The sequence below is a fragment of the Heterocephalus glaber genome, unplaced genomic scaffold (assembly GCF_053883595.1).
Source record: "Heterocephalus glaber isolate CG9 unplaced genomic scaffold, H.glaber_assembly_v1.0 deba00000943, whole genome shotgun sequence".
Taxonomy (NCBI): Eukaryota; Metazoa; Chordata; class Mammalia; order Rodentia; family Bathyergidae; genus Heterocephalus; species Heterocephalus glaber.
In genome coordinates, this window is record NW_028258175.1 from 9,332,511 (window position 1) to 9,803,641 (window position 471,131).

The following is a 471,131-nucleotide window of genomic DNA, read 5'->3' on the forward strand; positions in this document are numbered from 1 at the left end:
CCTCTGCGCCCTGGGCAGGTCTGAGTCGCATCGCCCGCCCCGAGAGGGCGCGGGAGGTCCCGCCGAGGGCCTCCACCTGCCGGGAAATCCGAGCGGTTCCTCCAGCCTCAGCGGCAGCTGAGCTCGCTCCTCCCCTCCAGCCAGCCTGGCTTAGTTCTGCGCGCCCCCCAACTCGCTCCCGCCCGCCCCAGTCACCTCGCTCCGCGCCCCCGCCCCTCTCGAGCTCGCGCCCGCCCCCCCTCTCCGCCCCAACCCGCGCCTCTGCCCGCCCTCCTCCCCCTCCCCTTCTGCCCTCCCTCCATTCCACAAGTGTTGCTTTGCTTTCTCCGGCGCACTTGGCGAGCTGGAGAGGCGAGAGGATCCTGCAAGCGGACGCGGGGCGGCGAGTCCCGAGCCGCAGGCGGACGGGAAGCGCGCACAGACCGACTCTCCCCAGCTCTCCGCCCCCGCCTCCCACTGTGGCCGGCCGGACCTGCACCCCGCGCTTGCCCCAGCTCCTCCTCCCCCCTCCCGGCCTGGCGCGCTTCTCCCCGGCCGGCCCCTCGCCGCGCGGCGCGCTGGAGACGAACGCAGGCTGAGCCGAGCGCAGTGGCCGCCGACCACCGAGCGCCCCGCGCGGCTCCCTGCATGTGCGGCCCGCGGCGGCTCGCAGCCCCCGGCAGCAGCCTCGGCAGCTTCGGCCGCGCCTCGAGAGGCAGCTGCAGCGGCTCCAGCAGCGGCCGAGCGGTCGAGCCTGGGCTGGGAGACAGGATGCGCCGCGTCCTCCGGCTGCTCCTCGGCTGCTTTCTCACCGAGCTGTGCGCCCGCGTGTGCCGGGCGCAGGAGCGAGCCGGGCACGGGCAGCTGGCGCAACTGGGCGGCGTGTTGGTGCTCACTGGGGTTAACCGCTCCGGGGCCGCCTCTGGCGAGGCCGGCGAGGACGCCGGGGTATCAGACGCGCCCCCGACTCGGGCGCCCACGCCGGACTTCTGTCGGGGCTACTTCGATGTTATGGGCCAGTGGGACCCGCCGTTCAACTGCAGCTCGGGCGACTTCATCTTCTGCTGCGGGACTTGTGGCTTCCGGTTCTGTTGCACATTTAAGAAGAGGCGACTGAACCAAAGCACCTGCACCAACTACGACACGCCGCTCTGGCTCAACACTGGCAAGCCCCCTGCGCGAAAGGACGACCCCCTGCACGACCCCACCAAGGACAAGACCAACCTGATCGTCTACATCATCTGCGGGGTGGTGGCTGTCATGGTGCTCGTGGGTATCTTCACCAAGCTGGGGCTGGAGAAAGCGCACCGGCCCCAAAGGGAGCACATGTCCAGGTGGGCTGCCTCCCCTCGCCCTCCCCTCTGGGCTTCACTTTCCCTTCGCTGCCTCCCCAGCTCGCCTAGGCAGTGGGTCCCCCACCGGGCCTCTCCGCAGGGGCATGTCGCCCGGGAGGCCAACTTTGGTTTTGCGTGCGGAGAAGGGGTTGCGGGCTCGGCACCGGTGGGAGTGACGGTGTGTGTGTGTGTGTGTGTGTGTGTGTGTGTGTGTGTGTGTGTGTGTGGGGTCTCTGACCCCTCACCCTCTTGCCGCCTGTGATCCAGACGGACTTGAGGCGTGCAGGCGTGGAGCCCGTTTCCGAAGTCTTGGGTTTTGGGGTGAGTATCTATAGCGCCTCTCGGATTCCAGATGCTCCCCTCTAGGTAAACGGAGGCCGGCGAACCCAACCGGGAAGGGGGCGTGTGTGAGCCCGCGAGCGCGTGTGTGAGAAGGGAGGGAGCGAGGGAAGGAGTGAGTGCTGTAAGACTAGCGAAGAAGAGGCGAGGGAGGGGCAGAGGGAAGAGAGGCGAGAGCAAACCCTTGTTCAGAGCGGCCGCTCCCGCGTTGAGGTCTCTAGGCTTGGGACTTCACCTTCTCCGCTCCTTTATCTCTTTATCCCTTTCTCCTGCCACCCCCTCTCCCTGTCCGAGGCAGCGGCCATCGCCGCGCTCTGTGCCCCTTTCCCCAGCTGGCGCGGACTCCGGGGTCCCTGAACCCCCTCCACGCGCGACTTCGCTTTCTGAGCACCCAGATTTTTCAACTTTCCTGTTTGCTGTATTCATTACGCAAGTCCCAGCAATGGCAAGACGCAGCAGATGGGAGAAGGCATTTGGGGATTAATGGAGCTATTTGCCTTTTGCTTTTGCTTTCTTTCTTTTTTTAAGTGTCTAAATTGATTCGCACAACTCAGTAACTTTGGAGGCGGAGGACACATTCCTTAACCCCCAGTCTGGGCCGTGGGGGGGAGAAGCAGCCAGGGGTTAGTGTGAGGTCTGGGAGGGCAGGATTGAAGGCGCCGCCAGTGAGCAGCCCTGGCTGGAGCGTGAGCCTTAACTGTCTCTTTCGAGTCTGGGCAGTGAAGTCGCAGTGTCCCCATCCCTCCCCCACACACCTGGGGGGGGCGGTTGTGTGTGCGGGCGCGCGTGTGCACCTGAGCTCCGTGTGCATACCTAAAAAATCTGAACAAAGGGACCCACCAAAAATAGGCGAAGGAACATCACCACCTCACTAGTAATTATTTCCTATTTATACGCAGAGTATCCAATGAATTACCCCCAGAGGGGAATGGTTTGTGGGGGAGAGGTGAGGAAGTTCTTGTCGGTGGTGGATGGTGAGGTCCTGCGGTACAGAAGTAAGCTTTAAGGGCTCAAGAAACCTTGACCTACTAAAGGAGTAAAGCGCTTGCATCTCCTGTTCCCAGTCTCCTACAACCCCAAGGCGCCCTCTCTCCAGTCCTATCTCGGAGTTGTTTCTTTCACCTCTCAATCCTGAGGCCAATCTCTAGTGACACGGGGTCTACATTAAGGCGAGGGTGAACGAAGGATGCAGGACTGCGGCAGCCAGGTGGCCTGTAGGGAGATGTTACTCAGCGGCAGGTAGGCTGCCTGGCAGTGTTGCCTTAATGCCCGCTGGCAGCGCCACCCCAAAGGCTCCTTGATATGTGGAGCTGGGATGATGGGGAAAGGAGTTGTCCTCTGGGTCCATGATGTCCTGGAGAGACAGCTGTCCACTCATACTTCAGGGCTCAGGAGGGCCCCAACTTCCTGGTTCTGTCCTTGGCAGCGCTGCTGGGGAGAAAGATGACTCCAGCTAACTGGGTTGGTGCCACAGTCTTCTGTAGGTACCAGGAAAGGTCCCCTTAGAAGCACCATCTAGCCTAGGAGTACCCAGTCCTGGGATAGCAACTCCTCAACACGAGGTCTGCAGGTAGAAATGCATACTCCTGAAAAGAGAGAAATGTTGATTTTTTTTTTTAATTGGCAGCTTCTAAGCCATATTTTTTAACCCTGCTGATGTTTGGGATCACCTGTGATGCTTTAAAAAAATCTTGTTGCCGGGGCCTCTGCTCTTGACTGCTTAAATCAGAATTTAGCATCTGTACTTCGAAAAGCTTTCCAGGTGATTCTAATGTTCAACCAGTCTCTACTAAGGAAAAAGAACTAACATCTGCTGAGCACAGAGCCGGGTCCCAGGCACTGTAACGGGGTGGGGGTGGTGGTGGTGTGTGTGTATTAGTAAGCTCCCATTCTCACAACTACCCTGAGACAGGTGCTATTTTATTACCACTTACATGTGAGAAAATCGTGGCTCAGGTAAGGTGGCTTGCCCAAAGTCATGCAGAAAATTGTGCAATCTCTAGTCTCCTGGTTTCACCTTGTACCTGGGGCAAATGTTTCAGACCCAACCCCAGGATCTGGGGGAGCTTCCTAAGGCACGGATTCTTGAGTTCCAGTCACAGAGATTCTGAATCAATAGGTTTGAAGTGGGCCCCAGAAATCAGCTTTTAACAACCCCTTTGAATTGCTGTGAGATAAAGTGGTCTACACTTTGGGGAAACACTGGTCTTGGATTTGGGAATATTTCAGAGTCAAGAGATCGATTAATACTAGAGAAAGGACAAAGGCCAGTGTGACTCTCTTATTTACATTCTGTTACTTGCTTGTTTTCTCCTTGTGTATAACCTTTCAGTAGTTCTTGGGTTTCCCCAGGTTCCCTGGAAATGTATCATGCACTGCTTTTGAAGTTAATCTTTTGGAGTCCCAGGGTGGCAATTGGTTAATAGCTTTTGCCTGATGGTGCTAAGGGACGCTCCAGTGAGGGCTGGCCCACCAACCCTGGCAGCAGAGAGGCTGCTATGAGGCAAGGCGTCACCAGGTAGAATTAACCTGCCAGCTACAGCCCCTTAATTTTTGTGTGGAGCTGTAACATACATTCAAAGGGGGTTTGTTCTCATTCGCCTAAAATCGCCTTCTCTTCAAGGACATAGGACATGTGGCTGTGCTCCCATTGCACACTTTTCCCCTGCTGATCAGTAAGTTTGTGTTTTCCAGCAGACGCCTTGAGCCTGTTGGTGTATAGGCACAGAGTCCTGGGCATATGACCTTCTTCTGAGCTGATTAGGACTGAGGAAGAGCCATTCTGGAAGAGAGGGGGCTTCATGTGATTGTGTAAGAATTGTACAGATGCCCGTTCACCAGCTACGACAGCAGCCACAGGCAACCCCTGTTTACTAGGAGAGGTGACAGCAAAAGGTAGCCAGCTATGGTTACCAAAGTATGATGATATGTTTTATTTGGTCTGCAAGGTATTTCTACTTGAGCATTTTTGTTTTAAAGTTTTCTGTAATTTTTATTGTGAAAAATTTTAAACATACAAAAAACTTGAGCAGGGGCTTTAGCTCAGCAGTGCCACTGCCTGCTTCAACAGTGCAAGGTCCCGAGTTTGATCCCCGGTACAAAAAAAAAAACAAACCTTGAAAGAATAATGAACTCCAATATATCCTTCATCTAGGTCAGGGTTTCTCAAACTTGGCACTGTTGACGTCTGGGGCTTGATAATCATTTGTTTCAGGGGCCTGTCTTGCACATTATAGGATGTTTAACAGCATCCCTGGCCTCTACCTACTAGATGCCAGTAGTATGTACCCTGTACCCCACACTCCAGGCGCAGTAGTAAAAATGTCCCCAGATATTGTCAGATGTCACACAGGGACAAAATTGCCCCCAATTGGAAAACCACTAATCTCATGTTTTTTTTGGTGGTACTGAGGTTGAGCCCAGGGGTACCATACCACTGAGCTATATACCCAGCTCTTCTATATTTTATTTGGAGACAGAATCTTTTGAAGTTGCCCAGGCTGGCCACAAACTTGATATCCTCCTGCCTCAGCCTCCTGGGTACCTAGGACTACAGGGATTGCAGCCATGCCCGGCTCAACTATCCTCAGTTTCACAATTATTGTCATTTTGTTTTATTCTCATACTCTCTGTATATTTTCTCTTTTGTCCTTCTGTCTCCCCTGAGCTCTTTCCCCCTAATTTTTCTTTTGGCTGAAACATTTGAAAATAAGTCACAGATATGACACTCCATCCCTTAATACTTCAGCATAGCTCTCCTAATCAGAACATTCTGGGCCGGGGATTTAACTCAGTGGTGCCGCCACCTGCCTCAAAAGCGCAAGGTCCTGAGTTGGTCCCTGGTACCAAAAAAAAAAAAAAAAAAAGGAATCAGAACATTCTTCCATATAACACAATTCCATCACCATACCAAGAAACAACATAAATTCCATACTAATGTCAAATATGCAACATATCCAATTTCCCAGTCATACCTGAAATGTCTTTTAGAGTTTTGAGTTTTCAAAGCAGGATCCGATCAAGGTGTATTAGTCTCTAAGATGTATGGTATTTTAAAACCAACTTAGAATCAGTTGCCAATATTTTAAACCTGGGAGATTTCAAAGAGAAACCCAATTTCTGATTTAAGAGTTTGACAGGTCTGGTGAGATTGTATCTGCATTTTCACCGGGCAGTTGTTGGTTGTGGCTAAGGGGCGAACTTCCCTTTTAGGGAGCTCTTGAGTTGCCTTGGCCACCCTCACCCTCGAGTCACTCATTTGTGTCACCCATAGTCAGGCTGGTTGGAATGGCATGGGCTCCACTTAGACTCTCTGCAATTCAATTCTAGTTCAGCCACTTAATAGCTGTTTGACCCCAGGAAGGTTGCTTTACCTCTCTGAGACTCCTTTTCTGAAGGTTGAACTTTCACTGAGGACCACCTATGGAAAGCACCTAACATGAGAATTATCACATGGGCCCTGCTCAGCACCTTTTACCTTTCTCAAAAATCTTAGTGTTGATTTTTTCTAGTTCTAGTCTACTAAGGAGAGTGATGTTGTCATCTCGCTCTTGGTGCCCGGCTGTGGTCTGTGACACTGCTCAAGTCTCCTACCTTTCTGGACCGACCGGCATTTGAATCTGAACAGGAAGGGTGGTTGGCAGGTTCAAAATAGGAAGAGAAGTTTGTGCATGACTAGATTAAATGCGTTGCAAAGTGTTGTCTAGGTGATGTCGAAGAATCTTTGCTGGATTTGCAATCTTGCCATAAGCTTTTGTGTAAATTCTCATTTAATTTCACACCCCTCCCCCACGAGGTAGGCTCTATGACAATGTGCCATTTGCAGAAGCACGGACTGCTTTCCAGGAGGATGAACAAGTTCCTGGTGAGTGAAGGAGTCTCACTTCAAACCCGGGCGGTGAGAGACAGGGCACAGGTCTTTGACCACTAGGCTGCCCTGCCTTTGTACACAAACGTGCAGGACTTCCAGTCTTCTCAGATCACAAAGAAGTGCTTGATGGCCTGCAGACACAACTTGTGCTTCAGGGCCAGTTCAAGGAACCACTGTAAGATCAAGTCTAGGAATGTTTTCTGCATCTGTCCCTGGCAGGGCCAGATCTCTTGGTGGATTCATTGGTGAGAAATGACCTTGAGGGCAGAAACATGTTTGAAGCTCTCTACCCTTGATGCTGGCAGGGAACACAAGCCGTTATTTTGCCCACCTTTAAACAGAATCAAAGATCTGGGTGACAAGTTGCATAGTAATAGTGTCCCATGTGTTTTTCAAACATGTTTTAGGAGGCCTGGGATCCCTTGCAAGAAATGGCATCAGATGACAGATACTCTTCTTTCACTTGCCTTTTGTCTTCCCGTTTCCCTCCTGACTCTCTACCTTTCCACACATCTGGTTACCCAATGGCTTTGACCAGTTCCCCAACCTAGAGAAGCCCGTGCATGCATAAGTTGTTGGCCACAGAAAGTCTCTAAGTTATTTTTCTTGCAAAATAATGTTGGCTTCTTCTTGGGGATTGAGTCCTTGCATTTTATAAATCTATTTTATTGATGTATAAATTATGCAATAAAATGCACACATTTTGAGTGTACAGTTTGGTGAGCTCTGACACATGTTGTAACCACTACTCTAGCAAGCTAACTGCCCATCACTGTTGCATTCTTAAAAAATCAATGCTGCTGCTTGTGCAAGAGGCAATGCTCAGGAATCCTATTCATGTATTCAAAATTCAGAATATGGTTTGAACGTTTGGAACCCCTGGAGGCTTTGAAGCAAAGTACTAGGACTTCGAATTCTGGAAATAATGGGGTCTTATGTTTGTATACTGTGGTTGGAAAGAAAAACAGTGCAGAGTTTTCTTTTTATTCTTTCAGAAAGGCCAAGCTCATTATCACATTGGAGCCATTGTGTTGGCTCAAATTCTCTTCCAGCAGACTTTTTTTTTCCCCAGTAGACTTCTGACTTCATTGTTCAGGCTTTGGCTCCAATGCCATCTTCTCCAAGAAGCCTTCCTGACCACCTAGGCCCTTTCTCTGCACACACACTAGCCCATCCCTGTGTTACTTCATTTTGTGTTATGGTCTAAAGTTACTAATTTATTGCTTGACTAGTTTATTATCTGTCTTCTTCCATTATCATTCACACTAAGGGATACAGGGACAATCACCATCTCTTCCACTTCACAGCTATATCTTGAGTCCCTAGAACAGTGAGAATTTTGTTTTCTTGTATCCTATTTTGCACTGCAGCAGAAAGTAACCCCTCCCCATTTGTTCATTCATACATTTGCTAGGTATTTATTGAACGCTACCTGCGCTTAGCACTGTGGTGGAAACTGTGAGAAGAGTGGATGGTATAAATGTGATCTCTACCTTCACAGAGCCAACAGTGAAATATTGGGAGACAGGTAACACACAAGGAAATGTACACAAAAGTTGACAATAAGTGGAACCTTATGAAATGCCAATATTCAGCCATTTTCATCCTCAAAAAAGGTAACGTGTCAACATAATTGTCCTGAACTGGGTTAAGGGATATAAAGGAATCAAAGTGTAGCTTTTTCAACACAATACTTGTATTAGGCAGGGTTCTTCAGTAAAATGGAAGCAATACATCTGGAGATTTATAAGGAGATATATAAGGAGTTGGCAAGTCTAAAATCCGCAGGGCCAGTGTCTCAGTTCAAGGCTGAGGGTTTCCAGGCAGGCTGCTGTGGAACCAGAAAGAGCCTGTGTCCCAGTTCTGAGGCTGTCAAACAAGACAATTCTTTCTGATTTGGAGAAGGGTCACCTTTTAGTCTATTCAGACCTTCAAGAGATTGAATGAGGTCCACCCACATTAGGCTGGCAGTCTGCTTTGCTCATTTTACCATTTTAATGGTAATCGCATCCAGAATGATGAGAAACCTAAGTATCAGAATATTTCATCAGATATCTGGGCATAGGTGGCTGGTCTAATAGGCATGTGACACTTGTCATTGTAGTTACCTTAGGAGCTTGACACTCAAGTGAATGACGTTGGGGGACTAGAACCATCTTCATCACTTGGAGTCTTGAGACGAATCTCAGCCCCCACCTCAGAATATTAGAGCAGAATATGAAATTTAACAAAGTCTTCAGGTAATGTGAATGCATGTTAAAGTTGCAGAAGCATCCAAACTATGTGGCCCACTCAGATGTCAAGTCCACAGGCAGTTAGTTGTTTGCGTTGTGACATAATTGGATCTTCCCATTGTCCCATTCATTAAAACTTTTGACATGTTCCTAATTAAAAATTTTTATTATGTACTCCAATATATGCACATTTGTTTTACTAAGAACACATGCATGGACCTATGAACAGTTATTAGGAAAGTTATAAAGCGTAAGAATGGAAATTTTAAACTGAACTGAAGATAAACACTTTTAAAGTCTGTTGCTAGTTGCGATGACTTCTACTATCAGTAGCTAAAATCTCAAAAGTGTAAATGTACGTGGAGGATGACATTCCTCGTTAATAAGACTATTTTGCTTTTTTTTTTTTCGGTACCAGGGATCGAACTCAGGACCTTGTGCTTGCTAGGCAGGCACAGTGCCACTGAGCTAAATCCCCGGCCCCTATTCTGCATATTCTTCATGAGAGTTTAAATTATTTTTAGCTGATGGCACTTGAATCTGAATAGACCATCACTGTTTTAACCTTGTGAGAAGCTGCTGAAGAGGAGTGGATTGTGTTCTCTTGGGCTTGCTTGGGCGTATATGTCTGTAAAACAGGCCAGATATCCCAATGAGGGTGGTGCTGGCAGTTACCTTCCTTGGTCTGAGCTTGCTGATTCCTGTCATCGGATGCAGGTGTTTCAAGTGTAGGTGCCAACATCAATCGATGTAATTTAATTGATTTCTCTCTCTCTCTCTTTTTTAATATAACTGAAGCTCATACATTGAAGTTCTGACATTTCCTTCCCCCATGACAAATCTTCATGCTTTGGAGACTCCTTGTCCAGGAAGTGGAGGTCTCTTAGAATCCTTGTCTCACCTGCATGTTTTGGGAATGGTGGCCTTGGGGAGAGATGTCCTTGGGCTTTGAAGCTGGGATTTCATAATTTTCAGTGCTCGAGAGAAGCTCAGGGCATCTGCAGATGGCAGTACTGCCTAAGTTCATGATGGCCATTCTGTTTCTTTACTTTGCTATCCTCTTGAAGGCTGGAGTATTTTGGAATTTTGGGGTGAACCCTTGGGGAATATGATGAAAACTATGACTCCCTATTCAAGAAAAATGCACAAACAAATTTTCCATTCAATTACAGAGGAATTCAGCGATCCCTTGAAGCTCAGGATGAAGAACCTGTTTAGAAGTGAAAAAGGCAAGTTAGGTTTGGAAGGCCTCTGTCCTTTTGTCTCAAAACTTCCCTTCCCTGCAGCTCCCTTGAGTTTCAGACCCTGCTTGCTGCACAGAGGTAGGAAGGAGCCGGAACTTTGATTTCAAAGATATTCAGGATTGCAATTCTACTCAGTCTCTCCATTGATTAGCTGGGTTAACTTGGGCAGTTTTACACTCTGTAAAATGGGTTATGATAATCCATACCTTTTAATACTCCCCTTTTTGTTAGCCCTCTTTCAGCTTTATTGGCCTTCTTGCTTATTCTTGAAGTATCTGACCTCTTTCCTGCCTCAGGGCCTTTGCACTTTCTGTTTGCTGTGCCTGGAATGCTCATTGCTTCATCTTCACGTGTGTTAGCTTTCTGTCACTATCAGAAATAGTTGAAACAATCAGAGAAAAAGTTTATTTTGGCTCCCAGTTTTGGAGGTTTTAGTCCATGAACAGTTGGCAAGGCAGCACATCTTGGTAGAAGCACATGATAGATCAAAGCCACTCATTTCATGGCCAGGGAAGCAAAAAAAAAAAAGAAGGGGGGAGACCAGGGTTCCCTAATCCCCTTCAAGGCCATGTCCCTCAGTGACCCGAAGAGCTCCCTCCGGACTGCACCTCCAAAAAAAGGTGGTCCACCACCTCCCAGATGCGCCACCCTGGGTTCAAGCCCTTTGACACATGGGCCTTTGGGGACACCCCAGATCCAAACTGTAGCAGCCCATGACCCATTCCTTCTCCCTTGTCACTCAAATGGTATCTCTTTAGGAAATCTTTTTCTGACCACAGCGTCTCTATTTAGAATTTTTTAAAAGTAGGACTCAGTGATTTTTATTATATTCACAGCGCTGTGCACTCGTCATCACTATTTGCCTCCAGTCTACTCTCTAACTTTAATAATGTTTCATCGTCCTAGCAAAGAACCTCCTCATATCTATTAGCAGTCACTTCCCATTCCCTTTCTCCCACCCCCAGCCTCTGGCAACCATCACTATACTGTCTCTCTTTATAGAACTGTATCTAGATATTTGCTATACATAGAATCATGTACTATGAGGGATGATAAAAATATAGTTCATGTTTAAAAAGTTTATTACAGTAGAAGGCACATTGCCATTAATCTCCCTCGAGACATTCCCCCTCACATTGATCCTGCCATTTCCTGAAGTAGTTCTAGAAGTCCTTTTTTGTGTCTTTGGGTGAGCTCGTGTGGCTGCTTCAATTGACTGAGTCAGTTCAAAACATTCACTCTCGTGGTCATTTTGACTTTGGCCAGAAGTTGTATGGTCCCAGATCCAGTGAATAAGGTGGATAAAAACACATTGTAATAGTTTCACAAGCTTGCCTTTCTGTTGGATGGTCCTTCATATTTTGGATCACACCCTGTAAAGACACTCATGAAAGCAGACTTCTAGAACTGCTTCAGAAAGTGGCAAGAATAATGGGCTAAGTGTGATCCAAGCGAGGGAGAGTATTGTGAGGGGAAGTAATGGCAAGATGTCATTTACTGTAAAATTTTTCTAAAAATTTAAACACTCACTATATTTTTATTGTGCCTCATTGTGCAGCTTTTTGTGTCTGGTTTCTTTCAGTGGGCACAATGTTTTCAAGTTTCATTCATGTTGTAGCTGGTGTCCAGGATTCATTCATTTTCATCAGTGAATAATATCCCATTTCATATTCCTTATGTGATCATCCATGTTGATGGAAATTTGGATCGTTTCCACTTTTTGCTGTTGTGAAAAATGCTGCTTATGCAATTCAGTCTTTCTTGACTGCATTACTCTTTGTTTGCTTGTTTATTTGCAACCCTTGTTTATTTATTTAACATGTTTATTTTTTATTCTCTCCCATAGAATATAAGCTCCAGGAAGGCAGCGACCTCGTTCATCTTGTGCACTGCTGTATCCCCAGGGCTTTGTATCATGCACGGCACATAGTAGACAATAAATACGTGTGGAATGAACAAATGTTTGAGCTCTGTTGTTATTCTCCGTTTCTTAATGGCCCCTTATCTTTCCCAATTCATGTGGAACTCTTGCTGTGCTGACCTAGGTCTCTTTCACCCCTGAGACTTCTCACCGCTGTGTTTCTTGCCCCACAATATTACTGCACCATGATCAGGCCTTCCCTGAAACTCAGGACTTCTGCTGTCCTAGCGTAGTCTCAAACTTGGATGCCCGACAGACACACTTGGAGGCCTGTGAAAATGCCCTTCATGGGAGCTGGCCCTGGAGCTTCTGACTCAGGGTCTCCATGGATGCAGAAATTTCCATCAAGTTTCCTGGCTGCTGACGTCACCAGTTGGCAGTCCATGATGCGAGATTCACTGCTGTGGTGGGTTGGGTTTCTGCAGAGAGGCTGAGGCTGCTGAGCTCATAGGCGGTCTGTGCGGGCCTCTCCCAAGCAGTTCTTCCTTCTCTGTGTTCCTGTATGTGGATTCAGAGGGTGCTGGTTAGCTGGGGACATCTAGGTATATCCTAGAATACGGCACTATCACTTGTGGGTATGTAGACTGGGGAAAATGCTCCCTGATTGAAGAGGAGGCCTGTTGATTGCAGTGTGGTTTACAGAGTTCAGGGAGCTGTTGACTTTCTACATGTCCATAGTCAGGGAAATGATAAGCAGAGCGGATGGTCTACTGGATTATAATGAAGCAGCTGGATGTTTGTAGCTGCCATCTGTTCTGATTGGTTGGTCCTTCCACCTTACTAGTTGTTGCATGTGGAGACTCGTCCCTGCAGGTGAGTGAAAATTTGGGAACCGAAATTTGGGAAATTTTGGGGATACTACCCAGTGGTTTTGAGGGATGAAAGAAATTCACATTCAGCAGCATAGCTGAGTCTCAGGTTGCATAAACAAAGGAAGAAACACCGAGGTATATAGTTAAAAACACCATTTATGTAAAACATATACAAGATAATACCAACTATATCATATATCTTTTTTTTTTTTTTTTTTTGGTAGCGGCGATTGAACTCAGGTCCTTGCGCTTGCAGAGCAGGCGGCAAAACCACTGAGCTAAATCCCTGGCCCTATCATATATCTTTTAAGAACATTAATTTATTTAAATAAACACGTGGTTAAGGCTAAAGTGGAAAAATGTGTTGGTAGGCCTGATCTTAGAGTGTGTTATCTGTTTGACAGTTGTCTTTTCTCTGTTCTATATGCACACACTGAACTTGTAAGCGTACATCCAATTGTGAAGGTCACTGTTACAGCTTGAATTTTGTTCCCATCTTCTCCAAACAAAACAAAACAGACTTGTTCAAATCCTTGCACCACAACTTACTTGCAGTGTGACTTTGAGCAGGTTAATTCACCCCTCGGAGCCTGTTTGCTCATCTGTAAATGAGTAATAATTCTTGTAAGGTGCTTTGTTAAGGCATGTAATTCGATTAGCATAGTGACTGGCTTATGGTAAGTACTCTCTAAATGTTAGCTGTTGCTACTAATATTGGGCCATTGCTATCCATGAAATGTTGGCATTTGTGTTAGATATAAAGGAAAAACTAGAGAGGAGATGCGATACATGTATTCATCATTAACCCTCTCAGCAGTTTGTGTGGTAGATGATACTGTTGTCATACAGCTGTTGTGAAGAGCTTGTGAATGAGTCTGTGTGAAGTCATTGTGTAACCTCTGATCGAAGTTATTTTATTTATTGCTTATATGTTTTCCTCTGTCCCACTCCCTCCTGGAACAGTGCCTCCATGGGGGAAATGACTTTGTCTTTTGTGTACAAGGACAGTGCTTGGCCCATGGCATGTATATGGCATTGTATTTGGATTTAACAGATTCCAATTCTTTCTCCTTTCAGGGCACTTGCAGATGTCATGAGGCCACAGGGCCACTGCAACACTGATCACATGGAGAGAGACCTTAACATTGTCGTTCACGTCCAGCACTATGAGAACATGGACACGAGAGCCCCCATAAACAACCTGCGTAAGTACAGCTCCATGGACCACTTTCGGTCCCACATGGTGACCTGCACAATGGTCACATCACCAGATTTCGTGATGTGTGTTTGGGTCAGTTAAGAACTTCTCTATGTGGATAAGTTCATGTTTTATTTTCCCTCTTCTGGATGAGACTGAGTTTGGCACGATCAGATTTCATATGGTTGCTTTCTGTTAAATAGGGATCCTCTTGGTTGGTTTCTTATGGTTGGTTTTTCTGTTAACTGGTAGACATGATTGATTAATTTTGATCAATTTATTAACTAATGGCCCTCTTGGTTTGTTAATCATGGTTAGGTTCTCAGTCCCTTCATTTTGTTGATTTATTTTGACCATCATCTATTAGACAATAGTCCATTCACTTAATTATCTGACTCCTGAGGTAGACCAGTTGATACTTTTAAGTTTCAGTCTATTTTCTATTAAATACAAGTTCAAAAAATTAAAACTAGAGTTTTATAAAAACAATGCACAAAACACTGTGTGCGTGCAGTTGGGGGGGTGGGGGGAGGCGGAGGCATTGACTTGTGGTCTTAATGGCTTGGAGTAAGCATACAAGATTCAACAGGGCCGGGGAGCTCAGTGGTTCTGCCGCCTGGCCTGCAAGTACAAGGAGCCAAGTTCGAACTCTGGTACCAAAAAAAAAAAAAAAAACCATTCCACAGCAAATTCAGTTCCATTCTTCTGGGAGCGGGGAAGCTGCTTTTTTGTTTTTGCTGCTTTTCAATAGGTCTTTTTCGGCAGCTGGAGAATACGTGGGGCTCTTGGTACACTCCCGGAGATTTTTTTCCGTTTCAAAGGTCCGTATATACAGTATACCTTATGGAGCTGATGTTCTGACTAATGGGAGTGGAGGAAAAATAAGATTGTTTAGCTTTTGACAATTGCATATTACTGTAGTTATTCCTAGTGATTATGTTTTCAAGTAACCCCCATTAAAGTAATGTGGAGGGCTTGGTTTAAAATAACAAAAGCCAGACAATTCAGAGGATGCATTTAGTTGTGGCTGGAGGTTTCTGAAAACAGAAACTACTTTACTGCTGCACATTTTTACAGTCTGGGTGTCCTTTGCTGAAGCTTTGCTAGTAGTTGCATGGTTACTTTATTTGCTGAATCATAGTCTTGAACTGTTTGGTTATAAATTTTTATGCTCAACAGGTCTAGGAAGAAGTCTGCAGAATTTAACATAGGTGATGTGAATGCTCTGGTTTCGCGTGGTGATAACTTTTTGTGGTTTTAGAAATTGTTGCTGTGTGTTAGCAAAGTCAAGGTTTATATGGGTTGAAGAATGGGCCACCAAATGGGACTTAAAAAATTGTATCATATTAAATAAGTTGGCATTATTTATAAATTAGATAAAAATTATTAGAAATAGCCACATTTTAGAGCAAAATATATCAGCAATTGGAAGTTTTTTGGTACTGGGGATCAAACTCAGGACCTTGTGCTTGTGGGACAGGCATGGCGGCACTGAACTAAATCCCTGGCCCAGCAATTGGAAGTTTTATGACCAAATCCCACAGTCCCAAAAGAGGTGGTAAATGACACCAATTCTGACATGGTGATCGCTGTGTTCAATTTTGGTTTTGATGGAACTGAACACATTCTCTTTCAGATGGCACTGGGAAGTAAGTTGAACATAGATGTATGTGGGCCCCAAATATAAGTGAGTGAACACGATTATGGAGCAGCGATATTGACATGGTTTTGAGTCCCTGGCTATAAAAAGTGGCTGTTCATAGGTTTCTCACTTGAAGTTTCAATCTCTAGGGTGATTTTGAATCACTGTCAAATGGAATAACAGATTCACTGAAGTTACCCAAGTTTCATCATTCCATCAGGTAAAAGGCCAGGAAGACATCAAGGAATACTGCTTAAATAAGGGACTTTTGTTTAAAGTTGCACTGAAAATAACTTACTGCTCAGAGATGGATGTCCAGATTCTAAGTAATTCAGAAGTATCCTGTGACAGGCTACCTTGATTTATTTATGGTTCTTGGCTTTGGTCTGTATTTGTGCCTCAGTAATTGGTGATCTCTTACACCAAGGGATAAAGTGTCTTGTAATAGTCTACTGAGTGGAACTCTACTGAAACATTCCTGGTAAACCCCAGGGAGTAGTGTCACACACACTGTGTTCTTATAAGAATTGCTACAGCAGCTAATTTCATATAATCTTGTCACATTGATCCAGTCCTTTTTTCCTAGCATCTTACAAAAAAAAATAAGCATGTAGCCTTTCATAGATTTACGTTCTTAAATTTAATTTATATAGCACAACAGTTCAGTGGTTAATAGTAATAATAGGTTTTTTGGTAATGGCGTATCTCTTCATTGATTTACAGGAGCTACTTACATATTATGGACAGAAAAATTTTTACGTTCACACTTCATTTTCTTAATAGTGATGTTAGTTCACTTTCTGATCTTTCCTTCATGTTTGGGTCAGATGCTAAGGGAACTAACATCTAATGTAGAAATCTAGGTGTTTGAAAGTGGAAGAGGGAGATGGAAAAGAACTTGGGAGAAGGAAAACCAGGAGGAAAGGTTTCCCATAAGGGCCAATTTTTGCCAGCCTTTCTTAGTAAATTTTTTGGAGTTGATTTTTCCTGTGATTTGTTAGACTTGCCTTTTATCTAAAGATGGATTTGTCTTCAGCTGATGCTGTCCATGTTCTTTCCAGGCATTCAATGATATTGCCTAAAAATATTTAGGCTGGTAATCAAAAGGGTCTCAACCTCTTTGATTAACAGTAGATTCCAGTGAGATAATGATTTTCTACAAAATGCTCCTCAGCTTCTGTATAATTATAGTTTGCTTTTGATGGCACATTTTGTCCTTCAGTTCTTTGAACACACTTTGGCTCTTTCACCTCAGCCTCCCTGCCTGCCACTGGCATTCCTCCACCTTTTGGGGGATGAAGGGTGAATGCAAGTTCCATGCAGTCATCTTCAGCATAGGAGATGTGGGTGGGCCACTGTGGATAAAACCTGGACCAGTGTTTTCCAACTTGTGGCGTTATCATAAGTTTTGAGATAAAATTTTTGCTTTGGGATAATCTTTACTGAAAAGTTGCAAAGATTGTATGCAGAGTTCTATACACTCCATACCCACTTTCTCCTAACATTAACATCTTACAGGGGACATTTGGCAGAATGAGGAGATCAGCACTAGTAAATTCTTTTTAGTTAAACTGTAGACATTGTTTGAATTTTACTAGTTTCTTCCCTCATGTCCCATTTCTGTTCCACGATCCAATGTGGGAATGCTGTCTTTAACCCAGAATCCTGTAATGGTAGAATTTTGGTTGTACAATCTAGTAATACAATATGTGGTAAAGATAGGAATAAGTCTGTTGCTACTGTACAAAAATCGTCTCCCAGCATTTGTGAGAACATCCGCGTAAAGTTACTTACCTGGCCAACATTGGCGTTGGACCCATTACTGCCTGGACTGTCCTCTGGTGCATGCTAATGGGACAAAATACTCTTACTTCCCTGCTCACATGCAGGGCATTTGGCATTTGGTTGATGTCACACTATTTATTTTATAACATAATGTGAACAAGTGAGATCTTCCCCAAACTGAGGACAGATGCTAACTCGGTGTTTAGGACACAGGATCCACTAGAAAATGCAGTCTTCTATATTCTAGTCTCACCTCCTAGTCCCCTAGGATGATTCTGAAGTAGAATTACAAGAAATCAAAAAGCAGATCCATAGTTGAGTTTCTGAAGAGTTTGTAAAGCTCATATCATTTGTCCATTCATTTGTTCATATTTACCAGGGCACCTGAGATAATCCTACACTTGATTTTTGGAAATACCAGCAGGGATATTCCCAACTGTTGTTAAAAACTGGGGGCCAATTTCCTATCCATGGTAGACAAAAAGCTAAATATAGATATCAGAGTTTACAAGAATAAACTCTACCTAAAGCAGTACAATATTAACAGTGACTTCTGCAGTAGCATTGTAAAGCCCCAACACAAGGGATCCTCAAACCCTATTGTTTTCACCATCATAAAGATGGGGCAATTGAGGCCCAGAGAAGTTTAGTGGTCCGTGTAAAGTTTGTATAGATAAAGATTGCTGGAACTGGGATTTAAATTGATCCAGTCAGGCCCCAAGATATCTATGGTCTGTCTTGTGGTGCATGTGTTTGCAGAAAACGTCTGTCTTCCCCTAGAAGCAGGGATTATTGAAGGCTATGATAAGTGAATGGAGGGCTCCATTGGAACCCTGGAAAAGAGATCTGTTTCCAAAATGTGCCTCTCACCTGCCATCCTGTCATGTGTCCTCTCTTAGGAGGACAAGCGCTTACTGAGCACGTACAGTGTGGCAGGCACTGTGCTAAGTGCTTTGAATATGTCGGCCCATTTAGTGCTCAGGACACCTCTCATATAGCCCAGCTTGTTTTTGCCCACATCATGTGGCTCCAAGCCTTTGTGAATCTGGCCTCTTCCCTTGCCCTTCTTACCCTGATGGCTATCTCCTTAGAGAGGCCTTCCTTGCTTATCTCCAGCCCCCAAGTCACCAGCTGCTCCCCATTTCCCCATAATTATCTTGATAACATTTTGTTTCCTCTACAATTGTATATTCATTATTTTATCTCTGCCTCTTCCATGATAATGTAAACGCCATCGGGAAAATGTTTTGTATTGTTATAGCTATACGCCCACACCAGGAACAGGGCTGGCATGTGGCAGCAACTCCATAAATGTTTGTTCAATGAGGGAAAAGCCTATGGGAGAGGTACCATTGTTTCCATTTTATGAGCAAGAAAACAGATTCATGGAAATTAAAGAACTCATGTAACATGATGACTGAGATTTGCTTTAAAAATATTCCAGAAAAAGTATAAAATTGTGGGAGATGGTAGGTGAAGCAAAATTGGAAATATATTGCAGCTAGGTGATCAAATACCTGGGGATTTAGAATTCTTTCCCCTCTATTTTCATATGTATTTGAAAATATATATAACAGAATGTGAAAAATTAGAGTACTTGTCCATAATATCATAGTTAAAAATAGAGGATCCAGAATTTTAACCTAGGTCTGACTCCATGTCTTGGACTTTATTGGATGGATATGGGTTATCTCATGGTGAATATTCAGGTATTAGGAAGGGTTGGAATTGATCAGTGTGTTTTTTGGTTCAGATTATCCAGAGTGAGAGAGAATCTGATTGGTTTCTGATTAGCCAATAGTCTGACTTCCCCTGGCTCAGTTAACCCTGGGTCAGTCAGTTGGGTAACATAGAGGGTTTTGTAGGGTTCTTTCTCAGGACTGAAGTGGGACAGATTCTCCAAGAAAGATGTGCATGGAAAGGGGAAGGAGAGTTAGAGTGATGTTTTAATCTTCTGTGGGGGTGTACGGGGATGCATTCATTTAATTCACTCTTTATCTCCAGTGTCTAGAAAATGTTTTATGTTCATAGATATTTGATGAATGAATGAATGGATGGATAGATGAATGAATGAATGAATCTCTAGCATAAACTCAATATGAATCCTAGTGGAACTCATTGGCAGAACTCTTGGGATTTTGAATTTTAAAGGATCTTGGCTAATTCCAACTCTTGAGGGGTTTAACTCTCTTTTATAAAGTCACAGCTGCCAGCTTGTTTCTGAAACCCAAATGTTCCTTTCCACAGTTGGGGAGAACAGTTGTTCTGTCTGGAGATCTGTGACTCTTACGGTTTGGCACATGAGTTCATCACTTATATGTTAATAAAAGTGAGGAGTCATCTCTCCTGGACCAGCTTAAACACATTTATACATTTAGTGGTGTAGCCTGAAATGAATTTAAGTATTAGATTCAAAACGTCTACCTTTCTATTGAAGAATTCAGTGTTTCAGAAGAGTCTGATGTGTGGAAGATGTTCAAACATGCCTAACTTGAACGTGAGGTAGTGTGATGAGGAAGTAGCGGATAAGGGCTTGGAAGACACACAACTGGGACTAGGGATTTGTTCCATTACTGATTAGCCATGCAGTCTTGAAAAAGTTAGTTTAATTCACGGACTCTCAATTTAACATTCTGTGAAAGAAGTAAAATCTACCTTACAAGATTACTGTGAGGATTAAATGAACTAATACATATAGAGAGTTCAGCATGGTGCCTGGTAACATAAGTATTGGGTAGTCCTATTATTAGTGGAACAAGTGAATGTTGGTGCTAAAGTTAGCTGTTTACTAGAGGGTAATAATGTCAATCAGGCTGAATTCACTGTGCAGATGTAGTCACAGTAAAAATGTTTTACTTTGTGGGCCAGTGATAACAATGCGTGCGTGTGTGTGTGTGTGTCTGTGTGTGTGCGCGCACATGTGCATGCATGTATTATATTTGTTACTACTGTTTTTTATGCAAATGAGAACAGAAGAAACTGTCAATTCTTTCACAAGGAAATAGCATGGATGGAGCAGCTGGCCCATGTGGAGACATTTGTTCTTATCTTATGTTTTCCTTCTATTCCCATTTAAAATGCATGAGCTTTTGTTCTGTTAGGAGTGTTTATCTTAATATTTTATTTATACTAGCAGACCAAGCTAGTAGGAATCTGTGTGGCCCCAAATATATCTTATATTCCACCCAGAAAATGAGATTGTGTGTTTGTATGTATGTGTGCAAACAACAGAAAACAGAATCCTTAAAGGGACAAAATCACTTTCTGTAAGCCGTCTCCTGAGGCCTTTTAAAAAATTGCTACTAATGCCGGCCACATGGCATTGCCTAATTAAATCTCTATCACTTTTTCAATCAGCTGTAGGACTATTTGTAAAGAAAACCTAAGTACTCAATACAGGTTTAGTTTAAAAGATGCCAAGTTCTGTTCATTCCATACCAGGGAAAGCCTACTGTTAGACACATTTCCTTTGGGAGAGAATTTCTATTCTTACATCTGGGTTAAATGATGTGACACACCTGTGTGATTGATACCTAGGCTAAAAAGGAGTAATACATAAAACAATAGTATTTGTCCTATTCTTTCCTTGTGCATGCATTTTACTTCCTGTAGCAAGTCCATGAAATAATTTAAGTGGGTATTGCACCCACATATTATAGATGATGAAATTGATTCAGAGAGTTCAGATAACCTGTGTGAGGTCACAGAGAGATTTGGTAAGGAGTTTAGACCCTGGACATAAGCACATGACTACCTGGGTTTAAATCTGTCTTTCTTGTGCCTTTCCTAGGGACCCACTCCGATGATATACTATATCAGGTTACATTTCTTTTCCCTTTCTTTTTTTAATTTACTTATCCTTATTGAAAATTGCTTCTGGGGTCGGGGATTTAGCTCAGTGGTGCTGCTACCTGCCTCGAAAGTGCAAGGTCCCGAGTTCGATCCCCAGTACAAAAAAAAAATTGCTGCATTAAACACTCATCTTTTAAAATGGGTCAACTGAAATAAACTCACTGTTCCTATTCAGGAGGACTCAGATTTTAGATATCTGTTTGGTTTCCTATAATTAATATTTTCATTCAATCAACATTCAGCTAACATTTATTAAACTTTCATTATGGGTCAACCAGGATGTGAGGACGGAAGACAGAATAGGACATATCCTCTTGGAGCTTAGTCGGGGAGACAGCAGAACAAATAGGTAATTGCTAAATAGCATGATAGGAGTAAGTTCAGGGTTTTCTGGGAGTGAGCAGAAGCTCCCACAAAGTATGAGGGCTAAAAGGAAGAGAAGAAAGATCAGGGAAGCTTGTCCAAAAAAGCTGATTATATTTGCTTCTGAAAGAAAAATGCTCTACAACTATCCAAGACACAGAGGCAAGGAATGCGGAACATTTTTATTTTGGTCATTTTTGATTGAAAAAAGTATTAGTCTTAGAATACAGATTTTTATTGTGGATCTGATGAGTTTTATACCAACTGTATAAAGGGAAAAGAGGATTATGGTTGGTTAAAGTCATACTGATTTTGATAGGAAGATAGGAATGCTATGTCTGACAGAGAAAGACCAAAATTTCAGAAACAGCTCTCGGAAGTTGAAGACAGGTTCTTTTCGGTGGGCTCTCTGCCTTTAGTCAGCTGTTCCTCTCTTGAATACATTAGTATTGAATTTTTCTTTAAAAAAATTAACAGCCAACATAAATTAAGTAATATAGCTAATACCATAATACATATATTAAAATAATTTATAGTAAGGTTTTAGAAAACTGCCTTAAAAATCCCAGTAAGAAGTCTCAATAAAGTTAATTACAAGTTGAAAAAGAAATCTCATTACATTAGTCTGAGAATGCAGTTAATGAAACGAAGTGTAATCATAGTCTGAATATTTCATTAAATGGAGACTTAGATTCATTAATTTAGTATTAGGCTGGAGTTGTGTGCTTACATCAAGATTGTCATTCTCAAAGTAGAGCAGCCTGTATTTTACCCATTTAAAATCTGTCCAAGGGAATATGGGCCCTCCCCCGTAGATCTGTCCACGGTGCCGAATCCCTCTGGTGGTAGTTGTCCAGTTCAAATCACTCAGTAGAAAGGTCTATCTCACAGAATTTTGAAACTGCAGGGAACTTTAGGTATCACCTTATCATTTCTGGATTCGAAGATAATTTAAAAAATAGAACACCTCGGGGACAATATAGCATGCTAACTTTTCATTTTGCCAAAAAAAAAGTATAAAACAACTACTAAATACCATCTTCATGATATTGTAAAAGATAAACATGTCTTTCAACACTAACCATTTAGGTAAGAAATAATTCTTAAAAAAATTATCTAAATCAAATGAAGTTAGTATCTTGAAAAATTCATTCATTGTTTTTATTCTCTTTCTTTCTCTCTGTCTCTCTCTCTGTTTTGCCCGCCTCCAATCAGTTCAAAATGAGAATGTTGATTTTTGGCTCTTTGCTTATTGAGTATTTATGGAGTATCTACTAAATTATAGGTACTAGAAATTAGTGCCAGAGATATAACCAGTGTGAGATATATATATATTTCCTAGAACTTAGAGTTAGTCCCTTCTCTGCATTTTACAAATAATGAATAAAATTGAAGTCTAGAAAAAAATGCATTGACTTTCTTACAGTTACACAAGCATGAAATTTGTCTGGGTAATACTGTTTTAAAAAATTATTGAATGTTTAGGACGCTTTTGTTGATCACAAATACACATTGACTTGATAGTTCTCCAAAACAGACTTCAGGATCTGAAATGATAGATTTTTTTAGCTATTGGCACAGAACTTCTTTAGTTTGATGCCTCACCTGTTATCCAAAGGAAGCCCTTTGAAATATTCAGATATTCTTGACATTTTAAGAAAATACTGAATTACCAAGGGGCCATGAATTGAAAAGTGTGCAGGGGCAGCGTGTGGTATTTGCTTTCTTTTATTGAGTGGTAACCAAGAATGCAAGAAGCGTCTCAGTCTTCAGAGGTATTATTTTAAAAAAATGCGTATATTCAAAGTCAAAGAAGGTCATCAGTCAAACAATTCTTTGGTAATAGCTGACAAAGAAGTTGCATAAGAATGTTTAAAAATGTTCCTTATGAACATTTTTGTTCTGCTCATCAGCTTAGAGGTGGATAGATTGAGATCCTGTACTGTTATTTTAAAACAAGTTTTAAAGGTGCCAGAATTGCTTCCACCTCAGGTTGTACACTTGCTGTTCCCTTTGCCTACAATACTTTTCCTGAAGATCTTTGCAGTGCTGGCTACTTCTTGTTATTTTGGTCTTGGCTATGTTATTACCTCTTTGGGAAGCTTCCCTTGTACAGAATAGCCCACCCCATGTAAAGAATCCCAGCAGTATTCCTCCATATTAGTTTACCACTTTATTTTCATCAGAGCTTATACCACTACCTAAAACCATCCTACTGGTTTTGTCTTTTGGACTGACATTTTAGAGACCAAGAACCTTGCCTGATTTGTTAACAGCTATTTCCCTACTGCTTCCTATACTTCCTACTGTGCCAGGCACATAGTAAGTGCTTTATAATGATGTGTCAGATGAATGAATGCTGTCATAGTATAATGGCGCACCTTATTAAGAGCTGGTATTTTTTTTCCTTTGTCAATCCATCCGTTTTATTTCTTGTGTTCTAAACCTTTAGTGTTGTATCAGAATTTAGCAAATGTTGAATAATGTACCAAGAAAAGTTGTATACATTTAAGAGCTTGTGAATATGTATTACAACATTATCTAGCAATTATGAAATGTTGCACAAAGGCAGTGTTTTCAAAGTTCAGTCCACTAATTCAATCATAATTGATTTTTTTCAATAACGTCTGACTCTATTTCATTTATTTCAGCTTCTCTGTGTCATAGCTTGCCTTGCCACGTCCTTGCCCATGCTGGTTATCAATTGCATTAGATGAAAGCAAAGTAAGGAGGGAATTGGGTGTGTTTAGTATTTATGAAGTGAGTATGTTGTGTTGATATGGATAATAGAAACTTAACTTTAGAGAGGTGTAACCTCAATATTAGAGTAACCTTAATAATCCCTTGCTTAGGATCACAATATTGATTGTAGTGTATTGCCACTCAGACTATTAAATGTCCAATAGCTATGTCTCATATTTAATTATTGTACATAAAAGGAATTCTTAAAACCCAAATATTAGAGATGATGGATACAAAAGAAAAAAACCCAAAATACAACAAATCCACAGATCAATTTCATATCCTGTAATTGGGCAATCATCCAGTGGCTGTGCCTAACCCTGGTTTATCTGTGGTTAAAATCAAGTATTTACCTACCCTTTGACTTTGAATTCCCAAATGCTCCAAGTAGGCCACCTGATCTTATAATCGTCACCCTGCAGCAAAATCAGGTCAAGCTAAGAAAAGAACTTAAGAACAAAAAGATGCATTTTCTGGATTTTCCATTGGGAATGCTGTAAGTGTCCTCTGCCTCTCAAGATACTTTTTAGTAAAATTATGGAAGGAAAATGGGATATATTGTTGTGGATAGACAGACGAAGGGAGGAAGTCATTCTTGCTTACTTTCCCTGGGTTTTGGTCTTTTTTGTTCCATTGAAGTTGCTAATTTTATTAAGCAATCACTATATGTGAAATATGGTTATGTGGTACACTCGGGGAAAGTAATAATGCTTATAGTTAGGACTTGTTGGATAGCTTCTGTATGTCAGGTGTTTCAAATATGTTCTCTTAGTGTCTTCACAACTCTGCAAAGTGGGCAGGATTATCTATATTTTACAGAGCAAACAGAAACAAGCCATCCATCTAATACATGGCAGTATAGGATTCAGATGCAGTTTGGTCAGACTCCAGAGTCTAGGCTCTTTCTTTGTTCTGAAATGGGAACATAGGTGAGGGTGCTCCTCACTGATAGCTAGTTATGGCTGCAGTGGAGTGTTAAAAAGGATTTTTGAGGCCATATTGAAGGTCAGGGGGGATGAGTGCTGTGATTGATTAGTAATGTCTGCCTTGAGAGAGGCATAGGTTTATAATGTTTGTATGCCATATGTTTATCCTATTTCTGCTACTGATATGATAAAAGCCCTTTAAAGGACTTAGGATTTTGTAAATGAGAGGAGATTTATATAATATAAAATGAAGACATATAAACCAAATTGATGGATTGGGAAGGCCTCAAGTGTGTAGTGCCTAACATATGGTGTTTGGATACATAGTAGGTGATTAGCATATCTTTGTTTAATGAATGAGTGAAAATATGGATGAATAGTCTGAAGCATGTGATAACTTTTATTCTTCTAGATTCTCTGTTTTTCTGCATCAATTCAGATCTCTCTAAAACAACATATGAGAAATGAATTCCTTTAGTTTTCTATGTGAGTGATAATCCAGAACTGTATTTTAACAGGATAAACTTGACTTATTTATTTTAAAATTACAGTTCATATAACAAAGAGGAACATGAAGAATGCATATATATTCTTACAAATATACTATTAAAATGAAGGATTTCATGTTGCTCAATATCCTTTATACAGAAAATGACTTCTATGTTGCATGTTTTTTCAACAGATCTTTTTATTGAATTATTTAGATAGGCACTGTGCTAATAAATCAAAAAACAAGTGAGATTTTTTGACCTCTAGAGCCTACATTTCAGTGGGGGAAGGCAGTCAATAGATAAAACATCTAAGATACTTTACTCATGATGAATTTGGGAGGAAACAAGCAAGTGATGGGATAGATAATTACAAGGATTAGGCCACTGAAGATAATTAAGATGAGAACCAAGGATGAATTGGAAGAAAGCAATCAAATGAAGAGAAGGAAAGATCATTCTAGGCAGAAAAATGAGAATGTATGAAAGTCCTTAGGCAGAGAAGTATTTTATCTTGCTTATGGAAATAAAAGAAGCCCATTGTGGCTGGAGTCTGGTGGAGGAAAAATAAATGAGGAGAAATGCTATTAAAGATGAGAACACAATAATTATAGTCTGTAGCTATAATTTTCTCTAGCACAACTACTATGTGCTAGGCACTATGTTAGGTGCTTTACATATATTTTATTGTGTCTCATTGCTTGATATGGCCACCCAATATTGCATTCTAGGGGATATTACACTGAGTAGGAGTCCTTTAAAATGTTCTGCAAAATTAGAGTTACTTGGACAAATAAAGACTCTTAGAATAAGTACAATGAAGTCATTTATAAATGTTTTTATTTCAGTGTTTTCTAAACTGATGTATCTATTAAACACCTTGTGGAGTAACAATTATTGATGTCTAGGGGAAATAATAGTCTGGAGAACAGACGTTGAAGAATGCTACTCAATTATGTTTACCTGGTCCTACTTAATCACATTTGATAGTGGTAAACTCATTATGACCCAAGGCAATCCATTCTGTTTTCAGGCAGACTTCATCAACAGGGAGTCTGCCTTATGCCTATTCCCATCTTATCCGCCCAAACCCTGAAAACAGCCTGCCAAAGGAAGCAAAAGCCAAAGCCATTAATAATTTTCTTTTCTCTCCTTTCTACATCCTACTCTCTCATCCTTCAAAGCTCAAGGCAGAGTTCATAATGGGATTTTTTGGTTCTAAACATTAATTTAAGCAAAGAAAAAATAGTTAAGCAAGAAAGGAATTCTTTCGAGCTCATAGAACTTAAGGGACACCAGAGTATCCATGCTTGAGATTGTGGGAAACCAAACAGCTCTAATCATAGTTTTATTAGCGCTGTCCTGATGATATAAAACATTCCAACCATTTTTCTCTCTTTGTGCTCACTCAAGTTAAGTTCCTGGGGGAGAGTCTGAGGGGTTCTTATTCAGTCACATGCTCAACCCTTGGCTAGGAAGGATAGACATGTGGATTGCCGGTCTCACTAAGACTGTACATAATAAAGGAAAGCCAAGTGTCCACAGTAAAATGGAGATGCTGGTCAGAAGAAGGAGAGAATGGATTCTATGTATTCAGAATGTAAACAGATCGCCAAAGAGCCAAGTGAATTCTTTCTTTTGCCTAATCTTTTCTCCTTTGTAATTACATATGCTTTGATATTTGTCCAAGTCATTCCCATACAATTTAATTCTACCAACATTGGGATGTTATCTGCATTGTTTTTCCTCCTGGCACTTTGTGTGTGTGTGTGTGTGTGTGTGTGTGTGTGTGTGTGTGTCTGTCTGTCTGTCTCTCTCTCTCTCTCTCTCTTCCTTGTGTCCCTAGTTAGGAATAATAAAACCTATAGAATCTCTCCAGCAAAAATTATCATATATAATTATGGGGAAGGAAAATCAAGTAATTAGCAGGGATGTATGAGATCTCTAATGTATTGAGGGAAGGGAGGTGTGAGAAGACACATAGGCACGTGGAGAAGGCTGTTAAGGCAGATGGAAAGAACCAGCCTTGCTTGGCCATCGAGGAACCTTCAGGAAGTAGAAGAAATGGAGCTGACTGATGAATGGGTGGCCTCAAAAATCAGGCAAAGGAATTAGAATGGACAGTCTCAGAATTCTTGAGAAATACGGTCTGATAGCACTTCTCTAAGGTATCTTGTTGGGTTCTTGGGATTATGGATGAGAAAGACCTTTAAGACCATTTGGGGGATGTGTTCCAGCAATCTCAGATACAGCTGCCATCACCTTAGCCATGAGAGCTTTGTTCCAACTCTTCACCAAAGCCTTTTGAGGGTTGCTAGGAAACTGGAGATGCTTGAGTAGTTGAGATCTGATTACAATAATTCTCTAGGTTTCCATGGTTGGAGGAGGAGCCAGATTGATTCAGTGCCATATTTTCTTACCTTACTTTGGAGTGCAGTGGGCCATAAGTGTTTTTAAGCTATGTGAATTCAACTCTGATCTTGGTGCAGGGATGGGCAGAAGGGAATTGGGAGGGGTTGAGAGCAGAAGTGCAAGTGCATAACATAAATAATGTGAGTATTTCTGTTCTTTTCCACACAATGAGCATATGCTGAAAGTGAGATGGGAGACATGCGTCTGCTTTTGCCTCAGACAGATTCACTTCCCACGAGCTTCTCTGGAGTGTGATTCTAGCATTTAAAGATATGCATTTTTCATAGAACTTGGCCCCTAAACATGAGCTAGTTACATCATGTGGTGATCAACCAGAGAAACAGCCATCGTGGTTAATTTTGGCTGAACATGATTGTAGCTGCTCCCTCTGAACTCAGATCTCTGCACAAGACAAGACTCTAGTGCCCTGTTCTGTGAATCCCTTTCTTGGTGCCCACAGGTTATGCCTTATTGCTACTGCCTGCTTACAGACTTGCCCAGCCCCGTGGCACTGTGTAAACTGCTGTGGGAATGGTTGTGTGTGTGTTCATTCCTTACCCTGTGCTGTCCCTTGAGATCCCTACAATAACCTGAGTGGAGGATACCTCAGGTACTTTCATACAGTAAGCTGGTCCTCCATGAACCCCAGTCCCACCCCTGTCCTGTCTAGTCCTCCATTGCCTTATGCTCAAATCTGTTGGAGTTTTACTAATTGAGTTTTTGATGGTTTGTGGAGCTTGGAATTTCCCAGGAGAATTTACCCAAGCTCCAGGTAGTGTCTTTTGCCTAGCAGTCTGTCTTTTTACATTCAGTGCATCTTTAAAACTTAATATATTTATCTGCATGGGTTAGTGTGTATCTGGGGAAACAGAACCAAGCAATAGAAAGAGTTCAAAGTAGACAGTAAGTGTCCTTTATCTTCCAGCCCCTCCACTCCTTTCTCCCCAAAGTTCACCATGGGATTAAGCTTTTTGTCTATTCTCCCAACAATATTTTGTGCATTTAGTGACATTTATGAACACTCATCCGCCTTGCTGCTTTCACTTAATGGCTGAAAGGGTTGCCATATCACAGATTGGGTGCCTTAAACAACAGAAATTAATGTTCTCATAAATTTGGAGCCTGCAAGGCAGGATCAGGTGTTGGAAGTTTGTTTTTTGGGATGAGGGGAACCTCTTTCCCTGGCTTGCAGATGGGCTGCCTTCTCGCTATGTTCTCACATTGTGGGGGAAGAGCTGTCTTCCTCTTCTAAGAGTCCCATCCTATTGGACTAGAGCCCCTCCCCTATGTAACCCATATCAACTCCTCACAGGTCCTGTCTCCAAATATGGTCACATTGGAGGGTAGAGCTTCAATATGCAAAATTTGGGGGACATATTCAGTCTATAATGGTAGATAAGGAAAATTGTTCCTTATTAATGTGTTTAGACAATAATACATCTTTTGCCCATCCTGTGCCTATGGACTGAGCCTGGCTGATGGGTACCAGTTGTGACTTTTGGAGAGCAAGAAATGGAGCATCCAGACAGATGGGTGGAATTTAACCCTTGACATTCTTGAAGAGCAGATGGCCCTACTTGCTCCTAGATGAGCTGATGACATATTATAGTGGGGCATGTGGTCCTTACGAGCTTGTGGCTCTCTCCTAGGCTGAGTGGGAGAGGGACCCCTAGTCAGGAGGTAGAGTTCCTCCCAGGAAGAGGAAGAAGAAAGCCATCGTTCTTCCAGTCTTCATATTTTCAGTACGTCAGTTCTTGGTCTTCTAGAAGCTCAACACTGGGGAAACTAAGACCACGGGGGGGACCCTTAATACCCTTCTACAGTGCACCCCTGTGTTGTCCTGTCCTTTCCTCCTAGGTAAGTCTTGCCTCTCCAGAGACTCCAGGCAAGCTCAGCTTAGCTGCTTGTTGTCATCTGTCCTTCCCCTCCACTCCTGTAACTCTTCCTTAGTGTGAAGCTCATCTCTGATTTCTCTGAGCCTACAGCTACTGACTCCTAGGTATTGTCATTTTGTCCTTTGGTTTTGCCTGCCTGGTTGCATTTGACTTTGATTTTTTTTTTTTTTTTTTTTTTTTGGTACTGGGGATCAAACTCAGGACTTTATGCTTTCAAGGCGGGGGCGGAACCACTGAGCTAAATCCCCAGCCCTTTGACTTTGATTTTTTTAGTGTTATTAAACTTTTATAGAAGTTCCTATTTTTCTCTCTAACTAGATTCAAAACTCTTTGAGGGCAATAAACACTTCTAAGTGTTCCCCACTACGTTTTGGATATAGTGGTCTTATCAGGCATTGGGATGAACAGTCATGTTGTTAACATTAAGCTGTTTGGGGAAGATTTTTTAAAAATCCAAAGAAGTGGCTTCTTGTCAATATCTCTGATTATACCATCATTTTTCCTTCTAGAAGTTTATTGCTAGTGGAACGTGTGCTTTGTATGCACTGGTCATAAGTACTTTTCATTACACAGTCATCCCTTGATATCTAAGGGAGATTGTTCCAGGAAACCTGGTGGATACTAAAATCTGCAAATGTTTAAGTCTCTTATATAAAATGAATAGTACCTGCATATAACCTATGTACATCCTCCCATATATTTTTTAAAAGAATATTTGCATCATTTTATTTCTTGAATAATCAAATACAAGGACTGTCTGTAAACTCCTCTCTATCAGATGGAGATATTAATCTCATTGCCTCCTACTGTAGATTTCACATATCATTTTAATTTTGGTACTTGTAGTTTTCCATTAACATTATCATGGTTGAAACAAAGAAACTTCTGAGCATAATTAAAGCTTATCTGTAGATTAATTGTAGCTATATAAAATTAGCATCTGGTGTTTGCATTGTTGTGACTACATTCAGATTGAAGGGCCAAATAGTATGCTTTGATTATGTTTTTCTACCTTATATAGGCTCAGATTTTTCTAATTATCCCTTACACCCACTTTTTGCCTTTATTGCATTTTTTATTAGTGAATATTAATTAACCCAGTAGTGAGGCTCATTCTGGGAAATCGGTACACACATATAAAATATCTTGATCACTTCCGTTTTCTTTTTATCGGTGCATACTTGCAGTGCATGATGATTATGTGGGGAGCTGGTACAGGTACCTCTAACACCTCTTAATTCTCCCCCCTCCCCACTCCTTCCAGCTCTTGGTCCCCTTCCCATTTGCAAAAGCTCTTATCGCCATTTTCTTTAATTCTTTTTTTTCCACCCCTTTCCCCCCCTTCTCTGCCTACTCCTTCCTTTACTTGTTCACCTGCCTATTTGAAAAAGATCTCATTACTTCCCACTATCTATCTTTTATTTTGCTCTTTATTTATATTTTGGTCTTCTCATGTAAAAGAAGCCATGTGATATTTAAGCGGGTGTGTCTGATTTCTTTCACTTAATATTGTGGTCTCAAGTTGCATCCATTTATTTTTATATGTACTGGGGATCGAACTCTGATCTTGGCGCTTGCCAGCAAGTTGGCGGAACCACTGAACTAAATCCCCAGCCTGTTGCATCTGTTTATTGTAAATGACTCTAGTCAGCTTTAGCTTTCTTTATGGAAGAGTAGTGCTCCATTTTGTATAGATACTATGGTTTTCTTTATCTACTCATCTATTAATGGGCATATAGGCCAATTACCTAGAAGGGGAATAGCTGGATTGAATGGAATTTCTACTTTTAGTCTTTTGAGAAATCTCCATATTGATTTCCATAGTGACTGTACTAGTTTACATTCCCATCAACAATATGGGAGAGTTCCTTTTCCCCTCCAGACTCACTACCATTTGTTTTTATTTGATTTCTTTTTTCTTTTTTCTTTTTGGTACCGGGGATCGAACTCCGGTCCTTGCGCTTGCGCAGCAGGCAGCGAAACCACTGAGCTAAATCCCTGGCCCTTGATTTCTTGATAGTAGCCATTCTTTTTGGAGTAAGATGGAATTTCAGTGGTATTTTAATTTACATTTCTCTAATGCAGCAATGCTGAACATATTTTTGTGTTTTTTATTGGTCATTCGTACTTTTCCTTCTGAGAAGTGTTTATTTATTTCAGTTGCCCATTTTTTAATTGAGTGTTTTATTTTAGGGAGTCTAGTTTTTTGTGTTCTTTATATATTCTAGATTTTAATCCTGTCGAGGAATAGCTGGATTTTTGTTGTTGTTGTTGTTATTCTGTAGGTTGTTTCTTTATTCTGTTGGCTGTTTCCTTCACTGTGCAGAAGCTTTTTAATTTGATATGATCCCGTTGGTAGACTCTTGCTACTATTTCTGATGCCATTGGGGTTTAGTTCAGAAAGTGTTTGCTTGTGCCTATGTCTTCAAGAGTTTTACTTATTTTATCTTCCAGCAGATTAAGTGTTTCTGTTGTAACATTTAGATCTTTGATCCATTTTGATTTTAGTTTAATACTTGGTGAGAGGTGTGATTCTAGACTCAATCTTGTGGATGTCAATATCCAGTTTTCCTAGCACCAATTATTAAAGAGCCTGTTTCTCCCCCAATGCATGTTTTTGGTCCTTTTGTCAAAGATCAAGTAGCTGAATAGCCTGGGTTTTTTCTATTTCCTCTGTTTAGTTCCACTGATCCATGTGTTTGTTTTTGTGCCATGTTTTTTTTTTTTTAATCACTGTAGCTTTATAATATAACTTCAAGTTTGTAATTGTGGTGATATAGCTGCTTTGTTTTTGTTACCAGGATTGCTCCTGCTATTCTGGATCCTTTCTTGCTCCATATGAATTTTAGGATTGTTTTCTGTATATCCGTAAGGAATGCTGTTGGTGTTTGGATTGAGAAAGTGTTAAATCTATGTATCATTTTTGGAAATATGGCCATTTTGACTATATTTGTTCTGCCTCTCCAGGAACAGGGAATATCTTTCCATTTTCTGATGTCCTTTTTGATCTATTTTTTTTAGAGAGATGTAGTTTACATTGCGGACAATTTTTACTTCCTAATTCCTAAGTATTTAATTTTTCTTGATGCTATTGTGAGTGATATTGTTTTCCCAATATCTTTCTAAGTGAGTTAATTATTAGTGTACAGGAATGCTATTGATTCTTGTGTGTTGTTTTTGTATCCTTCTATATTGCTGAATTTGGGTATTCTAGTGAGTAATTTTTTGGATCTTCTATGTAGGGGATCATGTCATCTGCAAATAATAATAATTTGACTTCTTTCTGTCCTATACATATCCCTCTTATGTCTTTCTCTTACCTGATTGTTTTGGCTAATATTTCAAGAATTGTGTTGAACATAGTGGACATCCTTGTCTTGTTCCTAATTTTAGAGGGAAAGCTTCCAGTTTTTCTCTACTTAATATGATATTGGCAGTAGGTTTGTCATAAATAGCTTTCATCAAATTGAGATAAGGTCCTTCTATACCTATTTTGTTCAGGGTTCTTATGACAAATGGATTTTGGATATTTTCAAAGGCCTTTTCTGCATCTATTGAGATGGTCATGTGATTTTGGCCTTGCTTCTCTTTATGTGATGGATTAAATTTATTGACTTGCTTATGTTGAACCATCTTTGCATCCCTGAGGAGACACCTACTTGATCATGATGTATGATCTTTTTGATGATTTGTTGCATCCAGTTTGCTAGTATCTTGTTGAGAAGTTTTCCATATATGTTCATTAAAGAGATTGGGCTGTAGTTTTCTTTTTTGGTAGTAATCCTTTTCTGGTTTTGGAATCAGGGTAATGCTAGCTTTCAGGAAAGACTTTGGAAATACTTCTTCCCTTTCAGTTTCATTAAAGAGTTTGGGGAGTATTATCAGTTGTTCTTCCCTGAAGTAGAATTCAGCAGTGAATCCATCAGGGTCTGGAGTTTTCTTAGTTGGTAGGGTTTTCTATTTTTATTACTACTTCAATTTCATTGCCTGTTATTGGATTATGGAGGGTTTTTAAATTTTCTTGGTTCAATTTTGGTAGTTCAGATGAGTTTAGGAATCTGTTTATTTCTTCTGAGTTCTCCAGTTTATTGGTGTAAAGGTTTATGAAGTAGTTGCTAATAATCTGGATTTCAGCAGTGTCTGTTGTGATTTCTCCTTTTTAATTTCTAATTGCATTAATTTGGGTTTTTTCTTTCCTTTTTTGTTAATATTGGCTAAGGGTTTGACTATTTTGTTTATTCTTTCAAAAAACCAGCTTTTTGATTCATTAATTCTTCACATTTTTAAAAAGTTTCCATTTCCTTGATTTATGCTCTGATCTTTATAGTTTCCTTCTTTGTACTGGCTTTGAATTTGGATTGTTCTTGTTTTTCTAGGACCTTGAGGTACATCACTAGGTTATTTATTTGGGCTCACTCCCCTTTTCCCTTTTCTTTCTTTCTTTCTTTCTTTTTTTTGGTACTGGGATAGAATGCATGACCTTGTACTTGCGAGGCAGGCAGCAGAACCACTGAGGTAAATCCCCGGCCCTTCACTCCTTTTTCTGATGTAAACTTCCCTCTTAGGACTGCTTTTATTGTGTCTCCTAAGTTCTGGTATGTTGTACTGGCATTATTGTTTAATTCTAGGAGCTAATTTCTTCCTTGATTTCTTCTGTAACCCATTGATTATTCAAGAATATATTGTTTAATTTCCATGAATTTGCATAATGTCTGTGATTTTTTTTTGCCATTGAGTTCTAGTTTCATTGCACTATGATTTGTTAATATGTATGATATAATTTCATTTCTTTTGCATCTACTTAAGGATGCTTTATTGGCTCAAATGTGGTCTGTTTTGGAGAGTGTTCCATATGCTGTTGAGGAGAACGTGTATTCTGTGGTTGAGTGAAACACACTATAGATCTGTTAAGTCCATTTGTTTGAAGGTCTGTTTTAACTATGATATTTCTCTGTTGATATTTTTGTCTATTTGACCTATTTGTGATAGTGGGTTATTGAGATCCCCTACTATAATTGTATTGATGTTTATGTGGTTTTTTTGTGTTTGATTTATGAAGTTGGATGGATAGTTCCTTGGTGCATATATGTTAGTAATTGTTATCTTTTCCTGTTGAATTGTTCCATTAACCAATATGTAGTGACCTTCTTTGCCTCTCTGGTCAGTTTTGGCTTAAAGTTCACTTTGTCTGATAATAGGATAGTTACTCCTGCTTGCTTTTAGTTTCCCATAGCATGGAATATTGTTTTCCATTTTTTGATTTTTAGTCTATGAATTTCTTTTTGAGTTAAATGTGTTTCTTGTACATGGCATGCCATTGGATTTTGTTTCTTTAGCCATTCTGCCAATCTGTGTCTTTTGATTGGGGTATTGAGACCATTCACAGTGAGGGTTATTTCTGATAGACACTAACTTATTCCTGTTATTGGATTATTTTCCTGTTGCTGATTCCTTTTCTTTCTCTTCTACTTAATTGCTCACCCTACCTGGTGTATTCATTCTTTTAGACATTTTGGCATTGTTAGCTTCATTATCTCTTTCTAGGATATTTTTGAGAATGTTTTGGAGTGCTGGTTTGGTGGTCATTGATTTCTTTAGGTGCTCTTTAATCCTATAAATATCTTGTTTTTCCAACTTTTTTTTTTTTTTGATACTGGGGATCGAACTCAGGACCTTGCACTTGTGAGGCAGGCGTGGTGCCACTGAGCTAAAGCCCTGGCCCTTTGCAACAATTTTGAAAGATAGTTTGCAGGATATATCCATCTGAGTTGGAAGTTGTTTACTTTTAAGGACTTGAAATACCCAAAAACCTCCACCTCCACTTATTTGGGAGGGGAGCCTACAGTGTATTTGGTTTAGTACCCAGTTCACTGGGGATGGGGATGGGCAGTATTGTTAATGACACCAAGGCAATCCAGATATTGGCATCCAGAGTAAACCAATTGAGAGAAACAACTATGTCACCTTGCCTATAGTAATAAAATCAGCAAAAAACAATGGTGTCAAAGACAAACTATATTGACATAACCTATGAACCAGTAATGTACCAACCTTAACCATAGAAACGAGATCTATGATATAAACACTAAGACAAACCAAATATTGGCCTAGAGTAAATATCTACTAAATGGAACAACTTTACTTCCACTATCAATGGAACAGTATTCAATAGTAATTGCATATAGTTAACTAACTATAGATCCATACACATGGTTATACTAGTAAGGATAGAGTGGGGAATGGGAGCATGAAAAAAGTAAAATTTGAAAAAGTGAGTGAGGGAAGATGAGAAGCAGGTGACAAAAGTGAAATAAAGGATCCTAATGCAATTAATAGTATTAGATAAAAGTAACAGAAAAGAATAAGAAAAGGGACAAAAAGACAAAACGGAGAGCAAACTAAAGGAATAAAAGGAAATGTGATAAGGGAAAAACATTAAAAGAGCAAGAAAAGAAGAGAAACAAAACAAAAACAAAAGAAAGGAGAAAGAAAATAGGAAGAAATGTTTAAACGCCACAACACACACACATGCATGCACACACAAAATAATAAAGGAGAAAATTAGGTTAAAAAATTCCTCTTTATTTCCAAATGAGTGCTTCTCCTCTAGGACCTACAGTAGTCTTAAAATCCAGCAAGTCCCAGTCTTCTCCCCATGGTTTAGTAGCTTGTGGGTTTGTGAGGTGCCCTCCCACCTCAAACCCTCTCCTGTAAAGCCCTGATGGTGGCAGCTGTCTCTGCTGATCTCTGCAGGATGTAGCTAGTAGGGCAAGAGCTCAAGAAAACTGCTCCCACAGGTGCCCTTCCTCATTTTCAAAAGTCTACCTTCTGGTTTCCCTTCTCCCTCCCTCCCTCCCTCCCTCCCTTCGTTTCTCACACAAAAGGAAAACATGTAATATTTAACTTCCTGCCTTATTTCTCTTACCATGATGTTCTCCAGTCCTGTCTGTTTTCCTGCAAATGACATGATTTCATTCTTCTTTCTTCCATATACTTAAAATAATCTCCAGATTATGTATAATACCTAATACCGTATAAATGCTATTTAAGTAGCTGCTATACTGTAGTGTGTAGGGCAGTGGTGGCAAACCTGTGGCAGGTGTGCCACAGCCAGATGTTTGTTATCATTGAAAGCTCTAAAAGGTTCTCCATCACTAGTCTAGGGAATAATGACAATAAAAGGAAGTCTATTTTTAGGACATACACAATTTTGGGGGAATATTTGCAGTTTGCAGTTGGCTGAATCCATGGTTGCAGAACCTGTCAGTAGGAAGGGCCTGTTATACTTTAAATGGTATTCTTATTTGAACTATCATTTATTAAGCATCTACTATAACTCATTTACTATTCATTCAACTCTATGGGAAGCAGATTTCAGGAGGCTGTTACGGATCCCCATGGCTATGTTGGGATTGAATTCCTAAATCTGTCTGCCTGGTGTTTTCTCTACTTCATCAACTTTTGTCAACCTTCTTCCCCCATCTCTTGTGTCCTCCTTCCCTTATTCTGATGCTCAGTAACCATCACAGCAATGATGGGAGTGACAAGGCACCTGGCATCCAACTGACAGCACAGGGCCTCTGCAGATGCTCGTTATGTGAGTCCCCTCAGCTGGGCCTCTTTGCCTTAGGACAGCGATGCTGAGGAAGCAGGCTGGGGTTGGGGCTGTCCTATGAACACTTTTGTCAGCCTCCCCCGTTTACCCTGGAGTTCCTGACATGGCTGGTCCTAAACTATAATTTGAGAGACATCGCCCTAAAGGCCCTAACTATCTGGGCAACTAATTCTTACTCTGGTAAGAGTAATTAAGGTTCAGCCCTCACAGATGTCATATTTGAGTGGTTTGATTTCCTTATGGCCCTGCAAGGAGATTGTTTGGGTGGATGAACTTCAGGGACTGGTGGTTCTGTTTGCTTATGGTTCCGTGATGCTTACTGTCCAGGATGTGAGGCATAGGCCAGACATGGGCTCAGGGGCCATCACTCATGGGTACAGATCTATGGCTTTGGTCCCTTGCTAATGATGTGACCCTAGGGAAGGTACATAACCTTTCCTCCCTCCTGCAGGAAACGGTGGCACTGTCCAGTGCCTTTGATCCCTGTGCAGATGAAATGAAAAAAATACATGTAAAACCCTTGGCACATCTCCTGGGGCAGCTAAAACAAACCAAATGAAATGAAACAAATGCTGTCTTTCACAGTGCCCACAGCTAGGTTTTACTTCAGACTTGCCTTTGTATGTAGCACTTGAGTGAAGCGTGTGGCTGGAACGCACCTTATTAGAGCAGCACCACTCCAAGACAACTGTAGGGGCAAAGTGACATGTTTGTTTGTTTGTGAGGACAGGTTGCTTGGAACAGTCTGTCACTTGGGCGAGAGCCGCTGGAGATTTCCAGTGCAGTGATAACCTACCTAATGGTAACGTGAGATCCCAACAGTTTGAATTAATCGTGGTGACAGGAGGTGACAAGCAGAGGCATGCTCAAGGACAGCTGTGACATCTGCAGGTGCCTCCGCCAGCCCTTCTCAGGGCCCAGGGGCAGAATTTCCCAATCTCTTGAATTTCACTCCTTGCTAAGGGAGAGTGGACCATTCAGAAGTTAGTATGAAGAAGGAAAAGGTAGAAAAGGACTGAACATTACTAAAGCATTTTGGGACCAGTTTGTGGAATGTTCAAATGTAGGGAGAAGTTTGGGAACATGCATTCTCAGCCCACATAGCCTCTCTGTCCCACAGAATAAAGTTGGTCATGTCAGGGGGAGTCCCTCAGTGGCCATGACAGTGATGTTGTCGTCGTCGTCGTCATCGTCATCATCATCATCATCATCATCATCATCATCGAGACAGGGTTTTGCTATGTGGTAAGGCTGGCTTAGAACTCACTGTGTAGCCTAGGCTGACCTCAAACTCCCAGAGACTTTCTTACCTCAGCCTCCTAAGTGCAGGGACTATAGGCCTGTGCCAGAATGCCTGGCAATAATACAGTCTTTAAAGACCAGCCTTATAGACCCTAGAATTGGGTCTAGAATTTGCTAGAGAATGTCCATGTGCGAAGACACCATCCTCTATCTTGCCTAGAACTCCTTCTACAAAGCTTGTTGCGTGCTTTTCGTAAGGAGCTTAAATGTTTTCACTTCACACAGAAGAGGAATAATGCAAGTTGGTTGTGGTGGCTCAGGCCTGTGATCCTAACACCCTGGAAGCCCAAGGCTGGAGGATTGCAAGTTTGAGCCCAGCCTGGGCAACTTATTGACTTAGCAAGACTCTATCTCAAAATAACAAATTCGAAAGGGGCTGGAGATACAGCTCAACAGAGGCTTTGGTTCCATCTTCACTACTGAAAAAACCAAACCAAAACAAGACAATGTAATTGACCAAGTTTTCCTTTTCACCTTCTCCATCCAAAAGAGCACAGTGAAGCTTGAGACCCTGACAACCCCCATCTCTTGCTCCGCTTTCCATTTTTCTCTCGTGCTGGCCAGTGCCTTGTACTATGTCGTGATCTTTTGGGTTCCAGTGACAGAAACCCAGAAAAGCAAAAAGAGGAATTTAATGGGCCATGTCTGACCCGTAGGCACAGCTAGATTGCAACAAGTGTTCTCATGCCTCTGACTTTGTCTCTGCATCTCTGATTTTGTGGGCTTCTCGTGGCTTAATTTTCATACTGGCTCTTTCTCTGCACTGTCAAGACAGCTACTGGCAGGCTTAGGCCAGGACTGCTCTGAGTGCTCCAGACCTCAGAGAAGGAGGGAATACATTTTCCTACCACTTTGGGAAAACTTTTGGTCTATGATTGGTCTATGATAAGTCACATGCCTATGTCCAGACCAAATGGTGCTCTGATTGGTCAGTCAGGGGTCTAATGTTCACTGTTGGACATGAATGGAGCCAGCCTTGCCCAAGTCTCACAAACTGAATAGGATCATTGCAACAGGGAGGGAGGAAGAGAGAGAGAGAGAGTGTGTGTGTGCTGTGTGTTTGTGGTACATTTAATGGAGAGAGCATTGGCATAGAGATTCTAAATAAATGATAACAACAATGATAAAAACCCTGCACACCTCTGTACTAACTTATATTTTCCTTGTTTTAGATGTATGATTGTTTGTATTTTCCTTGCTGCCTCAAATCCTTTGTGAAATGAGGTGGAATAAATAAATGATAAGATATGTAAACTGAATGAATAAGCAAATCAATGCATCTTTCCTTGCAAAAGGAGGATAGAGTTGATTAATGACAGCAAGGTAACAAACTGAGCATCAGATTAAGCTTTGGAATGTACAGAAGTTGGATGGTTTGTCTCCTGCTGGCCACAGGGTACAGCCAAGACCTCTACTCCATGGTGGGTATGTCTGTTCAAAAGCACCTGCCTCCATGTGTAGATGTGGGTGAGGGGCTCATATAATGCAAATCCATTTACAGGTTAATAGCAAATGCTAAGAGGAAGACTAGCTCTGGCTCATGTCTTCAAATCTTCATTTGTTGTCATCCTTTTAGGACTTCTCAACTTTATGGATGTCTTGGACCAGAGGATTCTTTGTTGTGGGGCATCCTGTGCACCATAGAATGATTAGCAGTGTCCTTGTCCTCTACCCATTACATGCCAGTGGCGCCTCTCTCACTAGTTGTGACTGCCAAAATGGCCTCCAGTCACTGTCAAATACCTCCTAAGGGGATAAAGGCTGACAGATTGTCCTGGGTGACAAATCCTGTTCCATCAGAGTGTGGATTCTGAAAGAAGAAGGACTTTTCATGACTGGGTCCCACTTAATCTCTCTACCTAACACACTATCTGGTACTTGATAGACGCTCAGTAAATCTTTCTTGACTAAATGAGCTAATTCATGTTCAGTTCCTATTTCTAGGCTGTCTTCGCCTCTAACCAGCTTCGTTTGATCTTAGAGTTCTTTGTCCATTAAAATAAAAAAGCCAACAGAGAGTATGGGGTTAAAATATGTATAGCAAAGTGCTAAAATATGATCCAGTCATGTAAAAAGAAGGATTGGGGCAAGTTAACTTTCTAGGAAAAACTGCGCCTGGTAGGTGAGGCACAGTAGTGGGCGACTGTGAGCCGTTAGCTGCCAGGCTTCTCAGGGTCGGGTAAAGGAGATCTGAGCAGGGCACACTAACGGCAGGCACTATAGGTCTCTGGGGCAGCAGTCAGAAAATGACAGCTGGTAGAACAATTCCTGCTTGCTTCTATTTTTGTAAATAAAGTTTTATTAGGACACAGCCACACTCATTCATTCATATGTTGTCTGTTTATGCTACAGCAACAGAGTTGAATAGTTTGACAGAGACGTATGACCTTCCAAGGTTAAAATATTTACTATCTGACCTTTTACGAAATAGTTTCCCATCCAGTCTAGGGGATCATTCAGAGAAGAGAGAGGGAATCTGTAATCTGGTGTGATCTCAGAGTGGAGGCTACCTTTCCTCTTGGACTTGAAGAAAAGGTGAGGCTTGGATGAGACGTGAGGAATCAGGAAGACTCTTAAGGACCAGCAGGCAAGTGCACTTAAGGGGCAGCAAGTATCCGTGGAAGAGGTGTCAGTACCAAGGGAGCCTGACCCATACAGAAACTTCTCCCCAAGGGCTGCGTGAATATTTGGGACAGTAGCTTGTTTAAGTGAAAAAATCCACTCAAGGCTCATTTCCAGGAAAGAATTGCATTTAGAAACTCTTAATCTGAAGAGTGCATGGTCTGGGGTGCGCTAAACGCAAATGCATTCAAACATAATTATTTGGAGCAGCTATGAACAAGTCTGGTCACTTAAGATAAACATGTGAAGCACACACTCTGGCTCCGGAGGAACAGCAAAAGGAGAAAAGGATATCCCAGTCCTCAGTGTTGGTGAAGGCTAAGCCAGAATTCATTCAGCTTGGGCAGCTGTCACATGCTGGCTAACAGGGACTTTGGGGTGGCAGCTCTTGAAATCCATGGACTATTTTTGTCAAAGGAGAATTCAGTTTTAAATATTTGATGCCTTTAGGATAACTCATCTATCACTGGGCCAATTTAAGTCTCATTAATCACATGAAGGAAAGAACTCCCTGGCCCTCGGAACTATTGGTGTACAGCTGTGCAGTGGAGGCCTGGTTCCCCTGACAAATGGAACTCGAGAGGTGTAATTGTGCATGGGACCAAGAGTGATCCCCCTGCGTAGGAATTGTTCCTTGATTCAAAATTGCCAACGGTGAGTTCTGGCGCTCAGAAGATTGTGGTGGGAATCTGAATTGCATTGGAAGAGGCATGGAGTAGGTAATGACCATGGCTCTTGAGATCGATTTATTGACCCACCATCTATTGAGAGCCTACTGTGTACCAGGCAATGCGCTCAACACTTTAAATATAGCTTCTCCCTGAATCCTCATCCCAGCCCTATGAGATTTATCACAGGTATGACATATTTTACCGATCTCCAAACTAAACTGAACTTCTTTATTATACAACTGTGTGTCCAAGGGGAGCCACCCCTTATTAGTAACACAGCCCTTTCTCACCTTGGAAAAACTGGGAAATTCAAAATGATAAAAAGTAGGGGAGACATCAACAACCATCAGTTTTAATTTTCTGAAGTAAGTTACTGATATGCTGCTATAACAAAATGCTGTAATTAGATGGCTTATAAAAAACAGAATTTTGCTTACAGTTCTAGAAGCTGTTAATTCCAAGGTCAAGAGCGGCAGATTTCGTGTCTGATGAGGCCCTGCATTCTCATAGATGGTGCCTTCTTCTTGTGTCCTCCTAAGGCGGAAGGGGCGAACAAGCTCCCTCAGGTCTCTTTTATAAGGGCACTAATGCTATTCACCAGTGCTTTGCCTTCATGATCTAATCACTCTCAGAGGCCCAACTTCTTAGTACCACTGCTTTGGAGGTTGGGGTTTCAACATCTGAATTGGAGGGGATACAACATTCTGACCATAACAATAGCCTTAGGATTTTCTTCAGTGTTCATATTTGAATAAACACATTCACACAGTACACTTTATTTTTCCCAATGAACATTATACCATAAGAATTTAATTGTTACTACATAACAATTGTAAGTATAATTTTAAATAACTCCATAACGTTCTATTTTATGGCTGTATAAACCCATCTCTTACAGTTTTGTTACCTTTAAATGCAGATAATATTTCTCACCTCATAACTTTGTGGTTAGAGCAGAATTGTTTTTCTAGTGAATTTTCTCTTGCCTTTACCACTGACCCCTGTATACTTTGGGAAGCGTTTGTTAGGGGAAACTTCACTTTAGGGAGCTTGGACTAGGAAAATCGACTGCAACAGAGGCTAAAGATGGAGAACATACAGAAGGAGGGAAAACAAAGCCAAACATTTACTTCCTTCTCAAAAGTGGAGGAGAGGAACATATGCATGTCAATCTGACGTTTGAAGATGCTATTTGGTATTCGCAAGATCTGTGCAACTTGTCTACTCTGGAAGGTAGATGCAGTGTCTTGGGGACTTTAGTGTTTTAAAAAATGACAATTCCCCCCAGGTTTTGCTAACACAAACATAAACGTGGAGTGTTTCAATTGAGAGCAATTAACATAGAGTGCCTTAGGCCAGGAAATAATTAATACAAAATCCTGGGGAAACTGCAGCTCTCCAGCTCATGGTTTCCCAAGGTGCAATCACTCCATTCAGATGATTCCTTGGTCTCCAGAGAACTTTCTGTGGCTTGTTTAGGTTTGATGTGAATCTCTCCACTGGGGCTGTACATCTCCTCTGGCAGCCCTGTGGCATTGACCTTCCTGGTAAATGCTGAGAGCCCACCGAGGGCCCTTCAGCTGCTGTAGAGGTGAGTCTTCCTTAGTTTTTATTGGATGGTATGTTGAGGTAGTCTCCATCTTCAGCATCCTATCAAAATCCTTCTGTTCCTTCAAGTCAGAAGGAACATCTTTCTTCTTCCTTTTCTCTTTTCCTTTTCCAATGGTTATTGAACACCTAGTATGTGCTGAGTCTGTTTTAGGCACTGTATGTAAGTCAGGCACAGCCCCTGAATTACATGCTAATGGAGAAGACTAATAATAACTATATAAATTAGGAGGTAAAATATATACTTCAGGAGGTGGATAAGTGCTCTTAACTAACAGGAGGTGTATAGACATTGATTTATTGAGTATTTGAATTACTGGGTTGTTGTCACTCACAGAGGACATTATAAGGACTAAGCAGACATAACTAAGATGGGACAGAGGCAGCTTTAAGGCTCTGGATTGCTGAGGAGTGTTATAAAAGATCTTGTCTCAGCCTGGCACAGTGGAAGAACAAACATGGAAGGCCATTCAGAGGTGAGCAGATGATTTCAGACTAGAAGGACAAGATTGCAGGAAGACAAGGTTGGCCTGGAAATGTGTAGTGGGGAAAGAGGCCCCTGGAAGGGCACACCAGGCAGAAGGACAGTCTAGCTATAAAAAGGTTCAGAGGAGTGGCATGCTCAGGGAGGTAGAAGTATTTAAAGATGGCGTAGGGTGCACATGTGAGGCAGGATATGTGTGCAGAGACCATAAGGAAACATGGCCACAATGTACTTGGGTTTTATCAAAAGGGCAGTGGGGAGCTATTGAATGCTTCTAGGCAAAGGTGGTGTGGTTGGGTTTTTGTTCTGGAAGACTGCTTGGTAATAGTGTGCGTGCCCTCACAGCGCCCATGTGTGGAAGAGGGAATTGTGGGAAGGAGATCAGGTTATCCTCTTCATTCCTCTTGGTACCCGTCCCGTCATCTGAGTTGAACTAGAACTCTTTCTTTCATTCTTATCCATTTTGATGTGGAATAGAGTCTATGCTGAGTGTTTCATATTTTTATCTCATTTAACCCTAAAGATACTCTAAGACATAGATATCTCTATTAATTCTGTTTTACAGATGAAGAAACTGAGGGTCCTGGCGAGTGGATGGCACATTGCACCACTTGGGCGTTAACAGTTGAGGCAGAGATTACAGCCCGGGGACCCTAGTGGCAGAGGCCGTAATTTTAAACGCTGCACTGTTCTGATTCGTCTTTTCAGGTGTCCATGTCTTATTTCTACACCTGGAAGGTGAGGAATGCGTGAAAGCATTTATTGAGCATCTCCTATGTAATTGGACACACGGTGGACAGTATTTGTGTTACATTCTCCCAATGTGCTGGGGCAGCATTATCTCCTTTTAACAGATGAGAAAGCTGAAGCGGTGGGGTAGGGCTGCTGTGTTTTCCTCTGGCCTGGTGTTTCCATTGATTTCTCCCGAGGGCTTCATGAACTTTCTTCTGAGACTTTTGCATCATTAACTACTTCTACTTCTCTTTTTTTGGTACCAGGGATACAACTCTGGTCCTTGTGCCTTCGAGGCAGGTGGTGGAACCACTGAGCTAAATCCCCGGCCCAACTTACTTCTACTTCTTGTGAGATTGCCCCCGCTTCCCCAGACAAGGGCTGTCACCAGAGGACATGTCAGGCCAGGCCAAGTGGCAGTCAATCTTCAGACGCCTTCTCTCCAGGCTGGTGCCTTGTACAGTGACCAGCTCCTCTGGGCTTTGGGCAGATGTGTGCCTCTGAGTGTCTGTTTCCTAGCAGAGCATTGGATGGGGGAGGAAGGATTGCCTTCCTGGAGACTGACCCTAGTCCCAGAGATCCCGAGTTTACCTTTCCTCATGCAGCTGTGGGTCGTTTGTTATAGGCAAAAATGTTATTCTATAGGTCTATCTTCATATTACTAAAGATTTATAGATATAGGCATACATATATATCTTATACCATATATATATATGTGGTATTATTAGTCACTAAACATGTAGAATGTTTAGATAAGCCAAAAGAAGGAATCAAAAGTAAACCTTAATCTTCTCATCTGGAGATAACTACAGTACTGCTCACATCTTGGAGAGTACTCCTCCTCCTCCCCATCTTATTACAGAATGAAATCATGCTATGAATCAGTAACGGTGAACCTTATAGAGCTCTCAGTGATAACACACAGCTGACTGCAGCACGCTTGCCATAGGCTCGCCATCACTGCTATGAATGCTCTGTTGTCTCTGGTCACTTCCCTCTCAGAGTTCATACTTCTCCTGAGATGGTTTGCAAACTTCTTGCAGTATCTTTTGAAAGCTTTCCACATCACAGGCATTGGAAGCACAGTTTAGAACAGTTTGCCTTAGTTTGCTTGGGCTGTGTCTTAGTTCATTTGGGCTGATATAACAAAATACCATAGTCTAGGTGGCTGATAAACAAGACATTGTACAAAGCTCTAGAGGCTGGAAGGCTGAGATCAGGGTGTCATTGTGGGTTCTGGTCAGAGACTTCTTCTGGTTGCAGATGGCCAACTCCTACTGTATTTTCATGTGGCAGAGAGCAGGGAGGGATGCAAGGTCTCCTGTGACTTTTTTTGCAATGACGCTGATCTCATTCACAAGAGTTCCTCGTCTACCACCTCCTCTCGTCCTAATTATCTCCCCCATCTCCAAATATCATCGCATTGAGGGTTAGGATTTCAGTATGTAAATTTAGAGCGAAAACCATCCAGTCCTTAAGGGTTACTATAACAGTATGCTGCAGACCCAGTAGCTGAAACAAAACACATGTGTTTCTCCCAGTCTGGAGGGTGGAAAGTGAAAGGTAGGCTGAATGGGTTTCCTGGTGATGGCTTTTTCCTTGGTTGCAGATGATGCCTCCTTAACTATGTCCTCATAGGGGAGAGAGAGAGAGCTCTGATCTGCTTCCTTTCCTCATAAGGACAAGAATTCTATCATGACCTCATTTAAACCTAATTATCCCCAGAAGCCCCACCTCCAAGTATGATCACCTAGGGAGATAGGGCTTCATTATGCAGATTTTGCAGGGTGGAACACAAACATTCAGTGGTTTTGGTTGAAGCAGAAGTGGAGGAACTGAAATTCTGGCTAGTTCCTGTGCTCTATTGCTCACGTTGGCTCCTAAATCATCATTGTGGATTGTCTAGGTTCCCAAGGAGCAGTGTTTGCAAAACTTTGTCATCTAACATTATTTTAAATGGTGGTATGGTATCTTGTTGTGTGGAAGCATGCCGCAGATTTGTTTGGTTCCCTGTTGTTACACATCTAGATTGCTTTCCATTTTTCACCATTCTGAACAAGATTTGAATGGACTTCCTTGTACTTCCAGCCCTGGGAACATCTGTGATGGTTTTTCTCAGATAAAGTCTTAGAAGTAAATATGTCTTTTAACTCCTGGCTGTGGAAATTGCCCTTTGCAGCCTGAAGTTTTGTTTGAAAGACCAAAAGGAAGTTTGCGAGGAGTGGGAGTCTTGGTTCACAGTGGTCTGTGCTGGATGCAAGGTCTTCGCAGTGCACAGCCTGGGCTTGGCCTGCTGAAGAATACTCTCCTGTTAGGACAGCCGCCAAGGGACTCCTGAGTCTGGGCTGGTAAAACCTACCAGGACGGTACTGTCCTATGTTTGCAATCGCCTTTTACAGTCTCCAAAGCCCTTTCTGTCTGTTGGCCCACAGTCACTGCATGAGGCCAGTTGAGAAGAGATGACTATATCTTTAAAAAATTTTAAAGCATACTAAGGCTCAATGAGGTTAAGTGACTTTCCTAAGATTATGTATCTATTGAATGGTAGAGCTCTGTATAAGCTGGCTCTGCATTAACAAATACCTCTCCCCCAGTCTCAGCACCTTTCATCAATAAGGACAGCTGTCTCTTGATGTCTCTTGGAGGACTGATTCCAGCACTCTTTAAGGACACCCAAGTCCAACGATGCTTAAATACATTATATAACACTGTGGAGTATTTGTGTATAACTTGCATATATTCTCCCATACACTTTAAATCATCTCAATAATATTCAATATAATGGAAATGGCATATAAAATAGTTGTTCTACTATATTGTCTATGACAAGAAAAACTGCCTATGTTCAGTATGGACTGTTATTTTTCCATATCGTTTTGATTGGAGGTTGATCGAGTCTCAGGGTGCACAACCTTTAGATACAGTGGGTCAACTGCTTTTCTGTATGAAAGTTGGCCCTCAGGTTTAGCTGTGGTCTGGCTGATTTGAGTTGGGCCAGTGTGACTGGGCACAGGGGCTTAGGAGGTATAGTAATACCAGATGATATCAGAAGGGAAGCCTTGGACAAGACTTTAAAGGCCATGGTAAGGACTTTGACTCTTAATATTTATTGTGATTGAAAGCCATTGAAGAATTTAGGAGAATGACATGATGTAATTTACATTTTAAGAGCTAATTAGGACTTGTTTTTCCAATGCCTGGTTCATAATAGATGCCCCATAAATATTTTATTGGGTTAATAAGGAACCTGATTCCAAAGAAAGCAATGGAATAGAAGACCAGAGGAGTTAAGAAGAGTTCCATCTTATGCAAGGTGCTGGTGAGTGGGGCAGTTTTCTGGGCTAGAAGCATTAGTTCACTCATTCACTTCAGTCATGGAGAAAACATTTACTAGGTGCTCCCTCTGGGGTGACCCCAGCAACAGAAGAAAGGCTGGGAAAGGACGTGGCTTTGCAGACTCTCTGGAGACCTCAGATGCAACCACAGCTTCAACTCTTCCGCCCTCCTCTTCTGAGGAGGAGAAGAAAGTCAAGGAAGCTGGAGCGTAAATGGCTACAGGCTTTTATGAGGCAGCGTCTCCTCTATGGGAGAAGAGGGAGCTGGGACATCCTTAATTCACCCTTTCTTTCAGCTTCATTGTGGAGAACCGAGGGCATGTAAATGAACTGGCATAGCTGGAGGTGACCCAGTGAGTCAGTGGAACAGCTGGGTGGACCCCAGAGTCCCTTCCTTTCCATTCCTGTGACTTCACACCACCCCTGCTCCACTGTATTCACTTCTAAACCAACACTTTCAACACTCGAAGTACAAGTTTGTGGGAAGAAAATAATAGCATATATTTTGAATTAAAGTACTGTTTTAAGATTAAAAACCAACCACATGAAGATAGTTTATATTTAAAATTCACTGTTAACATGCAAAAGTTCCTTCAGGAATAGGAATTATGGCTTCTAATTACATAGTATTTGGGACTACATATTTATGGAACCTTTGAAGAAGGCATTATAAATAGGTCAAAACAGGCCTCACGTGCCTTATGTGTTTGTTTGTCTGGCACGCTCATTTGGCATTTGGCTCTGATCTTGTGTAGCTTTGAACTCTAGTTATATTTTCTTATGAAAATGAATTATCTCCAGCTAGACTGCAAGCACCCCTCCCATTTATTATTCTCTTTTCCTCTAACATCACAGTTCTAGCATAGTACCAAGGACTGGGCATTGGCTAATACATCTGTGTCTTCCCCATCTCTCTTTCCTCTAATTTCCTTCTTTCACTTTCTTCCTTCCTGTTTCTTTCTTTCTCCTCTTTTTTCATATCTCTTCCCTTCCTCTATTTTTCCTCCTTTCTTCCCTCTCTCCCTTTCACCTCTCTCCTTTACTGCCACAAAGATTTTTACCAAGTGCTGAGCAGGTAGGTACTGGGGAGTCAGTGATGAATTAAGGGAATTGCTTCCTGCTCAAACAGAGGTTTAAGTCAGCTTGTAGGGTGGAACCAGATACTAGAGAGCACATCTGCTTGTATAATTACATTTCTAACACATGGAGTGGAGCAGGGGAGACAGGAGAGGACAGGAAGGGGGCCTTGGTAGGGATTAGGGGTGGCTTTCCTGAGAGGCTGTTGCTGAGGTCTGGGAATGAGAAGGAAAGGCCAGTGAAGGTTGGAGGGGTTGGAGGCAGCAGGCGATGCATAGTGTGCATGTACATGTGAGGGGGCTTGAGGTGTGGGCTGACCTGGACTCTCGAGCTTAGATGGGAGGCCAGTGCAGCTGCAGCAGAGGGGAGGACGGGACATGGCGTTGAGAACAGGCATGTGGCAGGGCTGAGGCCATGTGAGAGATTCTTGTTTTTCTTAAGAGTGGTGGGAATCTCTGGAAGGGGTTTGAACAGGGGAATAACAGAGTTTCTTTTTGGAACATCACTGGAGTCCAGAAGTGTGGGTGGCTCCATCACCAGGGAGGGTTTAAATAAGCCATGGTGTGTCCTCACAATGACATGCTCTGCAGATGTACACAGAGAAGGGACATCTCTGTATCCTCATGTGGAAGAGCCCCAGAATCTCACATTGAACAGCCAAAACTGAGGAGCAGAACAGAGTTAGAGAAAGAGAGAGAGGGGACAAGATTGTTGTCTTAGTCTGCTTTCTTTTTTTTTCCCCGTATATAAAAAATTAACCTCAAGCCTTTATTTCCATACATAAAAATAACTTGAAGGGATCTGTGAACCTAAATATGAAAGCCTAAAAGTATAAAACTTTAAGAAGAAATTATAAGGGAAAATGTTTATGAGTTTAGGGTAGGCAAGAACTCCCTAGGATATAAAAAACATGATGTATACAAGAAAAAAATTGATAAATGAGATTCCATCAAAATTTAGAACTTTAAATGACATCATTAAAATGAAAAGTAGTCCTTAAATAGCCCATATTTACAATGGATATAACCTATGACCAGAATATATAAAGAACTCTTACAGCTCATTAATAGACAACCCAATTAAAAAGTAGACATAAGAAGATGATAAATAGCCAGTACAGCACAAGGAAAGGTGTGCAACACTAGCATCAGAAAAATACTAATCAGTACAACAATAAGATTGAATTATACACTCATTAGGGAGATGAAGTTAAAAATTTTAAAAGCCTTGTCATGACTTTTTCTTTTTGTTGGATTCTCATCCTTTGTGTTTAATTTGTCACGCCCAATGGATTCATTCTGCTGGGTTTCCTGGCATTGTGATCCTCATTGTCTTTTCCTAGGATATTGTCTAAAATTTTTTGGAGTGCCGGTTTGGTATTCATGAAGTTCCTAAGGTGCTCTTTATCATGAAAGTATCTTATTTCTCCATCAATTTTGAAAGATAGTTTTGCAGGGTACATCAATCTGGGTTGGAGGCTGTTTTCCTTTAGGGCTTGAAATACATCACTCCAAGCTCTTCTTGCCTTGAGGGTTTGCATTGAGAAGTCTGCTGTGATTCTGATGGGCTTTCCTTTGTATGTGATTTTTTTCTTTTCTCTCACTGCTTGTAGAAATTTGTTCTTCTGTTGGATTTCTGGAATCCTATTATATGCCCGTGTGTAGATTTTTTTTGATCAAGGCTATTTGGAGTCCTGTATCCTCACTTATCTGTATGTCAAATTCTTTCCCCCCCTTAACAAGTTTTCTGCCATCACTTCTGTGAAGAGTTTTTTTATGTCATCTGGACTCTCTCCTCTTTCTTCATCAACTCCAATCAGTCTTAGGTTATTCTTCTTTGCATTGTTGAGCAGCTGCTGGATTGATTTCTTGTGTTCCCTTACAATTTTAAAGCAATTTTTCTTTTCCTGGTCAGTAATTGCAATCTTTTCTTCTATATCTGAAATTCTGTCCTCACATTGGTTCATTCTGCTGTGCAGACTTTTGATGGAGTTTTTAATCTCCTGGCAATCTATTTGCATCTGTTTTGTGGATTCCATTTATTTCCTATGTTGGGATTCCATCATGTTTCTCAGATCCTCTGTTTTTTTTATCTGTGTCCTCTCTAGATTTATTAATCATGTCTTGCACTATGAGCACAATCTTTGCTGTTATCTGAGAAATTATTTCTGGTTTCATTTTTCCCAGATCCTCTTTTGTTGCCAGTTCAGGGAGTCCAGGTGGTTGAGTATCAGATTGTTCCATCTCAACCCTTTGGGGTTGCTGTAGGTGATCCAGAAGTCTGTTTTTGAGGCTTGTTTACATGTCTTCTCATTTCCATGGGGGGAGGGGGGCTTCTGGTGCCCGCGCGGCTTATGTTCTCTGCACTAGGAGCGTGGAATGGCGGTGGGGGAGCTGGGACTCCTTAGTCTGCTTTCCATTAGTATAACAGAATTCCTGAGACCAGGTCATTTATAAAGGAAGGAAGTTTATCTTGGCTCAGGGTCTTGGAGGATGAGAAGTCCAAATTGAGGCAGCTGTATCTTGTAAGGGTCCCCTGGTACCTCATAATACTGGGGAAGTGAGAGGGACAGAGAAGGCACATGCAGGTGGCAGAGAAGGGGACAGAAGCCCTGTGATTCTTGCCACCCCAGGCCTGAAAGTGAGGAATCAATCCCTTCCTGAGGGCTCCACTGCTGTGACCCAGTGCCTCCTGCCAGGCCCCACCTCCTAACACTGCCACATCTGGAGTTAAGTTTCCAACATGTGAGCTTTTGGGGAACACAGTTGAACCATAGCAGCTGTATATTTGAACTAAGGGGTATTTGCATAAAGCACCCCTGGAAGGATAAAGAAGAAAGTATTAAATAGCTGTAGACTGTGCCAAGGGCAAGCAGGATGAGCACATATTGGAGAAGCAGGCTCCTTGAGTGTGTGTCTTGTTTTACTGTTTTATCTGAACCATGTAGATGGATTATTATTCAAAACCTGAATAAAAATGAGTTGGACAAAGGGAATGGGCTTCATGCACCTAACTACTGGTGGCAAGTACACATTTACCTTCAACTCTCCTTTTTGGTGCTCCTTAGACTGATGTTGATATTTTAATCATTTATTGCGCAAATGGCCCCAAGTAGCATCATACATTTTATTTTATTTATTTATTTAAATATAGGCTATTTATTTATTTATTTATTTATTGGTACCGGGGATCAAACTCAAGACCTTGCACTTGTGAGGCAGGCGCCAGAACCACTGAGCTAAATCCCCGGCCCAGCATCATACATTTTACTCATCAGTACCATAGTCTTAATAACAGTAATTCATTCATCAATGCCTTCCTTTTAACAGTTGTTAAAAGAGTTGCCTCCAGGTGGAGAATCCCGTTATCTAACTTTATTATACACATACTCTGATGGCAAACAGAGTATGCTACGTATATGATAACTGTTAATTCTCACAACCCATCACCACCATATTGCAGATAAGGAAACTGAGGTGCAGGGAGGGGAGATGGCTTGTCCAAGGTTACCCTTGGAGGCCCCCTTGGGGAGGGCATGATGGGACATTTATTAATTTCATGACTATTTGCTGAGTGCCTATTAAATGCTCAGTACTGTGTTCAGGGCTAGGACATGGGGAGGAATGAGAAAAGTTTTTGCCATCACACAGTGCATCTTCCAAAGGGCCAGACAGACATTCCTCACGTAACTACTTGACAGTATGATGAGGGCTTGACACTGGAAAGGGATCAGTTGCAAGTGCAGTATAAAGAAATAGGAGGAAGAAGTCCGGGCGGCTTCCTGGAAGAAGCAGAGATGCCTTAGCAGCAGGGTCCTGCGATATGTATAGGAGTTTGCCAGCATTTTGAGGGAAGGGCGTTCCCTAGGGAGAGTACAGCAGATGCAAAGCGTGGAGGCTGGAAGTGGTGGACCATGAAAGTGGAAATGTAAATGCTTTGGGAGTGACGGGTGAACTGGAGAAGGGGCCTTGAATGTGGAGCTTGCCCCATCCCACTCCTGATGTGCACCTTCCCTGCTATCTGCATGTTCTTCTGTCTTTCTGACCTGTCTGAAGTCAGCTTCCAGCACTCCTTCCTCATTGCATCGAGCAGTTACTGTGTGCCAGCCTCTGATCTAGGGGCAAGAATCGGGAATGGAAACACAATAATAAGTGCCGTAATGCAATAGACGAGGTGAATAACAAGAGACAGGAGTGGTCAGGGCGCACTTCTTGGAGGAGGGTATCTTCAGCCAAGTTTTGGTGGTGATGAGAGTTGTTGAGGCAAGAGCCAGTGATGTCACTAAAATGGAAAGGGCAGCAAGGACATGGGCACAGGAGCATGATGTGAGGCTGGCAGAGTGCCCAGAAATGAGGCCGAAGAGATAGGAGAGGCCCGGTGACCAGGCCCCAAAGGCTGAGCAGGAAAATTTCCAGGGGAAGAGAGATGGAAGAAGGAGGAGGAAGAAGGGAAAGAGTGAGTAGCTCTACATAAATTCCCAAATGCTGTGGACACAGCGCATGCTCCCCACCGAACACAACACCTCCGTGGGCCTCAGAGAGCACAGCACATGTTCATGGCACTAGGACTTTCCTTCCAGACCACCCTCTGCTGTGAGCTGCCAGCTCCTCACAAGTCACTTTCAGCCCAGACCCACGCTGGGCGGCTGTTAGGTCTGATCACACATGGGCCGGAGCTGGCCTCACTCTGTCAGGGAGCCGCATCCTCCAGCGTGGCTGAGGCTGAGAACCAAGCAGGCGGATCCTCAGCCCTGGTGGGAATAATTAAAATGGGATCAGTGGTCTGTCCTGCAGCGATATCGGCAATCAGAGCTCCCAGCATGGAGGCCTCTGGCCCTGGCTGCTCTTACCTTCCCTGGACTGGTGCTCAGCCCCTCTTGCCCAGGCTGGCCTGGTTCACTCCAGTCAGAGAGGAAGGCAGCGCCCTCCACAGCCTGACCACCAAGTGCTGATGTAGTGCTGTTGTCTTTTCACACACAAGGTCTGAGATCCTCAAGACAACAGCCCTAGGAGGCAGAAAGGGGAAACTGAGGCTCAGAGAGGCTCAAGTTCTTCTCCATGGAACCAGAGTCAGGATTACACCAGGTCTGTCCATTGCTATCAGCTCTGAGTTTTCTGAGCTTCCTTTCTGGTCTTCTCAGTCCCCCAGTGTGGGAAGCATCTTTTCTGTGTTTGCTTGTATTACAGACTCAATGTCTGTGTCCTCCTCACTTCCTATGTGGGAGCTCTAACCTCAATGTGTTGGTAGCTGGGGTGGCGGCTCTGGGAGGGGATTAGGGTTAGATCAGGTCATGAGGTGGAGGTTGCATGAGGGGATGAATGTTTTTGTAACAAGAGGAAGAAAGACCACAGTGTTCTCTCTCCAGTTTTTTTTTTTTTTTTTTTTTTTTTGCGGTACTAGGGAACGAACTCAGGACCTTGAGCTTGCGAGGCAGGCATGTTGCCACTGAGCTAAATCCCTGGACCTCTCTCCACTTCTTGGGAACATAATGAGAAGGTGGAATTGTGCAGGACAGGAAGAGAACACTCCCTGGAAACCAAGTCTGCCCTTGTCTTGACCTTGGACAACCCACTTTCCGTTGATTAAGCTATCTAGCCTGTTATTTCATGTGGCAGCCTTAACTGCCTAGGACTTCATGCATCCCCTTCCCCTTCCTTAAAGTATGTCAATTTCTATTTGGAGAATTACACATTTCTCTCTAGGTACATCTTGTTGGGACCAACTGGGGCCATTTGACCACACTGGGCCAGTCTGAGCTCTGTTCCTAGGCCTGGTCTCCTCAATAGTTCTCATCCTTCCACAGCACATCCTTCCACAGAGGTGCTCAGGGAGGAAGGCAGGGATGCTATTCCTGTTGCCAGATCCCAGGATCCTCAGCCTTCTGATCCACTCTGTCAGCTACCTGAGGTCCATCCAATCATGTCCCTTCCTGTGTGCCTCACCACAGTTATTCCCGCTGTCATCCTCTTTGGAATCAGGGGGATCCGAGGACAGCATAGCCTGGGTCTGTGCACATCAAGTGGCATTTTTCTTATTTGAAAACTGGAAGTATGCTGTGTACAATGTGTGCATGTTGTAAGCAAGATACATGGAAAAGGTGAGGAGCGTGGACGATGGCTTCCTATGACCCAGGGTTGGAGGCATAATCAGAGTTACAGTCTTGACCCCTTCCTTCAACTGGAGCTGGGCATCCAGGGTTGAAGGGGTGTGCAGCATGGTCTTGGCCTCCATGGGCTGTCAGTTTGGCAGGGGAGATGTGACTCAGGCTTAGGTAGCCATATCATCAGGATGAAGGTAACACAGTGTGAGAGAGACAGGACTGGGGGTGGGTGGATAAAGAAATTGTTCAGCTTGTGGCATAATTAATACTAACAATATTTAGCATTAATTGAATAATATGTACCAAGAGCCTTAGTAAATGTTCTAAATGGTTACCATTAAATCTTCCTAATAACTTGGGGTGGTAGCTACTATCCACCCTCCCATTTTACAGACAGGGAGACTGAGGCACAAAGAGATTTTTTTTTTTTTTTATAACTGGCTCATGGCTTCTGGGTAAGGAAGATGGCCAAATGGGATTTAAATCCTCCCTTTCCTGGCTCCCAGTCTCATGGTATCACAAGGTCTAGAGATGGAGGCTTTTGAGCCAGGATATGAAAGGCAGGCTGAGAAAATGTAGCTCAGAGTGAGATTATACTCACCTCAGGCAGAAGACATTAAAACAAGCTTTAAAACATGTTCAGGATGTCAGAGCTGAGAGAAAAATCATTCATGTAATCCTCTTGCTGTAGCCCTCACCAAGGGGTCTTCGGCAGCTCTTCAAGTCGAAGCCTGATAATTAACTAAATGAAGATGTCCTTGCAAGCGAGGGATCTTCAAAGGACTGCTGCCTGCAGATTAATAACGCTGAAAAACCATAGTTTTCATTAGAACAAATTGCGGCAGAAGTTGGCCTGGCCCCAGGTCTGCCCTGAATATGTTAGGAATTGGTGCATTGCCAGATGGAGCCTGAAAAGAATTTGGAACCAAGACACAGACAGAGCCTGTCTTGAAGGCTGCAAGAATGTGTCCACTGTTCTCTGACTCAGGGTCTTGGTACACAGAGAACACTCAGTAAATATCTATTTCCCAACTAAATAAGAAAGGCTTCAAACATTTCATGGAACACCACAGGCATAATATAAAACAGAAGGAGTGATGGTGTGCCAATCGAGACTTTAGGGTTTTCTGTTTTTTTTCTAAACAGAAGTACAATCTGACTTAAACAATAGAATTTATTGGCTATTTTACTAAAATACCCGAATGTATAGTGGTCTTCAGGAAAGGTTTGATCCAGGAATGTCAGTGTCAGTGAGTTATTGTTTTTGTCTTGAAAGCTCAGCCCCTAGGAAATTTAAGACAGGATGTGTTTATATTACAGCCTTGTTTGAAGTCTGGTATTGTGGCTTGGTCAAGGGTAATATTGTACAGACACACAATCTGGCCTGAGATGGAAAGAATTCACCAGATTGTCAAGCTTTTTTGTGAAGTACGGAGTTGCAGATCAATGGAATTTGAGAATGTGACAGAGAGGACCTTCTTCACCATGTGGACCTTGGAAAAGTTGCTTCTGCTCTCTGAGGCTTCCTTCCTCTCATTTAAGCATTTACATCTTAGGGTCATCAAAAGATTCCATTGAGATGCTGCATCTACAAGAATTCCACATAAATGAGCAGCTAAATGCAGGTGTCAAAGTCATTAACCAATCATTGATAATTTCTTCTTGTAGATGCTTAGGTGGATTCAACTCATTTTATCCATTCATATATACATACATGAATGACAAGAAGTAGTTTTTATTTGAAAAAAAACAAAGAGAAATGAGTAATTATCCCAGGATTGAAGGATGGGGAAATTTTTCTTTCCAACCACGTATTCCACCACACTGAAACTGGGGTTCCTGTTGGCATTTTGGGCCGGAAACTCTCCATTGTTGATGGCTTCCTGTGTATTGTAGGATATTTAGCAGCATCTCTGAGCTCCAGCAATTGGATGTCATTAGCATGTCTAAAGTTGTAACAAGCACCTTTGTCAAGTGTACTCTGGAGTGCAAAATACCCGTTTGAGCATCACTGCTCTAACCTGAACACACAAGTTTTCTCTGGGGCACACTTGTTTTCTGACGCCTGTGATTTTGTGCACCTAGGGAATTTCCTCTTCCCCAGTTCCACAATGTCTGAGCCTTACCCTTGGCTCTCAAGATGGAGCTCCAGTGACACCTCATTCCTGGATCTTCCCTGTTGCAAAAGCTCCCTCTGGTCTCAATCTCTGAAACACCATATGACTCCCTCTTTTATGAAGCACAGTGAGTGCCAACCATGCAGCAGGCCTGTGAGTTGCAGTTCTGATAACAATTAGACAAGGAAGTCATCGTTAGCCTCATTTGCAAATTAGAAAGCCAGGGCACAAAAATTCACTTCCACTTATGCACTGGAGTGATCTAGGATATACCTTAGTCCAGTGATGGCGAACCTTTTAGAGACTGAATGCCCAATCTGGAGCCCTAAACCCACTTATTTATCGCAAAGTACCAACACTGCAGTTAAACCTGAGTGTAGAACCGAGGTTTCGGTTTAGAAAAAGCAACGCATACACTTGGCTCTGTGTACCTGCCGTGGCATGTGTGCCATAGGTTCACCGTCACTGCTCTAGTCCTTTGGAAGAACGAGAAGCTCATTCCTTTCTAGCACAATGCCTGACACAGTGGTATCTCAATTCACAAACTCAGTTCTTTCCATAATTCTGGTCACAAAGTGGATTGGACCAGAAACAAATCAAATTTCCCCATAAGCTTAACATTGAACCTAACCATTGAATTTGATTTGGTTCTTATCCAACTCTTTGCTATCAGAATCATGGAAAGAATCAAGATTATGAACCAAGGCACTACCATAAGTGCTAAAAATATTTGTTGATTGGATGAATGAAAAGAAGAAGAGGTTTTGGGGAAGTTGCCAGATGTGAATGTTTACTGAATTTTTGGACCTAGGACAGGCTCAAATCTGTCCTGGAATGCTAAATACTCATTTTCATGAAGGACGGTGGCTGTCCACCTTGATTTCTCACCTCATTCTAGCAGATCAGAAGGGATTTCCTAAGTATCATCTATTTTCAGGGACTTGTGAAGATCTCTGGAGCTCCAGGAATGAAGAAGACATGGTCCTGTTGGTAGAAATATTCTGAAGATGGATATGGCAACTTGTAGAAAATTGAAGATGCTCATGTGCCCTGAATCAGTGATTCCTCTCGTGGGTATGGATCCCAAAGAAACTGTACTCATGGGGAGAGATTAAACAGGATTTCTTGCAGTGTTGTTGGCAGTACTGGGAAAGTTGGAAATAATCCAGTTCAGTGGTTCTCATGATTGCACGTTAGAATCACCTGGAGATTTTTTTTTAAAATTCCAAAACTGGTGATGTATATCCTATGTGAAGAAAATCACAGTGTCTGGGTTAGGACCCAATCATTATTATGTTTCCAAGATTCCAACTAATTCTATTATGCAGCCTACTTTGAGATCATTGACTTCATTCAGTATCCATTATCAAGAGGACCAGGGATTTAGCTCAGTGGTTCCACCGCCTGCCTTGCAGGCACAAGGACCCAAGTTCAATCCCCAGTACCAAAAAAAAAATCCATTCTCAAGTGAGTGAATAAATAATGATATACTTATATAATGGGTTAACTTATAGTAATTATGGTAAATGACCAGCACCAAAAGACACAAGAATGTTTATAGGAGCACTATTCATAAGTCCCAAAATGGAAATAATCCAAACACCCATCAATGGTTCAGTGATTAAATAAATTGCAATGTAATCATGAAGTGGAATATCATGTATCAATGAATGTGAACAACTACAATTACATGTGCAAATATCAGAAATATTTGGTTGAATACAAGGATCCAGACACAAAGGTGGACATATTATGTGATTCCATTTATGTGAAGGTTTAGAAAAGGAAGTCCGCCAACTTTTCTGTAAAGAAGCTAATCATAAATATTTTAGACTTATGAGCCATGGGGTCACTGTTGCTACTCATTTCTGCCATGGTAGTGCAAAGACAGCCACAGATGATATAGAAATGAGTGAATAAGGCTGTGTTCTATAAAACTTTAGTTACAAACCAGGTGGTACATTTGATTTGATGCACAGTACATAGTTTGCCCTAGTTTCCTGATCCCTGTTCTGTAGAAAGCACCATTAATCCACTGTGAAACTTCCATGAAACTCATTATGCTAGATAGAGGATAGTAAATGGGAGGAAACACAAGACAGCTACTGGGACTCAGGAAATGATTCTTTCTTTTTATTTGAGTGCTGATTATGCTATTGTGTTCATTTTGTAGAAATTTATCATTGTATGGATAATGAAGTGTATGCTTTTCAGTATGATATTGTTCTTCCATGTTAATGTTGTATTACAAGTGGCAAAGAAATTAATGGACTACAACTATGAGCATTAAATTATAATGTGAAAAAAAGTAACTTTTAGAAAATATACTGGAAATGTAAAACATGCAAAACAATACATAATATGCTTTTAGGAATCATGCAATAGGTTAAAATTAAAAGGTATTCGGAGGGGAGCAATAATGATCAAATTTAGGGTAGTGGATACCTTGAGGTGGGAGGAAGAAGGAAAATGGAATGAGAGGCTACACAGGGGCTTGATCTACAGTCGTAATATTTTTGTTCACTGATCTGAGTGGTGAATAAATGGGCTTTATAATGTTCCTTACTCTCCATGTGTTTAAATGTTAATAATAATAGCAAAAAGAATGATATGATATTCCTATTTTCAGGGTGTGTGTTTTAAAGTGGGCTTAGAAGAATGTGAGTCCATGAGAGCAAGAGGTTTTTTTTTTAAAAAAAAAATCTATTTGGATAATTTGTTTCTTTTCAGTGCCTAGAACAGGGCCTGCTACACACCAGGCACTCACAGACTATTGATTGTATAAATGAATTAAATGCTCATCACATTGAGCAGCTGGAGATTGATTGAGGAACGCAGCTTGGGAGTGCTATGGGAATTTGGAGAGAAGGGAAGCAGGAAAGGTCTACAGAGCCCATCTGGGGTCAGGGCAGGAAGCTGGCACTGCTTAGGGCTCCCTTTTAGCTCAGTCTTCAAATGTACTAATTTTCCAGCCTGGAAGACAAAATCAAAATCTTGGGGGCAAATATGGGAAAGGTGATGCCTACTGTCCTTGCATGCCTTCAGATTGTGACCCTGTGTGGAGAGGGCTATGAGGACGCAGAAGTTCACCAGCTCTGTGGGGCTGGCTAGTAAATCCTGCAGCCTTTGTCAGTAGCCAGGACGCTGAGATCATCTCTGATCACAGATGGAGGGAGAGGTTATGAAGAAGATGGAGGGTGCTGTGCCTGGCTGGGCTGGGGAGGCAGGCAGAAACCTGCTTGTCTCTCTTGGCTGGCTGCCTGGTCTTGAATGGGAGAAAGGTCTTCTCATGAAGCGTTAGTCAGTCTCTGACGCTTGAGGCGGGGCCGGGGGAACTGTGGCCTAATTTGGTGGATAATAGGGGAGGCAGCCATCCTCCTGGTGCTTTGGGGATGCTGTCCTTTAAAAACTTCATGAATCTCCTTATTCACCCTGTGCTGTTGTGTGGATCATCTCTCTTTAGGAGCCTGAGCACTAACTAGGAGACACGATTATTTTTATGATTGTCATCATTATTAATGCCATCATCGTTGTTGGGATGAATGTTTGATGCAATTAATCAAAGCAGCCAAAGTGCAGAAAACTCTGAAAAAAGTGGAGAAAGCCAATATTTGGCAGACTTTCCTCTCTCCTTTCCAACTGAGTGTTCAGCTCAATTTTAGTGGTACCCATGGGGTTATTTGTATTAGCTTTCTCTTTAGAGGGTTGTCTCATGGATTCTGGCTGAGTTTGCATTATATTTCATCTATTTATTCCACAAAGAGTCTTTTGAATTCATATTCTATGCTAGACACCATCCTAAACATTGGGGATATGGTTGTAAATAAATTAGGCTAGATTTCTGTTCTTTTGGAGTGTGTGTGTGTGTGTGTGTGTGTGTGTGTGTGTGTGTCAGGTGAAAGAAAAAAGTAAACAAGTAAATAATTATGAACATTTCCATCGTAATATTGAAAGAGTAGAAGGATAAATTGGCTAGTATGGTCAAGGAGGGCTCTCTGGAAAGACAGTCTTTGAATTAGGACCTGAAATATAAGAAATGGCAGAGTGTTCCAGCCAAGGAGAACCACAGATGCAAAGCTCTTGAGGTAAGCAAAAGCATGTCAAGTACTAAAGCCAGATAAGAATCCAGTGTGGCTGGAAACAATGATCAGGACCCAGGGTGATGTATAACAAAGTGAGAAATATTGGAAGGATGGTCATACAGACTTTTTTCTAAGTCAGTACTGTCCAATAGAACTTTTCATGGTGATGGAATGCTCTGTATCTGCTCTGGTTAATATGGCATCTACTAACCATGTGTGATTATTGGAGAGCTGACGTTTGGTGAGTGCAACTGAGAAACTGATTTCTTAATGTTGTTTAATTGCAATTAAAAATGAAATTCAAATAGCTGCATGTATCTATCATCTACTATATTAGAAGTGCAAGTACAAGTGATCCAGGAATTCTTGGAGCAGTGCATGGTGTGAACAGGCAATATTGTTCTGGAGAGTAGATTTTGTTGATAGAAATAGAAGCAGCAGCCCATGTAAGGAACCACTGAGTCTCATTAACTCTCTCTGAAGAACCTGGAAAGATAAGTCTAATAGTCAAAGAAGGTTCTTCTTCTTTTTCTTTTCAAAGCCACGAGCTTTCTAAGAATGATATGACATCAAATGGGCCCTCCGGACTGAGTTAATTCTTCAGGAAAATAGAAAGTTAGGAGCTGTGTGCATGTTTGTTTATGGGATGGCTCAATCTAGTGGTGCTTGGGAAATGGAATACAGATCAAGCCAGTTCATTCCATGTAGACAGTCACTGGGCAGGAGGAGCATCTTGGTTTCAGAGCAGAGACTTGTCAGGTAACTAACTGGGCAAGAAGAGACTAATTCACCGTATAGCTCTTGTTGTCTTGTACAACCAAAATGTACTGACCGACAGTAAAATCTGCAAATGTTAAGGACATTGCAAGCTAAATAACATACATATATGAGCAACTTATGTATATGGTGAATGTTTAAATTAAAAAATATAGTACATTAAAAGATACAATGCCTCGAATCCCCCCTCAATATACTCAAAATGTTCCCCCTCTTTGAAAACATTAATCCTATTATTCTTGCCAATCTAACTTTTACTGCAGTAAGTTTTTAAAAAAAGTTTTAAACATTCATCATATCTTTTGATTACTCTTTGTATGTAACACATTGGGTTTTTACAACCACTCTACTTATTAGTGACTGATTCCTAAGAAACTTTGATATATAAATATTCATGTTAAGATTCCTATACGTAGGGATGATGTTATATATGTGAGTACAATAGAAAGAAAGCTGGACTGTGCCTTCACAGGCCTATGTTCTAGTCTCAGTTTTGTCACCGGTTGGCTGTGTGACCTTGGGAAAGTCTCTTCTTTTGTTCAGATGATCATTTTGAGAGGATTAATAAAGATTTCAAGTGTCCTTCTGGATTCTGTTGCCTATGGCATAATAGTGTACTTGCTTTCCTTATGTATAAGTGGCATCAAGGTATTATTGGAATTGGAGCTGAGGGAGGGACGAAGACACAAATGGAGGATCTTCAGCATTAGCATGGTCAGGATTCCTTGGTGGCAGGCAATAGAAACCAAATTCTGGCCATCTTGAAGAACTGAAGAATGAGCCTCAGGAGGACTAGAGAAGGACAATGAAATCCTGTCTAGGGTCAGTTCTTTAATTTACTTGATCTTGCTTCACATTATGCAGAACAAGCAAATGGTGGACAAGCTTGAGTTACTCTGTGACCAGGCAAGAGCAGGGTATCTTTATTGATTTTTACACTAAAATTATATACAGTTGAAAAGGGGTAGTTCCCTGAAGGAAAATTGATATGCTATTATCAAAAGAAGGGGACATAGAAACCAGGCAGGAAAAAGTGTCCAAGGTCCTCTAAAAACACAGACTATGCTTTCTGAAAACTAGCATGTGGCTCTTATGTGCACATAAGCCATGCCTAGCAAGTGATTTTCAATTCTAAGGTTACTCAATGTGAAAATTACTATGAATGTGGAACTATCTACATTTATATGTATATGTATTTTATATCCATATCTTATCTGTATTTATATCTACATCTACATCTACATCTTTATATCTTTTTATACTATCTTTACATAAACTTTTGGGGTTGATATGGAGCCAGCTGAGATTCCAGCATTTATATCTTGTTAATCTGTTTGCACCATACTTTCATCCTTCATTTATTCTTTCATTTATCCATCCAGCAATATTTTTTTGAGTATCTTTTGACCAGGCACCATGCTTATTGCTGTGAACACAAAATTATAGGTGATATATTCCTTGCTCTTATGGAGTTTTATGCTTTTATCTTGATAATTCCACTAAAATTGGATCCACTGGATGAGAGGTATTCACACACAGCTATTTACAACCACATGAACAAAATATTGTGGGGGTCCAGGGAATAGAGTTACTATCTCTGTCAAAGTAATTGGATTTATGAAAGTTGGATGTTTAAGGATCAAACATTTCAGTGGCAATGACCAGGGAAAAGGATTCACTGAAGGACAGCAGCCTAGAATTACGGATAACACTAACTCAATCAGGAAATGGTAAGTTTGAGATAGAAGTCATAGATGGGATAACAGGCAGGAGATGAATGATAATCCAGACAATTGGCAATATTTTTGGTTACTCTCAAAGGACTTGAAGTCATGCTCGGTGACCTGAGTCAGAAGAATAATATCATTTATTTGAACAGCATTTTGGGCAGTGACTATTAAACCCATAGATATTTCTAGTTAAACTTTAATTCACCAGTAAATCTCAGTAAATCTGATGACCCACAGTATTCTGAGTAATCAAAGTTTTGCTGTGATTCTCAATTAGCTTCAGTTGGCAACATGTTGGAACCAACCATGAGTTGCCTTCCCCACTGATTGCTCTAGAAAAAGAAACTCAGTAATTTTTTTTTTTTTTTTTTTGGTACTGCGGATCAAACTCAGGTCCTTGTGCTTGCAGGACAGGTAGCGGAACCACTGAGCTAAATTCTTGGCCCAAAACTCATTAATTTTTGAAAAGGGTGGCCATTCAGACTTTCTCATTTTCTTTTGTGTACATTGACATATATGTTTCATCATTAACTTCAAGGGTTTGGATTTGAGCATGCCTTGCTGAATAATTCTTAGTCTTCCACTCTCTCAACTAAATCACAGAGATTTGGAAAGATTCTTAATTCCTCTGAAATTCAGTTATCATAGATATTTGGACCAAAGATATTTTTCCTGTTCATGGAATTTCCTGTGTCGTTTCAGGTGATCTTAGGTGTGGGAATACTTCCCATTGTAAGCATGCTTTCCAGGGGTTTCCATATTTGGGGTTCAGGAAGGTGAAGCTTATAATGGGGGACAGTAAAATATTGGGATAAGAGTCAGACTTCCCCGATTTCAGGTATGATTTTACCTAGAATGTCACCTTAAACAGGAAAACTGAAACTGTGGTGGAAATGAGCAGATATATTTGGGACTTCAGGGAATGCCTGACAGTAAATCAGGGGAGGCTTTTAGGAAGATGTGATCCTTAAAACGATGCTAGGATATTTTCAGAGGAACCAGCTGTTATAAAGACAGACAAAAGAAACAAAAAGAGAGTGAAGTAGTTCTTAAAAATGAGCAGATGAAACAGTGAGAGGATGTAGTTCTCCAGAAATTAAATTTGAAATTCAAAGCTGCCCTACATCTAGACTACACTATCACCAACCATGATGGGACCCCTATCTTAGTATGGAATCACTGGACCACTCTGTTTTTTCTGAAAGAAACAAGCATAGTTTCTATTTCCCTCTGGGAAAACATTTTCATAACCTCAATCCTATTTCATCAAATTATGACTGTGATTTATATAGAGAAGGAAAAGTACTGTGTGGACCAAGTAGTCAATTTTGTTTGTTACTGATGTCTCAGTATTATTCGAAAACACTCAGAATTTAATTGTGTTCCATGTAGATGCTAAATAATTTGAAATGCCAGGGAATGAGTGTATTTCTAAAGCCCAGACCAAATGGCAACTATGCGAATCACCACCTCCATAAAACTCCCATAAACACCTATGAAGAACAACAGTATTTGTTTCCAAAATAACTTGCTAAATATCTAGTATGAATGACATTTTAAAGAGCTCTGAAGGAGTTTCTGTCCTTCAGCTACCTAGGACAGAGAGTTTGAGATCATTGCAGATTATTTGTTTCTATGTTTAAGGAAGGGAGACATTTTTCTTTTAAATTTGCTTTCTTCTCATTGCAATATGGCAGAAACTCTTTCTTAAAAATGGAGTGGTAAGTGGCTGAAGGGATGGATAAAAGTATAGATGTGTGGAAGAGGAAATGTACCCTTGTAGCAACTGTAGAATCTAGGTGGCGAGCACTGTGTGTGTTTACCATATCTTTTGCATACTGAAATGTTCTGCATATTGGTAAGTTTCCACAACAAGATGTTGGGGAACAAAACCATGAGAAACACAGAGTCTTTGGACACGGGACAGGTCATAATCTGTTTTGGGGGTACGGAAACCAACTTTGACTCCTCTTCACATCTGATCAATCACCAAGTCCTGTGGATTCTACATTGCATTTAATCTCCTTTCTTGTTCTCATGGCTTCCTACTCCATGATGATGTCCTGTCTCGTTTACAGCCACATCCTCTTTTCTGGTCTTTGTCTGCTGCCTCTGATTGATCCTTCACATGGTTGTCAAACTAATTCACTTGTTCATCCCATCAACACCTGAGCATCCGCTATATGTAAGACACTGTGTAGATGCTGGATTTGTGTTTATTTTTGGATCTTGCGTGCACAAAATTGGTTTGATAATAATCCTTGGTGTATAATGCACTCTCATTCTTCTATGAAGGACTTGCTTTTGTCTAGTTAATTATGTTTAATAATTGTAGTTAATTATTTTTAATAATGTAATAAGCACCTGTGATCCTGTCCCAGACTAAAGCTAAAATATTGACGATACTGTGCATCTCATCATATAGTTCACCATCCATCTTACTTTTTCATTACATTTGCTTTCCTTTTGATATATTTATTGTTTCTCTTATACAGTATTCCTAAATGTGTGTATTTTTAATTTTGATTTTACTTTTTTGTGAAATGTGTATCACACAGTATATTATCTTTTCAAATTTCCCTTTATTTTTTTCCTATCTACTGAGATCCATCCATAATGTATGTGGCAATAGTTAATTTACTTTGACTGCTGTTTATCTATCTTAATTTTTTTCAATCTGTCTTACTTTTCAATCCTTGCTTTAAAAAATGGATGTTTCAGTGAGGCAAGGTGATAAATACTTGTTAGCTACTTCATAGGCTGAGTCAGAAGGATTGCAAGTTCAAGGCTAGCCTGGGGAACTTAATGAGGTCGTTTCAAAATCAAACAAATAGAAAAAATTTTTTTTAAGACTGGTGGGATAGCCCAGTGATAGAGTGCTCCTAGATTCAATCCCCCGGATTGTCTATTTCCTCTTAATAAGGTAAGAACTTAGCACAACTCCAATTTATCTCTTCTCTCCCCGCTATCACACTGGTTATGCTGAGGACATCTAGACTAGTTCTTCTTGAACTTTAACATGCTTTTAAATCACCCAGGGATCTGATTAAGCCGCAGAATCTCTTTCAGTGGGTTTTGGGTGCATTTCTACAAGTGCAGGTAGGACCAAACTTTGAATAGGGTCTGCAGACTTTTCTGTGTTTTCATGGATGTAATTTATCTTTTTATTTGCACATGGCTCTTCTTTAAAGATAGCATCAAACTTGAACAAGGCATTTATTTGATGACCTATAGCTATACCTTTGGTACGATCTACTGGATTTACCTTTCATCTTATTTAGGTAATTCATCTAAAAATGGTTTTAGTGTTAGGCTTCACGTGGCAAATATTTGAGGGCTTCTATGTCTGAAAATATTTTTTTATCGTATTCTCATATTCAAATGACAGCTTAATTTGATATAACATTTTAAGTTCAGTTTAAAAAATTCTTTGAAAATATTGCTTCATGTATTCTTGCAGCTAGTACTGCTGATGAAAAAATTCTGGTGTCAATCTGAATTTTCCTTTTAAAAAATTTGATCTACATTTCCTTCCTGGATGCTTTTAGAATTTCCTCTTTGCTTTTGATAATTTCTTATACTTTACAATGGATCTAGATGTGGATCTTATTTCTACACTTTGGAACTTGTTTTAAATTCTCAGATATTTGTGTCTATTATTTCTTAGAGTATTTACTCTTTCTACTTTTATTTTTCTATTATTTTGATGTTAGTGAATATCTTCCATCCTTCATATCACTTAGCTTTTAAACTTTTTTCTTTTTTGCCATTTCTTCTTCCTTTTGAAAGATTTTCTTAATTTTGCCTTCTACTTGATTAAGTCACTATAGCCATAGCAAATCTGTGTCCATTTATTCATTCATTGTGTTATTTCAACCATTATATTTTTCATTCCTTGTTTTTAAAGAATATTTTATTCTTCTTGTTCTGTGTTGTTATTATCTTTACCTCTTTAATACATTTAATAAAGGGCTATGTTTTTATTTTAGCGCTGGGGTTCATCCCCAGTGCCTTCTAGGCAAGTGCTCTACCACTGAGCTACATCCTCAGTCCTTTTTTATTTTGTTTTGAGTACATTTTTTTTCTGAGCACAAAAAGTTGCTTGTGGTCTGGCCCTCACCTACACTTTTACCCTCATTTCTGCCACTCTCCTTTATAACCTTCATGTTCTTGTTTTACTAGTTTCCCAAAGTTCCCTAGCAAGGCATGAGCTGTGCTTTTGTGCTGTACAGTAGTTCATGTCTCTGCATCTGTTCTGACTCAGCTCAGGTGTCCCTGCCTTCAGGTTGTCTTCCCTCACTTCCCAGGCCAGATCAGGTGCCCTTCCTCTGCGAGACAGCAGTACTCCTTGTTTCTTTCAACCACAGTGCTTCCCCTGCTGGATGGCAATAATTTACTCATGTGTCTCTTCCAACTAGACATTATGAACTCTCAAGGGCAAGTAAGTTCACTTTTTAATCTGTGAAACTCCAGTACCTGGGGAGAAAGATATACAGGTATTCACTAAAGAAGAATTGTGTGATTGAATGAGGGCATTGTAGATACCTACCATTTTCTCTACTCAGACACTATTTCACATACAAGTTACCACAGTCCTATGTTTTGGCTTCTTCAGTCTTACAAGGTGAAATCTCCCCCATCCCCATGATCATAGATATAGTGATGAAAAGCCAAGTAGACATTTTATGAATTTGAATAAAAAGACAGAGATGTTTCAGGTAGTGTTTGGCATTATTGAATGTAATTATGGCTAAAGGTGGGCTTAAGTCTCCCATCCTGGTGTTTCGTTCTAGGTGCTACTTAGAAACTGATTTGGAGTGGCTATTTTGCTACTCTTTAAGCTGCTGAGGCAGGAAAAAGCCAGCTTTTGGAGAGAGACATGCAGAATTTAACAGACCTAAAGAGACAAGCTGGGACAGAACTCATGCAGTCAGTGGTAGGAAGTGGTAGTTTGGAGGACAAGTTTTGTGCAAGCTTGGGAAATTTCCTTAACCTCTTGGACCCTCTGCTCTTCCATCTGAAGAATGGGAATGTTTGTACTTGATAGTTTCTTTGTATGAGATAATGCAGGCAAAGCTTTCAGGATACTGCCTGACATATACTAGGCCTCACAGTAAACTTTTTTTTGATGTAGAATAGAGAACAGAGTGATTTGTGTCCTTAGCTAAGTATTCATCCTTTGAGCTCTGTCCTTATCTTAGTTACTTTCTAGGATATCGCTGGAACAAAATACCTGACACTCATAAGTTAAATAAGGAAAGTTTAATTTTAGCTCACAGTTTGTAGAGGTTTCAGTCCATAATCAGCTGGCTCCAAGGCAGGGCAGCATGGCAGAGGAGAAACAGTCCAAGGGAAGGCAGGCAGCAGAAAGCAACAGGGGCTTCCTTCTTTCCTTTTTTAGTCCATCCAGGCTACAAGTGTATTGGTCGGTGCTACCCACACCCAGGGTAGGTCTTCTCTCGTCAGTCAGTCAGTCAGTCATTCACACTCAGAACCATGCTAAATCAATCAGTGGACAAATCCAGTGTCACATACCCATATCCAGTCACATTCCAAAAGCTCCAACTATGAGCACATGAGGCTTTGGGGGTGCATCTAGATATAAGCTATACCTGTCCTCTACCCTCATCCTTCCAATTAAAGTCCACTTTAGCTCAAGCTAGTTTAAGTGAGCTTCTGTTTCTTGTAACCAAATGGTACATACTTGAGATAATTAGTGCCTGTTTATTCTCTGTATTGGCTGTGCTTGTGATTCCCATATTGGTCCTCATTCTACTTGGCTGGTGGTGATATTTTGATTTAAATACTTGATATAAGTAACATTGTTTTTTAAAGTTCTGGTCCATCCTAAGGTTTCTCATGTGGGACCTTTGCATTCATGTGATTCATGTAATTCCAGCTTTTCCAGTGCCTGGCCTTCTTACCATTTCCCCCTTGGAAACAATAACAATAACAATGGTTATTCCCTTATCAATATATTGATTCCCACCTCTTTAAGCTTCCTCAATTCTGGGGTCTCTAGCATCAAGGAAATGAACAGAAGTATTAAGAGAGAAAGAAATGAAAGGCACATTCAGTATCTGCCACAGCAAAAATTGAAGCCCCTGTAAAATGTATTTAATCATCTTCATTGTAGAGTATTTCACATTAAATCTCAGAAGCCTTTTATTTTGCCCCCCCCCCCCATATGAGCTCAGTTTGCTGAAGCTCTGTGAATAGTCAAATTCCCTCTGATTTACTGATGTCTGTGTGAATAGAGCTGAAGTTTCACGGACAAGTTACTCCATTACATTTCTCTCTATATAGAGAGGGGAAATGGGATAGTTTCCTCAGATTAGAGCCGTGTTCAGGTAATCGGCTACTGTAAATGGTCCTAGAGATGATCTTTAGAATATCAAGAAGGGACACTTATTTTCCCCAGGTAGGGAGAAAATTGATTCTTTTTTTTTTTTTTTGGTACCGGGGATCGAATTCGGGTCCTTGCACTTGCGCAGCAGGAGGCGAAACCACCGAGCTAAACCCCCGGCCTGAGAAAATTGATTCTTGAGCTTTAAAGCCCAGAATTTGGGAAAGTGCTATTGCGCTGTGATAGGAGTGGTAGGTGCACTGGTGAGAGTTGCCCGTATGTTCTCTCGATTTCCTCTGACTTCTCCGCTTCCTTTTGCAGGGCCTCCTGTGGGGTTTGCTTCTCACTCTTCACTCCTGTGACTCTGTTCAGAGGATTTTCTTGGCCGACTGGAGCCATCCTACCTGGGGGCTGACATGCTGGGGCTAACCAACTGGTGCAGGCGAATGAGAGCCCAGTTCTCTCGCCACGAGTTGGAACAAACTCTGCAGCCCAGTTTCCCCCAGAGCTCCATCTGTGACCAGGCTGAAGTTGAAATTCTCCCTTGCTTGGCTTAGTCCCCTTCTCTGTCCTGCCTCCCCGCCTCCCTGACTTCTTTCTCCTGGGGCAACTCCTGAATCCTTTATTGCAGATTATGTGACTCACCCAGGAGTCCTCATCTCAGGATCTGCTTGTACTTCATGTTCGCATCAAAAGGAGGTGATATTTTGTATACAGATATAAAAAAAATCATGTTATATACCATAAATACAATTTTTTTTGTTAATAAAAGTCAATAAAGGGAGGTGGTGTTGTGTGGTATTGGAAAAAAAAAAATAAAAGGTCTGGAATGTAGCAGCTGTGGAATTTGGCAGGTCTGAGATTTGTCAGAATGTTTGTTACCACTTATCTGTTGTGAACCCTTCCCCCAGTTGGCTGGTTTGTTTGCTTTGCGGTATTGGAAATGGAACCTAGGGCTTTGGCAAACTTGCTAAGCCTCGGTTTGTACACTCGTAAGATGAGAAGATTCTGACCACCTCGAAAAGGAGCTGTGAGGATGGATGTGTCATATACATGGCCCCTGGCATATTGTGGGCATTCTGTATATTTTAGCTCTTGTTACTATTTGGCATTGAAGAGGGTGAGCCTGGAGGCAAGGGAGGCATCCAGAAGTGATCTACCACGTAAGAGAAATGCTAAGCAACGAGCAGTGCCCCATGGTCAGAACTGTAGCCGTCATTGTACATTTCTTCCCCTTGAAAGGGTCTGGGCTGCCACTCAGCTGGTGCTGTGGGTGATGCTGATTTTCCACCCAGGTTTCCTAGAACCCATTTTGATTGTCTTCATTCTTTGTCTTTCCTTTGCTTTGGCTTCCAACAGCCAGTATGAGTGGCGCTTCTTCAGAGGACTCTCCAGGCTACCGGAGTGACTTTGCCTGCAATGAAAAGAGCTAGGAAAGCCTAAGAGTTTATATCCTCCTTCCAGCCTGGCTCTCCCATCTAAGCTCAGGCCAACAGTGGGGCTGTCTCGTACTGCAGAGACCCTTATGGGATCCGATTGGTGCTTTCATCTGTGAGACTTTGTTTGAGGTCCTCACTCTTGCTGGGCTTTCTTCCTTTCTTTGTCCCATGTCACCTTCTTCCTTAATGGTTTTCTTCCCTGGGGAACAGTTTCTTAATAAGTCAGTCATTTCAATCCTCATTTCAGGGTCTACTACTTCTAGGGAAGCCAATCTAAGACAGCTGGGATTCAGAAATATGTCCATAGTGCATATTAAAAATACTGAATACTTCCAACTGGAAAGTTACCAGGTGCCCCAAGTGCCCCCTCTTGGGTTCCTAAAACTTCCCTGGCTTTTAAACTAATGGAGTAATAACAGAGGACTTCTAGAATCTTCTCCAAAGTGATAGTTGTGTCCATTCTGATTGGTTGGTAGCTGTACCATTTAGACTGTTAAATATTTGTCTCTCACCCCTTCAAATAGCTACACATGGAATTACAGAGAACTCTGTATGTGTGAGCACACAAGTGTGTGTGTGTGTCTGGAATTGAGAACAGCAGCTCAGCCAGCCCAAATTTATAACTTAGTGCTGGCACTTCACCCAGATAGCACAGTGATTTCCTTGTTCAACAAAATAAGGCCCGAATGTCTAAGCTGATGCCAGGGAAAAGAAAGAATCAGGTTCTGTTGGACATCATCACAGAACCCGAGTCATTCATTTTACGGAGAAGACACCTCTCACCTGCCTGCTTGGTCAGACGGTGCCAGCAGAGAGCGTGCTCAGGTGTTCCAGACCTCGTTCATGTTTAGGAAATCCTGACTTGCCCATGGCTGTTCCTCATCATCCTTTCCTGCTCTCCTTTGAAGGCCCCTCCTTCCCTCCTTTCTTCTCTTATTTCTTCCTTCCCTTCCTCCTTTTCTTCCTTTTCCCTTCCCTCCCCCTCTCTCCTTTCCCTTCTCTCCTTCCTCCATTCTCTTCCCTCCTCCCTTCCTTCTTCCCTCCACCCCCTCTCCTTATCCCCTTCCCTAGCTTCTTCTCCTCCCCTACCTTTCCTGCTCTCCCATCCCCTGCCCTCCTCTCTCTTCCTCCTTCTTGCCTCCCCTCCCCTCCCCTCCCCTCTTTCCTTTCCTCCTTCTTCTCCTTTGCCTCCCCCCCCCCACCTTTTCTTCTTCATACCGGGGATCAAACTTTGGACCTTGCGCTTGTGAGGCAGGCAACGGAACCACTGAGCAAAATCCCCGGCCCTTTCCTTCTTGATATACACAAAGATATGGAGAGTGAAGTATTGTTTTTGGAAGTGATTTGGAGTTTTCATTCTCTTTAGAAAATGAACAAATTACTCATATAGCCTCAAGTATTTCTTTTAGGGGAGAGGTAGTTAAAACAATGGAAATGGATCCTTCGATCCCCACAACCATTTACTCTGGATGTGCAGTGATGCTGAGGGGAATTCAGGTGTGATGTGGTCATGAGCGCTGAGTGCCCAGAGTGAATATTGGAGGCTGGATATTAGCTGAATCTCTCTGGGAGTTCAGACAATTAGCCTGTCTTTCCAAGATCCGTAGGTTTTAATAGTGGCAAGAGCTAACACTTAAAAAAACACTAACTGGGGCCAGGGATTTAGCTCAGTGGTTCTGGCACCTACCTCGCAAGCGCAAGGTCCCGAGTTCGATTCCCAGTACCAAAAAAAAAACCCAAAAAAACCACTAACTGTGTGCCAGGAATGGTTCTAAGAATTTCTCTTTATTAGGTCTGGATAACAACCCCACGAAGGAGTTGCATTATTACCATTAGCCCCAGTTTGCAGGTGAAAATACTGAGGTTTAGAGAGGCAAAGGAACCATCCCAAGTTCACATGGCTTGCAAGATCTGGAGTCAAAACCAAGTAGTTTCTTCCTAAGCACTTAGCCATGATGCACTGCTGCTTACTCTTCTCTTTAGGTAGCATCGCACTTGAACGAAGTGTATCCCTCTCTTCCATGTCTATACTCCCCACTGGATTCTGAGGAATGTGAAGCTAAGGGACTGTCTCCCTGGTTGTCTCAGTGTCCCCTGCAGCTTCTCAGCCTGGCTCAGGTCAGTAAGTGTTGGAAGGAACAGAGAATCATGGTCAAAAGGATTATGTTGAGCCCTGGGACACCTGAGAACTCTTACTAGGACTGAAACATTGTTGCCTTTCATTCTTAGTGCATCTGTGCACTAATCTACACCATGTTCAAAGTTCCAAAAGGACTAATTCCACTCTGAGGAAGGTTCTGATTCTGTGTTTGGAGTACCTTTTTAAAAGCAATCAGAGGTGCCATTTTATCAAGTATGCACTAGGGGCTACCTGGTAGCTATTATGAATTGTGTGCTATAAAAATGGGTATGCATGTATCAGTGTAATATGACCTTTTTAACCCTTTGGGGGAAAATACCTAAAAAGAGAGTATCTGGGTCAAATGGAATTTTTCGTTTTAGTTTTTTGGGGAATCTCATACTGATTTCCATAGTGGTTGTACTAGTTTACATTTTCACCAACAATGTAGAAGGGTTCTTTTTTCACCTGCAGCCTTGCCAGAATTTGTTATTATTTGATTCTTTGCTGATGGCCATTCTTTCTGAGTAAGGTGGAATCTCAGTGTTGTTTTAATTTGTGTTTCTCTAATAGCCACCATTGGCCACCCCTTATAGGTGCAGAAATGGAGGTAGATGATCCATGAAGAAAGTAACTTGCCCTGGGCTGCATTAGCTAAATGTGTGTGGAGTCAGAATTCACCTGTAGGGGGATATTCCACATCTCTAACCATGTGTATAGGGTATGACTTAAAAATACAGTGACTCTTTGAATTTTTCAAAAATTTATTATAGCAAAAGACACATTGCTATTAACCCCTCTGAAAATACTGCCTTTACTTTGAACACATGCATCCCATTGTTCTTACCACTTTCTGAAGCAGTTTTGGAAGTTCTTTTTTCATGAATATCTTTAGTTGCATTTTTGTGCCTGGCTCAGTGTCTTGAATCAACTCAGAACATTTAGATTTCATGGTCATTTTGACTTTGGGGAAGAGCCAGAGTTGTGTAGTGCCAGATCTAGTGAATAAGGTAGATGAGAATATACTGTAATGTTTTTATGAGCCTAACTTTCTATTGGATGCCACTAGAAAGTAGCAGTAGCATTCACTGTATTTTTGATCACAGCTTATAGAGACACTCACAAAAGAAGACTTCCAGAACTTCTTCAGAAAGTGGCAAGAATGATGGGATAAATATATTTGAACTAGGGGGAGAATTTTCAGGGGGACTAATGGCATTGTGTGTCTTTTACAATAATATTTTTAAACATTCATCACATATTTTGATCACGCCTCATCTGCCAGGGCCCCAAAGAGAAAAATGAACTTGGAGGACAAGGGAACATGCCCTTGAAGCCCGGTCTCCATATTCTTTCAGTATATTCCAATGATCCCAACCTGCAGTCCTTGTGGATTTGTCTCTAATAAATTTAGAGTCCTCCTGTGCTCCAGGCTCCAGACCAAATGGACCATGTTATGGGCAGTAGGATTTCCAATCAAGTTCTCTATGCTTCTTTGGAAGACCCTTCATTGGTAGAGTAAATCGTTAGGTACTTGAACTCTTCATGGCAGTGGACACATCAGTTAGCCTTGACTTGAAGCTTGCTCACTATCCTGTTCAATCCTAATACCATTTCCCCACAGGTCAAACCCTTCTGCCTGGTGAATTTTTCACCCCTGTCTTCATCTACCATTAACTGAGTTCAATTCAGTGCCAAACCTTCAACCATGAGTAATCACTCATTCTCTGGTAGGGTCTCTCTTGAGAGAAACTAGGCAACCTCCTTTTGGCTCAGTGTTTTGTGTTTGTTTTCATTTAAAGAAAACAAAATAATTGGAAAAGTAGTACCTGCTGATGAGAGGTAACCTTTTAGTGAATACTTGCAACCTGCCAGCTAGCTTGCTGAGCATTTTGCATGCATTATCCCACTCACTCTTTCTACTCTTTGCAGTAGTCACAGTAATCCCTGGTTTATAGATGAAGTCACTGTGACTAGGAGGTTAAGAGTAAGTAAGAACTAGAAAGTGGCACTGCTAGAACTTAAATCCAGATTTTTCAGAGTAGAAATATATTCTCTGAGCCTATGGAACCATTAGATGTTTTGAAAAAGGAAATGAAAACTGCTTTTTATACTACTACCTACAGATAATTACAGTGGGCCTTTGCTTTATTTTTCAGTCTGTTTTTCTAAGAATACGTAGCTATTTAAATAATTTTGCACTCTGCTTTCTTTTTAAATCACCATTTTATTATGATTAGGGTTCCATGTCATTAAATACTCCTTAAAAGCAACATGGTAAATGAATACATAATATTCACCCATATTAACGGGTCATAAATTATTTAACTATTTTTTATACTTGGGCATTTTGCTTGTTTGAAAGTTTTAAATGTTTAGTCAGTGGTTCTCAAGGTAGATTTTGCCTCCAGGGGACATGTGGCAATGTCTGAAGACAATTTTGATTGTCATACCTGGGTGGGTGGGTAAGGGTGCTACTGGCACTTAGTGAGTAGAGGCCACAGAAGCTGCTAAACACCCTGCAGTATATAGGATCGCTCTACAACAAAGAATTAATTCTCTGACCCTATATATCAGTAGTGCTGCTGTGGAGAAGTCCTATTCCTAGATGTCCTTCTACATTCAACTAAACATCGTTGCTAGATAGATCACTGGTTTTCTTAGGGTTGATTCTGGGTAGGGGAATTACTCAATAATTATTACATCTTTGATCAAACTTGAAATGCAGTTGTCAAATTGCTTTCCAGAAATGCAGAGATACTATTTTTCCAATTCCAGTGCCTATTTTCCCCCTCTCTAGCTAGCATGAAAAATTATGTTATAACCCTTTGTTAATTTGAAAAAAACCAAAACACTGCTCTTATTGTTTTAATTTGCATGTTTTTTGATTCTTAAGGAGTTGAGTACCTTTTCCTATGCTTATTAGTTGTTTGTATTTCTTCTCTTGTGAATTATCAGTTCATGTCCTTAACCTGAAGTTTTAGGGGTTTTTAATTGATTGTAGGACAGTTTTCCCTTTCCAAAAAATGTTTTGTATTTCAAAGGCAACTCAGACATACATTTTTGACTCATTATGCATAACTTACTAAATATTGTTTGATAAAAGCTGTCTAGTGGGATGATTATGGGGTGTTTTGGAGCCTTTCTCCTGTCAGGTATAGAGAGGTCACTGAAAGTTGATAGTATTCTTTGAAGATGCAAACGCCTTTGCCTGACTATAAACAAACGTCCAGTTTTACTGAGGAGAAGGTGATGAAAGTGCCTGGAGTCTGGAGTGTGAACTGAAACCAGAGAAGCAGGAGGTTCAAGCGGATTCTCAGATTGACAAGGCCTTCATCGCAGGCTCAGCAAGAAGTTCTTGTAATTGCTGAATAATTACTCAATTAACGTCCTTCTGTTCGTTGCTCCATCAGAGTGGGTTGAAAGAGAAGAAGATGAGCCATGTCAGTCTTCTCTTCAAGGGAGTACAGAGCAGTACAGTTTCGATATTTGCTGGGGATCATGGATTTATCCAAGCTCATGTGTCCAAAATCATCCACACTGTGGTATCTGGGCTAGGTCTTGGTGACAGTGTGCCTTCAAACCTTAACTAAAGGTGGTCTCTGGAGATTTTAGGGTCACATTTCCTTCTTTATTAGTGTAGCTGTCGTGTCTGTAAGTATCACTCTGTTACACTGGCTTTGGAAGAGAATAAGTAACGTTTTGGATTTCTCAAAGGCCAGGGCTTCCAGCAATAGTAAATATTTTACTGAGTGCTCACCACATATGAGGCAGTGACAGAACATTTCAGATGTTTCATAGCTTTGATTCCTTCCCACACTACTGTGAGGTAGGTAGTAGTGTTATTGTCCCATTTCATATCTGGAAAAACTGAGGCATGGAAAATGGCAAACTTCTACTCTAGTCTGGTCAGTGGTGTCTATTTCGCCCTTCATGCGTGCACCACCTTATGACCTACTCCTCATTTCCACTTTGAATTTTTAAGGAGTGCACTTTGTGTGTATATTTATATCTCCTTCTCCAAAAGGGGTTACGGGTTTTGTGGTGTGGGTGGGGTGGGTAGGGTAATGGAACACCTTCAGTCCCTCCGTGAGGCTCCCGTGTTCCTATCCTCAGATGTGTGGACTGCAGGAGGAGGGAGTTATTTTCTCCTTGTCTTTGAGGCTGGGTTAGCTTGCAAAGAAATGGGGCATGGGAGCTTGTCTCAGCTCTCGAGAAATTCCTTTTGGGTTTTCTCCAGCGGCAACCACATAGCACGATAGTTAATTAATCATGTTGACTCTGGAAATAAATACAGCTGGATTTGTATCTGGACCCCGTTTTTCCCTAGCACTGTGACTTTGGGTATATTACTCTACTTTTCTGAACTTCATTTTCCTTGTATTAATACACATAGAACAGGCACGAGGATGAAATGAAGTGACATAGCAAGTGCTAGGTGCTTACTAAAATGTAGTTTGGATGCCTTTATCTGTAAATTTTAAAGTTTGACTGCATGAATTATCAGTCCCTCCTGAAGGGATCTAATCCAGGATGTTGAATGGGATTATTGCCATCTTATACCATATTTTTGTAAAATGTAGCCTAATCATAATCTCACACTGAAGATTTTGCATCACTTTTGCTATTCTCATTCTTTTAAGAATTATAAGCCCGAAGAATTTACGCCTTAATGTGTCATTATATGACAGTCCTTAAGAGAATTGTAAATGCTGGTGTTTGTTTCTGACATTTTAGCTTGAAAGCGATATGCTGCAAGATAATGTATTTAACCACATTCGGCGGCAAATGTTCAATAAATAGTTTACATCTGTTAAACATTTCTTTACTTGAAAAAAGATGCCTGTGTGTGTGTGTGTGTATGATCAGAAGACCAAGACAACTTGGTATAATGTCTAAAGAACTTCTAATGGGAGCTTATTAGCAGTTTATCAAATGATAAAGCAACAAGAATTCCAAAAAAATGCAGTTTGGAATTCATTCACCAGTCATCTATGGAACATCTACTATGTGCACTGTGTCTCTGGCTGGTTGCTGGGGACTCAATTGTGGCCAAACAGATGCAGTTTTTCCCTGTGGAGTTTATCCTTCAATGTGGAAGCAGACAGTAAGTTGATGATGTACTAACTATATGTGAAAAGACTAGCATGAGGAATCTCTTTATGTTGGGCAATTGACAGAGATATTTCTGAGCAGGGGAACTTTAAGGTGAGACCTGGACAGTGACCTGGAGGAAGTCTAGGCAGCCAAGAAAATGGGCAGGGGCTTCCAGGTAAGGGGAATAGCATGTAAGAGAGCATCTAGGTGGAGGGGGAAGGGCTTGGCTTCAGCAAAGAGAGTGATGACTTAGGGGGGCCTGAAGGAAGGCCAGTGTGGCTGCAGCACGAGTGAGGGGGAAAAGTGGAGAAATTGAAGCTATGTATGTAAGTGATGGTGGCCCACAGACCCTAGACTAAATACTCCTGTGCTAAAGAAATAGTCCTGGGACATCTTGTGTAGGGCCATAGAGCTTGGAATATAGAATTTGGATCATCCTGGCAAGTTTACCTTAAGATGATCTACACTGTATAAAGAACATTTTGGCTGCTGTGTGGACAGATTAGAGGGACTGAGAGAGTCAGGAAGACTAGCTGGAAAGCTGTTGTTGACATCTCTTTGAGAAATGATGGTGACTTAGGCCAGGGTGGGATCAGTGGCAATGCAGAGAAGTGGTTGGATCTGGGATGTATTTTGGAGGTCATAGGAGACTCTAGCATTGTTCAGCAAATATTTACTTTCCCCCTTCTGGAAGACCGTACTTTCTGACTTCACTTACGCTGGGCTTGGCCTTATAGTGGGGTTGAGTGAGTGGAATAGGGACAGTACTTACAGCCAGAGTCTGAGAAGAGGCTTCACGGAGCCTTCTGTGCATCCAGCAGCCATTTGTATTCCTGTTCTTCACCATGAGAATGATAAGCCCTGGGTTGGTAGTGGCTACTCCTTACTTCAGCTGATGTTTTGGAATGAAGAGGGATGTGGCAAAGACCTAAACTGGACCAGAATCCCGAGAATATCCCATCAGAGTTAACCAGAGCCATAGTCAGCTCATGATAGTCTCCAACCACTATGATTTAGAGGTTGTTACTGCAGCAGACACCGAGCTTTAGGAAGATAGAACTGGATCGTGGTCAGGGGTCTGATGACATGGTAAGGAAAATGGAGGTGTTGAAGATGAAGGCATATTTCTGGCCTAGGCATTCAGAAGGATGGAGGTATCATTTACTATAAGAAGATCAGAAGTTCGGGTTTGTTCTTGTCAAACCGGAATACCTGCAAGGTACCTGAATAGAAATAATGAGTCCACAGATGGATATATATGTTTTGAGCTTGCAAAAGAGTTTTGGACTAAAGATATGCTTTTTCCCAACTCCTACTGGCCTTCAAACAATATTCAAAGCCACAGGAATGGATAAGATCATTTGGACCAGGGTTTTTTGAACTGTATTGTATATCTCCATGTTCTGAGGTTGCTTGATGAGAAAACAAGCACCTTGGCCACACTCATGGAGATTCTGACTCAATAGGCACCTGGCAGGATGAAGACTTTGAGTTTTTAAGAAGATTATTGGTGATTCTACAATAGGGGTTTTATAGATCACACTTTAAGAGACATTGGCCTCAGGAGGAATGTCTCAGTGTCAAACAGTAGTGTCTTTTGAACGCTTCATCTGGCATCCAGACCAACAGAAGTGATGTGCTTGGTTTCTGCGTTTTTCCCTGGTCTTTCCAGCTCCTTTACTTGGCTCCCATCTGCCCACTGTTAGAATTTCCAGGCTTCAGAAGATTTCTCAAAGCCATCAAATGGAAGAAGGATTTTAAGAGATACAAGATCAAAAACGTGTCTGCCTTCATTTCTGTTTATTTATTTATAAGGAAAAGTCTGCCTTCAGATAGTCTAATAAGCACTTTAATTAGGCAGTTCTATGCAGTCGATTCATGCAAATGAGCTTCCTGTGGTGGAAATATGTGTACCACAGTCTTGTTCTTCCTGCCTTTGCAGTGGCAGTGACTGGTGCATCAATGGCCAAGGGACGGACAGACACAGGAAATGGTACTCACAGCTCTCACGGTGCTTCTTGAGTTTGCTTTGTGCCTGTCTGTGGCAAGGCTGATTGCATAACTCCTTGGAAACTGAAGGAAGGAGCAAGTGAATTCTCTTGACTTTCACAAAGCAGACAACTCAAATTCCTGGATATATCCAGGACACAGAGGAGACCTGCACACAGTGCCTCTTTTTATTTGATGCCAGGAGCTCAGATGCTTTTTGATGAAAGTCTTAAACCAAAAGTTGAAAATTTGTGGCCTAGATGGGTGGATCTATCTGGCAGATATGTTTGATGTGGGCTACATAATGTATGTCTTAATTGAATTAATTTCTAGCATTTAAAAACTGGGAGGTTTCATGTAAGATCCAGATTTTTGGCTTCTCTTGAAAAAAAAAATCAGAAGATCTGGCAGTGCTGAGCCTGTTTTCCCCACACAGTAATAATCAGCGGGAGGTGAGTAACAGCTGTCTGTTTTAAACAGGGCTGGGTTCATCACTTTGCTGCAGGTGTACCACACACTCCTGAGCTTGATGCTATGGCTGGGTGCTAGATACATCTTTCTTGGGTTTGCTTGATTTGATTACTTTACCGTCATGGCCCCAGGGCCACTGTCTTTTGTGCAGTTCTCAACTGTGCAGCTGAACTTTCCTCTGACTCCCTTGCATCAGTGGTTCTCAACCTGATCTCTGAGCCCTAAGGTCCTTTGAATATGTCTCAGAGGCCTTGTAGAATTGAAAGGGAGCTCTTGAGGGTAGGGTCTTTAAGTGACATTTAATCACTTAGCTCTACTTCCAACAGAATAGCTTACTTTTGGTCTCTTATTTCGAAATACTGAATAATATTTTGATTGGGGAAAAAAGTTTTTCTTTTGAAAAGTTTAAAAAAATGGCTTGCAAAATTAGTTTTATATAAAGCACCCAGTGTTGAATGCTCTGGGGAAAAACTACTCAGCTTGTATATAATTGGCATGTGCAGCCCCAACTGCCAAATCTTTAGCCTGGAATTTGTTTTAATCAGTATAATTTATATACAGTGAGATGCACATACCATAATTGTGCAATTCAGTGAGTTTTGACAGATGCATATTCCATGCAACCATCTTCTATATCAAGCTAAAGAAAATTTCCAACACCCCCAAATACCCTTATTTTTTTTTCAGTCAGGCCATCTTAGATGTGATCACTATTCTGATCTCCGTCACCATAGAGTAGCTTTGCATGTTCCTGAATATCCCATAAATGGAATCATAGCTTCTATGGTGATTTGTGTCTGGTTTCTTTTGCTTGGCAGGGCATCTTTGAAGCTCATCCATGCTGTTGTATGTATTAATTAGTCATTTTTATTATTGAATATTATTCCATTGTATATCATAAATTATTTATCTGTCCTTCTGTTGATGTCAGTTAGCTTGTTTCCAGTTTAGGCTTAGCCTAGATTTTTAAGCCTTTCATTGTCTAGGTTCTGATTTCCCAACTGGTCTCATTATTGGCTTTTGCCAAATACTCTTCATAGTGGTGCCTCATTGAGGGTCTTATCCAAGGGCTTTCACATAAATGACCCCTTTTTTTCCAGATTCCCGGTTATATATACCTAGAGTGAGAATCAGTCTCTTTGATTATGTGTGTCACTTGCCACCAGATGAGAAAAACATAGACTGATCCATGTTTTATTCATTTTTAAAATTCCTAGTACCTGTACTTGGGACAAAGGAATGCCCAATGCACATTGGTTGAGTTAATGTGCTTGCTTCCTTGAATGTCACATTGTCTTAGAGACGAGGATGCCCAGTTGTTGGGTTATATTTCATGTTCTCTCTGACAGTGAGAGGAACATATTGGGGAACAGTTTCACTTTGTAAAGCCAGGAGGTACCATACATTAAGAAGGGCTGTGCTGCTCCAGGAAAATAGTCACTAAGATGTGTCATGTCTCAAAAACAATAGGCATTATTTTTCTTGCTTATGTGACAGTTCAAGGCAGGTGTTCTTGTTTGGTGAACAGATATTTTTTATGGGGCAATTCATGCCCCACGTATATGGGCTCCATTATTCTCTTAAGACAGAGGTTCACAAAATTTCTTTAAATTTAGGATGCCCTTAATGTAGTTAGTAATTTTTTTTCACAGTACCCTCTGCTAAAGAAATAACTTACCTTTCAGTAAGTAGGCTCAAATAATTTAATGAGTATTTATAGCTTAACAATTAGGTGCCTACATAGATCTTCATGAGATAAAGTTGGTGCTCATTACTCATGGTAGATAAGCTCTTAAAAGTCAGTGCAACACTGAATTCATGAGTCCTGAACCATTGCAGCTTGGGGAAATACAAGGGTGGGTTCTTTTGAGCTTTTGATCACAGTATTTTTATCAACTGTTCAGTACATGACCTGATTCTATGTGTACTTCTTTGAAGACACCTTATTTGATATATATTATTAGTTTATGAACATTAAACACATGGCCAATGGTATTGAACAAAGCTTATTTAAATACACACATTTTGGGCCGGGGATTTAGCTCAGTGGTTTCGCTGCCTTCTGCGTAAGCAGAAGGACCCTTGTTCGATCCCCGATACCAAAAAAACCAAAAAACACACATTTCATCTATAAGGCAAAAACATAGCCTTCATGTTCTTAGGGTACTACCTAGCACTTTAGCACAGGCTTGGGGGCTATTTCAGATAGCAGCATTCCTAACAGAAAGGAAAAAAAATGCAATAAAACACACCCCAAAACACAAAAAACCAACGTGGCATTAAATAGACCATGAAGAAAGACCTCCTTTATAGTATGAGAGGTGAAACAAGGTAGAATGTCACCTCATTCAACTTTAGCTGGGAACAGGTGTGTCGAGTGACTCAGATTTTTTTTACTGTTCTGCATATGCTCATCAATGATGTGATTTTGAATATTGATTTGGGGGTTACAAATAATTTCTACTGAGTAGGTGAATTCACAAACATAGAATAGCTAAATAATGAGGATCTACTCTACTTGCTTTTTAATCATAGCAACCACTAAATATCCAGCTTTGCAAAGACATGACATCATTAAAGAGAATGTAGGGATTCATGTGAAACTTTGAATTGCCTTGAGCTAGTAGTTTGCCTGGGGCCTGTGTGTCCTTCAAAAATGCAAGATATTGTGTCATCACCGCGAGTTTGCTCTGATCCTCTGACAGGTTGCCTTGGCATCTAGTTTGCAAACTGTGGTTTTAGATCTTGAAAATGTCTTCATATGGCCAGCATGATCACGAATATTGAAGATTCTCTACTGCTTCTTAAAATCCTTGTTTGACAGGTGTCCAACATCACTTCCTGTCAAATTTCAAAGTCCTCTAAAGAGAACTAGTCACTTGGCTACATATATAGTGCAATGGATGCTGGGAAATGTAGTCAAGTTATGTGCCCAGCAAGAAGAAAAATGGGTTTTGATGAATAGTCAAAACAGTCTGCCATTAACCTTGAATTTCTCATCTATGGAGAATAATGATTTGATTTCCTTTTCTCTGTCACTGCAAGTTACTTTTATGGATGAATGTTTAATCTTCAGGACCGTCCTATGAGGTATGGATTCTTAACCCTGACATATAGACAGTCATTCAAATCAAAGGTTTGGAGTCAGACTACCTGGGGCCCAATTCTGGTTGCTCCTGCAGCATCCACAGGAGGGTAGACGTATACCTGGGGACCTGGTGGGGCACAACCCATGTGCATGGATGAGGCTTCCCAGAGCTTCTGTGCACAGTGAGCCTTTCACAAGGAGTACTTGTTATCCTTACTGCTGTGTTTCTTGCTTACCTCCGCATTGTCTAAATTCAGACATTGGGCACATGCTATGTAAGAGTAAAAGGCTAACATTTCAAAAGGAAAGGGTTTTCCTGGACAGATGGGATATAAAATAGCAAGAGTAGGGTCAGGCAACTGCCATCATCTTGTGTGGCTTCTCTTAGAGACACGATTCCCTTGTTGGCTGGTAGTACAGACTCCAGATGGTCATACTGAATGGGAGTGGGTGAGATCCAGGGACCTGATTCTCATCCTCTCCTCTTCTTGCCTATTCCCTAGGGCCACTTGACTAAGGATCAGGGTTCAGCTTCTCCTTGGTTTTCCTCCCTCTCCTGAGACTGGCTCCCATCATAAGTTGTATACATTTACTTAGCCTTTGGTTCTGAATCTTCGACTTCACAAAGACTCCCCTCTAGAGCACTTAAAATTGAAGTACCCCCCAAAATCTATAGTAGAAAATAAAAATAAAAATAGTAGTTGATTCCACAGAGTCGAGGTATGATTGATTGAGGAAGATTTTCTGGGGTGATGCTGATGTTCTGTATCTTAATTAGAGATTGGGGCAACATGGTCATATGCAATGTTGAAATCATATAATAGTATGTATTATATTTAAAATAAATTTTATCACAGTAAAACATAAACAGATATTGAACTCTAGTGAAATGATAAGCATACTAAAGTATTTAGGGGAAATACATTGATGTCTGCTGTTTACTTTGAAATCTGTAAAACCTAATATGGTTTGATGAATGGTGTATTGGTTGGTTTTCCTGTTGCCGGGACAAAATACTTGGCATCCACAATTTAAAGGAGGTTTGGTTTATGTAACTCACAGTTTGAGAGATTTCAGTCCATGGTGGGCTGGCTCCAGTGCAGAAGCATCATGACAGGAAGGCATGAGGGACAAAGTTGCTCACTTCCTGTGGGCTGGAAAGCAGAACACAGGGGAAGGACCACAGGAAATATATACTCCAAAGACACAGCAGCCCAGCTCCAGCTGGACCTCACCTCATAAGAGCACATTCAGCTATGAACATCAGTAGATTAATTGTCTGAAAAGTATAGTGCCCCCAAGAGTCAGCTGCTGCTCTGGGAGCCTCTTAATTCAGTCAAGTTCACAATAACTGGTATAGGTGGGTAGAGGGATAGGTATAAGGACAAACAGATGATAAAGCAAGAATAGAAAATATTACATGTGGAAGATAGGTTATAGGTGATGAGTGTTTGTGTATAATACATTTGAAAATTGTCATGATAAAAATACCAATGCCCAGGACCTTCTCTCAAACAAACAAAAACAAAACAAAGCGATGAAAAAACACAAAAAGACAAAATGGATTCAGTTGGCCTAGAATAAGGCCTTAAACATCCATGCTGTGTCATGTCCCTGGTGATTGAAAACCACTGATCAGATTAGAGTAACAATACTGGAGCTTTATAAAGTGCCTATGGTGTGCTAGGACCATTACACGAAAGATCCATGTAATCTTCACAAAATGTCTGAGTAATCAGAAAGGTGCCACATGGTGTTATGGTTCTGGTCTGGATGTCCCCGAAGCCTCTTTTGATCAGAGGTACCTGAGCCTGGCATGTGTGATGTTGGGATTAAGGACGTGAGATTACGAAACCACTGCATGTGAGTGATCCTGGTAGTCTGGATGGGATAAAAGAGGCAGAAAAATGCAGTGAAAGTTTCTTGTTGCTTTTGCTGTCTTCTGCTACCATGACCTGTTTCTCCTCTGCCACTCTGTCTTGGGGAAACCAATTAGGAAATGAACCCTCTAGGAACTATAAGCTAAATAAATCCTTTCCCCTCTAACTTTTGTTGTCAGGTATTTTGTCTCCACAATGAGAGAAAAGTAGCTAACACACATTGCTACTAAATAGCAGAAGTAAGTTTGTAAATACAATGCCGCATATCCTAACAGTGACCTTTAACTGATTCTTTACCATGTGTGGGGTATGGTAATAATCCTTCCTTGGTTCTTCCTGCAAACATCCTAGGAGTTGGTTATAATTATTCTCATTGTCTATAAACAGAGGTTCAAGGAGGTTATCACTCGGTTGATGAAAGAAATTTTATGTCAGGCACTGTGCTAGGAGCTGTGGTTGCACTTTGAGACAATCAGTTGGTTCCTGTCTTCATAGAGCTGACTCTCTACTGGAAGTAGGCTCAAACATGCATTGTCAACTGAGTATTTAATTATGATCATGATGTATGCTGCAGAAATAGAATCAGAGGGTGCATCTAGGAAGGACCAGATTGAGGCTTGAGTTGGAGAGGTTATCCAGGAGAGCTTCCTTAAGAAGATATACTTAGCTGCAATTTGATGGAATTAGAGTTGATATTGACTTCTGGAAAGCAGAGCACTTTTGAGATAGAAAGAGCAAAAGTTTTCCAAATTCAAAAACCTCTAGGCAGGAATGATTTCAGGAGAAAGATTCCCGATGAGGTTGGAGCAGAGGGAGAGGTGTGGAGGTTGGTGCAAAATGATGTCAAGCAGTAGGCAGGGGACAGATCCTGCAGGGTCTTGTCCGCCATGGGAGGGACGTGGGACTTCAGCCCTAAGTCACAGGGGAGCTATGGAAGGTATTCAAGTAGGAGAATAACATGATTCATTTTGCTGCAGGTTTCATAAGTTAGAAAATGGCCAGATCCAGATTTAGACCTGAATCTGTCTGTCCTCAAAGATTTTGTTCTACTCCCCTGCCCTGTTTTCATGAGTTTGATGGAATTCCAAACTTTTCAGATGTTGCTATGTTGCCAAGAATTAGTTGTTTTGACCATATATAAAAACCCAACCTGCTTGACTGGCATGAAAAATTCTCTTCATCATAGGGCAGAGGACATAAAACCAAGCTGCAACCACCACTAACAACAGCAAATCATAATCAGGAGCTATAATATGATGTGCAGCAGGACTAATTAATGGGTGTCAGATAAACTGTGTATTGGGCATGCATTCTTTATGATTTCCATTACAGAGGCGTCCTGTGCAAACAATGTGTTGGGTTTCTCAGGAAATAGGCAGGGAGGGAAGGTCAAGGTGGAGGTGTTTTGCATGTTTGTAGCACTCTGCTTTATACGTATTTAGAAGGCATTTGAGCAGAAGGCAATGGAAGAGGAAAATGGATCTCTTCTCTAAGCTTGCCTCAAAGGAGCTATGGAAAAAGCCCAGTTTTTGACAGATCTGGAAGGATCCCTAGTCACCAACTTGTATATTTTAGAGAGAGCCATTTGAAGGATGAGGGATGGGATGTAGTTAAGGGTCAACAGCAAACCTGTGACAGTTCAGGAACCAGAAGCCAGGTTGCTTGGGAGCCAGGCCAATATGTTAAGTATCTCCAAAGTTAGGGCCAAAGGTATGGTCAGTGGTGGCAGGACCAGTTCATGCTCCTTTTTTGGGCTAAAGTATTGCGTTTTCATTTTATTCTAAGAGCCTTGGGGAGCCATTGGAAGACAATTAAGCAGGCAAAGTGACTTGATCACATTTACTCTAGATGTCAAGAGTGGATTGATGCAGCCATCTGGGTGGGAGATGATGGTGATGGAACCTAGGGAGGGAGAGATGCTGAAAAAGACAGCTCCAAGAAATAAAGAGAAATAATCAGTGCAGCCAAGTGGTAGTTTAATTGTGAGGGTAGGAGTGTAGGGTGTCAAAGATACCTTTCGGATTTCTGGTAGGACAATTAAGACCATGGAGGGAGGGCATTTAAGACATATCTTCCTGGGATAAAGGGGACTGGATTGTGGAGTTGGGAGAGGGAAGAATAGATCACTAGTTCATTTTGAGGTACTGTTAAGTTTGGAATGCTTGGGAGACATCTAAGCATCCATGCCAAGTCAGCTACGAGATATATGAGCCCGGAGTTCAGAAGAGAGATCATTGCTAGAAATTTAAATTTAGGAGTTTCGGAAGGTTACAAGACTGATGAGATCAGCTGTGAAGGAGAAGTATAAGAAGAGCCTGGGGTGAGAAAACATAAAGCACCTACTGTGTAACAGGCCATTTTGCAAGCACCATGTGCAGGGTGCCCATTTTATGGATGGAAGAAAATGAAGGTTAGAGAAATCACTTGCCCAAGGTCACACTGCTAGTTAGTGATAACAGAGGTGAGATCTAAATCCGCATTTTTCTAACTTCTGCTTCTAGAAAGCAAGATTGGACTGTTTAGTAGTTCCCATGAAGGCCTTGCTATGAACTCTTCCTGGGAAAATCTGAGTACTTTGTTATCTCTGTCTCCCTCACTCAGACCAGTGGGACCTTATTATTGACCAGGTATAGGTCAAGTGCTAACTGTCCAAACTCTGAAGCTAGGTGCTCATGTTGGCCAATGCCAGGGCTGGAGAGTAGGGAAAGGGAAGGGCTGTTAGCAGAAGCAGCAGGAGGAGCAGCTGTTTGCTACGCAGACACTTTGCTCCTTAGGCACCAGCCTTCCAGGGACTGCTGTCTATTTCAAAAGGCATTGCTACCACATGGCAGTTCTTGGGTGACCTCAGCTGTGAGCAGGGGAAGGGCTGAAGCAGTGGGAGGCTCTTAGTTCAGGGAGTTGAGCACAGAATGCTGGAGTCCTTTTCAATTGCAAAGTCACCCACAAAGGCATATGTCTTGCAGCAGCTCAGGCTACAGATGGGGAGTAATGCACACACACACACACACACACACACACACACACACACACACACACACATACATTCTGAGTGATTGATTTCAGACAAGCTTTCATCAGCTAACGTATCATCTGTGCAAAGAAGAGACGCACATTGGAGCATCTGTGTGATTTAAAGGAAGGAAAACTATCCTTAACTCATCTCTTCCCTTTGTCCCCAAAGGAAAAGGCTGAAGTGACCTCAGCAAGCTGGAGGAGAGGTAGTGTGTTTAAGCATCTGTCTCTCAGCTTGTTTTGTAAACCTAAAGTGGGAGAGGTGAAACCTGTGAACTATCAGCAGTGAGAGAGGAGAGAGGGGGCTCACACCACCACTACCTATCAACATAACAGTGGGCCTGTGACACTTGGACAATATTTATGGAGCACTTTCTCTGTCTCTCTAACTTGTGACTGAGGGCAAAGAGAATACCAGTGAAGCATGACACAGACTCTGTCTTCAGGGACTTTGCGAATCACTCAGTGACTTGATTCATTCATTCATACATCCATTCATTCATCAGAATTTTAAAATCTGTCTTGTTATCTTATTGCCTGGCAGCACAGTGCTCAGTTTGCAATAGGTGCTTGGTGAATTTGTTAGGTGGATAAGTGAGGGATAAGCGAACTGTATTAGACACTGTTGCAAATCAAAGACTTGGGACCTGCCTTTAGACATCAGCTTACTAGGGGTACACAGTCATTCAGTGCTGAATCTGCTATCTTTTCCTCTAGCTTTGCTGGCTACGCCTCGCATTGGACACCATTGGCCATTCACTCTCTGATCTTCCCAATACACTCTTCCCTGAGTTTCCATGCTCTGCTTTCTTTCTCTTCTACCTCTCATCATCCAGCTCAGGGTACACTTTTGTGACCTGTCCTTAACTATGCTGCCTTCAGCTCTCTTTTTGTCACTATCCATACTTTCTGCATGCCTGTGACTCAGTGCCCTTTCAGTGCTGATAAGCCCCTCAAATCACTCACTTGTCACATCAACACGTATTTATTGAGTACTGAGAATATGCTGGCCTATTCCAGCTGCTTGTGGTCACAATGAACAACACAGTGTGAGTCCTTGCCTTCAGAAGGCTTCAATTTCCCACTCTAGAACTCTCTCTTGAGCTCCAGACTCATGTAGCCAAATGTATACTTGATAATCTGTTAGGTATCTGTTTTAGTCAGCTTTATGTCACTGTGACTAAATACCTAAGATAAACAGCTTAAAGGAGGAAAGGTTTATTTTGGTTCATGGTTTCAGAAGATTCAATCCTTGGTCACCTGGCTCCATTGCTTGTGGTAAGGCAGAAATATCATGGCAGAAGGATGTGCTAGAGAAAAGCTTCTCACTTCATCACAGCTAGGAAACAGTCAGAGAAAAGTCTGAGAGAAAGGGGTCTGGATCCAGATATAGGCCCAATGTCATGGCCCATGACTCCTTCCCTTCAGCTAGGTTCCACCTCATAAATTTTCATTACCTCCCAATAATGGCATAGAGTTATGATCTCATGAATGGATTGATCCACTGATAAAGTTAGAATCCTCACAATCCAATTACCTTCTGAATGTCCCACCTCAGGGCATATGAGACTTTTGGGGGACATTTTAGATCTAAGCCATAATAGTGTCCAAAAGGTAACTCATCATCAGCCCCTCTTCCTGTTTTATAGATCTCAGCAGCTGGCTGTTCCCACCAACCAGTTCCCTAGACGAAAAACCGGGCTCCCCTAGACTCCTCCCTTCTTCCATCTCCCACCCCAGCAGGTCCCATGTCTCTCACATCAGCCTCATTTTCTCCACCCTCCCAGCAATTTGTTGCTTGTTTGTATTCATTGTTATGGCTGCCATATTGGTCTCCCTTCCACCTTATCTCCCTACTGCAGCCATAGGGATCTACGACCCCAGTAAAATATTTTTCATGGCTTAAAAACCCGAAGTCCTCCCATTTCCCTATGGTGAGAATGTAAAGTTTTTGTACAGTCTCTAGGATGCATGAAGACTGGTATCCCTCCGTGTAATTCTCAGGCCTTCACCCTCACGTGACCCATTCAGAGCTGTGTGGTGTCTTAAGTGTGCTGGACACCATCAGTCTCTAGCTTTCTATCGGTGCCGATCTTTCTTTTATGCAGCTCTTTCTGACATACCTGACCTAGACCTGGCCTCTCAGTCCCTTGCATTCCCTTGTACCCTGTCACCTGACTGTATTTCTGTAATTCTTATTGCATGTGCTTGTTTGCATTTCTTTCTTCTTCTACCTCCCAGTGGAAGGAGCAGTGTCTCAAGGAGGATCTCATGCCCCCATCCTACCTGCTTTCCTGTACAAGCTGTAGACTTCTATTGCAAGCCCCCGTGCCTCTCTGCCTGATAGCTTTTTCTCGCCACAGGAGCATGCTTGGAATATGAGCAGAGAGGGATGGAAACGCCAGGGAGTGAATGTTCTAGGAAGCATTGGTGGATAAATAATAATTTAAGAATATATTCAATAAGAATGGACTCAAATAGTTTGATAGCCTAGCTTCCTTATCCCTTGGGGAGGACACCTCTGAGATGTTTTTACACACCCCCTTTGAAGTCCCTAGTATGCATGTGTCCTATCTTTGACCATGGTGGTCTGCTTATTTATGCACTCTTTCCCCTTATTCCTTACTCTTCAACTGGGGATTGATGGGATAATCTAAAAAAAACCTGTGTCTCGGAGTCTGCTTCTGTGGGAACCTAAAAAATTAGTGCCTTAAGTAATGTTTGATGATTGACTCAATGAATTTAGTACATTGAGTATAGAATACCCTTAAAACAGTAAGTGAGCCAATCTGTAATAGCTAAAACTTGGAAGCAGCCCAATTACCCATCAACTGGAGACTGGATAAAGAAAATGTGTTTTTTTTTTAATAAAAATGGAGTACTAAGCCAGAAAAAATGAGAAATTAGAGACATTTATAGCTAAGTGGATACACATTGAGGCCATACTCCTAAGTGAAATAAATAGGACACACATGTGTAAATACTGAATAGTTTCTCTAGTGTGAGAAACTGAAAGTGAAAATAAGGACTAAAAGGTATAATAGATAATGTGAAAGAGGAAGAAAAGGGGCAAAGGGGAAGGGGAAGTGGGAGGGGTAGGGGAAAGGAAAGAAGGGAATGGAATTAACATGAGAAAATGGAAAAATGGAAACAAAGTCTTTGTAAATAGGAAGGGATGGAGAGGTTGAAGGGAGGGCAGAGGAATGGGGATAAAACAAGAACCAAGAGAGATTATGTAAAGGTGCAAATTTCCAATGATGAATTGTATACCTAAAATGTACCAATGAAATTAATAATAATAATAAAAAAACAGTAAGTGAGGAACACAAGGTGATGTAAAGCTAAGGATCAACATTTCCAAAGCAGGAGAAAAGGAGCCCAGTGAGGGTGGACAATGATAAAAGTTAACACAACGAACATTTACTATGTGCCAGATTATTGTCTAAGAGAGAGGAAGAAAGAAAAAGGAGAAGGAGTGAATGCGTATTTTTTTTCTCACTTAAATATCACAACAATCCTGTTTGGTGCTATTATGGTCTGCTTTGTGCATGAAGAATAAACTGGGGTGTAGAAAGGTGAAGCCCAAGGCTTCCAGCTGTGGGTGCAGGAGCTGGGAGTTGACTGAGTGGCCGGGGCTCGAGCTGAATACAGAACCCCTGTGACTGTCAAGATGGTAAGATTTGCTGCAAGTCTTTAGAGAGAGGAAGGGTTTGAAAAGGACATTCCTGGGTAGGGGGTCAGCAGGAGCAAAGGCAGGGATGAGCGTGTGTATGCTGTGTTCAAGATCACCTTCTTGGAGAAGTCCAGGTTGGCTGGAAGTTCTGCATTCTGCAACTGTTTCTTTGCCTCCTCTCACTGCTTTGCACATCCAGCTTGTGCTTAGCGCTGTGGGTATGAGGGAAAAGCCGAGGGCCAATAGCTGCCAGCAGAAGACCCCAGGGGTCCTTGTTGCAGATGCCACAGTTTCAGGTTCTCCTTTACAGCTTTATTTATTTGTATTCAGCATTCACCAGAGTCTTTGACACACTGAAACTTATATTCAGAATTACAGAATCCTGGAAGCCCCATATCCAAGGCTGCAGGCTCAAATTGCCTACAGGAGCCAAGCTGTCACCAAGCCATCAAGGTGATCAGGAAATGCCTGGGTGTCAGATGGCAAATAGCGGCACAGGTGTCCTACCTGGTTGAGCCAGCAACACCCAGCTGCAGCCTTCACTACCTGCTGGGGCTGGGTGTCAGAAGGAAAAGCCCGAACTTCAATTTTTAAAAGATAAAAAAACCCTCAAGTTCTATCCTTTTTTTAAAGTATTTTTGGTTTTTGGTACTGGGGATCAAATTCAGGTCCTTCTGCTTGCAGAGCAGGTGGCAAAACCACTGAGCTAAATCCCCGGCTCAAATTCTAAATATTGGCAGTAAATTAATTTTATAAAGCACTTTGCACCAGAAGTGGTGACAGTTGTAATCCCGGCACTCTGAGAGGTGCAGATTGTAAATTTGAGCCCAGCTCGAGTAACTTAGCAATTTAGCGAGATCCTGGTCCAAAATAAGAAAAACAAAAGCACTGGGGATGTAGCTTAGTGTGAAGGTCTAGGGTCAAATATGGTTCCTGAACTACACCGAGTCCTTAAAATGATAGAATTTTAGCTGAGATCTCAGCTACGTGTAATCATATAGACATATAGACAGAAAACCAGAATCAACCTGATAGGCATTTTTTGAGTCTGAATCTTTTACTCCTTAACCTTCAAAATTGTTAAATCATAGAGGATTGGAATTAGACTCTCTATACATCGAGTATCCAGCTTTTGAAAAACGCAAAGTTGATAAATACACTTGTCGACTCTCTGCTTGAGTGAAATCTCCCCTCTCGGATACTCTTGCCAATTTCTTTGCAGAACATTTTTATTGAGCATCTAGTATGGGTGGCAGTGAACTAGAGAAAAAGGACCTCTTCTGTTGTAACTTACATTTTTGTGCAGTTGGGCAGGCAGTAAACACACACGAAAGATGATTTTAGTCAAGGATCATTTCTAAGGAGAAAAGAAATGATATTACACAAATTGATATTGGGATGAAACGATGGGCCTTCTTTTGACATTCAGGGTGGCGCTCTCTGAGGAAGTACCTCTGAGAGGAGAGGAGAGGTCCAAAGATGAAGATGGGTCAGCCGTGGAGAAAGTCTGGGGAAAAGTGTTCCAGGAAGAGGAAATGGCAAGTGCAGTGGCCCTGAGGTAGGGACCAACTTGTCCAATCAAGGAGTAGGTGGGTCTGCTAAGTGGCAGGGAAAATGTGGAGAGAAGGGGCCCGACGGCTGGACAGGGCTATACCCTCTTTTCCTTGTCAATAAATGATGAGGAGCTTTTGGCTTCCTTCTGTCTAACCCTCAGCCCTCTGCGGATGGTACAGAAGTGCTCACTAAATGCTTTCGGATGGAAGCATCAGGTCACAGAGTGAGCTAGGGATAAGCGCTGTCCTCAGCCTCAGCATCTGAAAGGGTCCGAGGCAGACCTTGCTCAGTGCCGTTCTAAGCATCCTCCTGGACACTCATGCCACTTACCCAGCATCGCTGCCTGGTGACAGCTGAGCCTCCCTCCCCGGCCCCGCAGTGCCGTACCCTGTGTTGCCATCAGTGACAGCCAGACGGGGAGGAGAGACAACTTTCAGAAGGGCGTGTGAGTGCAGCGACAGCCTCTGCTCACCATCTCCATGGTACCCAGGCAGGGGGGACAATCTAATTAGGCTATTTTCAGCCTCCCAGAGGGAGGGTGTGCAGGGAGACAGGGAGAGGGGCCCTGCCTTTCTTATTGTCTCCCTCTCTGAAGCTGTTATTGATTAAGCAGTCAAGAGGCCGAGGAGGCGGGGACTCCGCCACACTCCATGCTGGGATCAGAGGCAGCTTTCTGGCCATACCACACAGTGGGCCTGTGAGCAGCACTGGGACCCGGGTTGGCTGGCTTCCAGTCCCTGCTGCTAATGAGCTCTGAAGACTGCAGCTTTGACCAGAGACAAGTCCCCTGCAGGCTGTTTGTCCTCTGCTAGGGACAGTTCCCCCAGCTTCCTCTGGAGCAATGGAGAGACCAGGAAGCAGGCAGCCCTTTGTTTCTTCGCCTGGCGCCTGGGGCCTGCTTTGGCCAACAAGATGCATACCCTCAGTGGTGTTCAGGGCCTGGGGAGGAAGCTGAGCTTTTATCTGTGTGGAAAACAGGGCCGTGGCTTTGGGAAGTGACTCATGGGCTGCGGACTCAATGGAAACCCACTTGATCCTGAGTTGTGTGGCCTACACGATTGCATCCTGTTTGTTCACTCCTTGCCTTTAGCACTTACTAGGTGCTAAACATCCATTCATCAAATATCCAGTGAAAATACGCTGTCTTTAATGGCCTTTTTCAGGCCACGAGATACCACTTTCACATTCCCTCTTTGGCTGCTGCTTTGCTCAAGTGTGCTGGATATAGATAGTAATGTGCCCAAATAAGGTGAGGAAGTAATTGATGCTTTTAAAGTCCTTATTGCCTGTAGGAACCATGCTAGGAGGTCGGTGTACATCATTGCACTTGACCCTCATTACCACTGAGTGAAGTAGGGGCTTCTATTATCCCATTTCACAGCTGAGAAAACTGAGGCACAGAGAAGTTAAAGGATTGGATAACTCAGTTGATGTCAGGTGGGATTAAAACCCAAGCCTGCTGCCTCCAGAGTCATCTTCCTAGGTAACAGATTTAAATGGGATTCTTGGCTTCCGGACTCAGTGTAGTCTTTAATATGTTAACGTGAATTGTGTATCTTGAAGAAAGGGCCTTTCCTAAAGTCACTTCACCATCCATTCCCCATTTTCTGGGCACACTTGTTAACATCTGATAGCAGTTTGGGAATGGATGCTAGGAGGTAATTAAATAGGGCAAGTGATAATGTCCTTAATTAACCCGAGTCACTCTCTTTCATTCCAGCTTAAGTTGGTGATAGCTCCAATAGCAGAGCTTTGAAAATCACCCTTGCTTCTTACCCCTGACTCTGGAAAGCGGATGTGCGCCAACAGGAGCTTTTCCAAGAGCCTCTCTGCTCTTGAGCTCTGCTCTTTGCACCAATCTGAGATGTGACGTTGTCACTCTGTTATAGTGCCTCTGAATCACAGATGGAATGCAGGATCTAGGCTATTACAGAGAGAGGGGGAAGGGAGAGACAAAAAGAGAGAGCGAGAAAAAAAACAATCAGGCCCCTCAGTGGCACTTTGTCCTTTTGTTTACAATATTACGACCTCACAGGACTTCAGAGACATCCCTTGGCTCTTTTTCCACCACTGTGTTCCTTTCACTCATTATTTACTTCCTTAGTGTGTGCTGACAGTGCCTGTGAGGCGGGACCTCACCTGTGTGCCTGGAACTTCTACCCCCAGTGTCCAGGGGAGGACTGGACATGAAGGAGCACTCAGCACAAGCCTGGCCAGTGGATCTTCTCTACTGCTGCCATAGCAGCCAGTGTCAGAGCCACCAGTCCATGATTGTCCTCTACATGTAGCTGTAGGGCTTTCAGGTTTTATTCAGGACTTGCACTCTTAGCACACAGGCCAAATCTCACCTGCTGCCTTTTTTTTTTTTTTTTTTAAATAAAGTTCAATTGGAACATGGGCATGTCTGTCCATTTATGTATTGTCCACGGTTTCTTTTGTGTTGCAGTAACGGGTGTGTTGGGATGGAGCCAATATGGCCCTGCAAAGCCTCAAATATTTACTGTCTGACCCTTTCAGAAAGTTTCCTGATCCCCCCTTTATGTGCATGCACAGTCTTTCTTAATTCTTGTGACAGCCTTGAAAATTAGTGCTCCAGTTTCATAAGGGAGAAGGTCAAAGTTCAAACACATCAAATAATTTGTCCAACTGATGAGAGGTGCTTGAATTCAAAGCCAACCCTGTTCTATGCTCCCTCAGCCTCTGTACTACCCGCCTTTGAGAGGAGACAATTTTTTTACCTTTAGTTTTGAATCAAGTCTTCTGAGCTTCTGGGATCGATCCTGTAGGGGCTGCAATGTCATTGCCAGTTTAAAATTGCCCCAGGAGGTGGGCCAGACACATGAGTGGCTGGGAGCTGGAGGGCTGGTACCTTCTGTGTAGATACACAGGTCCTCTCCTGGAGATCGAAGGTTCCTGGAGCTGCTGATTCATCAACGCCTTTGAAGTCTGGTGCCAATTTCAGAAAGACAAATTCATTTCGTTTGCTTCTCAGACTCAGATGGCTTCAACACTCTTGGTGCTTTCAGCTGGAAAGTGATCATCATCCCTAGTCTTTCTCGACACTGTGGATTTCCAGAGCTGTTTAAATCCTCTCTGCAGTGGAGAAGAGGGTGAGTGGGAAAGCCCAGCTCACAGGCACATTCATAGTGGTCAACTGTGAATGTGGCGGTGAGGACAGAAGATTTGAGCCTCTGAAAAGAGGATTCAGTAAGAGTGTAGAGTTTTATTACTCAACAAAGCTGGCTAAGCGCTTTCACAAACTCAGAGCACTTTCATTTTATTCATTATTTATTTTTCTCAACCATGGCTATTTTCATACGAAAAATTTAACAGAAGTATTATTCATATGTTAAAGGAGAAGACTTGGGGGAAAAGAACGAGGAGGCATGAAATCAAGAGTATCTTGGAAAATCAGGGTTATGTTGTTGTGGCCCTTTAAGGCATATTTTAGGGACATTTCAAAACACATTCCCCAAGAAGGATAATTTTGACCTTGTGAGATTTCCATAGCATTAGGACTTTAAAAGTAAATTTTGAGAGGAGTAGGAGCTTTGATCGTGTCTCTGTGTATCGGGGAACCTTTGCCCTCCTGCGAATATGGGGTCTGTGCTTCTGTCCAAGTATATTCCCTCACATGATCTCATTATTGTGATCTCAGCCTCCCGTGTGGAATCACTGCCCCCGTTTTGCAGACAAAGAAATTGAAACTCAAAAATTTCAAGTAATTTGCTGAAAGTCTCACCACTCTTGGATAACTGGGATTCCCATTTAGATCTGTCCTATTACAAGTTCTATTTCTTTGAAAATAATAATGTCATCACCACCATCAACAACAATAGTTGGCTGATACCGAGTGCCAAGTGTGTGCCAGACAATGTTACTAAGCACTTTCCTAGAATTATTTCAAATCCTCACAATAATTTTGTGAGGTAAATGCCATATTATCTCCATTTTAAATAAGAGAAACTGAGGTGTGGAGCAGCTAAGTAATAGTCTGAAAGCTCCTCCACTCGTAAACACCAGGGACAAGGTGTACATTTATGCAGCGCTCCAAGGGCATGGACTCTGCTGACTTTTGCACTAGTTAATGGGTTCAACCTGGAATTGTTTTTGCCTTAGGGGTCTGTCTCATCTAATCCTTCATCTAACAAAGGATCACCTGGGACTTAGGGAAACCCCAAACTTCCCACATTCCCTTCTCAAAGGAGAATTTTGACTCTGGAGTTGGCCTCCTTGTTTACACAAACCTGTGTTTCTTTCTAAGATTCAAGGACGTTTGCACACCCTCCCTCTTCTAGTAGCTGCAGGGAGAGGCCACACCCAGAACACCAATTTTTCAACAGAGAAGCTGTTGTTGCTCTTTCTGGGCCACCTCCAAGCTTGGCATTCACCTGACTGCCTTTGGCAGCTGGAACCCCGGTGCTGGACAGCCAAGCTGGCCCAGAGCTTCTTGAGTGAGTGGTGCAGTGGCTGACTTTGGCTGGTTCAGAGGCAACACCCTTCTGGCATCCTCGGTCACTTGGCATTGTAGAGGAACCAGATAAATAATCAAGGATTTGGGTTCTCTATTCCCACCAGTGTTGGGATTAGTGCAAGCCAGGCTGGGTTTCCCAGGCTGGGAGGTGGCAGACCTGGGTTCATAGCTCATCCTTGTTACTGAGGGCCATGCGGTCACAAGTGAGTTATTTTGCCTCTCTGCATTCAATTTCCTCACCTATAAACTAGGTAGTGATAATATCCATTTTTACAGAGCATGGTAAAGTGCCCTGAACAAAGCCTGCTCCATGGTGAACTCTCCAGGTCCCATGTTGAGGGAATCTGCAGATGCCCATGTAACTTCCCTATAAGCGGGTAGCATCCATGACTCCTTGCCGGAAGCAGTGGCTACGGAGCTGGGATCTCGGGCCCAGGTACCTTCTGTCAAATACAGATGTGGAGATGCCGCTGCTAATGCAAGGGGCACATCTGGGGAAGGGATGTCTGGGTGGGAGACGAGGTCCTGTGTGGCTTGTTTTAGAAGGGCTTTTATTGAGTATCTACTGTGATCCAGGCTCTGCCCTGGTACCTCACTGTCAGCTCTTATTTGTATTTGTACTTATAGTTATCTACTTTGGCAATGACACACATATTTAATGAGGATTTTTTTTTTTTTGTGGTACTGGGGATTGAACCCACGCTCTTATGCATGCTAGGCAAGAGCTCTGCCACTGAGCTACGTCCCTAGTCCCTAAAGGGAATTCCTTAAACTCAGCCTGTCATCACCTCCACTCAAAGTTTTCTCTGGATCTTTAGGCATATTTCATATCTTCTTTCTCTTCATTTGTCATAGTGTTTGTGACACTGTATTATAATCAGCATGAAAAGACTAATTATCCTATTTTGTCTATTCCTATGCCATTGATTTTCAAAATTTGGTCCCAGACCTGTAGTATCAGTATCACCAGGAAACGCATTAGAAATATAAATTCTCAGGATGCAGGCCAGACTTACTGACTCAGAGGCTCTGGGCATGGGGTTGGAAGTTTTTTTTAACAAGTAATTCTGATGCCTGCTCCAGTTGGAAAAGCCCTGCCCTGGACCAGTGGTCCTCAAATGTGGCTGTTTGAGGACCATTAAAGCTAAAGGACACTGGAACCTGTGAGAAGCTTTAGAAAATAGTGATGCTTTTATCCCGTTTCTGAAGATTCTGACTACATTGCTTAGGAGTGTGGCTTGAGCTTTGAAATTCTTCAAAGTCTCCAGAGGATTCTAATATGCAGGCAGGGTGAGAACCAGTGACAGAACCTTATGCCTAATAGGTGCTCGATACTTGCTTGCTCATCAGGAGAACAGAGTGGCTGAGTGCCTGTGTAGCCATCAGGTGGATGTAGGTCGCACCATGACCCCCTTCTTTCTAACTGTGGGCCAGCTCTTCTTTCTATTTTAAATTTTAAAAATCGTGATAAGAACTTATCATGAAATCTACCCTCTTAATTTTTTTCATGTCTTCATATTTCTATTCTTAATTTCCAAATTGTGGTTAATAGATGGCCTGCCCCAACATTGAGAGAATATATTTTGGGGATGGAATATAACATAGCCCTGAAATACAGAGGTGAAGACCATTCTACAGAGGAAATGTCTATGAAAAGCGAATATGAAATTATAAATAGCATTACTCTACAAATCTTTGATAATACAGATTTTTTTTTACTCTTAAAGGTTCAGAACATCTCATTAGCCAAATATAGTACCTGCTTATGATCCAAATGACATCAACTATTCATTTTAATACCTGGGGACAATTACTTCATGGAAGAATAACATGTTATTCTGAGGAGTTTTTCCTTATACTGAGTCAACTTCCAGTAAGGAATGCTTTATATATTTTAACGTACATATTCTCCCACCTCTATGTCTACATGGAAGACCAAGAATGAACAAATTTTTAAGGGTGCAATTCAGTATCAACTGCATGGAGACAATGCTATATAGCACATCTCCAGAGCTTACTCCTCTTGCATAATTAAGACTATGTTTTTTGTTTTTTTTTTAAGTCAAATAAGGGCACAGCTTTATTTTGCTACAAGGCAGTAAGTACACTGTCGTCAAAGGTTCAGTGCTGGCCATCTTGCGCCAAATGTTCTTAAGGCAGAAACTCACTATTGACCTCAGTCTTTGTTTTCTCCCAGAGGCAAACACAGGGCTTGACTCTTTTTTCCCCTCAGCTGTAAACACCGGACCCATGAGGCAGTTCTGATATCATAGACTTGAAAACCATGGGGATGCTGATCAAACTCAGAACCCCTGAATTAAAGAACAATCAGGCTGAATTTGAACAAAACATAGAACATCAACAACATAGATCTCCCCCCCCAAAAAAAGAAGTGGAATGCATGCTTTATAAACCAACAACAACAAAAAAGAACCAAAAAACAAAAACACATAACAACAAAATGCAAAATCTCCCAAACAACTTTTCCAATGTATTACAAAAGGAAAAATACGTCTATTTTTAAAAAATAAAAAAGTCTGAGATACTAGTGCATAGTCAATTACCTAACACCCAAGTTTCTTCTCTTTCCATTCAAGGTCTACTGCCCCTGATACTAGCAGCATGTCTACAGGCTAAGACCATAGCAGCAAGACAGTTTTTATTTGGCATTTACAAAATTAAATTACTGAATAAAAATATAATTTTTTATAAAACTATTTCATACAGTAATAATTTTTAAAGCAAGCTAACAAAAAACTCATAAAATGGTTGAGTACAATAAATGTACCCCCAATGTTATTAACCATAAATGAGCATTTACAATCTCCATTAATTGTTCCATGGTGTTTAGTCAACATTTATAGTAATGCTTTTACTGATTTTTAAAAATCTGCACATATGTTTACTGATTGAGGAAAGTAGAATACTGGAGTACCTTTTTGTGTAAAATTTTAAAAAACTCAACACAGGAAAAAATACTGATCTGTTGGCCCCTCTAAAATACAAATAAATCATTTTATATTTAAAAAAATCTGCTTCAAGATATTAACTGGTTATAAAATTCATTACCTAATAATTTAGGCAAGACTGCTATTTATTTTTAAAAAATCCTTTTTAGTTGAGTGAAATCCAAAAGATTTCATCCAACTAAATGCACTTGGTGCTGCTCTTAACTGTTGTACCACAACAAAAATAGGTTCTTCTCCCAATCATGGAAAGTCATGTCGAGGAATGATATATCCCAAGTCATCTTGAAGTGTTCTGAAAACCATAATGCTTTTCTGGAAATGTCTCACTTGACCAGAGTCCGAGCTGAGAATGTGTTCACATATTTATGAGTCTGAGCAGAAGCCGTCATCTGGTCCTCTGTCTTCCCACAGGATGCAGGTTCCCAGGTTCCACTACAAGGTTGCAAGGGACTCACCAGGGACCTGTTTTTGGGTACTGCAAATACTTTCAGAACATTGTCTTCATCTTCTGATACTGGTATCATCAAAACAGAGCTTGTAAGAATATTGGGGGCATCCGCTACCTGCGATGGCTGTGTGAACAGCTGAGTGTTCAGACTCTCCCCTTCCCAGTGGTATGAGCAGAAGAAGTTTCCCGCTTTATCAGTTGGAGATTCCACCTCTTGTTTCATTTTCTTTAGTAAGGGTGGTCCATTCTCTTGAAATTCAGCAACGATTCCAGATTCATCAGATTCCTGTTTGATCACATCCCGTAGGCCTTCTACTAGATGAGAGGGTGTTTGAGGTAGCATCCTCAGGGACCATATTTAATTTCTTGAGCTGCAAGTGCGTATTTGAATGGTGTAGGAGTTCTCGGAGAACTTTCTAGGATTGACCTTTTGATAGCTGGAGTTCTAAAAATGGTATTTCCCTTTTGAGTTTTCACAGTCTGCTCTCTATGGAATGGTGTTGTAACAGTCAATTTGTGACCACTGAGAGGGGTAGAAGTTAAAGAAGGCACTTCCAAGTCTAAGTTTTCATGGTTACTGGAAGTGTTTAGGAAAGAATCTGTAAACTGGAGTGTTTCTACAAATTCTAAGAGGTTCTTAACATTATCCAGAATGGTGCCCTGGTGGACGATCATGCACCTCACGGCCGAGGCACTTTCTTCAGGTAGGGAGCCGGGATCCACCGGCAGAGATGGAGTGGAGTGGTGCTCTCCCAGATCAGAAACAGGTGCACTGTCTCCATGAAGCCTGCTGTGGTCGGCAGTGGAGGTGCTGTGCCACCTGGGGTAGCTGCATGTGTGGTTCTGTGTTGGTAGTGCCTGCTGTCCTTTCAGCTCATTCTCAGTGGACGTTACGAGCAACTCTCGTTCCTTTATTTGCTTTTCTCTTTCAGGGTCTTCATCAGTGTCTCTGAATGGCTGCCGCAGCTGGCTGAGGGACATTGACTATATTTACATGTAATGCTACAGGATATGGAACGTGGCTGGAGACGTTTTGTGCTTCAGAAATGTGGTAATAGGAATAGTCATTGTTAACCGAGGGCTGCCCAGTTGGAGGGAGTTGAGAAGACGGTGGGGCATGAGCAAAACCCATCAAATGATTGTTCTTCTGGAAACTTGTGGCCGTTGCTGGCTGGCTGGCTTTGGGAGGCTCCTGAAGATGACCTTCCTGTTCCACCTTCCGATGCGTCGTGGAATTCCAGTGGTTCTTGATAGCATTATCAGTTCGTCCAGGCAGTAGCTTTGCGATTTCTGCCCATCTGTTCCCCAGTCTCTTGTGTGCCTGGTAAATAATTCTGTCTTCCTCTTCTGTCCAGGAGGTTTTCTCAACTTCTGGATTCAAGTGGTTATGCCACCTCTCCCTACATTGTTGTCCAATTCTCCCTTTTACATGCTTGGCAATAACAGAGCAACGTTTCGGACCGTATTTCTGTACAAGCTCTATCACTCTCTGATCTTCTTCTTTGGTCCAAGGACCCTTGATGAGCTCAGGGTTTAGAACTTTCTGCCATCAATGTTGGCACTGCACATCTGTCCGGTTCGGGAGATAATTGGCAATAACTTTCCAGTCATCTGTTCCATTCTGTTCCACCAGCTTCTTTAGTTTTTCATCCTCTTCCCTGGTCCACCTAGTTTTCCCCAAGTGACGTTTTCCAGACTTGGGAAGTAGCCCATCATAGTCATGGTCACACATCTCAATGTCTTCATCCTCGTCACTACTGTGTATGCTGTGCCGGGGTCTTCGGGCCATGGCGCGGCGGGCACGGGGCTCCTCCGAGAGCCGCGGGGACCGCACCGGCTGCTGCCTCCCGCCGCCTGCCGCCCGCCGCCTGCCGCCCGACGCCTCGCCTGCCTCCCTCCCTGGCTGCGCCGTGGCGCTCCGCACCCCAGGGGCGAAGTTTCTCAGGAGAAAAGAAGACTATGTTTCTTGATTAGCAACTTCCATTCCTCCTCCTCCCTCCCCTGGCAACTTCCCCTCAACTTTGTTTCTATGAGTTTATTAATGAAATGAAATCATATGAAATTTGTCCTTTCGTCACTGGCTTATTTCACTTAATATCAAGTCTTATTCATGTTTTAGCACATGTCAGAATTTCCTTCTTCTTTAAAGCTGAATAATGTTCCGTTGTATGGATGTACCACAGTTTTTATTCATCCATCTGTTGATGGGTGTTTTGGTTGTTTCCATATCTTTGCTAGTCACAGTAATGCTGCAACAAATAGAGAGAGGAGTGTATATATCTTTTTGAAATCCTGATTTCAATTCTTTAGGATATATACCCAGAAGTAGGAACACTGCATCATGTGCTAGCTCTGTTTTTAAAGTTTTCCATACAGTTTTCTTTTCCCCCATTAAGTTTATTGGTACCTTTTAGGTATAAAATACATTTACATAAAACAAATACTCTATTTTTTTTTTGGTACCGGGGATTGAACTTGGGTCCTTGCGCTTGCGAGGCGGGCGGCAGAACCACTGAGCCAAATCCCTAGCCCTCCATACAGTTTTTCACAGTATTTATACCATGTTGTGTTCAATGTGGTCAATTCTTAATCCAGTTAAGCCTTAATTTCTCTCTCTGTAGCTGTAACAGTGGGAATCTTTAATGATTTTTGGAAGATGATTGTATAGTGCTTATAAAACACTTCACATAATGGAAAACTTTCATTAGCTGTGATAATGAGTATTATTTGCATTTTACTGGAGAAGAATGTGAGGTTTGGGGACTATTGTTAAGGAAGGGGAAAGCAGTACCCCACTTCCCTATTATCATCAGTGTTTTAGGGGCTGAGGTTGAAAGTCATTGACTTTACCTTTTAGGCACTGTAACCACCTGGAGTTCTGTGGTCTGACAAAGACCTGCAGAGTTTGTCCTTCCCCTATCTGAGTCTTTGGTGGGTATATCCCATCTGTTGAACAGCAAAATATTTAGAAATTCCTCTAACACTTCTCTCCTTAATCTTGAGCTGCACTATTCATTGTCAGATGCCAGGAAGCCAGCTGGATACAGGTGCTCAAAAGAGGTTGTTAAAAGTCTACTTTTTATTAAAATTCATACATACTTAACACACAATCCAGCAATCCTGTTGTTATGTGTTTTCCCAAGGGAATTGAAAATTATATCCACATAAATATTCTGCACTAATATTCATAGAAACTTTATTAATAATAGCCTGAAGCTGGGAACAGTCCAAATGCCCATCACACAATGGCATAATTCTCAGCAATAAAAATACTAATGTATAAAGATATGATTGAATCTCAGAAGTATTGAGCAATAGAATCCAGGCACTAAGAGTATATACAATATAATTCTACAGTGGTAAAACTATACTGACAGAAGTTAGACTGCTGGTTGCCTTGGGCTGGAGTCAGGGTAAGTGATTGCAAGTAGGTATGAAAGCCATTTCCCAGGTGATGACATGTTCTGTCTCTCAGTTATCTTTCTAGATTTGACTGGATGTATCAAAATTTATGAAATTGTATGCATCACAAGGTGCATCTTTGTAAATGTAAATCATGCCTCAAGAAAGTTTTTTTTTTAAGGAAATTTATCCCTCAGTTCTTTTTACCTCCATCTACATGGCTTCATTCTCAGGCAGCTCTCCAGGTGTGGCAGTGGGAGCCCTCAGTAGTTTATGTCTCAGCCCAGCATCCCCCATGGAAAGAGAGTTTCTTTCTGCAGAACAGTTATGTCATAGGTCACCACTGGAAGAGTTGAGGTCATGTGACCTTCTATGAACCAGTCACTGTGTCTAGGGATGATGGTGGGAATCTTGGATTTGTCAGGCCTTGCTCATGTTGTGGAGACAGTGATGATGTCAGTCCTCCAAAACTAGAGGCTGTGAGTGGAGGAGGGATCCTTTCCAAAAGGAAAGTACAAGTGCTTTTACTGAAGAATGGAGGAATAGATGCAAATATCATAGAGGTCTTCTACATAGACCTTCCCTAGAGAGAACCTTCCTGGCTAGGCACTCATCTCTCTTTCAGACTTTGTGCCCTCCAGAAGTAGGTAGACCTTCTGTCTCATTGCTTTTGTGATTTATGCCTTCACAAGGTAGCAGAAAGACAGAGGCATTGGCATCAAAGAGAGGTAGTTTCAATCTCAGCTCTGCTGCTTCCTGTCTGCTGCCCTAGGAGACTTATTTAAGCTCTCCAAAGAATCAAGTTTCCTCATCTATAAATGAGGGATAATTATACGACCTACCTCATGAAGCTGCTGTAAAGACTCAATAAGATAATTCACAGCAAGTGGTTTAGCATTGTGCCTTTCATCAGTGTCATTGGTTATTAGTGGTTTTAGTATTTTTGGATGACTTTTAACATCTGAGTATTACCCATAACCAAGTGCAGCCTTATTGGTGCCCTGCCCTTATTCCCTTGGGCCTTTTATGTCCAGATCCATGGATGGCATCCCACTGCATGGCCTCCCACACATCCTGTTTTAAGCCTTTGTCTGGCATGCTGTCCTGCAGGTGAGGTAGCCTAGAAGTATTAGTGACTCGGGACTTCTTGGAATAGCCCTAATTCAGCCTCCTCATCTTTTGAGCAAAACCATTCTGATCTACATTCTATAGCATCTTCCAGGAGCGCCCCCATGGGACTGAGCCCTCATTCTTCACTGTGGTGACCTGCCAATGAATGCTATATTGGTTTGCTTCCCTTCCCTTCCCTTCCCTGTATAATTTCCCCACTTCCCTTTCTGAGATCACTTCTCAAACTATTGGTATCCAAACTTCACTTCTAATCCTGTTTACAGGGAACCCAACCTGAGACCTGGAGTATATAAGGAAGTTGAAAATCATGGTTTTCTGCTCTTGGCTAGAATTACAACAACATCGTACAGTGTCACAGTGAAGTGTAGTTATCTCTTGTGGACCAGAGGTACAGATTGGCAGCTTTTTAGGGCTTTGATGAATAAAATATGGTGGAAAAGAATTAATTACTCCTTAACAAATGCAGTTTTCTGGGTAGGTAAATTCTATAAAGACATTTATAGGAGAGGGATGCAACGAAACCCAAAAGATACTTTCATTGGAGAAAAGGGAGGGAGTCACTGATAGGGGAGCTCACTGTAAATATTGGCTGAGTGATTGATTATCATGCCTCATAAGCACAGGGCTATCTATCACTCAGTGTCAGAATAATGAGCCGTAGGTTTATGTGCAGCCAAATGACTTTGCAAAATTGTGTGTGCTTAGAAGGCTGCGCACATTCCCATAGGAAGGCTGGCCATCCCTGTAGCTCTGTTGTGTCAATGGTGAGGGGCTAGTTTGAGAAAAAAGGCTAAAGCAGGTTCCACTGGGGCCTACAGTTACAATGGATCTTTCTCCAGACTTATCTGGAAATGACTCTGCTAAGGATCCACGGTCCCAGATTTTAATCCCTCATCTGCCACTGCTTTCCTGTGTGACCTTGATGAGTCTCCTATTCTTTCTGGCCCCCAGTTTCCTCCTCTGTCAAATGGAGAGGATTGGATGAAGAGCCCTTAGTTATTCATGCTTTGGGAGCTGGGTGAGCTCCATTGCCTTGTCAGCAGTATGTTCAGCCATTGCACCTTATACATGGTGTGAGTGAGGAGCAAACGACACTCCTCTCTTTTACAGATGGAGTCACTTTACAGGTGGATTGGGCAGTACAGTGCATTCACTAGCTACTCTGACAACTTCTTTATTTCGGTACATAACCTTGCGAAATTCCTGAGACTTGGTAAGGAGACAGCCAGAGGTGAGGTGTTTATGCACGGGGACCAGGTGGAGCATGCCAGTGTGCACTGCGTGTCAGCCTGGAGTGCGACAGAGGTGAGCTCTACCACTCACTGGTTCTCTGAGCCTCAATGTCTTCACTTCTAAAATGGGAAAAATAATTCCTGTGTCATAAGGGCAAGATTAGGCACATATGAGAGAGCTCCATTATAATACTTGTTCTGAAAATGTGAATTTGTTCCAGTGAGATTGATATATTAAGAAACAATTTGGGCCTAATGCAGATTTCACACTTGCTTGTGTGCAATTTCATCAGTGACAAACAATAGGGGAATGCAGAAAATTGTACTCAGTTGAACCAAGCCACGTAGGAAGACATAAAATACACTTAAGAACACACATCGAATATCACCAACTATATAAGTTAGAAGCTCATCCACACCAAATGTTACAACTTTCTGTTCAACCCTTATTACCTTACACTAAATAATTCATAAGTGGCAACTCTTTAAGTCAGCTTCAGGATTTCAAGATAAAGTGCTACACTTATTGACATATTTAGGTATTTTAAAACCAGTCAACATGTATAAAGCTGCTCCTGTTTTTATTAGATTCCTGACTTTTTAATGAAAATGTGTCACCGATGATTTTGAGTATAGTGTCCCTAATTTCATTTCCCTTTAAAACCTGTAGTTTTTTTTCGTGATTCTGGATGGTGTCATGATTTTTTAGGAATGTATGTTATGCCACAGCACGCTGAATATACAACTACCTGCTGCAGAGTAATATTGGAGTGCTCGCGTGCCCTCACTTTCCACCCTATGTTAAGAAGTAGAAGGAACCTGAATTATGACTCTTTTTTTAAAAAAACAGTGACGAAATTATCTGAGAAAGTAAAAATGAGGAGTAGGGGAGACATTGGCCCTGTAGAGTAAGCTTGGGCTGAGTAAAGAGAAAAAGAGGGTAAAAGCAAAAATAAAAGTACATACTACATCTGGGAAATGCATTGTGGGCTATTGTGGCAAGTTATGGTAGCCTGACTCTTGATTGTTTGTAAGAGAAACTACCGAACTGTGACAGAGTTAAAAGAAGGACTTAGGAGAAGTTTATATGGATTGCTTATGGACAGGAATGTTTCTTGGCTTCAGAGGAGTCATAGTTATGACCTTAGGGCAGTGGTGGCGAACCTAAGGCAGGTATGCCGCAGCAGGCTGTTTGTATCATTGAAGGCTCTAAAAGGTTCGCCATCGCTACCTTAGGTTGTAAGAAAGGGAAAGCTCAAATTCACATTTGCTGACACAGAAAGAATCTATTGGCTTGCAACTAAGAATTCCACAAAGATCTTGCTTCAGTCAGAGCTGGTTCAAGAAACTCTGGTCGTGTAATGTTGCCAGGCCTTGGCCCTCTTCTCTCAGCCCCCCGGCCAACAGAAGTGCTGGCTCCAGTTTGAGGCAGGTGCTCTCCTTCTGCTGGTCAGGTGGTGGGCAGCTGTTCCTGGCTCACATCCATACTGCTGTAAGTCAAGTGGAAGAGACGGCGTGCTTCTTTCTTCTAGCTCATCTGTTTAAATCTTGGGATTAACTGGTTTTAAGCCATGTTTCCATTCCCGAAATTATCATTATGGCTACAGGAATATGATGCCGTATTTGGCCAAACTTGAGTGACATGTCCTCCCTTGGAATTAGGATGTAGTCAGCTCTTATGGAAATGACCTAGACTGAGCGCTTGGGTAGGTGGTTTTCCAATGGAAATTTAAAGTATTAGTATCCAAATAAAGAAGAATGAATATTATACAGGTGAAATAATCATGTATCCCTATGAAAATTTATCCAAACCAGGGCTTTGAAAGCCGTTTATTCTTTTTTCCTGTTCTGTGCTTTATTCTTTTCTTTTTCTGTGGTCCTTTTCTCTCCACTTCATTAATCCAAATGATCTTCATAATGGGCAGTTCTAATTCCCAAACAGTTCTAAGGCTTGGCACCAGAAGGAAGTGTATCTCTTAAATTCTGAATTCTAAAGGAATGGTTCTTACCCAACTTGGATCGGGGGCCCTCTGCATCTAAATTAACAAAGACTCAGGCATGGCGGTGATGGTGTCTTGTCCTAGAAATAGCCTACTAGGATGGAGAAAGGAATAACATTTGTTTCTATGAACTGATCAGACTATTCAGTAGGTATCCATACGAAGGCAGGTCTTCTTGATTTGCTACAATCTGTTTCTGTTTTGTTTTTCAGAATCTGAATACAAGGTGGTTCAGCCCATAGATGGTAAAATAAAAGAAGCTTGTTAAGATACTTCTGTCTGAGGCTAGAGTCTTACCTCTCCCATGCAGAGAAGTAGTCTGCCTGCTTTTTGGAACTGAGCCCATGTAGCAGGATAGGGGGGAGAACACAGAGGACCGGGGTAGTATATATGGGGGTGGAACCAGACGCACCATGAGCATCTCCTCACAAATGAGCCAACTTCTTAGCTTTTCTCTCACCTCTTGACCTCGCTAGACTTCATAATGAGCAGCAGCACTCACATCATATAGCAGTTGGGTCATTGGGATGCTCTCCCTCTCTGTTTTTGTTATCAGGAGAAATTGGATCATAGATATTCTGCCTCAGTTCAGAATTTATGAGATGTGAGAGCAAAGTTTATCTTGTTGGGACACTTGGGAGATTGTTTTGTGTGGCAGATTGAAATGATAGACCCAATTCGTCAGCCTTCCCTGTACGTACCCTCTTTTCTCTGTGACTTTGGAGATTCTGTCACCAAGAAGGTAGAATTTGTTTGCTTGCTATTTGAATTTGATCTGGCCTCATGATTTGCTTTGACCAATAAAACACAGCAGAAATGAGTATATACTGGTCTTGAACCTGCATATGAAGAGCTCTTGTGTGTTTTGGCTTTCTGGTTTACATCTCTGCCACTGCCAAGTGAACATTCCCAAACCAGCCCAGTGAAGGATGGGAGACATGTGAAATGGAGCCAGGTCACTCAATTGCCTCATCCAGGATTACGCTAGAGTATTCAGTCAGTCCCAGACATGTGAATGAGCTGAGCTGCGACTGGAAGATCTGGCCAAAGCCACTGATCATAGATTTTGGAACTAAATAAATGTTTATTTTTAAAAGCTATACCTGAAGGCGATTTTAAAATCAGCGTTATTGTGCAAACAGATGACTGATCTGCTTGGGATAGAATGAATAGCTCCATATATTGAACACTATGCAACAGGTATACGTATATGGCTTCAGTCCTCCAAACAACACACTGAAATAAGTTATATTACCTCTAACTGAAATGAGAACTGTGAAGGTTAAGTAACTCCTAGGGGGTCAACCAGTTAGTACATGCTTGCTTTGAGATAGCAAGACGGGTCTTTCCCATGAAACCTATCTACTCACTGGTCTTTGGTGTGTCCACACCCAGAATGCCATGTTGGCAAAAGCTGTTAGTCCAACGAGCTCAATAATTCAGAGTAAATGAGACAGTCTCATAGATTATATTATCCTGAGGTTGATTACACTGTATCTCCCCATGATTCTTTAATAACTTCTACCATAAAGGTCTTGTATTTGTGAAAATATTCCGGTTATACCTAAATGGGAAAGATTTGAACAGACAGCTCATCAGAGAAGACATATAACTGATAAAACCATGAAAAGATGCTAAGTATCATTAGTCATCTGGGAAATACAAACTGAAACCATGGTAAGATATCACCCATTAGACTGGCTAAAATTAAAAAGACCTACAGTATCTAGTGATGGTGAAAATACAGAGCAACTGCAATTCTCATACACTGTAAAATGGTACAACGAAAAAGTTTCACAGGTTTTTTTAAAAAAGAAACTTTAACCTGCATAAATTATGTGACTCTCCATTTTAAGGTGTTTACTTATGATAAATGAAAACATATGTCCCTACATAGACTTTGAACACTGATGCTTATAGCAGTTTTATTCATAATAGCTCCAAACTAGAAACCACTCCCAAAACACATCTGTAAGTGAATGAGTAAACCATTTGGGAAATATAATTTAACAATACAAATTAATAAACTATTGGTATATTTAGCAGTATGGATGCATTCTGAAAATATGCTTGAAAAAAAGAGCACATACTGTATAATTCCATTTATGTGGAATCTATGATGACAAATCAAATATCTAGTGATACTAAATTAGTTTTCATCTGGGGCTGGTAATGGAGAACTAATTAAGAAGAGACCCAGTGGGCCTTGCTGGGGTGATGGAATTACTCTGTGTTTCATTGTTGGTGATGGTTACACTGGTGTAGAAATTTTTTAAAAGTTATCAAAAAGTATAAGCAGCTGGGTGCATTTGTTGATTAGAGGTCATGCCTCAATAAAGTTGATTTTTCAAAGAGACTTAAGATTATGTCTTCTGAATGTCACATGGCTAAGAATTACTGGGGAATGATGGATGGGGTGACATAATCAGCTTCCTAGAGTTGGGAGGAAAAAAGCTCCCAACTGCCAAAGATAATTCAGGACCACGGTCAGCACTCAGCATATTAAATCAGGGGATGGGAGTAAAGCGGTTTGTCATGGAGCCAGCCAGGCCAGTAGGGGCTACCTAAAAGGCAGCTCAAAAACTCCTTTAATGAATGCTTACTATGTGCCAAATATGTAAGGCTGTATGCATATGCATTATTTCATTTTATTCTCACTAACTACTTGTAAATGTAGGACTATTATTAGACTCATTTTACAGTTGAGAAATCAGGCATTGTCCTCAATGTAATTTTAAAAGTAAAAGGGAAGCAGAGGATATAGAAGTGCATATGCACACACACACACACACACACACACACACACACACACAGGTTAAACTTTAAGCTGTTGGTACAGGTTTTGAAAGGGAAAAGGGCATTCTTGTATTTCTTGTGTAACTGTGTTCTGCCCCCAGTGTTTGAAGGCAGAAGCAGCCAGCAGGCAAACGAGTGTGTGTGGCAACGTGTGGAGGAATTACAGGTACATTTCCCCAAGCCTCTGGCAGATTGTTTTTTACATGCAAAATTACTTGTCAGGAAGACTTTTTTCTCCTCTTAGTTCTCCTAGGATGGGAACAACAGTGTTACATAATATACACTGGCAGTGGCAGCATTAGGTTTGCACAGCATCTGACCAAGGTTGGGGGAGGCAGCCACAGGGAGAGCTGAGGGAGCTGAGGGCGAGGCTCAGGGCGGGATGCTGGGTGAGAGAATGGGGCAGAGACAGACTCTTCTCCTGCAAGATCTGGCAAAGGCCTGGACCTGAAGCTCAAGCCCGGTCCGCACTTGCCAGGGTCTCCTTCCAACCACACCACTGTCACTATGGCTCCAGTCCTTATTTCTTGGCTGGACCCTAGAAGTGGCTTCTAAGTGGATCTTTGCTTTCTAGCCTTTCCCTGTCCAGTATCTCACCCTAGAGTTTTGCACACCTGTGTGTCTTATTTATCCACTGTCTGCTACTGAATGTGCCGAGCATCCCACAGACTGAGCATTCTCACTTAGAGTCCTCCAGAAGCACCAAGGACACTAACAAATCCAAGCCCCCAGTACCCTGCTATTCTCTTTCCTTGCTCTCGTCCACCCTTGCTCCTCACTCATGGAGTGCAAGTATGCATCATGCTGAACTTGGCTCTGGTCTGTTTAGTCAGCTTGTAGTTTCCCTTCCTGCTCCACCTTCCTCTCTTTCTTCCTGACTGTGGTTCACAGAGTCCTGCAGACTCTTTCCCCTGTCCCCACTCCGTACCATCTTGTTCTGATCCCGCCTTACCTTTCCTCTATTGCTGCTACTCTGGCTTTATTTCAGGTCTTCTAATGTACTCATTGCTTACTGCCTTAGACCTTGGCATGTACCATTCACACTGACTGGAGTGCTCACACCCTCCTCCATATCACAGTTGACTCTTTGTTTGTTTGTTTTTATTGTTCCCAGCCATCTTTAGCTCTCTCCCTTTCCTTTTTTTTTTTTTTGACAATTATTAGTACATGTTTGCAGTACATAACGATTACATTCACTGTAGAAGATTGGTAATGTACATAACACATTTCAATTCCCTTCTTTTCCCTCTCCCTCTGCCCCCTTCTATTTTTCCAGCATCAGATTCATTTATTTGTCTTATAAGAATTTATAAAGTTAATTATCATATATTCAGACTGAAAACCAGACTAATAGGCCAAAGAACATATAAAACATGTAAAATAATTGTACTAAGCCAAGGTGTACTTTTTTTTTTTGGTACTGGGGATTGAACTCAGGACCTTATACTTGCGAGGCAGGCAGCAGCACCACTGAGCTAAATCCCCTGCCCAAGGTACACTTTTAGATGGACTGTAATACCCTTTTTTCTTTCTCTTTTTTCCTATTATCTGTCTTTTACTTCCTACTTGGTATATATTGAGTTTTTCATATAAGAGAAACCTTGTGATATTTAAGCTTGTGTGTTAGGGTTATTTCACTTGACGGTATGGATTCAAAGAGTACCCATTTTCCTACAGATGACTCAAGTTTTTCCTTCTTTATGGCAGAGTAGTGCTCCATTATGTATAAATACCACATTTTTAATCCATTCATCTGTTGATGGACATATAGGCTGTTTCCAAGATTTAGATATTGTGAATTGTGCTTATATAAACGTGGGTATGCATACATCGCTGTGTATGAGGTCTTTAATTCTTTTGGGAAGATATCTAGAAGGGAAATAGATGGACTTTCTACTTTTAGTTTTTTGAGGAATCTCCATACTGATTTCCATAGTGGTTGTACTAGTTTACACTCCAGCCAATGGAGAAGGGTTCCCTCCTCCCCACAGTCTCAGTAGGATTTGTTATTGGTTGGTTTCTTGATGATAGTCATTCTTTCTGGAGTGAGATGGAATCTCAGTGTTGCTCTGCATCATTAATCTGCATCATTTCAGTGATGTTGAGTATTTTTTCATGTATTGATTGGCCATTTATATTTCTTCATCTGAGATGTCCTTGATTGTTATACAGTCTACAGATTTCAGCTCAATCATTTTTCTAGGGACTTCTCTGACCTTTAATATCACTCTACATGTTTCTTGAAATAAATGTACTAACAATGAAAAATTTTATATAATGTTGATGTGTTTGTTAATCCTTTCTCCCACCAGACTATGAGTTCTGTGAAGAATACATCCATATCTATTTTAGCCATTCCTAGTTACTAGTGTCTGGCATATAATAGAGATTCAATAAATACTTGTTGAATGAATGAGTGGCTGTCTATACCTCATTCCCTCATTTAATGCTAAAGAAATCACAGTATTAACAATAAAGCCATATATTAAATGAATTTCATGTGCAATTCCTGGTATGATTTGACTTAGACTTTCCAAGACTACTAGGACAAGGATCTAGCCTGTTGTTTGTATGAGAAACCTAAGTGACTCACACAAGATCATACAGCTTTTCAGGACCCTCCACCTTCAGCTTTGCCATGCTTCTGTCCCCAGAGTCACTGTTTGCAGAAAGATGTGCGGCCTAATGTGTCAATGCCAGGCTTTGTTTATTTCCATTACTCATAGGGAGATTGTGACACTTGGGAGGGTGACATATTCACAGCCCAGAAAAAGATACAGTATAATGCAGGCCCTTATTACGTTACCCTTCAGAAGATGAATTGGAGCTGCCAGGCATTTGCCTAAATCAATAAATAGTGTGGCATTAACTAGTGTGAGTTTCATTTTTTCTTCCCAAATGAGGAACAGTTGGCATACAGGGAATGCGCAAACCCCACACACCTGTTCTCAGGCAATGACCGCCAAGAGCTAAAGCTCCATAAAAAGGAGGAGGAATGGAGAGAACATGGGAGCTTTGGAGCCCCAGCAGCGCTGGTTTCAGATCTGGGCCCTCAGAGTTTCTAGCCATGTGATCTGAACCTCAATTTCCTGATCTGGAAACTGAAAATGACGAGAGCCATTCCTCATCATCCCCATAGGTACCTGGTATGCTTGGTTCCTCTCTCTCCTGAATCCAGTCAACCTTGCCTAAATAATATATCCTGCGTCTTTTGGATTCTTGGCATCATCTTGGCCCAAGTATTTCCCTGCCATAGGACTGCCATTGTGACCTACCAGGTTTCTCTGATTCCTCTCATGCTCCCTTTACAGACCATTCATCACACAATAGCCAGAGATCCCTTCTAAACCCAAGTTTGTGGTATGGCTGCACTGGGGAGAATAACCTGCTCTCTCTTCTCTGGGTCCTGCAAGGTGTGTTCTGTCTGATCCATGCTCCTCCCCTGCCTTTACTTCTCAGTCCCACGCACACTGACCTCTTTTCTACTCCTAAAACACATGATGCTTCATCCCCATCCAGGGCCTTGGCAATTACTGTCGCCACTGTGTATTGTCCTGTTCACTTATATTTACGTAACCATCTCCTTGTCCTTCAGATTTAAGCTCAAATCTCACTTCTACAAATGGTTTCCTTTTTCAAAAGCTTCCTGCCCTGCCAGCCTTTCTTTTGCATCTCCATTTAATTTTTATAGTGTTGATCACATTCCAAATGATCTCATTCATTTGCACATTTTCATTATTAGGTTCGACTCCTTTGTTAGAATATAAATTTCAAGAGAGCAAGAATATCACCTATTCCCCCCCTCCTTGTTCTGCGGGATGCATAGAATGTCCCAATAGAATTTCTGAATGAAAAAGTACTGAAAAGTCACTCAGTGTAAAAAAGCTTTTTTAAAAAAACTTCTTCCTATCATACTAAGATTTGAGAACTCTTAGGGGTAGGTTTTTGGTGCAGGTGAACAATAGATGCTTTTTAGAGAGTCAGAAGCAAACACTACTTGTTGTAAGCTGCCTTCAAAGCTTTGTAAGCACTTTGATAGGGTTCACCTGACTTTTCATCTTGAACCTCCCCAACCTAGGAATGTATCCCTTTCTTTCTGAGGAGTCATATAGCAGATACAAACCCTTTATCCAGCCATCCATCCAACCAGAAAATTTGATGTCACTGATAGTTGGCTCTGTGCAAATCCTAGGTTGGGTGGCAGAAATGCAGTATTGAACAGAACACTGAAGCTCTGATCTTTTCCTTTTGACAGCTCATAGCTAGCAGAGCTTCTTTTGTTTTGAGATAGGATCTTGCTACATAGTTCAGGGGTTGGCCTCCAACTTGTGGCAAACCTTCTGCCTCACCCTTTTGGATGCTGGGATTACAGGCATGTGCCACCACACCCTGCACCAGCAGAGCTATTTTAATGATGATACCTTGTTAGAGTGAGGTGGTGGTCTACAGAAACAATATGAGCCCCCCATCTTCCCCACATTTCCTTTCCACACCATCTTCTCCTTAGCCAAATGGAGCCTGCTTATTATTCATCCAACCTGATTGATATCCCTTTGACTTTTGATCTGTTGCTTGGTAAATGGCCAGCCACTTCCTTTTGTGTGTGTGTGTGTGTGTGCACACATGTGTGTATGTGTGTGTTTGTGTGTGTGTGTGTGATTGCTCTGTAACTCCGAATTGGATTTGTAAATGCTATAGTTTCTTTGAGGACCTAAAGTTGACATATCTCTTCCTACAGCAGGAAATCCAAACTCCTTAGCTTCCCACAGTCTGAACTCACTGTCCTGGCAACTTCCGTGAACACTGCATCTTTTCTTGAACTTGATGTGCAGATGTCCAGAGCTGTGTACCTCACACTTCATGGCTTCTGCTATTATGTCTGCCAAGAATGCCTTATTAGCTTAAACTTACTGAAGTTTTACTGGCTGATGATTTGAGGTCAAGCTCCTATTTCTTTCTCCAGGATGCCCCTTGGTTGCATGTCTCCCAGAGGAACCAGTCGCTGTCCCTCTGGGGTCCTATATCACGTTATTCTCTTCTCTACTCCCCTTCATTACGGCTCCTCCTGCCCTCATCTGCCTACCAGTCCACCTCTTCCTGGTCTGCAGGTTGGTGTAACTTCTTACCATGCTACAGAACTGACACTGCCCGAAGGAACATGTATCTGTGGTCTCTGAGTAAGACAAGAGGGGTGTAGTTAGAGTTTGCCTGGAAATCAACTCATGGTTTTTCTTACTTATCTATCATCTGTTCCACGAGGTGGGATCTGAAAATCCAGTTGAAGGAAGAAGTCCTAGAAAATGTCTCACAAGTTCTCCAGTTTCAGACAGGTCATTGTGGAATCCACATGGCACTTGTAAGTACCTGTGTGTCAGGAGGAACAAAAATCCAGGGAGGCTGGCTAACTTTGGGCAAGTTTTTGAACCTCTCTGAACTTTAGATGTCTCTGCCATAATGTGATTATTTTAACAAGACAAAGGATTATTGAGTGCCTACTAAGTTCAGGCTATATAGGAATGAATGATATAGTCATAGACTTTATAGCTAGTGGGCACTGAGCCACTGGTTTTAAAAATTGTATCTGACCTCTACAAAGAAAACTACAGTACTATGAAAAAGGAGGTTGAAGAGGATGTTAGGAAATGGAAAGGTGTCCCCTGCTCCTGGATAGGCAGAACCAATATTGTCAAAATGGCCATACTCCACAAATGTTATACAGGTTCAATACAGTCCCAATCAAAATATCAACAGCCTACTTTACAGATGTAGAGAAAACAATCCTAAAATTCATATGGAGCTACAAGAGACTCAGAATAGCAAGAGCAATTTTGGGCAACAAGAGCAAAGCCAGAGGCATAACAATACCCGACTTCAAGCTATACTACAGAGCAATAGTGATAAAGACGGCATGGTACTGGAGCGAAAGCAGATATGTGGATCCATGGAACAGAATTGAGGACTCAGAAACTTCCCCAAACACATTCAGCTATCTAATTTTTTGAGAAAGGGGCCAAAAGCATACATTGGAGGAAAGACAGCCTATTCAACAAGTGGTGCTGGGAAAACTGGTTCTCTGTGTGCAGAAGACTGAAACTGGACCCTCATCTCTCACCATGTCCTAAATTAAGATCAAAGTGGATCAAAGATCCCAACATTAAAAATGAAACATTAAGCCTACTGGAAGATACAATAGGAAAAACACTTGAAGATTGGGGTAGGAAAGGATTTTCTAAACAGGACCTTAATCGCACAAGAAATAACAGCAAGTATCAACAAATGGGATTGTATCAGACTAAAAAGCTTTTGTGCGGCAGAAGAATCAATTAGTAGAGTGAGGAGACAGCCTATGGAATGGGGAAAACTTTTGCCAGCTACTCCTCAGACAGAGAACTAATATTTAGAATATACAAAGAACTAAAAAAAATTAAGCCACCTAAAATGAAAGACCCAGTGAAAAAATGGAAAGGAGAAATGAGCAGATACTTCACAGAGAAAGATATCCAAATGGTCAACAAATATATGAAAAAATGTTAAACACCTCCGGCCATTAGAAAAATGCAAATTAAAGCAACGCTAAGATTTCGCCTTACTCTGGAAAAAATGGCAATCATTAAGAAATCAAACAATAACAAATGCTGGTGTGGCTGTGGTGAAAAAGGAGCCCCCTTCACTGTTGGTGGGAGTGTAAACTAGTACATCCATTATGGACATCAATATGGAGATTTCTCAAAGAACTGAAATTAGAAATTCCGTATGATCCAGCTATTCTCCTTGGTAGGTATCTTCCCCAGAAAGCTTAAGATGTCATACTACAGTGACACATTCATATCAATGTTTATAGCAGCACAATGTGTAATAGCTAAATCCTGTATACCCATCAACAGATGATTGGATAAAGAAAATGTGATATTTATATATAATGGAACACTGCTCAGCTATAAAGAATGACAAAATTTGAGACATTTGTAGGAAAATGGATGCACCTGGAAAACACAGTATTGAGTGAAATAAACCAGACACACAAGCTTAAATATTGTATGGTATCTCTCATTTGAGTGAGGCAAAGTACAAACAAAGAGAATAATAAAGGATGGATAGAAGGGGACAAGGAGGTGATCTCTTGCAAAAGGGGAGTGGTCCAAGGGAGAAAGCAGAAGGGGTGAGGAGGAGAGGAAGGGAAAGAAGTGGAATAAAGATCTTCCATGTACAGGAACCTAATAATGTAAATATCATATGCCGCAACATATAATAGATTAATAATATCAATGAGAATGAAAACTGGGATAGGGGAATTGGAGGAGGAGCGAGAGAGGGGGGAGGAAAGAGAAGAGGATTAAAAAAGAGACAAGCTGTGGTCTGTGCATGTAACCACTCCCCAAGATGATGGTAAACTGCATGAACTGCGAACATGTGCTAGTAAAATCAAATATTAAAATAAAAAAAATTGTGTCTGAGGTTCTAGTACAAGAACAGGGCTTTCAGGGAAGGGTGCACTGAGGGAGGGGCTCAGAGCTGAAGGTGAAGCTAGGCGAGGACGAGGCTGGGAGTGAAGGCCTGGAGGTGAATGGGCCCCCAGCTGTGTTGCCAGGGGATTAAATGAACTGCTGCGTTTCCCAGCGTGTGATGAATGTCACTGTGGTTGTTCCCAGGATGAGCCTAGGATGACAGCTAAATGATCACTTAAAGCTCCTGAAACCTTCTTATATCGTGTTCTCTCTACTTTTTGCATGTTTAAGTTGTTCTATCATAAAAAGCCAAATAAAAGCTAATATTGATGTTGATGCTTAGATTCCCTGTTTGCAGCTCAGTGGGAGGATTCTGTGGGCACCAAGATGCAGATGTGAAGTGTGTAGATTCTGGAGCCCATTGCTTGTTTGAGTTCCTGCTCTGCTCCTTTCTAGTCCTGTGACCTTGTGCCAGTGACTTGTGCCTTGGTTTCCTGATCTATAGGATAGGGCCAATAATAGTCCCTATATCATAGCATTGTTCTTATTATTATTGGGGGGATTAATTGAAAATTTAAAAATGTATTTAAGTTTCCCCTACCCCTCCCACTATCAATTATTCATTTTCATCCTTATTTACACTTTCAGTTTCTCACATCAGAGAAACTATTTGGTATTTACACAGGTGTGTCTTACTTATTTCACTTCGGAGTATGGCCTCAATGTGCATCCATTTAGCTATAAATGTCTCTAGTTTCTCGTTCTTTATGGCTGAGTAGTACTCCATTTTATAAAAACACCACATCTTCTTTATCCAGTTTCTGGTTGATGGGCATTTGGGCTGTTTCCAAGCTTTAGCTATTACAAACTGTGCCGCTATAAACATGGGTGCATATATATCGCTGTGGTATGATTCTTTTAATTCTTTTGGGAAGATACCCAGCAGGGGAATAGCTGGGTCAAGTTGGATGGGTAAGGGAAAGGAAAGAAGGGAAAGGAAAAATTGTGAGAAAAGGAAAAAATGGAAACAAAGTCTTTGTAAATAGGGAAGGGTAGAGGGGGTGAAGGGAGGACAGGTTATGTGGAAAAAATAAGAACCGAGATACATCATGTAAAGATACAAGTACCCAGTGATAAATGTAAATGTATTATGTACCTAAAATGTACCAATAAAAGAATCTAAGGAAAAAAATGTATTTAAGGTAAAATTGTGAGTCAGTATAGAAATGTTAAACTAGTGGCCAACTTCGTGTAAGTACTTACTGAGCTCCGAGCCAAGAATCTCAGTGTATCTCATTGAGTACTCACTAGGAGGTATTATTAACCCATTTTTCAGGTATAGACAGATGAGTAGTTTGCCTGGAGTCACACAATGAATGGCAGAACCAGGTCCTGCCTCTGGAGTCCACCCATTCACTGCCTGCCACATGGTCTTGGTTTAAACACTGTAAACAGTCTGCAGATAAGACACAAATAGTGAAAGATTATCTGCTCAGGAAATATTTATTGAGCATCTCCTGTGGGCTTGGCTCCCTTAAAAATGCCAGGGTTACAATGGGAAGCAGTAAATCTCCCTCAGAGCTTTACTTTTGTGTGTGTGTGTGTGTGCCGGGGATCGAACTCGGGTCATTGTGCTTGTGCAGCAGGTGGCGGAACCACTGAGCTAAATCCCTGGCCCAGAGCTTTACTTTTGATCCCACATGTGATAAATCAGTAGACAAAGGCGCAAACCAGATAATTTGGACGCAGATAAACCCCATGAAGAAAATAAAGCCAGGTAATGGGCTAGAGAGCACCTGGGGGGCTTTTGTGGGGCTGCCCCTCTCTGGGAGGCCACAGGGGCCTAGGAAGGAAGCTTTTGTCCCTTTCCTGGGTGCAGCTTTTCTCTGCTGACCAGCCCGGCCTCGCCACGCCACTGCTAGGAATGTGATTCAGAGTCTAAGATGGTCAGGCCTAGGAAGCCAGCCCTTCCGACCAGTGTGTAGAGCATGGGGTTATTGTATGTCAATGTTTGTTTAAATCCAAAGCTTTCTCATGGTGGAATTGAGGAGGCAGGCTCCAAATTACCCTCAAAGCCCTTTGACTGTCTCCAAATGTAATAGCATAATAATAGAACAGCACAAGGGGCTGTGGTCTGGAGGTGATGCAGATGCAAGGTAGAAATCTTACCCATCACCACCACCCTCTTTTTGAGGGAGAAGCAGGGTTTCCTCTATGACCATGTTTTTATTACATAGCCTCATTGTGGCCAAGATGGAAAATGAATGTAAAATCATAGTGGTATTTGAGCCAGAAGGGACCTTACTCCTGAAGGAGGCTGTATTTTCTGAACCTAAATTCAGGTCCTATATTCTCTGACAAAGATATTTAAGCTACATCTGAGAGGCATTTTGGATATGAGACCCAGGTTCCCTAAGAGCAGAGTTTCTTAGTGGTTTAGGGGCTGTGTGATACAGTGGGCTTCCTGAATCTTTCCTGAGGGAAGGCAGAATGAGTTCTTGCCAAGCCTGTGTATTATCAATCTTCCTTTCCCATTTTCCAGAAAACTGGGCTCAGAAGAGGTGTGAATATCCCATAGTCACACAGTGAGTTATTGAGAGAACCAATATTTTATACAAAGCAGTCAAGGCAAACTTCATAAAAAGGAATTTAATTGTACTTTCCCCAGTCTAAAGCCCTTTGTGGCTCCCCATTGCTCTAACAAAATTAAACTCTGTACTATAGCCCAGACACCCTGTGTGATTTGGCCCAGTCTGTTTTGATTTTGTCTCCCTTTTTCCTACCTTATGAATTCCAGTCCATCCATTAGAAACTTCTTTCAGTTCCTTAGACATGTTCATCTCTTAGCTTTAACTCTTAGATAATGTTATTTCCTCTGTCTAGAACATACTACACCTGCTTTGTCTGGCTAATTTCTACTCCTGTCCATGCTTCAGTTGCAACATCATTTCCTCCATCATGTCTCCCGGGACCCTCTAGGTTGAAGTTAACTCTCCTGTTTTTTGTGCCTCCCACACCCTCCACTCTCCTGGTGCCTTCCTCTGCCCAGCATTTGATACAGAGAAGAAACTGACTTGTTGAAGGTGATAGTCAGTGTGTGGTTCTCTCTCTAGGGAACCTGGGTTGGTATTTTCTAGCAAGATAAACTAAGGGAGGCTAGAAGCTTACTCCATTAGGATCTTCCGAATGGCCAACTCTTTTTTACTTGGCTTGATTTAATGCCTCTGGGATTAGTGTTTTAATCTCACACTGGTGAGTTCCTCACAGTTTTAATAATTCCTTCTCTGCCCCTTCCACCTACCATGGGAAGAAGGAAGCCAGCTCATTCCCTCCCACCAGCAGCAGGTACCTTCTCCTCAATCAGACCCTCTGTCCATGGCACCTCATTCACTGTGGGGAAAATCAAGATTTCTGAGAGTCTTTGGGGATGGAGACAGGGACTTCAGCTGTAGCTTTCCAGTGCTGAAACATATCCAGCCCCAGACTGTGGCAGATTTTCAGTTTTTATTTTAAACAGATTTTCTTAGGAAACAGAAAGGAGTTTGCAGCCTGTCTGCTTCCTTGGTGTTAGTCCAGAGGACTCTGTAAAGTCTGACCCAGAGCCTGTGGATTAACTGAAGGTGGTTTTCTGGAGGGCACTTGGATATTTACTGCATGATGGCTTTGCCCTGTGGAATAACAATAAATACAGAAAATTCCCAGTAAGGCCATCTGGAACAAGTGACAAGAAATAAACATTTATCAAGTGCCTCCCAAGTGCCAGAATCTGTGCCAGGTTCTTTACATCTTTTGTCTCACTTGTGGCTCACACAACTGCAGGGATTTAATATTACTCATGATACTTAATAATAAAATTACTCAAGTTTTCTGAGCTCTTACCATATCCCAGAACTTATGTTGAGAGATTAAAATGCATCATCTCTTGGGATCATTGTCATCTACCTGTAAGACGGAGGTTCTTAATGTCCCTCCATGGAGAGGGATGCCAAAACTCAGAGACACCAGGTAACAAATACAGGTTTGTATTATGTAGAAGTGGTATTCAAACTCTGTGGAAGTTCATTGTCTCAATGTGTTTGTCAGCTTTCAGTTGCTGTGACAAAATACCAGAGATAATCAGCTTTAAAAGGGAAAGGTTTGTTTACGTTCATGGTTTCAGAAGTTTCAGTCCATGGCTACTTGGCTCTATTGTTTCTGGACCTGTAACAAAGCAATACATCCTGGCAGAATGTGCATGGTAGAGGAATCTTCTCATCTCATGGTAGCCAGGCAGCAAAGAGAGAAGAAAAGGAGAGGATGGAGACCTGTTATCCCTTTTAAGGGCACACCCTCAATGACCTAATTTCCTTCCACTTTCTAAAGGTTCCACCACCTCCTAATAGTGCTATGGGCTGGGGACCAAGCCTTAAATACATGATCCTCTGGGGGATGGTCAAGATTCAAAGTAGTATCGTGTGTCCAGTGTTTCTTCTTGGTGTTAGCTGAATCTACCCGATCCTTCTGCGGCTCTCCAAAGGACAACACTCTAGGAGACTATCTTCTATACCAGCATTTCATTAGGGTAGATTTAGGGGACACAACTTTCTTATTTGTTTCTGAATGCTCTGTTGTTTTTATAAATCGTGTACCTTCAAGTATGATGAAGTAGTAGCAATTAATTGGTTTAACTTTTCCCTTTTGCATAACTCAAAATCAGACAGGGTCATCAGAAGTTCTGATCAACATGATAAGAAGGCCAAGCATATGGAAACTCAAAGCAAATCCAGGCATTTTGTGGGTGTGCAATTGCTACTGAGCTTTTTGGGCCCCTGAAATTGGCTTATGGACTTGGCAGAACTTTTACTTCCTCCCCCTTTTTGGAGGCAGGGTCTTGCTATGTAGCTGTGACTGTTAACCCTGATATGTCAGCTTCATTGGATTAATAAACACCTAGCAGATCAGTAAAGCATGCCTGTGGGTGTGCCTGAGTGGGCCGTGGAGGCATGACCTTGGGTACTGTACGTGGTCCCTTGCCCCTTCCTCTCTCGCACTGTCCCCTGTTAACCTTCCCAGTCACCAGGAACTGAGCAGCGCTGTTCTGCTGTGCCATTCTACCGTGAGCTTTCTGCTTGGGAGCTTCTGAATGTCCTGAAACTGTGAGCTCAATTAAACCTGTCCACTTTAAGTGGTGGGCATTGGGTGTTTTGTTCATTGATAGGAAAACTGACTAATAATAGTAGTCTATGCTGGCCTTGAACTCATGGACCCTCTGCCAAGCCTCCCCTCTGGTGGTATTATAGGTGTGTGCCTCTGTGCCCATCTGACTTACAGCATTTTAATAAAGTACTTTGTGGGTGAAGGACGGAATCTAGACAAGAATCTCCATCCTGAGACAAGCTTTGGACTTCAGCAGAACTCTATAGTGAGTAGAGGTCATGAGATCTAACTGGACAAAAAAATGTGTGGGTTTTATTAAGTAGACCATGCAGGCTGAATTAATCATTCAGCTAAATACATTTACTCATTCATTTAATATCTCATTTCTTCTATTATTTATTGGGTACGTTTGTCATTCAACTCATTAGAACTCTTCAGTCATTCAATAAAATTTTTGGTTCAGTGTGTGAGGTTATGGAGTCTCAGAAGGGAAATGGAACCTCAATAGAAATATATTTCTTGTTTTAGGCTCAACAGGCGCTAACCAAGAATTACTAGCAAATACAAACAAATCCAAAGACTTGAATATCCACTCCGGTTTTTGGTTAGGGGTGTGTGTGTATATGTGTGATTTTCAGGCTTACATCTCTAGGAGTCATGGAAACAGCTTCCTGTCTTAGAGCAAAAACAGAACCCATATGTGTACACTGCTCTGGGTTAGAAGCTTTGATACCTAGGACCCAGGATGGCCATATTTCTTAGCAGCTGTGTTATTTCTGGCAAGTCAAAGAATATGTCTAAATCTCACTTTCCCCACCTGGAAAGGAAGCAGGTCAACCAAATGACCTGGGATTCATTTTATGATTATCGATGAAGTGTTCAGTCCTGTGTCCTCAGTGGGGAATCACTTCCTTCCTTCCTTTGTTCTGTGTTTGCAATAAGGATTCCTGGAGAAATGACCTAGTTTGGCTTTGCTCTTTACACTCTGGGGAGGAAGTGTGTCCTTCCTTCGGCTTCCCACCACTCAATTGTTGGTAATGGTGAAGGAGCAAAAAATAATGGGACTGACTACATGTGTTATAACTAAAACAAGAACAGCTCTTGACAGCATGAATTTCTTCTCTATCTGTGGCTTAAATCTTCCCTGTCAAAAGGAGAAAATTAGACAAAAAAAATTTCTGAGAGGATAATGAGTCCTCTTTTCTTCCTGGTGCTTTTTTTTTCTGGGGCATTGAAGTCAAAATATCCTGACTTCACCTTTCTGACCTCACCTGACCTCAGGGTGTTGGATTATTCTCACTCACTCCTTGAAATGCTCACGCTGGAGAAGGGATGGCAAGAAGGTCAGAGCCCACTTCTCCGTGGCTCGGTACAGCCCCTGGAACTCCATTCGTGGTGGTTTTCCTTTGATACTTGTTGTCTCATTTGCCCCTACACTTGTCTCAGTAATTCTTCAGTGGAAGTGGGTCTGCGTCTTACCCAAAGGAAGTTCACGTTCTAGGAATTTACTGAAGAAATCATCTTCAAGGTATCAAATTAAATTCCCCCAAAGGAGACGTTACATGAAGGAATTACTAGGGTGCCATACCATGATGATGTAGAATAACCATTGACGTGCAAAGGTATCTATGATGCACTGGGAAGTTTGTAAAAAGCCTAGTTACAAAATAGCGTGAATAATGTGATCCTCCTTGTGATATCGAGAGAGGTGTGGATATGTAGATATATTGACACGTAGCAAAATGTCAGAAGTCATCTGTGTTAGTCAGCTTTCCGTTGCCGTGACAAAACAACTGAGGTCAACAATTTAAAAGGAGGGAAGATTTACTTTGGCTCATAGTTTTGGAGGCTTCCGTCCATGATGACATTGCTTCTGGCCCTGGGATGATGTAGATCACCATGGTGATCATGATGGAAGGGTGTAGGAGAGTAAATGCGGCTGGGAAGCAGAAAGCATGACAGTGAGAGCCAGGGCCTGAGGACAAAACCCACCCTTCAAAGGTACTCCATCACAGATGTACTTCCTCCAGCTAGGCCCTCCTAGAGTTCCCGCCTCTTCCACATAGTGCCATAGGCTGGCAACCTAATCTTTAGCACAGGGCCTTTGGGGGATATTTCAGATTCAAGCCGTGATATAACCTCTGGGTAGAGATATGGTGGGTAAATTAACTGTTTTCTTCTTTTACTCATCCATAGTTTTATAGTTTTTTACAGCAGACGTATATTTCATTTGTAATAAAAATGCAGCAACCATTATCTTAGAGCCTAAATGGGGAAACTGACATATAGAGAAGTCATGTGTTCTTTAACAAGTCTGTAACACTATAATTCAATCTTTCTCCTTCCATGCTCAAGTTGTTTTCATGTGACATCCTGCTGTCTTCTAAAGTGTCATCAAAAAGGATCCATCAGGAATATCCCAATTTCAAATATTCTGCCCCGTTGCTGGTATGGGTAGACCCTATGTGTGGAAGCAATGTGCTCTGGAGGTCTATTTTTACCACTTCCTTAGCTGTGAAACTTTGAGCCTCAATTTTGTCATCTGAAGAATGGGGTTAATATTAATTCCTCTCTCAGTGGGTTACTGGGAGGATTGCATGGATGATGCTTTTCAAAAATGCCTAGCAAGGTGGGTACCAAATGCATGTTAGCTCCTGCTGGGTGGCTTGTCTGTTTCAATTTGAGACTCAGAAATGGGAGCACTGTAATTTCTCTGTCTCTCTGTCTCTCTTTCTCCCTCCCTCTCCTCCCCCGCCCCGCCATGGAAGTTTAGTGGAATGCACAGCAATTGTGCTGTGGCAAAATGGTTTAGGCAAACAAATGAGCCCCTCAAAAGTGAACAGAACACTGGAACCCAGCCTCTGTTTCCAGAGGGCAAAGACCCTTAATTTACCCTCAGTGATGCTCCCATACAGCATTTGCATTTAAAAAGCATTTAAAACCATTTAACACTTTTCATTACAAGCCTTGAATCCTTGAGTGACCAAGTAAACCTTGCTGAACTACATATGAGACACAATCATTAAAAACAATGCATGAAAAGAAGAAACAAGTAACATGGCATCAAACTACACGTATAAGTTTGGCCTCTGAAGAGTTTTATGCTTTCATTGGTAATTTAGGGATTTTTTTTTTTTTTTACCCCTCCCTGAATATACTTCTGGGCTGTGAAAATGGAATAGTTTTTCCGTAATAACTCTTGGTGAACATATCACCTGAACTGCTTGGCTGTAAAGATGATTAAAGATTATGTGTGAGGAGGGAAGAAGTAAGGTTGAGGAGTCCTTTTGTCAGGCATTGTCTTGTGACAGCTCCACAAACCGTCATTAGCAGAAGAAGCCTCTCTCATCCCACCCCAGCTGGTGAGTAAAGAATCAGCCATATCTCTTAGGTGCTCCAGGCTGCTGGCATTTGCACTCACATAATCAAGTCTTGAGCCTAAACTATGGCCAAAATACAGCTGACTGACGGGCACTGTGCAAAAGCCTCCTCGGATGAGTTTATCGAACCAAGGAGGGCGTATGTGTGGCTCCCAGTTGCTGGGGAGTTGTGTATTTTCTTGGGTTAAGTTAAATTTCCTTAACCATATGTTGTTCTTTTCCAGAGGCAGCCAAACCTGAAACATGCCATTAGAAAAAGCATTTTATAAAAATGTTGCCTGGGCTGGGCCCTGTCTGGGGAGTTATTTGGTCCTCCCAGGAACTCTTCATGAGTGATTATTCTTATTTATGGCTAGGGCAAAGGGCTCAGAGAAGTTAAGGAAGTTACTCAAGCTGATGAGGCTGTCAGAAATCCTCAAGGGCTCCTTTCCCTTGCTACTCCATGCATCCAACCTACCACCAAGTCTCATTTAAACTCTGACATGTAGCTGATATCTGATTGCTTTTCTCCACTGCCTCTAGCCTGAAGCCAGCCTCCATCACAGGTCACTAGGCTACAGTCTGAGCCTCAGACACATGTCCCTGCCACCCCTCTAACCCCTTGCCATTTATATTCATTTATTTGTCCTTTCTTCAACTCCCTGGGGGGTTCCACCCAGAGCCTGAGCTACTTCTCCAGCCCTTTGTTTATTTTTATTTTGAGACAGGGCCTCACTATGTTGCTAAATTGCTCAGACTGGACTCAAATTTATTTATTTATTTATTTATTTATTTATTTATCCTTTTATTGGTACATTTTAGGTATACAATATAATGACATTCATTATTGGAAATTGCACCTTTACAAAAATCTCTCTTGGTTCTTGTTTTTCCCCCTTCCCCTGCCCTCCCTTCGACCCCTCCATCCCTCCCTATTTACAAAGACTTTGTTTCCATTTTTTCATTTTCTCATATTAATTCCATTCCCCTCTTTCCTTTTCCCTACCCCTCCCACTTCCCCCTCCCCTTTGCCCCTTTTCTTTCTGTTTCACATTATCTATTATACCTTTTATGGACTCAAATTTCTAATCCTCCTGCCTCAGCCTCCCAGAGTGCTGAGATTGCAGGTATGCATCACCATGCTCAGCTTGCAACTCTTTCTTTGTTCAGCAGTACAGTTCTTCACTCTAAACATGCCAGTCAGATTTCATCTGCTGTCATTGCTTTACAACATCCCTGCAGAATTTCTCCACCCACCTGTGTTAAAATCTGATCTTCCCCATCACCTCTCTCCCTGACTTCACCTTGCCTGGTTCTCCATCCCCTTTCACCATGCTGAGACCTTTCTGATCTTTCTGTGTATGAAAGGGGCTTGATACTGGCTTTAAAAAGTACAGCAGGTGATGTAAAAAAGAATGACTGGGGGTGAAGACCTGAGGTGGCTCTGGCTGTGACCATGATGGTCAAATATATGGTGAATGTTTCAATTAAAAAATTACTACAGTGTGGGGCCAGGGATTTAGTTCAGTGGTTCTGCCACCTGATTTGCAAGTGCAAGGTCCCACGTTCGATCGCTGGTACCAAAAAAAAAAAATTACTACAATGAGAGACACATAGTCATTGATCCCCCTCAAAATACTCCCCCTTGCTTCAAACACACTTATCCCATCATTCTTGCCACTCTGAAGCCATTCTGGAAGTTCTCTTTTGTGAGTGTCTTTACAAGGTATGATTAAAAAAATGAGGTGAATACTGCTGCTGAGGGCCATCCAGTGGAAAGGCAGCTTGTATGAGCATTACTGTGCACCCTCATGAACCTTACTTATGGGATCTGGCACCGTGTGACTTCTGGCTGTTCCCCAAAGTCAAAATGACCATAGAGTTGAACAATTTGAATCAATTCAGGATATTGAGACAGCCACAAGAGTGCAGCTAATGACAATCATGAGGTCTTCCAGGACTGCTCCAGAAAGTAGCAAGATCAGTGAGGTGAGTGTGTTCAAAGCAAGGGGGGGGTGGGTTGGAGGGAATCAATGGCAATGTGTCTTTTACTGTAACAACTTTTAAAAAATTTAAGCATTTACTGTACTTTTCAATCACACCTCTTACCTTAGATCACCATAGCCCATGCTTGCTGGTGACTGAGCATTTCCACTGGCTCTTCTTTGTGCTTGGACGCTCTGCCTTCAGATGCTGGCTATGTTTTCCTGGTCCAGTTCTCAGTTCCAGTGTAACCTCCCAGAGAAACCTTGCCATGATGGTCCCAGCCAGAGCAGTGTCAGGTCTTCACCACTAGTCTTGTCTACATCACTGGCTTTTTTAAAAGCTCACATCAATCCCTGAAATTCCTTTGTTTACCTATCAGTTTGCTTATTTTGATGCCTCTGCTGCTAGAGTGTAACTTCCCGAGTACAGAAACCAGAATTGCATACTCCCTCCACATAGAACATGGCTGGCACTTCGAGTGCAGCAGAACTTTGAGGTCTCTTTTGCCTTCATGACTGAGTACATGATTCCATTCTTGTATTAAAAAATATATTCACTCTCTACAGCATTGAATCGTACTGCCCTTCATTCTCACCTGTTATGTATTTTAAGTTTATGGGACTTCAGAGATGTGTGCAAATTTGCCAATGAATAGGGAGCCCCTGGGCCCTTTTATTTATTTTATTGTACTATTTATTACATTTTATTCATTACTCATTTCCAGATTTCTTCAGTAGTCTATCTCAGGAGGATTTTTCTGGTTGGTTTGGCACGGGAAGTAGCATGAACATTCATCCCAGTTTGCTGAGGACAAGGGGTTTTCTGGGATGTGGGACTTTTAACAATAGTCTCAGACAAATCAGCAAGGTTGTGCACCTGTGTGGGTGGAGACCAGCTGATCTCACACCCTCACGTCAGCCATCCTGTTTTCCTTCTTCCTCACCTTGACCCTGATGCAGAATACTGGCAAATGCTACTTGACCTAGGCTTTTAGTTCGGTCTTGGGCAAGTCAAAGAGCCTCAGTGTTGCCATGTCTGACAGGGGGATGCTGATTGTCTTTATCTTGCAGGGGCCCTGGAGGATGCATGCACGAGGATGTGCAGAGCCCACTGCCTGCTCAACACCAGGGCACTATTGGCCCTTCAAGAACATTCGTCTTTCTTTCCCTTCCACCTTTCTGTGTGGCATTGACATTTCTTAAGCAGCAAAATGATGACTCTTCTATTTTAAACTCCCTGATATTTCTGGGAAGCAAGAAACCTTGTAAGTTATTGGACTACACACAGAGCCATAGAAAATCTTACTGGTGAATCAAGGAGAATGTCTTTAACTTTCCACCATAACCTTCTTATAAAAATAGCTGACAAATTTGACTTATTTGCAGGGCAACAGTAGGATTTTACTAAGGGGGTTTTTGAAGCTCCTCTGGAGATGTTTAATACAAAGCAAATAATGAATTGCCTGGCATGACGAAGGTTTAGATTTGCCTTGGGGAAGATGCCTATAATAGAGAGAAATCTTTACCATGGGCTGCCACTTTCTGGCCTCTGGCTACATTCCCTCTCCCTCTTGGGTTCTGTTATTCTTGCTCTCTGCCTTCCATTCCTTTTAGTGCTTGGAAATTTTCATGTGCCCTTCTGCCACAAGGCCTTTGCATGTGCTTCTCCCTTTGGTTTACTCTTCTCTGTAGCCTAAGGCTAGGTTGCTTTTACTTGTCATTCAAGTATCTTTAAACAGCTGTTGACTGGCGGGGGGGGGGGGGATCTTTGTCTATGTCTCCAAATCAAATCCATTTATACTTTTTTACTTGCAGAAAGTTCCAAGTTTACATTAATATATGATAAATATTGCTAATTTGTCTTTTTTAAAAAGCTGAATGCAAGCAAAGGTTGAGTTTTGTTCCTTGCAGTCTCTCTAGTTCTAGCTCAGGAACTCCTACCTTGTGGGCTCTATGCAAGTTTAAGGGGATGCATGAACGGCTCCTTCTCTCTACTTCTGCACCCCAGGCCTCTCTTTCCATAGAGTCCTGGTGATGATCACAGGAAATTCTCTTGGCTGTCAAAGCTTGAATCCAGCTTCAGGAGAGCAGTGAGGGGACTTTGTAAGTCCCAATGAAGGATGTGCCAGTATTCCACACTGATTTATGAGAGCTGAGCAGATTCTAAATTTGCCCTCCAAGTCTACCTTCCCTGCTCCCCTCATAGCACTGTGGAGGCTGAGTGCCCCCTGGAGAAACATGGAAATGGATTCTTGAGCTACAGACAGAATTTCCGCAGGTGCAGCAGAGTGGATGTTCTCTTACTCATTACTCAACCAAGTTGTTTTTGAAAAAGCATTTATTGTGCTCAGATGAAAGTGGCTAAATGAATTAGCAACTGTCCTTGGTAACAGCTAGCATGACCTTGCTGCAGACACCCTCAGGCAGGGGCCAGCTAGACCTCGAGATTCCCACCGATGCCTATACACGTGGTTTTCACGATGCTGGGGACACACACCTGCTTTCTGTATGGGAAATCTGTCCTTTTCAGTGGACCCTGAGGTCTTAAAGGGCCAAGGCTCAGCATGGATGCCCCAGGGCTCCATCCAGGGCCTGATGCATCTCAGGTTACAGGCGATGTTGGCCAGATGAATGCAGAGAGAGAGAGGTTGCGTGCTTTCATGGACTGAACTCTGTATTCTCTCCACCAGGACAGTGGAGCATGTAGGCACTACCCAGCCCTAAATGACACAGGCATGCTGGGGTGTACGCTTGGACCCAAAGGGCCGTGGTAGAAGGAGTGTAGTGGACTTTACAAGGAGGAGACAGAGCAGGGTTTGTCTAAGAAAGAGTCCAGTCCTGTAGTGGAGGCTTGACGGCAAGGATATAAAGTCTTGCTCCCCAAATCCACTTCCCCGTCCCAGTGAGATCCGTGTTGGGCCATCCTTGCTGCTATCGCCTGTGGACATCAAAGTCAGACGTGTGGACCTCTGTTAGGTATGGGGAGGGGCATATACAATGGATAAAGAGAATCAGTCATGGACAGCAGAATTTCCCGGGTGAGAAATAGCATAACTCTGGGCCTAGACTGCTTGAGTTCAAATCCAGGATCTGCTTCTTAGGAACTGTGTTAAGTTCCCTCACCTTTCTGTGTCTCATTTTCCTCTACTGGAAAGTGTGCCTTCTATCTTGGAGTGTTGTGGTGAGGGGCCCTGAGTCAGTAATGCAGAGTGTGCCTAGCAGGGCAGGGAGTGCTGTATGTATGGCGTTGGTTTATTAGAGTAGGAGGGGAGCACTTTGTTTATGCAACAGTGTCTCTTTGAGGGGCTGGCTAACACCCAGTGTTGTCAGGAAGAGGTGAGAGGAAGTAGACAGGGAGGGTTGGAGAGCAGTGAGTTTAAGAGAGAGCAGGCTCTGGGGCCACAGAGGAGAGTCTGCGCTGCCACCGGTCCCTGTCCTGAACCTGGAAGCCCGAGGAATTGGTCTTGATGCCCCAGCTGCCCAGCAGAGGGGGCTGCTGAGTTCTAAAACCCTGCAGCGGGGCGGAGGGTGACACATAGCTGAAGCTCAAAGGACCAGATCATCTATGGACTTTAGCTGCCCTTGCCCTCCAGGAGCCCCTGCAAGAAATGGGACTCTTGCTTATGGAAGCAAAGTACAGTACCTGGTCCTTCTCAGGGTCCAGCCAGTTCAGAAGGAAAGTTTCCAGGGTCAGAAGTTCCCAATTTCCTGTATCCTAATTGCTTGGGAAGTTTATTAAAATACAGGTTCTTGGGCCTCACCACAGACCCATGCAGTAGGAATTTGGGAGTAAGGGCCCAGGGGCCTGTGTTTTACACATACTTCAAGGCGTGATATGCCACACAGCTTGGGAAGTGCTGCTCTTGCCCCCGATTCTTAATGGAGAGTGCCCCATTCCCACTTAATAAATGTGCAGATCTTCCTTCCCAGAGATTCTGATTCAGTGGATGTGGGCCTGGGGTAGGCCCGGGCACCTGAATTTTCCAGTGATTCATTGAGCAGCAACCTGACTTACTCACTGTGTGGTCCTAACAATGTCTAAGAGCCGTTAACAATGCTGGCTCCTAGGCCTGGCCCCACATTTTCTAAATTTGCTGCTATGGGGAAGGAATGATTCCCAACGTTGGCTGTGTTGAGACATAGGGTAGCTAATGCTCATGCCTTGGACCAAAGGCCTCCAAGGTAGTCCAGGGTTGCAGAATTCTTGATACCAAGCGTCTGCAGTACCTACCTGGTCTTGAGCCATGAGCCACTTTATATTCCTCCCTTCATTCACTCTCACAAAGACCTTAATGAGGGTGTATTATTGTTCCCATTCTACAGATGAGCAAAGTGAGGCCTTGGGGGGAAAGCTGAGATGCTGGGAAATGGCAGAGCTGGGAATAAAATGGTAAGGTCCAAAGTATTCTCTTCTAGGACTTTATTGCAAGTCCAATGTAGCTGCAAGTCGAGCCTTTCAGCATAGGGAACTGAAGTCTTTGTCACATGCGTGGGGCTGCCACACGCCACGGAGCCACTGGTGAGTGTGAGTGAGAGGGGGAAGATGCTCCAGTGGTGAGGGGTCCAGGCCATCATGCCCTCAACTAAGCGGCCCACCCAAGGAAATCCGTAATCCTGGACCCTTTAGCCAGGGCATTTGCTCGATGTGTGCATGGGGGTGGACACTTGAGGAAGTATTTCTATATATGTTTTTATATTAAGAAAACATCCTCAGAAGTCATGTCTTAGATTGAACTGTGTCCTCCTGCCCCAAATTCACATATTACAGCCTTAACTGCCACTGCCTCAGGATGTGATGGGGTTTGGAAACAGTGTCTTTAGAGAAGAAAATCAAGTTACAGCGAGGGGATTAGGGTGGGCCACGGTTCAACACAATTGACCTCACAAAAAGGGAAATCTGGACAAAAAGAAGGAGTGAAAACACTGTCCACAAGGGAGAAGATGCCATCTACGAAGCACAGAGAGGCCCCAGGGGCCACCAACCTGTCCAACACCTTCAGTTTGGACTTTAAGACTTCAGAGCCATGACAAAATACATTTCTGTTCTTTAAGGCACTTCATCTGTGGTCCTTTGTTACAGCAGACTGGCAAGCAAGTGCAAGAAATGGTTACTATTAATATGCCCATTTTACAGGTGGTGTCGCCAGGTTTCAGCAAGGCCACCCAGCCAGGGTCACACAGCAGTTAGTTGCAGATTGTCCGTGTCTCAGTAAACCATGGATGGGCCTGCCCCAGGCTGTGACCTCCCTGTTCCCTCACTATGCCCTGCCAGGCCACCTCACTCAGGCTGGATGACATCATCCCTTGTTGCCCTCTTTCCTCCTGCTGGGGACAAGGTAGGTGTCACCAGGTACGTGCCTCCAGAGTTGAAACCCACACCCCTGCATCTTATTGGCTGGAGACAGGTTTTCCCTAACCTCAGTTTCCTTCTTTGAGAAGTGGGGAGATTGGAACTGATCACAGAGAGTGAAGATGCCTCGAAACAGCCTAGCACAGTGCCACGGTGCAGTAGGCCTCGGATGGTAGAAGCTGCAGGTGTTATTACTAGACATCACGTGGAGTCCCCTCTGAGTCATGCATGGCTCCGGGGATGGGGTGCGTCTCCGTCCCAATCTCCTGTCTCCATTGGGACCGAATGATCGGGCACATAGGACAAGCAGGCTTGGTTTTCACCCCGCCACTTGGAAGTGAATCCCATTAAGCATAGTAAACACAGAGATGCCGCTCCAGGCCCTCCACACGGGGCCTGATATGGCTACAAGCAAGACCTACTAGAATAGGCTTCTGAAGGCTTTGCATATGCTCTGTGCTGCAGCCAGAGAGATAAATATGCCTCACACACAGCGTTAAAAGAATCATTCCGCAGCCTACACAGATGTCAAAATAATAACAGGATGATGTTAGGCAAGGAAATATTTTTGATGACTATTCCCCCATCTAGATTATATAATACTCTCTCTCTCCTTTTTTTGTTGTTATTGTTGTTAAGGGAAATAAACTGAAGGTTGGTGAGTTTGAAGGTCTAAGACTATTACCAGTAAATCTTTTGAACTTGGCAGATGTGTGCTTTGTCTGGGTTAAAGGGAGCTTTCATATAAGGTGATTTTTGAGAATTCTTTAGGGACATGGAAGATGCCACTGGGTGTGTGTGTGGCGGGGATAACCCACGGTCGCCTTGAGTCAGTACACTGATTGAGGACTTTGTATGCTCAGGCCACTGTGCTAGGTGCTGAGGATACCCACAGGACCAGACAGGCACAGCCACTGCCTTCCACAGCTTGAGACCCATTACAGGACCCCAAAACCAGGAACCAGCCAGATAATAAAGTATTTGCCTGTTGGCACTTCTGCTATAAAAAGACAAAGATGGAGAGCTTGAAAGAGATGGAAGATGAGGGGCTAGGTGGGGCTTCCCCGAGGAGGTGGTGTATAGACCAAGACTCAAAGGGTCAAGATAGCGCTGGGGTGCAGCTCAGTGGTAGAGTGCCTGCTTAGCATGTGTGAGGCCCTGGGTTGGATCCCTCACAAAGAAGCAACTGAACCATTGAGTAATGGGCTGAGGAGTACTTCAAAGGAGACGGAAGTAGCTCAAAAGAGCTTGATGTGCTGGAGAAAAGGAGAGAGGGAGGGAGGAAATTATAGAAGAAAATGGCCAGGAAGTGCTAACTCTTATTATTTTTATTATCCCAAATCTGTTGTAGCTCTGATTGCCAAATATAACACCGGATGCCCAGATAAATTTGAATTTCAGATAAACAATAGATAAGATTTTAGTCTAAGTTTGTACCAAATATTACACGAGACTTATACTAAAAAAATTCATTGTTTATCTGAAATTCAGATGTAACTGGCACTCTTGTATTTTTATTTGCTAAATCTGATAATGCTGTCTATAATGATCAGTTAACTCCATGCGGATCAGAAAGATGGCAGCGATGTGCAGACAAATCTTATGGGCAAAAGTGATGGTTTGTTTTGTATCTGCAAGTTGTACAGGGTATAGCAAGGACTGCGTCTTGGTAGAATGAACCCTGCTGTGTGACAGAGAGCAGATTGCTGATACTGACTGTGTCCCAGCTGCCACAGCTGAAAAGAAGGGATACTAATTTTGGTCAATAGATTTTACTGGGGCTTCCATTGCAGCATATTTGCTAATTTGCTGCAAGGAGTTACTGGGGTTTTGTTTTGGTCCCGGGGATCAAACTTGGGACCTTGCTCTTCTTGTGAGGTAGGTGGCAGAACCACTGAGCTAAATTCCTGGCCCTGGGGTTTTGTTTTTTTGATGGTAAGAGTTAACCCTGCTCTGATGAGACCCCCAAGCCCGGGTTACTCGGAGGATTTCCTGGAGTAGGCTAAGCAGAATATTATTAAAATTTCCTCTTGCCTCAGGCCCTCATGTGACTCAACATCGCAGTTACTGCTTCTGTATTTAAAATGTTGATACTTTGTTCAGCATGGGTGTTTCGAATTACTACAGGTAATTTTTCTGGTATTAGGAACTAAACCTAGGACCTTCACACTGAGCTGCATCCCTAGCCCCCCTTCTTAATTTTTGAGACAGCGTCTTGTTAAATTGCTAAATTGCCAAGCTGGGCTCAAACTTGTGATGCTCCTGTCTCAGCCTCCCGGAATGGTGGGATTACAGGTGTGCACCACCATGCCCAGTTTGTGGATTTTTAAAGTTGTTACATCAACATATTACTGATCTCGATGAGTGCTTTTTTTGGTATCCGCATGTTTGACATGTAAGGAGTGGGGCTCATCAACCTCTCTCTGGTCCTGTTTCCTGTATAAATCACAGGATCAGGGGCCAGGCACACATGTCTGAGTGTGCTTTCACACCCACTGCTTTCTAGCTGAGGGGCCCTGGCTCAGTTCTTTCTCTGTAAAATGGGGTCAATAAAAGCATGCCTCTCAAAGGTCGTTGTGCCCTTACATGAAAAAAACCCGTGGCTAGTGCTCAGGTAGTGCCTGGCATTTACAAAGAGCACAGTAGCCATCACAGTTATTCTCTTGGAACCTCAGTTTCCTCATCTGTAAATTGGGGACAGCACTAACTTTTGCCCCAGTAATTTATTGTAGGGATTGATCCATGAGATAGTGATGCAGAATGGCTACTTCGGTGCCTGTCTTCTAGCACCCTCTCCTTTCTTCACACCAGGAAAGCAGGTTGTTTTTATTTATTGTGCAGTTTTACTTACATGTTACCACTTTCAGAAAGGCTGGGTGATGGGTCTAGGTAGGGTGCATAGGCCAGTAAAGCTATAATAGAGACACAGACAGCGGCACCAGGAAGGAGAAGCCAGTAGTCATGTGGCAACTGGAGATTATGGGGACCATGATCCTGCATGGCCTTGAGCGTTGTTGCACTGGGAATACTGGGGGTTCCCACTGCGCCCATTCTTTGGGGAGCCCTAAAACATTCTAGCAGTTAGCCTGGCCCCTACCTCTGACCCTCTGCTTCCAACCCAGTTTTCAGCTCTGCCCTGTCCTAGGTGGAACTTTGGAGCTTCCTGGCTGAAGCAGGCTTTGTGCCTAGCTTGGCTGCCCAGTATCCTTGCTGTGTTTGGCCCCATGTTATTGCCTTCACCCTTCATTTCCTATATTTTGACTTTGGATTTAACTTCTGCTGAGACTTTAAGAGGTGTAGTGGTATGTCACAGTCATTTATTCAGGTGACCGATGCTGATTGAGTACCTGGTGTGTTCTCGGTACTTCTGTAGTGCTAGGGATGCAGCAGCAGGTTTACAAAGCTGGGTCTGCATGCCAGGGAGCTTTTATCTTCGCACTGTGGAGGCTGTTGAGATACCAAGGAACAAACACATGAGCAAGACAGTGCCCAAGAGTGATGCCTACTGGAGTCTAAAACAGAGTCTGTGAGAGGGAGATGGAGGAAAGGGTAGTTGGATGGGGGGCGGCATCCCTGAGGTGTGACATGAGTTGAGAGTGGGTGCACCACAGACTTTGTTCCCACTTTGAGCTTTGTGTCTTCATCTGTGACATGAGGATGAGTCCCCACCCCTTAGGAGTATTCGCTTGACTTACTGTGCTCACTTTGTCTTAGTTTAAGACGTCTTGCCTTCATCTGTCCTAAGTTTCCCAGACATAGTTCCCACCTAACAAAGTGGTCACTTATTTCTACATCTCAATCCTTCTTGTCCCCTTATTTTATATCCATGACAATTGTATTTGTCACTTTCTCATTGCTGGGACAGAATATCCAACAAAAGCAACTTAAAGGAGGAGAGTTTATTTTGGCCCATGGTTTTAGTCCATGGCTGGCTTACTCCAAGGTTGAAACAGGATGGCAGAGGGGCCTGGCCAGAAGAAGAGAAGGTACTGAATCCTTGGGAGCCAAGAAGTAGGGAGAGAAGGGAGGAGCAGGGGACAGCAATACGCCCTTCCAGGCCGTGTCCCCGGTGACTCACCTCTAGCTGGGCTCCACCTCCTAACTGCACATTCAGCCACAGACTCAGCAATGAATGAATCCATTGATAGGGATATAGCACCCCTGTATCCAGTCACTTCCAAAACATGAGATTTTGGGGGGAAATTTTAGATCTAAACCCTAACAACAATTATCTCATTGTATTGTCACTAATCTCTTTTTCTTCTCACCCACATCTTTTGTCTTTTCTTTCTTTTTCAAACTCATCCCTTTACCACCTTGTGGGTTGATCCCCCCCCCGCCCCCCGGCACCAACTTAATGTTAGGGGCCAGGACTAGATGTACATGTAAGTGATGGGCCAGCCAACCTTTTAGAGAGAAGATGAAATTCAAGTTCAAATCTATGTTTGGGGCACAATCAACTAAAACTAACTCTGTTCACTCAAAAAGAGCATGTTTGTTTAGTCACTCGATGTAAAAATGATAACTTCAGGCATCCATCTGCCTTTTACAGAGCTTTCTAACTCTTCAGTGAGATTTTCCCTTCTGGTTTTAATGTTCTTTGCCTAATTTAAAAATTGTATTGTTATGGAAGGGTTAGAAGTCTTCCCACATTTTCCACAGTGTGGCTTTTCTGTAGAAAAAAGAAAGGAAAATAAATTTCTGAACCAAAATGTAATCCTTTGAGTTTTTTTCAAGAAAGATGGGAACAGAGACTATTGTTAGGTAAGTCTAGAGTCCCAGCTTCTCAGGATGGCTTTGCAAGTCCATCACCACTCTGAACCAGACCTTGACCATGGGCTCACTTCCATAGCTCCCTATGTAAGTCTTTCTTGCATACTGTGATGGTGAATGAAATGTCTTTTTTTGCCAGGTTTATTGATAATTCATTCCAGTAGCCTAGTCAGGAATAAGATATGGGCTTGTGAAATACAAGGTTGAGATCCAGCTCCTTCGCCTGTCAATCAAGGGCCTTCCCTGACCTCTCTACTCTCAGCAGCCCCACTCCCATTCCAAGCCATCCCTCCCTGAGGAGGAAGCAAGGGCTGCTCTGTTTTCCATTTTCCAAGGACGGGCCAGATAGAATTGCTCTTCCAACCTCCTTGGGAATAAGGTATGCTCATGTGACTTAACTGGCCAATGGAACGTAAGCAGAAGTGACTCATATATTCTCTGCAGAAGCCTGAAGACCCAGTACGTGATTCTCTCTGTCCTTTTCCCATGGCTGTGACGATCACCTTGAGATGGAACATCCTGGAGAAGGAGCCTCCATCTGCCAGGGTCCCTGAGTAACAACAGTGAACATTTCCCTCTGCTTATCTGCACTTGACCTGTCATGTGAGCAAGAAATGAACCAGCCCCTGAGACAGGCTTGTTTGCTACTGCTACATAACATAACAAATCCTGACTGATGCACTATCTTTTAAGTTTTTTCCTTTTCCTTCATAGCCCTCATCATCATCATCATCATCATCATATTCATTTGTATTTTATATATTTACTTTCTGTCTTTTCTCTCTAGAATATTAATTCATGAGAACCATATGTATACATTGGTGTTCAGTGGAGTAACTCCAGTAACTGAAGAGGGCCTAGTATATGGTCGGCATTCAGTTAATCATATTGAATGAAATAATTAATAATGTGATTGACATGCACAGGTCACTCAACTTTTCTGACCCTCAAAGTCTTCTGTAAAATGGAAATATTATCCATACCTGCCTCATAGGAATGTTCAGAGAGTTAAAGGAGAAATGACTACAAAGCACCTAGCACCATGCCTGGCACATAGTTGGTATATGATAAATGCACGCAGCTTTTACAACAATTGTCAGCCCAGTGAATCAAAAACTGGACCTCTGTTGTCTCATTTTGCAGATTCATTTTATGTTCCTGAAGCTTGTCAAAGTTCCTAAGCATACTTGGTGGATTAGCACATGGCAATCCAGAATCCTTACTCGGTGGGACTCTACAAAGCTTGTCTGCTTTTAGATCTCAGCCTGGATATGAAATTTGGGGAAAGTATCTCTCCTGCCTTGGGCTGGATCACCAAGGCTCCTCAGGGCTTGAAATTCTTTAGGTCTTATGATGGGTGATCAAATAGGAAGGAACTAGTGCCTGTGAAGCCTCCAGGGACACGAATAGTGACACCACATGGAGAGTTAAACTTCTGGAATGAATGACACCAGAAGAGACAGGCTGCATGCAGGTTTAGCTTATCTTGTGCTTATTTTCTCGCTCAGTTCTGGGTGTGGGATCCAGTTCCAATGCAGGAGAACTGGCCACAGTGAAATCTCTGAGAGTTCTTGTTGCCCCGGAGTCTGATAAGCCTGTAGGTGATACCCAGATAGGCAGGGCTTGCAGAGGACTGAGGAACTGGGCTCTCGTGTTGGATGAACTCAAGTTTGGATCTGAGTTCACCACTTGCTGACTGAGTGATGTTGGGCAAATGGGGTCACATCTCTGTGCCTTGGTTTCCCTGTCTGGCATTCTCTGAAAATCTGATGAAATTCTGTATCTCCCCAGCTGGATTTATCTTCTCCCCTTCAATCTGCCACTGTACTCTTTCTAAGACCAAATCTGATCATGAGATTCCCCTCCTAAAGAAAACATCTTCAGTGGCTTGGCGTTTTCAGGATGGACCCCATATTCCGGCTTAGTCGTTTCTCGGGCTTTTGGCCGTGTGCAATTCCACTGACACCTGTGGCTTCTGCTGCAGCTGACTCCAGCAAGGGTTTGCAGTGGGCCTTCTTGCCATCTATGATCTGCTCAGCATCTCCCACATTTCCATCTTCCACCTCTCTCCTGTCCTCCCACTGATTCCTCCTCAACTTTCAGATCTCACTTTAGATGTCACTTCCTCAAACCCCCGGGACACTGGGATTAACACCAAGCATGCATACTGATGTAATCTTTTTTTATTGTCTTCCTTCTCCAACACACTGTTAATTCCAGGTGGCTGGGAGGGAACTGTTATCTCGGAGGACCAAATAGCTGAGTGGTTCAACACAGATGTCCTGAGTTCAGGCTTCTTGGATTGGAATTGTGCCTGATAGTATGGGAAAAGGCACTTTTTAATCTTCCTGTACTTCAGTTTCCCCATCCATCGTTGGGCCACTGGACAACACTCTTCACCTTCCCCTGTCCTATGTTTTTCCATCTATAAAATGGGCTCAGAAGAATTGAGACAATGCATGAAAAATGGTGCCTGATATACAGGAACTGCTTTATAAGTAATGCTTATTTTTACCAATTTCCTGCTGTTTTATGGACCTGAAAAGAGGCTGGTGTAGGTGCATACACAAACAGACACCTCCTACTCGCTCTCTCTCTCCTTCTCACTAAGGGCAACAGGAGATTGGGGCTCTAGGAAAGGATTGTCACCAGGGCTCCACGCCCATGGATATCATTTGTGTTTTTATGGAAGAGGAAAGGGAGATCCTTTGGCTTTTCTGTCTGTCAAGTTACAATGAGAATTTGCCCCCTAAGTGAAGGGGTCCTAGACAAACACCGAATGTGCTGGTGCCTTGATCTCAGGCTTCCCAGCCTCAGGAACTTGAGAAATAAGTTTCCGTTATCAGCCACTCTGCCTATGGTATGTTGGCATAGCAGCCTGAATGAACAGGGTTGGGGGCTGGGGAGACTGAGAAATCCCACCATCTGGGGCCTTCTGTTTTTACATTGTGGTTTAGCTATTTTCCCTTAAAAACAATCCCTTAAAGTAGCTGCGTGTACATGTGTGAAAACACCAAGAGAAGAGTTAGGATTCCCCCTTCCCTTCCTGTCATCCTTCCCCGTTTCTTGCCCCATGCACCTGCCTGCACTGCCTGTCTCCATGACTCTCTCCCTGTCACTCTGTCTTCATCTCTGTTTCTCTGTAGCTCTTTCTCTCTTCACTCAGCCTCCCCTTGCCCAGCTCCCAGTCTCTCTGGGTTGGCACAAGAGTACTGGTTACCTAGGAAACCACCACAGGGTGAGTACATGCGATTGGCCAGGCTGGGGCCTGACTCTGGGTTGGCGGGCAGATTTTCGGGGTGATTCTTGTCTGCAGTCCCTTTTGGGGGAGGGACATTCTCTGGCATATGAAAGAAAACGGGAATGTGCCACGGTGGGCAGGGTTTCTCAGCAGGGGAAGGCATTCCTGTTCTAATGAGGACTCCGAGTTGAGTTGCAGGATGAGACCATGCTAACCAATTCCCAAAAAGGCAGGAGGCTGGAGAGTGGGGGTGGGGTGCATGCTCATCACAGCTAACTCCCGTCTGTCTATCTCTCAGTCACTACTGCTAAGCTCTTCAGAGCTACTAGCTCATTAGCAAACCTTTGGTGTTGTCTTCCTCCCTATTTTACAGATTAGGAGAAGCAGGCTAAGAAATAATAAACGCAGCTAAGGTTACGCAGGGCTGGGATTTGTGTCATGTCTTGTCATGAGGAGGGCTTCACAGCCACCTTCTCTGGGGGCTCAGGGGTGGAAGAGGATGGGCAAGGTGCTTCTCAGCATCCCTCCTGCTCTTATCCTTGCTCTGGTTCTTCTTTCTCTTGAGTAACCTGCCACCCAATTCACGGTCCTCCGAAGTTCCCAGGGACTAGCACGTTACACCTGTGTACTTATCTTTTGGGAATGTAAGGGTTCTAGACATGGGTGGTGGTGATAGTTACACAGCAGTGTAAATGGACTTAATGCTGCAGAACAGCGTGCTTAGAAGTGGTCAGGATGGTCAATTTTCTTAGGTTTATTTATTTTTTTTTAATTAAAAGAAAATTTTTTTTGGTACCGGGGATTGAACTCGGGACTTTGCACTTGCGAGGCAGGCGGCCGAACCACTGAGCTAAATCCCCAGCCCTTCACACTGATTTTTAAAAGATGGTCAAGAGTCATAGGTACAATTGGGTTTTGTGAACCTGTGGTTCTGTACTTTGCTTTTCCTGTACAAAGGATAAGAACTGGCCAGCAGCGGCCTTTGAGCATTTCTTGAGGGCAAGGCAGGCACTCTGATAACCATGTAAATGTTGTGACTTCACTGAGTCTCTCAGTATCCTAGGAGGCATTGTCTCTCATTATCTCCATTTTACAGATGAAGCCACTGAAGCTTCTGGAGGTAACACGCTAGTGATGCAGCCTCTATTTGAATCCAGGTTTTCTGATACCTAGAAGCTCCCCTTGAGTTGCCCAGGGCCTTGGCAGAGCTCTTAATAGGGCAGGGATGCTCACAAGTGAAACCTCCTTCTCTGCAGAGCTGGAGCATAGATGATCCCTTGTCCCTGATTCCAGCTAAGTCCCTTCTGGAGGCTTCGGGACCTGTCGGATTCCTTGTGGGCAGTGAACCCAAGCCATCTCCACAGTGTCCCCAAAGTGTCAAAGCTGCTTCAGTGATACTGGGAAGTGATGGCCGGAAATGAACCTGGGACCCAGTGCAGGTAAGTCTGCCAAACCAAAGTAGATGAGGCACATCCTCAGGAAATTCAGAGGGGTTTGGAAACATCTGATGTGATTACAGCCATCCTTGGTTCCAGGGACAGGGCAGGCAGTAGCTTGGAGGTGGAGGTGATGGGGGAGTTTCCAGGGCAGGAGAGGAAGTGATGAGGCAGGACATGTGGCTTTTCAGTCATCCTGTGGCCACACAGAGCCATGGTCCTTCCCTTTGTTCCCCACCATGCATCTGCATCTGAGTCACTCAGTGGGACCGCTGGCTTGCTGCGATTGGCAGCTATGACTCGCCATATGGACATGTATCATCTTGGTCTGTCTGTCCTTTCAGGAGCTGTGATTGGGCCAGTCAGGATTCTTATACCTACTTTGCAGAGGCAAAAACAGACTTGGAGAGATGAAGTCGTTCATACAAACTCACGTGTGCATCAAAAATGCAGAGCCGGCTCTGACTAAGTTCAACCTCTCCCTTTTCATTTCTGTACAACAAGACTTGCTGCTTCCTGAGATTTAATTGAGGCCATGGGGAGGAGGGCAGGAATTCATTATGTGGTCAAGGATGAAGGATGAGGGCAAAATGTCTTTGTCATCTTTCATAGTTCTGTTCAGCTTAGACCTCTGACATTTGCTTAATTCCAGGACAGGAAATCACTTGGCTGGGGAACATTTCCTTAAGGCAGTGGTGCTCTAGGTGTGATACCTGGGCCCGCAGCATCAGTATCACTGGGAATGCAGATTCTCCAGCCCTGCCCTAGACCTACTGACTCAGAAACTATAGGCGCAGGGCTCTAGCATCTGTGTTGGCTGTGTGAATGATGGTGAAAAGATGTGTCAGCCAAGCACCTGTGAATGATTGTGACCTCATTTGGAAAAGGGATCTTTGAAGATGTTATTAAGGTAAGGAGCATGACGTGAGATAGTTACAGATTCAGATGAGCCCCAGAACCGAGAAAATTGTCCTTTTATAGAAAAAGATAAGGGCAAAAGACAAACAGGGAGGAAGGCCATATGAAGATGGAGGCAGAGATTAGAATGGTGATGCTACTATGCCCGAGAACACCAAGGACTAGAAAGGAGGAGAGAGACTTCCAACGTATCCTCCCTCAGAGTCTCAAGAAAGAACCAAGCCTGCTGACTCCTTAAGACTCCTGGCCTCTAGAGCTATGAGAGAATGCATTTATGTTGTTCACACTACCCAGTTTGTGGTGATTTGTTCGTGACCCCCCAGGAAAAGTCCTGTAGATGAATCTGAAGCCTGGCCAAGTTTGAGAAGCAATGGATCGGAGCAGCACCCCTCCAAGGGAACAGATATATCAGCCCTTCCCCTTGCCCAACCAATCAGAGTCAGTCCAAAGTTGTACATTTTTAAACAAGTTTCTAAGGGTGGTTTTCATGCACAGTAAAAATTGAGAGCATTTAGCCTGTAGAAGTGTTATACTGTGACTAAATATGCTTTTCTCTCCATCCCAGTCTGGCTGGGCCAAACCAAGGGCGACCTTCGTTAGTCAGGTAGCTTTTTACCACTTGCAGAAACACTGTTATTGTTATTGCTAGTTTTCTCTGCTTCTGTGTAGTTGGCAAGGGAGGAGAGCGAGGCTGGTCTATGGTAGCGGCACACGTACCCGTTTAAACCCTATATTCACCCTCTCGCATCAGCATGTCCTGGCACACTGTGCAGAGCATCAGGGCTGCAGGGTGTGCAGTCACCAAAGCTGAGAGTGTGGTAGCTCCTCTCCCTGACCCACATGTGGGAGGTAGGACCACTGAGGAAGCTGAGCAGGGCCATGGAAATTTCCTAATCATCTGCTTGGATGGCATAATGAAGTCAACATGCCACATAATTACATGCTTGGGAAGTTGCCATTATTTGCCATGTTTCAGTCACTAGCACCTGGTATCGGCCCGTTTGGTGACAGAAGGCCTGGATGGCAAGAGAAACTTGCCTGGCCCTTTGGGTCCTGAAGCCAAGGGATCCTAAGCCTATCTGCATGCTTTGAATCTGTGGGAAGATCTTTTGAGTCCAAATTGCTGTGCCCGATGCCTGTAAGAGCTAGGAAGAGGGAGAGGCATCTCAGGCGCAGAGAACATCAGCTAAGGTTTTGGGCTTCCCAAGGGATTCTCTGGTCCTAGAAATAGCCTAGAGATTACTGGGGATGCTAAGCAAAAGCAGCCTGTTTGGTTAATATCTACTGAGTGCATCTGTTGTCTCCTCTACAAGAGGAATTCACACATATCATCCGAGTTAATCTTCATTGAGTCTCTATATGGAAGGTATTATTGATTCCCATTTTACAGAAGATGAAGTAAGGCCCAAGGAAAAGGTAGCTTGCCAAAGCTCACACAGCTAGTAAGACAGAACCAGGATTGATCTAATTCAGTATTTCTCAACCTCAGTACTATTGACATCCTAGGCTGGATCATTCTTTGTAGCAGGAGATTACGTTGAACAGTGTAGGATGTTTTGCCGAGGCTTCTATACATTAGATGTCAGTAACACTCTCCCACCCCAGTTAGGGCATCAACAGTTTCTGCAGATGTTGTTGAATAGCCACTGTTCAGGGGGGAGTCACTGCCCTGTCCTGTTGAGAATCAGTGGTCTTACTGAAGAGCCTGTGTTCTTTCTAAGATGCTATTTCACCTCAGCAAACATCCCAGATATGAGTATCTTTATTTGAAGTACCAAGGTATGAAGTTATGTATGACAAAACTCATTAATTTCAGCACTCTGTAGTTAATATCCCTCCCATAACAGACCCTTCTGCCATTTTTGAGGTATGGAACAATACAGGTTTATTGGCTTGTTGGAAGGTCATGCGGCTGTAAGTAACCTAATCAAAGCAAAAGCGAAGTTCTGCGGCCCCTCATCCAATCTCTACCTGCTAGCTCCCAGGCTGCAAGTGGCTGGCCGCCCTTATTGAAGCTTCATTATGTAGCATTAGCGATAGCATGTGCAGTTCTTGGTTTCCTTACTTTCTCTTCTTTCTTTTCTCAGAGTCAGCGTGGTTGTCATCTTCACAGGTTAGTAGCTATCTCTGGTGTGTTTGACACTGTTACCCTAGCACTTGCCGTGGTGCCTTCACTCCAAAGGCCTCTGCTACACTTTTCCTGCTTGCTTGAAAAGTAGCAACTCCTGTAGCCTGGTGCAAGACATGCTCAGTTAGAATCAGTATTGTCCTAAAGGCCTCTGGTGGGAGGTTAAAAGGGCTTAGATGGAGGCCTTGAACAAAAATCGGGGTACCATTGCTAGCACTTCTAATTACAGCCTTTTGGGCAATTCAGCTTAATTGGGAGCAGAAGTCTGGTTACATAAAAGAAAAGCCGTATGCATATTTTGGTTGTAAGGATATATAGCAAGCTATACTACAATGACAAAGATGTGGCAAACACAAGTCAAGTTTATTTCAGGACTATTCACAATAGTCAAGGTATGAAATTAGCCTAAATGACAGGGGATGGATAGATAAAGGAAAATGTGGTTTATAGATGTAGTGGAATACTATTCACTCATAAAAAGAATGAAATCCTGTCATTTGTAACAACATGGATAAGCCTGGAGCACGTTATGTCAAATGAAATAAGCCAGGCTCATAAGGACAAGAAATGTGTTCTCACTCATATATGAAGTCTAAAAAAATGGTCTTGTAGAAGTGAGAGCAGAATAGTGGTTTCCCAGAGGCTGGGAAAAATAGGAAAGTGGGGGCTGGAGAGAGGCTGGTAACAGGTACAGGGTCACAGAGAAGAGGAGTAAGTTTTGGTGACAATAATTAATAGTAATGCATTGTGTATTTCAAAGTAGCTAGAAAAGAGGACTTTGAAAGTTCCCAGCATAAAGAAATGATGAATGTCTAAGGCGATGGATATCCTAATTACCCTGATTTGAACGTTATACAAGGTGGACATGAATAGAAATATCACATTGTGTCCCATAAATATGTACAGTTATTATGTGTCAGTCACAAATTAAAAAAGGAAAATGAATAGATAAAAAAGTGCCAAAAAAGAAGCCAAGGAGGATGAATAGAAACCTAAGCAATAGAAATTACAGGAGGCTTGCTTTATTCAATAGAACCTCAGTGGTTGAAAGGAACACATGAATAGCTGGGATTAAAACAGGAGCTCATAAGATGTTTGGAAACAAGGTTTGGTACTCTTAAGTAATGATAATGGTAAAAAAGAAAAATAGCAAATACAGATACAGCATTCAGTGTGTGCTGGGCCCTGTCCTAAGCATTTGATAGATTATACGTCAACTCATTTAATCCTGCAGTAACTGAGAATGTAGACCCTCCAGCACGTAAAGTGAAATGTTGTAGTAGGCACTGGAGGTGGGAATGCTTAAAATTTTCCAAAAAGATTTCAATTTAATTGCAAGGATTAAGAGGGAGGGCATGCCTGACCTTCTCCAGAGGAGGCATAACAGAGTGGTTAACAGCTAGGACAACAGCAACTGGACAGCTTGGCTTTGAAGCTTGCTGAATGACCTGGTATAAATGAATCTCTCTGAACTTCAGCTGCTGCTTCTGTGTACTGGGGCTAAGAGACTTACCTCAGATGATTCTGGTGAAAATCAAATATGACGCTGAACCTATGTGAAACATCTAGCGCAGCCCCTGGCACTGAGAAGACACGTCATGAACCCCAGGTTGCAGGGGAGGACGTTGCACTTTGCACACTTATAATTCTCACCGAGCTTCCGTTTTTCATCTGGGAAACATGGAGGATCATAGGCCTTTACTTCACAGGGTCTTGTAAAGAAGAATTCAGGTAGTGAAGGTATGTTATTTCATACAGTGTTTCAGCTACTGAAGCTTTCACTACATATTATTGTTTTTGTTTGTTATCAGCATGCTAGGATGATGAACTAAAGTAACAGAGAAAAAGAGGTAGGTCATTAAAAATGACAACACAAAACCCATCCCACTGTTAAGTGATTTGTACTGTGCAATTAGCAAATTACATTCTCTCTCTCTCTCTTTTCTTTTCTTTTCTTTTTTTTTCTATTTTGCAAAAATGCTTTAACAAGAGGAAGCTGGTTGTGCCAATCAGGACACCCCTTAAACAATGCATTTCTCCTGGAAGACACATTTTCTTCTGACAGTGCTCGCTCAGTTTGATGGCATTTGCATTTCCTTTGAATTGCCTAATTTTAATGAGACATTAGATCAACATCACAGAAGCAATTTCAGATTACTCTGTTTCCTTGACAAAAACTGTTGTCATGACATCATTTGGTTTAGAGAATCGTTGCCATCATTTTCCAGGACCAGACCCTTAAGTAATGCCAGCACATGTGTGACATGGTTATTTTTTGAAATATATAAGTAAGGTTTTAAAAACTCAGAGAACACCTTCGTGGAGTGTTAACACTACACATTAGTGTTTCTTGATGGAAACAGTGGAAACCAACCCTGTTTAACATTACTGAAATATATTGAATGCCTGAAAAGAGGGAAGCCAAGGGAATCAGGACCCAGGGAAATTGTAGGTATGTACGCTAGAGAGCAGGAGAGGTGGTCAGTTTCATCTGGATGCCACCACCCAAGCAGGTCCTACATCTCCGCCTTGTTTCATTCGGAATGTAAAGTCCCGGGAAGTGTCACTTTGGTTTAGTGTGGCTTCCGTACCTGCCCCTTGGTGGATGCCATAGACTGGACAAGTCCTGAAGGCCCATGTGTCAAAGGTCGGCCCATAGATGATGGTGCTGCTGGGAGAGGGTGGGATGGTTAGGAGGTGCGGGCTAGGGGGAGAGAGTTGTATCACGGGAGATGGGGGACGTGCCCTTGCAGAGGATCTCGCGATGTCAGCCGCTTCCCCATCCCCTCTGTCCTCTGGCTGCCGTGAGGTGAGCACCTTGGCTCGGCCTTGTGTGCCTGCCATGCTATTCTGTGCTGCACAAGGCCAAAGTATTGAGTCCAAGTGACCACAAACTGAAACCCCTGAAACCGTGAGCCAAAATAAACCTTTTATCCTTCTTTAAAAATCTGAATGTAATACAAGTAGATATTAATAAAGAAAATATAAAAAGCACTCTTCTATGAAAAAAACCTTCCTTTTAAGTCATTTATTTTGCTACAGTAACAGAAAGCTCACAGAAGAGAGTGGGACTTGGTGATTTACAGTTTTACCAAGACCATGGACTTGAGGGGAGAGGAAATTTCCAAAAAGAAGGGCAGGTGAGAGAGGAAGAAGCATGGTGAGGTGTATTTATGTGTGGGAACTCCTTTTCTTTAATTGCCACTTACCAGAATCTCTATTAATGCTCTCACTGATTGACTGATGTCCAGTTTTAGCAGTCTCTTGGCTGTCATTGGAGATGGACAATAGACATTCAGCAGAGGAAAGTATCCTAGTCATTTTGAGCTGCTGTAGCAGAATATCTAGACGTAATAGCTTTAGTCATATTTATCTCTCACAGTTCTGGAGGCTGGGAAGTCCAAGATAAAGATCCAGCAGATACAGTGTCTGGTGAGGCTCATTTCCTGCTCTACAGCTGCTTTTTCTGTTTCCTCAGATAGAGAGAGATCATTGCTGTCATGTCTCTTCTCATAAGGTCCCTAATTCCGTTTACATGGGCTCCGTCTTACGCCATCATCTTGAGAAGGCCTAAGTTCCGAATACCGTTACATTGGGAATTAGAATTCAACTTGTGACTTTTAGGGGGATATAAACGTTCGGGCCATAGAACTAAATTTTGGAAGACTGGAGTTTCCAAAATGATTCTTAGTTTCTTTTTATTCAATCCAGGGAGTTCTTACCGTCCTCAAGAATGGATTGAAAATGTGAGCCCCCAAGGCACTGTTCCTTCACAGTCCAGGCTTTGCAGTCATTTTATATGGAGAGGGAGTGCCTTGTCTAGATTGAGATGCAAAGCTGTGGCCAGGGATCATTTAGTGCAGGGAAGAGGACTAGATGGCCAAGACAGCTTTATAGCACTCTTTATTGTGAAGGTAAAAGGGTCCGGTGGGGTTGACAGGCCGGCCCCCATGGCCACTGTGAATAGATGAAGAAAAGCTGGGCTGAAATTGCATTATGAATTATTTAGGTAGACTAGGAGGGAGGCCTCTCTGGCTGCAAGGAAAGTTGGACATTGTAGCAAGCCTTTAAGGTATAGTTTTGATCTGAAGTGGCCAAAATATATGTAGTTCTCTCTTATCCGCTGGCGGTCCTATTCTGAGGTCTTCAGTGGATGCCTAAGAGCTCAGATAGTATTGACTCCTATGATGCTATGTTTTTCCTTGTACATATGTACTTATGATATCGGTGACATGTGTGTTTTTAGGGTATGTATTATTTATTAAGAGATCAATGACAACTAATAGTGAAATAGAAAAAATTATGATACACTGTCATAAAAGTTCCATAGTTTCTTTCTCTCAAAATATCTTACTGCACTACCCTTACCATTTTTGTTAACAGCAGGTAACTGAAACCACAGAAAACAAAGCTCTGCACAAGGGGTGACGGCTGTACGATGTGGTTGCACTTGGTAATCACAGCACTCGTCTCCTCCTGGGCAGGGTGGGACCTCAGAATATTTCTCAGCACAGCCCTTGAGAAGGTTTCTACTGATCGGGAAGGGTTGTCCAGTAAGTCCGTGTTACAGACGCTGGGGAGCAATTTACCGGCCCTAATGCTGCTTCAGGATTGAGATTACAAGTGTAGACAGGGGCTGCACTAAAAATCTTCTCAGTATCTTGCCATGCTTAAGAGTTACCGATAACTCATCAGACAGCTGCCAAGGCAGCCACAGTGACAGGAACCACAGCCCTAACCACACCACCACCACCACCGCCCACCCCAAGAGGGGAGGGGCAGGGACGCGGGTAGGGGCCAATTCTTTGAGGGAGAGGAGAGGCGTTAGAAGAAATCCAACTCACCAGAGAACACACAGAATAGATATGTATCATTTAAGGGTTTCCTCATTGTTTACAAAAAAAGAAACACAAATCACCCTTGCTTAAGTAAGACATGCAATTTATTGACTAAAGTGACAAGGAAAACCAAGAGATGATGTTCAAGTTAGGTGGGGTTTGTAAGAAAGACCTGATTTCCTCCCATTTTGCCTTTCCACTGTGGTAGTTTTATATCCGGGGACTTGGTGAATCTTCATATCTCCATGCTTTTCTTTTACTCTGAAGACAGTTTAACAGCTACAGAAATCCATCTTCAGCACATACCACTGAGAAAAGACAGAAGATCTCTTTAGGTACTTTTTGCCCATGTGCTGGGATTCTCTTCTTTTCATTGATCTAAATGGGGTCATATGACCTTCTCTGAGCCAATCACTGGCCAGGGGATGGCATGAAGGTTAATCCTTAGAATGCAGGTGCAGGTCAGTTCTTCCCAAATCATAGTGTTGACATTGGAGCGGAGGTAAATTCCCCAAATGAGAAGCAGGGTATGGTTGAAAGGAGAGGTGAGAATGGATGCTGGGGAAGCAATAATAATATTTTCTGAAATGGTCATTTGTGCATGCAGGGCGAGGGACATGCTGAACTGCATTGCCTAAAAGGCATTCATAAATAAAATAGGAATAAAGAAAAGATGGGGAGTTCATCATGTCCAGAGATTACCAAGTACAGCTTTTGGAGAAAAATCCTTTCCTTCCTAAGGGAGTCCATCACTCCTTGACTATCTCTCAGGGTGGAAGTTGTTTTAGGCCAACTCTTGCACTGGATTGGTCTATCAGCCTCACCTGGAGTTTTGTCTCCCTACCAACCAGTAGCAAGTGTGTGTGTCCACTCATGTCAGACCTAATGCACCAAGTGGCCTGGAGTTTCTCCTGCTGCTCCAGAAGATTCAGGGAAAGACAGTCAACAGGGGTTACCTATTGTCTGGCAAAGGAGGAACTCAAGAAAAGGCAGACACTATTTCTCCTTTGTCTCTCCTTGTGCATATGGTTCATGAGTACTCCACGGGGCTGGATGGTTCCTCCAACAGTGGAGATATTTTAAGACTCATGCTTGGATAAGTTGCTTGTTTTCTCTTAGTCTTATGCCTCATCCATGCAATGGTCCTATTTCAGGATTGTTGAGAGCATTATTTGAGATTGGATATGTAAAACCAGAGTACCCTGCCTTGTAGTTTGTTAGACTGATTTCCTTAGAAGAAATCTGAGATGGAGATTTTTGTTCAAGTGGGTTTTTGAGGGATGATTTCCAGACAAAGGTAGGGAGGAAAGCAACATTATCCAGGAGAAGGAACCCAGAAAATGGTTAGCTGGTATTCAGCCTGATTCCATGCAGACACTAAGCTTCAGTGGCATCTCTGAGCTAGTCCCATGCTGAGGCAAAGGTTTAGCCTTCTGTACTCCTGTGTTAATGAGTCACTGACTATGGGCTGCTCCAGGGTGCTGGAGGGAGTCATCTCTCTGGAGAGGTAGCTCCCATTTTGCTGGACCCAATTTTCCTTAGAAGAATGTGGCTATGAGCCATTAGGCATCGTTATTCACAGCAGCTGGAGGGGTAGAGATACCTTCTGGAAATGAGACTTTGGGCCAGGCACATCTGGCATCCTCTGCACTAGGATGGTCACAATCCAGTGACAAAAGCGGGAAGGAGGTTGGGGTTAACTCTAGATTATAGACATGGGAATTAAAGTAGAGCACTCAAACCATATGCCCAAGGTCACCTGGCACTAGGCAGGTGTTAGAGGAGGATGGAGGGTTCAAACTTCTTTCCTCTTGTAATGAGGTTATTCATATTATCATAGTTTCTTCAAAAAACAGAAAAATGTCTTACAGATGACCTGCATGTGTTCCTTTATTTAACAAACCGGGAAACTGAGGTTCAGAAAAGACCAAGCAGCCCACATTTACAGAGTATAAGCAAATGCAAGAACTAGCATGAGCACATTCTCCTTTAAACCCAGCAAATCTCATTCTACTGCTGTTTTTGAAAACAGACAGCAAAGGAAAGAAGCTGCTGTTGCTTTGTGGAAATCAGTTCCCATGAACTCAATAACCCCTTGCTGCTTAGAAGCAAATTTTGATCACATGGTAACTAAGCCTCACAGACAATGGTGTTCTTTCTTTAGAAGAGCCTTGTGGGAAAATTCAGGGAGCTCAGGTTCACATGAGGGGGGGCGGTGCAGAAAAGGCTAAAGTCAGGGCTCTCACATTTGTTTGACAGGTACTTACTGTGCTAGGCAGTCGGGGTGCAGGAATGCATAATCCAGATGAGCTCACTCTGGAGTGTGTTAGCTTTCCATTGCTGCAACAAGTACCTGCCATAAATCAACTTATAAGGAGGAAAGGTTCATGTGGTTCATGGCTTCAGAGATATCAGTTCGTGGTGGCTTGACTTCCTTGCCTTTGGGCCTGTGGTGAAGCAGCACATTATGGTGGGAGAACATGGCAGAGGAAACTGCCAACCTCACAGTGGCCAGGAAGGCGGGGGGGAGACGGACTGAGATTTGCTGGGGTCTCAGTATCTCCTTGTAGGCCACACCCCCAGTGACCTAACTTCCTCCCACGAGACTGTACCTCCTAAAGATTCCATCCCTTCCCAATAGTGCCATGAGCTGGAGACCAGGTCATTAACACATGAGCATTTGGGGGACAAATTCCAAACTACAGCATGGAAATTACAGTTCAGGAGGAAGGACAAAAATTACGCTACTCTTTAGGCACTTTACTGATAATTTCAATCATTACTCTGAAGAAGTCCTGGGTTGTGTGGGCATATGGTCTGTAGACCTCACCTTGTTTGAGGAACAGAAGATTTTCTCTGTAGATACGATGTTGCATTTGAGATCTAAAGGATGAGGATAAATGAATGGGGAAAAGAGTCTGGAGAGAGGCTGGAAGAACATTCCGGGTAGAGAAAATAGTTTTTGTGTGATTCTAAGGTGAGAAGGTCCATTCTGAGACCTGTTTGAACAAGGCCAGGATGACTATAGAGCAGGATGAGAATGGATTTGAATGAAGACGATGTTGTAAATTTGGTGTTTCAGTCAAAGAAAGATCAGTACATGAAGGTAAGCAGAAGTGAGTATGAGGAATGTATGTCTATGTGTAGCATAACAGGGTGAGATTTCTAGTTTCGGAAGTATAATTCTGGTTGTTGTGGTATGAGGGGAGAATATATGAGATATGATTAAACAGAGCGAATGTTTAAATTTTAAAAATCCATTAGAGTAGAAGACATAATACCATTAGTCCCATTAAAAATACCTCTTCCCTTGATTTGAACCCACTTATCCCATTGTTCTTGCCACTTTGTGAAGTGATTCTGGAAGTCCTCTTTCATGATGTCTTTAGTTGTCATGGCTGCCTTGATGTCCTGAATCCGTTCAAAATGCTTACTTTTCCTGTTCATTTTGGCTTTGGGGCAGAGCCACAGGTCGCACGGCACCAGGTACGATGAGTAAGATAGATGAGGACACACGGTAATGATTACATGGCACAGAAATTTCTGTGAGCGTTTTGAGTCCATTGCAGACATTGAGGCAGCCACAGAAACACTCCTAAAAGAGGACGTCCAGAATTGGTTCAGAAATAGGCAAGAATGATGGGATAAGTGTGCTCAAAATGAGGGAGAGTATTCTGAGGAGAATTAATGGCAGTTTGTCTTGTACTGTAACAAAGTTTTGAAAACTTTTATTTAAACATTCACTATATTGTTTGATCACACTTCATATTTACCAGTATGGCAGACTGAGTTGAGCTAGAGAAGAGTGTAACTTTGAGGTTTCCCTGGGGAAAAAAGTCCTGGGTCTGGTTAGCCACAGAGGAGGGGTGGGGGAGCACCAGGTGCTCCTGGCCAACTTGGTGGCTAAACTATTGTTGTTCTGGGTCTTGGCCTAGGACTTTATTTCAACCTCAGGTGACAAGACAACTTAGTGGGAGGTACTTTCCTTGTAAGTATTGCCTTTCACTGCAACAGAAGGCCTTAGAAAAGCTCAACTCTGCCACTTACTAGCTGAATGATCTTGGTTCTGGTGCTTTCCATCTTTGGGCCTCAGTTTGTTAATTTACAAAGTGAGGATGATAATAAGACTCATATTTCAGGGCTTTGGACAAGATTAAATAAGTAACGCATGGCACATTCATTGTATATATAAATATTAGCAGAATGGAGGTTCTGCATGACTGCTGCTGGGTGGTAAAATTCTTATTTTGGTATGAGAAGGGTCCACGTAAGGGTGATCCCATGAGCATTAGCTGTCATAGATTTCCAGATAGTCACTTGCAAAGAGAGACTTAACTGTTAAAGTTCGTGGCAGAAAGTGTACCTGTGGAAAAGACGTGAAGGCAAAATATAAAACTGAGGGAACACAGAGAAAGCCAGGCCTCTGGGAAAAGTCTTGTTTGCCTTTGGATATCTATGCTCCAGTGCAGCCTAGGATCCCCGCTCCAGGGGCAAAGTGTGCTTTGAGAGTTACTTGGGAACTTAGTATTTTTCTTCCCCGGCCTCTCCAAGTTCTGCCTTTGTAACCCTTCGTGTCTTTCCCAAGCAAGGCTCTCAGTACATGGCATGGTACCATGGGGGATATAAATAATACCAGGACACTCAAGTTCAGGTGGAAGTGTCGCTGACTCAGAGGCTGACTCCTCTTACAGAGGGGAGGCACCACAGGATTTAAAGAGGTGTGGCTTAGCCTTCCTCTTCTGTCTGTTCCTCCCGGTTCTGTCTGCCTCTTTCATTGCTGTTTTGGGCTCCAGGCCACACCTAGTAAAATAATGCTCCAACTCACATTTATGTGTCTCCAAGACTCTTTCAGAAGCTGCCTGGGTCCTGGGATCTTGGTACAGTACTTTTCCATTCTTTCTTTGTCCTTTGCCACAGTGCCAGCAGAAGGAATTCTGGGAAAGAAAAGATTGTCATTGTCACAAGAAAGGAGAGAAGGTAAAGCATGACAGAGTCTCCATGGATGCTTATTTGATTAAGGTGAGGGTAGAAGTTGTATTTGTCCCTGCCTGGGAACTGTATGGGACGGTTGGCAACATGAGTACCAACACTTCCCATCCACAGAAGATGACTTTAAAATAGGCCATTAGACAAAAGTAAGCTAAGAACCAATTTAGTGCTAAATATACCCATTCTTATAAAATCTGCTATTTTGGAGTTAAATGTTGCGGAAATTACCGAATTTGCATTTAATTATTTTAATAGATCTTGTTTACAGATGACTGGGCAAAAATGAAAAAAAAATATCCCCCAAACTAATTCACTTTGACTGCTCTGGTTGTAACTGTGCCTAAAATAGAAAAACACACTCTGAATATTTTCTCAGAGTTGAAGGGGAAGCCAACTTTAATTCGATTATGTCTCAGTGTCAAGACCACGATGCTGCTTCCCCTATTAAATGAGATGTATACTTTTGAAATTGAAGCTGAAATATATTTTCCTTGGTGAAGGACTTTTCAGACTTGTCTCCTAATTGATTTGTAGACATTGTTTTGGTAGTAATGAGGATAAAATGTTATATAGCCAACAAGAGCATCACCTTTATGGTCAGGCAGATTTGGTGCTGAATTAGTTTTGTTTCTTAGTAGCTGTGTATCGTAGGGCAAGTCATTTAACCTTTCTGAATCCTAGTTTACTCCTCTAAAATGGAGATGTTAATTTAACTATGTAAGAGTGTTATAAAAATCAATAGTAACTTATATGTAATGCAGCTGGTAAAATGCCTTGCACACAGTATGTCCTCGGTAATACATATCCCTTTTCTTCCTGTCCTTCCCTCTTTAGATGCAATCAGTTATTTTTTTTTTCCTCCCTAATGGAGAAAACTTGCTGGATTCAGTGGTGTGTCAAATGCTTTCTGGATCCTGGGGACATTGTGAAAGAGAAGAGTAGAATTTTTCTGATCTGTCATGTTTTGGGGCCATACTTGCTGGCAACTTATATGTGGAATTCATTTCTCAGAAGGAGACCATTGAGTGTCTACTTGAGATGTTTTCATTCCTATTTCTGTCTTGGGAATAATCACACTCTTTAGATTACAATATGTAATTTGCCATTGTGCTTTCAAGCTAAGCTGAGCAAGCTGGGGAGGGCTTGTATATTACATATTTTTCTTCACTGGGACAAAATACCTGACATCCACAACTTAATGGAAGAGAGCTTTAATTTGGCTTGGTTTTAGTGGGTTCAGACAATGGCCTGTTGGCTCTAAGGCAGAAAGTGCATGGTAGAAGGGCCTGGGAGAGGACACTGCTTAATCTATGGCAGTCAGGAAGCAGAGAAAAAGAAGGGGAAGAAGGGAGGACTCAATGACAAGAATACACCCTATAGGTCATGCCCCCAGTGACCACCTCTCCTTTTCCAGCACAGCCATGTACCTTCTAACAGCACATGAAGCTTATCAGTAAATTAATCCACTGATGAATCCAGCATCTCATAATCTAGTCACCTTCCAGAAGCCCCACCTCAGAACACGTGAGACTGTTGTATCTAAACCTTAACAAGTTACCTCTGCTGTTTCATTTTTATCTTGGATGATCCTTCTGTATTCCACTAAGTTGCACTTATTAATTAAATGTGGGAAGGATCTTGTGTTTCCAAGTATGATAGGTATACCACTCATTCAACAAACACAGAACAATGACTTCCACAAGGGCAGGAAGTGGTGAGAGTCTTTTCTTACCAGTCTACTATCAGTGAATACAAATTGTGGCTGAGTACACTGTGAAGCATATACTCTAGCAGAATAGTTCTCAAAATTGGTCATGCACCAAAATCCCCTGGAGGACTTCTTAGAACACAGATTGTTTGCCGGTGTACCTGGAGTTTCCAAGTCATCAGGTCTGAGGCGGGGGCTGAGAATGTGCATTTCTCACAAGTTCTTAGATGATGCTGGCACTATCAGTTCAGGAACTATACTTTGAGAACCACTGTTCTGGTGGTCAGGAATAATAGTTAGGAGCCAGGAACTCATGAGTTTGCATCTCTGCTTCTCTGAGTATTAGCAGGGCAACTTTGAATCACGTGACTCCTTGAAGCCTCAGTTTCCATAGCTAGAAGTTGGGCTCATTCTCTGTATGTCACAGCCTGATTTAAAGGATCCAACGAAGAAGTCCCTCAAAGTGGTCAGTGCAGGCCCAGCTCATAGTAGGCATTCAATATATAGAAGCTAATGTGTTATATACTGGACACCTGCTATGTCTAGGCCCTGAACTATATGATGTGAACAAGATTGGTCCCTGCCTTCCAAAAGCTTATAAATTAGTAGGGAAGGCAAATGGTTAAACCAATAGTTATCTGCCAGATCTCCATGTGATGGGCACAGAGTGAGGCACCCAACCTAGCCGGGACTGGAGGCACAGAGATGGCTCCTAGGCCCAGGGTAATGGCTAAGCTGAATTCTAGGAAATGTACAGAAGGCAGGGAAGGTGGTTCTAGGCAGAAGGATGGTTTGGGAGGAGTTGAATTTGCCCATATGGTGGCCTTATAGCTTCCCAAAGAACTCTCACAGTGCCCAAATCTTACCACGAGTAGCTTCTTCAAGTTGAGACAGATCCTACCTTGGAAGTTTAGTTGAGTCCTTAGATGTGGACTCTGTCACTCGCTCAGTTCCATCTTCTCTGGCCTTTGGCTGTTCCATGAGGACCTCATGATTGCCCCCAGCTGAAGCTTTTGCATGTTCTGTTCCTTCTACCTGGAACTCTTTCCCCAAGGCCACTGTATGGGTAACTCTTCCTTCACGGCACCTGCTCAGGGGAGCCGATCTTGATACCTGTGTTTAAACAAATCCCCTATTCCCTACACTGTGTTCTTATTTTACTCATTTTTCTTCAGGGAATAGATCACTTCCTGAACTGTGTATTTGTTCACTTATTTCTTATCTCTTTCTCCCAGTAAAAATTTAGCTCTATGAAGAAGGCTGTGAATGTCTAAGTTATTAAGTACATAATAAACTCTTGATAAGTGTCTATTGAATGACTGTAACTGAGTAAATGGTTGAATGTGTGAATCCTTAAATAGTATCCCACGTTGGTCTTTGGAGATTTATCTAGTTCCAACTCTTCATGTTACATTGGGAGAAACTGAGGCCCAGGGAGTGGAAGGGAGTTTCTAGTGGCCACATAGGGAGTTGATGTTAGATCTTGAACACAAGACCCTTGACTCCTGCAATGGTGCTCTTACTTCTTGCCCAAACAGAGAACAGACACTATGGGATGGGCCCCCAGACAGTGGGAAGTCCTACATTATAGTGGTACTATCTGATTAGAAGTCTCTAGGGGCTTTGACTTTGGGGTTCTCCTCCCCATTTGGAGTCGGCTTAGTAGCACAGAATGACTGGAGGTAGGTGAGAAAAAGGTTTAGAAATAGGTACCAGAGAGCATCATGATAGGCCACATGGTACGCCACAAGGCTATGGCTGGCCGGTGGGGAGAATCTTGTGGCTCTTGGAGTGCGAACAAAGAATCTGGTAGTAACACTACCTTTCCTTCTAGCTCTAGGACCAAGAGCACTGGTTCCATTTATTGCCAGCATTACTTGAGTGCCTGCTCTGTGTGAAACATTGTGTTCAGTGCATCACGTGCAGACCCTGTGAATTTCATCTCATTGTTATTGCCTCATTTCACAGAAGAAAGGAAGCCCAGAGAGTTGAAGTCACTGGTCCAAGCTTGCTCCAAGGTTGGTTGGCTCCAGAGCACATGCACTTAATGTTGATGCTGAAAAGTCATATGAAACTGAGTCCAAGTCTTGGCTGATATATTTAGGAGTTGTGTGGCCTCAGGCAGGTAATAACTTCTCTGAGCCTTTGCTCCTTTGTCTGTCTGTATGAATAGAGTAAAAATACACTCCTTGCTGGATCGTCGTAAGATCTTGTCAGCATGTGGACCTGGTGTATAACTGCCAGCTCTTGTCATTCATGGCCATCTTTCTTTTTCTCTTCTAATTCTGGCTTATCTTCTTTGTGTTACCATTTGGACAGTCAAGGCCCAGCAATCCAAGGAGTTACCATTTTCCTCTGGCGTGCTGCTGGCCTTGTGCTTTCTCTGTCCCTTCTGAATTTTTGAATCTTATTCTTTGCAGGTAAAGGGTGGTGCATATATATATATACACATATATACATATATATATATATTTGTATGAAACTTAGAAGCCACTTTCAAGTTACAGCTGGCAAGGAAGGAGGCCTGAAGAAAGTGACATCTGGAATTTATGCAAAGTACTTGAACAGTTTCTGGAGGTGCAGGGAGCAAGATGTCCACAGATGCTTCTTGAAGCACCAGCTGCTGTTTCTGGTCCACTCTGTGTGTGGCTGGCACTGCTTCTGTGAAGAGAAGCTTGGAGTGGGTGGCTCTGGGGTCAGGCAGACTTCCAGCTCTTATGTGTCTGGCTCTGGGCCTCCATAGCTCTCAGATCTTGGATACTTCCCTTTTCCCCTCTTAGCCTTGTTTTTTTGGGAATGGGGTAGTTGCAAAGAATAAATGAAAGAACCAAAGTTAGTGAAAAGAAAGGGGATGTAAACATGTGAGGGACTGACATTAAAAGCTGCTGAATATATTCAACAAATACTTATTAAATACTAATATCATCAAGGCATTGTTCTAGATATAAGGTTGGCAAACTGTGGCCCTCTGGCCAAATCCAGCTGCTGCATGTTTTTGTAAATAAAGTGTCACTGGAACACAGCCATAGCCATTCATTAATATGTCATTTATGGCTGATTTGGTGCTACAGTATAGAGCTGGGGAGTTGTGACAGACCTGTATGTCCCACAGGCTTCTAGTAGTTCCTATTAGACCTTTTTACAAAAAAAAAATTGCTAAAAAAATCTGATCTAGATGATGGTAAATAATGAATTACATACAAACACACACACCTGTACTTTTATAGGATATTCTATGAGAATGAAAAAAGATAAATAACTAAATTATATAATACATTAGAAAGTAGCAAATACAATGGAAAAATACAAAGAGTGGGGACAGGTCATACTAGGGAGGGAGTATGGTTGTGATTTTTGAATAGGCTGACTGGGAGAGATTTTATTCAGTGCTATTTCAGCCTTGACTTGAAGGAGATGCAGGGGTAGGCAATGAAAGTATCCAGAGAAGCATCTCAGGCAGAAGAAACAGCAGGTATAATGTCCTGAGGCAGCAGCATACTCGGTGCATCCTAGAAACAGTGAGGAAGCCGGTGTAGCTGGGGCAGAATTGGTAGAGGCAGAGTAGGCGGGGGAACAGGAGATGGAGAATCATTTCAGGGAAAGTTACTTGTCTCAGACTTAGTGGCACTTCTGAAGACTGCTTTTCTTTCTGAGTGAGCTGGAAACCACTGGTCAGTGTTGATGGAAGTGATACAATCAGGCTTACTTAGCACACTACAGATTCATGGTGACTGCAGTGTACTGAGTGGCCTCTAGGGACCCTAGGGCAAAGTCCCAGGAGTGGGAGATCACTATGGGTCCCAACCTGGTCCCCTGAGCCTTCGGTCCCTAACCACTTTCCTTCATATCTTAGGGCAGTGTCTGGAATCCAGAGCCCGACCGGGAGCAGGCTGGGTGGGGCATAGCAGGGAGCTACGGGGACTGCGGCTGAGTGACGAGCATATGGCCCTTTTAGAAATGGCTGTTGCTGTCAGGGACTGTAGACTCTGTGATTCCAGAGCTGACCCCTCCGGAGAACTTGGAGATGCAGATTTCAGTGTAAGATCTTCCAGCTTTCCAACATTGGCCTCTAATTCAACTTGTCGTGTAAAATGACGTGCCAAACAAATCTACAAGGACTTTGCAGCAAATGTGTTCTGAGTTTTCTGAATTCAAGGATCTTGGCTTTGTTTTGTGTGCTTGTTGGGGAGTGGAAGTAGGGACTGGGACCTGGCATTAGAAATTAGTTGCTTATAACAAAATGACCTTGTAAACTGTAACATGAACAAACTGGTGAGTACCTTGTGGTTCCATGTTCACCTCTGGGGCTGCTGTGACCTGGTGCTTAGCTGGAGTTGCAGGCGCCTTTCACTTCTATTACCTGGAGGGCGTAACTTGTACAGAAATGATGACTCGTTCGCACTCTGGGCCCAGCCAAGTGCTCGGAACTCCTCTCAGCTCCTGCCCCCTACAAGTTACACACAGAAGAGAGGGGAGCACAACGTGTCCCATTTTAGATTCCACATGTAACTGGACTCATGCAGTATTTGTCTTTTCAGGCCTGGCTTATTCCACCCAGAGTCATCACCTCCAGGTACATCCGTGTTGCCCGTACTGCTGAGAGAGGGGAACGGGAGGGTGTGGGGCAAAAAGCACCAAGTGTCAGTTATGCAAGGTGAATAAGTCCTGGCAATCTAATGTACAGCAGTATGACTATAGTTAACAGCACCTCCTAGTACTGTATATAGTACTTGAAATATGCTGAGACTGTAAATCTTAAGACAGAAGAAAATGGCAGCCATCTAAGTGGTGGATATGTGAATTGGCTTTATTTACAATTATTTCACAATATATGTCTATATTAAAGCATCAAGTTATACACCCTAATTATATAAAGTTTCTTTGTCAATTATGCCACGAAAAAGGCTAGAATATAAAAAAGACATACTCGAAGCAAGCAAACAAACAAACAGAAAACAGCAAAGAAATACTGTGACTAGTGCTGAGTTGCAAAACTGAAGCCCTCAGGCAAGTCTGGGTGGCCATCAGGTTTTGTTTGGGTTGCAGGGTTTTATGTATAAATATAAATCTGTTTTAAACTAGTTGCTGGCTTGTGAAACTTAGATTGCATGCTGCTACTCTGAAGACACATATGTATATATCTCCGTGCAGTGATGGGATTACTGGATCCTATTGCAGTTCTATCTTCAGTTCTTTTAAGGAACCTCCCTTTCATTTTCCTAAATGCCTGTGCTCATTTACATTCTTAGCAGAAGTGCACAGGCGCTCCCTTTTCCCCACATCCTCGCCAAAACCACACTTCTTTTCTGTAATAGCTGTTCTAATAGGTTTGAGGTTCTATGCACAGTTATTATCTGCGAGTTATAACTAGCTAGCTAACTCACTAACAAGGAGGGAGAGGGTTCACTCTAAATTCTGGACTTGAGCTTCTCCCGAAGGGGAAACCTGGCCACATCAGGCCCAGAGTCTAGCACGGATGACTGGCCGGTGCTGAGATGGCCCAGGGGAGGCCCATGCTCCCGACTCAGCCTCAGGCCCGAACTACTTCACTCATGGACATCGCCTGCCTGTCTCCTCTTCCTCTCAGCCTTTTGCGTTTGGGTCTCTTGAAGTTCGGGCTCCAGCTGGGAGTGAGACCCCTTGGGCTTAGGTCCTGTCTATAAGAATTCTTGTGCTTGTCCCCAGGACTCAGGAGCCTATGCGTCTGCTTGACCAATGGCCAGGACTCCCCTGTGTGCTGCCACATTTCCATATACCTAATAGGTGCCGCAACTCAGCATCTGGGGCCTGGAATAGGCAGAGCAGTTTTCAAGAGGAATTAGGAGGCTGACACGGAGAAGAGGACAGAGTTGCCCTCTGTCCCACTGGATGCCCTAATGCAGCTTTTCTGGGTAACTCTGTCACACAGCAAAGTCAGGTCACAGCTGGGACTCTGGAAACATTTCGTCCGTGACGTTGTAATTGACTTTCTTCCTTTTGTTCTCCCTCCCAACCTCCTTCCTCCCTCTCCCCGCTGCTTTGCTTCTCCAATGCTTCACTGATTCCCCTTGACATTTGAGGAGAAGTCACTCTCTGTGACTTGTTTTGTCCCTGTTAATCCCCAATCAATATGTGGCATCCAATATAGTTGCTGTTTGGAAAAAAATAATTAGTATTCTGCCCGGGCCAAAAGTCATCCTACTTTAAAGGATAAATTACTCAACTTTCAGATCCTCATTCTTAAGGGAGACGGGTTCATGGGTTGGCAAAGGGTGGTGACAATCCCTGATAGTGTATTCATAGAGCAATACCTTTTATTGCCCTTTAAAAAATCTTATTTATACTTGTACTGAAAGCTTACAATGCACCAATCATTTGGAATATATTATTTTTAGTTCTTCTGACAGCCTGAGAAGTAGTTTGCTCATTTGTAACATACAGAAACTGAGGTAAAGAGATAATGAGGCTTCTCCAAAGTTTTATAACAGAGCTGGGATTCAAACCTAGGTATTTTGGACTTCAAAGCCTACACTGTACATTGAGAAAAACACCTTTCCAGCCCTCCGTGGCCTTGACCATCTCCTGGGGCAGGTGGAAAGCCCCTTTCTCAGAGTTCCTCTCCTGGCATGAGTTTGATGATTTATCTTCCTCCAGTGAACCTGATTTATAGCTTTGGTTATGCTTAGAGGGAAGTGGTTATGTTTCTGATGTGAATTATGGCACATTTGAGGTCATAGTGTTCTTAATGTCCCTTGAACAGCCAGTGGAAGAATTGGGGGCTACTGGAAAGGAAGCCAGGGCAACAGGCAAATGCAGAACTGGAAAAGTCTCTTCCTGGCTTCTTAGGTTAAAAGCGAAACAGTAGCAGGAATTGTCTACATTTTCTGGCTCTTATTCTCATGCGTACAATAGGACTTCTGATAAGCTCCTCCGTGGCCCATGCAGTTTCCTTCTTTTAAGTTTGAAGATGATTAGGGTAGGTTTCTTGTGTCCTTGCTTTTGGATTATTGCATTGCCTGCCATGCTTCTTCTTCTACTTGAGCTTCATTGTCAATGTTCGCAGCTTGAGACAGCTTCTGTCTCCTAATGTTCACAAAAGCATCAACTTTAAAGATTTCCAGAGCAGGAGGAAGAAGTCATCTCTCCCCTACTCTGGGATAGACTCCATTATCCAAGCTACAAAACCATCCGACTTGGTGTTGGAATAGAGCCTCTCATGAAAACAGAGCCTTCAGCTCATTCATTCATTTGCTCCCTGTGATTCAGGAGCCACGCACCTGGTTTGTTCTCATTTTCTCTCTCCTCTTTCCCTCCCCTCTTACCCTCCCTCCCTCCCTCTCTCTAGCCTTCAAAATTTCCTGCTATTGTTTCTTTTTCATGCTTGCCAAATGGCCTCATGTAGTCAACTTATGTAAAAGCAATTTCCCAAGGAACCCAGCTTACCAGTCCTCCGCACTACCAGACATGTCTGAATCTGAGTCTGGCTTCAAGGTAGACTATAACAGTACTTAATAGTATGGGTTCCAGTGGGAATGAAAAATGGTGCGGCAACTTTGGAAAACACTTTGGCAGTTTCTTAAAATGTTAATATAAACTTACTACACAACCCAGCAATCTATTTCCTAGGAATATAACCAAGAGAAATGAAAATATATGTTCACACAAAGCCATATCCGTGAATTCAGACAAACGTTATTCTTCATGGCTCCAAAGCACAAACAATCCAAAGGTCAATCAACCAGTAAATGGATAAAATGAAATATGGTATATCCATATATTGGAATACAATTCAGCAATATAAAAGGTTATGAAATACTAATAGCAACTACAATATGTTGACCCTCAAAAACAGCATGCAAAGTGAAAGAAGACAAATGCATAGACTATATATTGCATGGATCTGTTAGGAATTGTTCAGAAAAGGCAACTGTATTAAGACAAAGTGGATTAGTGGTTGCCTGTGGGTGGAGAGGGAAATGATAATTAATAGCAAATGGATGTGAGAGAACTGTTTGGGGTATTGAAAATATTCTAAAACAGAAAGAGGATAATAGTTGAAATTCTATAAATTTTTTTTTTTTTTTTTTTTTTTTTTTTTTAGTACCAGAGATCGAACTTGGGACCTTGTACTTGCGAGGCAGGCGGTAGCACCACTGAGCTAAATCCCTGGCCCCAAAACTCTATAAATTTATTCAAATCACAGGATTATATTCTTACAATGGGTAAATCTTATGATGTAGAAATTATATCTTGATAAAACTTTTTAAAATGTATGGGTTTGGGGTTCAGACAGACTTTAATTTGAGCTCCTGTTCTACTGGTTAGCAGCTTTGCCATTAGAGATTACCTACCTTCGTGCAGCCTCAGTTTCTTTATCCATAAAATGGGCTTAAATACTACTTCATAGGGTGATTGTAAAGATTCAAAATGAGTAAAGCATAAGAAGTATTTGACATCAAGAGAATAAAAATTAAAATTATTAAAAATTATTTACAATGTATTCAGAAAGTTCTCTATGGTTGTCTTTCCTCACAGCTGAATCAGTCTTTGTATTATTGCTACTTTGAAGTGTACCACTAGTAAAATAATGGGTTTCTTTTGTCTTGGAAAATGTATGGCATACACATCTGCGAATCAGAGGCGTCTAGATGAGAGGAGATGCAGGGTTATTATGATTGCCCACTGCATCCACTCCCAGGCAGGCCCTGTCTAACTTCATTTCGGTCCATCACCCTCCTTCCACCCTGCTAACCACAACAGGTCTTCCATTCTCTGTGGGCTCCTGCTTCCTATTTTTGCAAAGCTTTAGCTCAGAAGGAAAGGGGAGGGGCAGGATATCCCCATGGGGCTTCCCGCAGCCTCTCAATTAGACTAGTTGTGGGGAGACTCCGGAGGAGGGAGGGCTGGGCTCCTGCCAGCAGGATGGCTGCAAGTCTAGGGAGAGAGAAAATAGAGCAAAGCAAGGGAGCTGAACTTTCTAAGCAGCCAGTTTCATTCTGGGCATGGCAATTGCTTGTGCTGTCAGGAGGAATCAAGCTCATCTGCTGAGGAGAGCTGCCAAGGCTGAGAAACCCCATGCTTACAGGTTCCCCAGCTTCTCTTGCACTCATTGAGAACTTGGCTCTGCCTGGCTAGGGGTACAGAGCTTTGAGATTGGAAATGTCAGGCTAAAGTTGAGCACGCTGCCTCAGAAGACTTATTGGCATTTGAAGTCATCATGGTCTGGCTTCCATAGCAGATGCACATCACACTTGCATCTCACCCATGCTCGACTCCTCCATGGGCATGATCTCTGTTTCCATGTGCCCTGTGGTCCCTTCTGCCTCTTTGCTTTTGTCTCTGCAGCCCTGTACCCACCCCTTCTTCTTTTTGCAGTTGAAGATATTGAGCCCAAGAAAGATCAAGCAACTCACTGGAGGTCACACCATGTCTATGAATAGCTCTTTGTGATTAAGCTGTACCAGCTTCTAGATTTTGGTATGAATTGTAGCACATTATGTCATACTGTATCATAATTGCATGATGGTTGTGCAAAAACTATGCACTTTTCATTTCTGTGTCTCCTGGGACCAGCACAGAACCTGATACACAGGAGTTAATATGGTGCCTATTAAAATTCTTGAGTCAGACCCCACCTCCTCCACTTTCTAGCTCAGTGACTTTGGAGAGTCAGAGCTCTCTGAGCCTCAGTTTCCTCATTAGAAGGTAATAATACTTACCCATGGTGTTTGTGAAAATGTGGTAAGGTGAGGCGTGTTGCATGTTTGCTATGTAGTAGGAATGGGGAACACTTTGGTTTTTCTCTGGGCATGCAATCCTGCTCATTCTCAGCTCATGCATTCAGATAAGGTTGACCAATATCTAGCTCATGGGAGAGCATCCTGACCCTGGCTGGCCTGGCCAGTCAGAGCGTTGAATTACCCTAGTCTTAGGGATTGATTCAGAGGTGGCCATGTGACCTTGATGGGCCAATCCATGCCTTCTCTGAGACTTTGGCTAGAAATACCAGGGAGAGTCACATTCCATTCTTTTTTGAAATTTTTTATTAGTTCATGTTTGCATTACATAATGACTACATTCTTTTGAAATGATGGATGCCAAAGGCCATATCGACACTGAACTGCTGTTGCCACCAAATGGAGGAAGATTTTTCTAAAAATAAAGTCAATCTAGAAGAAATGCAAACAAAAGGAGAGTAGAAAGAAGAGCTCTAGTCATATTGTTTAAGTTTTCAGATACATTTGGAATTTTATAGCCACAAAAACTAATGCAATGCTCGCTTGCTCACTTGCTTTTCTTCTATCTCTCTCTCTCTCTCTCTCTCTCCCTCTCTCTCCTTGAGCTTGCTGAGTTGTTTTTTATTACTTATGAATGAAATTTCTGTTTTACATAGTAGGTGTTTGAAAATCACGAATCTTGTCTTTATTGAAATATTCAGTAAGAAAAGGAATGAATAGAGTAATATATACTTGTAGAAAGATCAGAATAGAACTTTAGATTTCGGAAAACTATCAAGGAACTAGGTAGGCAGTCAAGATGAACACAGGTAAGAGGGTCCAGAATTCGTGGGATGGAAAGCTCTTCCAGCCCTTGATGAAGGGACCTTCCAGATCCCCCTGGCCCTGCTTTTCATCCTTGTTTCTCTCCTGGGACAGGCTGAGCCCTCTTTTAAGAGCTCTTCTCCTGAGATGAGCTTGATGATTTATTTTCCTCCAGTGAGCCTGAATTATAGAGTTTAAGTTATGCATAGAGGGAAGTGATTGTGTTTCTGAGGTGAATTATGACACATCTGAGGTCAGAGAGTGTTTTTAATGCCCCATGAGCAGGTGAGTGCAAGAAGCGGGCTGAGGGGAAGGAAGCCAGCATTACAGGCAAGTGCAGAGCTGGAAGAGTCTCTGCCGAGAACAGGCTCTGCTCTTGGACATGATATCCCACTTATTAGGCTTCCCAGGGTATGGTAAGATGTCACAGTAGCAGGAATTGCCCACATTTCCCCAACCCTTAAGCTCTTTCCTACACATAGTGCAAACATTCCCTCTGTTATGTCTGGCAATTCTTTTTTTTTATTTATATATTAATTGGTACATTTTAGGTATACAATACATTTACATTTATCATTGGGTGCTTGTACCTGAACATGCTGTATCTTGGTTCTTATTTTTTCTCCCATTATCTGTGCGTCCTTCACCCCCTCCACCTTTCCCTATTTACACAGACTTTGATTCCATTTTTTTTCTTTCTCATAATTTTTCCTTTTCCTTCTTCCCTTTCCCCTTCCCCTCCCGCCACCCCCAAACCCTTGGACCTTTTCCTATTTCAAATTATCAGTTATTCATTTTAATCATTTTAATCCTTATTTACACTTTCAGTTTCTCACACCAGAGAAACTATTTGGTATTTACACATGTGTGTCCTATTTATTTCACGTAAGAGTATCGCCTCAATATGCATCCATTTAGCTGTAAATGTCTCTAGTTCCGGATTCTTTATGGCTGAGTAGTACTCCATTTTATAAAAAAAACACATCTTCTTTATCCAGTTTCCAGTCGATGGGCACTTGGGCTGCTTCCAAGCTTTAGCTATTACAAACTGTGCTGCTATAAACATGGGTGCACATATATTGCTGTGGTATGATTCTTTTAATTCTTTGGGGAAGATTCCCAGTAGGGGAATAGCTGGGTCAAATGGGACCTCTAGTCCTAGTTCTTTGAGGTATTTCCATACTGATTTCCACAGTGGTTGCACCAGTGTACACTCCCACCAACAATAGAGAAGGGCTCCTTTCTCTCCACACCCCCACTAGCATTTATTATTGGTTGATTTCTTGATAGCAGCCATTCTTTGTGGGGTGAGGTGGAATCTCAGTGTTGTTTTCATCTGCATCTCTCGAATGACCAGTGATGTTGAACATTTTTTCATGTATTTATTTGCTGTTTTTACTTCTTTGTCTAAGAAATGTCTGTTCATTTCGGATGCCCATTTTTGAATTGGGTCTTTGAATTTGGGGGGTCTGATTTTTTTCAGTTCTTTATATATTCTTGATAGTAGACCTTTGTCTGAGGTACAGCTGCTAAAAATTTCTTCCCACATTGTAGGTTGTCTCTTAGCTCTGTTGGTAGTATCTCTTGCAGTGCAGGAGCTTTTTAATAAGATTCGATCCCAGTTGTTGATTCTTTCTGCTAGCTCCCGTGCTACTGAAGTTTTGTTCATAAAGTCTTTTCCTATGCCAATATCTTCAAGAGTTCTACCTAACTTATCTTCCAGCAAGTTTAGTGTTTCTGTCTTAATATTTAAATCTTTAATCCACTTTAATCTTAGTTTAGTTCGTGGTGATAGGTGTGGGTCTAGTTTTAATCTTTGGCAGGTTGAAATCCAGTTTTTCCAACACCATTTATTAAATAGGCTATCTTTCCTCCAATGAGGGTGGTTGGCTCCTTTGTCAAAGATGAAGTGGTTGAGTATGTTTGGAATTGTTTCTGCATCTTCTAATCTATTCCACTGATCTTTGGGTCTGTTTCTTTGCCAGTACCATGCTGTTTTTATCACAGTAGCTTTGTAGTATAGTTTCAAGTTGGGGATTGTGATACCCTCAGCCATGTCTCTGTTGCCTAGAATTGCTTTTGTTATTCTAGGTTTCTTCTGCTTCCAAATGAATTTTTGGATTTTTTTTCTCTAGTTCTGTGAAGTATATTGTTGGAATTTCAATCAGCATTGCATTAAATCTATATAGTAGTTTTGGAAGTATGGCCATTTTCACTATATTAGTTCTTCCTACCCAGGAACAAGGGATATCTTTCCATTTTCCTATATCCTCTTCAATTTCCTTCTTCAGAATGCTGTAGTTTTCAGTGTAGAAGTCTTTTGCTTCCTTTGTTAGGTTGATTCCTAGATATATCATTTTTTTTAGATGCTATTGTAAAAGGAATTATTTCCCGAATTTCTCTCTCAACGGGTCTGCTATTTGCATATAAGAAGGCTATTGTATTTTGAGTGTTGACCTTGTATCCAGCTACTCTACTGAATCTGTCAATTAGGTCTAGAAGACTTTTGACTGAGTTTTTTGGATCTTCTATGTAAAGTATCATATCATCAGCATATAATGACAGTTTCACTTCTTCCTTTCCCATTTTTATTCCTTTTATTTCTTTCTCTTGTCTAATTGCTATGGCTAATGTTTCCAGAACAATATTGAACAGGAGTGGTGATAGTGGGCATCCTTGTCTTGTTCCTGGTTTTAGTGTGAAAGTTTTCAGTTTTTGACCATTCAGTATAGATGTTGGCTGTTGGTTTTTCATAGATAGCCTTAATCAGGTTGAGATAAAGACCTTCTATTCCAATTTTCTGTAGCGTTTTTATCATGACTGGGTGTTGGATTTTGTCAAATGCCTTTTCTGCATCTATTGAGATGATCATGTGGTTTTTGTCCTTGACTCTGTTAATATACTGTATTACATTTATTAATTAAGTATGTTGAACCATCCTTGCATCCCTGGCATAAATCCGACTTGGTCAGGGTGTATGATCTTCTTGATGACCCTCTGTATTCTGTTTGCCAGTATCTTGTTGAGGATTTTTGCATCTATGTTCATTAGGGAGATTGGTCTGTAGTTCTCTTTTTGGGTTGGGTCTTTCCCTGGTTTTGGGATCAAAGTAACACTTGCTTCCAGGAATGGATTTGGAAGCCTTGCTTCCTTTTCAATTTCCTTGATGAGTTTAAAGAGTAATGGCATTAGTTCTTCTTTTAAATGTCTTGTAGAATTCAGCAGTGAAGCCATCAGGACCTGGGCTTTTCTTTGTTGGTAAGTTTTTTTTTAATTACATTTTCAATTTCACTCATTGTTATTGGGGTGTTTAGAATTTCTATATCTTCTTCATTTAATTTTGGCAATTCATATATATCTAGGAATCTGTCCATTTCTTCTGTGTTTTCCATTTTATTAGAGTACAGGTTCTCAAAGTAGGTATTGATGGATATCTGGATATCTGCTGGATATCTGGATATCTCTGGATATCTGCTGGATCTGTTGTGGCTTCACCTTTTTCATTCTTAGTTGCATGGATTTGAGCCTTTTCTTTCCTTTTTTTGATAAGGTTGGCTAAAGGTTTATCGATTGTATTTATTCTTTTAAAAAACCAACTCTTTGATTCATTGATTTTTTTTGCATTGTTCTCTTAGTCTCCATTGCATTGATTTCTGCTTGGATCTTTATAATTTCCTTTCTTGTACAAGCTTTGCGTTTGTTATGCCGTTCTTTTTCTAGGAGCTTGAGGTTCTGCATTAGGTTATTTAACTGAGTTCTCTCTGTTGTCCTAATATGGGCATTCACTGCTATGAATTTCCTGGGTAGAACTGCTTTCATTGTGTCCCACAGATTCCTGTATGTTGTACTGGCATTATCATTTACTTGTAGAAACTGTCTAATTTCTTCTTTAATTTCCTCTGTCACCCATTGGTTGTTCAGGAGAGTGTTGTTCAATTTCCATGTGTTTGTGGGAGTTTTGCGGTTTTTTACGTTATTGATCTCCAATTTCATTGCACTATGGTCTGATAATATACAGGGGATAACTTCAATTCTTTTACATTTACTTAGATATGTCCTATGAACTAGCATGTGATCTATTTTGGAGAATGACCCGTGTGCAGCTGAAAAGAAAGAGTATTCTGATTTTGTGTGGTGGAACACTCTGTAAACATCTATTAAGTCCATTTGTGCAATAGCTTGGTTCAGTTCTAGAATTTCATAGTTAATATTTTTTCTAGTTGATCTGTCTATTTGTGATAGAGTGGTGTTGAGGTCCCCCACTACAATTGTATTAGTGCTTATTTGGTTTTTCGTGTCCATTAATATTTGTTTTGTATAGTTGGGGGCATTTGTATTTGGTGCATATATATTTAGGATTGTCATCTCTTCCTCTTGGATTGTTCTCTTCACAAGTATGTAGTGACCATCTTTGTCTCTCTTAATTAGTTTTGCTTTGAAATCTACTTTTTCTGAAAATAAGATTGCTACGCCTGCTTTTTTGCGGGTTCCTGTCACATGGAGAACTGTTTCCATCCTTTTACTTTCAGTCTATGGATTTCCTTTTGAGTTAGATGTGTTTCTTGTATACAGCATATTGCTGGGTTTTGCTTCTTTGATTGGTGAATTGAGGCCATTAACATTGATAGTTATAATTGATAGATATTGACTCATCCTTGTCATGATGCTTTACTGTTGTTGGCTCTTTTATTTCTTATTTTCCCCCCTTTTGCTTTAGTATCTTACCTTGCATGGTGCCTTCTCTCTGTTGGGCCTCATGGAGTTGTGACCTTCATTGTCTTTTTCTAGGATATTGCTTAAAATTGTTTGGAGTGCTGGTTTGGTGTTCACGAAATTTCTCAGGTGTTCTTTGTTGTGGAAGTATCTAATTTCCCCATCGATTTTGAAAGATAATTTTGCCGGATACAACAGTCTAGGTTGGAAGTTATTTTCTTCTGGGGCTTGAAATACTTTACTCCAGGCTTTCCTTGATTTGAAGGTTTGTGTTGAGAAGTCTGCTGTGATTCTGATGGGCTTTCCTTTGTAGGTGATTTGTTTCTTTTCTCTAACTGCTTGTAGGATTTTGTTCTTCTGTTGGATTTCTGGGATCTTGACTATTATATGTCTAGGTGTAGATTTTTTTTGGTCATGGCTAGTTGGAGTTCTATTTGCCTCACTTATCTCTATATGTCCAATTTCTTACCTCTGTCTAGGAAGTTTTCTACTATTACTTCTGTGAACAGTTTTTTTTTATGTCAATTGTGCTTTCTCCTGTTTTTTTCCTGGACTCCTATCAGTCTTATGTTATTCTTCTTTGCATCATCTAGCAGCTGTTAGATTGATTTCTCATGGTCCCTTACTATCTTTAAGAAATCTGTTTTCATGATCCTTACCGCAATCCTGTCTTCTATATCTGATATTCTGACTTCTGATTCTCTTAGTCTGCTCTGCATGCTTTCAATGGAGCTTTTAATCTCCTGAATATCTATTTGAATCTGTTTCATGGATTCCATTTCTTTCTTATGTTGGGTGATCATGTTTTCCATTTCTTTCTTATGCTGGGCATTCATGGCTTCCAGCATGTTTCTGATTTCATCTATTTTCTTATCTGTTTCTGCTCTAGAGCCTCTATCATGTCTTTCACTCTGCTCACCATGTCCGTATTTATCTGGGAAGTTATTTCTGTTTTGAATTTTTCTAGAGCCTCATGTATCTGCTTTGTTACTTCCTGTGCTATCAGTTCAGGGTGTCCAAGTGGTTGCTTATCAGACTTTTCCACTTCATTTCCCCCACTATTTCCTTTTTGTGGCATGGAAGCCTGCGTTTGTGCCTTGCTTAAGTGTCTTCTCATTTTTGTTTTTGGTACTGTCCTTGGTTTAATTCATGGGTTGATATTTCAAAATTGCTTAATGTAGGTATCTTTCTTGCTTGTGTTTAAAACCCTTGTGGAATGATTGCTTTTCAGAGGTGTCTTCCAGATATAGCTTGTGTTTGGGTTTTGAGACTCTAATGACTCTGAGGCTATTTTATTTTCCTTATACCAGGAAGGAAAACTAATTAGATCAATCACAGCATGTTAGCCCAAATGACATAGTCAGCAGTACCATAGCATCGAGCGCAGCTTAGAAAATGACAATTTGTGGTAGTTATTAATCTTTCACATTTAAGTATGTGAGTTAAATTAAAATCAAGGACCAACCCAACATAAGTTTATAATGAATAAACTCTTCAATATAGCATCTTTCCCTTCGAGGTGGGGAGTTAAAAGGAGTTGGGGAGGGAGGGGCAGGTATAAAGATCAGGAATGATTAGGAGTGAGGCCAGAAGACACAGAACGATCCCACAAACTCTAAGAAGTTGTTAAAGGGAAGAGGAAAAGGCAGAATGAAAGAACAAAGATGTGAATAGAATCACCTAATAGCAACAGGGAGGCTAGATACCGAATTTACTTTCCTTTAAACCTAATGATAATCAAGAGAGGGAAAAAGAGAAGAAAAGAACAATAAGGGAGAAATCCGAATTCAGTGCAGAAAGGAACAAATGGGGAGATGAGGAGCAATGTAGGACAGCAAGAGAATGAGTGAGAGAGAGAGAGAGAGAAAGAAAAGATAAAGAAAAGAAATAAAAGTAAAAATTTGAAGAGTAGAAAAAAGTAAAAATTAAGAATTAAAAATAAGAGAAAGAAATTTTTTTTCTTTTTTGCAAATAGCAAAAAATAAAAATTATGGGCCTCCTTCAGGGTATGTCTCTGGTGTCACACTAGGCAACGTAGGAATCCATGTGCATATACGAGTCAGTGAGTCTCAGCAAGCCAGCAGCAGACCAAGTACAGTGGTCTGATGTGCCTTTATTGTAGAGATTCTCTTTACTTTTCCACTGGGCTTCAGTTTTCATCGAGGAGCCCGAGAAGCCCTCTTGCTGTTACCAACTTCTGCTCTATCTTGTGCTGCTCAGGACAAGGGTCTTTATAATCCCCTGTGCCTCTGTAGTGTGGGACCAGGTAGCAGAAAAGCCCAGGACGGCCGCGGAGCTTCAAGCTGCTTGTCTCTCCTGGCTGGTCGCAGCTGGGAGAGATGTCTGGCAATTCTTGTGGCAGATATATTGTGTCCTTGTTTTTGGCCAGCTTCCTTCACCTGTGTTTGCCATACTTAGAAATAAAAAAGAACTGATTGAAAGCAGGAGCAGGACATTGAGATTGAGTAATTTTCTTGTATGAGAGTCATAATGGAGGTGGTAGGTGAGACTGATCAGGTAGGGTGGGCCGGGTCCTGTAGAGTTTTAATTGTCAGGATTGTGCTGGAGAACAAATGGTGGATGACAACACTGAAGGCTACTGGGAAACTGAATGGGCATAAATGACGGCGGCAGTGGGTGTGAGGCACAGAGCCAGCCCTTTATCTTGATTTGGTATAACTCAGGTAAGGGAGGAAAGATTTGAGTCAGGGCCTAGTCTATACATAATAACCCTGCATATAGTAAGTCCTACAAATGTAAATTGGCTTGATTTCATTATTGTTTAAAACACTGAGCTTGTTACTTATGGTCTTATAGTATCCCATTTCATTAATTTTACTCATTCACTCAGCAATATTTAGATAGCATCTGTCATATGTCAAGCACTTGGACGAGGCACCTGGAATTCAGTTTGTAAAAAAGAGACTCCTGCACATTTTATTGTGCATGCTCCTATGGGGCAATGATGTATAATATGTTATGCAGCAGTCAGAGCTAAAATTAAAACAATTTGGGTGGGAGAACAGAGTAAAAGAGGAGGTGTTTTGAGTAGTGGACAAAGAGAGTCTCTTTGATAAAGAAATCTGTCGTAAGCTCAAGACATCTGAGAAGGCATGCTTCCTAAGTTCTGGGTAATGTTTATAATGTAATTTTAGATGGAAAAAAAGTCACAGGAAGTAGAACACAGATTAAGACTGAGGCAGTTGCTACTTACCACTGGGAAAATCTTGAATCTGATTCAGTCTTTTTCTTTGCTCCTTTACGATTCAAAAAAACTCACTTCACAACTAGCTGTAACAAAAGAGTGTTAAGAGAACCTCAGGTGAAGTACTGCTTCCCTAGGTATAGTCAACATTTAAATGTTCTTCCCAAAATGGAGCTTCCTGAACTAAACCCTTCTAGAGTGCTCACAAATGACATCATATTAAATGAGACAAATGAATCTACTCTCACCAGGCCCAGGATATGATGAGTCCAGGTGGTCGCTTTGACCTGGCTGTCTGGACTCAACTTTTGTACTTCTGAGAATTTTGCGAGTATGAAATTCAAATACTCCCCCTTCTCTTCCTTTTTGGAGTTATTCAGTGTTGTGGATATCAGACACACATTCTGCTTCTAGTCTTCAGGGTTAGCCCGGAGGAAGGAGGCCTCCTTCTTCATCTTTAGCCATCACTCATCACTCAGCCTTTGCCTCAGTCTCTCCAGCTGCTCAGGATGGGCTGGCAGGGGCAACTTTGTAAGGTGCTGTCTTATTCAGTTATTCAAAAAAGCTGAATATTTAATGGCTTTAAAAATTCATGCAGCTTTATGTAAGTATTCTTTTCATAGCATAAAATTCACTCACTTCAGATAGATAATTAGATGATAGTAAATTTACTGACTTTATTATTTAGCTATTGCTACCACCCAGTTTTAGAACATTGTCTTCATCCCAATAAGGTTTTTGTTCCCATCTCTAGTTTCAGGCAACACTAATCTATTGTCCTTCTCTAGAGATCGGCTTTTCTTGTGCTGTTTCCACTATGGGCACTTGAAGAGTAATGTTAGTGTGAAGGTTCACATGCAAGTCTTTGTGTGGACATGTGTTTTCATTTCCCTGGGATAGATATCCAGGAGTGAAATTCCTGGCTCATATGATGAGATTAAACATTGCAAGAAATGAATTGGTTTTTGTACTGTATCAAAATGACCTTATAGCCACATTGAAGGGTACTGTGTCTGAGGATCATTCGTGGCTAGGCTGTTCCCTAGAAGGACGGCACTGCAGCTGAGCTTGTATGGACTGTTCACGCCCTCCATACACAGCCTTTTGCTGGAGTTGTTCCCCAACCAGTCACTCTTGCAAGCACCGCTTCCCTGACACAGCCAACCCCAAGGAAGGCGGAAGCTGCCTGAACTTGGCTTGTTCTCCAGATGGGACTGGTGCAGTGGTTGTAAAAGCAGCTGTGATTTTCTCTGTTGAAAAGGGCTTTATATGCAAGAGACAAAAAGACGAATGTTGTGCTCAAAAGGTGAACTTTGGGGGCTGGTGGGAAAAGAGTGTGATGCTTGCTTTGGTCCTCCTTTCTGTGGGATGAAAGAGTTGTTTTGAGAAGTGGCATTTTTTTTTTCAGTCTCAGCTCCTGCTTGGATCTATTTCAGCATCCCAGAGTATAAAGAGGGGAGGCCTGAAACTCTAGAAAGAATCAAAGTTGGCTGGAGATGGCGTCTGAGGGTGGGATGGGCCAAAGAGGCCAATCAGCCAGCCACTGAGCTGTGATGAAGGCAGAGCCGGAGATCAGAGCGATGCGTGGCTCCGCTCATCCCTGGGAGGCTAGGGAATTTGGCCTCAAAGAGACAGCACTGAATCGAACCTGTGTATGTCTGAGACAAGAGATCCATTTCAATGGAACAGTTGCCAACGTGACAGGGCTTCCTAGTCATAGCTGATTTTCCCTTAGTGGGCCTGAAGGTTTTAAAAACATAGGTAGAGCTTGGCTGTCAAGATTTAGGTGTGGGCTGTAAGAGGTTCAGTCAACAAACAGATGTATGAAAGATGTTCCTCCCTTGCTTAAGAAGGTAATCTCAGGAATCAGACTGTCCAAGTTCAAATTCTAGTTGCAGAAAAACATTGGATAATTTATTTAGCTTCAGATTGGATAATTTATTTATTGAGTTTCTTTATATGTAAAGTAGAATTTATATAAATAATGCCTCTTCTTTTGAGTCTAGCTGAGAGAGTCTAGGTAAAACACTGCAGTGATAGATACATAAAGGTCAGAATATCACTGCTGTTATTTTTAAATTTATTTTTATTACTAAGATACTTTTTTATTCAAGCTTCTATTCTACCAGGTGAGTGAAATTTGAATCTTGGTCAATTTCAAGTAATCCCAAGCAATTCAATATTGGCTCTCCCCAAAGATTTTGGTTCTGTAAATGTGTGGCAGGATGGTGTCAGAAGAAGGGTGGGAGACGCTGATCTTCTCTGACTGGGTGAGGGGCCATCTGGTACTGAGTTATCATTCAGTCAGGCTGATGTCCATGGAGATCCATTTCATCTTGTATTTCCAGATGAAGGAATTGAGGCCAGAAAGGTTTGGAAATTTGCCTACAGACACACAGGAAGTGGATCCAGGATTCAGGTCTGTCTGACTGCAGAGCTTGCTCTTTACTGTTTCTCATCTAAAATTGACCTCAGAGATATTTCTACTTAAGTCCAGATGGCCACACCTTAAAAAAATAAAGGCATGAAGAAATTTTTTTAGGTGGGGGGGAGGGTGTTGTAGGGGTGGAGAGTGGATTATGTTTACTTCGAGATTAGTCAGAGAGTCAGGTGCCAAATAAAATTTTAGTTCTCACTAAGTTTGGAAGGCAATCTGGTGTTTTGGTTAATAAGAGATATTCTATGCACATTTGTTGAAGGAAGGAGGTAACAAGAAAGAATGAGAGGGAAGAAAGCAAGAATAAAATGAGAAGGTAGGAAGAGAACAAAAAAGAAGAAAGGGAAGAAGGGAAGGAGAAAGGGAAAGGCTTTGGTCTTCAGTAGCTACCCACATCTTTGAGGTGTATTACTTTTACGGTGCTTAACCAAGTTACATCTTGGAATTTTCCAAGGAATGTTTTCAAAATCTGTGTTCCAGGGCCCCACACCACACCTATTGAATTGAGGTCCCTGAGGTCAGTTCTGGACAAATAAACAGGGGCGATTTTATATTGTACCTCTCTCTGTGGACCATGAGATTGCAAAATTTTTTGGGAAAGCAAATTTAAGCTCAATATAGCCTTAGCCAATGATTGTTCTGATTTGTGGGTATGGAAGGTTTGTCTTTCATTTGGATGCTTCCTGGTGATCTCCATGTTGGGACCAGGTGATGCCATTTGGAGACTATTAAAATGCACCTTGGGTTCATGGCTGCATTTCCCTATGGTGGAAATCAGAGAATATGTGGTGTTGATATTTTTCTCTTAACTAAACTCTGTGCCATTTGAGATTAGGGTCTCATTTTACCCCAGTCCCCTCCGCACCCTGTCTTTAGACAGACAAATCTGGGTATATGTTTCAGGCATTCAGACTTGACCTTACCTATACTGAGAGTGTTCTCATTAGCCATAGTGGTGATGGAAGTGGGGGTTCCTCAGGGACTGATAACAGAACGTCTGCTCTTTGTTTAGTAAGAAGGAGCCTCCAGCCAGGTAGGGTTGGGGTGAGAGGGATCCTGTACTGTAGACAGTGCTCATCCTGACCAAGCCTTAAGATTGTTTCCCGATCTGTACTTCCCACGTTCCAGGGCAGGAGAAGATCATCTTGGGTTGGTATAGTACTGCTGAACAAATTGGCAGCCTTCCCTAGGACTTGGCACTCACTGGCTAGGAATAGACATTGAAGCCCTGGGAAAATTGTCTTGCTTGCGAGCCTCATTATTGTGTCCAGTACAAAGGAATTTGGGCAGGGAGGTCAGAGTTAATTTGCTTAATACTCAGTTACTGCAGGGGCCCAGCCAAGGAACTGAGAATGTCCTGAAAATTACTGGCCTCGTTTGTTTGCATTCTCTGGCTGTGTTCTTGGAACCCATGGAGGGGGAAGATCTGAACACAAAAAGAAACTGGAAAAAGGCCCAGGCCCATATTTTAGAAAGGAAAGGGATCTGTGGCCATAGTCAAGAGGCCATTTAATCTGATTCCCAGTCCATGTGGGCCTCTTCCCTGAATACCCGAGTAGGGATCACTGACTCACTCTGTCATTTGTCCATCCGTGCATCCAGCCAGCCAGCAAACGTGCTCAGAGAGCATGCTGTTAACCTGGAATTGTGCCTGGACATGCTGGAGATTACCTGTGTTGGTTAAAATATTCCTGAAAGTAGATGATTATTGTTCCAAAAGCACAAGGACTTAGTAATTAGCAGAGCTGTAATAAAGTTTTCTCCACTTCTGATTTTCTTCTTAAATTGTAATTTTTACTTTGAAGAAATTAAAAATAATACAGAAAATACAGAACAGCTAGATAAGATAACCATTCCCCAAGTCCCCACTACTTAGAGCGGACAGTTGTCAATATTTGGGCCTCTGTCCTAAGATGTTATTCTAACATAGGCACGGCTATGTCAGAGGTAGTGTTCGAAGCGTCTCCTTTTGTGATGCCGTTTCAAGCCTGCCCTTTCGCAACCAAGCAGTGATTCTCATGAATTTCAAGTTTCCTTCTTGTGCTTATTTTCTCATCTTTTTAAACTTTTCCATATACATTTATGTTTCTTTTTTTTTTTGGTACCAGGGATTGAACTCGGGTCCTTCCGCTTGCAAGGCAAGCGTCGGAACCACTGAGCTAAATCCCCAGCCCTACATTTATGTTTCAATGCATAGTATTTTATGGGTTTTAATTTTTGTGAATTTTAACATTTTATATTTTATTCTCTGTCTTACATTTTTCACTCAGCATTATGCTTTGGGACCTTCTGCATGTTGATAACCAGCTAACATCGCCTCTTGCTCCATCTATCCATTCGTCCCCTCATATGTCGATCTGTCTCTGTCATCTGCACACTCATTCTTCATCATCATCATCCTCATCACCATCCTCATGATCATATTATGTATCTACTCTCTGTTCATCTCTCTGACTGCATGTCTAGTTTACATCTGTTAGTCATTTTCTCATTGCTCACAAATTAACGGAGGAGAGGTTTGTTTTGGCTCACAGTTTCTGAGGTCTCTGGATGCATGGTTGGCCCGCTGCAAGGGAGAAAAGGCAGGATGGAAGAGCATGGCAGAGGAAAGCCACTCACATCGTGGTGGCCAGGAAACAGAGAGAGAAGGGAGGAGGCAGGGCGGGAGATCCACCCTTGCAGCTCACCCCCTCAATGACTGCCTCTTCTGACCAGGCTCACCTCCTCACAGCACATTCAGCCACGAATTCATCGGTGGATAAACCCACTGATGAGCACAGTGCCCCGTGATCCCATCGCTTTCCAAGAGCCCCACCTTCTAGATCTTAACTATAACAACATTTGTCCTATTTAACTATTCACTCACTCACTCTTTTACTTGTCTTGCCGGTTCCTGCATGGAGAGTAAAAGATGATAATATTTAACAATCTATATGTCCCAGGCTCCAAGTAATAAAAACATGTGATGGCTCAGTTTAACCTGGCCATGGATAATTGGTAAACTCATCATGCTCACTCTAGCTGACTAGGACCCTTGCCTGTATTTCAGTTTACAAAGCTTACACTAGCTGTCCTTGCAGTTCTTCCTAATGCTGACATTACGCAAAACCCCTTTGACTTTTCCTCTAAGTATAGTCATCTTTTCTCTGTGCTTGTAGAAATTTGAGCAGTCTTTTAGGCCAAGTTCAAATATTACTTTCTGCCTGGATAATTCTGGGATCTTTGAGACAGATTTTGTTTTAATTCTCCACCTTCTCTTATAATTGGGTTTATATATGCATTGCTACCCGTGGGTCGTGTCCTTCACTAGATTGTGACCTTCTTAAAGCTGAAACTGTACCTTATTTACTAATCTCTCTGACCTTATTTCATATCCATCCTTCACTCAAGCATAAGCTGATACCTGAAGCACATAAGCTGATACCTGAAGGATTTCACAAACCCTTATTAGGTTAGCAAAGAACCTACCTAGTGTGGAGGCAGTAGGGGTGTGTGTAGGACACACATGAAGATGTTAGGTCCTATGCTCTCATTCAAGGGACTTTCCAAGGAGTTCTTTTCTCTGATGGCACTTGGTTCTGAGAGGGCTTGTCAGAGCACCGCAGTTTACGGTATGGCAGAGTGACACTGCCAGAGGTCTCTGGGAGGAGCTGGTTTGTACATGAACGTACTACAAGAAGGTGGAGCACAGGTATTGAGCGAGAGCCAGGCAGTGTGGGGCAGTGGGAAGAACTCCAGCTTTGGAGTGAGATTCCAATTCCTGTGAGCTTGTGTCTAGAAACCAGTGTGGGAAAATGTGCATCATGATTCCCATCATTCTGGCATATGGCAGACCCTCAGCCAATATTTCCTGAATGTATAAATGGAGCCAGGTAGCCTTGTATTTAAATCCTGACACTGACACTTGTCCTGCCTGCGAGACTTGACACATCCCTGAGCTGCGTCCCTGTTTATCTGAAAAATAGCGACAAGAATGTCTACCTTTCAGAATTGCCAGACAGGAGAGATTTCACAGGTGTATAGTGCTTAAGTGGAACATAGTGGGCACATAGTAAACACACTTATTAACATAGGCTAGGGGCTTTGTATCTGTTACAGACAAATGCCAAGGAGACGAATGTATGTGATGGTCCCAGTGCTATTTTAGTTAGGTGGTACTGGGGAGATTTCAAAATTTGTTTTGCAATATTCTGAGCTTTAGTTTCTGACTCTGTAAAATGGGCCCTTTTAATACAGCTGCCCTTTGGGGACACCTGCTGTGAGATGGTGTAGTGGGCTGAAGGTGACCGCCAAGAAGGGGTCTCATCTGGGAACCTGTGGATGTGACTCTATTTGGAAAAAAGGGATCTTGCAAATGTAATCAGATCTTGAGATGAGGGGTTCAGTCTGCGTTATCTAGGATCCCTAAATCCAGTTGCAAGAGTCATTGTAAGAGGCACCAGAAGAGAGGAGGGAGCAGTGTGACCATGCAGCACAGATCCTGGAGCCACTAGAAGCTGGAAGAAGCAAGGAATATGTTTTCCCCTACTGTTACATATTTATTTATTCACCTCTGTTTCAACCTTCAGGCTGCCAGAACTAAGAATAAAGTTCTGCTGTTTTCAGTTACCCACCATGTGGTCATTTGTTACAGCAGCCACAGGAAATAGGTCAATTTCTGTGCTGTGTTCTGGATATGCAAGAACATCTTATACGTTGTAGGTGCTTATTGCAGGGCCCTTCAAAAGCTCACAGTTCCGGGCTGGAAGGTACCACATTAAGCACCAGTCATGAGATAGGTTTTGGTGGAGAGAGGCATAGGAAGGGCAGGTGAGCCAACAGAGAGGGATCTGAGAGAGTCTTCTGGAAATACTTCCTGGAGCTTATCTCAGCCAGTTCCGAAGATCCAGGAAGGATTAGGGAAGGGCATTTTGGTAGAGAGCCACATGCACAGAGGTGGGAGACAGCAAGAATAGGCAGTAATTCTTCTTGTCTTCCTACCTCTTGGGAAGGCCAGGGAGCCACCCGGAGCACTGTTCCACCTGAAATGGTGAGATGCACAGGGTCTACCTGGGGGTCTTATTAAAATGAAGACACAAAGATTCTGATGTGGTTGTTCTGGGATGGGTCCAGAGAGGCTGCATTTCTTACAAGCTTGCAGGATACCAAGGCTGCTGGTCTGTCCCCACCTTCGGAGAAACAAGGCATTAGTGCATAAAAGTCTGCAATACTTTTGTCCCTTTCTCCTCCCATCTGAACCTCTCTGGAGGGAGCAAAGCTTTTATTTGCAGCTGTGAAACTGGATGCTGGTGGGAGAGAGGTGCCTTGCTCAAGGTCACACAGGATCAAATGCTATCATTGATTTTAGAACCCAGGTTTTCGGACTTTGAATATGCTTCTCTTTTAAATAACTCATCATACAATTTCATTATGAAATACAAAGAGAGGTTAGCTTTTGATTTTTGGTCTAATCTCAGAGGTTTTGTTTTTTTTTCCTTTTAATAGTTGTTTACATCACATTTCCACTTGGTGTAATGTGCATGTTTATTAATTGCTAATAATACTTATTTATATCCCATAAAATTATTAAATAATCATCAAATAATATTAGCAAGCCTTACTATTACTTAATTATGAATATGTTAATTTGTGTAAGCTGTCTTCATAGTCTTCCAAAAGGTATGGACGACAATCTCTATCTTTGCTGTTTCCCTCAGAGAAAGTGACCTCCTGGAGTCTAAGGGGGAATAGGACTGTACCTCAAACAGCTATCCCCCATATCAGAGCCTTAGAGGAATGTAATGTGGGACTTATGTTTAGCTGAAGACAAACATGTTACTGAGTTGTGAGTTAAATGGTTATTCCAGATGAGTTAGTACTGAATATTGAAAGGGAGCTGATGTTTTGTTGTTGAGGATTGTAAGACATTGAAGCTACTATGTGAGGTCACATTCAATGACAGCGGTAGCTGAGAGGTATCTTTTTTTGAAGAGGGATGGTGGCGATGGCCTCAGAAAAAGAGGAAGGGATGCCAGAAAGGATGAGAACAAAAAAGACATTCAGGGATGAGGACAGTATGGTTTTAGAGGCTAGCTGAGGATGTGGGTAACTACAGCTGGCGTGTCAGTCAGCTTTCTCATTGCTGAGACACAATATCTGGCACTCACAACTTCAAGGCAGTGGTTCAATTTAGCTCACAGTTTCAGGAGACTCAGTCCATGGTTGGCAGGCTCCATGGCAGAAATCTCATGGTCAAAGGGCATGGTGGAGCAAAGCTGCTTAGTTTTTGGTGGCTGAAAGCAGATCAGGAGAAAGAGGCAGAGAGGAAGGGCCCAGAACCATATATAGTACCCAAGACCACACCTCCAAGACTTACCCAGATGCACCTAGAAGTGAGCTCTGCAAGTCTGCTAGGTGTTCCTTACTCCAATAAAATCGAGAGATCAGGATTAATGGTCACAGCTGGCATAGCTTTAAAGATGGCGGGTCTACAGCCACAAGCAAGGACAGGTAGGTGCAGGTAACACCAATAGTGGATTAAAGGAAGAAAAGTCAAGAAATGCAATCAGATGCATAAGTATTTCTTATCTTTGTTCAAGCTAGTTTGAATGCAGAGTTACTCTCAGCCATCCAGAAACTCTCATGGGGCAATGAAAGCTGATGAATCCCACGTTAGTGCCTGGGAACCCTTTGGCATATCTGCAAGGACCTGTTACTGGAGAACTTGTAAACAGGAGTCTGTGCTTCAAACATCTGTTCCTTCTCCATGCCTCAGGATGAGGTTGGTGGCCCCTGGGCTCCGCCAGGGTACATGGAGGCACCATGTTGGCAGTGCCCCCAAAGACCCCCAATGGCAGTAAAAGGGGTGGAGAACACTAGGGACTGGGAGAACATATTTTTATACATAAATATTTATGTCAAATCAGCTCTGCTAAGAAGGTGGCAAAACAAGGTGTGAAAAACATAATGCGACAGAGTAGCCTGACTTTCTGCAAATATTTATGAGAAAGAAAAATGTGGAGAAAGAGAAATAGCCCTGGAAGGTTGGCAAAGAAAGAAAGAGAAACACCAAGATGGCCTGAGTTGTGGGAAGGCTGCCTTCTTAGAGAAAGAATGTGCTGAGGGCAAGGTTAATCCAATGATAATGCTGTTAGGAAATGGAGAGTATTGACACATCTTATTTGTGTTTGAGTGTCTACAGGGCAGTCATTTGGAGAAGCACATGCAATTCTTTGATAGGCATTAATAGCCCATTTTACAGCAGCTGGTCAAAGAGGTTAAGGAATTTCTTCATGTTACTCAGCTAAGGGAGAGAGCTGGGATTCTCTTCACATCAGCTTGTCTCTGGCCGCAGAGATCTTCCCACCTCTACACTGCAGTTGCCGGGCTTAGTTCAGGGTTGGGCAATAGTGTGATGCACAGTTAAGATCATCTGTCTCTTTTTCTTGTCCATTTCCTATCACAGTCGTACATTATAGTTTTCAACCAGAAATAGAAACATTAAAAATATCAATACATAAACTCTACTAGGTGGTCTAATGTATGAAGAAGTACCTGAGAAAAACAATTTAAAAGATGACAGATTTATTTTGCTCATGGTTTCACAAGTTTCAGTCCATGGCCAGCCAGCTCCATGACTTTGGGCCTGTGGCAAGGCAGAAATATAATCGTGAAAGGGTATGACAGAGGAAAGCTGCTTAACCTCATCACAGCCCAGAAACAGAGAGAAAGGGAATGAGCAAGTGAGGAAGGGACTGGGAACAAGGTAGACTCCAGGTCATGTCTCTTCAACAGCTCCATCTCCTAATTTTCCATCACCTCCCAATAATGCCATTAAATTATAATCTCATTAATGGAGTAATCTAGCCATGAAATTGGAGGCCTCATGATCCAAACATCTTCCAAAAGCCTTACGTCTTAACACATGAGACTTTAGTGGACATTTTAGATAAAACCATAATATTCACATTTTTCTCTCTCAGCCTCAGTTTCTTCTTTGGTAAAATGATGATAATGACCATCCTGTTTCATAGGATTCTGTGAGGATTGAATGAGATAGCCCATACGAAATACTTAGATAGTGCCCAGTGCATCAGAGGGTCTTAACCCTGGCAGATGTTATTAGTTTCCAGCAGAGAGCTCATTGCAGGAGTTGATGGGCCTAGCACATGCTTTACCCTAAAGTAGGAAGTCAGTGCCTTTGTTATTGTTATTGAGAAAATAAATGCATAGGACTGAGATGGGCCTTGAGGACAGTAAATTCAGCTTGTGTACAATTCAGCTGTAAGCAATTACCAACCATTGGAGACTTGTTGTTTCTCAAGCTAACGGTAGCCTAAAGGTTCTCTTCTACTGTCCCTTTAGGACATGGCCATTTCTTGCCAAACCACCAATTATTCCTGCCTTTGGCAAGTGGATAATCTTTAGGGTGATATAAGAGTTTCATCTTTCCTAAATTCTGGAGAAAACGGGTCATATAATATTGGAAATTAGCCAGACTATAATGGTAGTGGAAGAGAGAGATGCTCCTAAGATATTTGGGTATTTTTTAAAAATTACAAAAGAAAGACATGGAGTATCACCTGATTTTAAAGGTGTTTTTTTTCATAGTGTTATTTAACTACAGTTTTCTACAAGGAAAAAGAAGATAAGGATAATTACTGGCACTTGGGGGGAAAAGGGAGAAGGATGTTAATGCTGTTGGAGTAGTTATTGTGCCAGGCATTGTGTTTGTATGTTTTTTTCTTAAATCTTCCGAAACTAGTGCAGGGAGGACACTATTATCATTTCTATTTTGTAAATGAAGAAATCAACTTGCCTCAGGTCATGTAACTCAAATAAGCATCACAAAACATAGGTTAGAGAACAAAGATACCTGTCTGGATCCAAGTTTTTTGGGAAGGTATGCAGGGAAAAGAGAATCAAAGGAACATGATAGTAAATGGATACTTTAGAATATGATCAATTTGATTTTCTGTTCTCTTGGGTGCAGGAAAGAAGAGACTTCCTGATTTTAAAAGAACAAATTCTTTTATTTATTTAGGAGCTGTGATTGGCTTGGGCCATGGATGGCGAAAAAGATTCAGTCACGAGTGCCTAATCTGATCCATTAGCTGGAGCCACTTGGTGGGAAATTGATTAATAGTGCCTGTTAGGGATGTGAGATGGAGATTAGCAGTCCTGTTGCTGTGTCTTTGATTCCTACTCCTGGGGCAGAGAAAGGCTTCTCTAAGCAATACAGGAAGAAGTGCTCTCAGGAATGGCACAGATAAGTGGGGAGGGGTGGCTTATACCCTTATAAGAACAAAGGTATGAGGTGGATGTTGAGCCGAGCTGTTGAGAGCAGATACGGAGACTCCCGTGAGGGCAAAGAAAGGCTTCATTTGGGGCATTAACAGGAGATAATGGGTTTATAATTCTTCAGCTTCCTCTATGGGAAGCTGGCCAGTCCGGGCAAGAGAGAAAAATTAGGAAGAGTGCAGGAAGCAAGCTCCTTTTCTAGGAAGGTGGCTGCCAGCAGTGAAACCAGCAGAGCTAGACAGGACCACATTTCAAATCTCAGCTTTATCGTGTATAAATAAGGGGAACACCGGTTTTTACCACTATATTCTCCTCCCTAAATGTGAATACTGCCCCTAGCTAGCTGTTGGTGTTATTCTGAGAGTAAATTGAGAAAACATTATTAACATACTTTGCATACAGCGGTTGCTCAGTGTATGATTATTCCCTTTTCCACCCAGCCCATTGTACTCTGTAGCAGGAACTCTACCCTTAGTGAGGAAAGGTATAACTAGGGCCGGCCTCAACCTAGCCTAACCCTTGTATACAGGTGTCTCTAATACCCCTCTCCCGTGGCTGAACTTCAGGGCCTTGTTACTATTAATGGAAGCTGTGTTCCTAATTCCCCTCCTGTTGCGCAGTCAATTTACCTCTTAATGCCTAGCAGAGGCAGCAGGCAGAAAGATTGACAACATTGTTCACACCGTTTAAAGGTTCCACTGTATGCTGGAAATTGTCTAAATGCGGGGATAAGGAACAATCAACAACCTGGAGCTTTCTCAAGCTGAGAGGAGAGAAAGGGTTGGGAGAGAGGTTGCCACCTGACCGAAGTTATCAGCCAGAGCCGAGATGGGGGACGAGTGTCAGTTTCCCATGCCCGACTAAGATCAGACCTGGCGGAGCTTAAAGCATGTGGAGCCTTTCACTCTTCGCGGTTTACCTGGTTACTCTCTGGGGGATGGCGGGCTAAGAGAAGGGCAGACACCGCCTGGGTCTATCAGCACAAGACGGGTTAATAAAACCCTGAACCTCCTGGAATCCACCGTAATGTGGACTGACTTGGTATATGGGTTCGCCATTTCTTTCCTGATGGTAACTTCCTTGGTGGGATGGGATACCGTGGGGAGAGGGCTTGGGTCTCCCATCCTAGCTCTGTTTTAGTAGCAGTGTGTCTTTGGGCAAGTGGCTTCTTCCGAGTCTCCACTTCTTTCCTGGTAAATGAGTAGTGATGGTACTTTCTCACAGATCCACTGTGATGGCTTATAGTCATGGAATTTAAAAGCCATAAGTATCTTTGACCACACATCTTTATTTTGTGGGGAAAGAGACATTGCATTATTCTCCATTTTCATCAACAATCCTGCAGTCTAGGTATTGTTAATCTAGTCTTGTAAAAATGAAGCATTGAGCCTCACAGAGGCTTAAAATCCCATTATTACGAACTCCAAACAAACCTAATACTTTATTCCTACTACACGAGACTATTAGCATGAGATGCTTGCTGTTGTCAAGACAAAATCTGATGCAAGAACATACTCATCACTCATAAAATATGTATTTGTTTATTGTTCATTGAGTTACACAAATCTGAGTACTGATTAGCTCTGAGGCTGATACTTCACATTAGCTTGTAGATATTTAACCCTGCAGTGCTGTTGGCCATTACTTGGAACAGAGCATAGACAGCAGACTGCCTTCTTTTTCTTCTAACAGTGATTATGATGGGCGTCCGTTTGAAACTGGCAGTAGGCCTGACTCCATGGAAAAGCCCTGGGGTGTCCTATTGATCCATAGAGGCTCAGTGGTCCATAGAGGCTGAGGGAGCTTTGGCCCCACTTGTGTGGACAGTGGCATCTTCAGCTTGGACAAGTTTGCACAGGGATGCAGAGGTCTTCTCGAAGAGGCAGCCTTACCTGCTCCTTCATGGTCTCCAAGATTCCTTTTTATTCCCCCGTCACAATGCTCACCTGACAGCTGGGTTGTCTGATTTTACCTCTGCCCTCCTCTTCCATCTGAGTGGGAGTTTCTTGTGAATAGATAGCAGGTAGATTGGTCTTCATATTTCCAAAGGCCATGCAAAGAGTAGGGACGAGAGACAGAGAGAGAGAGAGAGAGAGAGAGAGAGAGAGACAGAGAGAGAGGGAGAGGCGGGAGCAGAGGAAGAGGGAAGAGAGAGAGAGGAGGGGAGAGGGAAAGAGGAAGGAGAGAGAAGAAGAAGAGAGGAGATGGAGAGAGAGGAGAGAGAAGAGGGGGAGAGAGAGAAGGGAGAGGTAGAGGGGAGAGAGTCAGAGAGAGAGAGGAGGAGGCTGAGACGGAAAGAGAGAAACAAGGAAAGGAAAGACGAAAGAAGACAAAGGAGGGATGGAGAAGACAGAAAGAAAAGTGAACAGAAAGGCAGGCAGGAGAAAGGAAAGGAAAGTCAGGCAGAGAGGGGAAAGAACTCCAGAAGGCAACTCTCGAAGGATTTCCCTTCAGCTCTTTTCCAAGAGATGAGCTGTGACCGTGACCTGTTTCCTGGGAAACTAGGCTGCAGGGCCAGCTTAGCAATTTTATTTCAGAAAACTCAGCTCTTTCTGAGTCTCAGTCCCCTTCTCTGTGAAATGGGCTTAGCAGGGTCTGTCTCACATTGTCATTGTGGGCATTAAACTGTGTAATCAGAATAACAGAACTGGAGTCCCTGGAAGCACTGGGGGTTGAAGCCAAGATTCTGTGCTTTGGGAAGAAGCTTCAGCCGGGAGGAAGAGTGGCTGGGAAAACCTCTGAGGTTTCTGAGGCTGCACTGATGGCCTGTCCTGCTCCGAGGGCTACAGTTGTTAAATTATTTTATCAGATGCTTTTCTTTGGCTTTATAGGCCGCTGTCTCTGAATGGGACCTTTCTTGGGGTGCACACAGACTGTGCTATTTTGAGTTTTGCATCAAGATAATTAGGTACCCAGACAGAGTTTAAATACTATGAAGGGTTCAGTGCATACTAGCTGGGCCTGGTGGTGAAGTCACTTGAGGACATAGTGTCTGCTGGCTGCTGGTGTTCTGAGCCCAGAACTCTGATAAGCACAAGATGACTTTTCTAGGGAGAGGAAGGGAAAAGATATGACATCATCTTTTTTGAGCCCCTTCTAGGTGTTAGGTGTTCTGCATGCTTTGCTGTTTTAATTCTCCATTCACTGTATTATTTAATTTCCTCTTAATAAGCTGATTAGGTGTTACTGCTCCCATTTTACAGATGAAGAAACACTGTGGTGGAGTGATAAAGACATGGATCTAACAGTCTGGAAGCTTCACTAGCTAGGTGGCCTTAAATACATTTCTTTACCTCTTTAAGCCTGGATATTTGGCTTGTGAAATGAAGATAATTATATTACCACATAGCAGTGTTAAGAAAATGACGATGAGACAGGGCATTTATGACTGTGATTACAGTGCTGTACAGTGAGGTAGAACTTGGCGTTAGTATATTCATTCTCAGATGGTTTGAGCCTGGAGTTTAGGCTTGGTTCTGTGATTCTGTGAGCCCAACATATGGTCCTCTGGGAGACAGGCATGGGTCCCCTGTAGACATGGTGTCTGAGAGTCCCTTGCTGTTTGGGACATGAGCAATTTTGGTTCTCACTGCACTGTAAAAATTTAGCAGTGCTGAGTCTGTGTACTTGCATCTGCACCATGAGCTTTAAGAACCTGATGCTTTCATGCCCGTATACAGACCTTGTGCCCATGAGTGTGCAGACAACCTCTGTGATGATCGAAGCAGTTGACACTTGGACAGAACTTTGCACTTTATGGAAGTACGGTTTTGTATATATGCATTTATCTCATCTTCCCAATGACTCTAGTCGTTGTCATTTACAGTGCCCTTAACGTGCTAATTTTTGTCTATAAATGTTTTCTCAGCATCTATATAACACTGTTCCAGACAGAGGAGTGAATAAGGAGATAGAGTTCTTATTTCCATGACATTTTCATTCCAGTGGCCATAAATGTATAAAGGAAAAACACGATGATTTTATGCATGAATTAGGACTACGAGGAAAAAGAAGCAACCCCAACTCTCAGTGCATTTATACCATCAATGTCTATTTCTTATTCATATCACCATGAGCTCTGCAATGATTCAAGGAGTCAGGTCTTTCCAATCTTCTCCACCATTATCTTAGAGCCTTGGAGTCCTCAACGGGGTCCTCTGCACCTAACCAGCAGACAGAGGAGAATAAAGGATTGTGAAATAGGTGGGAGGCTTTTCGAAGGTCAGACTTTGTGAGGAAAACAACTGTTTTTCCTAGGCCCCATTGAGCAAACTGTTGTATGGCTCTACCTAAGTATCATAGAAGCTATAAATATGGTCTAGCTAGTTTTATACAAAGAAAAGAGACCCAGGCTAGTAAACATGCACGGATCCTCCACTACTGTGTACACAGATATCCCTGTGCCTATGTTCTGTTGTGGATTTGCATGGGCATGACTTTCTCTGGAGGGGTTCACAGGAGCATTTCTAGTGAATAAGCAGCTTTCTCTCTGATCCCATAATATTTAGTAGGAAATTCCAGTTGTGCCTTTTCCACATCATCCCTTCTCACGCTTTGCCCCTTTACCTAACATCCCGCCAGACCCTCCAATCTGTGCAGTGCTCTGTGTGCCTTCTTCCCGTCTCCCTTCCAGGAATGAAGCTCTTATCCTCTCATGGAATGCCTTATCACCCTTCAAAGGTTTCTCACAACTGGGAACCCAGGGAATTTCTTACATCTCTGAAATAGTTCCAGTCATTAGCATCAGCCATGGTAATGCTATCACTTAACACGCATGGCCCTCACAATTTTCAAAGAATTTCCTTGCACCGAAATTTCTTGCTCAAGATCTGTCTACATCTCTAGTGTTCCTGTGTACCAGGATGGGAGGGAAAATGGGCTGTCTAAGCACAGCTATCTGGTGGCTAGCATAGCTCCTGGCACAAAATGGGACATCAATATGATATCACTAATGAGCAAATGAATCAATGATTGAGCATGTCATATCTAATCCTCCTAGCAATCTTAAGAATTGAGTATAATTTTTCCTCCCTGGTTTAGTATTATTTTCAGTTGCGAAAACTGATACTCAAGGAATTTAATAACTATATCCAAATGACAATAGTAATAATGTGTTGGGCTCAGATTGTTCTCCTTCCCTCTCTTCCTCCCTCTATCTCTCTCTGTCACATTGCAGTTGTCATTAATAACAGTTCTTCACTGTATATATTTTGTAGTACTTTGCCAAAGTACTTTCACATGTATGATCTAATCAGAGCATCACAATAATTTAGTATTTTTTGTAGCACAGTTACGAGGCTTTAGTTTTATACTTGACAGATTTTTTTCATTAAGTTTATTGGTACATGTTAGGTATACAATACAGTTACATTCATCATTGGGAACTTGTACCTTTACATGATGCATCTTGATTCTTGTTTTTTCCCCATTCCCCTGCCCTCCCTTCAACCCCTCCACCCTTTCCTATTTGCAAAGACTTCGTTTCCATTTTTTCCTTTTCTCATATTTTTTCCTTTCCCTTCCTTCCTTTCCTGTACCCCTCCCACTTTCCCTTCCGCTTTAGACCTTTTCAGCCTATTTCACATTATCTATTATACATTTTGATCCTTATTTACACTTTTAGTTTCTCACACCAGAGAAACTATTTGGTATTTACATATGTGTGTCCTATTTATTTCACTTAAGGGTATCGCCTCAATGTACATCTGTTTAGCTATAAATGTCTCTAGTTTCTTATTCTTTATGGCTGAGTGGTACTCCATTTTATTAAAAAACCACATCTTTTTTTTTTGGTACCGGGGATTGAACCTGGGTCCTTGCGCTTGTGCAGCAGGTGATGAAACCACTGAGCTAAATCCCTGGCCCCACATCTTCTTTATACTTGACAGATTTTTTAAAAAAATTATAAACAAATAAATATATCTATACCAGAACTCAGCAAATCTTTTCCGTGTAGGGGTATATAGTAAAATTTTAGATTTGTAGACCATGTAATTTCTGTTACAACTATTCAGCTCTGCCATGGTAGCACAAAAATGGCCACAGAAAATGCGTGAAAAATGAGCATGGCCTTGTACCAATAAAACTTTATTTACAAAACCAGGTGACAACCACATTGGCATATGAGCCATAGTTTATCCACTCACATTCTATATAATCACCAGAGGAGCAAAAATAGAAAATACCAATAAAAAAAACAGCAGGCCTGAGGGTTTGAGGAACTTGCCCAAAGTCCCACAAGATATTTGTCGTGTGTTTTGAATCTATTTCTTGCTTCCTAACATAACATACTTTCTACTACACCAACCTCTCTCATTAACCATGGCAGAAATAGAAGCTGAAATCCAGCTCATGGATTTGCTCTTGGCTTCCTCAGCTACAAACATTAGTGATTGTTCAGTCTCCAGTGTGGATAGCTTCCTTACACAAAAATCTTACACCAAAACAAGTATCAACTCCTTGTTTAATACAGTCTAATCTCAGCAACAAGCATGGGCCACTGTGTCTCTTTCCTAAAGAAATGAGTCTAGAAGCCATGACAGAAACCTTCCTTGGTTTCGAGTATTTCCAGAGTATGGTGTCAAATAACTGAGGCATGAATAGCAGCTCTGATGTTCAGTGACTTGGTGGCTTTGAGTGCCATGGTTTCCTCATTAGTAAAACAAGGGCAGTAATAATACTGTCAAAGAACTATTGGGTGAGAATTAAAACAGGTAATGTGCACAGCATTTAGAGTTGTGCCTTGCACCAGTAGATGTTTACTGTTATTATCATTATTATTTTTTTCCAACACAGGACTTACAACTTCAGATATTTACTTTTTCTAACCTCCAGTACCACTAGTACAGTTTCTTTGGTGAATTCTTTTTTTTTTTTTTTTTTTTTGGTGCCAGTGATCAAACTCGGGTCCTTGCGCTTATCTTTGGCGAATTTTTTGCTGTGGGGCTGTCCTGTTCATGTAAGGGGGCTTAGCAGCATCCCTGGCCTTCACCCACTAGATTCAGTAGCATCCTTCTCTCCTAGTTGTGACAATTAAAACTCTCTTGATAGTGCCAAATGTTCCCTAGGTCCTGGAGGAAGACCCCCCCCCATGAGAACAGGTGGTCTAATGTCACTGTCGCCTCATTGTGACTGTGGCTAATTCTGACATGTGCCTTCTTCAAGAAGAGACAAGTTAACAGGCAGTAAGGAAGGGTATTAAAGCAATTAGGCTGCACTTGAGACCCTCTCACTGATATGATTAATTGAAGATCTTTAGAGAAAACTTCGGAGAAAATAGTGGGGAAGTTGTGGGAGGCACTTCTGATTAAAATAAAATATTTTGGGATGTCCTGTGGCCCAGATCTCTAGGTCTTTCTCGTGACAGAAAGGACATTATATGTGACCTGGCTAGCCACTCGGGGAAGGTGTATTAGGAGACAGTCCTGCAGGTTAGACTACAACGTACAGGGGAAAGTCTATCATTTATGCATCCAACAAACCAAAGGCAACTTGCTTGGTTAAGAAAGCAAAGATGGATAAGGCTGTTATAGTTTGGGTCCTAAATGTCTCCAAAGGCTCATGTGTTGAGGGCTTGCTCTCCAGCTGGTGGCACTGTCGGAAGTGGTGGAACCTTTAGAAGGCGGGCCTAGTGGAAAGCAGTTAGGCCACTGTGGGCACCACTTAGGTCCTTGGAGGAAATCTAGGGTCCAGGCCCCCTTCTCTCTCGTTGCTTCCTGGCCACTGTAGGATAAACAGCTTTTCCTGCCATGTGCTTCTGCCCTGACTGCTGCCTCGCCAGAGGCCCAAAAGCAACAAGCCAAGAAACCGTGGACTGAAACCTCAAAACCATGAGCCGAAGCAGAAATTTCCTCCTTTTCACTGGTTTATCTCAGATGTTTTATCACAGTGGTGGGAAGCTACCTTGTCCAGATGTCCTCTCCACATTCCCAAACTCACAATCCACTCCAAGGAAGCAGATGTGGAGACAGTAAACATAAGGAATCTCCCAGATCAGGATTAAAGAGCTAAGTGGGATCTTAGATGAGTCTTTTATTTTTCTAGATCTTTATTTTTATTGAGTAGAGGAGGATTTTGCATTCATGTGGAGGAAAGTGTGGCAATATTGAAATTCCCATTTTCTATCTTGATAACATGTCCATATGGTTATCATTAAAGGCCCAAGAAACAGAACTTCCTTATAAAGCTTGTCCATAATTTTAATTTCTTTTTTTCCTGAAGGAATAATAGGTTGCTGAGTAGAGGCATATTGAAACATAGTTCATTGCCCAGTGGTATGTGCAGAAATTCAAGTTCTCATTTTCTTCCTGAATCTTTTCTTTTATTTCTGAAGCTCTGGTGCATCAAGGTGATAGTTCTCTGTCCCCACACCTCAGGTTGCTGAGTGGTAAAATGCCTTTTGGATATGGAAAGTGGGTGATTTTCTTTGCCAAGCACATCCAGCTGGGTTGGCTGATTTCCCCCCTATGTTGCCCAGATTACCCTAGGGATACAGCATGTCAAACCAGGCTATGGTCTGTGCTTTAATTGAAAGTCATGGAACTAATTGGCTTGTTCTCTGTCAATTGCTGCATCTTCATCATTCTCATTATCATCAATTCTATCAACTAGTTCATTCATTCATTTGGCATCCTTTCGGCATGGTATCAATGGGGATGAGGGGTGGAAATGGTCCACCTTAGTGGGGAAGAATGTTTTATTACTGAATGACTGACGGTGTTTAGTATTGCTGATGTATCGTGATAATATAAAGCAGATCAAATCTTAAGTGATTTTATTATTTTAAAATTTCATACCAACAACTACTCTCTCTGAGGCTACATTGGGAACAGGCTCCCACAGCTTCTCTGACTATATGCACCACTGGTAATATTTACTGAGTGTCCACTCTGTATAAGAACTTTTAAATAATCTGAGCATGCACAGATTGGTATAGGATAGCACAGGGTTAAGTGGGTTGAAGCACCGGATTGCCTGGGTATGTCACAGCTAAGTATACACTAAATTGCTTAACCTTTCTAGGTCTCACTTTTCCCATTTATAAAATGGAGAACAGTAGTAATACCTACCTTAATTTAATTTAAAATCAAATTAAATAATGCACTTAGTGCAGTTCTTGGCATACTCAGAAACCTCAATAAATGCTCATTATTATTGACTCCAGCAAATATTTATTAAGCGACTGAATGCACTATATGCTAGATACTGGGTGGAGGTTAGCAAGATAGTTTCTACCTTGACTGCTGGGGAAGACAGAAGGGGTTATCTCTGCCTAAGGAGAGAAGATGAGAGAAAGTTCCTAAGAGCAGAGAATGTTCAAGTTAAATCATGGTTGTATGGGATGTTTAGCAGGATTCCTGGCCTCTACCTGCAAGATTCAGTGGCATGTCTTTTCCAGTTGTGATAATAAAAAATAATGTGTCCTGTTGTTATTAAACATTTCCTAGTCTTGGGGAGAAATGATCCTTATTGAGAAACAGTGGGGTTTCTCGCGAGTGTTTTCAAGAAGACACATGGGTTTGCTGTAGCCGGAGCAAAGCATAGAGGTGAGGCGTGGTGAGAGAGAAGACTGCAGAGTTGGGCAGGGGCCAAGTGTGGAAAGCCTGGCTAAGGGGCACGGGCTTTATACCTTGTAGGTGATGAAGGGTATTTCGGAGGTAGCAAATACCCTCAGACCTCTCAGTGGCTTGAAGCAACACACATGGGCCCACTGTGAAGTGCTCATACCTCTGCTCCATGTACCCCTCCTTGGGAATCTATACCAGTAGGACAGCTCCCCCGAGGGACACTGCATTCTTAGCACAGGGGAAGAAGAGCAGGTGGCTGCACACACAGTGGCTCTCAAAGCTTCTGCCCAGACCTGGTACACATCACATTGGTCAAAGTCAGTCACGTGACCAAGTCTGCTGTCAATGCAGGCAGAAGGCAACTCTACCCTGGGGAAAAGCAGCAAATGTTCTGAACAGTAGTACAGTCTACTACAGCACAGTATGATCAGGTCTAGATTGTAAGGAGCAAATATACCTAGGTGTGAAAGTATCATAAATTGTCAAGCCTGTTCACATATCAGGATCTTTCATTAGTTTTGGGAAATAAGGTTGCACTGCCCAGATCATTTTTCAAAGGGGGACTTGTAGCCCAGCTACAAGAATTGTGATGGGCAGATGGCCTATAGCTCTGAGCTCTTCAGAGAGAGAGAGACTTGCATCCTCATGTTCTTTCCAGAGCATCCCACATCCAGTGGCCACGTGAGGCAGATATATAAAGGTTAAACCAGTTTTAGCTGACGAGGAGCAGCCTCAATGGGCTATATTCTTCCTAGTGCTCCTTGCTGGGTTACTCCAGCCTTTAGAAGCCTGGGAAGAGTTCAGCTTCTCCCTCTGTCTAGTTTTGTTTCCTCCCCTCCTGTCACAGATGTTTATTCCCTAATAAACATCTTGTACCATAAACTACATCTTAGCGTGTGCTTCTGGAGAACTTAACATCATTGTAATGGTAATAGTAATGCTAACAATATAATTATTAGTAAAATATACCATAAACACCAACAATAAGATTGATGTGTTTATTATGTTATATCATTCATCATGATAAGCAGAAATAAACCAGATGGCAGAATTAGCAATTAGGGCAACAAATTCCTATCAAGGTGTTTTGGGATCAAATCAACCAGAAGCTGAGAACTGAGTCCCAGGCCATGAGAAACTGAGAGTGCCTCAGAATGAACCTCTAAGGGGACTCACTAGCTTTTAGCTGCCAAAACCGTCTGGGAATATCCACTGTGAAGGACTTGCCATTTTGTATCTGGTTCCTAGATGGAGGAAGAGGGGAAGGAGGGAAGGAGGAGGGGGAAGGGGGTTGTAAAAAGAATTAGGATGCTGATGTACATGTACCAACTACCCACAATAAATTTGTTCATTATGTACCACAAACATGTACTAATATAAAAAGAAAAAAATAATGCAGTGTCTCGGATTCTTCTGTTTATTAGGGTGTAGTGGAAAAGAATCTATATATGTCCATTTAAAGACCTGGATTTGAACTCCATCTCTTTATCTACTACCTCCTTGGCAGTACAGCTCATTTTACCCCTCTGAAACTCCTCTACAGCATATTGATGGTAATATTTATCCTATAAGGTTGTCATGAGGATCAGATGAACTCTGCTATATGTGAAGTTCTTGACAAAGAGCATGATACACAGAAGGGGCTCAGTAATCATGTGCTCCCTCTCCTTTATTTTCTTCGCCTCCAGTGAAATATGCAGAACTTCCTTGTGTAGGAAGTTTGGTCACTTCACCCAAGAGCTCTGGAGCAAGGATCGTTTTTGTTGACAAATCCATACCATGAAGAAAAATGTTGGCACCCTGTAAAACATTTATTTTGGATAATGTATCTCATTCAAAATTGAGTTAAGGATTAGAAGGGTTTCCTCTTAGGAGCAAGCTCCTCTCAGTCAGGAGTGGTACCGATCTAAGTTGAGAGGTCTCTGAGATGGCATGTGGGCTAAGCAGGAGAGAGAACAAGGATTGATTAATGATGTCTGGTACAGTAGCAGAATAAGGGAATGGTGCACATATGCCACCCACTTGCAATCTATGTGACCTATCCTTCTTTCCCTTCTTGGACTTTTCATGCCTGTGTCAGCATAGGGGAACTCAGGTATAGTTTTGCCTTGGTAATGATCCTGACCTTCTGTATCTGGCCAAGTAGAGTTGAGTGAAACCTATTTGTTGGAGCTGAATGGAAGGTAGACAGTGGAGTCAATGATAGATGCTGTTGTATGGATTCCTAATATGGCACTGGTGATTGCAGTCTGAGGTCATGAAAAAAATGTTTTTCAAGGAAATTGGAGGATGAACAAATGATCCTAAGCTGGGACAAGGAAAAGGCCACCACTTCTAAAATATATCAGTGTGAACAGTATAGAACTGATCATACTGGGGTGTTCTTTGAAAAGGCCTTAGTGGAGAACTTAGTCTTTAAATCTTTGAATGTATTCTGTGCTTCCTTTATTTTTTATCATGAGCTCAGCACTCCAGCTGAATCCAACAGCTTCTCCCAGATCACTCATTAGCTTCATTTCTCTCCCTATGCCTTTGTCCAAGCTGTTCCTTCTGCCTGGGATGACTTTTCCTCACTTTGTTCCCATGGCTAACTCTTACATCTTTCTTCAGGATTATGCTCATGTAAATTACCAAGGAGACTCAAATTTTACATGCTTAAGAATCACCTGGAGGGTTTGGTAAAACACAGATATTTCCTCATTCCAGTTCTCTTTTTTACAGTCTTGAAGAGAGAGTCTTCTCATTGACTGGGGACTAGGACAGATGGTTCACAAGGGTAGTCTTTGAGATGTGGTAAGATAAAGAGTTTTCCAAGCACCTCTTTTTTTATGTACAAACAGTTTAAGACATTTCCCTTCTATTTATGTGAGCAGGTCATGAAGGTCCTATTTGGCAACATCTCTTATAGGATTCGTGGCTTATGAGATGGCTAGAGTGTCTATCTGATCTCCTATTTGAAGTTTTTGATTCCACAGTGGCTACCTCCTCCTTTGCTTTTCAATAGATCTTGAGCATCTGTTAGCTATCTCAGAGGCTATTGTGAGGTTTGACTCTATTAATATGTATAAGGTATTTTGGAATAGTGCCTGGCTTTTTTTTTTTTTTTTTTGGTACCGAGGATCGAACTCGGGTCCTTGCGCTTGTGCAGCAGGTGGCAAAACCACTGAGCTAAATCCCCGGCCCCGATCTTGAGCATCCATTAGAGCCTTCTGCAGCATTGTAGGGCATAGGGTGTGGAGACAATGCAGTGATTACAACTTCTGTCCTCAAGCATGGTATACCGAGTTGGAAATAAGAGGAACAGAGTTGGCACCACTGTGGTGCCATTGCCGCCTTCTGTGATCTTGGAAATACCATCTTTCTGTTTTATTTTTACCATAGAAAACATATATAATTGATTAGATGTACTTAAAATCACAAATCAATTTCAGGCACTTCTTTTTTAAAAATTCATTTTACTGGTACATTTTAGGTATACCATATAATGACACTCCTCATTGGAAATTTGCACCTTTACATAACCTATCTTGGTTTTCATGTTTTCCCCTTCCCCTGCCCTCCCTTCAACCCCTCCTCCCCTCCCTATTTACAAAGGCTTTGTTCCCATTTTTCCATTTTCTCATATTGATTCCATTCCCTTTTTCCTTTCCCCTGGGCCTCCCACTTCCCCCTCCCCTGTTTCAGGCACTTCTTGAATACAGTCTATGGGAAGTTTCTACCAGAGAACAGCGCACCTAGTGGGCAATAACATGAAAATTTAAGCTTTAGTTTTTAGAACAATACACAAAGCCTGGACAATTGTAAGAAATAGTGTGTAAGCAATCCAACAGTATCCTGTTACATTTCTTCACATCCCCTCCACGCCATTCTAAGGTTAAATTGAAGTCACGTTTTATCATTCAAAGTCCTAAATTCTAGCTTTCCATTACTCGACTCTCATGGTCTTAAAATTATTATGTATTCTTTGATATAGTTTTACTTTTGAGTAAGTGGAGCTTTAAAGACATTTTCTGTAATGTATCTGCACCTACCCAGTCAATGCATGAAGTTGATTATTCTGATGTCTTTTAAAACCTATTTCAATAGGTTTATTTTGTAAAAATAGGCTTATTACTAATTCCTTTAGACATCTAAAGCTGATATTTGTTCTTTCAGTAAATATGAAGGGGAAAAATGGAATAGGGCAAAGGATTAAGGAAGTCTTTAGACACACAAATTCCACTTGGCATCTTTTTTCACCCTAAACTGATTGAACTGGTATCTCCAAAACAGCCTTCCGTGGCCAGAGGCAGGCGATCCACATGTAACACACTCCAAGCCTAATTAGGAAGTTGCTCAAGTAGCTGGGAGAGTTTAGGAAGTAACATCTTTCTTACCTCTTTTCTCATGGCAAGTGTAGGCTTTATTAATAGTCACTTCTTTTGCTCCTCTTGTTTGACCTTTTTCCTTCATTATCTCCTTCCTTTCATTTCTTATTTCTGTTTTCAGTGACCTTCCATCCCTCCTTTTTTCGTTCTTTTCACCTCCCCATCTCTCCCCTCCTTTCTTTTCCTCCTCATTTCTCTCCCTCCCTATTTTCTCTTCCCTTTCTACTCTTTTGTCCCCTGCTTTCTTTGTTTCTCCCTCCCTTCCTTTGTTTATTATTTCTTGAAGAATTTTCTTCCGTGGGCCCAGCAGGAAGCTGGTTGGGAATGGAACTGTCCAGGTTGAAGTGTGCATGATATAGTCTATAGTGCCAGTTTCCCTGCATTCCCTGTCCGTGAAGCAATTCTTCAGAATCCTTTATTCTAGGAAATGTAATTTACAGACCACTAAAACGGATCGTCTTTCATAGGCATTTTGTTCCTAACAATTTCAGATGCCTATAAGCCATCCAGACAAGTCAGGTTAGAGTCTTTTACTTGTCTCACAATAAGACAGTTTTATACCTGTTACCCTGAGACCCCAGAAGAGGCAGTTCTTGCTGTTCAGAGTCACTCATCGGGCCACTGGCTCTGACTAGGATGAGGAGCCTGATCATCTTCATCCCTCCCTACTTTGCACGGCCCCTCCCACTTCTCACCTGACTTTAACTCTCTTCTTTTGCTTTTGAATTTTGGTCAGTTTTTCTTTGGCACATAGGTGATACTCTCTTCTGTGCATTGCCAAATATCTCTTCATTTATCCTTTCAATAAATCTGCCCCCAAAAGATTTCTTGCAGCCCTTTCCACATATCAGGCAGGATGTTAGGTAGGCAGTGGGGCCAGAGTGATGCACCAGACACTGTGCTTGCCCTTGGCATTCCTGTAGTCTTGCTAGGCAGGCAGACATATCAGTACCAATCAGCATGTTAAGTGTGATGATAGAAGCATGTGCATGGAAGAAAAAGAAAGCATGACTTCTTTAGGGAAGATTGGTAGGATTAGGGAAGGTTTCCACTTAGGGTTCTGAATGAGACTTCCAAAAATTTGACTGGGGAGGCTATAGGATTTGACACACAGATATTTAGGGTTGTAGAGCCATGGAGCATGACTTTGACAACCGCGGCTGCTAGGGTTTAAATATGAAGTGTCCTCCAAAGACTCATGCATTGAGATCTTTATTCCCAGTGCAGCAGTGTTCAGAGGTGAGATCTAGAGATATGACTGGGTGGGTCAGGAGGGTACTGACCTCAGCGGTATAGTTGAATGGCCTTATTAGAAGGTTGAGTCCGGGTGGAGGAAGTAGGCCATTAGGGGTGAGCCTTTGAAGGTCCTGTCTTGTCCAGTTTCCCCTCTCCTCTCCTCTCCCCTCCCCTCCCCTTCCCTCCCCTTGCCTCTTTTCTCTCTTCTCTTCTTCTCTTTCCTCTCCCCTTTCTGGCTGCCGTGAGGTGAGCATCTTTTCTCTCTTACACACTTTGCGTGATGTGTCTGCTTTGGACTCAGTCAACCATGGACCAAAATCTCTGAATCTGTGAGCCAAAATAAAACTTTTCCCCTTTCAGTTGGGGTTTTTCAGTTATTTTTGTCACCACGATGGAAAGCGGCTAGTGGCCTTTTTAGGGTTATGTAGATGTACTGGGATCTAAAGGGAGAGGGAGAGCGGTTGATGACCCAACTGGGGAACCAGGGTCAGGTCATGAAGGCCTTGAGTGTTACATGAAGGAGCTCCTGAAGTCTCTTTCAAAATCTACTTTCCTCTCAAAAATAATTATGAAAAAATTTGTAAGACAAAGAAAAATTAAAGCAGGAAAACACCCACTCTTGTGCCTTCATATGGAATCCTACTGACTAAAGGCAAACTTGATCATTCATTCCTATTTCCTCCCCAAATTTGTGCTATACATTTGGATGGAGGCAGTACTGGGGATTGAACCTAGGTAGGGACTTCACACTGAACTACATCCCCAGCCTTTTTCATTTTGAAATAGGGCCCCACTGAGTTTCTAGTTGCCCAGGCTGGGCTTGAATTTATGATCCTCCTGCCTCAGCCTCCCAGAGTTCTGGGATTACAGGCATGTGCCATCATGCTTGGCTTACGTAATCTTTTTTCATATAGTGTAGATAATGACAATGGTGAGTTTTAAATAAGAAAGTCAAGTTCAGAGCAGTCACCTCATGAGTGAAGCCATAGCTTGAGCCTTATACAAAATCTCCATGAACTTGAAATCACTTGTAATTTTTGTTTTTAAATGTTTTATTTTAGAATAATTTAGATTAGGGAGACTTTACAAGGAGAGTATAGATAGCACTTGTATGCCCCTCTTCTTGGTTTCCTGTTTGAAATCTTTTAATTAATTGAGGCTTATTACCATTATTTTTTGTTACATAAAAAGCAGGCAAGTCACAGAACTTTGTCTAAACCGTGAAGATCAATTGCTACCTCTTCATGTTTTCCACATCCTGAACAGCGATAATCCTAGACCCTGGAAATGAGGGTGCCCACTGAGAGCCCTGGTGGGCCAGATATGCAGATCTTCCTGGCTAAAGCAGAAAATTAACTCAGACTGTACAAAGATTTTCCACTATCCAGGCTGAATAAATACAGATTTCCAGTCTATCTGAAATGACATCACAGTATCCCCATCCTGGAAACATTTCAGAGGCCTCTCCTTGCATTCACAGCCAGGTGGAGGTAATTCTGCTGGGTCTGACTCTAGATCTTTCTTGTCTGGGTGTGGACTGGGTAAGAGCTCAGAAATCATTATGATTTGGCTAAAAATGGGGTACATAAAATGATCACAACTAATTTGGTCTTTCTTAACTGTGTTAGTAACTTTTCTTTTGCTGGAACAAAACACCCAACCTTTATAACTTAAAGGAGGGGAGATTTATTTTGGCTTATGGCTGCAGTAGGTTCAGTTCATGGTCAGCTAGCGCCAATGCAGAAACAACATGGTGAAGGAAAACTGTTCAACTCATACCACCCAGGAAGCGAAGAGGAAAGGAAGGATCAAGGGACAGGAATGTATCTTTCCTTGTCACACCCCCAGTGACCCACTTCTGAGCATGCCCCCCTCCTAACAGCACATTTGGCTATAAACTCATCAATGGATTAATCCACAGATGAGTATAGCACTTCCACAATCCAGTTACCTTTCAAAAGCCATGTTTCTGAATACACGAGATTTTGGGAGGACATTTTAGACCTAAACCATAATATTAACCCCAATCTGTGATAACTTGCATGTTTCTGCCCATAGCTCTTCAGTATGAGAACATCAAACTATGATGCCTGAGTCAGGCAGTTTAGTTCTTTGCAGCTTCTGAGTTCCTCCACGCTCTACTTGTTTTTCACTCTGGCTAACCCCATAACCTACTCTGTTGAATACTACCATGATCAGCCACAAAGGAAGCCGAACAAGTGGGAACCAGTATTCTGTAATACTCAAACTCCGTCTTGATATTAGAGGTGTCTGTCATTTTCTTATCTCTCCCATGAAGTCTGCAGACAGTGCATTCTCTCTCACTCTGCCAAATAGTTTTTTTGGGGGGTACTGGGGACCGAACTCAGGACCTTGTGCTTGTGAGGCAGGCAGCGGCACCACTGAGCTAAATCCCTGGCCCTGCTAAATAGTTTCTTTTAAAAAAATTTCCATCATCTGTGAAAATGCTGCTGTCTCTTGTTTACCCCAAGTTCATTATTTTATTGCCATCTCATCATTTCACTGAGGGGGGATGTTTACATGGTGATGCAGAAATCTTACCATTTTGAACCCAGTTAAGTACATTAGCACACAGGTTAGGATTTTTTTTAAGGGGACATTATTCAGGATGCTATAGAGAGTATAATAGGGTTATAAGGTTTGCATTTTTATATGTTTCATGGGAGAAGATATATTTAAGTTAGTGGGGTGAACTTAACAGCAGTGTGTGGGTGGAAGAGAGGCCTGGGTTGTTTCCTTCATTCTAATTACTGTGCTTACTTAACATATTAATGAGAATTATCAGCCTAACACCAGTGTGCCAAGGTTGAGTATGTCCCCATACATGTCTGGGAATTTGGAGCCTATTGGAAGAGACTGTTGGGAGGGGAGCAAAAACTGTAGTTAAAATAGAGGGTGACAGGCATTGCACAGGAGGTGGCCAAGGGACCCGTGGGTAAGCTGCAGGGGCCTCCAGTGGGAAGCTATGCTGTGGTGTGGTCACCACACTCCAGGTGTGACATCTTGGTGTGATCTGGCTCCGGGGGCTGGCTCTCACTAGACTGATGTATGACGTATCTATTTCCCTTGATGGAAGAGCCAGGCACCAAATAAAAAAGGGTAAATTCTCTGCTATGGGCCAAACCACATGGGACACTGAATTATACTTAAAAAATTCCTGAGCAGAATCAATTATACAGACTTCTTCCGAAATGCACACTAAATTATCTTCACATTGAGTGTCTGTAGCTGGGCATGGCTGGGGTATTTACACCATGATAATTGGCAAATGTTTCAAATTAGTACCTTTTTTTCAATCCCCCGGAAATCTGGCTGTTAGACGTTTCCCACTGTACCACGTGACCTGTCACCTGTACCATAAACTATGCTCAGCTTGGTGGGATAGGGTATCATATGTCCTAAGAGGGGCATGACTTGTGTATTTTTTTAAAAACTTTCCTTGTCATACATGTGGCTGAACAAGAACCTTTCTGAAGAATAGCTCAGTATTACATCTGATGCTGGGAAATTGAAAAAAGTTAGCTAGATCTGTAGGTTGACATTACATACCTCTGCTCTGGTGATCACTTTGTGTTCCATAGGAAACCTACTTTATAGATTTCAAGTTCTTTGGGGGCCACATCACTGTTGACCATGGGTGCACTATTGTGGTGGGGAGAGGAGACATGAAACAAAAAATAAGTAAGAGTAAGAAGAGGGCTGCTGTCATTTTTAGTTACATTTAGGGCATCTATCATCAAATATCTTTTCTTAAACAATAGCAGATTTAGTGAATGCTTCAGTTTTATGCTAAAACTGGCCTTCTGCTGATCTTAGGTCTCGCTTTGGACAAATGGAGGGCAGGAAAAGCCACCACTAAGTGGATTTTGCTGTTCTTAATGAAGGATATAGTGCCAAAAAATTAAGTTTCTTTCATTAGTGAAAATGAGGCTCCTTCATCAACTTTCACATTGTACAAAGAAAGGAGGGAAAAAATACAGGCAAGAGAGAGGGGAAAGAACCTAAACAAAGTAAACAATTAATTTTTGATTTATTGATCCCTGCAAGAAGATGGAGCTTTTGGCAGAACAATGAACATCTTTCTTAATTAGTGTCATGATTTTGTGGCTGTTATTGACAATCTAGTCTCTCTGGCCTCATTGTTTCTCAATGCCAGTCTCATACCCTGTGCTCCTCACCATGTGGGTTGAGGACCCCACTGGAGGGACAACAGTGAAAGACGATTCTTAGCTTCTCCCCAGGAAACCACAGGCGGGCCCAGATTGTAACCCAGTGCCTGTTGGAACCAGCTCTGCTTTAGAGTCCCAGTTCTAGCATGTAGTTATGTGACTGTGGGCAAACTGCTAATCTCAAGGAATCTTGGCTTAATTAGCTTGTTCATCTACAAGATAGAAGCATCAGACCTGGGTTCATAATTTTGCGGAGAGGATGAGAGTTGAGGTATGGGGCGGATTATATAGACATGAAAATTGACAGTTCTGAGCAGTAGTGATGATTAGCCAGACTAACAGATTAATTTCTGTGATCTGCTCACAGGTCCAGTGTTCATCGCCTTAACAAATAATAAGTACCTACTGTGTTCTTGTACTGTCCTAGACACTGAAGGTATTTCAGTGATGCAAACAGACCAAACAAATCCTTATCCTCGTAAAGCTAGCATCCTAGCATAGCGCTCATAATTCACAATGAACATTATTATTTGAATGGAGAAGACACTGAAGGTCCCAGTGGACTGGGGCTTTAACTGAATCCAATATTTCTGCATTCAGGTAACTAAAGGGGTATAATACATGCTCACTAGGAGAAAGTTAGGTGCGTAGCCTCTCAAGCCAACATTTACTGAGGCCCTAGAGCAAAGCACTAGCTCATTCACTCCTTCAAGGCAGGGCCATTGTACAAAGGAACCAAGGCAGAAAGTTCAAGAAACCTGCCCTAGACCACAGAGCTCAACATTGCCAGAGTCAGGGGTCAAAGCTGGATGTGCCTGATAGTCCTCTTAGCCATGCCCAGTCAGACAGCAACATGGTAGATAGAATGTCTTCTTCAAATCCTCTTCTAGGCACAGGATATGGGTGTAGGTTTTGGGAGAAAAATCTGATTTCAGTTGATTTTAACCTATAAGCTTCATAAAGACAAAAAAATCTCTTTGGCTGATGCATTATAGAAATTGAGTTTTTGAAATTAGTTAATTGTTCAAAAAATCTTTTGATTGAGGGAATGAATATATTAGGATGTGTCCTTCTTGGTTTTTATTGGGCTTTCTGCAGAAGAGAAAAGAGACTTTCTCACTTATTGAGCACAAAGGTCAGTGATACACATTCTTTTGCTGAGATAATGTTGCCTTTGACTGGTGAGCCAGTAAGATATGGTTACATGGAAAAGATGGCAGGGAACTAGAAAAGAGCCAGGCCTGGTCATAAAGTGTCTCAGATGGTGTGTGAAGGACTCTGAACTCCATTTAAGGGCTGTGAGGATCCCATAAAGAGTTTTTGCACAAACACATGGTTGAAGTGTGTTAGAGCTAAAGCAAGATTCTAGAACCCAAAGGGTTGGCGCAAGGTTAGACCATAAAATAGTGACAGAACAGGAATTAAAACTCTGAGGGCTAAGAAATTTCTTCTAAGCCACACTGTATTTTCTTTTAAAAATTTAACTTATACGTGAAAACATAGGGTTGTATGTATTAATGGGGTACTGTATAATGTTTAATACATGTATATCTTGCATAATGTTTAAATCAAGTTAAATATATTTATCCTCTCAAACATGTATCATTTTTTTGTAGTGAAAACTTTCAAAATCCTTTCTTCTAACTTCTGAAGTATACAGTATGTAGTTGTTATCTACAGTCGTCAGGCTACACAGTAGCACACCAGGGCTTCTTTTTCCCATCCATGACTTTGTACCTGTTTCCATCCCTCTTTCCCTCCCTACTCTATGATTCTGCTCCCTATCATTCTGCCCTCAACTTCAGTGAGATCAACGTTTTCAGATTCCGTATAGGAGTGAGAACATGAGTCCTAAATGACAACATTCCATCGTGTATATGTACCACATTTTTTTGGGTACCAGGGATTGAACTCAGGACCTTGCGCTTGCAAGGCAGGCACAGTGCCTCCACACCTTCTTTATTCATTCCTCAATGGATACATAGGTTGTTCCCATTTCTTGGCTGTTGGGGATAGTGCTATATTGAACTTGGAAATACAAATGCCTCTTTTTCATACTGATTTCAATTCTTTTGAACATATACCTGGGAGTTAGATTGTTGGGCCATATGGTAGTTCTGTTTTTAATGTTTTGAGGACCCTCTGTATTGTTTTCCATAATTGATGTACTAATTTACATTCCCACCAGCAGTGGGTGAGGGTTTCCTGTGTCTCCTCATCCTCAGCGGTTACTTTCGTCTTTTTGATATTAGACGTTCTTACTGGGGTGAGGTAATACCTCATTGTGGTTTTGGTTTGTATTTCCCCGATGATTAATGATATGACACTGTATTCTCTTAATTCTTACAGGAGAATTTGAACTGAGCTTTTAAATCTAGGCTGTTTATGCTCAGGATAAGTTTATATGTTTTTTGTTTTATTTTGTTTTGTTTTTGACTATCTCTGCCAAGTAGAGAAATCTCTACCTTATACATCAGAATTTGAGAGAAGCCCATATCTACCAAGAAATGCTACCTGACCCCAATATTTTCTTTCTAATATAACAGGTATTTAGGAGCTGGGATCACAGAAGGGCGAAAGAGGTTAATGGGTCAACATTCTGGAGAGCACTTTCAAATAGATTTCTGGCAACACATTGAAGGAGGTCTAGGATGTTACTAAACATAGAGTAGGATACTCGGGGCTCTGTGATTGTCTTTCCCAGTATCCCCAGGCGTGGCATGCACATATATGCATACCCCTCTCAGCATACATCTGCTTCATCTGTGTGCTCTGTTCATATTTCTAGGACATCACACTCACATGTGACACCAACTGGCCTATGTTTCCCACGCATTCTAAGATACCCATTTGTGCACAAACACATTTTCCTCACACTCAATGAAATATACCCACTGCACCCTCACATCTGCAAGAGCAGAGGCAGTGCCCTAGGGTCACACACCCTTTACCATACCCCTGCAGACCCATCAGTACCGCGCATCATGCAGTTTTCACAACACACCCACACGCCTCCAGCTCTGAGCCACAGGCACAGATCACATACTGGTGTCAAGACTTTCCCACTCACAATATACCACCTCATACCTACCCACCCGAGTCACATGGATACTCATACCCATGGCAGACCCCCACAGCAAGCCACAGCCCACCTTTGTTCTGTATTTGTCTATGTCTATATCTATATTCATACACACACGTCCTCACTCACTACTCACCTTGTGCATCCTCAACCACACACGCACACACCATGATTATACTATGCATATAGATTGTATTTATTTTCTAGCCATCCTAATTCAACAGTGAAAAAATTGCCTGAGGCCACATACAATCCTAGCCTACAATTACTAAAAAAAAAATTTTTAAAGCTTAAAACGTTTATGGGGAAATAAAATTCTATTTGCCTATTTTTAGCTCCCCTGAGGTTAAATAAGTCCTTATTCCCTGTTGAAGCAGCTTCTGGGATTATGTAACCCTAGCAGCTCTGACTTCTGACGTCAGTACCTTCTCTACCCTCAGTGACAGAAGTGCGACACCCTTTCATCCACTGGCACCTCAGGTGTCCTAGGTGAAGGGATGTTTACTGCTGTGGCTGAGAGACGGATTGTGTGGGGGAAGTGATGCTCTCAGCCAGTTCTCCGACTTTCCCTAGCACAGAGATCCCAGCTTGGAAAGTACGGAAGCACAGATCAACATATGAGAGATGATCCGTTCCTGCCATGTGCCCCTTCTCAAGCTGTCTTAATGGGAGACAAATGAGTGGGAAAAAAGAGGGGGACTCCTGATGACCAGGCAGCAGCTCTGAGGCTGTTGTAGAAGGGCAGCTGGGGTTAGAGTGGCAGGGTCCTTGTGGGGAAAGTGCATGGCTCTGTGCCTTGGGTTACGTTGCTCATACTTGTTGGGTGCAGGGTTGTAGGGGAGGGTTTCCAAAGCTCTCCTGTCAGTAGGGTTAGAGTGGGCAGTGTGTCACCAGGTGGGACAATAAGATTATAGTGACCAAGCACATGGTACCTGGAGTCAGGATGTCTTGCTTTGATTTCTGACACCCTTATGTGTTAGCTCCTTGACCCTGGGCAAGTTACTTTACTTTTCTGAGCCTTATTTCTCCAACTCTAAAATGCAGATCTTTGTGATGTTAAAAGACAATGATGAAATGAGCTTATCACAGCTTATCCTCAACAGTCATCATCCTCGTCATTTTTTAAAACCAAGCCTACTTTTCTGAATCAACTCTAGCCACAGTTGACTTCTAAGCAAGCCCCACCCTCATATCTTTCCTTTTAAGGCAGTATGGGTGTCCTTCACCCATACTGACCTTTCCCTAGCTCCCCAAATGTACCTATTGCATGGTCCTTCACCTCCATGTTTTTTCTCATTTTATTTCATCCACATGGACTGCTGTCTCTTTCCTTGTTGGCTTACCAAGCTTCTATTCACCTTTCAAGAGTAGGCCTGAGGGCTAGGTTGCAGCTTAATGGTGGATTTGTGCAAGGCCCTGGGTTCCATCTCTAGCCTTGGAAAAAAAAATGGGCTCAAACATGACTTAATGAGGCCAAATACAGACTTAGGTTTTACCCGTACCCCAGCCCTATCCTTCGTCACTGCAGCAGACTTGGCCTGCTTTGACAGTGGCAGGAGTAACTAAGGAATAAGGCTGACAACAACTTCAAGATAGAGATCAGTCTCCTCCTAGCTCTGGTACACAAAGCACATTCTGGGTAGCAGGGACATTGTCATCACCTGAGATCTTGTTAGAAATGCAGATTACATCCTTACCCCGGACCTACTGAATTAGAATATGAATTTTAATGATGAGGTGACTCACTTTTGCACAACAGTGTTAGAGAAGCCTTGTCTAGGGCTTACTCAGTGTAGTGAGAGTGACAAGCAGGGTGACAAGTCAAGTGCATCCATGAACACTTGGCTGGCTTAGCATGGTTTCAGCCATGACCATGGAAGAAACTCTAATAGGTACATCCAAGATGCAATTAAGAATTCAACCTGTCCTTTTTGTTAAATTCCCAGATCATCCCTTTCCACCTGATCTCAAACATCTCCCAAACTCTGTCCTTTTTTTCCTTCCAAGGTGGAGCCAGGTCGCTATGGATTACTCTGCTTCTAATTATTATTTGGTTCACTTATATATGTATTTTCTTTTTATATTATCACTAACAGGGAGAGGGAGCTCCAGAAAAGGACCAACCAAAAGTGGTACCCAGCCTCTCTGATTTTTCAATGGATTGCATCCTCCCTCCATTTGGCTGGCCAAATGATGAGACAAAGCTCATCTTCTTCTCATGCTCATGAGACTATAAATATGCTGTAGCTATAGGCTCCTTCTTCCCCTTGAGTCTCTATGTAGATTTTATTAGTGCATATTGATTATATAGAGTAATGGGTTTCACTGCAGCATTTCTATACATGCACATAACATACCTTGTTCTTGTCTATCCCCCAGTTCCCCCCTTTCCCCTCCTCTTTCCTCCATTGATCCTCTTCCTCTTCTTTAGCAATCTCCCTTCTACTTTTATGTCATTTTTTTCTAGATTCTATCTGCTGAAACATGTTACCTCAAATCCCCTCAATTAGTATCTAGTGCTACTGTTGTTATATAAAGAGTATTTCCAACTTTATACAACTGCATAATTAAACCTTTACAAACTCTTGAACTAAACACCTTTTATATGCTTATAAATTAGCCAAATGCATTTCTCTCATTCAGAAAAATAGATTTGGCTGCTGATCATTCTGTACATCAGTAACTTCCCACTTTAAGATCTTTATCATTAGTTTCTAGTCTTGACAATAGGACCATGAATTAGATGGCACATAATAGGGATTCTCAAAAAAAAACCATTTAGTTTAATAAATAAATAGGACTTTAGGATTCAGATTCCACCTTTTTCATGTTTGCATCCCAAGGATTTCTGGCACATAGTAGGTGTTTCATTTTGTTTTGAATGAACAGATGGGTAGAAGCAGCAGTCAGTTCAATAGACTTTGTCTCTAAGGATCAGTGTATCTTCCTGCACTGGGAAAAAACCAAAACAGAGCATTATTTCATGCCTACTGCCGTACTGCTTTTTTTCATTCAGTATAAATAAGTGAAAGGGGCTAATTCCAACAATGAAACTGTGAAAACACTCAGAGTTGCATATATCAAATCTACCACTCTCTAGAAATAAACTCTTCTGGTTGAGCTACTTATTTCAGGCTCTTTTTCCCCCAAAATAAATCTGCTGTCCTCTATACACATCAAGAGAGATTGTCTATGAGCATCCTTATCTTTAGGCTTGGTGGGTTTCTCAATTTTTGTTTCTCTATCTCTTTTGGAGTCTGAATATTTCAGTCTTTATAGGGCTCTTTCAAGTAACAGAAACTCTGGATGATTTAAAGAAATACTGGTCTATTGGGAGAAATGGGGGCAGAGATCAGAAAATCACAGGAAATTCTAGAGAACCGTACTTTAGAAGGGAAAGAGACCAGGGATGTTTCAGAGATTTGAGAACCAGAGGTATTTTTTCAGCATATACTGTCCTTAGGATGGTTGGACTTCAACTATTTTCCATGACTGGGTCTCTGAACTTAAGATTCAAATCCCAGGGCCAATGTCAAATCTCAGCTCTGTCTTAGGTCACTTGTTCAGTCTTTGGCCAGGCAAGGATGGAATATTCATTTTGATGGGTTGATCAAGCTTGTTTTAAGGGGCCGGGGATTTAGCTCAGCAGCACTGCACTTTCCTTGCAAGCACAAGGTTCTGAGTTTGATCCCCAGTCCCCCCAAAAAGACAAAAGATTGTGTCAAAAGAAGGAAGAATAGTATTATGGCAGGCAGAATAATAGGTCCCCAAAGATATCTACAACCAAATCACTGGAAACTATCAATATGTTATGTTACATGACAAGGGAGTATTAAGCTTGCTGATAGAATGCAGGTTGCTGATCAGTTGACTTTAAATGAGCAGATCATATAGGCCAGTATAATCAATTCCAGTTAGAACTAGGCAGAAGAGTATCCGAGTGATCCACTCTGAGAAAGACTCAACCAGCAGACTTTAAAGATGCAAGGGAGCCTTGAGCCAAAGAACACGGCAGCCTCCAGTGGCTGACAAAGTTAAGGAAGGGGTTTACTCTCCATTCTCCAGAAAAGAACGCAGCTCTGATCCCTGCTTGATTTTAGCCAGGTGAGATCCATTTTGAACTTCTGACTCCAGCAATAGAAAATAGATATTTGTGTTGTTTTAAGCCACAAGGTTGGTGGTAGTTTGTTACAGTAGCAATAGGAAATGAACACAAATATCAATCAGGAAAAACAGCACATGTGTAAAACAGAGCGTGCCTTTAATTTTTGTTTTTATGTTAGGTTTTTAATAGAAAGCTCAGTAGTTGCAGTCCACGTAGGGATGGAGAATCATGATTTTATTCCAAGGCTGAGCACAGAGGAGGTGCTTCCTGGGCAGTGGAACTCATCATCTCTTGGCTGTGGTGTACAGTGGATCATCAAGCTGCTCTGTGCCTATCATCCTAGAACCTTACGGTAGAGCTCCAATGTGTGACTTCCCACAGGGGAAGGGGAGCCTTCAGGCCCTGTTTCCTGCACCAGTGTTTCCTAGCCCCATTGCAAGCTCCAGGAAACAGAGAAACATGGACCTTTGCGGGGGGGGGGGGGGTGTGCTCAACCTGATGTTCCAGGATGTTTGACAGCCTTCTCTGGTGCATGAGAAAATATTGTACTTGATGATCATTCATTTTGATTATACTTCTGCTCCAGAGATTATGGTACTTTTTTCTGCAATGTTTGGGAACGAAGCATCTCTGGGTATTGGTCTCTGCCCATCAGAAATCAGTGTTGTGATATAATTACATTTGTGAAGCAGATGGATCATCAGCAAGCACGTGGCTGGAGCTCCTGTTGCAAATAGAGGCAACAGATCTGAGGGCTGGGGTGGGGGGGTGGGAGCTGAAAACTCCTCTCTGTTCCCAGATAGGAGCTATCTAGCTTGTGTCTGTGATGTTTTCACAAGGATGTTGGCAGGGAGACAAACAGAAGCTCTGGAAATGGAATGAAAATTTATTAAGTACCTCTATATGTTGGGTTCTTTCTACATTTATCTACTTGTAATTTAATATTTAAGACAGATCTGAGCAATAGGCTCAATTATTGCTCTTTTATAAGTGAGAAAACTGAGGCTTGAGGAAGTTCAAGGCAGGGATCTATAGGTACCTAGCTGGTATGGTAGACATAGGGCTTCCCACAAAATAGTTCCAGTTCTCCTGCTAAGCACAGGAGAATGTCTCTGGTCTTCATCCTTCCCAAAGTATAGTTTCTTTCTTTATGACTTTTGAATGGGGGTAGAAGCATGTGACTTTCTTAGGTCAGTAAAATGTGAACAGAAACAAATTGATTTCTTCTGAGTGAGAGGTTGAAGATCTAATACACAATTTCCCAATAGTTTTTTCCTTCTGCCATGGTGGTGATGGGCAATGTCCCAAATAGAGTTTGCCCTGCCAACTGCTTTTAGCAATGAGGATGTCACAGAGCAGAGCCCTTAATGTATCAGAGACACCAATCATGAGTGAGAAATAAAACTTTTGTGTTAAGCCACTGATTTTTTAGGCTATTTGGTGAAGCAGCGTAATGCTGTCTAATATAGCTGTTAAGGAGAAGATCTGGAATTTGACCACTTGTTAGTCTGGCTTCAACTTTCAAGCTCTTACTTCTGTGCTAAAGAAGTCTTGGTTTCTTATTCATGATTTGTAGAGCAAGTTAGGATTTCAGGTTTAGTATCTTTCTCCATGATTCTTGACTTACAAGGGCCTATGAAGGAAAACAAGGCTAATGGTCCTCGTACTGTTTTGTTAAGGATGGTTCCTGTCTCTTCAGGAAGATTGCAAAGTGGAGACTCTGTACTTCTTTCCACATCTCTCATGGGCACACCTGGCTATGAATATCATAGATGTTAATTGAGATGTTTCCAAAAGTAGTTATTAGAACAGCTTGAACTGATCAAGACAACAATGAAATAGGATGGAATATAGTGAGATAATTTAAAGAACTGGGACAGAATGGCTTGAAGTTGAAGAGGTTGAATTGTGGTAGAATGAGATGAAATGGAAGTAGATTATGATACAATGCATTGAACTGGGATTGAGTGAGATGAGTTGGATTTTGAATGGGATGGAATGGTTTAGAATAGCATATATTGGAGTGGAGTATATTGGAATGCCATTGGGTGGAATACTCAGAACAGAATGGAATGAATTGGGTGGAAAGGAATTATTTATAGTTTTAAAAACTTATATCGGAATGAAATGAAATAAGATGATCATTTCATTCTTTTCTTCTAGTCGCTTGCCCTTACCCCCACCCCTTCTCACTCTGGGACTATTTTTACTACTATAAGTAGTCAATAAAATGTTGAGGCAACGTCATTGTTAACTAGATGTCTTCTCTCTAAGGGAAATAATTTTGATCTCCTCATTAGCTCTGCCAGACTTCTCAGGGATGATCTCTGGCCTTTAATTGTGCATGCATGTGTGTGTGTGTGCATACATGTGTGTGCATATACATCATAGGGGTAGAGGACAGTAGTTGTGGTATTCAGATCACAGCCTTCGAACTAACTAGCAATTACTGGGCCTGGGGGAAACATTGCTGAATCAAGGCAGGCATTTGGTCAATACCATTTGGTGAAGTACATCTTGTTTTATCATTAGCTTTTCTGCTTCCTTCCCATTTCTCCCTTTCCTCCTGCCCCTATTCTGTGTTCCCCATATAGTGACAAGAGGCTTTCTCTGCTTTTGCCTTTCCTCTCCCAGAATGAGAGAATGTGCTTGGAAACAGTTGCCGAGGGAGCGATCTTGTTTTTGAAAAAGAAACTGTAAAAAATGTGTTTGCGGGGATGCCAAAGTGGAGTGAGCCTTATTTAAGAGAGTGGGGTGGTGGGAATGTGTTTACACAGCAAGAAAATGCAGGCTGGGTGTCTGCTGTTTAAGTGGATGATATTTTGAAAGGACTTTATGATCTATCTTTTAATTCATTGTTGTTGCTTCCAGTCCAGGAAAGTGTGCCTTCCTGGTGCTATTCATGTAGCTTGGGTTAAGCAGCAGAAACTTGACAGCCAGTCCGAGCTTGCGCTTACCTAATAGAAATCTGTGAATGCACAGCTCAGACAGAGCCATGCGCAGGTGCATAACTGGATGCATCCATTACTGCTGGGAGGATTCAATGAAGTGATATGTGGAACTCATTTGGGATAGAGCCTGCCACATGGTAAGCTCAAAATAAGTGTTCATCCATTATTAACTGTCGGCACATATACAGTCCTGCAGGCACTCATTGATAGGTCCAATTGTTTACCCATATGAAATTACATCCTTGCACAACTGTGCCTACCAACAGCTAGGCACATCTGTGGGATAGTGTGGATACAGAGAATTCTGTGCACACTCATAACTGTATAGATGCAATCAGACATGCTCTCATCTGTGTACATGAATTCACATTGTGTGCACATCAAAATATGGGAGAATAAGCAAGGAGCTGAACATTCATTGAATGTTTTTATGGAGAAGGTACATAGATACAGCTTGCAAAATTTCCTTTGGAAACCTTGCTGAGGGCTTTTCAAGTGTGCATCAGAAGATCCTCAGTTAAAGGCTTGTTTCTGCTTTTCACTCTTTCTTTGTTCCAAATGTCTCTTTTCTCTCAGTCTCTCTTGCTGTTATCTACTTTCTCACCCTATGTGTCCATCCATGTGACTGTGCATCCACCCATCTGTCCAGTCATCAGTCCATCCAGATAAGATGATTTTTATGCTCTCTCTAGGTTAAACATGGTGTGGGGTGCTGTGCTATAAGACAAATGTGAGTCTACCTTCTTAGAACCTCTAATCTCTTCTAGCATTGAGTGAAATTTTTGCTAATATATGTAAAACAATTTATAGACACAAAGCTCTATTCCATACATTATAATTATTATTCAGCATAGACAGTCTCAGATTTTGGATCTAGAATGCCTGAGTTCAAATCCTAGTTCTGCCAGTTATTTGCTATAATAGGACAAATTATCTAACATATCTATGTCCTCATTTTTCATCAGTAAAATACAGCTCACAAAAGCCCACTTTTCATAAGGTTTGGTGAGAATTGAAAAAATGCTTATATGGAGAACTCTTAAAACAGAGCATGGTGCATATTAAGTGCTATATGCTGTGGCTAAAATCACTATTGCTGATTCTCTCTGACAGGCCTGTGCAGTGGTGATGTGATCCTCACTGTGCACACAGGGAAACAGTACTAGAGCAGTTCAGTGTGACTGGATGGCTGTCACTGCCCTTTAGCTGTCCTCTTTGGTCGCAGTGAGGAAGACCCTCTCCTACCCTGAGACAGACAGTCACTCTTTCTCTCATGCTGGTAAGACCTGATGCTGAACACAGACTTGATTCTTGTTCTGAGCCTAGGGTTTTAGAAGCAGCCACCATGGTCCAGCGAGTCCCCCCCTGTTTGTATGGGAATCAACATTCTCCTGAATTGACTTAGCTCTATAGAGTTCTCATCCCCTCTAGCGTGAGCTCCTCAGTCTGAAACAAGATTTTTATGTTGGGAAGTGGTGGTAGAGAGTAGTGGCCTAGGGGTGAATTGTGGCACAATTCACAAAGGTAGGAGTTTAGGACTGGGTTCTCGACACTTCCAGATTGGGTAGTTCCCTCTCCTTTCTGTGCCTCATCTGTAAAATGGGATGACAGTTTTCTTCCAGTGTTCCCCTTCAGAGCAGTGTAGAAATAGTGGGAAAGCATGCACTTTGCCTTCAGAATGAGCAATGTTCAAATCCCAGATCTGCCTCCCACCAGCTGGGACTTGCCTATCTTCCTTTAAGCTGAGTCAGTTTAAGTTCTTAGTTGCAAGCAAAAGAACCAAACTCTAAATGATTCTTGCAGAAAATTAATGTGTTGAAAGAGTATTAGGGAGCCCATACAATTTTCAGGGTATCTGAGAAAGTGGCTTTGAAAATAGGAAGAGACAGAGAGATGTTGTAGTTAGAATGTCCCCTCAAGCCACGCCACAGAAGCTGTCCTATTGTCCTCATTGGACATGGAATGTTGCTTCTCAAATGGCTTCTTCACTGTCCCTGTTTGCTATGCCATTGCTCCCATTTCATAGTCTATAGCTGAGACCTCTGATTGGCCAAGCCTAGGTCCCATGCTCTTTCGTGAGCAGAATGAGAGGCTGGGAAGAGAAATATTTGGTCTTTTCAGCTTCTTGGAGATAGACTATCTTGTTCTGAGACCCATAAGATGGAGGACTTTCCAAACCTAGGATGAGATACCACAGAAGATTAAAAAAACAACAAAACAAGGACAGATTAAACTAAATTGCACCTCTCAACTACATTATGGATTGTAAAATTTGGAAAACAAGACCTGTTTCTAGGAATTCTTGTGGAAGTTACATGAATTAACATGATTTAGGCATGATACCTAGCACTTTAGATGTGTTAATGAATTCTGGTTTCTTGGTGGTTCCAAGAAGGCTTCTCCCTCCAGCTATGGAAAAGGTTGAGACTTCCTTAGTCCCTGATGTCAGTTTATTTCCAGATCCCCAGTGGCACATGGATACTCCTGAGAATAATTATCCTTGAGGTATAAGAGAGAAGAACCCAGTTATATCTAGTTCAGAGAAAGAGCTCAGCATTGGGAATGATCTTATTCCCTTGCTTAAAATTAGCAAAGAATTTTATTTGAAACAGGGACAGAAATGGTCTCAGTTCATTAATCAGAGCATCTTTTGAGTATATGCTTTTCTCTTGATAAGCATTTGCTATATTTTTGTGCCACTAAAGTGTTCCCTTTGGTGTTAGTTCCCATGGGTATTAGATACCTGTTAGGTAGCCTCCCTTGAAAGAAAAAAGAATATAGATTCATGGGATATCCAAATTATTTTCTCATTCTCCAAAACCTAGTTCAAGTACATACCCTGGGTGAACTTTACCATGACCATTTCTGCCTTCTTAGAATGCTTCGGAGGCTCATATTGCCACCCTTTCTTTCCTACTGTTGTTCTTTCCACAAATATTTGTTGAGGGCCTAATATGTGCTAGATAGTGGATATAAAGTGGGTGGTAAAATAAACAAGCTATCTGGTCTCAGAGAACTTTCATTTTAGTAGAGAGCAGGGAAATAAACCAAGAAACAGAATAATTTCATATGGGCATAGGAGGTGTATTAGGAAGAGTCTGAAACAATGAAGTCAAGGAAGATGAGGAAACTTTATATATGTTGATGTCACTGAACATGGGGAGACCCAGGGACAGAGTTCCAGATACGGGAGCCATAGGTGTTCTTCAGGCACTGAGGCAGCGTGGGCTGGTGTATTCCGGGGGGATATAAAGGGGTCATGTGGCTAGAGAGCAGTAACGGAGGAAGAGAGTGGTAGCTAAGATTTAATAGTACTTAGGATCTTGGCTCATGTGATCAAATTTTCTACAAGTCAGACTTGCGTATTTTCTTCTTGTTATTATGATAGTATGTACCATTCACCCAAGAAGTGCCTGAGTTTTACTTGCTGATTGACATTCATGCCTTCCCTGGTTGTGTATTAAATGGTATAGGCAGCCTGGTGCTTTCTAGTTATTATTTCCTACAAACTAGTGAAGCCAAAAGCAGTCCGTACAGTTCTCTAGTAGACTAGGCCTGGTACATCCAAATTTGGGTTATGTGTTGGATCAGGGGCCCAAAGCCAAGCATAGATTATGAGAACCAAAATATGATGAAAATATTATTTTTAGGGACTTTTTTTGGGGTACCAGGGATCAAACTCAGGTCCTTGCACTTGCGAGGCAGGTGCCAGAACTGCTGAGCTAAATCCCCAGCCCGATTTTTAGGGACTTTTTAAAACATCCATTTGGGCTTAAAGATACAGCCTTCTCAACCTATTTAACGACCACTTTGTCAAGTATGTACTTGGATATGTGGGAATATCTTTGTGAGGAACATGTTGCCAAGTTAGAAATGATATTGACCCGATGCTTTCTAATGCTGCTGCCTCTGGCTGAGCCAAAGTAGCTCAGAGTTCAGGATCCCCTTTCCTGGTTGTGTGCTTTCAAAGGAATGACTGGATTTTCAGCCTTGGAGTAAACATTGGTGTTGAAATGACCATAGTTCCTCTCTCTAACCCTTTCCCTATGACAGGAGAAATGGAAAGACTGGCATTTCTGCCAAAGGTTTACAAATAATTTGCTGGAAAAGGCAAACCTTGGCTAGAACCAAAGACATATGTCTTACAAAGGAATCATAGAAATTCTCAATTTTCTGTCCTGGCTGGTTGCAAGAAGTTGCATGCAGAGAGAATTACAGTGTTTTTGTACTGCTCCAGGCTGCCCGGGAATTTTGGTGATGTCTGTGAAAAAAAAAATAGCATCTTCCACAGTGGTCAAAAGTCCAAGGGAAGAGAATTTTGCTATGTTGATAAGCCACTTTTTATGACATTGCCAGGGCATCTTCATCAGCTGTGCAGATCTCTGTATCACCACACATAGCAGCCTATGTGGTCAGCCCCACGTGCCACCTGTTTTTACCATCTTCTCACTCACTGTTCCCTCTTGGTTTTGAGAAAATTGTCTTAACTTATTTTTCAGCTTTTCATTTGGGCCTTGATTTTCCTACCTTTTCTAGCCCAACCTTGAACCAACCCCTTGCAGCTAAGATACCATATCCATGTGGACTCAGTGGCATTTTTTTTCTGGACACTGTTCTATAAGAAAAAGCTCATTTCTGGGTATTTTTTCTCTAGTAGTGCTGTATGTGTAGGATTTTTAAAGTTTGTTTCCTTGGGGATTTTTTTCCTAAGGGAGGGGAAAATGTGATGGCAGAGGTGGACCTAACGTGTGGATGTGAGCAGAAAATGTATTTGCCCATATAGCCCCCAGAGTTCTCAAGTAGGTAATGTAAGGCTTGGTAGCCAGAAAGGTGGGTGTTTGGCAGGTGGTGGGAGAAAGCTTTTTCCCGGGGACAGAGCCTATGCATATAACTCTCAGGTTCTTTGGAGAATTGCTTGGTATAGAAGAATAAGTATGAATTTTTAAGAACACATGCATATAATTCTCAGGTCCTTTGGAGAACTAGTTGGTATAGAAGAAATAAGAAGAATAAGTATGAGTTTTTAGGATTTATGGGTGGGACTAGGATGGTGTTAATTCTTTCTTGGGAAACAGGTAAGGAAGGTATTTGGATGTGAGTGATTAAGATACAAATTCAACAAGATGTTCAGGTGATTTTTATAGGACTGTCAAAGAAAAACACCTTGAAAACTAGAGTTATTCTTTTATACTCACATGAGCATCAGTTCCTGTGATGAATGTAGAGAACATCTTTAATGCACAGCACTGATTGCTAGAGTGATAAACCAAATTCCATTAAAACAAACTCAAGCTTTATCCAAATTCTTCCCTGTGATAGAATTGGGTTATGGCAAATGGACCTGGAAATAAGTAAGCCACTATTGTAGGGGCCCCGACAGTGTTTTACACACAAGATTTTATTATAATGCCATTTTATAAAATAGGTGGCTATCATCAGGTAGGTATATGATTATTGTCATAAAAGAAAATGGGAGAGAATCTTAGCGAAGTCAATTTCTGAACACTTGAAAAAGATTTCCATTGCAAATGCTCACAGAAGGAAAGCAAATTAAGTTGGGCACTTATATGAAAATACACTGATATGAGAAAAAGAGGAAGGGATTTTAGGCCCTCCTATTTTATCACCTTGGAGTGGTTGAAAATCCTGTTGTCCAGGGATGTTTTTCCTGAATTCTCATTGTCAAGGTGAATATGTTTTTAAAATATATTTTAAAATTAATTTTATCAGTACAATTTAAATATACGTAATGATCACATTCATCAAAAGGAAGATGAATATTCTTTTTTAAATAATGCATTTTAGTTCCAAAAAAGAAAAGAAGAGGAAAAAAGGAAGGAATAAATCAAGATATTCTAAGCTAATTCTTACTATCTTATTGTTCTTAAAAAAATATGTGCTGGGCCAGGGATTTAGTTCAGTGATGCTATGTCTGCATCGAAAACACAATGTCCTGAGTTCAAGCCCCAGTACTAGAAGAAAAAAAATGTATGCTTACTTAAAGGACATGGATAGAGTCTGAGTGACCCCAGGTAAGTCACTTAGTTTACTTTAGTCTCAATGTCTTTGTTTGTGAAAGGAAGCAATTAATGCTCAATAGCTAGGGTGATAGTAAAGGTGAAATGATAAAATATGTCTGGAAGTGTCTGCCTACATAGGTCCTGGGGAGGAGAGCAAGCTGAGTGACCAAGAAGTTCCAGGGTCTTTTATTGGGAAAAAAATCTTCATTTAGCCCTGGAGAAGTAAGGTAACATCTCGAGGCCAATTTTATTTTACTCTTCCAAGCTGCTTTGGCTATTATTGACCTCTACAATGAAAACTCTAGTATTTTGAAAAAGGAGATTGAAGAAGATATCAGAAAATGGAAAGATATCCCCTGTCCCTGGATAGGCAGAACCAATATAGGCAAAATGGCCATACCTCCAAATGGTTATACAGATTTAACACAATCCCAGTCAAAATATCAATAACATTCCTTACAGAACTGGAGAAAGCAATCCTAAAATTCATACAGAACCAGAAGAGACCTAGGATAGCAAAAGCAATTCTGGGCATCAAGGGCAAGGCAGGTGACATCATTTCAAATTATACTCTGAAGCTACTGTGACAAAAACAGCATGGTACACTATTGGCAAAAACAAAAACAGAAACAAACAAAAAACCCCCACAGACTTGTGGATCAATGGTACAGAATAGAAGATGCAGAAACAACTGTAGGCACACTCAGCTATGTTACTTTTGACAAGGGAGCCAAAGCCATTCACTGGAGGAAAGATAGCCTATTTAACAAATGGTGGTGGGAAAACTGGCTATTCATATACAGAAGATTAAACTTAGATGCCTATCTCTCACCATGCACTAAAATAAAATCAAACTGGATCAAAGATCTAAACATTAGAAGACAAACATTTAATCTTCTGGAAGACAAAAATGTGTAAAACTCTTGAAGACATAGATATAGGCAAAGACTTTCTGAACAAAACCCCAGTTACACAAGAAATAATACTAAAAATTGACAAATGGGATCACAGCAAGTGAAAAAGCTTCTGCATAGCAAAGAAGCCACCAACAGAGTGAAGAGATAACCTACAGAATGGGAAAAATATTTTGCCGGCTACTCCTCAGACAAAGGATTAATATGTAGAATATATAAAGAACTCAAAAAAATTTGATCTACCAAATTTAAAGAACCAATTTAAAAATGGGCATCTGAAATGAATAGACACTGCTCAGATGAAGAAATCCAAACAGCCAATAAGTACATGAAAAAATGTTCAACATCACTGGCCATTTGAGACATGCAAATTAAAAAACACTGAGATCCTGGGGCTGGAGATTTAGCTCAGTAGTTCCCCGGCCTGCCCGGCAAGCACAAGGTCCCGAGTTTGATTCCCCAGTACCAAAACAAACAAACCACTGAGATCCCATCTCACTCCAGAAAGAATGACTACCATTAAGAAATCAACCAGTAACAAATGCTGGCATGGTTGTGGGGAGAAATGAACCATTCTCCGTGGTTGGTGGGGCTGTAAACTGATACAACTAGTAAAGAAATCAGTATGGAGATTCCTCAAAAAACTAAAAGTAGAAATTCCATTTGAACCAACTATTCTCCTTCTAGGTATCTTCCTGAAAGAGTTAAAGACAGCATACCTTGTAATGTATGCATACCCATGTTTATAGCAGTGCAATTCATAATAGCTAAATCTTGGAAACAGCCTCTAGGTCCATCAACAAATGAATGGATACAAAGGTGGTATTTATACATGGTGGATTACTACTCTGCCATAAAAAGGATAAACTCGAGTCATTTATGGGAAAATGGATGCACCTTGAGACTATAATGGTAAGTGAAGTAACACAGACTCACAATCTTAAATATCACATGGTTTCTTTTATACGGAAAAACACATTGTGTGTGTGTGTGTGTGTGTGTGTGTGTGTGTGTGTGTATATATATAGAGAGAGAGAGAGAGAGAGGGAGAGAAAAGACAGATAATAGGGAAAAAGAGAAAGAAAAATATATTGTAATCCAGTATGGAAAATGTGTCTAAAAGCATATCTTTGTTATTAGTCTGGTTTTCCATCTGTATATATGATAATTAACTTTATAAGGTCTTATAAATAAATCTGATGCTGGACAGATAAAAGGAGGGTGGAAGGAAGAGGGAAAAATAAGGGAACTGAAATGTGTTATGTACATGTACCAATCTCCTACAGTGATTGTAATCATTGTGTACTGCAGACATATACTAATAAAAGTAAAAACACGGCTCCTGCCTTGCAAGCACACGGTCCTGAGTTCAATCTCCAGTACCAAAAAAAAAAAAAAAAAAGTAAAAACAAAGTAAGTTTGAGATAGAAGAAGAAAATTTTTTTTATTAAATTCTTTTATTGGTACATTTTAGGTACACAACACAATTACATTTCTCATTGGGAATTGTACCTTTACATAATGCATCTTGGTCCTTATTTTTTCCCTATTCCTAGCCCTCCCTTCACCCCCTCCACCCTTCCCTATTTACAAAGACTTTATTTCCATTTCTCAGTATTTTTCCTTTCCCTTCTTTCCTTTCCCCTGCCCCTCCCTCAACCCCTACCACTTTGGACCTTTTCTTCCTATTTTGCATTATCGATTATTCATTCTAATCATTGGTACATTTTAGGTATACAATATAATGACATTCATCATTGGAAATTTGCACCTTTACATAGTCTCTCTTGGTTCTTATTTTTCACCCTTGGCCAGCCCTCCCTTCAACCCCTCCATTCCTCCCTATTTACAAAGATTTTGTTCCTATTTTTCCATTTTCTCATATTAATCCCATTCCCTTCTATCCTTTCCCCTAGCCCTCCCACTTCCTTCCCCCTTGCCCCTTTTCCTATTTCACATTACCTATTATACATTTTAGTCCTTATTTACACTTTCAGTTTCTCACACCAGAGAAACTATTCGGTATTTATACATGTGTGTCCTATTTATTTCACTTAGGAGTATCGCCTCAATGTGCATCCACTTAGCTATAAGATAATAGCTATAGCTATTATCTCTAATTTCTCATTTTTTATGGCTGAGTAATACTCCATTTTATAAAAAACCCCACATTTTCTTGATCCAGTCTCCAGTTGATGGGCATTTGGGCTGTTTCCAAGTTTTGGCTATTACAAACTGCGCTGCTATGAACATGGGTGCACATATATCACTGCGGTATGATTCTTTTAATTCTTTGGGGAAGATCCCCAGCAGTGGAATAGTGGGGTCAAATGGGACTTCCAGTCCTAGTTCTTTGAGGTCTCTCCATAGTGATTTCCACAGTGCTTGCACCAGTCTACACTCCCACCAGCAGTGGAGCAGGGTTCCTCTTTCCCCACAGCCCCGCCAGCATTTGTTATTGGTTGATTTCATGATAGCAGCCATTCTTTCTGGAGTGAGGTGGAATCTCAGCATTGTTTTCATTTGCATCTCTCAAATGACCAGTGATGTTGAACGTTTTTTCGTGTATTTATTTGCTATTTCTACTTCTTTGTCTGAGAAATGTCTGGTCATTTCAGATGCCCATTTTTGGATTGGGTCTTTAAATTTGGGAGGTCTGATCTTTTTAAGTTCTTTATAGATTTGAGACAGTACACCTTTGTCTGAGGAAGAGCAGGTGAAGATTTTTTCCCACATTGTGGGTTGTCTCTTCACACTGCTGGTGGTTTCTCTTGCTGTGCAGAAGCCTTTTCATAAGAAGAGATCCCACTTGTTGATTGTTTGTGCTAGTTCACAGGCCACTGAGGTTTTTGTTCATAAAATCTTTTCCTACACCTATGTCTTCAAGAGTTCTACCTAACCTCTGTTCCACCTGGTTCGGAGTTTCTATTTTAATATTTAGATCTTTAATCCATTTTGATTTGAGTTTAGTGCATGGTGAGAGATACAGGTCTGGTTTTAATCTTTGGCAAGTTGAAGCCCAATTTTTCCAGCACCATTTATTAAAGAGGCTATCTTTCCTCCAGTGAGGGTGTTTGGCTCCTTTATCGAAGATGAGATGGCTGAGTGTGTCTGGCATTGTTTCTGCATCTTCTAATCTGTTCCACTGGTCCTCAGGTCTGTTTCTTTGCCAGTACCATGCTGTTTTTATCACAGTAGCTTTGTAGTAGAGTTTCAGGTTGGGGATTGTGATACCCCCTGCCATGTCTGTGTTACCTAGAATTGCTTTTGCTATTCTGGGTCTCTTCTTGTTCCAAATGAATTTTTGGATTGCTTTCTCAAGGTCCATGAAGTACACTGCTGGGATCTCAATTGGAATTGCGTTAAATCTATATAGCAGTTTTGGAAATATGGCCATTTTCACTATTTTAATCCTTCCTACCCAGGATCAGGGGATGTCTGTCCATTTTCTGATACCATCTTCAATCTCTCTAGAAAAAAAAATGTTAAAAAAAGACATAAGAAACAAATAGATATGTTTGCCATTCTCGTGACTTTAGGGGCAAAGTATTAGGTATCTGCATATTTTTGCATATATACCCATTATCAGTTTGAAGAATTTCTCTTCTATTTCTAGTTTACTTAGAAGCTTTCTTTAAAAAATTCAATAATACATTTTGGAATTTTTGCCAGTATCCAATTTATTTTATTTATTTTAAAGTTTTTACCAAGTTAATTATAAACAGATTAACAGCCAGGCTAACAGACCAAAAAACATAGAATGCATAAAACAATTATACTAAATCAAGGTATACTTTTAGATTATATGTTGGATTTTATTGAATGAATTTTCTATACCCACTTACCTGATCATGAGCATTCCTCTTTTAGACTGTTAATATTGTGAACTACATTGATTTTTAAGTGGCAAGTGGATTCGTGGGATGATCACCACTAGGTTGTGATATATTAGTTTTATATATTGCTGAATTTAGCTCACTTAAGTTTACTGAGAAAAATTTCAACTACGTTTATGACAAACATTGGTCTGTAGTTTTCTTCTTTTATAAGGTCTTTGATGGCTTTGTTAGTGGAGTAATGCTGGCCTCATAGAATGAGTTATAAAATTCTCCTTTTCTTCATTTTTAGGAAAAGATTTGTTTATTTCTTAATTGTTTCTTAAGTTAGAAGCTGAGGCCATTCATCTCAAGTCTTTAATGTAGGCATTTATGCTGCAAATTACTCTCAAAGTACTGCTCTAACTGCATCCCACACGTTTTGATATGTTGTCTTTTCATTTCTATTCAGTGCAAAATATATTCTCACTTCTGTCTTAATGTTTTCTTTCATCTATAGGTTATTTAGAATTGCAGTTTTAGTTTCCAAGTATTTGGATATTTTCTGTATTGGTTTCTAATTTAATTCCATGTGGCCACAACATATACCTTATATGATATGAACCTTTTAAAAATCAGTGAGGTTTGTTTTGTGCCCCAGAATACAGTCCTTCTATGGGTTGTCTGTGGATTGGATTATTTCTGCTAAGAAGTCTACTTTTCCTCTGTATAAAATGTGACCTTTTTCCCTCTGGCTATTTTCAAGATTTTCTGTATGTCATTGGTTTTCAGTAATTCAGTTATAACATGCCTTAGTGTAGTTTTCTTCATGTTTTGGTGCCTGTGATTTGTTAAACTTCTTGGATTTGTATAATTTGCATAATATATATTGAGAATATTTGGACATTAACTATTCAAATATTTTTTCTCTCTCCTCCTCTCTGATTCAACGTAGTTTAAGTCACTTGATATATCCCCCAGCTCAATACTGCTACTTTCATATTTTGCCACCTTTTAAAATTTTTCAGTATTTCATTTTGATTATATTGCTACCTTTTCCAGTTCACTAATATTTTCTCTTTGATTGTGTAAACTACTTTTAATCCAATTCAATGTATATCTTGCATCTTATATATTATAGTTTTTATCCTTACATCAGTGAGTCTTTTTTATGTCTGTGTCTCAATTTTATATGCTCGTTATTTCCTCTAACTTCTTGAACATACAGAATTTAGTCAGTGGTTTAATGTCATTGCCTACCAATTCTGTTATCGATATCATTTTAGGGTATTTCAATTGATTGAATTTTATCTTATTAAGGGTTTTTTTCCCATTTCTTTGCATGGTTGGTAATTTTTATTATGTATTAGACAATTTCAGTTCACCTTGGGTATGTGGCATATTACTGTTTTTTTCCATGAATATTCTTGAGCTTTTTGCTAGGATGCAATTAAATTACTTGGAAAGAGTTTTATCCTTTTGGGTATTGCTTTCAGGATTTGTTAGTTAGGTCCTTAGAAACATTTATTCTCAGGATAATTTTGTCTCAATACTAAGCAAGAGTCTTCTAGGTAATCTACCTAGTAACCTGTGAGTCATGAGGTTTTCTACTCTGACATGATAGCAGGAAGGAACTGTTCCCATCCCTGACTGAGCTCTCAGAATGAGTCTGTCTAATCCTTTCAAGTGGCTCTTTTTTTCCCCAGCCTTGTATAATTTCCCTACAAACATACCTACCATATGCCAGGCACTATGTTCTGCTTTCTTGAGAGAAAATATTAGTAGGAGCAACAATAAGAAAGACAAAAATTAATATTTATTGAGTACATACTATATGTCAGGTACTGTTCTAAATATGTTTTAAGTTTTATTTTAGTTTGTTTAATCCTTCAAATAAGGATACTGAGTAAATATTTCATTATATTAAATAGCCACTGAAATGATTCAGTCTTATATAAATATCTTTAAAACGTGTAAACTGAGACTCAGAAAGGTTATATGACTTGTCCTAAGTCACCAAGAAATCAATACAACCAGGAGAAAAACTGAGTAGGACTTCACAGCCTAGAGCAGTGATGGCGAACCTTTTAGAGGGCAGTGCCCAAACTACAACCCTAACCCACTTCTGTATTGTAAAGTGCCAACACTGCAGTTAAACCTGAATACTGAAGCTTTAGTTTAGAAAAAATGTCTCATATGTTAACATCTTTTGTCTTAAAAGAAAAACAAATAACACATGTGCCATAGGTTCGCCGCCACTGGCCTAAAGTCGTAACCTGTCCACCTCATTGGATCCATGGTACAGTAAGTCAGTGTAGTATTCATAGTCCTGAGTGCACAAAGGAAGACTTCAAGGAGTGCAAAGGTAAATATACAGTATTATAATTTCAGTGGCTAAATTACTAGAAAAATTATGACCAATTAGCATATCAAATTTGCAGTTGTTTAGGTGTTACTTCTTAGAATCAAGCAGAAACAGTGATATTAGACTTGCATTTATTTTAAGAAGAGTTATGTACTAAGTAGTAATATAGCTAGTAGTAATATATAGCTATAGTAGTAATATAGCTAGTGGTTGAATTTGGCAACACATGAGTTGGTGGGCTTAGGAGGCACCCTATTACACATTATCTGATAGATGGAGAAACTGAGGCTGAGGTGGGTACTGATTCCTCAGATGGTAACTGAGGAAAGCACTCTGCAGTATCTTTCCTCTCTGTTCAGTCCATTCCATTCCCATACACATCATCAATTCCTACAACAGGCATCTGGGGAGACATGCTGTCATATGCTGATCAATGAGCAAAGACCTTTCTGCTGTGAATTTATTAAGATTAATTTACCTAGGTGGTGGTGGGGTTTATTGAGCATTAAAAGATTTTAATGGAAACAATTCCCAATAAATCATGTCAACAGATCTTTATAAAGACAGTGGGGAGCTTAAATCAGCCCCCCCAAAGCAGCGTGGGCTCCCACAGTGGGCTCAGTACAACCTTTAAGAAAATGACAGGTATTATCAGCCAGAGTCTGGCGATATGATTCCCTAGCCACGTGATTTTTCGGTTTAAATCATCCTAAAAATAATAGCTATAATTTGTTAGTGCTTACTGTTATTAGGAGATTGTGCTGGGGATTTTATATATGCTGCCTTTGACCCTGCAAATGTCAATTTTTATTATCTCCCATGTCATAGATGAGATAGCCAAGGTCCTGAAAAATGAAGGAACTTCATGCCCAAGATTCTGCTTTTTAGCTCAAGTCCATCTCAACTCTGTCTGTGTTAGATTGTTAAGAGTTTTCACAATTATATGTCACCCTTTCATGCTTCTGGGTTTTGTACAAGGCACATCCAACTTCTCCTTCATATATCAGCCTTCTTGATAGAACATTTCTGTTTGTGTCCCTCTCCTGCTTAACTGTTGCTATGGTTTCGATCTAAAATGTTCCCCGGAACTCTCATGTGGTGGAAGGTGATTGGATCATGGGGTACTATATGCATCAGTGGATTCACCCATTGATGTGCTTGGTAGCTAAATGTGCTGTTAGGAGATGGGTATATTCCTAAGTCTTCTCAGAAGAGGAGTCACTGGGGTGTGACCTGGAAGGGTATATCCTTTTTGTTTGTTTGTTTTTTGGGGGGTTTTTTTGGTGCCAGGGATCAAACTCGGGACCTTGTGCTTGTGAGGCAGGCACTGGAACCACTGAGCTAAATCCCCGGCCACTGGAAGGGTATATTCTTGTCCTCAGCTTTTCCCTTTGCTCTCTGCTTCCTGGCTTCCATGGGTTGAGCACCTTTTCCTCCACTGATTCTCTTTACCATCCTGTTTCTGCCTTGGAGCCAGCCAACCATGGACTGTAACCACAAGCCAAAACAAACCTCTCCTCCTTTAAATTGTGTGTTTAGTATTGTGTCCAGGGTTAGGAAGACTAATTCAACTGTCTGGGCACATTCTTCTCACTTTTGAATCAAGTGCATAGTTAGCATGACCAACATGGCAAGATTAGAGAGACTTACCTGGCCATGTCTAATAAAATCCATCTGCCTGTGCCCTTCATAGTCTCTCTCTTCTCCTGCTTTGCTTTTCTTCGTAGCCTTCATAGCCTTCAATTGCCTGGTGTTATACCTCCTATGTCTACTGTGTTATGCTTCCCCTCCACTACAATGTCACTGTCATGGGGCAGGTATTTCTGTCTGTCTTATCTATGGTTATGTCCCCAGCACCTTTGCCAGATATGCCAGAGAAGCTGTCAAGAGGGAAGGGAAAAGAAAGGTCATTGGAGGTGATAGTGGGAAGCTACTGATGACCTTCATGAGATCATTATGGGAGAAGAAGCCAGACTGGGACAGAAAAAGGAGACCAGAAAGGAGGCACTGGGTAGAATCCTCCATCCAGATTAATTTTTTCTTTCGGAGAATGTATTCTATTCTCATGCTACTTTACTTCTTAGCAGCTTTTGGTACAGTTTCCCATTCCCTCCTTCCTTCTTGGGATACTCTCCTCCCTTGACTTGTTCTCCATATACTTTGGTGACTCTTTTACTTAGATTTTCCATATTTTGCCTTTTTTGAGCACCTATTATTGTCCTTTCCGTGGCTGATGCCTTCTCATATTTCAAGTCCCAGATTACATGTCTGTGATAACCACCTTTTCTAGTTTCAATGCTTTGACAGCTAGGGGACTTGCTGACCCTGGAGGAAATGTCCGTCCCAGGGTCAGTCAGTTCCTGGAGGTAGTAATAGGACTTGCCTCAAGGAAGTGTTCCACATGCACAGCAACCAACCCAGACCTTTTATTTCCAGCTTTTTTTGGCTCCTATATTCCAGATCTCTACTTACCTGCCTGAATTGCCCCAGGGCCAGGGGACAAACTAGATAGCTCCCATGGCTCCGAACTCACCGTAATAATTCAATTCTGTCAATCCTACACCTATGGACCATGCCTTTCCTATTCCTCCTCTCGGAAACCAAAGCAGAAGGTCATGTCTATATTTTCCCTTTGCCTAACTTACCCTGTTGCTTCCTTCTGTGCCCTCTCCCCATGGCACGAGTGACCCCTTATCGTGAGATCTACAAATGCAACAAGCTATCTTTCCAGTGACAGTCATCTTTTGATCTGTTGGCCTTGTTAAATCTGAATAATATAAATCTTAAAACAGTCATTTCCCGAAGAACCTTTTTCTGACCCACAGTACCCCTCTCTCTCAGCTAATTTGTTGATTTCCTTCATGGACAAGATCACACTTGTAATTATTTAACTTGTGCATTCATTTGTCTACTTGTTCATTATTTCTATACCCCACCAGACTCTTTGAGGACCAGTACCATGTCTGTCTTGATTGCCCTCATATCTGTGCTGCCTTATATACAAGAGGTACTTAATAATGTCTGTTGACTGACTATAGGACAGAAAGGTATGGTGATTCTTTGATGGGCTATCCCAGTTAGACTAGACTAGGCTATGTAGTACTGACAAATATGTCAGTTCAGGAGCTTAATCAATATAACAATATAACTGTATTTCTTACTTATCCAAATTCTGACTCACATTGGGCAGCCTACCTGCTTTCATATCACTGCCTTCTAAACATGACCTTGAAGGCTTTCAGTCATTCCTGCTCCTACTTCATTGGCCAACATATAATTGCATGATCCCAGAATACAAGCAAGGAAGGCTGGGAAATGTAGTCTTTTTGTGTGACCCATGTTTGGTATGCTACAAAGCACTGACTGTATCACACCATGAAAGTGAAAAGGAAGGCTGTGAGGAGGCTGTGAACCACTGCAATGGAAAAAGTTACCCTGAGGGGGTGAGAGCTTGAATTGTCTCTCAGTCTCATTTGTATTTAGTTTCTCATTTTCCTAGCATCTCTTAGCAGGTGAAGAGCCCTGGATAAGGACAGTAAATTTGGAAGGGTATGTGGCCATAGGTGTCACACCTCCCTTGTTTGAGCCTGCTTCTTTTTCAGTAAGATTTGGTATCCATACAAATCTTGGTATCACAGACGTGATATGAGCATTGGAGATGATGCATGCATCCTGCCGGGCATGCACACTTCTCTTATGAGTGATTGTCAGCATTATAGTAGTTATAAAAATCATTTTCATAATTATAGTGAAAACTGCTGAAGCATAGAACTCGCAAATGGGAGCAGCTTCCACTTCGGATTTCCATCTCTGCATATGGTGACCCTATAGAAGACCTCACACCTGCTTCAGAGAAGAGAAAAATATCTTGCCCTGGGTTGCCCATTTTCTCTGTCTCACGGTGGCCATGTGATCCTTACCTCTCCCACTCTTGTTGAAAGGTCAATTACAGAGCAGCCCTTATACAAGGTAATAAGTTTTTAATGTAGATGCAATTAGTGAATAAGCAGTTGATTAGTTCATGATGAAAATATCGAAAACAACACCATTTGTGGTGGCAGAAGCACAGGAAAGACAGATGTGTTCCCTTTTCATGCTATCAGTTAGGTCAGAGTGCCAGGAAAGTTAACATATTTTACCATAATATTAAGCCCTCTTCATGCTGAAAGGCCATTATGTTACAAAAATCCCCCCCCCCCGGGGTATTAATTAGAGTGATAGAACTCTAAAAAATCATAATCCCATTAAATTCCTCTCATATAGCCATTTTCATAAAGAGTCCTCCATGTGAAATGCAGATGGAAAAATGCAACTCTAGTTAAAGAATTTATGAGAAACATCGAGTGGCTGATCTATCATTTTTAAAGGGGTGGAAGGAAACCAAAAAAAAAAAAATTGTCAGATTCCTAACTGTGGATTTTTAAACCAATTGTGAGCAGCCTGGACCAGAAGCCAGAGAGTAATGCAGTCTTTGTAGTGCAGTCTGTAGCTTCACCAGGGGTAATGAGGACAGATTATCATGTTGTGCCCCAGACTTGGGGCCCTCTTCTCCTGGGGCTGTCCTGGGGTTCTCTGTGACTCTGGCTGGTGTGAGAAAGTTCACTCTGAATACTTATGCTTGAGTTTAAAACAACAGGATGGATATATTACATATATATTCATTTATTCATCTCTATGACAGACATATGTTATAAGCTGTATACTGTGCCAGGTGCAGGGGATTCAAGATTGAGTGCAGTAGACAAAGTCCCCCTTGGGGACTTCTACTATTCATCCAGAAGGGCTCTCCATTCATCAAGAAGTCACAGACCACAGATGGGGTGGAAGTAATGGGTGAGGTAGATACGTAGTGTTGGGAGAGACTGTTGATATGGCCAGAGAGGGTCAGGAAATTCTTCCCCAAAGCTGACATGAAGGAAGGGAGGGTGAACTAGTGGGGTGATTGGAGGGATCGGGGGTGTTTCAGGTAGGGGACAAGTGTTTGATGCCATCCTTCCCTAGAATAAAAGAACAAAGGATATTTGGGAAATGGGTGGAGGCCAGGTAGCTGGTGACATATGTGAGTGATGGGGGAGTAGAAGGACAGCAGTCTGAAGAGTGGGGAAGGGTAGTGTGGTCCACCCTAAGGACTGCCATTTTGACTTCATCCTGAGGGAGTGGAAACTGTTGGGGATGACATGACCATGCGTATGTACCTGTGAGTACATGGGCATATACATATGATAAAGGCACAACGTTATATGATGCTGGGTGAATTTATCTCTCAAATTTTTCCTCATTTGTGCCATGATATCAATAATAGGATTTCTAGTCTTGTGATAGCTATTACATAAAATAATCCAGACAAGAATGCTTGGCCTAGTATTTGGTATACTCTGTGTAAGACATTTCCTTCCTTTCTAATCTCCTTTCCTTCCAATCTTTCCTTTTTTCCATCTCTCTTCCTGTTTCCTTCCTTCTTTCTTCCCCCAGTCTCCACATTCTCTCACTTTCCCTTCTCCCTCCTCTCTTCTGCCTTATAAAATGAAGTGAGTATATCTTGTTTCTCTTATCTTTTAGGACTCAGCTATTTTCTTTTTAAACTGTGTCTCTACTTTGCTTATTGCTCTTGCTAAGTCAATTGGTTATCAAATAAATTGATCACTGAGTATTCAGGGGATGTTAACTTTGTGCCTGGTATTGCAGATACGCAGGGTATTAGAAAGCTCTGTAGTCAACGTGTGTATCTTCATAGTCCTATCCACATAAGAAGGCCTTACTTAAACAAACAGGTGGCTTTAGGAATACCAGCTAAACAGAAGTTACTAGGTAACTTGCTGATTGTCTTCCTAAGGAGAAATTGTTATTGAATTCAGTCATTAGTCACAGCATAAAATCAATCCATGGAGCCTCTTTAAAGGTGCACAGTCATCTCACTTTGGGTTTTGTCAGATGCCTTTATGACACCATCTGTGGCTCCTCAGTTTCCTTTCTGGGGAATAATAACAAAACCAGAATTTCATCACCACCTTCGTGTTGGCAAGAGCAGCCATCATTTAGCCTCCCAGTGACAACTTGAGTCTGATTTCACATGTGTGTTTGGGCTTGGAGAAAAGTGCTAAAAACAATTGTATAACTTAATCACAATTCACTTATCTTGATGATTTTATTTTATATTTATTTTTGGTAAATAATCTTGATGTAAATTCCTAGTGGGCATGAGAGAGGAGGCGGGATTTTAATGAACTGGTGATGAAGTGGAAATATTTTGAAATCCCAAATAATGTATTTTGCTTGTCACCTAATTACTTATCTGCTGCCTAATAGCACATTTCATAATATCTTACTTCCCGATCTGTTCATCTGGCAATAAAAATTCTTACTTGTGATTGCTTTGTGCTTCTAAGTAAAGACCAGTGCATTAGAAGCTCAACGTATAACGATGCTTTAATGACCCAATAATGTGTCTTTTATAAAATGGAGGAAGGTTTTTCTTGTTTCCTTGAAAATACATTTTCTACTCCAAGTGAATATTGTTTGAAAAGGAACTGTTATCAGTCAGATGAGATGAATGCACACGCGTGTGCACACACACACACACATTTTTGCTCAGTAATCCAGGGACAAACGGTTGTTAATTCTGATCAGCACCAACGTTTTTTCAAACTTTTGTTTTAACAATGTAACTGAAACCCAGAGAAATTTTGAAGGTAGTCCAGAAGAACAAAACCCCTTGTATCCTTTGACAATATATTTTGGAGACCTCAGTGTGGCAGTGGCTTGTGTGTGTATGTACACAGACATAAACACGCACAACATCTATTTTCATAATTATGGATTCAACTTATTATATACTTAACATTTTCCAGGACCTGTAGTGCATAAGAGGAATGTAAAGACCAAGAAGATATTGCTTCTGCTCTTGTACACCTAACATTTAGACCACCAGTTCGGAACTAGGAGCAACCCCACCTACTTACGGATTTTTAGCAATATCTGGAGCTGTTTTTGGTTATAATTTTCAGGGGATGCTACTGGTATCTAGTGGGTAGAGATAGGTCGAGCCCTAAATACTCTACAATATACAGGTCAGTTTCCCACTCCCAAGCAAAGGATGATCTATCCCAAAGTGTCAAGTTTGCCAAGATTGGAAGACTGTAGTCTAGCAAAAAAGGTAAAGGAGAAATCCAGTCATTACAGTAGAGTCTGTTGACTATGTTCAATGCCAGGAGAAGCTTAGGGAGCTTTGGGGGAGAAGCAAAGCAGTAGGTGTCTAATCTAGCTTGGGACTCAGGGAAGGCTCCCTGGAGTAGGAGATGGCTGGGCAGCAGCTGGGAGCGCTTGAGGACATTTGCTAGAAGAAAAAATGGGGAAAAGGCTCTGGGAAGCATAATACAGACTAGGGAGTTTGAGTCCTCACTGCCTGGCTCACTGGTGTGGCCTTAAGCCACATCTTAGTTTCTCCTCCCACTCCCAAAACTGAGGAATTGGACTAGATGATTTCCAGGGGTCTTTCCAACTCCATGTTAAATGTATTATCCAGCTAATTCCAGCTAAAGGTATTACTTTATACTTTTAACTGGTCTCTATTTGTAAAGTATAGTGTCTTAAAATTTCCTTATTTTTAAAATTAAATTTATTTTCAACTGTTAATGGAAAAAATATGAGAAAAGGAAAAAACGGAAACAAAGTCTTTGTAAATAGGGAGGGGTGGGGGGGTTGAAGGGAGGGCAGGGGAATGGGGAAAAAAATAAGAACCAAGATGCATCATGTAAAGGTGCAAGATCCCAATGATGAGTGTCATTGTATTGTATACCTAATGTACCAATAAACTTAATAAATAAAAAAAAATTAAATAAAAAATTGTATATATGAATGGGATAACATACAGTTTTAATACACATATAGCATAATGTTTAAATCAGATTAAATGTATCTATCTCCTCAAACCTTTATTAACTTTTAAAATCTTTTCATCTAGCTTTTTGAAATGTACATTACATAATAGGCACCCTACTGTATGCAAAAGCTCATTAGAACTTCTTACTCCCGTCTTTTAGCACTTAGTACCCATCGATCTGTCTCTCCCTATCCCTTTTCCTCCCCTACTCTCCCAAGTCTCTGGTAACCCCCATTCTACTCTCAACTCCAAGGAGATCAACTTTTTCATAGTCTGTATTTCATTGAGATCATATGCTATTTATCTTTCTGTTTCTAGCTTATTTCATTTAACACAGTGATCTCAGTTCTCTCCTTGTTGTTGCAGATGACAAGATTTCATTCATTTTTATGGCTGAATAGTACCTCCTTGTGTCTATGTACCACATTTTCTATATCCATTCCTCAGTAGATGGACACTTAAGTTGTTTCCATTTCTTGGAATATTGTGTGAATGTTGTTGTGAATATTGCTGCAATGACCATGGAAGTATACATATCTCTTCTATATACTGATTTCATTTTCTCTTTCTCTCCCTCTCCCTCCCATCAGAGTGGGATTGCTAGATCATATATATATTTTTTTAAATTGCAGTGACTTCTCATGTCACACATTCCAGCCCTGTTTGTTTACCCAATAACCGATGAATGTCCGTGAAGCCCAATATTGTACTGGGTTCTGAGAACACAGCAACTCCTCCTCTCAGTGCAACTTACAAGCTGTCTCACAGCAGTTTCTCTCTATCACTGTGGTCATCTCCGAGCTTCTCCTGGGAGTTGAGGGACTGTGGCTTCATCAGTCCCTTTACTTCTGAAGGATGAGGTCCCAGAGAGATCATGGAGGCATGGGTAGAGCAGGGAAAATGGGAACAGAGCAGGGTGCAGAGATGGAGGCTGAGACATTTGAGATATGTTCATGAGAAAGAATCAATAGGACCAGACCAGTTGTTGGGTCCAGAGATGAGGAGATAGTGATGTCAGGAGGAGGACTGGATTTGAGCAGAAGAGAGTAGTGGTGTCCAGTCCAGTCCAGCCATCCATCCCTCAAGTGGGATGAATGGAACATAGGACAAAAGGGATGATGCTTCAGTTCCTTCTTTCTTTGCTTCAGTTAAGGGGACAGGCAGTCCTGTGGGTGTGTGAGATGTCTACAGTGTGTCAAGGAGGCCCCTTCACTATCGCTGCACACAAGGATCTCTGAGATGGGAAAAGGAAGGCTCCTCATGCAGTAAAAGGGCCATATTGTGCCTTGGTTATTTTTCTTGAGCATCATTACAGATCAAGGCTGGGAGACTAGAGAAGTCTCCATATCAGTCCTAGTTCTCAACATTGGGGACCAAAAGGGAATCACATTTGATATGAAATAATCTGAACTTTAGTCCCAGATCTGTCTGTGGGATGCTCTCTCTCTGTGCTCCACTTTCTCTCTTTTAAAAAAGAGCATGATGAGGAGAATGGGGAAAAGGGGAGATAGGCAGAGGTTGGTCGACACATGTTCTATCACATAGTAGGGTAATATAAACAACAATAATGCATTGGATATTTCACTTAGCTCGATGAGAGAATTTTGAATATTTTCACAACAATGAAATGGTAAAGATTTAAGGTTATGGACATACTTATCACCCTCATTTTATCATCATGCAGTGTACACATGTAGCAAAACAGCACACTGTACCCCATAATATACACAGTTATGTATCAGTAAAAGTAAATAAAATAAAATGAATTAAAAGGAGGCTTTTTCCTATGCTCCAGAGAGCCTGTAAGGATTAAGTGAGAGAACAGATGGTAAAATTACTTTGGAGGCTAGAGAGTTCTGCCAGTGATGGGACATGGCCAGTGGCTGGCTTCTGTGGTTGGCATCGACTCAGCCTCAGACCTGCCACTGGCCAGGCAGGGAGTGAAAGGTTTCTGTGCCCCATAAGAGAAGCAGGGCTGGTGAGAAGTAATTCTGCAGTTGACTGTCAAGGATCTTGCGGTTAGTGCCATTGCTTCTCAGAGAGTGCTGACAGCACGTGAGTTAGGTGAATCCCTAGGTGGGTCAGTAACAATCATAAGATATTTAGCAACCTGAATCCACAGTACCAGTAGTAGGCATTGAAGCATGGGCTCTCCTCACTTCCACATGCTTCCAAGGCTAGTTGAGGTGGCATCATTCTGCTTAGAACATTACATATAAAGAAACCAAGCAAGAGAGCTGGGTTTGGTGGTGCATTTCTGTAATCCCAGGTTTTCAGGAGGCTGAGGCAGGAGGATTGCAAGTTCAAGGGCCACCCTGTGCAATTAGTGAGAAGAAATTTTAAAAAGGCTGTGGATATAGCTCAGTGATGGAGCACATGCCTACTATATATGAGACCTTGGCCTGCAAAAGAAACATGGAGAGAGAGAGAGAAAGAGAGAGAGAGGCACCAACCAAGCAAAAGAGAACAACTAAGGGGGCCCAAAGCCATATATATATATACATATTAAGTGGCAGAAGTGGGATTTGAACAGAGGTACATTTTCATCCTTTCCAAAATATAACTATATATCTTTTAAAAAATAAAGCGTAATCTCTTTTTTGCTTTTATACTGTATAAGGTTAAAACCATAATCAATTATGATTTCCTTACTCTTATTCCTAAATTGCATCTGATTGTGGAGGGGGCGTACATAGCATCTGGGTAAGTGTGAACTCAGGTCCCTGTCTGGGTACAATGGTGGCTCTAGGTACCCAGTTTAGTTCCTGGCCAGCATGAGAATATGGGTCATCCATCCTCATATCACAGAGGTGCTCATTTTCCTCTTTACTCTGGGATTATACAATCCATGCCACCCTACTACTGTGTCTTTTTGTCCTGACTTCAAGGTCTGTCCAGGTCTCAAAGTCTCCTTTCACCAGAACCTGGGTCTTGGCCACTGCCTAATGCCACGTCTCTTGCTTCCGATGCTTCCATGCCAGTTAGGGCCAAGAGCTGCTCACAGACACTGGGAGGCCCAATCCAGCACGGCCAGCAGGGGAGTTTCTGGCTTAAGCCTCAGTGTGGCCCCTCTCACTTATATAACCAGTGGGGCCCAGTACATCTGTGAGCTGGCTTTTTGACTCACCACCATTTTCTCCCACAATTAAAAATATAATCACAGGCTTATTGTTATATTTTAACCTCACATGGAGGAGTGGGTGGTGGGGTGGGCTGAAGCTCAAGACAGATGATGGCCTTACAGATCTGCAGCCCTCAGGTCACCCACACACCTTCTCTCCCTCCTGTTCTTGCTCTGTAGTTGAGACAGTAGCTAAGCAATGAAGCTGACTGAATGTTATTCATGCACATGGTTACTCTGAAGCTGAGGAGAACACATGACTCCAACTATAGACTCTTTCCCAGCCTTTGATCTTACAGAGCCCAGAACAGGAGGTCTTCGTCAACTTTGGCTAGAGAAAGCCCGAATCTCTGCATTTCCTTCTTTCTGCTCAGCTCACCACCTGGGAACATCTCTGATTCATGGCCAAATTCTCAGATGTGTTGGGGACCTGAGGGTTCTGGAGATATGCATTTTCCTTCTACCACGAACAACACACAGGGCCCATTTAGAGAACACAGGATCAGCTCTTTTAATTGTTCTCTTATCTAACATTTCCCTCTCCTGTAGCCCAGATTCTTTATATCTTCTGAGCTAGAAACAAAACCTAGTTCAGCAAATGCTTTTTCATATCAATACTATGTTTGGAAGCTCAAAAGCCTAGAATTGGGTTCTTTTGTAGTCTGATTCCATTGTACAAACTCTCCATAGAGACCCTGGCTGCCCTATGGCCATCTTTCCAAGAGGAAGTACTGTTTCAGACAAAAATGTGTTGGAGGCATTTGATCTTTGACAAAGGGCCCAAAAACATACACTAGAGGAAAGATAGTGTCTTTAATAAATGATGCTGGGAAAATTAGATACCCACATGTAGCAGCTTAAATATAGACCCATACATCTCACCATGTCCTATACTAAAGTCAAAATAGATCAAAGATCTAAATGATAAAACAGAAACATTTAATATGCTGGAAGATAAAGTAAGTAAGACTCTTGAAGTTATAGACATAAGCAAGAACTTTCAGAACAGAACTTCTATTAGGAAATAGTACCAATAATCAACAAATGAGATCATATCAAATTAAAAAGCTTCTGTGTGGCGAAAGAAACAACCAACAGAGTGAAGACACAACTCACAGCATGGGAAAACTTTTTGCTAGCTATTTCTCAGACAGAGAACTAATATCTAGAATATATAAAGAACACAAAAAATTAACTCATCCAAAATAAAAGACTGAATCAAAAATGGGCAAGTGAAATGAATAGACACTTCTAAGAACTACAAATGGCCAATAAATACATGAAGAAATGTTCAACATCTCTGGCCATTAGAGAAATGAAAGTTAAAACAAACTGACATTCCACCTTACCCCAGAGAGGATGATGATCATCAAGAAATCAAATAATAACAAATGCTGGTGAGGCTGTGGGGAAAAAGGAACATTTGTACATTGTCAGTGGGACTGTAAAGTATTACAGCTACTATGGAAATCAGTATGGCTATTCCTCAAAAAAAAAAAAAAACTGCAAGGAGAAATGCCATTCAATCTAGCCATTCCCCTTGTAGGTATCTTCCTCCAAAGAGTTGAAGAAGTCATATTACAGTAATACATGCATACCTATGTTTATAGCAGCACAATTCATAATAGCTAAATCTTGGAAGTGGTCTACATGTTCCTCAACAGATAAATGGCTAAAGAAAACATGGTATTTACAATGGAGTAGTACTCTGACATCAAGAAGAATAAACTTGAATCATTTGTAGCACCCTGGATACCCTTTGAGAGCATAATGTTAAACAAAATAAATTAGACAACAAGGTTAACTATTGCATGTTTTCTCTTATATGAGAAACCTAAAATAAAAATGAAGAGCAAAACAGAAGATAGATATAGGAAGTAGGAAGATAAATCTTTCTCAGATAGAAAGGGGATCAAGAGAGGGACAGAGATAGGGAGGGTTGGGTGGGGGAAGGAGAATTAAGATGTGTTAGGTATGTGTACCAACTCCCCACCAGGAACGCAATCATTCTGTAACGCAGACATGTACTAATAAAAATGTGTTGGAGGAAAATATTACATGTAGTTTGTCATAATATCTCACCACAAGTAGATTAGGCATGGCTACTGTCTAGTATTTTTTCTTTAAAAAAAACAACCCTGATTGTTTGTAAGTATGTATTCATGCATGTAAATTTTGGGGGGCTAATTTCTGTCTTGTCCAGTAGATTATGAGCTCCAAGAGGTAGCACCTAGATCCTTTGTTTTATTGACATAGTTCCAAGTGCCTGGGATGATGCCTTGCACATACAGGGGTCCCAGAAACATTACGGAATACGTGAATGGGTAATGAATAAGCAGGCTTATTCTGAGATTGTATAGAGTATAGAGAGGAAGAGGTGCTTGAATTTGAAGAACAAGTGAAAGTGTAGGGAAGAGAGCTGGGCTATTTTATTCTTCTCAGGTCCCCTGCACCTACGCTTCACATGCAGTCCTGCATCAAGTACGTGCATGCGTGTATGGGGGGTGGGAGAGAAATTTCTGAGCGATCATGAGTAAGCCCACCTTTCTCTGGGCCTGGTCTTTGTTTATTGTTTGTAAAACTTTTGAAGGGACTTCAAGGTTCACAGTTCTGCTGTTTCCTAAAGAAGCCTCTACGTCTCCTTTTCAGCCTCACATTTTACAAGTTGCTTCCTCCAGTCACACTTCTGGCTATGCTATTGACACAGCAGATGGAGCTGGTGCCTGCCCACAGCAGACAGAGGAACTTCATTCACAGCCCTCACATTTAACACGTTCACAATGGGGCCATAATTTGTATGTCTCGCTGCCGGGCAGCTTGAACAACCGGTGGTACATGTATGACTGTCCCACTGGACAGCATTCATTAATTTTATTAGTAAAAAGACAGATAAATGTGAGTAGATCCGTTTGTATCACCAGTGGTACAGGATGCCTTTTGGGATGGTCATGGAGGCACCAACAGTGAGTCAAGCCAACAGGGGACCCCTTGGCTATGTGGCAGAGTCATCTAGCTCCAGGATGCTGGGAGAGCCCTCCCTATCCCTGGCAACACAGACTGTGGCCCTTTTCATACCTCTGCCCATTCCAAGGATAGAGAATGTGGAACAGAGAAGCCGGCATCCAGCCTCAGGTACGGGAGACCTTAGAGAGAAGCCAGATGTCAGATAGCAGTATGACCCAGAGGGTGGGAGAGGACGGGGAGGTGTATCCAGACAAACATTGCTGGCTTGGTCTGTTTCCACGTTCAGTTTCTCAGAGGCCACTTGGTTCCTATTCCTTGCCCTGCTCAGTGATAATATCTGTAATTCTAAAAAAGCCTGATATGAACTACAAGGTGGTCTGAAAATCAAGTAAACTCTTTCCTATTTCAGTTGTGACATCTAAGGCTTTGAGTGGCTAGATAGCTCCATGACAACGATAAATTTCCCTGGTATATACTAAGTGTTATGTGTCAGGCAAAACAACTTTACAAGCTTTATTGTATTTTATCCTGACATCACCATGACTATAGATAGCTCCTCTGATTATCACTATTTTACAGAAGAACCCAAGAATTATGAATGTTAAAAAACCTGTGCAAAGCTGTATAACTACTAAAGGCAAATCTGGGACTCATATGCAAGTGTGTGCCCACATCTCTCCTCCTTCCCTTTTATGCAGAGCGGGGAGGAAAAACTCATAAATAAGCACACCTAGGTGATCATGGCCCCACTGATGACCCTGTGAAGGGTAGAGCTGGAAAAAGATTCTTCCCATCTGTCATATGAATTGGTTTTTTTGTTTGTTTGTTTGTTTGTTTTGCAATACTGTGGTTTGAACACAGAGCCTTCACACTGAGCTGCACCCTAACCCTCCTCTTTATTTTGAGGCAGGGTCTCACTAAGTTGCCCAGGTGAAATTTGAATCTATAATCCTTCTGCCTCAGCCTCCCAAAGTGCTGGCAAATGCCACCATGCCCAGTTGAATTAGTGATTTTGAGGTTTCTCATGGAAATCCAAAACCGTAGCCCAACGGCAAAAATTAGGAGATGAGGCCATTCAATGGGAGACAATCAGGTTTCTCATAACCCAAACATGGAAAAATCATAGCCAAAATTCCCTGCACTACATCTTGGCAAAAGGATGTGAGTGTCATTGTATTGGAAGCAGCATTGTATTAGTGGCATTTGACTTGAAATGAATTTTTTAGTCGAGTATGATGGCACACTCCTGTTATCCCAGCACTCAGGAGGCAGAAGTAAGAAGATCGCCATGATTTCGAGGCCAGCCAGGGCTACATAGTAAATTCACAGCCAGCCTTAAAAATACATAGTGAGGCCCCATCTCAAACAAAATAAAAGAGAACACCAAAACCCAAAACAAACAAGAAGAGACTTGAAATGATTCTTTAAAGCCTCTTTCTTTGAGTTGAATTTGGCTCAGATATTCAGGATTTTACAATCTGAGAGAGACATCAGGTGCCTAGGAAACTCGGAGTCTATGACACAAATGGCCATTGGTAAATTTACTTTCTTAGCTGAGATTTTCCAGAAACTTAAATCTTTGAACTGTAAGGAACCATTAACTCTAGACATTTACAGTGTCCCTGACATGTTTGTTGAGTGAACATAGAATCTTTAAGAAAAAATCTTACATACTTTATTCCCATGAAGAGATATATTTAGTATATATGTTATCTTTCTGACTTCTAAGATCAAATGACAACTCACAGCCCTGTTGGGGAATATTTTCCCTGATAAGACCTATGTGACTCTGCCCCTGTACCAAGTGCTAGAGGTTTAGGCCAGGTGTAGAGGACACCTAACCCCAAAGCAGCCTGTCCATGGCTGAAATTTGTGCTTAGAGTAGAAAAATGTAAACTGAACAAACTAGAACTCAAGCTCTCAAATGTTTGAAATTGACAAAATCAGATTCACCTATTCTCATGGGATCTGAATTATCAACACTGCACAGAGCACCGAGTAGGAAGCAAAATCCCACCTCCCAGGGAGTTGATGTGGGGAAGTCTTCTTCTCAGATGGCAAGCTACTTCTGCTTTAGGAGACACTCTATGGAATCGTAGTCTGGGTAACATTTGGAATCTTGTGATCACTGTTAGTTCCCTAGTTTTTCATTAAAAACCATATCCTGAAAGGTTTCCATGGACTAGGCATTGGCTGGGTACTGGGATTATACTAGTAAGCGACATAGACATGGTCATTGCCCATCAGGTGGGGGAGACAGATATCATGCAAGTAAATATATTTTTATAAATTATGATCATAAAAGTAAAGAGTATAGCTATTGTTACTATTATTTTGTTGCTTTTCAATAGTAATAATAGTAGGAATCCATATTATAATTACTATGGTGTGAGGACTCAGATTTATAAAGGAAGCAGGCTCAGCAAAGTCTTTAAAAAAAAAAAAAGATGGCTATGAGCAGAGTCTAAAGTGATGAATAAGAAATCAGGTGAAGAGAATGTCAATGACCAGAGGAGAATTAAGGCCCAACTGGCCTCCTCTGTGAGAAAGGCCGCACTCGGGGGTGACCGCACATTAGGGAAAAGTTAAGGCAGCTGAGGTTGAGTTGTTTACCAGAGCACGTGCTAGTGGCTATTGGAGAGCCGAAGAACCTGGTGTCACCTTCACTGCTTGTGCCCGTGTTTGGGTGAATAAAAGCGAGGTGAGCTAAAAGCTTGGGCTCCTCTGCCTGCTGGAGGTACTAACTAGCTACCTTGCTGCATGTTGAGCTGACTCCATATCTCTTTTATTATTCATCCTCATTTGCCCCTGGGTCAGGGAGGAACAAAGTAGCAGCTCTGGGTCCCAGAGCAAGGCTGGCTGGGCAAGCTGGCTCCAGGTGGCGCCCCAGCGTGGGGCCAGGGACCCGGCTGCCTACGAGAGAGCATTTGAAGCAAAGGGAAGGGTATATGTAAAGGCTGTGAGGGGGAAAATACTGATTATATTTGAGGGTCCAGATGGGAGCTCAGATTGCTGGGGGTAGAGATCAATGGGGAGGTAGCGTCTTGTGTCTATAAAGGTGGACAGGCTGAATCACTCAGGACCTTGTCCATAGGTTGGATATTTTTCCTTAAAATGCCATGGGGATTGATGAAGATGTGTTTGAGCAGGAAGTGATTTGAAAGAGTGTGTACATTAAAGATTACCTTGGCTTGTGGATGGACAGTAGATTGAAAGTGGGTAAGAGGAAGAGAGGCACGTCACTGGGTCCAGGTAGGAGACAGTGGTGGTTTGGTTCAGAGAGGAGCTGATGGAAATGGGGAGAGGGAAATGAGTCTGGGGAATACTTTGATAAGGATTATGGAAAGGACACACCTTTAAAATATTCCCGGGATGTATGTGTTAGGGCTAGGTAGGGGAGAATGAATCCATATTCACCTAGGGTTGCTCTAAAAGAATTGGCAAAGAATCAAGAAGGACATTACCTGGAAATTCAGCAGAAGCTTAGAAATTCACATCATCAGTAATAAACATGGCACAAAACTGCCATGAGGTGTGAGTGACAGGAGAAGGACGCAAAATGCCACTAGAGGTGACCTTGACAGGAAGCTTCACAGTGCAAGTATAGCTAGCAAATTTGGAGACAATGAGATTGAGTCAAGAAAGTGACTGAATCTGGGACATGGCCAAATTTGGCAGTGGGTTCACCTGATTTGCCACAGTATTTTGTTTTTATTTTTTTGCCTTTTTGGATTCATTTTTGCCAGATAATTTCAAAAATGGGCAATCTCCGTGAAATGTGTCACTCCTCTTATTTTATAAATGAGGAAACATGGAATTACAGAGTTTAAATCACCTGTCTTGGGTGCTGTGGGGAGCCCACTGTAAAAACACTCTTTCCCCTAGTGGTTTAGAAGTATTGAATTGGCAGAAGGGCCTTCTCTTTCCTCTATAGTTCCACACCCGTATACCTTGCCACCTACTTTTTTTGTCGTACCGGGGACCGAAGTCAGGACTTTACACTTGTGAGGCGGGCAGTAGAACTACTGAGCTAAATCCCGGCCCTGCACCTACTTTTATTTCCCAGCAGGTCTTAGCCTGCCCAGTGCTGGGGATGCTGTATGTGTTGGCCACTTGCAGCCTCAACTTCAGCTGAGCCAAAGTGGTGCACGGTGAGAAATTCCTAAAATAACCCCTAAGGTAGAATTGTCCAGAGGCTCCTCCAAGCCTGTGTAGAGTGTCTTTCATAGAAACTTCGATTATTCACATTTCATCCTCCATTCATGGGGAAAAATGCTGTGCTGTACCTGATGCGTGTAGTATCTGTGCTTCACGGGTAAGCTAAGGCCAGTTTTCTCATTTGTTTTATTGCCTTGCTTTTGTATTCTTGTCATTTGCTGTCATGAGCATCAAATGGTCCATAAACAAAACATTAATCCACTGCACACATACTCCAAAAAGAAAAACAGAAATTTCAGAGAAAACAAAATGGCTATATTGCTAAGGCAATATATTAAATCGCATGCAATTTTCTTTGAGCAATATCTAACTTTTAGGTAAATCATCTTGCATGCTGCCTGTCATATAGCAAGAGACTGAAAAATCTACTTTTATCTTCCTTTTCTGTATTAGAATTCAGTCCCATTTAAGGGCTAAGCTAGGAGCTGGACATGAAGCACTAAGGGAAACGAGCATATATTCCTTTGATCTAAAAGAGGTATGGAGGAAAAGCCATTCATATGGGTAAGAAATTAAAGTTAACAGAATGTTCTGAATTCAGGGGTGAACCCTCAAATTCATATGTTGCAGACCTACCTAGTGCCTCGGAATGTGATTTTATTTGGGAATAGGGTCATCGCAGATATGATTAGTTGCAATTAGTTCAGGCTGGAGTAGGGCTGGCTCCTATCCAACAAAACTTGTATCTTTATGAAAAAGGGTAATTTAGATGCAGGTATTCGAAAGGCAGATGCTATGTGAAGATGAAAGCAGACATCTATAAACCAAGAAGTGCCAAAGATGCCCGCTAAACAGGATAGACAAGGTCATGAACAAATATTCCTTCATCACCCACATGAGAAACTAACTCTGCTCACACCCTGATCCTGGGTATTTTAGCCCTCAGAATGGTAGACAAATTTCTGTTGTTAAATCACTTAGTTTGAGGTACCTTGTTATGTAAGTTCTGGTAAACTAATCAAGGGAGCTATAGAAGTAAAGTCATGCTTTGCATAACAATGGGATATGTTCTGAGAGATATGTTTTTAGGCACTTTTGTCATTGTGCAAACATCATGGAGCATACTACATAAACTAGGAGGCCTGCAACATCACTAGGCAAAATCTTATGAGACCACTGTCACACTTGCGGTAATCCATGTTGTGGAGCACACAGTTCCATTTAGTGGTAGGGGGGTTAGGGTGTTTAAGCTGAGAGTCAGCATTAGTCTCAATAAGACATAAAGGAGAGCATCTTGTAGAAGAAAATGTTATTTTTGCCTGTGATTGTTACTTCACAATTTATTCTAAAAAGTTTGGGTATCTGGTTTGCAATCCCACCGCTCCTTAGGTCTTGAAACAAGGCCAAGCAGGTTGCCTGCTGCTCACCGTGTGGCTGATAAAGCAAACTAAAAGTGATAGAGAACAAAGGAGACCACAGAATAAGAGAAGGTAGGAGGGGAGGGTGCAAAAGAGAAGGAGGACCAGAAACTAAACCATGGAAATGTTGAGTGATGAGTAAGGGGGTCAGATATCCACTGCCAGTACTATCTCAGGAAGTGTCTGCAGTGGCTGCTGGGACATTAAGAACCTTTTTTATTTATAGTGATCCTGCTGAGCCATCAGTGGTGAGTTAAAGTACTTGTTTTAGTCCATTTTTCTATAACAGTACAAGATTGGGTAATTTATATGGAAAAAAGTTGATTTATCCCATGGGTTTTTTATTTGTTTGTTTGTGCAGTCTGGCCTTTCACTCTTTATATAGCCCAGGCTTGCCACAAACTCACAGTGATCCTCCTGCCTCAGCCTCCCCAGTGCTGGGATTGTAGGCATGCTCTACCACGCTCATTCCATGGTTTTAGAGGCTGAAAAGTCTAAGACCAGATGGCTGTATTTGGCAATGGCATGATGCTTTGTCACAACATGGCAGGAAAGCAGAAGGGCAAGTGGTTACGTAAGAAGACCCAAAACGAAAAGGGCAGCCTTGTTTTGTAATACCTCTTCTCACGTTAACTAATGCAGTCCCATGAGGACTTCATTAATCCTTCTTAATGATCTAATTACCTTCTTGAGTTCTCACTACTTTTCAACACTATTACATTGGAGATCAAACTTTAACCTGAGTTTCAGAGAGGGCAAACCATATTCCAATGATAGCAGGAGTACTGTAGAGATATTCCCTTTCAAAGGCAGTAACAATACACTGTAGTTCCTACATACACATTTTTATATATACACAATACTACTTCAAATTAAAATTGAATTTCTCCTGTTCTTTTTGCCATCTTTGCATTCTTTCTTTTTCAGGATCTTCTAAAACTGGATTAGGTGGCTCCATCTTGTGCTTTACAGGCACATTTGTTTTGCTGTATCTCAACACTAGCCATGCTGATTATAACTTGTCCTCCATCTCACCTGTCATGTGACTGATCTGCCTCCCACTCTGGACTTTCTTCTACTTAGAGCACAACCTGAGACTTTGAAATGAATCTCTGTTCCCCAGAGCCTGCATAAAAAGTGGCCAAAAGCAAGCATTAAATAAATATTTAACAAACCAGTTTTAAAATATTCCCATCCTAAATGGTCAGAAAAAGAAAAAAACATTTGTATGCTTAAAGATGCAAACTCTTGGGTAACACAAATGGCTCATTTGCCAAAGGATTTTACAATTATGTATGTGTATAATTTTTCCTTTATTGCAAGGTTCCTGCTGGTCTCTCTGTCACTGAGATTCAATAAGATGTATTTAATTCTCCTTTTACATGAACATTTTCTGGTGGAAGCTTAGTCTGCTGTGTTCTTTTTTGACAAATACAGGGTAATTTTGAGTTGGATGTGATTTTTTTTTCCCTTGCTTGTGGCCAGAGATGAATCTCTGGTATTTCAAACTAATCTTTAGGTTTTCTTTTCAAAAGGATGCTGGGCATAAAGATTTGGAAAGGTTAGAAAGGAAAGACAGAGCTAAAAGCCAGAGTTCTGTTCTGATTTCTGAATGTCTATTCTCTTTTTTGCTGTTATGAGAATTCCCAGTGCGTTTGGCCCTGGCAGGGACATCTACCCATTCCCTCTCATTGGTCCACTTTTGATATGCTTGAATAATCTGGAACATGCTCAAGAATTCTGAGCCCAAAGGGGGTCTTATGCAAACGTACCACCCTCGTCTCATGGCAATCTCATTATGTTGTTTTGGTTTCCTGGTGATCGATATAATCAATCAATGTTTCCCTGCCATGCATTAGATGCCTAGACTGTTTCAGGTGAGATACTACACATGGTCTACATGATGTCTTTCAGTGTCACAGTATTTTCCTCAGGAAGGTGTTAGGGTCCCAATTTAGAGCTTAGAAAACTGAGCCTTGGAAAGAATTTACATCACACCTAAAGATGCTTTGGTAAATGGAAGCAAAGTTTGAATCCAAATTTCACTCAAAACCCCACTCTTGCTTCGTTGTGCTATCTTTGGCGGCAGTGTCCGTGGGGAGAGAGGCGGCCTGAGGTTGCACCTGGTGGCCCAGAGAGGTGATGGAGGAGCGGGGAGGTGAGAAGACTTACGGGCAGGGTCCGTGTGGCTCGTGGGTGAGTCAGAGACACAGCCCCTGCTGGTGTTGAGGGTTTTGGGAAAACTGCACGATACTCTGTATTTGGTGAGTAGCATAAGCGCTAGACTTTGTCCACCCACCAAGGGCACATTTGGGTTCCACAGGAAACAAGGTGTTCTCAGGGCTGGGGAGACCTGCTGGTTCTCTGGGTATAGCAGGAAGTTCTCTTCTCTGGATAAGAGAAGAAACAAAAAAGCAGAGATCTGGCCAGGGCTTTTCTCTTCTGACTGGGAAACTGCTGGAAGGAGAAAAGTACTCAAGACAGGAGATTCTCTCTCCCTAAGGATGGCTCAGCGTTTAGTCTGTAACCTCTCCCCATCCATGCTCAGAGCAGTCTGGCTTAGTGGAGGAAGCACAAGCTTTGCCATCAGACAAACCTGGGATCAAATCCTGATTGTGCTGCAACAGGCTGAGTGATTTGGGGCAACGTTGGTTTTTATCTATGAAATGGTATTACAGTACTTAGGGAAATGGGAGTGAAATGTTTCTACATGATTAATGTGCTTTTTTTTCTAGTGAGTGTGATTCTTTTTTTATTAGTACATGTTTGCAATCCATGCAGTTTTCAGTCATCTTGGGAGTGATTACAAGTACATATTACAGCTTGTTTCTTTTCTTTTTTCTTTCCCCTTCCTTGCCCCTCCCCCCTCCTACCAGTTTCCCTATGCCTTCTTTCATACTGGTTGATATTATTTGTCTTAGCTCATGTTATGGCACATAGTGTGTACATTAATTGGGGTTATTGGGTTCGTGCACATGGCGTATCTTTATTCTGATTTTACCCTCTTCCTCACCCTCTCCTCCTCCTCACTTCTGGTCCTAGCTCCCTTAGACCACTTCCCTGGTGCAAGAGATTGGTTCCCTTGTCCCTTTCTATCCATCCTATATCATTTTCTTTGTTTGCCCTATGCCTCACTCAGATGAGAGATACCATACAGTGTTTAAGCTTGTGTTTGATTTATTTCAGTCCATATTTTATATATATATATACACACATATGTACAATACATTATATTTTTCAGGTGCATTTATTTTCCTACAGATGTTTCAAATTTATCATTCTTTAGAGCCAAGTCGTATCCCATTATATATAGATACCACATTGTGCTTATCCAATCATCTGTTGATGGGTATACAGGTTGCTTCCAGGATTTAGCTATTATGAATGAAGCTCTCAATAGTAACCCTTCAACTCAACGAAAAGGATTCCAATAAAAACAGAACCACATCAATCTTTTCTCCTCATCTATCACTGTTCTCCCCTTCAAACCTCCGCCTTAGGGGCTGACACTACTCATCCAACTATCTCTTACTCTCTGCACTCCACCTCACCTACCGCACTGCAGAGCAAGCATGAATAATAACTGTCGTCGTGTGCCTAGAGAAGAGACAGAGGGGGGAAGAAGGAGCATCATATGAAAGTAATGTGACCTTGAATCTGTGGATGCTGCAATCAACCTTCTGGCTCAACACAGGGACAGAGATGAAATCACTTAAAGTAAATAGCGGAAGGAGTAAATAGGAGCACTAGACATACAAAGCTGAAAATTATTCATAGGAAGGCAACATCCTACTAAAAATCTTAATATAAGCCACAAAAGAAAACATAATGTGCTTTTTTATTTGGAGTTTCTGAGTATACAACCTTTATCTGAGTTGGCCTGTGTGATCTGTCTGCTCAGGACGGGAAGGAGAGTAGGGTGAAGTGGAAAGGACTTCACTCCTCTACAATGACAGGATCTCTACAACTCCAGTTCAAAAGTGCTCAGGCACCCAGTCATCACTGGGAACAGCCCACTCGGCAACCTTTCCATCAGCTTTTTCCCCTGTTTTTAACTGGCTCCGCTGCTCTGGGACAGCTCCAAGTTTCTTCACAAGGAGCCAGAAGCCCAAACAGGAGCAGGACAGGAGATTCTACCCCTAAGATTTCCCTCGATTCATTCAACGTTCCTCCATGTACCCTGGGTTTTAATCTTCCTTGTCTCTCTTTCCCTTCTCAAAAACTCCCACAATCAAGGCAGACTTTCCATGTCTTTCCTTTTCTGGCTCACCTTTGTTAAAACTCTCTTGTCTTGCCAACCAGATCTTGTTCTTACTATGCTGACAAGTAGAGATGAAAGTAAAGAAAAACCTTCCACAGATAATAGCATGATTTAAAATGTTTTATTATCTGGCTACAAATCAGTTTTTGAATGTCAGAAATTTGAATATTAACTCTCACAAAGGCAGTAGGGAAGTGTCCAAGACCATAGAACCTAGCTAGACTACCAAGGCTCAAAGGATGGTTCTCCTACTTTCAAGTGATGTTAATTTGGACAAAACTTCTGTGAGTCTTGGTTTCTTCCTCTACAAAGTGGCTTGATAATAATAGCTCATAGACATATTTGGGATAGATGATAATATGGAAGCGCATCTAAAGCATCTACAACCCCCATGTAAGTGTTTATTATATATACAGGTCTGTATTTACTTTCTCACCATCTTCATCATCTTCAACAACAACAACAACACCGCCATCATCATTTTTCTTTGTGTTTCTTCTGTAGTAAACTCTAAATTCCCCACCCCACCCAGGCATATGGCAGCCATGGGTCATCCAAGGGAAAGCTCATATACTCAGGAAGACCAAAAGGGAAACATACATTAATAATTTGAAAAATACTTAGCTCCCAAGCACTGTATTCTAATAAAGTCATTTCCTATAGGGAGATGGTTCACAATTTGGATGTTGCTATAAATATGTGGTACATCGAACAATTTAACTAAAGGGGTGATGGGTGATGGGAGTTAGGTTTATCACTGTTGGGATGAGGGGTTACAGATAAGCAGGGGGAGAGGGCTAGAATGATCCCTTTCATAATGGATTTGAGTTGGAGGTATCAGGATGGGTTTATGCTTAGGTTAATATAGGCACAGATGGTTGCATTTATAGGTATTTGTAGATATATGTGTGTTAGTATAAAAAACAGGTTTTCTTCTTCCATCAGCTGAGGGAGACTAGAAGCAACTACAGTGTCCCTCACACGCAGATCTTTGTTTCTAACACCCTACTTCTGTGAAATGAATGAAGCTCCTTAAAGAAATGGTTCATCCTCGGACCAAGACAGGAAGTATGCAAGATGAGTCCAGAGAATACTGAATTACCAAAAGGGACATAGGAGCCAACTGAGATAGTTTCAACTGGCCAGACCTGGAGCAATTTGAGCATCAAAGTAAAATAAGGTAGTATTGGATTATAACCCCAAATGTGAAATACATGTCCATGTGTCTGCCCTGTCAGGAATACATTATCAAATAAATGATTAAATAGGTGAGAGAGAAGAGACAAATCTCCCACGAAGCATTCTGGCCAGTTTATACAGACATGTTTCACTCAGCGAGGCAGAGCATAACTCCCTGACCTTGGGTGTGGGTGGCACATAGTGACTTCCTTCCAAAGACTAAAAAGGATGGCTACGGGAAAGTAGAGTCACTTCAGAAAGGAGAAATCTGACAAACTCCACCTCAGCTGGGTGATAAAATTAACAGCAACAGTGATAAATCATCCTAGGGGGCCTCCCTGATAGGTTATCAGAAGGATATCACTTTACTTCTGTGCTCTTCCTCTCCCAATCCCATAACCTCAGTCTAATCAGGAGGAAAACATGAGACAAATTCCTTTTGAAGGATGTCCTACAAGTTACCTGGCCAGTGCTCTAGACTGCTAAAACCATAACCTGAGCCACTGTCACAGCCAAGAAAAACTTAGGAGACACAACTAAATTTAATGGAATACCTGACTGAGATTCTGCAACAGAAAAGAAGGACAAATTGATAAAAGCTAAGGAAATTGGAATGAAGGGTGGGATTTAGTAGTAATACACATTGCTTCATTCTTTGGTAACAAAAGTGCCCTAATAATATGTTAATAATAGGAAGTTGGGTCCAGCGGATGTAGGAATTCTCTACACAATCTTTGCAGTGTTTCTGTAAACTTAAAACTGTACTACAATAAAGAGTTAACATCACTGTGTATCATCCCTGTATCACTGCCTCATAAGGTCGAGATGAGGACCAAAGGAGTTAGTACACGTAAGAAGTGCACATGCCTCTCCAGTGCCGTTCTCTGTTATTCTTCCTCATGATAGGTTTTGAAGGAGTTCCTTCCATTGTCTTCCTTTCAAGATGAACCACTGGTTTAGTCCTTCATATTTGTCTTTTCTGCACAAAGAAACTCATAGCACCCTCCCAGTGTTTGTAACTGAGCAGTTTTTACCCTAACTGACCCTCTTTGAATCGCATCCACTTTACTTCTGTGGAGTGACTAAGATATTTCACATAATAACAGTACTTACACAGTGGTTGCCTTGATGTAAGGCTTCCAGGTGCTTCCAATTAGAGTAATTGTATCTTAACTTTCTTTGAACATGATTGTCAGGCATATGAGGCTCCTTCTCTGTATTAGGAGGGAGAGCACAGGAGTGTCACCAGCTTCTTGTTTGCTGATGGAGCGCCCTAATGGAACCCAGTGTCATAGAACAGCTCCTTAGTTCTTTCTAAGGATCATAATACGTTGCAAAATTATAATGAGGTGAGGATAGTAGTTTTATGGCATTGGGTAGGGAGAAGCTTTTTATAGAGGTGGATAAGGCATCTCTGAGCTTGGAATATACCTAGAAGAGAAACCATTCTGCCAAGAGCAAGGCATCACTGATATTACGAGATTCCTCCATGGACAAAACTGTGTAAAAGAAATGATATTGTGTGTGTAGTTACATATGCACACATACACATGCACACATATCTTTGTCTCTTTTCTCAACTTTGCAAAAGCAGTATATTTGCAGACCCAATCTAAATCTTTCCCAGTCTGCATTCTTGTTTACCCTGTTGTTCTACTTTTCCTAGATGCCAGCTTGGGTTTTCCTCCCATCTACACTTTCTCCTTCTCTGGACATATTTGGGGGAAAACTCAGTAGAGCAATGGGCTGCCCATTTTCTGTCCAGTAAAATGAAGCAACATTTTAAAACTCAGCCACAAATGTCTGTTTAATAATTCTTGATGGCTTCCCTGGGACTGAATTTTAATATTTCTCAATATCCAATGCCTGGAAGCTAGCACAGAGTGGATATCTCAAACTGCCAGAAATTGACTTCCTGTGGTTTTGAATGTGAAAGCGGGAACATGATTTGGGGGCAGTCTTCATTTCTCCTTTTGAGAGGTGTCGCTTTGGTGGGCCCTCTCTGTCATGGTTGCTTATTTTAAATAACTACTCCCTGCCCTTGAGGTAGCCTGAGACTTAATAGAAATAATCTAAAAGCAAATACTCTATAATGGAATATTAAGTATTCTGTTTAATTATATAAAAGCTGTCCCAAGATGTCCTGTGCGGAACATCTTTACAGATTTTTTTTCTCCTTTAATGAAATGGCTAGCATGTCCCCAGGCAGGACTGAAAACAGGATTTGAGCATAGTGATGGGTTCTGGGACAGAAGGAGCCAAGATACAGGAGAAGAGTTCACTCTGGAGGATAAGTTTGAGCGCGTCAATTCTGACAGTCAGCCTGGTGTTTGATGTCTATTTCCAGGAAAGATAAGACTTGCCATCGAGCCATTATTTAATTAGTTTACCAATGTCCTTGGTTGTTCTCTATGAACTGTTAAATATTTTAAAATTTCATTTCTAAATGACACATACTAACCGTATATAACTATGGAGTACAGCGTGATGTTTTATATAATGATCAAATCAAAGTAATGAGCGTATCCGTGGCCTGAAACATTTGGCATTACTTTGTGTTGAGAACATGCAAGATCCTCTCTGCTCGCTGTTTTGAAATACACATTATTGTAAACTGTAGTCACCCTACTGTGCTATAGAGCACCAGAACGTATTCCTCCCCTCTAACTCTAACTGAACCTGTTGGCCAAGCTCTCCTCATCCTTCCTCACCCCACCCTCCCCAGCTGGAAAGTTTCCGCTGCAGTTCTGCAGTGAATCGGGGCAATAGCTTTTCCATTTTGATGCAAACTTCAAGCTTTGCCTTTTTCATTATGACTTCAGGAGCAGCTGATTCTGATCAGTTCCAGCTTCCTGGAAGGAATTCAGACACAAATTTCACTAGTCAAAACTCTGTTGCAAGTGACAGGAACCCCAAAGCATAACTAGCAGTTTAGAAGGTAGCACCTTTATTTCCTCAGCTTCTCATAATGAAGAAAGATTTTCTTTACATGGTAGGTTCAGTATCACTTGACTTCATGGCCTCGTAGCTTTTTTACTCCAGGGGTTCTAAATAGAAATATGCATGGAAGAAATTTCAGTGGAAATTATATCTCCCATCCATTCAGTCATTATGAAAAAAGGAGAATTATTATTGGTCTGACTTGGGTCATCTGCTCACTTCTATGGCCAGAAATGTGAATTACTGTAGCATTTGGGCCCTTGCCATTTCAGAGTATACACGCCTGCTTTTCAACCGCCAGCTCTTACAACTCAGGCCAAGGATGCTTTTTGACTCTCAGGGATCAAACTGCCTGTAGACAGCAGGTTGCAAGTGCTGAGGAACTGATATCTCCTTGCAGCAGCCATCCATCAATGAGTAATGGGAACTGGTATGAAAATCCAAAGGGTCTCCATTCTTGTGGATGATATCATTTCAAGGCATGCATTCAGCATCATGTACCAGAGTGGGATTCAACTCCAGTTCACTACAGTTGCACGTGCTTGGCATCACACTGTATTTGCTTCTTTTTCTTCCCTGTCTTATTCTCCCACCCTTTAGCTGTATTTCTTAAGACCATTTCCCAAATATGCTTACACTTGAGACCTTATCTTAGTGATTTCTGAGAAAACACAAACTGAGAAAGTTATGATTGGCAGCTTGTCACATGACTCAAATGGAGATAAAGCAGTATATTAAAGGAGTTGATTGTTCTGAACATACAGAAACAGTAGTTACCCATTGAAAACTTTACCACACACACAAAACAAGCATACATAGAACAGTGAGAACTTATAATAAACTACTTCCCAGTGGACCAACATTTGGACAGAAATTTTCCTGCCTTGACATTCCCAAAGGAAGCAGACAAAACCCCCAGCAGGTTGGCTCTGATGAGGAAATGTCAAACCATCCCACAGTGAAAACCACACTTTTCTGCCACTATGTTAATCTGAGGCCTCTGCTGCCCCAGGTGAATGTCAGCCAAAAAGCCATCGTGGCAGAAGGGTGCTTTCACTCCTTTGGATGGCAGCCTGAGTTGGATTAGTTGGGTTATACTTGGTGATGTTTCTTTTAGTCACGTGGGTTTGTGTGATGGCCTCGGCACGCGCAGTGGCAGAGATACACTGCCGGTATTTGTGCACTGGCTGGGGCATCCCTTCCCCTTTCCATTTGGTTTCACTGGTTTTTAAAGCCATAGATATTCCAGGTATGTTAGGGGTTGAGTGGTCTAGAAGCAGAGCCTGAGATAGGGTTTCGGGTGCATGTGACTCTGAGGGAGTGATTTTCACATACACATAAACCTCTAAAGTTTAAGGGGGAATACAATAGGGATGATGAAGGAGCCAGTCAAGGATGGCGGTCTCAGGGGTGATCAAATGATAGCTCTTGGAACAAATCTGGAGCCACTTGATTTTGCAAATAAAGTTTTATTGAAACACAGTTATGACTGTTTATATATTATCTAGGGCTGCTTTCAGACTACAGTGGTGGATTAGTTACAGTATAGGCCGAATGGCCTGCAAAGCCTAAAATATTTATTACCTGACCCTTTGCAAAACAAGTTTGACAACCCCAGCCCTAAACTTCACCCAATTCTGAATAGTGAGATTCAGAGCATCCATTGCTCCATACAGTTGTCTCCACTTTGAGGCAAGTGGCTGGTCTTGGCACCTTAGTGCTAACCATGCATTGGTTGCCAGCCACTCCAAGTATTGAGAGTGCGATGCATGAAGTGCATTAAGCCTGAGTTGATGGCCCTATCAGCTGAGAGCAGTTCTCTGGATACCAGGGGCAGCTGTAAGCTTTCAACAGTTGACAGTCACAACAGTGGGGAAATGGGTGGGTGCACAAGCTGGATAGGGGGCTTTTCAAGGGGCCTCCAGCATGGAATGTAATGTGTATCTGGATTGATGCCAGTGCTTCATGAAGCTGGAGAGAACACAGATTTCTTGACTGAAACTGAACCATCATCGTCTCACCTGTATGCCTGTCTCCAATTTCATCTTGGCCACGTTTTGCTCTCTGGATAAAGATGGGCCCCTTAACAAGCCCTCCCAAGTCCTGCCAGCCTTCCAGGGCAACTTTGTCCAACTTTCTTCTCTTGCATTCTCAGTGAAGCACGGCCAGGTGCGACTCTCTCGGTTCTGAGCATACCAGTTTCCCTCCAGCTGCAAGGCGCAGGCTGACTTTTCTGCCCAAATAGCCGTCTGGTTCCTTTTCTCTCCCACCACATGGAACTAGCATTCTGTTCTTCCTCTGCATCTCATCTCAAAGGATATTTCCTCAAATGAACCTTCTGCAATCACTTTTCCCATGAATCCCCTTCCCCTCTATCAGCCAATATGCATTATGTGTGCTTTTATATATTTTATATGTCTTATGCAAACCATAGCATACAAAATAGGCATAGACTTTTTTTTTTTTTTTTTTGGTACTGGGGATCGAACTCGGGTCCTTGCGCTTGCACAGCAGTCAGCAAAACCACTGAGCTAAATCCCCGGCCCAGACTTTTTTCCTTTAAGAAAAATGCTATATTATTTGTATTACTTTGAAACTTGCTTCCCCCATTTAACAATAGAAGCCACACGAAAATCTCCAGTTGGACATATAGAGTTAATTTATTTTGATGCATTTTTCTAACAGTTGCAAGATATCCTATCATGTATATATAGCATACAATATATGTTAAGTAATTTTAAAGAATTTCCATAGTAACGGGAGTTTATTTTATTTTTGTGTTTTTAGTTTATATTAGGAAATAATGCAATTGTGCAAAAATATCTCTGAACAAATAGCCATATATTCTGGTGCTTGTGTCTTTGTAGGCTCAGTCCCTAGAAGTAGCTGTTGTTTGGTAAACAGGCATGTACTTTGAATTTCAATACACTGTGCTAACTTCCTTTCTGCAAGTTATAGCAGGCTCCTAGTCCATCAGCCGCTTATGAGGACTTTCTTTTCCTAACCCCTTTGCCAGTGTCGGAGTCTTCCGATCCTTTTGTTTGCCAACCTCTCGACAAGGAAATACCTTCTCATTGTTCTTCTGATTTGCATTTCCTTGACTATAACTGAGGTTGAGCGTCTTTCTGCACAAATATTGTTTTGATAATAAAATAGCTCCCATACCACGGGACTTTAACATGTTAATTTATGGAAGAGGCAGACATGTTTTGAGCACATACTCTGCCCTTGGAAGTAACTTGTCTGTCCTCAGTCACTCTCCAGTGAAGGTTATGAGTTTGGTTGTTTTTGATACATCTGCATATACCCTTTGCTGTTCTGCCACTCATGTCCCCAAAGGGTGTGGAGGGTTTTAGTTTCAGTGGATTTGATGATGATGGAGGTGGGTAGAAGATTCTGCCTTGTCTCTGACCGTCTCTGTCTTTTCATTTTCAGACACCACCCAGATGAACAATGCAGTACCCACCTCTCCCCTGCTCCAGCAGATGGGCCATCCACATTCGTACCCCAACCTGGGCCAGATCTCCAACCCCTATGAACAGCAGCCACCAGGCAAAGAGCTCAGCAAGTATGCCTCCTTGAAGGCAGTCGGTAAGGGCCTCTGCATGGATCCCTGTTTTTTTCTCCTTCCTCTTTTCTCTTTTTGGGTTCTCCTTTGAAACCTCTTTCCAATTTTTTTCATTCCTTTCTCTCTACCTCTCCGTTTATATTTTGCTTTTCTCTGCCTCTCATTTTCTCATTGTCCTATTTTCTTTCTTTCTTTTCTTTCTATCTATCTATCTATCTATCTATCTATCTATCTATCTATCATCTAGGTTTCTTTACATGGGACCTAGATTATTGAGAACTCAAGTCCCTTAGCTGCTTTCTCTGACCCAGCTCAAGTACAAGGCAGTGTAGTTAGACAACAGACACATGTTGAGTAATATCTAGTACATTCTCTCTCTCTCTTTTTTTTTTGGTATCGGGGGGATCAAACTCAGGACCTTGTGCTTGTGAGGCAGGTGGTGGAACCACTGAGCTAAATCCCCGGGCCCATGTTGAGTACTATCTGTTTCCTGGGGAGGAGGATCTGGATGCTCATGTGGTCTCATTGACATTCAAACCCCTTTGGTATTTTCTATGTGCTCTAGTCAATTCTCAGGAGCCCAGACATGGAATCCAGGTCCCGGAAATGCCTTGCCTTCTAGTGGGTAGCACCCTTCACCTACACAGTCCATCCCATCTCTCAGAGGTTAGTAAGCAATGCACATTCCTATCCCAGGCAGCCTCTGATATTCAGGATGTAAATATTTTCTGGACTGGGCACTTGGAGCTACCATAAATTGAGTCGTTGCCAAGTGTGCAACACTGTGTTAGACCTTTATGCACATAGCCTCATTGATCCAAAGAGGAAGACACACATTGTCCCAATTGTTGGATTGGGAAACGGACTCAAAGAGGCTGATTTAACTTCCCCCAAATCAAACAGCGGTGGCTAACAGAGCTGACAATTAGACTTGAATTTTTATCACTCCAGAACTAAGCCTTCTATCACTGCCCTGGTTCTTTGTAGCCCATTCCCCACTCATACTTGAGGGAGGGTGACAGCAACCTGGACAATGACCAAGGCTTCTGCCTCCAGAAGACTTCCACTGGATGGGAGCAGTGGTCACACTAGTTAGTGATTCCTGATTTGTGATTGGTTGTGGCAACCTCTGGTTTCCCAAGCCAGTATCTCTTATTTGTGGATGTAAATTACTAGAATCACCTGAAAAATAGGTCAAATATACATGTGCTACAGCCCCACACTAGAGATTTTAACTGAACCCCTTGAGGATGGGATTCAAAAATGACCATTCTTACTAAACTTCTAGATGCTTCCAAAGTGAAGCCAGGGCTGAGAGCCATTGATTTAAACCACCCTGTCAGCCTGGCATGCAATAAAACCAAGGCCCATCTCAAGTGCTTGCTCTGAGCTCCGTCTTCCAAGTGCTTTGCAGGCGACCCAGAGCACTGGCACTACCTTGTGTCCATGATGCTTGTGGGCTATGAACATCAGCTTCATGAGGCAAGCATCCTGGTGCCCCACATTGGGCCAGGCACAGACTAGGTGATTAGAAGTCTATCTTTAGGAGCTCATGCTCCCCATCTCCTAGGACTTCCAGATGGAATCGCTGAAAGAGGGATTGAGCCAAATTTATAATAGCAAGGTCACAGGTTGTGCAGATGGACACAGGCTTTTGTAAATCTGGAGACTTGTGTGCCTTATCTACCAGTTACTCATGTTTCGTGCTTTATTTCCACACCCAACTCACCATGGCCCCAAACCACAGATTCCCTCTCTTCTATATTGCATATTTGCATCTTCTGTATTGCATACACAGCCTAAGCATGTTCCAATATATTTAGATATTACTGTGAAGGGATAAAAGCTGTTGCCTAGAAGAGCAAGAGTTGGGCATCTCCTCCGTGGTGTAACTGTGGAAGATGTCACCCACTTTCGGGGGCCTGCCTCCTTTTCCGAGCCCTGCCGTTCAGTGATAAATGGCACCTGCTGCTATATTTGCTTCCTGTTTAGCCATTTAAAAGTCAGCCCAGATGTCTTTTTCTTTCAGGACTGGTCACACGACCCTGTGCAACTCATTTCTTCTACTTAGGCTCAGAGTCTCCCCGCCTCAACACTCTCTACCTCTTTGGGTAAATAACAGCGAGATAGTCCAACAGGGCTCCTTTTTACTCTACAGGATCATACAAGGCTCTGTTAGATAACAAATATCTGTAAAGCATTTGAAATTAAATTTGCAATATGGGAATGTATTTGACACTCTTTGTGTAACGCTTCATTCCACACATCAGGGACTCCTGAGATGTTTATTGAATCAATGAATGAGCCTACCTTTGACATGAAGTAAAGAATAGCTTAGTTATAAGGAAGCATTCTTATATCTTCTAGAAAAGCAAAGCATCGCTCTTGTCCAAACCATCCTGGAAATGGCTAATGGAACTCTCTTCCTCTTTATCCTTCTTTCAAATAGACTGTAGGGTGTTTGGGGGCTTTAACCAAGCCACGGATGGCCTTGTGAGCCTCCAGCAAGCAGAGTGCCAGTTTTGAAGCAGGGTAAAGAGTGGCTTGACCCAGTGGTTACCCTAGAGTCCGGAATCAGCCTGCATCAGTGTACTGCAAATCCCATAATAAATGCTCTTTCGAGGGTTCTTTATTAAGCCCTAATGTGATCATGGAGTGAATGATGACATGCATTTCATTAGTGAAATCATTACCACCCAGGAGAAAAGTTGTTTAGAAAAATGTTTTGCTGTTGAAAGCCCTGCAACCTCTCATAACTAGACTCATTTCCTAAAAACTTTAAGGAGTAAGGGAGAATTAGACAGCCTCTAGGGTTAACTACTCAGTTCAAAAACTGCCTCTGGAAAATAAATTTCTCTGTACAATTTAATATCTAGGAACTGAGGTTTATAATCAGGAGCCCCATCTTGTCTCGGTCCCTGCCCTTAGCTGCATGACATTAGCCCAGGCCCTAAATACTTGGACCTCAACTTCTTCATGTGGAAAACAAGCCCAAATACATGGCCCTAAACCCATTCACATTTTAAAATTTAAAATTAAACAATTCCACTCATTGTAGTTACTGGAATACCCATGGATTGTTGCTTGTTTCCTGCCAATGCTGCAGGAAAAAAAAAACGGTTTTAGAAAGGGGTGCTATTCCCTGAGACAAATTCTCCCCAAACTCACTTTGTTTTATTTTATTACTTTTGGCTTGTTTGAGATCACCCTCACTTGTGCTTACAGAGGGTTCTTTTCTCTTTAACATTCAGGGAGTCTATAGCATGTGGCTGCAGCACGATCTCTGTTTTCATGGGGCTCACTGCTCAACTGGTGGTAAAAGATGAGCACACAGTAGGGAAATGTCCGGGCTAAACTGCATAGAACTCTGTATAAGAAGGGATGTTGAGGGTGAATTGTCATTCATTTATTCATTCATTCATTCTCCAAACATTGAATCTGGTATCCCATAGATTATAGGTCCCACTGAGGTATGGACCAGTTCTGTCCTGTTTGTCAGTGTATTCCTGGAATATAACCCCATTTGGGGGCACTTAGTAGGTGCTTCCATCCCTATCTGCAAAACCAGTGAACAGTACCACGTGGTAGGTACCACATCAGGTCGGGAGCCTGAAATGGTCAGGAAGCAGGTAGAAACATAGCATCACCTCTGAAATTGATCAGGACTGAGTTTAGTACCCAGCTAAGACATTGTCAAGGAATCGCAGAACTTACCTAGCCCTCATTCTCACTTTCGCTATCCGTAAAATGAAGATAATAATACTATGCAGCCAATAGCTTAGAAAAGTCAGTGACATAAGCAGGGAAAGTTCTTACCTTGGCATGCAGTAAATACTGAAGCGTATTAAACTCTCCAGATCACAGTCACATGTCGGTCATATTATTCCTCTAATTTTCAGGATGTACTGGTATATTAACATGCAGTGGCCCAGATTTCATTTTTGAGGGAGAAAGAATTAGATCTGTATTCTTCACTTCAGATTGAGAAAGACATAAATGGAAGTTGGCTCACCTTGGGGATCTGATCAAATAAGCAAGGGGAAAGAAAGCAAATTGCTTTCCTGAGAATCCCAGCACTCAGCAGAGTCAGCCCAGACCTCTTCACATTCCTCATCTATAGCCTGGACAACGAAGATCTAGATGTGTAACTGTTACAGTCCATCAAAGAAAGGTTTCATCTCACTCAATTGACTCTCCTTACGAAGACGGCAAGAGGGTTTAAACAGTTTGGAAACATTTTCCAACAAGACTGAAATTGAGAGGTGTGCCTTGTTGTAGACTGACCCAACATGTAACTGAAAGACTTGGTGAAGCACTCACATGCCCTGGCCTGTGCTACCCAGGTGATGAGTGGTTACAATGGGAGAGCCACCTATAGCACTTTAAAAGTCACTCCCCTTCCTTTCTATACCATGAGTTCATCTCCTTTCAGTGAGCATTTTCACCCAATAAATATCTGCCTAATGTCCACTACTGTCACCACGTACATAGTGGGCACTTAAGTCTGTGTTTGGTAGCACGTGTGCCATCTTATTAAGGACCCTTATTGCCAATGGATTTATGAAAGAAACTTGTTACTGCTTTGTCAGAGCTAAGCCCTGTTTTAGGTTCTAGGGACAGAGGTGACAAAGGAGTGGTTCCTGCCTTCAAGGCAAATAATGATGGGTTGATTTGGGAGTAGGATGATGTCCTTGGAGTCAGTGACTCAGGGGTTGGTCACTCTGTGTCCATCAGCACAGCAACATCTGGGGCCACATCACTATTTCCAGATGACCAGGGCTCCGAGGGAGAAGAAACATGGGGTCACCCCAGGCAGATCCCTCTTACTTTCGATCTCATCACTCTCCTCCTGCCACGCCAGTTTCCCCTCTGTTGGGAGTGATGAGGGTGTAGGGCGTAGGGCTCCCACCCACAGAGGGAATGGGGCAATTTGAATGTCCTTTGGCATGCCTGGGAGGCCAACCAGAAATGTTTAAATGGGGCCGGATCTGTGCTCCATAATCATTCAGATCACAGACTGTTCCCTGCATCTCCTCTCGGTTGGCAGCCTGAACCACCTCTGGAAATAGTGCAGACAGTGTTGAGGACTTGGTCTTCCCAGGGAGATTCCTAAGAAAGGAAAGGGGAGCTAGTAGGTAGGACTCACTGATTGGCCAGACCTCCAGGTAATGTGGAGGTAAAGTAACCTCCGCTTTAAATAAAACCCAGATTCACAGAGAAGGAACATCAAGGGAAGGGGGCAGTACAGATGTGTTCCTTCTCATCTTCCTTTATTTTATAAAACAGCCAACATGAAATTCTGTTAATAATATGAGATTCTCCCAGGGCTCATTCAGTACATCTGAAAGGGAATTCAATTTGGAGAAACTGGTTTATAACAAAAATTCCAGGCATACATCTGTTCTGTAAAGCAATGACTTACTCATTATGGGATTCTCAAATAACAAGCTTGATCCATTTAGTGTTTAGGGGAATTTCCATACTTTGGGAAGAGTGACCCTTTGGAGAAAATTGGATTCATGCATTCATTCAACAATAGTTTTCAGATATTAACTTCATGGTAGGCATGACGGTACCAAACTGTGTTCCACCCACCCAGCATTTTAAGTTGCGGCCAGGGGAATCTGTCCCAAACTTGAACTTGGAGCTTGGATTTGGAATAATATGCTGCCCAACCTTGGTGGTGGTGGTGGGGTTTGCAATAAAACAGGATCAAAATTTATCTCTTGTCATCAGAGTGTAATCAGAGTGACCCCATGTAACTCAAATAGTCCTCTTTTGTAGCAAATTGAAACTGTGAGCCAGATTTACTGCCTAAGAATTCTCTCACTACATTATATAATTGAAAATACTGGAGCATTTTCAGGGGGCTTCCTTTGATCTCCTGTTAGATATTAACACAGTTCTGCTTCCAGACCTTGCAGACAGAGGCAGATAGAGTTGCGTGTTCATACTCGGCTCCCCTGTGTTCCCTGGGTCCCCTGAGGGCTACCCCGGTTAGGGGCTGCAGCTGGGGCGGCAATAGTGCCCGGGTTTGAGGGCATCACAAATAGGGTGTGTCCTGCACACAGATCAGCATCTCTAAATTATTATTTTTTTAGGAAATTCTGATGGTGACTGGACAGTGGCGACACTTAAGTCACCAAAAGGTACCGTATGGCCTTTTCTGCCTCTTTTGTCCAGGTGTTGTCAAATTTAATATTAAATAATGAAGAAAGAGAGAGTCCCGGTGTCTGTATATGACCCAGTGCACATTTGTGTCTGCCTTAGGTGGCGTCTGCAAGTCTAAGTTCCAGTGTATAGGGGTGTGTGTGTGTGTGTGTGTACGTACGTGTGTACATGTGTATGTGGGCCTGAGTGTGGTCTGTCTATGCTCCGAGCAGTTGTTGAACAGTGCTACCCCTTGCTTTCCAATATTTGTTGCTTGAAGGAAAATTCTTCTATCAGAAAACATCCCAGGTAAGAAATCCAGGAATTTTTCCTTTTTTTTCTCAGAAAGCTACAAAAGCAAAATTTGATAACACAGGGTAAATTAATGTGTGTGGGGGGACAACTTCTGATGGAGAGGTAAATGCAATCAAGGTGTTGACTAATAGCTGGGGGAATGATTAGCCTTCTGAGGAACAGAATGCTACTTTTTACTTTCCTAGGCAGAGTGGTGAGGAGCAAGACAAGATGTTAGCAGACTTGAATCTGTAAGGTAACTAGCTGGACGATTAGGCCGAGTGGTAGCCATAATTAACTGCCTACTATGTGCCAGAGTTCTGGCCCTTCATATCCATTTTGTCACTTCATTCCCCAGTGATTTGACTGTGTAGGCATTGAGAGACAAGGTCACCAGGGCTGAAGAAGGGTAAGTTTCGCCTGTTCAGTCATGCAGCTAGCTGCTCAATGGTTGCTCTGCAATTTGAACTCATGACTGTCTACTAGCTAAGCTACTTTTCACTAGGGGCCGATGGGAGAAGCTCTTTTCTGGACAGACCAGAAACACTTCTGATTCTTCATTCCTTATGTTTTCCTGGGTTCAGTAATAGAAAGAAAACAGCTGACCCGAGGAGGTGGAGGTAGAGCTCGTGAATGACCTTGAGCTGAGAGAGTTTAGGAGACAAAGCTCAGCTCGAGGCAGGGTATTGGCATGGCCATTTTGCCTTCTCAGGGGAGCATTCTGTCTTTCAAGTGGAGAGTGATTAAGGAAAGTGGGCTGGAGTTGGGGGCACCCACTCAGAGGCTTTTGTAGGCAAGTGGAGACCTGCACTGGGCTGGGTAGGAAATGGAGTGGAGGGCTAACTTCGAGGCTGCAGAAGGTGTGAGTGAGGGGCGTGATGGGGAGGAGCGACCAGCAGACTCATGGTTTTCATACTTGAGCCACATGGGCACATGTTAGCATCACTTGGAGGTGGATTGTTAAAGACTAGATTTCCGGGCTCCACCCAGGAGCTTCTACTTCACTAGGCCTTGACGGGGGGGGACCAAGAATCGAGTTGCTGTGGGTTCCCAGAGTGATGCTGCTGCCGGTCTGGGGAGCACATAGTACTTTGAAAATCACTGCAGTAGAGAAATCATTCTGGGAGATTGAACCATTTTTTCTGCGGTTTACAGTTCTGAAGAAGGGAGATTGACTGGGGCCCTAGAGGCTCAGAAACACCTGGGTTCAGGGATGGGGGTTGGGTGGGAGGAAATAATGTCCCACAGTGGGAAAGAGAGCTTTAGAACCAAGTTTAATGAGAATCCCCTGACTACCCAGTTTCTGTCTATCTAGAGACAGATTTTTGGGTCTTGCATTAGATAATAATTGTTCACATGTCAAAGTCCATTTTTAGAAATGCAAACACAATTTGGAACATGACAGACCTACTAATTTGAGAGGCATAAATTTTTTTCCTCCCTTGTGAAAAACAAAGCCATTAGGATCCTGTGACAGCCTCTGAAGGCAGTCTGCATCCCTGTCCTTAGATTAGCCAGTTGTCTGATACATTTAGAAAATATTTCAGGACAGGTCAAAAGGAAAAAAAAAAAAAAGGTTTCGAAAGATATTTTCTATCCACGCTAGGCTAACTGCACTCGTCCAGCTAAATGCACCCTTATTTATTTTGCTTTGCCTGCAGAGGGGAAAAAGGGGTCCAGAGTAGGCCAGGCCCAATTTTCTTTGAGGTCATTGGTCTTTCTGTAGTGTTGTCTACTAACCTGCAGATGTTGAGACAAGATGAAGTATAGTAACAAAGTTGGAGGGTTTTGCATGGTCCTGCCACTTTCTTCAAGAGGAAGAAACAAGTTGGGTATGATGGGTTTAGGCTCAGATTCTTCTGTATTCTAATTCTGGCTTCATCATTTACTCGTCTTGTTACCTTTCACAAATTATTCACCCTCTCTGAGCCCCTATTTTCTGACCTGAAAAATGCAGACAATGATACCACTTACTCCTAGATGGTTGAGAAGATGAGATAATGTTTAACATATGTGTCGAAGTACATAGCAGAAGGAAAGTGGTAAGTGGATGCAGGTGATTATATAATTTTGGCATTACTATCAAGCCAGCAGAATCCCGTGACCTCCCTCACCCTCAATTCTCTGATAACAAAAACTGGTAAACTCCATTTAACTTATAATTTCCCAAGCATTTTGGATGTCAGATCTCTTTTCTCTTAAGGCACATCAGTTAACATCTTAATATACAGTGGCATAACTGTTGCTGGGGGCCCACTTTGTGAGCATCAAGCATAAACTAAGAAGTCGATGAGGAGAGGGTGTCCGTGGAGAGTTTGGATAAGAGAGGGTAGCTGTGAGGACCAAATCCTGCAGATGCAAGTTTCTTGATGGCACTTGCATTGACTGATTCACTTTTGAAGAGATCATGTCTTCCAGAACAGGACATGAAATTACACTCCTTTGCATTGTCTGATTTTCACTACTTTGGGCTTCCCATGCAAGTCGCCCCCTGGTGGTCACCGCTGTTGATCCACTTGTGCCCCGCGCTGGTAACTTCTGGGGTGTATGTTTAAAATCTACCAAGAGAAGACACCACTTCAAGCCCAGCAGATAGCCTTAATCAAGATGAAGCATGTCTTTTGGAATCTCTTTACTTTGCAAAATGAATTTGAACTTTCCAGAGCTACTCTGCAGCACTGAACTTGAGGAAATCTGTGATGCTCTGATTAAATTGCATGGAATCACCTCTGTACTCTTACCCAAGCCTCTTCCACGCTCTAAACTTCCATTTCTACAACTGTTGAAATACAGGCAGTCAGAATATCCACCCTCCACTGGGTTTGAGGAAGAAATTGGAGGAAATGTGAATAAACTTCTTAGCACAGGGCTTGGTATACAGTAGGTGCTAAATATGCATAAACGAGGTTAGTGCTCACACAATTTCCACACATCTCTGCTGCAGAGAGTATTCTTAATGACTGAGAAAGAGTCTTTCAGAAATAAATACACTGCACTCTGCTTTTCTACTGTTGTAGGTAAGGAAATTGGGACCCCCCGTGAGAGAGTGAGGTTGCCTAAGGCCACACAAGAAAATTACATTTCAACAGGACCAGGATTCAGCCCTCAAAGAAAGGCTGAAGGGCTTGACTCAGAATCTCTGGAGATGCAGGATACAAACATAAATCCTGAACCCATCCACTCCTAAGGACTTGGAACTTTTGAATAAGGGGCCCAGCATTTTCATTTTAAAATGTATCTCCTGTGTTATTCTTCTGTACACTACAGTTTGGACTTACCTTTTTTCTAAGACCCACACCTAAATGCCAACATAATTCGTCCTAGAGCCCAAATTCTCACAGAATCCAGACCAACAGGAATATTTTTGATGTTTGCTTAACTAAAACAGTTTTCTTAGAGGTCATTTGAACTGGGCCACAGCTGGAAAATAAGACCTTCAGAGGTAGACTGTCTTAGATTCGGCTTCTTGCTTTGTCACATGTTAGCAGTAACAGAATAACTTGGCAGCCAAATTATTCACAACACTGGGCCTTAATTCCTTCATCTGTTACATGGAGTCATGTTGCCTTGTTATCCTTCCGGAAGGGAATTTGAATGAGATCATGTAAGTAAAATAGCTGCAACAGTATCTGGCCCATAGTAGGTTCTCAACAGATCTTAGCTTTCTTTCTCCTAAGCAAATTGATGAAGCCCAGTGAGAATCGTTCATCCAAGAGACTATGGGAAGCACAAGGCAATAGAAAGTGTGTAATTGGGTTACAGTTCCATCGGAGTGCACACATCCGATAGACCATCCTGGGGGAATGCTCACCTAGAGGCTGCTTCAGAACATCACTTGTGAAATTCTGACCTTTGCAATTTCCTTATTTGGGTTATTGGTGTGGTAGCGAGCAGTAGGATACAGAGTAGGGGGAGGATAGAAGGTGATACGAGGTGATGTTTTTTAATGAAAATCAAATCCCACCTGCTCTTGTTCAGCTCCTTTGAAAAGCACATGACAAGCACTGGAGCTTTCATGGGCATCCTTGCAAACCCATAGGGCATGAAATGAGCTGGTGGAGAAGGTTCTCTGGTTTTCAGAAAATGCCATTGCCTCAAGATTGCAGTAAATATTTTGCTGGTTTGAAAGCATGTCCCTTTGAGCAGAAGCCCTCTAGAGCCATTTATTCCAAAGCTACCTTTCTGGTTGCCCACAGCACATACTAGGTGCTTAACATTCATTGAATTAATAAATTATTAAATGAAGCTGGGGATGCCATTTGAAGTAAATCTTGTCTTTTCTAAAGAAGGACTGAAAAATAGAAAATCAGCCGGGTGGGAGTAAGTTGACCTACAGTATATTCTAGACACAATGCTACTTCCACACTTGTGGTTATATATTTGGATGTCCTGGAACTTGAGCTAATATGGCCTATATAAAATGGAAAGTTTGGGATATTTGTCATTTTAGTCCCAGTATTTCCATAAAGATTCCAGCTTATTCTCTGATTGGCTTGCCCTGTCATATGCCAACCTCTGAACAAATTGTGACAGTGAAAGCATCAAATGGGCTGTTTGTAGTCCCTGGGGAGAAAGAGAGAAGTATAGTATGTCATCTAAACCACCTGGGTTAAGAAAAGGGGGAAAGTGAATCCCACCTGAAAATTGAGTACTCCTCCCAGAAGTAGGGTGAATGAATTATTTGTATTTTTGTCAGTTATCTATTGCCACATAACACGTGTGACAAAGGACCTCAAATATCATGGCTTACAGTTTCTTGAGCTCAGCATTTATTCAGATCAGGAGTCTACGTGCTAGTGACTTATGCTGACGTGGAGTGTTCAGGTCTCAGCTGATTCACTTATCTGTCTGGGAGCTGGCTGGATGTTGACTGATCTAGGCTGGATTTAAGCAGGAATGGCTGAGGTGGCTCTGCCTTGCTCTGTGAGTCTTATCCTCAGAGAAGGGAGCCAGACACTTTCTCACGATGGCCAGCCTGCAAGAGCACAACCAAAACCCAGCAAACTTCTGTTTACATCACGCCTGCTAACATCCCTAGTCACTTGGATGAACTTAGAATCCAGTGTTGGGGAAACAGTAGTCTCTTTTCCTTTTTTCCAAAGAGGATCTTCAGAGTCATGTGGAAATGAGTATGGATACAGGGAAGGGCAAAGAATCGATTCATGTAGTAATCTAACATAGGGTCCCAAATCTTACAATGATCCACTTTAAGATGATTCACAGAGAGATACAGCAAAGTGGAAAATGACAAGTAGGACAAAGGATTCTTATCCTTAATTTGCTTCATTTAAAAGACACCAGTTGTATAAAATTTCACCAACACAGAGGCTGATCAGAAGACAAACCACACAATGAATTTCTGAAAAGAAGTGTCCCCATCTATGGAGCAGTGACATGGGATGTGTGGAAAGGCAGTGCGAAATCTGCAGTTTCTAATGGGGACCTGTTGTGTTGGGCTCTGTGGTCAGCCGTGGCTGAAGCATGAACCTCTGTACCTTTGTTCAACAGCCTTTCTGAACATGGCAACTGCATGGCCTAAATGCCTAAGGGAAGAGACAAAGGGCCTGAGGTTTCAGAGGACTGTCAGCAGCAAGAGACACAAAGTGGGCTCCTGGCAGCTGCAACAAAGGTGGCTCATGGAGCAGCCTGGACAGCATACTGCAAAGCCCAGCCCAGGCAGTTTCAGAATCCTCTCCAGTGAAGGGAGCAAGATCTCCTAACAGGAGCCTTTGGGGTTAAGACTGAAAAAGGGCCAGGCTCCTGCACATCCCTTTCTGGTTTCCTCTTAGGTGTGCTTCAGGAAAGATGTGGTGTCTCATGGGGAGAGCCCAATGCCTTGAGCTTCTTTAGGACCTGGTTCAAATGCACCTCTCTCTACTTATGTCTCTTCAGCAAAGACCCAAACCAGGGGAAACTGGGCTAATTCACCATAAAGACAAATCTTCCCATCTCCTTCCTGCTCCCACTCCTGCCTGGGCAGCTTAGCTTTTTTCCTGCCTTTCTTGTTCCTCCCTGCTGAGATAGCCTCAGGAACCTGTCCAGCTCCGGATTTCAAAATGAGAGAATGCCTGGGTATTTTATTGACAACATAAACTGTCCCCCTTTTACATTTTAATTTAGCTTGTGAAGGAAGAAAACAAGGCAGAGACCCAGAAATAACTTCTTAATAAATTAGAGTAAATATTGTCTGACATTACCAAAAGTCAATGTAAATACAGTGGAATGAGAGAAAGACATGTTTCTCACTCAAGATAGTGGTCCAGGTTGGTGGGGCAGCTCCACTACAAGTGGTCACCCAGGGACCCCCCACGGCCTCCATTCTTGTTGCCCTACCATCCGCTATGGTGGTGTCCTCCTCCACATTGTTACAGTTGGTTACTGTCATCGCATCACTCTAGCCTTTGGGAAGGAAAAAGAGAGGTCACCAACCTGGGAAAGCTGTTTTCTTTTAAGCAAGTAAGGCAAGGTGGAAATTGGAGGCATTACTTTTGCCAGCATTCCATTGATAAAGGATCAGTCACTGATGAGAGATCAGCCACATGGCTACGTTTGGCTTCCAAGAAGGCTAAGAAGTCTAGTTTGGAATTGGATGAACTTGTACCCAAGAGAAAGGCTAGAACAAGTGTGACCCAGTAGATAAGTATAGCAGATGTAACCATCTACACTGTCTTCCAGATGAGGTTATACATGTGTTTGCCATGAACAGTGTTGTGAGGTTTTACATACCTAGTCTCATGTACTCCTTCACTGCACTCTGCAAAGTAGATTTAATTATCCTCACTTGATAGTCATTTTATTTTCTAACAAAGACAGCAATAGCAGCTGCAATCTATTGAATGCCTACTGTGAGGCAAGGCCTTTGGCACAGATGACTCTGCATGGTTCTCTTCAGTGCTCCCAGCCACCCTGCTACATAGGCCACATTATTTCATTTTTAATTTTATTGGTAAAACTTTGCTTAAGGTCTCAAGGCTGTAAGGGGAAGAGTTGAGATTTAAACCCATTTCCAGCTGCTTTTAAAGTTCACATTCTCACCTCTGTATTGTAAAGAAGATTTTACAGTCACTAAAATCAGATGTGCGTACTTCCAAATTCTGTTATATGCACTGGTGAACTGCACCCTTCAAATTATCAGCACTTTTTATTCCTCTTTCTGTCTCAACGTTTTCCTGCTCTTGCTGCTGATGTCTTGCCTTTTAAGACCAGGGACTCTACTATAGCTCTCAGGAGACTACTCTGAGATTCAGAGCCAGTACTTTGGCTCTCATCATCATCAGAAATGTAGCTCTCTGAGGGGTAGGGCAGGGACAGTGGAAGCACAAGGAAAAAATATTGATGAATATCTCAAAATATGATTTCACTATATTGCCATGGCAACTGTATCTACCCCACTGAGACAGAAGGCCAAATAAATGAGAAAATACATGAAAAGTTCTCAGAGAGTGCCCAGCCTGGGGTGAAGGTGAAGAAGCCCCAGTCTCCTCTCAGTTCTGTGCGAAGCATGTGACTCCTTATGTAACTCAGCTCTGGGGTAGGAGCTGTTTGTGTACAGCCAATGCCAGCACACCTCAGAAGATTCTGGGACCCATACCTCTCCTAAGGAAGTAGCCAACAGAAGGCTGGAAGAACCAGGGCCTGGCAGGAAGAGTCTCATGTCACCTCCAGCACTTTTCTCCTATCTCAACTGAAAGAAGAAAAAGGTAGATTTATTTGGCTATGTTAGGGGTAGGCATTGGGGTCTCATTTAACTTCCGATCGTGACATGCTGATGTTTGCTTTTGAGAATACATGTACGTGTGTCCCTCAGTCTCTGATGTTTTGAAACAAAGAATCAAGAAGAGTATTTTTCTGCATTATTTTCACCCCCGTAGTTTTGAGGGCATATTACCCTGCACATAGACCCTTGTCAAACAGTCATCTTCTACAATGCAGACAAATGGTTCAATACATGCTGAATGTTGTGACCAGAAAGTCAAGCAGTGGAGCCATGTATCATGGTTTCAAATTCCAGGTCCATCACTTGGACAAGTTGCCAAACCTCTCTGAGACTCAGTTTCCCTACTTATAAAATCAAACCAATAATAGCACATACCTCATTAGCATGCTGAGAGTATTAAAAGAGGTAACAAATGTAAACTCTCCACCAAAGTACCTGAAATGTAGCACATACTTAATAAAAAGTGAGCTATTACTCAGTTTTCCACTGATTAGAGTAGGGAAATAGGGAAAGAGAGTGTGTAAACACCCAGCCTTCCACCATATCTAGTCTCTTTAGCCACTCCTGCCCCCACCCCCGACTTTATTCTGCTCTCCCCCAAACTGAGTATGCTAAAGATTATCCAGGCCTCTGCAAACTTCCAAGCAGATATATAAAGTGTAGTGCACCTGCCCAAGAAATAAAAGTCTTTAAAGCTCTAGCCTTTCAATCCCAAGAAAGAACAGATCACCTAGTCTCTTGTGATACAGACCAGGTAAATAGACAGTAAAACCTCCTGCCCATTTCTAATGTATTAGAGAATATCATTGGAAATGAAATACCTTTAGTGCTTTCCTTCATCAAATGCATGTTATTGCGCCCCAGCTATGTACTGGGCACAGGCTAGATGTCAGGGAAGTAGTATTAAGTGGAACAGATAAAATCTCTGCCCTAGATGGAGCTTATGTTCTAGTCAAGGGAGACAGATAATGCACAAGTAACTAAGAAAGATAATTTCGTAAGCTTTAGACATGTTAAATAGAGGGATGTCATAAATGCAACTGGTGGGGTGTCTCCTTAGGGTCTTCAGGAGAGGTTATCGAAGAGGCAGCCTTTGGCCAGAGAACCAGATGACAAAGACAATTTTGACCTTTGGGAAAAGCAAGAATGATGTCCAAAGGTCCTGAGATAGTAACAAGCTTGTGGAACAGAAAGGAATCCAATATACTGGGTTGGATCATGTCTCCACAAATCTGTGTTCACTTATAACCTCAAGTTGTGAATGAATGTGGAAATAGGGTCTTTGCAGGTATAATCAAGTAAAAATAAGATCATACTAGATTAATGTGGGTCCTTAGCCAGTGGTTGGTGTCTTTACCAAAGAGAAAATTGGGCATGCACACACACAGGAGATAACCATGTGAAGCTTGAGGCAGGGACTGGAGCAATGGAGCTGCCAGACTATGGATGCCCAGATTGCTGGTAACAAACAGAAACCAGGAGAGGCAAAGAGGGATTCTCCCTAGAGCCTGCGGAGGAACTGTAGCCCTGCTAACACTTCCCTTGATTGAAACTTCTGACCTCCAGAACTGTAAGAGAAATTTCTGTTGTTACAGCAATGGTACTTTGCTGCAGTTGTGATGAGTCCCTATCAGTATGGAATAAAGGAGAGTGGACAAATAGCCAGAGTCTGGGTTATAGATTTGAGACCATTGCAGAGAATTTGATTGTGTGCTTAAATATGATGAGAAGCTTAATTGGTGTAGTCTATTATATTTTTCAGCCAAAGACAGACAGATGAGGAATTGCAAAAGCTTAGTTGAGGTATTATGTACCAGGTGAAATTTACCAAGCAAGACTCAAGAGTATCACCAGGTGGGAATGAGCTATAGGAAGCCCTCCTCGAGATATTTTTGGCCCAAGGAAAGAAGGTAGGTGGAAGACCACCTGCTGAACCTCTCAGATGTGCAGCTTGTCTTGGAAACTGGTTATTACCTTGATGCTCTCTAGTTCCACGGAAGCAAGGCTCCATCCTGCCCGCACCTGTACAAGTGTCTGCTGCTAATTAAGAGAGAGACAGATGGAGGAAGGTACAGTTTAATTTTGCAGCCCCAGTTCCTTCAAGGCAATTAGGCTCATTGGAAGAAAAGTACCTTTTTTCTTTCTTTCTCCCTCTTTTTTTAAATGGAAAAAAAAATCAAATCGGAAAGGGCCAGTGTTATTGAAAGGCTCACACATCTGTTGTGTGGTCAACTTGTCAGCCATCTGCCCACAAGGTACTGGGGCCTGATTAGGTTAATGCATTTATTAATGGAGCTTAAAAGACTGTTGAATGAATCCATTATTTCTTTTTGCAAAGAGCTTTTTAATATACTAAGACAAGGACCACAGTGCAGAAAGCAGAGTTGCCAGATAAGTAGTTCTTTACCCTTGTCTGGCTCCAGATCAGAGGGGGACAGAAAATACTGTGGGAGAAGGTTTCATGAAAACTGAATTTCCAGGTGGTATAAGTGGTTCATCCACCCAACCTCCTGCCACCTTCTGGTTGTTGAAATAATCCTGAAAATATCTCTTTAGAGAATAATTTCCTGCCTGAGGTACCCAAATCTGTGCTTTGCTTCTCTAAAAACACCTGATAGTTCCATGAATAGATAGGTCAAATAAATAAGTATGAATGATACAGTCTTGCCCACAGGACATTTGATGATTGAAGGATAACCTTACTTTCTTCACTCTACCACACAGATGAGCTTTCAAAGCTACCATGCTTCTTCTTACCTCAGTGATTGCCGGCATGCATCAGTTATCTGCTGTTGCATAACAAACGACCCCACAAAGCTTAGCATAGCAAACAATTATTGGGATCATGATTCTGATTCAGCTGGGCAGTTCTTGTTTGGACTAGATGAGTTGGCTGCTTTGTGCAAGGTTTGCTCAGTACATGAGACTAAATGGCAGGTGGGCTTATGGCTGTACTGTCCAGGATGACCTCACTGGATATGTGAAAGTTTGAAGGCTGCTGGGTGTGGTGAATGTGGTTAACTGGCCTGTGGGTTTCTCATCCTCTTCCTCCTTCATACGGAGGGAGAGTTTCAAATGGCTAATGTTGGAAGCTGCTACAATTTACTGGTGAAATCCAGCTACAATATAGGCCACACTTGAGATGTGGAGAAATAGAGTCTACCTCTGGATGGGGAGAGTTGAAAAACATTACGGCCACTCTTGCAATATACTACAGGGTTTTATTTCTCTTTACCTGCAGATCTCAGTGAAAGGTACTTCCTCAAGTCCTCCTCGTATGGTCTCTCATGGAATAAGCTAAGCACTCAGCATACATGGTGGGTGGAAGGAAGAGAAAAGGGATGAAAGTAAAAAGGGTCTATTGGTTTAGATGAATGCCTCCTTTGTGCCTAGTAAGTTGCACAAGTGTCAGTTGAATTTAACGCAGTGCTTCTTTTATAAGACAGGAGGTAGGAAAATATATGTATCAAAGTTACTGTATTTCAGGAATTGTCACATGTAGCTTGTGTATCTCATGGAAATGTAAGAGTATATTTTCCCCATCTCACACCCAAGGGATTAAGTGGCACCCCAAGGTCTGTCTGATTTCAGAGTCTGTGGACTTTCTTGTCCACTTCATTGTTACTCCAAATGCCAAACACATTTTGTTTCCAAGGAGCACCCAGTACCAGGTTCACTTAGGAGATCAACTCAAGTTTGGTATGGAGGAGGGAGAGATTCTCCATGTAGTACTCAGTGTTGCCTCTTAATAGAGGTTCTCCCCACTCTGCATGGACATGGCAAGAGTTGAATGCAGCTGTTTCTATATTTCCTTGGAACTTTCTGAGAAGACATTGCTCATTCCATCACCTACATCTAATTCGTAATCAGTTTTATCCATTTTTCAGAAATAGGGATCTTTGCAACTTGCTTTGGGCAGACATTAGCTTAGTATCTGGAAATAGGAACATGGGAATGAATGATTCAGAACCATGACTGGGCACTTAACAAAGGTGAGTGAGATTTTCATTAAGAGATGACTGGGAAAGAAGTAGGAAAGAATATTCCTCCTCTACTCTTGCCCTGATATGTTCTTTACATGCTCACAGTGTTTTGCTCATAAATGCATTCGTTGAATATTTATTGAGTACCTAGTACTTACTAGGAACTAGGATGGATACTGCTTATATAATAGTGGGTGCTAATCAGACCTGGTGTTGCCTTAGTGAGATAAACAATAATTAATACCCTGCATAGACAAGTTGAAATGGCAGCCATGATAAGTGTCATGGAGAAGAGTCTATCACAGAGGAATCTGATTGCTTTAGACTTCTTAGTAGGGAGAAGTGCCTCATGGGGAGGTGGCTGAGGATGATGGGAATGATTTAGGAAGTCACTTCTCTTTAGTTCTCTATAAAATTTTGTGCTGGCACTGTGATAGATGCTGGGGCCATTCCTATGGTTTTCAACCCTGGCTTTGTATTAGAATCACCTGAGCTTTATTAAGTTCTTTATTGGGGCCACATCCTGATTAAATAGATTTGGAGAGGGGTCTAAGTATCTGAATACTTGAAGAACGACCCCATGCAATTTTCCATCATTTGCTGCCAGGATTGAAACCACCAAACCACACAGATGGAATGAAGGTTCTTGCTCTCAAAGAGCTCGCACTCTAGTGGAGACACATATGTGACCATGGAGACAGATAATAGCGTAGTCAGCATTCTGATGGAGACAGCAGAGGTGGTTGAGGGAGCTTGGGGGAATCAGGGGCCTGCTAAGTCCTAAAAGATGAGCAAGAGTGAGTCTGCTGTAAGTGAGTGGGTCTGATACCCCAGCCCATAGCTATGGTTCTTACATCAGATCAGGAACCCCATTACACTCATAAGACTGGTTAGTTGTACATAGTACTTGCCATATATAAAATTATAGGTAATCTGTAGAATTATTTGGTTCCTGTCTTTGCCTCCCTAATAGAATGTCCATTCTATAAGGACAGGGACCATGTCTACTTCTGACTCTCCCTTGTATTTCCAGTGTCTAGCACAAGGCAGATGCCTGTCTGATGAATAATTAAATGACTGAACAAGTGGCTTGAAGGAGTTTTGGTAGGTCATGACATTATCTCTTCATCTCAGATCCATGCCTTTGACTGCACCATGAGAGTGAGTTGGCAGGGGACATGTGACAGCAAGGCCAGTTCAGTGGCTCAGTTAGGGCACTAACTGCGGAGGAGCAGTACAGAGCACCCTTGTAGCACTCGAGGAAGCTGAGGCAGAAGGTTCAGAGTTTGAGTCCTGGGCAAATTAGTGAGACCCTGGTTCAAAATTTTAAAAAAAATTTTTAAAAAGGACTGGAGATGTAGCTTAGTATTAGCTCCCTGGGCTCAATCTCTGCTAACAAGAAGAGGCATTGGGAAGCATTTGGAGCTTCAGTTGTGATGGGAGAGAACAGGATGATAAGGTCAGCACTAGCTCCCAAGTTTCTAGATTGAGCAGCTGGGTAGTGGGTGGTCCCTTGCAAGAGATGAGGAAGAACCTGAAGAAGAAATCTGAGGAGTGATGGATTCATCTCTTTGAGAGAGGATGCTATGGAATACTACTCCCAAGAGGTAACTGGGTGGATGAATTTGAAAGTACTGCATAAGCAGGAATTTTAGAGTATTCTTTTGTTGAAATCTCATGGTGCTGGAAATCTAGAACTTTCTTCTGGAAGACAAGATGATGGAGTTCTACCCAGCCCTAATATTAATTGGTGCCATCTTAAGTAACTCACGATATTTCAAGAATATGTGCTTCTTTCATTTTTGGTAGCAAACTCTAAGATTCCTTTTGACTTTGACATAGTTACCTTCAGTTAGTTGTAGAATTTAGGGAAAGGGGAACTTTCTCTTGAAAGGCTCGGTCACAGCTAATTGGATATAAGGAAATCTACCTGACATCATGGTAAACCTAGACAATTAATACATGGTTTCTTGGAGTGTTGTGCTTAAGAGTGGAAGCAGAGCCCAAGCTTACCAGAAATGGCTCTGTGATCAATGAGTGATGTCTGCTACAGACACAGAGGGAACAAGTGGAACAAAAGCTTTCCTTCAATCACCTTTCAAATGCATCAAAAAGTGCTTATTGGACTGTTCCAACTTGGTTCAGCCATTAGCCTTGGCTAACTTAGTTAAATCATTTCATGGCCCTGAGCTTGACAGTTCTCTAATTTGTCAAGCAGGAGTAATAGTCCTCATATTTCCTACCTTTGTTATTGAAAGGATCAAATGAGAAAGAAACATGGAGCCAGGATGGTTTCTGTGAATTTATATAAACTCATACTTGTAACACTTGGGGATGTCAGAAATGGGGATGAAGGAACAGCAGATAATCCTGTTTCCTGAAAGATGTAATTTCAAAAGTTTATCAGTAAGAAATTAATTTTAGGCTGGGGATTTAGCTCAGTGGTTCTGCCGCTTGCCTTGCAAGCACAAGGACCCAAGTTTGATCCCTGGTACCAAAAGAAAAAAAAATTAATTTTAAAATTGTATAACAATTTAAAATTTCAAGATAGAAAATAAAGAGTCATAAAATCATCAAGTAAGGAAATAAAAAGAAGAAAGGAAGGGAAAGAGAAATCATTCATTGCAGGAGAGTGTGGTGAAATAGAGTGAAAATTGGTATAGCTCTTCTGAAGAGAAGCTGGAAACATGTATCATGGTCCTTAACACTATTTATAATCTTTGGCCATGTACTTTGGGTAATCCAGATCAGGTGTCAAGCAACATTTCCTTCTAGCATTGGATCATACATATTTCAGGATCTTCAGGCCATACAGTGTCTGTCACCAAGTACTCAATTGTACCACAGCTATAGCAGAGCAAAAGCAGCCACAAACAATATATATGTGGATGGGTGTGGCTTTGTTTCCAATAAAACTTTATTTACAAATAGAGATAGTAGCTAGTTTTGATGGTACTCAGAGGACCACGATTTGGCAATTCCATGATGTAGATTAAGAAAATATTTTTAGGATGACACTAAGTTCAAAATTTTAAATATAGAATATAGGCCAAAAGTTTCTCATCCCAGCCTTATTTATAATAGCAAAACATAAGTGCAACTTAAATGTTCATCAGTGGGGAGACTGATTAATTTTGATGTCTCTGCTCAGTGAAATATCACATAGGTATTAAAGTGCTGCTTGTTGGGATAATGAGATGGAGAAATGCTTGATAGAATGTTACAGGAGGAATTGAAATCGTTTTTTATGATGATACAGATGATAATGATGGTAGCTAACATCTAAGAATTTTATGCACGTCAAATCCATGTGAAATACACTTTTTATTGTAACTCCTTTATGCAGAGGCTGATGGTAATGGAAGTTGACTTAGCAAAAGTAACACTGCTGGATGGTGGCAGAGTTGGGATTTGAACACAACTGTGCTTAATGCTAAAAGCAAAAATGAAATTAACCAATCAAACCAATAAAAGTCCCAAATTAAACTGTTTATTAAAAAGACCAGAAGAAAGTATGTTCAGCAATTGACATTATCTGTCTTGAGTGGTAGGTGATAGATATTAATATTTCTCAACAGGTTGAATGTTTTCTCCATTGAGAATATATTGTTTAGCAAATGAAGAAACAACACTTGCATTTTGTAGGGAGGCTAAGGATGGAAGAAGACAAGGTGGGACTGTGGTGGGAGACATTTTTACCTGGAGGGATCCAGCGAGCCCCTCTGGCATGCCCTTAACCTGCTTGGTCTTGCTTTTGTTTGTGGAAAGGACATGATGATCCTGTTTCCTGTCTTGTTCCAGGTGGAGTTGTATGGTGTTCTGTTTGCACTGTTGGCCCATTTTTCTGCTCTATTGGGTTGACCTTCCAGTCCTAACTTTCTTTCTCCTCTCTCTCCTCCCCCTGTCCATCCATCTGTCCCACTATACAGCTGACAAGGTCAATGACGACTTCTACTCCAAGCGACGGCACCTGGCTGAGCTGGCTGCCAAGGGGAACCTACCTCTTCACCCGGTAAGAGTGGAGGACGAGCCCCGGGCCTTCAGCCCTGAGCACGGGCCTGCCAAGCAGAATGGACAGAAGTCTCGCCCCAACAAGATGCCCCAACACCCCCTGGCCTACAACTCCACCGCCAGCTTTAAAGGCTGGGACCCCAATGAGCAGTCTCTCCGGCGGCAGGCGTATGGCAACAAGGGCAAGCTGGGCGCAGCCGAGTCGGGCTCCAGCGAGCCCTTGGGAACTCGCTCCCAGCACTATCCACCCACACAGCCATACTTCATCACCAACAGCAAAACGGAAGTGACTGTCTGAGTTGTCGCTGCAGAGAGCACCCTGGAGACCACACTCAACTGAGAGAGGCAAAAAACATCCCGGCCCACACCATCCCTGCCCTGCCCTGCCCTGCCCCTCCGCACGCACCCACACTCACTCCCAATGGGAACCGACTGCGGACCTACTGGTGATGCAGAATCACGCTTCTCCTAGGTCATGCCTAAAGCGTCAGGTGGGGGAAGAACTGAAGCATGGACATTCAGCAATACCGAAAAGGGGAAACTGAGGCACAGTCAGCTTCAGGCCCAAGGTGGCCAACTCACATGCCCAAACCATGGGGCTAATTTTTCTTTTCCTCCTAACTTGAAAGTGAAATCCATGATGAAAAAAAATATAGACAAGTAGCACAATTTAGAGAAATTGTCCACTGGAGCACATATGTCATTTGGCACGTGCTGTCTGTTTCTGGGTGAAAGGCAAGTAGAGAAAGAATGAGGGTGGACAGAAGACAAGACTGCACTTTAGAGAGGAGTTGCCTTGGGAGGAATATGTCCACATTATAAGCATTTTCTAATCCCAAGAGGTGATATGGATACAAAATGGTGACAATTGTGGGACAGTAACCGGACCCCAACCATTGTATCAATAGTACTTTTCATATCAATGTTGAAAGCAAAAAAAACCCCACAACACTCAAAATCACAAAAAATAAATGGACCCTGAACCCACTGACAGCGATGGGAAAGAAAGAGCGTTTTGGAGGACTCCCGTAGAGCCCATGAGCATGGAAATGGGAGAGACAGGGCTTATGGCTGGGAGAGGGTCCAGAGAGAGTACTAAACGACGTTTCAAAGGGACCAATATAAGCCCACTACAAAACAGGCAAGAACAGCAAATAAACTTCTGTTCAAAATCTTCAAGACTTGGGAAATCAGATCGATAACAACAACTACAAAAACTACATTTGGAAAAGTGAACAGAGAAGGGATGAGGACCCAGAAGCCTCTGATTTCTGGTGTTTCTCCCTCACCTCCAAGGCCTGAAACAGCCACAGAAACAAGTCCTCTATTAACTGTTTATCTCCGATTTCCCATCCCCTTCAGCGCATTCCTGCCACCACTGCCAAACTTCAACTGCTTTGGACTGAAAATGTTATAAGCGTGGGTGGTGCCTTCAATGTGTTGCTGTTGTTTGATGACAGTCTTGTTTCTCAAGTGCAACCTGTGTTCTTTTAGCCTTCCTCCCTCTTGTTTTTCTGCAGGAGTAGACATTGTTTCCATTCTTCCTTTGTAGGTGAGCCCAGCCCATAACGCCCCTGAGGGGGCTGCTGCATTGTCAGCAGTCCCTAAGGACACTCCCACTCTTCCCTCGTTCCTCCCAGTCACCTCCCCGGACACCCTGTACCTTCATCATTCACTCAGAATCTCCTGAGGATGTCTTTGAGACTGGTTCTTAGAACCAGTAGCCCTGGGATGTCCCAACAAAAGCAGTTTTCCTAAAAGTCCTCTTTGTGTAGTGAAAGTCCAGAGAGGTGCATGGAGGGAGAAGAGAATATCATATAAAGTGAGAAGTTTCCAACTAGCCCCCGAACATCTTAGCTAATTAATAGGAACTCCAAAAAACCCACAGTTTCTTTTGTTGTCAGAAACTGCAAATGATCTGATCAAAGAACAGAGCATTTCTTGCAACATTCTGCCTCCCATCTCTCCAGTCTGGCATCACAGAATCAGCACAACCAGATACTTATTCTCCCCCTCGCTCTCTACAGATGTGAAGACACTGACAATGCCTTTGATCTCTCTGGGCCTTAGCTTCCTATCTGAAGAATTGGGACTAGGTCAAGCTTTTCGAGCTTTTTGAAATATCAAACCCTCTGCCCGTTTCTAAATTGAAACCTTGCAAAGAACCTACTATATAAGGTTTCCACGTATAAAGAGATGTGGTGAAAGATGTAGCAGGGGCCAGAGACCCCTTCATGCTGAGGCCCTAGCACTCACCGAAGTCAACAGTAGGGTCAATAGTGCCGGGCATGGTCAGTATTCCTTTGCCATTAGTTAGCTGTTGACCTGTAACACATGTAGGGATCTCTGTGTATCATCATCACAATATTTATATCTAAATTGATTCACTTTTAATATGTTATTTTTAAAAGGACAACTTCCTACCTTTATCATAAATAGAAAACCAGCGTCATTTGCCATACACAGAAACTAAGAATTAAAAGAAGTGCAAAGAGAAGGCAGCAGTGATGAAATTCCAGCTAAGTACTGGTACCTGTGGAAAGGTTCACACCCTAAAGTCGGGCACATAATTGCTCTATTAAAAAGAAATTAGGAAGTGTTATAGTTGTTCAAGATACCAGTACCCAGTGGAAACTTTCCTTGGATTAATCAGATGAACTGAAGGGTAAATTAAAAAGGAATCTTTCCTTCAGGTGAGTCTGTGTTAAATAGTGCTATATCCATTGTACACTACATATAATCATTTTGCATAAACTAATGGTACACAGCCCACACCTAAGGAAATACTGGGTTTATCTAGGAGGCTCCTTCCAGCTCAAAGGTTCTATGATTTTTTTGCCTCCCTCCTACCTTACCTTTGGTCTTTACCCTCTACCCGCTTTATCTTGCCCATATCTTAACTCTAATTAAGGGTTTTTCTTGGTCCCTGAGTCTGTAGTGTGTTACTTTTTCCTCTTGCTCCTCCCTTTTGAAGTAAACTCCATCCAGTAAAGTCGGAGCTTTGGAATCTGCAGATCTAATTTTGTCAGCAAAGATAAAGCCTGTTACATAAGATGAGGAAGCCCATGATGAAGCCCAGGAAGAACAAGTACTTCCTAAGTGGTACTCTCCAAGAAGGGCAACCCAGGAAGTACTTCCATCACAGCACCTTCCACCGAGGGAGACGGCTTAGGGGGATGAATTGAGGAGGGAAGTTGGGACAGGGAAGGCCTGTTTATCCTTTGACTTCCTCTTGGAAGTGTAGACAGACCTCATGATACTGACACTGGGGTGATCTGTGGAGCTACATATGACTGCCAATTCCAAGGCAAGGATCCTACAGCAAGGGTGAGGAGACCTAGGAAAGAAAACCCAGATGGAAACAGACGGTCCTCTCCTCTTTCCACGCCCTGGCACTAGCCTCTTCTTCTCTTTGGCTGTCCGCTGATTTCCAACCCAGGGGGGCCAGTCTGGCTTTCCTTTGCCTTCCCAGAGTGTCTCAGCCTCCATTTGCCTTGGGCTCTGCCTGGCATCCCCATCTAATTCCTCCAGTTTTTTTGTGTAAATGGAGCATATTTTATGTGCAAATATTTTAGTAACCGTATGTTCTGCAAGTAAACCTGTGTTAATACTTGTCACAACTGCAGAGTTTATGATACCAATAATACTTCCTACAATGAAGAAAAAACATGTTTGTTTTCTAAGAATGTTTATTTGTAAACATATGTATTCACTATATTAATATGAATTTCTTACCTGGCAATAAAACTGATTATATGTGATTCTGTTGAGGTTGCTATGCATTTTTCTAGGGCTCTACATCCTAATCTGAATTTCTCCCAGGAAACAACAATATTAGCATACAAAGTCTTTAGTTCACTAAATGTGAGTTCTCCTTATAACTAACCTGATCTTAATGGCCAAGAATCTTGCTGAGTTTGGACTTTTTTTTTTTAACCAGTGACTAGAGTTGCAGAAGAATAGACTATTGAAAGGATGGGACATTGGATTCTTCCTCTATTTTAAAAATGTTATTCTCTTCTTGGCCTTTGTTAGCATTGAGCTTGAAATCTTTAAGTAAAATCCTGTCAGAATGTGGCTCTCCCAGACAGAGGCTCTGAGATAAATACTTGAGTGTAAGCAGTTTATTTAAGAAGTAAAGGTACAACAGGGAGAAGAAAAAGGCTGAGCAGGGTGCCTTACCATGCCAGCTATAACTAAAGGTGGCTGAGGTTTAATGCTGTGGGAAAACTTTCTGTGTTAAACACATACACTTGGAATTCTCTTGCTCAGCCAGACACTGTAGATGAATAGCTTTCAGAGACTGTTACTGTTCAGACAGTCCTAAGCTGCCACATGCAGAGAGATTCCCATGGCACACAGGTACACCTACTGGTTATTCGGAAGCTACACATGGCACACTGGATTCCAATTGTGCAAAGACACAAGGGGTTGGGGCAGTAACTCACAGTGGCTGCTCACAGAAGTCTAGGGGCCTCTTGGGAATGAAGTTTCTACTCTCTGGATGCTTAGAGATTTTTGTCAGTGTCAAAAACAGAATCACAGTGCTCGCTTCAGCAGCGCATATACTAAAAACAGAATCACAGTCAGCCAGAATTGGAGACCGTGGATTTGGAGTTCCCTTATCGGCCACAGGGTCACATGGTATCACCCAGAGCAGATCCCATGGACTCTCTCTTTGGGGCATAGTTTTGATTGTCAGAGGAGCCTGCAGGGCAGAGGATTCTCTTTCAGCATGCAGGGGCTGATCAGGGGTGGAATCTCTGACCAGGGCACAACATAGCCCCTGGCTGCAGTCATAAGATAGACAATTATGCCTTTGTGGGGAGGGACAGACCACTTTTCTAGGGAGACCACCTAGTTGGTTACAACTCATAAACAGCAAAAATCATGGAAAGGAAATTTGCGAAGACGAACACTGTCCTTGGACAGTACCACTTAGCAAGTACCTGTTCTTCCCGGGCTTCCATTGCAGTGTTTTGCCGTATTTGATCCTCACAACTATGAAGGGTAGACACGAATGTGCTTTGGATATTCTGTTCAGAGATCTGTCTAATGTTCAAGTATTTCATCCAAATGAATTCAAATAATAAGTGATGGGACCAAAATTTGAACCCAGAGCTCATCCTTGAACTATTCTGGCAGTTCTCGCTTGAATGAGCATGTGGATTGCTAGGAATGCTTGATAAACATACAGATTTCCAAGCTCCCCCTGCAGAGATTCAGATGAGGTAGATCTGAATTGGGACCCAAGATCCAGCACTTGGGACAGACTTCCTACCACTGCAATGTGGAGGCTCCTGGCCCTGGCTCTGAGAAGTGCTACATGGTGTGCTCATTTAGCATCTTGTCAGCTTGTCCTAGGGGAGGTGCTTCTAGAGGGACCCATACCTGTGGCTGCATATCCAATGTTGGAATGTTGTGCCCTGTAATGAACTGAAGATTGGGCCCAGAAGATCTTGGGAGGGGTGGTGGCGTTGATTCAAACACAAGTTCGCCATGTTCCTGGGGCCTAACCTGAGCTATCTCTGGTATTCTATTGCTTCATCCCCAGAAAGAGGAGGTTGTGGTTGATAATCTTTAATCCTTCAATCTCTCCTGATTCAGCAGCTTCCTTCCTCATGACCATGGCAATTGGTAAAGCTTTCAAGATTGAATCCTTTACCATTTCCAAAGATTTGTATCTGTATAACCAAGGGTTTACTTCATGTAGTAATAACCATTATGGTGACACTTCTCTGATTTGCATACTTGCTAGATATCTGGATTTATGCTAAGGGCTTTCTAACAGCCACCCATAACCTTTATGGAGGTTCTTAACTTTTTGTGGCACAGACACATTTGGGGGTCTGACGAAGCCTGTGGATTCCTTTCTCAGAGTAATGCTTTTCCACGCATAAAATAAAATACATGATATTAGAAAAGAAACTCATTCTCTTGAAATATAGTCATGAAACTATTTTTAAAACATTTTTGATATAGTTATATATGTTCTTTGTTAACAAATGCATTAAATAACAGGCTGTAATGATCAGTTTCAAAGTAATAGTAGCACACACAATTATTTGAGCCATTTACTGCAACTACAATTTGATGTGATAATATTTGTGATTCTATCAGTGACAAAACTCACATCAGTTCTAGCATGATTATGGTTTGCTGCCTACGCTTATAATTGAGGAACATACTAAATTTCTATCAGAGCTTATGAAAATAAAGATTGTTTTCCCACTTAAATTCACAAATTCACTAAATTCCATACACTGATTCTCACGAGAGTCCCTGGTTAAGATTAAGATAAGCACTCTTGGACTGGGAACTCAGAGCTAGTCAACCTATTTCTCCATGCCTCTATTTCTTATCTGTAACACAGGAGTAATAGTAATACGTATCTCTATTACTGGCTGCTGTGAGAAGTAAAATAATGGATGAAGAGATACTAGCTCAACGCTTCACACCAGGTAAACACTTAGGGGTTAGCTTTTGGTTATCATAGGCATTCATTTCACTTTCCCCTAGAATGACCCCGTGAAATTGCATTTTTACTGCTGCCCAATCGCAGAAGAAAAAGATGATGGTCAGAGAGGTTAAACGTGCACAGCTAACACTGCAAGACAGCAGCAGAGCTGGTCGAAACAGATTCTCACTGAACCTCAAGCTCCTGACTACGTACTATGCTATGCCTTTTTTTTTTCGGTACCGGGGATCGAACTCAGGGTCTTGCGCTTTCAAGGCAGGTGTGGTGTCACTGAGCTACATCCCTGGCCCTGTGCTGTTTCATTTTAAAGCAATTATATTTATGTCCTCACTACTCCCTGGAACAAGGCCAGCTAGACACTGCACAGATAGCAGTGGGTATTACCAGTTCTTTACGTGTTCTTGAGGAGGAAGACAGTGAGATGTCAGACTTCCAGAAAGCTCTTTTCTGGCTGCCTATTTATTTAAAGGCATGCTGGCAACAGTTAACAATAATGTCCTCTCGTTCAGCGTAGGCTCCCCCAGCTTACTGTTTAGCAGATCCCAATTACAAAGACCCCACTGTCCCAAAGATTGTCAGATTCTATTTTTGAATCAGTTCTGTTAGCAATACCACATGCAACTGAAATATTGCCCTCATAGATTTAATCTCAGCCTTGAAAAATAATGATCATCCTAATGTTAATAATAGCAACAACTCCAGTTACCCATCATTGAATTTTTATTATTTTCCAGGCTCTGGGTTAGGCATTGCGTATCACTGCTTCATTTCCTCCTTTCAGTACTGCTCTGAGAAAGAGACTTACCCCATTTTCCAGATGGGGAAAATTAAGGCTCAGAGAAATGAAATGACTCATCTAAGATCATATATTTAGTGAGTGGCAGGTTTGGAATTCAAGCACGAATGTGTCTGATTCACAGTGATCCATTTCATGCTGGCATGAACCACAACTGTCCCTGCCTCTTTTGGGACAGAATTGTAATGTGGGCCAATAGTTGCAGGGAGTTAAATTCAGGAAAAAGTATGCTCCTCTGGATCAGGAGTCTCTACTAATGACATCCACTCCTTCTAGCTATCACTGTCCTGGAGGCATTGGATTATGCTTTCTTGGTTGCATTTTCTGTCCTTCTAGTCTATTTGCATATTTCTCAGGTCATTGGCAAAACAGACTTGGCCTTTGAAATGCCTTAGCATCTGAGCTGGAAAGGAAAACAGGACCAGAAGAGGCCTCTGGGATAGGTGAGTAGAAAGCTAAGAATCCTAATTCAGGGTGCCTTATTATTTTTGTTGTTGTTGTTGAATTCTTTTATTGGTACATTGTAGGTATACAACACAATTACATTTCTCATTGGGAATTGTACCTTTACATGATGCATCTTGGTTCTTATTTTTTCCCCATTCCTAGCCCTCCCTTCACGCCCTCCATTCCTCCCTATTTACAAAGACTTTATTTCCATTTTTTCCCTTTCTCAGCATTTTTCCTTTCCTTCTTTCCTTTCCCCTGCCCCTCCCACTACCCCTACCCCTTTGGACCTTTTCTTCCTATTTTACATTATCGATTATTCATTCTAATCATTGGTACATTTTAGGTATACAATATAATGACACTCATCATCAGAAATTTGCACCTTTACGTAGTCTCTCCCTTGGCCAGCCCTCCCTTCAACCCCTCCATTCCTCCCTATTTACAAAGATTTTGTTCCTATTTTTCCATTTTCTCATATTAATCCCATTCCCTTCTATCCTTTCCCCTAGCCCTCCCACTTCCTTCCGAGGGTGCCTTATTTTGATCTTGGTTCGGAGAGTCACTTCTAGGAGGGCAGTGTAAGTTTTTGGGTAAGAATAGCACCCCCTAGAACTCAAGGGTCTATTCCAAAGTCCCAGTGGGCAAAATAATAGCACCTACCAAAGGATTGTTATGAGAATGAAATCTGACAATTTACATAAAGCTATGAGCAAAGAGCACTATTTTCAATATTTAAAAACTTCATTCAGAAATCATTATGCTCCCCACGTCTTGCAATTAAAAGCAACACCAAACTTTTTGACTTTGGGTAAAGCGCATCTGAAATTGATGTGATACCTTTTATTCCAGCTCTTTGGCTCTTGGTGATGTAACAAGTAAGGCAGGGATTTTATTTTACTGTGGACCCTATTATACTTTCATAAAATTTTTCTAAATGGGAAATAAATTCTTGTTTAATGAATGTTGCTTTCTTGGTAGAAGGAATTTGGGGGGTCTGTAAATCTATGGGGAGTAAAATAATAATGACTTTGATGATGGTAATAAAAAGGGCTGAGAACCCCTGGATTTAGATAATACATTAGTCATCTATTTGTATATAATTAATACTTACCCCAAAACGTAGCCTGGAAAAATTTTTTAAATTTCACAATTTCTAGGTGCAGGAATCTGAGGTGGTTTCCTGTGTCCTTTGCATCAGGGTCCTTCCTGGGGCCACAATCGAGGTGTCTTCTGGGGATGAATTTTCATCTAGGGGCTCAACTGGGACATGTTTCCTAGCTCTTGCATAGTTGTTGACCAACTTCAGTTTCTCAAAGACTGCTGGGTTGCAGGTCTCAGTTCCTAGCTGGCTCTGGGCCAGAATTCATTCCCAATTTCTCCAGTATGGTAGCTTGCAAGGGAGAGAGAGAGTTCAAAGGAGGGGAGGAAGAGAAGAGGAGGAGGAGGAGAAGGAGAAAAAGAGAGAATGAGAATGAGAATGTCTACTGGCAAGACAGAAGCTAACACCTTTGGAAAGTAATGACAGAAGTGACAGCCCCTCAAGGTTGTCGCATTTTATTGGTAAGAGGCAAGTTGCTCGAGGGGGAAAGGGTGACACAAATAACTGTCATAGAGGCTGCCTGCCACAGATGGTATCAAGCCACTTCCATAAACAGAGCCTGAGCACAGGGTGATGGTCTTAGCAGCACCTCTTAGACCCACCATGAAATACTTTAAGGGCTCCATTTTCTTCATCTTCTACAATAGGGATAATATTGGTACCCACCCTTTGACTCATTGTGTGACCCCTTTACTGTGAAATGTGGTCCAACAAGGATATGGTGTGGAATTTGTGGCTTCCCATATAAGAATTAAGCATCCTAGCCCTTCTCCTTTGCATTGGATCAGATGGGAGTGTCTGCGTTTGGGAGAATGGGTAGAACTGATATAGGCTGCTTTCAGATCTGGTCAATAAAAACCTCCAGCATCATTTACCCCATGCTATGTCCCCCATTCTGCTGGTCAGATGCCAACACCCAAGGCAGCCTTGGCAGCCACACGTTGAAGATGGCAGGGCCTCAGTCAACCTGAATTTCTAAAGGATTTCATGGAGAAGTGGCTTTGCTCACCACCATTCTGGCTACTCAGTGAAACTGTTGTAAGAACTGATCTTCTATTGTGATAAACCCTCAGATTTTAGGGTTTATCTGATAAAGTAGCTGAAGTTTCCTCAAAAAATACAAAAGATAAAATACTCTGAATTGTATCTGACATATATAAATCATGCAATAAATGTTGTTACCTCCACTATCACCATCTTAACCAAACTTCTACTCTGCTAAGAACTTATATACCTGATCTTTAATCCTCCAGCAACACTGAAAAGATTAGTTCTCTATTTTATGCATAAGGAAACTGAGAGGTTAAATGATTTAGTCCAAGTCACAGAGGAGGTACTAGAGTGATGATAGAAACTTGATTTGTCTGGTTCTAGCATTTCTAGCATCCACTTAACCCTCTTAATGTCACTGGTTTTGTCTGGCTCCAGTTATAGTAAAAGCTTTGTAGGAAAAGAATGTCTTCGTCAGCCTGGCATCTCACTTATTTTCTTGTCAGATTCTGAATCCTTGCTCTTGCTGTGTTGTACAGTTCAAAGAAAGTGTTTCACATCAAGAAATGTCATGGTTGCTAGAAATAATTTTGTCATACCCTCGAATTTTTCTTCTTTGCAAGTTCAGAGGTTTCACTTAGATTTAAATCTTATAATGCCACTTTTAAAAACATTACAAAAGGACACCCCATTTTTGAAAATCTCAACATCCAAATAGTGTATGTTATTGTCTTCATCTTAAAAGGTAAAAATTGGAAGACTCTAAAAAGGCAATTTATGAGGCACAGGTACCTTATTTTCTGGGAATTTAAAGCTGTTTGTAATGTAATTTTGTTTTTCTGTTTTGATGTCCCCGTATGAAATGTGGTTCAGCTGAATGTGCAGGAATTGTACAAGATAGGTGTCTGCTGAGGTTCAGTGTACCAAAAGTCAACCCCTTGTATATATCTTAAAACCCCCTTATTATTTTCCAATGAAATCTGCCTGTATCTGATGCTTTCTCACACTAATTCAAAAGAATTTTGGACAGAATTTGGAGAATCTTCTTTGTGCTTGTTTCCATTCAAAGCCCTACAGACCATTGACTTACTATGTACCAGTCATTGTGCTGAACGTTGAGGGCACAGGAATCCATCTGCTGCTACTTCCTTCCTTCTCTCCTCTTAAGGAGGAGAGGAATGGAGTGGAGTGGCTGGGGGCGGGGAGAACAAGAACAGTGGGTAAGCAAGTATCATAAAAAGAGGCATAGTGTGGAGGGGGAATCCGAAAGCGTTATTTCAGATAACTTTGGATTTGAATCCCCTCTCTAACATTTTTAGCTATGTGACACTGGAGAAGTTGCAGAGCTTTTCAGAGAATAGTTTTTTCTCATCTGTAAAACAAATATAAGCTTTCAGTGTTTGCACATTTGAGATAAGGCATGTAGCACATCTAATCATGGTGGATGTTATTAATATGAAGCATTTGCTTAGCGTTGCTTCTCACCTGTTGAAAACCAGGGTAATAGGGTAGCTTGGTTTTTCCCTTTGTCTGTGGTAGGTTTGTCAGAAGTAGACCCTAAAACCAGAGTGCATATGCAAGGAAGGAAAGAATTCTGAGATAAAATGGTAAGGAAATAGGAGGAGTTGGGTAGAGGGGGAAGAACTCAAACAAGGGTAAAATTTCAGGTCTCACAGAGGGTAACTCTAATGTGTATTACTTTTTAGGGTTTGTACCCAGAGAGCTGAGCTTTCATTCTTACACACCATCACTCATTAGCCAAAGGGAAGAGAACTCCCAGAAAATGTAGCTTGCTTCACATCTGGGAGAAAGTTCTCTGAAGAAAGTCTCAGGTGCTGACAGTCAGAATTAAAATAACACAAAATTTAGCAGAGAGGTCCGTGGAAATAGGACAAATGATATGAAGACATCTAGGTGGAACCCCAACTGTGTCAGTTATTACACCCATTTCAGAATTCTAGGGGACCTTAGCCCTGACCCAAATAGTCCTAGTAAGTAACATGAGTTCTCTTTGGTTCATAAATGCAAGAAGTTTGGAAAATTTATCCATAAAAAATATGGCTACTGGGAGGCATGGCTTTGGGGTCAGCCTCATTTAAGATAAAAACTCTGAGTCCATTTTTTATAGCTCATCTGTCTTAATCCATTTCCTGGTGCCTATAAAACTGTATGCCACAAACTAAACAAATTATAAACAGTAAATTATGTTTCTAGGGAGGTTAAAGAACAGGGTGCTGGTGTCGGTGTGAGGCTCTGTACTGTGTGATAACACATTGAAGGGCAAGCAAGCTTGTAAGACAGAGAGAAGAAATCAGGCAGAACTTATTCTACCCGGACTCCTCTTCTGCAGCACCCTCATGATTTTATTACCTCTCAAGGTTCCACCTTTTCATTCTGGTACAGTGGCAATCTAATTTCAACGTGACTTTTGGAGGGAATGTTCAAACTGTAGCACTGCGTCGCTGTGGGCTTTGATTAAAACTCTGTGACTTAAATTTTCTTTTGTATGCAATAAGGGTAGCAGTACACTTTCTGTAAGTTTGTTATTGCCTGAAATGTAGGAGGCTTTATGTTCACTGATTTATTTGACAAATATATACTAAGAGTCTGCTTGATGTCAGACTCAGGGCTAAGGATTGGTACACGGAGACGAATCTGACACAGGGACCGCCAGACCTTGGTATCTAGAGGGGAGGCAGACACATAAATTAAAAATGCTATGGCCTGCCCATAGAGAGAGAAACCCGCTATTTCTTTCTCTGTCTCCCTCTCTATGCCGTTTTTTTTTGGTACCGGGGATTGAACTTGGGTCCTTGCACTTGCGCAGCAGGTGTCAAAACCACTGAGCTAAATCCCCGGCCCTATGCTGTTTTTAACAGAGCTGTTCCTCCTTTCCTTCTTCTACTCACTTCCTCCTTTTCATCATCTCTGCATTTCTATCCAAATCCTCCTACCCACCCCCACCATGTACATACTTAGTTTTTACACCAACTGGAAGTCATCCAGCCTGCAACCATGTCATGTTCCTACCTCCTGTTGCTGTTTTCTAAGCTCCCTTCTGAAAGCTCTACAGTCTATGCAGTTCTCAGAAATTCAATTCAACCCAGACACTCAGCTGTGACAAAAGATGACTTGAAAATAACAGAAAACTATCCATAGCTTCACTTAAAGCTTGAGTGTTGTGGATGGGGAGTGCAACTACCAGTGCTGAGCAGGCAGCCCTAAAGAATGGCAAATAAAATTCATGGTTAATTTGTCAATAGTGGAGATGAGATTCTGGACAATAGAGATATAGAGGTGGGTTCTCTGCTATTTTGCAGGTAAGTGGCCTCTGAAGAACATTAGGATAGGACCCAGAAATTCTGGTTTTAATTATAGCTAGCTGAATGATCTTGAATATTGTTTCCCTTATTCATAGAGGTTATGCTTTGTGGTATTTTAGGACAGTTCTGGCCTGTTTTTATTCCAGGAATTCTGACTTTATAACTTTCTTATTCCTTCCCCCTACATTGTGTCTTTCTCTGGGAATAGTATCCAGTAGGTACTCCTGTAATGGCAACTAACTTCTTTTCATTCCAGGATTCTGGAGGATGAATGGCTTGGGGTTTAAGAAAGATCTACATCTAGGACCCAGGAATCAAACTCAGTTGACCGGAGCCAGTCAACTCTTTTTGTGAAGTCAAGCACAGCTGCCACAGGTGGAAAGGCAAACCATGGTGATTATCTAAAATGACCTGACTCAGACTCAAACCTCATGATTCAGCAGTTCTGGAGGCATAAGAATCTTCATTTTAAGAAATGTACCAGAGATTCTGACACAAATAGTTGATAGGCCAGTGTTGAGAATCACTTCTAGAGATCTGAGCATGGCCATCAAGTCTCAGTCTGCCTCTTATGTAGTTGTTTAGGGTCTCTAAGCCTCTTTCTTCCTTTAAACAGTAGAACTTTTCACCTCTGCCCTGTATTCCTGCAGAATTTCTGTGAGGAACACATCAAATGGCAGATAGGAAAACTCTAAGAAGCTCTACAAGAATAAAACAGGACAGCCTTTGTGTATGAAGATGTTCTTCCCCAAACTTCTGCCTTTCTATACTCAAAGGCAAAGTGACAACAGACAGAGAATATTTCAGCAAACACTTCAGCCCCTTACTCCATCTCCTGTATTACATACCTCTTGAGCCGTACTTCACCTTTTTGGCCAACTTTTTCCCTAGCCATTACTATGGCAGCCAGCTGTGTGAGTGTACAGTTGTGTAGGTATACCCAGACAGCTCATGGTGCAGGTATACTATAGGGCTCCTGCTGTCTGCCTCATTCCTCTCCACCTCCAGCATGTAGGAGGCATGTGCAAAGCTGGGAATGTGTCGGGTTTACATCCCATGAGTCAAATCTTAACCAACAGAGGAAGGAGCTGTTGTACACATTCTCTACTTCTGTCCTTCAGATGGAAAATTCTGAGTGATTCATGTCAGCTCCTTGGTGAGTCCTTAGTGGGGGGCTGGAACCTCTTGCCCACAGTAGTTATAAGCTCCATAATATCCCCCATGGATGGCTTCCTTCTCTCCTATTTTACTTTTCCCATCCCTTATTGCCCTTTCTTAGGGTATTCCTAAAATAACTACTTATACACACCATCTTGCTTAGGCTCTGGTTTGGAAGACATTCAAGGCCAACATGATATTTTGTTATTTGGTTGCACCAACCTACAGCTCCAATAAGAATTCCAGATCTGGGCAGAGGAGGCTTCCGGATCTGTGTGCAACAGCTCCCAGCTCAGAGGAGGCTTCCGGGTCAGCGTGCCACAGCTCCCAGCCCAGAGGAGGCTTCCAGGTAGGCGTGCCATGGCTTCCTGCCTGGAGGAGGCTTACAGATGGGTGTGTCGTGGCTCTCAGCATGGAGGAGGCTTCCCAGTAGGCGGGCCACAGCTCCCAGCACACAAGAGGTGAGCCGCACGGGCGCCACCAGCCAACCCCCCCCCGCCCCTGTCAAAATGAGAAGACACATAAACAAGCCTCAGAACCAGACTTCCAGATCACCTACAGCAACCCCAAAGGGAAACGAGATGGAACATTCTGATATTGAACCATGTGGACTCCCTGAACTAGCAATGAAAGAGGATCTGGAACAAATGAAATCAGAAATAATTTCTCACATAACAACAGAGATTATGCCCATAGTACAAGACATGATTAATGAATCTAGAGAGGACACAGATAGAAAAATAGAGGAGCTGAGGAACATGATGGAATCCCAACATAGGAAACAAATGGAATCCATAAAACAGATGCAAACAGATTTCCAAGAGATTAAAAACTCCATTGAAAATCTATGCAGCAGAATGAGCCAATGTGAAGACAGAATTTCAGATATAGAAGATAAGATTGCAATTACTGACCAGGAAAAGAAAAATTGCTTTAAAATTGTAAGGGACCATGAGAAATCAATCCCGTAACTGCTAGAGGATGCAAAGAAGAATAACCTAAGACTGACTGGAGTCAAGGAAGAAACAGGAGAGACTGCAGATGACATAAAAAAACTATTCACAGAAGTGATGGCAGAAAACTTCCTAAGCAGGGGAAAAGAACTTGACATACAGATAAGCGAGGCATATAGGATTCCAACTAGCCTTGATCAAAAAAAAAATCTACACATAGGCATATAATTGTTAAGATTCCAGAAACCCAACAGAAGAACAAAATTCTACAAGTAGAGAAAAGAAACAAATCACATACAAAGGAAAGCCCATCAGAATCACAGGAGACTTCTCAACACAAACCTTCAAGGCAAGAAGCGCTAAAGGAAAACAACCTCCAACCCAGATTGTTGTACCTTGCAAAATTATCTTTCAAAATTGATGGTGAAATAAGATACTTTCATGACAAAGAGCACCTTAGGAATTTCATGAATACCAAACCAGCACACCAAAAATTTTTAGACAAAATCCTAAGAAAAGACAATGAGGATCACAACCCCAGGAAGCCCAGAAGAATGAATCCACTGGGCATGACAGGAAATTAAAAGCAAAGGGGGAGAATAAAACAAAAAGAAAAAGTCATAACAATGATAACTCAATACGTATCAGTTATAACCATCAATGTTAATAGTCTCAACTCACCAATCAAAAGAAATAGACTGGCAGAATGGATCAAAAAGCAAGATCCAACAAATGCTGGATACAAGAAACACATTTAATTCAAAAAGAAACTCATAGACTGAAAGTTAAAGGTGGAAAACAATACTCCATGCAATGGGAACCCCAAAAAAAGCAGGAGTAGCTATCCTCTTTGCAGACCAAGTGGATTTCAAACCCACACTGATTAAGAGAGACAAAGAAGAACACTATATCCTTGTAAAGGGAATAATCCAAGAGGAAGAGATGACAATCATAAATATCTATGCACCAAACACTAGTGCACACTACTATATAAAACAAATACTAACAGACATGAAAAACCATATAAGCACTAATACAATAGTAGTGAGGGACCTCAATACCCCATTGTCACAAATAGATAGATCAACTAGACAAAAAACAAGCAACAAAATACTAGAACTCAATCAATCTCTTGAACAAATGAACTTAACAGATATTTTAATTGAAATAGTTTTTTTTTCCCCCATTAACTTTATTGGTACATTTTAGGTATAAAATACAGTTACATTCATCATTGGGATCTTGTACCATTACATGAGTCTTTTGGTTCTTATTTTTTTTCCCCTTCCCTTGCCCTCCCTTCACCTCCTCCACTCTTCCCTATTTGCAAAGACTTTGTTTCCATTTTTTTCCTCTTCTCATATTTTTTCCTTTCCCTTTTTTCCCTTCCCCTACCCCTCCCAATTCCCCTGCTCTTTTAGACCTTTTCTTCCTGTTACACAATATCAGTTATACATTTTTAAAATTACAATATTAAGATTTAGGAGACATTAACACAGATTTTACAGAATTTAAAAGGATATAGAAAGCATATTAAAAAAATCTTTTTTTGAAATGAATTTGACAACTTCTAAGAAGTACCTTGGAAGACAAATTAATGAAACTAACTCTGGAGGAAATATAAAATTTGAATAGCACCTATTAAAGTATATTCCTAGCTTGAAAACCTACCTATATGACAACAGTAGGCTCATAAACATTTTAACTAATAAATTATATCAAACATTTGAAGCAGATAAAAGAAGGAACACTTCTCCCCTCATTTTAGGAAATCGACATTGTGCTAATCCTAAAACTGGTTAAAGATAATAGAAGAAAGAAGAATGAACATAGATAGAAATTTATTTAACAAAACAAACTCTTAGAAGTCAGATCTGGCAGGATGTAGAAAGTGGTTTTGTTATAGGGATGGCAGTGTTGGTTCAGCATTGGAAGATCCACCCCCAAAAGTCATCATTTTAACAGAGGAAAGGAGAAAGCCATATGATCCTGTCACTAGTTGGAGAAAGAGTATTGGACTAAATTGTACAGCTGTTCATGGTAAAAGCTATCAGGAGACTAGAAGTAGAACAGAACCTTCTCAACAGATCAAAGACATGTACTCCATACTTCCAACAAAAACTCCTTCTATGAATGGAGATGATACAATGCTTTCTCTCTAAAGTGGGGAACAAGGGCATATATGCCTACTCTTCATCTGTCCATTAGACTTTGAAACATAGGTCTAAACCAAAATAGTCTGGCAATAAAATGATACAACTAGGATAGGATTGGCACAGCAGAAGCAAAATCTTTCTATGTAGATGAAATGATCATCTACAGAGAAAATACTAAGAAATCTCTAGGAGCCCCTAGAACTTGTACTTGAATTTAGCAGGATTAGAAAACACAAGGTATATATAAAAATTCAGGTCTGTGTATACTTGCTATAAATGGAGAACTGGATATTGAACTTTAAAAGTTCTGTAGGAGTACAAAGGACCCAGAAAAGCCAAACACAAAAACAAAAACAGTGTTGGAAGATGTTTAGCACCCAATTTTAAGACTTCTTCTAAAGCTACAGTAATCAAGGCAGTGTTGCTGTAAGGAAAGACATATAGATCCATTTGAATAAAACAGAGAATCTAGAAATAGAACCACACGTATATGGTCCACTGAGTTTTGAAAGATTATTTAACATTAGCATTTTATAAACTATAAACTCGATTGAGCAGCCGAGGAAGAGATAGTGTCTTCAGCAAATGGCACTAGAACACTTGGTATCCGTATATAAAAAATTAACCTCAACCGTTTTTTTCCATACATAAAAATAACTTGAAGGGATCTGTGAACCTAAATAAGAAAGCCTAAAAGTATAAAACTTTAAGAAGAAATTATAAGGGAAAATACTTATGAATTCAGGGTAGGCAAGAACTACCTAGGATACAAAAAACATGATGTGTAAAAGAAAAAAATGGATAAATGAGATTCCATCAAAATTTAGAAGTTTAAATGACATCATTAAAATGAAAAGTAGTCCTTAAACAGACCATATTTACAATACATATAACCTATGAGCAGAATATATAAAGAATTCTTAGAGCTCATTAATAGACAACCCAATTAAAATGTAAACACAAGAAGATGAGAAATAGCCAGTATCGCACAAGGAATGGTGTGCAATTCTAGAATCAGAAAAATACTAATCAGTACAATAATAAGATTAAATTATACACTCATTAGGGAGATGAAGTCAAAAGTTTTAAAAGCCTTGTCATGACTTTTTCTTTTTGTTGGATTCTCCCCCTTTGCGTTTAATTGGTCACGCCCAATGGATTCATTCTGCTGGGTTTCCTGGGGTTGTGATCCTCATTGTCTTTTCCTAGGGTATTGTCTAAAATTTTTTGGAGTACCAGTTTGGTATTCATGAAGTTCCTGAGGTGCTCTTTATCATGAAAATATCTTATTTCTCCATCCATTTTGAAAGATAATTTTGCAGGGTACATCAACCTGGGTTGGAGGCTGTTTTCCTTTAGGGCTTGGAATATGTCACTCCAAACTCTTCTTGCCTTGAGGGTTTGCATTGAGAAGTCTGCTGTGATTCTGATGGGCTTTCCTTTGTATGTGATTTGTTTCTTTTCTCTCACTGCTTGTAGAATTTTATTCTTCTGTTGGATTTCTGGAATCCTAACTATTATATGCCTATGTGTAGATTTTTTTTTTTTGATTAAGGCTAGCTGGAGTCCTATATGCCTCACTTATCTGTATGTCAAGTTCTTTTCCCCTCCTTGGGAAGTTTTCTGCCATCACTTCTGTGAACAGATTTTTTATGTCATCTGCACTCTCTCCTCTTTCTTCATTGACTCCAATCAGTCTTATGTTATTCTTCTTTGCATCGTCTAGCAGCTACTGGATTGATTTCTCATGTTCCCTTACAAGTTTAAAGCAATTTTTCTTTTCCTGGTCACTAATTGCAATCTTATCTTCTATATGTGAAATTGTATCCTTACATTGGTTCATTCTGCTGCACAGACTTTCGATGGAGTTTTTAATCTCTTGGAAATCTGTTTGTATCTGTTTTATGGATTCCATTTGTTTCCTATGTTGGGATTCCATCATGTTCCTCAGCGCCTCTATTTTTCTATCTGTGTCCTCTCTAGATTTATTCATCATATCTTGCACCATGAGCAAAATCTTTGCTGTTATCTGAGTAATTATTTCTGATTTCATTTTTCCCAGATCCTCTTTTGTTGCCAGTTCAGAGAGTCCAGGTGGTTGAGTATCAGAGTGTTCCATCTCATTTCCCTTTGGGATTGCTGTAGGTGATCTGGAAGTCTGTTTTTTAGGCTTGTTTATATGTCTTCTCATTTCCACGGGGGGGGTGGGGGGTGGGTGCATCTGGCGCCCACGTGGCTCACCTTCTCTGCCCTAGGAGCTTGGGATGGCGGTGGGGGAGCTTCCTTCTGGGAGCTAGGACCAGCTGAGCTTCTCTGCCCTAGGAGCCTGGGATGGAGGCGGGAGCTTCCTTCCGGGTGCTGGGACCAGCTCACCTTCTTGGCCCTAGGAGCCTGGGATGGCCAAACTTAACAGATATTTACAGAGTGTTTCACCCCACAAAATCAGAATACACATTCTTTTCAGCTGTACACACATGTTATTTTCCAAAATAGACCACATACTCGCTCATAGAACATATTTAGGTAAGTGCAAAGGAATTGAAATTATCCCCTGTATATTATCAGACCATAGTGCAATGAAATTGGAGATCAATAGCAAAAGAAACCACAAAAACTTCATAAAAACATAGAAATTGAGCAACACAATTCTGAATAACCAATGGGTCACAGAGGAAATTAAAGAAGAAATCAGACAGTTCCTCCAATTAAATGACAATGACAATTCAACATATCAGAATCTATGGGACACAATGAAAGCAGTCTTATGAGGGAAATTCATAGTAGTGAATACTCATATTAGGAAAACAGAGTCAGCCCAATTAAACAACCTGCTGCTGAACCTCAAGCTTCTAGAAAGAGAAGAGCAGGACAAACCCAAAACTCATACAAGGGAGGAAATTATAAAGATCAGGGCAGGAATCAATGCAAGGGAGACTAAGAAAACAATACAAAAAAATCAATGAGGTCAAGAGTTGGTTCTTCGAAAGAATAAACAAAATTGACAAACCCTTAGCCAACCTTATCAGAAAAAGGAAAGGAAAGGCCCAAATCCATGAAATTAGGAATGAAAAGGGTGAAATTACAACAGACCCAGCAGAAATCCAGAGGATCATCAATACCTACTTCTAGAACCTATATGGCAATAAGATGGAAAACACAGAAGAAATGGACAGATTCCTAGATACATATGAATTGCCACAGTTGAATGAAGAAGACCTAAAAATTCTGAACAACCCAATATCAATCAATGAAATTGAAAACATAATTAAAAACTTACCAACCAAGGAAAGCCCAGGTCCTGATGGCTTCACCACTGAATTCTACAAGATATTTTCAATTGCATTTCAATGAAATTGAAAGGGAAGCAATGCTCCCGAATTCATTCCTGGAAGCAAGCATCACATTGATCCTCAAAGCAGAGAAAGATCCAACCGAAAAAGAGAATTATAGGCCAATCTCACTAATGAACATAGATGCAAAAATCCATACTAAGATACTGGCAAATAGAATGCAGAAGATCATCAAGAAGATCATACACCCTGGCCAAGTGGGATTCATCTCAGGGATGCAGGGATGGTTCAACATACACAAATCAATCAATGTAATGCACTATATCAATAGAGCCAGGGACAAAAACCATATGATCATCTCAATAGATGCAGAAAGAGCATTTGACAAAATCCAACATGCATTTATGATAAAAACCCTACAAAAACTTGGAATAGATGGTCTCTACCTCAATCTGATAAAAGCCACCTATGAAAAACCAACAGCCAGTATCATACTAAATGGTCAAAAACTGAAATCCTTCACACTAAAATGAGGAACAAGACAAGGATGTCCACTATCATCACTCCTGTTCAATAGAGTCTTGGAAACATTAGCCACAACAATTAGATAAGAGAAAGAAATAAAAAGAATAAAGATAGGAAATGAAGAAGTCAAATTGTCTTTATTTGCAGATGACATGATACTCTATATCAGTGACCCCAAGAACTCCACCAAAAGTCTTCTAGACTTAATAACCAAATTCAGTAAAGTAGCTGGATACAAGGTCAACACACAAAAATCAATAGCTTTCCTCTACACAAACACCAGACTCACTGAAAGAGAAATAGGGCAAACAATTCCTTTCACAATAGCATCCAAAAAACTGAAATACCTAGGAATCAACCTAGCAAAAGAAATGAAAGACCTCTTCTCTGAAAACTATAGCACTTTGAAAAAAGAGATTGAAGAGGATATCAGAAAATGGAAAGGCATCCTTTGGTCCTGGGTAAGAAGGATCAACATAGTGAAAATGGCCATACTTCTAAAATTGCTATATAGATTCAATACAATCCCAATTGAAATACCACCAGCATACTTCATGGACCTTGAGAAAACAATCCAAAAATTCATTTGGAACAAGAAGAGACCCAGAGTAGCAAAAGCAATTCTAGGTTACACAGACTTGGCAAGGGTATTACAACCTCCAACTTGAGACTGTGCTACAAAGCTACTGTGATAAAAACAGTACGGTACTGGCAAAGAAACAGACCTGAGGATCAGTGGAACAGATTAGAAGATGCAGAAACAATGCCAGACACACTCAGCCACCTCATCTTTTACAAAGGAGCCAGACACCCTCACTGAAGGAATGATAGCCTCTTTAATAAATGATGCTGGAGATAATGGGTTTCAACTTGCCAAAGATGAAAACTAGACCTATATCTCTCACCATGCACTAAACTAAAATCTAAATGGATTAAAGATACAAATATAAAAACAGAAACGCTGAAGTGGCTGGAACAGACATTAGTAGAACTCTTGAAGACATTGGGGTAGGAAAAGACTTCATGAACAAAACCTCAGTTGCCCATGAACTATCACAAACAATCAACAAGTGAGATCTCTTCTTACTAAAAAGCTTCTTCATAGGAAGGAAGACAAACCACCAGCATGTGAAGAGACAACCCACAATGTGGGAAAAAATTTTCACCAGCGGTCCCTCAGACAAAGGTCTGCTATCTCGAATCTATAAAGAACTTAAAAAAATCAGACCTCCCAAATTTGAAGACCGAATCCAAAAATGGGCATCTGAAATAAACAGACATTTCTCACACAAATAAGTTGAAATGGCAAATAAACATATGAAAAAATGTTCAACATCACTGGTCATTCAAGAGATGCAAATGAAAACAACACTGAGATTCCACTTCACTCCAAAAAGAATAGCTGCTATCATCAAATCGACCAAGAACAAATGCTGGTGGGGCTGTGGGGAAAGAGGAACCCTGCTCCACTGCTGGTGGGAGTGCAGACTGGTGCAACCACTGTTGAAATCACTATGGAGACACCTCAAAGAACTAGGACTGGAAGTCCCATTTGACCCAGCTATTCCCCTGCTGGGTATGTTCCCCAAAGAATTAAAAGAATCATACTACAGTATAGTGATGATATGTGTGCTCCCATGTTCATAGCAGCACAGTTTTTAATAGTTAAAACTTGGAAACAGCCCAAATGCCCATCAGCTGGAGACTGGATCAAGAAAATGTGGTTTTGTAATAAAATGGAGTACTACTCAGCCACCAAAAATGAGAAATTGGAGACATTTAGTGCTAAATGGATGCACATTGAGGACATACTGTTAAGTGAAATAAATAGGATACACATGTGTAAATACCAAATAGTTTCTCTAATGTGAGAAACTGAAAGTTCAAATAAGGACTAAAAGGTATAATAGATAGTATGAAATAGGAAGAAAAGGGGCAAAGGGGAAGGGGAAGTGGGAGGGGTAGGAGAAAGGAAAGAAGGGAATGGAATTAATATGAGGAAATGAAAAAAAGCAAACAAAGTGTAAATAGGGAGGAATGCAGGGGTTGAAGGGAAGGCAGGGGAAGGGGGAAAAATAAGAACCAAGATAGTATGTAAAGGTGCATATCTCTAATGATGGATGTCATTATATTGTATACCTTAAATGTACCAATAAAAGGATATATATATATATATATATATATATATATATATATATTTCCAGATCTGGAATCATTCTGTAGCAGTCCATCTATTTACTAAGTAATAGAGTGAGGGCAGGAGACAGCAGAGTTCAAATCTGAGCTTGTGGCCTGGCATCAGTTACAATATAGGTAAAATATTCTACAAAAATGCCTGGCACAGAACATATTTCCTCAAGACAAATCAAGCCACCATTCCTTCAGTTTCTTCCATTTCACTCTGAGGAGAGTCAAAGTCCCCCCAAAAGCCACAAAGTCTTTCCTTCTGTGGTCTTGCCTCTACTGACCCTGCCCACCTGTCTGTTGTACCACTCACCCCTTGCGTCACTGTGCTCTGGCCCCTACTGGCCTCCTTGCTGTTCCTCAAATGGTCCAGGCTGTGCTCATCCTTACCTCTTGGCAGCAGCTCTTACCTTGCACAGTTTTGTCTCCCTTCCCAGAGGACATTTCTTAGTATCTGGACACGTTTGCAGTGGGAGCAGGTTACTACTGACATCTTGTAGCTGGAAGCTAAGGATGATGCTAAATATCGTATAAGTAACAGGGCAATTTCCTCCCCCAAAGTGGAGAATTATCTCTTGGCAGTGTTGGGGATGAGAAACCCTGCAGGATCCTTCTTCATGCAGCAGTGTTTCTTCCCTGACTCCCTCTTTCCCCTCTTTCAAGTCTCCATTTATATTTCACCTTCTCAATGAAGCCTGATACCCCCTGTCAGGATTGCAGTTTTCCTTCCTCTGGCCATGTCTCCACCAACCTCCTGATCTGTCTTTAGCCTGCTTGTTATACTCTTAAAGCCTTCTGTATCATATTGTATTATTTACCTACTTATGTTTACTTATATTTCCTGCCTCTCTAGTTCCAATATATGCAAATTCTCTGGCATGTATTAGATTTTCTGGAATTGGAAACTCCATAAGGGTCCTAAGCTTTGATTGTTACTGCATCTCCAGCACTTACCAGTGTCTGCAACATAGTAGACATTCAATATGTATTTTTTAAAATGATTGGTGAATAGAAATATTTTGGAAGTTGCAATTGTAAAGATGGTATTATTCCTTCCACAAAAACAATGTCATTGATGCTTATAGGAATAAGTACCAAAGACACAAGGGAGATGACATTAGGACCTCAAAGATTTCTTAAAGGCATTGCATTTCTTAATTGACAACTTTATTCTGTGTGCATCAACTTCTCACTGTTTAAAGCAAATCCATTAGTGTTTCCAGTGATCAGCACCCTCAGACTTAGATGGCAGCACAGAAATTCATAGACCCTGGTACCATACTGCTCATACTAGGATGGTCCCTTTAAATTTTCTCTTTGTGCTCATGTCACATGCTAAGGCTACATGAAGGGGTGCTCTAGAGCAAGTCTGCCAATTGCAACTTCAATTCCTCAATCTCTTTTTCCCAAACCCTCTTTCCCACATTATTTTCCCTCCCAAAGTCAGGATATTCACAATTATTGTAGGAGTCCACTAGTTCATGAGCTGAGAGGGAAATATATCCACTTGGGTTCTGTTACAGCTTATATCCAGCTATCCCCCTAATGCCACGTGTGCTTGCTCACAGGTGGAGATTTTAGGACATGACTGGATCACAGGCGTGTGTTACTAGATTAGCCCACTGATTGGTTTAGCATAGCTCTGGGTGTGGATGATGGATTTACTGAAGATGAAAGACCTGCCCTGGGTGTTGGTGGCACCAACCAATAGGCTTGTAGCCTGGATGAAATAAAAAGGGAAGGAAAAAGGAAGGCTCCCTGCTGCTTCCTGCCTGCCATGCCATGGACTGCTTCTCTGATGCCAGGCCCCTCTGCCATGCTGGCTTGTCTTGGAGCCAGCTGACTATGGACTGAAACCTCTACAAACTGTGAGCTAAAGTACTTTTCCTCCTTTACCTTGTTGGTGTTGAGTATTTTGTCTCAGCAACAGGAAAATAAGACCAATAATAACTACTCTTAGGAAAAAGTATTATAAAATGCCACCATTAGGTCAAAAGGTCAGCATAAGAGAGGTGTTTCAATTTCTCTTAACATTCACCATATTTAAGAAGACAAAAATGAGATGCCGTTGAAAGTTAACTTCTTTCCTTCACTTTTTAAAATCTTCTCATTTCCTGTTTTCTCTTGGGAGATTAAAAAGTGTCTTCTCACACATTTCTCATTATCAGAATTTAATGAGAATTCTAATTAGGGCTACTGCATACTTAGGTGGAAGTTTTCAAAATGTAGCTCTGGCTTCTTATTTGTCAGGATGCCAGTCTTTTGCATCCTTGCCAAAGATGCTAATAATAATAATAATAATAATAATAATAATAATAATAATGGGTATCATTTATTGAAAATCTACCATGTGCCAGACAATTTGCATATGTTGGAACTAGTCTTTACAGAAGCCATGTGAGAGGTGAGAATCATTAGCACTAATTTTAGCTGGAGAAACAGGATCAGTGTGAAAGCTAAGCAGTGAGGAATTGGCAAAACTGGGGTTAAAACAGAAGTTTGTTCTCTGGTCAAGAACTTTCTATGACCAGCCTTCACAGGTTTTGGGGAAAGGAAAGATAAGACAGCAAGACAATTTATCTCTGCTTCTGGAATGGCCCTCAGTTCCAATCAGAATGTTTACTATATGTTATTTTTGTCTCCAGTCATTGTTACTGGGTCTTTCTGGGAATAGTGCTATAGTTTAGTGAACCCCCCGGAGACTCTGAGACGCCCATTTAGAAGGTCAGTAATAGCAGATTCAAGAATAGACTGAGTGGTTATTCATTAGTCTTTTTATTTCTGGGCTCTTCCATCTGTCATATGGAGTGCTATCGGCAATCACCATGATGTTCTTTCCAGAAAGGGGCCTCTTAGCCCTAGTTAATCACCTCAGCCAGAACCAAGCAGTCTTGACGGCAAATCCTCCTGATGTGACATCAAAGTTCTGCTGTCTCTGGGGTTTCCCAGTGACTGCTCAGTGAACACCTTCAGCAAAGTGAAAGAACTGGACTTTTATAAGGGAAAAAATAGTCCCTTCCAGGCTTGTGAAGCACCAGGCATCTTGTTGAGCAGGTGTGCCTGGAGGCAACATAGTTTTATAAACAAATCAGCAGATTAATACCAGGGTAGGGATGATCAGACCAGAACTGGCAGTGTCTAAGCAAGAGAGCATCTGTTGTCCTTGTCTCCTCTTGCATTAGCTTTCCCCCTTTTTTCTCTACCTCCTTCCTTTCTCCTCTGTTCATCCTCCGGAGTCTCTTCATCTACTTCATAGTACCACACACTTGTATGCCTGGCTTACTAGGTAGAGGTTACTATTAATAGCTGCTGCATCTCCCTGAGCTCCCCCTGCTTTCTCATGTCTCTCTTCCCTCTCCCATCTTGCCTCTGCCTCTGTCTGTTTCTTTCTCCTCTATCCTCTTTTCTTTTCTTATCTCTTTCTGTCTGTCTGTCTCTCTCTGTCTTTGTGTCTCTGTCTTTCTGTCTCTCTCTGCTGTGTTTGGGCCTCTGTCCTCCTTTATATTTCATGTACTTTTCAGCATCTAAAATCTGTGTCCTCCAAAACAAATTCATTTGACTTTTTCTATCTCTCCATTTTGGGGCTCTATGTCTCTCTCTCCTCTGCTTCTCTTGCTGTTACCCTCTCTTTTATATTCAAAGGATTAATTCTATCCTTAGAGCATCCCATATTGAGCCATTGTCACTACTTTCCATTCCTACTTCTGTTGTCCCAGAAAAGTACCACTCAAGCTCAGAAGGCAGAAGGTAACGCATATCCGACTTCAAATTTTGTGATGTTAGAAGCTGCCTCATTTCTCCCTTCCTCATCTTCCATATCCAATTTATTCCTAATATCTGCCAATATAATACTTTAAATATACCTTGAACGTTAATCCCATCTCCCTGTCCATACTGTTAATCATTCAACATATCAGAATATGAGCACCTGCTGTCTGTAGTAGGTCTGGGGATGAGTAACAGAAAATTCAGAAAAAGACAGGACCCCAGTCTACTGGCAAAAGAGGTGGCTACTATCTTTGTTCAAGTTTACATCATTTCATGGCTGGGTTGTGAAAAAATTGTTTTTTCTCAATTTACTTTTCCATTCTGTAGCCAGAATACCTGAATTTGTGTTTGAACTTTTTACTAGGGTCCCTTCCTTATAAAATAAAAAGGTGTCATTTAACAGCCTTTTAAATCTGACCAGACTCATCTTTTATCTTTCTTGGCCTTTTTATTCTCTAGGAAAATCAGGATGTTAGATACTTCTCCATTCATCCACCATGCTGTTTACTTCCACTTGGGCTGGTGCTTTGCTCTGCCCAAAATAACTTTCCCTCTATACCTGCTTAACTCTATTAAGAGCCAGCAATGAATCTTCCCATCCCTTCTAACCAGGTTTAGATGCTTCCACTCACAGCTTGGAAATATTCGTTATTGAAATTATAATGTGGTGCTTTATAATCATCTGCTTAGGTATTTTTCTCCCTAGTAGACCAGAAGCTCCTTAAAGTTTAATTTATCTGTAAACCCTCATAGTCTGGAACAGGGTATACATAAGGCAATTGAAAAACACATGAATAATTGAGCAAAGAAATGAATGAGTGATTGCATGGATGAGTACTACTTTTCCTACACTATGTGACCTTCCTGAGCATTTATGGTAACTGCTTACTGAGTGCAGAGACTGAAAACCTGACTTTGGTGGTGGTAGTGGGGTATCTGATACCTTTGAGCCTTTACTGAAAGCAGTGATCCCTTCCCCAGAAAAACACACATACATACAATATATGTGATGTGGTCTCAGGGAATTAATGTTCACATAGGTTGACCTTTGGTACCCTTGAACTCCACACTAAAAATGATGTCAGTATATAAATGACCTAACAGGAAATCTTTTCCTACTTAGAAAATTTGGTAGAAGCAGAGATAGGATTTGAATTCTTTGCCTTCTCTCTCTTGTATTCCCCTAGAAATAATATGTTTCCTCCTGGGTGAAGAGTTTGACCATGGATATGGAAGCCTTTCCAGGAGAACATTTTCTTTCTAGTATTGTTGCTGCTGATATGAGATGCTTTCTTATAACCCTGGAGACTGTCTTCGAGATACCACAAAGGTAATAAATGTAATTAAGCTGCCCTAAGTAGCAAGTGGCTTACTTCTTATTAATTACATAGCAAGTTACTTAACTTCTGGGTTTCTTTTTCCTTATCAATAACATTTGGCTAACCGTAAAAATCCCTTAAGGTATTAAGTAGATAATATTCCAGGATGGTGACCAGGACAATATCTAGTTACATGGCCCAAGGTCAACAATCATACTATTATCATCATTTTCGCTGCCATTATCATTATCCCTAAAATCCAGCTCTCTTGGTCTATGTGATGCTTTACCTTTATAACAACATTGTCTTTTTTTGACTACTTCTTTTTCTAAAGTAGAGGCATGTTGGCAGGCATTTCCTTCCGATATTATTTCTGCCAATTTAAATATTGTGGTCTATGAAACAATCCAGATGTCTTTGCAGATGTTGCCACCTCTGTATGAGTGTCCGACTGGGATCAAACATTTATGTAAAAGCCCTTAATTGACCTTTACAGTTAGAAAGCTTCCTCTCCCCTTAATGTTTCAGACTCCCCTCTGGGCTACTTAGAAGCTGATGAAATTTAAAATCTCCTTATTATGTGACTTTTGAAGAAAAACACAGTTTAAATACTTTGTTTTTATTGGTGACCTAAACCCAATGTTTACCATTTTCATTGCAGAGCACTCTAATTTCAAAAGCAGCCTTCAACAAATAAAAACATTATGACCAGTCTTCTTACCATCCCCTATGCAAATGGATAATTTTACAAATTGAAGAAAATGTGCATTTTCTTCATTTTAAATGGCTGAAATTTGACCAGAAAATCTTTGCAACCCCAAGGCCATGTAATTTAGTGTTCTTGACACCATTCAGCCATCTGCTCCCTAACCTTAGTTCTCCTCCCCTATAACAGCATTTGGAGGTAGTAAAAGTCTGATTGCTTAGAATAGTCAGAGTAATGAAGTTTATGTATAAATAAATTTTCTGGTTCATTAGGAAGTGATCTTAGTATGAAAAGATTGTTGGACAGGACTGTGTTGTAGTGCTGTCACTGTGGCTTCTTAACCACATCCTTTGTGAAGTTAGTTAACTTTGTAGTGTCTTTATTTTTCTAGCCAAGAAATGGAAATGGAAACATTTCACAGTTTATTTGAAGATCAGAAATGAGTTCATAAAACATATGGCACATAATAGGTGCTTAGTAAATCTTGTCCTCTTCTACATAGTCATGTATTCATTTTACAGTGATTACTATGTGCCCACCCCACTCGTAGGAAATGATGATTCAATGGTAAATAGGACTATATTGTCTATACCCTTGAGGAATCTAAACATAGAATATGATATGTTCTATGACCAGGAAGTTTTGGGACTTCATAGGAGAGGAATATAACTCAGCCTGGATCTTTAGGCTTATAGATGATGATGATGATGATGATGATAGTTATGGAGGTGGTTGTGGTGGGGATGATAGTTACGATTTTGATGATGATGGTGGTGCTGATGGTGATGGTAAAGATGATAACTTTGAGGCTGATGTTTATTGCACTCATATTAAATGATTTTAATTGACATATTTTTAATATGACATTCATATTAAATGATTTGACCAAGGCCACATGGATGGTGCAGAGTCCAATTCAAATTAGGGTTCTTCTTAACTTGAGATCCCAAGCTCTCATTAGCTCTCTCTCTCCAAGTTTACCAAGCTTGAGGATTTATTCTGAAGTTGGCCAGCAATGAAATTTTAGGCAATTTAGACCTAAATCCTTGGTCTGTGATTATACTAATTTTACTTTTATAGCCCAGACTCACTGTTTTACATATTTCATAAATTCCTATAGCAAGGGCATGGGGTCATAAACACTTTCTGATACTCAGAAATGATATGTGGCCTGATGACCATGGCTGTCATGAGCCCAAAGAGAACTATGAGATAGGAGTTAGTGAGACTCAAATTTATCTGTAGCCAAACTCTGTCAGGACAAGAAAGGAATGATCCCTTGGAAATTAAAACACCTCTCGCTTTCCCTTTCTTACTGAGGATGTCAGTGGATGGGAGTTTGCTGGCAGCAGGAGCCTGCAGGTGTGTCATTGTGCAGCTTTAATATCAACAATATGACAACAGGTTCAAAAGTAGCAGTTAGATAACATAGACATTAATTAAATCAGCCAGCCCAGGTGGGCCCCCTTTACAGAGACTTGGAAAATGGAGATAAGAGCCAGAAGTTTTCTTGGAGGTTCAGACTGAGAGGAAAACAACATTTCCGCTACCTTGGATGCCCTCAAACAATCTGGCAAAACAGTGGGCCATCAATCATCCAATGAAGAAAACCAGTCCTGATATGCTCAGTGCCTGAAAAGAATAGGATTAATACCAGCTATAAATTGATGTGAAGCAGCTAGAGAACCTACACTGTGCAGCCAGAATAGATTGATTTTCATGAAATATCCTTATAAGCTCAAATTCAGGATTCTGGCATCCACAGCCCTCTGATGAATTTCTAGTCCCATTTTTCAGTCCCCTCCTTTCCCAAACACACAAGAGAACCTTTTTAGCTCTCACTACTGTGTCTAGTAGAATCCATATCAGGGTGCACCTTACTTGCTGATCTGCCTCTTTGCCAACTAAACTGGAAGATTTCTAAAGCTAGAAACTATGCTATTTACTTTTGCAGCTTGGCCCATGGTAGGAGCTATATCACTTTCATTTTCCAGCTCAATGAGTAGCTTTAAAAAATATTGAATGAATCATTGAAGAAAGGAAGCATAAAGGAAGCATAAATGAAGGAAAGAAGAAGTGCTAGCTAGCCATTTTCCATATACTGGGTCACCTCAGCATAAAGCCTGGTTGTTAGGGGTAGGTTGCATTCGCTGTGCTTGTGCAGTGAAAGATACAAAGCCAATCCTTGTTCATTCAGCCTTAAGTTGCACAGGGGACATCCACTCTCTGCTCTCTTCTTTCCAAATCACTCCCTCAGGGCACCCATAATCCACATGGAATCTCTTCTTTATTCTCTATCTAAATCCAGGTCCTCTAAGCCTCAGTTTACTCACCTTAAATTTCATCGCAAAATTACAATTTTTTCCTATGGGTTTAGAATTTGCCTCATCTTTTAACCTCATTTCCAAAGCCTTCACTCCACTTTCTCAGCCCAAGTCAACTATACTATCCTTTTCAATAAACATCTCTCTTAGCTGTGTCCCCTGGGCATGGATATTGGTAAGGACTTCTAACTTGGGAAGTTCATGATCATGGAGTTTGTGGATGGTCCTCCTAAACTCCAGTATTAGGAATCGCTGATTCCTCTGTGACTTTATCGAAAAACTGTAGTGTGGGATTGCACCATTATCACATTCCTGAGTTTGGTCGTGGGCTGTGATTACATAAGATGCCACCTTTGGGAGAAGCTGAATGACAGGTACAAGGGACCTCTCTTTACTATTTCAGAAACTTATTGCAATCTATAAATAATTCAAAATGAAACATCTAAAATATGTAAACAGAAAATATGTGAAATAAAAATTCTTATCTATATACCCATTTTTCAAGGAGGAAATTCACAACTTTTCTTCATTTCTTAAAGTGTAATTTGATGCACAAAACTTTATGAATACAGATAAAACTATGTAATTCTGAGAGTTAGTACCTTTTTCCACCACCTTGTTATATCTTGTTTCATAAGCTGCCCTTTGTTATCATCCATGTCTACTTCTACAACAAAACCAGGAGGAGAAAAGAGACATCATTTTATGTCTGGAGTATGGAGAAAACCAGGAGCAGAATTTCCCATGGTTGTTTGACCTCAGGATGAAACATCTAGAATCCACTTAAACTTTGTGTAGTGCAGAGATTAACTTCATTCCAGTATTTACCCTATACTTCATTATGCTAAGCAGATCACCTTGCTCTTGTTTCTAGCCAGGACTTACATTTTGGAATATCCTCCTTCTAAATACTATAGATTTGAATTGATAGGACTGATTTAGATCAGTAAATGCTGATCATAGATGCTGAGTAAAAAGGGTACTTATCTTTGTTACTGACCTCAGAAACCTCATTTTAGTTCAAGATTGGAAAAAGAATTCACCCCCACAAATTGAAGCTATGTCCTTAATTTCCCAAAGAGAGAAATCAGTAAACCTCTGGGAAACAGTAACCGCCCCTCCCCTCCCCTCCCCCCCCTTTCTTCTCTTCTCTTCCCCCTCACTTCCCCTTCCATTTCCTCATCTCTCCTCTCTTCTTCCTGTATCCTAGCCTCTCATTCATTTATACAATATTCATGACGAATATGCAAACACCAAACCATATGATAAGTGCTAAAGGTAATGAAACCAGTGAGACTCTGTCCCTTCTCTCCAGAGGTGAGATTTTAGTGTGGACACACACTCTTATTGCTAAAGAAAGAGGCAAAATATAGCTCAAAGCAAAGGGAGCCAACATTTAGAGAGTGTTTTCAGAACCAATTCAGTGAGATCAGTCTTCTAAACTTTAACTCCTCTTCATCTGCAGGCTTAGACAGGGAGAATTTCTGTCCTTAAGATATGAGATTAGAAAGAAAGGTTCAATTCTACTCAGTAGACGGCAGATAAAAACGTAGGTATGTATTTTGTTTTATTTCATTTTTGTATTGTCATGTTCAGTGACTGATTCTTAAGGTATATATATATATATATATATATATATTTTTTTTTTTTTTTTTTTTAATCTCAGAGCAATTGGATGCATAGTTAAAAGTTTCCATCAGCTTTATAAAGGAAAGCAGAAGTACTTGTTCCTCATATCTCCTGATGTTCCTCTCAGGTGCATCCTAAAAAGCAAAGACTTTTAATGATTGGATCTTCCAGAAATTTAACTCTAAATATGCATTTCTTACTATTCTGACCACTCTTTTCCAGATGCTATTTATTGGTTTCCTTCTTTGGGATGATCAGGACTTTGTTCTCAAATTCTTTCTCTAGTGTTGGACTGAGATGAGGTCTCTGTGGTTCTGAGAGCCTGAAATGTTTCTCTGGAACCCTATTCTGCTGTTCCAACCGTGGGGCTTGCCCAGCTGGAGAGAGATAGCTGTGATAGGTACAGGGTTGGCAGGTTCCAGCACACATGCGACTTCCTCACTGCTACTGGCTGTAGCTATGTTTCTCAATCGGAATCGCTCAGGGAGGCCCAGGCCTCCTGGAATGCAGCCTGGCTTTGCAAATACAAAATGAATAAATAAAAATTAAAACTTTCAAGGTGGAAACCTCTTTGGTTGGAAGTTCAAGAACAGCTTTGGGGACCCTGGTAAAGCAGGCACTCAGTAGGTGGTGGAGGGTAGAAGAGAGAGAAAAAAACACCTGTAGAAGTCCTTGCACAGCTGGAGGAAGGAAAGATGAAAATCGGCCACTCTTAGGAGTAAGCCCTTAAGATATGAAAATCAGCGGTGGGGAAGGCAAGGGATTATTTAGTACACCCCTGCTGGGATCAAGGTTGGTTAGTGATTTACCAAAAACTCAGGTTGAAACTCACATCAGATTCAACACTGAAAACAGAAAAAAATATCTTCTAGAAAAAAAGACCTGAATATTTTAATAAAACTAAGCAACAGCATACATTAGAATGAAACCATTTATCAAGTTGCTGAGTCAGAGAGCACTTTGATGGCTAACATCACAAAATAAAAGGCATATCTTTAATGGCATTTTCAAAAAGCCTTTGGCTTTGAAAATGTTAAAACAAAATGGGATGATATTCTAAGCAAAGATGACAAACCAAGGCTTGACATTTTTAACATAAAGAGCTTCTAAAATCATTGTGAAGATCAGTAAAATCCTGAAAGCTGAAATAGATGAGAAAATAAAAAATCACAAAGAGGAAACAAAATGACTTTAAAAATGTGTGGGAAAATGTTCAGTCTTACTAGTAATCAAAGAAATGCAAATTAAAATGGTGATACTATTTTCAGCCAACAAATGTATAACATTTCCAAAAAAATGAGAATGCCCAAACTGAGAGGGGTGTGGTAAAATTGATACTCGCATGTACTGCTGGGGGCAGTGTGAGTTTGTATAGCCCTTTTGGAAAGGAATTTGACAATGTACATCAAGAACCTTAAGACGCCGTACCGAGGTCCCGAGTTGCACAGAAGACGCCGAATCAGCCTGCTGCAGACAAGCAGGTCTGCCCATGCCCTACCGAGGTCCCAAGTCGCATGGAACACGCCAAATCAGCCTACACCCTGGCAACAATCCAATGGACACCACCCGTTCCTCTGTACAGCCACCTGGTTCCACACTACAAAGATGCAGAGGACACTGGTCCACCAGACCATGGTACTGAGTCCTGCTACTCCCAGCCCAGAGGTAGGGGCTTCTGAGCCACCATCCCACTGCTCCTGGTCCAGAGGAAGGGGCTTCCTAGTCACCATCTCTCCCGCTGCTCCCAGCCCAGAGGAAAGGGCTTTTGGGCCACCTTCTGTCCTGCTGCTCGTGGCCCAGAGGAAGGGGCTTCTGGGCTACCATCTCTCCTACCACTTCCGGCCCAGAGGTAGGGGCTTCTGAGCCGCTATCCCACTGCTCCTGGTCCAGAGGAAGGAGCTTCCCGGCCACCATCCCTCCCACTGCTCCCAGCCCACAGGAAAGGGCTTTTGGGCCACCATCCCTACTGCTGCTCCCGGCCCCTGTCCCACCTCTCCCAGCTCAAAGGAGGTAATCCGTGCAGGTGGCAACAGCCCCCCCCCCCCGCCACCAAGTTGAAATGAGAAAACACATAAATAAGTCTCAAAACCAGACTTCCAGATCACCTACAGCAACCCCAAAGGGAAATGAGATGGAACACTCTGATACTCAACCACCTGCACCCACTGAACTGGCAACAAAAAGGGATCTGGAAAAAATGAAATCAGAAGTAATTTCTCAGATAACAGGAGAAATTGTGCCCCTAGTGGAAGACATGATTAATAAATCTAGAGAGGAGCTCAGGAACATGATGGAATCCCAACACAGGAAACAAATGGAATCCATAAAACAGATGCAAATAGATTTCCAAGACGTGAAAAACTCCATTGAAAGTTTACACAGAAGAATGAGCCAATGTGAGGACAGAATTTCAGATATAGAAGATAAGATTGGAATTAGTGACCAGGAAAAGAAAAATTGCTTCAAAATTATGAGGGAACATGAGAAATCAATCCAGCAGCTGCTAGATAATGCAAAGAAGAATAACATAAGACTGATTGGGCTCAATGAAGAAACAGGAGAGAGTGCAGATGACATAAAAAATCTCTTCACAGAAATAATGGCAGAAAACTTCCCAAGGAGGGGAAAAGAACTTGACATACAGATAAGTGAGGCATATAGGACTCCAAATAGCCTTGATCAAAAAAAATCTACACATAGGCATATAATTGTTAAGATTCCAGAAACTCAACAGAAGAACAAAATTCTACAAGCAGGTAGAGAAAAGAAACAAATCACATACAAAGAAAAGCCCATCAGAATCACAGCAGACTTCTCAACACAAACCATCAAGGCAAGAAGAGCTTGGAGTGACATATTCCAAGCCCTAAAAGAAAACAGCCTCTAACCCAGATTGATGTACCCTGCAAAACTATCTTTCAAAATTGATGGAGAAATAAGATACTTTCATGACAAAGAGCACCTTAGGAACTTCGTGAATACCAAACCAGCACTCCAAAGAATTTTACACAATTTATCCTAGGAACAGACATTGAGGATCACAACCCCAGGAAGCAAAGCAGAATGAACCCATCTGCCACAACAAGAAATTATATGTAAAGGGGGAGAACCCAACAAAAAGAAAAAGTCATGGCAATGACAAGTCAATACATTTCAGTTATAACCATCAATGTTAATGGTCTCAATTCACCAATCAAAAAAAATAGACTGGCAGACTGGGTCAAGAAGCAAAATCCAACAATATGCTGCATACAAGAAACATACTTAATCCAAAGGGAAACTCATAGACTGAAAGTTAAAGGGTGGAAAACAATACTCCATGCAATGGGAACCCAAAAAAAAGCAGGAGTAGCTATCCTCTTGGCAGATCAAGTAGATTTCAAACCAACACTGATTAAGAGAGATGAAGAAGGACAGTACATCCTTGTAAAGGGAAGAATCCAAGAGGAAGAGATGACAATCATAAATATCTATGCACCAAACACTAGTGTGCCCAACTATATAAAACAAATAGTAATGGACATGAAAAGTCATATATGCACTAATACAATTGTAGTGGGGGACCTCAGCACCCCACTGTCACAGATAGATCAACTAGACAAAAAATAAGTAATGAAATACTAGAACTCAATCAAACTCTTGAACAAATGAATTTAACAGATGTTTACAAGGTCTTCCACCCTTGCACATGGGTCATTCTCCAAAATAGACCACATACTCACACATAGAACATGTTTAAGTAAGTGCAAAGGAATTGAAGTTATCCCCTGTATATTATCAGACCATACTGCGATGAAATTGGAGATCTATAGCAAAAGAAACTCAAAAAATTCCATAAACATGTGGAAATTGAACAACACACTTCTGAATAACCAATGGGTCACAGAGAAAATTAAAGAAGGAATCAGACAGTTCCTTCAATTAAATGACAATGACAATACAACATATCAGAATCTATGGGACACAATGAAAGCAGTCTTACGAGGGAAATTCATAGCAGTGAATACGCATATTAGGAAAACAGAATGAGCCCAATTAAACAACCTGATGCTGCACCTCAAGCTTCTAGAAAAAGAAGAACAGGACAACCCCAGAGCTCATACAAGGGAGGATATTATAAAGATCAGAGGAGAAATCAATGCAATGGAGACTAAGAGAACGATACAGAAAATCAATGAAGCCAAGAGTTGGTTCGTCGAAAGAATCAACAATATTGACAAACCCTTAGTCAACCTTGTCAGAAACAGGAAAGAAAAGGCCCAAATCCATGCAATTAGGAATGAAAAGGGTGAAATGACAACAGACCCAGCAGAAATCCAGAGGATCATCAATACCTACTTCCAGAACCTATACGCCAATAAGAAGGACAACACAGAAGAAATGGACAGATTCCTAGATACATATGAATTACCAAAGTTGAACAAAGAAGACCTAAAAATTCTGAACAACCCAATATCAACCAATGAAATTGAAAATGTAATTAAAAACTTATCAACTAAGAAAAGCCCGGGCCCTGATGGCTTCACTGCTGAATTCTACAAGACACTTAGAGAGGAACTGCTGCCACTACTGTTTAAACTCTTCAATGAAATTGAAAGGGAAGCAATACTCCCAAATTCATTCCTGGAAGCTAGCATCACCTTGATCCCCAAAGCAGAGAAAGACCCAACTGAAAAAGAGAACTATAGGCCAATCTCACTAATGAACATAGATGCAAAAATCCTTAATAAGATAATGGCAAACAGAATGCAGAAGATCATCAAGAAGATCATACACCCTGATCAAGTGGGATTCATCCCAGGGATGCAGGGATGGTTCAATATATGCAAATCAATCAATGTAATACACTATATCAATAGAGCCAAGGACAAAAACCATATGATTATCTCCATAGATGCAGAAAAAGTATTTGACAAAATCCAACATGCACTTATGATAAAAACCCTACAAAAAATTGGAATAGATGGTCTCTCCCTCAAACTGATAGAAGCCATCTATGAAAAACCAACAGCCAGTATCATACTAAATGGTCAAAAACTGAAATCCTTCACACTAAAATCAGGAACAAGACAAGGATGTCCACTATCACCACTCTTGTTCAATAGAGTTCTGGAAACATTAGCCACGGCAATTAGACAAGAGAAAGAAATAAAAGTAATAAAGATAGGAAATGAAGAAGTCAAATTGTCATTATTTGCAGATGACATGATACTCTATATAGAAGACCCCAAGAACTCCACCAAAAGTCTGCTAGACTTAATAACCAAATTCAGTTAAGTAGCTGGTTACAAGGTCAACACACAAAATCAGTAGCTTTCCTCTGCACAAATGATGGACTCACTGAGAGAGAAATAGGGCAAATAATTCCTTTCACAATAGCATCCAAAAAACTGAAATACCTAGGAATCAACCTAACAAAAGAAATCAGACTTCTTCTCTGAAAACTATGGCACTCTGAAAAGAGAGATTGAAGATGATATCAGAAAATGGACAGACATCCCCTGCTCCTGGGTAGGAAGGATTAATATAATGAAAATGGCCATACTTCCAAAACTGCTATATAGATTTAATGCAATTCCAATTGAGATCCCAGCAGCATGGACCTTGAGAAAACAATCCAAAAATTCATTTGGAACAAGAAGAGACCCAGAATAGCAAAAGCAATTCTAGGTAACACAGACATGGCAGGGGGTATCACAATCCCCAACCTGAAACTCTACTACAAAGCTACTGTGATAAAAACAGCATGGTACTGGCAAAGAAACAGACCTGAGGATCAGTGGAACAGATTAGAAGATGCAGAAACAATGCCAGACACACTCAGCCATCTCATCTTCGATAAAGGAGCCAAACACCCTCACTGGAGGAAAGATAGCCTCTTTAATAAATGGTGCTGGAAAAATTGGGCTTCAACTTGCCAAAGATTAAAACTAGACCTATATCTCTCACCATGCACTAAACTCAAATCAAAATGGATTAATGATCTAAATATTAAAATAGAAACTCTGAACCAGTTGGAACAGAGGTTAGGTACAATCCTTGAAGACACTGGTGTAGGAAAAGATTTTATGAACAAAACCTCAGTTGCCTTTGAACTAGCACAAACAATCAACAAGTGAGATCTCTTCTTATGAAAAGGCTTCTGCACAGCAAGAGAAACCACCAGCAGTGTGAAGAGACAACCCACAATGTGGGAAAAAATCTTCACCTGCTCTTCCTCAGACAAAGGTCTACTATCTCGAATCTATAAAGAACTTAAAAAGATGAGACCTCCCAAATTTAAAGACCCAATCCAAAAATGGGCATCTGAAATGAACAGACATTTCTCAGACAAAGAAGTAGAAATAGCAAATAAATACATGAAAAAATGTTCAACATCACTGGTCATTCGAGAGATGCAAATGAAAACAATGCTGAGATTCCACCTCACTCCAGAAAGAATGGCTGCTATCATGAAATCAACCAATAACAAATGCTGGTGGGGCTATGGGGAAAGAGGAACCCTGCTCCACTGCTGTTGGGAGTGTAGACTGGTGCAACCACTGTGGAAATCAGTATGGAGATACCTCAAAGAACTAGGACTGGAAGTCCCATTTTACCCTGCTATTCCCCTGCTGGTTATCTTCCCCAAAGAATTAAAAGAATCGTACCGCAGTGATATATGTGCACCCAAGGTCATAGCAGCACAGTTTGTAATAGCTAAAACTTGGAAACAGCCCAAATGCCCATCAACTGGAGACTAGATAAAGAAAATGTGGTTTTTTAATAAAATGGAGTACTACTCAGCCATAAAAAATGAGAAATTAGAGACATTTATAGCTAAGTGGATGCACATTGAGGTGATACTCTCAAGTGAAATAAATAGGACACACGTGTAAATACCGAATAGTTTCTCTGGTGTGAGAAACTGAAAGTGCAAATAAGGACTAAAAGGTATAATAGATAATGTGAAATAGGAAGAAAAGGGGCAAAGGGGAAGGAAGTGGGAGGGCTAGGGGAAAGGCTAGAAGGGAATGGGATTAATATGAGAAAATGGCAAAATAGGAACAAAATCTTTGTAAATAGGGAGGACTGGAGGGGTTGAAGGGAGGGCTGGGCAAGGGTGAAAAATACGAACCAAGAGAGACTATGTAAAGGTGCAAATTTCCAATGATGAATGTCATTATATTGTATACCTAAAATGTACCATTGATTAGAATGAATAATCGATAATGCAAAATAGTAAGAAAAGGTCCAAAGGGGTAGGGGTGGTGGGAGGGGCAGAGGAAAGGAAAGAAGGGAAAGGAAAAATGCTGAGAAATGGAAAAAATGGAAATAAAGTCTTTGTAAATAGGGAAGGGTGGAGGGGGTGAAGGGAGGGCTAGGAATGGGGAAAAAAGAAGAATCAAGATGCATTATGTAAAGGTACAATTCCCAATGTGAAACGTAATTGTGTTGTATACCTACAATGTACCAATAAAAGAATTTAATAATAAAAAAAGAACCTTAAAAGTATCCATGCTTCTTAATTCAGCAATCTTAAATGTAGGCAAAAAGGTTTTTTTCTGGTATTAAAACCTGGTGGTGTTATTTACAATGGTGAGAAGGAGAATGTAATTTAAACCCATGACAAGAAGGGGAATGGCTAAGAAAATGATGCAGTCAATTTGCTGAATTATTATACTCATCAGTGGTGATTCAGATCAACCTGGGTCAGTTCTCTGCTCCATCTTGCCCATGTCTCAGGGGATCCTGCTTACATTTCTGTAAAATTGAGTTAATGGGACCTTGCCCGGTGGTGGTGAGAATTTGGCTTGGTATTTGGTGCATTGCCCCCGGGAGTTCTTTTCTTGTTTGCTTTTCTTGATTTAGCACCTGGTACTGTTCTATTGGGACAGGCATTTCCCATTTCTCAAAGAATTCCCACAGCCAGAGAATTTTCCATGAGGAAAGTGTTAGTAGAGAGAAGAAGGGTTGGAAGGACTTGGAGCCAGGAGAGATTCAGATGGGTCCAGCTGCTACACTAACTCCCGGGGGAGGAACCTCTAACCCCACATGCTTGACCTTTCCACCTGTGGGCTCCTCTCCCAGAACATTCCCAATTCAAATGAGACTGAAAAACTGCTTGTGTGCTAGGCGCTGGTGGTGGGGGTGAAGGCCAGGGAGATGCTTGGGATGCTGAAATGAATAAGCCCTGCCTTATGTTCCATGAACAATTCTTTTTGAGAAACTCATGCTGTGCAAAATGCTTAGCAGCACATAATGTTCTCCACGTACAGAAGGAAATAAAGGAGCCTCCCAACGTACTGTTAATGGTCTTCATTCCATCTTTAATGTCAGCAAATTTTCCCTTTTAGTATGGTAGGCACAATTTCTTGTGATATTTCATTCCTAATGAGCTAAACTGTCTTTATACCTATCTTAGAGACCCTTTAATTAAAAATATCATTACACCCCCAGAATAAGTAGAAATTCTTGGAGAAAACCACCACACTAATTTTGTCTCACATTAGATATTTGCTGAGTACCCATTATGTACCCAACTGGACATATAATACCAGTTATGACCTCATACCTGTAATTATTATACATGTGGGCATTATGTGTCAGTAAAGGACAGATACAGAGGTTCATGTGTGGTCTCAGGCCTCCCTCAACAAGCAGCTACTGAGTATTGGAGACATCCATGTCAAAAATACTGTAAAATGGCATTAGGAGAGCTCCACAAGGGTATGTACAAAGTGGCAGAGTGAAGAGGAAAAACAGGAGAGTCTAGTCAGAAGGGGAGTGAAGGGAGGCTTTTCAGGAGGTGGTGATTCTGAGCTGATCTTTGAGAGAGGGATAGGTTTGTGGATGTTTGGCAGCGCAGCATGGGAGGGCTTTTGCAACATTCTTACACTTTTTTACCCTGTAGAACATGGCTTTGAATTCAGAGAGCCCTGAATCAGACCTCAATTAAATCCTAAGTTAATTAACTACCAGTTGTATCTAGTGACAATGCTAGCAATCTCTCAGAGCCTCACTTCCCACATATGTGAAATGGACAATACTTTCCCTTTCTGGGAGTGTACAGGAACGAATCCTTCTCTACGTGTCTGGGTGTGCTCAGACTCCTGGTGATCACAGACACGAAGAACTGCTCCCGAAATGGCCGTGTCTGTGCTCCACTGTCCCCGCCTCCCCTTCTCCGTCTGCTCCCTCCACAGTGAGGCTTACAAGTGCAGGCTTCTGCTGTCGACTTACTGCTTGGTCTTGGAAAAGTCACCTCATCTCTCTGGGCCTTAGTTTCCATTTTTAAAAAATGAAATGGGTAGACAAAAAAAGCTTCTTTCAGCTATGATGGTCTGTGAGGATTCCAGGCAGAGGAAACAGCACATGCAAAGGTCCCAGAGCGATGTACAAGAAGTGGTAATGATAAAAAGAAAGAATGGACGAGACAACGATGGAAATGCAGCTGTAGGAATAAGTGGTAATTTATGATTCAGACAAATGATAAAACTTGCCCCAAACCGTATACTTTGTAAACAGGGGGTCTGGGATTTGGTCCAAGGACTAGAACAAAATTCATGTCCCTGCAATTGCCGTAGAGTTGGTGAAACTTGACCTCTAAGAAAGTTCCCCAGTCACGGGGCTGACATTTGCTGAAAGCAAGCTTTTGTACAAGGGCAATGGAATGAGACCCTGAGAGGTTGACTCCATTATCATCTCTCTACCTGCCACAAAAATTTAAAACCAGCCACGTTGGAAAAAGCGTTTGTTGGGCTCTGATAAGGGTTTAAAATGGAGCAGTGCCCTGCCTTGCTCACTAGACTCCAACAAAACCCAACTGTTTATTTGATGAAAAATTCAGTTTGCCTTTAATTTACATTTCCCCTGATGGTGAGGGTCCACAGGCTTCAGGCTGGCTGAGATAAGGTGTAGGACTTTGTATCATTGGGATAATGGGTTGCTCAAAGCTATAGGAGTCTACAAATCCAACAGAGAGAGTATAAGGACACCATTGGAACTCTCCAGGGCACCTCCACTGGGTTTTTGGAAGGAGACTTTTTGTATAAGGCAAAACAGACTTAGAAACAGAATGTACCTTCCTAATGACTATCTCTTAGGAGAGTGAGGAAGGAAACGAGAAAATGAGAGAGACAGAATGAGCTTTGCAAGAATGTATTTACAATTAAATTGCATTTTAAAGGGAATGTGGAAATCCTTTCTCTGCAAAGAGGCAAGGTGGAGAGAAGCCAACACATTGTAGTAGAAAGTACACAGGCTTTGGAGTTAAGAAGACTTGAGTTGAAATACTTGATCTACAATTATTAGCTGGATGACCTTGGCCCATTAGCCTAGCTGAGGATCAATGTCTGAAAATAAGGATAATAATATACTTATGTGATAGGATGATTGTGAGAGATGTGCCTTAGCAGTCAATGAATGTGGGGGTTTTTTCCATCTTACTAAGCAAGAAAAATGTACAATAAACAGAAAATAGGGAGGGACAGAACACCCTGAACTCACAAAAGCAAACTGGGCGATTGAAGGTGGAATTCCTTAGAGAGGGAGCTAGGTCCTGAGCTTCCCTTGGGAAGTAGATCCCAAGTGGTCCCATTGTCATAGACTTTGATGGCAAGAGTAGAAGCAAGAGGATCATTGACCTCAAACTGTGAGAAGGGAAAATAGGGGGGAGTTTTGGGACTCACTGGATGCCAGAGGTATATTCCTCAGTCTGATGCTCAAATAAAATACTGTGATGTAGGGCTTACATTTATGCAACCTTGGCCACACTCAGTTCAGGAGCAATGCAATAAAAAAAACCCCACATTTCCCAGGACTGAGACATCAATTTAGAGAGAGAGAGGCAAAGAATATGTGCTGGACTCTATAGAACAGTGATCCTCATGGCCCTGTAGAATCACCTGGAAAGTTTTGAAAACTGACAAGTGTCTATGGTCTACTCCAAGCCCATTAAATAAAAAATCATGTATAGCAAGGCTGGAGAACTATAGATGTAAATGTAAAAAAGCATTTAAGTGCTTTTAGTTTAAAGCTGTGATGAATAATGCTTCTGAGAGTATTGGTGTGCAAGTCTGTGTGGACACTGGTAAATGGAAGGACAAAATGTGGTATATTCATACACTGGGATATTTCCCAACAAAAAATAGGGAGAGACTACTGACACTACATCATGGATGAACCTAAAATATATTATGTGAAACTGAAAAAAGAAAACAGACACAGAGACTACATCTTATATAATTGCATTTATATGATATTTCTGGAAAAGATAGAAGGAAAAGGTGGGAGCAGGAAGATTAGTGGTTGCCTAGAGAGAGGAGGAGGAACAGTGATTCATTCAACATGGCGATGAAGAACCTTATGGTGTGTGTGCGTGTGTGTGTGTGTGTGTGAATATTCTAAACTGGATTTATGATGGTGGTGTACCATTTTGTATTGTTATCAAAAATCACAGAAGTGAATGATTTAAATTGGTGAATTTCATGAAGTGTTGTAGAGTCATTTAAAAAATAAATGCAGTAGGGTAACAAGAAGCAATGGCATCAGCAGGCTGTTTAGAAACCCTTGTTTCCCTACTTGAGAGTGAAAGTTGGACAACTCCCCCCACCCAGCCTCTACCGTGTGTAGACTATATGAAAACTTAGCTCTTGATGGTGAAAGTGAAATTGATAGGGAGATTCAGTAGAAGGCTCTCAGAGTTTTGGTCAGTCTGGGACACTAGGATTCACAGGTTATTTGGAAAAGTAAATATCATCCCTTTCTTTAACTTCGTAGTGTAACTATAGTGCCACTTATACAAGTAATGTGCAGACTGAGTAAAGTGTGCATGGGGTGGTAGAGTGCCTATGTGATTAGAAGAGAATACAGTGGACCCCTGACTTATGAACTCAATTTCTTCGTGAGGGTTGGTTGTAACTCAAGTTGGTTGTAAGTTAAGACTATTTTTCCCATAAGAAATAATGGAAATAACCATAATGTATTCTGAACCTCCCAAAGCACCTCTTAACCAACCTTTTCATAATAAAAAGTGTTGGGTAATGTGCATAATTTACCAGAAACACCAATAATTTTCCTAGAGTATTCACCAAAAACTTGTAAAATGTGCCTAGTTTACCAGAAACAACAATTTCATACTGTACTCACCATTCAAATGGACATCTTTGGCTTGCAGGAAGGGAGATGAAATGAAAGGTGGGTATTGTTTGGAAGGAGGGTGCCCTTCCATAAGCCCATGCGGAGTCCAGCTCTCTGGTGTCCTTTCTCTCCTTGGGGGCGTCTGCAGCCCACTAGGACCAGCTTTAGGCTCGCTAGGTTTCAACCTTTGCAGAACTAAAAACTGCTCTAAGGTTGTCTGTTCATGTCTTTTCTTTAATATTATTCTGTAGTATGACATGACATTGTCATTATGCAATGATTGGCTTTTTTTCTGTCTGATGTCTTCTCTACAAATGTTTGTAGCTCTGTCCAGTTTTTCAAGATTTCCTTTATCTCAGAAGAAGAATTTTGCTTGCACTGGTGGTTGATACTCCCCCTTCCTCTTCAGAAAGCTCATCAGCTGCCATTCTTTGTTGCTCAGCCAGAAGTTGCTAAAGTTCCTCTGTAGACAATTCCTCTGAATGATCCTCCACCAGTTCCTCAACATTACCACTGTCTACCTGGGAGCCTATGGACTGTGCTTCATGACAGCATCATCAACCACAGGGTCATTTGAAGCCCTAGGTTCCTCTACACAGCCTTCAAAGTCTCTTTCCTATTACTTTTAGGCCACACTTTCTTCCAGGCAGATCTGAATGTCCTTAGAGAGACATTGGTCCTGGATTTCTCAATTAACCCTACACAGGAAAAGATGTTGTCATGTGCCTTCCAGAACCCTTTAAGGGTTAAATCTGTATCCGAGACCCCTGGAAGCACTTCAGGAACAGTTCCTTGGTTTATAGCTTCTTAAAGTTAACTATAACCTGCTGGCCCATAGGCTGCAGTAGAGGAGTTGTATTAGGTAGATGGAACTCCTCAACTGAGAGTCATGGGAGTTCTTCAGCCAATTCTTCTTCCAAATCTTGTGGATGAACAGGAGCATTGTCCATGATGAGGAGAGCTTTGAGTGGCCATCCTTTGTCCTCTAAATATTTCTTAACAGTAGGACAGAAAGCTTCCTCGATCCACTCAAGAAAAAGTACTCTTGTCACCCAGCCTTTTGCGTTAGATCTCCTCATGACCCCTAGCCTATTCTTCATGATTTTATGTTTTCTGAACACTCTAGGGGTCTCAGAGTGACAAACCAAGAGAGGCTTTATTTTGAGGTCACCACTTGCATTTGCACATTCAATAAGGTTGGCCTGTCCTTCATAGGGTCGTGGGCTGGCATTTTCTTCTCTCCTTGGGCAATGTATGTTCTCCTGGGCATTTTCCTCCAGAAAAGGTGTGCTGTCACCTTTGAATACTCAACGAGAGCAAAAACCATTTCTCTGTGTCATCATTTCAAAGTGGTGTATGTAATTTCCAGCAGCCCTTTTGTCAGCACTGGCTGCTTCATCATGCCTAGTCATGCTGTGGACCCCATCTCTGGCTTTAAAATCATGAAACCATCCCTTAGAGCATGAAATGTTTCACTGTTATCACTCACTGATGGATTATCCTTTATGATATCATTTATAGCCCTAGCTTTTTTCATAAATTATAGACTTGGGCTATAACCTGCCCTCTACCTTTTGTGTATCCACACTAATAATAGCCTTTCTGCCTCATCTAACACTGTTGGTTGTGACTTACTAATCTGAGTAACACCTTTAGCAACATGGCTTCCGTATACAAATCTTTTCTCTGTAAGATTAAGATGGTGGATTTTGACATACTGTACATATTAGCAAGATTGGTCACATGAATGCCACTCTGATATTTTTCCAAAATTTCCTTCTTCTTTTTGATTGTGACTGCTTTCTTTACTTTCCCTTCCTTCCTTAGCTTCTTTTCTAGCTTTTTGGGGGGCATTTTGATAGCAGTAATTGTAGCAATTTTATAAAGCACTGACTGCAATCATATCCAGAAAGATGTGGCTCTGTGCTCAGACTGAGGCTTAAGTACACTATGCTTTTCTGGCATCATGAGTCTTTGTTTACAACCACACAAGCAGCCAGCATTCAGGTTTGGTTATACGTTAAAACAAAAATTCCAGTTGGAACCCAAGTTTTTCATATGTGAGGCTGGTTGTAACTTGAGGTATTAAAGCCTCTTTGCCTCTGCCTCAGGAAAAGCCTATTGTTTTTTGCTTCTTCCTTATGATCTACTCACATCCCATCTCCCCCCGATACTACAACTACACATATACTGAACAGGATTTTCATTTTCTTGAAAGCCCTATGACTTGTGTCATTTGCCAGTTCTGCAGATTTTCCTGACTGGCTCACTGATGTCCTCTTTCCGTCTCCCTTTCTCTGGGATTTTAGACTCTGGAGAACTTGGGTTATTGCTTTTGCTCCCATTTTCTGTACTTGTAATGCTGTGGAATCAGAGCAGTAAAGATGATATGGCCATGCTTCCAGGTGATTAGATAGAATTGGTACCCTTCACCATTGACTCAGGCGATCTTCAGCTCTGAGGCTCCATATGAGGCTTCAAAGTTTACAACAGTAAACCCAGCTATCAACTCTGTGCTCCCATTGCCCATAGCAGTACAGACATAGAGACCCACCCTATTGGCGAGATATTTCAATGGAGACTTTTTGAGACCTCTGGTCTGCAGGTGGGCAGTTGTGTGATTGTGAGCAAGCTCCTTAACCCTTCAAGGTTATGTCTGACTGTGTGCAGCCCATGGGTTGGACATATCTGGTTTGCCTGAGCTGCATTGAGTAGAGGACTACCTATAATATAGTTAATGTTTATAAGTAATAAAACTTCCTTTATTTTAGTTTTTCCTTTTTATAACCCATGGGCTGCAGATTGGCTATGCCTGCAAGTAGTTTCTTTTTCTATCTGCTAAATGAGAATGCTTACTGCATATGGCAATCTTGAAAATGCAATGAGATTATTCATATAAAATGACCACACAGCCAGGATCAGAGGACAGTATCAGCAAATTCTCATCCAGTCCTCCAATCCTCCAGGACTGTCATCCATTGTTAAATCCATGGTTACCCATATCTCTGAGATCAGAAAGCACTTTAAAATATGACAGTCCCCCAGAGCCCTCAATCAAAGCATCAGTTTTGAGTCGTTTGGAACAAAAAAATATCAATGTGGAAAGTAAATCTTCCAAAGTGATTGTTTTTCAGGCATGAATCATTTACTGTGTGACCTTGAGAAAGTCACTTTCCTCTTTATTTTCTTTTCACCTACTAGATATCTGCTAGATAAGTACCTATAACACATGCCACTGGCTTGCTTATTTCTCACTTGAAGCCTCATAAAATCAAAACATAAAAAATTTGTTTCTGCCCTTCTGTTATTGGGCTGTTCCAAAGTAGTTGTAGCACCTGATAAAAGAAGACAATGGACTGGCCATTATCTTAAATTGTCACTTTTATTCATCAATGTGTTTAATTTGGTGTCCTGGCTCTCACTTCCCCCACATGAATCCATTTTGATGTTCTGGGTAAATTTCCAATTGCTATACACAACAAGATTGTTCTGCTTTAATGTCAGCTTTTATGGTTTGATTGCTGATATATATGCTTAGGAAATGTACTTTATACTGCTGACATACTCTTGAAAAAAAAAGTTTTCTTTCCCTTGCTAATCAGTTAAAATGCCTTGAAGAGGTTACTCACTCCTATAGTTTGGGATGCAAAGGCTTGTAAATGGTTTTATTTTAAATTTTAATTAATTATTCCAGCCTCTAGCAGCTGTGCAGTGAAGTGGTTGTTAATTCCCCATGGTAGAGATAATGCAGGCAGACAGAGGGGAGCCAAATTACTGCTGGCTGACCCTGAAAGGAGGAGGAGAAAGCTCCTGATTATGTCAAGTGGCCCAAATTCCATGACATCTTTGCTCTGTGTGGAATCAGAATGCTGGGAAAAGTCTTTTATTGCCTTGAAGCTGGAAAAGCCACTTAGCTATGATAGCCATCCTTTGGAGGAAATCCAGGGAAATCAAACAGGTTTCAGGGAGGTCTCACTAATTCCTCACAGCAGAAAGACTTCAGTCAATACTGAGAATTCAGCCAATTGTCCTCTTGTCAAGCACAGATTCCGCAAGGTCCAGGGGAAGTGGGGCTCAGAGAGTTGATTGTTATGTCCACTCTGAGTTGGGGCCATGGATATCCGATTCAGCAGTGGTATCTGTCCCTCACTCTCAGGTCTGTATCTCCTACTGATGATCAAACATGCAGTCGGGCCAGGGATTTAGCCCAGTGGTTCCATCACCTGCCTTGCAAGCTCAAGGACCTGAGTTCAATCCCCGGTACCAAACAAAACAAAACAAAACATGCAGTCACACATCCGCCTCTTCAGAAGACATGGATTCAAGTCTAGCTCTACCCTCTACCAACTGTCTGAGTTTGGGTCATAAAGAAAAAAATAATCCCTACCTTACAGGACTACTGTGACAACACTTCTAAAACCCTTAATACTTCCACTGATTAGGTGTTTGTACAGGATATATTTTCCCATTTGTGTACTCCACTTGTTAGAATCGCTTCGATAAAACCTGCTTCGTATAGAAAACTTAAGTATTCTTGCTCTTTAATGCATTTTTCACAATGTGGTATGCTTAGTCCATTTGGCTTTTTTGTACTTATTGATATGCTTTAAATTACATCTACCATCATTTGGCAGTTTTATTTTTACCAGATAATTTTTGTTCCTGTGTTTTGCTTTCCTGACTTATAATATATAAGGTACATAGTTTTTATAATTCCATTTTTAATAAGTGTTCTTATTTTAGAATAGTTTTAAATTTGTAGAATTATTGTAAAGCTAGTACAAGTTCCTCATGCTTGCATCCTGTTTCCTTTATTATTAACATGATACATTTGTTGCAATATACATTGTTTATTAGTGAATCAATGCTGATACCCTATTATTAGCAAAAACAATTCAGGCTTTATTCAGATTTCTTTAATGTCCTATAAAGAGCATCTTTTTTCCCTATAAATTTTAATCCTCGAACTGATAATATTTTGTTGACAATTTTTGTGTCTATGTTCATGAGAAATATTAGTCTACAGTTTTTCTTCTTTTTTTCCCCCATGTCTTTAATGTACTAGGGACATGATTGTCCCATAGAATAAGTTAAAAAGTGTTCATTTTGCTTCTATTATTTTTGGAATAGATTGTAGAGAATTAGTAGCATTTAGTCTTTAAACATTTGATGGAATTCACTAGTGAATTCACCATCCAGCCCTGGTATTTTCATTTTTGGAAGTTTAGTGTCTATTAATTCAATTGATTTAATACGTAGAGGCTTACTCAAATGTTCTATTTTCTTTATTTTGGTGGATTATGCCTTTCATGGAATTCATTCATTTCACCTAAAGTTATCAAATTTGTGGGTATGGAGTTGTTTGCATTTTACTTTTATTACACTTTCAATGTGTAGGGATTGGTAGTGATGACCACTCTTTCATTGCTAATATTTGTAATTTGTATCTTCTCATTTTTCTTAGTTTGACCAGAAGTTTATCAGATTTATTCATCTTTTCAAAAAAACTGATTTTGTTGATTTTTTTTCTCATTTGTTCCTGTTTTCAATTTTGTTGACTCCTGGTCTTTTATTATTATTTTTTCATTTGCTTGCTTTAGGCTTAAATTGGTGTTTTTTCTTTACTTTTCTAAAGTGGAAGCTTAGTTTATTCATTTTAGATCTTGCTTGTTTCTTACTTATGAATTTAATATTGTAAGTTTCATTCTATGCCATGCTTTACTGAATCACTCAAATATTAAGTTGTATTTTCATTTTCACTTAGTTCAAAATATTTAAAAATTTCATAAGACTTCTTTGACCCAGCCATTATTTAGAAGAATGTTGTTCATATTACACATATCTCAGAAGTTTTCTAGATACATTATTGTTATTTATTTCTCAATTTTGATGTAATGATTTGTCGAAGATTTGTCTTTTAAAATTTATTGAAACTATATACATGCAATGAGGTTGTACCTTTAGCTTACACCATATCCAATTATTTACATACAATGAATTGAAGACTTAAACATATGAGTTACAAATATAAAACCATAAAGGAAAAGCTTTGTAACATTGGATTTGAAGATGATTTCTTAGATAGGACCCCAAAAACATAGGCAACAAGAGCAACCATAGATAAATTGAACTACACCAAAAAATAAAGAAACAGACAAACAAAAACCTCTGTGCACCAAAACCACAATAAACAGTAGTGAAAAAGAACCCCAATGAATTGAAGAAATATTTTTCAAATAATTTATTTGATGAGGAATTAATATCTAGCATAAAAAACTCCTACCACTAAAATGAAGCAAAGTAAAACAAAACAAAATAAAACATATCTCAACATGATATTTAAAATAAACAAAGGTCTTAAACACTGTATACAAATATATATAATTTATAACAAACAATATATACCAATGAACACATGAAATGATACCCAAAATTACTAATCACTCAGTAGAAGCAAATTAAAAACTACATTGAAATATCATGTCATAACTACTAATACAACTACTATGAAAAAACCCCAAAGTGAAACAGAAAAATAACAACTATTGATGAGGATGTGAAGAAACTGGAAACCTTTTGCACTGTTGGTGGGAATGCATAATGGTGCAGCTGTTGTGGAAAATAGTATGGATGTTCCTCAAACAATTGAAAATAGAATTACCATATGATCCAGCAAATGCATTTCTGGGTATATACCAAAAAATTGAAAGTAGGAAATCAAACAAATCTTTGTACAGAAAAAGGTGGGAGCAAACCAAATGTCCATCAACAGATGAATGGCAAGTGAAACATGGCAGGTACATACAATTAAAAATGATATAACCTTAAAAAGGAAGGAAAATTTGACACTTGCTACAAAATTCATGAACATTGAGGACATTAAGCTAAGTGGAATAACCAGTCATGAATAAATGAACACGGCATGATTCTACCAATATGAAATATTAGAGCAGAGAAATTCATAGAGCCAGACTGTAGATTGGTGGTTACCAAAGACTACTACTAGGGTGGAATGAGTAGTTATAGTTTACAAATTTTATTGTTTAATTTTTAATAAAATCAGAGTTTCAGTTTTACAAGATTAGTGCATGCTCTTTGCATGTGTGGAGCTAACCTACTGAATCTCATGAACATGTGCAAGTAGTACATGTTCATCAAAAATAAAATATAAAAAAGGGTTCTGAAGATGGATAGTGGTGATGATTGTGCAACAATGTGAATGTATTTAATGACATTGAAGTGTATACTGAAAATGATTAATATGGCAAATTGTATGCTATTTGTAAGAAGAAATGAGGAAGTGAAAAGGTGAAAGAAGCAAATGCCAGTAAGTGCCCTGAGTAATCCCATTTTCTTTGAAATGTAATAAATTCACACTTTGAAAAAATTATTAAGACTTGAATGCAATATATCACACACACACATATATGTATATATACATATACATATATATATATATACAATGCATCTCAAACTGCCAGGATATCCTATTTCTGTGAGTGTTTCATAAGAATATAATGTATATTCTGGGAATTTGAGATGTGTTGTTATTAAATATCAACTAGATCAAAGTGGTTTATAGTGCTGTTTTGCACTTCTATATATTTGTTAATTTATTTTCTATTTGTTCTATCAGTTGGTGAGAAGGGCATCATTAACGTCTCCTATGATTTTGGATTTATTTCTTTACTTATATGTTTTTGCTTTGTGAATTTTAATGTTCTTTTACATTCAGAATGAATTTTTTTTGCTATTATGAATGTTTCTTTTATCTCTTTAAAATTCTTTGTCATAAAATCTAATAGTAATGTGGTTTCTTATGTTTCTTATTAATATGATTTCTTACTAGTATGGTTTCCTGATTTGTTGTGCTCACTATTTGTATTGTGTATTTTTCTAATATTTTAATTTCATCTTGTGTACTTATGTTTTAAAGTGCTTCTTTTAAAGACAGTATATAGTGGGATTTTAATTTTTAGATCAACGTGACAACTTGTGCTTTTAATTTTAGTCTGGAACATTTACATTTAATGGAAATGTTAGTTTGATAGTGTTAAAATCAACTATCTTTCTATTAGTTTTCCATAGCTTGTTTCTATTTTTTATATCTATGAGTTATTTTGTTTTCTTTCCTCCTTTGGGGTTCTTCAGGTGTGTTTACATTTTCCTTAATATCTTAATCATATATATCCTAGAATTTTAATGGTTGCTTTAGATTTATCAATATACCTTCTTATTAGTGTGCATATAGAATGATACTGTATTTTTTTCTTACTTTGCACTAGATAATTCCTTTTATCTGCTTCCCCTTTCTCCCTTTTCACTTCATAACTGGCTCACTTTCCACCTTCCTCTTCCTAGTTCCTACTTCACGTTTTACACTTAGCAAATGTAGCAACTTTATAACAGTGTAATGTCATTATCCAGAATCCCCTTGCTTTTTGCACTTGTTTTACAATTTTATTGTATTTTTAAAACTCCACTTTGCAATGTTATTATTTTTAGTCATTGTTCTTTAAAGAAAATTGTGAGAAAAATGAAACCATTATATTTTTATTATTTACTAATTTACTGTTTCTAGGGCTCATCATTCTTTTATGTTTTTGCATGTTATTATTTCCCATTGGGTTGACTGATTTTCTTCTTTTAATGCAGGCCAGTTGGTGGTATATTCTCTTGGGTTTTATGTATCTGAAAATTCTTGTATTTTACCTTTGATTTTGAAGGTTATTTTTCCTATGCAGAGATTCTTGATTATTAGATTTTATTTTTTCCATTAGCATATTAAAATATTGCCCTATTTTTCTCTCATCTGTTGTTTCTGATGAGATGTCTATGATATTATGTATTTTATTTCTTTGTTTTCCAAGTGTTATCTGTATCTTTTATTTTCCCTAGTTTAACTATATGGTTCACAAGTGTGGTTGTATATATATTTACTGTGTTGTAGTTACTTTTCTCTCATTGTTGAGACAAAATACCTGACATCCAAAGTTAAAGGAGGAAAGGTTGATTTAGCTCACAGGTTTTAGAGGTTTGAGTCCATAAACAGAGTGGCATGTGGCGAAGGAGCATCGCAGAGGAGAAATAGTTCATGGTGCCCACAAGGTAGCAAAAGCAACAAGAGGAGTCTTTCTGCTCCTTTTATCTTATTCAGATTATTTAGGGTGGGTAGCACTCACACCCTTAATCCTAGTGCCCTTGAGCCTAGCATTGTACCATGAATCAATTCCAGCCTCATATATTCTAGATCTGAAAAAGGCCCACCCATGACTGCGTGAGGCTTTGGGGGGGATATCTAAACACAACCCATAATACTAAGCTTATTGAACTATAACTTATTGTTTTGTATTTTATCACAATTTCTTCACATGTGTATGCATCAGTCAGTTTTCCTGTCACTGGGGCAATATAACCAACACAGTTTCACTCTGTGGTCAGTTGACTCCAAGGCAGAAACAGGACGGCAGAGGGGCCTGTTGGAGGAAAAAGTGCTCAATGCATGGCAGCCAGGAAGCAAAGAGAGAAAGGAGGAGTAAGAGACAATACCCTTCCCAGTCATGCCTCAGTGGCTCACCTCCTACCAGGCCTACTTCCTAATAATGCAGATCAATGGATGAATCTGCTGATGAGTGTGGCACCCCACGATCCGGTCACCTTCCAGAAGCCCCACTTCTGAACATGAGACTTTGGGGGATGCATTTTAGACCTAACCATAAGAGTGCAATTTTTTTCTATTTCAATATTACTCTCTCCTTTCATGGGGATTTCAATTATATGTGTGTCAGATCATTTGATATAATTCCATAGAACCCTAGGCCTCTGTTCATTTTTGTTTAATCTTTTTGTATCATTGTTTATTGGGTTGGACAACTTCCTATTATGTCTTCAAATTTACTGATTTTTCTTTTGCCCATCTAAGGGGTTTTGAAATTTCAGGTATTGGGCTTTTTTTTTTTTTTGGTACTGGAGATCAAACTCGGGTCCTTGTGCTTGCGAGGCAAGTGGTGGAACCACTGAGCTGAATCCCCGGCCCTAGGGCTTTTAATTACTATATTTTTAAATTCTACTTTCCATTTGATACTTTCTTGTAGTTTGCTCTTACCTGCTGAGATTTTTTTTTGTCTAGGCACTCATTAAGGCCATATTTCCCTTTAGGTCTTTTCTTTTTAAAATTTTTTAAAATTTTATTTTACTGGTACATTTTAGGTATACAGTATAATGACATTCATCATTGGAAGTTTGCACCTTTACATAATCTCTCTTGGTTCTTGTTTTACCCCCTTCCCCTGCCCTCCCTTCAATCCCTCCATCCCGCCCTATTTTCAGAGACTTTGCTTCCATTTTTCCATTTTCTCATATAAATTCCATTCCCTTCTTTCCTTTCCCCTACCCATCCCACTTCTCCTTTGCCCCTTTTCTTCCTATTTCACATTATCTATTATACCTTTTAGTCCTTATTTACACTTTCAGTTTCTCACACCAGAGAAACTATTTGCTATTTATACACGTGTGTCCTGTTTATTTCACTTAAGAGTATGGCCTCAATGTGCATCCATTTAGCAATAAATGTCTCTAATTCCTCATTTTTTTATGGCTGAGTAGTACTCCATTTTATAAAAAAACCTACATTTTCTTTATCCAGTCTCCAGTTGATGGACATTTGGGCTATTTCCAAGTTTTAGGTATTACAAATTGTGCTGCTATGAACATGGGTACATATATATCACTGTGGTATGATTCTTTTAATTCTTTGGGGAAGATACCCAGCAGGGGAATATCTGGGTTGAATGGGACTTCCAGTCCTAGTTCTTTGAGGTATCTCCATACTGATTTCCACAGTGGTTGCGCCAGTCTGCACTCCCACCAGCAGTGGAGCAGGGTTCCTTTTTCCCCACAGCCCCGCCAGCATTTGTTATTGGTTGATTTCATGATAGCAGCCATTCTTTCTGGGGTGAGGTAGAATCTCAGCATTGTTTTCATCTGCATCTCTCGAATGACCAGTGATGTTGAACACTTTTTTATATGTTTATTTGCTATTTCTACTTCTTTGTGTGAGAAATGTCTGTTCATTTCAGATGTCCATTTTCGGATTGGATTTTCATATTTGGGAGGTCTGATTTTTTAAAAAATTCTTTTATTGGTACATTTTAGGCATACAATACATTTACATTTCTCATTGGGAACTTGTACCTCTACATGATGTATCTTGATTCTTATTTCTTCCCCATTCCCTGCACTCCCTTCACCCCTCCACCCTTCCCTATTTACAAAGACTTTGTTTCCATTTTGTCCATTTCTCGTAGTTTTTTCTAAGTCTTTTCTTTAATCATTTGCACATACAGTTATTCCTTGGTATCTACAGTGGATTGGTTCCAGGACCTCTCACAGATGTGAATCATTTGCATATAACCTTTGTACAATCTCCCATATACTTTAAATCTTCTCTGGATTATTTATAATATCTAATACAATATAAACCCCATGTGAATGGTTTTCATATTCTATATCTTAGAGAAAAATTCCAAGAAAAAGTCTGGAAATGTTCAGTACAGATGCAAGTTTTAAAAATCTTTTTGATCCTCAGTTAGTTGAATCTGTATCTCATGGATTGAGAAGGCTATTTGGAATCTGTGTTTAACCTCACATTTGTACCATCTCAGTAACAACTTTATTTTTCTTGGCTGTGGAACACTTTTCTTGTTTCTTTGTATGGCCAATGGCTTAAGACTTTGGAGTGTTTTTTCTTGCTGTAGCAGGAAGCTCAACCAACAAATGGTCACCTAGACTTGTGTGTGTTTAGCATTATGTTTGGTTAGTGCAAATTCTATGAAAAGGGTTTCTCAAACATCTCCAACTCATCTAACTTTAATTTCCCAATTCTGTCTCCCCTGCAGCTCTTTTTTGGACTTGGTTTTAGGTCTCAGTAAGGTAGGAAAAGGAAGATTCTACTTTAGCATGTGTCCTTATCCTAAAATACATTATTCTTTCTAGACTTCAAGTATGTTAAAAATATGTTAACAAGATGTCTACACTCTAGAACTAGACTCCAACATCTCTTAGCACACACCAGCTCTTTTAATCTTTAGTCTCCAACCCATGACACCTGGTAAGCTCTGAGACATCTCACTTGAGAATGGACAACCTAGCTCTCAGCTGTGGACTTACAGGGGATGCCTTGCATGGACTTCTAGGGCCTCCTCTGAATAGGTTTCATTTGATGACTTTACTAAACATTTCTTATTTCAAGCTGCTTCATTGAAGATGTTCTGAACTCTCATCTTTGCTCACACAATTTAGGAGAACAACTCTGCCCTTCTGAGTCTTCAGCTGTCTACATCACACTGGTGGAATTTTCCCCAAACAGAGAGCTGTGTGACCATGAGGGTCACCTGGGAGTGTCCCTTCTTTCAGGGATCATAGTCTTGTGCTGTCTTTTTTCCACTGCCTGAGAAAAAAAATCTGTTGGGTTATCATTTTTTTTCTAGTTTTGTAGTTATTTCCAATGGCAAGACTAGCCCAGTGCCATGTGTCTCTTCTGGCAGAAATCAGAAGAGTTCAGCATTTTCTTTAATATCTGGAATCAGAGAAGAACACTATCATATGATTAGATACAATGTTTGTATTCCTTATCACTGTAGTTAAAATAGTGCCTAGTACACAAGTAGTCAATAAAAACTGTTGAATAAATGAAATATCACTGTTGACTATCTGGGAAGTCCTTTCTTTAGCTCAGAAAAAAATTCCTCTGTGGCCAGGGATTTAGCTCAGTGGTGCCACTGCCTGCCTCTCAAGTGCAAGGACCCGAGTTCAATCCCCAGTACCAAAAAAAAAAATCCTTTGATTTTTTTTTTATTTGGTAATTTCCTCTTTCTTTCTGGATCATTTATTTAAAATTTTAATATCTTCCCCACACTTGACCTTTTTTCCCCTCTACCAGTTATGAGAGACTCTCAACTTAATATCCTAGTTCAGTTTTTAATATTCATTGTTATCAATTATTCTATGCAGACCATCCATCCATTCACTTTTGTTTTGTTTTGTTTTGTTTTGGTACCGGGGATCGAACTCAGGTCCTTCCGCTTGCGAGGCAGGCGGTGGAACCACTGAGCTAAATCCCTGGCCCCATCTATTCGCTTTTAGTTTTTAGTTTGGCAGTCGTGGTTTTGATTTTTGTTTTTGAGAGTTCTGTTTGTTTCTTTTTCTCAGCAGTCTGTCCTTTTGTACTGAAGAGACAGCACAGTAAGTTTCCTTAGGTTTAATGTGTTAAATGTTCCCTTACACATTAACATGTTTATTGTGTTTTGAAAATCATTTTTGCACTGTTGGGTTTCTTCACATGCATGGTACTTATTGCTTGCTATTTATAATTATTGATGAAAGTTAAATTGAATGACGTTGGCAGCTGGGGAGTGATTCTTCAGCCCAGTAATTCTTCAGAAATTTAATGTTCTATTGGCAATCAGTGCAGATTTAGATAATAAGGACAATAACTCTGTTTTTTTTTTAAATAAAAAGTAAGAGAAGGAGGGATGCGAGGTCAAGGGAGATTTAAGTTGTACAAGAAGACGACTTTTCATTTGCATATGTGCTGTCCCTGTCCTTCCTGGAAGTTGTAAGTTGACAGAGCCACAGCCCATTTTTTCTGGTCATAGGTTCCACATTGGGAACCTTTTTTGGTCAGAATATTCGGGCCAAAGGCACGTATGCAAGATGTTATCCTGAGGACAAATAAATAAAGCCGTTCTGACACTCAGGGTCTGCCTTAACCATGTCGCCTTTTATTTAATTATGCTGCTAACAACCCAGGACCTATTTGCTCTTTAACTCTTCTAAAATTTCCACTGTCAATCTTTCTCAGCTACTGTCTTCTCATACCATAGGGTAGCTTCCTAATTCTGATATGGATTGTTTTTATATACATATATTTTTCTTTTGCTATTTTAGTCGCACACTTTAAAACAGAAGTCTCTGCTTAAACAATTTCATACCCCATTTTTCAGTCCACCATGTCTGAACATTTTCTTTGTCATTAAATTTATTCATCCCAGTATAAAATTGCAGTTGAGAGCCCAGATAAAACAAATAGAGAGCTGAGTGAGCCACTTGTCTGGGTAAAATATAACAGCCAGTGTTTGTTTATTCCACATGATTAGAAGAAAAACATATCCTAGGAAAGAGTAAGAAGAAGAAACATTTCATCTGCAAAATCCATCTTAGAGTCTGATGTATGTTTGCTTATCACTTGAGGACAATCAATGATAAAACAGATCTTTATTTGTAGATCAAAATATCCCAAAATAACCAACACTGATAGATAGAATAGATTTTCAAAAATGAGTTGATGAAGTTAGCTAAAGCCTAAATAAACTCCTTGATCTTGTATATAAAGCATGAAAATTATACTTCACAGAGGCCTTACAAATAGACTCTTATTGAAAAGGTGCAACAGTAGGTTTTTAAAAATTATTATTGTTATCATTATTATTGTTGTTATTTTAGTAAGAGCTAAATGAATTGTCATTATGCAACTGGAGCGTGAGCTTTTATATTTTTGGTACATATATGTACATTTTTAAAAATTACTTCACTGACTCTCTCAGTAACCAAGCAGTGATTAAGTAGCTATAACAGACACTAAACATTTTCCTCCCATTAAAGAACTCACAATCTAGCAGAAGAGAGAATAGGCAAGTACTTCATTTATAATACTGCAAGTGGCCTTACAACAAGGTTAATAACATGATCTATAAGATCCCACAAAAGCCTAATTAAATATGGAGAGAAGGGAAGGTGTCCTGGAATAAGAACAAGTAAGCTGAAACCAGAAAGACTAGTAAAAAAGGGATTGGTTTTCACTTTTGAGTGCAAGGCACCCACGGAACTTTTTTGTTTTTTTGTGGCAGCAGAATCTGTAAGTAGTTCATGTGGGAACTCAGCTGAAAATCGTAACTAGGAGGTCAAAGTGATAATAATCACTGAAAACATGGGGCCAGGTAAACACCAACCAAAAAAGAGCGTAAAAGATCAAAGAGGTAAGTGGGTGTATTTGTTGTCTTGGGCTGTCATTAAAATTTATAATGGACTGGGTGTCTTAAACAACAAATATTTATTTTTTCTCATAGTTTTGAAGCCTGGAATTCCAAGATCGGAGGGTCAGCATAGTTTTATCCTTTTGGGGGCTCTCATCTGTACATGGAAGAGGGCAGGGAGGAAAGGCAGAAGAGGGGGAGAGAAGGGAGCGTTCTGGGGAGGGGAGAGGGAAGAGAAAGGGATGGAGTTTGGCTTTGATTTCTGGGAGCACTGAGTTTTAGAATGCATCTATGAGCTCCAAACTCCCAAACGTTTTCTTTGATCTCTGTAAGCCACCCAAATTTCTTTCCAGACATACTATCCCAAAAGTCCCTCTTTCACCTAAGTCAGTTTGAATTGTGTTTGTACTTCTTATAATGCTTGAAGAATCCTGATTAATACTGAGATTGCTGGTGTGGAGATGAAAGCAAGAATACTGTGATTTGAGGAATTAGTAGAGGGCGAGAAAATAGAGAAAATAAGCATGGTTACTTTAGAAGAGAGATTTATTCATTCAACAAACATTTGCTGTTCTATGCACCAGAGGGTCGGCATAGACACAGGTGGTATGGCATTGCATAGAACACAGAATCTCATGTCACTGCCAATTAATTAGTGATGAACTTGTCTTGCCTGTTGCCCAGGATGATTAATTTGAGTCTGAATCCAAGTAAACCATTAAGGAAAGTTCACAGCAAGATAAGTTGTGAGCGACAATGTTACCATTTAGAAGCAGAGGACCTGACAGGATGCAATGCAATGCCCTTGCCTCCCCCTCCCTGGTTTCTAGCCTGTCACAGTAAAATCCCTGAGCTCTTGCTGTGATAAAGAGGCATGAATTAGAGTCACACAATCAAGTCCTCTTAGAACTTAAAGAAGACTTGAGGATTCACCTCTCCAACCTGCTTATTATGCAGATGAGGGGTTGGAGCCCAGAGATGCCCTTTTGCTTGCATGTAAACGTGCTAAGCCGACTGTTAACTGGCTGGCTGGGAGGAGAGGTCTGCCTTTTGATGCTTCTTGTGGTCTTTTGCTTAGTGTGTTTCAGCGTTCTGATCTCACAGCAGCTGTCTTCTCACACAGAGGAGAGCTGCAGTTCTGAACACATTCTTTAAAGACACGAGGAGAGAGGCTTGGAGAAATAAGTTGTAGCCTAGTTTCAGGCACCAACCAGCTCTGCGAACTGTAGCAGGCTGGCTGCTGACTGGCCTGGCCTGCTTACTATACCTTGGTTATTTCTATGTGGCTCTTCCTTCATCAGGGGACTAGATCTATTGGCATATGTGGTGCTCTCAGACATGTATTGCACATGGCTGAAGGTGGACAGTGCAAGACCTTTGGAACCTGGATTCTAAAACTTACACACTGTCACTTCTACTACACTGCAGGAAGCAGTGTTTGGAGATGAACACCGGAACTTGATGAAATCGCCAAAGGTCATAGGAGATAGAACTTATTCTGGAAGCTACCTTTGCAAACTGCGTCTTCCATCTCTGGTAGTCTGGAAATATAAAGTCCCCACAGGGTTAGCAAAGTAACCCCAGTAGTAATTCCATTACTCAAATACATTTTATGTATTAGCTTTGTCTTTATGTTATTCATGGAGTACTCTCAACTTTTTTGTATAGGGAGTATATAGTCTTATAAGAGAAAAATATAAGCAGAAGTATGTAGGTCATGTGATCACACATACACATGCATGTCTGTATGTTTGGGTGCGTGATTTGAATGATTTGCTTTCCAGAATATGTCTTAGGATGCCAAAGAATATGTAATGTCAAAAGATAAAGCCTAAATTCGAAATCAGATGCAAGGTTAAAAAATAGAAGAGTAGAACAATAAAATGGAGCCAGAAATGAGAATTTTAAAAAATGTGTACTATTATCTCCGTGGCTACTTTTGATAGGCAGACTGTACACTTGGCTCTGAGCTTTCCAGGGGACATGAAATCCATAGCACCTGACTGCTGCTAAGAGACATGATAAAGGTAGCGGCTTTTCATCTCTTATTTACAGAGCCACTTGTCAAGATTTTACTCCCTTGTTTGGATATCAAGACTTTTTTTTAATGTATGAATCTATAAATTTTCCTTCTTTTTGTAGCTTGAATGATGGTTCCCTGTGATCAATTTCTTCTGCTTTGAAATGAGATTTAAAACAAAAGCTGAAAATTAAAAAAAGAAATTCCATTCGACCTAGCTAGTCTCTTTCTAGATATGTTCCCAAAAGAGTTGAAAGCATCACATTGCAATGATACATGCATACTGTGTTTATAGCATCACAACTCATAATAGCTAAATCTTGGAAGAGGCTTATATTTCCATCAACAGATGAATGGATAAAAAAAAATGTGGTATTTACACAGAATGGAGTACTACTCTGCCATAAAGAAGGATAAATTTGAGTCATTTGTAGGAAAATGAATGTACCTTCAGACCATCATATTAAGTGAAATAAATCTGATACACAATCTTAAGTATCACGTGGTTTCTCTTGCAGAGAAACCCAAACTATAAATAACTTGAAAGAAAAATAAAAGGTGGAAAACAGGAAACAATGGATCTAAGAAAATGGATCTTTTGTGAAGGGAAAGGGGGCCAAGAGATAGGAGGAAAGGGTAGAGAAGGGGAAGGGAAAGTGCAAAGAATCAAGCTGTGCTGTGCACACATGCCACTTCTCGCGATGAGTATAATCAGTACCGCAGACATGCTAATAACCTCTTAATAATAGAAAAGCAAAATCAGAGAACAAAGACAGACATACCACGGCTATTGAGTTCAGCCCATGGTGCTGAGGTATTTTGCCCAGGGTGAACCGAGATCCTGATTTCTAAGAACCTCAAGGCCGTGACTGGCTAGTCAGTTACAACTCAAGTTACAGGTCTGTGGCTTTAAAAAATGAATATGATGCAGCTGGATTTCTGCAGCAGAAGAGCTGCCTATCCTTCCCTGTTTCATCAAGAAAGGTTTAGCTTTCCCTTTGTGTGTATCCTTGTACATGGCTTTGTGTTTATATTTCCCTGATCCTTTTATTTAGCAAGTTACCTACTCCTGTGCCCATACTAAATCAAGTGGCAGATTTGCAAAGTGTTTTCTTTATCTTTTCAATTATTTCTCAGACATCCAGCTTGTACTGATTTCTGTCTTTTCCTAGCAGCCTCCATCAGGTGGTCAGGTCTGAGTCCCAAAGATTCACCTCTCATCCCAGATTTGGTCATCTGGATTCTCTAGATGGTATCAGCTTCTCAGGTGAGAATAAAGCAAAAAGAATCCTGAATTTCAAGGTAAGAGCAGAGAGTGGATGAAAGTCTCTGAGGCTGCTTGTAGACTGTGCTGAGAGGGATTGTCTAGAAAGTGACCTCTTTCAAAACACATTAAGAAAATTACAGTGTGAAAGAGCAAAAGTTCTAGGGTATTCAGTTGAATGAGGGCACTGTGCCTTTGCTCTCAGTAGTCATCTTTTGGAAGTAAAAAATAAATAAATGACTACTTGCTTGCCTTAGCAGAAAAGCTGGCATTGATCTCTGTTCTAGCGAGAAGGAGGATCTTTTTTCAAGAACAAGGCATAACAAAGGATATTCAGGTTTTCCCCCAGCAGACTGTCATTTCTTTTGTTGAGCTGTGGCTACTGTATTTGCTGAAAAAAAAAATCAAAGAGGGAAACAGATTCAAAAGAGTTTCTGCATGTTATACAAGTCTGAAATGAGTACCCAGCTGTGGTATTCGTTCGGAACAAGTTATTTCAGATAATGGTTCCATGATGGTTTTGAAACAATTCATTTATTTATCTGACACACATGCACATAGACATGCAGACAGACAGACAGACACACACACACACACACACACACACACACACACACCCCAAGGGCTGGATTCTCCTGTTCATCATACCTGCCAAATGATCATTATTTAGACAATTTCACGGACACCCATCTCAGAACCTCCATAGTGGCTCTTTTCATTCCTAAAAAGTCCTGAACCCCTGGAAGGTATTCCTTACACTGAAACTAAATCCATTTCTCACAAAATTTTATCTGCCTGTCTCAGTTCTGATCCTTTGATCCCCAGAGAACAAGTCAAATCAACCTCCATACCAGAGTTTTTCCAATTTTTGGTGACAATAATAGTTCTCCCATGAGCCTTCTCTTCATTAATCAAAACCTTTCTCTGTAAGGGAAGAAATGACAGAGCCCTTCGTTTTATCGTTGTAAATGGGCACACACATAAGCATGCATACACTTTCACCTAGAGCAAATGAGAGGACTGCACTCCTTTTGAACTCCCTGTTCCTTATCTCTTATGGTTAATTAACCACTAAGTTATGTTTATTGCACCACCTGCAAAGCTCTTAAGTAATGCAGTGATTGAGAGTCCAGACCAGAATCTAGACTTCCTGGGTTTGAATGCACAACTTGCAGACTGGGCTCCCTTAGGCAAGTTGCTTAGCTTAAACATCATCATCTGTAAAAAGGAGGATGTGATAGTACTTAATTGATAAAATTGTTGATTAAATATGTCATGCACTAGAATGCTACTTGACACATCAGAAGCACCTAGTTAGTCTTGTTATGGTGTTGGTTTTATTATTGAATTTCCTTGCTTATTTCTTTCATTATTCCTGCAGTCCTAATTCAAGCCAATCCAATAACTTTCTAATACATTCTCATATCCAGCCCATTTTCCCTGTCTTAGTCACTTTCTTGTCACTGAGACACAATACCTGATACCCACATCTTAGAGGACAGCTTTATTTTGTCACATATTTACTGTCCATGGTTGGCTCGTTCCAAGGCAAAAATGGCATGGTGGAAGGACCTCGGTAGAGGAAAGCTGTTCACATCACGGCAGCTAGGAAGCAGAGAGGAAAAGGGGACACAGGAAAGGAGATATACACTTCCAGGTTATGGCCCCAGTGGCCTGCCTCTTCCTACTAGACCCCACCTCTTGACAGCTCACTCAGCTCTGAACTTTACAGTGGATCAATCCACCGATGGGTACAGCACCCCCACCATTCAATTACCCTCCGATAGTCCAATCCCTGAACACATTAGACTCTTGGCAGGTATTCAGATCCAAGCTGCAAGGCTCTCCTTATGTGTCCGGAATGTTCACTTAAACCCAAAACTCTGATGGACATTGTGTGTGTGTGCAAGAGGATGTGGAGAAGACCACAGTGATAAAACAAGACAGGGAAACTGAGAGGACTTCGAAGGGCTTTGTGCAGTGCTATGTGAAGAGTTGAATATTAAGCTGATAGCTGAGATATCCAACTCTGCAACCTCTGAATATTTGGATGTATCATGTAAGAAAGCAGGACAGTCCTTGCAGAGATTCTGCTCCTGCCTAAGACAGGTAGCCTGATTACTGTGTCGTAGAAAAATTTGCTATACCCTGTTTGGTCACTGTATGATGCTAAGGGTCTTTCTTGAACATTCGTTAGCTAGCATTTACTGCCTAACAACTCACCTCAAAAGTTGGTGGCTTAAAAGAATATCCACTTGTTATTGTATCTCATTTAACTGTGAATTCATTGAAGATTAGCTGACCTATGCTGATTTCAGTAGATTTTTTTCTGGGTTTGTTACTATTTCTGTTGATTAACTGGGAACCTACTGTATGTTAGATAGGTTGTCTTAGCTTGGTAAGGTCATCTTAGTCGGGATAACATTGTTTCATACATCACTCTTTTTCTTCGTGGGCACACAGTCTAAGATTTTCCTTCTCAGTGGTGGCAGACAAAGTACATGGGGATTGGTGGAAACATGGAGAGCCCTTTCAGGCTTCAGTTTAGAATGAACACATTATCGGGCCGGGGATTTAGCTCAGTGGTTTTGCCACCTGCTGTGCAAGTGCAAAGACCTGAGTTTGATCCCCGGTACCAAAAAACATTTAAATAAATAGAATGAACACATTATCAACTCTGCTTCAGTCAGTTGCCCAAGCCAATTCACATGGTCAAACCAAGGGAAGGAAATAATATTCCACCTATAGTGTTCATTGTCTTTCTGGTGCCAGGAAAGTCACCAGGTGTTGGGTCCCTGAGCTGTTACATAAGACACTCTTACCCTCATAGTTTTACAAAGTTCCCACTTAGGCAAATCCCATATCTCCATTCAAGATCAAGGCCTCAAAATCAAATACTTAAAGAGGTCAGGCAGTTACTATAATGAGTGAATGGAGTTGAATGGGAAGCATGGTTAACTGGGAGCTTATGCCCCATGTAGAGCAAGAGAGGATGACTGTTATGAATTCAGGCCAGTTTCATACTGTGCAGTCACTGTTCTAATATTCATATATGGTGGGCACTATTCTCAAGAATTGTTGACATTAATTTTATCCTTACAACAAACATTTGGGGTAGATATTCCTGATATTATTGTTTACAGTTTTTAGATGAGAGAACTGGAGCACAGAGAGGTCTGATATCTTGTTTCCAATCACAAAGCTGAGATCGAAACCAGGAAATCTGGCTCCAGAGTTCATGCTTTTAACTAGGACACTGAGACAACGAATCATCACCAGCTCCCTCCTCCTCCTCTTCTGCCTCCTCTTGCTCCTCCTCCTCCTCTTCTTCTGGAAATAAAGTCCTAAATGCAAACTTTCACTTGGAATCATTCAAGTTCTATACCTGCCGCATGGTTTAAATAAATGATAATGTTTACATAGGTAAAGGAAACACATTTATGGACTGAATTTGATAGTTGTCTCCTAGTTAAAGCCATTATCTGACCAAGAGCGTTGGTCTGATCAGCAGAATTTTATCCGCCTGAATTCAGGGAAGTTGCTTGTCTACTTCAGGCTTCCTACTCTTCTGGAAAAGTACTGAACTCAAAAAGCATAGAAAATCAATGCTCAAGATCCTGGCTGAGTCTTCACGACAACTTGACCAAATTCTGTGACCTGGCGTTGGCCCAGAGTATCCGGTAGGTTCTACCTGACTTTGATCAGCCCTTCAAAGGGCACTGGGAATGAGTGCAGGACGCCTTTCCCTCAGCTCTGAGCCTCCCCCGGGGTCACCGCTTCCGGCAGGAGCCTGGCAGGTGACGGGGTCGCAGCTGGCAAGTGGGTGTGGCCTAACGCTGCGGTGAAGAATGTGGGGTTCGGGGAAGCCACGTCCTGGACAGAGCAAGAGGGCGCGAAAGCCCGCGCCGAAATCTGACGCCCAGGGTGCGCAGAGAGAGCCGAGGCCACCGGCCGGGCGCCAGAGACAGCTCGGGAATCTGGGGAGGAAACTGACTCACAGGGAAGTGTTCTTCTTGTGCTTCTGGAGCTTTTACCTAAATTGACCGAAGCCCTGAGACAGGTCCTCATGGGACAAGGCAGGGTCCCCTGAGCCTGTGTGGAACTCGGTGTGTCAGAGAAGGGGAAGGTTCCATGCCCGTCTTGCAGATCTGCGCTGTCCCCTGATCCCGTCCTTCTGTAGCTCTCGGCTGTCACACTCAAGTCACAGAAGCCAGCCTGCTTCTTGTTGTGCTTTCTGCAGTGATGCAGACACATCTTTTATTTTATTGAAAGCTTCATTTTCATCAATTATCAACCCCACTACTTCCTCTGTCAGTTTCAAAAAAAAGACTTCTAATTTTTTTTTTTACTGAACAATTCCCCACCCTCCATCTTTTTGGCAGAAACAGAAGCTGGGATTTCTGAAGGTGGAAAAATAAGTGGTTACATCCTTGTTATTTTTTTTTTTAGCATTTTATGTAACAAATCCTGGCCATATTTACTCATTTGTGTTATCTAAAGGGTTGTTATTCGCTGGGCCTGCTGTTTCCTGAACAGCACACACTCAAAAAGCAGAGCCCTGCCTTCCCAGGTCCAAGAACACTGGGAATGTGGTGGATCAGGTTGGATGTGGAAGGCCCCCCTCTTCCTGTGGGAATGATCATTGTTTTCATGGAAACAAGGCACGTGGTGGGGCTTGTAGGAATCCTTTCATGTACGTTACTATGTTATTCCATTACAGTATGACACATGCTCATTGGAAAATACCTTAGAAAACATGAAAGAAATTAAGAGAATACCATCTGTATTAACTTTCTGGCAGTGATAACCTTAACAGCTTGATGTGTAGTCTCCTATGGACTCATTCAGAACCACACTGTAAGTAAATGTTAATATCCATATATGTTTCACTCTAGTGGTATCCCCACAGAATTAAAGACTTGAAATATCTGGATGATGTTCTAACATACTAATGTTCAATAACATTTTAACAGGCTATTTCCTGTTTTTCTCTCCAATAAGGCTACCTTTATATGTACTGTTTGTTCACCATTTGTTGTATTTCATAGTATTATCTTAGGCTATTCCTATGTATGAAGCTGCTGAGCCAAAGGAAGTGAATGTTTTAAGGCTCTTGATACTTTTGCCATGTAATTTTTTAAGAGAACGGAACAAAATTATTTATGGAGACTTTGGAGACCAAACTGACATAACTTGTACTTGGGGTTTCCCTTTGTCCTTGGGGAAAATTACAAAACAGGTGAGGAAATGGGGAGTAACTGGGATGAAGATAATATTTGAAATAGGACAGTGTAAGAAATAAGAAAATAGACAGTCCATGTTTCATTTTAACTGAGTTTCAGTAGAGACTTGCGGATAGGTCAATATGCTCACCTGCAGGCAACTAGGTCAAGTAGCAGACAAAAAGACCACTAAATGACTCACACCCCAAAAGTTCCCAAACCAAAATGAGGTCCTGAGGTGAGAGAGAATTGCTAGGCAAGCAGGTTTTCATAATTATGATAATAAAAACCAAGAGATCACCAAGAGTTACAAAGAAAGAATGCAAAAGGGGGTGATTTTTATAGGAAATCAAGGACCAACCATAAAGGGAAACAGTAGGCACCATTTGGAACAGATTGTGGCTCTCTGATCTCAACCAGTGAGGAAAAGGGGAAGGGGCCCTGCGAACTAAGGATAAAAACCCACTGCTTTCTTAGACCACGGGTGCCTGTCGGTACACAGACACTTGCTCTTGCAAGATCATGGATAAATATCTCGCTTCCACTGCACTTCCCATCTGTGAGTTCATTCTTCGGGTGTTCTAATGATGGTCTTCTCCCACATCAGGGAGAGTGTATCTGAGATGACAGACAGCTGAAGAAGGTGATACATATATTTAGGGAATGCAGCAGATAGAAAGTCTCTTAGTCAGAAAATGATTTGGCTTATAGAAAAATAGTAAGGAGGATAAGAAGACTGTTGGTTATGAGCTTCCTAGCATTCCAAGCAAGAAGAGGAAACTAAACTTCAAAGGTTCCCCCTTACAGGGACACAACTATTTGTACTTGCTGAAATTCTGACCTCAATGAATCTGCTAAAATGTTTGGAAATCCATTGAGGAGACCAATCAAACTCATTAATACCTGCTGTTCTCCATACAAATTCTGTCTCCTTATTGAAACTGAGAAGCCTTCCTGGCCGTGACTCTGCCCTTCAGATGGCTCAGAAGCTCAGAGGTAATGTGGACTGTGATGGACCGAAGGAAGCTGGAAAAAACTGATGATCAAAGTCCACTGGGAAAATTTTCTCCCTGAAAATTTTAATTGTCTATTAATGAATCATAATTTTATTAGTTACTAGCATCAATATTATCAATAATAAAAACAACAATAGCTCACAAATACTAAAAGATTATGTCCCAGGCATTGGGTTAGAAGCTTTATATAGATTAGCACATTTTAATCATCACAGTGACCAAGTAGAGGATGCAATTGTCCTTATTTTTCAGAGGAGGAAATCAGGGCTCAGTGTGCACAGGTAACTTCCTCATGATCTCAAAACTGGTAAGAAGTGGAGCTGGGATTTGAACCTACTTCTCACTGATTCCCAGACTTGACCTTCTATTCATTATGCAATGGCACCCTCAGAATGCCAAGACCCCTCAGGTCAGAGCAAACTCTGCCAGAGCTGTACTTCATCTGGTGAAATGCTGATGTTTAGCCCTATGGAAGAGTTTTTCAGCTAAATAGACCCTGGAGAAAGAGGACCCAAACTTCTTTCTGACACATGCTGGCCACCACTCTGAGATCGGTTCTCATTATGGCCTTCAGAGCAATGGAAAGTTTGTCAGAAGAGCATATGGAGCTTCCTTCTATACACCACTGGTTCTGGTCACAGGCAAAGTGAGAAGCTCTCTTCATGGGGTTCCTAGAGGGATGTCCCCATACCTCTTGCCTCAAGTAAGTAGTCTCCTTGGTTCCCCTTGGAGCTGCAAGAACCAGGCTGTGGAAGGCATTGGCTGAGGATGCTCTCAGGAGCTGAGATACCCCTTTCCCTTTACCTGAAAAGATCCCCCCACAGACTAACATTGCTCCTTTGTTACACTGAATATTGCTTTGTGACTAAGGGTCTAAAAATTAATTTTTCAAAAACCCATTATCATTTACCTTGTGAATGTAGCCACTGCTAAAAACAAACATTTAGATCATCAAGATTTAGCTACGTACTCTGCACAACTCCAGAAAGTGAGTACAGTTTTTCTCTCTCTTATAGGTAGAAATGCCGAGGCACAGAATCTTTAAGCAACTTGCTCAAAGTCATGCAGCTGATAGGCAAGAGAGCATGGTTTCAAAGAGAGAGTCTATGCTCTTAGCCACCCCATACAAATAAAGGTGCACAACCTTTATTTAAATCCTGGCTATGCACATCCGTGCTACATGATATGGACTCATCCTCTAGCTGTGCTGTGCCTCTGTCTCCTCATTTGTGAACTGCAGGAGTTGGTGGTACCTGCTCACAGCCTTAATAAATTACAAAAGTGCTCATGAGGCTCCAGATATAAGCATGGGTTTGCAAAGGCACTTGTCCTCCTGAGTTTTATGTTTCACCTTTGCTTCTAGTCAACAGCCCTCATCTTAAAGCATCCCAGCTGTTTGCCTCCTTCAGCATAAGAAATTGCACCCTGAAGCAAGTAAATTAAAGGAAGGCAAGGTGATGGCAGGAGGAAGAACAGAGCTTCAGAGCAGCAAGTTCTTGCTCACTTTTCTCCTCCGTACATGTGCATTTCCAGATATGCGGCTTCCTGGACCCAGTCCACCCCCGGATTCCGTTTTGGGGGATACTATGATGTAACAAACTGCAAAGAGAAACCAGCTCCTCTAGAAGAGTATCCATTTTGGGGGCTTCCCCTGCAAATGTAACCCTGCTTCTCCCCACTCCCTGGCCTCCCAGGCAGGCCCTCCAGGAGAAAAGCCGAGAAGGGCATGTTTCTGTACTCCGCCCTACCTGCTCTGTCATCTGCTCTGCTCTGCCAGCAAAATGTGGAGTCAGATCACTCAGAGTCTCATTTGTTAATTGAGAATCAGGGCCCCTTTAGGACAGCACTGGGCCATTGTTGAGGAGCAGAGCTGCAATGAAAGAATTTAATTTGAAGAAAGAGTCAATTCAACTGAATCCTGAAAATCATCTGATGTGCTCCCAGGAGAGTCTATTTGGAATCAATAAACGTGCCAGTGTCACCGTCTCCTGTCTCTACTCCATCCCCTGCTGGTTCCTTACCAGGGGGAAATCGTTCAAAGGGACCAGATTTTATTTCAGAGAAATGTGAATTCTGCCAAATACATAAAATAGGACACTTCTTAGCCCTGTGATAAGATCTCTCTCCCTCCCCCTCCCTCCCGCGCGCGTGCTCTCCCTCTCTCTCCCTCTCCCTCCCTGCCCCCCCTTCCCTTGGCCCTCTCCCAATCATCTTCCTTTATCTTTTCTCTCCTAGGTCTCTTTTCTTTCTTTATCAGCATTCACTTTGTGATTCCTCTTCCCCTCTCTTCATTTCTCACCAATCCCTTCTTCCTTCCTTCAAAAATGCCAGTTAACTCTTCCCTAGAGAATCTGATCTGCACACAAGGGTCTGCCCAAGTACAGCAAACCAGGATCCACTGTAGAAATGCCCCTGAGGATATGTGGTGCCAACTGTTTCAGCAGAGCCTGGGTGACTTTGAAGTCAGATCTGCCAAAGCCCTACAGGTAGAAAGGTCCCCAGAGGAGAGAGGGGCAGAAAGGGAGATGGGGGACCACCTTGGACCATCATATCCTGGAGACCAATGCTTCTCTAACTTTAATGGACATAAGAATTGCCTGAGGGATCTTGTCAAAATGCAGTGTCTGTCTCACTATGGCTTGGATGGGGCATAAGATTCTGCATTTCTAACAGAAATCACCTTTCAGGTGATGTTGATGCTGCTGGCTCAAACACCCTATTTTGAATATACCAAAGCTGTTCATGCTGCTACCCCAAGTATAGTTAATGTGTCAATGCAAGTGTAAAAGGTAACTTTTGGTGGTACATGGGTGAAGATTTTTAAACAGCAGTTCTCCTTCTCGCTCTTTCTCCTCCTCCTACTGCTCCTTTCCCCCCTTCTCTTTTTTCTTCTTCCTTAGTGTTGAGGATTGAACCCAGGGCCTCACTCATGCTAGACAAGTGCTCTATCAGTGTGCTACACCCCAGCCCCTAGGCTTCTAATACTCCTGAGTAATTCTTATGAAAAACAGAAAACTGTAACTAAGCACTTGAAGCTCTATAGAAGAAAGTGCTTAAGATGAGTTTGAAAGGGTGTTCGATTTCTAAAAGGAGTTGACTTACATACAATTGTTAAGGGATAGGTGGTATGTAGGTGGAAACATTTTGTGAGTGTGATGAGTAGATGAAGTCAGAGGGGATGTAGTGAAGGACCATGGGCTTTGTATGCAGGCTGACACTTGATTCTGTCAATTTTATTTTCTTTGAATGTTATTCTCATTGTGAAATGATACTACTATCATCTACCTTGCGAAGTTACTGTGAAGGGGAGGAAGGTACTTTCGTGTATTAGGAATGTTCCTGATGCAGGTAGGGGCTGGGATAATGGAGCTATGGTAGCAATCTTGCCATTGCAGAGTACTAGTGGACCTGGAGTGAGGAGTGCACCCTGATTTTAAAGGATACTGGACTGATACAGAAGGTCTGAGGTGGGGAGACGGCGTGACCTCAGTTGTTCATTGCTTTCTTCATCACATTGCTTGACCCAGATTCTGTCTGTCAGTCCAGCTGAGTCATGGTATTGATGGGGATCTTGGAAAGTCAGCAATCTATTCACCTAATATCTCATTTGTGCCCTACAGAACTGGCGTTGCAGGCAGGAAATTAACTTTCTGTTTCAGTTAAAGAAAAAAAAAAACCTCATAACTTCTGTGTACCTGTGGATCCATTAGAAATCTGGACAGAGTTAAAAGCCCTTCTGAAATACCTCATTCTTCCCAGTACTAAACCTGACACTTATAGCTTCCTGATTCTGAGAGGTAAATAATGCCAGCAGCCATATTCAGAAAGGATGACCAAAGCCCCTCTAGCTGGAGTTCACTCTGTGCAAGCTCGCACTCCAGCTTGCTGTTCCTTCTGCCTCCATTCATGACACAGCTATAGGACCCTCCAAGGTGGCCCGTCCACAAGGCTGTCTACTGTAGGTCTCGGCTCCTCTCCATTTGAGCCTCTCCTGAGAGCTGCTCCACATGGTATCTAATTTCTTCCAGTGCAAAGAAATCTAAGAGTCAAAGAATAACCAGGATACGGCAGGGATTTTTATAACCTAGACTGCTAACTTATACACTCGCATGTCTGCTCACTAGAAGTGAGGGGCATCAGAGAATTTACGGGCATGTCAAATCTAGTACACGCACACATCTATTTGTAACTATATGTGTTTAAAGATGTAGACAAGCCAGTCCCTACATAGTAAGTAGGTAGTTAAGTGATAAATAATTACACAGAATTTTATTAAAATTTAATTTTAATGGTACATTTTAGGTATACAATATAATGACATTCATCTTTGGAAATTTGCACCTTTACATAGTCTCTCTTGGTTCTTGTTTTTCCCTTCCCCTGCCCTCCTTTCAACCCTTCCCTCCCACCCTATTTACCAAGACTTTGTTTCCATTTTTTCCATTTTCTCATATTAATCCCATTCCCCTCTTTCCTTTCCCCTAGCCCTCCCACTTCCTTCCCCTTTGCCCCTTTTCTTCCTATTTCACATTACCTAGTATACATTTTAGTCCTTATTTACACTTTCAGTTTCTCACACCAGGGAAACTATTCGGTGTTTACACATGTGTGTCCTATTTATTTCACTTAAGAGTATCGCCTCAATGTGCATCCATTTAGCTATAAATGTCTCTAATTTCTCATTTTTATTCCTGGTAGTACTTCATTTTATAAAAAACCCACATTTTCTTTATCCAGTCTTTAGTTGTTGACCAACTGGGCTGTTTCCAAGTTTTAGCTATTACAAACTGTGCTGCTATGAACATGGTTGCACATATATCACTGTGGTATGATTCTTTTAATTCTTTGGGGGAAGATCCCCAGCAGGGGAATATCTGGGTCGAATGGGACTTCCAGTCCTAGTTCTTTGAGGTATCTCCATACTGATTTCCACATTGGTTGCCCCAGTTGACTCCCACCAGTAGTTGAGCAGTGTTCCTCTTTCTCCACAGCCCCACCACCATTTGTTATTGGTTGATTTCTTGATAGCAGCCATTCTTTCTGGGGTGAGGTGGAATCTCAGCGTTGTTTTCATTTGCATCTCTTGAATGACCAGTGATGTTGAACATTTTTTCCTATGTGTATTTGCTATTTCTACTTCTTTGTGTGAGAAATGTCTGTTCATTTCAGATGCCCATTTTCAGATTGGGTCTTTCAATTTGGGAGGTCTGATTTGTTTTAAGTTCTTTATAGATTCGAGATAGTAGACCTTTGTTGGGGAACAGCAGGTGAAAATTTTTTCTCACATTGTGGATTGTCTCTTCACTCTGTGGGTGGTTTCTCTTGCTGTGCAGAAGCTTTTTAGTAAGAAGAGATCCCACTTGTTGATTGTTTGTGCTAGTTCACAGGCAACTGAGGTTTTGTTCATAAAATCTTTTCCTACACCAGTATCTTCAAGAGTTCTACCTAATCTCTGTTCCAGCTAGTTCAGCATTTCTATTTTAATATTTAGATCTTTAATCCATTTTGATTATAGTTTAGTGCATGGTGAGAGATATAGGTCTAGTTTTCATCTTTGGCAGGTTGAAACCCATTATCTCCAGCATTATTTATTAAAGAGGCTATCTTTCCTTCAGTGAGGGTGTCTGGCTCCTTTGTAAAAGATGAGGTGGCTGAGTGTGTCTGGAGTTGTTTCTGCATCTTCTAATCTGTTCCACCAATCCTCAGGTCTGTTTCTTTGCCAGTACCATGCTGTTTTTACCACAGTAGCTTTGTAGTATAGTTTCAAGTTGGTGGTTGTAATACTCCCTGCCATGTCTGTGTAACCTAGAATTGCTTTTGCTATTCTGGGTCTCTTCTTGTTCCAAATGAATATTTGCATTGTTTTCTCAAGGTCCATGAAGTATGCTGCTGGGATTTCAATTGGGATTGCATTGAATCTATATAGCAGTTTTGGAAGTATAGCCATTTTCACTATGTTGATCCTTCCTAGCCAGGACTAAAGGATGCCTTTCCATTTTCTAGTATCATCTTCAATCTGTCTTTTCAGAGAAGAGGTCTTTGATTTCCTTTTAGGTTGATTCCTAGGTATTTCAGTTTTTTTGGATGCTATTGTGAAAGGAATTGTTTGCCCTATTTCTCTCTCTCTGAGTCTGTTGTTCGTGTAGAGGAAAGCTATTGATTTTTGTGTGTTGATCTTGTATCCATCTACTTTACTGAATTTGGTTGTTAAGTCTAGAAGCCTTTTAGTGGAGTTCTTGGGGTCTTCTAGATAGAGTATCATGTTATCTGCAAATAATGACAATTTGACTTCTCCATTTCCTATCTTTATTCTTTTTATTACTTTCTCTTGTCTAATTGCTGTGGCTAATGTTTCCAAGACTGTATTGAACAAGAGTGGTGAAAGTGCACATATTTGTCTTGTTCCTGATTTTAGTGTGAAGGATTTCAGTTTTTGACCATTTAGTATGATACTTGCTGTTGGTTTTTCATAGATGGCTTTTATCAGATTGAGGTAGAGACCGTCTATTCCAATTTTTTGTAGAGTTTTTATCATAAATGCATGTTGGGTTTTGTCAAATGCTTTTTCTGCATCTACCGAGATGATCATATGTTTTTTGTCCTTGGCTCTATTGATATAGTGTATTACATCGATTGATTTGCATATGTTGAACCATCCCTGCATCCCTGGGATGAATCTCACTTGGTCAGGGTGTATGATCTTGATGATCTTCTGCATTCTATTTGGCAGTAACTTATTAAGGATTTTTGTATCTATGTTCATTAGTGAGATTGGCCTATAGTTCTCCTTTTCGGTTGGGTCTTTCTCTTCTTTGGGGATCAAGGTGATCCTTGCTTCCAGGAATGAATTCAGGAGTACTGCTTCCCTTTCAATTTCATTGAAGAGTTTAAACAGGAGTGGCAGTAGTTCTTCTCTAAATGTCTTGTAGAATGCGGTGGTGAAGCCATCAGTACCCAAGCTTTTCTTTGTTGGTAAGTTTTTAATTACGTTTTCAATTTCATTGATTGATATTAGGTTGTTTAGAATTTTTAGGCCTTCTTCCTTTAGCTTGATAATTCATATGTATCTAGGAATCTGTCCGTTTCTTCTGTGTTTTCCATCTTATTGGCATAACAGGTTCTTGAAGAAGGTATTGATGATCCTCTGGATTTCTGCTGGGTCCATTGTAATTTCATCCTGTTCATTCCTAATTGTATGGATTTGGGCCTTTTCTTTCCTTTTTCTAACAAGGTTGGCTAAGGGTTTGCCAATTTTGTTATTCGTTTGAAGAACCAACTCTTGGCTTCATTGATTTTTTTTGTATCATTCTCTTAGTCTCCATTGCATTAATTTCTGCTCTGATCTTCATAATTTCCTCCATTATATGAGATTTGGGTTTGTCCTGCTCTTCTTTTTCTAGAAGCTTGAGGATCAGCATTAGGTTGTTTAATTGGGCTCAGTGTTTTCCTAATATGAGTATTCACTGGTATGAATTTCCCTCATAAGATTGCTCTCATTGTGTCCCACAAATTCTGATATTTTGTATTGTCATTGTCATTTAATTGAAGGAACTGTCTGATTTCTTCTTTAATTTCCTCTGTGACCCATTGGTTATTCAGAAGTTTGTTGTTCAATTTCCATGTGTTCATGAAGTTTTTGCGATTTCTTTTGCTACTGATCTCCAATTTCATTGTATGGTCTGATAATATACAGGGGATAACTTCAATTCCTTTGCACTTACCTAAATATGTTCTATGAGCGAGTATGTGGTCTATTTTGGAGAACGACCCACGTGCAGCTGAAAAGAATGTGTATTCTGATTTTTGTGGGGTGAAACATACTGTAAACATCTGTTAAGTTCATTTGTCCAAGAGTTTGATTGAGTTCCAGTGTTTCTTTGCTTGTTTTTTGCCTAGTGGATCTATCTATTTGTGACAATGGGGTATTGAGGTCCCCCATTACTATTGTATTAGTGCTTATATGGTTTTTCATGTCCATTAGTATTTGTTTTATATAATTGGGTGCACTAGTGTTTGGTGCATAGATATTTATGATTGTCATCTCTTCCTCTTGGATTGTTCCCTTTACAAGAATGTAGTGTCCTTCTTTGTCTCTCTTAATCAGTGTGGGTTTGAAATCCACTTAGTCTGCAAAGAGGATAGCTACTCCTGCTTTTTTTCAGGTTCCTGTCGCAAGGAGTATTGTTTTCCACCTTTAACTTTCAGTCTATGAGTTTCTTTTTGAATTAAGTCTGTTTCTTGTATGCAGCACATTGTTGGATTTTGCTTCTTGACCCATCCTGCCAGTCTATTTCTTTTGGTGGGTGAACTGAGACCATTAACATTGATGGTTATAACTATAAGTATTGACTTATCATTGTCATTACTTTTTCTTTTTGTTGGAGTCTCCCTGTTTGCATTTAATTTTTTGTCATGCCCAGTGGATTCATTCTGCTGGGCTTCCTGGGGTTGTGATCCTCGTTGTCTTTTCCTAGGATATTGTCTAACATTTTTTGAAGTGCTGGTTTGGTATTCATGAAGTTCCTAAGGTGCTCCTTGTCATGAAAATATCTTGTATCTCTGTCAATTTTGAAAGATAGTTTTGCAGGGTTCATCAATCTGGGTTGGAGGCTGTTTTCCTTTAGGGCTTGGAATATATCATTCCAAGCTTTTCATGCCTTCAGGGTTTGCATTGAGAAGTCTGCTGTGATGCTGATGGGCTTTCCTTTGTATGTGATTTGATTCTTTTCTCTCACTGCTTGTAGAATTTTGTTCTTCTGTTGGGTTTCTGGAATCTTAACTATTATATGCCTATGTGTAGATTTTTTTGATCAAGGCTATTTGGAGTCCTGTATGCCTCACTTATCCGTATGTCAAGTTCTTTTCCCCTCCTTGGGAAGTTTTCTGCCATCACTTCTGTGAACAGTTTTTTTTTTAATGTCACCTGCACTCTCCTGTTTCTTCATTGAGTCTGATCAGTCTTATGTTATTCTTCTTTGCATGTTCTAGCAGCTGCTGGAATGATTTCTTGTGGTCCCTTACAATTTTAAAGCATTTTTTCTTTTCCTGGTCACTAATTGCAATCTTATCTTCCATATCTGAAAGTGTATCCTCTCACTGGCTCATTCTGCTGTGTAGACTTTCAATGGAGTTTTTAATCTCCTGGAAATCCATTTTATGGATTCCATTTGTTTCCTATGTTGGGATTCCATCATGTTCCTCAGCTCCTCTATTTTTTTTATTGGTGTCCTCTCTGGATTTATTAATCATGTGTTGCACTATGGGAACAATCTCTGCTGTTATGTGAGGAATTATTTCTAATTTCTTTTTTTCCAGATCCTCTTTCATTGCCAGTGCAGGGAGTCCAGGTGATTGAGTGTCAGATTGTTCCATCTCATTTCCCTTTGAGGTTGCTGTAGTTGATCTCGAAATCTGGCTTTGAGGCTTGTTTACATGTCTTCTCATTTCGATCGTGGGGGTACGGGGTTCTGCTGGCGCCTGCTTGGCTCACATCCTCTGATCTGGGAGCAGTGGTATGGCGACCCAGAAGCCTCCTCTTCTGTGCTGGGAGCAGCGGTACCTACACAGAATTCTTATTCTATTTCACTTACTATATTACAATCATGGTTCCATAGTATTTAGAAATAAATATGTTATAGACTTTGCAGTTGGGGTGACTTAACTTTGAATCTCAGATTTATCTGTGAAAACTTGAACAGATCATTTATCTACTGCAAAGTTGAGTTTCATTCTGTGTAACATGAATATAAAAGCACTTACATCCCTAGAGATTTTAGGAGGATTACATGCCCTGATGCATTTACTTACTTAATTCACTGTCTGGCACATGGTAATTATTTTTAAGTGTCATTTATTGTCAATATTATTTATTCCTGAATGGAGAGGCCTTTGGTATGTTTTCCCTGCATTTTCATCACTATTTCCTCTTGTCTGGTGATTGAGGCTTTGAGGATTCAGACATGCAGAGATGAGCTACCACAGGGACCTCATGGTGTGAAAGGGGAAATGCTTTCTGTTTTAGTGAAAGTGCATAATATATTTCTGTATTGTATTTCCTGAATAGGAGTCCAGAAATCAGAGTCTCACACCAGCTGTTATGCTGAGTGTAGACATGATTAATTGGATTCTTATTCCAAGAATTACACTTTTTTCCATAGATACCTGATTACAATGACTAATAAGAGTTCTTCCCAAAGCCTGGTGGAATTTCACCTCTAATGTAATATACCTCTAAGCCTTTGTTGACTGTGCACATGATTTTTCCCATTCTCTCTTTTTATAGAAATCAATAAGTTGTTTAGATGCCTTCAATAGAGAAGGGATGAAAAACTATAGGTTTTACTACTTCGTGAACATGATTTAAATTTTTTCAACCTTAAAAAAAAACAAAACCATTCCTGTCATCTACTCAATGAGTTGAGATTTTCAGAAAAATTTGGGTGGGTGTATTTCTGTGATACGGTGAGCATGATTAATGGTCTCACCAGCAATTACAACTGGATTTTACTGTAAATAAAATGAACTTTCATTCATAGAGTTCACTGTCACTGAGTATATTCTTGGTGCCATATTTCATAGACTGGGGCAATTTTTTTCTGGTGTTTCCTCATGCTGCATCTAATGCTCATATATCTTTCACTTTTTCATGACATTTGAAGTGCAACTAGAATGCTAAGATCCTCTCAAACATACTTATATTGAGGTACTGCATTCATTGTAGGACAGCAAGCAGACAGAATTCAATGTCCTAGGTCTGTTTCAACCACCCATCACTAGACTGTATGAACTTTTCTTTTATAGTCATCAAAGGTAGTCCTTCTTCCAGCCCTATTCTCTTGTGAGAGAAGCTTGTTCTGGTACTTGTGAGTGACAATGTGGATAAAAAGCACCATATAGATGTCATATGTCATTGTTAGTTGGGGTAGAATGGTAGGACAAGAGACTGGCATCTCCTGGAATGGTTTCTGTTTCTTCTTCATCCTTTTAACCATAGCACTGAGGGCCCCAAGGTGTTATTCAAGGTTCTTTAGGCAGGAAAATTGGTGGAGATGATGTTGTTTTTATAGTGTCCCCTGATTATGGGTCTCAGGAAATTTCCTACACCAAATATATCCTTAGTATTCCAATGACAAAAAATAACTATCAAATTTCCTCTTGGCAATTCTGTCAAATTCCAAATATAATTCCTGGCATAATCATATCCATGGTGAGGGAGAAGGTGTGAGGAAAAGGTGGAAGAAGGCTTAACACAAATGATAACTTACATGTCTGAATTTGTGTTGTCATCCTTTAATTCAATAGCCATGGAAATAGTATTTGTCATGTGCTGTCTTGGGTGATGGAACCTTTGTAGTGAAAAAGCTAAGATTCCAAATGGGTCATGACTGTATTCCTGGGAACTCCAGGCCATCCTAAACAAACAATGCAAAAACCCCAAACCTGTAATTTAAAATGCCAAATAGAAGAGGAAATAAATTGTCAGGCTTTCCACCCAGCACATCTTATAGTGGTAATTGAGTTTACAGATTGAAGGCAGGATTTATAAAGTTGGTATTGTTTTTCTCTCCTTTGAAATATTTAGGGCATAAGAAGCATAAAGATCAATTTAGTGAGCATATGGGTATTTATAAAATAGCTTAAGAACTAAAATCATTATAAATTCAATTGAAGCCCTTTGTGCATTCTTCTTCTTTTTCATTTCACCCTCTCAATCTGTAGAATTGCTGCCTTGATTTTTATGCTGTCATTTCTAGAGGTATATTTGTTTAATGGGGTACTCTAACTCAAGGTCATCGTGAAAGAAAAGTCATTGTGTAGACCCACATGTTTCTGTAAGCCATCTATCTGAAAGAAATCTAGTAAAGATGGAGAGATTTGGATGTTTGTTCTAAAATCGCCACTCTATTATAAATAATGCCATTGATTTTATACTTCAACATTCACATTTCCTATATGAGAGTCATCTTCAAGATGGTTTTGGGTTTTAAGTTGCAGGCGCTCATGTGGAATCCAAGGATGAAAATACAAAGTGCCTGAAACAAGGGCTAGAAAGTATTTCCTCTCTCTTGTCTCTGCTTCATTCTGTGTTGGCTTAATTCTTCTTATTCTTTTTGCTTACATGCAGGCTTTCTCCAGAAAAAAAGTATTCACAGCGCTACCTACATATATGCACACTATATTTTGTATGATATGCATTATATGTTCATGTGACTCTTAGTTAAATTTGAATTTCAGATAAACTACAAAGTGTATTTTTAGTGTGTGTCCAATGCAATATTTGGCCAAACGTACATTAAAATCTTCATATTTATCAGCAATTTAAGTGGGAATCCTATGTTATCTCTGACAGTTCTAAATAGTGTCTATAGATACATGTCTCAAGCCTAGTGCCTTGAGAACATTGGTTTTCTTTTCTTCTTAGTTCCTGAGAAGGAAAGCACTCTGTTGCAGCTTTTGTTGGTATTTTGCTGAGTTGTAATCAGCTCTGGGCTGAGCCACATTGATTAAACAGGGCTGCTAAACGATAACCTCTATGGGCTAGGAAAGCATATAAAGAAGAGGGTTATAGGATGGGAAGATATAAATTCTCCACTGCCAAAAATTCACATTTACTTATTTTCAAGTGAATGAAACCTATTCTCCATGGTCACTTTTCCTCCTCATTTTCTATGAGGTGGTGTGACATGGCAGGGAAGAATGGGGACCTTAAAGTCACACTTCCATCTTCCATGTATGATTCTTTCCTCTACTGCTTACCAGAGTTGTGATTTTATGCAGGTTACTTATACCAATTCCCTCATTTATAAAAGTGAGATTGATGGGATTAGTAAGTACTTCATAGAATTGCTTTGAAAATTAAATAAGTTCAAATATAGAAGATACCTACAATCCTGCTCATTGCATATTAAAATTACAGTATACCACTGTTTATTACTCTTTTCCTGAGATAAGTATGTGCTCAGGGATAACAGGAAGCATGCCTAAAAAGGGAGGTAATAAACAAGTCCTACTGATTCACTTGGCTTCTGAAACTAATATAATAACACCCATAGGTTTATTCTTCAAGGTCTTCTATCCTAGAAGTCTGTTGATATTTTGGTAAGAGGCTAGATTTATATTTTTGGCTTCATGGATACTGTGATCTTTGTCAAAATGACCCAACTATATCTCTGCAGATTTCATGGTGATTTTGGTGTTGTATCATCAAAGCAGTCATTGGCAATTTATAAACAAATAGTTGTAGCTATGTTCCAAGTAAAATTTTATTTACAAAATTAGGAAGTGGCTATTGTAGGAGCATGGACCATAGGTTTGTTTACCCCTGCCCCAGGGGCTTCAGCAGAACTGTCTCCCCACCTCCTATACCTCAGTTCATTTTTCAAATGAAGTTAATATAAATGATTGCTCCTATCCCTTAATACAATCATGGTTTTATAAACATACAGTGGTGATTACTTAGTCTTGCTGGAAAGTAGTATTGCAATATGTTAAGGGCCTTAAAACTGTTGACAACTGTCACACTTCTATCTGTTAATTTGACAAATATTTATCTACAATACATAATACACTAGGCAACCTCCTTGCTACTATGGGGATCTCTCCCACGAAGTCATCATAGAAGTGCATGTGGACAAGAAAATAAAATATTTTGCTTTTGTTTTTAAAATGGGGGAGTGATTAGCAGCAGCAGTTCAGCCTCTCCAAGACTTGGAATCCAGACCTTGAAAATAAGTTAGGGAGGGCCAGGGATTTAGCTCAGTGGTTCCATTGCCTGCCTCGAAAATGCAAGGTCCTGAGTTTGATCCCCAGTACCAGAAAAAAAAGAAAAGAAAAGAAGTTGGGCAAATGAGAGAGAGAGAGAGCGAGAGAGAGAGAGAGAGGCAGTGTGACAGAGAGATGCACCTTGGGAATCAGGAGGGAACTGACAGGAATATTAAAAGCTATGGAGAAGTTGAAGAGATGGACCACAGAAAACAGAACTAAACAGTTTCGACTTTCTGGCCATCCTGACTCTGTCAAAGAGTGTGAATGCTTGGTTCACCAGGGGTCTCCAGGGACAAATGTCAGTGGACTGGGCCAGCAGTTGTGGTCTGCAGGGACAGTGTGGAGTTTTACTCCAATGGGAGTCTTTTCATGCAACAGGTAATAGATGAACAGGAATCCCAGTGCAGGTGCCTGCTATATCCCTGGAGAGAGGGCAGGGTTGGCCATCATTCCAAGAAAGGGTTGAGTGTTTGAATCTGGGACCCAGAATAGCTGCAAGAAAGCTTAACTTCTGGGTTTCCAGTGCTACCCCTCTATAGTGACTGGGTAAGAGACAGCCACAGGAGACAGCTGCAGCCATTGAGCAGGCTGGAAAGTGATTCCCTGAGGGGTTTGAGCTCAGACTGGGAAAGACACAGACCCCAACACCTGTGACCAGGGGCCAAGCCTGGCTTGAGTTTCTCAGGGTCCAAAAGGCTTGGCATTGAGAATTCCAGTCGTTGCCCTACTGCCTGCATCTGGGATGGATCTGGGTCTGTCTGCCTTCATTATCTACTAGTGTGAACAGGGACATGTCTCACCTTGGACATTTCCACATCCTGGATAAACAGAAGGACCTCTGAATGAAGGAGATGTCTCAAAAAACCACAGCCCTTAAAGCTAGGTGGAGAAAACTAGGAATTGCTAGTCTCTAAAATTATAGATCCTGGAAGGAAACCACTCATTCAAAAACAGAGAATATTTTTTGGACTTCTTTTCTCTTTCCTCTTTACAGGTTTACTGGAGTTTAGGGATTTGTCCTTGTTCCTTGTTTTTTTTTTTAAGTTTTAATTCATTTTTTTTATTTCCCCATATTCCTTCTTTTCCTTTTAATATTCTCCCTTTAATTTTTAAAATTTTTATTCACCATTTCTTTTTTTCTTTTATTTTCTCTTTCTATCTTTTTCTGTTACCTTTACCTAATGCTATAAACATCCTCCTACTCCCTAATAGTATCCTTTTTCTCACTTCTCCTCCTTCTATCTCTTCTGTAGTTTAAGTTTTCAAAATTTTCCTCTCACATTCTCCCATTCCCCACCCCCTATATCTTTAATAGTATAACAATTAAGCTCTATTAATCTGTAGATAGTTAACACTATATAATTACTGTTGAATTATTTTCTAGCATTTGTGGAGGTATAGCTTCCACATTTAATACATATTATCTGTGTATCAATACCTGGATTGTTTTAGTGTATATACTATAATTGTGTATTTCTTACCTGTGGTTAATGGTTATACATTATTGGCTCTTATGGTATGCCAATATCAATATTACTGTAGCTGATTTTCTTGATATTGCCAGGGTCACATAATTGTTGCTATTAATGGGCTTTCTCTGTATGCCAACACCCAGATTACCTTTATGACATCAACAATATGGCATCCATTCCCAGACAACTGGATGTTGGACAAATTGCACTACATCCTCCCCTCCAAATTAACAGAGGTGGCTAGATCCTGGGGCAGAGGCAAAGGAATATAGTTAGCTATGCCAAAAGTGCATCACTGAAAAACGGACAAACTAAAGAGATCTGCATACTAGCAACAAAGGCTTTCTACTATTAGTGCTCATAAAACAAAACAAACAAACAAACAATAGAAACATGAGAAGACAAGGGAAACATGCCTCCTCAAACTTGCAACTTCACCAAAGCAAATCCAGGGGTCATGAATGGGAAGAATAGCAAAAGCAACACACACAAATTTTTCAAAAGGATAACAGAAGAGGTTAAAAAACAGATCAAAGGTGCAGTCAAGGAATGCAATAGATATAACTAAAATAATGGAAGTAATAAAGAAAATGATCAGTGTGCTTTTAGAAAACACTAATAAAAAGATAGGTGAACTAAACAAAATAATACCAAACATGAATGACCAGTGTAGCAGAGAATTAGAGTCCATGAAAACATTTCGATAAGAAATCCAGGAGACTAAAAATTATACTGAAAGTATGGGGAGCAGAAGTGACCCATGTGAGGACAGAGTTTTAGGGTTAGAAGACCGGGGTACTTTCAAAGAGCAACAGTTCAAAGGCATATTAAACACAACAAGAGAGCACGACAAATAGATCCAACAGCTGCTAGGTGACACGAAGACTAATCTAAGTTTAACTGGAATAAGTAAAAAATCAGAAGACAGCAGAAATGGCATAAAAATGTGTTTACAGAATTAATCACAGAAAACATCCTAAATAAAGGGAAAGCGCAGATAAGTGAGGCATTGTAGAACCCCAAATAGCCATGACTGAAAGAGAACCTCTTCACTCACGTTATAGTCAAAATACCAACAGTCCAACACAGGGACAAAAATCTTAAAATCTGTCGGAGAAAAGCGACAAATCACTTATAAATTAACCCCATTAGGATTACAGAGGGCTTCTCAGCACAGACCTTTCATAAGGGCTTAGAGTGAAGTGTTTCAAGTTCTAAAAGATAATGATTCCAACACAGACTTACATATCCTGCAAAACTTTCCTTCGAAATTGATGGAAAATTTATTTCCAAGACAAAGAGCACCATAAGAAATTCATGATCACCAAACCAGCATTACAAAAAAATTCTCAAGGATATATAGAACGTGACAATGAAGCCAACAATACCAAAATGTCAAATAGAATGAATATACTTTGCAGGGTGAGCAGTCAAGTAGAAGGGAAAAAATAAAGAAATCAGCAACAGGAAAATAATGCCATGACAGGAGTAAGTCAATACCTTTCAGTAATTACTTTCAATATGAATGGTCTCAATTCCCCAATCAAAAGACACAGAATGACAGAACGTATCAAGAAACAAAATGCAATGATATGTAATATACAAGAAACACATTTCATTCGAACAAAAATTTATGAATTGAAAATCAAAGGCTGGAAAACAATAGTCCATACAATGGTAACCACAAAAAAGCAGTAGTCACTATTCTAACATCAGAGAGAGTGGATTTTAAGCTAAAACTGATCAGAAGAGACAAAGAACATCATTACATATTGGTTAAGGGAACAATTCAACAGGAAGAGATAACAATTATGAACATGTACACACCAAACACCAACATACTCAATAAAACAAACACTGTTGGACATAAAAAATCAGATAAACACCAAAACAGTTACAGTGGGGGTCCTCAATACCCCACTGTTAGGAATAGACAGATTAACTAGACAAAAAAATCAATGCAGAAATATCAGAGTTGAATCAAACTTTTAAAAATGGATTTAATAGATATCTACAGAGTATTCTACCCAACAACAGAATACACATTCTTCTCAGCAGCGTGTGAGGCTTTCTCCAAAACGGACCAGATGCTAGCCCATAATGTATGCTTAAGTAAATGTAAAACAATTGAAATTATCCTATGCATACTATCAGATCAGTGTTATGAAACTAGAAATTAATGGCAAAAGAAACCACAGAAAACTGTGCAAACACATGAAAATTAAACAATATCCTTTTGAATAATCAATGAGTCACAGAAAAAAATCAAGGAAGAAATTAAGCAATTCCTAGAATTAAACCATAATACCAGTACAACATACCCAAACCCATGGAACACAGTGAAAGCAGTCCTAAGAGAGAAGTTTATAGCTTTGAATATCCACATCAGAAAAAGAGTGAGTTCAAATAAATAACCTAATATTAAACCTAAAGGTCCTGGAAAAATAAGAACAATCTGCATCCAAACTTAGTACAAGGAAAGAAACTATAAACCTTGTACAAGGAAGCAGAAATTAATGAAATGGAAAGTAAAAAACAATAAAAAGAATCAATGAATCAAAGAGCTGGTTCTTTGGAAGAATAAACAAAATTGACAACCACCTAGCCAATCTTACCAAAAAAAGGAAAGAACAGACCTAAATCAATGCAATTAGAAGTGAAAAGGGCAAAATCACAAGATTCTGCTGAAATCCAAAAGATCATTGGTAGTTATTTTGAGACGCTATACTCTAATAAAATCAAAGATTCAGAAGAAATGAATAAATTCCTAGATACATATGAACAACAAAAGCTGAATCAAGAAGATATGTAAATGTTGAATAATCCAATACCCATCAATGAAATTGAAGAAGTAATAAAAAGTACCAACTAGAAAATCTCAGGTCCCAGTGGATTCACTGCTGAATTCTACAAGAACTTTAGAGAAGATCTAATGTGAATATTTCTCAGTTTCTTCAATGAAGTCAAAAGGGAAGTATTACTCCCAAAGGCATTCCTGAAAGCTAGCATTACCCTGATTCTAAAACCAAAAGGGGACCCAACCAAAAAAATCAATTACAGACCAATCTCTTTAAAGAACATAGATGCAAAAATCCTCAATTAGAAAATGGCAAACAATGCAACAAATCATCAAAAAGATCATACACCATGATCAAGTATGATTCATTCCAGGGGTGCAGGGATGGTTCAACATATACAAATCAGTAAATGTAATATACCACATAAACAGAACCAAAGACAAAAATCACATGATCATCTCAATAGACACAGAAAAAGCCTCTGACAAATCCTTCATTCATCATAAAACCCCTGAAGAAAATAGGTATAGAAGGTCCTTATTTCAGTTCAGCAAAAGCTATTTATGGCAAACCAACAACCAACATCATATTAAATGGGTAGAAGCTGAAAGCTTTCCCTTTAAAATCACAAAGACAAGGATGCCCACTATCGTCACTTCTGTTCAATATAGTTCTCAAAATATTAACCAGAGCAATCATAAAGAGAAAGAAATAAAAGAGATGTGTATAGGAAAGAAAGAAGTTAAATTATCATAATTTGCAGATGACATGATCTTCTATATAAATGACCCAAAAATTCCATGAAAAGATTCCTAGAATTACCACCAAGTTCAGTAGCATAGCAGGATACAAAGTCAACACACAAAATCAATAGCATTCTTGTATACCAATAATAAACTCACCAAAAAAGCAATCAGGGAAATAATAATTTTCACAACAACATCTTAGGAATTAACCTAACCAAGGAAGTGAAAGACCTCCACAATGAAAACTCCACTGCTCTGGAAAAGATTGAAGAGGACATCAGAAAATGGAATGATATTCTTGTTCTTGGATAGGCAGAAAAAGTAGTCAAAATGTTCATACTTCCAAAACTAATATACAGATTCAATAAAATCTCAATCAGTATAGCAATAACATTCTTCACAGAACTACAGAAAAACAATCCTAAAATTCATATGGAACCAGAAGTGACTTAGAATACCAAAAGCAATCCTGAGCAACAAGTGCAAGATAGGGACTTCAATCACAATCCTGGACTTCAAGTTATATTACAAAGCTACAATGATAAAACCAGCATGCTATTGGCAAAAAAACAAACTTGTGGATAAAGGAACAGATCAGAGGATGCAGAAATAACTCCAGGCACACTTAGCTACCTGATCTTTGACAAGTGGGCCAAAAACTTTCCCTGGATAAAAGACAGCTTCCTTAGCAAGTGGTAGTGGGAAAACCGGCTATCATGTGTGGAAGATATAACCTAGACCCCTATATCTCACCATGTTCTAAACTAAAATCAACCTGGATCAAAAATCTAAATATTAAAACAGAAACACTTAATCTGATGGAAGATAAAATAGGCAAAAATCTTGAAGACATAAGTATAGGTAAGGTCTTTCTGAATAGAACCCTAGTTGCAGAAGAAATAATATCAAGAATGAAGAAATGGGATCATATCAAATTAAAAATCTTCTACATTGCAAAGGAATGTACCAACAGAGTGAAGAGACAACCTAGAGAACATTAATATCTACAATATATAAAGAACCCTAAAATATTAGAACCTCCAAGTTAAAAGACCCAATAAAAAATTTGGCAACTAACATGAATAGATGTCTCAGAAGAAGTACAGATGGGCAACAAATACAAGAAAATATGTTCAACATCACTACCCATTCAAGAAATGTAAGTTATAACTACACAGAGATTCTATCTCATTCCAGAATGAATAGCTCAAATAATTACAAATGTTGGCGAGGCTACAGGGAAAAAGAAACACTTCTTCATTTTTAGTGGGAGTATAAACTAGTATAACCACTATGGAAATCAGTATTCTGATTCCTCAAAAAGCTAAAACTAAAAATTCCCTTTGACTCAGCTGTTCTCTTTCTAGATATGAACCCAAAAGAGTAAAAGATATCATATTACATTGATATACGCATAGCCATGTTTATAACAGCACAGTTCACAATAGCTAAATCTTGCAAGTAGACTATATGTCAATCTACCGATGAATGGATAAAAAATATTGTATTTATACAAATGGAGTACTATTTTGTCATAAAGAAGAATAAACCTGAGTCATGTGTAGGGAAATGGATGCACCTTGAGATCATAATGTTAAGAAAAATAAATCAGACACAGAAGCTTAAATATCACGTGATTTCTTTTATATGAGAAACCCAATATATAGGTAAAGAGCAAAATAAAAGATAGACAATAGGAAATAATGAAATAGATCTTTAGCATATGGGAAGGGAACCCAAGAGACTTAAGGGGGCGGGGGAATAAAATAAAAAAGGGAATTTTGATAGGTTGTGTTCATGTACCAAGTCCCTATGAGGAACATGGTCATTGTGTGTGTACTACAAACATATACAAAAATATACAAATATATATATTATACAGGAGAAAGAATCCAAGAAATGAACGGAGGAAGAGAATAAAAAAGAATTAAGATATGTCATGCATATGTACCAACTCCTCATAATGAATGTACTCACTATGTACTATAAACATGTACCAATAAAAAATCAAATATTTTCATCACAGTGTAATTTATAACAGCAAAAATTGAAACAAAACTCCCTAAATCCAGCCTAAATATTTATGTTGTTAGGTAAATTGTGATAAAAATCATAATATGGAATATTATACAATCATTAACAGATTCCTATTCTTCATAGTAATGTAAATTTTTTATTGGTTTTAAGGTAAACTTATATGGAAATCATTAATTGCTTTACTGTCTTAATGACAGACTCCAGAGAAAATAGAAACATTATCAAACCTGATTAAAAGAACAACTATATTTAGAATTTGAAAATTGTCAAGGAGAAAAAAACTAGATGAGATCTTTCAAAATACTATAAAAATACAGTTAGTAGAAATAGGAAAATGAGGTTTAGATATATTATTCATCATTGTAATGGCAACCAAGAAAGAAATAAAAACTAAAGGCATATCCATTGGGAGGAATGCCAGGAAGAAAAATATATCTGGTGGTAGTGGTGGAAATAAACTCAACTCCCATCTACCACAGCAGGAATTCAACTGATAATTCCTGAGGTAGAGAAATCTAAAAGTTACATATTATTAGCCATACGGCGGTAACAGTCTAAAAAACTTTAAATATAAATGGTTGAAAGTGGTTCCCGAGGGAGTTTGAATAGCTTGATGTAAGGTAGGTAGGAGCAGGGCAGAGTAGTGTTGCATTTCATTATTGCAGAGGAAGCACTATTTATGAGAAGTCTGTAATAACATGGGAAAATATTTCTAATTTCAGTGGGAAGGCTGGTAACAAGTTGTGTACATAAAACATTCACAAGTATGTAAAAATGAAAAGGAAAACAACCAAAACAGCTATGCATAGGAAAAGACCTAGAAGGAAACATGCCAAATTGTCTACAGCTCTCTGGGTGGTGGGAAACAGATCATTTTATTTTTGTCACAACTTTTGGTATTTCTGTATTTTCCCAATTTTCTATGGTAAACATGCACAGCTTTTACAATGCCCAAATAAACTATACATTAAAAGATTTGATTGGAAGCCCAATACTCTCCATAGTGGGTGACTTAGTTGGCTGGGAGTCAGAGGTCGTGAGAGTTTGCTTTGCCTCAGCTGACAGGATGCACCCTTGGGCAGGTCTCCAACTTCTCTGCTGCAGCAAGAAGGCTCCAAGTAGAGGATTTCTAAATCCTCCTGTTCCGCTAGTATTTTAGGGTTAATCCCAGGGCCACTCACTATACACTGACAGTAACTCTGTTTATTCTTATTTACATTCTAACAGCTTTATTGAAATGTAACTGATGTACAAAAACTGTACATATTTAATCTGTGTAATTTGATGAATTTGACATGCATATATTTCAGAACTATCAATAGCACAAAGTAATAGACACTCCTGTCTCCTCCCTCCCTTCTCCCTCCTCCTTCCCTCCCTCTTTCCCTCCCTCTTTTCCTCCTTCCCTCCCTCTCTCCCTTCCTTTCTCCCTTTTGTGGTAAGAATAATTTCATATGGAATCCAAAATAGTGAAACCCGTAAAAGAAGGAATACAATGGTGGTTATAGGGGTGAGGAGCAGAGAAAATGGAATTGTACAGTTAGCACAATGTTTCAGTTGTATAAGATGAATACATTCTACTGATCTTCTGTACAATATGACCTGTGGTTAATAATACTCTATTGTGTACTTAAAATTTTGCTAAGAGTATACATCTTATGTTAAGCATTCATTGCACTACTAATTCTTGACCACTATGGTCTGCAGCAGCATCCCAGCCCTTTCCGGTCCCCTTGAAATAATCTGTGGATGTGCTTTTGCCAAAGATAAGCCTGTTGGAGCCACAGATGCAATGGGGAAAGAATGGCTCTCAGAGCTGGAGAGACCTGGCCACTCACTAGTGGGTGCCCTGTGGTAAATCCCCTCGAGGGTCAAGGCACTCTGCAGGGTGCATTGTGATTTGTCAAGAAGAATCGCTCTGAACCTAGCTTCTCATTTTGAAAGGGAGAAAGTGATAATAACCCCTACTTTCTGGGATTGTCATGATGATGGGCAGGGACATACTTACAGCGTGATGTGTATCAAATGGCAGGTGCTTGATCTATGGAATTCGCAACAGTGGCTGACTTCTGCCATGTTTGTAAAGTGCTAAGTGCTTCACATTCATTATCTTGTGTAGTCCTTCAAATCAAGGAGGCATTTCTATCGGATTTGGGAAGCAGCTCAGAGTTGTGGTAAAAGCATGGACTCGGGAGACAGCCTGCTAATGTCCAGCTGTATAATTGGGCAAGTTACATAACCTCTCAAAGTAGTCTTCCTTATCGATAAAATGGGATTTTATTAGTACATCCCTTCATTGAGTGTTGGGAGAATTAAATAAGTTTTTGTATATACACTGCACTGAGTATCCCTGGTGCATAAACTGATTCCCTGTTATTATTCTTGTTCACATAAGGTCACAGGAACTGAAAATAGTTGGATATCTTTCTATGGGTGAAGGTCACTTTTAGAAGTAAAGACATGAAACCAAGCATTTAGATGTCAGCAATTTCTGTCTCTGTCATCATACTATTTACCTTCTCTCTGGTCAAGTATTTAGCATGAATAAATATTTATAGAGTTGCCCGGAACTTCATGTCTATGAAATATTGCATCTGTAGATCATAGTAAATAAAATCTGATAGAAAGTTTCATTGTAAAAACATATATATACAAGAGAGCTACACAGGCCCAATTTTGTGTCCAAGCTGAAGATGGAGGATGGCACTTGGAGGAGGCCAGTCACTGGACCAGAACAGCCTGGTGTGGAGGTTCACTTACTCACCTCTGAGTCCCTGGTTGCCACCCATAGTCTACTTGGCTTGGGAAGCCAAGGTAGAGGGTCAGTGATTTTGTATTGCAAATTGTGGAGCAGGGAAGATTCGTGATTACAAAAGTTCCCTGAAACCACAGAAAACCTGTGCAGAGTGATGTATGGTAACCAGTTTCATCATTCCTTCCCATCTAGGGGATTCTGTTGGTAGGTTTCTGTCGACCTCCTTGTTTAGGAAGCTTGGAGTGCGGCCTCTCCTTGAGCTTTCCTGGGTTCAAGTGCTCATATTCAGTTTCAGGTTAAACTCAAAACCATAAGGAATTTACCCTGACCCTATGCTTACTGAGTGCTGATGATGTGCTAGGAGCTGGAGATAAAAACACACACAATAATTCTTAGTATTTTAAGCCCATATAATGCTTCAGGCATATTGTATCACTCACTCTAAGATAAATTCAATAATTTATACTTTTATTTTACGGACCACTAAGAAAAAAACCTCTATGGTAACCAAGGCTATGTCGTCAATTGTGGGCTCACAATTCTAATTTCAGAGAAGATAAAATGTGGAAAATGTGCACCCAAGGAGGTGTGAAATACATCATTAGCTCATTTAGTCTTCTCATCAACTCTGCCAAGCAGGTATTAATATCTATCCCCTTTAAGACCAGGAAACTGGCTCAGAAACATTAAATGACTTGTTCAGGAGTAAGAGAAGGCCAAAGTTTAAATCTCGCTAGGCAGACACAGGCTTACACACCTCCTACAACCTGCAAGTCATCTGTTCTCCACGTCCTCAAAGCAGGAGTGGCAGTGTCCTCTCTGTCCTTCTCCCCCATTGCTTGGATGAATTTCAGTCCTGTCTTTACACACGCCATCCTCCCTGACTCCCCTTGCTGCTTCCAGCCGTCCATAGAATCCAGAGATCCACAGTATCCTTCTTGGAACTTTTTTTGCATAAGAATTATCTGGTTTTAAGCAACAGAAACTAACACTAGCCTACGTAAGCAGAAGGGATGCTTACTAATGAGGAAGGGACCACTTGTAGGGTGGATAGGACAGGGGGTCCCAGGACAACATCAAGGGTCTATGTGTCATTTTTTATCCTATGAGGAAGCTGGGGGGGGGGATAGGACATGAACGCAGAAGGGACACCATTAGAGAAGAGGACTGATGGGGGGGGGAAGAGCAGGTGACAAGGGCACGTGATAAAAGTATGTGATATGTGTATAAAATATGCCAAAGTGAAAACCACCCGTCTGCACAATTGACATGCACTAATACAAATGCCATCAAATAAAAAAAAAAGAAGAGTCTAGATGCCAGGAAGCCTTCAAACATCTACTTGAAAGGATGTGTATCAACTATTTCTGATTAATCTCTCTAAATTCGTGGTTGGAGAGTTTGAATCAACATTCCAGGCCAGACAGTCCAGGAGGGATGCTCATCGGTAGTCTTCCAAAACCACACCCAGTGGGGAGCAATTTAAGAGGAGACTGAGGCAGAGTGGAGGTTCAGGAGTCAACCTGCCTTCTCCTGCCCTGGCTTTGCCCACTGTCTGGGTGGTATTTGGCAAGTTACTGAGCCCCTCCGTACTTTAGTTCCTTCGTCTGTAAAATGGCGATCACAATAGTCTGCCAAGCTGCATGGTTGGGTTGGGAGGATGCATGGGATGACACATCCCACCGTGCACACAGCCAGCACTTAATAGATGCTGATGACTATTTGTCCCTCCATTAGAGCAAATTCCAAAGTCTATGGCTGCTTGTCACAGACATCCTGATGCTCTGAACTTCATATATCATTTACCCCCAGAAATATCTAGAGTCGCTAAAATTGGAAGTGGCTTGTGTTTGATTTTCTTGACCTTCCTCTGGGAAGTAAAAAATTTCAGGTGTTCAAATATTTTGTCTGTAATACCTAACATCTGACATTAATATACACAGGGATATTTTCAAAGCTATGCCACAAGTACCTTATTCTGTTTGACCCATTATTCACATACTTTATACCCAGCATTATGGTACTGTCTATGATTTATACACAAGATGACATGGTCTGTATCAGTCATGAATTTATGACTTCGTAGGTCCAGATTTTCCAGCTTCAGCACTATTTGACAGTTTGTCAGTTCTTTTTTGTGGCGTGCTGTCCTGTGCATTGCCAACTATTTAAGGAAATCCCTGGCCCCCATCTTAGCTGCTAGTACCAACTACCTAACTCACAACTGCCACTTATGCAAGTCAAAAATGCCCCTAACATTTCCAAATGTCCCCAGATGAAAATTGCTACACTAAATGACTCTGAGCTCATGACAGCCTGGCTGTGTGTATCTGGTTCATCTTTCACTGTGCAGGGCCTAGAAGAATACCTGGAACATAGCAAGTGCTTGATATTTGCAAAAAGATCAAATAAGCCCGGATCATAGCAATCTTCTGCTAAAAATAAACAGAAAATTCTACTTCTGGAATCCTTGTCACTTCCTAAATCAAGACCGAGTTCCTTCCCTGACACTCAAAGCCCCCTGCAGTGTGGTTCCAAGTGTGCCTTCTCAGTGTCCTGCTCCCATTTGCATTCAGGTGATTCCCATGGAATCATTTCACTATATTTATTTTTGCAAAACAAACTCAATTTCTGGTGAAAATGGTCTCCAGCCAGCTACATTTCTCCTGCCCAAGGAGACCCGTTGGGAGAACTCTCAAACAAATATTTTAGTTGTCTAAAGACACCGGGAGGTAAACCCTATTTGAATAAGAGATGGTAACACTTTTCTTGCAGAAGAATAAAGCTGACTCTCCCCCTTGCCTGACGCAAATTTGAAATGGCACAGCTGAGGCTGTGGGTCAGAAGGAGCCAATTGTTAAGAAAGCCTCCTTGCCTTTGTTTCCTCCTCCATGCCATCCTGGAATGGGATGGGAGAGCCCGGGCCACTCAAGATTCAACTTCATGATTCGTATCTACCCATGATAAGCAGCTCTTGATATGCCGCGGAGCCTCTGCTATGGCTCCTTCTGGGTCCTTCTGGATCTGCAGAAGAATTTCCAGGGGCTGCAGCATGGAAAAGTGAACACAGTTGCTGAAAACTAATGTGGCCAAGGAAGAGAATTTGTGTGGCTTTTCCAGCTGGGAAGGTTCTTGTTTAAACTTTGGTTTTACACTTGCTTTGATATTTGAATTTGAAGGAAAGCCAAGAAGGAGGAAAGTCTGCAATTACAATTGTTTATTATCTGGTTAAGATGAAGCTCTAAAATGAAATGTTACATTAGAAAGCAGACAGAAAGAACAACCACAGGCTCAGAGGCCAAGGGGCTCAGGTTCCAAGTTGGGTCCCTTGCTTTGTAGATGGGTGACCTTGGGCAAGTGACCTCACCTTTCCATGTGTTGGTTTTCCTTATCTGCAGTAATAACACTGAAATATTTGGGTGGTTGCAGGAGCTTAAAACAGATAATTCTTGCCAAGTGCTTAGCACTGTACCGAGAGCCATGTGTGAAGGAAAGCAGCTGTTCTTGTTTTTGCTGTGATTATTGATATGCACAGCCTCTTCGGAGACAGTGACAGCTCCTCTGAGGAACAGCCTCTCCTGTAGACCAAGTCTGACCTCTAGAATCTGCAAAGCAACATTGAATCTGAAGTCAATGATCTATTATCCTTGATCTCGAAGGTGGCTGACAATCTGGATGGGATGGGATTGGAGGCAGGGTAATTGTTTGGCAAAGCCACTGAAAACTCCCACTTTCGACTGGACTGACTCACTGTGTGGTTGCCTCTTTCATTTACTATTTGCATAAGAGGAGGGCAGAATCAGAGTATCTCTAAATTGTCTTTATTATTGGTACCCTAGTCTGGCATGTTCAATGAAAGTCTCTGCACTAATGGAAACATTATGTCACTCAAAATGTCAACCATCACCTAGGTGGAGATATGGAGCACTTGAAATATGCCGGATAGTGATACTGAGCCCTTGAAATGTGGCTAGGGTGACGGAGGAATTGAGGTTTTATCTTTAATTTTTTTTTAAACCAGGGATTGAACTCAAGATCTTGTGCTTGCAAGGCAGGCAGCAGAACCACTGAGCTAAATGCCTGGCCCTACCTTTAATTTAATTTAATTTAATTTTTTGGTACTAGGGATCGAACTTGGGTCCTTGCGCTTGCGAGGCGGAACCACTGAGCTAGATCCCTGGCCCCCTGTCTTTAATTTTAATAAATTTGAATTCAAACACAAATCATCTATGAGACGAGTGGTTATCACATTGGACAGACAGCAACAGGATTCTGTAAGTGTATGACAAAGATTCCAAGTGTAACCATAATCCTCAGACTATGACCAGCTCCACCCATCTGTATCCTCAGACTATGACCATCTCCACCCACACACTGGGAAGGTGTGTCAAGAACAACTGAAACAATAGCAGACCGTCATACCTGTCAGTCAAGCACCGTGTCTCTCATTATAGCTTTCTCTTCAGAGTCTTGCACGGTATATGGCACATAGCTGGTGATCAATAACATATTTCTGAATGAATAGTTTTCCCCTAGAATTATCTCTCTTGTCTTCCTACCACAGGCCTGAAATTCCTCTAATAGAAAATAATTTTGGCAGCTTTTGCATTGAGGTGTCCAGAATTCATCTGTTAAAACGCAGCTACACTTGCCAAGGTGAAATCATTATGAGCATCCCACCAGTGTTAATCTATCAGATTAGTTAAGCACTAAAAGGAAGAATACAAAAGAGGAAGGCATTCTGATAGTAGAAGAGAGAGGGAAATTCTATAATGCAATTAGTATATGCATTGCGTAATATAAGTTCTTTAAGTATTCAGATGAGAATCTGTGGGTATATTTGTGCATGGACATGTTGTACTATTTAGATAGAATTTATGCATCATTAGAGAGTTAAGCTCCACACAACAAACTTAATAGTCACAATAGTGTAGTATTTACCAGTTAATATTTATGTGACCCTTGAGAAAATACTTAACCTTTTGGAATTGTGGCTGTGAAGTAGGGATAATGAGAATTACATCTTAAAAAGAGGGGAAGGGGAAGGAAAAAAGATTAAGATACAATAGGTATATGTACCAATTCTCTACAATGAATGTATTTACTATGTATCACAAATGTAAACTAATCCAAAAAGAAGTACATTTTAAGGATTAATGATAATTAAGTAAGATTTTTTTTGTACCTGACACATAATCAATGGTCAATAAATGCACCAAAGAACATAACAGAATGGTGATTATATACTGTATATGTCTACATATGTATATGTCCAAGCAATTAGGTGTATGAAAAACGTTCTCTTCTTTAATTCTCATAACAATATTGCCACCTATAGAGCCTATTACTCTCACTCTACAGATATAGAAATGGTCTTACAGAAGCTGAACGCTTTAACTGAGTTCAGTCAACCATATCAGCAAATCAGCCAGTGTTGCAAATAATAGTAATGATTATATTGTGATCTAATAGGAAAGGTAATTGAAAATGAGCACAGATGGAATTTGAAAGCTACTGTGTTTCTCCAATGCTGCTAAAGCTCCAGGAGCCATAAAGACCTCAGTAGCCAGTCATTTGCATAACGGTTGCTCATCCTTTCCTCTCTTGGCAGCTAATTCAGTTAACTGATTAGGGCTCCAGGTTCAATGCCAGTTCCAGACCTCTGGAAGCAAGGTTGTAGGTAGGTATGTAGGGAATATCTGTTTTCTTCTTTTTTGTATACAAAATGTAGACTGTAGGATTGAAATTCAGCAGAGGTGTCAAGGAGGGTAGTCAAGGTCTGTTTGGAATGTCAGATGCTGGGACAAAGCATATCAGGTCAGAGAATAAGGAGACAACAGCAGCTGCCTCTATAGATGACGTTTCTGCTGCCCCTTCCCTCAAGCCCATTCCATCCTAGAGAGATTCGTGGTTGCAAAATTGTATTTCAAGAAGGGACAAAATTCAGTGGGATAGGGGAGATTGGGAACATGATTGTAAATTGGAATGATCAAATCTTGGTGGATTAAACCTGGCCTGCAAAGTTTTCAAGTCCTAGGTCACGATCATGGCAAATGGTACACAGTCAATACAACTGAGATGCTGCCAGCCAATGTCTTCATTCATGTTTTCCCAAGGTCTGGACCATCACTGCAAGAAGCAGGGGTACAGACAGACGTTTCCTGATACAATCATTTCAGAGTCCCAGAACATTCTTTTGCTTAAGAACTAGATTGTTGGGCCGGGGATTTAGCTCAGTGGTTCCACTGCCTGCCTCGCAAGCAGAAGGGCCTGAATTTGATCCCCAGTACCAAAAAAAGAAAAACAAAAGAACCCAAAAAACTAGATTGTCTGGGTTGAAACCCCAGTTCAGAGATCTTATTAAAGTTATTTAATTTTCTGTTCAGTTTTTATTTTCTAAAATTAGGAGTAAAATGGTGATATCAATGTGATAATTAAATGAAATAATCTATGGAAAAGATTTAGGACAGTGCCTAGCATAAAATAAAGGTTCAATGAATGTGGATGCTCATTATTTTTCAATTTATAACAAATGCCCTTTTGGAAATGAAATGTTATGATCAGTTTTATGGCCATGAGTCAGCCTAGCAGTGAATTCTCACAAAATACACACCCAGAGTCGACCCAACAGATACACTGCCTTCCACCTCCCTTAAGTGGCAGACTCCTCACTAGTGTTTTAGTGGGAATCCACAAGTTTAGCACCAAATGAGAACTGACCACCCATTTATCTATTACTCTTTGATATCTTAGTGTCTTCTTTGCTCCAACTGAGTCAGGAAGATGGCTTTGGAAGTTTCTAAAGCTTAAGAATTGGTGAAAAGCCACATATGGGTTCCAGCCATGTTTCTAGCATCTGTTCTGCCACCTTCTGACTGGCAACACCAAGGAGAAAAGGGGAAAGAACATAGGCCGTAGACACAGGGAGACTGGTTCAGATTCTGGCTGTGATGCTGTCTCTGGTGCTCACTAGCTGTGTGACCAGTTGAGCAATTTCATATTTATGGATTTCAGGGCTTTTTAACCTGTAAAGGAGCATAGTAATTATATTCCTACTGGGCTTGCCTTATCATCTATGATTCTTTGGTCACATGCATTGGACTCTGGCTCTTGATTGTTTAAACAAAAATTAATTAATTAGAAAAATAAGGAGTAGCTTCCAGTATGGTTGGAAGCAGACAGTACCAAGTATCTGGGCATATCCAAGAGACTGGTAGCAGCATGAGCTTCTCCATGGTTATATTAATTGTGGTTTTCCATAGAAGCAGAACCAGTAGGAGATAAACTTCTGTCTCTATCCTTATGTCAATCCCTATGCCCCCTCCCTCTATTAGAGGAATTGATTGGTGCAATTATAGGAACTGAGAAGTCCCAGGTTCTACCACGGAGATCCAGCAGAGCTGGAGGACTGGTTCTAGTCTGAATCCAAAGGCCTGAGAACCAGTAGAGCCAATGATGTTAATTTCTAGTCCTCATGAAGGAAGAGACAGATGTTCCAGTTCAAAATCAGTTAGATAGAGAGAGAGTAAAATCTCTCTTATCATGCCTTTTAAATTTTTTTTACCTTCAATGGATTGAAGGGTCATTGCCCACATTAGAGAGGGCAACCTGCATTACTCAGTCCACCCATTCAAAAATTATTTTTATCCAGAAACACATCAGGAATATTGTCTGGCCAAATACCTGGGTATCCTGTGGTCCAGTCAAGTTGATACATAAAATCACCATCACAACGGTCTTACTTAGGCATCTTCATTGGAATAAACAAAGCTCCATAGTTTCCAATGTTGTCACAGCACTTTACTCAAGAGTCAGACTCCCAGGAGAGTCTGATTGGCTGATACTGGGTCATGTGTCTGTTGCTACTGTAATGAGGTAGTGAGGAATATGACCTAGTAAGACACCCAGCACATCATCAGACTTCCATATATGGATAGTTATTATTTTTGCCTTTCTCCTTTCGGTGCTTTATTAGTAACTCAGTGAATCATCTCAGAATGTTTTTGCCACCCATTTATCCCAGCCACAACCTACTTAACACCCAACAGACAAATTTGCTTCTTACCCAGCAACATTGTATACAATTTAGGTGTTCAGCAGCATGATAGAAGTTATTTTAGTTCTTGCCATAGTGTTTACCAATTTTCAGAAGTCTTGCCTCTGGGAAATACCAGATGTGATCGCTGTAAAAGTAACAATCCAGGTTGCTATTCCTCCAGCCAGGGTCTACCAGTTCTTTTGTGTGCCCACTGCACATAGATGGCACAGGCAAATCTTAACCAGAGAGGAAGAGCCCAGGGCCTTGCTTCAGGTGGAGCCTGTGCCTTTGCTTAGTAGATTAATAAGCTCATAAAAAGACATAGCATTTATCTTTGTGTGGGTGGGTGGGGGATTCAAAGTTGTACTTTGACACTACCATCTACAAATATTGAACTACATTGTCATATCACATACTCGTTTTGAACAGCAATGGAAGATTCCACCTCTGAAATTTATGTGAGAAGAGAGCAACTGTCCGTTCTCCTCCTCTCCTAAATACACCTCTGCTACCTTTCCCTTATTCTCAGTACCTAAGTGAACTTGGAGGACGAGCCCCTCAACAATGCCCCTTCTAACACTTGCACAGCCCTGCAGAACCCTAAGTATATTGGAACAGATCAAAAAATGGAAGTAGGGCCGGGGGTTTAGCTCAGTGGTTCCGCCGCCTGCCTCGCAAGCGCAAAGTCCTGAGTTCGATCCCTGGTACCAAAAAACAAACAAACAACAACAAAAAAACCCAATAAAAATGGAAGGAAAAGACCAACTTCTAAATGTCAGATTTCTAAGACTGGTCAGCTCTTCCTTGACAATCCCAGAGTGATTACACGTGCATAGGCTATAGGTCTCCCTATTCACCAGTGTGTTTCAACTTTCCCTTACTCACAACTTTCCCTCTAAGAGGAAGTCTACTCTACTGGAGTGTGACTAAGGGATATGGGTTAGCGTCCATATCATAGATTACATTGTTGACTCTAATCAGTCACCTTTTGCTCCAGCTCCACATTTTGTAATATAACTTTTCACTTTGTTTCAACAAAGGAGTAGTTTCTGTAAACCCATCTCTCTAATTTGCATTCAGCCATGTGATTATCACTAGCCAGTAGAATGGAAGAAGTAACACTGTGCCAGTTCCAAGACTATGGCATACAAGGTCCTGTGCTTCTCTCTGCTCTCTTGTATGGCCTCAATTTCAGGAGAATGATGAGAGGCACATGGAACAGAGCAGAGTGAGTCCAGCTAGTCCCTAGCCTATCCCCAGGTAATCCACAGAGCATGAGCTAAACAAATGTTTACTAGTGCGTGCTGGTGAAACATTAGGATGTTACACAGCAGAATTGAAGTGATGCCTCGGTTCACAAACTTGGTTCTTTCCATGATTCTGATCGCAAACTGAGTTGGATGAGAACTGAATCAAATTCAGTGGTTAGGTTCAACATTGACCTTATGAAGGGAAATATGTGTGAGTTTGGCTCAAAAATCTCGGTTCTGCCACTTTGTATAGACTTGGTTCAATCTGCCTCCTGGACTTTTTCATGAAATAATAGAATTAACTGATTCCTAAGTTTACTTTGGGCTCTGAAATTGAGCAATTCTCTAGACTTCAGATAATTTGTTTGGTAAATCATTCCCCAATGTCTTTGAGTTAAGCATTTATTACACTGAACCATAGTAATGTTTAAAGTGTCTCCCTCCCTGATAAACTATGAGATCCAGACTCTCTCAGTCATTCTGCAGCAAAAGTATCCATCTCTGTGTGCACATAAAGTAAGTTCCCAGGGAATATCTGTAGAAATGACTAAATGGCGAAGGGGACCATTAAGAGGCACATTCTGAGAAGCAGAAAACTCATCTGCTTTTCTCCCTCAAAGGTAAAAATTTTTAGGTTCACTCAAGTATATGCATGCTGCCTTTTATTAAGTGGGTGACTTAATAAATAGGATTTTTTTTCATTTTATTAATGATATACTTCCTGAATGCACATAATGTCGAAGTACCTTTATATTTTCATTTACTTCTATATCTAGCTATCTTGATACTTGTAAAGAGATGATACTTGAAAATGACTTCCAAAGATAGGTAGTATTTAATGTAATTTTATGTATCACAGATATATACTAATAAAAATTTAAAAATAGGTAGCATAAAAACATAACCAGTGAAAATTAAGTCCCTCCCGCTCTTCACATTTTAGAATCTGGGACACCTTTCTATTATTGTATTTTTAGGCATCTTTTCAGAGGTATTTTGTGAAAGTACAAATATATATCCATCATTCCTTTCTACACCCCTTTCATGTATTAATGGAGCAAATTTCCACACTCTTCTGTATTTTGCTTTCCTCACTCAATATTCATTAAATTGTACTATTTTCGGTAGACATGACTCTATCTTGCTATTGAGGTTACTGCATAGTCTTCCATTTTATACATTCACTGTAATTTAAGCAATTCAGATTGTGGGTATCTAAGTTATTTCCAGTCTTCAGGCCAAATTCCTCTGAAGGTCCCTTAAAGGCCTGCGCCTCATTTGGGGGTCAGCAGGGACAAGCACTTGGCCATTGAAGTTGAGGGAATGATATCTACTGTACAATACGCTTATCACACCAGCACCCTAGGGTAGGACAGCGGCTGTCAGCTGCACAGGTGAGGTAAGGGGGCAGCTCCCTGGGCTCATCCCTCCATGTCTAAAAGAGACAGTCCTCTGACTAACATTTGGCCTATTTCAGCACTCAGCTACTGTCTAGGACCAGAGGAGAATTAAGGCCCAACTGGCCTCCTCTGTGAGCACAAAGGAGAAAGGCCGCACTCGGGGGTGACCGCACATTAGGGAAAAGTTAAGGCAGCTGAGGTTGAGTTGTTTACCAGAGCACGTGCTAGTGGCTATTGGAGAGCCGACGAACCTGGGGTCACCTTCACTGCTTGTGCCCGTGTTTGGGTGAATAAAAGCGAGGTGGCCAAAGGTTCATGGCTCCTCTGCCTGTTAGAGGTAGGAGCCTCCTGGCTGTCAGCCTGCATGTAGCGCTGGCTCCATATCTCTTTATTATTCATCCCATTCGCCCCCGGGGTCAGGGAGGAACAAAGTAGCAGCTCTGGGTCCCAGAGCAAGGCCAGCCCGGTGAGCCAATGTGTGGGGCTGGGGACCTGGGGCTGCCGGCAAGCTAAGTGAAATGCCCAGTCACCACTAGCGGTAACCACAGACACTGCACCACCAGAAGTTATTTAGGAAAAGGCAGAACCCTTAAGAGCTATTGAGTTGGAAATGGGACAACATGCTGAAAATTGATAAAGAACCAGAAAAAAATGAGTGTCAGAATCCCAGTGTCACACGGGTGGAGAGAAAAAGGGCATGCAGAGGTCATGGGAATGAGTAGTAATATTAACTATTGGCTCCATGGGCAGGTGGAGGAGCCTCAGAAGGTCAGTTTAAGGGCTCTTGAACGTTAACAGAAGATGGGAAGCATTAATGAGTATAAAAAGAATTGTGAACATCTGATAAAAAATAGAAAATACCTCCTTAATATGATTTTTTGAAATAATTTTAATTTTTCTCAAAAAATCTATTTCTTCAAAACTCCATTCCTTCTTATGTTCTCACATCTTTACACCAAACACAATAAGTTTATGAGTGAATCAAATTACACATAATACATTTTTATGTTTCAAAGCTTACAAAGTGACTGAAGTGATTTCTTTTTTAAAAGCGGTATGAATATATTTCATTTTTCCAACGTTGTTACTTCATCTGCTCTCCTGCATTAGTATAACATTTTCCCTTCTGGGTTTCAACATGTGGGAAGGTTTATGTATAATCCCACATTCCTTCTCCTGGATGGAGCAGTCTCTTCTCCAAACAAGAGCCGGACTCTGATTCCTGCACCACTGTCCACTTGCTGTGTGACTTCCAACGAGTCGCTTAATCTCTGTGGTCTCTGCTTTCCTTCGTGGAACTGTGTGGAATGCGGGAACCGTGATAACACTCTGAGTTGAGGTGATTGCATGCTATATGTTGAGGAGCTGGCATAGTGCTCTGTGCCCATCAGGTGGACTTCACACTCTGCCTCTCATCCCTTACACCTTTCAGAGGATGCCCTCCTCTTTGGTCCTCAGCCAGTGGTCTCTCATGTTAATCAGGCTGGCATAGAAATTAGATAGTGGTACTTGGGGGGAGGAAGGAGAGATTCGGAAGTCAAGAGAAATGGCTGGAGGTAAACTTCAAGTAAAAAAGATAACACTAGAGGTAAAACAATCAGAAAGATCCTCTGAAGGAATACAGGAGAAGACAGACCTTTTAGGAGAGGCAGAGCTGCATCTCTAGGATGATCAACTCTCCTAGTTTGCCTGAGACTGAGAAGATTTTGAAGATTCAAGATTACCAGTGCCAGAACTTGGAAAGACCCAGACAAACTGGGAGAGGTTGATCATCCAGTGTCTTTAACATCTTTGAAGTGATGATGGACCCTTCCCACACACGTGAAAGACTGAATGGATTGTTCAGCTTCTTGTAGGGGAATATCTATTTCTTGCTGAAGAAGTATTGAAAGGGCAGGTCAGAGAACACTGGAAGTGAGAGAGATAATAACCAGGGAATGACTAGTTTGCTCTAATTGGCCAAGTGAGTTCTTATCCTACCTCAAAGATCCACATGTGTTCCTAAAGAAGCTTCCAATTTGATCAAAAAGGATGTTTTCCCCTGTACAAGGACAAAGATCTCTTCATCAGAACATCAAGGAAACTGCAGTATTCAGATAAAACTCTAATATCCCCAGGGTGAGTCTCTCTCAGAAAAATAAGGGGAAGTTGGAAATGAAAAAAAAAAAAACCAATAGGGTGTGACTCTGGAAGGGCATTTAGAAGCCTCATGCAGAGGATAATTACACATGCGATAAGGTAAGTGGCCCTTTGCCTCTGAATATGCTTATGTTCTGTCCTGGAGTTACTTATGGCTCTCTCATTGATTCTTGGTACAGAGAAGCCCAGGGTTTGAGCCACTAGCAACTCCAGGGATGCCCAGTGCGTTTTTCTACTCCAGATGGACTCCTCTTTTGAAATCTGTTCTTATCATTAAAAAATATCTAGCCTTTCTGCTTGTTTCTTCACTTAGTAAGAGGTCCCCTGCAGTGTCCACCTTCAGAAGTCAAAGGCCAAAACGAGCTACTTTCACTTTTGAAAGGGGAAAGAGAATGATGTTTCTGAGTCTTGAACCAGACTTAGGTCATAAGTGCATGTTTGTGATGGGAACATCCATCTAAATGTCAAACACTCCATCTTCTTTCTTTCAAGGTGAGAGAAATAAAGCCACAGCTAAGAACATGGGAGGGCCATTTCAGGTCCAGAGCCCTTCCAGTTGCAAAGCCTTTCTTGGTCGTTTGAGTAATGTGGAAAAGATGAAGCTGGTTTGGGTTATGTGGGACCTGTTACCATCATGATTGAATCATCAACATGTCTCAGGCTCCTCCCAGGTGTATAGTTGATGGAGGTGAATATAGGTTACAGACACCTCCCTCTGGATATTCAGAAGGGAGGGAGGTTTTCAAGTCTGTCTTCCTTTCTGTCATATATATTTAGTGGCACTCAGGGTGGATGGAAGCTCTGGACATTTTCTAAAACTTCAGACTTTTGGAGGCAAGAGGCACATCATTTTGAAGAGACAAATTGTCTAACTTTGAAGAGATGATGAGACAGGTTTCAAGTCACCTACTAAAAGGTTTGGATGAGAGAGGTTCATAGAGATGTTTGTAAACATTTGGGAACAGAAGGAAAATTGTTACATAAATATCTGGTTCATAAGCTAACTTATCTTCAGTTGACCATCCAAATTTAGGAGCAAAAAGGAGTAGAAGTATGGTGTAGGGAGGGATTACTTTTCCAAGGCTTCTACTTGCTTATATAATTTCTAATTTGCACTTCCTTGCTAAAAGTGCACAATCTTGTTGCAAAGGATAGTAAAGAACTTGATCCAGAAAAGGTCATCTTATTTAGCTCCAAACTGTCTCTGTTGTTACTATAGCCACAAAGGTAAGTGGATCAACCTTTTCATTATGTTTTCCTGTTTTTGCATGTGCTTATTCCATTTTATTTTTCTGTTTCCTGTTCAAATGCACAGCTTGCATGCAGATGGTAGCTGGGGTTTTTAGAACTTTAGATTTTGAGGCCAACATTCCCTCAAGTTTCCATCAAGAACAGGAACACAAAATCTTTCTCTCCTCACTAGGGATAGACATTTGTCACTAGCCAACAAATTGTGTTTAGTTTCCTCTTTCTTGGAGTCTTTCATGTTTCCACCACTCTTAAGGAGAAGGATGTCCCCTTTGGTGGCCATTGGCCCCACTGTCTGAAGTCTGAGCTATTGTTAATCACCAGCCACCCTAATGGATCCAAATGGCTGATGGTGGGAAGAAAAAACTCCCTCCTCGTGATTTGGAATTTGGGTTCTGCTAGTGGTGGGGTCTTCATTGCTCTGGGCTTCACTTTTCCTCTCAGTAAAATGGGATTGTGTATTAATCACTTTACCATCACTTTGGACAAAATGCTCAGGAATAGAGGTTTAGTTTGGTTCATGGTTTAGTCCACAGCTGGCTGGTTCTGAGACAGAAGTGACATGGTGGAGGGGCCTGAAGAAGGAAAGCTGCTCAACACAGAGCAGCCAGGAAGCAGAGAGAGAAGGGAGGAGCCAGGGACAAGGATACACTCTTCCAGGTCACACCCTGGTGACCAGATCCCACCTTGAGCTCAGGAGACTTACGGGGGACATTTTAGATGTAAACCCTAACAGACCAGTAAAGAGTTTCTACCTCTGGGTTTGTTGTGAAGGGTAAATGAACTGACAGGAGTATTTATTTGCCCATGGCAAGCTGAACTAAATAATGATCAGTGCAATATGGACAAATTCCTCATCTGTTTAAAGGGACTGACTTGTGTTGCTATAAAGTAAAATAAGAAGATATATGCAGTGCATCTGTCACTGTGTCGAGAAGACAGGAGAAGGTATTCCCTAAAGTGTAAGTATTAATAATGCTACTATAATTGTAGCCTCAAGGATGAAACAGGTGTAACGTATTTGTAGAGTTTTGTATCTAATTGCATGGGTTATTAAAAACATTTGAAAGAGATGGAGAAATCTAGGCATGGTGGCATGCACCTATAATCTCAGCTCCACATGCTGAGGCTGATGCAGAAGGACCATGAGTTTGGGGCCCACATACTGAGACCCTTTCCCAAAATAAAGTGTTGGGAATGTAGCTCAAAGGCAGAGCATTTGCCTATGATGTGTGAGGCCCACGATTAAATCCCCATAATTGCAAAAATAATAATAGCAACAATAAGATGGAGACTCTAATGTCCTAATTCTTTTGGCTACCCAGGAAAGATGGTTGGGTGGGTGTGTTTTCCTTATGCAATAATGAGTGAATCACACCACACATGTTTTTACATAAAGGTAGAGCATCTAATGAACCAGGAAGTAGAGCATTTGAGTGATGTTGAGTAGCAACAGAGGTTTATGCATCAGTACCTCCCCACGATTTCTCCTGTATCCTGACCATCAGAATAATGTGTCAATAATTGTAGAAAGATTGTGGGGAAAATCAAGGTGATAAGCATAGAGATGGAATATGGACCATCACTATCCACTCTGTGCCCAGGGAGACATGGCTAATCAATCATGGAATTCTTTTCCACTAAATATGGACTCAGATTGCCATATCAAAAACTCAGTGAACAGTGGTTCTGCCACCTGCCTCACAAGTGCAAGGTCCCAAGTTTGATTCTGGCAACAAAAAACCCCAAAGAAACCTAAAAACAAAACTCAGTTAAAACCACACCAGCACAGTCAACCTTCAATTTTTAAAATGTTTGGTATCTCTAACTCAGGAAAAGAGAGCATTTAGCCTAACAGTTATATTTCTGATGGAGAAAAGATGAGGAGAGTCAATCACCCAAAAATCTAATGGTCATAGTGTGGAAGAAAAGTTGGGTTATAAGTATAAAGGACTAGTTGTGGGGGAAATGGGAGAGTAAGAAGGTGATGAATCAGATTCAGAGATAATACCCATGGCAAAGAAAGAGCCCAGGCAATGTCTTTAGGGCAAAGAACAAGAATGATGGATGATTATTGAAGGTCTAAGCTAGATGAATAGCTCAGTGATGATGCCTAAGAGGAATTATTTGGGGTAGGATATCAATGTTTACTGAACATGTACTGGGTGCTAGGAATTCTCCAAGGCACTACCATGGACATTTCCTCATTCTGTCTTCTCAATAACTCAGGCAGGTAGGAAGTATTGTCCTTGTTTTGTGTACAAAGACACTGAGATTCAGAAAGACCAAGTGTCTTACCCATAGTCACAGACGTGGACTATCCCTGTTTTGAATCTTTTCTTCTTGTATCATAGCAGAGGTTTCTGCTTTGAGCCATTAAGGTTTTCAAGACTTTTTAAAGACTTTATTATTGATAAAATGCAAAATAACAACAACAATAATAAAGATAGCACAAAGCTTACCAGGTTGTGCTGGCGAAAACTTTTACCTGATATCAAGGATGCACAAGGTAGGCTCTATTAAGTATCCAGACTCAAAAAAGACCAGAACAGGAGGTAAAACATGCCAAAGAAAACTCCTTTTAATTTTATAAAAAAAGAAAACAAAATGTCATAACAAAATAATAATAGAATAACACTAGTTAATATACTGTGCATCATCATTTTCAAAGTAGTTACTCAGAGTACAAGACATAGACAATTCCCTCTTTGTAGAAACAAACAGATAATAGCACAAAACTTTCTTTTCAGTGAACTGAGAGAGACTCACAGAACCCAACTCTTGCAAGGAGCTTCTGGAGCTCTTTGTAGAGACTGCCCAAAGTCCAGAGTCTACCCACAGCTGCAAGTTGGTGGCACCCATTCCCTGGAAGACACACTCCTGGGTGAATGAGAGGTCATGAGGCACATCTGTGTGCATGGTTCCACCTCTCACCAGCTGTGTTACTCTTTTAACTCTACTGATTTGGGTGAGGTATGGTGACGCCAGACAAACATCAAGAGTGAGGAACTAGAAGTTTCATTCTCAAAATATCAAAAATTCTATGCTTACCCTAGGAGACTACATTACCTTTAGAAGGAGGCAGGGGGTAGGTACAGAAAGTGTATCTATGGTGGAAGTGGAATCAGAAAGTAGTCAGGATTCAAGGGAGTTTCATTTTTTGTTGTACTCATAGTTACAGGGCTACTCAGCAGAATCACCAGTCTCAGTCCGAAGGCAGATGGAGCAGGGGGACTGTGGACGAAAGACTTTATTGTGGTTTTTGTGAGAGGGAAAAGGTGAGGCAGGTTAAGCAGGCTTAGGGTTTGCTTGTTTGGATAATTTCAGTATGCTCTGGGGCACAGGGACTGTGCTGACTGTCTGGTACCTAGCCCTTGAGCAATTAGGATGAATGGATTGACCCAGAATATGAGATACCAATAAGGTTGGTGGTTACAAGCTGGGCTTAACCAACTGACCAGGAAGGAAAACTGACTAATATCTAGCCAGAGTCTCAAAACCGGGTCAATATAGCATTTAAAAAAGATATAATAGAGTTATCTTAAGCAGCTAATGACCTCTTTGAGCCCCCATTTCCTTATCTGTAAAATAAGGACAACAGTAGGTATCCTTCGGGATTACATTAAGATTGAATAAGAAAATAAACATAAAGCATTTTAGAGGTGCCAGGAAGTGGTCAATAAAAATATATTATTATTTTAATAAAGAATGTTATTAATAAAGTCCTAGAACGGACATTTCTATTTATAACCAAAAGTGCTCCCCATACTCAATATCCTCTTACCAGCTGACCAGGCTGCACTCACATCTTCTGCTCAGTCGAGCTGCTCTTTCCTGGGGAACACTTCTGACTGGACCAAGGGAATGTCTGTAGCTCACCCATTGGCTGGTCGATGAACTCTGAGATCACCTGACACAAAGGAAGGTGGCCAGTTGGCTTGGTGAATATTAAGAAGACTAATCAGACTGGCTTTCTCTGAGTTGTGTCCCATAAATTATGAAGAGGACTAATTAAAACAGTAGGAGAGGATAATGGAGTTAAGAGATGAGAGATGTGATCAGGGAGAAAGCTTCTGGGCCAAAGGAGATAAATAGAGTAGGTTGTTACAATACCTCAAATCCTGATTACTTTCTAATTCCACTTCCACCACAGATACACTTTCTATACCTGCCCTCTGCCTCTTTTTAAAGGTAATGTAGTCTCCTAGGGTAAGTGTAGAATTTTTGATATGTTGAGAAGGAAAGAAACATGCTGCCTCAGAAGAGGAAAAAGATGTCACCTTACACGTGACTGTCCAGCCCCATCCTCAACTTGTTTTGAACCAGTCACATACTTTACCTGAGCCTCAGTCTCCTTCTCTGTCAAATTTCCTGGACAGTCTATAAGGCTCTGACATCCCATGATGATCTGATACTTTGTGCCTTTGAGGATTGCTGAGGCCAGTTGAGGATAGGGCTGTGGATTCCAGTAGGAACCACGGTCTTGCTCTTAGGCTCTGAGAAAGACTATCTTATAGCTTTTGTCTTTTATCCCTTGAAGCCTAGAGAAGAAATAGAAATGTGCTATCAACAAAAAAAAATGAAGACAAATATAGCTTTTGTTGGATTAATATCCCTAGGATTACTCATGTCTCTTTCAAAGTGAAGCAAAGATCATGTGCCGCCTGACAACCACCCATCTGGCCGAGAAGAGTCAGCATATGGATGGTTCTCGCTAATTATAGTTAAATACTGAAGGGAGAGGTTTCAAACTACAGTCTTCTTGATCAAAAGTCCCCTGGTTTTCCCCTTTCCGAGAGCTAGGGCAAGACTTTGTGGCTACTCTGCTCAGACTTGTCCAGGTGCATTCATGCATGTAATTTAACCTTTATTGAACCAACTTTACAAGTCAAATGTGGAGAAATAACATTCATCCTTCTTTATGTTAAAAAGAGTTAACTGTGGCCACTACACCAATAAAGACTCAATCAATAGATCAGTAGATCATGGATGAATCCAAAGAAATAATCAATAACTTAATCAAATTGGATTTGGTTCCTGTTATAGATATTTTATGGCACTAGGACTTATACAAAAGATACGAAGATAAATTTATTTGAATTAATTAAAATTTTTGTTGGTTCCAGGCAAAAAGCACTCAGTGAATCATTTTGATCCTGGAAAGGAATTTGTTGAAAGCACATAGCAACCTACAGCAATATCTTCTTAAAATAGATGGAGATGGCTTTAACCCCATCTCAAGTGGATGATGGGATAACTGGCTTAAAAAATGAGAAATGCATTTCCTATATCTGCCATTAGACAATCATAAAGAGCCATGTGGACTACATGTTGGGCAGAGAATTTGGTTTTGGTTGAGTGGAGATGGAATATTCAATTTGTGGATGAATATTCATAGGTGCTTTCATTCTTCCTGCCTCCTTTGTCCATCCCTAGATCCTAGTTTTCTAAGCACAGTAGGGTCCCCCAAGCACCACACAGTTAAAGTAGGACTACCTTCCTTTGGAGGCTCCAATGTCTATGCCTTCAGAGGCCAAGTGGACAATGAACACAGTTAAAGCAGAGCAGGTGCAAGAAAACTCATGGTTTTCCCAGGGTTCATTAATTAATCCAATTTTCTTAAAGATGTTTTCACAAAGAAATACTTTGCTTCTAAAACAAAACAATGAAAACATAATGGTAAATAAGAATTGATGTCTGGCTCCTGGGTTTAGGAGACAACAAGATGATGGAGATCAGTTCATTACTTGGAGAGCATAGGTCCTGCGTCAAGAGGACCCTCTCTGAACATGGTTGCAACTTACCAATGAGGGTCCAGTGTTGTTAGACCAGTGGACTTTCCCATAGAGACATTCAACTAAGTTATTCATATGTAGTATTCTAATTTCTCATGATGCAAATTTCTAATAGATACTTGAAACTTTTCTAGTATATTTTAAACAAGGCACTGCCTTCCTCTGGCTTGGCTAAATTTACAGGATGTGAAGCGACCATTCCCAGGGACCTTTTTGTCAATCTAAGGAGATGGTTTACCGACAACAACAATGCAGGCAAAGAAGAGCTGAAGGACGTAAGCCCTTGGGTCCTAGTAATGTCACATGAGTCCCTGGGAACCAGTCGCATCTGAAGCTTCTGACATCCCCGAGCTGTCCAACTGCATAATCCAACAATGTCTTCATTTTGCTTAAGTAAATGTGACTCATGGTTCTTTTGCTTACAACTGACAGTCTGGCCCTTTTATTTCCAAATTAAAAAAAAGAAAGAATCCTAATCAATATGAGGACCACAAGGTTATCCATGAATAGTCGACAACACCACTGTTCAATGTGAACATTCTGAGGACCTGCTGATGTTGAGGCCCAGCAAGTTTCACAGAAAGAAAGAAGCTGCATCGTGAATAGCCTAGGGTACGTTCCTAAACATTTCTTTCTTCATCCACAGGCTGTGGCAAGCCAGCAAAGGGTTTGCCTGGTTGTTTCAGCTGTATCTGTCTTTTTTTGTGTGTGTGAAGGGCTTTTGTTTAATACATCCGAAAAGAATGCATAGACAAAGATTGAGACATGAGAAAGCACTGGTTCGACACTAATGTAATCTACAAGTATTAGGGTTTTGGGGAAGGTGAAAAAAATTACCTAAACATTTTTAAAACCTGGAATCTGCAACAAAAATAAGCTGATAAAATCCCTATTAACACTTACTAAAACAGTCTTCACAAGACTCCTTGTATGATCTTTATTAAACTAGAGAGCCTCAACCGGTTGCTATAGGGTTCCTCATTTGCAAAACAGAAATAAGGGGATTTCCCTAGCTGGTCCCCATGTTGGTAAGTGTTCTCCCCCCCCCCGCCCCCCAGCTTCTTAATGAAGCAGGCCTGCATCCTCATAACCTGAAAGGATGCCAGTTATCCCTCAGGTATCTGTCTTGTAGCACCACCCCTAATATTTCCTCTGTGTGTAAGATTTTCAGCTGGGTTCTAGGAACACCAAACACCACTGAGTTGCAAACCTATGCTAAGCATATAAGACAATGACTGACGGGGAAAATTTTTTAATTACAAACTCAATCCATTTGGTGTATTTCAAAAAATGCAATACTTTTCTTCATTTATCAGTGAAAGAAGTTAAATTAACTTCAAAAAAGAAATTAGCAAATGGCAAACAAATTTCCTTGAAAGTCACAGTCACATATAGAGTGCATCCTAGAAAAGAGGAGGGGGAAGACATCTTCCACCCACTTCCATGAGTTTCATCAAATACTGGATCTACTCAAGGGTGGAGAGAAAAAAGGCAACTTTCAAAAAGGAGTATAGTATTAAATGAGGCATTTACTATACTCCTTCCTAAGAGCACCAGGTAGGGAACACAGTTTTCTAAACTAGATCTAGGAAGTGGAATGTGGAATCAATCCGACCTCCTCCCCTAAGGGCTTTCCACTGGTTAATGAATTAAAAAAACAAGACCAAAAAACAAACCCCCACACTCACTTCCCCCCAAAAAAGAAGGGAAAAAAAAAATACTAAGATGTCCCAGATTACTCTCAAGTGGAACCAGGGAGCAGCTTCAACAATTCAAATTAGTCTGTTACAGAGTCATCACAAGCATGCCTTACTTTTTAAACAATAACAAAAAAAGTTTTTTTGAAACAACAAATCAAAAACTAGTACTGATCACTTTTCTGACAATCACAATTACTCAAAATTAACTAGTACTGGGGGTGGGGGGTGGGGCCATACCTATTGGCCTTGTCTCACACGAGTGCATGTGGCTAGGTGAAGGGCACTTGTCATTATTGCAGAAACGAATTTTAATTTTTAATCTTTAGTTGGATTTAAACATTGCTTTTAGTATGATGCCGACACCAGCTGTGCAGAAAGGGACCTGGAGAAATGTTCATAGCAGCACACACCTGCGGCTCTTCTTCGGTTCTGGAGGTTCCAGGGCAGCCCATATTGCTTCATCAAACCCATCCTTTAGGCCTTTCTGTGTGAGTGCAGAACACTCCACATACTTGACAGCCTTCAGATCTCGGGCCAGCTTTTCAGCAGTCTCTGGAGTGATAGGTTTCTGTTTGTTCTTGGCAAGTTTCTCAGTAGTAGAGGGGTCATCTCTGAGATCAATTTGGGTCCCAACAAGCAAGAAAGGAGTCTTTGGACAGTGGTGAGTTATCTCAGCCACCCACTTTTCTTTCACATTTTCAAATGAGGATGGAGACCACTGAAAAACAGACTAGAAATACATCTGTTTGTGGATAACTCAATGGTCATAGTCTGTCATAATCCTCTTGTCCTGCACTATCAAAAAGCCCAAGAGTGTATGGCTCTCCACCAATCATAACTCTGACTGCATAGTTGTCAAAAACAGTTGGTACATATCCAGATGGAAATTTGTTTGTTGTATAAGAGATCAGGAGACATGTTTTACCAACAGCACCATCGCCCACAGCAACGCACTTAATTGTCTGCATTGTGGAAATAGTTTAAATATTCCAAATTTGATGTTGACCTCAGCTTCTCTGTGTAACTGTCTTGAAATTTTTGTCTAGAACTTTGTCTTCTCTACTGCAGGTCCTGCCTTTGTCTGCGGGGTGGGAGTGGGGGTGGGGGCTGCTTCATGCGTGATGGGATGGAAGGATCAGGCTCATGGTTTCTGAATTTCTAACATCTCTGAGCCTGTTACACTAGTTTGTCAGGTTTTTAATCCTCTGGTGAAAATATAGTAAGCACAAGCTCTGCTGGCAGTTTGAATACATGATACAATAAAGCAAAAGGCACAATAATAGAAGAACAAATGGCACAATGTTTTCCTAAGCATGTTTGGATTAGATTTATGTTAGACTTGGTAACCTGGCAATTTAATAGGTGGCAGAGCTTTCATCAAACTTCAGAAAGCACATGTATAATTCATGGCCGCTTGGTACAGAGAATTGCAGGGAGGTATTGTAAGGAGAAAGAGAGAGAGAGAGAGAGAGAGAGAGAGAGAGAGAGAGAGGGAGGGGGGAGAGGGAGGGGAGAATGGTAGAGAGCAAAATAGAGACCTGCCACCCTGCTGAGCCTCCTCTTGGAATTTATGGAGACTGTCATCTACTAACAATCTAAATAACTCATTTCCATGCCAGAGATTATTACTGAAGCAGAAAATGCTGGAGATCAATCTCTTGTTGTGACTTTTTTTTTAAAAAAATGGGACACAGTCTAATCTCTATGGGTATCACGGGGTGGAAGCTGGTATATCTTCAGAGCTAACAGGCACTTTTAACCATATTTAATCTTTCACTTTTTACTTTTTGGCACAAATCCAAAGGTTCATTCAAGAAGGGCTGAAACAGAACAAGTGGATAGAGTATGGTGGGAAGTTGTTCTCACATCCTAATAACAAGGGCTTTGAGGTCAAATAAATCTTGATTTAAAACCCGATTCTTCCAGTGTGGTCTGTGATTATGCAAGTAGTAATTCATCTCTTGAGGCTCAGTTTTCTTATAGGTAAAATAGACAACAATGGCGCCAATGGCATCACAGAGTTACTACACAAAGTAGACATTCTCTGTTCAGATGAGAATAACGAATAATCGTCATAATCAATTTTTGTCTTTTGTTTTTATGTATTTGTTGTGAAACTGAAAGGCAGAGTGGTGTGGGGAGAAAGAAAGAAAGCCCTAAGGCTAATTAGGGCTCTGCTACCTGCTTGTGAGTAACACACCTGAACTGCTTAACTTCTCAGGGCTCCAGTTACTTATCTGAAAAGCAGGGATGATCTTAATACTCATCTTTTAGGTTGTTCCTAGAGTTAAATGAATGAGTGAAATATACATACATAGTACTGAGAACAGTGCCTGGTGAATAGTATCTTGTGCATCTTAGCTATGCATAGTAATTGTATTATTATTAATTGAATACTGTTATTATTTCTGTTAGCAATGATAATGATGATAATTACTCATTTAATGTGAAGGGTTTTGAAATCCAGGAGGAAAATGATGAAGAGTATGTACACTTTAGAATTAGTCATTCCTGATTTAATATGTGCTCAATCTTCATTTATACTTCTACAAAATGGTAACAATAATTGTTACCTCTCCAGGTTAAAAATGACATTAAAACAAGGTCTTGGTGGACCAGCCTGGGACACTGGTAGGTAGCTGTTGGATTGCAAGTTTCCATATTATGGAAAGTGATGCTGCCACCTGAATTGATGCATTATTTGGGGTATCCTGTAGAATTCGTCTTTCCTGCAAACTCCCCTTGAAGTGAGTCCTCAGCAGCCCTGGTTCTCCCATGTAACCCCACTTTCCTATTATTTATGACTGCATCAGGATGGACATCTGATCCAAACAGGGCCCATCAATTGGAAGCTGAGTTCTTCCACATTATGCACTACAATTTAGTCAGAATGGTACTTCAGCAAGGTCAATCTATACAGCAGTCACCCTGTCCCTGCTTCAAACACAGCTTGGAATAAGACCTATCAAGTCTGTCCTTGGTCATTGTGACCCTGCCAGTCCTCATCTTGGTCCATCTCACTTTTAATTGTAGTGCTACAGCCAGTAGTCTTCTTTGACCTTTGAGCTCACCAGGTGCTGACTTGCTAAAGGGCCTTTGCATACGCCGTTGCCTCTGTCTGGAATACCAGTCCTTCTGCTTTCCTCCTTATCTTTCCAGTATCATTTTACTGCTTAACTTATCATGGAAACTTTCTTCAAAATCCATGACTAGGTTGAATTTTTCTGCTGTCGATTTTCCATCATAACATTTGTGTGCTGTGTACTTTTCCATCATAACATTAACCATAGTTGCAATGATACCTTTCTATCTGTGATTATTTAGTTATGATTGTGTCTCTCAGAGCCTAGATTCTGCTGGGGAGAAGCCATCTTTAATTTTGTTCATTTTTGTATCCCCAGCTCCAGACACAGTGCCGGGCCTATAGTAGATGCTGAATAAATACTTGCTGATCAAATAAGTAAAATCAGAAATAGGTAGAGGTACAAAATGACCTCTGCTGTTGAGATTCCTAGGGTTGTCCTGGTCGCTAGCCCCAACCCCTTCCTGGAGCATCTTGTTCCCATTTTCTGCAGATTAACCAAAAGACACTCAATGTCCTTCTGTTGAATTCCCACATTTCTTTAATCTTGTATGTGTGGATTTCTTTTATCTACAACCCAATAAAATCTTTCATGCTGATGGAAGAAGATGGAGATTGAGAAAATCCTGAGGATTTTCTTCTTCTGAGATGATAGAAAGTGAGGATAAACAACACTGGTAATGACAGTGACCACAGCTCTGAGAAACCTAAAAGATGTTTATAGTTTATTCCTGCTGTTATTTATATCCTGGCTCTCAGACTATCTATCCTGGCCAGGAAGCACCACTTCAGTTATTTCTAGTCCTGGTAGGGCTTATCTTCAGTTCTCATACTGTGATTCCTTCTCTAACGTTCTGTCTCCCTTTCTCCACTTTCAACACTCTTTCCTCCCACAAACCCTATTTCAGTTAATTAGTCACCTAGTCAAATGCAAATTTTTCCTTACAGGAGATGAACTATTGAAAGCTTCATGTAAGTATCCTGTCTATACATAGCAGAGACATTCTGATTTATCTTAAAGCTTTTCAAGTATCTCAGACTCTGCATGTCTACACTTGATCCATTCCTCCTTGGTTCCCAAGTTCTTTTCTGTGATGGAACCTGACCAATGTCACCTTTGTGGCCTAACCTGAAAATTGGGGCATCCTTTTACTTTTTCTCTCTCCCTGAACTCCCGCAGTCAAATCTACTGTGTTCATTTACTATTCTACCTGCTAAGTCCTTCCCAACTCACCCACTTGCTCACCTGCATCCTCACTGCCACCATTGTAGCTGAGCTTCCTAACCTTTCCCCAGGATGACTACAAGCTTTGCCGTCTGCCTCCCCACACCACTCGTCCTTTCCAGCACAAATCTCATCATGCCTACTGCTGCACTTCGTCTTCCACCATGTAGTCACACTGTAGAACTCATTGTCACAGAACACCGTCCCATCTACTGACATCTCAGATGCCTTCTTCCTCCTTCATGGCTGCAAACTCGTCTTCCTTTAGCTCATAGGCAACCAGCTTTAATACAGTAATTCTCCAATGCCACTCTGACCTTAATTTATCATCATTACTTTTCCCTCATGTGAGTCCTCTCATCCTTCCGCTCCCATTATTTCCTGCTTAGGTTTCATGGCCCATCACTTGCTTCTAATCCTGCTTCTAAATGCTATTTACTTAATGTTGCTGTCTCCTTTCTCTGCCCTATCTTCCTGGCAAAGCCTAGCCCTAGGTGCTGTAACCCCTATGCCTTGTCTGTGCAACACCTGAGCAGCTACAAATCACCAGAGAGAAAATAACCAGAATATTTGAATAACTTGTATTGTATGGTGTTTTCCTACTAAATTTGTTTTTATGTTCTCTAAGATCTAGTCTAATCTCTCACAGCTGTTGTGAAGGTTAAGCGCTAATATATGTAAAATGACAGAAATAGTACCTGGCACTTGGAAATGTTTATTGTTATTGTTATTGTTGTCATTGTTGTTAGCTGCCCTCCTTTCTGTTGATAATCTTACTTCATACTCAATTTAGAATCTGGAAAATCTCAGTTGAAAATGCCACATCTTATTATCACCAAATCTCTAAACCTACTAAGTTATCTACTAGTCTTCTCTTTCTATGCTCTTTATAAAATATTTTTTATCTTCCTAAAATGAATCCCTCAATATATGATCTAGATATTGCATACTTTTGCTTTATTAAGACTGTTAAGTTTTCCCATTTTTCTCCCTTGCACCATGAATAAAATGGCCATTTTGTGAACAAATAGGTAAATCATCATCTTCCATGCCCGAGGCTCAGGACAACAAAATTAATGCATATTTGATAAAATGGTTCAGATTATCTAACCTCTAGATGGAGAAGGATTTTGTCTAAGAGAGCAAGCATCAACTGCTTTAAAAATAAAAAACAGAAGTGGAGAATACCTTAATTAAAGTCTTAGTCAATTCACATATTTGTGCCCTGAAAGCCATTTTCTTCAGAATTGCAATTTATTATTCCAAGGCAATTTAATTCTAGTCATATGTGTCCAAAAGTGTAAGCACTACCCTTCCAGAAAGGCTGACTGAAATAATTGCATTAAGAATCGTGATTTTAATTAGATCAATAGGAGAAGAGAATCGGTAAACATCTTGCAAAGCTTTTACTGGACTGACTGATTGGGCCTTCCAAGGCATCAATATGATCCATAAGAAGGTGTTCTGAAAAACATGGTGGGTTAACAATGAGAGGAAGGATCATTTGGATGAAATTAACCCCTGTTGTCATAATACAAAAGCAAAATCAGCTTTTAAAATGAATCCAGAGCTTTAAAGAACATGCCCTAGTTTACCACAGCTTTAAAACCACTCCCAGACTCACAGCTATGACATCCTAATGGCAGAGATAAATGACAATTTCATCATCAGTGTATGCTATTATACCAAGGAAAACCCTAGAATTATTTCACTTATAATGACATTATCCAAGAAATTCACTGAGTGTGAGTTATGGAGCAGAATCAGAGCTCACTCACTGACTTTGTGGATGATCAAGGAGGGGAAGTTGTGGATTTGGAGACCTATCCAAACTAGGGCATGTTCTTTAATGCTCTGAATTCACTTTAAAAGCTGATTTTCTATTGTATTATGGCAACAATAGTTAGTTTCTGAATTTGGTCTTGATTTAGATCTTGGTTTTGTAACAACTCGTCTACAAATGATTCATTCGTCGTGGTGGTGGTGGTGGTGGTGGTGGTGGTGGTGGTGGTGGTGGTGGTGGTGTGTGTGTGTGTGTGTGTGTGTGTGTGTAGAGACAGAGGAGGGTGAGAGTGGGGGAGATGGACATTACAATGGACCAGGAGTGGTTCTAAACATTGCCAGTTTAGTTTTCTCTACCATTCCTTCTTTGGTGGTTCTTCCTTTTCTATATCCTTTTCTTACTACCACGTGCTGTCTAGATTTGTTGCAAATTTCAAAATTCTTTTCTAAAGATCAGATCCTTACAATATGTCTGCCCATGATGCATCTATTTCCAAATAGGGTAATGCAGTAATGATGTTGACATGAATGGTAATGCTATAAATAATAATAGTTGCAACAATATTTATTGAATTTGTTGTCATTTGCCAGGAATGATGCTAAGAACTGGTAACAGGTATTATTATTCTTTTCATTTTATAGATGGCAACACTGAAGGCCAAGTGAGGTGCAGTTATGTGCCCTAAAGCTTACAACCAGTAAACGATAGAGCCCAGGTTCAAACCTATGACGCATGACTTCAAATTCTATACTCTTGGCCATTCCACTACAATAAGGCCCTCAAAGAAGGCATTCATTCTCTTGGCTTTCCTGACCATGAAAGAACTAAGACAAGGCATCCTCTCCATTCTACATACAGAGAAACTGAATCCCCAAGGGATTGCAGTACCTACCCACCCCCTCAAACATGTATCAACTAGAAGGAAATGGCAGGTGTCAGCCTAGAGGAATTTCGTAGATTTTGATTGAATCTCTCTGCTATGACTTGTTTAATGGTTCACCCTATGGCTGGCTTGCGTACATTTCAAGACATGGGAAATGGGGAGACAGTTTAAATCAGATGTGATGCTAGCAGATTTTCATGTGATGAAGGTTTATACAGCTTTATATAGCACACGATGTTCAAGCTTTTTGACAAAACTGAGTTTACTGACTGTTAGGGCAGACTTGGTGGTATAGGTTCTCCTAAGCCCTTGGAGGTTGCTAAGTCTACTGGGCCGGTATAGACTGAATACAACTTTTTTGTTAGGTGTAGCATTTTCTAATAATTCCTTTGAAATAAGAGGGTGAAGCTTACTACTGACCCTTTATTGTTCACACTAACAAAGGACCCCAGAACAAAGAATTGAAAGGATCATATTCTCTCACTCCTGGTGTATTATCACTGTTAGTTTAGTGGTCTATATTTTATTGTTAGTTAGCTTATTTTATTTTATTATTTTTAATTTCTCTTTTTGTCTACTAGGTATACATGTTATTGCACTGAATATGTATCCTCCAAGTCACTTTGTATATCTTACCCACGATTAAAATGTACCTGTACCCTTGAAAAATATGGTATTGTTTGTTTGTGTGTATTTCTAATTTGCATAAATAATGTTGTGCTATAAATCCCAACCTGTTTTTTACCTTTTTTCCCTCACATTGGGTGCTTGAAATTTATTTGCATTGTTCTACATAATATAGCTCACAGGTATCTGGTTTTCTGGCCATCTCCTAGTCTCTGCCTATATTTGTTGACTCAAAAACAATCAAAGAAAATATTACATTGTAATTTCCTGTTAGTTCTTCTTCATTTTTTTTTTTTTCTTTTTGGCAGCTCTGGGATTGAATCCAGGGGGTTGCTTTTTCACGCTAAGCAAAAGCTTTATCATGGAGCTACATCCCCAGAACGTTTTTTAAAATAGAGTTTTGCTAAGTTGTTTAGGCTATCCTCAAACTTGTGATCCTCCTGCCTCAGCCTCCTAGGTAGCTGAAATTAAGGGAATGCACCACTATGCCTGGATCAGGATGCATTTTTGACTTCTGGTTCCTTAGTATACATAGAGAGGCTCCTTGTCTTGCCTGTGCTCCTGGAACTTAGAGAGAGCAGAGCTAGGACTCAAATTCATCTTTCCCCAAGTTTTCCTCAAGTTTCCTCAACCTAATTCCAAGTGAAATAACACAATACAAGGTAAGTGCTCATAGATACTTACTGAAAGTATTATCATATGAGAGTATATTTTGTACCCGTCTTGTGTTTTGGGTGATAGTGCACAGAAAATGGCTGTTTAGGGCCCATGAGCAATTAAACGTGAAGGTTCTTTTTAAGAAAACATCGCATGTCTGGATGAAGAAAACACACTGAAGAGGACTTGGCTCATCTAAAATTCTAGAGAAAAGTGTCATTTACTTTTAGCTGCTGCTGATTGACATAAAACACTAGGGCATTTCTAGAATTAATGTTTGATTTCTAAAGAAACTCAATATCCATGAAGCAAATGCTAAGATATCACAACTGTAGTGTACACTTCAAAGGCTTGAGGTCTGCAAGGCAGCTGTCAATTTCGACCTTTCTAACTGCCTGATACCCGGTCGGTCTGGATCACTCACAGTATTAACACATATGGGCAAAAGGGCCAGGGATCTGACAGAGGCAGCTCTCAGTTCATCAGCAGATATATAACTTGCCTAAACAGTGACAGTGGTCAGAGCCACATGGAAGCCCTACAGATGTGAATGTGCTGATAAGCACCAGCTCTCCAGCAGCTGGGGGTCAGGTTTCTGTGATCCATAGAATAAAGAAGAGGGGTGCTGTCAGCATCAATTCCACAGAGCCACTGCTAGGTTCCCAACCATGACTCTTCATGCACCTCTGTTGCAACAAGTGCCTTTTTCGCTAGTGTGATAAGATTTTAAATTCTAAGTTGCGCATCTTTGCATAGATGACCATTTCTGAAAGCAGAACTGACCACTGATGTATACATTAATTTTTGTGTTTTTAACCCTAGAAAGGTGCTATTAAATCAGTGATGTATCTTGAAAGTGTGACATCTTAGAATTGTGAAGATGTGATAATAAATCAGTGCAGCAATGGTTACTCTTGTTTAGATGAGCATACAGAGAGGTCTGTTCTCTTTGTGGTCTGGAAGGGAGGGACTAAGTCAGATGTAAGGAATATCCTACTTCCCTAGCACATGTGCAGACTTTAGGAGATCCATTATTTTTACTGGAGTTCTCTGAGAACCCCGTTATATTTACTTTTAGGTGTCAACTTGACTAGGTTAAGGGATACTTTGACACCTGGTAAGGGTGTGTCTGTTAACATGCTCCTGGAAGAGACTGGCATTTGAATCAGTTGACTGAGAAGGAAAGATCTGCCCTCATTGTGGGAAGGGCATTTTCCAATAAGCTGAGGGTCTAGATAGAAAAAAGGCAGAGAAAGGGCAAATTTGTTCCCTCAATCTTCTACAGCTGAGACACCCTCTTTCTCCTGCCTTTGGATATCTGAACTCCAGGTTCTCCAGCCTTCTGACTTCAGGACACACAGCAGTGGCCACTGGGGGTTCTCAGGCCATCAGTCTCACACAGAAAGTTACACCTTCAGTTTCCCTGGTTCTGAGACCTCTGAAAGAGGACTGAGCCATGCGAGATCTCCTTGGTTCTCTGGCTTGCAGACAGCTTATAATGGAACTTCTCAGCCTTCTGTGATAAACATCTGTCTTCTCTCCCTGGCTACCATTTATTGATCACTGATATGTAAACATTATGCTAAGTTCTTTATATGAATAAGTTTTATATGTATTGTCTCAATCAATTTTTGTAACAATCTTGTTATGGCTTCTGTTTAGATGTCCCCCAAAAGCCAGGTGGCTAAATCTAGAGCGTGTGATTGATTCGTGGTGCGGCCAAGCCCAAGGGCACTAGGATTAAGAGCATGAGTGCTACCTGCCCTTAGTAGTCTGAATAAGATAAAAGGGGAAGAAAGATGCTGCTAAGGTCTCTTGTTGCTTTTGCTGTATTCTGCTGCCATCAATTATTTCCCTTCTGCTTCCCCACCCACCTTGGAGCTGCTGATTATGGACTGAAAACTCTACAGACTGTAAGCCAAATAAACCTTTTCCCTTTTAATTTTAGGTGTCAGGTATTTTGTCTCAGCAATGAGAGAAAAGTAACTGAGACAAATCCCTATTGTATGGATGAGAAAACGGAAAATTAGAGACCTTTCTCAAGGTCACCCAGCATAAATTGACAGAAGTAGGGCTCAAACAGTGGTATCTCAGTTCACTAACACTTTTTTTGCAAGCAATTTGGTTCACAAACAGAAGCATTTGGCAAAATTTTGTTTTTGTTTGCAAACTCTGCATCAGGTGACAAACACGAGTGCAGCCACCTTTCTCACACAAACACAAACATGGCCATCTTTTCCAAAACTGTAGAACAAACTAAGTTGGTGAACCAAGGTACACATCACAGCCTGGTCTCCTAGTCACTTATTCATCCGACCTGACACTCGCCACTTGTTCTTCTCTGAGGCTACCCAGAAGGTATATATTAAAAAAGTGCCTTCAAACAAATTTAGTTGTTTTTTTATAAACACATTCTTCTTTATAACTTGTCTTTCTGCCTGTATTAGTCACCTCTTCATTATTGGGACAAAATGTTTGGCATAACAACTTAAGCGAGGTAATGGTTTATTTTGGCTCACAGTTTCAGAGGTTTTAATCCATGGTCAGCTAGATCTAGACAGAAACATCATGGCAGAAGGCTGTGGTAGAGGAAAGCTGCTCAGTTCATAGCATCTGAGAAGCAGAGGAAGGGCCTAAGAAGAACAGATGTAGTCCCCAAGGTCACAGCCCCATGACCCACCTGAAGTGTGCTCTACTAATCTCCCAGGCCTGTCTCAAGCCAATCAAGTTGGCCATCAACTTCATCACACTGCCCTTCAAGAGCTCATGGGCTGGTAGCAGTAAAGGCAGACGAATAAAAAATAAGGGCAACACTGTGATAAGCAGACATGTGACACATAGACTTGTTGAAGTACAAGGAAAGGAAGTCAGGACTGTTTCCAAGTCAACCCCAGGTCCTGATTCCCCACCCATCTCTGCCTTCCTCCTTAGATGCTGTGATGACCCCAGGAGGGAAAGTAACACTTGCTCAAGTTGCTGTGCATTTCCTGAAGTTTCTAGTTACTGGAGAAAATTGCCTCTCCCCTTCTTCTTTCACTTGGAAAAATCGCTGTGTTGGGATAATTATGATTCATCCTTTGATCTGTCTCTATATCTGCAGAGCATAAATAGCGTTGGCTGGTAAGGTCTGATTGCTCCGATATTTCAGGTTTATATTTTGAATAACACAAGCCTTGGTTGCTAACACCGGTAAATAATTTACTCTAGCCTGAAATATGAGCTCCAGGTAAAAACCATGAGATCAAAAGAGGTAGGATAACAAACACTGCTCTCCTGTGAAGAATTTTGCAAATTTACTGCTTGAAGAAAGGGGAGGGAGCAGGATGGGGATAACAGCAAGTGGTGTATCCACCGAGGTCCTTCTGGCTACTGCCCAAAAAAGTGGTTTTGTGACATCAAAGGAGGCTGGAGAGATGAATGCCATTTGTGAGCACGAGGAGAGAATGCTATATCTGGAAGACAGTGCTTTCAGGACCTGACACCTGAACGTTTTTCCCCTACCCCAAGCCCTCGGTCGTGCCAAAGCTGTGCAGCAATGCCTAATTCTTAGAGCTCTTTTAAACAATCATTCTAAGCCCCAGTGGTGCAAAACGGTGGGTGAAGTGAGTGCACAGTCTGATTTATCTCCTGTGCGTAGGGCAGAACTAAAAATTAACAAATGGAATTTCTTACGATATGGGAGTTTGTTAGATGCTTTTAAAAATGACACAAAATGAAAAAGGCAGGATCTGGAATGCAGCTGCAGTTTGATCACAGTAAGTTCAACTCAAAGCAAAATTTCTGGAGTGAGCAAAAGACTGAAAATAAGTGCACTGATGTGTTATCGGTGGTTGCTGTTGGGAGACGGTTGGAGGCCAAATGCAGCACCTCCTTGTTAGTATAAAACAGTGACCCCAGGGAGGAAGGAGGGCTCCCCATGATTATTTAGACATGAAGGTGAGAAGGATTCTGAAATCAGTGGAACCAAAGGCCTGATTGATTAGTGGAGTCTACTTGGGAATAGGGCAGGAAGGAGCAGCATGCTGGGCTTCTTCCGATCTCCTGGCTTTTGGTTTGGGTTTTAAAATTGAAAAAAAACCCACTCTCATTTAAAAAAAAAATCAGCCATCTAATCTGTTACCATCTGTGGTTATCACATGAAGTAATTTGTGATCATATAATTGGCATAAATAAATGCTCAGTATATTTCTCTCTTCCCCATCTTCTTCCTCCTAAGTGCTTCAACCAGTCAGTGAAGGCTGTGGGTTACAGACAGGCAGGAAATGCCCTCCCCACCTTATGTCTGCCAATCTCAGGCTATGGAGAATTTCGAGTTCTGGTGTCAACAGGAGTTGCAGTACCTGCTCTCTTTTCTGTTTTCAGTACAGCCACAAGGCGGTGTACCCAGCATGGCTGACAGGCCTAGGAGACAGTGTATTCTCAGGGCCAAAAAGTGTTGGAAGGACCAGTCAGAATGAGAAAAACAGAAAAATACCTCGAAATGCCTTGTACAATGCTGAGCTAAGCAGATTACCAATGGAATTTTTGGAATTCCTCCTCAGAGGCCAGAAGCTTAGAACTTTAATAGTTCTGTATTCCTGGAGGTAAAACATTTCTTGATTGGACTGAGAAATGCAATTCCCATCCATTGGACTTCAACTGGAGAAGAATATCCAATTCCATATTCTGTGTGGCTCTCATTTCCTTCTTTATTCTGTGAACTGATCTACTCTCTTAAGAAATGTGTATTTTTAGGTCCTGGTCTACAGAATAATAAGTCAGCGAAATTCCAATAATTAGTACTGGAGAGAATCAGCCCATTAACACCACTTCCGCTTTCCTTTTAATAGGATTCTTTGCTGACGGCTAGCAGGATGGGGGAAACTGGGAGTTTTGGATTTCATCCAGTACGAGTTTAAACCCCAATTTACCACCTTACCCTCACTTTTCCAGAGCCTCAAATCCTCATATGTTAAATGACACTGAAAATATTTACCCGTTTCGGGATTTTAGTCAAATCTGTAGTTTATTGGTCACTTATCTTTTTCTAGCAGATGCTGCTGGTGCCCAAGGTCACTTTCCCTCTGGGTAGTGAGTTCATTGTTAATTAGTTACCAACTTGCCTGACTGTGGTGAGACAGAACACTCACACCAAAGTCACATGCAGTAGATTTACTGTAGCTCATCAAGAGGAAACACAGGAATCAAGGATTCATGAGGAGTCCGAGGTTCAGCAAAGCTGCCTAGAGTGCATGGAGTCTCATCTGTGTGTACCACAGCACTGGAACCCTGGAAGCCAGGCCATCCTGGACTTTATACCGCAAGGCATCAAGAGTCAGTTCATCCAACTGCTGAAAGACATCCTTCTCCGGGAGGGGACAGGAACAGAGCCCAGGCTGTGCCTGCTGTTCCCTTCTTATCTCAGGATGTTTTATTCCCAGCACACTTGACAGTAATTCTTGAGAACCAAAGAAACAGGGGCAGCTAGGTCTGTTCAAGGCCAACCAGAGAACAAGAGAACTGGTCCTGCTCTCTTGGCTCCTTCTGACTTTAGCCGCAGCTGGAGCTTGCAGACAGCCTCTCCCTCCGTCCAGTTCCCACTCTGTTTCTTTGCTTTTCTGTCTCAGGTCCTGTATCAAAATGATGTCAGTTCACTCCTCCCACACACAGGCAGCATTTGCAAGTGCAGGGGCCTCCTACCCACCACACAGCCCTCAGTCAATGGAAGATGAGGCTCACCAGATAAATGCTCCTGGCTCCACCCTGCAGGGAAAATATTGAGGTACATTTTTCCTGGCTACTCAGAGGGGCCTCACCAATGTGATCTCTGACTGCTTCTAGTGGTAGACAGCTCCATAACTCCTCCTTTATTAGCTTCCCATCCTGCCCCCATTCATGTGCCTTACTCCCTTGTTCCTGCTTTTGGAAATCACCTCTCAGATAAAGCACTTATATCCAAGTCTTTGCCTCAGGTTCTGTTTTGCAGAGATTCAAACTGACAGTGCACCTCTTTTAAATATTCCTCCCTTCTCTAATACTCACTTTCTCCTTCATTTACCTCATGCATAAATGACTTAGTATCTCCATAAAGACAGAGAAGCTACATCATTTTTTCTTCTATAGTTCTCCATCTTTCTCTTCCTTACATCCTTGCATTGTTGGAGAAATAGTCTCTCAATCCCCGCCCTTTTTCTCCCCTCTTTCTCTCTTCCTAACACACTTTTATTTTGCCTTGAATAAATCTGATTCTTCACCCTTCTCCAGGGTCATCCATTACAATTAATGACACCTCCCTCCCCTTAGATGCTTAGACCAGACACCTGGGGAGCATCCTCTTTTTATACCTTAATCCAGCACCAAAACCTAAGTATTTCTTCATTGTATCCACTTCTCTCTATGTCAGCCTCTGTTGGGTATTTGCTCTATGTTAAGCATTTCATAAGCATTACAGGCTTTGTCTCAGTCCACTTAGGAATAGTACTGTTATTCCCATTTTCAGATGACAAACTTGAGGCAGAGAGGTAGAAAAACTTGCCCAAGGTCCATGGGGACCTGAAATGTGAATCTTGTTCCTAATTATAGGGCGTGGCCATACCTGCTCTTCCACCTGAATATTGCTAAGGTGTATCATCCCTGTACTATTCTATCCGGCACATCTAAGGTGCCTCACCTGTGGGTCTACCATCCCACTCCATTATCTCAGAAGCTTCTTTCCTTTTACTTTCACCCATGCTGATGTCTCCTCTGTTTCATACAATTGGCTTTCATAAGTGATTTATGAACTGAGCCACCATGTCACAGATTATTACCCCATAGGTATTATCATTTGTATCAACACATAGTTCACTATTTTTTTGTCATTACTAAATAGAGCGTTATGGGCTTTGGAGTCAAAAAGGCTGAGAGTCAAACACCAATGCCAACACTTACTAGTTATGTAACCTTGAGTGACTCACTTAATATTTCTCAGGCTTAATTTCCTCATCTACAAAGTATGGGTTATTAATAGCTCCTGTATGATGGGTTTGTAGAGAAGTAAAAGAAATAATTTAGATTATGTAAATCACTCTTCAAAGTTTCTGTCACATAAACAGTGTTTATTACCCTGTATTAGCAGTAGCAGGAACAGTAATGATAGTGGTAGTAACAGTATTACTAGTACCAAGAGCAGCAGACATTACAGGAATTACAGCAGTAAATTCAGATGTCATGTGGGCCTTCCAACCACCTGCAATCTACAATAGGATGACATCAGCCTCATTTCCCTGGCCAGGGGAAATTCAGAGCCTTCCTCGTGAGTTCTGCAAACTCAGAGTCATTTGCTCTCCCTCTTTCTACCCTTTTCACTTCCAGTCTATTCTCCACACAGAAGCCAGAGAAAAGATTTACAGACTCAGAATCAGATCATGTTACTTCTCTACTCAAAACCCATTAAAGTTCTCCATCCTGCACTCCATTCCACTCAGGGTGAAAATGCAGATTCTTTGTCTTACAACACCCCCAAGATCTGGCCTCTGCTGTGTGCTGATCCCATCTCCTCCCTCTATTCCTTGCCCCAGCTCTGTTGCAGATATGCTGGCGTCCTTGCTGTCTTCAGATGTGCCAAGCACGTGGTGTCTCAGGGTTTATGTACATGTTCCTTCTGTCCAGAGATCTGTTGCTCCAGATAGCCTGTGACTCATATCTCCACTCAAGTCTCCTCCTCAGAGGACCTTTCCTTGGCCATGTGCCACCATGACATCATCATCTCGCCCAACTTCATTTTCCTTCTTAGCTCTCAGCACTCCAGTTTATTAAATGTCTTACCTGACTCACTTGAGATCAGGGACTTTTCCACTGTGTCCACTGCATTGTATCTAGGCTAGAAGCATGTCTTATGGGCTTGCTATCATGTTCAGTATTTCTTGACTGAATGTCATCCTAACTCAATAGAATCATTTCATTTCTGACCATCGTTCTACAAATCCTGGCCCAGTCTTCACTGTGGTGTTTCAGGCATGCAACTCAGCCTCTTCACTGACTCACATGCAATCATACGCTAGCAAAGGCACTCAGGTAAGGCATTTGGAACTTGATGGATTTTACTGAGATTAGCAGGTGTGTAGTGCAAACCTATATGTCCCAATCAAAATAACACAAAAATTTTAGAAAGAAATTCCTCCTATTGAAATGTTTTTGGTCATCTTGGGGCTAGAGAATTTTCCTGGGCTCCTTCATCCCAACCTGCACCTGAACTTCATACCACCTCACTGTGGCAGATACCTACCTTTCTTAATCCTTCTTGGACCCTTCACTCTCCCCATTGTATTTCTATTTCTTCTGTTCCTTTTCTCTACATTCTAGGAGAGAAGCTGCCTTCCTTTATCTTCTCACACAGAGTTACATAGCTTTTTCTTTCATTGCCTTATTTTTTCCCCAAACTCCAGATACTGACATCTCCTCATTCCCCGAGTGACTTCTTAGGGAATTTCTCTCAACAAAAAGTTCCCACATATAGAAGAAATTCTGATGCCAACTAGTACTATAATTAAGGTTCCCACATCTGCTACACTTGTGTTAGCATTAGATCATTAGCCCTTTGGGAAGAAGAGCTATGTTTTATTGAACTCAGAAAACATTTAGAAAATGCTCAACCCTGTACTCAGTACTCTGCAGGCTGTGGGAATGTGGAGATGAGAAGATACAGCATTGGTACTCCAATGAGCCACAGTCTTGAACAATAAGCAAGCACAGAAAAGGACTGTTTCAGTGTTAGATAAATAAGATGTTGAAGTTTGTGTGGCCCGCAAAATACAGACCTGGCATAAGTACTTGGAGTTGTTCATTCCATGTCTCTGTCTCCAGATTGTAGGTTCTTGGAGGGTAATTTTTTTCCTTGAGAGAGGTCTGAGGCTTCTTTATTTATAATTTTATTTTAGGTGATTAGCACAGTGACAGCCACCCAAGATGAGCCCAGTAAGTATTTGTTGGGTGAAAAACAAATGATGGAATACAGTTTTAAATAAGTGTTGGTAGCAAGGATAGAGAGGCAAGGAAGGACAGTTGGTGTCTGAACTGGACTTTGGAAGGAGAAAGCAGAGAAGTAGGAAGAGAGTTCTGAACACATGAAAAGCCATGTGCAAAGTCAAGAAAATGCAAAACAGCATTGAATTTGGAGCAGTGTAAAGGGTTGGTAGACTTGAAACCAAAAGCAGGAAGATGGGATCATGGAGTTCAAAGGACCCAGCACAGAGTAGGCATGCAATGGATGGGTGGTTTTAGACTTCCCCTTAGCACGTGTGCGAGAAATGCACACTGTCTAGTCTCAGCAGGTTCTGACTGAGAAACTCTAGTGAAGAAGTATTCAGAGGATGGCCCAGTGACTAGCAACCTCAGCAATTCCTGGAGACTGGGAGGACACATTCTCAGGCCCTCCAAGATCTTCTGAGTCAGGAATTCTAAGGCTGGAATTCCCAGCCATCTGTGTGTGAACAAAACTTTCATGTGATTTCTGATGCACACTCAAGGTTGAGAACCACTTATTCAAGGTGAGAGGCTAAGGAACTATACTAAAAATCAATCCTGATTATCTTTGATGATCTATTCAGTCTGAGAATTTCTCTCTCAACATGGCCTTATGTTTATTGCCACTGGCTTAGTACCACACCAACAGATATACTCTACCTTTTGGGACATGCCTGAGTTTCCTCTGACAGATCTATGCCCACTAGGTCCTTAAGGGAATATGAAATAGACAAGAATTCTCTAGGGAGGAGTGATTGTATCTGAGGATCATGTGCTCCAAGGAGGAAGGAAAAGCAATTGTTTCTTTGCCGTAGATGTTGAATCATAGAAAGACAAGAGACACCCAGAGAAAATAAAGAGAAGCAAATTTAGAACAAGCAACAAGAAATGTTTCCCCATTCAGCATTCACTCAACTTGCAAAATTTGGGAGGTTTGTCTTTCAATGAATATGCAAGATGGTTCTTTTCACCCAAATATAATTAACACCATTCATTATTTTTATTCAGCAGACAATATACCATATAGACAAGATTAAACAGACAATACCCAATTATAGTGAACACCAGGAAATATTTTTATTAAATAGACAATTTAATGATGAGAGGCTTCTCGAAGATTGTTTCCTATTTCATTTATTCTTGGATCAACCTCTGGAAGAAACTTGATTCTCTATGTATAAACTATTGTGCTCTTTGAATGGGTAGCTTCCCTGGACATTAATCATTTTTAAAATAATGCAAGTGATCATTATAATGGAAGCATCTGTGTTTGGTTAATTTCTTTAGTGGGAGAATGTTTATTTGAACACGTTGTCAGTAATATCAAGGATAGGGGTTCAGTCTTTGTGTGAGCAGCAAGAATGAGAAAATGAACAATTAGGAGTAAGGAATAGTGAAGGGGGAGAGTGGATAACAACATACAAGACCCTGCATTTCCACACAGGAGCGCTTGGGGAAGCTGAGTTCAAACACCTTAGGAGCCTGGGACATCACAACTCTGGTCCAAAAAGAATGATGGTGGTCATGATGATGATAACAATAACAACAACAATAACAGTAGCAAACAGTTATTGTACATGTACCATCTACTTATATTGTGCTAAACGTTTTACACATTTGCACTTGTTAAACTTTCAAAACAAACTGAGGAGCATCTTCACATCATTTCCTGAAAACTGAGACTCGGTAAGGCTAAGACATGTCCCAGATGTCTCACAATTCTGGTAAGAGACTTAATCAGTCTTCAAGTCCAGGAAAGTCTTCTCCAGACTTGGGCTCTTAACTGTGGCATAGCACTGCCTCAGAAGTGAGGACCTGAGATTAGGGAAGGTATTGATGCACCCACGTTGGACTTTCATTGAATGTATACTGTGTGACAGGCACTGTGCTAAGCATTTAAGATCCCTTATCATACTCAATCCTACTACAGAGAATATACTACTGATATCTGCATCTTATGGATTGCAGGAATATTTGGAGCAGAAATATTTGTTGTGATTTTTGGAAATGGCAGTGGGAGTCAGGAATGACTTCTAGGTTAGAATCTGTCTGTGGGACCTCATGGATGACCTATGCACTTGAGACACTGGAAAAAAAATCAAAGACAAGAATGAATGATTCTGTAACTCAAGAACTTTCTCCCAAGGAAAGTTGCATTTTGTAGAAAATGTTAAAGAGCTCTACTGAAGATGTCTAGATTATCTTGATTTAAAATGCACAGAGTTCCTGTTGGTGTTATTGTCACATGAAATAATACTGGAATTTTTTTTAGTAGGTCTAGAAAATTATGGACCATTCAAAGGCCATGTTCAAAATGTGTGTATAAAACTTCCATCAGGTACTCATCTATTGAAAAAATATCCAGTATCTTATTTAAGTGGTTCGTATCAATAAAAAAAGATTGTGTAGATTGGTGAACGATTGGTGCTTTAATGTAGCATTGAGTTTTGTCCACTAAATTTCTTGCAATGTTGTAAATCAGACAGAATCAGAATATGAAAATAGAAGACATGGCTATCTAAGGAGAGGGGAAGTGTTTTCAAATATGTATTGTAAATATTAAGTAAATGCATTTCCAACTTTACTGTGCTTGCAGATCACTTAAAGATCTTATTAAAACATGGATTCTGAACCAGTAGCTCTGCAGGTACTGGAATTGTGTATTTATAACAATTTCCCAGGAAATACTAATGCTGCAAGTCCCTAGATAGATAACACTTGAGTAGCAAGGATGTAGCTTGAGTTAGTATGTGTATACAATTCTTTTCCTTTCTCAAAGATCTCAGTAACCTCCAAAAATCATTTATCAGGCCAGTATAACAAGGAATTCCAATCAACAAAATTTAAATTTGAACAATAAAACCAACTACCAGGGTAAATAAACATCTAAATGAAATATCCAACAATGTTTGCCAATGATTCATTGATGGTACTTTTAGGGTCTGCCAAGTGTCGGGTGCTTATTGAATGCAGGCATCATGCAGGGTTTACTCTGTGGTACCCAGTCATCCTGGGGTTTCAATTCAGGCAAACTACATGCATACAATGAAGGAAAGGAAGAGGCCCCCCATAGTTACCATTCATTATTTTTTGACTTAATCTTCACAATAGGGAAATGTTATTATTCTGTCCCTTTTTCAAAACAGGAAGGCCAGCTCCAGAGGAGTCAAGCCATTTGCTCAAATTCATGCTGTTCTTAAGTATGAAACAGATTTTGAACCCAGAGCCTTTGAACTCATAACTTATACTTTGTTGAATTTTGCATCATTTGAAATGGAAACTCTACTCCCAATGCAAAACAAGGTGAACATCAAGTAGAACAGGCAAAATACTGAAGATCCCTCTCAACACACACACACACACACACACAAACACACACACACACGTGTGCATGCACATGCATGCAGTCACTCATATCCATTAGTCCCTAGTTTCAATCAAAAGCTATAGTGCTAATAACTATAATCATCTATAGTGCAAAAAAGCCTCCTCACATAAAAAAGCCTCCTAGAATGGCAGTTCCTTACTGTGCCTGACGTGCTTGATTTAACCAGGCCAATCAACCAGCCCTTCAAACCATGCTGAGTTCACCTACTAAGACATTTCTAATCAGCCATATCTGAGTTGTCAGCACTGGTAGGTGAAACCGTGGGGCATGATTTTGCAACCAGACAGTTTCAACCCTTGTTAAGCTAGAATTGTATTCTAAGGCAGTAAGGTGGGAAAACAGGGGTTAAGGAAATTTGGTATCACAGATGGTCTTTTATGCAAAGAGATTCAACAGACCAACCTTACACGTTTCTGAAATCACACATACCCAGTTTCAGCACTATATCCAGAAATGCGCTAATTGAGGAGGGACGAGACTTTTCAACTAACAGGAAAAAGGCCAGTGGAAACTCAGAGACTGATTGGACTATATAGGCTTTAAAACTTATTTGTGGGAGTGGATTGTTTTAGGAATGAGGATAGAACAATGTAGGAAATAGAGTGTGGGCTTGTTTTTACATTGGGAGAAGACCTTTAAAAAACACATGCAGCTGGTAGAAAGATGATGGGTTATTTTGATCAGAAATAAATTCCCTTGTCAATTTTATCATAGAGAGGGGAGAAACATTCAGTTAACTAGTAAATACATGAAATGTATTTGGTTAGAGCAATGGCCTCCAAAGCGAGATGTATGCAAGCAAATTAAAAAAAAAGAAGAAACTATTGGCATATGAGAAGACAATATTAGACCTATCAGTAACATTTATTTTTACTTAGACATTAAAAAGGAAATTAAGCTTTACTAATACTAACACTTGACTGACAGGAGGGAAGTGTATACTGTATAAATGACTATGCATATATTTCCCAGGAGGGACTAGACTAGTTGGCAAGACCATTTATATGTGAATCTATGTGTTTGAAAATAGTCTCAGCTAGAAAGAAAATGTGCTAAAATGAATCAAGTGAGTGTTAGATGTTTGTGTAATGGAACATTAGATAGCTGTTAAAATGAATTAGCTAGATTTGGATAAATCTCAAAAGTCAAATGCAAAAAGCAAGCTGCATTTGTTGTGATTTCATTCGTGTGTAGTTTAAAAACATACAACACATTGTTGGTGTGCACAGAGGGTCTTTTTCCTTACCTGATTAGTGAGAGAAATAAAATGAGCACCCAAGACGAGGCGTTTGTTAAGGGACAGAGCTTCCAGGCTGTCTTGAACAATGGCGAAAGCAGCAAGCAGAGGGTGGGTGAGTGAGGTTTGTAAGGGCTGGGGGAGTGTGGTGGAGGCAGATGATTGGCTATGACTGGGGGCGAGGTGGGAAAAAGCAGGTCTTTGTCCTCTCTGGAGTGACTCGTTCCCTGTAGGCAGGGGCCATTGTAGGATGCAGGGTTGTCGGGGCCGTTTTATCTAGCAGAGAACTCTATCACTCTAGACTCTTGATATTATTATGGAATAGGGGCGGAGGTCTCTTTTCTGTAGCTGCTTCTTGCTGGTACAGGGACGGTGATAAAGGTAACAGGTCTGCGTCCTACGTGATGATGGCGTGGCCTCCCGTGCTGAGAGGTTGATAACCGGCCATAATGAGTCTGCCAACTGCCTGAGTGGTAAAGGCTCGCAGTCTCTCCTGGTAGAGAGTGTAGCTAGTGTAGGTCTCGTCTATGTTTCTCGATAGGCTCCCTGAGCTCCTTCACCTTGTCTCCAACAATGCCGGACTGATTGACAAAATAACAGCACTTTTCCCCCAGGAGGAGGCACGTTCCCCACCCCCCCACCCCCCTTTCTGCTGTTGTTATATCCAGAGCTCGTCTATTGTGGAGTACCACAGCTGCCAGGGAATTGATTTGGGACTGCCGGGTGACCAGAGTCTGCTACTTTTTCCATAGCCTCATTTAGGTCTTGGGGTAGGGAGTAACAGAAGTGTGCTGATGTTGAGATCCCTGCAACCCCAGTGGCAACTCCTGTCAGTATACCGGCTCCCACCGAAAAGGGAACTACAGGGAGGGCACGCTTGTCGATGTGATGGGTAGGTGGCTGCTGTGAGGGTAAGGCCTGCTGTAATATCTGAGTCTCTGTGTAAATCGTGGCGGGGCGGGGGGGCGCTGAGGAGGCCTGGGTAGCATAAAGAGGATGGGGTTGAGTTATGGCAGCAAAAGGGTTGGGAGCCACAGATATAAAACAGACCCTTGGGGAGACAGGGGATGCCAGATGTTGAGATGTTAATAACCTCAATACAGGAAGTGGAATGGTGTTTTTCTAGGATGGGTGAATTTATGCAGGTCCAATTATCATATGTGAAGGCGTTTAACTGGGTTGCAAAGGGGCCTAATGTTATTGTGGTATTTTGGGGAGTAGGGAGAGTCCAGTTAGGAGGAGTCGGTTTAGGGACATAAGGCTGGAATCGGGTGACAGGCACATCCAGCACTTGGTGTGGTTACCTGGTAGGCTGATCAGGGTGGTATTAAAGAGGTGTGGGAGTCTTTTATGTGTTTCAACAGCCTTTGTTAGGGAAGAAAGATTAATGCTCTTATATGGGGGTGGTGTTTTCAGGGCTTTTGATATAAGCCATTTTTCTATCTCCTGTTGTCCTTTCCGTGTCTGATCCTGTACACCTGTGCCATCTGACAATTAGTACTGTTAATGTTCAAAGAATGAAAATGGTTGTTTTACAGTTTAGATTCTGAGATTGCAAAAACCTGATTTTTCAACCATGACTTGCATGAGAGAAGCGTTCCAGAAAGTCTTAGATCATACTTTTGAGTCCTTTATATAGTGTTTTTAATATTATAATATTTTGTGAACGGGTATACATTGTTAATGCATACAAGTTTGTTTGTTTTTATGAATAGTTTTATGATTTATTTCTTGCCCCAGATGTAAATATTTAGAGTCTAATTTCTTTGGAACTTATTTGAAACTGAGTTGTGGGTTTGGGGGTTTGTCTCCTTGTTTGTTTGGCTGGGGGTGGGTGGGGAGAAGGAATTTTGCCCTTGGAGATGGAGATATCTTGTATTTTAAAGCATATGCCCTACTAAAAGCAACTCAGATATCAACAGAATTATTTCAGGTTAAAAGAGAAAGAAAAACATATAAAAACATATAAGAGAAAGAAAAGCATATAAAACGTTCTGTGATGTTTATTGGCATTTGCATATAACATGGATATATTGTGGATAAAAAAAGTGTTAGATAATTTCAGAATAGTGATCAACATCTAGGGGAAGACCACAAAGGAAGATATGAACAAAATACCAACATTTGTTCAATCTAGGAGATGGCAGTATGGCTGCTTGCAGTTTATTGAATGAATTTATACTCTTCTGCATGCTCAAACCATTTCATAATAAAGAAATAAAATGTCTTATATTAGAGGCTTGGGAAGAATGTATTCTGGATAGTCAGATCAAGTCACAGTATAGAAGGCTGCAGAAAGTTTACTTTCTTGGAATGTGGTATGGTTTGGGTCTAGATGTCCTCCCCAAAGCCTCATGTGGTCATAGGATTGATCTAGAGTGTGTGAAGCTGAAATTGATTCATGATGCAATGCTAGGCTCCTGGGCACTAGGATTAAGGGTGTGAGTGCTACCTACTTTAAGCAGTCTGAATAAGATGAAAGGGGCAGGGAGGCACCAGTAATTCCCTCTTGTTACCTTTGCCGCCTTGTGTGTGCCATGTTGTTCCTGCTTTGCCATGCCTATTTGTCATCCCTGCTTTGGAGTCAGCCGATTATGGACTGAAACCTCTGTGAACTGTAAGCCAAATAAGCCCCTTCCTCTTTAACTTTGGGTATCTGGTATTTTGCCTCAGCAATGAGAGAAAAGTAACTAACACAGAACGAGAGAAGTAAGATGAGCTGAAAACACACTGTTCAACCACAAGAAGCAGAGAATGTGGTCAAGACTAGCCTGCTGCCGACATGTCCTAGTTTTTATATGCAGGGCCCCCTTCTCATCTAATTGCATCATAATGGCCACAGCCACTTGCAAATGAAAATCAAGTAATCATGAACAGTGTGACTTGTGATCTTCGGAGACTTTGCTCTGGTTGGAGGATTCGGGGTGAGTTTGAGAAGAATATGAAAAGATGACATCTGAGCTCACAGAAGCAGCTAGGCCAAGGGTCTCAGCCCTAACTGCAGACCAGCAGCACGTTGGCATTTTGAGTATGCCTGACTCTTCTGCAGAGCCGTGGAACCAGTATCTCTAAGGCTAGAAACCTGGCATTGGCATCTAATTGAAAGGCCCCAGCTTATTGCAATGCAGATCCTGAGGTGATCACCACGAGCTATCAAGTGTGTTCTGGGCTCTCTAATCATGGGCTTTGTTTTTGCTTCTAGCCTGGTAACAACTAAGGAACTTGTGTTTACAAATATAGCTTGCCTCACCCACCTTGCTGGTTGCCTTTTCTGCTCAGACACAAACCTCAGTGGGAAATGAAAAGTAGAGACAATGACCTTTCAAGGGTTCATAGGATATTCTTGGTCCATATTCAAAATAAGAAACAAAGATCCTAAAAGTGATAACTGCTCTGGCCCAAAGACACATAATTAGTAGTAGATCTCAGTTTCACATGCTAATTTTCTGACACCATCTTGAAAACAAAATAGAGAAAGCTCTATTAATAAGGGTTTATTTTCCTTAGCTGATACTGTCAACCTGAACTGTCTTGAAAAGGTGTTGTTGAAGATATCTTCTTTTGAGCATAAAAGAATTTAAAATTACCCTAACTGTATGAAAATACAGTTCTCAAATATGTGAAGGGCCATAAAAGCATCTTAACTGTTGTGAATGTTTCCACTACCAACCTGTTTTTAACATAAATTTACTTTTACTTTGGAGAGAACATTGGTTAGTAATGAAAGGGTGTAATCTATCCTCCATTTGAATTTTTTTTTGGGGGGGTACCAGGGATCGAACTCGGGACCTTGCTCTTGCGAATCAGGCTGCAGAACCACTGAGCTAAATCCCTGGCCCCTCCATTTGAATTTGGATGCATTGAAATTATTGGAAGCCAAATTAATAAGGTTCTGAAAGACCCTGTGGTCTGTGTGGGATGCTGGGAATGGGGAGGGTATAATAATAATAATAATAATAATAATAATAATAATAACAAACATTTATTTATACTTGCTGGATAATCTTAATGTACTCTAAGTGATAGGGCTGCCAGATTTAGCAAATAAAAACACAGGACACCCAGGTAAATATGAATTTTAGATAAATAGATAATTTTTGAGAATAAGTATGTTTCTATGTTTCTTTGGTGATTCTGTCAACCTTACTAATTAGCATCATTTAATTCTTACAATCCTGCAAGATAGGTTCTATTATTATTCCTATATGTGATGGTTAATGTTGATTGCCAACTACATTGGATTGAGAAATGCCTAGGAAATTAGTAAACCACACTTCTAAATGTGTCTGTGAGGGACTGCCCCAGTCGTGGGTGGCGTGGGTGGCACCACTCAATAGGGTGGGCACTGGATGGAACCAAAGTAAGAGGAAAGTCTGCCAGGACACCACATCCCCCCCCCAACTATGATGCTTCTACTTCCTTATAGGTCTAAAGCAAGGCAGCCAGCTGACCATGACTGATACTTCTAAAACTATGAGTCCAAATAAACCTTTCCTCCTTTAATTCATTATTGTCAAGTACATTGTCATGCTGACAGAAAGCTGACTAACCCAGCATGATGTAGATGAAAAAATGGAAGCAGTATTAGGTAAAAAATCCAAAGTGACAATGCTACTATGTGGCAGGGCTCGGCTTTGAATTAAGAAAGCCTGGCATCTACAGCCTGTGATATATTGCGTCTGTTAAGAGACAAGGTAAAAGTCATTCAACAACTATTCAGTCATCAAATATATGTATCCAGTATGGTCAAGCACTGTCTAGGGAAGAAATGAAAACAGAAAGAGATGGACTTGATTAAGTTATTTCCTTCTTTACTGTGCTTCCTCACATATACAATGAAAGGTTAAATCAGAGCATCAGCTCTCTGCTTAGTTGGGCAGCTTGGGGACTTAGAAACCCCGTGTTACCTCATGAATTTCCATTTAGGGGTGGACGCCTGGCATCCTCTGAAACTGGTGAACTAGGGGGTGGTACTGTGCCCCATGATTATCAATCCTGGCTGTGCATTAGAATCACGTAGGGAGTTGTGATTTACACGGCACACAGTGAAGTCCACTCATTGACCTCACTAAGGGAGCCAAGGTTAGAATCTGTGCAAATGACCTACTAACTCTGACCTGATTTCATAGTGAGTGAATACACATGGTTGAAACCTTACTGATGAGGTAAGGGATAAAAGGGAGAGATAGGTGATGTATCTTCATGATAAAGGATCTGCCAGTCACCTGACACCTGAATATTCATTTTTGCACCTGTTAGTTCAACATTTTCACACTGAGAAGTTACTGTGAGGTCAGTGAAGAGCTACACAAAAATCAAAGATACTATAGATACATGCCTAGGAAGCAAGATGACATTCAAGAAAATGGTTTCTTTATCCTTGGTCAGATGCCCCGAGTTCTCCACTAAAACCCACCTACCTGTTCAGGTAATGAGGCTCAGAATTTCAATTTCCCTCTCAAGTACTTCTGAAGTTACAGCAGCCACAAGGCAACACAATGTATGTTTGCTTTCCTTCATCCTTGTAAAGCTTACTTGTTCTATATTTTGGTCCCTCCCAAGCTCCAGAACTCAAATAATGATCTTACTGGAGCTATTACGTAAATACTCAACTGTGGTTTGGTACTTTGTCACTGCTGCAGAGTTTGTCCTTAGGGCAGAGAGCAGCCAGTGGGGAATTGTGGTGCTACTTTCCTTTTGTGGATGCCTGGGATGCTGTATCCCACAGTAAGCCTTTGGAAGTCTCGAGGTGGCAATGTACTGTAAGGTAGAGATAACACTTGAACTTCAGAGTTGGCAATGCTCAACATCTTTCAGTCATTTAACACATGTCAATAGAGTGCTGGGTGCTGGACTCGATCATAGGAAAATAAAACTGAAGAGGACAAAGTTTCTGTCTCCATGTCTTCACTCTACCTAAGTCCAAATGGCATAGCTTTCTAGTAAATACAGGCATAGAATCTTAGGTCTAATGGCACTTAGATGATCAGCTCCCCACTCTCATTATAAATTCACTCTTACTCCTTGACAATTCAATTTGAAATCACTTTAAATAACTTTCCTCCATTAGCAGAACATTGGTTTTTTTTTCTTTTTGTAATTAAATTGATAGATCGGAAGGGGGAACATTAGGTCATCCTGCTTGCCTTAAGAAAGCTGACAGTTTCCTATACCCTGAGATGAAGGTTATAAACAAGGACAATATTAGTCCATTTTCCATTACTGTGACACAGCACCCAAGGGCAGGTAAGGTTGTAAAGAAAATAGGTTCGTTTAGCTAATAGTTTTGGAGGTTAAGGACCATGGCACTGCATCGGTTTGGTTCTGGTGAGAACCTCATGGGGGATGATCTCATGAGTGCAAAAGCATGTCCAAGTAGGGGCCAGGCTCCGTGCCGAAGCCAGGAGTGGGGATTTTCTAATAGGACACGCTTGTGAGAAATTACTCAAGGGCCCACAAGAACTACCTTAATTCCTTCTGAGGCCACACCCCTCAGTAAAGTAATAATCTCCTGGGACAGTTAGGGTGGAATATCAACTTGATGGGACTTGAGATCTACCTAGGAGGTTGGTGAGGTCTATTTCTAGGTGTTTCTGGGTGGGTAATGGAAATGTGACCATGGGATCTATGTCTACTCCCTCTCCCTTCTTCTCTGGCACTGTTACCCGATTCTGCTTCCAAGTTGCCACGAACTAAACAACTTTGCTCCACCAGGCCCTTCCACCATGGAGTTTTTGCTGAGGAGCCAGCCAACCACAGACCGAATCCTCTTAAAACATAAGCCCAATTAAGCATCTCTGTTAAGCTGTGGGTGTTGGGGATTGTGCCTGGCAATGGAAAAGCTAACTAAACACCTCCCTAACTGGGACCCACTTCTTCACGGTCCCCCACTTCTTAACATCGTCAGAGTGGGAACCAAACTTCTAACACAGGACACTTTGGAGTACATACCCAAACAGTAACAAACTAGAACCGACCCTGAGCTCAAAAAGACTATGGCACATCTCACCTAAGCTCCTGCCCTGACCCACATGTGCAGGCACCATCTGAAAGGCAGGAATGTGGACCACGCAACTGAGATTGGAACCTTTGAGGTTACTTGGGTCCTTGAAATGGGCTCTGGGCAGCCACTTACCCCAGATCTCAGCACGCATGGCATACCACCAAAGACGGCAATGGCGGCTAATATTTAGGAAACACGTTTTTAGGTGCAAGAAGCTAAATAAATTACCTCATTGTATTCTCAGAATGAATAGCTCCAAGGTTGTACGAGAAGTAACACAACCAGAGATTCATCCACAAGCAATCTCATTCCAGAGCAGTGTTTCTTAATTTTTTTTCTGATGTCATCCCCCTAAGGAATTTTTCGACACAATTTCTTTTCTGAATTGTCTTCCTCATATGAAATTTTAATTTAAGATATTATTTATTGTATATATATATCAAATATTTAATATATTGTATACATATTTTTGCTCTTATCATACGTTAAAAATAATGATTTTTTTTAAATCCCCAAAACTAATTTTTATTGTTGGGAATCATAGCACTCTGGTTGAAAACGATGCTCCAATCAGCAAGAAATACCCTTCTATATTTCATAGCTTCTTTATGTGCAAAACAATCTATTGAGTGTTATGGATGATACCATACCAAATATTCACTCATTACCTCCATAGTGAGTGTTATGGATTAAATTAGGTCCCCCCAAAAGATATGTTGGTATCTGAAACTTTCAGCACCTCATAATGTGACCTTATTTGAAAATATGATCTTTACAGAGGTAATCAAATCAAAATGAGGCCATTCAGGTGGATCCTATCTGATATGACAGGCATCCTTTTGCAAAAGCAAAATGTGGATGAAGAAACTAGAGAGAGAGAGAGGGAGGGAGAGAGAGGATGAACACTGAGTGAAGAATGGATTTTTGCTGCCACAGAAACAGGAACCGGGAGAAGCCTGGAGCACATCCTTGCCTTGCACCTGTAGTGGGAATGCAGTCCTGTGGACAACTTGACCTTGGAATTCTGACCTCCAGAACTCTGAGACAGTAAATTACTGTCATTTAAGCCACAAACTTCATGGAACTTTGCTTTGGCTGCTGTAGCAATCTAATACAGTAGGAGGAAACCCTAACAATGAGATATAAACAGCATCATCATTACCAAGGAGTCCATTATTTATTTTGAGGCCCTCTGGAAATGGTGTAATGTTTACATTGGGGCTTGGAGGGTGAGTGAGACTTTGTAATAACTTCTGTTCTTTTTTTTTTTTGTAATTTAACTACTTGTTTATTAAATTCTTTTATTGGTACACTGTAGGTACACAACACAATTACATTTCTCATTGGGAATTGTACCTTTACATGATGCATCTTGGTTCTTATTTTTTCCCCATTCCTAGCCCTCCCTTCACCCCCTCCACCCTTCCCTATTTACAAAGACTTTATTTCCATTTTTTCCCTTTCTCATCATTTTTCCTTTCCCTTCTTTCCTTTCCCCTGCCCCTCCCACCACCCCTACCCCTTTGGACCTTTTCTTCCTATTTTGCATTATCAATTATTCATTCTAATCATTGGTACATTTTAGGTATACAATATAATGACATTCAACATTGGAAATTTGCACCTTTACATAGTCTCTCTTGGTTCTTATTTTTCACCCTTGCCCAGCCCTCCCTTCAACCCCTCCAGTCCTCCCTATTTACAAAGATTTTGTTCCTATTTTTCCATTTTCTCATATTAATCCCATTCCCTTCTATCCTTTCCCCTGGCCCTCCCACTTCCTTCCCCTTTGCCCCTTTTCTTCCTATTTCACATTACCTATTATACATTTTAGTTCTAATTTACACTTTCAGTTTCTCACACCAGAGAAACTATTCGGTATTTACACACGTGTGTCCTATTTATTTCACTTAAGAGTATTGCCTCAATGTGCATCCACTTAGCTATAAATGTCTCTAATTTCTCATTTTTTATGGCTGAGTAGTATTCCATTTTATTAAAAAACCACATTTTCTTTATCCAGTCTCCAGTTGATGAGCATTTGGGCTGTTTCCAAGTTTTAGCTATTACAAACTGTGCTGCTATGAACATGGGCGCACATATATCACTGTGGCATGATTCTTTTAATTCTTTGGGGAAGATCCCCAGCAGTGGAATAGTGGGGTCAAATGGGACTTCCAGTCCTAGTTCTTTGAGGTATCTCCATACTGATTTCCACAATGCTTGCACCAGTCTACACTCCCACCAGCAGTGGAGCAGGGTTCCTCTTTCCCCTCAGCCCCACCAGCATTTGTTATTGGTTGATTTCATGATAGCAGCCATTCTTTCTGGAGTGAGGTGGAATCTCAGCATTGTTTTCATTTGCATCTCTCGAATGACCAGTGAGGTTGAACATTTTTTCATGTATTTATTTGCTATTTCTACTTCTTTGTCTGAGAAATGTCTGTTCATTTCAGATGCCCATTTTCAGATTGGGTCTTTAAATTTGGGAGGTCTGATCTTTTTAAGTTCTTTATAGATTCGAGATAGTAGACCTTTGTCTGAGGAAGAGCAGGTGAAGATTTTTTCCCACATTGTGGGTTGTCTCTTCACACTGCTGGTGGTTTCTCTTGCTGTGCAGAAGCCTTTTCATAAGAAGAGATCCCATTTGTTGATTGTTTGTGCTAGTTCACGGGCAACTGAGGTTTTGTTCATAAAATCTTTTCCTACACGGATGTCTTCAAGGATTGTACCTAACCTCTGTTCCAACTGGTTCAGAGTTTCTATTTTAATATTTAGATCTTTAATCGATTTTGATTTTAGTTTAGTGCATGGTGAGAGATATAGGTCTAGTTTTAATCTTTGGCAAGTTGAAGCCCAATTTTTCCAGCACCATTTATTAAAGAGGCTATCTTTCCTCCAGTGAGGGTGTTTGGCTCCTTTGTCGAAGATGAGATGGCTGAGTGTGTCTGGCGTTGTTTCTGCATCTTCTAATCTGTTCCACTGGTCCTCAGGTCTGTTTCTTTGCCAGTACCATGCTGTTTTCGTCACAGTAGCTTTGTAGTAGAGTTGCAGGTTGGGGATTGTAATACCCCCTGCCATGTCTGTGTTACCTAGAATTGCTTTTGCTATTCTGGGTCTCTTCTTGTTCCAAATGAATTTTTGGATTGTTTTCTCAAGGTCCATGCTGCTGGGATCTCAATTGGAATTGCATTAAATCTATATAGCAGTTTTGGAAGTATGGCCATTTTCACTATATTAATCCTTCCTACCCAGGAGCAGGGGATGTCTGTCCATTTTCTGATATCATCTTCAATCTCTCTTTTCAGAGTGCCATAGTTTTCAGAGAAGAGGTCTTTGATTTCTTTTGTTAGGTTGATTCCTAGGTATTTCAGTTTTTTGGATGCTATTGTGAAAGGAATTATTTGCCCTATTTCTCTCTCAGTGAGTCTTTCATTTGTGTAGAGGAAAGCTATTGATTTTTGTGTGTTGACCTTGTAACCAGCTATTTGACTGAATTTGGTTATTAAGTCTAGAAGACTTTTGGTGGAGTTCTTGGGGTCTTCCATATAGAGTACCATGTCATCTGCAAATAATGACAATTTGACTTCTTCGTTACCTATCTTTATTCCTTTTATTTCTTTCTCTTGTCTAATTGCCGTGGCTAATGTTTCCAGAACTCTATTGAACAAGAGTGGTGATAGTGGACATCCTTGTCTTGTTCCTGATTTTAGTGTGAAGGGTTTCAGTTTTTGACCATTTAGTATGATATTGGCTGTTGGTTTTTCATAGATGGCTTTTATCAGTTTGAGGTAGAGACCATCTATTCCAATTTTTTGTAGGGTTTTTATCATAAGTGCATGTTGGGTTTTGTCAAATGCTTTTTCTGCATCTATGGAGATAATCCTATGGTTTTTGTCCTTGGCTCTATTGATATAGTGTATTACATTGATTGATTTGCGTATGTTGAACCATCCCTGCATCCCTGGGATGAATCCCACTTGATCAGGGTGTATGAGCTTCTTGATGATCTTCTGCATTCTGTTTGCCAGTATCTTATTAAGGATTTTTGCATCTATGTTCATTAGTGAAATTGGCCTATAGTTCTCTTTTTCAGTTGGGTCTTTCTCTGCTTTGGGGATCAAGGTGATGTTTGCTGCCAGGAATGAATTTGGGAGTATTGCTTCCCTTTCAATTTCATTGAAGAGTTTAAACAGTAGTGGCAGCAGTTCTTCTCTACGTGTCTTGTAGAATTCAGCAGTGAAGCCATCAGGGCCCGGGCTTTTCTTAGTTGATAAGTTTTTAATTAGGTTTTCAATTTCATTGGTTGATATTGGGTTGTTTAGAATTTTTAGGTCTTCTTCGTTCAACTTTGGTAATTCATATGTATCTAGGAATCTGTCCATTTCTTCTGTGTTGTCCATCGTATTGGCGTATAGGTTCTGGAAGTAGGTATTGATGATCCTCTGGATTTCTGCTGGGTCTGTTGTCATTTCACCCTTTTCATTCCTAATTGCATGGATTTGGGCCTTTTCTTTCCTTTTTCTGACAAGGTTGGCTAAGGGTTTGTCAATTTTGTTGATTCTTTCGAAGAACCAACTCCTGGCTTCATTGATTTTCTGTATTGTTCTCTTAGTCTCCATTGCATTGATTTCTCCTCTGATCTTTATAATTTCCTCCCTTGTATGAGCTTTGGGGTTGTCCTTCTCTTCTTTTTCTAGAAGCTTGAGATTCAGCATCAGGTTGTTTAATTGGGCTCATTCTGTTTTCCTAATATGCGTATTCACTGCTATGAATTTCCATTGTAAGACTGCTTTCATTGTGTCCCACAGATTCCGATATGTTGTATTGTCATTGTCATTTAATTGAAGGAACTGTCTGATTTCTTCTTAATTTCCTCTGTGACCCATTGGTTATTCAGAAGTGTTTTGTTCAATTTCCACGTGTTTATGAAATTTTTTGAGTTTCTTTTGCTATGAATCTCCCATTTCATCGCACTATGGTCTGATAATATACAGGGGATAACTTCAATTCCTTTGGACTTACTTAAACATGTTCTATGTGTGAGTATGTGGTCTATTTTGGAGAATGACCTATGTGCAGCTGATAAGAATGTAATAACTTTTATTCTTAAAAAGGTATGTTAAGTATTTTCCAATAAAGGCTGCTTCTTCTGAGAGGAGTGCCCTGAAGTTTCCACTTGGTTTTTCATTTCTTAGTAATCATCAAGCCTAATATCCTTCATATGTCTGGTCCCTTCTGAGGACTGGCAAGCGTCATCCAGCATCTGCATACAAAGTGTGATCAAATTATACAGGGATGCTTAAATTTCAAAAAATATCAAAGTAAAAGACACATTGTTATTAATCCCCCTCAAAATTCCCCTCACTTTGAACACACTTTTCTCATTTTTCTTGCTACTTTATGAAGCAGTTCTGGAAGTCCTCTTTCTTGAGTATCTTGAGTTGCCTTGTAGAGGCTGCCTTAGTATCCTGGTTTAATTCAAAATGTTCACCTTTCATAGCCATTTTGACTTTGAAGTATAGGAACCAGCCCACTAGTTTATCCCTGACTAGGGGGTGGTGAGCATACAAGGATGAAAGACAAAAGACATAAAGATAATTTAGAATGAGGGGATTGGGGGCTCTTGCCTCTAGTGGACAAAGAGTCCTGAGCAGTGTTTGGTTCACCTTGTTTTTATTCACTTAGACACAGGAACAAACAAGTAGATTAATAGAAGATTCATCTGCCTCTTGTTATCTATATCATGCACACAGGTAAACATCCAGATCTCAGCTGTATTGATTCTTTTCTGGAACTTGCAGCATGCTAGCATGCCTTCATGTTGCCAAAGGAGGCACAGCTTGCTGTTTTTCTCTTTTGGGCTTGCAGAGAAGGTCAGTTAGGCCTAGATCCTCATTACCTGGTCTCCTACAGGGAAGAGCTAGAAGTCACCTGGTGCCAGATCTGGTGAATAAAGTGGATGAAGACACATGGCAATATTTTTGTAAGCGTATCTTTCTCTTAGACGGCATGAAGCAGTTAGCATTCACTGAGCTTTGGATCACATCTCAAAAAGACACGGAAGTGGACTTCCAGAATTGCTTCAGAAAGTAGAAAGAATGATGAGGTAGGTGAGTTGAAAGCAAAAGGGGCTATTTTGAGGGGGATCAGTGGCAACATGAACTGAAATAATTTTTTAAAAATTTAAACCTTAACTGTATTTTCTGATTACCCCTCGTAGGCCCTCTTTGGATGGACACCAACAGCAAAGGAAGCACCTTCCCTACCTCACGGTCAGGAATATCATTTGCAGGGTGCAGGAAAGACTTCTATGCCCTTTAGAACAGGAAGGGAGGACTCTTGGTGACATTTAACTCCCCGCCTTTAATGGACGGGGATGGATATGGTTTCCTCTGATCAGTGACTATACAGGGTAAGCTGGCAAATTTTTAAACCCAAAAGAGACTTGTTTTTACAAAGAACTCCTAAAAATAGAACAATTATTAAACCCAAAGAAACTTTTGACAAAGGGCCTGCTAGAAAACTATTTCTCATTAGAGGCAGTTGAGGTTTTATTTTCCCTAGGAAGCGGTGTTGAAGTTTTCAAAAGCCTTTTCAAAAGCTTAACCTATAAATTCTATCTGCTCCCTGCAAAAGGGAAACATCATTTCATGGCCATGCCTTCCTGTGAGAGCAATATATTATACAATACTTGAATGATGTAGAATTGCACACAGGAAAAAAATTTAAAAAGACTTTCTCCACTCCCCCAAAGAAGTCCTGCTGAATAATCATAGTAAGTAGCTGGGAACATAATATCCCAGGATTTGTTTGTGTAGATGTCTTCATGTCTATACACATTCATTTATTCATTCATTCATAAAATATTTGTTGATGGCTACTACATGCTAGACACAGTCCTGGAGATTAGATGAATAAACAAAGTCTCTGCTTTCAGAAAACTTACATTCTAGTAGGGTAGTTAAATGACAAAGAAAGGCATATGGTCAAGCAGCAATAAAGAACTAAAAAAAAAATGAATGAGGTAAGGACATAGTGAAGGGCAAAGAGAGTAACCACATATAGGGAGATGTCAAGGAAGGCCTGTCTAAGGAAGTGACATTGGAACAGAAGTCTGAATGGAGTGAAGGAACAAGGTGTATTAAATGCATGGTAAGAAGGTCCTAGACAGGGGAGCAGCAAATGCAAAGGCCCGGGGGAAAGAAGCTGCTCAGGGTGCCCATGAACAAAAGCAAGAAGCCAGTGTGAGTCTACCATGCTGCACGTCCAAGGCAAAGGCAACATGAGGGAATGAGATGGGTGAGGGACCCAGGACCCGTGATGAGGACTCATTGCGTTGGGATGCCAGTGACAAGGTCTGGACACACACACTTACGTTGTTTCTTGCTGTTGCTGTTCTGTATAAAATGACACTGTACTGTGTGTCACACCTGTCTCTATTTTTGTTTGCTTTGCAGTGTTTTGCAGACCCTGCCAGTGCATTTGGATTTTATATTGTTTGTTCTGGGCTGTTGCACTGATTTTCAGTGCACACCGTATCATGGTTCATTTAACAAGTGGGAGGGGGGAGACTGGGACTCCAGGAGGAGGGCTCAGCAAGAACAAAGGCCTGGAAGTCTCGCCACATCATGCAGGGGTGGCTTCTGCGGTGTGACTCTCCTAGGACCATCTCTACCTTCTTTGACACCAAAGCACTCTTTTTCCCAGCTCAAAAGTAGAGAAATAGTCTATATGCACCACAACAGCTCTGTAAGAGCACAGAAAGTATGGAGCAAAACCACGGTCCATCTTCTCCCATAACTCAACTGGAGGCAGTAGACGCTTTGGGGTCTAACCCTGGAACAGCTTTGACTCCTTTGGCTGCATCCCTCTAGGGGAGGGATTATGTCACTCAATCAATGCCACATGATCTACCTATCTATGGTCTATTGGCTGAAAAGACTAGAAATGAGCAAACTGCCTGTAGAATACAGCATCAGGTTCATCTGCTGTCTTAGGATGATTTACAATGTCCATTTGGTTTGGGCAATCATAGTGGTAAAATTGAATTCTTCCAGGTGACTAGAGACAGGCTATAATAGTTTGTGACTCTCTATGGTGCCATGGATAGGCATATGGAGTTTGAATCCAGCTTATTCCACTTACTGGCTCTATGACATTTGGGTGGGTTGTTAAATTCCATGAACCTTCATTTTCCCATCTGTAATATGAGGATAAGCATGGTGACTTAGTGACTATGTAGTGTGTGTGTGTGTGTGTGTGTGTGTGTGTGTGTGTGTGCAGGCGCACACTCTGGGGATTGGACCCAGAGCCTCATGTACACTAAGCACACATTCTATAGCTAAGCTACACCCCTATCTCCTCATAGTGTTGATTTGAAGATACAAACTCATGGTGTGTGCAAAATTGTTCCACAGAAAGCCTGATATAGTCTAGGTTCTCAATATATGGTTACTATTATTGAATGATCATTATTTTCTGACAGGCATCACACATATATTATTTTATTTGCCCTTCATAGCCACTTCATGTGATATATAAAATTACTCCATTCTATGGAAGCTCAAAGGAATAAGAATCTTATCCAAGGTCACCCAGCTTATAAATAACAAGATAGGATGGCAGGCACAGGTGGTTTTCTATCATCCCAAGATGTTCAGAAAAAAAGGTTGCTTTTCTTACATCCACTGAGTTATTAATATGCTCGTCTGACCCTGAGTAAAACTCTTTGCTCAGCAACACGAGGCAGTTCATATCCTAATTGATATGATCTGTTCCCTAGTTTAAAAGAGTAGTATAACATTGGCTGGCTGGTTCACCATAAAACAGATCCTTGTTGCACACGCTCGAATATAGCCTAGGCTATGTAGTCTGTCCTAGCTACAAATGATGAGAATAAACTTGTGTTCTTGCCAGGATCTTGTTTCTTACCCAGTTTTAAAGTGAGAGCCACCATATACTCTCTGTTTGACATGAAACTTGCTGCTATTATTGCTGTCTCTGTTCTCTCTTCCATAAAATGGGATAGATGATAGTGCCAGCCCATGAAGCTGTTGAGTGTATGAAATGAGTTAATGTACGTGAAGTGATCAGCACACAGACAAACATATAAGATCTCATAGTAAGTTCATATGGTTACAGGTCAGCTTCCCTGCAAGTAGACTGAGAGATGGAGTTCAGGATGCTAGTTGTTCCTTAGGCATTAACATGTAGACAAGAAAGGAACTAGAGGTAATGTGTTTAGTAACAATCACCTGTGAGAGAAAGACAACGGACAGAGACATGGAATGTGGTGAAGTCAAAAGTGATAATAAGCTGGCTCTTGGTGAGCATTTATTTTGGCTGGAGTGGTAAGATGGCAAAATGATGATGTACGTTACTGGTGATAAGAGCAGAGGAGCAAAGAAACAAAGGGAACAAGGAGTGATAAGTATTTAAGGCAGCATTTAGTTGGGCTTTTACTATGTGTCAGGCACTGTGCTAACTCAACATATAATACTATTTAATCCTCATGTCTTGGTGGTATAGGTATTATAACTATCCACATTTTGCAGATAAGAGGACTGAGACTTAGATTATGTGCCTTTTTCTAGGCCATGTGGGTAGTTACTGTTAGAGTTAAGATGTAAACTAAGATAGTCTACTGCCAGAGCCTGAACTGTTGATACTACACATTAAACCAGACAGTGACATAGCCCGAGGAACAAATGAAGATTTACAGCCTTACGGAAACATGCAGGTATTCAGGTATACAAATACACATGAGATTAAAGCTGATAGAAATGCATGTAAGGGTCAACAGAAGCACATATACAGGTAAACCTATGCATTCACCCCCACCCCCACGTACACCCCTGGGTAGGTAAAAGGGAAATGTCATTGCCTCATCTATGTTCCCTCCTAGCTTCTTGCTAAGTCCATGAGAATGCGGCCTGGTGCAGGGTGCAGCCCCTGACTCACTTGCACCTTGGAGTCATAACAAATGTCTTCCTTCCTGAGACAAACAGCACAGTCAGCCCAAGCTCATTCTCATCAGCGGCAGGGTAAAAAACAAGCAAACAAGCAAACCCAAGAGAATAGTGGCAGCCACTTGACAGAAGGTGAGACAGAGGGGAGGGAAAAGAGACTGTTGAACCTCAAAATAAGTAGATATCATTTTATAAATGGGATAGGGATGAAACAGCAAAGATGCCCACCACTTCTGGAAACATTACTAAGAGGGAGGAACCTGCTGGTCAGGAACATATCCCTGTAAACATTTAATCATCCTGATGAATGTGTCTAGTGTCCTCCAACTTCTCATCTCTCAAACCCTCCCAAATAAACCTTTATTCACAGCTTACCAATGATCATTGACATCCGAGTTTGAGGTGGTTACCCATTTGATTCGTCTGACCTCACCCACTTCATAGGTGCCCAGATGGAGGCTCAGGATGTGGAAGTATACTTACTCAAGATGAACAGAGCCAATGCAAGAGAACAAGAGTAGAACTTGAGCTTCAAGTTTTCCAGTCCACGTTTTTAAAATGGGGTTATTTCCCTAAAAGGATAATGTCTAACTGGTACTTAACCAATGAACTATTTTTACACAACATGATTGGTAGAGGGACAAAAATAAGTCCACAACAAATTCATTTCTATCTGCTGATCAGTTTGACATGTTGTTAACTTAAACATGTGATTTGCATGTGATACGTATTATCTTTCATATACAGACACCTCTCATAAATTATTTTATCCAGTCTGCACCACAACCCCAGGAAGTAGATATTATTACCCCCAGGAGACAGATAAACAGACTGAGGTATGGTGACGTTGCATAGCTATCTGGGGAGACAGCTCATATGTGTAGCACCAGAGTTCAAATTCAGGATTTTTCTGACTCCAAACTTTATGTATACAGCTACTGATCTATCCTTTTTCCTCCATAGATTAATGGTTAAGGAAAGGATACCAGATTCAGAATCCAATCCTGATTATCATTTGGGTCTGCTGAATGCTAGCTCTGTGATCTTGGGAAGATTGCTACAAATCTGAACTTCATTTTCCTTTTATATAAAATAGGGAGCATTGTCACATTTCTAAATTTAAGACACGTTGTTTTTACATTTAAAAATACTTCTGAAGTTAGAATGTAACATACAATTGATTTAGGCATTTCAAATGTTGATTTTTCTACTCCTTGGTTTCTAAACTGATGGTGCATCTTATAATCTATGGCATTTTGGAATAAAGAAGGGACATAAATAAGGCCTCACTTGAGAAAAAACACTGATTAGTTTAATACTTGGTTGGTTTTAGATGGATTTCATTCATTCCTTGATGCATCAAGTATATGCTGAGTGCTTGCTACACAGTAGGCACTGTATCAAGCCGAAGTATATAATGAGGAATAAGACAAACTGAATTACTGCCTTTGTGAAGGCTTTAGATTAGTGGAAGCGATATTTTTTAAAATGCTTATTAATGCTTTTCCACACAGATGTAATGTCGATCAGAGGGACAGCAGTGGGACTAGCATAAGAGAGACTTCCAAAAAACTGCTGTTTCACAAAAACACTGAAACACTAGAAAAATTGTCAAATTCAAATTTTTCAAAACTGTGCAAATTAACCAAACGATTTCAAATATCTAAGGAGATTTCATTTAAGAGAAACAGCTAGATATTGTTAAGAGCAGGAAGACCTGTGGCATTTGCACTAGCCCTGTTCCCATGCCCCTCCTTAGCCTCATGGTAGCCTTGGAAACCGACAGTCTGCAGATGTGGGGAAAACCAGAGGCTTTTATTTATTCGAACAGACTTAGAGATTTGCACCCAACAACTTTTCCCTGGAGGCATTTTGTCAAAGACAATAAGGGGCAGTTTTTGCACACAACTAAGGCAGCAATAAAGATGTAAGGAAACAAAGAGTTGAAAAAAATGAGATGTTTGTAGATAGTTTTGAAAATCTCTGACACATTCTTGAAAATCTAGATGTCCACACACATATGTATGCACACGCACACGCACACACACACACACACACACACACACACACACACACACATGACTGTGTGCAGGCCCCGGGGATTTGCACATAGTCAAGTAAGAACTGAAAAGTCCTTTAGCTTCCACTGCTGGCTGCTCTTGAGGCTTTGCAAAGCTGGAAGTGAGAGCTAAGGTGGAGGGGTAAAGAGCAGAGAAGGCTCAAATAACTAAAATAAGAAATGAAAGTGAAGACATTACTACGGATCTTACAGAAACAAATAAATTTTAAGGGAAAATTATGAACAAGTATATGCCAACAAATTAGAAGACTCAGATGAAATGGACAAGTTCCTAGAAAGAGATAAATTGCTAACATTGACTCAAAAAGACATTTAGTTAATAATAAAAAACCCTCACGAAACAAATCCCAGACCCAGATGGTTTCATTGATGAATCCTACCAAACATTTAAAGAGAAAATAATAACAATCTTTAACAAAGGTTTCAAAAGAAAAGGAGATGCTTTTCAACTTGTTCTGTTAGGCCACTATGACCCTGATACCAAAATCAGACAGAGACATGGCAAGAAATGAAAACTACAAAGTAATATCCCCTGTGAATACAGATGCAAAACCTTCAACACAGTTCTAAAAAAACATAATCATCTGTAGGGAACAGGGAACGGGGACGTTACTAGAACCTCTGCAGTGAGTCCTAGTTTCCTGTGAGCCACGGCAGCACAAGGCAAATTAACTTATTATACAGGAAAGGTAGAAAAAAATGAGACTTTGAGAAGAAGCTGAGCTTTGGGCCCGATCAGTGCTGCTCTGGGCGACAAAGACGAAGGACCCTGAGCTTGCTGCACCTTTTTATTCAGTACATCGGGAGAAACAAATATAACAGATGACTGGCGAGCAAGTAGAATTCCTAGGTCAATGAGGAACTATGCAGATGAAGATTTTGTTCCTCCCAGGATGTCTTCAGCTGGTGTAATCTTGTCCTGGAGCATCACAGCATCACCGGATCATTGAGGTCTCAGTTGCTCAGTTGTGACCAGTGGCCAAAATGCAATTATGTCTCGAAATGCCATAGCTGGCCTGTATGCAGGAGAACTAGACCTAGTCAAATGATATTTCCCCCAAATTATGTAGCATTGCTCCCGACAATCAGAAAAATATAAAAAGAATTTTATACTCTGACCAAGTGAGATTCATCCCAAGAATATGTTAGGTTGAATATATGAAAATCAATATACTATGCCATATCAATAGAATTAAATACAAAAAAACACACTATTATTCTAATAGATGCAGAAAAGGCATTAGAGAATTTAAGCCTTCATTTATGACAAAAACACTCAATAAGTTAGGAGTGAAAGAGAACATCTTCAACCTGGCAAAAGGCATTCACAAAAAAGTCTTAGCTAACATTGTGCTTAACGTTGAAAGACTGCATACTTCCTCCCTAACATCAAAGCAAAAATGACCATTCTTGTCATTTCTATTTAACATTGTATAGAGTTTTTAACCCTGACAATTCGGCAAGGAAAACAAATAAATAGGGTCCAAATTGGAAAGAGAGCAAAACTGGTATCCCCACATCTCTTTACAGATAGCATGACCTTGGACACAGATGATCCTAAATAGTAAATTTTAAAAATGGCTAAAGCTAGTAAGTTATTTCAGCAAAGTAAGAAGACACAAGATAAATATGGAAAAATCAATCGTATTCCTATATAACAGTATTGAATAACCCCAAAAACAAACTAAGAAAATAATTCCATTAACACTGACTAAAAAAACCCCCTTAGATTTAACAAAAAAAATTATATGACTTGTACATTTGAAAACTACAAAATATTGAAATCAACTATAGAAACCCTAAATAAATGCAAAGCTATACTATATTTATGGATGAAAAGACTCAATAGTACTAAAATGTCAATATTCCCTAACTTGATCTAAAGTTCAATTCAATTCCTTTCAAAATCCTAGCAGCAGTCTGTAAACTGATTCTAAAATTTTATGGAAAGCCGGGCGAGGTGGTCCATGCCTGGAATCCCAGCACTTGAGAAGCTGAAGCAGGAGGCTCACCAAGAGTTCAAGACCAGCCTGGGCTATATAGTGAGTTCGAGGCCAACCTGGACTACATAGCAAGACACTGCCTCAAAAACCAAACCAAACCAAACCAAATAAAATTTATATAGAAATGCAAGGGGCCATAGACAGTTAAAACAATCTTTTAAAAGAAACAAAGTTAGAGGATTTACATTTCCTGATTTCAAAAGTTATAGCAACCAAATCAGGTACCCAGGCTAATATAGGATGTCTACTTGAGAGATTAATGATTATATTGCTTAGAAAAATATAAAAGGAGGTGGAATATCATACAATTGCTTTTAAAACTTCTGATTATAATGGTCTACATCACTTCAGTTCACATTCCATTGGCCTAAGCAAGTAATGTGACCAAGCCTGATAGCAATGGACACAAATATATAATCCTCCCTTAGGCAGAGACAATGGAGTGATGGCATAAATAATTCAGGGTCTGGTCACCACAGAAGTGTATAGTGGGACAATTCTCTGTGCTATCCGCTCCCTGCAAGTGAATGTAGGATTAATTTAAGAACAAATATGGTGTTTGAAGTGTAAATGAATGACTGGCATTTGGCTCCAGAATAAAAAAGAATCGGTGGGTTCCCCTGGAAAGCTCATTCCTGAGTACTTCATTGCTTTTAATACTCAGCCCTCTGCATTGACAGTCAGCTTATAGCTTGCTTCCCTGGGAATCTGAGCAACAGCACATGTGTCCGAGCAGCCACCGGCTGCTGTGCTTCCCCATAGTGGAATAAGGAACCCTCGTTGCTTGACTGTTCCAGGTGAGGGGAAGCCCTGGAGGGTCTGCTGTGCTCTCCACTGGTACGCACGCCCTCACTGCGTAGTGAGAAACTGTCACCCTTTCCTCTCTCTTGCCCCTTGGAAAGATGGGGGTGGAATAAAAGCTGTTTTCTGATGTACTTTCCCTTTGAGTATCAGCTTTCTTGATATAAAAACACCATCATTTACAGAACAAGTGATATTCCTTTTGCTCCAACTAGACAAACAGAAATTTAGTTTATAGTCAGCCTAAGACAAATCAGTCTGTTCCTGGGCATAGTCCTGCTTACAATTTTGGCCACTTTAATTTTTCTTGGGCTCTACAGAAAAGCAAACCCTGCTTATAGAGTCAAGGACTGCAATGGCCTCAGAAACATTAGGGAGGTGGGTGGGCTGACTTGGGATTCCCCACCTGGCTCTAGATATGCAGACTTCTGAGAAACCTCTACTCACATAAGTGTGTTGACATCATGTTCACACTTTTCTGAGGGCTCTGCCAGAGAATCAGCAGGCTCCAGGAGGGGGAGAAAAAGGTGTTAAAGCAAAGCCTCTTTTGAAAGGGCACATCTCCTGTGGCTGTAGCAACAAGGAACCATTTCTAGGAACTTCAGATAACTAAGGCATATCCAAGATGTTCAACTATTAAGAAAATGCTATTTTAAATAGCAGTGAGATCAGATTATTTATCTACCAAATTGAAAAAAGTGGAAATGTTTGCTAAAACCCAGTGCAGGTGAGTGTGAGCAAACAGGTTTTCTCACTCACTGCTGAAGATACTTGAATCAGTGTGGCTTCTTCAAAGAGCAATGGGAAACACGTGTCCAAGTGAAGAAAAAATGCTTTTCCCTTGTCTCAGAATTGATCCTGTGTGTGTACATCTTGTAGACATCCAATTTTTATCAATACTAGACTAATCGAATAAACATTGTGCATCTCAATAATAAAGAAACCTCAATCGTTTAAAACACTAAAATGTAGCTGGTATGGGAAGATGTTCAACACGGGTTCCTAAGTATTAAATGTGAACACACAATGATTCTCTTAGATGAGAGTTTTTCAATTTGACCTAACTGACATTTTGGGTCAGGTGAATTTTTGCCAGAGGGGATGGATGTCCCGTGTATTTCAGTATGTTTAGTAGAATCTGTGACCTCTGCTCATAAAATGACAGTAGTGGCTTCCCCTGGTTCTGAGTAGCGAAGAGCAGAAATGTTTCCAGACAGGTGGGGAAAGAATCGGGGATGCAAAGCCACCCACGATAGCAGCACTGCCCTAGACCCGTGGAGCGTATGCTCTATGAGTGCTTATGTTTACACAGACCATTTCTGGACTAGCCACAGACAGACTCATTAGCTGGGAGAGGGATCCGTGTTTCATTGTAAATGTCTGTACTGTTTGAGTTTTCCATGTGTGCACTATTTTTAAAATGAGAGAAAAGATAAAATACATAATGATATCTTTGTGAATTGTTAGGGTGCAGGCAGGGGAGCAAGAATATTTTTTAAATGTCATTTTAACCCAAACAACTGAGTACTTCTCCTTCCTTGGAGTTTGATGGTGAAATGTGTACAGGATGAAGAGGGAACAGTTTTGGGGCAGTGGCAGGAAGAGCTGCAGCTATTCATCATGGGCCATAGATATTCTTTGAGACATAAATAGATTCCTTGTAGTCACAGTCACATAAATTTAGGAAACTGGCTTGGTGGAAAAAGCATGTATGGACCTTTGAAGCAAAAATGGGATTTAGGTTTCAATCTAAGATTTGCCTTTTATTTGTCATGTGACCTTGCTCAACTTATCTCTTTGAGTATCTGTTTCCTCTTTGTAAAATGAGCATAAAATACCAGCAGCAAAATTTTGTAAGGGCCACATAATTTGTGCAAAGTACTTACCACTTAACCAACACTAAAAAAAGTATTCTGTGATGTACTTTGTCTCCCAGTTTTGGGGTTTTGTTTCAGACCTAACAAAGAAGTACCATAACCATTTTGGTTGTTTTTTAAATTTTCTCTTCTGTTGGAATTGTTCACATTGTCAAGCACTTTGAAAATATTTTCCTGCACGTTATTTTGTTAAACACTAATCCCATGAGAAGAACACCAGTGTTCCCATTTGACGAACAAGAACACTGATGCTGAGCAGAAACATCCATTCGGCTAAAAGTTGGGGTGGAGAGGGCGCAGAGTGAGAACATTAGGATGGTGAACCCAAGCCTGGGTTTCTGCTTCTCCTCCTCCCAGGGCAGAGATCCAGAAAAAAATGACTTTGGGAGGTAAATAGGAAGGGCAAATCACACTTTAAATGTTACAGTGACATGACCTATAGCGTTACAGATTTCCCTTGAAGAGAAACTTCTCGATGACAAGGGCTTTATTTTATTGATTGATGTAGCCACTAAATCTAGCTCAGCATGTGGAAGGGTACTCAGCGTATATGTTTTAGAGAGTAGGCTTCTGTTAGATTTAATGCATATATTCATTAGATTGATGCATGCATAGTGATTTAACACCTACTATGTGCTATTATTCCAATGATAGGTGCTGGAAGTTTTACAGGGAGCTGGTTACTCTGGGAGATGGTGCTCACTCTCAGGGAATACAGTCTACTTGAGGTGTGGACAAATGACCAGAAAAAAGTGGGCTATAGGAGAGCCGAGAAGGGGAGCCTGCATCCGGTTAAGAATTCAGGGAAGGCATTTAAGAGACATCCAGGAGCTGTGTTGAGCTAGTGGTAGAGAGACAAACCAAGGGAAAGGATGACTGAAACAGGAAGAGGCAGGCCTGGTAAGGACAGATAGTGACCAATGGTGTGTTCCTTGAAGGAAGATCACAGAAACAGCAATAACTCTTGATAATTAAGCAAGTAGTAGTGCCTAGTATAATGCTCAGCTCTTTATTTTTACTTAGCTAGTTCTCTACCCGGTTGATTAGTATGTGATACATGTGGATCTAAAGTGATTTAAAAATGTTTGTTAACATTCATTTTCACAAAACCCCTAAAAGGAAGGTTCTATTGCCTTTTCCATTTTATAGATGAGCAGATTGAAGGTTACTGAAGATCATGAAATTTTTCAAAGTTACTCAAGGTGAAGCACAGACAAGATCCATAGACTTTGACATCCATCCCCAATATTTATGATATACTCTTCCTGATTTTCAGAGTCCCATGTTCAGTAGTCCCCTTGACATGTCCATTTAGATATTTAACAGGCACAGAAGCTAAGAATTCCTTTCACCCATCACAAATGCACATATTTATACCAATACACATATACACACACATATAATCTCTGCATAAAATTTTTAGTGACTGCCAGTTAAGAATACCTTTTTTGAAAGGGAAACATAGGGAACCTCCAGCATGGTGGTCAAAAATCTTTTATTTGGAGTCAGGCAAACCTAATTCCAGCTTGTAAATGGCAGATCATGAGATTCTCAGATTCCAAAATTGCATGAGTCAATTCCTAATAATAAATTTCCATTTTTACACATATATATGTATATATATGCATATAACTACACACATTCACACATATAGATATACATATATACATGGAGATATCTATATAGAGATATAGCTACATATAAATCTCCTATTTAAATATAAATCTTCTATTCTTTCTTTCCAGAAAAACTTGACATATATTTTTTAAACATTTCTTAATTGGATTTCAGCAGGATTCCATGATGCAGATACCACCTACACAAGGCAGAGGGGTAAATACCAGATGAAAACTTTGTTATCTGGACTGCCTGGCCATGTTGGGTGGAGAGCAAAGCTGAAAGACAGGATTCTGTGATACCCACATGTTTTGATCCTTATCACTTTTTAATATGCTAAGGAATTTCAAAAGAATATGTAGTTCTCTGTGTATAAATATAGTCTCCAGGTCTGTTGGTTTGACTGAATATGAAAAAAAGAAGTCTCCTCTCAAGATATAACTCAATGGTAGTTTCTCAGGAATGTCCCTTCAATATAAAAGAATAATCCCATCATTTAAATTGGAGACACCTGCCACGTGTCCCATCTCTGACCCTGAAAATCTTGTGGAGCCAGGATAGATGATGTCTCAGGTCTTATATTCCTTAGTAACAGAACTCAAATGGATTTAGGTCAAAGCAAGAATTTAATGACTGACATACGTGAAGAGTTCGGGTATTATTCTGACATTGAATCATCCCAGTTCAGGTACAACTGGTTCCAGACAGTCAAACAACATCTTGATGCTTGGTTTCTGCTAAGAAGTGGATGAGGTCTGTACCTCAGTATCATGTGCTGAAAGCATGGTCCCCAGCGTGGTGATGTTGAGAGATGGTGGAACCATTAAGAGGTGGAGCCTAATAGAGTTGGTTAAGTCACTGGGGGCACTGCCCTTAAAAAGGATTAAGATAGTCTTTGTGGGACACTGAGTTAGTTCCCACAAAAGGGACTGCTATAAAAGAATAAACATGGCCCCTCCCTGCACTTTGGCTTCCTGCCTTGCCGTGTGTTCTCTACTTGCATGCACTTTCCATGATGCTATCTGCCATGAGATGACACAATCAAGAGTCAAACCCTCACCAGTTCTTGCATCATGCTGTTTGGTCTTAACCTCCAAAACTGTGAGCTACATCAACCCTTTCTCTTTATAAGTGACCCAGCCTAAGATATTTTGTTATAGTAATAGAAAATGGGCCAACACAGCCTTCCTTTATCTCTTGACTCCATTTTATTTTGTATTGGTTATATAGTCCAATAGAGGGTCTCTCCATGTGATGACAAAATGACTGCACATATGAGCAACCCCAGCATAAATAGAGACCTAGTACCAAACATTCTTTGCAAAGTCCCTGGATTATGTCATAGCGCTATCTAAGTCCTGATCCATCTCTGAAACAACCACTGTGTTCAGGAAAATGTTGGCCTTGATTTAGCCAGTCTTCACCATGTGCCCCCTCTGAGATGAGAGCAGACAGCTCCTCTGAACCAGGTGGATAAATTGCAAGATGAGTTCTTTTACCCGTGCACTTATCATACACAATGCACTTTATAAATCTGTTTTATTCTCTTGTTTTTCTTCTCTTCCATACTGTGAGCAGCATAGGTATTTGGACTTTCTAGTATGTCTCCATGAGACCAGAGTCTGGCACAACATCTGAAACATGAGTGGGCAATGAACACGAATGGGTGTTCAATAACAATTCAATGATGCAGGCACCCTGTGCATTCTAATCACTTAGTCAAGGGTCTGTTCCACAGCTCAAAAATATTTGTCTAATGAATCAGTAGTTAGTTCCTCTGGGAAAAGAAATTACATCTGATCACTGTTTGTACCATCAGCAAAGTACACATTAAGTGTCCAATTAATACTTGTTAGATAAGCAAATAGTTGAGTGAATGAGCTTCAATTTCTACTGCTGGAAAGATCCAGTCTCCATCATCTCTAGGCCCCAGTGTCAGGTTCAGTAATCTTCAGACTCCAGGGACCCCAGGCATCTCCAGCCACACCCTTCCATCTCCAGCTAGAGAGCTGCTCCTCACCTATTCCCCAGAGAATGTCCAGAGGATGGGCACATGGCAATAAGATAGTGGGTTTGAATATAAAGAAAAGGCAAGGAGGAGACAAAGGAGTTCACTCCGAGTTCACGTCTATCTTATTATGGAAGGAAGTGGGAAAGAGAATAAAGTTTTCGTGAATAATGCTGCTTATTAAAATGCTGCTCTCTCTGATGGTGATTAAGATAGATGCAGCATCATACTGACTTTCAGAGGGAGTGGGAGTGTAGCTGACAATTTTCCCATCAGAGTTTTTCATGAAGAAGGAGCACCTCCTAGGTCCCCCCACTTCCCTCCTCCTGCTCCAGCCTGCCTTTCCTGCAGAGCTTCTGGCTGCTACAAGGCACTGGGGGAGGAATTCATCAGGGGCTGACAAGTGGCAAATGACATTAGCTTCCAACTATATTAAAGGATTTGAACACAGCAGGGATGGTGCCTTATTCCCCTCTCTCTGTTCCCAGCCCCTGTGCCTAACAATAGTGCCTGGATCCTGGTAGGCACATGATACTTGGAGTCATTCTAGGGTGGGCATCTGTCATTTATATCTGTCCCATACCCATTTCCTCTTCTATTATCAAATGGCTTTTAAAAATTTTGGAGAACCTTTCCCTTATCGCAATCTATGTGGTTTTTGGGGTTTTTGTAAAGTTCTTAAAATTTTCCTTTGCTCAGTAAGTATTGGTTATCATGATCGCTAATATGACATTATATTATTATAATTCACAAAACACCCATAAAACAGGATAATATAAAGAAATTTTCAGAGTGCATAAAAGTTTTTTAAATTAAAACTTCATAACCAATGTTTTAAAAGGATTAAATAAGCGTGAGAATTGAGGGATAAAATCAAGATTTCAGAGGAAGTAGAACCAAATGACAAATACACACAGACACATACATATGCTTTATTTTAGCATGGATCCAAGAGATCCAATTTTCTTCACTAAAAAGAGTTCTCAAGAATAGACCAAGGATTACAAAAAAAATTGTTAAAGCAAAAATACAAGAAAATTTCGCAGTTGTGAAAAATATTCATTTTAAAAGATATTCTTCCTACTCTAGTGCTGAAAACAAAAAAATTGGGAAAAAATGTCAAACAAAGACATATCATCATTATGTTTTCAAACATGGAGGATAAAGAGAAAAATTTTTAAAGCATTAAAAGAGAAAAACAAAGGTAACGCACAAAGTATTAGAAATCAATGTGATATTGAATTTCTCAACAATGATTTCAAAAATTGTTAGTCATCTGACTAATAATGGTTTTCAGATTAGAATTTTAACCCTGTTCAAGCAATAGATCAAGTAAGAGGAGGAACCTAAATTCTTTCTCAAATGCACAAGTTCTTAAAAAGCTTCAGGACAACGTGTTGCACTAAAATGAAAGAATAAGCCAGAAGACAGCAAAATAATGTCCTAACGAAGGGATACAAGCAGAGAATAGAGGGAAAGGGAATTTCAAGAATGGTTTTTGAAGAGAAATCCCTAATGGCAGCTGGAAGGAAGACCTAGGTACAAAGCAAATAGTGGACAAACAGAAGGATTAAGGTTTTTAAGGAAAGATTTCATGGGTCAGCTCTGGGGAGTCTGATTGTACCAACTTTTAAATGTAGACATTATGTGCATTTATTTTTCTTGGAGAGGATTCTTACCAGATTAGCAAAGCTGAATTTGACTCTAATGGTCGAGAAGTATTGAGACCAAAGGTTGAAAGGAATGTAAACTAAAGGTTTGATGGTGCCTGTTCATAGCCATCTGCTTCCAGTGGCTGTGGGAAAGTGGTGTGCTACCAGGACAGGTGTGTGGCAGGGCGACTTCCCTGGGAGTGAAGGTGTATCTTCTAAGGCACAAACTCTACCAGAAGCATTCAGAATACACCCGTTACGAGTTGAGTTTTGCTTGAGGCAGCCCATATCATCCTGGAGAGCTATGTCCTACAAAGCAATGCCTACTATTTGAAATCTGAATCACCACGGCTTCTGCTTACTGGTCCTGAGGACATCTTTCTGGACTGAAATGTGGATCCAAAGCATAAGGAGGGTTCAGATCTAGCAGTCAAATAGGAATCTGCATGAATGATTGCTATGCTTCTAGCAAGCTCTCAGGATGGGGAGGCAGTGCAGTGAGATAAGCCAGAATTTGATCATCTTGTGTTTGGATATTCTGGCTCTATCATATGATAACTTTCTGGCTTTAAGAATTATCAGTAGCCAGCCTGAATCTAAGTCTTTTTGTCTTTAACATAAAAAACCTGGCACATAATAGATATTTCATCGTAAATAGATTTAGATTGAAGAGAAAACCCCATAGGAACAAAGTATGGTACCTAATTCCAGAGGAGACAGAAAAGGTGAAGAAGGAATTTCCATGTCAAGCGCCATGCTTCCAATTAGATTATCAAATCTTTAATACATAAAAGAAATTATAGACATTATTTTTAGAGTAGTTTTAAATTCACAGGAAAATCGAGTAAAAGGCACAGAAACTTTCCATTTATTCCTTCCCCTATTAAACACTTAGGCTCCTCGCTGGTCAACATCCTCTCCCAGAGTTGTGTGTTCTTTACAGATGATAAACCTGTATTGACACATCATTACCACCCAGAGTCTATAGTTTATATTAGGATACTCTTCATAGTATACATTATATGGGTTTTGAAAAATGTACAATGACCTTCATCCACCATTGTAATGTCACATAGAATAGTTTCACTGCCCAAACAGTCTCTGGTAATCCACCTATCAATTTCCCTCTCCTTCCAACCTTTGGCAACCACTGATGTTTTGACTCTCTACCTAGTTTTGCCTTTTGCAGAGTGGATAGTAGGAGTTATGCAGAGCGTTGGCTTCTTTCACTTGGCCATGTGGGGTTTTTTTTGGGGGGGAGGTACCAGGGATCGAACTCGGGTCCTTGTGATTGCACAGCAGGTGGCAAAACCACTGAGCTAAATCCCTGGCCCTGGCCATGTGCTTTTAAGGATCATATCTTTTCATGGCTCATTTTCTTTTAGTAATGAGTGAAATTCTATTGCCTGTGTTAAAAAGTAGAAATCATTTCCCTATGTACGTTATTTATCAAAACATTAAGTTGTACACCTTGAATATATACAATTAAAATATATTTTATTGTCTGGATGTACCACATGCATCCATTCACCTGCTGAAGGATAAATCTTTTATTGAATTAAGTAAAATCTCTATGTTATAGTCAAGTGAAGGTGACATGGAATGAGCAGGTGGCCACATTCCAGATCACTTGAAAGTCAACTCGTGCATGAATTAACTCACTCTCATACCAATGTACTACAAAGGACAGTTCTTAAATCTTTAAAGTCAAAACACCCATGGCATTAAGAGATTAAAGAAACAAATGTGCTGGGGGTGCTAGAATTGGCTTGGAGGATCACAATGCACTATCTATACCAAATATAATCACTAAGGAGCCCCATCTATCCTCCCGAAAATGATCCACTTGTGCAGGACAGGTGCACTTAGAAAATCTAATCCTAGAAATGCATCCTATTTTACTTCCTCACCTTCACTTACTTTAAAACATTTTTTTCCATTTAGTTTATTGGTACATTTTAGGTACACAATACAGTTACATTCATCACTGGGGTCTTGTACCTTTACATGATGTATCTTGGTTCTTATTTTTTCCCCCAGTCGCCTGCTCTCCCTTCACCCCCCTTCCCTATTTACAGAGACTTTGTTCCCATTTTTTCCTTTTCTTATATTTTTTCTTTTCCCTTCTTTCCTTCCACTACCCCTCCAACTTCCCCTACTCCTTTAGACCTTTTCTTCCTATTTCACAATATCAGTTATACATTCTGATCCTTATTTATGCTTTTAGTTTTTCACACCAGAGAAACTATTTGGTATTTACACATGTGTGTCCTTATTTTACTTGAGTATGGCCTCAAGGTGCATCCACTTAGCTATAAATGTCTCTCGTTTCTCATTCTTTATGGCTGAGTAGTACTCCATTAAAAAAAAAAAAGTCTTCTTTATCCAGTCTCCAGTTGATGGGCAATTACCTTCACTTACTTTTAAGGACAATACCATATTATTTGGTGCTTAATTTGAAGGTGTCTTTGAACACACCAAATGGTAAGCAAGTGGTAAGACCTGAAAAAAAATTGGAATGTTTTGTCTTGGTTTGCTGAAGCCCAAAGTGAACAGAACTCACATCCTTAAATTATATTTTTATTTGTTTTTATTTTCTTTTTCTGGACTGAGCCTAGATTTCAAGGGAAATCAACCCAAACCCGCCCTCCCCCAGTCAGATACCAGATGAAACAGAAGCAAACATGAATTTCCTAAAACCAGTGATCAGAATATCCTTCAAATCTCATCTGAACCAAACCTAAATTTCATCCACCTGGAGTCTCTAATCTAAATTACGCCCCAGATGCAGGATTGTTTTACCCGGCTCAGAACACTGATACAAGTATGCTTTCTGGGTCTCTCTCTATTGTGGCTCAGTTGTTACTGATGCTGTTGGGGTCTGATTCTGTCTTGTTTCTCTACATCTTAGTGTGTGGCTCTCTGTCCCTCTGTGACTCTCTCGTTTGTCTCTCTGCTTTTTTCTTTCTGTCCTTGTAGGCTTCTTTCTTCTTCTCCCATTGCCTCTTTCTGAAGTACCTGCCATACAAAGTCAATTTTAAAAGTCTTAAGCAAAACCACCTGAGCTTGAAACGAAACCCTTCCTGTCTCAGTCCTCAGTCCCCTTACCTGACAACATGTTTAGGAGGGTGCCTGGCAAGTGGCAAGCATGTGGTAATCACTCACTATTATTATTGCCTATGCTTTTGTAGGCAGCTTCCCCAAATAGACTTGGGACTGGCAAATAGGATGACACTTTATGGGCTGAATGAGGAAATAAATATCCAGACTGTACAATGGGATCCATGGTTTCTCTTTGCATCTTTTGTGATATTTCAGAAGATTTCAGGGTATGTACATGGCATGGTTTGATTCGCATAACCCTTTGGCGGCTGAATCTTCCCCACACTCACCCTCCACCCCCACCATGATATTTGAGAGTCCAAAAATGTTAAGGAGAGAAAGAGAAAGACAACACAAGGGAGAACATAAAAGAGAAAGAGGGTAAGAATTAAAGAAAGGATAGGAAAGAGTTGATAAGATTGACAGTAAAAGGAAGAGAAGGGAGAGAGAGAGACATTTTGAGTTCAGTTAGACTATGTACCAATGTGTCCTGCTGAACAGTAAGTGAGATCAACATGCATCCTTGGAAAAAGATGTTCTGGTCCATATGATTGTTCTTTAAAGTAAAGCGCACCAAATGTGAGCCTATTATCTGTTCAATTCAGTCCCAGGAGAAGAGACTGTGCTACTTCAGGCCTCAGTTTCCAGCTGAGGAACTGCCTTTATAAGCAAAAGTGTAGCCCTGTGCAGCAAAGATTTGGCTCCTTAGCACATAAAAGAAGTGGGGCCAAAGAAAGTAAAACAGAACACCTAGTGATTCAGACTTAAAAGGAAGACATAGTGAAGCATTTAATTTGGAAGCAACAAACAAAAAACAACCCCCAACAAATAAATGCCATGCTATCTGCAATCAATATGCATCCTTACAGCTACACAGATGGCTGGGTTCTGGGAGAGTTCCAAGCCAGTGGTTTTCAACCTTAGCTGCACACTGCAATCATCTGAAAGCTTTAGAAAGACCTGCATGCCTAGGTTGCACCTCAGACCAAATAATAGTGAGACCCAGGCATCATCATTATTTCTAAAGCTACCCAGGTGACCTCAGTCTGTAGGTAAGATTACCAAACTCTGATCTTGAGTAACCTTGTAAATCAAGTCAGTTTGCTGTGTTTTTTTTTTGAGTTCTGTAAAATGACTGGAGGTAAGGGAGGCTCAAGAAATGACCGCACCTGTTGGGTAATTAAAGTAACAAACAATTCAGTGGCTGTCAGAGGACTATGAAAACTCCATTTGTTTTGGATGAAGCGGGTAATCAAATAATATTCTTTAAAAGTAACTATGTAATACCCTGACATGTGGTTTGCCCCAAGCGTTTGACTGCCTTGGTTTGGTGGTGTTTGTTTATAGCCATCCACTGCCAGGGACTGTGCAGGAGAGGACTGTGTGGTGCCAGGTCAGGTGTGTGGCAGAGCAGCTTCCTGGTTAGAGAAAGTAAATCTGCTAGAGCATGAGCTGGACCTCAAGCATTCAAAATACACCTGCTATGAGTTGAGCTGTACCCCCTCTTCATATATGTCTTCATGATATGATCTTATCTGGAATTAGGTTCTTGCAGATATAATTAGTTAAGATGGAGTAGGGTCCAATCCTACTCCTGTATGACTTATTTCTTATAAAAAGGGGACATTTAGGCACATAGACATACACATGAAGAACACCTTGTGAAGGTGAAAACAAAGATTAGAATGATACTAGAGAAGCTGAAGAGCACTAAAGATTTGTGGCAAACCACCAGAGGCTGGCAGAGAAAGAGGAAGAGATTCCTGTTTTGGAGCCCTCAAAAGGAACCAACCTTACAAATGACGTCTTGATTTTGGACTTCCAACCTCCAGAACTTTGGCAATAAACTTGTATTTTTAAACTACCCAGTATGTGTTATGCAAGTACAGTAGCTCTAGGAATCCAAAGGAACATCCCAGCTAGGAGAAACAATTGGAGAGTCTTGGACCTTGGGATGAACCAATCAGTTGCCCCAGTTCTGAATCTGACAGCAAATCCATCACATGAATGGCTTATTCTTGCTTGCCATACCCACTAGCCGAAAGACTGAAATATACCAACAATGGCTGACTCCATGAGTGTGTACAGTTACACAGAACCCTACTTCTGATTTGATCCTCTTATGTTGTCATTTTTAAATTCTTAGTAATTTTTGAACAAGGGCTCAGCATTTTCACCTCGCACTGGGCTCTCCAAACCTTTAACTAATTTGCCTCCAAACCTCCCACCAACTTGCCTTCCCCCAATCAGATCCCATCTACTTCCTTGCAGGAATTTCTCATGTCTGATCTGCTTATGTCAACCCTTCTTGCTTCTAATGATTGTATGGACTTTTCCCTTTTAATAATATTGTTTTTGTCATATGTAGCAACTTGAGGCAGGAGGGGATGGCATAGGGGATATATTGACTATCTAATTGAATATTTCAGTTTGAATGGGACTTTCTTGCCTATTAGGCTATTAGTCCTGTTAGGAACTATGACTAAAGAATGGAGCGGTAGTTTATGAAAGACTTTAAATTAGTCAAGGTTCTTTAAAGGAATAGGATCAATAGAAAATATAAGTATAATTGTGCACAGGGATTTGTTAGGTAGGCTTACAGACCAGGGGCAGGAGAGTCCACAATGGCGGCTGGCATGTGGGAAAGAAGGAAGATCCAGTTGCAGCTCAGCCCAAGGAAACAGGAGCTGCAGAACAAGAGGGATCAAAGATGCAGGACCAATCCAAGATCAAAGGCCTGGAAGCCACTGTAGAGTGGCTGGTGCAAGTCTGGATTGATGGCCAATGGAATCAGTGAAGACTGAAGCTCTTTCAAAATAGGAGCCCTTCCTTCTTTTCCTAAAACTCTTTCATCCTGTGCAAGCTACAAGCCTTTGTTGGTTCCACTCGCGTCTGGGGTGGGTCATTCCCTACATGTCAGTCATCTACAGACATTTCCAGAGCTGTGCTCCACTGACCTGGTAGGCATTTATTAGTCATTCGTGTTGACATTCAATGATTAATAGTTGCAGACTGTGTGAGTCCTGCCACGGGTAACCTAGCTTTGGATCTCAGGTGACCAGGTCTGACTGAGAATCACAAGGGCCAACTGCACCCCTAGGTCTCCTCAGGGTAGTTGGCTGTGTCTGTGTCATAAGATCATAGTGTTCTGTTAATGTAGTCATTTTATTACAGCTTCCCTGGAAACGCTGGGGTAGCGCTTCCTGTTATCCTCAGGATACTATGACAAGTGAGGTCACTGTTATCCCTCTTTACTTCCTCCTTGAATTATAGATTAGACAACTATGTCCTTTCCATAGCATCTACAGTGTGTCCCACTGTGGGCAGAGTACCTTCCCCAGTGATGTTGAGTTAGCCATGTGACTTGCTGTGGCCAATGGGATTTGGCTGGGACTGTCAATGTACCAGTTCCAGCTGAGATGTTAAGAAACATTGGGTACTTCTGCTTACCTCTTGCGTATCTGCCATCTGCTGTGAGGGAAACACCTCTAGGAAGAAGCTGGTCCAAGGAGAACAAAAAGACAGGTGGAGCAGACCCAGTGCTTGGCCTGAATTCAAACTTTGCAGATTCCAGCCAAGTCCAGAAGAGTCACAACCTCTTCACAAACCCATAAGCAACCCTTAAATGCTTGTTATAAAGCCAGTGAGTCTGGAGAGTGTTTACTGTAGAGAATGACTATAGAAAAGCTGACTGGTGCAGAACAATATCATTTCCTTAACAGGCTTACATAGCCTTTCCTAGCTTGGCCACCTCTTATTTATTCAGCCATATTTTCCCCCACTGATCCTCTTTTTTCTCCTTTCTGCACTAGGTTCTTCAAATGTGCCATGTTCTTTCTTCTCTTTGAGCCAATCATACTTTCTCTCCCTCCAGTCCCCACCCCATGACCTCTTTACTTGGCTACATCTCCTGCTCATTCTTTAGACCTCAGCCAAAGTGCCATTGCCACCAATAAATTCTCCTTAAAATTCAGCAGGAAACACTAACAGGCTCTGAAGTGTCTTCCCCTTGCATTGTGGCATACGTATCACAGCACCAATGGCAGTATTGTGTCATCACTAGTATGCCTGGGAAATGTATGGAGATGTTTATTTTCATTTCACTTTCAGTGCTACAGCAGAATCAGAACAAATGGGGCCGGGGATTTAGCCCAGTGGTTCCGCTGCCTGCCTCGCAAATGCAAGGACCTGAGTTCGATCCCTGGTACCAAAAAAAGAAAAGAATCAGAACAAATGAGAGACAATGATGGTTTACCTTCCTTCCTTAGTCCCGCTCAACTGCCCAGTAGCCTACAGGGCTCTTCCCTTCCATTTGCACCATTTTAAAGGAAAAGAAGAATCTGTTTTTGATATTTTGTGAAATTCTAAGCCATCGGGTATCATCCCAGAAAGGGAATAGTGAAGAAGAATGTGGCTTTAAGGTCCACTGGTAAGAAGATCCCCCCATGTGAGGATGGACAGAGGCTGGTGGGCTCTAGGATCCATATGGGCTTGTGTTCACTACAAAAATTTGAAAGTCTGGCACACCCCTGAGGGACCGAGCCTCAATCTATGGTCCAGTCACCAGGAATGCCTATTTCTTATGTGTCGTGGAAACCAAAGAAAACTTTATGAACCATTCATTCTTGGACAATAGAGTAGGTATGCAATACAAACCAAAGTAGAACAAAAAGGTTGGAGGAAATGGTATATCTATTTTTTTATTGCTGTGTAACAACTCACCAAAAATCTAGTGGCTTAAAACAACACAAGGTCACTGTCCCACAATGTCCATAGGTCAATACCCAGCACAGCAAAAATAAGTTTTCTGTTCAAGACTGCAAGGGTGAAATCAGGGTCCTTTGCAAAATCCCATATTAAGACCATGAACCCTACTCATATCTGAGATGGAATTCCCTCAGGCCAGTCCGATCTGTTGGGGGCTGAGAAACAGACTTAACTCATTTTGCAGAAAATAAGTATCTTTGCTTTTTCTTTCATTCTTACACTTAGGTTTTAAATTCACATCTACTCTACTTTAGTTCTCTGTTTTTTCTGGTGGACCACAAGCTGTGATGGTTCCGCCTTGCATACTGTTGTATCTCCAGAGTTCACAAAGTACCTGCAGCATGATAGAGAGGAATTCAATAAACACTTGACCAATGAGTGATTCAATTTTAGGTGCCCAATAAATGCTATTGAACAAAATTAAGCCAATTCTCAGGAATACCATGTGATCTATGTAGGATGGGCATCATTGGAGAGGAGGAACCAGGCTTGGGAGTTTAAGTAACATGCTCAAGGGCACATGAATAGTAACAGCAGAAGTAGAACTTTTTCATTACATTCAGAAAGAGAAAAAATGCTCCTTTCTATTTGAAACAAGGCACTGAAATGTAACAATACGACATGTTCTAAATCCTATGACTCACACTTTTCATCTTCTAGGATCAATACGGAGAGAAGGTGAAACAAATTAGCAGCCTGCATAAGATGGGATTTTGCCTTGAGGTCCCAGATGTTATCATCTCATAGAATCTCAAACTCTAAAGTACTTGAATTTTCCGAATGGATGACTCCCATTTTAGAAGTACAAAATATAGCAGTTCTGGGGACCCACAGCATAACAGTGGCTTCTCTCAGAAAGATTAGATTCAACTGCTCTTTCAGGTTTTCTGTTGCCTAAATAGGATATTGTTCGGTGAATGGATATCTAGGATGTGGGGTATATTTCCTTTAAGTCATGTAACTACTCCATTAATTCTTGCTTCAGGACTTTTGCACATGGTATGGTACTTGTTTGGAATGCTCTTCCACTTTCCCGTGACTTCATTCTTCTCATTCAATTCTTGACTTAAATATCAGTCCTCAAAGCATCTTTTCTGATAGTCTCTCTGTGGACATTCCTCTTCTCCTTAGTACCTAGCCATTTCTGCCTACAATTTTTAGCACTGTATTAGTCAGCTCCCCATGACTATAGGAAAATACCAGAGGCAATTAACTTATAAAGAGAAAAATTTTATTTTGGCTCATAGATTTGGAGGTTCCAGTCCATGATCCAGTGGCTCTATTGATTCTGACCTCTGACAAGGGTGGAAGTATATGAGAGAGAAAACTGCTCACTTTGTGAGGTAGAAAACAAAGACAGGCAGGGGCCAAGGTCCCACAGTCCCCTTTGGAGCCATACCCCCACGGGCCTTCCACTAAGCCCCATCTCCTAAAAGTCCACAGCACCTCCCAATGCTGAGACCCTGGGGATCAAGCCTTTTAACATATGAGCTTTTGGGCAATATTCAGCATCTAAACTATACTGAGAAATTTTTCACCATTTGCAATTATACAGTAATTTGTTTGTTTATTTGAATGTCTATTACCAGACAGCTTTCATATTTCACAAGAACAGCTGCCAGTATGATTCATTTACCAATGTTAGCTCAGCTCTAACACAGGGCTGGGACTAGGATTAGACACCAATTATTTGGTAAATGAATTAATGGAGTTCATTAGGTCATTCATCAAGACTGAGCTGATGACCACTTACATGAACTAGATGTTAAAAGACAAAATTATACACGACCTGGGTTTTCCTTCTGGATATTCTAGTCTGGTACAAAAACAAACAGAGACATGCTACATGGCCCAGCTTTCACCTAGGTTAGCCACAGGTGGAGTTAAATTAACACAAACACTCAAATTTCAGTGACTTTTTGTCCTACCACAGAACTACAAGGATCTTACTCTTCCCTCCAAATCTCCCTCAGGTTTTTTCTGTGAGTCCCCATGGATGCTTCGTATGGCTGCAAGAGCAGTCCACTCATGTTCTCATCCCTTATGCGTTGGTCAAGCTACCACATTGGTCCTGGTACTATTGCTTCCTGTTCCTTCCAGGGAGGTGTGACTTTCTTGCCTTGCCCTGGCACAGAGACATCCCACTTTTTCACTGCTGCTAAGAGGTCAGCTAGGTGTGTTCATGGTCTCCTAGCACAGAACAGAGAAGGGTGTCTGTGCATTTCCAAATTGCCTAGGAATCTGGTTCCATTTCAGGTTCTGACTCAGTGGTGTGGGTGGGCCCTGAGACCTGCATTTCCAGTTAATCTTCAGATGATGCTAAGTCTGCTGGACCAAGGACCACATTCTGAGCAGTGGAGATCTACTGGGTGTTTGTGATGGACACAGGAAATGTTTGATCTATGTTGGTTATTATTCATGTTCACACTTGGAAGGCCTGGCATGGGGATTGCCATTTTTCAGTGCTTCTAAGTATGGCAGATACGGTCAGTGTCTTGCCTAGCAGTCTCAGAACTCAACTCCACATCCCCAGAGCTCCCAAGGGGAATATTTGCTACTCTTATCAGCCGGTAGGAACATGATTGGCCCTCATACAAAGCAGGCCAGAAATGCCAGAGAGTAAATGCCCCCCAGAGCAACCTTCAACAAAAGGACAGGAAACTAGAAATAAATGATCCCATCTGTCTTGTTCCTCAGGTAGAACCCTCTAGGGCACATGTTCTATATGGTACCCAGAGGATAGAAGCTTAATTGCCCATATTAGAACCATGCTTGACAACACCCATTAATTGTGTTTCTTCTCTTCCCTGTCTTACCTACATCCTCTACTCTACCCCAGTCCTGCCCCCAACACACACGCATGGGAACACACACACACACACACACACACACACACACACACACACACACACACACCACACTAGAATTTTCTGGAACTGTCTCCCATTTGAATCTTTGCCTCTGTATCTGTTTCATTTTCTTTTGGAACCAAATCATCTTGTTATGGTTTGAATCTAAAAAGTACCCCCAAAAATATGTATTAAAGGTTTGGTGTTGTTGAGGCTGGGCCAAGTGGAAGGAAGTTAGATCATTGTAAGAATGCTTTTGGAGGAGACATGGGCTCTCAGACCCTTCCTCTCTTTTTGCTTCCTGACTACCAATGAGGTAAATAGTTCTCTATTCATCATACTTCACAGTGTTATTTATGCCTTGCCACAGGCTCCAAAGCAAAGGAACCAACTGATGGTGGGCTGAAGCCTCTGAAACTGTAGGCCAAAATAAAACCTTTCCTTCTTAAAATTTGATTATCTCAGGTATTTTTTCATAGCAACTGGAAGACAACACATATCTTCACACAAAATTAAACTTTTTTTTAAGAAAGACCAGTGTGATCATGGAGGCTACATACAGATTCTCTCCAAGTCTGTCCATCTAGCAGTGAGCCATAATCCCTCTGGTCCACCCATTGAGGTAATTTCAAATAAGGGAGACCATTGCTCCTAGGATGCCCACAATTCTTGTCTATCAGATGGCAAGTGACTGATTCATCCCAGTGATCTATCTTCACTCCACTTCTAAACAAGTAACTCAACAGTCCTTGCAGCCCAGTGTTTGTTGGTCACATTGACCCCAACTAAGTCAGGTGTTGAAGGACATAGTCTAGGAAACACTCAATGTCAGCCCTACAGAACAGCCAGGGAGCCACTCTATTGACACTGACTTCTTCCATTTTCATGGAAGAAAGGCGGTTTGAGAATCAAATAAAAAGCACATGAATGAACTCCGAATTTTTTGAATGAAATTTCCACATACAGATCTAAACAACCTCTTTTGGAAAGGAGGCTAGTGGTCCTTCAACTTAAACGTGCCTTCAAGTTGCTTAGGGAGAATGCTGACATGCATATTTCCAGCCTAAACACTTTGACCCTATTTTAGGAAACCATGCTGTGAGTTGTCAGAGTAATGGCCATCCCACTGAATCTCCCAAGGATGAAATAAGATTTATGAAGTGCCTATGTGCCTTGATAGTCATGGTTCTATGATCTTCACCTGCATTCACTTCTTTGATTTTTGTAATACATTTATGAGTTACATTTAGTTTTTCAACTTCAAATTACAGATGAGAAAATTAAGGCACAGATAGGGCAAGAGACTTGCCTTAGGGTATACATCTGAGCACTGGAGGAGCCAGCATTCAAATTGCCAATCTGTCCATGAAGCCATCCCCTTCCCATTATGCTACAGCTGCAAGGTCTATGAGTGTTACTTTCATTTTCAATAAAATGACCTGAATGTGTTCTTCCAAAATTTGTATGTTAAATCCCTAATCCCCAATGTGACTATACTGAGACAGATGGTCTGTGAGGATTTGATAAAGATTAAAGAAAGAAGCCCTGATCTGACAGAGCTGGTGCCTTCATAAGAAGAGGAAGAGACATAAGAGCTGTTTTGCTCCTCCACGTGAGAACTCAGCTGGAAGAAGGTCATCTCTAAGCCTGGAAGAGGGTGTCACCAGTAGCCAAACTGGGAGGCACCTTGTTCTTGAAATTCCCAGCTGCTGTGGATTAGTCAGGGTACTCCAGAGAATAGAATCAATCAAATATATAGAGAGGGCTAAATATATAAAAAAAATTTACTATGGGAATTAGATCATGCAATTACAGAGGTTAAGAAGTTCCACCGTGTGCTCTCTGCAAGCTGGGGATCTATGGAAGCTGCTGATGTAATTCAGTCTGAGCCTGCAGCTTTGGGAACCAGGGAATTAAAGAGGCTGCTGGTGTAAGTCCTAGAGTCTGAACGCCCAAGAACCTGAGGTTCTGATGTCCAAGAGCAGGAGAAGATGGACACAGAAGCTTCGCAACAGAAAGAGAATTCATCTTCCTTCACCTTTCTGCTATATCCAGGCTCTCAGTGAGCTGGATGATGCCTACTGTGCTGCTGAGGATGATCACCTTTACTAAGTCCACTGATTGATAGGATTGTCTCCTCCAGGAGCACCCTCACAGACACACCCTGAAGTCATATTTTACCAGGTATCTGGGCAGCACTTAACCCAGTCAAGATGACACATGAAACTCATCATCCAAAACTATTAGAAAATACATTTCAGTTGTTTAATCTACCCACTCTGTGGTATTTCATTATAACATACTAATAAGACTAATACAGACCCCAAACCATAGTGCTCCAGGAGATTTTCTTCATCCCATCTATGAAAAATTATCTTCTCGTGTCCATTTTCTTAGACCTGTGCTGTGTGTCTAGAAATAAACTGAAAATAAATATGAACTATTTTTGGACCTAAATTTTAAATAGTTCTTTTATTTCTGATTACAACAAGGAATCAAATTTAGGGCAGCCTATTCAACATGCAGTACATCTTTTTGAAATATATGGATGGATGGACAGATGGATGGATGAGTGAATGACTCTCATTTTGAATGGATTTATTTCCCCCCGGTACTGGGGATCAAACTCAGAGCCTTACAATTGCCAGATGAGTGTGGTGCCACTGACCTACATCCCCTGCCTGAGTGAATGACTCAGGGACCAGAAGTAAAGAATCATCTTCTGCAAAATATGCTCCAAATAGCATTAATGCTAATCCCACTAGGAAAATGATCCCTGATCACTCTGGGGTTTGACACTTTCCAAATATGGCACTGGAAATGGAGACCTTATTTCAAAAGCAGCACTTAGTCACAGTATTAGGTGGTGCAGCTGAGAGTCATATTGCACATGCTTCCACAAGGAAAGAAGCACATTACTAGCATCGAGTTGTCTTTAAAGCAGTTTATGTGGGGAACCAAGGATAGACTGATGTCTTCTCAGTTCAAGGTCTAACCTGGTATGCTTCCAAAGCTTGATTGAGAAATAATGAACCCAATTTTGGAAATGAGAGCAAGTCAATTTACCTCTGTGGGCCTCAGTTTCCTCTCCCTGGAAAGGAAGGAATGTAAGATAGGTGGTTTCTCTGATTTTTCTTTGCTCTGTCAATGCAGTTAGATGTTTCTTTTCTGAAAACACACGATCTTCTAAGAGCAAATAATGCAACAAAAGCACATCTTATAAATGGTAGCACTGGGCTGTAAACCAAGCTTTTCCTCACTGCAAACTGATGTTCTTTTCTCTGTTATTTCATTTATGTCATGTCCCATGACCTGAAGTTCTTCTCTTCACTCTACAGTAACAATAATGTATAGGATGTAGGTGTTGGGCACTGTGCTGAGCATGGAAATCAAAGAGACATCTTCCAGAGATCACAGTCCAGTTAGAAAGATGGGTGACAATCTGAAAAGCAAAGAAGTGTAAAAAGGGAAATGAGAATTGTGGGTGATTTCAGTATTTTAAAATCACATGTCAGAAAATTTAGCCTTATCAAGGAAAATAAGTTCTTGAGGAAATGAAGTTTGAACTGAGATGTGAAGGATAAGCAGAAGTTAGCTGGGTCAAGGGAGAAGGGAAGGTAATTCCAGGCAAATCATCAGCACATGCAAAGACCCTGCGGTAGAAAGCCCAGAGTGAGCATAAAACACTGAAGGCTGCAGGTGTCTGGAACACAGAGAATGGAGGAAAAGGTATTTTGTAAGATGACACTGGAGAGATGAGTCGTGATGTAGGGACTGGATTTTTGTGAGCTATGCTAAGTATTTTTTGCCCTGTACTCTAATGGAAACAGGAAGCTCCTGAAAGAGAGCTATAATCATGGTTAAGGCTGACTCTGAAATATTCATTTTACATCAAGTGGCCAGGGTAAGGCAATGATAGTAAACTCTTTTTCTGTTTTGTGACTGGTTTTCTTATTTATTTATTATTTATTTATGACTAGTGCGACTATCTATAAATGGGCATGTGTAGTCATGTGTAATGACAATGCAGTCCCAACTACTTGAGAGTCAGGCAGGAGTATCACTTGAGTTCAGGTATTTGGGGACCAACCCCAGGCAGCATAACAAGACTCTGTGTCTTTAAAAAAAAGGATGAGAGAGAGAGAGAGAGGAAGAAAAAAAAGGATCATAACTTAATCATGGACTTTAAGACATGAGAGAGTATCATCTAGTGGGTTCATAAGGCTTTATTGTTCCTGAGGGGGACATCTTGAAAGAGATGGTCTATTTGTTCCTCTAACAGTCACGGGATGTGATGCCTGAATCTGCTATACTGAGTCACACATTACCTCCTGGTTACCTTGGGGCAGGAGGAAGACCCTTTATCCATTCGGCTTCTGTGGTGGATGGTGGTTATCTGGAATTATCTTCTCATCAGGCAGATGCACAATGAACAAAGAGTTATTCCCTACAAAGAAAATATGGGGATGACTACAGGATAGCCAATGTAGACAAATCTTCATTATCCCATGATCAATTGATTTGTCAATAATTGCAATTAGGGCTGGGGATTTAGCTCAGTGGTTCTGCCACCTGCCCCGAAAGCACAAGGACCCAAGTTTGATCCCTGGTACCAAAAAAAAATTGCAATTAAATCTGGATTTAACCTTCTAGTCAACTCCATATAGTGTTTAAACTCACCAATATTTTATAAATGTTAGTTTTTATTAATAACTAACAAAATAAATATTTTATTCAATATGCTATGGCTGTACATATAGAATATATGTTATATTTTGTCTTCCCACTACAATGAGTTTAATTTTTTCTATAGAGAAAATAAATAATCCTGACTTTTTCTGGTTGATAAAAATGTAATATTATTGTTGATGACTTAGAAATTCTCTTTCATCTTCACAAAGCTCATTATTGATAAAGTTATGTAAAGTTTTTGGGTTGTTATCAAATGCAGAAAAAACTCTAAAGGGTTTGCTTCATAAGTGAGTTGTATATTTTAGAAGAATTTCCCACAGAATAGCTGTTAGCTCTGTATATTTTCTCAGTTCATTCTCGGTTGCTATAACAGAGTGCTTACCCTCTGAATTATTTATAAAGAAGTTTATTTCTTAAAGTTCTTAGGAAGTCCAAGATCAAGGGCCACATCTTCTCAAGGTCTTCATGGGCGAGGACTCTGCAGACTCCCAAGTTTCTCCAGGTATCATACGGTGAGATGTAGCACGCATGACAGAAAAAGCTCACTTTTATAATAAAACTACTCACTCAAAAACCCATTAGTCCATCAATCCATGACTAAATTAACACATTTACAAGGGAAGAGCCCTCATGGCCTAGTCATACCTTTAAGAGCCCATCTCTTGATACCTCTCAATGGGGCTTAGAATTCAACATGAGTTTTGGTGGGAGGATCCAAAGCATAGCACAATTTAGATAGATCTTATTGCTCCTTGGTTGCCAACATTATTTCCTCCTCTTCTTCCTCCTGCTCACCCTCTTCCTCCTCCTCTTCTTTTTCCTTCCCTTCTTCTCCTCCTTTTGCTTTTATTTTGGATATGTGTCCAAAGGAAATATAGGTGACAGATACGCCACATTTCTTCTATTCCCATTGCAATACCATCTCCAACCCTCTGTTTTGTATGCATTAGCACAGTTGTGGAACAGGTACCCTTAGAAGCCATCTGTCCACTCAGACATAGCCTAACCATACATGGACATGACTGCAAACCACATAAACGTGGCCCACTAAACCATTCCTAAAGCATTTTCTTAGCTGCCTCTCACAATGCCCTCAGGCTTTCCAGCATGAACCAAAAGGATGAGAAGCATAACAAAGAAGTTTAAGCGAAAGAATCATCAGCCTTAAACCACTATAGTTAAAATATTTTGCTTTTGTAAATTGTCAAAAAATATGTGATTATGTGAACACACTGTTAAGGGTTTCAAAATATCCATACACATGAGGGAGTCCTGAAACGTAAACCTTGTTTCTTGTTTGCTTTGCAGTAAATACACCTTTCTCTGATGATGGGCACATTGTCAGGGTTCCATAAACACATGATGGAAGCAAAGTCCCGAGCATGTAGCTTTGAGATACGGTAGCAATTATTATATTTCTGTAATATTTTTATTTAGAATTATACTTCCCACAATACTTCCTTTTTTTCTCCTGAACATGTTTTCATTGGTGTAAGCAAAGGACTTAACCAAATTTTTGGTTCAAATTAGAATTAATTTTTAAATATGTAATTTGTTCATATATGAGATGTAATCAAAATAAAGTACATAATGAATGTTTAAATTTTTAACATGCTATTATAGTAAAAGACACATTGCCATTAATCCCTTTGAAAATACTCCCCATTACTTCCAAAATACTTATTCCATCATTCTTGCCACTTTCTGAAGCAGTTGTGGAAGTCCTCTCTCATGAGTGTCTTTATAAGGTATGATAAAAAAATACACTGAATGCTGATTCTGAGTGACATCCAATAAAAACTCAGGCTCATAAAAACATGAAAGTATACTCTCATCTTTCTTATTCACTGAATCTAGCACCATGCAACTCCTGGCTCTTCCCCAAAGTCAACATGACCATGAAAAGTAAGTGTTTTTAATTGTTTTAACACATTGAGGCAGCTGTAACACAGCAACTGAGATGCTCATGATGCAAGAATAGTGGGATAAATGTGTTTGAAGAGAAGGAGAGAATTTAGATGGCAATTATTTCTAAAAATTTTAAATATTCACTGTATTTTTATTACACTTCATAGGTGTTTAATTTTCAGAAATTAAACATTTCCATGCCTTAAAATGGTAAGTATCTCCATAATCTCAGTGGCATACAAAGTGAGATCTTTCCAATCAATAATCTTATTATGTTTTAAATTTATAGGCATCTTTACCCTAAAATTGGCATGCTATATTTAGTCACCATCACCAGAAAACATCTGCCCAATGAGGCAACAGTGCTTTTCATAAGTTATACGTCATCTATTTATTTCGGTAGCTAAACACCTTCTGGCACAACAAACAGACACCTTTGGGAACAGAAATGGAATTTTGGGTGCCTTAACCGATATGGGTTGTCTAAAATTAAAGACAGCGCTAATTAACTGGAACACAGAATTAGAACCTACAGTTCAGAAAATATGTAAGAAAAATAGTGTTTGTCAGAAACTTTAGTACTGAAAAGCCAAGCTGACTGTTTCAAGGACGCTAAATTGATTGTAAGAATTATATAAAGCTGCTAAATCTCAATAAACAAAGCCTGTCAGGTTATGTCTGAATTAGATAATGTTTTTGCTCAAAGAATTGGTGTTTAAAGAAAATTCCCTTTCACCGATAAAAATTATGAGTACATCTATTGTAAAAGATACCATCTGTGGGAGGGGAGACTAAAATTGACCGTGGCTTCATTTATTTTTAACTAACCAGTTATTACTTTTTCTGTCAAA

General features: G+C 41.1%; 1 protein-coding gene, 1 long non-coding RNA gene and 2 pseudogenes across 10 annotated transcripts; 2 read left to right on the top strand and 2 right to left on the bottom strand.

Moving 5' to 3' along the window:
- Positions 1–278: 278 nt before the first annotated feature.
- Positions 279–290,883, top strand: Shisa9 (shisa family member 9). Of its 4 annotated transcripts, XM_004855849.4 has the most exons (5): positions 279–1,313; positions 13,811–13,938; positions 264,835–264,990; positions 271,069–271,116; positions 287,041–290,883. In XM_004855849.4, the coding sequence occupies exons 1-5, from the start codon at positions 628–630 to the stop codon at positions 287,418–287,420; spliced, it is 1,398 nt and encodes a 465-aa protein (XP_004855906.2). In that variant the 5' UTR covers positions 279–627; the 3' UTR covers positions 287,421–290,883. The 4 variants fall into 4 exon arrangements, with proteins under 4 accessions (XP_004855906.2, XP_004855907.2, XP_021092984.1 ...); XM_004855850.4 differs by lacking the exon at positions 271,069–271,116; XM_021237325.2 differs by lacking the exons at positions 271,069–271,116; positions 287,041–290,883 and adding an exon at positions 265,533–265,960.
- LOC106010349 (transcriptional activator Myb pseudogene) lies at positions 102,622–104,703 on the bottom strand (annotated as a pseudogene).
- A 22,017-nt stretch (positions 290,884–312,900) lies between the features above and the next one.
- Positions 312,901–354,067, top strand: LOC110344216 (uncharacterized). Of its 6 annotated transcripts, none has more exons than XR_015450474.1 (4): positions 312,901–315,622; positions 347,300–347,425; positions 350,615–350,744; positions 353,850–354,067. It is a non-coding gene; the product is annotated as an uncharacterized LOC110344216 (long non-coding RNA). The 6 variants fall into 6 exon arrangements; XR_002386653.2 differs by lacking the exon at positions 312,901–315,622 and adding an exon at positions 326,644–328,979; XR_002386651.2 differs by lacking the exon at positions 312,901–315,622 and adding an exon at positions 326,644–328,979 and having other exon boundaries at positions 350,618–350,744.
- Positions 354,068–402,313: 48,246 nt separating this feature from the next.
- LOC101718372 (cell division control protein 42 homolog pseudogene) lies at positions 402,314–403,066 on the bottom strand (annotated as a pseudogene).
- Positions 403,067–471,131: the final 68,065 nt, after the last annotated feature.

What these genes read in the sequence shown, in the direction of transcription:
- Shisa9 (XM_004855849.4), top strand. Translation starts at nt 628, where the DNA reads ATGTGCGGCCCGCGGCGGCTCGCAGCCCCCGGCAGCAGCCTCGGCAGC. An exon ending in TGCCTCCTTGAAGGCAGTCG is followed by an intron (nt 264,991 to 271,068) that starts GTAAGGGCCTCT and finishes TTATTTTTTTAG; the next exon opens with GAAATTCTGATGGTGACTGG. An exon ending in GACACTTAAGTCACCAAAAG is followed by an intron (nt 271,117 to 287,040) that starts GTACCGTATGGC and finishes CCCACTATACAG; the next exon opens with CTGACAAGGTCAATGACGAC.